This window comes from Lithobates pipiens, unplaced genomic scaffold (assembly GCF_037356315.1).
Source record: "Lithobates pipiens isolate NorthernLeopardFrog02 unplaced genomic scaffold, aLitPip1_a1.2 Scaffold_3, whole genome shotgun sequence".
In the NCBI taxonomy this organism is placed as follows: Eukaryota; Metazoa; Chordata; class Amphibia; order Anura; family Ranidae; genus Lithobates; species Lithobates pipiens.
Window position 1 is genome coordinate 46777945 of NW_027507790.1, and position 484685 is coordinate 47262629.

The following is a 484685-nucleotide window of genomic DNA, read 5'->3' on the forward strand; positions in this document are numbered from 1 at the left end:
ATGGTGATCGCCACATCCTCCTCCAATTCCGAGGCGGAAGATGCTTTCAGGAGGAGATCGTCTATGTAACCCACGATCGCGATCCCGCGTTGTCACAGCAACGCCAATACTGGAGCCAGTACTTTGGTAAAGACTCGAGGTGTTGATGCCAGACCAAAAGGGAAGAGCCACAAACTGGTATTGGGCTTCCCCGACTGCCAAACGCAGAAATTTTTGATGCCGAAGGCATATGGGTATGTGCAGATACGCATCCTGGATGTCCAAAGACACCAGGGAGTCCCCTTGATGGAGTGCAGCGACTACTGAGCGAACTGATTCCATTCTGAACCTCTGCACTTTTACAAAGTGATTGAGGGCTTTTAAGTCCAAGATTGGATGTACCCCTTTTCTTTCCTGGGAACCACAAACAGATTTGAGTAGAACCTAGCAGGGCCTCCCGGCGAACCGGGGACGTGGGTATGCTGGAAGGGAAGAATCTGTTTGGCGGCCAAGAGAGAAACTATCTTGTAGCCTGTGGAAATCAGGTCGCAAACCCATTGGTCGGATAACTGTGAGGCCCACCGGGCTACAAACTCCCTTCATGCAGTAGCACTTTTGTTCGCAGGCTTGTTAGGCTTGCGGTTCCAGGGATGCTTTTGACCATCCGTGGACATCCTGTCGGGCTGGGAACGTTTTGACGAAGCACCGGGCAGACGAAAAAGCCCCTTGTGAGCGGAAAAAGAGGATCCTTGCCTGCGGCGTGGCTCCTTAGCCTTCCTGGCCTGTGGGAGTAGTGTACTCTTACCACCCATGCCATTTTTAATAATGTCATCCAACAAAGCTCCAAAGAGCCGGTCGCCAAGGAAGGGAAGATCCGTCAGGGCTTTTTTGGATGCCTGGTCAGCAGACCAGCAATTAAGCCAAATCAGGTGCCTCAGCACCACAGCTGACACTGAAGCCCTGGATAACAGAGGGAGAGTATCCAGGGTCGTGTCACAAACGTACTTAAGGCCTTGCACTAGTTGGTCTGCTAGTTCCACGCAGACAGGGGAGGCGTTTTGCTCTTCCAATTCGCGGTGCAAAAGTTTTGCCCACTCAATCAGTGTCTGTGACACCAGTTCGGATGCCAGTACTGGTCGCACGGCTGACCCCACAACCGTAAACAAAGAACAAGCCACTGCCTCGGCCTTCCTGTCCGTGGGATCCTTGAATGCAGGAGTCCCCTCTACCGGGATCGTGGTTACTTTATTTAACCTAAATACTGGGGGGTCCACGACCGGAGGAGCTGACCATTTGTCGAGAAGGCTTTCCTCAAAGGGGTAACGCACCGCCATGTTTTTGGGGACCGAAAAGGTCCTTTGCGGCAACCCCATTCTCTGTAGATGAATTTGTCAAAATAAGCCAAATACAGGAACACCTTTGGCTTGCGGGACCCAAAAGGGGCCGATACATCAGCAGAGGGATACGCTGGCTCCTGTATCTTCAGGGTATCACGCACAGCTGTGATAAGTGCTCCAACAAGCGATTTGTCGCGCCCAGACCCGGACGGGGAATCATCCTCACTGTCCGAATGGTCCTGGTCAGCCTTGTCTGATAGGTCAGAGCAGGGGTCACCAGCCGCAGCAGGGCCCGAGTCTGCATCAGAGATCTCCTCAGAGGACAGGGGGGTAGGGGCCTTTTACGCTCACCTCCCCTTCCATGCACCACCTCTATTTTAGCAACAAAAGAGTTAAGGACCGCCGTCAGGGTGTCCATGGGCACAGCGTTATCAGCAGGTAACCCGGTTGCAATAGCCTGGATTTTGGGGGAAGAAACACCAGTTTCTGAAGCCATGCTGACCCTACCCTGTCTGCCACCTGCAAGGGGACTTAGGACAGTGAAGGTCCCACCCTCCTGCTGCCGCCACGTGGGGGGGGAGGGGTAACTATCGCCAGACTCGCCACCCTGGGGCATTCTGTGAATGTTACCAGCCATGCCTGTAGTTCCTAGGAGGTTACCCAGTTGCAGAATGAAGAAACTGTGTCGGCAGCAGCTGTATAGAATAGCTGTGAAATGATCTGCAGAGCTTGCACCAGCATTCAGGGTAGAGCCATCCAGCATCCTGTATACACAGTGGACACAGGAAACAGCATGTGAGAGGACATGTAAAGCTGTCACAAGAGAACTGTGGTGAAAAGAGCACTCGGGCTTCAAAAAAATGGCCACCAATGCAACTAATAAGAAAATTCTATAGAAAATGGCTGCTGAGGCTCACAAAGGGAACCTGCTTTGCCCACAGTCAAAATGGCCGCTGGACAGCGCCATGAGGTGACAGGAAAAATCACAGAACAGTGCTGCCTGCATTCAGCCAGAACACCTCCACAGACACCTTTTGGGACCCCCCAGACCTGGACCAGGACCAACGCTAGCCACACAGAGCCCCCTACAGGTGAGAGACCCAGTGAACCCCACACACACACCGCCCACAACACATGCAGCAACCCCCCCCCCCGGAGGGGGGAAGGAGAGGAGATAGGGACGTGGGAGAAAAGAGAAGGAGGTGAGGTGGCCCCTGAATCAACCTCCCGGGGAATGCCCAGCTGCTCACCCCACCGGGGAGAGCCGTACTTACCAGTCCCAAAGAGCTGGGAGACATTCCATCACAGACCTACTCCTGCGCAGTTACAGGGTAGCTGCTGGCCCGGTATACTGTGATCCAGACATCAGTAGCCCAGTCATATGTATACCCCGGAGCATTGAAGCTCACCGACCACCTCTGGAGCTGAGGTATGTCGTGGCCTGCCGAGCCTTAGCTGTGGCCTGCACACGCTCGATGGCCGGACTGGGGAGACTACAAGGATAACTTAACCAGCCTGTCACCTAGCCGGAAGTTGATAGAAGATCCCAGGATCTTTCATCTTGCGCAAAAAACATCAAACCTGCATCAAAAAAATGGACCAAAGGGCCCGCGGGGGGTTCCTAGGTCATTCTCCTTCACTAGGCAAAATAAAACAGAGTTCTGCCTGGGAGCAGGGAGGGTTGTTAGCACAGGGTCCGCCCCCCCCCCCCCCGGGCGGGACTAAAGTTCTGTGTATTGTGCTACAATTTTTGCCTAGTTCTCCTAATGGCAGGCTAACAAACCCATTTAGTTACAGAGAGGAGCTATGTCGGTCGGTGAATATAAGAGAAAGGCTGTTTGATCCTGTGTTCTCTAACCTCCCCTTCTTCCACAGTCCCCAAACCATCTCCTGATAGAACAGAACCTTGGAGGCAAGCTGCACATGCTTAGTTTGGTGTGCATTGCTAGAGAGTCTTTTTTTTCTTGAAAGAGTGCATGTGATCAGCACAGGGCCAATCAACACTGTCCAGACAGAGGGTCAGGGTTCTACTTGAAGTTGACCTCCACTGTACGAATAGCATAGCTTAAAACCCAATTGTAGTCTGCTTGAAACCAAAACAATTACATTTTATTTTATTGAATTGCGCTCCATTGCCATGCCAAGATCCTTAAAGGGGTTGTAAAGGTAAATGTTTTTTCACCTTAATGCATTCTATGCATTAAGGTGAAAAAACATCTCACACTGCCAGTGCCCCCAGTACCCCCGTTTTACTTACCTGACCCCTCAAAAGTCCCGCGCTCGCCCCGCCGTCTTCTTCGCTGCTCAGCCTGGCCGCTGATTGGCTGAAGTGGATGGATTGAAAGCAGCGCATCCATTGGCTCGCGCTGCTGTCAATCACATCCAATTACGCAGCGTGCCGGGGCCGTGTGATACAGCCGGCGGCTATCACACTGCCAGTACCCCCGTTTTACTTACCTGACCCCTCAAAAGTCCCGCGCTCGCCCCGCCGTCTTCTTCGCTGCTCAGCCTGGCCGCTGATTGGCTGAAGTGGATGGATTGAAAGCAGTGCATCCATTGGCTCGCGCTGCTGTCAATCACATCCCATGACGCAGCGTGCCGGGGCCGTGTGATACAGCGAGCGGCTATAGCCGCCGGCTGTATCATGGGAGCGCTCCCGCAGGTGCTTCTCACCATGCAAGGGTGCTCGCATGAACGCGAGAAGTACCTGCAGGAGGAAGCAGAGACAGCCGCCGAGGGACCCCAGAAGAGCAGGTTCGGGGCCACTCTGTGCAAAACGAGCTGCACAGTGGAGGTAAGTATTACATGTTTGTTATTTAAAAAAAAAAAAATAATAATAATTTACTTTACAATCCCTTTAATTCCACCTGCAGTTTGTACACTGCTGCTGCACTCTAGGTAACAGATGTCACTCCAGAGCAGTCCTAGATGCCCCTTGCAGACTCTCCGCTACACCCGTGCTCTCTGCTCATTGGTCTGTCTCAGCAGTCTGTTTAGTGGGCTGTGCATACAATTTCTCTTCATTTAAATAAGTAATACCCAAAATGCATATATATTCTGACCTAGGCATAAAACTAAAAATGCAGAGGATTAGTAAAGGCACATCACTCAGGAAGTTGTTTTCCAGTTATAAATCCAGTTTTTATTAGAACTCATTTTGGCGGATAACTATAACATAAAGGCCACCTCTCATTCAGACAAGGAGAGGTTTACAGGCACATAATATATAGACAAGCATCAGCTACAGTAGTTATAATGTAAACATAAAACATTTCAAGTATTGTCATTAACAGGTATACGTGGAATCCATGTTTATTAAGGTATTTTGGTTGCTGGAATCGATATCTTACACATGATAAATATAACTATACAACACATTTTTGTAGTGTTTGTAGAGATACAGTAAATCTTGTAGTAAGATACTAGTGTAGGTTTCTGAGCTGAGAATGATCAGAGCTACAATTCCTAATTAAAGGCGATCTTCACCCCTCTCACCTACTTTCCATCATTTTAAAGGTAAGAGCGTTTTTTGAAAAAAATATCGAAAGAGGTTAAGGTTACCTTTTAAATGTTATATCCTTTCTGGAAAAGAAAAAAAGTTATACCTAAAGTGAGAACTTTTGCCAGCTTGTTGGGACACTTTAGGTGGCCATAGAAATTCAGACAGTTCACCAGGGACTAGACGAATTTCGATCCATATGTGGCCTCTGCAGTTGATCTTTGATTGACTGCTGTTTAACCAACCTGTTGGATAATAGCTTCTCAAACAGCAGCCAATGGCTGTAGCGATCTGTGCATTCTGACCGTGGGGGAGTGTCCCTACTGTCAGAATACAATAGTGTAGCATTCTCACATCTACCTCAAATGTGTGGACAGGGCACTTGGATCAGTTTTTTTTCATTCAGTCCAATGCCTTAACGAAAAAAAAAAAATCAGAACCATGTATGGCCAACCTAAGGTTCAAGGGATCATATTTTTATAATGCAGGATCACAAGGATTTCTGTTGACTTTTTCACTGATTGGCAATTATTGGGCAGAAAAGTCACAGCCTGAATAATCTCATTCACTTTATGGACTTTTTCACTTATTAGAAGTGACGGCAGAAAAAAGACTGAGCAGTCTATCAAGTCTGCCCATATTTTCTAGTTGCTAGTTTTGTTATTAAAGACACAATGCTAAGTACCAGTATAATCCTTGAGGTCCAGGATCTTCACACCTAACAAACTCTCTTAGTAACCAACGAGAGCTCTGTACTTGTAGAGCCAGCTCTAGGGAACGCTTCTCAACCTCAGCAGAAGGAAGGAAAAATATTTTTGCTTAATAAAGAATAAAGTAATGCACAATACAAAAGGATCACAGAAGTCACAAATTCTGCACCTGACTTAAAGTGGAAGTCCAAGCTAAAACTAAAATACCTGCATCTATAGCCACCAACATTCTAACACTAACCTCTCTAGCCCTGTAAAAATGAGTATACATACCTTTTCTGCAGGCGATCTGACCCGATCTCCAGCAGCGGAAGCCCTGCTGAGTACACATCCAACAACAATTGTGAAATGAATGGGAAGTGATGTCACCCATAGAGCTACTATTGGGCTTCTGTTGACGGACATGTCCTCTGCACCCACCTCCACAGCAAAGCCGCGGCTGACAGCTCTGAGTGGGATCAGAGCTTCCGCCGCTGGAGATTGGTTTGGATCTCTTGCAGAAAAGGTATGTTTACAGATTTTTTTCTTTACAGGGCTAGGTAGCTTAGTGTTAGAATGTTGGTAGCTATAGATGCAGGGATTTTAGTTTAGCATGGACTTCCACTTTAAGTCATCTTCTAAACAGATCTTAAAGGAGTTTTCCAATTTGCTTCTGATAAAACCATGTATCTTCTGCATTCAAGATAATGTGCCTCTCATTCATTTGTACTCATACGTGATCAGATTTATGCAAGTGACACTTATATTTGTGGCATTGTACGGAGTACAGCCAATATTATACTGGTTATGAAAAAACAAAAACAACCAAAATGGTTTTAGGCACACTGGCCATTGTTTAATACATAAAACACATGAGAAGACTTGGTTGTGCAGCATGTTATCAGTCAGTGCACATCTTGCAGTGCAGTGATACAGAGCACACAGAGAAAACAGCCTCTATTATGGATAACAAAAAATGTACAAAACCGTATGGATTTACATAACATACAACAATCTTTATACAAATTGTACAAATAGACCACATAAATACATATTATAACTGAAATACAATACATATCAATGTACCATATATGCTTACTCTGCTGTACTCTGTTATGTACTCCATATACACTGTACATACACCTGAATTAGAAGTAGAAGTCAACGTGCACCATAAATTGTGAGACATCAAATGGCTAGGTTAGGAATGATCAAGAAAACTGTAGTAAAATGTTTTATTTTCGCTCTCATTTTTGGCAACTACAGTCCTGCACCAAACACAGTAAACTATTCTTCATTATATATATTCAAGAGTCAGACCCCATATAACAGGTAAAAAATAATCTTACATAGCACATGACTGGCCCTCATTAAAAATTAAGAAAAGTGAATGTGTTTTGCCCAAATTCTGCTCTATAATTATCACTGTCTAGAGCAGAATTGAAAATCAGACCCGGTTATTACCAGCAATAATGGGCAGAACACGTTTTTCTTTCCATCATCTATTTAAAAACTAAATTTTTATTTAAAACTTTTCTTTTTGCTGCACTTCAGCTACATATCATCTTTGAAGTGATACCTTTGGAATTTTCTTGTGAAGGGGTCTCCCACTAGTGGCTGGTCATCGTAATTCAGTTAAACAGATATTTTGGCTTTTAGACTTATATTTTGGCACAGAGGTAATATTCATGTTATAGAAAGCACACATAGCAGTTTGGCACAAAGTAAATAACACCAAACTATGCGACTATACATAATGAACACACACAAGATGTCTGAGAAACAGGCATTCACAATGAGAGGTCCCCAAATGCACTGCACACATGTATAATTGCATAGAAATAAAAGAGAGAGGTTGCCTCTAGCATATAAACACGTTAACCTCACCACTTTAGTGCACACACACTTTATTTTTTGCATAAAACATTCTAAAATAGTATTTTAAATTGAAAAATCTATTCTACCAACTACTAAGACAAGAGATTATTAGTTGGTCATAAACCCCACATAACCCTTTTTGCTCTATATTTCATTTTAAATCGACATTTTGCAGCAGGCATAAAGAAGCAACTGTAAAAGCCTGCAGATGCAACCAAATTGCCAGGTATAAGAGGCTAACATCCAGCCATTTCTCCCTGTACTAAAAGTTTGCTCACCCCTTCCTGCTCCCTGCACACTTCTATTGGTCAGTAAGGCAGCCCATGATGGTGATGGACCAGTAACAATGTGAAGGGGTGGGACTAACCACAAGAGTTTAAATATTACCTGTTCAGATAGTGCAACATTTAGCTTTATCTGAAGGATTTTGAAGCTGCTGCAAGTTTCAGCAGATACTTCTAGGTAACTCCACTTTACAGTTGCAGCAGTTTCCCCTGTCTTACAAAGTCTTCTTAAAAGAAACCCATCATGACAGAAACAAGGAGGCTGCTATTACTAAACACAGAAAATGCTAGTTGCCCAACTGTCATATTGAATTTCTTCCTTCCGTATTCTCATTTACTTCCCTTGGTACAAGCTAACAGCTAAAGACCCCTATCCGTTCTCTGAATTTCTTGATCCACATATTTGTTCTTGGTCAGTGACTAAAAATTAGCCCTGGTTCACATTGCAACATGTCAAACCGCATGCCAAATCGGCGGCTATTGCTGGCAATGGCACCGTCTGAATCGGTGAGACGCTGCACAGATTCCCAAAAGTAGTTTCTGTAGTACTTTGGGCGACTTCGGGGTGCAATTTCAATAGACATCTGTGCAGAAACCCATACTGAAATCGCACCCGAAATCGGGACTGAAATTGTGCAAGTTCAGGTGAACTCGCACAATTTCATTCCCGCTGTGAGTGTGAACCTAGGCTTAGGCTTCATGCATGTAGCTACAAGTGTGCATTCAGTCATAGGTGCACCATACATCCCACTGCCAGCAGCTTGTTAAAATCAATGAAAGGCTGAGATATGCACATTTACACACATCCGAGCAGTACTAGAGTAGAGAGATGTATGTGTTGTTCTAAATACTGACTGTCTGGGTTTGGGCAGCGCACACATTCCTGTGTACTCTTGGAATGTCTGTATATCTCCATACAGCTGCTGAGTGTTTCAGCCTGTCATTGATTTTGACAAGCTGCTGGCACCAGGCTGTATGCTGCATCTGGGCCACCGAGGCAGAGAAGTATACCCAAATGTATGCCGTATGGCCCTCTTGCATGAAGTTTTTGTACCTTAAAGTGATATTAAGGGTTATGTTTTTTTTTTTAAAAGACATTATAAATATATGTTGTTTGTACCCATAGTAGGGCCTAGAAACAATAATAAGCAAATTGACTTCGTATTTTTTGTTTTTTTACAGCTGTTCTGAATTCTGGCTGCTCCAGATTTGATAAATTCAGTACAGGATGGGTGGACAGTTACTAATCAGCATCATTGCCAAACACAGCAATCATGTGATCCAAAGTTGGTCCTCCTAGGAACAGATTGTTAGCACAGTTTGGTCTTAGTGCACTATGCAGCATGCTCCCAGCATAAACACAGGTATGCACATATTCACCCCCACCTGATTATACTGATTAGCAGGTTAGAGTATTAAAGCATCTCCATCCCAGTCAGTAAAAGGAGATGTATAGCCAAAGCTCGTTTGGCTGTACTTCTCCTATGGATTACAGGAGTGTAGTTTGTTCTCCACTCCTGTGGCATGTTTTCAGCCAACAGTGGGCTAAAGTACGCTGTCGGCTGATGTCATTGATCTGAAAAGATCTCAACCATATATGGTCGGGATCCACCCAGTAGACTGGTCCGGTACCTGGCTTAGTCTCTCAGTGATCCAAGAGACTGAGCCAGAACCTCCTGTCCCTGCCGCAGTCCAGCACTATGACTTTCTGCTCAGGGCGGAGGGGAGAACTGAGCGATCAAAGGTGTTTAATCACTCAGTTCTCAGTGCAGTGCTGGCAGCAGACAGATGCTGTATTCCACCTAGTGTTTTTGTTTTTTGTTTTTTGTTTTTTCTTATAAGAGTCCATACTTCTCTTTTAACTAACTTTTTCAGGTCAACAATGGCAGCCCCTTTTTTCTCTCACACTAGTTTTCCTTTAAAATCAATAGGATAAAATATATGATTCTTACTCTGCCATACAATATTAATAAATTGCACAAATATATATACTCTTCAGGGGAATCTTCTCATCACACTTTGATTTAAAAAAGAATAGCAACAATTCACAATTGTTATCTTATATGATAACATTTGCATAAAAATGTTCAATTCATAAAAATGAAAGTCACACATTGGAATGGAATCATTTTTCAATACAAAATGAGCCATTGCATTAGTATTTTCTATCCACCTTAAATTACCCCTTCTTTTTCTTTCTCCTTAATAGACATCTCATAGTAATTAATAACTATTGCTGACTTTTAGAAGCAATATCATGTGCAACTATCTTTATGAATAGGCTTTTACATGCAAAAGACAAAAGTAAAACCCATAATGTACACACTTTAGAAGATCAATGTGATGAAACCTTTCTGAAAAAAAAAAAAAAGAAGCAGAAAAATGTACTTTGCAAAAAAACATATAGTCATGAAAATAGTGCATATGTTATGCTTTTTAAAAACAATTAAAGTCAATATAGGTCACAAGTGTCACAGCTCTATATAAGTAAACTGTGCAACTAATTCACTATGACTGTGGCTTACTTAAAGAGCATCTTCCCACAGAAAGATTTCTCTCCGTTTCCGGCTACGTCTTTTTTTTTCAATCATGCTATTTGCAGAATTCCTCTATTTACATTCAGACTCATTTCCTCAATGGCTTTTGCTGCAGTGCAGACTCTTGAGAAAGTCCACAACAAAATGGCAAATAGCAGAGTTCTGACAAACACATCCTGGAAACATATATATGCCCAATGTTTGAAGTGTCACCAAACCTAAAAAGCAAGAAAAATCTGCAACTTCTGCAATTTATTCTAATGTTCGATGATACCCAGTACACAGGTGAGCAGTAGAATGTGAGGTGAAAGGATTGTGGAGGCACATTTTACAGGGATGATTTAAAATATTAAAACCACTATTAAACAATGATAAAAAGTAAAAAAATCCTAAGCAGCAATATAAAAGTTTGTTAACCCCTTCAACCTTGTTTCAGCATACAATCACGTATGAACTGTTTTTTTTTTTAAAGCTGTAAGTGAGATTTAAAGAAGAAGTTCACCTTTTGGAACATGTAACAATGTGGACTCTCCCCCCCCAGTGACAGAGAACGGCACCTTCTCCGGTGTCTGCTGTTTTTGTTTCATTCACGGAATTCTGTGAATGGGAAATTCCAAGTACCGACAGCTGCTTGTAGTTCTAAGTACCATGGTGCCGTATCCTGTCAGTGAGTATTTGCCTACCCATACAAAGAACGAGCATACAGATACACTGACAATTCTGCAGGAGTCCTGCATGGCACCTTGCAATGCTTTCCAGGCTCCAAGTAAAAAAAAATAATAAATGCATATTTATTTACCTGCAAAAAGATGTGCATGTATTATTTTTTTTTTTAAAAGGTGAACTTATCCTTTAACCAGAAAATAATGCTGTAGTTATGGAAATTGGATGAAGGATCTTTTTTTTTTTTTTTTAGGAATGGGAGGCACTATAGTATTTTAGTACTAGGGAATGGGGTAATTTTCAGGTTTTTGGCACCCATGGATTCTGTAATTGCGGGTCACTTGGTTCTTCCATCAAAACCTTAGATAACCCTCAGTCAGTCTTCCAAACCTTGTTCAGAACCTTCACCACTTCATCATAGATTATAAAGACAATAGCAACATCTAGACAGACACGTCCAAGACGAGGAACAGTCCCCTTGTAGAACCTAAAAGGAGGGGGAGATGACAACTTTAGATGCTGGCAGGACACTTTGGAAATATTGCAATGCTAAAATAAGTCTATGCCATATATATGTAAAGCTAGAAGAAGATTTAGAGAATGGGTATGAAAGGTTATGTCAACAGAATGCATTGAGAAAATTTTTAATGAAATTAGTAACTTACGCTTTGGGTCCCTCATACTTGAGTATCTGATAGGCACAGTTCAATGTACTTTTGTATCTATGAGCTTCCAGTCCCTGCAAAACAAAATAATTATGTATTATCTTCAAACAGTTCAGAGCAAGCAGATCAACCACATTTTTTTTTTTACAAACACCCAAAGACAGAATCCTCCTCCCCATATATGATGATCAGTATCTCACAAAGTTTTAAAGGTTGCTAATGCTAAAACAGATCTTCTGTCCAATCCTACACACAGAACTGAACAAAAATGCCTTGTTCAGCTCATTTGAATTTAACATACTAAAGAGGATCTATCGTGAAAATCAACATTCATAATTTAGAATAAAAATCGCCTCTTTACTCTTATTTATTACTATTTATATAGATTTTTCTTTTTTTTGTAAAAAAAAAAAAAAAAGCTTGATTTCATATTTAAATTTACGAATCCTTGCACCAGAAACTCAATTTTATTGCCATTATAAATGGGACACAAATATGCACTTTTATCTATATTAAAGTGGTTGTAAACCCTTACAAACCACTTTGACCTACAGGTAAGCCTAGATTAAGGCTTACCTGTAGGTCCAAGCAATATCTCCTAAACCTATATGGTTTAGGAGATATTTGCCCGAAAACGGGCACCGCTGTCTACGGCGCATGCGCCGTAGACAGCGGCGCGCAGGCGCACTGAGCGCGGCATTTCCAAGAATGGAGCTGCCGCGCGCGTTGACTCCCGTGCGCATGCGCGGGAGTGACGTCATCGCGGCTTCGCCGAATGACAGCGGCGGAGCTGCGAGACGCCACCAGCAAGATGGATGCGGCGGACTACAGGGGACAGCGGCGACTTCGCTGGCTCCTGTGTCAGGTAAGTGAAACATAATGGGCTACTATGCGATGCATAGTAGTCCATTATGCTTTGCCTTTGCAGGGAATGAAATTGCAGGGAATAAAACGCATTGTTTTAAAAAGTTCTCTGGTCAAACAAGAAAAATTAAGCTTTTTTTTCATTTTGTCAATAGATTGCATAGGAAATAAAATTATTTCAGAAAGACAATATTTAAAAAAAATACCTTGTTTGTCCTGCAAAAAAGAACGATTTAGATATTACTTTCTTATCCTAAAGCGGAACTAAAATCCATACTCAATGGTCATCTTCTTCTGAGTGCCAGTCTTTGGGCCTCTTTATTGGCCGGTGGGGGAGGATGTTACCGTCATCCCAGCACTCAGAGACATGCGCACCTCAGTTCACAGTGACAATTTGCAGGCAGGTAGGTGCATTTTATTGCAGAAGAGACAGTGCATGTCTCTTCTACAAAAAAAAAAAACCTGCCTGCTCACAGTTTTTTACAGTGGGACTTTAGTTCCACTTTAAAGTTGTTCTAAAGTCAAAAGGTTTTTTACCTTAAAACATTCCCCTTTTCTGTAAAAAAACACTGGACCACCTGTTCTTGTGTCACAATTGTATACGTTATATTAATTTATTTTTATTTGCTAATTTTTTCCCCCACAAAAGTGGAGTTACCCTTTAAACATTTATAACAACCAGGTGCTAATGATCAATGACAAAACCTGTAGATGCGTCAAACTGATTAACTGAAACAAGAAAAACCAATGACATAACGGGTTCTCCCTCTGACAGCAGCAGGGGCAGTTCTTACTGCTGCAGTGTACAGAGCTCAAATAATTACGTGTGATTGCTGTTCAATGCAGTAGTACTCTAAATTTGGGCTGTGCAATAGTACCATCCAATTGTGTGTGTCCATGACAGCACAAGGTAAGAGAAAGCTGGTTGGATGGTACTGGCCCTCATAAAGCACAAAAGACTGGTGATATCCAGTGGTGGGAAAAAAAATTAGTGTGATGAGCAGCTCTGGATTGAAGGACAGTATTGTAGCACAAGTTGCTTTCTTTTTCACTTAATGGGATTTTTTTTTTTTTTTTTTAGCTGGAGTTCTGTGTCTGCATCTCTGGATTTAAGTGTTCTTAACCACTTCAATACTGGGCACTTAAACACCTTCCTGCCCAGACCAATTTTGAGCTTTCAGCGCTGTCGCACTTTGAATGACAATTGCGCGGTCATGCAACACTGTACCCAAATGAAATTTTTATCATTTTTTTCCCACAAATAGAGCTTTCTTTTGGTGGTATTTGATCACCTCTACGGTTTTTATTTTTTGCGCTACAAATAAAAAAAATACCGAACATTTTGAAAAAAAAAATGTTTTTTTTTTGTTTCAGTTTCAAAACTTTGTAAATAAGTACGTTTTCTCCTTCACTGATGGGCACTGATGGGGCTACACTGATGGGCACTGATAAGGCGGCACTGATGGGCACCAATGTGGCACCAATGAAGTGGCACTGATAGGTGGCACTGATGGGCGACACGGACGGACACTGATAGGTGGCACAAATTGGCACTGATAGCTGGCACGGATGGGTGGCACGGATGGGCGGCACAGATGGGTGGCCCAGATGGGCATGGATAGGCGGCACAGATTGGCATGGATAGGCGGCACAGATGGGCATGGATGGGCACTGATAGGCGGCACAGGTGGGCACTCATAGGCGGCACAGGTGGGCACTGATAGGCGGCACAGGTGGGTACTGATAGGCGGCACAGGTGGGTACTGATAGGCAGCACAGGTGGGCACTGATAGGCGGCACAGGTGGGCACTGATAGGCGGCACAGGTGGGCACTGATAGGCGGCACAGGTGGGCACTCATAGGCGGCATTGGTGTTATACTATAGTAATGGATGCCAATCAGTGCCAAACAATAATGCATGCCAATCAGTGATGCCCATTGTGGGCACTGATTGGCATCCATTATGGGCACTGATTGGCACCCATTGTGCTGACTGGCATCCCTGGTGGTCTAGGGAGGATTACCTTTTCCCTGGTGGTCTGGTGGCATCCCTGGCGGTCCAGTGTGGGCATCCTCGGGGGGGCTGTACTGATAATCGATCAGCACAGACCCCCCCTGTCAGAGGAGCAGCCGATCGGCTCTCCTCTACTCGCGTCTGACAGACGCGAGTGAGGGAAAGCCGATCACCGGCTCTTCCCATTTACACTGTGATCAGCCGTGATTGGACACGGCTGATCACATGGTAAAGAGTCTCCGTCGGAGACTCTTTACCGAGATTGTAGTTGCCGGGTGTCAGACTGACACCCCGCAACAACGATCGCCGCGATGCACACCCCCGGGGGCGCGCAGCGGCTCATAATCCTGATCACGTCATATGACGTCCGGTCAGGATTATGAAACCACTTTGCGCCGTCAATTGTCTATAGGGCGGGCGGCAAGTGGTTAATTTTTGTTAAAATTAAAGAGTTTGGAGGATATATGGTAATAATATCTTATAGTTTTTGAAGAATAAAGCTAAAAACCCATTTGTGCCCACATATTTATGTGTATTCAGTTATTTTATTGCCTGATAGATTTCTTCTTCAAAAATATCTTCTTCTAAAGCATATTGACAGGTCTGGCAAATTCAATTTATAAATTCTTACAGACCCGAATCTCAAGTAGAGGGTGTAGAAGAGTCTAAAAACAGTTAAGCCAAGTTGAATTTAAACCCCAACAATTATCTCCTATTACTTGCTCACTTCTTGTCAATTAAATAAAGCACTACGAGCATTTTGTTATATTGGTTTCATAAATGCCTGTTGATCATGCCAAAATTATAACAAGCTCAAATTTTTCTGCATTTAGCTGGCAACACTGGAGGGTTGGGGTTTACTAAAGGCACATCCACTATGCACTACAAGTACACTTGGAAGTAAAGTCACTGTAGATCTAAGGGGGACATGCAAGGAAAATAAAAAACAGCATTTTTTTCTTGCGCCCCCCCCCCAACCCCCCATCTACAGCGACTGCACTTACAAGTGCACTTTCAAGTGCAAAGTGGATTTATTTGCCTTTAGTAAATCAACCCCCAGTGTCTCTGCTGGACTGTTATTAGCCCCATCTGAGTTCTCTCTGTGGACTACAGAAGTCTTAAACTTCCTGTCTTTGGGCGAAAACGCTGACCCTCATTGATACAGTGCAGTGAGTGAGCATTGTCATCCTATAACAGGAAGTTATTGGCAGGATCACTCAGTGAAAATAAGGAAGTAAAGAGTAAAAAGTCTGAAAAATATAAATAAGGCAGCCACCACATTTAAGGACTGGCATGCTGTAATCTATTACATTTTTGTTCTCGTGTTTAGAGTCAGCAAGTAAGTGTTTTAACTCCCTGTTGTGTCCTCTAACCCTTCTGCTGGCAAGTTCTCACAAATGTTACATTAGCCATACACTTTAACCACAAGGTTTACCCCTCTTCATGACCAGGCCATCTTTTGTGATATGGCACTGCCTTACTTTAACTGACAATTGCATGGGTGGGCAACACTGTACCTCTCTTTTCCCCACAAATAGAGCTTTACAATAAAACATTCCCAATAAAAAAATCCCAATTTTTTTTTAAATCAATTTAGGCCAATATGTATTCTGCTACCTATTTATGGTAAAAAAAAAAACAAAGAAAAAAAAAATATACATGTAATATTGATTGGTATATTTTTATTTTTTTTTTTTTTTTACAAGTAATGGTGGCGATCAGCGACTTATAGTGGGACTGCGATATTGTGGCAGACAAATCAGACACCTAACTGACTCTTGACACTTTTTGGAGACCAGTGCAAAAAAATATATACTCTTACTGTACTAATGTCACTGGCGGGGAAGGGGTTAACATCCGGGGCGATCAAAGGGTTAAATATGTTCCCTAAGAGTGCTTGCCAACTGTGGGGGGGGGGGGGGTACTTTGACCGTGGGAATTTAAAGATGAGCACATTCCCCTCTCACAGAATGGCGGTCTGGCTTGTTTACATGGGCAGACCACCGCTCTGCCTTTCCACAAACGATCGGCGTGTCCCAGTGTTCTGTCAAAAGAGCCAAATTGTCAAAATCTTCAACAAGTCCCTTCCGGTGACTGTCCAGCAGTTGCGATTGGAGATTAGGGTGACTTACCTGTTTTCACAGAACACTGTCAGAGCATACACTATGGTACACAACGAGTTGGCTGTTTTGACAGAACACTGAGTAAAGAGGAAAAAAGTTGTTGCCGCCTTGGAGGCAGCCATGTTGTTGGTTTTTAGCGGCTAGACTAACAATGTTTACTCATTACAGTGTGTACCGTAGTGTATACGCTGACAGTGTTTTGTGAAAACAGGGTTCTGTGCTGGGACCAATCCTATTCAATTTGTTCATAAATGACCTAATTAATGTAGAAAAATTTAAACTAATGCATTTGGGTGTCAAAAATATGAATGCAATCTACACACTGGGGGAGAACTTGTGGGGGGATCTAGGATGGAAAAGGACCCGGGGGTCCTAGTAGATGATAGGCTCAGTAATGGCATGTAATGCCAAGCTGCTGCTAACAAAGCAAACAGAATATTGGCATGCATTAAAAAGGGGATCAACTCCAGAGATAAAACAATAATTTTCCCACTCTACAAGACTCTGGTCCGGCCTCACCTGGAGTATGCTGTCCAGTTCTGGGCACCAGTCCTCAGGAAGGATGTACTGGAAAGGGAGTGAGTACAAAGAAGGGCAACTAAGCTAATTAAGGGTCTGGAGGATATTAGTTATGAGGAAAGGTTGCGAGCACTGAACTTATTCTCTCTGGAGAAGAGATGCTTGAGAGGAGATATGATTTCAATTTATAAATACCGTACTGGTGACCCCACAATAGGGATAAAACTTTTCACAGAAGGGAGTTTAACAAGACATGTGGCCACTCACTAAAATGGAGAAGAAAAGAGGTTTAACTACGTAGAGGGCACTTTTGTCTCTTTTCTCTCACTATTTGGTAAGCACCTGAATGATCACAACATACAGGGATATACAAATGTAATGCTGACATATAATCACACACATAGGTTGGACTTGATGGACTTGTGTTTTTTTTTCAACCTCATCTACTAAGTAACTATGCAACTTGTCCAAATCTTGAATTATTGCTGCTGGCGAGTCACCGGAAGTGACGTGGTTGGAGATTTTGACAGAACACCGGCAAACATCACGTCCGCAGTACCTGCTGATTGGCTCCTGCTGTGTCCAATCACAGCAAGAGTGGATTTGCGGTGGTGGCGCGCAACCCAGACCTGGAACTGTCAGATCATGTACCAGGTATCTGATCTGGCACAGAGCAGCCGCCCTGCCACAGTAAATCTATGATGGGTGGTCACTAAGAGGTTAAAGTAGCATTAAAGCTTCTTTTCTTTTCCTTTAAAATAACAAACATGTCATGTTTACCTGCTCTGTGCAATCATTTTTCAAAGAGCAGCCCCGATCCTCTTCTTCTGGGGTCCCCTGCCGACCCTCCTGCTTCCTACCCTTCGGTGAGTGCCTCCATAGGAAGCTGCTGTGTCCATTCACACAGACAGGGTGGCCCGGCCCACGCTCCCTCGTCACAGAGTTTGATTGACAGCAGCAGGAGCCAATGGCTCTCGCTGTTATCAATCTGTCCAGCAAGGAGGGACAGAGCCAGGGAAAGCCATAGCTCTCGTGCACATCGCTGGATTGAGATGAGGCTCAGGTAAGTATAAGGGGGGCTGGGGGATACATGCAGCAATAGAAGATTTTTTTTTTTACCTTAATGATTAAGGTAAAAAACCCTAATGCCGTGTACACACAGTCGGACTTTCCGGCAGAAAAAGTCAGACGGAATCTTTTCATCAGATATTCTGATCATGTGTATGCCTCATCTGATTTTGTTTTTCTAAAAATAGAAAGTTTTTAATCTTTCTGGTGTAATCCATTCCTATCAGGAAAATCGTTCATCTGTATGCTGTTCCGACGGACCAAAAACGACACATGGGCCGCATTTTAGACGATCGGACTTTGGTGTGATCCTGTGTAGGCAAGACCATTTCAGCAGAACTCCGTCGGAAAAACCGTCAGAGTTTATTCTGACGGAAAAACCGGTCGTGTGTACGTGGCATAAGGCTTTAGAACCACCTTAAATACTAACATTTAGAAGAACCATATGATTAGTCTAATTTAGCAGACACAAATAACTAAACCTTTACAAACAATTGGCATAATCTATAGAGACATCTGAAGTAGGAACTGCTTCATACAGTCTGTTTAGACCTCAGGCAACCAATAACCATCTTCTATTCATTCTTACACTGTAAAGGGAGAACCAGATGAATTACTGTGGGACAACACAAACTGCCTGAGACTATTTCTCCCACAGAATAAAATGAGGCTCAGTGTCTCCTGCAGTACCAATATGTATGTCAACATTGCAGTTCATATTACCTGCATCCTGGTTTTCACTACATCTAAGGGAGTGTTACCAAAGACACTGGCAGCTCCTGCAATGGCTCCAAATGCTCCTGTTATGAGTGGATTCATTGGTTTGTTAGGATTGTCACCTGAAATGTTAAAAAACAAATGTTACTGCAGGTCTATGCAACCTCACAAACATCCATAGTAAAGTCAATTCTTTTTCATGTGCAAAATGAATATGTCAAAGCCCGGTTTTCACGTGGCTCATTAAATAAAAGAAAGTGGTTGTTTTCAGAGATATTACTACTAATTTATTAAGCACAAGCTGATCTTGTGGCCATTATAAAATGAGCAAGCAGTTGTTCAAACTGATTTTATGCAACGCATAAAGCTTTAAGCATTTTTAGAATTTGCAAATAAGGGATGTTTTGGATAAAAAGAAAAAGTCAGCGTATAACCAAGTCACATGATTTTCAGTGATACCATACTAAGCAGATTCACTTTGCTGAATTCATTATTTTTATAAAGTTTTGACTGTGTGACTGGAAAGGTACATAATATACCTGTACTACAGATTATAAGATAAATTGATTGTGAAACACAAAGCTGTTTTGAAAGTAAGGAAAAATTGTAAATTAAACAGTCATCAAAAAAAGTTATGAAATAGGACATTATTAAGTAAACTCGGTCATTTCTTTAATAATAAAAAAACAATCAAACAAGCATAGCCAAATTATATACCTCTGTACCAGTTCCGTAGAGAGGTCATGACAAAGAAGCGAATGGCTTGGTTGGATCCCTGCTTAAGTACTGTAGCTGTGAGACCTTGATAAGTCCCTTTAATGCCTAAGGGAAAAAAACATGACAAGTGACAACACACAGACTATAATGATGAAAGATGTTAAGAAAGCACATTCATTTCAATATACAAAGTAAATCATTAGAACACCACAAAACAAGGTGCATGATTGTTGACAGAGAATATGAGATCGACTGATCATGGTTGCAATGCTTTCCAGGCTCTAATGCAAAAAAAAAAATGTATTTTAAATAAATGCTAAATAAAAAAATGAACGCACATTTTGCATTGTACAATATATAAGTGAATTTAATTTGGAATTTTCCTTTAACCATAATACCTTTCCTTCAGCTGATTACATATCGGGGGAAAAGGGCCAATCACAGCGTCCCTTTACCATGTGATCAGCTGTGTCCAATGACAGCTGATCACAGATGTAACCCCAAACTCGTTAACGGCTTTTCTTTCCAATCAGTAAATAATTGTAAATGTGCTCAGTAGGTTAAAGGCCATGCCAATAATTAAAAGAATAAAAATAAAAAATAAAAAAAACACTGCAAGTACAGAAAAAAAAAAAATTGCGTTGCACTCCCAGAAATGCACTCAGCTCTTATTTAGGATTACTTTATTAATCCCAAAGGGGAATTATTGAAACTATACTTAGTTTAAAGAAGAGGTCCACCCACTGCTCAAAAAATTTAAAACCAGCAGCTACACATACTGCAGCTGCTGGCTTTTAATAATAGGGCACTTACCTGTCTTGGAGTCCAGCGATGTCAGCTCCACACAGCTGATGTTTTCAACAGCTGTCGGGTGCTACTGGCGCCATTGTGGGTAAGGGCCCCCGGCAGTGTAGCCTTATGGCTTCACGCCAGAACCCCATTGCGCATGCGCTCCACTCCTCTCTCCTATTGGCCCGAGGACAGGGAGAAAAGGAGGAAGCCGAGCTGTGATGTCAATATCCACGGCTGTAGCTCCCGGAAGTCAAAGACAGGGATCCTCCCCCCCCTCCCCCCCTGAAAGTTCCACTTTTGGGTGGAACTCCGCTTTAAAGCCCAACTCTGGGAAATTGTAAAATCATCCCTTGCAGTAGGGCTGCACCCGACCCTCTACTCCTTCAGCGGATGGGGCTCCTGCACACTCAAGCATTGGTCTAGTCATCCCTCTGAGGCCTTACATCCAGTGCAGGGCTATGGAACTTGCACTGGTCTAGATGACATCAGGACATTAGACTGGTGGAACGTAGGGGAGAAGACACTGTGGATAGCGGTCTAGCAGCAGGGAGGTGCAGAAGACAGGGTAATTAAATCTGTTTTTCTGTGTCCCCTAGACTTAAATGAGCAAATGACCCTTTGAATGTGGGCACAGCCCCACTGTAAGGGATACGTTCGTAGTTTCCTGGAGTTGAGCTTTAAGCCCATGGCACACATCATTCTTGTGGACTCAGTGGTGTCAGCTCTCCCAGCTGTATTTTGATAAACTACTCAACCACTCCAACTCTCATATCTTTGCTACATAAAGGCTAATCACTCTGTAGTCCATGATAACTAGTAGGGCTTTTTGAGATAACATAGGAAGTATGGAGAAAACACAACTGTAAATTTCTTAAAAGATCAACATTTTTTGCACTTATCAAACTGATATTACAAAACGCCTCCAATGGCATATTAATAGACCAAAAGTGAGAAAACAGGAGAAGTTCATTGTTGGGGTTTACATAATTTAAATATAACACTGTTGGAAATACACAGAGGGAAATTTATACCTTGATCTCGAATAATTTCCCTGACTCCATGGAAAAACCCTTTGTACTTTGGATTTGGAGAGCACTGGTCATGAATAAACTTCACCTACAGGAAGAAAAAGTTTCATTTTTTTTAATGCTCTCATGCTTAGGTTAGTTAAACTGTTGCCCATCAAGTATTATTGTTGTGTTTTACTAAAGAGCTGGTGTTCTATCAACTAGTGCCTTCCATTGAAAAGTGCCCGCACATGCGCAGTATGGAAGGACACTCCAGCCGATTTACCGATCAGCTGGCGTGACATCGCCATAGCGCATTCGCACACCTTAAGAGCCATTTTTTTTTCAATGGGAGATACCATTGGATGGGCAGAATTAAAAGCTGCGGAGAGAGACCGTAGATGTCAGATTGTGCCTCGCTGTTGCAGGGCAGGTTTACAGTGTGCTCGAGGTTTGGGTTTTGTCAATGTTACAGGGTGAGTTTGCTGTGTTGAATGGCAGGCTGCAACACAGAAAAAACCCTGCCCTGAAACCCAGCCACAACCTACCCTGCAAACAGCAAGGCACAATCTGACATCTACAGTCTCCCTCCGCTGTTTGCATAGCTTTTAATTCTACCCGTCAAATGGTATCTCCTGTCAAAAAAAGCCTCCTACGATGTGCGTATGCGATATGGTGATGTCACGACAGCTGATCGGGAAATCAGCTGGCGTTGCCTTCTGTACTGCACATGCTCGGGCACTTTTCAACGGAGTGCACTAATTGATAGAACACTGGATAGCAGGGGATAGGAGTGAGGATTTTACCAGTGCCTTAATGGGGCAGGTAACAGGGAATAGTGATGGGCTAAAGGCATTGGTGTACGTCAAATCTAAAAAAAGATTTTCCATGTTTAACCTTATGTAAAAGATATGGAATACGACCAGACGATTGCAAAATGTCACTGGCTTCACTAATTATAGCCCTATGTGGGATAACAAATACTACCCCGAACTAATACTATTGGACAGCTGGCCTAGGTGGAAAAAGTATGGGATCGCTTGGCCGAAACATATTTTTTTTTGCAATGGCACATTATCCTCTTTTACAGATCTTCAACAAAAATGTAACATACTGCAATCTTTGCGATTCTATCACTTGCAATTGCAGCACGCTGTTAAGGCACAAACAAATGGTGAGCTGTGAATCTTTAATTATATGGCCGAGGTCTCTCCACTCAAAGGTTTTATTTCATATTGGTACTTGATGCTATCCTCAAAAATTCCTAATAGACTTCCCTATTGGGGTTATTAGCAAGTGGGAAAGGGATGTGGGTACATTCAAGGAAGAACAGTGGGAGGAGGTCCTGCAAGCTGTACAAACGTGCTCTCTCAATGTAACGCAGCGCCTATCCCAGCTCTATATAGTCCTTCGGGTGCATTTTACACCTTCTCGGCTGTCCAGGATGGGATTGAGGGATGATTCTACATGCACCAGATGTTCTAGAGATCATGGCGATTTAATCCAGCTACCATGGAGATGTCCAAAACTCCATCTCTGTACTGGTCCAGGGTACTGAAAACCATTAATGCGGTATTTCAGGTCACTGTTCCCACTGTCCTAAAGCCTTGTATATTATTAGGTATTCTGGATGAGCTCTCAATCGAGGAACAAGCTAAGCAGGCCATAAACAGGGCCCTTATTCAGGCCCGTAAACTCTTACTCAGCTACTAGAAAGCAGTTCCCACACTAAAAGAATGGATTTTACAGATGGGGGACACATTACAGTTGGAAAAGTACATCTACCAACATAGAGGGTGCAAGCTTAAATTTAATAAATTATAGGACCCATGGTTAAATGCTCCAGGACTCTGCCCAGTGGAATTGATTCTAGATAGATTGCTGTGCTAATAGCAACTGGGGTATGGTTTCTATAAGTCATGATTTATCTGCATACACGATAAATGCCCTAAATGTGTGCTGCACCGTCTATACAAGCCCTTATTTGGGGCAAGTGAATGTTTGTTAAAATAGGGGCTATTGGCAGATGCTGCAGACTGTCTGGAATTTTGTAATGCTGTTTATTGATATTTAACATTCAATAAAACTTATTTTTGAGTTTAAAAAAAAAAAGTATTATTATTGTTAATTATGCAGGATTTATATGGCGCCAACAGTTTGCAAAGCACTTTACAAAATGAAGGAAGACATTACAGTTACAATACAATTCAATACAAGAGGAATTAGAGGGCCCTGTTCGTTAGAGCTTACAATCTAAGAGATGTTGTTAAATGGGACTTTGAGGTGTCTGAAAATATCCTCATCCATAAAACCATAATCCATGGAATTCATAAAGTCTGGCGCAGACAGATTTTGCAAAAATGTCTCACTGTTTCATATACCTGTCTAAAACTAGTACTTTGGCACCTGCTGCGTCACTTTTAGAAAGCATGCGAGACACTTTCGCAAAATTTGTCTCTGTATGCCAAAAGAAAGTTTGCCTAATGAGCTCCACTTTCATAAGATATGAACTATCAGTATTTTAGTTCAATTTTTCTAGCAGGTGTTGAGCCACAAAATTTAAATTAGAATTAGAATTTCCTGAATTTGAGGCATCAGTCACTGTCAGAACCAAACTGTTACAGATGTTTTTTTGAACTTGGTGAAATAAATAACAAAAGAGTGGCACAACAGCTTTACTGAATTTCCCACAATATGTCTTGTATTTATATTAAACATTTCCAGAATCCCTTTTTTATGTATAAAACATTTTTAACAAACCAGATGATAACATTTCAAAAAGTTTAATTCTCAAAGCCTTCATATAAATAATATATTGAAATTATAGATACCTTGTTTGGCACAGACTGATCAATTATAACACGTTTTTCATAACAGGTAATAAAAGCACTAAAGCCAACTGAGAGCAATGTACTGCTTGTGTTTGTTTACACAACTTGCTTTTAGACCAAATTCCAAACAAAAGGTTCAGTTCTGCACAATGAACACTGGATGGCGCCAGAATACAACATGTGAGAAAGGTATACTCCAATCAAAATTAAAAAATGAAAGTAAATTTAAGGGTTCGTTTTTTTTGTTTTTTTTTTAAATAATAAACATATCATACTTACCTCCACTTACGCCCCGATCGTCCTCTTCTGGGGTCCCCCGGCGGCTCTCACGGCTTCTCCCCACATCAGATAACCCCTTAAGAGAAGTGCTCTCCCGAGGGGGTTACCTTACGGGCACGCTCCCGAGTCCAGCATTTGGCGTCCAAAGCCGCCGAATGCATGACTCGGCCCCACCCCCCGCATCATTGGATCTGATTGACAGCGGCGGGAGTCAATCGCTGTGCTGCTATCAATCTATCCAATCAAGAGCGGACAACCCAGGGCAGAGAGACAGCGCATCCCTGCCGAGTCAAGTTCCAGGGCATAGGATGCATTAAGGTGAAAAAACACAAAGCTTTACAACCCCTTTAAAGGATAAGTTCACTTTTTCAAAAATAAATAAATGCTAATTTTTTTTCGCTGGTAAAAAAAAAATGTATTATCTTATTTTTCTTATGAGCCTGCAGAGCATTGCAGATTGCGGGTGCAATGTCAGGCTCTTGCAGATTCTCAGTACATCTGCCTGTATCTTCAGTATGGGCAGTTACTGATCAACAGGAAGAATTAATTAACTATGAGAGTGTTCAACAACGCCCTTGTAGTTCATTGAGATGTCAGCTGCTCTCTGTGAATGAATGACGTGGCTGTGTGGGAGCGGAACGTTCTTTTCAAATTGTGATAGAGGGGGCATGAAGAGGATCCCCTCCCGCTGTCACAATGGGCAAGAAAGGTGGGCATAGTCAGGCACTCTTGATGAGTGCCTGTCACAAGCCCCATAATTCTATTAACCCCCCCCTACACTGAAAGATTGTGGCAGCAGCACAGAAATGTGTAAAATCAGACAAAGGGATCAGAGTTATCCCAAAAGCTTGCATCTTTAATAACTCAAGTTACTACTGCTAAAATTAGGCTTTGAAATGCATACATTTTATCCATCATGGCTAGTTTTGATAATTTGTTATAGTGAGAACATGTGTTGTTAACCTGTGTGAAAATGCAACCTATCTTCATATGTGTCTCTCAGAAAGTAAGTTGCACCAGGCAAAGTTATGCGACTAGAAGCCAAGTTCTGAATATGTGAACGGACCATCTAAAAGGTGGAATGGATTATACAGGGCAAGTCAAGGGTATGATGGAAGCAGTCTTTCCCATGTCTTCCTGTGCACATAGGGTGCCCCACTAGAGCGAACATAGCCAGGACTATGGGCTGTGACCAGGACCACTGAAAATGCAGTGCAGCCTGCCCCCTCCTGTACCAAGCCCAGGCCCCATTAGTTTAAAAGGGGGCACTGAGCACCTGCGGGGCAGGAGGGATGGCTGTACTGCCCATTGCTGACACAGACCCACTTGTGGCTCCCTTTGCAGGGCTTTCGGTTTCTCCTCCTCTCCCTCCAGCTGTGCTGCAGGGGGGGTCAGTTTAAATATCTGTACCGCCCACTGCTCTGAACACCTCCACCCTCTGCTGTCCTGGGCTCTACTGTGTGACCCCCTTTCATCTGTTGTCCAGGCTGACCTGTGTGTCCACTTCTGCCTTCTCCCCTCTCCCTCCTGCCGGCAGCTGCTGGGGGCACACAGGAAGGGGTGTAATTTTCGGATGGAGAGTGTAGGGGCCATTAAATATGTCATCTGCCCCTTGCTTTCCTGAATGAACACAAGCATAATAAACTATGTTCACTATGATTCAGTTTGTGAATGAATAGGAAACCTCTGTGCAGCTGAGGCTGCAGAGAAAGGTACTGAGGAATATATGTTCTCATTCCCTTTCTCTGTCTAAGTGAGACAACAGGGGGTCGGTTTTAAATCCTGTTATTTCACCAAAGCCCCCCAGCTGGCTCCTCTCCACCTGCTTCAACCCCCGGACTAGCGTGTTGCAACTACGTGTTTTGCATGCAGTTGCAGGGCGCTTTCAGAGAAGCACAATTCACTTAAATGGGTCTTGTTCAACGGTGGTATAATTTCTGCCATGACTGTGAAACACAACATCACGGTCGTGGCAAGTGTACACCCCTATCCACTGCCTCTGTTACTAAAGGGGGAAAGCAGTTGATAAGCAGTAAAATCACATCTCAACAGAGTTTTATTTATGAACTCAATACAGCTTTATCTTTTAGATATAGCAGGACTTTTGTTGTGTTTGTGTCCACTAATAATGATTTGATTTTTTTGAGGGGGGGGGGGCCTTTTCAGGTAGGCTATATGGGGCCCCATGATTTCTAACAGCAGCCCTGGCAGTGGCAAGGGAGCAGAGAATGGCCCTGCCAGAAATCTGACAATGTATAATTAGATTGTATTATGTGTAGCCTGCTAACAGCCATTTTGTTTAAACATTAGTTCCTGTAACTATAGGAATGGAATCTCACCTTGATGGTTTCCATGGGACAAACCACTGCAACAGCTTCAGCCACACCAGCACCTAGGCCACATATCAAGCTGCGCGTACTGTTCAATTTCCCATCAGCATCCCGCATCTGATTACTGAGGAACTCAAACATCCCAAATCTGTGCAAGAAAGCAAGGCTTTAAGTAACAGACTAATGAACACTACACTTAGAAAAGCTGATAAACATTGCTAGAGGAACAAAATAGGATTTTTGTACTTCCCCTAACAGCCATTTTTGTGGTTCATTGAGGGACAAAGGAATTGAGTGGCTATTGAGTTATGCTGGGGCCTACAGGAGGATTTGAATACTGGCAAACAAAAATAAGTGCAAACCGGGTATTGTGGCTGGGTCTAGAGTGGAACTGGGCGAATGGGACGGTTTTGAAAGAGACTACCATCAGGCCCAGCACTTATAACATGGGGCAACTGCTGAAGAGTCTGGGAGTGAAGAGTGTGATGTTTCTCCTGAGGAAGGAAAACTCTGGCTTGAGCTGTGTCTAGGATAAGACAGATATTCCAAGTCAGGAGTCAGTTCCAATGCTGACTCCTGAAGTTACAGGGCCCAGTCAAACCTCTGTAAGGACTGAACAGTCCAAGCTATATTGTGGGTCAGAACCCATTCCAACCGTTTCCTTCAACAGAAAATCTTTCAGATATCCCACAATGGGGATGCCCTGGGAGAGTAGCAAGGGGCCAGCACTTTGGTGAGTACTCGAGGTGCAGATGATAGGCCCAATGGCAGATACACAAACTGGAAGTACTGAGGAACCATAGCAAAGTGAGGTAATCACTGATAAGATGGAGAGATTGGGACATGCAAGTGCGCATTCTTGATGTTCAGAGGCCAGAAAGTCTGACTTGATGGATTTCATGAGGAGTTTCTGTGCCTAAATTAAGACATTTAGGGCTTTGCAAACCAAGATGGGACAAAATGTCCCTTTTTGGTTTGGGAACTGTGAACAGGTTGGGGTATAACCCCTAAAAAACGATCCTGCCACTGGCACTGGGACTATGACCTTCTGCTCCAGAATACTCGTGAGGTTTTTAATGGAGGTCTGCTAATCTGTGCGGTGACACAGGTAGGATGGCAAGTTTAAACTAGGGGAGGGGACCGACGATTAGAGAAAAATTCTAGCTTGTAGCCCCTGAAAGCCACCTCCCTCGCTGAGGCATCTGAGGTGATGGCTTTTCAAATATCTGTAAAAGACTATGCTGAACATTTGTCTGAGGATTTGGAAGTCCATGGCTTACTGGCAGAATGGGAGCCAGACTTGGTCTTGAAGCTAAATCTGGGGAGTAATGAAAGGGGGTCTTCTTGGCCTCAGTGGAGGGAGGAGCTTCCCCGGTTGAGCCATAGGAGTCTTCTGCTGAAGCAGATATAATGTATGTTTCTTGCCCTCAGGGATGTATTTAATAAGGGTGTCCAAGGGACACCCTGGACATATCTCAAGGCTGCAGGCATTAGCCCCAAACACTCTAGAAGTAAGGAATCAACTTTCTTAGTAACAGCAGTCCTTCTGAAGGCCTTAGCCTGTCTGTTAGACTATGAGCACAGCCAGGGCATGTTGTACAGCAGGGCTTGCAATGAAAACAGACTTTTAGAAAGGCGCTCCAAATGCTTATACAGTGCCTTGAAAGAGTATTCATACCCCTTGAAATTTTCCACATGTCATTTTACAACCAAAAGCATAAATGTTTTTTATTGGTATTTTATGTGATAGACCAACGCAAAGTGGCACATAATTGTGAAGTATAAGGAAAATGCTAAATGGTTTTAAATTTTTTTTTTTACTAATAAATATGTGAAAAGTGTGGCATGCATTTGTCTTTTTGGGGATGTCTCTACCAGCTTTGCACATCTATAGAGTGAAGTTTTTGCCTATTCTTCCTCACAAAACAGCTCAAGCTCTGTCAGATTGGATTGAGAGCATCTGTAAAAAGCAGTTTTCAAGTCTTGCCAGATTCTCAATTGAATTTAGGTCTGGACTTTGCCTGAACCATTCTAACATGACTATGCTTTGATCAAAACCATTCCATTGTAGCTCTGGCTGTATGTTTAGGGTCGTTGTCTTGCTGGAAGGTGAACCTCTGCTCCAGTCTCAAGTCTTTTGCAAACTCTAATGCCCTGTGCACACGGTCGGACATTCCGACGACAAAATTCGTTGGATTTTTTCTGACAGATTTTGACCCAAACTTGTCTTGCATACACACGGTCGCAAAAAGTTGCCGGAAAATCTGAACGTTCAGATGACGTAAAACACGTACAATGGAACTATAAATGGGCCAGCAGCCAATAGCTTTTGTCTCGTAATTTATTCTGAGCATGCGTGGCACTTTGTGCGTGGGATTTGTCTACACATGATCGGAATTTAAACAATCAGATTTTGTTGTCAGAAAATTTTAGATCCAGCTTTCAAAGTTTGTGTTGGAAATTCTGATGGAAAAAGTCAGACGGAGCCCACACACGAATTTCCAACACAATCCAATCGCACATTTTCCATCGGAAATTCCGACCGTGTGTACAGGGCATAACAGGTTATCTTCTAAGATTGCTCTGTATTTGGCTCCATACAAACTCCCGTCAACTCTGACCAGCTTCCCTGTTTCTGCTAAAGAAATGCACCCCTACAATATGATTCTGCCACCACCATATTTCACAGTGGGGACAGTGTGTTCAGGATGATGTGCAGTGTTAGTTTTCTGCCGCTTTTAGGCCAAAAAGTTCAATTTTAGTCTCATCTGACCAGTGCACCTTTTTCCATATGTTTGCTGTGTCCCCCACATGGCTTCTAGCAAACAGCAAATTGGACTTCTTATGGCTTTCTTTCAACAATGGCTTTCTTCTTGAAACTTATCTATCTTAAAGGCCAGATTTGTGGAATGCATGACTAATTGTGGATCTCTGCAGCTCCTGCAGAGTTACCATGGGCTTCTTGACTGCTTCTCCAATTAATGCTCTCATTGCTTGGCCTGTCAATTTAGGTGGTTGGCCACATTTTGGTAGGTTTGCAGTTGTGCCATACTCTTTCCATTTTCAGATGAGGGATTGAACAGTGCTCTGTGAGATGTTAAAAGCTTGGGATATTGTTTTATAACTTAACTCTGTTTTAAACTTCTCCACAACTTTATTCCTGACCTGTCTGGTGTGTTCCTTGGTCTTCATGATGCTGTTTGTTCACTAAGGTTCTCTAACAAACCTATGAGGGCTTCACAGAACAGCTGCATTTATACTGAGATTAAAATTACACACAGGGGAACTCTCTTTACTAGTTAGGTGACTTTTGAAGGCAATTGGTTCCACTAGATTTTAGTTAGGGGTATCAGAATAAAGGGGGCTGAATACAAATGCAGGCCATCCTTTTCAGATATTTATTTGTAAAGAAATTTGAAAACCTACATCTACCGGTTGGATAGGAGCATCCTGCTTTTGTTTCACCCTGATATTCCATGATGGCCCCCTCAGATGCTGAGTCGCTGACGATTCTGTCGTGGAACGTCAGGGGGCTTAACTCCAAATACAAATGCTCATTGTTGTTCCAATACTTAAAACTACATAACCCCCACATAGTGTTGTTACAGGAGACACACTTAACTGATAGTAAGGTTCTGGCTCTGAAAAACCCTGGGTGCAGCAGGCGCTTCATGCGACCTACTCCTCGTATTCTCGAGGGGTATCTATACTGATCAGTAAATGAGTTCCATGTGCAATTCACGGGGTTCATTTGGATCCCCAGGGGAAATTTGCTATGGTGGTAATGAGCATTTATAACCAAAAATATGTAATTGTGAACGTTTATTTGCCTCCTCTGATCCAAATACACATTCTGTACGCACTATATGAAAGGCTGGCTCCGCACTGCCCAGCGTGTGCCCTGTTCATGGGAGATTTTAATGTCACACTGTCCCGTGACCTAGATAGACCTTCCCCACAATCTACTTTCAATCCAGATCTTGGTACGTGGGCTCAGGCAACAGAGTTCCAAGAGGCATGGCGGTGGCTTCACCCCCAGGATAGAACGTATTCCTGCTTCTCCTCCACATTTAAAACATCCTCCCAAATTGATTTAGGCTTTGTCAATGCTGCCCTCCTGGCCAACATCCAGGAGGCCTGTTACCTTCCTTCTGGCCTCTCTGATCATCCTCTTAAACTCACCATTAGGACTACCAAGTCGAGGAGCAAAGCCCTCTGGAGGTTACAACCCCATTGGATCAACAATGAGACAGTTCATGACAGGGTCTCTCCCTCCCTGCAGGACTACTGGGTCCACAATGTGGGGTCAGCCTCCCTGGAGATGGCATGGGATGCTTCCAAAGCTCACAGCAGGGGTCAGTATATCTCGGCCGTGGCCGCGGTCAGAGCGGAAATTAGGGATAAGGTCTCTGACCTACAACACAAAGTTGAGGAGGCCTTAAATAAATATACCGCCTCTGCAACGGTCCCCAACTTCAAGCACCTTTGATCTCTTAGAAAAGAACTGCATCTCCATGTTTCAGACACCACCAGGCTTGGTATACAAAATAGCAGACAGAAATATTTTGAGCATGGAGACAAGAACAGCAAATTACTAGCAATGTTAGCACAGCAGGACAGGCCCTTAGCAGTTATATCAGAAATCCTTACGGCAGAGGGAGTATTGGTCACCTCTCAGGAGGATATTCTGTCTGCTTTCACTAAGTTTTATACCTCTCTGTATGTTTCCACACTCCATGATAGATTTGACCCTACACCTATGACCTCCATGTTGAATACGCTAGCACTGGGGTGGCTCTCTGATGCGGAGAGACAAATCTTTGTCTCAGAGATCACACCAGAAGAGATCATAATGGCCATCAGATCTTTCCCAGCAGGAAAGAATATTATGGGATAGAATATTATAGAGCCCACGCAGAACTACTTTCCCCCAGGTTAGCTCAGATGTTTCAAGCCTGTCTCAACTGGGGCTCCTTACTGTCCTCTATGATAGAGGCTCATATAATTCTCATTCCAAAGCCTAATAAGGATCCTAAGTTGTGCGCCTCCTACAGGCCGATAGCACTCCTAAATTGTGACCTAAAAATACTAACCATGTTACTGGCCACTAGACTCAATAAAGTAATAAAATCTCTGATTGACTCTGATCAAACAGGCTTTATGCCAGGTAGGTCCACAGACATCAACATACGTACACTGTTTTCTAATATTCATGCTCCCCACACTAATCAAAGCACTGGGCCCATTGCCACCCTTGATATGGAGAAGGCGTTTGATACAGTGGAATGGGTGTATCTGTGGGAGGTGCTTAGACGAATGGGTTTCCCACCGAAATTTGTTAACTGGATGCGCACACTGTACACCGGTCCACTGGCATGTATAAAACTGAATGGCTCCCTGTCATGACAAAATGTGGAAAATTTCAAGAGGTATGAATATTTTTTAAAGGCACTGTATGCTTGTTGATGGGGTTCTTAAATACAGGAGTATCCTGCACTGGGATGGTCAAGGCTTTGTTAAGTCAGGAAACTACTGGATCCATGGTGGGGGCAGCCCAATGTTTAACAAAGTCCTCCTCAAGCAGGTAAAGTGCAGTTACCTGTTTAAGGGGAGTGAACAAAGTGAACAGTGGATTAACTGGAAAGGTTTTAGTGGTCTTGGAGATCCTAAAGAAAATAAGACTAGGGACAGCACTAATAGAAGCTGCAGACTGGTCCTCAAGATTTAAAGTAGTGTAAACTGCATTAACAAGAGCTGTGATGATCTCTTTAATTCCAGGAGTAATGTCAGAGTCCTGCAGGTCCTCAGGTGTAGGGTTGTCAGTTATTGATCCAAGAGACTCAGCATCAGAGGTTGGTAGCTCAAAGAATGATAAGGCTGCAGGACGATAAAGATTATGCAGGGGAAGGCATTGAAGCCCATTTATGACTTCTGCGGTCTGATTTAGCAAATAAGGTTGTTATATAGTCAATGAATTCCTTCAAGATTTTGGTGAAATCGTCCTGGGACCTAGCCTGATGAAGCTCTGGAAGACTCAGAGGGTGGCACTTACTGAATACTCACTAATAAGCTGCTGGATGCAGGTGAAATTCAGACTGAGGTTTGGATTAAGCTGCAGTCAGGAGAAGCATCTACAATGCTGAATGGTGGGAGAGTGTGTGACACTTCACACTGCAGATGATACAAACACTCAGTCCCTTAGCATTAAACCACATTAAATGGGTATTTCAAATTGAGCCTATAGGTCCTAGTATTAAGGTAGCTCTCAGAGCTCACCACACACGATCTGCTCACAAATTGAGCCTTCAGAGACAGGGTGAAACCTGGGGCTGTTCCACAGTTCTACATGCATAACAAAGTATACCAAGGTCTGAAAAGTGCTACAATAAGCCCAATGCTTGGAGGTCACACTCCAAGCTAGTCCTGCAAGTGTCCAGTCCATCCAGGCACAGCACCTAAGGCTATTGCTGAGGAACATCCATTCTGACAGCTGTGTATAGAGACCAGTTCAGCAGCATGTCGTGGAGACTGGACTTAAAAAAAAATAATCTTGACATAAAATACTTAGCCAGCTAAAAGATCAGCCTTTTCTCAGCAGAGAGAAAAGAAGTCTATGCTCTTTGACCCTACTAAAAAACCGAGACATGCTTGGGAGTAGGGGGAGTTGTACTCGACATGTGTGTTTTTTTCTGAGTGTCCAAATCCTTCTGTAGGCACCAGCATAACCCAACAGTCACAAAGAAATTCAGCCTTTGTCCCAGAATGAATGCTAACAAAAATTATGAAGACAGGGAAACAGAAAAATATAGTACATTTAGGGCTGCCATATACAGCTTGAATTTTCAGCTCATGTATTATCTGAAATTCAACTGACTTTTGTCAAAGCACCCAGGTAGAAAATTTTCAGCAGAACAGCGCCTGCATAGCACTGTCCAGGTATTCAGACAGCCAGCACCCATGGCTGTCAGAATACTGGAACAGTTCCTGCATCTAACATCCGGCATGGAAGTTTCATCCATCTGCACTGTTTTGCATGGATGGAGGAATCAGTTCAATTTCTTTTGTTGAGCTCTCAAGCTGAAGAAAAGATTTGTGTGTATGGCAAGTTTTAGACAGGAAACCCAAAATTGTATTAGTTCTTTAAAATAATCTCTATGTAATTAGAAGACAGTAGAACAAATCCATTCTTTATTTTACCTGACTGCTGCCTTTGGAATGGAGCCATACAGCAGTGAGCTGAGCCCACGGTATAGCCCCTTTACACCATGACCCTGAACCGTCTGCCTCACACAATCCCCTGGAGAAGGAAAAAAAAAAAAAAAAAACACAAATGTGAAAATACAAAACCAAATCACTTTCTCAAATATCCCCAAATATTCAAACAATAGTGGCCTACTTAGGGGGTGCTGTCTGTGCTGGGTACTGGTCGTCCAGCTTTTTTTGTTACGTTTTGTTACAGCGCTGTCAAACGGGCAGAAGCAGCAGTTTAGTACTAGCATTATAAGCACTGCAGTGCCGTTTCTGCCTGTTTAACAGTGGCTGTTCAGAACCAAAACAAGCTCTGCCTTTGCTCTGGTCACCAAAAGTGGGTCTGTACTGAGGGGTAAGCCTGGGAAGGAGGTTTGTACTGACAGGTTTAGCTGGGATGGGTGTTAAGCTAGGTGGGAGGATTTAGGGTTGTGGGGGACAATCTGTACTATTATGAGATTGGAACTATTGCAACTATTGGTACACATTTTTACTGTAGGGGATATGGGCTTGGGGGAATTTGTACTGGGAGGAGGGAGTCATTTTGGTTGTGTGTATGGGGAAAGGGAGGGGGTTACAAAATGATAGGCCCTGAGTCCCAGATATACATGTATACGATTACGGCTCAGATGATACAATGTTTATACTGATATTGAAGTAAAGGGTGTATATTAACGGCCTATAATACACCACTCAGTGCCAAACTTGTCCCCCAGTTAATCAGCAGTATAACAAAATATCCCTTCTAATTTACTGTGAAGTAAAAGCAGAAAAGACGCCCTCTGTTGAAGTCAGAAATGACGAAACGTGTAAGAGCGTGACCCGCACGGCATCCCCGGAAGTGAAGCTTGCGCTCTACCGACGACCAGGTCCACATCAGGAAGTGTCTGCAGGGAGACACATGCAGATGCGCTGGACGGCAGAAACAGTGACAGAGCCATTCTTTAATACATTTATTGCTGGATTGATTGTATCTGTGTACGTAGATTATTTATTATAGGGGGGTCTTTTTGACATTTGTGCAAAACGTTTAATAAAATAGGATTATGCTATGTGCAATTCTCTCTGTGTTTTATGACGTTTTTGGAGCACTTATGTCATTTGGATCACTGTGTATGATGAGGATGCCTAAAGGCTTGTTCATTAGAATTGTCTGGTGAGTTTAAAACCCTGAGGTGAGTGTGCTTCAGGCAGTAAAATCTGAGGAATCCTGGTGGATGGTGCCATAACAACACTTTGAATAATCATCAATGATCACCTATACATTGTTTGAACTTCTACCTTTATCATCACTGCACAAAGGACTTTTATCTGTTATGGTTTTGGTCACAAGATCATCGTTTTAATTTAAAAACGCTGTTTTAGTATTGAAATTTAAAGGAATTGGATTGTTTTATTTTTATACTATTGCTTTTATATGTTTATACTGATATATTCATGATTTTTGTTTGGTTGATTCTGCAGATAGAGAACCTCTCCTGATATGGCTGTTACTCACCTATTCCTCTGTATCTTGGCGGGTTTGCCTTCTCATCTAGCTGTAGCTGGGTCTTTACATACTCTGTGGGAAACGTGATACAAATCTCTATACCACCCGCAATTCCTCCTGAAAAAAACATTAAAAAAAACAAGACGTTCAAGCTACAACATGGCACAGAGAGGGAACAAATACATTAAGTATTTAAACAGTAAATAAATTAACCCTGGATGTGCAATCATTGAGATGCAGATATTCACACAGCTGCAGGTACTGTCTATCGGAATACAATAGACATTAGGGAAGATTCTTTTTAACTTCTCTCGTTCATCCCCATATTGAACTAAGGAAATCTATGCCTGTATAGTTCGTCTTACTCACAATATCTTTAGTGATATACTAATAGAAGACCACAAAAACCACGTGAGATTTGAAATTGACGGTAGTGCATGTATTCCCTAAATTGAAGATAATGGCAGATTTAAAGACAGAAAAAGAAAGATATGGTGTTTTTATTTCATAGTAATGTTTACAGAAGGCCATTAATGTTTTCAAACTTTTATTCAATCTGAAAATATTTAAATCTCTTGAAAGCTTTGGACATGTCTAGTAATTAAAAACAAGTTTTTTCAGTTTTGTGCAGCAGGCTCAGTGTTTTACTGTAAAGTGGTAGCCACCTGATCACTTTTACGTGTCTTGCAAGTGCCCCACCCCCCACACCCATTGCTTAATGGGCCCTCTTGCTCCTTCAGGGAGTCCAAAGACCACAAAAACAAAGTCAGCTGGAGGAGATCTGCTCAGCTAAGTGAGCGCTTCTAAGTTCAGGGTTGTCAATATCCCGGGTAAACAGCTGATCAAGCACAGTTCTGTTATGTAGAGCGCTTGTAAAACAGGCCATAGACTGTTTGGATCTCAGCTGGTTCAGTAGGAACTGGCTGAGATCCGAACCATGTATGGGCAGGCTGAATATACCCCAAGTTGATTGATCAATTTAGGTACAAACAGCCTGTTGAATTTTGCATGCGATTATTGGTAGCGGCTGTTATAGCCACTAGCAGTAATCACTGTTTCTCCCTCTGGGAAAACACAATGGCTCCACGGAAGGGATTCGCCCATTAACACTGACTGTATGTATGGCCAGCTTTACTCTAGCGTCAGCCATCTGAAGAGCAGTCTGTGGTACATCACTCATCAGCATGTCATCACCTCCTCACCGTCTGTTTTAACCTCTAAAAACCTGCACTGCAATTGACAGAGCTGCATGAGGCTGCAGGGAAGCCCCATTCAAGTGAATGGGTTATGTTTAGAAGGAGTTACTGCTTGCCAAACGCGTCAAAGGGGATAGTTTTTGCCATGCCGCGATGCAAAGCATCATGACTACAGCATGTGTACTGCTCAGTCTTCTTCTCCTTTGCAGCTTAAAGGAGTTGTAAAGTCAGAAGGTTTTTTTAACTTAATGCATTAGGATAAAAAGCCTTCAGTGTGCAGCAGCCACCCCAGCACCCTATAATACTTACCTGAGCCCTATCTCTGTCCAGCGATCACCATGAGGGTTGCGGCCATCCAAGACTCTCCCTCCTGATTGGCTTAGACACAGCGGCGGCGCCATTGGCTCCTGCTACTGTCAATCAAAGTCAGTCAGCCAATCAGGAGAGAGAGGGGCGAGCCAGGCTGCAGCTCCATGTCTGAATGGACTCAGCTCGGAAGCCCCCATAGCAAGTAGCTTGGTGTGGGGGCACTCGACAGTCCAGGAGCACAGAATAGAAGGGTGTGGGCTGCTCTGTGCATAACCGCCATAACATGTTCGTTTTTTTTTATTGAAAAAAGAAAAACAACACTTTACAATCAATTTAGGAGGGAGCTGTTGGGGGGGGCAGTAAAAACAAGGCTCCACCCTTTTTTTCTTACCTCACCCCAACTGCAAGTGTAAATGAGGCCTAAGCATTGCAATCAAAATCATGAGCAACTTTAGTAAATTTCAACTGTTTGTCACTCAGCAATGATTTGCATTGTTTTCTGTATGCATTTGCAATTCTGCATAGCTAACTGCAATGTGTTTGTTCAGATGTGTGACAGATATCATATTTCCAGCAATTTTGCATTTCACACATGCACAAAAAAGAAGGGTGTGTGAGCATGTTTGGTACTGGCACAATGTTACCTTTAAAGCAGTGAAAGTGGGATTTATGAATAGATCTGCAAAGTTGTAGAAAATATGTTTAAAAAAAATGTATGGCTGTTGCTAGATAAATCATCTTATTTATATTATTAAAATAGTACAGTAAATAGACGGAGTTGGTACTGTGTTTAGACTGTTGGTATATAGTCTGTGTATAAGTCTATGGGGCTGGCCTCCTCCCAAAGAATAAGCATGACTCAGCACAGGCCACAATTCTGCTTTCTGATTGGTGAAAAATACACAACACCCCTCTTCTTGTTCAGTAATCAGACAGCAGGCATCCAGCACAATCATTTGGTCTGCAGCAACAAGAGTGCTTATCTGGACTCATAATACAAATTTACCCCAAAGCTGCTATCCGCCTATTCTGTCCTATTTACAAATACTAGAACACAAAGAATTTTTTTTTTTTTGTTTGTTTAGCTATAGCTATAAAAAAAAAAACAAAAAAACTCTCCTTTCAGTAAATGAGTAATTGTTTTAAACATTTTTTGTTTATTTAAAAAAAAAAAAAAGGTAACAAAATTGCACATGTACTGACCAGTCAAAAAGCTTGGTTAGCACAGAGAAGAGTGGTGGATATTTTCGAAGTCCGGCGTAAAGTCCACTCCATGACATATTCATAAAGATATACTATAGCAACTAGTGTAATGTGTTGCTTAATGGAGGTAGAGCGGTAATTTGCTTTGGTGCTGACACAACGATGTGATGTGATTGGTTTGTATGTTATCTTTGATAGATGCGTACAGTTTTACTTAGCAGGCAAAAATATCACCTTTTTTTCCCAAGCTAAAGCACAGAAAGAGGAGAAAATGGCTAAATGGAAAATGGAGACAAAACATTTTTGAAAGACAGGACGATAAGCACTGGAACCTTTCATATTACAGCAATTATGAAAAAGGTCCCTGCACCATTTCTGGCCATTTTATGTGCAACTTACATGGACATCTGTGCATGAAATCGCACTGACTTCAGCAAGCCGCACATCAAATCGCACTGACTTCAGCAAGCCGCACATCAAATCGCACTGACTTCAGCAAGCCGCACATGAAATCGCACTGATCCCAGCAAGCCGCACATGAAATCGCACTGATCCCAGCAAGCCGCACATGAAATCGCACTGATCCCAGCAAGCCGCACATGAAATCGCACTGATCTCAGCAAGCCGCCCATGCAATCGCACTGACTTCAGCAAGCCGCCCATGCAATCGCACTGACTTCAGCAAGCCGCCCATGCAATCGCACTGACTTCAGCAAGCCGCACATGAAATCGCACTGACTTCAGCAAGCCGCACATGAAATCGCACTGATCCCAGCAAGCCGCACATGAAATCGCACTGATCCCAGCAAGCCGCACATGAAATCGCACTGATCCCAGCAAGCCGCACATGAAATCGCACTGATCCCAGCAAGCCGCACATGAAATCGCACTGATCTCAGCAAGCCGCCCATGCAATCGCACTGACTTCAGCAAGCCGCCCATGCAATCGCACTGACTTCAGCAAGCCGCACATGAAATCGCACTGATTTCAGCAAGCCGCACATGAAATCGCACTGATTTCAGCAAGCCGCCCATGAAATCGCACTGATTTCAGCAAGCCGCCCATGAAATCGCACTGATTTCAGCAAGCCGCCCATGAAATCGCACTGACTTCAGCAAGCCGCTCATGAAATCGCACTGACTTCAGCAAGCTGCCCATGAAATCGCACTGACTTCAGCAAACCGCCTATGAAATCGCACTGACTTCAGCAAACCGCCTATGAAATCGCACTGACTTCAGCAAGCCGCCCATGAAATCGCACTGACTTCAGCAAGCCGCCCATGAAATCGCACTGACTTCAGCAAGCCGCCCATGAAATCGCACTGATTTCAGCAAGCCGCCCATGAAATCGCACTGACTTCAGCAAGCCACACATGAAATCGCACTGATCCCAGCAAGCCGCACATGAAATTGCATCGATCCCAGCAAGCCGCAACATGAAATCGCACTGATCCCAGCAAGCCACAACATGAAATCGCACTGATCCCAGCAAGCCGCAACATGAAATCGCACTGATCACAGCAAGCCGCACATGAAATCACACTGATCCCAGCAAGCCGCACATGAAATCGCACTGACTTCAGCAAGCCACAAGAAATCACACAAACGCTAGCAAGCCGCACATGAAATCGCACAAATGCCAGCAAGCCGCACATGAAATCGCACAGACTGTCAGCTTTGAAATCACACGCAATTTCAAAGCTGCATTCAGTGGGTGCTAAGATACTATAGGATTGGGTTACAATACATGTTGGGGGAGAATTGGTTGTACCACACCATATAAACTACTATTACTTCTGTTCGGTTTTCTCAGAAGTAAATAACAAACAAAAGCGAGTTGGGCATCATATTGTTTCCAGCAGTTTCTAGAGACAGAGGTAGCAGATGAACTGGCTCACTTAACCTCTTCCCCTCTGGAGCAATTTTTTCATTTCCACAGACTCTAAAATTTGTATTTGGCTTTTAAAGCAATAAACCCAAACATGTAATATATTGCAGATTACCAGTCATTACATGTGGTGGCTACATTCTGTGTTCCCCTGGTGACCTCCAGCTCACACTTTATAAGCAGCTAAAGCTTTGCTCTTTTTTTGGAACAAAGGGTTTACATAAACAAATAAAAGCTGACCATTGTAAGCACCCTGTCAGTGGTAAATGGTTTGTCTCATCCCTTGCTACATCTGCAAGAGAGTTTGTGATTGTTAAAAAACAAACTTACTGGCAGCATCACCAGCTGAAAATAAGGGAAATAAGCCTAAAAAAAATAAAACGAATGGAGTCACCACATCTAAGCTGAAATAAAACAAAATGTTTGATTTTGGGTTTAATATCATTTTAATCCCCATTTTTTCTGTATAAAACGAGTGCACCTGCGAAATGGTGAAAAAATACAGTACCAGAAAAGATTAACAGTTGATGTTTTACAACTTGTCAGTTTAGAGTTAAGTGCAGAGTGACCTTCAATTTTTTTTCAATGACTGTGCTGATGGGAGAATCAAGCGATTTTCTTTCCTTGCAACCGTGGTGGAGTGAAAAGAATAATCAGTCATTTATGGGCTGCTTTAGGCTCAATTCACACTACTGCAATGCAGTTTTGCCACCATTTTCGGTACATTTATGGAATGCGACTTTGATGTGACTTGGCTGCACTGTTGCATATTCTATAGGGCCAGGTTGTACTGTAAATCGTATCAAAATAGCTCAGGAGCTGAGCTGCACTGATGAGAACGGGCACCATTAAATATACTGTAATTTCACTTGCCATGTGATTCTGTGCGACCCAAGTCACACTAATGTAAGCCGGCATTAAAGCTATGCATACTCGGTTCAGTTTGGTATAATCTTATGGGGAGATTTTTGCTAAACCTAAAAGGTCCCTATAGTATAATATGGCTTTAAAGCAGTTGTAAGCGAAGAAGGTTTTTTTTTTACCTTTTTAAAAAAAAAAACTTTCTGTGTGCAGCCCCCCCCCCCCCCATACTTACCTAATCATCCCAAACCACTACTGTGCTCCAGAGCAGCCTCTCTCCTTTCTCTCTTCTCATTGGACATGGACACAATGACTCCTGCTGCTTTCAATCACAGCCAGAGAGCAGATAGCAGGGCTGAGCCATGTTGTGTGTGTAAATGGACACACAAAGCATGGCTCAGGATTAAGCCTTCGTGAGTGCCCCCATTTAGGGGCACTTGGCAAGGGGGGGGGGGCAGGAGTACCAGCATTGGACCCAAGAAGAGGAGGATTGGGTCTGCTCTATGCAAAAACCATTGCACAGAGCAGGTTAATCCGATCCCTCTATAAAGGATTGGATGAAAATGTACCGCTTGTCCGATAGACGGATGGAAAATAGGGTTTCCATTCGTCTGCATTTAGCGGATCTGAACATGTCACCGCTGACACTTGTCGCTCCATAGAGGTGAATGGAGCGTCCGTTCAGGTCTCCCTGAAAAACTGGCAGGCGGACCTGAACGGTCCTCGTATGTGTAAAAGGCACCTAAGACAAATCTGATCACATCTTTCTATCTGTAGTCATCTTTAGATGGTATTTTTCCAAAGATAGTCTTTTTGTAACTCAGCAGGAAAATAATTTAAAAAGCCAAATATCCCTGAGGATAAAATCAAGGCAGCAAAATATTTCGCCCAGGGCAAAATGATTGTTTGTGATGAATAGACCTCACGGTCCCTATTACTATAGTAAACCACTTTCACATATTAGAGAACATTTCTTCTTCTTAAGTGCTTTTAGTCCCTAGGAGCAGTTGTAGATTCCAAACATCTTATTTAATACAGACAATTTTTGGTAAATGCAAGAATGGAGATATAAAACAGGAAAGGACCTCAGGCTTCTTTTCAAGAAAGGCAAGATGATGGTGGGGGTAGAGAGGAAGTACAGAGATCATGCTGAAAACATGTGCAGACAAAGGTGCTGGTTATAGGCAGCAAATGCCTTGGAAGACTCCATAAAGTACATGTACTCAATTACAGACCAAGAATTTGTGCTCATTTGTCATTGGAGGAATTCTGCTAAACAAGATATGCAACCAAGCTTCAACTAAAAAACACATTCATTAAAGGTGAATGGCTGACAGGAGCCAGGATTCCAAAACGGACCAAACTAAGCAAATAGGATGATCCACAATCATGGTGGATACAAATCTGTGATTTTTGATTTTTATCAAATTTTATAAAAAAAAAGGCTTTTGGAGTAAAAATCTATCTGAAGATAGTTTTCTATTTAAAGCGGAGTTCCACCCAAAAATGGAACTTCCGCTTAAAAGTGTTGGTGACCCCCTGACAAGCCACATTTGGCATGTCATTTTTTTTTCGGGGGGGGGGGGGAGGGGAGAGCAGGCACCAGCTCCCACTTTCTCCCCTGGCTCCGTGGCACCGGAAGGAGAATCACCTCTCCCCCCTCCCTACAAAAAGTGTAGCTGCTGACTTTTAATAATCAGACACTCACAGTCCTACAGTCCAGCAATGCGGGTGCAGGAAGCCTCGCTCCTCTCCCCCTCCTCTCCACAGTGCCAGCATTGTAACTGTGGGTGCCTGGCTGTGGCTTCACAGCTGGGCACGAGGTGCGCTGTCAATGGCCGGGCAATGTTCTGGGACCTGTGACGTGTCCCAGAATGATTGTAGGGAGGGAGGGGGGGAGAGGTGATTCTCCTTCCGGTGCCACGTTTTAAATGGGTGGAACTCTGCTTTAAGATACATTAATAATTGAGTTTATTCAGCATGAAATGGAGCTTAGTTATGTAGCATGAGGCTGTATATTCTGCAACGTTTACATTTTTGGTAAACTGGTTCAATGAATCCAAGCTCTGCAAGCTGAGATAACATGCATTGCATTGATGCATTCACACAATTTCACAGTAACCATGAGATAAAACAGAGTTCAGGAATATTCTTTTATCCCATTGTTTTACAAATCTATGTACAACTACAAACTGCATGACTGTTTGAAGAAAAAAGCATCTGTACCAGGCTCTAAGTGTGAGGAGGAAGGGCAAGCAGTAAAAATGAATGTAAAACCTTCTAAGAAGCTTATAAACCTTGTGATCTTTCTGCACATAGTTTGAAGTACTTTACTCCTCCCTTGAGGAGCAAAACGGCAGCAGGCCACCAAATAGACAACGTTTGGAATACTTACTAACCTGGCAGCTTATTATTATAAATAAGAAACCATCATTTTGATTGCTGCCACGTCCCTCACCTTGTTGTGTTACTGCTGCATCACCACCTGTCCCACTAAAGTGAATAGGACTGTCGGGACAACAGCGGGTCAGAGGAGGCGCTGCTGCTGGACAGAGATGACAGTTGCTCTTTAAAAATTGTGATTTAAATCAAGTTGAATTAAATCAAGCCTTTTTGCTAGTGATTTTAATCATGATTAAAATAGACTTGATTTAAATCAAATCCACCCTCTCCACAATCAACCGCTGGGAGCCAAGGTGGAAGTATAACTGCGCCTAAACCCAATATCTCTATGGGATGGATGGATGGATGCCAAAAGCATGGGGTTCCAAGATGGATAGACCATGTAGTCAAAATGGTCCAGAAGTGCACTCAATAAGAGAAAACAGAGGTGGAACTCATAGGGGTTGATTTACTAAAGGCAAGTCCAATTTGCACTACAATGCAGTCACTGTAAATCTGAGGGGAAGATCTGAAATGAGGGGAAGCTCTGCTGATTTCTATCATCCACTCATGTACAAACAAAAGTGCTGTTTTTTTTATTTTCCTTGCATGTGCCCTAAGATCTACAGTGACTGCACTTCTAAGTGCACTTGTAGTGCAAAGTAGATTTGCCTTTAGTAAATAACCCCCATAGTGTAGTATTAAAAGTTCAAGTTTTTAATAAAAGGTTAAAACTACTTACAGCAAGCATGAGTAAACTTGCATAAAATAGAGTCAAACACATGCAGCACCCTGGCGTGATCACATCAAATTGACGTGTGAATAGCAGCATGCTGTGATGCCTTGGATTAGGTTGTGCTGCTTTAAATGCAGCACGTTTCATTTTTACCCAGTGACCACCAACAAAATGTGTTGGTGTGTACTGACCCTAATAAAAAAACAATGGATTTTGACTTTTTTTTAACTGGGCATTTGTAGAGCAATGCAGCCCAATGGATGTGGTGTGAATGGACCCTAATAAAGGATACTGATCAGGTAGACTGCTTCCTGGGCGCATCCTAAATTCTGAATTCCATACCATATATTTAAGAATCCCAATAAGTGGTAACATTTCTATGCTATGCTGCAAGAAATCTCCCTGTGCAGTTATGACAAAAATAGGTACCACAGAGAAGTCATTTGTTAGAGCACATGAACTGCAGAGCATGTAATTATGGGGGGAGGGCAGGCCTGTTTTCCTGGTTATGGTTTAACCCTTGGCAAGCTTAAAGTGATACTAAACACACATTGTTTCATTTACAGTGTACCTTCTATTTCTGTAGCGGATGATGGCACTGTAATTATTTTAATGCTTTTTTTTTTTTTTAAATCAAAGTATCTTTTTTCCTAATTGATATACAGCTGTCACATGACCCAGATCTTTCCCAGCCTGTCTGCAGGGAAACATAAGCAAGAGGAGCTTCTAGTCCTCTGCTACTGGTCACATGTTCAAAATTAAATTCCCTAACCCGCTTTAGCTGCTGAGGCAGCAGCCAAAGGTGTACACATGCCGCTGCAGGAATTAAAGAGGAAGTAAAGGCAAATTTATTTTATTTTTTAAAACACACCCTGTAAGGCAAATGCATAATGAGCTAGTATGCATAGCATACTAGCTCATTATGAATAACTTACCTGAGAACGAAGCCCCTGAAGCGGTCCTCCGTCTTTCTCTTCGGCGCTGCCATGTATGAATGAATGAATGAATGAAATACTTGTATAGCGCACAATGCGAACTGAATCGCCTCTAGGCGCTGTATCCCGGAGCGACTTCCGGGTCTCGCGGCTCCGGCGCTGTGATTCGCCAGAGCAGCGATGACGTCACTCCCGCGCATGCGCACGGGAGCCGACACTCGCGGCATATCGCCGCAATCTGTAGCCTGCCCAGTGTGCCTGCGCGCCACTGTCTATGGCGCATGTGCCGTAGACAGCGGTGGCTGTCTTCGGGTAAATATCTCCTAAACCTTATAGGTTTAGGAGATATTTCTTGGACCTACAGGTAAGCCTCAATCTAGGCTTACCTGTAGGTCAAAGTTGGTTGTAATGGTTTACAACCACTTTAAGCCCCCTGTTGTTTTTGGTGGTGCTACTGCCTGCCAATCATGACCTACCATTCAAGTAAATTGGGCCACTCTGCAAGTGCCCCACAACTGCATGCTTCTGCGGGTCCGAAGGGTTAAAGCAGGTGGAGAGAAAGCAACACAACGCTGCCTACTTTAACCCATTGTTTGCTGTACTGCACAAGGTTGCAGGGCACTTGCAGGGTGGCCTTATTCACTTGAATGGGCCATGCTTGGCAAGTGCTACACCCATCAACCATGACATGTGTACACCCCTGGCCACTGCAGCTAAAGGGGGTGTGGTTGGGGCGGTGGTGATAAAAACACATCTTATAGGGATTTTATTTTTATTTTTTAAATAACGAACATGTTATACTTACCTCCACTGTGCAGCTCATTTTGCACAGAGTGGCCCCGAACCTGGTCTTCTGGGGTCCCTCGGTGGCTGTCTCGGCTTCCCCCCGCAAGTACTTCTCACGTTCATGCGAGCTCCCTCGCATGGTGAGAAGTGCTTGCGGGCGCGCTCCCGTGATACAGTCGGCTGCTATAGCCGCTCGCTGTATCACTCGGCCCCGGCGTGCCGCGTCATTGGTTGTGATTGACAGCCACGCCAGCCAATCAACGGCCAGGCTGAGTGGCGAAGAGGATGTCAGAGGCGAGCGCAGGACTTTCAAGGGGTCAGATAAGTAAAACGAGGGGGTCGGCACTGTCAGGTGTTTTTTCACCTTAATGCATAGAATGCATTAAGGTGAAAAAATGTTTACCTTTACAACCCCTTTAACTATGGGGCTTTACCACCACCCAAACTGCAAATGTAAATGAACCCTTACTGTTCTGAGCCCAAATAAGGCTGATTTCACACTGATGTGCACCGTGGGTGCAGCGCAGTGCATCTACAACTTTTCTGGGTTACCTGCACTTTGCCATAGATGGCATATCCTGCAGGTGTGATGCACTTTCTGAAAGCGCACCAAACCCACAGAATATAATAGAAGTCTATGGCTAAGTGCAGCAAACCTGCAAAAAAACTGCAGGTATACTGCACTGCACTCACAGTGTGGGTCAACTACAGCGCATCAGTGTGGAAAGCAGCCTTATACTATTATGCCTAGAGTATTGCTTCACATTGACCTGAAGATCTCTTCTTTCCTGCTGTTGGCACCACTCTGGAGACCGACCCGCTAGCCTGGATAAGAGGTGGAGTGCAGTTGGTTTCACTCCGCATGGGACAGGAGCCTGCACTACAGAGGAGGCATCGGCTTATGTGGCTCCTGCTCCCTACTACAGCTCCAAATTTACAAGTAGACCCTCTGCATTGCACTCTGTTTGATGCTCTGGGATGGCCGGTCAGCAAGCCCAGACTGCGGTCTACAAGTCACCTGGTCACGATCTACTGGTTGCTGACCCACGTAACAGCATTTATTGATCGTTTTTTATGATGTAGGTTTAGTGACACTTCAAGGGCAAACAAAACAGTGTTTAGTAGGTGAGTGAATCACATAGTACTGAGAAGGCTGAAACCAAAGTCACAGGATGATGTTTTGGTCTCCAGGGATAAAACTGTCTGTATCCAGAATGTGTCTACACAGAATATGATAAACAGTCATGTGAATTAAAAGGCAACGTCCCCGTCACTGAATACCCCCAGAATGCAGAGGTGGGAACAAAACAGGAATTCCAGCACTGCATAAAGGCTGCAACACAGCTTTGGACAGGATTCTTTACAACAAATAAGCATTGTTTTATGCTAAAAGCAAAAAAAAAAAAGCACAAAGTATCAATTTTATTCCCATTCTCTGTATAACAGGGACCATATTACAGTCCACAGCATTAAACTATAATGCAAATTGCAAAACAGCAGGAATGTTCAAAAATTATTTGTAAATGGTTTTGGTTTTGTGTCTTGTTGCATTTTTAAAAAGAGTATGCAATTGGTATCTGCCCATAGTGCAGTGTTAATTATCAGCATCTTTATAAGAATCAAAGTTTGTATGGCAAACTATAATATTAGCGGTACTGCTAAAAGGCAAATTTATTGTGAAACTATAAGTGGCTATAAACACAAATATGACCATCTAGATCAGATACCACCATACTTCTATGGGTGGCTTCAGAAAGCTCTTGCTAACACACCTCTGGGAAGAAAGTGATTGGACAGGTTAGAAATCTAAAAAGACAGCAGATTGGTCTGTGATGGGAGAGTCACTCCTTCCTCCTGTATATACGGTATATTTAGTAATGCTTGTATGTCCAAAGTATGCTGCTTACACTGGTGAAAACACTATTGTTTTTATGGATTATCCTTACATCTCCCTGACCTCCTTACCATGATCACTAAAACTAACCCTACTGCCATTCCCTTCAATATTTATCGTTTTGTTATTTTGTCCATTCTGGGTTACTTTACACATCAGCAAACCTACCAAGGGAGGCTGCAGTCAGTAAAAAGTACATATAGACATAGTCTGTGCACAATTCGGGTGAAGTTGATGGGATTGGGAGACCCTCCCTTGCTTACTGGCACCAGGCAATCTTTGCGGACACAAACCAACCAACTCTAAGCCCCCTTTCACATCCACACGATTTTACAGGTCAAATCGGAGCCTATTGCTGGCAATAGGAGCGCCCCAATCAGTGTGACGCCTACTTTGCGGCGCCGCAACGATTTCCAAAAGTAGTTCCTGCACAACTTTTGGCGACTCCGGGGGCGATTTCAATAGACTGTGCATGAACCAGGACAGATGTCATTCCGCCATTTACAGGGCGGCACAGTGGTATAGTGGTTAGCACTTTCACCTAGCAGTAAGAAGGGTGGCTGGTTCAAATCCCAACCAGGACACTACCTGCCTGGAGTTTGCATGTTCTCCCTGTGCCTGCGTGGGTTTCCTCCGGGTACTCCGGTTTCCTCCCACAAACCAAAAGACATGTCGGTAGGTTAATTGGCCTCTGTCCAAAATTGGCCCTAGTATATGAATGGGGACCTTGGATTGTGGGCTCCTTGAGGGTAGGGACCAATGTGAGTGTGTAATGTACAGGGATGGGGACAATTGTAGACACTCAGGTTGAACTGGATGGATTGGTGTCTTTATTCAACCTTACTAACTATGAAACAACCAACTCTAAGCCCCCTTTCACATCCGCACGATTTTACAGGTCAAATCAGAGCCTATTGCTGGCAATAGGAGTGCCCCAATCGGTGTGACGACTACTTTGCGGCGCCGCAACGATTTCCAAAAGTAGTTCCTGCACAACTTTTGGCGACTTCGGGGGCGATTTCAATAGACTGTGCATGAACCAGAACAGATATCATTCCCCCGAACCCCCAACCCAACCCAACCCCCGAAGTCCAACCCCCAAAGTTGGACTGAAATGCGGCTTTGAAATCGTGCGAGTTCAGATGAACTTGCGTGATTTCAAAGCCGTGTTCAGTGTGAACGAGGGATTATAATCATTAAGGTAGTTCCTTCTGGGAGAGAACAGATACTTCTGTGCATCAAAAGAGTTGTTAACCTAGGGAGAAGGCTGGGAAGGTAGTCAAAGTGGAACTTCATTCAGTTTGTTAAAAATATAAAATCAGCGGTTACAAATGCTATAGTTGCTGACTTTAAAAAAAAAAAAAAAGAAGAAGAAGATACCTATCAGTCCATAAAGTCCAATGCGGTCTTCCTTGTAGCAGATTTTTCGCCAGGGTTTCGGCTCTCCAGCGCCGCCATCTTGGATTTGGAAGCTGGTTGAAACTTCCTGATGTCTCACAGCCTGCTCCCCACTGGGTGTGTGCAAGGTCACCAATAAGGCAGTACAACTGATCATCCTGTATGGGGCTCATGTTTGAACCAACAGGAGCACTGTACAGGAGAAACACTTGTACTACCTTATCGGAAGCCCTGGGTATATATCTGTACTGGGAACTTCCTGCCTGAAAATATTCAATTCCGGAAACCAAACCTCTTGTGGCTCCCCCTGCAGCGCAGCTGACTTCTCCTCCTCTACCTAACACCGACGTTCAATTGCTGCAGCAAGAGGGGGGTCTGTTTCAGTATTTGTGCTCCCCCACTAATCCTATCACCCTCCACTTTCTTTTAACCCTGTGTGAATCCCCCTTCCAAAAGAGGTCTGCTGGCTTCTCCTCCTCTCTCTTGCACTGGCTGCAGCTGCTTTGGGACACAGGAGGATCGCTGTCAGAATGGAAAGCAGCGAGGCTTTGTATCGAATTCTTACCGCCTGCTTTAACCCCTTCATCCGTACACTTGAAGTTATTTTTAACAGAGGATATTATTACTACCACAGCCACATAGAAAAGCAATGTGGCCACGGCATGTATTCACCCTCAGTCACTGCCCTTGCTGATAAAGTGGGTAGCGGTTTGGGGAGGTAAAAGCACAGTTCAACTGCAGGGTTTAACAGCCTTATGGGCTCGTTCACACAAGTACTCTGGCTGTGTGAGTGAGAGGTTTGTACATGCATTTGGAATCACCTGTTACTCAATGGGGACACAGCGACTGTACGGACACAGCTGCAGGTCCTAATGTAAAGCCCATACATTCATAATTTTTTTCATTCAGGCTGGGTTCACACCTCTGATGGATGCAGATCACAGCAGGGGTCCAGTGCGTCCCTGTTCTCCATTTCAGAGCCGAAGTTTTGCATGAATTTGGCCCTGAAACTGAGCAAAAGATGCACAGCGTTCCTGTGCAAGCCGTTCCCCAGCCGCAACAGAGATATGTGAGCCGGCTCCATGAAGAACTGGTCACAATCCCATCTTGCAAATTGGATGTGGGGAAATCCGTCTCTAATTTGCACAGGTGTGAACCCAGCCTCAACGAGCACTGTGCTATTGTGTTCTGATAGTGGGGAGCCTACCTGGCCTTTAGAAAACAATGATCAGTGCTGCCAGCTATAGTCAGTGGCACTGATTGATCAGGAAAAACCCAACAGGTTGGTTGGGTATCATATCCTATTCAAAGATAAAGAATGGGTAAGTCTGGTCTTCTGCTTGGTAACCACAGGTGAAAAAAAAAAAAAAAGCTGAAATAAATATGTGAAATTACCTCTGCCCTAAATTGCCATGTAGACTCACTTGTACTTGTTTTTCAACCTTCCCTAGCACAGGAACAAAGGTGAAAGTACAACTCTCATTCAAAGTGGACTGAGAGTGGCTGATCAGCATATCAGCAAAAGAATATTGTGAAATGTTCCATGTAAAGATTTAGGCCTTCGAAACACACATACACTCTTATTTCAAGGCATACAAATGTGTTATTTACACAGTGTAAATCAATCTTTAGAGCACAAGGGCTGCTTGCATATTTCAGGGTCAGGCAACACTACTCTACTATTTATTTATTTTTATTCAGCCAACTATGAATTAAAAAAACGTAAAGCCCTGCAATTGGTTTTACCCTGTTTATCTGCATGATACATGTTATTGTAGTAATTTCAAAATAAACATTATTTAAATTAGAAGTTGTACACACAGGCTGAATATCAGGCGGCATGGGCCGGATCAATAGAAACCGGCCGACATTCTGCCTGTGTGTACGGCTGCTGGCTTCTGTCGAAGGGACATGAATGAAAAAGGTCCCCCGATCGGCATCCGATCAGCGTCGCAGCACTAAGCCTGGACCGGTGTGTTCTGGGGGGGGGGGGGGGGTGAGAACACAAAAGCACAGCGGGGAGATCGCAGTACTAATATTGGATAGTTAATACAGCACAGCGGGGAGATCGCAGTACTAATATTGGATAGTTAATACAGCACAGCGGGGAGATCGCAGTACTAATATTGGATAGTTAATACAGCACGCTCCCCCCGAGCTCTAAAGTTTTTGTCATTCAGCCCGCTGGGTTGAACAAAAAAAAAAAAAAAACTAGACTCTGAGCCCGATTCACCCTAGTGCGATTTCACAGTTTTGCATGACAAGGGAAAATCACATTGTTTTCTGCTTATTATCGTTTAATGAAAATTGAAAACATTGTTGCCAAGTGCCAAAATACAAATAGGTTTCTACAACTCCTGTGTTATTTATGACACAAACATTTAAAAAAAAGTTGTTGTCTTTTTTTTTTTACTGCAAGCTGATTATAGGGCAAATACCCCTCAAAAGGAAGGGCCAGGGGCTCCTAACAGATTCCAACGTAGTTAAATGTAATAAGTGGCACACTACTGACTAAAAGCAGATGTGGACGAGGGTGCTTTCAGCAGCGGAATCGTTTTCCAATTCCATTTCTATAGGTAACATTCTTAGGGGCACATTCTCTGTGCTCACTTACATGTGCCTCAATAGCAGGAGGGAATGGCAGCTACCCATGCCTAATTGGTGTGTACAGTGAAGGAAGACACATATGCCCACGTCCTGTCTTCATCCTTTAGTCAACTGTCACATAGGTAGCAATCTTTACCTCCCTCTAAAAAGCAATCTGAGGTGGTTCACTTTTCAGCGGGTGGTAGAGCAGTGACTTTCAGCGGTTCAGGAGGATATGACACTTATGAGTGTTTTTTAGTGATTTACCGCACTATGAGTTTTTTTAGTGATAAATGCACTATGGGACCTATGGGACCCGTTCACATCTATTCTTTTTTTCAGTCCCTGCATTTTTGTAAAGGGTCAGGGACTTTTTTAAATGCAAAAACTGTACTTTTTGGTTCAATAGACTTTAATGGAGAAACTGCAGAAAAGCATGTAGTGTGTTCTTTCCACAATTTGCTTCTTTTTTTTTTTTTTATCTGCCCAACAACAATTTGGGCACAAAAAAAAAAACGAAGCATAGAGAATGCAAAATGCATCAAAATTCTTTGTGGAAAAACGTGTGCAAAAATGGATCAAAAGTAAACTGCATAGGTGTCAACCAGGCCTGAATGCATGTTTTAGCCTAATATATGTATGTTTTTTGTTATTGCTGTTTTTCATCCCTAGGGAAATTTTGTATTGAAATCAAGTGCCGCATCCATGAGTGAAGCATGTGGCTCATAGTTGTGGCAGGATCCAATTGTCCTTAATAGCCCAGTTAAATTTCTGTACCATTGTTGGCCCATGTGAAAGGGACCCAAGTGTCCACTGAAGCCACTATGGGTATAGGACAGTGATGGCGAACCTTGCCACCCCAGATGTTTTGGAACTACATTTCCCATGATGCTCCTGCACTCTGCAGTGGAGTTGAGCATCATGGGAAATGTTTGCCATCACTGGTATAGGAAGATGTACAATACATATGATATTATTATAGGTACTTATATAGCGCCATCCATTTACGCAGCGCTTTACATATACATTGTACATTCACATCTGTCCCTACCCTCAAGGAGCTTACAATCTAAGGTCCCTAACTCACATTCACATAAGCCAATTAACCTACCAGCATGTCTTTGGAGTGTGGGAGAAAACCGGACTACCCGGAGGAAACCGACGCAGGCTCAGGGAGAACATGCAAACCCAAGGCAGGTAGTGTCATGGATGGTATTCGAACCAGCGACCTTTTACTGCTAGACAGGAGTGCTACCCACTACACCACTGTGCCACCCTCATATATTTTCCTGTTGTACTTGTGTGCAGGACAAATATCTAAGTACACACAAAAAGCTTGTTTGCATGCGTTTCCTCAGGATACTCCAAAGACATGCTGGTATGTTAATTGGCTCCTGTCTAAACTGGCCCTAGTGTATGTATCAATGCAACATAGGGACCTTAGATTGTAAGCTCCTTGAGGGAAGGGACTGATATGAATGGGCAGTATGTAAAAGCAATGCAGATATTGTTGCTGCTATATAAATACCTGTAATAAATAAATACTTCCATACTACCCCCTCTCGCTGCCATGGTAGGCTTTGGGTTAGTGGTTGACCCATGTGAAAGGGTATCCACTGAAGCCTCTCTATGGGTATAGGGAAATGTATTTTCCTGTGGTGTTTGTTGAATGCAAGACACTCCATTCAGGGCAGGGACTGACATGAATGTACAGTATGTAAAGCACTGCGTAAACTGTTGGTGCTCTATAAATACCTGTAAGAAACAAATACTTGCATTAATTGTGTATATTTTTAATATGCTGATAATCATCTTAAACAGATGCAGTAATTAATTATATGGATCTTTTGCATTGCTTGGGATGTGCTGTTATCCATATTACACACTGAGAAATCAGATTTTGTTCAGAAAATACTGAAAGCCAAAATGTAAGCTGTACTGGTTGTTATCTCTGCATCAGAATTGTATATGCCCAATTTTAATATTTGTTATGGTGTGCTGATTTGGTCAGCAATGTGCAGCATTCATTCACCAAAATCCTCCATGTCCTTGACTGAGGAACACAGTTATTGTCATCTGGACAGCTAACACATGCCATGAGAATGGGCAGTTACTTGGTTTCTAATAAAAGGGACATGCCAACATAAACTGTTCTTGGTCTGGATGAAGGCTGGCCATTGAGGATTTCTTTTTTGGCTGATCGAAAAAAAAAAAAAAAATAAAATGAATGGATTCTCCTATCCACACAAACAAGGTGAATGTAGTAATCACTGTAACTGGTCACATGACTGCTGATCCTTCTGCCCTGCCCTGCCCCGCACGTTCAGGACTGTTTAAAGGGATGCCATGGATGACAGGATTGAGTTAAAACTGTAAATTATTCAAATTTTTTTTAAATTACTATTACATATGGATACGTATTTACATGAAGTTGGTGGATTGTACAAGCTTGCCTGAATCATTCTTTTAGACCCCACTCACACTTGTGCAACTTGTCACTTGATGTCCAAAGTTGCATGTCACCTCCCATGTTATCCAATGATGACCATTCATATACATGCAACTTAAAGTCATAGCGACTTCAAACTATGTTCATGCACTACTTTGGTCCGACTTTCATGCAACTTGGGGGACCACAGACTTCAAAGTTGCATGAAAGTTGTACCTGAATATTCTACATGCAACAGTGGGTCCGATTGTTGTCAATTGTTTGCAGATTGACAACAATTCACATCCAAGCTGCGCTCATCCAAAATTGGCTCAAAGCTGCATTTCAAAGTCATGCAAACTTTGGAGTCCTACAAGTGTGAATGGAGCCTAATGCCCTGTACATACGATGAGATTATCGGATGAATAATTGTCCATTTTCTTTTTACATGCTAATCTCATATCGAAAATGAAGAGTTTATTATAGTTATGAAAATTCTCGCACCACAGAATAAAACTGGAAGTGATGGATGTGTTGTAGTGTATTTGTATTGAATTTTCAAACGACAACTGTACTGATTAAATAAAAATCGTAAGATCTGGGATCATAGGAGGAAAATTTCCGTGCTGGTCTCATCGGATAATATTGGATGAATTGTTATGATCAGCTCTTGAAAGCCGTGTACGAACGGTCAGATTATTGTACAATCGATTCCAAGGGGGTATTTTTAAAGCGATTTCCTGATTGTGTGTATTAAAACATACAATGCAGGAAACGCAATTAAAACTGGCTGTTACAATGTAAAGTATTACTCTTTGACCAGGACAAACAATTCATTAGTACAATGGGTAAAGAAATCCATGTGTGCCCAGGACATACCCAAGTGTACACTGGAGAGCCCCAAGATGATCTGTGCCAGTGTCGTGTGTTAGATGACAGGCAGCACACACACGATCAGTGGGGTGAGAGGTGATGATGACAGCAGGCACTCCTCTCCTGGCTGGGGAGGACACATCTCATTCATTGCCTCCAATGACAGTCCGCACACATTCCTGTATGGAGCTCCAGGCAGGCACAGCCAATGACACCCCACACACGGTTATATGTCCCCTCCACTCATCACAAGTGTCCCTCCGCACTCCACTTGTCTGACACCAGCCAGGGACTGCAGTCACACACGGGGCGCCCGTCACCACACACTGCGCTTACCTGCTAGAATGGCTTTGCCCGGGTGGGTGAGCTTGGCACCTCCGGCGGGTGCAGCGGCTGCCAGACTGCGGTGTCCTGAGAGAACGGAGAAGGGGGCACCGGGAAGAGCGGAGAAGAGGGGGGACAGTGGGGTGCGGCCATTGGAGGACATGGCTGGGTGAGGAGAGTGTGGGCTCCGGGATGAAGGCTCAGGACGGGGCTCCTCTGGTTCCGGCAGCCACCGTGTCCGGGATCCGGGGAAGGGGTGGGGCTACAGAGGCTGCCTCCCGCCCTCTACCACGCCCAGTCCTGCGTAACCGGACTGACTGCACCGCCCTGAGGAGAGGATAGGCGATAATTACATCCCCTACCTACATTACAGAACAGAACACTACAGTGTACCAAGTGCAACCCTGAGGAGAACACAGGGGGTAACTACATCCCCACCTACTGTACAAAACACTACAGTGTACCAAGTGCCACCCTGAGGAGAGCACAGGGGACAACTACATCCCCACCTACTGTACAAAACACTACAGTGTACCAAGTGCCACCCTGAGGAGAGCACAGGGGACAACTACATCCCCACCTACTGTACAAAACACTACAGTGTACCAAGTGCCACCCTGAGGAGAGCACAGGGGACAACTACATCCCCACCTACTGTACAAAACACTACAGTGTACCAAGTGCCACCCTGAGGAGAGGACAACTACACCCCCGCCTACTGTACAAAACACTACAGTGTACCAAGTGCCACCCTGAGGAGAGGACAACTACACCCCCACCTACTGTACAAAACACTACAGTGTACTAAATGCCACCCTGAAGAAAGGACAGGGGACAACTACATCCCCACCTACTGTACAAAACACTACAGTGTACCAAGTGCCACCCTGAAGAAAGGACAGGGGACAACTACATCCCCACCTACTGTACAAAACACTACAGTGTACCAAGTGCCACCCTGAAGAAAGGACAGGGGACAACTACATCCCCACCTACTGTACAAAACACTACAGTGTACCAAGTGCCATGGGCGTCCGCAGAACTTTTTCCAAGCGGGGGCATAATTTTAAGGCCGCTCATGCTCCGCCACTTTTCGGCAATCTCATGAAAATCTTTCCACTGGTAATACATATGTGTTATATAACAGATAATTCATCTTCACTTTGTATTAGAAGTTACTCTGGTTGCTGCGTTCCATGCCCATATAGCCTAGAGCAGTGATGGCGAACCTTGGCACCCCAGATGTTTTGGAACTACATTTCCCATGATGCTCATGCACTCTGCAGTGTAGATGAGTATCCTGGGAATTGTAGTTCCAAAACATCTGGAGTGCCAAGGTTCGCCATCACTGGCCTAGAGAATGTACATCTTTTTACATTGCAATACATCTGTTGTGGCCATATTTTGATCTCATACTGTCACTGTATAGGCTGTTTTCATAAAGATAAAAATATGGCAACAACAGATGTATTGCAATGTAAAAAGATGTACATTCTCTAGGCTATATGGGCATGATACACAGCCACCTGAGTAACCTTGCGGACGCCCATGCTTTCAAAAACCAGCCCTGGAAAAAATTTCATACCAGCCCAACAGCATAACGTCATTATTTTCTTGTTCATGAAAGGGAAAACCATATATTTTACCAATTAATAGTGGTAAGTGACCAATCATCAAGGGGGACCCCAGGCACTCAGAACATGGGGGGGACCACCTTCTGCAGAAAGAATACTTGAAGGTAAGGGGGGTGGGTTACTAATATAAGGAGGAAACCCTTTATATCAGTGCCCCTTACATTATTGCATTCACCCCCCCCCCCCCCGACTGGCCTCCTCTCAGGTGCACTGTGCAGGGCTCAGTCAGTCGGCTTCAGCTTGGTGGCTCTGGTTTTATCCTATAGTCTCCTGTCCACAGTCCACACAAGTCTGACTTCTCCCATGACCCCCATCCTGGTGGTGCTCCCACTCTTGACTCCACTGCAGACTCTTTACAGGAGATGGTCAGAGACTGCAAACTTGATGCAAGAGCTCAATGCAGCCTCACCAGTGCCCATCAAATGCAGCCTCACTGTGCCCATCAAATGCAGCTTTACTGTGCCGTAAATGCAGCCTCACTGTGTCCATCATTGCAGCCCCTCCTGTGCCCCATGTCCCAGTCTGCAGTCCCTGTCTGTGGGAAGGTGTGTTGTTGATGCTTGGTACGGTACCTTGCATGCCAGCAGGATATCCATGATGGCCAGCAGCAGGCAGGGTCTGTTCTCGTTTTGGATGGGGATGGTGCTCCTTCCAGAAGATCTGTCTGCTGTGAGATGGAGTGGTCCCTGGCCACCTGGACCTTTAGCTGTCCTCATTTTCCAGCCCCAGTCAGCCTGTCCTCTGGTTCTGGGGAAGTGGAGAGCACTGGGTGGGAGTTGGAGAGAAGGGGGAGCCAAGAGTACTGGCGGGGTTGGAGAACACATGGGTGGGGGCAAAGAGCGAGGGGGAGTGGAGATCAGAGGGGTGGGGAGCGGAGAGCACTGGGCGGGAACTTAAGAGCACTGGGGGGGGGCAATAAGAACAGGGGTAGAGAGCACGGTAGGCTGAGAGCACTGGGGGGGCTAAGAGTGTGGGGTGGTGAAGAGCACTGGGGGGGGCAGAAAAACAGGGGTGGAGAGCACGGGGCTGGAAAGTACTGGGGGGTACAAAGAGCAGGGGGGAGTGGAGAACAATGGGGGGGGAGCTTGAGAGCACCAGTGGGGGCCAGAAAGAACAGGGGTGGAAAGCACGGGGGACTGGAGAGCACTATGGGGGGTGGAGAGCACTGGTAGGGTTGGAGAGCAAATGGGTGGGGGCAAAATGCAGGGGGAGTGGAGAGTACAGGGGTGGGGAGCACTGGGGGGGGCCTGGAGAACACCAGGGGGGCAGAAAGAACAGGGGTGGGGAGACTGGGGGGCTGGAGAGCACTGGGGTGGGGGCTGGAGAGTGATGGGGAGAGCTGAAGAACAGGGGGGAGAGCACTGGGGGGGAGTGGAGAGCACTGGGCGGAGAGCACTGGGGGGGGGGGGGGAGAACAGGGGAGAGCACTGGAGGGTAGAGGAGAGCACTGGGGGGGGAGAGCACTGGGGGGGGGGGCAGGAGAGTGTGGTGGTGGAGGAGAGCACTGGGGGGGGAGGCAGGAGAGTGTGGTGGAGGAGAGCACTGGGGGGGGGGGGGGGGGGCAGGGAGCACAAGGTGAACTGGGGACAGGAAAATAAGTTGGATAGGAGATTTGGCAGCCCCCCCGATCCTCCTATCCAGGCACTGTGGCACACAGGGCAGGCTGTACCTGCAGCATCTACTCCTATGGATAAAAGCGCTGGCTGGCTGTGTACGGCGGCTGTTCTGTAACATGGCCCCGCCCCCCCCCCGACCGACCGATGTGATAGGCGGAACGTTGATTCTCTCTACTATCACACAAGCAGGTCTGGGGGCGGGGCAGGGCCATGTTACAGAGCTGCCGCCGAACACAGTGGCAGCCCGCTCTGTGATCCAGAGGAGAGAGCAGAGGATGCAGCCGCCGGCGGACTCAGTAAAAAAAAATGCAGCCTGGCGGCGGCTGCAACACCTTGGGGCTTCCAGGGGGGGGGCACTTGACCCCTGCTGCGGACGCCCATGCTTGTGACCCAACTAAATGACATGTCTTGGTTACTTACATTGCACCACTTTAGTAACTTCAGACCAGGCAAAGTTTCAAAAGCTTTGGTGGAATAATGCGACACAATGAGAATCACAAGATAACAGTTCACACAGTTAAAGCACAGTCTTTTCCAAACATCCCTAATCTGTTACTACAGGCTTGTGGCTGCCCGAGCATACCTGCACAGGAAAGAGTGCATACTTGGCAGAGTCCGTGGTTGGCATCTTCAGGGACCACTGTAAGTCTCAACAATCCTCCCGCATGTGGAAGGCGCTAGGACACAAGTTTGTAGCAGCTTTGGTGGAATCAGGAGCAGAAGCTCTCTCCCACATCTTGCTGACTGGCTCTACCTTGCCTTCCTCTGAAGCAGGATGTGTGTTGTGGGTCTACAGGGCTCAGCAGGTCCCCATACAGGTTCCATACTGCAGGTAATCTTTAGTGGTGACAGCTGAACGAGAAGGTAGTTGGAAGAGAGCCGAGCAGGGCAGGTGATTGCAGGTAGGAACCAGTTACGTTTTCAGCTGTCAGCCTTTCTTCTTCCCATGTGGCTAGACTTTCTGAGCAGATCCTTGCTCCTGAATTTATATGCATAGGGAAGGGTGGCAGAGCCCAGTAGAAGAGCGCCAAAGCAGAGACCCAGGAAATAAGTTAAGTCTTTCCCTCCCAGCTTGGGCAGCATTAACCACTGCCTGTCTATACACCGATTACATCTCCAAACATTTTACAGTAATTTTCAAGCTTTCCAAGTGCATTTCTGAAGTTTTTCATAGGTTCATTGTGTATATGACCACAGCATCTCTCATATATATTCATTTATATTGTACAGAGTGAGATTCTCAATCAAAGAATTTAGGAACCAGATTCCACTTACAAAGAAAATTTTGAATAAATTGTAAAAATTGAATGCGCTATATGGAGCACATAGAACATGCACAGGTTCTCACCACTACCCCAGAGATCTCAGAAACAGCCTATCCAAAGTAATGTTTAATGGAGATCATCATCTGCTATTATTTGCCCACTAATAACCATTACTCTGCCAGGACATAGGCAAGTCATTATTTTTCTGGGTATCCAACAGTGATCTTGTTTATGTCAGATTGCTTATTTGTGAAAGATACCTGGTTTATGTTCTTCCCAAAAATGACTAAATGAATGGACAGTGAGTTAAAAAGCCAAAAGGATAAGTTTACCTTTTGTAACATTTTACACCCATATTCAGGATGTAACATGTTACATATCCTCTGGCCACTGCACCTCCCTGATGTCACAGGCGGAAGGGATCTTCTCCCCCCGACTCTCTGGCAGAATCTGCAGAGAACATGGCCAGGTGGACGGAGCCCTGCACAGCCACATCACTCATTCACAGAGTTCTGTGAATTGAAAACTAGAAGATCTAGCAGCCTTTGCAGCTGCCGGCTTGCAGTTCTCAACTACCACAGCACTGTTGAGTGCTATAGCAGTCCATTGATGCTTCCTGTTAATGTGTAACTGCTTGGCCATATGATGTACAAGCCAAACAGCTTCACACACAGAGCCTGCAAGAGCCCTGCATAGGAGATTGTGGGTGTAATGCTTTCCAGGCTCGCAATCAAAAAAATAATAAATGCACATTATTTTTACCTACAAAAATATGTGGATATGTATATTCTTTTTTTTACAAAGCGAATTTATAATTTAAAAAGAACCTTCCATCTCACCTCATCAAAAGCATAATAGGAAATGCAAAGAAGTAATTGGTTAATATTATAAATATATCACTCCTCAATGAAGAGACTAAAACAAGCCATGATTTGGTAGGCTAACAAGGTCTAGTTTGTGGTTATGGTTCAGGTTGTCACATAAGAGCTCACAAGCAATTTACTATAAAGTAGTATTCAACCCAAAAGTAAAACTATATTGCAGTGTACCAGTCTCATACAGTTTTTCAGCCAGTTCCCTGCATCTACTTATGCTGAGTACACACAATCGGAATTTTGGTCAGAAAAAGCTCTGATGGTTTTTCTGATGTGATTTTGTTCAAGCTGTCTTGCATACACACGGTCACATCAAATTCCCACCATCAAGAACACGGTGACGTACAACATGTACGACGGGACTAGAAGAAGGAAGTTCAATACCCAGTGTGCCACTCTTTGGACTCCTTCTGCTATTCTCGTGTTAGTAGAAGTTTGGTGACAGACGATTCACGCTTTTCAGACTAGTGCTTATTCCGATCGTTTTACTGCTGTTCAGATTGTGCTTGTGGGTTTGTATGTGGTTTTCCGTGCGTGTAGTCAGATTGTATCTGTTTTTTCAGTGCGTTCTTGTCCGCTCATTTGATTTTCAGCTCGCTCTTCACAGGCCTTGCTGTTCTTCAGTGTGTTCAGTTAGTTCGTTGTGACCAGCCGACCATTTTGAAGCCATGTTGCAGTTACATACATGTCACAGAGTTCATGCTGTGTGGGGGCTTGGTGTTGGGGTTCTTACTTTGACCCAAGCCCAGTCCATGAACAGGGTGGGGAGGAGTTTATGGACCAAGAATTGGTTACTCCAGTGTAACCAATTCTCTCATATACCTCTACTGCGTGAGATCCAGGAGAATAACCCTGATGATTTCAGGAATTTTCTCCGGATCACAGACCCCATTTTTCACCGTTTGTTGGCTTTGCTCACCCCTTATATTAGCAGGTAGGATACCTGCATATGGCAAGCCATCACTCCCGAGCAGAGGCTAATCACCACCTTGCAGTACTTGGCGACAGGGAGAAGTCTACACTGACACCGGTTTTGCCATTGTGCTGGGTGTTCAGTGTGCTCCTGTACCTTTAATAAGGGGTGGCTCCCCTTCAGTCCACCTGCTCTCACCTATCCATTAGAATGCATGTGCCTCCACTGTGGGGATACTTATAAGTTAGTGTTAGGTACCACAGATACCGGGGTGCCTTGGCAAGGCTCTTTGGCTTACACATGCATTTGCAAATGTGTGCAGACTAAACCCCTGCTTTTAACGCATACTGTTAGACAGGTTATTTACTTGTCTGTGGGCTGGTGGTAAGTAAAGCTTGGTTTTTTTCTTCGGTTTATCCTTGGGTTTGTTTGTATCAGAAGTCTGCAGGATCTCAAGTTCTCTACAGGCATCTTCCCCCCAGGCTATGGGGATCATTATTCCAGAGATCTGTTCTGCTTTTATTGAGGTCCTGCAGAAGGACTATATTAGGGTAAAGTTTGATCCTGTAACATCAAATTATATGTATTTAATGTATGCTAATGTTTTGTATTTCTTTCATCATGCCATAATTACCCTGATTGTAATATGCTGTGAATGTCCCCTTTGTCCTCATGCATGCTTGAATCTTTTAATGCTCCTTTTTTGGCCTACATGCATATTTGCCTTCACTAACCTGCCCAGCATGCTATCCTGGGCTCATACACAACTAGCTTAGTCACTTAAACAATGTAGTTTGTCAGCTCCATTGTACTGCTTTACCCTAAACACCCCCTATAATGTGTACAAATGTTATTGTCCGTCCTTAAATACATACAGAGTGTCAGAGGCTTTTTTTGGGCTCTAACACTCATTTAAAACCCTCACCCTCTAAAATTTGGACAATGGTCTATCGGGGGGGTGTGACGAATCTGATCAGTGGACCTCATTTTTTTGTCTTTAAATATGCATTAAAATCAATGTTATACTGATGTTGGCCAACAATGTCTAATCTGCTTGCAATGTTTATGTGCAAAATGACAATTTTTTTTCCTGTTTGGACTCCACAGTTTCCTTCAACGCCACAGGAATGGCAGACTGTGGCATCCCACTTTGCCCATCGTTGGGACTTTCCCAACTGTGGAGGGGCAATATATGGGATGCATGTCCACATCATCCCACCACCCCATTTGGGGTCATACTATTTAACTATAAGGGGTTTGATAGTATCATGTTAATGGCGGTGGTGTCAGCGACATACGAGTTTCTCTATGTGGACATGGGGAAGAATGGCCAGATGGTGGAGTCTTTGCCTAGACCGAGTTCTACAGACGTCTCCAGAGTGGTGGCTTGGGATTGCCACCTGCAGAAGAGAACGTTGAAAGGCCTTCCATTTGTTTTTATTGCTGATGAAGCATTTGGTCTGGCCAATCACGTGATGAGGCCATTCCCCCAGAGGACCCTCACCCTGGAGAAGAGGGTTTTTAATTACCAGCTGGCCAGAGCCCGAAGAGCCATAGAGAATACCTTTGGGATAATAGCCAGTTTCTAACGGCAATCAATCTGGCAGAGTACAAATTGAGCCACATTGTTTTATGCTGCTGCATCCTGCACAACTTTTTAAAAAGAAATGCTCCTAATTATGTAGCCTCAGTTGGGCCTGAGGCCGGACTTCATGAACCAACACGGAAGCTGTCTGTCCTGGCTTGCCCCCCCAAAGTGCCCGTGAAGTGCGTGAAAAATATGGGTAGGGAGGCCATTGCTATGCCAGCTAATTTGTAAATATTTTTTAAATAAAAAAAAAAAATTGATATGATAAAATCTTGATTTTGATTTACTGCTTGTGTTTCTTTTATCTGTCGCCTAGGTTCTCCTAGTGCACTTATTGTGTTATTGAGCATTGAAAGAAGAAGCCACACATTGTTGAGTAGAAAGCCTTTTACTCCACGCACATTCACATGTGCGTTTTCTAAAACATTTGGCGGTAAAAAAACACCTTTTTTTTTTCAAAGTTTTACCTTGAGATTTTTGAAAAAAATACAGAAACAGGCATGTTTCAAAACATAACATACACAACTCTGGAACTTACAAAGTTCAACATTGCAAAAAAATAAGGCAATATCAGACACATAGTGTGAAAAAAGTCTCGATCTTGCCTTCATCAGATGGAGTGAAGTCACCCCTGTAAAAGCCAAATTTAGAAGATGCACACAAATTCTGAGTGAAAATGGGGATTTCCTTTCTGATCCCATACCTAATTGTCAACATGTGCTATCTCCCATCATGGGGGATCAATGGACATGTTTTGGGGGTGCAACCACTTCCTCTCTCCTACTAGAGTTGGGAGGAAGGGGTTGCACCCACAAAATGCATACATTGAAATCCCCTGATGGCAGATAGCACATGTTGACACACTGTGTGCATCTTCCAAATTTGGCTTTTAAACTGTATTAAAACTTTAGATAAAATTTGTAGAAAAAAAAAATCCAGGAATCTTTTTAGGATTTAGATTCTCCCTACTACATCAATCATGTTCTTCGGTCTTTGTTCAATTTCCTTGTTTTTTTTCTTTGATAAGATCCAAATCACGACTACAAGACATGATTTCCTGGATAAGCTGTTGTGCACTGTCACTAGTGAAATGACTCGATTTTGGTACCACAACCTGAACATCACCTAAAATAAAAATGTATTAAAAACATGTAGGCATACATCTATTACCTGAATCTGTGGTGTCCGACACTGACCGGTTGTGGTGCCAAATTCGAGCACTTCTTCCACCTCTCCTCCTTCCACATCCTCAGAATGTGGTGTCCTCTGTTCGCCTTCTTGAGTAGGTGGGGAGTTCATGTTGTCCTCCTACGGATCAAGTCTTTTCTCCTTTAAGAGAATGAAACAAAAGGTATACTTAGCACACAGATATTTGTGGACAGAAATATTAAAGTGAAACATTACTTGGAAGTGGGGTATAATTGTCTGTTTGGGCAGAGTTCCAAGTTGAAGACATAATTAATTCCCTTAACCAAGCTGGAATACTTGCCTTATTTGGACAAGTTTCACACATGGAGACACCCCAAGTATCCACTGGAGCACCTGTGTGGGTCACCCTAAAAAATGTGCTCTGGTGTCCCAGACTAGTGCTCCTGAGTCCAGATGTGTAAACAGCTGCTGAGTGTCCTCTCCTTACATTACACGGAATCAAGTTTGCAATTCATTCTAGTTTCAAAGACTGATGTCTGAAATTTCGTTTAATACAAATTAGCATGACCAAATGTAGTTAACCCTGTATCAGCTAAAAATATTGTATTTAGTTGGCAAACAATGTTTCCTACGAACGATTACTGTGCCCACGAACATGAAAGTAGCCATTTTAAATAATGATAATAGGAACACATGACAAGTACTTACTTTTTTTGAAGCACTTTCTTTATCCTTCTGTACTGATCCTGCTCCCTTAACTTTAGGTCTGACCAGCATTTCCTTAATTGCTCCTTGGATCGTCGTATACCAAATTTCCGTCGCAGACTCTTCACCACTTTCATCATGATTTTGGCCTTTCGCAGGTTGGGGTTTGGGTACGGTCCATTCTTGCCATCATAGTCGGCCCTCTTCAATATGTGGACCATCTGCACCATCTCTTCAAAGGACATATTGGAGGCCTTAAACCTCCTCCTGGACCTGGACGTTTCAGCCTCCTGGCTTTTCTCCTCATTACTACTAGTAGTAGTGACCACCTGCTGTGTCTCTGCCATGTTCCTCTCCCACTGTGATGAAAGAGACAGGGCGGGTAATCTTCGAGAAGGGGTGGGTGACGTGGGTAGGGTTTCACGCATGTGCAGTGTATATAAAGTTAGTGTGTCATACGAACGTTCAGTGTGCTGAGGAAGGAGGACGAACGTTCTAATGAAGGTAACATCTTAACTTTGGTACATCAGTGGCCTATACGGATTCTAGATTGAGGCCTATATTGGGATAAGATTAGGAGAGTTTAACCTGATATTTAGTGTTTTTGTCTTGCAGCAAATATGAAACTATTCAAAGACCCTGAATTCATGGGCCATGTCATAGACAAATACAGGGATATGCAAAACTTGGAGGAGGTTAAAAACCCCTTATATCGAAATAAACCAGCTAGGAAGCCATCACTGGAGAAACTGCTGGAATATGTGAAGACACAGGTCCCCGACGCAGACATCGAGTTTGTGGATAGGAAAATTGGTAGCTTGAGAAACACATATAGGAAGGAGCTTAATAAGGTCCAGGCTGCCATGAGATCAGGAACTACAGCAGAGGATGTGTATGTACCCATTCTGTGGTACTACAGTAGGATGTGGTTTCTGGAAGACCAGATGGAAGCCAGGGAATAATTTTCTACACTTCCATCCACCCTTCCCTCAAACCCAGCTGAGGCTTCCAAAGACCAACCTGGGCCTTCCATCCTGGAAGAAGTTGAGGAGCCCAGCTGGAGCCAGATATAATATACTTAACAGAACAAAATTATTGTTGTTAACTAGATGTTATTCTTGCTAACAAAATGATTTAACAAAAAGTGTTTGACATATGAATTGACAGTAGGGGACAAAAATGAGTGCAACAAGAATGAAAAATGCTGGGGTCAGAATGATAATCTTTTCTATTTATTAACATTCAATTTCCAACAGTCATGAGCTGAAATTTGGGTGTGATCTATGAACCAAAAACTAAAAGTATGTCCCTTTTTCATACACAGGAAGATCTCAGCCAGGACGAGGCTCTGGAATGTGGCAGACTGGAGGAGGCGGGGGTGGGTGTCAGCCGGGAAGTGGGAGTAACGTGGAGGAGGCAGCATTGGGCTAATGCGGCCCTGAAAAGCCCCCCCGACGCTGAAGAGGCCTATGGCTGCTATGTAGCTGCTAAATTGCAGCAAATGGAGGAGAGCCAATGCCTCAGGTGTGAGAAATTTGCTTTTGAGGCCATTCAGAAGGGGTTGAGTGGCCAAATAAGTGATAACATGCACTTATATATGCTCACCCATCCTCCTCCTCCTGCCACAAGTCCACCTCCAGAGCCACAGCTTAAAAGGAAGGCTGAAAGGAAGACAAGAAAGTTATGGCCTGAGTTCAGTCTGGTCTGACAGAAGACGCAGGCTGTGGTAGTACCACAGCCTGGGGACATATATGCTGCTGTTCATGATCTCTGGGATTCCCAGACCAGATTGTGCTCCCCATTATATGGACTTCTCAAGCTACCAATTTTATTTTCCAAATAGTTGATGTGTGCCCTGGGGTAGAAAGGCTTCGCTAATATTTTTTTTTCTGAAAAAACTCACCTATATGTTTTTCTTCAAATAGGACAGTTTGTTAATAGACCAACAACCTCCTTGAGCTTTAAAAAGACAAGATAATAATGTTGTTGTATAAACTTAAAACACAAAAAAAAAAAAAAAATTATGGCGACAACTAGAAAATAATTTCAAAATATTCAAAAAAAAAAAACCAAAAAATAAATCCAAACATTATTATGGAGATCTGGCTTTAAAAACAAAAAAAAAGATTATTCATGAGGTCAGGAGAAATAATAAAGAAAGACGTGAGAACTGTGAATATGAGCAGCAAAACAACTTCATTCTTCTAGCATTGTAAAGAAGAAGAGAATGCGCTGCATTCAACTATTAAAACAAATTCAGCGTGATGAATGTGCTATGTCCATTACAAATGGTAGTTTTACCAGACTGCTTCCGTCTCCTACTTAAATCTAAGCATACGTGAGTTTTTGCATGTCGGAAATTGCATAAATGCGAACAGATTTTCGGATAGGAACTTTTTCAGATCGAAAATTTGAGAATGTGCTCGCAATCTTTTTCTGGCCGAAATTCCGCCAGCAAAAGTCCAATGGAGCATACACACGACCGCATTTTCCGACCAAAAGCTCTCAAAAAAGATCAAAGTGGTTGTTAAGCCACTTTGTAAACTACACACAATCCCCTCTGTTAGAAAGCGTCCTATGCTGCAGTGTATGTTTTGTAACAAAATATGTTAATTGTGACCTTATTTCACAGCGTCATGTGACTCTTCGCTGCTCCCTCATCCGATCTGACAGTTACAGCGAGAGGAGGGGAGGAAAGGAGGAGAGAGCCGAGACGTCAGCTGGAGAGGAGGGGAGCAGCGACTAGTCACGTGAGCACAGAGTGGTACTCTGAAATCAGGTAGTAATGGGCATATTTTTTACAAAGAACAGCATAGGATGCTTTTTAACAGAGGGGGTTGTATTTTCTACAGTCATTTCAGCAGCAGGAGGGGGGGGGGCACTGGTAAGAGCTGACAGGCAGGGAGGGGAAAGAAAGGACAGAGGAGAGCTGCATATGACAGAGGCACGTAAACTGACCACAGTGTTAGGGCTCAGCAGCCATGATAAAGCATGGTCCCGTTAAAGGGGGGGGGGCATAGCCAGGCAGGATCAGCCAGGTATTTCAGGTGATAGATAGAATGGGCCAAATTACACAGCACAAGCTCTGTGCTCTATAAACGTGCTTTAAAGCAACTGGATCCATTTATTTATTTTATTTTTTAGGGTTACAAACCCTCTAAGGAACCAAATAAAAAACATATATATAACAGCTTAGAGCACCTTGCAGCTGAAGCTTGCCTCATGCGATGCTTTAAGATCCACCAGGTAGAACTTCAAAAATGTGAGAACAGAGGACCAGGTAGCAGCCTTGTAAAGCAGATTCTTGATGCTGAAAAGCTCAAGAGTCAACAACAGCCCAGGGCTGATAGGAAAAGGAGGAACTCTGTCCCTAAGGGCGTATGCTCTAGAAATTAGTTGCTTGATAAACCTAGGAATCTTGGAATAAGGCAATGATGTACTCAGCCTTGTGAATAGAGGCCTTGGCTTTCTGGTCAACCCAAACAGCCTTGACTACATGAAAGTGCTACCAATTCAGGAGGACACCTTACAGATGTAATGGCTACCAGATAAGCAACTTTACAAGTCTACCAACAGAATACCTCTATTTGGTCTCTGGAGAGCATCAGGTTAAGATCCAAAGGGGACACCGGAAGTGCAATTGGAGGACTTACGTGAGCTACTCCCTGAAGGAATGTCTTGACGAGAGATTACAAGGCAGGAAATTTCTGCAATAAAATGGATAAAGCAGAAATCTGTCCATTGAGGGTATTCAGGGGCAGATGCTAATCAACACAGATCGAAGAAAGGCCAAAATATAAGTAATAGGAGTTTCCCTGGGATTCAACATCCTGCCTTCACTCCAGGCAAAAAAAGCCTTTCCTGTAAATCTTACCAGAGTTATATTTTCTTGGGGTTCAACAGCGAGAAGCAGGGTGAAATAAGGGGTGTTAGGCCAGTAGGACTGGTGTGTTTATAGGAGACTTGTCCACCAGAAGTCTGAGTATATCTATGAAAACTAGTATATAGTGCAGCTCAACTGGTGACAAATTAATAAATACTAAGAATGTGTGTAAATATAAAACAATATATAATTAAATCCTCAAAAGCAAAAACTAGCTACACACAGGATGAAAAAAACTGTGAAATACAGTCTAAACAAAACAAACAAGTAATATCTCAGCAATTTATGTGCTAATAAAGAAAAGAAACAAAAAAAGGAAAAGAAAAAATGCTGCGATTCTAAAACATGCTGTGATCCTCCACCTCCGTAAACAATAACATGCTTCAGCAGGGATAGCAATGCCCGTAGGATGGTAACTGAGGGTTTGGCTCCTATTCCCAGATGCGTGTCGTCCTGGGTGTGGCCTTCATCAGTGAAAGGAGGTGTAAGAGCAGAGCGAAAGCATTTACCAGTTACCATCCTGCGGTCATTGCTATCCCTGCTGAAGCATATTGGAAAATTTATATCTGTCTGACACGCCGGCAACGGTTCAGTGCCTTTTATGTGAGTGTGCTACCTTTTTTATTTGATATTAAAATGGTTACAGAGAGAACTAGATCTCCTTTGTTTATTTCCATATACTCCTAGATGAGACTATGCAACACCAAAAGGAGGTGTAGGAGCGGAGCAAAAGCATTTACCTGAATTCATCCCCACTTGGGAACTGCTTACTTGAACCCACTGGTAAAACAGGGGTCTAAGTATAAGATGAGCAGTCATTTATTGGTGGAGGATATTTATGAACACAGCTGTATTATTGATCACAGAGGTGGAGGACCACAGCATTCTTTGATTATTGACCCATTACCCACTGAACTATCACTTTTTTGAGGATTGCAGCATTTTTTCTTTTCTTTTTTCTAACAGAAGTCAACATATTCTGAAGATTTATTCAAAAAAATGTCATACGCACATAATGAAGCATAGATAGCTATCAAGCCAATAAAATGGGTTATATTAGATGCTTGTGGCATTGCATTTGTGCAAATTGTCTAGGTGGGCAGTCCAGAGGTTGGTAACTCTGTGACTCAACTGTCTGCTTTTACCACCCTATGACCCCATACATTTTGGTTTTCCATTGTGTAAGGTTTGTTACTAGTAGACTAAAAAAATATCTGCAATGCAGAAGCCATTAACAGTTATGCAGTGCCATGGAATAGGTAGTACTTATTTTGTCATTCAGTAGTACAATAAAAAAAAGTGTCTGTGAGACAGAGCTCCTATGCAGAAATAAGATAACATTTTTAAAAAGAGTCTGAACTACCTGTTGTAGTTAACATTTGCTGAAAGAGTAGTTCTGGAGGTTTTGTATGAAATGTTTCTATAAAAAAAGCTGATCATTGACCTAAACGGCACAAGAAGTCACAGATAGTAAAAGCCAGATAGTTATCAGCATTTTCTAAGTTCACCTTGGAGCGGAAAAAAGGACATTGAACCTTTTACTATGAGACCAGATCAGACTGTAGGTTAGACGTTATAATGACTGACATATATCCTATAGTAGTAGTGGCTTGTTGTGCACCGTTCTCATATAGTAATGGATCTTTTTTATTGTTACATCAACTCATAGGAACTGCATACAAATAAATAAGGAAATGCATTCAGCAGCAGCTTACTATAATTTTAGATTGTCGTCTATGAAACAGTTGTGTCAAAGGCATGTATTGTCCTATCATGTGCAAAAAAAAAGTCCAACTTTACTTATCTGGACATTACTAGTAAAACATATTTGCATCAGCCCCACAATAGATTGACAATACAGATCGAATGAGAGAGAAAAGTACAATCATCATATGTTGGAAGAGAGAAAATTTTTCTGAAAACCTACAGCGGGCAATTTGCTACTTCACGCCTCTAGCTTTCACTCCAAACTCCTGCTGGCCACCATTCCCTATAGCCAGTATGTGAGGGCTAGGCGGTAGGCCAGTTTTCAAAAAGAAGCCAACATTTTAAGGATAAGACTCCTTGTGCGAGGCTACCCCAAAGGCCCTCTCAAGAGAGCCAACAAATGAGCATTTAGTCAATCATGCCAGGACCTTGAAGAATGATGACACACTTAGGATTATCGCCACATACTCAACACACCGCAAACAGGTGAAGCAGCCTTGCCAAATATTGGCATTAACTTACCATGGACCAAAGCTTAGTCCCATTGTTTTTGAGACACCATCTGTCAGGTACAGGAGAGCTGCGTCTAGGGGTGACAGAGTGGTGTCTAGTGAGTTCAAAGATTTCTAAAGGAGATCCCTGTAAATCATTTGGGACCTTTCCATGTGGCTTGTGTACCTACTGTAGATATAAGGACAGACAAACACTTCTAAAACTCCCTAATGGACTTGCATTTCATCCAAGACATTACGTCAATTTCAAAACTCCCAACTTGGTATATCTACTCTCATGTGAGTGTGGATGCTACTACGTTGAGAAGACAAAATTAAAATTTTGGAAATGTGTTTATCGCCACCTCACCAGCATACTTAAATATGATCCTGACGTACCGGTGGGCTTGCATATGGCACTTGTTCATGGTGACCGCATCCCTAAGTTTCTAGCTCTGGACCGCATTTACTATAGCCCTAGGGGTGGTGATTTCAACAAAAGTTTACTTCGATGTGAGTTTTGGTGGATTTTTGATCTTAAGGCCATCTCACCACCAGGCCTCAATTAGGCATTCAACTTTAAGCCCTTCCTCCCATGATTTGTATCAGGAGGTTATGAATACAACCTATAATGTAAAGTGTTCCTAGTTGGACTCATCAATACATCTAGGTGATCCACATCCCTATCTGCGTTTTTATTTATCACTTTTTATGTGATCCAGGTTATTGCATTATATATTTTGCATACTTACCATCTTCCCACAGCCTCTCTTTTTCCTCACCTCACCTTTTTTCCCCCCCTCTTTCCTACATCCCCTTTAGGTTTTCCTTCACCCAATAGTTTTTTTTCCTTCCCCTTCTTTATTCAGATACTTTTATGCACATATCTTGCACGCGCTGTCCACAAACAGGTAGTCCTTGTGGTCTACCCTGTTGCCCGATTGCCTTTCCCTGGGAGTAGTGTACTTGTCAGCTCCATCTACTGTGGATCCTTCCACAAACCCATGTCGTATTGTGTTTGTTCATGTACTATTAACCAGCCTTGCATGCTGGTTAATACTCAACATACTGATGTACATTTGTGTAAAATGTGTCTTCATACATCTATTCATACTATACCAATTGATATAAACTATATTTGGATTCTAGAAAGGATCTAGTACTTAAATCTTTCCCAAAGAAGGAATATAATTCCAAAACATGTTGGAATACACCTTAGCATATCATGCAAACTGACCACATCTCCTCTCTGGCAGTCAGGGCAGGACTTAGGGTGGTGGGGGCCCTGGGATTGAGTCACTTTCAGGCCCTATCTTCTATACATTACTGTATTTATCGGCGTATAATACGCACCCCAAGCATCTCTGCGGGGCCCGCGGGGCCCCCTTTTGGGGGGGCCCATGGGCTTGAGCCCAAACAAGCCCAATGGTAAGTCTGCCCTGTTGGCAGTACCCAGGGTGCATTCTATTATTTTTGAGTGCTTGTTTTTTTATATGGACTAAGTTCTATGTATTTTTGTCCTGATTTATATGTACAGTAGCAATGTTTATTACTTTTCGCCCACATCTAGCCCTTGCTCTTATCTCATTTTAAACTTGTATTAATAAAAGTGGCGTTGTTGCCTTTTAACTTATCTACGTTTTCACTCAATTCCTGACTAAAAAGTCCAATGGGGTTATATGCTGTTGCACTTCTGTGGATCACACATATAGTATATTTTCCATAGGTAACACTTTAAAAGCCCCTACAGGTCATCAGTGACCAAGAATAACACGCCTAGCATTAATGCTATTAGACACGTGTGTCAATATGTACCATGTAATGCAATCAACATTTTCATGTAAATGCCCCCCAAAGTTTGGTGGGGGGGATTTTATGTGCAAAGTCCCATATGTAATGCATTTTTTTTGGTAACAAGAAAAGTGGGACCAGCACCCCAAACTAACAATTTACAAATCACTTCCAGGTCAGAAATGAGATCAGTGAACAAACGTACTCTTCCTTTACCTAGTGGCTCCCGCCATGCTGATCCAAGGTCTGTTGATGGGAAACACGACAGGGGTGTGCAGTGGTGGGGGGAACCCGCAGTTACTGGAGTATGTGAAAGCGATTCAGATTGCTTCCATCTGACAGCTGGCTTGTCAGATTTACACCCACTCCAGGCAATTGCACTCCGCCAGAGGTGTGTCTAAAACATCGGTGACAGTAAAATGGTTAAAGTATAGTTAAAGCTTTGGCCATAGTGGAGAGGAATTAGGACATCTGTCAAGTTTTTTTTTCTGTCTGTGCCCTTAGGTTCACCCTATTTGAACTGTTTACGGTTTTCAAAATTTGGGGTTAACCCCAGAACAGTAATAGAGGTGAAATCATCCACATTGGAGGGATTTCCACTTACTTCTTGTTTTGGCTTTGGGAAATTGAATGAGTTTGTAAACCCCCCAACAAAAAAAAACCTGCAAGACAAAGGCATAATGAGCTAGTTTGCATTGCATATTAGCTCATTATGAAATACTTAATACTTACTATAGAACGATGCCCTGAATCACACCACTGACAGGGCTGACATCTTTCCCGGAGTTACTTCTGGGTTTTCAGGCTTCGGCACTGTGGTTGGAACGATGAGGTCTCTTCCGCCGGTTACGGCACGGGCCCTGAAGAAACGGCATGAGCGGCCCGCTCCTTCAGTGCGCATGCCGATGAAGTCAGCGTATATAGTAAATATCTCCTATACTGTCCAAGTTTAGAAGATATTTACAGTACCTACAAGTAAGCCTTATAAGCTTACCTGTAGGTACAATTAAAGAGGAAGATTACGTCCAGAGAGAGGACATCCAAACGTGAGTTGCACCAACACTACGCTGACACAGTAGACATAGGCACACATTTCACCCCCCGATCGCCACCCCCCCCCCCCAAGTTAACCCCTTCACTCCCTGTCACTGTGTTACCCAGTGCAGTTTTTATATTTTTCTTTGATCACTGTACTGGTGTCATTTGTGACACTAATCAGCATTAGGGTACTTAGTAGTAGCCCCAAAAAGGTCTAGGTACCCCCTAATAAAGGATTAACCCCTTGATCACCTCCGTCACCAGTGATCATTGTATTAGTGTTACAGGTGACGCTGGTTAGCTAGTTTTTTTATAGTGTCAGAGCACCCGCCATATTACCCAATAAGGGTTTAACCCCTGATCATCCGGCGAGTGACATCAGTTTTTAGCATCAGTCAGGGTCTGCGTTGGCCCAGGTAGCGTTAGATTAGTGCCAGTAGCGCTAATACCCACGCACAATACACCTCCCTTAGTAGTATAGTGTCTGAATGGATCAATATCTTTGATCTGATCAGAACTATATTGGCGTCCAATAGTTTAGGGCTCCAAAAATGCAGCGTTAGTGGGATAAGCCCAGATACCTGCTAGCACCTGCTCTGCCCAGCCAAACCAAGCGCAGTATCAATCGATCACTGTCACTTACAAAACACATAACTGCAGCATTCGCAGAGTCAGGTCTGATTCCTGCGAACTCTAATGCACTAATACACACGATGGGAATTTCGGCCAGCAAAAGACTGATGAGAGCTTTTTATCGGAAATTGCAACCGTGTGTATGCTCCATCGGAATTTAGCTAGCCAATTTCTCGCCAGCAAAAATTTGAGAGTATGTTCTCAATTTTCCTGACTGAAAAACTTTCTATAGGAAATTCAGATCGTGTGTATGCAATTCTGACACGCAAAAAATCATGCATGCTCAGATTCAACTACGAGATGGAAGCTATTGGCTCCTTGAACTTTCTTTTTCTAGTCCCGTCGCACATGTTGTACGTCACCGCGTTCTTGGCGGTCGGAATTTGGTGTGACCTTATGTAGGCAAGACAGCTTGAGCGGAGTGCCGTCGGGGAAAACCATCAGACCCTTTTCCGACCATAATTTCGATCATGTTTACGCGGCATAACAGTTTTTTTGGTAGCGTTTGAAGCAGTCGCTCTCAGGTGCTCTTTTTTCCTTTGAGTCTCACTAGTGTACCAGTAAATTTAGAGGCCAAAATGTCCAATCGAAGGCACACTTGTGAAAAGGCTTAAACGTTTCTGAGCAAGACAGTGAGAGTGAAGAGGAACTCACCTATCTGTCAGATTCAGGCTCAGAATACAAACCTGTAGACAGCAGCGGCACACTGACAGCTCTGACAATGGAGTAGTGGTCCCTGCAAAGGTCAGGTGTACCCGACCCCGTTCTGCTGTTGAGGTGGAAGAACCGCAGGGGCTCTCATATGGAGCAGAAAGCCAATACTAGTGCCACTCATCCTTCTGGTGAACTGGCAAGCACCAACGGCCTAGTACATCCTGGTCATACATCTAGCACTGCAGTAACACGTGGTGACGTGGCGAGTCCCAGAAGTACAGTTAAAGCTGGTAAGGTGGCTAGCACAATTAGTTTCCCGCAGCCATCGACAAGATAAGGACAGGCCCGTCGAGCCCATAGTGCCCTTCCTGCTGCATTTGCCAATCCGAATTGGGAGCCCACCACTTCTGCAGTACCCGTACTTCCCCCATTCACTGTCCAATCCGGAATACAGGTGAAAACAGTTGACTTTACATCACTTGATTTTTATTTGTTGTTTTTCACGGAAGATCTCTATAGATCTATTGTGGACCAAAGCAATTTGTATGCTGGTCAATTCATCGCTGCTAATCCCCAGTTGATCCTTGCCAGAGATTGGAGACCTATTACGGTCTCCGATTTTAAAACCTTCCTGGGCCTATCCCTCCTCATGGGCATAACTAAAAAAAGTGAGTTGCGGACATATTGGTCCACTGACCCAATTCACCACATACCCGTGTTCTCTGCCTCCATGACCAGGACACAATACAAGTAGATCTTGCGGATCATGGATCTCAATGACAATGAACTCTGCCGTCCTCGGAGTGACCCTGAAAACGATCGGCTCTACAAAATTCGGCCCCTTGTAAACCACTTCAACCAGCAGTTTGCAGCCTTGTTTATTCCCAATCAAGTTATCTGCATTGATGAGTCCCTGATTAGGTTTTCTGGCCACTTGTCATTCAAGCAGTATCTTCCCAGTAAGTGTGCCAGATACGGGGTCAAGATGTATAAGCTCTGTGACAGGGCAAAAGGCTATACATATAGTTTTATGGTTTATGAGGGAAGAGATAGTTACATAGAGCTGAATAACTGTTCAGATTACATAGGGAGCGTTGGTAAGATTGTGTGGGACTTGGTGTCATGGTGTCACCCTTATTCGGATAGGGGTACCACTTGTATGCGGACAATTATTACACAAGCGTGCCACTTTTTAGTCACTTGTTTGATCGTGGTATTGGCACATGTGGGACCGTGTGATCTAATTGCCAAGGCTTACCCCAGCAGCTTGTAGATACCGGTCTTAGGCTGGGGGAGAGAGCCTGCTTGAAGTGTAATAATTTGCTCACTGTGAAGTGGAGGGATAATAAGAGTGTTTTCGTTCTGTCCTCCCTTCATGCAGACACGACAGTCCAAATTCAAACAGTTACTGGTGTTGTGGGAAAACCCCTCTGTGTCCACGAATACAACCTTAATATGGGGAGGGTGGACCTCAACGACCAGTACTGTCGCCGTACCTAATTGCCTGTAAGGCCAGACGCTGGTATAAAAAAAAGTGTATATTTATTCCAATTGGCTCTGCTGAATGCTTATATGCTATACAAAGCTTCAGGATGAACTGGATCCTTCCTTAAATTCCAGAAAGATCATCACAGCTCTTCTATTTCCAGACAGTACTGTGGCCCAATTTCCCAATCCAAATGCAGTGAGCCAGCCGCATGGGAGGCATTTTTCGTATGTCCTCCCTGGTACCCCTACCCAAAGAAATCCCCATAGATGTTGTGTCTGTAGAAGGCGTGGATTTAGGCGTGACACCCGCTTTTATTGTCCCTCATGTCCTCACCAACCTGGTCTTTGCATTGGTGAATGTTTTGAACGCTACCAAACACTAGTGGAGCATTAGTGTAGGGTACAGCAATGCACGGTTTTATTTATTCTGACAGCAACAGAGTTTGCTCCCACGATACGTAAAGCCCTGACTCCAGCACTATAGGAGGCGATTTCAACACCAGTTAAAAAAAAAAAGAGCATATATGCCGAAGCATGGGGGCAGGAGAGGAGGAGCAATTTGCTCCTAACATTGGGGGCAGATTGCCCCCATGCTTCGGCATATATTTTTTTAGGCACAGATTACGTTAAAAACAAAACATTACAATATATGCCCAACAAGGACCAGCAACGTACTGGTATGGTGCTAGAATTTGAGTGGTTGGCTTTCATGTAAAAGCAATCCTAGTGGCTAATTAGCCTCTAGACTGCTTTTACAAACAGTGGGAGAGAACGCCCCCCCTCCATGGTTTTCTCTGGCTCTCCTGTCCCACAATGCAGCCAGTGGTTCCGCCAGCTGACCATAAAGCTGATCGGAGACCAGAATGGCTCCAATCATCCAAAAATAATTTAATGACTTAGAATTCGCCGGATATAAACAGCGCCATTGTTTCCCAACTTTTTATCACACTGATCTTGGTGTGGTCAGATGCTTTGAGGGCAGAGGAGCGATCTAGGGTCTAATAGACACCAATTTTTTCAAAAGTTCACAAAAAGGGAACACCCTGGTGGACTTTTGAAACCAAATGGGTATAAACAATTTATTTATTGATTAGATAAACATAAAATCATATCATGGAAAAGTAATATACAAAACAGTGATCAACAGTACAAAGTGCAATTGGCTAGAGTTTGACACCCATCATTCTGTGCGTTTCAGAGCGCTGACAGTCTCCTTCACGGATAGAGGTGAAGCACAAAATATAGTTCTATTTGAAAGATACAGACAACCGAATATTAGAACACAGGAATACAAATGGGAGTACAGAGTTTATATCAGAGTAGCTAGACAGTATAGTTAAGAATCGAAAATAGACCGTTGCAAAAATATTCCATAATATATATTAAAAGCAAAACGGACGTTTTGAACAAAGTGGATGGTCTCCTAATCTCCAAGGCTCCCAAAGATGGAAATGATTAAAGTAGCTTTTCAATATATTTTTTGCTCTCAATAGACAGCGAAGCCCTTAATTTTCCCCAAAAAAGGGGGGGGGGGGGCAAGCGCTGGGTGAACTGGGAGAAACACTGGGAGAAACAGTGTTTCTCCCAGGTCACCCAGCGTTTGCACCCCCCCCCCCCTTTTGGGCAAAATTACGTTTTCTTGGAGTTGTTCATAAGGGACTGGGATGGGCAGTGTCTGGAACAAATACAGGAGTTTGGGAAGGATAGTCATCTTTATCGATGCCACTCTACCCAAGAGAGAGATGTGGTGGGGTTTCCATTTTCTGCAGGAGGTCTCGTATATGTCGGTGGGGGGGGGGGGGGGGGGGAGTTTGCTTGGTATAAGGATGGATAGGATGGTGTAAGTTGGACTCCTAAGTATTTCAGGGCTGTAGTTTTCCAATGATATGGGAAGCTTTGCTGTAGGTGTCGCGTTTCCGTGTTCGGTATGTTAATTGGTAGTGCCTCTGATTTGGTTGCATTAATTTTGTAGCCCGAGAAGGTCTTGTACATATCCAGCTTGGCATGCAGATTGGGCAAAGATATCCTAGGCTGGGTGAGAGTGAGTATAATGTTGTCCGCAATTCAGGCTTTCTAAAGGCGTAAAATTGTGACTTTACTTCCCTCTACCTATCACCGTTACAGAGGCCCTGAAATGTCCAGATAGCACAAATCCCCCTAAATTACCCCATTTTGGAAAGTACACACCACAAGGTTTTTGGCAAGAGGCACGGTGAGTATTTTTCAGCTATCATTTGTTTTTGAAAAAGAAAGAAAGAAAAGATAAATATTTTTTTTTTCAATTTTCTAAACTTTATGACAAAAAGCGAGACCTGCAAAATACTCAACATATAATAACAAATACCAAATAAAGTTTACCAGTACCTGGCATCAATTGTGCATCCAGTTTTTGGATCTTGAGATCTTTAAGATGGGTTCTGGTTTGGGGACCCGGACCCATTTTAAAGAAAAACGGATCGGAATGGTTATATTTCCACCCGTAGTTGCCATCATCCCAATTGGGTGAGAGCAATCTCAAAGGGCCAGTTCATGAGAATCAGAAGGAATTGTGTGTAGGCGAGGAATATTTTATGAAAAAATATAAAACTGAATTAAAGCGCAAAAGGATGACAGTAAATGAAAAAAACTTCATGTATGTGTTAATATGGCTAAAGAAAACAAATTGCTTTACATAATTAAAGCAGATGAAGTGTGAAATTGATGCAATTAATGAATGGTAAAAAGTAAAAAGTATACCACGCTAAAAGCTAAAAAAAACAACATACAGGTAATAAATGATACACTGGTAACAATAAAATTTATCAAACAGCCCCCAGTGGAAAAAAAAAAGGTGCTTGTGCAACAATATCCAGTGCTGTAACTTTAATAATAGAGGGATGATTCCTTACTTCTTAAGTGCTTTAAATAGGGTGCCCCCCTAATAGATGTGCATTCACCCCTGGGGGTGGACCAACTATCACTAGTTAGGTCAAATGCGCATGTAGGGCAACCCCTATGGATATCCTCTGGACCATTGATTGGCAGCGGTGAATGTTCCTCATATAAATAGTTATAATAGAAAAAGCCTCACTGCGCAATACCATTGATAAAGAGCTTTTTATTCCAAAAAATATAAAAGGTATTGAACTCACATGTAGGAGTGCCTAATGTCCTGGCACCAGGAGTGAACAGCAGGTATAAGTAAATCTGTGAAATCCGCCTGGTTGTTTGATGCAGCTACTGGCTCAATAAAGGCTTGATTTCTCGATTGAATCAATTGTGCATCCAGTTTTTGGATCTCGAGATCTTTAAGAGGGGTTTTGGTTTGGGGACCCGGACCCATTTTAAAGAAACAAATCGGAATGGTTATATTTCCACCTGTAGATGACATCATCCCAATTGGGTGAGAGCAATCCCAAAGGGCCAATTCCTGAGAATCAGAAGGAATTGTGTGGGCGAGGAAGATTTTATGGCCCAAAACAATATGCTCATTGATAGATTCATAGAAAAAGGGTACAATAAAAGTAAATTGGAGATTACGAGAGAGCAAGTTAAGCAAATCGATCGCCTTACCCTTTTGAGACCAAAGGCCAGAGACTCAGCAGGGGACCAATTCAACCTAGCTTTTGTTTCAGGATATAATCTCCAATATAAAAAGGTGGAAAGGATGATTAAAACCTACTGGCCAATATTACAAAAATACCAAACCCTTAGACAGATTCTTCCCAACAAACCTAGGTTTATTTATAGAAGAGCCCCAGGGTTGCTCAATATGTTGGCCAAAAATGTCATCCGGGCCCCCCCAAGAAACCCCCCCTTTTTTGGATCGCATTGGGTTCTATAAATGTAAGAGATGCAAAGCAGAATTACTAGGGACAAAACTAGTTAAGCCACTAACTTTCCATCTGTAGTCACAGGTGGGGAATATGACATTAGGCAGTTCATCACCTGCGACACTAGATATGTCACATACCTGCTCATGAGTCCATGCAATTTAAAATTTGTTGGCAGGACCATTAGAACTATGGCCAAAAGAGTGGGAGAACATATAGATAACATAAATGGGTTCAAACACCACAGTGCATTTAAACACTTCAGGTTGATGCACAATAAGGGCCCTTCCTTATTGATAGGGTTAGCCATTATTGGTGAGGAACTGTACTGACATGACCAAAAATGTGTTGCAGATGGAAACGCAGTGGATATATATAGACTTCAATCTCTCTGGCCTTTTGGATTAAATATTGATAGATTTAAAATTTTTAACCGATTATTGATTGCTATAATATACCAGTTTTTAGCAAGATTGGGTTTTTAGATTAGAGACTTGGTTCAACAGGGTTTTTATCTTAATACCTATTTTTTTTAAGATATAATGTACTTTCAGAAGTTCTTTATTATTACATACATTTTATTTGTATAATATATGAATTATTTAAAACAATTCTTTAGATCTTTTAGTACAGACATGGTTGTATTGGCAATTTCAGCCATATGGATGTTCACCACTAGATGTTACTGTCCTAATTCCTTCTAAACCACAATACACCCATCTGATCTTACTCCATTCTAAATTGCATCCCTGCATCAAAATAGTTCATTTAAATATTTTTATGCATTACTCTATTTATTGATACCTTTGTAAGGTTGGCTATTTAAGTGCAGTGTGGGCAGCATGTGCGCGTCAGCAGGGCCGCTGATAGGGCAGTACAACCAGCCCTGTTGTACGGACCCCAGCCAGCAGGGGGGGACCCAAGCAGATTTCTAGATAAAAAAGCAAATTAGCTAAATAACTTTATTAACCTGCACCTTATTGATTGGCAAGGTATATAGTACCTTCCTGGGCCCCACCAGGTTAATAGAGGGGCCCAGGAGGTGAGAGAAGAGGGACTTTTCTCTGTTTTCGGATGGAGGCATACAATCCCTGCTCTGCATCTGTGTACCTTGTGCTCACTGTATGCTTTCCTGGGGGGATGGATTCAATTGTAATGCGGCTCCCTTCCCTCAGTAAGTGCCGTGCTGCTGCAGCCTGATGAAGAGACTGAAAGAGTAATCCCGACGCTGGTTCCACAGGCAAGCAATTCCCCCACACACACGCACACAGACACATCACACAGGCTGAGGCTCAGTCCCCTGACTCCCCATTGTGTGCTCATGGTCATTATGATGATCAGAGCACAGCAGGTTCTCTATGGCTATGTCAGTGTAAGGCCTCTTTCACACTACTAGAGGTCTACGGAGCGTCCACTGACATCCGACCCTCTCCGATCTGAAAAAGTGTGATGGAGAAAAAAACCTACTTTTCCAGCCATCATCGGATGATGACGGACACTGCGGTCCGACGTCATCTGTTCTCCCATAGGGTAGAGTGGCACTCTGACAGGTCCGTCCCTGAGCAGTGTGCAGAGACAGACCTGTCTTCTTCCTGCTCAGCGGGGATCGACGGAGCGATTTCCGCTGAGCAAGCGGATATCTACGGGGCGGATCATCACTGATCCACCCCGTGTGAAAGGACCCTAATGCTCTTGGGTGCTGACTTTCTTAATATATGGCTGTACTGTGTGTTGCAGACTATAACACAGCACAGCCATAAGTCAGCACCACACAGTCATGTTACACTGACAGAGCCATAGAGAACCTGCTGTGCTCTGATCATAATGACAATGAGCACATAGTGAGATGCTACCTTACACGTGGGATGGGGGCAGTAAAAAAACACAACCAAGCTGCAGTGGCTGCGTTTGATGGCACAGTGGCTATGTTTGATGGCACAGTGGCGGCAATCGATGGGTACAGTAGCTGCATATGATGGCACAGTGGTGGCAATTGATGGGTACAGTAGCTGCATATGATGGCACAGTGGCAGCAATCGATGGGTACAGTGGCTGCATATGATGGCACACACTGGCGGCAATCGATGGGTACAGTAGCTGCATATGATAGCACAGTGGCGAAAATTGATGGGTACAGTAACTGCATATGATGGCACGGTAGCTGCGTTTGATGGGCACAGTGGCAGCAACTGATTTTTTTCCCCTGAATTTTTCAGTTTGCTTGCGCCACCCCCCCCCATAAATTTTGAGCACCAGCTGCCACTGACGTGGACCTGATTGAAAGCTCCATGTAGGTCTACAGGAGTCTAGATATGAATTGACTTGTGTCCATTCAGGTAAAAAAAAAAAAAAAAATAGAATAATGACGGTTATTAAAGTGAAGTTCCACCCAAAAGTGGAACTTCTACTCATCTTATTCTCCCTCACAATTGGCACCTTTTGGGGGCGGAAACAAGGTATCAGGTATCCTTTTCTTCCGAGAGTCACTGCCGTGGAGCTGTGACATCACTGCTGCAGGGGGAGAGGAGCAGGGCCTGGCGCATGCACAGTAGGGTTCCCGGCGTGAAGCGGAAAGGCTACCGTACCTGCAATGGTGGCGGAGCACCCAACAGCTGATGGAAACATCAGCTGCGGGTGCCGACATCGCTGGGCTCCAGGACAGGCAAGTGTCCATTTATTGTGTAGTATGTGTAGCTGCTGGCTTTTAATGTTTATTTTTTTTGGGGGGGGGGGTGAAACACCACTTTAAAGGTTCATCTTTTGGAACATCTTACATGTTTCAGCTCCTGCCACCATTCCCCCAGATTTCATGACAGCATGGGGTCAGGGGCGGATCCTGGGGTGGGGTTGTGGGCGGGGCCAAGGGTCCCTGTCAGGCACGCTGTATGGGGCCCCATGATTTCTAACAACGGCCCTGTACGTTGGCGTTCCCTGGAGGCAGATTTTTACGCTTTTGTCTGCTCCTCCATTTTGGAGGAGGCTCACAAATAGCAGCCTTTCTATTCACATAAAGGCAAGCAGGAAGTGGCATGACATCACTTCCTGAAGAGTCATTCACAGTGAAACATGTCAGTGTGGAGGAGCCATCATTTCTGGGTCCATATTTTATACCCCACATCAGGCTTTGTACCTTCGGAGCGAGACTTGGAAAGCACGTTACCCACAGAGATCAGCTGACTCACATGCTGTTTACACCTTGTGCCAGGCCTCATTACATTTGAGTGCAACTGCTATCATTGCTGCTGTTTGTACTATATTACAAATTAATACACTACAAGACTTTCATCCGTGTCTCCTGTGGAGTAATTTTTTTACATTCTAGCTCCTTCTTGAGTGGCCATTGGAGTGAAATTATGCCATTACTGGAACCAATCTGGTGTTCCCAAAGCGTTTTTTGACCGTCCTGTAAAAAAAGGGGTCAAACAGCTCTGGTGAGTGGCCATCATACTGAGCACTGATGGTGGAAGATCTAGAAGTTTTATCTCAGAGTATTCCGTTTTGGTGTTGGGATTTATTCACTTATGGACTTTATGTTTGCTTATTTTTTCATTAATGTGTACATTTAAGTTTGATGCAGTGTTTTCTTTGTGCCTTTTTTTTTTATTAACATGTATAGCACTTCATTCTTTATTTTACATTTTCACAAAATGTTTAGCGTTCTGTTCACTCTAAAGGGGAAGCTGTTTGTTTATATGTTCTCATCCCCATAAGAAGACATTTTTTGGTACGCATTTTTGCATAAAATACTCAACATGCCTCTCAGCAAATAGCTTGGGGTATCTACTTTCCAAAATTGGGTTTGTGCTATCTGGGCATTTCATTGGCCTCCGAAACTGATAGGCAGTGAGGAGTAAAATCAAAAATTTAGAAAGTCTGAAGGTGGTGGTTTTTGGGATCCTGTACATGGCTAGGCTCCTAAAAAGTCCCACACATGGTATCCCCGTACTCAGGAGAAGCAGCAGAATGTATTTGGGGTGAAATTTCACATATGCCCATGGCATGTTTGAGTAATATATCATTTAGTGACAACTTTGTGCAAAAAAAAAAAGTTATTTTCCCAAAACTTGTGGCAAAATATAAAATATCCCATGGACTCAACATGCCTCTCACCAAATAGCTTAGGGTGTCTACTTTCCAAATTGGGATCATTTGGGGGTTTGTGCTATCTTGGCATTTTATGGTCTTCGAAACTGTCATAGGTAGTGAGGAGTGAAATCAAAAATTTACGCCCTTAGAAATCATGAAGGCGGTGCTTGGTTTTCGGCGTCCTGTACACGGCTAGGCTCCCAAAAAGTCTGACACATGTGGTATCCCCATACTCAGAAACAGCAGAATGTATTTTGGGGTATAATTCCACATATAACCATGGGACATGTGGGCAATATATAATTTAGTGACAACTTGGTAATTTTTTTGGTCATTTTTCAATCACTTGTGACAAAAAAATGTAATATTCAATGGGCTCAACATGCCTCTCAGCAATTTTCTTGGGGTGTCTGCTGAAATCAGCAGCTCATTGCGAGAGGAATATCTCCTAAACCGTACAGGTTTAAGAGATATTCTTTTTACCTACAGGTAGGAAAAAGTTAAAAAATAGACTATACTATTGCTTTAAGCTATTTAACAAAAACATAAAAACACTGCTGCAAGAGAAGTGGTAGTCTACAGGAGTGAGTAGTAAAGCAAGCATTTCACTTTAACCCTCATCCCATAGACAATTACCCTTACAGAGTGTGTGTGTGTGTGTGTGTGTTTTAGGTAAAGCTGGAGTTCAGTTTTACATTTTAAAGTGTTGCTTACCGTTTCAAAAATGTTATCACTAGCATAGCAAGCTTCTTGTATGGCACCGCAGCTGTATAAATGCACCCCTAGTCAAGCAATTTATTTGGTTAAACGCAGACATCTATTACTGTTAATAAAATATATACTGTAGTGTTAATCACAGAAAACTGCCTACTAGGCACTTAGGGGGCAAGCAGCTTTCCAAACAGAAAAAGCCTGTGCACATTTCATTGCTTGGTGCCAACTGTCCCAGCTTCCATTTTTATTCCTGACTCCGATTGCAATTTGCAGCAATTAATAGCTTGTGTAAATACAATCAACGGCTTCCTCCGAGTCATTAATTGCAGACAATTAACGTAATTAATGCAAAAAGAAAATGATTTGTGAAAAACAGTGCACACACAGTTGACATTAAAGTCAAGTACTTCTCTCTCCTATTTTTGGGAGTATGATTGGACACAGAAGGGCGGAGAGAGCGCGTTTTTTTCTTTTTTTAGCCCTCTCGAGTAGATAGCCCCATGTTTGTTTTGTTATATTGATTATTTTTTTAATGTGTATGTATTCGTTTATGTTTTGTTATGTCATACACGTTTAGGGTTGTTTATGTACGTCTTTGTTGGTTTATGTGCACCCCTCAGAGTATACTACTGTCTCGCCTCTGCCTTCCCTGCTGTTCGCACCTATCCCTTTTCCTTCATGGGAGATATCCATGATGGGGATGGCGGAGTGGGGGGGGGGGTTCGGGGAGTAGGGTGACATGGGTTGGAACGAAAAACGTTGCATTTGTTATATTTAGCTTGTTTATTTCCGCTAGTTTGAGATTAACCTGATATGGCTCCTTTAAATAAAGTGTTAATTTCATGGGATGTAAAGGGGTCTAGGTAGCCCCTCTAAGCGGCAAGCAATGTTTACATCTACAGTAATATGTCTGCAGAAAACCTCTTTAAATCCTGAGACGTTACACTACTTAAAACAAAACCAGTTTAATACTCAGTATCATTCTACATATACCTCATATTCTAGAGGAGTGTCTATACTTATATCCAATGGAATGAATTTTATATGAAGACAAATTAAGAAGGATAGCAAAGGTTGATTTATATTTTTACATTATCTGGCCGTTCATATGTGATTGGAAATAGATATATCCCACCTCCATACTCCAAGGTACTTAAAGAATATATTCAGTTCATAGCTGATAAAATGGATAGTGCATGCCTATTGGTTGGTGATTTTAATTATATGTACTCCACATTAAATATAATACATTGGATATGCAAACGTCAATGGGGCCTACGGCCTTTGCGAGATATATAATGGAATTGGGATTGATAGATCTCTGGAGACAGCATAATCCAACAAATAGGCAATTTTCTTGCTTTTCAAGTAGCTATAAAACACTTTCTAGAATAGATTTAGCGATGCTACCATATCTTTGCGATATTAAATATGAGGCTAGGGGTATCTCAGATCATTCCCCATTAATATAAAATTTCTCTTTTAGGACTAATCTAGGATGTATTCTATGGAAGGTTAACACATATTGTCACTTTTTCCTTTGTCGGAAGCAATTATGACTGAATTACTTAGCAGGATATAAATAGAACTTGAGTTTCACTTTTAGTATATTGGGATGCAGTGAAAGTATCTTCGAGGTCTCCTTATTGTGCAGATTAAAAAAATTAAGGAACATTCTAGGCCAGTGATGGCAAACCTTGGCACCCCAGATGTTTTGGAACTATATTTCCCATGATGCTCATGCACTCTGCAGTGTAGTGGAGCATCATGGAAAATGTAGTTCTAAAACATCTGGGGTGCCAAGGCTCGCCATCACTGTTCTAGGCAATGGGAAAAAATTCTAGCTGATACTATGAAGGCCAAACTTCTATTTATAACTAATCCAAATGAAGACACAAAAAAAAGAATGTCTTCATAGCCAACTACATTATGCAGCAGTGACTAAGAAGATTTTTTTGTACACCAACCATATTTTGAGGAGGGAAAGGGGACAGGACATCTATTGGCAACTATTGTAAAAGCTCAGCTGCCGGCGTCATATATAACTGAAATACAATCCTCTTTAAAGAGGGTTGAAACTACCCCAGAGATATTGGGAATATTTACGGAATATTATCAGGCATTATATAATAGCAGCAGTTAATGTACCTAATAAAGCACCAGGACCGGATGGTCTTCTAGTGGAAATATTTAAAAAATACAGGATGTGTTATTACCTGAATTGCTTGATGTTTTTAATTAGGCCATGGAGGTGGGTATATTACCACCCTCTATGAATGAAGCAATAATCATTGTCTTATTGAAACCCGATAAGGATCCAAGTAACCCCGACTCATACCGCCCAATATCTGTACTAAATTCAGATATTAAGCTGCTGGAGAAGGTATTGGCGACTAGATTATCGAGATACATCTTCAAATTAATCCATTGAGATCAATCAGGCTTTATTCCTAATAGATCTACAGCAAATAATATCAGACGATTATGCTTAAATTTAAAAATCCGAACAGATAACATGGGAAATAGAGCTATAATGTCATTTGATGTGGCTAAAGCATTTGACAGTATAGAGCGGGTGAATTCTGGAATTGTTTAAAACCCGTATTGGGTTTGGTCCAAGATTTATTAGATGGATACAACTTTTATATGACTCCCCAAGTGTAAGGGTACAGGTGAATGGATGTGTATCGGCCCGTTTTTTTGAAGACCGGGGGAAGAGGCGGGGATGTCCTTTATCCCCGCTTCTTTTTGCTCTGACCATGGAACCATTAGCTGAAGCTATTTGCTCATCTACAAATATTGTGTGATTTCGAAGATCTACAAGTAAAGATAAGATAGCACTCCATTCCACCGGGAGCCCCGATCAACAAACCGCTGCTTCTGGTGGCTAGGGACAGACTGGAATGAAGCCGTAAATGGCTTCATTCCAGCCTCCTAATTGTAAACACGGAAGCGGCGTCATGACGTCACTTCCCGTTTACTCGGCTGCCAATGGCGCCGGTTTAAAAAAAAAAAAAAATACAGTATTCAGAATCGCTGAAAATGGCGATCTGAATACTTTGAAGTGCAAAGGAGGGATCGGGGGTCTTTTAGACCCCCGATCCCTCCATGAAGAGTACCTGTCACCACCTATTACTGTCACAAGGGATGTTTACATTCTGTGTGACAGCAATAAAAGTGATCAAAAATGTATTAATTTTAAAATAAATAAAATATATTTTTTTAAAGCGCCCCGTCGCCGCAGCAAAGAAAACTCATACGGAAGTCACGCCCGCATATGTAAACAGTGTTCAAATAACACGCGATCGTCAGAGAGCAATAATTTTAGCACTAGACCTTCTCTAACTCTAACCTGGTGACCGTAAATTTTTTTTAAAGCATCGCCTTTGGAGATTTTTAGGTACCGTAGTTTGTCATTCCACGAGTGCGTGCAATTATAAAGTGCGACATGTTTGGTATATATTTACTTGGTGTAACATCATCTTTCACATAAAAAAAAAAAAAAAATTGGGCTAACTTTACTGTTTCTTTTTTTTAAATTCATGAAAGTGTCCCTTTTCCCAAAAAGTTGCATTTAAAACACCTCTGCGCAAATACTGTGTGACATAAAATATTGCAACAATAGCCATTTTATTCTCTAGATTCTCTGCAAAAAAAATTATATATTATATATATATATATATATATATATATATATATATAATGATTGGGGGTTCTAAGTAATTTTCTAGCAAAAAATACGTATCTTAACTAACACCAAATGTAAAAAAAAAAAAAGGCTTAGCCATGAAAGGGTTAAAACAAACCCTCAATGATCTCTGATCTCTGTAGCTGTAGGGTTGGTGGAGCAATTGATACTTAACCTAGGTTCACACCTATGTGTTTTTTGTGTGCGTTTTGCAGTTTGCAGAAATGCACTGCAGTTCATTTAACGTGGTTTCCTATTGTACACGTTCACATACATGCGTTTTGCAGCTGGTGCATTTTTGAAAAGGGTCAAGGACTTTTTTCTGTGTTTTGCGTGTAAAAGACTTCAATGGAATTGCACCAGAAATGCAAGTGTTGTGTTTGTGATGTGATTTGATGGGTTTATTTTTCTGTTTAAAACCCAGTATATAGCTGGTTACTAAGGAGGGGGGCGGGTAGCCGGCTGCCGTGTCCTTAACCCGATGAGTCATCCGAAAAATAAAGAAAAACCCAGTGGTCATTAAATACCACCAAAATAAAGCTATATTCACCTAAAAAAATGATATAAAATGAATTTAGTTACACCACTGAATTACTAATTGTCCAACTATCACAGCACTGAAAGTTGGCCTGGAATGGAAGGGTTGGTAAAACGTGGCATTGAAGTGGTTACAGCATTGGTAGAGGCATGGCCAAATTTACCATTTACCTCCCTTTTTCCCTATTGAGCATACTCCAACATTTTATTTTTAAATTCTACCTTGTTCCTGTAGCGCAAAAAAAAGCTTTTAATTACCGTTTGACAGAATTAACAGGCTTGAAAACAATTATAGCATGGGGAGCTGCTGGAAGGTCATTATCTATGGAAGTAGGCACACCTCTCAGAACTAAATCCCTAAAGAGCCCAAAAAAAGTCTAGCATAGGCAGCTGCTGGAAGGTCATTATCTATGGATGTAGGCAGTCCTCCCAAAACTGCATCCCTAAGGAGCCCATTACCTGCACACAATTTGGACTCTTGAGAATAAAGGCAGAAGCATTGTTTTGTTGGAAAAGAAAATGTATGCACATGTAAAAGGACAGAGAGGTGTGGGGATAGGTGTTGTTCTGTAGTCCAGCAGAGGAGAACTCAGGATGGGCTGAGTCACCGCTTGGGATTTAAAGCATAACTCCTCTTTTGTTGAGGGGAGAAAAAAAAAAAAAAAAAAAAAAACCTCTCCTCTGGGTGATCTAGGTACATTGCAAGGATTATTAACAATCTTTGTTGCAGATTCCTACCTTTTGTTACTCTGAAGTAATCCATGTGCGCTTGTCTGTGCCTCTTTACTGAGTGGGTCTAATGGGAGTGGTTTCATAATTAACTGTCAGGAGTGCAGCTGCAGGGCACTAATGAGGAAATCTGCTGGGCCTGCATCCCTTTAGATGTGCTCTTTATTGAAATCATCTCTCCAAAAATGACATTTGTGTTGCAGGGGATGCCTGAAATGACTTGTATCTTAGGCAGACTTCTGGGAAAATTGGTGCGCCAATTAAACAAGCAGGAAATTAGGTTACTGGGGAGTGGTCAGTACACGCTCTGTAACCTAATATTACAATATGATTAGTGTTGTAATTATATGTGCTATTTTTTTTCTTTATTTCCTATAACGATTCTTACCTACTTAAGGACCACTGCCTGTATATATAGGTCGGTACATTGAAGCGGGATATCTCAGTAACGGCAGCAGCTGCTGCCACAACAGAGATATCCCTCTTTACAGGAGGCGGTCCTGTTCACGATAATGGAGTTCGCCGCAAGATCACCGTTATCGGCGGTGGAAGAGGTGTCACCCCCCTGCTGCTGCTCTCCCGCGCCCTCCGCCGCTTACCGGAGCAGTCGGTAGCGGCGGAGGCGATCGGGTCCTTCTTGTTGCTGGGTATGGAGACGAGTGAGGCTAAGATAGCCCCCACTCGTCTCTATACCATACTAGGACGGAAGTGACGTCAAAACGTCACTTCCGCCCATACCTCTTAAAGGAAAAAATTTTCAATGTAATTTTTTTTCAAATTACTTTTTTTTTTTTTATTGCATTTAAGTCCAAATATGAGATCTGAGGACATTTTGACTCCAGATCTCATACTTAAGAGGACCTGTCATGCTTTTTTATTACAAGGGATGTTTAAATTCCTTGTAATAGGAATAAAAGTGATCCATTTTTTTTTAAAACCGTGTAAAAATAAATAAAATCAAGTAAAATAAATAAGAAAAAAAAAGTTTTTTTAAAACACCCCGTCCCGACAAGCTCGTGCGCAGAAGCGAACGCATACATGAGTAGTGCCCGCATATGAAAATGGTAGTCAAACCACACAGGTTTTAGGTATCGCCGCGATCGGTAGAGCGAGAACAATAATTCTAGCCATAGACCTCATCTGTAATGCAAAACACGCAACCTGTAGAATTTTTTAAATGTCGCTTATGGAGATTTTTGAGGGTAAAAGTTTGACGCCATTCCACGAGTGGGCACAATTTTGAAGCGTGACATGTTGGTTATCAATTTACTCGCCGTAAAATGATTTTTCACAACATAAAAAAATTGGGCTAATTTTACCGTTGTCTTATTTTTTTTATTCAAAAAAAGTGTATTTTTTCCAAAAATGTGCGCACTTGTAAGATCGCTGCGCAAATATGGTGTGAAAAAAAGTATTGCAATGACCATTTTATTCTCTAGGGTGTTAGAAAAAACATTATATTCTAAGTAATTTTCTAGCAAAAAAAAACTGTTTTAAACATGTAAACACTGTCTGAAAAAGAGGTCTGTTCTTTAAGTGGTTAAAATAGAAATGTTGGCTTACTGAAAAGTATGTCCTTGTACAGTATAGTATGCACTCAATACTTGGTCGGGGCTCCTTTTGCATGAATTACTGCATCAATGCGGCATGGCATGGAGGAGACCAGCCTATGCCACTGCTGAGGTGTTATGGAAGCGCAGGTTGCTTTGATAGCAGCCTTCAGCTCGTCTGCATTGTTGGGTCTGGTGTCTCATCTTTCTCTTGACAATAACCCACAGATTCTCTATGGGGTTTAGATCAGGCGAGTTTGCTGGCCAATCACAGTGATACCATGATCATTAAACCAGGTATTGGTACTTCTGATAGTGTGGACAGGTGCCAAGTCCTGCTGGAAAAATAAATTTGCATCTCCATAAAGCTGGTCAGCAGAGGGAAGCATGAAGTGCTCTAGAATTTCGGTTTAGATTTACGGTTCTATGTACGAGACCATTATCTCATCTCTCATTGGATATTAAACTTTTCGCCTATTTGACGTGGTGGTGCAAGCTGAGTTTGTGGAGTATCTACACCTATTGGGTGAATTCCATATATAAGCCTACATGACTGGGGGGGGGGGGCATACGCCTGACTAAGTCCAAGTCTTCCGGTAAGCCTCCCCCAGTTTCACAGTGGTGGCGATGCATGTATGAAGAGTACACACTTCGTACATGGAGGAGGGGGTGGGCTTTCAATTACTACTGTGTATACACCCACATGTGTGACTATAGTCACATGGGTTACTCAAATGATATAGGTAGGAAATGCTCAGCAGAGAAACTCACTGAAAACTGAGCATGTGCAAAATTGCCACCAGAGCTGAAAAGTCCATAGCTGAATTGGGGACATGAACAGAAGGTTGGGATAGAAAGCAGCAGGATCAACCAGTTTTTTTGTAGAATACAGAAAACTAATCACATAGTGACTGGGTGAGTATGAACAGCATGTAATACACCATTTATTCATAGTTTATGATGTGGGTTTAGTGACACATTAATTATGGTGCTTGAACTCCGGAGAGCAGAACTAAAGAATATGCAAATACTTTCATGTCTACAGTCTGGGAATGGGAGGACTTTAACGATTAGAAAGTGGAAGAGAAGGCTGTTCAGAAAAGTTCAGAGTAGTTGATCGTATTGGGCCTTTTAACTTGAATACAGGTCTCTACTGCTCTTCGGTATTCAAATCACTGCAACAGTCACAGCAGGTATTGTGTAGGTATTCAACGATGAGTCTTTATGGGCATTTGGTTCTAGGAATGTGCCCTTAATGTTGACTATTTTAAGCCAGGTTTAAACTGCAAAAAATGTTTACTTACCACCAACAGATGTACTTGCTTCACATTCTTGGTTGGTTGCATTGCCCTGGTTATTTTTGCCATATAAAGTGTGCTGAAAGTTTTTGAAATTGTCCACATATTGCCTTGTGTATGAGCAGCATTACACTTCCCCTCTCAAAGACCTAGAATGCAGTTATTCTCACCTCCCTTTTTTCATTCTCCTTTCCTGGTCTCTTTTCAGCTTTTTTTCAAAGTCCTAAAGTATTCCCATCACTCTTAGGAATCTCTAAAACAGTGTTTCCAAAACCTATAAAGTCACAGGAACAATCCATGTTCTCGGGTAACATTACATATTCATGCAAATAAATGGTGTTTTAACAATGTAATATAGCCAACTTTGTGAATGCCTAAAAAACACAAAATGTAAGTGAGGACTGGTTTTGGAAAGTGTATGCTGCAAGATCGGCCTCTTACAATCATATTACTTTTTTCATTTAATTTTCTTTATAATTTGTCATGTCTGCTGTAACAAGTTATGTTTGAGTAGGTTTCTTCTTGCCTTACGTATTACCTGGTATTTAAATAAAACTCCACAGTTGTTTTGCAAACAAAAAACAAGTCAACCATTTGCTTTGCAGATGCTTACCTGATTGTTCTGTCGAAAATGATACAGATCTATCCAGTACTTATAAAAAAAAAAAAAAAAAAAAAAATGGAGCTAAGCAACTGCCTTTGCTGTTATTATAATCAGCCTCAGTGCTGTAGTAAAAAATGATTGAACCCTGGCATCACTTTACAAATGCAAAAGCTTTTAAATGCATCGAAATGGAATACTACTAAAATAGGATTTTTCCGTCATACTTACCTGTAAAATCCTTTTCTTTGAGGACATCATGTTTTTCGAGCATTCACTAGGGTAGACACCACAGGTCCCAAGATGCCACGGTCCTTCAACACCCTGACTTTAATAGCCATGCCGTCAATTTTAGACACTGTAAACTGGGGAGGAATATAGGACATAGAGACAGTAGATCGGGGCGACGTGGAAGCATCCATGGCCCGTCTATTGTCAGTCTCATAATCTCCGGGAACCAGGGCCTTCTGGGCCAGGCTGGTGCCACCAGAATGACTGGAACCCCCTCTCTCCGAATTCTGCACAACAAATGTGAAAGGAGAAGGATCGGGGGGAAAAGCATAAACCAGGGAGTACTGGCTCCTCAGAACTACCAGAGCATCTATTCCAATTGCCAGAGGATCCCTTGTTCGGGACACAAACTGCTGTAGCTTGTTGTTGAACCTGGATGCCAGGTCGACCTCTGGCCATCTCCAACACTGGCAAATTCCCTGGAACACTCCTGGGTGTAGGGTCCATTCCCCTGGGCAGATCTGCTGGCGGCTGAAATAATCTGCCTTCCAGTTTTCTACTACCGGGATATGGACTGCCAATAGAATCTGCAGATGTCCCTCTGCCCACGCTAGTATGTGGGTCACCTCCTTCAGAGCTGAACGACTCCTGGAACCACATTGGTTTATATAGGCCACTGCAGTGGCACTGTCGGACTGAACCCTAATGGCGCAGTCCAGAAGCTCCCCAGGACCGTAGGGCCAGACATACTGCCTGTAACTCCAGGATCTGTTCTGTCCTTGACCATTTCCCCTGAGCTGTGAGCCCCTCTAGGGTCGCTCCCCAGCCTGAGAGACTGGCATTTGTAGTCTGTAGTCTCCAAGTTACCGGGAGGAAGGATTTCACCTTTCGCAGGTTCTGATCCTGCAACCATCATTTTAGGCTTAGTGCCCAAGGAGATGAGAACATTGGATAATCCAGGGCTTGTCCTCAAGCCAAGGTCTTGTTGTATAGGCCTGGAATAGAACTGGGCATAGGGCACTGTGTCGAAGGAGGACACCATCCTTCCTAGAAGGCGTATACAGAGCCGAATGGAGGGTTGTCTGGTGCCCCTTATCTGACGCACTTGATTGTTCAGGGCACAGACCCCTACAGGTGGCAAAAATATCCTTGCTTGGACTGTATCTAGGATCAGACCTAAATACTTTAGACTTTAAGCTGGTCTCAAGGCTGACTTTTCGATATTTATGACCCAGCCTAAGCTTTCCAAATACCGCACTGTGCAGGTTATGCTCTATTCTAGAGCCTGTAATGAGTGATCTCTGAGCAGGAGGTAAGACTCCATCCGAAAGGACTGGATTAGTAGATACTGGTTCAGGGATCTTAGATCCAAAATGGGCCTCGAGTCCCTGTTTGGTTTTTGAACCATAAACAGGTTTGAATAAAATCGTGCGACCCCTTCAGATACAGGAACCACACTGGATCTTAGAACCTCTTAGGGGGAACCCCCCGTAACTCAAACTTGTAACCGCGGGATATAGTTGGTGACCCACTCGTCCTGAACCACTGTTCCCCCAAATGTCCACAAAGTGCAGCAGCCTTCCCCCTACCCGATAGAGTGAGGGCCTCTCCTCAAAATGAGGGCTTGGTATCAGGTTTAGAAGAGCTTTGGACCCGGGGCTTTTTCTAGCCCTTGACTTGCGGTTTGCCCCTGGCTCTAGTGCCCTGTTGGCAGCGGAACCACCTTGGCGCTGAGACACCTGAGGAAGCAGTCCCTGAGGTTTTAAGTGGGGGATGCCTGGTGCTTCTATTTACAGGAAGTAGAGAGCTCTTCCCTCTGGAAATCTTTTGGATATATTTGTCCAAATCAAACATTCCCCATGAAATGGGGAAACTTTCCAATCTTCTCACAAGGAAGCTCAGCTGACCAGTTCTCAAGCCACAAAAGCCTTCGCATATGTACAGACAAGAGAGCCAAACGAGAAACCTGCTGTATTGAATCCTTTAAAGGCATCAATAGCAAAACACAGCGCTCGAGGAATATCGGTGTTATTTTCAACAAGATCATCCTCCTCGTTAGGCCTGTCAGGCTGTCTGACATGATCCTTTACAGACTGGCAGATACCAATTGCTGCAACAGCTGGCTGAATAGCTGAACTGGCCAAAGAAAAGGAAGCCTTTAATAATGACTCCAGCTTCTTGTCAACATGGTCTTTCAAACCTTGTGCATTATCCAGACAAGTTAAGTTCTTGTTCAAGGAAGAGACTGCTGCATCTACAGCTGGCATGCTCCACTTCTTGCTGAACTTTTCATCCATGGGATATAAAAGGGAAAACCTCTTAGGAGGAACAAAAATCCTGTGAGGATGTTCCCAATCAAGATATACTGCCTGTTCCAACAGTGGGTATAAGGGAAAAGCCTGTGCGGCCTGAAAGGGCCTCAGGGACCCCAAAGAGGACCATGGAGGCTCAGTAACCTCTGCAGGATGCAGCTTAAACACAGAATGAACCATCTCGGTAAGAGTCTGTATCAAAAGCCTCTGCCAATGAGGCAGACACCAACTGGATATCTTCTTGTCCAGATTGTTCAGAAGCAGATTCATCCACTGGGCCCTCCACAGAATTCTGAGCTTTTAGCTCTTCCCCCATCCTCAACCCATTCCTGCTCCAAACTAGAAGGCTCAGGGGAGGGGTATCTGTCGCGCTTCTTGCCATCCTGTGGGATGAAGGCAATCATGCCAGCAATCCTGTGCTCTATCCCGGCTAGGGCCAAGGACAGTTCATCCTTGATGATAAAGGGATAAAGGGACCATACCAGATAGGCGCAGTGGCTCAGATTGCCCGGAAGCATCTGGTCTTTCAGGGGATACAACACTAGGGATACGACTAAGTTCATCAGGAGCTACTGATGACATAGGTGTGCTCTTCCCTGTAGCATTAGTCCTCTTTTTTGAATGCATTTACAAGACACAAAGAGTACCTGGGTGTAGTATTAACACACCTCAGAAGGGAGACCTTTTAATAGGCATCAACAAGCCCCTATGCAACAATCATGCTAAGCGCCTTAGCCTGCCAAGCAACAACTGGTGACTTACAAGACCCAGGTAAGGAGAAATGAACTGCTGCAAATACCTGCACGGTCCCGGCTGTATTCGCAAATCTTTGTGCGCCGGTGCATGCGCGGCTTTCAGTGTGGATAATGTCTATGGTGAAGCCGCGTGCACCATGGCCGCCAAACTGCTGAGCACAGCAGCACTCTTGCGAATGCACATGCACCATGGCGAACCAAGAGGCGAAATGACGCACCATCATGCACCATCATAAAGGTAAAAAACAGCTAGACAAGCAAAAAATAGGTACACTTTGCAAACACCCACAGTTAACCTAAAACTCCCCTGTATGGTCACCACACACAGGTGTCCAGCCTCTAGCTAGCTTGACTGATTGTTACAATCACTGGGACACCCCACAATAAGTATATAAAGGGGTTTAATTTATCCGTCCAGGCGCAGTGCAGCTTAGCAACTAAGAGCCCAATCGTCACACATCACAGCGGGTTCCTGTCACTTGAGGACCTTCAAGGACTGGGTACCCTTTTCATATTTAGGGTCTACTTCCTTAGACCTGTACAGCACTCTGCAGGAATGCCTTAGCGCTGTGGTGTCCAGGATTCCACTTCGCAGGGTCCAGCACCCAGAGGTCGCATTATAGGCTAAACCTTGATCTTGAGTCTTCTTTGCAAGGCTCAAGCACCATTTATCTAAGCATATTGAGCCTGTGTCAAATGGATCCGATCTGTAAATCCCTTGATTCATTTAAGAACAGTTTGTGGGACTAGAGACCAGAGAGCTCAAATAAACGTGCCCATCCACCTTGTAGACACTGGTAAAAAAAATGTACTTCCTGTATGGTAGGGGTTATATAGAGGATCACTTCCTAAGACTTTGTCTACCGGTGTCCATTCACCTAGAGATGACGTATAACCTAATATACTAGCCTAACTCTGTGTCCCATGATATACGAAAAAATGGAATTACGTACCGGTAATGTCCTTTTCCAGGAGTCTTTCAGGACAGCCACCTTAGAGAGACACCGGCTCCTCCCCTCTGAGGAAACACCGCCTTCAATTTCATAATTTAAGCCTCCTCCTCCCTTCGTTCCTCAGTTCTTCCAGAGTACCTCCGGCCAAACTGGGGAGACACAAGAACACGTCAAACAAATAAACTTTTTAAGTCTTACCTGACGATCTCATGTAATGAGTTCCCGATGATCTGCAACAATTTGGGTGGGAACCGGTGCTGTCCTGAAAGACTCCTGGAAAAGGACATTACCGGTACGTAATTCCATTTTTCCCCAATCGTCTTTCAGGACAGCCACCTTAGAGAGGATAAGCGAGTATATTACCTTAGGGTGGGACTACTGCCTGTAGCACCTTACGACCAAAGGCTTTGGCTGACAGAAGATCCAGTCTATAGTGTCTCACAAACGTAGAAAAACTGGACCACGTTGCAGCTCTACAGATCTGTTCCGGAGACGCACCAGCCCACTCTGCCTGAGAAGTTGCCACGGCCCTGGTTGAGTGTGCTCTAATGCCAGCTGGAGGATCTAATCCCCCTGCCACGTATGCCTGCCCAATGGCTAACCTTAACCATCTAGCTATGGTACGTCTAGAGGCTTTGGAACCCTTCCTGGCCCCTGAAAATAAAACAAAAAGTGAATCTGTCTTTCTGAACTGACTTGTGCAGTCTAAATAATAAAGAACACATCTTCTAACATCTAGTCTGTGAAACATGTGTTCCTGTTCTCTAACTGGATTTGAACAAAATGTAGGTAGCACAATCTCCTGCATCCTGTGGAAACTAGAGGCTACCTTAGGCAAAAAGGCCGGATCTAACTTCAAAACCAGACGATCCGGAAAAACCTGAAAAAAGGGAGCCCTGACAGAAAGGGCTTCGAGTTCACTTACTCTTCTTGCTGTAGTGATCGCCACCAAAAACACCGTTTTGAGAGTGATCAGCTTTAATGAGCAAGATTCTAACGGCTCAAAAGGTTCCCCTGTGAGAACCTGTAAAACTAAAGAAAGATCCCAAACCGGGAAGGGGGAGCTTGAAGCTGGTCTTTGCCTACCTAGGGCCCTGAAGAACCTTACGACCCAAGGATCTGACGCTAGATGTTTCTCTAAAAACACGCTCAAAGCGGAAACCTGAGCTTTTAGTGTTCCAAGCGCTAACCCCTTATCCGCCCCTGCCTGTAGGAACTCTAGAACGGCTACAGGGCTATGCACGTTGAAGGAACCCTCTGAACACCAGCTGTTAAACCGTTTCCATACCTTTAAGTAAATGGACTGGGTTTCCTTTTTCCTACAGTTTAGAAGAGTGGCTACCAACCGGTCTGAGAAGCCCTTGGCTTTTAGCAATTCTTCCTCAGAAGCCACGCTGCCAGGTTCCATCGTCCTACCTGAGGGCAGAACACCGGACCTTGAGACAGGAGATCCTCCTGCACTGGGAGAATCCAGGGGGGTTCTACAGACAGGCCCTTCAAGATCGAGAACCACGGCCTCCTGGGCCAGTGAGGTGCAATTAGAATGAGGGTAGTATTCTCCACTTGAAATTTCCTTAATACTGCTGGAATGAGCACTGGAGGGGGGAAAGCATAGCACCTGGAGAAACCCCAACTCTGTGCTAGTGCGTCCACCGCCAATGCCCCGTCCCCCCTGTTTATGGAGAAGAACGTTGCTACCTTCGCGTTTTCCCTTGCGGCAAAGAGATCTATTGCAGGAATCCCCCATCTCCGGGTGATCATTTCGAATATTTCCTGCTTGAGAACCCAATTGCCTTCTCTCAGAGTTCTCCTGCTGAGAAAATCTGCCACCTGATTTTGTTCTCCCTTCAAGTGGATTGCTGAAAGGGACAGGATATTTGCTTCGGCCCATCTGAGGATGGCTTCCGCTAGGGCCCATAAGGACTTGCTCCTGGTGCCCCCCTGTCTGTTGATGTAAGCTACCACCGAGGAGTTGTCCGACCTTACCCTTACGTGATTCCCCCGGAGCTCCTTCTGAAAGGTTCTGAGAGCTAGATCTACTGCCCTCAGCTCCCTCCAATTCGAGGATCTCCTCGAGTCCCTCCTTTCCCAAATACCCTGTATTAATTGGGAGTCTAGGTGTGCCCCCCAACCTGAGCTGCTTGCATCGGTCGTGACCACCCTGGAGGTTGGCATGACCCACTCTAGACCTTGGGACAAATTTGCTCCCTTCCTCCACCACCAGAGGGACCTCTTTACCTGATCTGGAATCGAAACCAGAGAATCCAAAGATTCCTGGCTGTGATCCCAAACCTTCAGCACAAATAATTGTAGAGGGCGGTAATGTAACCCTGCCCACTGAACCGCTGGAAGAGCGGATGTCAGCAACCCTAGCGCTGACATGATCTTCCTTATGGAGATCTGGTGGTTGCCCTGAAGAAACAACAGAGCCCTGTCTATCTTTTGAATTTTTTCCAAAGGAAGAAAGACCCTTTGAACTGTTGAGTCCAACTCGTACCCTAGGAAAGTGACCCTCTGGGAAGGGATTACGTTGGATTTCTCCAGGTTCAGGAGCCAACCCAGGCTTACTAACAGGTTTCTTGTGACCTGTAAATCCTGAATTAATTGTGCTGGGGAAGGGGCAAACAGAAGGAGATCGTCGAGATATGCGATCACCGAGATTCCCCTGAGACGCAGAAATGCCAGAACTTCTGCCATCACTTTGGTGAAGATTCGGGGGGAAGAGGATAGTCCGAAAGGAAGCGCTCTGAACTGAAGGTGTAGTACTTCCATTGGAGTTCTCACTGCCAGTCTGAGAAAACGCTGGTGGGACTCTGCGATTGGAATATGCAGGTATGCATCTTTCAGATCTATTGATGCCATGAAGCAGTTCGGAGTGCTTTTACTGAGTAAACCGAATCCATCCGAAACCTTCTGTAGGTAACTGAGACATTCAGGGGCTTCAGGTTCAGGATGAGCCTGAACTTTCCCGAAGGCTTGCGAATCACGAAGACGTGAGAGTAGAAGCCTCTGCTTGTCTCTCCTACTGGAACCCGTACTACCACCTCCTGTTCTTCCAACTCCTGAAGAGAGGAAAGAAGGGCAGATGATTTTTCTGCGCATTTTGGCAGCTCGGTGACAAGGAACCTCAGAGGAGGGAGTTCCGAAAACTCCAAATGGTAACCTCCTCTGACGATCCCCAAGACAAACTGATTGGAGGAAATCATTTCCCACTGTGGGAGGAAGGCCCCCAATCTTCCTCCCACCGTGACCCTGTCACTGAGATTTTTTGGGCTGTTCAGGAGGGCGAAAAATTGCTCCCCCGGGGCCCTTGCTTTTGAGTCCCCAACTTTTCTTCTGCTGAACCGTACGGGGTGGTACAACCCTTTTCTGGGGACGAGTCTTTCTTTTGGCTTGTTCCCCAAATTTCCTTTTAACAGGAAAGGCCTTTCTTTTGTCTGCTGTGCGATCTAGCACTGTTTCAAGACCTGGTCCAAACAGTAGATCTCCTGTAAAGGGGATTCCACAAAGTTTAAGTTTGGATGCATTGTCTCCAGGCCAGGTCTTCAACCATAAGGCTCTCCTGGCAGAGTTGGTCAGGGCCAAGGACCTTGCCGACATCCTCACGGATTCCGCCGAAGCGTCCGCTATGTAGGCTATCCCTTTAAGAAGCATGGGAAAGGAGGATAGAATAGTCTCCTTTGCTGTCCCTGCTTCAATGTATGCGCTAATCTGGGTGAGCCAATACTCCATGTTGCGGGCCACCACCGTGGTTGCCATGGCTGGCTTAAGATTTCCCTGTGACGAATCCCAGGCCTTCTTAAGAAGGTAATCCATCCTTCGATCCATAGGGTTAGACAGTACCCCCATATCCTCAAAGGATAGATCAGTGTGTCTGGACACCTGGGAAAAAGCAGCGTCTAGTCTGGGAGATTTATTCCAGACGAGAGTCTCTTCCTCCGAAAAAGGAAACCTACGTCTTAATGCCCCAGAAAAGAAAGGTTTCCTTTCGGGATCCCGCCATTCCTTCTTGATGGTATCGATCAAGACGTTATGCACTGGGAACACCCGCTTCTTTTGTTCCCCCATGCCCTTGTACATCCGATCATGGAGTGACAATGTCTTAGTTTCTTCTTGAATGCCTAAAGTGGTATGAATCGCTCCCAAGAGCTCATCCACATCCTCCAGGGAAAGCTTATACCGCGAGATTCTGCTGGATTCCCCATCCAACATCTCTGCGTCAGACTCCCCCTGGGAGTCTGAAACGACACTGTCAATTTCCTCCTCAGCTTCCTCCCTGGGACCCTCTGAATTCTCTCCCCTAGCAGGAGGAACATCCACAGGGCTGGATGGTACACTCTGCTGCGCTGGTGTAGGAGTGCTCGGAGGCTGGGGCCACTGAAAACTGGAAAAAAAGTTTTGGAAGGACTGAAAGGTACCAGAGAGTTCCTTCATAGAAGCTACCAGATCTGCACCCTGCTCTACTGCCTGTTCCTTAAGTAAATCCTCAATACATTGTTTGCAAATAGCTTTAGACCAAGAGTCTCCCATAGACGTTCTACATGAAGGGCACTTCTTCTTAGAACCATGGGGGGACTTGCTCGTGGCTTTCTGAAAGACACAAAACACAGGAAGGGGCAGCATGAGCCTAAAAAAACAGCAACACCAGCGCTACATAGAGGACCACCGGGAGTGCCCCCCCTAGGATCAACCATCACCAGGATCCCAGACACACTACCCTTCCCCCCGACCACCAAGGAGGAACACCAGTGGAGCTACTGGATACAAGTAAGGGAACACCTCCCCAGGTTTCCTCTTACCTTCGAGTGGCTGGTGCTATTATCTCCAGGAGTTTTTGAAGCCTCTGCCTCGGACATTCTCCCGTTGAGGAAGCGTGGTACGAACGCGCCTCTAACAGCTACCTGTGCAACTGTGAAAAGAGGCTGCACCAGCCGAACGCTAGGTTCCCTTTCACGTGCCGCGTCCGGAACTGGAAGACGCGGATCGAACGAAGGGGTCCGCCCCCACCGGAACTGACGTCGCCCGCCTACCGGTCCGGCTTCCAGCTCCCAGCCGGCTGCGTACACAGGGGGGCCCTGGACGCCTTCGTTCAGCACCCCACTGGGCGAAACGCAAGGATGAACCTCTCCAAAGACTTCCTGCTTTCCCCAAGCGAAGATTGGAGTGCGTGTAAAGGTCAGTCGAGTATTCAGCTTCCCCAGCCGACTGGACTGTTTGTTCCGTTGAAACCCCCGCGGGTGAACGAACGGACGACCCCATAAACTTCCCGCTTTCCCCAAGCGGAGTTTAGGGTATATGGACAGTACGAACACTTCAGCTGCCCGCTGATAGGACTGTCCAGGCCCGACCGATGAACGGTCGGATAGCCGAACGGGGCCAGGGCTCCGCTCGGATGGCTTCAGTTTCACCAACCGAATTTAGCCTTAAGGTTCCTTGGCGATGTCTCCCCGCCGGAGGAAACACCATAACTGAGGAACGAAGGGAGGAGGAGGCTTAAATTATGAAATTGAAGGCGGTGTTTCCTCAGAGGGGAGGAGCCAGTGTCTCTCTAAGGTGGCTGTCCTGAAAGACGATTGGGGAAAAGAAAGTTAGGTTGCTTGTAATTTAATTCAAGCTCCATGGAGACTTCTAGGAAAAACACTGTGCCAAACACACAAGCAATGGGTCTGAAAGCCCTTACATATACCCAGTGAAGAGACTATCCTCAGGTGATACAAAGGGATGAAACAAATCCTTCTACATAAGTTGTATCTGTCTATCTGCAGTCTACTCTACATCCGTTCAAACTGCTGAATTTATAAGTTTGTCAGAGAGATCTTGGGTGGAGAGCTAGAGTTACACTCTGCAGAGCTCAGTGATGATTGGAGTGAAGAGACACGCACACTCATAAACAAAGGAACAGAGCTTAGGCTGTCAATCAGCTGGAGCTCCCGCCCGTTACTATTTTTCTCTTGGCATCAGGAAAACTTGTCAGAAGTGATTCATGCGGATAGAGGAATGAAGCAACAGACAGAACCGACACTTATAGCTTTTGAGACAAGTACACACTATAGAGGTATATGCTTTGTTCATATTTCATGTCTGAGGTTAATAACCACTAAGTACAGTTGCAAGAGTTCAAGTTGCCTCTATACGGTAGCAATGATTTTAGGGTCACAAACAACGAATGAAGGCCTGGTCTGTGATGTGGATGAAAGAAAAGAAAATTAGACACCAAGACTAATTTATTATTTTCAAGTCCGGATAAATCATTACTATAGTACAGCTATGGAATAAGATCTGCAGTTTAGGACGAGTGAGCAGACAAACAGCACTCTATCAGCAGGCAACTAATCAGGCCTTCTTTACTTAACCAGTTGCCGACCGCCGCACGACGATGTACGTCGATAGCATGGCACGGGCAGGCATATTGGCGTACATGTACGTCCCTTGCCTCCCGCGGGTCGGGGGCCCGATCGGGCCCCCGCCCGGTGCCTGCGGCGGTCGGTATTCGTGCGGGAGCGATCCCGGACGAGGGGACGGCCATTCGTTCATGGCCACCCCCTCGCGATCGCTCCCGACGAATAGGAATCCCCCGTGACATCACTTCCTCTCCTGTAATGTAAACACAGGAGAGGAAGTGATGTATTCTCTCCTCCGTGTCGGTATTTTTCGTTCCGACACGGAGGAGAGCGGATCGGTGAGTTGCACCAACACCACCGATCACCCCCCCAATTACCCCTGCCCCCCAGTCACAGTGACACCAATGTCATTTTTTTTTTTTTTTTTTTTTTTTTGCATTGGTGTCATTTGTGACTGTAATAACTGTTAGGGCAGTTAGAGTTAGCCCCCTTTAGTTCTAATGTACCCCCCTAACCCCCCCAATAAAGGTTTAACCCCGTGATCACCCCCCGTCGCCAGTGTCACTAAGGCTGGGTTCACATTGCAGCGGTTTATGAGAACGGATGTGATTCGCACCGCACTGCAGTGCAAATCACATCCGATCTCTGTGCGATTCGAGTTCAGCCATTCGCCGCACCCGCCGCACCCGCCACACCCGCCGCACCCACCGCAAATTCGCACGGGACCCTTTTTTTGGCCCGCAGCAGAATCGGATCGCATGGGTGTTCACACCATGCGATCCGAGTTTGCAGATCGCACTGCGATATGCGAACTGATCTGGGGGTGTCAGTAACATTTCACTGACACTCCCAGCAGTTCGCATAGGGCAGTGTGAACTGCCGCCGGGAGGCATGCGATGCGGGAACCCGCCGCGGATTTGCGGCGTTTCCGCATCGCTCCAGTGTGAACCCAGCCTAATAAGCGATCATTTTTCTGATCGCCGTATTAGTGTCACAGGTGACGCTAGTTAGGCAGGTAGGTATTTAGGTTCGCCGCAGCTTTTTATAGCGCCAGGGACCCCCATATACTACCGCATAAAGCCCCCTGATTGCCCCCTAGTTAACCCTTTCACCAGTGATCACCATATAACTGTTACAGGTGACGCTGGTTGGTTAGTTATTTTTTATAGTTTCAGGGCACCCGCCATTTATTACCTAATAAAGGTTTAACCCCCTGATCACCCGGCGGGTGTCATTTGTGACTAATAACTGTTAGGGCAGTTAGGGTTAGCCCCCTTTAGTTCTAAGGTACCCCCCTAACCCCCCCAATAAAGGTTTAACCCCGTGATCACCCCCCGTCGCCAGTGTCACTAAGGCTGGGTTCACATTGCAGCGGTTTATGAGAACGGATGTGATTCGCACCGCACTGCAGTGCAAATCACATCCGATCTCTGTGCGATTCGAGTTCAGCCATTCGCCGCACCCGCCGCACCCGCCGCAAATTCGCACGGGACCCTTTTTTTGGCCCGCAGCAGAATCGGATCGCATGGGTGTTCACACCATGCGATCCGAGTTTGCAGATCGCACTGCGATATGCGAACTGATCTGGGGGTGTCAGTAACATTTCACTGACACTCCCAGCAGTTCGCATAGGGCAGTGTGAACTGCCGCCGGGAGGCATGCGATGCGGGAACCCGCCGCGCATTCGTGGCGTTCCCGCATCGCTCCAGTGTGAACCCAGCCTAATAAGCGATCGTTTTTCTGATCGCTGTATTAGTGTCACAGGTGACGCTAGTTAGGCAGGTAGGTATTTAGGTTCGCCGCAGCTTTTTATAGCGCCAGGGACCCCCATATACTACCGCATAAAGCCCCCTGATTGCCCCCTAGTTAACCCTTTCACCAGTGATCACCATATAACTGTTACAGGTGACGCTGGTTGGTTAGTTATTTTTTTATAGTTTCAGGGCACCCGCCATTTATTACCTAGTCTCACTAGTGTACCCCTAAATTTAGGGGTGTCTACTTTCCAAAATGGGGTCATTTGGGGGGGGTTTGTGCCATCTTGGCATTTTATGGCCTTCAAAACTGTAACGCCCTTAGAAAGCCTGAAGGCGGTGCTTGGTTTTCGCGGCTAGGCTCCCAAAAAGTCCCACATATGTGGTATCCCCGTACTCAGGAGAAGCAGCAGAATTTATTTTGGGGTGTCATTTCACATATGCCCATGGCATGCGTGAGCAATATATCATTTAGTGACAACTTTGTGAAAAAAAAAAAAAAAAAAAAAAAGTTTGTAATTTTCCCGCAACTTGTGGCAAAATATAAAATATTCCATGGACTCAACATGCCTCTCAGCAAATAGCTTGGGGTGTCTACTTTCTAAAATGGGGTCATTTGTGGGGGTTTTGTGCCATCTTGGCATTTTATGGCCTTCAAAACTGTAATAGGTAGTGAGAAGTGAACTCAAAAATTTACGCCCTTAGAAAGCCTGAAGGCGGTGCTTGGTTTTCGGGGCCCCGTACGCGGCTAGGCTCCCAAAAAGTCCCACATATGTGGTATCCCCGTACTCAGGAGAAGCAGCAGAATTTATTTTGGGGTGTCATTTCACATATGCCCATGGCATGTGTGAGCAATATATCATTTAGTGACAACTTTGTGAAAAAAAAAAAAAAAAAAAAAAGTTTGTAATTTTCCCGCAACTTGTGGCAAAATATAAAATATTCCATGAACTCAACATGCCTCTCAGCAAATAGCTTGGGGTGTCTACTTTCTAAAATGGGGTCATTTGTGGGGGTTTTGTGCCATCTTGGCATTTTATGGCCTTCAAAACTGTAATAGGTAGTGAGAAGTGAACTCAAAAATGTACGCCCTTAGAAAGCCTGAAGGCGGTGCTTGGTTTTCGGGGCCCCGTACGCGGCTAGGCTCCCAAAAAGTCCCACATATGTGGTATCCCCGTACTCAGGAGAAGCAGCAGAATTTATTTTGGGGTGTTATTTCACATACGCCCATAGCATGTGTGAGCAATATATCATTTAGTGACAACTTTGTGTAAAAAAAAAAAAAAATTTTTTTTTTTGTCATTATTCAATCGCTTGAGGCAAAAAAATAAAATATTCAATGGGCTCAACATGCCTCTTATCAATTTCCTTAGGGGGTCTACTTTCCAAAATGGGGTCATTTGGGGGGGTTTTGTACTGCCCTGCCATTTTAGCACCTCAAGAAATGAGATAGGCAGTCGTAAACTAAAAGCTGCGTAAATTGCAGAAAACGTACCTTAGTTTGTAGATGTGACAACTTTTGCGCAAACCAATAAATATACAATTATTGACTTTTTTTTTACCAAAGACATGTGGCTGAATACATTTTGGCCTAAATGTATGACTAAAATTGAGTTTATTGGATTTTTCTAATAACAAAAAGTAGAAAATATCATTTTTTTTCAAAATTTGCGGTCTTTTTACGTTTATATCGCAAAAAATAAAAATCGCAGAGGCAATCAAATACCATCAAAAGAAAGCTCTATTTGTGGGAAGAAAAGGACGCAAATTTTGTTTGGGTACAACATTGCATGACCGCGCAATTACCAGTTAAAGCAGCGCAGTGCCAAAGTGTAAAAAGACCTCTGGTCATTTACCAGCAAAATGGTCCGGTCTGAAAGTGGTTAAGCATTAATCATCAATCTTACGTTTCAAGGAAGCACATGAAGAGATAGTGATTACGATTTATTCATCAGGAAGTCAGAGAATACTAAACACTTGCCACTGTTATTTTAAATAACCTATTTGCCAGCAGTTTCTGTAGATGTTCCAGTTTTGTTTATTACATTGGCAGGCAAAGTACATAAATCTTCAGATATGGTATTTGGTTCAAAAAATACACAGGGGTGGGGCTTTTCAGACAACACACTTGGAAATGAATGTCAAGTTTAGTATATTCAGAATTTGTACAATATTTATAGCTATAAATTATACAGAGCAGTCCACTGTCATGGCATAGAAAGTTATTAGGGGTATGGTCTAATAAACATGGTGCGCACACACAAGAAAAGGAACAAAACACACGTGGAAACTGCAATATCAAAACATCGCAGAGACATGAACAATGCGTCACAGTGACTAAATGCCCCTCTATTAATACCTGGAAAAACACATGTGTCTCATCAAGCAGACTTAGGGATGTTCATATACTATAACCTGGACAGGACAAAACCTCCCGGGGGAAAGAGCTAGCCCACTCAAAACTGATATTTCACCTTTTAATAGATGCTGTAGAGTTTCACCATCTGACTGATCTCTCGGAACTGGAGTTCCCAGGTCAGCCGACCTGCTATGACCATCATCAGATGAGTCTACTATCCCTGTTGGATTTATTATTTTATATTTTGGAGAAAGATGTGCTGTAACATACAAAGACGGATGGGAACTTCGAAAACTCCTGGCTGCACATTTTGAAATATCCTAAACAAAGCTCACTTGATTGTACACATATTATATATATATATATATATATATATATATATATATATATATATATATATATATGTGTGTTTTTTTTTTTTTAAAAGCTCAAGTTCACTTTTAACAAAAATAAATGCCCATTTTTTTGCAGGTATAAAAATGTGCGTTTCCTATTTTTTTTTTGTAGGAGCCTGGAAAGCATAGCCCCAGCGATCAGCAGATTGCTGATGCCATGCAGGACTCCTGCAGACTGAGTGCGACTTGCCTGCCCCTAAATCGTATGGGCAGAAAGTTTCACAGTGACAAGAAGAATCAATGAACTACCAGAGCGCTCAATATCACCATGGTAGTTCAGTGACAACTACAAGCAGACATCCAGAAAGGGATGTTGGTACTGGTAGTTCATTCATTCACTGAACATGTAATGTTCCCAAAGGTGAACTTAACCTATAAACTGATTTTGGGTGGGCTGTCCCTTTACCACAGAAACATCAGCATAAAATTATTCTGGTCCAGCACACTGTATGAATATAACCAAGAGGATAAAACATTTTTCCTTTTGAAACATCACCTTAAAAAAAAAAAAAAAAAAAAAAAAAAAGAACATTACTTCAAAAACAGCTTCATGTTTATCTCAATGAGATCAATGATATTCAGGCAGAGAGTTTATCAAACTTTCAGCAAAACTGAGAACTAGCAAGGCCAATACCAAAGGATATTTGGACCTTGCCTAATTTCTCAATAGCACACAGAAAGAAGTACTTTCAAAACAGTCCAGTTGAGCTACTCATAAAGCCCAAAGAAATCATCGCACAGCAATGTCAGTCACACAGTTATCAGAGATACAGCTTAGCTCCTTGTGTCCAGCACTGCAGCACACATCAGTAGACATAAAAAGACTAGTTTGTCTGCTAAAGCTGGTTGAGTGTGCATGACAACTTCTGTTCAGCATTGTGACTGTTTAAGCCGTGTCTCCGAAATTATTTCCTCCCTGCAAGGGGCTCTTACAAGTAATGTTTTACATATTTCCAGTTAACAGTACATGTACATTAGCAGCACTTTAAAAGACTGACACAATTTCATCTGTGACTCTGAAGAAAGCTGGACGTCATTTTTTGCTCCAGCACCATCCAAAAAAAAAAAAAAAAAGCAGCATGCATACATACATAAGAAAATACTGCATAAAACATACATGCAGACTGTGCAATATTGCCAAGTGCAAGGTGGTTAATGTACGCAACCTGGCAAGTCTTGGAGGTACATTCAGTGGCAGTAGATAAAATAGATATATTAAAAAAACTGGAAGATATAACACAAAGATAAACATGCTGTATTTTCATGGCGATAATTTTTAGTTAAAAAAAAAAATTAAAATCAAATATCACACACATATATCTTGCACTGTTATTCAGGGGTTTATACCAGTCCAGCAGTAGAACAGAGCAGACAAAACACACACGCTATAGCTCAACCATCAAGTCAAAACAATCTGAAACTTGCAGTACATCTTGATGACTCCATCATCTGATCTGTGCTGACAGTATTTGTCAAATTTGTATTTTACAAGAAGTCAGCATTAAAAAAAAGAATTCCAGGAAATGTTCTTTCCCAATGCAGTGGAGCTGTTCCCGCACTGCATAGGTTAACTGCTCATTTCTGTCTAGGGGTAAGGAGAGCGGAGATATACTTACCTAATGCTATGATCCTCCAAGCGAAAGACCAGTCCCTGCTGCTCCCTGCTACCTGCGGTCTTGCTTGTGTGGTGGACTGTTCCTGACATCATCATGCCCATAGACCCGCCCCAGACAGCAGGAACAACCCACTGCTGGACGCGGGGGACTGCTCTTTTCTGGAGGATCGAAAGATCGGTTAAGTGTAGTCTTCCTGTGCGCCCCTGGACAAAATTAACACTTAACCCATGCAGTGCGGGCACAGCCCCACTGCACGGGAACCCCCCCAGAGTTCTGATTTACTTGGCTGGCGGAAGCAGATTGCTTATTTTCCATATGCCCTGCACATAAATTCTATAGCCACTATAGAGGACTTTAAATACACACTCGTTTGAAAGAATAAATGGAAGCTACATATTTTGCAAGAAATGTGGTGCAAAGCGTATACCGCTCTCCTGGTGCTTCAACATAAAAAATACTGAAAAAGCAAAAACATAAGATGATGAATCCACACACTTATAATATTGCTGCAGAGTAGGTAGTACAGAAAGAATGTTAATCACCTCTAAGAAAACAGTCTAGTCAAAGAAACACATGCTGGTTAAGACTTCAAGATGTTTGTATGTTTACTGTATTTAATATTACGAGTATTGTAACAGGCAACACAAGCAATGCCAGTCTAAGAAAATGGCTAACTGTACAAGCTTTAAACATATTGGAGTAAGTTCACTAAACAGTGTTTCATTCTATGTTAAAAACCAATCCGGCTGCGTACCAGTGCCGAGTTCAACCCCCAATAACATGGCACAGATGTGGCAAATAGGGTGCTGTATGCCATCTTGTGTGTTAGTGAAGAAAAGATATCTCAGATGTGACACCTACTGCTATTTCAGCAGACAGAAGAAAATATATGGCATGCCTGTCAATGGCAACCACTTAAGGTGGACTAATGAGGCAGGAAGTGTTTGCACATGGATATTCAGCTGCCATGTTTTGTGTACAGCAGTATACAGTACAGAATGTTTGCTTGGTTAGCATGTATAATAGTCATGAAAGGAATATGGATCTAGGCCATTCTCATCCAAAGAAAAAAACTTTTTTTCTTTTTAATAAATCGTGGTAGTGAATGGCTGAAAAGCTGTATTTCCAAGTCAGTAAGAGCAAATGTAATAAATAAAAGGTGTCCAAGATGAACTACAGTCAGCTCCTGGAAGAACAGGCTACAGCAGACCTCCAGGTGTATGGAGTGAAAGGGTCAGGAGACTGCAGAGGTTACATGTTGAAACCATAGCCAGGAGAGACCGAAGGGGGTGGCTGAGTGAACGTTGGTGGAGCTGTATATCCATAAGGGAAGGCTGGCTGAGGTGGCACTACACCAGCAGGACCTGCTGTGAGCATCAGTTGCTGGCCTAAAAAGAAAAGTAAGAGAAATGTTAGTATCATAACATGATAAGAGCACAAACAATTGATCTATTACCTGTATCAGGTATTGTACTTTATTTTTTTGTAGCACATTTGCTCTCTAAAAAACAATAGATAATACTGTGCATTTAAGAAGTGCTTAATTTAGCACACTTGACATGTGCCTTTAGAGATAGAGTACCATGTTTATTTATCCAGGGCAGTGATAGCGGACCTTGGCATCCCAGATGTTTTGGATCTACATTTCCAATGATGCGCAACTACACTGCAGAATGCATGAGCATCATAGGAAATGTAGTTCCAAAACATATGGGGTGCCAAGGTTCGCCATCACTGATCTAGAGTAATGATTGCCATTACCCTGAAGAGTCCAAATGCGCCTTCAGGGGACAGGTTACAGTTATAAAAATACTTGGCTGTATATACCATACTGATGAAATTTTTCTGATGAATGTCTACAATATGATTTTGGAGTTATACTTATTACTAGTCCTGATCTACTGCTTTGTATGTGGTTTCTGTGGTTACGGTTGTAACTGTTGGGTATACTATATATTTTCTTTAAAGCAAATAAAGAGAATAATAAAAAGAAGTACTAAAGACTGTATAAAAAGGTGTGTGCATCTTCCCCAGAACAATTCCAGATCACACCAAGGGCTACCACTTTGTGCTACAAAAGCTTATAATATGAGAAAAAAAAAAAAAAAAGTTAATTGTAAATTCCTCATCCTGTAGAACAGTAATGGGCTTGTATTCATAAGACTTTACGTACTTTGCAGCTACATTCAGGTGACTGGACACTTGTAAAGAAATTGCTAGGGCCATACCTAGTGCACACTCCTATCCCTATCCACTCCATGGGACTGTAGTTTTTTGTTTGTTTAATACACTGAGGGGAGGGGCCTGTGTCCTGTACTGCAGGGGTCATCAACCACCGGGCCGTGGCCTTTCTGCAGCCGGCATGAGACACACCACTGCACAGAGACCTGCCTCTGTGCTAAATGGACCAGTGCTGCCACCAATGCAGTGGTGGCAGACAATGTTCCAAATTACATTCTGCATCTGGCGTCAGGCAACGTGGCAAGTGACAATCCACATCTTGAGGCAGGCAGCGTGGCAGGTAACGTGGCAAGTGACATTCTGCATCTGGCGACAGGCAACATGGCAGGTGACATTCCACATTTGGCAGCAGGCAGCGTGGCAAGGGAAAATCCACATGGTGGCAGGCAGCATGGCAAGTGACATTCCGTATCTGGTGGCAAGCGACAGATGCAAGTGACACGCTCAGAGCTCCCACTGGTTCTGCATTCTGGCGAGTAGAATAGTAGTATAAAAATAATGCAGTTCAATCACCCAGACACCATATCAAGCAGGATGCCGCAATGAGTGAAGCGCCAACACCAGCCATTGCCCGCAAAAGTTTACCCCCCCACGTGACCCCCTGGTCCTTGGCACAATTTTTTTCCACGCAGCCTGTCCCTGGTGCCAAAAAGGGTTGAGACCGCTGCTGTAATGTACTTCAAGAATTTACAGCCAGGTCAAAATGTATATTATCGTAATTGTACAGTACTTTATAGGATTCAATGTCCCCAAACAAAACTGAGGGGTGGGCAAAAACATAGTAAACAGAACTACCAACAAGGCCAAAAAAAATCCCACAATGGTTAAGAACAAACAAACAAAAGGTTAAAGAACCCAAAAACACTCCGATAACAACTTGAAGCACTTTGCTGAAACTAGTTCCAGCCAAGGCCTAAAAATCCACCCAATTTGGATTTTGTAAATGTGAATACAGAGGACCAGGTGGTGGCCTTGCCTATCTGGGATACAGATGCTTGATGCTGAAAGTCTAAGGGCGCGTACACACGGGCGGATTGTCTGTCCAACTTAGTCCGCTGAACCGTGTTTCAGCGGACAATCCGCTCGTGTGTGGGCTTCAGCGGACTTTTTCAGCGGACTGTCTGACGAACAAAGTCTTACGGAATTTCCGTAATTTTGTCCGTTCAAACTTGGTTTTGTCCGTCCAAACTTGGTTTCAGCGGACAGTCCGCTCGTGTGTAGGCAAGTTGGACGGACTAAGTATGGCGCATGCTCAGAAAGGATTTACACGGCCGAAGGTTGCATTGCAGTGTATAGGACGTCGTTTTTCTAGTCCCGTCGTACGTGCTGTACACGTCATCACGCACGCTTTCAGCGGACTGTCTGCTCATCGTGTGTGGTCAAGTCCGTTCATTCAAATTTTGAACGGACTGTCTGACGAACTTAGTTGGGCAGACAATCCGCCCGTGTGTACGTGGCCTAAGACACCAACAACCCTGGTGGAAAGAAAGAACCCTTTCCTTAAGGGCAAAGGCCCTTGAAATACGTTGTCTGATCTATCTGGCAATGGTGGAGCAAAAAGATCTGTAAAAGTAGAGCAAAGTGGGACTGTTTTGTGAACAGAGGCTGTGGCTGCTAGGAAGATCATAACAGCCATGACCACATTCAGGCAGTGTACAGAAATTTCTTTGTCATGTTTTGGAGAAAGACAAAGGGAATGAGAGAATGTACTCACTGGAGGTGTAAGGAGGAGACCACCTTGAAAAAAAGAGGACTCACATCTTAAGACTACCTTGTGTATGTGCACAACAAGAAATGGCTCTTTGCAAGAAAGAGCTGTTAACTCAGCTGACATATAGTGCCTTGAAAAAGTATTTACCCTCCTTGGCTAATTTTGTTACATTAAAAAAAAAAATGAACCAAAGGCTGCAATCTGAATTATATGTGATGGATCAGAACACAATAGTCTAAGTTGGTGAAGTAAAAAATATATACATAAAACTATTTTTCAGAAATAAAAAAAAAATGATAATTGGCATGTGCGCATGTATTTCACCCCCTTTGTTATGAAGCCAATAAAAAGCTCTGGTGCAAACAATTACCTTCAGAAGTCACATAATTAGTGAAATGATGTCCTCCGGTGTGCAATTTAAGTGTCACATGATCTGTTATTACATATACACACCTTTTTGAAAGGCCCCAGAGGCTGCAACACTAAGCAAGAGGCACCACTATCCAAACACTGCCATGAAGACCAAGGAACTCTCCAAACAAGTAAGGGACAATTTTGTTGAGAAGTACAAGTCAGGGTTAAGTTATAAAAAAAATATCCAAATCTTTGACGATCCCTAGGAGCACCATCAAATCTATCATAACCAAAGGAAAAGAACATGGCACGACAGCAAACCTGCCAAGAGACGGCCGCATATCAAAACTCACGGACCAGGCAAGGAGGGCATAAGAGAGGCAGTACAAAGACCTAAGGTAACCCTGGAGGAGTTCCACAGCAGAGACTGGAGTATCTGTACATAGGACTACAATAAGCCATATGCTCAATAGAGTTGGGCTTTATGGCAGAGTGGCCAGAAGAAAGCCATTACTTTCAGTACAAAAACTAAATAGCATGTTTTGAGTTTGCGAAAAGGCATATGGGAGACTTTCAAAATGTATGGAGGAAGGTGCTCTGGTCTGATGAGACTAAAATTGAATGTTTTTCAGCAGTCAGGACTGGGAAACTGGTCAGAGTTGAGGGAAAGATGGATGGCGCTAAATACAGGGATATTCTTGAGCAAAACCTGTACCATTCTGTGTGCGATTTGAGGCTAGAACACCTTCCAGCAGGACAATGACCACAAATACACTGCTAAAGCAACACTTGAATGATTTAAGGGGAAACGTAAATGTGTTGGAATGGCTCAGTCAAAGCACAGACCTCAATCCAATAGAAAATCTGTGGTCAGACTTAAAGATTGCTGTTCACAAGTGCAAACCATCCAACTTGAAGGAGCTGGAGCAGTTTTGCAAGGAGGAATGGGCAAAATTACCAGTGGTAAGATGTGGCAAGCTCATAGAGACTTATCCAAAGCGACTTGGAGCTGTGATAGCCGCAAAAGGTGGCTCTACAAAGTATTGACTTTAGGGGGGGGGGGGGTGAATAATTATTCACATTGACTTTTTTGTTTTGTCCTATTTATTACTTGCGTCACAATAAAAAAAAAAAAAATCTTCAAAAGTTGTGGGCATGCAAGTTAAATAATGCCAATCCTCAAACAATCCATTGAGATGCAAAGATAACACAGGGTGTTGAAAATAGGGGATATACACTACTGTGCAAAAGTTTAAGGCAGATGTGAATAAAATGCTGTAAATCAAGATTGCTTTCAGAAATCAAAGTGTTAATATTTTTTTTTTTTTTTATCAATTAACAAAATGAAAATAAAATGGACAGAAGATAAATCAAAATGAAATACTTGGTGTGACCGCCCTTGTCTTGTGCCGCATTAATTCTTCTGGGTACACTTGCACACAGTTATTAAAGGGACTTACAGGCTGGTTGGTGAGTTGAGCTGGGAATTTTCTTTGGTTTTGTTTGACATGCGTCACCCTTCCATGTGCTCCTTGCTGCAAATGCCAGGTGGGGGCAGTGGCCATTTATTTGTACCCATGCACTGGACACCTTTGCTGCCATTGTGCTATATGCTGGGTGTCCAGTGTGCCCCTGTGCTTTTAAGGAGAGGTGGGCTCCCTCCAGGCTTAACTGTCCTCTATCCATTATTATGCATGTGCTTCCACTGTGGAGGCTCTCAAAAATGTACAGCTACGTTAAGACTGCAGATCATACTGAGGTGACATGAAGTGGCCCTGCAGATTACACATGTATTTGCAAATGTGTGCAAACTAAACCAATGTTTTTAACAAAAGCTGTTAGGATAATTTGGTTGTTTGTAGGCTGGTTGGCGAGTTGAGCTGGGAATTTTCTTTGGTTTTGATTGAAGGAACTTGGCAGGTAGGCTGTTCCAAACAACATGGAGAACTAACCATCTAACTGTGGATGTAGGCTTCCTCAAATTCTTCTGTCTCTTCATGTTATCCCATACAGACTCCATAATGTTGAGATCTGGGCTCTGTGGCAGCCACACCATCATTTCCAGGATTCCTTGTTCTTCTTTACGCTGAAGATAGTTCTTAATGACATTACCTGTATGGGGGCTTCGGGTCGTTCTGCTGTAGGATAGATTTGGGGCCAAGCACACACCTCCCTGATGGTATGGCACAATGGATAAGTATCTGTCTGTATTTCTCAACATTAAGGACACCATTGATCCTGACCAAATCTCCAACTTCATTTACAGAAACGCAGTCTCAAACTTGCAAGGAACCTCCACCATGCTTCATTGCTGCCCACGAACACCAATTATTGTACTGCTTTCCAGCCCTTTGGTGAACTGCCTTCTGCTACAGCTAAATATTTAAAATCCAGTGCACCTACTGTCACCTTTCTGCAACCCAGTTCCTATGCTTTCTTGCAGAGTCACATCGCCTTGTTTCCCCATCAGAGGTATGCTTTTTGGCCATAATACTTCCATGATGACTTCTCTGGACAGTAGAAGGGTGTACCAGGGTCCTACTGGTTTCTGACAGTTCTGTGCTGATGGCACTGCTTGGACCTCTATGTGTCTTTCATCTGCAGAATTAAGTTTCCTTGGCCGACCACTGTGTCTATGGTTCTCAACGTTGCCAGTTTCTTTGTGCTTTTTCAAAAGAGCTTGAACACCACTTCTTGAAACCCCAGTCTGCTTTGAAATCTTTGCCTGGGAGAAATGTTGCTGATGCAGTATAACTACATTGTGTCTTGTCTCTGGGCTCAGTCCTGCCATGGTGTATGACCTGTGACATGAAACTGACCTCACCTTAGTAGCAGAGTTTGGCTGTTCCTCACCTAGTTTTAAACCTCCCGCACAGCTGTTTGTTGCTGTTTCAGTTAATGACTGTTTCAGCCTAAATATGTAAATTGATTATTAATATACCTGCTTGGTATAATTGATCATATCCCTGGCTCTAATCCTACAAAATCCCTGATTTTGTGCAAGCGTACAAAGTGTGCAAGTGTAAGAATTGAAGCCAGAGGGTAGTCACGCCAAATATTGATTTGATTTACATTTTCCTTCTGTTCACTCACTTTGCATTTTGTAAACTCAGAAAAACAAAACAATTAAAAAATATATTTTTCCAAGGATTCTTACTGTACAGAATTTCTTCACACCTGCCTAAAATGTTTGCACAGTACTGTACATGAGTAATCTTGTTTATATATTTTCAGGCAAGAGGCTTCTAGAAGAGAAGAGATACACCAAAACATAAGGGTACTCTGTACCAGATTGAAGAAAGGCCAAAATACAAGTGTCAGAGTATTCCCTGGATTCAGCTTCCTCTCCCACACCAGGCAAAGCAAGCCTTCTATATGAGAAGGTAAATATTGTGGGAATTGGATTGTCTTGCTCTGAATAAGGTAGGAATAAGTGTCATATATACCCCCAATCTTTTAGGGCTCAGGTTTCAGCTTCCATTCTTTAAAGCCAGAGACAGAGAAGCAGGGTGGAAGAGAGGTCCTTGAGTGGTTTGCAAGAGACCAAGGCTCGTTCTTCAGAAGTCTAAATATGTGTATCACATCCTTCTGAGCCAATTTGGTACAATGAGACTCATGCACCAGTCAAGAAAGGATCTTCATCGGAGGGAAGCCATACATTAAAGAGCAGAACATGACTAGTCCATGAAAATCTGTTCAATTTATGGTTGAATCTGCAGGCCAGGATGTCCACATCTGGTATTACCCACCTTTGAGAAAGATTTTGGAAGATCTTCGAGTGCAGAAACCACTCCCCCAGGTCTATGTGTGGGCGGCTTAGAAATTGTTCTTGCCAGTTGTCCACTCTGGGTATGTGGATGTCCAATAAAGCTGAATGAATTTTTACCCTGTAGCGTACCCGACTTGTCACTCTTAAAGCAGCTCAACTTCTGCTGCCTCCCTGATAGTTTATAGGCCATTGCCTTGTCATTGTGCAACAGTACCCTGACTGGTTGACCTTGCAGAAGGGGGGAAGATCTAGTGTTGTAGAGACAATCTAATTGCTCCCAGATGCAGAATGTGAAAGAGGAGCCTTTATTCTGTTGGAGACCAACCTATCTGGATAGGTTTGAAGTTGAAAACTCCCCTCCCCCAGTCTGTAAAGCTAGCATCAATTTTCACCACCTTGCAGGGTTTGTGAATTCAATTTTCCAAATCCAGGGCAGAATTGGAGATCCACCATGCCTGGAGGAGCTTTGGCTCGATAGGCCCACTGGACGATTCAGGGATTGTATTTGCTTGCTCCACATTAGAGCTGCACGATTCTGGCCAAAATGAGAATCATGATTTTTTTGCTTAGAATAAAAAGATTAGGATTCTCTCACGATTTTCGCGGCATAAATGTTTTTTTTTTTAATTCATTAAAGTGTAATTTTGTTTACCAAAAAATTGCATTTGAACGACTGCTGTGCAAATACAGTGTGAGATAAAATATTGCAACCACCATTTTTGTCTCTATGGTCGCTACTAAAATAATATATATTGTTTGGGGGTTCTAAGTAATACTTCAGCAAAAAAATGATTTTAACTTGAAACCAACAAATGTCAGAAAAAGGTTTATTGTTTACAGTGGTTAAACTTCTCTCATTTATACACCAAAATGTATTCCTTTGATCTAAAGAACAAATTGTTACAATGCTTATACTTAAGTTGCACTGCTAAAGAAGGTTGTGATTCTTGGCAGGCTGCCCGATTTTTTTTCCCTTTCTTTTGGCGGCTGTTAGCTTGAGCAGAGAGAATTCTTTGCATAGAAAGAATCGGGAAATACTTTGTCATGATCAAAAAAAAAAAAAAGTTTGTTGTACAATTTTGCAAATAAGTATTTCACTGATGAGGCTGCACCGATGGGCATTGATAGGCGGCACTGGCAGGCAATACTGATGGGCGCTGATTGGCATTTCCTGGTGGTCATCCTCTGGGTCTGCACTGATAATCAGCACAGACCCCCCCCCCCCCCCCCCCGTCAGGAAAGCAGCCGATCTGTCAGTGTAAGTGGAGGATAAAGCCAATAAACAGCTCTTCCAGTTTACACTGTGATCAAATGTGATTGGACGCAGCTGATCACATGGTAAGGAGCCTACGTCCAAGGTTCTTTACCGAGATCGGTGATGCAGTGTGTCAGACAAAGATTGCGATCATGGCTTATCCTGCTGGTGTCATACGACGGCCAGTCAAGATAACTTAACCACTTTCCAGCAGTCATTCTGCTATATGGCGGGCGGAAGGAGGTTAAATGCAAAAAGGATATCCAACAACCAGTACTTGTAGTGCAAAGTCCATAAAGTACAGACGTCTTGAATTGAGATAATATACAGTCTCTACATAAAAGCCCAAAATACCGCTGTATATACCATGCCAAGCTTGAGTGCATCCCACAAACATTGGACAAAATAGAAAACTGTAGCTCACTTTATTGTCAAATGGAATTAAGATTGTCCACTCACATGTCCCTGCTGCTATGTGTGGAGAGGAAACAGGATGGATGGCTCAACAACAAGCTCCTGGCTCAGGGGACAAAGGCAGCAGATGTGACAGCCGGGGGGGGGGGGGGGGGGGGGCAGCTAAAGGAGTGCTGCCAAAGCCACTGTTGGCAAGCAGGAGGCCCCCGGGCCATGACAGACCCACTAGGAAAAACCTCTGCAGCTGGCGGGAGGGGAGGAGGTGCTGAAGGCCCCCAGCAGAGCTGGTGGGAGTGAAAGGAGGAGGCTGCGGGCAGAAGTGTCATCTGACGGAAAGAGAGAAGGAGGTGGGAAGGGGAATACCACTGATTGCTGAACTGTCATCGGTTTTTAAGGACACAGTTCCTTCTCAAACAATAATTGCTGGCATTCTATAGTTTAAATTTCAGCTGTCACCAGGGGAAATCCCGCTGACAGCTGAGAGAACCGAGCCTGAAGGTATCGGTTTCTAGTATCAGAGCATTTGCACAAATACTGATACTTATGCAAATGCTTAGTATCGCCAAAATACCGTAATGGAAACGTGAAATCTATCTTACAAAAGAAGTGGCAAAACCACCATTGCCTGAAGTTGGGTCAATAAATCATTTTGCTTGCAAGTTAGCAGATTGGAAGGCAAGAAGAGAACAGAGGGCAGAGAGGAAAAAAATAAATAAAAAGTATAATTTTTTTTATACCCCTTTTAAAATGACAGATTGGACATCTCAGATACAGACTCTCGCAAATGCTAACAGATGTCCCCACTTCCAAGGAGTGGGGGGCACCCCCTTCATTGGGAAGATAGTTTCTAGGCAGGCTTGGTGGATGTAGGAGTCTAATGCCTCGTATACACGACTGGACTTTGACAGCAAAGGTCCGACAGAGCGAATCTGTCTGACAATTCAATCGTGTGTGAGTTCCATCAGACCTATGCTGTCCAAAAATCTGACGGACTTTAGAAATAGAACATGTTTCAAATCTTTTGCCGGAACGCCGCCGGACCCAGTTCCTATCGAGAAATCCGCTCGTGTGTATGCTAGTCCGACGGATGAAAACCGATGCTAGGGCAGCTATTGGCTACTGGCTATGAACTTCCTTATTCTAGTCCGGTCGTACGCCATCACGTTCAAATCCGTCGGACTTTGGTGTGATTGTGTGTGGCCAAGTCCGTTCATTCGGAAAGTCAGTCGGAACTCCGTCGAAAAGTCTGCTCGTGTGTACGTGGCATAAGGCTTGCAACAGAAGGAAGTGTTAAACCTTGGTTTTGAGGCTGACGCATGTGGAAAGCGAAACAATCCCTTTCATTGATCAGTAAAAGTTGGAAACTTAGGCTTTTTTGTGGGGTAGTAGCATCTTTCCCCAGTGATTTTCTTGATGAATTTATTGAGGGATTCCCCAAATGGGCATTCAATGGCAAATGGCATGCATCAATATTTGTGTCTACAGTAGGGAGCATTTGACGCAAGGCTGTAGCTTGAGGGTGGTAAAATGCAGGGGTTTTGCGTGTCCAAGTATAGAAGACAATATAACCTGGGTGCTGACTGTGTTCCTGTGCGTCTCAGTAGTGGATGTTAGCAGAAGTGCAGCATTGTGTGGAGTGGATTTTCAGTGGTGCAACTACCTCATGCATCTGAGGCCAAGTCTAGATAGTAGGAGAAAAAAAAACAGCAATTTTAAAATTGACCGTTTACAGTGGACACCCCCCCCTGCAAAAGGGTCTTTGGGGTTTTCTGAACCAGAGATAGATCACGGCCCTGGCTGCTGTATAGCTCCCTGTGGCTAACTACACATGCCATGGTGAGCTTCAACACAGGATCCAGTGCCTGAAGCAAACATCACAGGACAGCCCCACACAGTAGGGTCTGGATATAGTCCCTGAGGTAATTCTGAATGGTACTGATCTAGAAACTGCTAAATAGCTCAGGGAAATAAGCAGTCAGATCCTGATAGACATGTCAAAAGAAAAAATAAATTGTTTCCTCTCCAGAGAACAGGTCCATCACCTAAGGACACTAGCAAAAAACTAGAGTTTCACTGAGTGGGCAGGGTTAATATGTGTGCACACTAAGGGTGGAAGTTTTTTTCAGCATCCATTCACCTAAGGATAGCCTGCATATAATCAATAAACTATGAATAAAACCCCGTGTCCTTTACTATATAAGCCAAGGTTCACATTGGAGCGATATGTCATGCAATTTGCGAGAGGCAATGATACTGTTCTAATGGGTGCGACACTGATTTTGTGTCGCTGCACCGATTTGCAAAAGTAGTTCCTGCACTACTTGTGTCTCTTCCAATGACACCCCAATTGCGGCCGATTTTGCTGCGATTTGTCGGGCGGCAATCACGGTAAAATAACGCAAACAGAATCACGGGGTGCTCGTGTGTTCACTGTCACTTGAAAAGAAGTACAGGAGCTTATTTTGGGGGTCATGTGTTTGCGATTGTGTGATTTTAGCACAATTGTCACTCGACAAATCATGGCAAAATCATGCCTCGATTGGGGTGCCATTGCAAATGACAGGGCACGCACGGGCATCCCACGATTTGCCAGTATTTTGTATCAAGGGCAGAATCGCCGCGATTCCGCCAGTGTTTCAAAATAGTGAAAAATCGCGATTCAGGACACCAAGATGTGGACAGAGCCATTTGCTGCTATTTCGAATCACAGCAAATCAGAATGCCAAGATGTGAACGGTGCATTAAAATTTTTGAGAATTTGAAACCTGGTGAAAACAAGGTACTCACCAAATACTATAGGGGTTGGTTCTGTCACCTGCTCCTCCTCCTTTCTTAAACTCTCTGCAGCATGCAACTTGTCAACCTGGGAGAGGACACATCAAATGTTTTACATATTTCAAAGCAATGAATTCTGGGAAGTATTTAAGTCTAAAAACATTTCTTTCTTGTTTATTGATGGATACAGGAAGTCTTTCACCTTACTCTTCATTTATTGCAACTGTCAGGCTCCATTACTATCCACCACTTTATTCCATTGGTTTCCACAGAAAGATAAATTGCTGTGGAATTAAGAGGGTGTGAATAAGTGGAGTGTCACATGTGCATACTCTACAATTTGCTCCCGTCTTTTCAGTTTGAGGTAGACTCTTCTCGAAAATGCGATTGGAAAGAAACATGGCTACCACTTCAGTTTTTCTTTGCTGCCTCCAACAGTGATCTGGTCACCACTGGATATTTGAACCTTTCCTGCTTTTGGCAGCCAGTTTGTGAGCATGCAACTTTTTTTTTTGGTACTCTAATCTTAAAGGTCGCTGTTAAAGCAGTGAAACATGTAATATTCTATTGGCAAAGAGAGATGTCCCACTGCATTGATTCTGTCCAGCTCAGGAACCACTAATAGTTCTAGAGCTGCCTGCAGTCTTCCTTTTCACAAAATTACCAGACACCCTGGACCACTGTCCCTTATTTGAGTTCCTACACTTCAGAGTCACTTGGCACTGTCAGCTGTGGCTCCTTCATCAGATTTATCCTGGGAGAAATTCCCTCAGTTATGCAAGAATTTATGAGCCAACTCGAAATGTTATTACAAACTCTGAACACAAAGAATGTAAGCATATGTCAATGCCCTCTGCTCCCAAATCACTTTCGGATATACCAAAAGCCATAGCAATCTATGACCCTTCTGCTGTGGATGTTCTCTGAAGCAGTTACACAAATCTGTGTTATAGGATTTTTGATCCTGAAAAGCTCCCAAGCTTAAAGAAACCATTTCAGTTATTAATAATGTTGTGTGCACTGCCTTAAAAAAGGAGAAGCAGCTTACAGCTTCCTCTAACATTGTTAATAGTCTGGGATCCCAAAGAGGCCCTAAAACAACCAAAACCTTTTGGGAAGATGCTCCAGGCCAAGGTGTTCTGTACGTTTCCAGAAAAAATCCAGAGAAATGTTCACACCTCCAAAACATTGAGCAATATTTGCTTGAGGAAGCCTTTAACCACTACAATACAGGGCACTTTCACCCCCTTCCTTCCCAGCCCAATTTTCAGCTTTCAGCGCTCTAGCGCTTTCAGTGACAATTGCGCGGTCATGCTACACTGTACCCAAATGAAATTGTTATCATTTTGTTCGCACAAATAGAGCTTTATTTTGGTGTTATTTATTCACGACTTCGTTTTTTTTTTTGCGATATAAGCGCAAAAATAGCGGAAATTTTCTATTTGAAAAGAAATCCAATAAAATCAAATTTTGTCATAAATTTAAGCCAAAATGTATTCTGCTACATGTTTTTGGTAAAAAAAATTCCGTTAAGTGTATAATAATTGGTTTGTGTGATCACGGACATATGTACGCAAATGATCATGTACATATGTGTGCAGGTGATCACGTACATATGTGTGCAGATAATCATTGGGACATGTGATTTTAGTGGGACATATGTGGGGGACATGTTTTTATTATTAGGGACATGTGTTTTTATTATTTGGGGACATGTATGTTTTGGGGACATGTGTGTTTTGGGGACATATGTGGGGACTGTGTTTGTACTGTGTGGTGTGTTGTGTGTTTACACTACACTGATGATCAGTGAGTAAAAAGCTGTAAAAAGCAGCCCATACTCACTGATCATCAGCCGGCTGCAGCGTTCTGCTCTCCTCTCCTCAGCGGTGACTTCCGTGTGAGGAGAGGAGAGCCGATTGCCTAGCAACCGGCTGTTTGTTTACATCACATGACGGCCGTGATTGGACACGGCCGTCATGTGATCAGGAGGGCCAATCACAGAGCCCTCCTGCCGAGTCCGGGTGACACGAGCACATCGGGATCGCGCCGCTGCGCGAGCGCGCGCGATCCCGCTACTCCTGAAGGACGTTCCTGAACGGCCTGTCAGGAGTAGACGGCTCCCACCCGGCCGTATATATGCATTGGCCGGGTGGGAAGTGGTTAATATAAAGGGCCATACTCACTGTAGATCCAGTGGTGTCCCGGCTTAACACAACGCTGATCATTCCTGTTGCGCATGCTCCGTGTGTTTAAGGATCCCATTAACAAATATTTGGAAGCACTCTCCTTGTTTTCACTAGCAGGCCCTGCACTGCAACCTACCGTAGCTGAGGTTAGTGTGTCAGTCTGTATTCTAAACTCTAGAATATAGCTTCTATTCACAATGATTCTCTATCTTTGGAGCGCTTAGGGCTTATGTGAACAGGCTTGTAAAGCCTAAAAAAAAAGATGCTACAGAAAGAGACCTCATTTACCTCAGTAAAAGTCTAGACCACCCCTCCATTGTCTGTTTGAAGACACCTGGCCAGAAAGAATCATAGATTCTTGCTTAAGAGGAGTGGTTCCATGAAGGCTACACAAGCTAGAATTCTTCTCTGTGCCCCGCTATGCTTTATGTAGTCCAACTTGCCTGTGTTGGAGCACAAACTAGCAGACCACCATGCAGCTCCGACAGATGGTTTGCAGCAAGGAGTTATTGCTCTTGTCCCTACAGAGAGGTTCTAGGAGTTTTACTCCAACATTTTCACAGTTCTTAAATAGGGGGCTACATCAGGAAGTATTTTGAGACCTGTGTCACAAGTGGGTGATTCTGGATGTGAACTGCTTATCCCCCAGGCTCAACAAACTGGACAGATTTGGTATTCCAGTCCCATAGCTCTGAACTGTACCAAGCAGCGGGACTCTTGCCAGACAGACACTGTGTGGGCTTTTCCTTCCAGATCAAAAAGATCTAACTCAAGGACCAGTGTAATGCCTTGCTTCAAGGTCCCTGGTTTTAGCAACATTCCAGGACCAGGTCTTTTATCGACAGGGGTCTATCTGAAGTAGTAATTCCCGGTATATTAAAAGCTCAGGAATCTACCTCCTACAATATCTTTCATCACTCATTGTTGGCATACTCCATTGGCCATGTTACAATCAAGCTTGGCTCAGAAATTGGCCTTGAGTACCATCAAGCAGGAGGAGGAACGTCTGGGTTTGGGCTCACGCTGGCGGTGTATCCTTGGTAGCATGCAGTTGCAAAGCATTCCTTCCATGGATTGTATACGATATGGTCTCAGTTCTATTACCTTGCTATACAGAAGGACACTTATTCAGGATAATCTTGTACCCCCTGAAGAAGAAATTAGCTTATGCTTGTTTCGAAACGCGTTCACCATTGAATGGAAGATAGAAATTTATGCTTGATTATCTGTTTCAATCAACTGTCCATACTGTTTGCGGCAACCGCATCCTTGGTGGTTTTAACTTTTGTATACCTATCTTTTATATGTACAAAATTGTATAATTAAGCTTTTTTATTTTTATACTTGGCTATGCCCTTTAAAGTCCCAATTAGAGGTTCTTTGTGGTCTGTGTCCTGTCATGAAACTTTTTTTTTTTTTTCCCCCAAAAAAATTGTGTTCGAAAAATTGCTGCGCGGGAGATAAAAAGTTGAAAAAATAAAAACGACTGCCACTGTATTCTCTAGGGTCTTTCCTAAAAAAACAAAACATACATAATGTTTGTGGGTTCTATGTAATTTTCTAGCAAAAAAATTATGAATTTTACATGTAGGAGAGAAATGTCAGAATTGGTTTGGATGGGAAGTAACCACTTAAGCCCCGGACGATTTGGCTGGCCAAAGACCAGAGTGTTTTTTGCAATTTGGCACGTCGTTTTAACTGACAATTGCATGGTCGTACGCCGTAGCTCCCAAACAAAATTTACATATTTTTTTCCCCATAAATAGAGCTTTCTTTTGGTGGTGTTTGATCACCTCTGCGGTTTTTATTTTTTGCACTATAAACAAAAAATAGCTCTAATTTTGAAAAAACTAATTTTTGACTTTTTTCTAGAATATAAATATCCCCCAAAAATATATAAAAAAAAACATTTTTTTCCTCAGTTTAGGCCGATACGTATTCTTCCTAGAGCCGGGGAAAAAAATCGATTTAAATCTTGAATCGAGTTAAGAGATCAAATCTATTCAAAATTGAATTTTTTTTTCACCACCACCACTCCCGGTCCTGAGGTGCTGCGGGCAGGAATTTTTAGGCGAGGCCATAGCTTCGGCCTAGTCCATGAGGCCGGACGCTGCGGACTAGGCAAACGCGTATACACGTGTATGCGACACGACACTGATCACCGCTCATGATCACAGGGAGCTGTGATCAGTGTCATTAGGCAGAACAGGGAAATGCTTGTTTACATTAGCATTTTCCCATTCTTCCTCCCTGTGAGAGGATCACGGGTATCCCCACTGACATCGAATCCATGTACAGGTACGTTAATCTGCCTGTACGTGCCTTTCTCCCATAGTATATTTGCGTGAGGCAGTCGGGAATCGGTTAAGGACATAGGCCCTCAAAATAAGTTGTCAGCTCTGCCTGGTAATGGTGGAGTGGAAGGCTGGATGTAATATACAAGGACCTGCAGGTGAGACAAAACGGTACTCAGTTTTGCAAACAGAAGCTGAGGCTGCCAGGTAGACCTTGACAACCCCGAAAACATCAAAACAACATGTTTGATCCATGAGGTGGGGCGGTAGGAGTTAGAGTGACCTGGAGTGCAACTGGGCAAAAGGAATTCCTCAAAAGGCTACCAATAGGTCCAGAGCCCTCATGCAAAATCAAAGGGATGCCTCTTGGATCTGTGTCTGCTAGTGGGACCTTTAGGAGGCTATTTTTTCTGGAGGAAGGAAATTTTATTGGCTTGGGGTGTGTCGAAGATCAGGCCCAGGTACTCCAGACTTTGTAAAGTTGATTAAATAGTCAAATGTTTGAAGGAACCGAGTCGTCCTTTGGATATTGGTTGACAAGGTTGTGGCTGAGGAGTCCTTTTCTAGAAGTTCGCCAGGTAGAAGGTAAAGAGTACCAAGAAGAGTAACAAGTGGGCAATCATATTTGTGAAAACTCAGGGTGCAAAGAAGAGCTGGAACAGTAGTGCTACAAATTGGAATTGTTGGTCTCCCACATCAAAATGCAGTTCTGATGTGAAGGGAAGAATGTAGATAGGCATCTTGCATGTCTACTGATGCACAACTTCACCTTGATTGAAAAAAGCAATGACAGACCTTGCAGCTTCCGAACGAGGACTGGGAACACCCCTCCATTGTGAGGAGGGCTTTTGGGAAAGCCTGTGGATTTGGTTCGTAGCTTGGAGGTTGAAATCTGTGCAGCGCAAAGAGATTTTGCTGAGTAGAGGTAGCAGCTGTAGCAGTAGGAGACTAAGGCAGGCCATACACGGTAATCTTGGCCGGTTCAACTGGCCGATTCGAGCAGTGTATGGGCAGGCTGAATGTACCAAGTTGATCAATTTGGTTACAATCGGCATGACGGGTTTTACAGATTAATCGCTAGCAGTTGCTATGGCCATTAGCAATAATCTTTGTCTTCCCCCACCGGGAGACGACAATGGCTTGGCAGAAGGGATTCCCGCATCAACACTGTCTCTGTTGATGGGGGAATCAAGTTTCTTTCCTGCAATCCGTGGTTGCCGGAAAGGAATTCGCTTTGTGTATGGCCAGCCTAAAGCAGCTCAGATTATACAATTTTCTTTCCTTACACAACAGGTGGGAGGGAAAAAATGGCTCGATTCCACCATCAACACATTCACTGTTGATGGGGGAATTCCTCCCACAGAGCTATTATGTTCTCCCAGCAGAGAGCCTTCCCTGCCGGAAGAATACAGTGATTAGGGTGACCAGCTTATAGCCTATGGCACTAATCATTCAGGCAATACCTGACAGGCTGGTTGTACACAAGTTAATCGATGGATTAACTTGTGTACATCCAGGGTGCCCATACATGGATCGAAATTCATCCAGTACCTGTTGAACTTCGATCCATGTATGGCTGACTTTAGTTTTTTTCTTGTGGGGTTAAAGCACCTTTCCAGCAGTGACTTAATTTCTGCATTTATCAAGGGATTCCCCGAACAGGTGTCTTTTATAAGCAGGTCCAGCAGATCAGGATTTTAACCACAAAACGAGATGAGAAACAATTTGGCATTTTCTAAAAAACATCAAAACAAAACCATAAGCCTTGGGGCATCAGATGCAAGTGTTCTAAAAGAACTTGGTCAAAGACAGGTTTGTGTTCTCTGTTCATATAGTGGCAAGAAAAATCATGTTAACCTCTTGGAATGGACTGTTTTTCTGTGATAATCTGCCATAAAATGTGATCTGATCCTCATCTAAATCACACAAACACCAGGTTGGAACTCAATCATTCTAAGGAGAGACTGGACTTGCAGGTCAGATGCACAGGGTGGTCCAATGGCAAAATCTGCTGTCAGACTGTTGCACTGCAACCGTCAGGCGTGAAAATGGGATAACAGGCAAACAATTCTAATTTATCATGTTTTTACTGAACATACCCATTAAAGCAGAACTTTACCTATAACAGTTTTAGAACAATTAATGTTCTTTAACAAAAGAACATACATTGCACATTAATAGTTATGCTACCAACATTATCGTGTGCTGTAAATTGCCTAAAGCATTGCTCCTGTTTCTTCTTTGTGGAGGCCACCATTTTGTTGAAGCCTAGAGCAGTCAGTTCTTTACTGGAATCTTTCCCTTTCTCCTTGGTACTTTTAAACCATTAAAAGATGTGCTTACCCTTACGTCATTCCTAACCTGTGTGACACCCTGACACAGAAACAGAAAGTGATGTAAAATCTTCCAAATGGCGACATACCAATAAGCTTGTAACTCTTTTCCACACACACAGGAAACTAGGCTTCAATATTTTCCCAAAATAGTTTTACTTTTGTTTAAAAACAAAAAAGTGTTGAGGATATATCTACAACCAAGCTCAAGGCAATCAGTGCACCATATCTCACTCTATAAATAAGATCAAAAGATGTCCCACTAAATTTCATGTTGTAGTTTCTAAAGCTATAATTTTATTGGTTAGACTGCTTATCATTGTATAGATTATACACACCTTGGACAAGTACTCTCGCATGACCTGAATAAAGTAAGGCATGGCAAAGTCCATAATGTTGTGCCTCCAGGCCAGCTCTAATACAATGTCTGGATGCAGAAGATCATAGCAAGTGAACAGAGTGGCTGCAAAGCATTCACATTTTCCCTCCTCCAGAAACCATTGTAACAGCTTCTCTGCTAGCTCAATGTCTTTTGACTCTGCAGCATACAACATGGCATCCTGTGAAGAGACGTACATATAGAAGTTGACAAGTGAAAACCCAGCTTAGGTAGGGCCCTTTTCTAGGCCCATAAAGTTGATACTCAGGCATACATGGTATGTGTGATTAAATGCAACATTATGTGGGCCCAATGGCTAGATACCCCGGGACTCTCTCCAATGGAATTGGCCCTGAACTGCCTACTGCTTAGTACTTAATGTTATTAACATTAGTGCTAGGCCCGACACTATATCTGAGATATTAGCCATTGCTGTAATGACCATGACCTGTTTAGATTGGGAGCTGTGGCGTGTTGGGGTCCATGGAACTTTTAGACTATTCCACTGTATTTGTGTTATACTTACTCTGGAACGTGTACTTTTTTTTGTTATGCTTTGTTTCAATAAAACTTAAATTAAAAAAATAAAGAAGACAAAGTTCAGGAAGTCAAAACCCTGAACCAATAAACAGCATACTCATTACTTTAAATCTAAGCGGGCTGTTGTATACCAAAGAAAACAGGGGGGGTGGGGGGATTTATATATTTTATCTAGAACTACAATATATACAGGAGTAACAATCTACATGTACTGTATAATAACGGCAAGCAACAAAGATAACACGTTATAGCTATGTTAAGGACTATGGCTAAAAATCTATTTCAGTACTTACATGGACAAGTGTTTTTAATCTGTTCAATATGATCTGAAATCCTTATCTTACCTTGTACAAGCGGTCCTTTTTGCATAGCTCCACACTCTGCTTCCAGCGGTTATTACCCTTGTATAGATAGGCTGCGATTCGACGAAACTCAATTAGCTCGTGTTTTTCCAGACGCTGTGCCAAGCTGATGTTATCAAAGTTATCATAAGCATCAATAGATGCTCTTAATCCCTATGGACAGACAAGTGTTTAGCTTTAGCGTTCAAAAGGAGCATATCTGCAGTCTTTAGTATTTAGTGCATTCTGATTTATTACACAACTGTTTTCTGAAACCAGAGAATGGCTCAAGGGTGGCATCAGAAAATATCCAATTCCAATGCAGAACGCTGTAACTTTGTATTAATGTACCAATGGGCTGACACAAATGTAAAACCCATAAAGAAAAGGATTATAATAATTAGGATGTTTTTCCAAGAGGATTATTTTTTGCTTTACAATTTGGCAGAGGAAATGTCCAGCATGATGTACAGATTGCATCCCTCACCAATATAATTATGATGACAGTGTGGCTGCACTTTTAGGCTGGGTTCACACCGGAGCGATGTGGGAACGCCGCGAATCCACGGCGTTTTCCCGCATCACATGCCTCCCGCTGGCAGTTCACACTGCCCTATGCGGACTGCTGGAAGTGTCAATGAAATCTTAATGACACCCCCAGATCAGTCCGTATATCGCAGTGTGATCTGCAAACTCGGACAGGAATCGGATCGCATGGTGTGAACACCCATGCGATCCGATTCTGCTGTGGACCAAAAAAAGGGTCCTGTGCGAGTTTGCGGCGGGTGCGATGCGAATTCAGCCATACTATCTGTATGGCTGAACTCGCATCGCTACAGAGATCGGATGTGATTTGCACTGCAGTGCGGTGCAAATCACATCCGGGTCTCCCACCCGCAGTGGTGTGAACCCAGCCTTAAGCACTTCAATAATTTTTTCACATGTTAACTCTTTAAAGCTGAACTCTAGTCAATCAGCTAAAATATATATGGGGAGATGTGGTTTACCTGACCAAGTATTTGCATTCCTTTTCATCTATTCCTGAGATTTACACAGCTCTGCCACACTGTACAGACAAGTGGATGAAACCACTTTCAATGTTAGCGTTATAAATTATTGAAAGAATACAGTGGTGTCCTCTCTGTACCCCTAGCTTGCTGACTGGATATTGAAGAAGCAGCAATACAATTATAAAGTCTTCAATCTGCTCACTTTGCTATCTACTACCATCAGCATGTTCCTTGTCAGCACATTTGTAACACACCTGACTGGCTCCCGGTGCTGCCCCTCTCTCCCCTATCTGAAAGCTGCTTTATAGGGGGCTGCAAGAGGTTGAAACCAAGAAAAAAAAATAGTGTTTATTGTTCACCTGGCTGCAATAAGCAACACTACAATTAATGATTTATTAATAAATCCCTTACTGCATTCATGTTTGTCATTCACATCTGCTTGGAGTTCTATTTAAACAATAGAATTTCACATGCACGAAGTCCTAAACTCCTTAAGGCATTTAAGATCTTCATCACAAGTAGTAATCAGACTTGGTCTACCAGCTTGTTTTACTGGGTACATTAACATGAAGATCTTGTTTTCCATAGTTATGATATGCGGATACAATGTCAAACTTAACTGTCGCCTTATATTAGTGTTCCTTGGCACACATATGTTAGTATACTTGCTCCCCTTTAAGGACAAGCAGCTGAAACTTTGCAGGTCTGCTTGTCCTCAATACTGGGTATCAATAAAACTGGGGGCCCTACCCACTGACTGGGGAACCAGAGTGAACCCAGATTGTGCAACTCTGACATAGCAACCATATGCAAGCTGAAGGCTCCATTGATCACCTGCAGAAGAATACTGTCAAATTTAGTCGAACAAAGTTGCACTATATAAAAAGAAAAAAAATTGAATTTGTATTTTTCCATTTTTGCCCATATGTCAGTCTATAATAAAAACAGAACACTGTTATTTTTATGTTACCCGCGCAATGTTTTTTTTTTTTTTACGTTTCCTGACACTTCTGATAAATTTGGTCTCGACATGTGGGCATCAATGACCATTGGTCACAAAATGGTTAAAGCAGAAATTGACCTTTAAAAAAATAAAAAGGAATAATGCCCATCTTTTTGCAGGTAAAAAAAAAAAAAAAAAGGAGCCTGTAAAGCATTGCATCCTTGATCAGCAGATGCAATGCAGAGCTTTAAAAAAACTGTATGTAAGCTGTCTCCTTGCACATCATACAAGTAGTACTTGTAGTTCTCCCATTTACAGAACTCTGAATGATGTGGATTGGGCAGGAGGAGCCCCACATGGCTGCAGTTATTTTTTTGTTTTATCAGCAAGATCGGGGGAAGATCCCTGGCTCGCTGTCACTACAGGCGGGGGATCGGGGAGATACTGCAGCAATGGTAACATGTTCCCAAAGGGGAACTTAACCTTTAATTTTTCAAATATGCCTTTGTAGAAAGTATGCCAAGAAAGCGATTTGTAATAATGGACAGATAACATGGTAAGATATAGTAGCATCAAGTTCTGTAATTATTTAATCACTCCGGTTTACTTTGTTACCTGATAATCCTCCTCCTCTGTCAGCAGGTTGTTGAGGGCTTCATTCACAGATTTATTGTTGTGATTTTGAACGGAGCGCAAATACGGCTTAACAAGAGGTAACTGGTTCATCTAAGGGTAAGGTCAGAAGTCAGTAAAACACTGCAATACTGAAACAAAAATTTACTCTGTGTCCTAAAAGGTTTATAAGAACAAAGGAAAGGAAAATGTTCAATGTTTGCTGTATGTGTATAGGCAGAACATTGGATAAAGCTCTACAGGGCTGCAAAGCTACAGTCCTAAAAATTCTCTTTGCCCTACAGATACCTTCAGGAAACAAGCATAAGATATGCAGAGTTGTACGTAATAAATGCAAGGTGTAAATTAAAAAATAAATAAATAAAAACACACCATATATTACCTTAGAAAAATAGTTGACTGTTCGTGTGTGGTCCAAACGTGGGGATAAGACCAACAGAAGGTCATTGATGAGCAAAGGCTTGTACTCCAGATAAAACTGCACGGCTTTGTAATACAGCTCTACATTGGCAACCTGTAACCATAAAGAACATCATTTATATATTGTTTTTTTTTCACTTATGCCCAAACTAGGAAAACATAAGATAAAAAAAATACCTTGGTTACAATATCCTTAAACTGTACTTCTTTCCAGGCAGTGGTGGGATGACTCATCATTGTGAGAATTGCATTATCATATTCTTCATATTTATCATACAGGAAAACTAGTTCGCCCCATAAGTGGGCCTGTTCTGCAGCACGCAAAACCTGAAAGAGTGCAAGTATAAAAAACACGTATAAGCAAATATAGCTGCCCAGAAAGGCTGCACATAAAAATATTTTTGTACATCAGATGACCATTATTTGTGGATCTTGATAAAGTTGGTTTATTAAGCAGTATAAAAACCAATGTGTCAATATACTTATTTTGACACATTGTTTTTTTATACTGCTTAATAAAACCAACTTTATCAAGATTCATAAATAATGGTCATGTGCTGGACAAATCTGATAAAGATATGTATCAATTTTCAAAAACTCATCTCTTACTTTGGGGATGTTGACTCGAGACCAGAACAACTCCAAATGCTCCCGCATTTTCTGAGGCTTGAACTTGGAGTACAGAATGGCCAGCTCTGTGAACATACCCATGTGTGCACGTTCCAAACCCAGGGCTGCCTCTAGAAGTGCAATTAGCTCCTCAAAATAGCCACGGTCCTTTAGAGACAACAGAAAAGCAATCACCAGAAAAAATAAAATAAAATTGGCAATAACTTATTACAGGGCTTTAAAGGGACTAGATTTATGTCATTACATAACCATCCATAATGAAAACAGGGCTTAGCAAAGCTGTTCTTGAACTAGGTGGGGAACCTCCTCGCATTATCAATAATAAACAAATTGCATCATAAAATGATGCTTCAAACAAGTAATGGTTCTGCACTCACTTGATAATAACTGATCAGCTCCTCTAGTTCATCAGCATGTATCACAATGTGCAGGCCACACATCTGTGCTAAACGGAATTCTGTACCATCCACACATGCAAAACAGACCTTAAAAAGAAGTAAAAAGAACAGTGATAATACAATTCATGAAAGCTTCCGCATTGTGCTCCTGACATTAAGATTCTCTTACCTCCTTCCAGGTGCGGGTACTGTTAGCCTTCCGTGCACTGTCCACAGCAGCCTGGTACTCACCAAGGTGTACCAGCGTGGATGCCAACCGGGCAAAATTTGACACATTGTTGTAAAGTAGTTTAGCAGCATCATACATGCCTTCTTCATAACAACGATCTCCCACCTAAAATTCATAAAAGGCAGGAAAGTAAAAACACAAAAAATCTTACAAAACAAAAATGCTGTATAGTAGAGCTGCACGATTAATCGTTAAAAAAAACCCACAATCTCGATTCACCCCCCCCCCCCCCCCCCCCCACATCTCTTCTGCTGAGAGTAGGCGATTCTTTCATATAAACAAGTGGAGAGATTATCTGCTCACCCAGCTGTCAAAAGAAAGCATCCTGGGCAATCTGCCAAGTGTAGAACTTGAAACATTTTAACAGCTTACTACTTAGATCAAAGGGGAAGAACTTCTTGTGTAAACAAATAATCTGGGCAGTCTGCCAAGCTTTCAACCATGTGTAAATGCAGGAAGTCTAAATATTTTTCTGACACTTCTTTCTTAAGTTTAAAATCAATATTTTTTGCTAGAAAATTACTTGGAACCCCCAAACATTATTATACATACACACACATTATATATATATATATATATATATATATATATATATATATATATATATATATATATATATAGCCTTAATACCTGAATTATACCTGATGTGATGTAAATTTTATCAATACATTTACTTTTGTTTGTGCAGCAATCCCACTTCTGCTTTTATAATAAATATATATATATATATCATTTTTTTTTTTATTTCAAAGATGATACACCGCGAGAATCGTGAGAGAATCATGATCTTTTCTTCTAAGCAAAAAAATTGTGATTCTCATTTTAGCCAGAATCGTGCAGCTCTACTGTATAGGTAAATATTGAGAACAGGACCTGTTGAATATGGGCGTTATTGGGACTGCTGACAAATTCCTCCAGCTCTGAGAGGCGATTTGTTTTTGCCAAAGCAAATATCAGCTCCGTCTCTACATACGATTCTCTGGCTTTCTTTCTTGCCATCTGTAAGAATTTTACCAAGTCCTCCCAGTTACCTGTGAAATGTACAAATTTAGATTCCTGCTTTCATAAATGTCACATGTTGCCACAACCCATTTTATTAAAGGAAGAGAAAACAAGAAAATCAATAAGAAAGACTGATCTTGCAGGTAACAAGCCACTGTATCACATTGGCACGCATAATGATCCGAATATTATCCTGTATGGAAAACAAAAACGTGAAAACGATAATGGTCATACTAGGTCTCAGAACAACCTGTAAGGAACACATTAACTGTTCAAAATTTGTTAAAAAATACTACATGTTTAAAAAAGTTTATACTCCACTATTCACCAATACATTTGCTATTTTATCAAATTATGGGTGTATCGTACCTATTCAGAGAGAATTTCCTGCAGTTTGTTCTCACTTTTCATTTGCTACTGCAATTACTTGGTTACTATTTGTAGCAAAATCAGATTTTTGTACTTACAAATTATTTTTTATGGAGTCCATTGAGGGACACAGCTTGAATAAAGATGAACTTCAGTCCCCCTCTAGCTTTGTGTAACCTCTCCACCCCCTCGGTATGCAGATGTGCTGAAGGTCTCTGGCCAGCCTTAGAGGTCCTGGTAGAGCCCTGTAGCACATGTACGTATGCACACAGTGTGATTCCGCACATGTACAGACATGGAAAGGCTTTGCTTTTCAATACTGCTTCAACTTCACAAATGTACTGGGCAACCTGCAACATGTACAGATGTGCTGCAGGGTCTCTGCGAGGATCCAAATCCCTAATTCTGGGAGTGGGTTTGTTGGTGAGAACATCAGGCACAAAAACCCCTATGGAACTTCAAGTAGAACTAAAAGGCAAAAGTTTTTATTTTTTACATTCTGGATAAAAGTAAGGGTTTAAAGGTTTTGTTTTGTCATCTTGGGGACAGTTCCATTCACCTATCCCATAGCCAAAACAGGAAGTGAGAGAAAATCCCTCTAAAGTAAGGCAGTCCCAAGTGTTGGGTCACCAGAACATTGGAAGATATCGCCACTATACCTGTTCTGGGGACAACCCAAATTTTATTTAATTTTTCCCACTTTCTGTGATACCGGTACACAGGACTAATAGGAAGAGCAATTCCAACTAATTGGGGGACAGACAGAAAAAAACAAAAACACAACAGGTGTTTTAATCCCTATCCACTATCCAAAGCTAAAACAAAAAAAAAAACGTTTTGCCTTTGGGGTACACTTTAAGAAAAAAAAAATATTATTGAAATGTGAGCTATTGGGGGAGGGGGAGCAAAATTTATATTTAAGGTGAAGGTCTGCTTTAAGCAACATAGCGTTATTATGCTACCTACAAAAAAAAAAATTTTACTTGAGGCACGTAAAACAACCGAAGGCCCGCCCCTTTAAGGGTATATCCTCTACGCGCCTCACACCTTCCCAGTTGTAGCAAGCAGTCTGGAGATGAAAAATAGAAAATGAACCTCGACAGATCCTAGGGATTGCCAATGACAGTGGATAACAACTTCTTGCCTACATTAACGTCACCCAACCCCTTCCCTTTTCTTCTCTTTGTTATGCTCTTTTTTGCAAACCCTATTCACACCTCACGCCTCTCCTTGCTTTTACCTCTTCCCTACTTTCCAATACATGAGTTCCCCTCTCAAACCCCCTCCAGATACACAGACAGGCTTACTGACGACCAAACCATAATATAGTGTTGCTTCCCCCCAATCCCCACTGTCCTACGACCCAAATATCTGAGAGTGCACTTAGGAGAAGCAGTAGAGCCAACATAAAACCTTTACTAGAGCATGTGAACCATCAGGTGAATGTTCACGACCAAAATTAATTTTCCCCTTCTTATGTGCCACTCCTGTACCTGTAATGGCATTACAAAATTTTAACTGTGTAACTGAAAATCTTCAAAATATATCCAGAGACTGTACAGTTTACACAGCACTTTCAGCTACTGCAACTGTTAGTGAAGAAAATAGTTATTTTGGACCAGCTTGGTTCAAACAAACTATTTAAAGTTAATTGAAACCTGGAGATCTGCTTTAAGATTAGGTTTAAAACTCACAATGGGAGCGAGGGGCAAACAGGAGTAACGTGTAACTTCCTAAAAGAAAGTATGAATAAATTAAACGGGACCCCTACGCGGACCTTCTTTAGAAGCTGATAGTTGGTCTGATCTGCTCTGCCCAGAGCACCAGTTGGCCTTGCATCTTTTTACTGGTCAATGAAAAGTTGACCACATTAGCCACGGATACACATGATATATTTCTCAAGGTTTGGCAACCCTGGATCGCATACACCCAACCTCTCAGATTCAATAATCGGCTACTCTCGCTTTGATGACCTCTTTTTGTAATTTTTATTTCTTCCTCTCCCCCCCGCCTTCCATTTTATCTATTAAATTTTTTTGGTTTTCGTTTCCCTTACTAGCTATTCACATCCTTAAAGCCCACCAGGCTGTAGGGCTGGGTTTTGGTGTGGATGGTTACAGCGATCATATTCCCTAAAAATGGAGGGGGCACTTCTCTATATGAATGTTCAACCTTAATTAAAATCCCAAAACCTAGAAAAACTATTGTGTCCCGAGTCGTTTTGATTTAATTCATTGTACAATACAACCAGGAAACTTGAGCGCTCTCAGAGACTTTTGGACATTCGTTATGATGCTAAATGGAGCTCAGACTCTCTGCAATTCTCTTCTTTTACCCCTTTGTTGAGATTTTTCTCAGTTCTTGTTATATATAATGTAACCGTCTCATTATTTTCCTAACTTACCTGTTCGAATTACTCTGCAAAGAAAATCTTTTGTAAAAGAAAGTATAAATGAGTTTTCAGCTAGAAGACACTGATAAAGAGCAGACAAGGTAAATGCCTGAGCCTTGATGATGCCAATGGCTAAACACTGTTCTACCCCCTCACTGATCAAAGGAAAAACAAAAACACAGTTCACAAAAGGGCACCTGGAGAATACCCCAAAGTCTCACACCATCAAAAATAGGGAAAAAATACATTCGTAAAATATGCATTCTTTATATCTATGAATGCAAAGTAGTCTCCATGATTAGGGTGTTGATTACACTTGTGCTGTTTTCTGAAGAGCAATCTGCATTCAAAAGAGCATTTAACAGGCGGCGAGGCGGCCATAAGGCCACCTGTTTAACCTCCCAAATGGCAGACTACTGCACTGCAGCCATGTGCATTGCACACAGTTGCAGGAGGGTTGCAACGTGGTCCCATTCACTTAAATGTGTTATGTTAAATGTGTTGTGTTTGATGAGCGGTAGTGCGGAAGTCTACAGGAGATACAACACAACAAATAGAATTCAGGTGTTGAGATACAGGATAGGAGGAAGGCCTCCTCTGAATTTTGGAACTGAAAGCAGGTTTACCCCTGAAACCTTTAGTGAAAGAAAGGAAAACAATAACTTGCTGGTCCAACAATCCTGGAACAGCTGAAAAAACATCAGCAAGACATTGTTGAAATATACGAAGAAGCAAAATAATCAATATAGTGCTTGAGGAGCAGGTTCCTCCCTGCAAATTTATCTGCAGCTTTTGAGTTCTAGGATTGCCATGGATATGTGGAAGCACCAGAAGCTGAGGAGAGAAAAAGACAGTCAGGGAACTGTAATCTGGCTTTTAATAGTGAAAGGATCATTTTGATATAGGACATGAAGGTCTATTCTCCTGGCTCTAAATTGTTAGTACAAGACCCAGAGATGTCAGTGAAAGCTCAGTCTCCATGACCACTTCCGTGAGGCCACTGTTAGCAGTGGGTTAACGTACAAGTACAAATTTATATTGCTTTGTGCTAGGTATTTTGTTTTATACAATACCTAATAGGATAGCAATGCTTATTTTATTGGCCTGTGAAAATCTTTTATGAATAATTATCCTCCAACTGCAAATTCTTCCTTGTGTGTATTAAAAATACTCACCATTCTTGCTTGCTGCCTGTACCACCTCCATATACGCAGAGGGGTCATCAGCTTTAATGTAGGAGTCAATAGCTTCCTTGACCAAGTCTTTCTGCAGCTGTGCTCTACCCAGCTGACTCCATACTGCTGGCTCATTGCATCTTTCTGCAAATTCATATGCACGGTCCAGATTTCCGATGTGCTCAATCAATACCTGCAAGATGTGTTGAAGGGGAGAAACAACCATTAAACAAAAGCATTTTGATGTCAAGGTATTGCTTTTACAATATTTATAAGACTTTTGATAAATGACCCATGAATTCCTTCACCTGTATGGCAGATGTGTTAACATCAAACTTCCTAAAGATAGCAAAGGCCTCCTCAAACAGCTGGTTGCTGATGGCAATGTTAGCAATGTCTGGTGCATCATAGTTATCTAAGCGGTTGATATACTCCATTACACGTGTTCGGTCAGCCTTGATGGCGGTTAGTATCAATAGATTCTGCAGGTTCCTGAAAGCAAACAGTCACTCAACAGACATGATTTATGCATGTTACATTATTACAAAATAGCCAAATTTTAGCCCTTCCATGCCACCCACCAATGTTTCTATCCTTTTCCTAGAATTCTATTACCTCCCCATCTGACCTGTGCTCACTGAACACGGAGTTGTCCAAAACTATCTTCTCAAGAAGCTCAATGAGTTCATTAGGGAGATCAGCAGTCATAAATGCTTTCACAGTCACTGACACTTCTTCAGGATCCTGCGTCTCTGACAGAGCAGTCTGCACCACCTTTGTGGGAAAAAAATACAGCCAAAGTACTGAAGATGTACAAAACAATATACCAAACACAGATACAGGTGCCATCATCTTAACGTAACCTGATTTGCAATGCATAGGACAAACTGTTCCCTTACTGTACACAAAAAATGTAAAAATGTGCTGTACAGAGCTGAATTGGCTATTCAAAATATAGGTAAATTACAATAGTAAGTCACAGAATTCCCACTTGAAAACACCAGGCAGAATGCTCCAAATAACTCACACCCAACACATTCTGAAAGTCGCCATCATAATCATCTTCAGGGGTGTATAGAATGTAGAATACAAGGAGCTATATTTTAAACATACATATGAGTGATTATAAAAACCACAGATAAGTTTTTATATTCAAACAGTGGTTTGTGATTACTCTTCCATGCTGGTTTCGACCAAACCCAGTGGATCACAGATTGGCTGCCCTGGTCTCACTAAAACCCTCCCCCCCCCCGCGAATGGAGGACACTACCCATATTTATTTATGTTTTTAACCTTGGCTTTTTCTCTCTACCATTAATCTCCTGTGAACAGGTATTGATGATATAACAAATATAAATAAAAAATGCTGTTAATTGATATGCAATATATTGTATTTTTGGCAATATACTTAATGTTATGTTTCCATTATAGAACATAGTTCCTTGTTTTCTACATTCTATACACCCCTGAAGAGGAATACGAAAGCATATTTTGAAATGCGCTGGGTGCGCGTTATTTGGAGCATCCTGCTTGGTGTTTTCAAGTGGGATTTCTAAGATTTACTATAGTTATTTAGCTATATTTTGAATAGCCAATTCAGCTCTGTACAGCATGTTTTTATATTTTTTGTGATACAACAAAAGGTTTTTTATTTTTATAAAAATAAAGCATTCTAGGCTACAACTTTAAAGTCCCACTTGTGAGGGTTTTTTCTATACACTAGCAATTTAGGGATGTAGCCAACTATCAGCTACATTCTACTTTAAATTCTTACTGTACACAAATCATTAAGACTGCTACATTCACAAACACGATTTGTTGTGAAGCACTACGTTTGTTTGAAAAAGTCAAAGGGTAATACTCTCCCTCTAAATGACAGCACTCATGTACATTCACCTACTTTCACATGGTATATATTTAAGAAAGATTCTGCAAAGAACATTTAGATACACTTGTTTTAAGGTTCTAGTAGATAAACAAACTGGTTAGGAAGGCACGAAATTTGGAGGTGTGTACTATCTTCTTCTGTGAGAAGTAGAAATGACTTAATTCTAGTATATTCTGCATATGTACACAACCTTAAACCACTAACCTAGACAAAATCCTCATTACAGCTACTATTTACATATAAATATGTTGTGAATTCATACACCATTCATACAGTTTTACGGCAGCAGAATGGCGCAGCTGGGCGAAGTGAAATTTGGCCTCTAGGGGCACGCTCGCCCACAGTGTGCGTCAGGAGCCGCTGCGAGTGGCTGGCGGGCGCTATGAGCCCCAGGCTCCCGTAATCGCTCGTGACAGAGAGAGAACCGGGATCGGTGTGTGTAGTAGAGACAGAGCGTGTGTTCATACTATGTATGAACACCGATCTCTCTCCCCTCCTAGAGAGTCCTATCCCCCTACAGTTAGAACACACCTAGTGTACACTTATCTAAAATGAGGAAAAAATTTGGATAAAAAATGTGGGATATTATAGCAAAAAGTAGATAATTGTGTTTTTTTTTTCCAAAATTGTAGGTCTTGTTTTGTTGATAATGAAAAAAACAAAAACCGCAGAGGCAATCAAATACCACCAAGAGAAAGCTCCATTTGTGTGGGGGGGGGATTTTGTTTGGGTACAGCATCGCACGACTGCGCATTTGTCAGTTAAAGCAACGCAGTGCCATATCGCAAAAAATGGCTGGGTTATTGAGCAGCCAAATCTTCTGGGGCTGAAGTGGTTAACAGTAAATTTGTTTTAAGGGATGTAAAAAAAAAAAAAAAAAAAGACAGTTAGCGTTAGTTAATATACCTGGTCAATCAGCTGTCGTCTGAATGGATTATTTTCTTCAAGAACACTGGCCCACAGGTCAGCATCTTTCCTTCGCACAAGGTAACGAGCTTCACTCTTAAACAAAGAGTTTTCATTGCACACCTAAAAATGAGAGAATCATTTACTTCTCAGTTCACAGGGGGAAAAAAAAAAGCAACTTTCCTAAAACTGATAAAATTCTGATAAAATTCTTTGAATTTACCATTAGGGTGGATACGTTTTTTCTCCCAGGGACTTGGGTTAAGAAACATTTGCTTCCTTTAAATATCTGTAGCACTCTCCATTGGTCTGATGTTACAGAGAATTTAGCAGACCTTTGCCTGGCTGTGGCACAGCCAGAAGGGTAAAAGATAAATATAACTGAATATTACAGATATGTTTGTCTCAAGCATGTTTCAATTCACTTACTCTTGACAAACACTCTACCTCTGCTGGAAATCTGTTCCAAGCATCCACTACTCTTTCTGAAAAATACAACTTTCCAAAAGTTGGTTTTGAGCTTTCTTCCTTCTGCTAGTTTGGGATTATTTCCCTGTGTTCTTGTTTTTCACTTTGTAGTGAAAATAATGTTTCTGTGAATCTTATTTACACCCTTAATGTTTTTAAAGGTTCCAATCAAATCCCTCCTTTCCTCAAGACTCTACTTATTAGGTTTCTAGAATCTCTCTTGATACGTTTTAAATCTAAGACCTTAAGTAAGGTCTCCAGAACTGGATACAGTATTCTGAAGTCTATCTTAATCTGGCCATACATTAGTACATTTGCAAACAAACATTCGTTTGAATATTCGTCACAAAAGTTCCCACTACATGCTATGACTTGACAAATGTCATTTGAAAGTACAAATAGAGTAAAATCTCAGCCACCGCACACCATACAAGCCCAGAGTGTACTAAAGGAACGCTAACCTCACCTCCATGAATAAGCCCTGTGAGTGGGGCCAAACATGTCGAGGGACATGGCCTGGATGCCATTAGGCTGAAGCTGCCATCACTTACCACACGCTTGGCATGTATGGTGTGCGGTGGCTGAGATTTTTCTCTTTGTTCTGTGGATTACATGGAGTCAGGGCGGACTTCTGCACCCTCAGTGGTACTGAATGAAGGACACAGATGCAGCGAAGACCCTAAAGTTGGTTTAGGTTGTTCAAAAGTACCATATTTATCGGTGTATATCACGCACTTTTTCCCCCTTAAAATCAAGGGGAAATCGTGGATGCGTGTTAGACACCAATCACCCACCGATTGTGAGCCTGTGGGTGGCTTTCGGCCGCCTTTGGCCACTTTCGGACATTCTCTGTGCCATTTTTAAATGGCAAAGCTGAAAAAGACACTGACAAGGCTGCACATGACCCCCGACAAGGCTGCACATGACAAGGCTGCACATGACAAGGCTGCACATGACAAGGCTGCACATGACAAGGCTGCACATGACAAGGCTGCACATGACAAGGCTGCACATGACAAGGCTGCACATGACAAGGCTGCACATGACAAGGCTGTAAATGACCCCCGACAAGGCTGTAAATGACCCCGACAAGGCTGTAAATGACCCCGACAAGGCTGTAAATGACCCCGACAAGGCTGCATGACAAGGCTGTAAATGACCCTGACAAGGCTGCAAATGACCCTGACAAGGCTGCAAATGACCCCGATAAGGCTGCATGACAAGGCTGCAAATGTCAATTTGAATCCACTAACAATTAGAAAATTGAACAAATGTTCTTCAAGTTTCTACTAGAGTATAGCCAGCTTAACTAAAGATCTACATATGGGAAATCAGGACCTCTTTCCTCCTTGCTCATGATTCGTCTAGTAGTCCACCTAAGAATTCTATTGAATTTAGCCACTGTTTGCTTATTTTGCAGGAACGCCTCTTCATGCAGCACTCCCCAAAACAAAAACAAAAAAACAGTTCCCATCAAACTTTTAGTGGAAGTAATGTCCCAACAAATGTGTCAAATGAATTTAAAAATCCTCCACTCCACTGTGCCTTGCTTGAGTGCCCCAAGTGAAACATTCTCAACCACCAAGATGACCAAAGACTCTTACCAAATTGCTGGACCTCAGAAGCAAAGTCATGCCACGCTTGTGTATGAAATTATCCTCATACAGAATTAGTAAAGCCACCAGCCACAATGCTGCTCATAATACAGTGCTGCAAGACACATCAGTGCTTTTTGCCATTTACTTTGTGTATTTTAATAAAATTCCTGGATTACCCTGAACCATTCGGAGTCTTCCTCTTTTTAACATGTACACTGTAGAGGAAGTTCACTAGCATATTGTAGGCAGCATTGTGGCTGATGGTGTCACTAGTCCAGTATGGATTTAATTTCATACACATGCGTGGCTTCACCTCCTAGATTCTGAGGTCCAGCTATATGGTAGGTGTCTTTGGTGTGCTTGGTGGTGGAGACTGTCACTAACAAGTCTCACTTCTGATGCTGAAACAAACCAAAACTGAGAAGAGCGTTTTGCAATTAATTTGTGATATATATTAAATTACTAGCAGAACTAACCTTTATAAGCTCCAAGTCACACTGACCCCTCTCATAAGCTACACAAGCCAGGTGTGGGTCCCTTTTTTCACAGTATTTGCCCACAACACAGCTGTCATAGAAAGGGTTCTCCCGCAGGAAGCGTTCAGGATTGTTGTTGCTGTCAATGTAGATTTTGGCCAGAGCATTGTGTGTCGCTGGCTCCTCACAGCCCTCATGGATTCTGGATTCCAGCCATGGTAAGAGTAGTTTTAGCCTGATTTGGAAAAGACAAGAGAGTTTAAAGAAAAGCATCCAATGTAGCAGGTAACAAATTTGAATGCCAAATACAAGAGTAGCAATTCTACACATGGCTAGCATCCCCCACAAATCTAAAGTTTGACGTATAATTTACATACAAAAAATAAGCACGTTAGATAGAATTGAAAATAAGATTTTGATCTACCAGTAATTAGGCCAATGTGACAAACGGAAAAACTTGTGGCCTGAACATTCACCTGGTAGCACTTAAAAAAAGATGAATGCCCAGATGGTAGCCTTGCATATCTGAGAAAGTGATGCTGAAAAGCCCATGCAATACTAACACATCTGGCAGAATACGCTTTAATAGGAAAGGGAGGAACCCTAACTCTCGGGTTGTAGGCTCCATTCATAACTTGTCTGAGCCACCTTGCATTGGTGGAAAAACAAACAGGCAGGCCCCAAGAAGGAATACCGTTGCCTAAACGAGACAATAGAGCTGCACGATTCTGGCTAAAACGAGAATCACAACTTTTTTGCTTAGAAGATAGATCATGATTCGTTCACGATTCTCGCAGCGCAAGATCATGTTTCACATTAAACAACAAAAAAATTTGGCTAACTTTACCGTTTCTTCTATTCATTGAAGTGTATTTTTTCCCAAAAAGTGCGCTTGAAAGACCGCTGGGCCAATACAGTGCGACATAAAATAGTGCAGCAATTGACATTTTATTCCCTTGGGTTACTGCTAAAATATACATAAATGTTTGGTGGTTACAAATAATTTTCTAGCAAAAAATATTGATTTTACCTTAAGAAACAAAATGTCAGAAAAAGGTTTAGACTAAGTGGTTAAACTTCCTGCATTTACACTTAGTTTAAAAACTTGGCAGACTGCCCCATTTTCTTCTTTACACACAGAAGTTTCCCTTTGATCTAAGAAGGAAGTTAGTTACGTTCAATTTTAAAAACGTGGCAGACTGCTGATGTTTTCTTTTGACAGCCAAGTCTCTCCAATTGTTATATGAAAGAATGGGCAAACTCTGCAAAAGAGATGTCAGAGAGGTTGAATCGAGATCACGATTTGTGCAGCTCTACGAGACAGTGGAGAGAAAGCGCATTGCGATGTTGAAGACAGAACAAAGAAAGAATAATGATGTCTTGGTTGAGTTGGAAGGAAGAGACCACTTTAGGGAGGAAGGATGAATTAGGGTTCAGGACAACTTCGTCCTTGTGCAACACTAGGAAGAGCTTCATACAAAATAAGAACACTAACTCAGAGACCCTCCACACTATGGTGATAGCAACGAGAAACTCTACCATGGGAGTGTGGTCAGACAATTGACTATCCCTAACAGGTTCAAAATAAGGTCCTGAAGGTTCGAGAAAATCAGATTAAGGTCCCATGGAGATGAAGGGGAACATACAGAGGGAGACATGTGTGCGACACCTTGTACAAAGGCCTCAAACGACAGAGTGAGAGACCAAGGGTCTCTGAAACAAAATGGCTGAGATCTTCCATTTTATGGTACTTAAGACAGATGTGGATCCAGACAGGACAAGAGGAAGGACAAAACACATGCCATGTCGTTTTTATTTTTCTCGACTCGCACAAAGCAATTTAGGTCTGTCAGGTGTAATGGTAGAGTTTCCGAGAAGTCAATATCCTAGCCTTCAGGAGGGAAGGGATGACAAAGTCCAGTAAGACCTCTGTCTCTTGGGACAATGTCTTCAACAAACAAGCAAGCAATTAGAACCAGCAGCCAACCCAAAATCACCAGAATGCCCTCCATGTCAATCCTGCAAAACAGAAGAGGGAGAATCTGTCTGGAGGGGTGGAAAGGCATCAGTTTGAACTGATCCCATGGCATCCCCAGAGCATACACTGCAAATGCCTGTGGGTCCCTGGCCCCGGCATGTGGACACAAACAGAATGCGCAGTTTTGCCAAAGAGAATTAAATCTGCTTCCCCTGGAATAGCACTACTAATGGTGCCTCCTTGAGGGGTTTAGGCCATGTTGTGTCATTCTTCAACTAGATTATCCTGGAGTGCCCTTACAATTGAGGGGACCAACCAAATTGCTCTAAACTTTAGAATGATGGGAAGGCTAACTTTCTGTGATCAAAAAGTTCCCTGCACCAAGAGGGCATCCTGTACTGTGCCCCTGCCCAACAGGCTGGCATCCGTTGTGAGAACTGACCACATCTTTGTAGGTAAGGACTTCTCTGACTTGCAAGTCAGACGCATGGGACAGTCCAAGCACCAAGTCGGTTGTCCTATTCTACCAGAATTTTGAGTTGCAACAGTATGGAATGAATATGGACATATGGCACAACCTTGAAGGAAGCAACCATTAGGTCCAAGACCCTCATGCAGGCACAAAGTGAGGATTTTCCATGGACCCTGAAGGCAAGGGCATGAGAGCAGAGGTACCAAGTCAAGGAAAACCTATACGGGGATGTGTCTAGTATCCGCCCCGAGTACTTCAATTGGTGGTCCAGTGACGATCCAATGAAAGCCCTGCAGAGTTTTCAGCAGTGGCGGCCCCTCTTCCGCTGATGGGGACACAGGTGTAAGGAGGGACGCCTGAGGTAAGGGCAGACTCCGCTGGGGACGCCTGAGGTAAGGGCGGACTCCGCTGGGGACGCCCGATGGCCTCTGGTGGCAGGCGGTGAGGCAGGTGACACACTCAGGGCTCCCACTGATTCTGCATTATGGCGAGTTGATTGATTTAATTTTATATTACAATGTAATAATAGAAATAATGCGCTTCAATCATCCCTGACACCATAACAACCATGGTGCTGGGATGATTTAAGTGCTATCACCAGGTGCTTGGAGAATCTTTATCTGCTGATTGTTAAACTTTCTAGAATACACATATTTCTATTGTTGTATAGGATCTGGGCCTGCTGTCCCTCCTTCTCCCTTCATCCCTCGGTCATCTCAGACGCTAACCACACCCCCTTAGAGCCACAGCATTTAAGCCAAGCCCACCATTTCACTGAAACTGTGCCCATTTTCACCAAGTGGGAGGGGTCACTTGACCCCCGGGGTCTTCAGTGTGTTGGCCATCGGCTGACAGAGATAGAACACTAATCCTGTATTAGAAGTTGGTCCAGTTATGATGTCCACAACATTCCCTGAACATTCATTCCCTGAGCATGAAGCAGAGATAAAATCAGGTCAAGTACCTTGTTGAAAACCTCAGGGACCGTGGAGAGGCCAAAGGACAAGGTGACAAATTGGTAATGCTGATCATCCACCTCTAGATGCAGACAGCATCGAAGAGGAAAGATGGGAAAGTGCAAGTAAGCACCTGTAATGTACATTGTAGCCAGGAAATCTCTTGGATAGAGGGAGGCAACGACTGACATGGCAGTTTCCATGTGAAATTACTGAACCTGCATGAACTTGGGAGTCTTTAAAGTCAATATGGGCTAAATTTTTCCATCTGGCTTGGAAACAATATAAAAATGTTAAAAGCCTTGAAAGCATTCTTCTGGAGATAAATACATCCCGAGACTAGAGCTCCGAAACAGCAGCAGGAGATAGATAAACCCATCATAATAGAGAAAAGAGCAAGTCTGAAAGGATGAGATGAGGAGGAGGGAAGAGTATGAAACTCCTGTTTTATCCCCTGGAAATGTCACTGTGGCATCCAGGCATCTAAAATTTTCTGAGACCAGAAGGTCAAGATGGCAGGCAGATAATCCTCCAGTGGGGCTGGCCCTATGTCTGAGAAGAATCAGTGAAACTAGCCTTGGCTTGTTTGGAGGGTCATGCCTTCTTAAGAAAGTATGTTCCTGCCTTAAGATTTGAAACTGAAGACTGATAGGAGCGAAAGGAACCTTTCTGAACTCATGAACAGAAATCCTACTGCTGGAGGCACAAGGTTAGAATGCTTACCCACTGTAATCCCCTTGATGTATCCAAGGAAGTACCAAACAGGCTTTTGCCTTCAAATGGTTACCACTCAACATGATTTTTGCATGGGAGCTCAGCTGACCAGAATTTAGGCCAAAAGGGTCTTGCATATATGGATGGAGAGAAGATGCTCCTAAATATCAAAAAGTATGTCCACCAAGCTGTAAGGCCATAGGCAAAAAGTCTAACCGACTGGACTGAGGCAGGTTAGGATTGAACGTTTGGGCCATGTGTTTAGTCCAGACAGCATTGATTTGGCAGACTCTCACAAAAGCAACTGCAGGTTGCATGAAGGAGCCCACAAAGTTAAAAAAAAAAAACAAAAAAAAAAAAAAAAAAACAGGATTTTTATAACAGCTTACCTGTAAAATCCTTTTCTTTGATGTACATCAGGGGACACAGAGCCATAGTAATTACTATGTGGGTTATAGGGCCACTGATCGGTGATTGACACTGGCACGCCCTAAGGCAAGAAGTGTACTCCCTATATAACCCCTCCCACTACTGGGAGTCCTCAGGTTTGTAGCTTTTATAAAAATCCTGTTTTCTTTTCTTACACAGGAGACACAGAGCCATAGTACTTACTATGTGGGATGTCCCATAGCAATGGCAACTGAAGGGAGGGAGACAAAGCAAAAAAGTAGGGCAAAAAGGAGTCCAGCAGACTCATACTGCAGCCTGCAATATACTGGGCCCAAAGGCAATATCCTCTTGACCTTTAATATCGATTTGATAAAATCCGATAAACGTATGAACCGAAGACCAAGTTGCGGCCTTACAGATCTGAGCCATAGAGGCCTGATAATGCACCACCCAAGAGACACTAATCGCCCTGGATGTGTGTGCTCTAACATGAGAAGGAATAATTTTCTTCTTTAAGCTAAAGCTTGAACAATCACTTGACAAATCCATTTGGAAAATAGTGGATTTTGACGCTGCCTGTCCACATTTTGGACCCACTGGCAGTACAAGCAAAACATGCGTTTTGTGAACCTGAGCGGTCGCCCTTAAATGGACTCTGATCGATCTTACTACATCAAGGGAATGTAGTGCCTTCTCTTCCGTATATTGAGGCTCTAGGGAGAAAGAAGGAAGAATAATATCTTGGTTTAAATGAAAACCTGTTACCACTTTTGGTAGTAATTTAGGATGAGGACATAAAACTACCTCATCCTTATGCATGATCAAACACGGCTCCTTACAAGACAGAGCTGCTAGTTCTGATACTCTTCTAGCAGAAGAAATGGCAACCAGAAAGATTATCTTTCTTGTCAAAAGAACCAAGGGAATTTCTCATAAAAGGCTCAAATGGCTGATTCAGCAAAGCTGATAAAACCAAATTTAAATCCCAAGGAATTAGAGGTGCCTTGATAGGGGGATTAATCCATGTTACCCCCTGAATAAGCTACGCACCAAAATTGGGAAGCAAGAGGCCATTGAAAAAACGCAGACAAGGCCGGGATCTGGCCCTTGATGGAAACCCTTCCTTGCTCAAGGATCCTGCCTCCATCGCCCTTGTAAGAACCGGAATCAAACAGTACGTCAATGAAAATTCCAGCCCGGAGATTTCCCAGATGTCCCTCTGGGAGGAGCATAAATGCGTAATTAGAAGCAAACTAAAGGCCCTGGCTGCGAAGTCCAAGAGAAAACACCAGCAGACCATTAACAAGCTCCTTAAAATGGTTAGGTTCCTGGAAATAACTCACAAACGGACACAAGCACAATCCACTTTCCAGGACCTAATACACACTCGCACTCTTCTTCTGATAGAGCTTGATAAAACGCACTAAAAGACGATACATCCTTGACTAGAGGATCTTCTATGAACATGGCAACAAGAGTGGCCGCCTGCTGTCGCGCTCGGTACAAGCGTCCAAATTGACCTCCACCATTCACACCATACGCAACCCTGGGGGGGAATCCTCTGGCCAAGAATGAGGAAATCGCCAAAGCATTTGCGCGTTTCTACTCAAACCTGTACAATCTGCAAACTAACCACACTACCCAGACCGCCCCCGAACCGTGCACTGAACTTATCAAAGACTTTCTTTCTAAATACAGCCCTAAACCCGTCTCCCAAACACTTACTAGACCTGGACAGCCAAATAGCCATAGAACCAGAGATGGCCCTCAAGCAAATGAAAGCAGGTAAAAGCCCGGGCCCAGACGGTTTTACTCTCCAGTACTATAAATATTTTTCTGACGTCCTTTCCCCTAAACTCTTAGCCACCCTAAATGCTCTAGCAGACCCCCAGATTAGGCCAGACAAAATGTTAGTTGCCCACATTGCTGTGGTTCCCAAAGAAGGCAAAGACCCTTCATTAGTTGCAAATTACAGACCGATCTCCATGTTAAATGTTGACATAATTTTTGCAAAGATTCTAGCCAACAGACTACTTCCCCTAGTGCCCGACCTAATCTCCCAGGATCAAGTGGGCTTTGTCCCTTGCAGGGAGGCCAGGGACAACACCATCCGCACACTGAACCTGCACCACTGGCTTACATCCTCTAGAAAACAAGGTTTCCTCCTTTCACTAGATGCTGAGAAGGCATTCGCGAGGGTGGCTTGGGACTACATGAGCAAATTTCTACGGCTATTGGCCTTGAAGGACGCATGCTATCATTCATAATGGCCTTATATACCAGCCCCCCTGCAGCAGTAAAAGTCAATGGTCTCCTGTCGGACGCCTTCCCTATCAGCAATGGCACGCGCCAGGGATGCCCGCTCTCACCCCTAATCTATGTACTATCCCTGGAACCCATCCTCAACATACTTGGGGCCAACCAAGACATCCAGGGGATAACCGTTAAAGGACAAGAGTATAAGGTTGCGGCATTTGCGGACGACATCCTGCTCTCTCTAAAATCACTGTGCACCTCCCTCCCAAACCTTCTCAAAGGCCTATCCCTCTTTGGTAAACGATCGAATCTCAAAATTAATAATACAAAATCCCAGGCCCTTAACATCACCCTCCCTCCCCAGAAAGTTGCTCATTGCCAAGAGGTTTTTCCATTTCGCTGGGAGAAAGATGCTATCACCTACCTCGGCATCAAAATCCCTACTAGCCTATCGGACCTCTTCCACATGAATCACCACATAGCCTTACTCAAGGCACAGAAACCTCTTAGAGTATGGAGGGGCCTGAACGTATCTTGGTTCGGGTGCTTAGCCTTGATTAAGATGATTATACTACCACGCTTATTATACCTGCTACAAGCAGTTCCGATACTCTTGCCGCCAAGCTTCTTTTCTTCTTATTGGAAGACGTGCTCCGATTTTCTTTGGAGAGACTCTCCTCCTCGCATTAAGTATTCGCTCCTCACGCTGCCCAAATCTAGGAGTGGTATTGGATTGCCGGACCTGCATTAATATTATACTGCCTGTCACCTCACGAGGATATAGCAGATTGGCATATCCATGCCTCGAAAAAGGCCTGGGTATCCCTTGAGAAAGCATTTTCGCAGCAACCCTTGCACCTTCTCCCCTGGTTGCCACCAAAAAACTGGCCGCAACCCCTGATGACCCACCCCCTCATTCACCCCTCTCTTAGCGTTTAATAAAGCCTCAAAGGGCGTGGCCCTTGCCCCTACCCCGGGCCCCCTAACTACATTTAGAGGGAACCCTGATTTCCCTCCAGGCTAATCTGAAAACTTCCTGCAAACCAAATGGCCCTTTGACGACATATTAGCCCTTCAGTTTTATTCCGATAAGAAGCCCCTCACCCTAGATAAGCTCAGATCGATCAATAAAACTGCCTCATTTTCCTTTTGGACCTACAGGCAAATCCGCCATTTTTTAGAAACCTCTACCCAGTTAGTGAACTGGACGAGACAACTTACCCCTTTGAATTGCTCTGTTATCTCAAAACCCCACAGAGACGCATCATTTCGCTGTTCTACACACTCCTCTCGGATAGTCCAGCCTCAAACCCAGTGCCCTCACAAGCGGCCTGGAACAGAGACCTACAGGTATCCTTCACAACAGAAGACTGGAACACAATACACGAGTACGCACATAAGGGCTCACTAAATGTTGCTATCCAAGAGAATGGATACAAAGTGATCACAAGATGGTATAGGACCCCGTCACGCCTCTATAAATTCTCGCCTGCCATCCCCAATATCGGCTGGCGATGCGGGTCGGGGGTGGGCACTATGCTTCATGTGTGGCGGGACTATGAGAACCTCCAACCTTTTTGGAGGGAAGTCCATGGTCTCATCACGCATATCACTATATTCACCTTGGATTTCTCCCCAGCCCAATTCCTTCTCCATCATACATTCTTATCTAAAGGAACTACTACAAATCTCTGGCCATGCACATGGTCAATGCAGCGAGGCTCTGTATCCCCAAGCGCTGGCAGTCCTAATGCGCTCCAACAATCAGGGAATGGTTTGCAAGAATCTCCAAGATTAGGGATATGGAGGAGTTAATCCATATCTCGCAAGATAGAATGCACAAATTCCCAACTACATGGGCTTGTTGGAATCATTTAATTACCACTGACAAATACCGTCACTATCTCCAACAAGGTCATTTTTCGTAGCCCGCGTCAGGCTACAGGCTACCCTGGGTGGTGGGGCGTAGGCACGGACCCCATGGCTCCCTTCCCTGAATGCTCTACCAGTGTACCCCCCACCCCCTCTGTCTCCCCTCCCTTCCTCCCCCCTCTGTACCAACACCTCTGCTTATTCCTCGTCTCTCCCTACTTTAGAGCCTAACTCCCCCTTCCCCCATTCCTATCTCTAATTTTGCTCTCTTACCCTCTTCTTTCTCCCCCCGCCCTCTTTTTCTCCTCTATCACACTTTCTTCTGGTACTGTACCTTCATCTCCCGATATTGACCAGTCGAGCCTGGACTTTTCAACTCAAGTTATGACACCTCATGCCTGGCACCAAATATGCCTTAGGGGGGATACAATGCACCCTGGTCTTTGTGCAGGAACGGCTCCATGTTCCCCCCTCTCCACCTGATTTGTCAGGGATGGACTTTGGGGGAAGGCGCAAAGTGAAAATATTGCCCTCTGCCCTCCGACGCCCTCTTTGAATGTCCTAGCTTGTTCCTGTACTTTGATTTACACCACCATGTTGTACCCTTTTAAATTATACCAGTATATTGTCGTCCTGAATGTTGGCTGGTTTGTGATTACTTTTCTTGTTCTGTATATTTACCTTGCTATTTTGAATAAAATATTTATGGAAAAAAAATAATAATCTGGAAGCTGCAGGAGTCACAGTGGCTTCTAGTGCACCCAGGGAACTTGACAAAGAAAACCTCCATAGGAAAAAGGTAAGTATGTCACAGTAGAGAGAAAAGAGGTCCATCAACCAAATACACTAGCAAAAATCTGAGGCTAGCTTGAAATGGGAGGGGTTATATAAGGGCTGTACTGTATGACTAAAAAAAAAAAAAAATGAATTTTCATCAAACTCAAACACTTTTTACCTACTGACCTATTTCTTTTTTCCACTTCTGCCACAAGCTCATCTGTTGAAAACTGGCCATGAACAACCATGATGAGGTTCTTAATGACATCTTCTGAACAGTCCACATCAAGCAATCCTCCCACTACTGCTGGAATACGGCTGGGGTTCACCTAGGTATGAAGACAATGCATCTAATGAGAAGGTATTCAAAGGGTGCTGCAGTCTAGCAGTAATACATTTATTTAGGATAAATAAGAACTCAAACATCAACAAGTACATTTCTTGTCACTTTTTTGTCAGGTTAATTTAACTTCTTTGCTAAAACAGAAGTAAACCCACTAATTTTAAGTTAGATTTAACTAAAAAGCTAAACTGCCAGGTAGAATTTTTATGACAGAAGGGACCCTTAATTCCTACTGGTCAGAGTTTGCAAACACTGAGTTGTGCATGCGCAGCTCAGCATACATTTACAGCATGACTGTTTGCTATGATGTGGTGATTCACGTATGCATGTGCAGGAGTAACGCCAATGCAGTCTGCTCAATTCAGCGGTCAAAAAGTAAGAACCCCAGAAGGAAGACTGGGAGAGGATAAAAAGTACCCATGACCTACAAGAGCGCTGGCTGCACAGAGTTGGAGGTATTCACTTGCCAGGTAAGTCTGCCATAATGTGTCAATATGCATTGTGTATTAGTACATTATGGAAAGCGCCTGGGGCACATTTTTCAAAATTTCCCAACATTCTTTTTTTGGGGGGGGGGGGTTATGGGGAGTTTAAAGCTTTACTAAAACAGTGAATACTTACCTGTCCAACGGTCCCTCGCAGGCATTTTCTTCTGAGTGACGATCTTTGGGGCCTCTTCATTGGCCAGCCGGGGATGTCACCATTCCTGCACGAGCAGGAGCTTGTCATGCCAGCACTCAGAGACCAATCTGGCACTGTAAGCTGAGCATGCACAGCTCAGATAACAGTGCTGGAGAAGACAATGAGGAGGAGGGTAAGGGCATTTTATTACAAGAGAGACCGTGCATGTGTTTTCTGCAATGAAAGTCTGTCTACTTACCATTTCTTACAGTGGAACGTTAGTTTTGTGTCAAGGAATGTGTGAATAAGTTATTAATGTGCTTATGTTAGCTCTCAAATAAAACTGTTAAGTCACATGTGCAGCACCATGGCAACTGCAGATTAAACAGAGGCTAATCTAGTTATGCTTTCAACTTAGCTTGCAGTAAAGCCTGCCAAAAAAGAAAAATCGGTTGACTCCTGTTGATGGGCTTTAGACTCCTTTCACACTGGGGCGTTTTTCAGGCGCTTTAGCGTTAAAAAAAGCGCCTGTAAAGCGCTTGAAAGAAGCCTCATCTGCAGTCCCAATGTGAAAGCCCAAGTGCTTTAAGAGCCCTTTCACAATGTCAGCGCCCGAAAAACGCTTGTAAAGCACCGCTTAAACTAGCAGAACTTTACCAGCATTTTTCGAGCATTATTGGGGAGCTTTTAACCCCTGCTAGTGGCCAAATAAAGGGTTAAAAGCGCCCACAAAACGCTGCTGCCAATAGCGTTTTTCAGGCGTTTTACAGGCGCTTCCCATTGATTTCAATGGGAAGGGGCGCTTTAGGAGTGTTGTATTCACCGCTCCAAAAGCGCTGCAAAGAAGCTGGTTGCAGGACTTTTTTTGACGCTCTGCCAGCGCAGCGCCTCAGTGTGAAAGCACTCGGGCTTTTACATTGGGATTGCAGTTGCAGCTTCTTTTAGGCGCTTTTTTTTTAATGCTAAAGCACCTGAAAAACGCCCCAGTGTGAAAGAAATCTCGGTGTGAAAGCGCTATGGCTTTTACATTGGGATTGCAGTTGCGGCTTCTTTCAGGCGCTTTTTTAACGCTAAAGCGCATGAAAAACGCCCCAGTGTGAAAGGGGTCGTAGGGTTTGTGTTGATCTTTATAGAAATTGGTTTCACATCAGTTTGAGGTGCCTTTAAGAATTTAGGATTCATTAATGTGCATAGGGCCTGGAGTTAACCTCCATTTCACCTTCATTTGATCGGTTTGAAGCAAGTTTTGTAGTCCCATAAATAGAGATGCAAAACCTGTGAAATACGAATGAAAATCTAGCAATAGAGGCACTTAGAGCTGAAAAAAAGTCACCTGCTTGTTGTACATAGCACTAAGACCTGTCACAACATCTCATGTGAATAGTCTATGAAGAGGGACGGATTGACCCAGTTGCTATCTGGTGAATTTAAAAGGCTCCACGTGCGACAAGGAATGCTGTTATTGTCATAAGCTGATCACTGGATATTGAGACCACAAATCATCATATCATGCATTAAAACTAGGCCATTTAGGACTATCATAAGTGGCTAATCCTTAAGTGATTTACCTTTTGCACATAGATTTCAATGTACTTCTGGAGGTTATTGCGATACAGGTACAACACTAAATCATGGACAAAGTCAAATCGGTCACAAACAATAATTAATGGAAGCTGGTCGGTAAGTTTGGCCTCCTAAAAACATAATGGGGAAAAAAAAACGCATTACCAAGACGTACTTAACACAGTAACAGTTACTTTTTACATAAAAAAAGAAAAAAAAAGTGCTTTATTGAAATAGAAGCATAACAAGATGTACATAATAATCTGACGTGTAGTTTAGAAAGACTCACCGGCATATACAGAGCTCCAAGCAGTAGTGATTATCACAATTAAGAGTTAGTGCACATAAAGTGTGGCTATAATATGACAGTATTACATCTCATGAGGCAAAAAAAAAACCCAGAAAAAACACAGTACTTGAATAACCAGGTAGCAATATAAAGAGAATCAGCCTTTGTTAAAAGTGTTGGTTAGGTAAGAGAGACTCCATGCTATGTCAAATGCCAGCTGCGTGAGGTTACTTTTCCTCACAAGGTGTGTGGGAGTGCCTCAAAGTACGACCTCTATGATCTCAGGTAATAATAAAAAAAAAAAAATTAATAATAATAATAATAATAATAATAATAATAATAGTGTTGGTTAGGGAGGTAGGTATGATAAAAAAGTCACCCACATGTAGCAACCAGAGATCCCAGTTTGTATTGTATTTAGATGGTCAACTCCTGTGGTTGTAAATAAGCTTTTCATAGAGAAGGGTAGAGCTTGCATGCATCCATCCTCGTACAACAAGAAATGCTTCGTTATATATTTTCTGCAATGGGGTTTGGATATAACCCAAACAGGCATTACTTAGGGTATAGAGTTAATGGGAAGCCCATTGTCTAATGAAGCAACTCCACAACTTCACAGAATCCTTGAATAATAGGGCAGGTCTACAGTAAATTAAAGAATGTGGCTGGAGCGAGTGAGCACATTGGGCATAACAGGTTGTGGTTGGGGGATAGGTGGGGACAAGCCAATAGGGGTCAGACAGGCCCTACGAAGCTGTCAATCACAGACTGTGTGCTGGAGGTTCCTCCATGTCCCCTTATTTTTCATGGTGTCAGGAAACATGTCAGAATTGATTCATGCTGATAGAAGAACAGGGCAGCAGAGAGAAATTACACTTCGTTCTCTGGATTGAGACAAGTACACATTATAGAAGTATATACTTTGCTCATATTTCATGTCTGAGCTTTACAACCACTGTAAGGTTTGGCAACGTTGTTTGTCAGATTTGCCTATGCGACAAAGGTCAGAAAGTTGAGCAGCAAGATATCACAAATTAAAGTCAGGTAGGGCCATGCCTCCCAGGCTGACTGGATTTTTTAAGGTGCACCAACAGACCCTGCGTCTACCATTTCCACAGACAAATTAATTAATGATCGAATCCATGAGTTTAAAGTATCGGAAGGTACTCAGAGGAATGCCACAGGAGATATGGGATGTTGGGCAAAAAAGCAATTTTTATTAGGTTAACTCTGCCCATGACAGACAGCGGAGGTTTGCCCAATACCTGGGTCTTAGCATTGACCCTGGTATATAGCGGTTCGATATTTAAGGAGATATGAGGGTAATCTGGTAATGCATATGCCCAAATGTGTTAACAAGCTTAAGTGTTTGTAAATCTAAAAAAAAAAAAACAAATGATTTTGTTACTTGCTCTTTAACCTAGTGAAAACATTTTTTACTTAGTTTCTGTCAGTAAATTTTGTAATGAATTTTTCTCCTGATGAGGCGGCATTGATAAAGTGGCACTTATAGGAACTGACGAGGCAGGGGCACAGATGAGGAGGCACCAATATGACGCACTTATGGGCACTGATGAGCACGGATAGGCGGCACTGATGGGCACAGATGGACAGCAGTGATGGGCAGCACCGATAGGCAGGATTCATCGCCTAATAGCCAGCATGGACTGTAATCACTAACTGGCACTGATTGCTGGCACTGGTGGGCACTGATGATCAGTGCCCCGATTACATGTGTAGATGTTTTCTATGACGCGGACGTGACTCCTTACAGAGATCAGGGTCATGCCGTGTCCTAGCAACACGGCACGGCTGTGATTGCCATGCTGCGGCATGTGAAAGCGTCTGTTCTGGGATACCATCATATGACGGCATCCCAGAACAAGAGCCGCACCGGTACAAAACTGAATTTTTTTTTAAATAAAGCACACACACTGGGGCACATAGCATTATCGAACATTGGGGTTTGCCTGAAAATTACAAAAGGTACTGGCACGAGCTGATGTCAGGGAGGAGGAGAGAGCCGACTGAGGAGACCCAGTGGATGACAGAGGCACGTAAACGGACCAAGGTGTAAGGGCTCAGCAGCCATGATAACCATGGTCAGTTTACAGAGGAGAGGGCAGCACCAGGCAGGATCAACCAGGTATTTTAGATGATACAAAGGGCCAAATTACACAGCACAAGCACTGTGCTGTTATTCATGCTTTAGAAACAGAATCATATTTTTTATTTTTTAAGGGTAACAAAGGCTTTAGGTTTAAAACTGCTTAATGGTGGCCAAGGGAAGATATACTTGTTCTACAGTGCCAATGGGAAGCACTTGGGACTTGTCCCAAACAATTTTTAGACTGGAGTATTCCCCAAATTGCTCAATAGTTTGCAAGGTGGTCTGTAGCGAGGGACCAGGATCCTTCAGATAAAAGGGGCATATCATCAGCATACATTCCATTAGTGAAAATCAGGCCCAATTGTAGAACCCAAATGGAGGAATTAGCCAGGATATCGCCATTGCTTCAGCAGTCAGAGCATATAGAAATTGGAATAATGGACATCCCTGGCCTATCCTTATGAAAAGGAGAAATGGTTCAGAGATCCAGCCATTTGCAGATACCCTGATTAGTAGGACCAGGTGACAGTTCCCATTTTATGCATCATCTGGCACATATGCAAGCACAGACTCTATAAAAGAATCCTGACAGGATCCTGTTGTAAAGCTGTTCCGAGACCAGTAATGGGGATGCTAGGTTATCAACCCACCTCTACACACTGCTGACAGTCACACACACTTATAGTTGTGTGTATCAGTTGGGGTTGGTAACTGCAGCAATACATTGTATGGTATTGTTTGGCAACATAAATATAGCTAACTGCAAAGCATCTCTACCCAACTCTTTACGGGCAACTAAAGGTTACAGTATGTTTACAGTATGCAAGAATGATAATACTTTATGCAGAAGGAACTGAACTCAGAGGAGTATGTACCTTCAAAAAGTTTTTGACACGTTCAGGGTTGTAACAATTGCTTTCTCTACATATCCGCTCAACCTCCTTGATTTGTCCAGTCTTACAGGCTGCCTGGATGTACTTGAAGTGCACATCAGGATCTTGGCTGAAATTGACAATAGATCCCAGAAAGTAGAAAAGCCCTAAAAGAAAAGGGACATTTGTAAGTATCTCCACAATCACCACTTATGGACAGTAAAATATGCACATATTCTTTGCACTATTCAAACTAATGTTGTCACTCAGGAATCAAACTGCATTTTATTCTATAAATTAACAATGTGTTTAAGGAGACCTTTTTAATATGAACTAAACTAAGTTTGCTCTAAAGCAAAAGGAGATGAACACACATCAATCGCCGGTTTAACCCCACAAGGAGGTAAACAAAATATGTCCTCAAATATAGAGCAACGCAAATTCAAAACAATAGTTTCACTTCCGATTTCCTAATGCTGTAGGAAAATTATGGTGAAACCCCCCCCCCCAAAACAATTACTTTTTCAGGCTTTCAGCTGAAGAATAATGTTTGATATAAGAAACCAAAGAGTCCTTAGACTTCTATTTTGCTCTGTTATTCTGAAAATAAGACACATCCTCTTTCTTCATATAGTTACATAGTTAGTCAGGTTAAAAAAAAAAAAAAAAAACACAAGTCCATCTAGTTCAACCAATAAAAAACAAATCAAAAACATACAATTCCATATACACAATCCTATACCCACAGTTGATCCAGGGGAAGGCCAAAAAACCCCAGCACAACATGATCCAATTTGCTCCAGCAGGGGAATAAATTCCTTCCTGATCCCCCCACCCCCCCAGAGGCAATCGGATATTCCCTGGATCAACTTTACCTATGAATCTTCATATCCAGTAATATTTTGTACATTTAGAAAAGAATCCAGGCCTTTTAAAAAGCAATCTACTGAGCTTGCCAGAACCACCGGTGTGTATAGACACACTGGCATGTGTCTGCAACCACATTTTAACAGTTCTTGAAGAAACCGTTCCGTATTTGGAGATGAAACCTTTTACTCTAGACATAAAGAGTGCCCCCTTGTCATCTGTGATAAAGTGAATAACTCAACACCAAGTAACTCAACACTACATGGACCACTTATGCATTTGGACATGTTGGTCATATCTCCCTTAATCGCCTCTACTCAAGAGAATAAAATTCATTTCCTCTAATCTTTCCTCAAAGCGGAGCACCTCCGTGCCTAATACCAGTTTGGCTGCCCTTCTCTGCACTTTCCCCCCCCGGTTCCATGATATCCTTTTTGAGAACTGGTGTCCAAAACTGAAATGCATATTCCAGATGAGGTCTTACTAATGATTTGTGCAGGGGCAAAATGATATCTCACTCTCTGGAGTCAATACCTCTCAACAGAAGAAAGGAATTTGCTTGCCCGCATATTCTTAGCCCCCCAAGTGCATAACTTCACATTTATCATCATTAAACCCCATTTGCCACACAGTTGCCCAATTAAACAGTGCATTAAGATCAGCTTGTAAATTGGAGACATCCTGTAAGGACGTTATTCCACTGCATAGCTTGGTGTCATCTGAAAAGACAGAAATGGTACTTTAAACCCAGACCCTATCTCATTTATAAAAGGTATTAAAAAGTAAGGGTCCCAACACTGAACCTTGGGGTATACCACTGATAACCTTAGACCATTCAGAGTAACAATCATTAACCACTTCTCTCTGAATTCAGTCAGTTTTCTATCCATTTATAAACTGTTCTTTCCAAGCCTGTAGACTTCATATTACACATTTGTTGAGTATGGGGAACTGTGTCAAATGCTTTTGCAAAGTCCAAGAATACCACGTCCACAGCCATCCCTCTCTGTCCTAGGTTTTACGTACCTCTTCAAAAGAAGAAATCCGGTTTGATAACATCTGTCTTTCATGAATCCATGCTGTCGGTTGCTTAAAATATTTTTTTCAAGCAAGAACTGATCGATATGGTATTTTATTAAATTCTCCAGTATCTTTCCAACTATAGACCTTAAACAAACAGGTCTATATAGTTACTTGGTAAAGACTTTGATCCCTTTTTAACCACTTAGCAACCGGCCCATAGCCGAATGACGGCTACAGGGCGGTTGCTTAACCCCGGGAGGACATACTATGACGTCCTCCCAGAATTCCACTCTGGCGCGCACCTGAGAACTTCCGTGACCGCTGGGTCCTCTGGACATCACAGATCACGGTGAACGGTGTGATTTCCGGTCCCTCCCTCCCCTCTCCGCCCAGTGTGAGCGGAGAGGGGAGAGATCGGTGGCAGCAGTGCTGTGGGCTGCATGTGTAGTGCCCACAGCGCTGCTTAGTGACAGATCCATCCAAACCCAGACATACTCTGCATACTCAGCCACACATGCTCACCCATCCATACTCTGCATACCCATCCATACTATCGACATGCCTCAGATTATACATTGAGTTGTTTTCTTTCCAAAATGGGGTCATATTTGGGGCGTTTCCATTGTCCTGGTTCTCCAGGGCCTTCAAAAATTTAAGAGGTAGTCAAGAAATGATATGTGTAATTTACGCTCCAAGAACGCCTGATGGCGCTCCCTGCATGTTGGGCCTCTGTATGTGGCCACGCCATGTAAAAGTCTGACACATGTGGTATCTCCATACTCAGGAGCAGTAGTAGAATGTGTTTTGGGGTGTAATTTGTGGTATGCATATGGTGTGTGAGAAATAACCTGCGAATATAACAATTTTTGAAAAAAATAAAAAAATCTTGATTTTGCAAAGAATTGTGGGAAAAAATTACAACTTCAAAAAACTCACCATGCCTCTTACTAAACACCTTGCAATGTCTACTTTCCAAAATGGGGTCATTTGGAGGGTATTTGTACTTTCCTGGCTTGTTAGGGTCTCAAAAAATTAGATAGGCCATCAGTATTTCAGGTGTGATCAATTTTCAGAGATTGGCACCACAGCTTGTGGACTCTATAACTTTCACAAAGATCAAATAATATACACCAATTTGGGTTATTTTTACCATAGTGGTATAAATTTGGCCAAAATATATGAAGAAAAATTACTAATTTGAAAACTTTGTGAGTGTACAGCTTGCATAACAGTGCAAATTTGCTGTCCCCTCAAAATAACCTAACACACAGCCGTTAATGTCTAAACCGCTGGGAACAAAAGTGAGTACAACCCTAAGTGAAAATGTCCAAATTGGGCCCAAAGTATCAATATTGTGTGTGACCACCATTATTTTTCGGCACTGCCTCTCCTGGGCATGGAGTTCACCCGAGCTTCACAGGTTACCACTGGAGTCCTCTTCTACGCCTCCATGACGACATCACTGAGCTGGTGGATGTTAGAGACCTTGCGCTCCTCCACCTTCCGTTTGAGGATGCCAGACAGATGCTCAAAAGGGTTTAGGTCTGGAGGCATGCTTGGCAAGTCCATCACCTTTACCCTCAGCTTCTTTAGCAAGGCAGTGGTTGTCTTGGAGGTGTGTTTGGGGTCACTATGTTGGTATACTGCCCTGCGGCCCAGTTTCTGAAGGGAGGGGATCATGCTCTGCTTCAGTATGTCACAGTACATGTTGGCATTCATGGTTCCCACAATGAACTGTAGCTCCTCAGTGCCAGCAGAATTCATGCAGCGTCAGACCGCGACACTCCCACCGCCATGTTTGACTGTATGCAAGACACATTTGTCTTTGTACTCCTCATCTTGTTGCCGCCACACACGCTTGATACCATCTGAACAAGATACGTTTATCTAGGTCTCATCAGACCACAGGACATGGGTCCAGTAATCCATCTCCTTAGTCTGCTTGTCTTCAGCAAACTGTTTGCAAGCTTTCTTGTACATCATCTTTAGAAGAGGCTTCCTTCTGGGATGACAGCCATGCCGACCAATTTGATGCAGTGTGCGGCATATGGTCTGAGCACTGACAGGCTGACCCCCCCAACCTCTGCAGCAATGCTGGCAGCACTCAAACGTCTATTTCCCAAAGAAAACCTCTGGACATGACGCGGAGCACGTGCACTCAACTTCTTTGGTCGACTATGGCGAGGCCTGTTTTGAGTAGAACCTGTCCTGTTATACCACTGTATGGTCTTGGACACCATGCTGCAGCTCAGTTTCAGGGTCTTGGCAAACATCTTATAGCCTAGGCCAGTGATGGCGAACCTTGGCACCCCAGATGTTTTGGAACTACATTTCCCATGATGCTCTAGCACTCTGCAGTGTAGTTGAGCATCATGGGAAATGTAGTTCCAAAACATCTGGGGTGCCGAGGTTCGCCATCACTGGCCTAGGCCATCTTTATGTAGAACAATAATTCTTTTTTTCAGATCCTCAGAGTTCCTTGCCATGAGGAAGAGTAAGAGAATGAGCAATAATACCAAAATTTAAACACACCTGCTCCCAAGTCACACCTGAGACCTTGTAACACCAACGAGTCACATGAAACCGGAAAGGGAAAATGGCTAATTGGGCCCAATTTCGACATTTTCACTTAGAGGTGTACTCACTTTTGTTGCCAGCGGTTTAGACATGACACTGTTATACAAGCCATTATTTCTTCAGTTTTCTCACATGAAAAGAAATAATATTTACAAAAACATGAGGGGTGTACTCACTTTTATGAGATACTGTATTATGCATTATAATCCTGAGGAATTGGGGTATCGTTAGGATCAGATATAACCATCTCTGTTTCAGCACCAAAAACTAGGATATTGTTTGCAGGCCAATCTGCACAGAGACAGAGTCCACAGATTCTGGTAAGAGTCCATCTAACTACTGGTGATGGTCCACGTGGTGAATATAGAAGCTGACACAACTCATTACACAGCGGTGGATGTCACTTTGATTGGAACTGTTTTCATCTATGCCTATTTTAAAATTGACTTCTAATTCATACTTTTCACACACGTTTTTCACTCTCTTAAAGCGGTTGTATACTCTTTTTTTTACTTTTACCTACAGGAAAGCCCATAAGAAGGCTTACCTGTAGGTAAAAAAATATCTCCTAAACCTGTACGGTTTAGGAGATATTCCCCTCGGTATGCGCCGCTGACTGCAGCAGCGCATGCGCACAAGGGGATTCTCGGCTGAAAGTCCGGCAGTGGCCGGACTCGGCCGGGATGTAATCTCCCGCGCGCATTTGCGGGAGCGACGATATCGCGGCTCTGGCCACTCACAGCGCCGGAGCCGCGATACCCGGAAGAAACGCAGAGGGAGCATGTCAGCTCCCTCGGCGTGGATCGGGCCAGATGTCGGGGCCTCGTTCTAAGGTATTTCATAATGAGCTAGTATGCGGTGCATACTAGCTCATTATGGCTTTTGCTTTGCAGGTGGTTAAAAAAAAAAACCAAAAAAAAAAAAAAAAACAGCGGGTTTACTACCGCTTTAATGTAGTTTGCATTATGTTTAGTACAGCAGAATTTTCTTCATTTTGTTGAGTGCACAGTGTTTCTGACTGTCTCTGTATATGCCAGCACATTTTCGATTTTTAATAACTAGCGTCTATAATATGGCTATTAAATAGTTTTACACAAGTTATGTCCTTAATAGCCTCTCAATCAGAAATTTTAAAAACATGCAAGCAATGCAAAGCAACAAGGGTAACTATAGTCAGAGTGAACATAATACCCCTGTGAGATTGAGGGTAAAAGCTAAAGTTAAGCAGTAGTCCACAGTAAGGGCAAAATAAAAAGAATGAAATTCGACACGAAAACCTGAATCAACCACAGTCTGAAGGGAAACATATGCTGAGAGAAATTACAAAGGCTACAATCGCTCACCTCTACTTCTAAAAATGTGGGTTGTGTTGTGGTGATGCCACTCTGTTGAAACAGACAGTGGAGAGCTGATGATGCTATCCATGCTTCATTAGAGTTTGCTAGGCTACTTACTACAGGCTTTACACCGTGGCACAAAATTGCCTGCAAAGTCCCTCCCAATCCCAAGTCTTATCATCTAGATTCCAGCAGAAGGGGTATAAAAAGGCTACTCTTGATATAGAGAGTGGGAAATGAAGACAGAAATACACTTGTTGCCAATGTTAATAAAGATAATCAAACGCCTAATAATTTTTTAAGTTGGTCCTGGACTATAACGTACAATATAGACTGTTGTAGAAAATGGTCCCAAAAAATTGGTCCATACTTAAAACAGGATTGGGTCTTGGGCCCAGTGTTACCACCACAACCTCAATTCATGTATAACAAAGCTCCCTCCCTGCAGGGCCATTTGGCCCCAGGGGTGGTTGATCCTCCCATGCATTCAGAAAACAGGTGGTCCCCTTTTTGAATGGCTCTTATGCCTGTGGGCGTAGCACGGCTTGCAGGCACTTGAAGGTCAACAACCAAAAAACGATACAAAATGTTATCACGTGTTTGACGCAAGGTGTTGTTTACATGTTAGAATGCGACTGCGGTCTACAATATATTGGGAGGACCTCCAGACCGTCTATGTAAGATTAGGGGAACATGCAAACATTAAAGGACTCAAAACCCACAATATTTTCAAGCACTTCAGGCTATTCCATAATCGTGACCCTAGAGCAGTGATGGCGAACCTTGGCACCCCAGATGTTTTGGAACTACATTTTTCATGATGCTCCTGCACTTTGCAGTGTAGTGGAGCATCATGGGAAATGTAATTCCAAAACATCTGGGGTGCCAAGATTCGCCATCACTGCCCTAGAGGCGTTGAAAGCGTTAAACATTAGAGGATGGGAACTTCATTAGACAGTTGAGCTGCAGGGAATCATTCTGGATTTATGAGACCAAGGTCTCAGTCCCTGCAGACTTAAATGTTGATTTAGATCTAAATTTTTTCCATTTATGATCGTTCATACATCATGTTGACTTTTTTATTATATATTTTATTGCTGTTAAGTATACGTTGTTGGATGGATTTTTTTAAAATATACATTTTTTTATATAGGTTTTGGCATATTTTTAAATTCTATATAGATTCATTCTTTTATATACGAGTCAAAATATAAATTTATGCAGTGTTCTAGACTTATATCTCTGAGATACAGGATACTGAGATCACCTTATTAATATCCTGAACCAATCCTTTGCCAGAGATGTTATCATATACAATCTTTGCATAAGTCATGTGATTGTGTGGCACTGAAAGCTGCAGATACTTCCTGGTTGTGCTGGGATTGTATATGGTTGCTATGGCGCTATATCACATAAGGAGGCTTTCTGCTCCCAAGGTGATTAAACATAGGCTTTAAGAGGCGGATGTTGAATGTGACTCCATACCAATTGACAAAGCCCCACCCCTGGGATGTAATGCGTATGGTAAGGAGTCATGTGAGGTCACCCATGGCCATCTTTGGTTTTATCTGTACAGAAAGCTTGTTTATCTGGAACTTTGTTTAAGTGGCGTGTCTAAGTGCTTTTCTTTTTATTCCAATAAAGTTAGCTATAGCCGACCGATATTGTAGTGCAGACAGCACTACATTCTCTATATTCATTTACATGTACAGGGTGGTTCAGAGATCTTTTTTCAGCGGAAAACATAGGAGGGTATGGGGTTATGTATGCATCCATCCCTGACTTATGACCGATTCCACCATATCGGACCTTTCACCAATAGAACACACCAGGTGATATTGTATTGATTACCCTGTATGGGACTGCACTACAGACCTACCTGTTAATTCAGGGGTCCACACGTTGAGGTGAGCTGCTAGCAATATCTGTGGCGGAGGTTTTGCACGGATTCACCCATGAGAGACTATCTAGGTGCACATCTTGACACCTTTTTGGGAGCATGTGTGTCCTGCTTTCCATGAATATGTGTATATATATATATATATATATATATATTTATTAGGTTTCCAGCACTGCACTATGGTATATTGAGAGAAAGTGCTATGACTGGAGGTGAGTTGGTCATGTGACTGGGCTCTCCTCCGTTTTTTTTTTACCCAACTCTACCATTTTTATAGCATTCTGCCTTCTTCAGTCTCCAGAAGCCAACAGTGTGTTATGTACGTTTATAAAGTACACTGTGCTTTATAAATGTGTTTTTTTTCTTTAACAACTTCAATACAGGGCACTTTCACCCCCCTCCTGCCCAGGGCACACTTTGAATGGACAATTGAATGGACAATTGCACGGTCACGCAAACCTGGACCCAATTGAAACTTTTAGAATTTTTTCCACAAATATAGCTTTCTTTTGGTGGTATTAAATCACTGCTGTTTTATTTTTGCTAAAAAAATAAATTAAAAAAAAGTCCCTTTTTTCCTTTCGGTTATAAAAGCTTGTAAAAAAAGTAATTTTTCTCCTTCACTTATGGGCACTGGCAAGGCTGCACTGGTGGGCACCGATATGCAGCACTGACAGGCATTACTGATAGCCACGGTTTGGAATCCTGGTGGGCACAGGTTGGCACTTTGGGTGGGCACCCTTGATGGGTCTGCACTGATAACCAATGCATTGATCATAAGCACAGACTGCGCACCCCCGTCAGGAGAGTTGCTCATCAAAACTTCTAGGTTACACGGTGATCAGCTGTGATTGGACACAATTGATCACGCCATAGGCTCTTTTCTGAGATCAGAGATGCGGTGTGTCAGAGCGACACACCGCACACTACTGCTTGCCATGCTGCGCGCCATTGGGGGTGTGCGGGAGCAGCTTATCCTGCTGGACGTCACATGATGTCCAGTCAGGATAATGAAACCATTGCCCGACCGTCATTTTGCTATAGGCCAGGTGGCATGTGATTAAAGACCCGTTTAATCCCTTCCTGACCAGCCACTGCAGTTATACGGTGACAGGATGGCTCCCCTGGGCAAGCTGTTGTAGCTGTATGTCTGCTCTTTAAGACCCCACCTCGTGACAGAGAGAACCGGGGTCTGTGTGTGTAAATACACAAATCCGGGTTCTCTCAGGGGAGAGCAGACAGATCGTGTGCTCCTATTAAGTAGGAATGATGATCTGTCTACTCCACAAGTAAGCAACATTCCCCTCACAGTTAGAACACATATAGGGAACAGTTAACCTCTTGATCGCCCCCTAGTGTTAGCCCCTTACCTGCCAGTGACATTTATACAGTAATGAGTGGCTATTTTAAGCTCGGATCGCTGTATAAATGTCAATGGTCCCAAAAAAGTGTCAAAAGTGTCTGATCTGTCCGCTGCAATGTCTCAGTCCCGAACAAAATCGCAAATCACCGCCATTACTAGTAAAATAGATAAATACAAATACCATTAATCTTTTCCCTATTTTGTAGGCGCTATAACTTTTGTGCAAATCAATATACACTTACTGCGATTTTTTGTTACCAAAAATATGTAGAATTGGCCTAAACTGAGGAAGAAATTTTTTTTCCCCCTTTTAAATTTGGGGGATATTTATTATAGCAAAAAGTAAAAAAGCGCAAAAAAAAAAAAAAAAAATCAGAGTTGATCAAATACCACCAAAAGAAAGCTTTATTTGTTGTACGTCACACAACCAAGCAATCGTCAGTTAAAAAGACGCAGTGCCGTATCGCAAAAAATGGCCTGGTCATTAAGGGGCCAAATTTTCCGGGGCTGAAGTGGTTGAATACTTACTGCTCAGGGCAATTTTTTATTTTTTTTCACACATGTTAAAATAAGCATTTTTTGCTAGAAAATTTACTTAAAACTCCAAAACATATTTTTTTCTGAAAGTGGAGGCCATGGAAAATCAAAAGGTGGCTGTTGCAATTTTTCATGCCACACTATCTACGAAGCCACTTATCAAACGCAAATTTGCAGGAAAAAATTAACCACAATAAATTTTAGTGCACACAAACACAATACACTATTTTTGGTAAAATATAAAAAAAGATGATGTGTAATTGAGTAAAATGCCAAATATGTCAAGACTGAAAATTGTTTTCCCCCCTGAAATGGCACCAAACTATGAAATATATATATATTAGCCTTCAATGGTTACCAGTGTAGATTTGATTGTGAATGATGGCCCTAGAACTATTGCTCTCACTCAAACATCTGCAATGACATCTCACATGTGCTGCAATTGCAGTTTACATGTGCGTGTGGTACCTATGTGTACGTTTGCATTTGCTTGTATTTTATCTATTTTTTATATTTTTTTATTAAAATGTATTTCTATTTTTTTTCTGTTAAGTTTATAGCTATCACAAGGGGGCTAACAAATCTATGTTATAGCTTAAGGTAGGTGACAGGTATTCTTTAAGGAGACATCAGGGGTCTATCAGCCCCCTCAAATGTAACCATTGACCTCCGAAGCAGCTACTGAAGCATAGATTGTGCTTGATTAGCTTCTTCGCTGGCTGAAGCAGCCAGGGAATGAGAGCTCTGAAACCGGAAGTGAGGTAACTTAATAAACTAGCATTATCAGAGGTATTATACCTTGACTGGTTTGGGTTTATCTATGTCTTTATTTTTAGTCAGTATAATCTTCTTTAGATCTACCAACTATATAGCGCAAGGGCCTGCCTGACTGGATACTGACTGGATAGTTTAGGTAGGTCCCCACAAAAAAAAAAGTTTATTGTACAGAGATTTTATGGTCAGATTGTAATGTGCATGGTGAGTTTTAGGTTTGTACGCTATTTTAGACATTGTACATAGTCATAACCTGGTGGGGCTTTAAGGTTCTAATATAACAATAACTGTAAAAGATCATATGCACATACCTTCATAACTCTTGAATGATTCAAAAAGTTCAACCAAAGTCTGGGTGCCCAGCTGTTCATGGTACTTTGATGCCACCTGGACACAAAGCTGAAGGTTCTGCCGGATGTTGGCTGACAGCATAGCCCGCAAACACTCTACGGAGTCCTCCACTGACAACGAGCCAAAGAAGTTCACTAACCACTAATTTTAAAAAAGGAAAAAAATTCCGGTAAAGACACAATATACTAACCTGAAATTACACTCTTATTGTCCTGCCTAGCATCCTTCTCAGGTGCAACACAAATCAGTTCCCTAAGCATCATTAGTTGAGCCATCTGCTACTTCTCAGAGACATAAAATTCTTCAGCAGGATTTCAAAACACTCCTCAGTTTAAACTATGTCAATACATCAGTACTCGAAGAAGCATTTCACAGTTTTATTTGTTTTCAATCTAATTGTATTAAAGTTTTTAAACAAGAGATATTATCCACACACCACAATCAATCAGTACAAGAATATTATAGGAAATGTACATAACAAAGACATGTTACACATAGACATATACAGACACCATATTAAAAAAAAAAACCTTACCCAATAAATGGCGCGAACTAATTAGAACACCATTGGGGAGCGTCTACCAACATATAAGCAAAAAATAAAATACACTGGTTCCCTATCTTCAACTCTCATAAGGGTGTAGGACACATCACACATACCAAGACCAAACAAAAACTGGGGAAAATAAAAAAGGGAACCTAATGCAGCCGGTATTAGGCTCATGAACAGACATTGCCTCGCTCATCCCACCACTAGACTGGGTTCAAGTCATATATATATATTTATTTTATTTTTTTTGCATTTCAGAGGATTCCCTGAGCAACTTCCCGGGGGCACCAGATCTGGTAACATTGCTCATATGTGTCCAAATCACATGAGAGGAGAGTATCCATCATCTCAATCTCTATAACCCACTCGATCAAAGGTGAAGCCTGCATTTCACAGTTTTAGTGAAAAACATGCTACCTCTCATGTTAATGTTATCTCAGGGAACAAGGATGATTAGCAAAACCCAATTCAGATGATCAACCCCCCTGCTCTCTTCACATCCATTCCAAGATCTGTTTGTCAGGGTGATTCTGCTATGACAACATGTCTTTAGACATAAGATCATATCCCTGTTGAATCATCATACCCATCTTAGAATAGCTCACCTCTGGGTTAAGAAGATGTGTGTGTACTACAGCACGCTTGACATCATATGGGTCAGTGTAATGCTCCAAAGCTCTCTGCAGCAAGCCAGCCTTCTCACACAGCTGGGCAATATGCGCCCTATCATAATGAGTAAACATTTGATTGCCAAGGATAGCATCTGCAACCTGAGAGTGATAAAGAGTCATAAATTTAAAAAAGTCAACCAGCATGGTCATTTATTATCTTACAGAATTACCCTGTAAAAAACTTTGCAAAGACATTTTAAATGAATGGAAAAATTAAACCATGAGTATTAGGCTTAAAGTAGAACTATAGGCAGAATATTTTTCTTCATTTTGGATAGAGTAAAGGAAGTGTTATAACCTGTTGATTTTTTTTTTTTTGTCATCTGTGCCCCATTAGGATGATTTCCCTTCACTTCTCGTCCCATAACCAAAACAGTAAATGAGAGTAAATTCCTGCAAATTAGGAGATTCCCTTGGGGACCCCCAGAACCATGCCCCCGTTGGAAGATTTCTCCTTTATTACTTTAAAGACATCCCAAAATGTGGGATTTTCTTTTACTTTCACTGCTAATGGTAAACAGAACAAAGAGCAGTTGAATTTACCGAATGGGGGAACAGATGATAATAAAAAAAACTGACAAGTGTTCTAATCCCTCTCCACTCTAGTTTTCTTTTAGTTAAACTTTAATGCATGACAAGCAAATAAAAACATAAGAACCTGTGGAGCATGGATCAAGTTCATCTCCAAAAGGCGAGTCTGTAGGTGACCTTCAGCTGGCCTATTGTTCTTCAGTGCATCTAGCAGAAATGAAGTACACTGCTGAATGAGACTGTTCTCCATAAACACATCAACGATCTGGGAACAAGAAAAAAAAACAAAATCATACATGAATCTGCCATTGGGTGCTTTTTGACAAAAGGCAACACACCAAGCCATATCTATGCAAAATATTTAGTACATGTAATAACTCCCAGATTTCACCTTTCATTTGCAAAATGAAAGATGGTGGTTGTTATGGGTTCCTGGATATCTCTGACCTGTTAACAACTTCGCCTCTCTAGACATCCTATGCACATCCAAAGTCAAGGGTTTAAAAAAAGCTTGTGGCTGAGACAACAACCATGAGATTGTATCTGCTCTCCTTAGCAAGACCCCAGCTGTAATGTTAAAGTGTGTCCTAGCACCCCACAGTCCCCGGGCTCTTCTGAGAAGGTCAATTCCTTTATTAATAACAGTATTTTCGGTTTTAGTATATATAAATAAATCATATGGATATGAATTCAAACTGTATATGTGTCAGTATGTGTTCAAATACAGTCAGTATATGGAGCCACTAGATGGCGATTTATGGTACACGCCCTCATATTAAGTTTGGTTGGCTGGATTATTTAATTTGTTTTTATTTTTTGGGTTTACTATTAATTTTTATTAGAGTGCCGTGGCTTTTTTGTAAGCGCTGTGTGGAGTTATACTCCTTTGTCTTATTGGCAGCCTCCCTTGGTTCACATGTTGGGACTGCATTTGTTTTCGTCGTCACTTCCGCTATAACTAAAGAGCCAGTAATACTGGATAAAAAAGAAAGGAGCTAGTGACAGCCAAGATCAGTCTCCTATCCTAGAGGATGCCTATTACAGGGAAACGCATCAGATGGAGCTTGATCTATAATGTCATCACGCACGGGCATGCCAATGAGACCTGCGGCCATGCAGACTGCACTGTTTTAACAGCCTTCTGAACCAGCACTTTGAACACTGGAGCACAAGTTTGTTTACATGTGAGCACTGAGCACTTTGAAGCACTGGATGATCATATGTGGATTTGGACTTTTTCACATGCTTATAAATATTAAATGATTTTTGATGATATCTTAGTCATTCATTGTTTGATAAAATGTATCGATTGTTCACTTTATCATAGGTTTTTCTGATAATTAAAATTTAAAGAGACTGCACACTTTTTTTGACATATAAAACTAAAGCAAATATCTTTTTATTCTACAAGGCAAGGCCTCTGCTTTCAGAAAATGCATAATGTTTTGGGGGTTTAAATAATTTTATAGCCAAAATTGCAGATATTAATAGGAGTGCAAAAAAAATAGGATTTGTGTACTCACTGTAAAATCCTTTTCTCTAAAGTTTATTGACGAACACAGCATCTCTTCTTGACCTTACGGTTATATCACCCCTTTAGGAGAGGGCTAGGCAGAAAGTGTTAAAAACAGTAACACTTGCACAGTACCGCTCAGGGAGCGGTCCTACTGGCTATAACCCCTCACACTGCATCCAGCAGCTCAGTTCGTGAAAAGCAGAACAAACAAATAGGAGGGGTGGGTTCTGTGTCCGTCAATGAACTTCAGAGATTTTACGGGGAGTACAAAAATCCTATTTTCTCTTTCTTTCATCTACAGGCACATCATCTCTTCTTGACCTTAGGGACGTCCCCAAGCAGTGTCAAAGAAACAAGGGGTGGGAACAGCGAATAACAGCCCATAACAAACAGAGCTCCACAAAGGTGGAGTTGCAACCTACACAGCCGCCTGCAAAACCTTGTACCCGAAGCAAGCATCCGAAGATGCGCTCACATCAACCTTGTAAAATGTAGTGAAAGTGTGAATGGACGACCAGGTCGCCGCCTTACACACCTGGGAAATGGATTCTTGATGTCGGAAAGCCCAAGAGGCACCAATTGCCCTGGCAGAATGTGTCATGACAGGAAAGGGGAGCGCACGTCCCCTTATGGCATAAGCCTGAACTACAATCTGTCTGATCCACCAAGAGATGGTGGCTGATGAGACCGCCAGTACCTTCTTCGGACCAGTGAGTCCGACCTCTGAAAAGGAGCCATAGCAGACAGATGCACCCGCAGAGCCCGGACCACATCAAAGAAATGCAAAGCCACCTCTTTGGGATGTGACGGCCGAGGACATAAGGATGGAAGCACAATGTCCTCATTTAGATGAAAGGCCGAAACCCCCTTTGGAAGAAACAAAGGCTGCGGACGCAGCACTGCCTTATCCTTGTGGAGGACCAAGTAGGGAGACTTGCAAGACAAGGTCGCCAACTCAGAAACCCTCCTGGCAGATGTAATGGCCACTAGAATATAGGGCTGGGGAAAAAAAATCGATTTTAATCTTGAATCGAGTTGCGAGTTCAAATCGATTTAGATTTGAAGAAAAACTATATAAATTTTTTTTCACTTCAGAGTTACCGTAGCAGGGGGCGCGTCTGCAGGCCCGTTGCGACAGTACAGGCAACACGATTTGCTTTGCAGAGGGCACAGAGGACACGGGAGGTTGCATTCCCGATCTAGCCAGCAGCGAGGGGGCGGGGCCGGGAGCTCCACTGATGTGCTGACTCCGCCCCATGTAACCTGTATGCCCTCAACATAGTGGATGTTACCGAATCCAACAGACCTTTGTCCCTTAGCACCTGGCTTTCAACAGCCATGCCGTTAAAGCCAGTGACGGTAAAGCAGGATGAAATATTGGACTGTGCGACAGAAGGTCCTCTCGCATCGGCAGTCACCAAAGAACATCCGCCACCATTCATACTATGTCGGCGTACCACGGACGCCAAGGCCAATCTGGTGTAACCAGAATTACTGGAATCCCCTCGGCCTCCACCTTGCGAAGCAGACGTGGGAGAAGTTTGAGTGGGGGAAAAGCATAAAATTAGCAGATAAGGCTCCCATGGAGCCACCAATGCGTCTGCCGCATCCACCCAGGGATCCTTTGACCTTGCCACAAACCTCTGTACCTTCCGATTGAGTTGAGAAGCCAGGAGATCCACATCTGGCGTGCCCCACCTTAGGCAAAGGAGCCGAAATACATCTGGATGTAAGGACCATTCCCCTTGGTCCAGCATCTGATGACTCAGGTGGTCATCCAGGTAACCCACGATTGCGATCCCTCGCTGCCTTAGCAAAGCCAAAATTAGGGCTAGCACCTTGGGTGAAGGCCCTTGGTGCCGACGCCAGGCCAAAAGGCAGAGCTCCAAATTGGCACTGCTCGTCCCCAACAGCAAATCGCAGAAACTTCTGATGCTTGATGCATATGGGGATATGCAGGTATGCGTCCTTGATGTCCAGGGATGCCATAAAATCCCTCTGAAGGAGTGCAGCGACCACTGAGCGAACTGATTCCATCCTGAACCTTTGTACCTTCATAAAGCTGTTGAGGGCCTTGAGCTCCAGGACCGGACGGACCCCTTCCTTCTTTGGAGGCAACAAGCAGATTGGAGTAGAATCCCTGAAACCTTTCCGGTGTCGGTAGAGGTACTATCACCACGTGCAGCAGCAGGTCCTGTACTGCCCCGAACGGGCTCCCGACGAGCCGGAACAAGAAGGCTGGAGGGAAAAAATCTGCTTGGTGGACAAGAAAGAAACTATCTTGTACCCTGAGGAAACCAGTTTGCAGACCCACTGGTCAGAAAGTAGGGAGGTCCATCAGGCTGCAAACTCCCAAAGATGACCCCTCCACCTGAGAGTCCGGCGGGGGCAAATCTTCATGCGGCAACAGATTTGCTTGCAGGCTTGTGAAACCAGGGGCGCTTTTGTCCCTCAGCAGGCGCCTTTTCTGGACTGTGGGAGCAACGTATTCTTACCCCCAGTAACATTCTTAATGTCATCCAGCGAGACTCCAAGTAGCCTCACTCCCTGGAAGGGCAAGTCCGCCAGTGCTTTCTTAGATGCCTGGTCCATAGACCAGCATTTCAGCCAAATCAGGCGATGTAGCATTACTGCCGATACTGAGGCTCTAGAGAGCAAGGGGGACGTATCCAAGGCCGCATCACAGACATACTTAAGGTCCTGCACCAACTAGTCTGCCAGCTCCACGCAGACCGGTGGAAGCATGTTGCTTCTCCAACTCACATTGCAACAATTTAGCCCATTCAGTAAGCGTCTGAGACATCAAGGCCGCGGCCAACACTGGCTGCAATGCTGACTCCACCACCGTAAACATGGACTGGGCAACCACCTCGGCCCTTTTTTCGGCAGGGTCCTTGAAAGCAGGAGTCCCTTCCACCGGAATCATGGTTACCTTAATTAACCTGGATACCGGGGGTCAACAATCGGAGGAGATGTCCATTTCTTCAGAAAGGCCTGCTGCAGTTTTCCCCACTCCTTGTAAATAAACCTATCAAAATAAGTTGGGTAAGGAAACACCTTAGCCGTGCGGGCTGGGATTTGTGGGACCCGAAAGGGACCAACACCTCTGTAGATGCCCCCGCCGTATCCTCCATTTTTAGCATATCCCACACCGCTGTAAAAAGTGCTCCTACAAGTGCCTTTTCCTGCACTGACCCGGACACGGAGTCATCTTCACTGTCCGAACGGTCCTGGTCCGCATCCTCTGAAACGTCAGAACAGGGGCCGTCTGAATCAGAGCTTTCCCCATAAGACGGTGGGGGCGTTTGTTACCCCCCCCTTGCGCCTGCACGCCGTTTCCACCCTGGCAACAAAGGCCTCCAGGACCGCCGACAGAGCGTCCATAGGCACGCAGGTGCAGGGAAACCAGTTGCAATAACAGGGATGTCTGGGGAAGAAGCGCCAGCTTCTGACGCCATGCTGACCCACACTCACCTGTCATCACTTAGGGACCTAAGGCAAGTCACACAAAAAGTCGACCCTCCTAGCTGCCACAAAACTGAGGGGCCTCCTGCAGGACTCACCACCCTGACCCAGGTACTGCGCTGTGCTGCTGCTGTCCGCTCTCCGGTGTGATCCACTAGGTGTCTGTGTGGATCTAGAAGGAAATAAACACCCAGCACTAGAGGCAAAACTAGCGGAGGTTGATAGAAAATCCCCATACCCCACATGTCCACACAGCACAAACACCCCACCGTGGGCCAAAAAACAGGGAAGAGGATGAGTGGACCCCCCCAAGACCCAGTGCAGCCTCCTGCCAGGACCCAGAGAGCTAATGTAAACAAGCATCTCTCCGTTCTGCCTAGTGACAGGGTCACTGATCTCTGCTCTCTGATCGGGAGTAGAGATCAGTGACGTGTCATACATAACCACGCCCCCCCCGCAGTTAGAAACACGCCCAAGGACACACTTAATCATTACCCTGCCCCCCAGTGGTTAACCCCTTCACTGCCAGAGTCATTTACACAGGAATCAGTGCATTTGTATAGCACTGATTGCTGTATAACTGACAATTATCAAATTCATGATTATTTTTTTTGGAGGTCAGACGGCAGCACCCCCCCCCCCACCTTTTTTGGAGGTTGGAAGGGAGCACAAAAGAGAGAGGACAGCATGGTATATGATGTGCAGAGCCCCTGTGTATGATGTGCAGAGCCCCTGTGTATGATGTGCAGAGCCCCTGTGTATGATGTGCAGAGCCCCTGTGTATGATGTGAAGCCTGGTATATCATATGGATTATATAAGGGGTGTGGCTTACAAGTGGGAGGGACCAAACAGGGAGGGGCAGGGTCTTTCCCCCCTCCCATCCTAAAACTTCACCAGCCGCCACTGGTGCAGGTTGTACCAAGATGGGCGTTGGGGTGTTCAATCTCTGACAGACACTTGAACCTTCACTTCCATTAACAAATGTGACGTCTCGGGTCACTGATTCTGATAGCACATGAGGCATGCGACCCACACCCCTGCCCCGGCTAGCTTACCCTCCACTGTTTTCAGGAATCGCTCTCCACTGCTGCCAGGACTCGCACTCAGCTCTCTGCCCACTGACTTCCAGGAGCGAGCACAGCCATCTCTTCAGGCAAACGTATCCGATTAGGCATCAGGAGCATTTGAGTACAAGTACTTGGGTAATTACTCAGTATCGGCACCAATACTAGTATCGGCGCAACCCTACTGGCAAAGCAATCAAGGCAGGAGAATTAGCAGGGGAACAGCTTAACTGATCCCACAGAGTCAACAGGGCACTGACTGCAAACGCCCATGGATCCCTGGTCCTGACAACAAATCTCTCCAGCTTGTGGTTGAACCTGGATGTCAGAAGATCCACGGCTGGTGTCCCTTACCTGTAACAAAGGTCTTGAAACACCTCTGTGTGAAAAGATCAATCCCCTTGAACCAGAAGCTGATGACTGGGAAAATCTGCCTGCCAATTTTCCACACCTGAAATATGCACTGCAGCCAAGGCCAGAAAGTAAATGTCCATCCAAGTTAAAATGAGAGATGTGACTTCCTGTGCCCTCTTTGGTAATTGATATAAGCCACAGCCATGGCATTTGTCAGACTAAACCCTGGTAGGGTGTCCTCATAGACAAGAGGTACAGCGCTGGAGGGACAACTGAATCACTCCGGGTTCCAGGATGTTGATTGTAAGTTGGGCTTCTGGCAACAACCAGGTCACATGTACCAAGATAGTTTCCAGGACGCCATCCCAGCCTGAAAAGCTGGTAATCTTATGAGGACCTTCCCCCCCACCCCACCCCATTCTAGAGATAGAGAAAGCCCGATTCTGGTTGTCAAGTTAATGGTTTGATACAGAGACTATTTTTGTTTGTCTCATGCAGCCAAAATTACTGTAGCAACAGTATGGAGTGAAAATGGGCTTATGGTACTCGAAGGAGGCTACCATCATGCCCAAGACCCTCATGTAAAAGCAAATGGTTGGGTGACCCCTAGACAAACAGAGCAGAGGGCCCTAATTTTGCTTGGAGGGAGGAAAACCTTGGACTGGATCAGGTTCAGAATCGGGCACAAGCAGTGGGTCAGTTCCAGCACTGACATCTGGAGATTTATTATTCATCCGCACCTCTGCAGAGTCTGTTTCATAGAAAAGGGCTGACAAGGCCTAGATCGACTGTTCCTTTAGGAGGGGAATATCCTGTGTGTAGCAGAGCTAAAATGGGAGGCAATACCCTGGCCAATACATCAATTGCTGTGGACAGGCCAAACGGAACTGAAACAAACTGGAAATGTTGTGTGCTCACAGCACAATCAAGTATTGCTGATGTGGAAGAAAAATAGTGACAAAGTAGGAATTCTTAATGTTGACAGAAAGGGCGCGCCCCCTATGGCCTCTAACAAAAAAGATAGCCTTTTCATAAAAGCACATAAAGAGGCTGAGAATAAATAATTCTCCTTCCGCTCCTCCCCCACCCCCCCCCCCCCCCCCCCCGCACCCACCTCTCCTGTCCGAGCTGTTAGTACTGTGTGAGCCCCTTCAAGGTCCATTGATACTCTCCCCCTGCACCTATGATCCACTGAAAGAAAGATCACCCCAAAGGGTTACTCACTACCTTTGCTGTGGAACAGAAAGAGGAAATGCCTTCTGTGATCATAATTGTAAGCATAGAGAGCTCAGAAACAATCAGGGGTTGCGATGCCCTGTAACCAGGATGGGACAGGGGAGTGTAGAACTTTTCTGTGCCAGGGCTGCGAGACAAGACACTAAAATAGTACAGCACAGCAAATTTCAATGCATTCAAGGCTGAGTGGGTGCAGAAAGTGATCTCAGACCCATGCAGGAGCGACCACGCAGAAGAAATGGCATCAATATTAAAAGGAAAGCGGCCAAATCTCACAAAAGGCTGCCCCAAATGGCCCAGCCTGGCTCTATATTGTTTAAATCAGGAGACAAAGCCATAACTTATCACAGTGTTTTGTGGTCCCTCTAGTTAGCAGAATATAGGGACAAGTTCCTTCTACCTCTTCACCCCCCCCTGTGGGCATAGCAGCAAGGTGGTCTTCAGGTACAGGGTCACGCCACGTGACAGTGTTATTGCTTGGACTTGTACAGCTCCCTGCAGCTTCTTCCTGGAGGAGTCTGGGTACGGTCCCCGAAGGTGCAGTTGAGAAGTCAACAGATCTGCAAAGCTGCTAGATGGAAGCCACATAAATAAAATAAAAAAAGTTTGCTTTTCTAAGAGCAGAGGGATAGGATGCCCGTACACCTAAAGAAAAGAAGGGTTGCTGAGAATGGGAGAAACTATGCTGGGGCTGTCCACACAGCTTTTGTTTCTCAGTATCCAATCATCTGCAGGTATCTGCATAACCCATCCAACACTAAGATTCTGTATCCTAGAATGCATGATTATGAAACAGATAAAGACAATGTGCTGCTTTTCTAGCTAGCAGATTTTGGATCAAATGACTGGTTTATCCTTCACAAAAGTTTTTTTTTTTATACTCTGATAAACTAATGATATCAAATACAGAATAGTAATCTCTGCAGTAAAAACCAGTTGCAAGTCCTTTACTGATGTGATTATACACAGAACACTGACTCATAATTACATTGTGTAGGCTCATGACCTGTAATTGGATTATACAAGACTCTACAGAAAAGACATAATTACAGTTTAATTATTGATAGGTGGGTGTATAATTGTACAATTAAATGTAAAAATAGGGAGAAAAAAAATTCACAAGAGCGACAGCTGCATATGATCATTCCAGGCTTTCTTCAAGATCCAAGCTATCGACAAAGTATGTCCTTCAAAGTAATGTTACATTGTTCTGGGTTCAAATCAAAGGATAAGTTCACCTTAAAAAAATAAATTAATAAAAAGGCACATTCTTTTGCAGGTAAGCCTGTAAAGCATTACACATGCAATCAGCAGATCAAGGGTGTAACGTCAGGCTCCTACAGACTGTCAGTGTAGTTGTCTAACTGTGCCTCTGATATGGGCAGGCAGTTACTTCAATCAACTACATGGATCACCAGTAGTCAACAGCAGCAAAGGCAGTCAGTACTTGTAGTGTAGTCATTCACAGAACTTTGTGAATAACTCAGTCGCGTGGGTGGAGCCCCACATGGTCACGCTCCTTTCAAATTGCGACAGCGGGTGTGGGGTGTAGATCCCAGGCCGCTGTCACAGGGAACAAGTTCCCGAAGGTAAACTTATCCTTTAAACGCTGCTATAGGTCTTGCTTTTTTCACAGAAGTCTCTGGACAACTTTTACCTGGTTAATGTTAGCAAGAGGTTCCTCATCTTGTACAAGCATCTGGGCAAATTGTAGTCCCTGATCAGGGCTGATCCTCATGACACTACGAAGCAAGAAGATCCAATCTGGAGTGTATCCCACCTAGGAGAAACAAAAATAGGTACAATGGTTTCAGCTGTGATGAAAAAAAAAATCCAGCTGTAATTTAAAAGCTATTGGGGAATACTTACTTTTTTGGCATAAAGAACTATTTTCTGGAATTGGCCAGTCTCTGCAAAGCATTGAATCACTTTGTTTGGCACACTAGCACGCAGGTAAACACTAAGTGCAAGAGTTGGGTCCACCGCTTTTACCAAGTCTCCAAGCTCCTCAGAACACTCAAGCTGAATAATATGGAAAGGGAATTGAGTTATACAAGTCAGTATGGTTCACAATATTATTGATTGAACTGCTGGTAGTTTTGGGTACGGCTCTTACCTTATCTTCTTTTAACCATTTCTCTAAAAGTTGCTTGCGTCCTTGTTGCAGTACCGGCCTGCAAAGCTCTAGTGATTCTAGCTTGTTTAACTGACCCTGATCTAGTAAAATCCCAAAGTACTGAAGCAGAGGTGATGCTTGTCCAGGCTGAGCTGGTACAGTCTGAAACTTCCTGATGGTGTCCGCTGTGCGAAGAATTCCCTGGAGAGACCGAAAAATTCCACATATTATGAAGGATACAGTTTATCACTATATAGTGTCTGGTGGTTAATCTTTAGCTGGGATACCTTTGGAGCAGATGCAGCTACTTTGGCAGCTTCAGAGTAATTCCCCTGAGCAAACAAGGTGTTAAACTTTCGAGCAAATAGCTCTTCAGCTCCAGTTAAGTTGCTTCGAATAGCCATTCGTAGCCCCAAATCGGCATTCTGCAACACGTTTGTAGCATAATTCACTATGTTGTCTTCTTCTACACAAACTGAAAGCACCTGCAAAAGAAAAAAAAAGTAATTATCAGACTGCGTAAAATGTCAATATTTAAGGCCTCATGTACACTGCTGCTGATAAACAGACATTTAGGAGCAGTTGGACTTTTTTTTTTCAGAAGCCCCGAACTCTACTCTGTATTCTCTTATCTGTTCATGTACACTAAGTATATGAAATATAAAAGTATGGCACTAATTCAATGTCTCATTAATAGCAAAAAAAGAAGAAAAGTCCACAAAATCTTGTAGAAAGTGATTAATATTGTGAAATAAGTGAAAATGAAAAGTCTGTGCTTCACCAACACTCGTGTGAGAGAGAAAACTCACCAAACGGCAATTTGCTAAATCAACAATTGCATAGATATATGTGGACAGGTAAACAACTTCAGAGAGGGATGGTCTGTGGCTTGTCTAATATCAGCTGCGAGATCATGCAATGCTTAAGCAGACACTCAAAAGGAAGCAGAGTAGAATGAAATGCCACAATATAGCCTGTACAAATATGCCAATAATTAGCCTGAAGTTTGCACTTACATTCATTGGTGCTATAGGCTAGCACTGGTATGTAGAGCTCACTAGTACAGCGTTTCCCCCCGACTCTCAGCATGCGTTCCACCACTCGAGAGATAGGAACCAGGTAAATCGGAAGTGACATTAGTGCCAAAGAGCACGCAGCCTCCACGCCTTTCGTGGTTTCACATCCTCAGGAAGCTCTCTCTCACACGCGAGTGTTGGTGAAGCACAGATTTTTCATTTTCACAATATTGAACACTTTCTAGAAGGTTTTGTGGACTTTACTTCTTTTTGGTCATTGATTTATGAGATGAATTAGCTCCATCCTTATATTTATTTTTCATATGCTAATGGGTGCCTTGTTCACTTGAAAAAGGGGCAGCTTTTCCATTATAGCACTAACTGATGTTGGCGCCATCATTTATTAACCACTTGCCGACCGCCACATGCCAATATACGTTGTCAGAATGGCATGGTCGCCCCCGCCCACCCCCCCAGCCATTGGATTTGTTACAGATCATAAAACATTGGCCTGGACCTGCTGATCGGTACTGGTGAATGAAAATTCTTCCCCTGCCTGTAAGTGTAAACACAGGAAGGGGAAGTGATGTCATCTCCCCTCATGGAATTCTTTTTGGTTCCGGAGACAGGACATCTTAACGTGAGTTGCACAACACTAATACTGGTACACTTGTCACCCCCCTGATTGCCCCCCCCCCCCCCCCAGTTAACCCCTTTACTCCCTGTCACTGTATCACCAATTGTAGTTGTCAATTTTTCACTGATCACTGCATTGTGTCATTTGTGACTGTAATAATTGTTAGGGAAGTTAGAAGTAGGCCCAGGTAGGTCTAGGCTACCCCCCTAAATTTAACCCCTTGATTGCCCCCAGTTAACCTTTCGGCCCGTCACCAGTGTCACTAATAGATCTTTTTTCTGATCACCGTATTAGTGTCACGGGATAGCCAGTTAGTTGATTAGATTCACTGTCAGGTTTTTATAGCTTCAGGTACCCCCATATATACTACCTAATAAAGGTTTTAACCCCGATTGCACCCTAGTTAACCCTTTCACTCTGTCACCAGTGATCACTGTATTAGTGTTACGGGTGATGCTGATTAGTCTTTCGTTTTTATAACGTCAGGTAGAGCTGCACGATTAATTATCACAATTTTTTTCCTCCTTGCGATCTTAAGTATTTTCCCAATTCTTTCTATGCAGAGAATTCTCTCTGCTCTGCTGAAGCCGTCAGCCTTCAAAGAAAAAACAAAGAACCAGGCAGTCTGGCAAGTACCACAACATTCTTTAGCAGTGGAACCAAGTATAAACATTGTAATGATTTGTTCCTTTAGATCAAAGGAATACACTTCGGTGTGTAAATGAGAACTGATCCCCTGGGAAGACTAATGCATCTGTTCCGCCTGCTAGCGGACCCTTTGTTTGACATAAAGTTGTCGACCTTATTAATGAATCTGGACACAAATAGGTCCATGTCCGGAGTACCCCATCTGACATATTGCTAGGAAGATGTCGGGGTGAAGAGATCATTCTCCCATAATTGTTGGCGTCTCAAGTAGTACGCCTGAAATATTAAAATTGCCGATAGGCAAGGAGTGTTATGTTCTGCCAAATCTAGAACATTATTCACCTCTTTTTGGGCTGCACGACTTCTCGTGCCTCCCCTGGTGATCGATGTAAGCCACCACCGTGGCTCTGTCAGACTGAATCCTGTCAGGACAGTCCCATAATCTGACTGCCAAGATTCTATGGCCAGATGTACTGCCTGAAACTTCCAACAAAGTTGATAGGCAAGGTCCACTAACCTGCACCATCTCCCCTGGACAGAATCTTCTTCCAGGGCTGCTCCCCAGCCTAGAAGGCTGGCATCTGTTAACACCTTGCAGGATAAAGATTCTCCCTCCTGCTGGATAACCACCAATTTAGGCTCTGATCTATGTTGGGAGCCAAGCGTGTTGGAAACAAAGGCCTGAATCCTCTTTATTCCAGACCGACAGGATGGTGTCTTAAAGCAGTCTTTGAATAAAACTGCATGTAAGGGACGGCCCTGAAGGAGGTCACCATTTCCCTTAAAAATCTCCTGCAGCCGAATGAAGAAATGTTCCTTTATCCTGATAAGTTGAATTAGTTCTACAATGGAACCGATTCACGTCTGGGGTAAGAATACCTTCTTCTGTATGGTGTCTATAATCAGCCCCCAAGTAACCTCCTTGATGGTTTTAAGGAGAATCTTCCTAGGTGGAGAATCCAACCTAGAAATTTCAGATATCAACAGCCGAGATCCGACTGTTTTTAGATCGGAGACTGAATGATCTATTAAAAGTAGATCCTTTTAATAGGCTAGGACAGTTATGCCTTGAGCCCTTAATCTGGCCAAAGGAGGTGCCAGAATCTTTCAGAATACTCGTAGTGCTGTGGCTAAGCCGGATGGCAGTGCCACGATTGAAAAAATTATTTTATGTTTCAAACCGCAGAAATTTCTGGTAAGCGGGAAACTTTGGCACATGGGATATGCAACTCCCCTCCTTGCAGGATGGACACAGCCGATCAAATTATGAAAGGATCGGATGTTCAAGAGCCGATTCAGATCTCCAAGATCTAGAATGGGTCTTACCTCGGTTTGGCTCCGAGACCTTAAAAGGTTTGCGCCAAAAAAAAAACCTGTTCCACTAAGGGAATCTCTGATATAACCAACTGGGATAACAGCTAATCCAGAGGCCAGAAAGAGACTTCTCTTCTTTCCTTTGCTTTTTTTTTTCTCTGGAACCTTAGGAGCATTCCTTGAGTAGGTGGACACTCTTGCATAAAGCCTGCCACATCAGCAGCCCCAAGGACCCCACAGGCAACACCCAAAAAGGACCCGAACCCCAGACCCTCAGATCGAAAGCCGACTGGGCCATCCGGGCTCTCGAAACTCTAGATGTAACCTAGAGAAGAAAATCGCAGAAATCCCTCTGCTCTTAACATTGTTCCTGCCAGACTTTGAGAATCGCAGGACCTTTCCCCTCACCCGAACGAGTGGGGGTGCTCCTTCATGAGAAGGCCTTAGCACTCTGCTTTATGGGCTTTCTGCCCCCAAGATCCTGGTGCTGCCCCTGGGAACTAAGGCATAAGAGAGGCTGCACGATTAAAGGAGAACTGTTTGAAAATCCTTTTACTGGTAAAGGGAGCTTTACCCCTTTTGGATGTACTTATCCATTCTAAATAGTCGTACTTCAGGAAGGGACACAAACTGGCTAAGGGTTTTCACCTGGTGCTTTGGGCGTTTAATATTTCAGCCAAAATGCACTAGTCCAAGTATAAGCCATAGGGCTTAAACGATCGAGTCCTTCATAGCATCTGTGAGATACACCAGCCCCTTGCCGGGCCTGCTGATCAGGAAGAACTTTCAGGTATCTCACGCCTGTTCCTTAACCCCTTGGAGTCCATATTCCAATGCATTGGCGCGACTCAAAATGTGCTCCACCAAAATAGTGGAGCAGATGTTAAAGGGTTAATGGACTGAGCTACTGCAAAAGACATCTGGTCTTTAAAAGGAAAATCCAACCTTAACTTGCTGGCTCCTTTAACATCAGTGCATTATCCACTGGACATGTGAGACTCTGCTCACTGAGGTGATTGCAGCATCAATAGCTGGAACCCCCCCCCCCCCCCCCCCCATTTCTTTCATAGAAATGTTCCCATTTAGAATACATAGCTATGCATGAATAGGAAAAACATCCCCAGGTGGTGGAGGTTCAAATGCACTCTATTAGAGGTAGATACCTCAAGAGCCTGTGCTGCAGGCAACAAAAGGGTTAAGCAAGGATTAAGTAAGGGAATAGACAAACACCTGACTTGTGTGGCTACTGCCTCCCGTTTAGGATCCTAAGAGGAAAAATAAGTATCTTCCAATATTTGGGAAGATCTACCTGATCTACAGCCTCCTGCACCTCAATAAAAGGACCAAGAGGACTAGATGGGAATCTGCTATGTTTAGTCCTACTATGGAGAGACATCATAGCAATAATCTTTTAAATGGTAGAAGAAAAAAAAAACAGTTTGTAAGAAATACACAGGGACAGAAGTGTTCTACCCTTGACGGCTAATCTGACTGGCCATCTTTTTTTTTTTTTTTTTTTTTTAACCTGTCAGGAGAGGAAGACATTCTTTTGGAAGGGTTTTTAGTTTGTTGTATACCATTAACCCCTTAGAACTCTTATAGGAGTTCCTGGTCCCTTTGTCACTCATAGCTTACAGTACAAAGCAGAGGCAGTACAAGCAAAAGAATGTTACACTTGCTAGGCTATAGTACAGTACAAAATCTGCTATTAGTCCTAGCTATACAGTACAATGTTGTCAACAAAAGGGGATCCCTGTGTCACCAAACCTGACCAGCAACCACTCTGCTCTGTCCCTCCACCGCCAGACTGCAGCTTTTCCTGTATAGCTTAAATTACTTCCTCCACATGTGGCCGACGTCTGACATCGTTTAGCCATGACCCCCGTGCTAAAACGCCCCCCCCCCCCCTCCTCTTTCAACAGGGAAGTGTATGAGCGCCGGCATCATGGCAGGCGGTGGTGGGTAAATCCTCCGCGTGACGAGCGGCCGCGATCTGGCAAAAAAAAATTATTTTTTTTTTAAAAGAAAAAGAGGCAGCTGGCTGGCATTAAAAGGATCAAAAACCGCCAATCTGGGGACCCAGGAAGTGATCAGAACCCCCCCCCCCCCTTTCATACCTGTGAGTCTGAGCTGGCTTTAATGGAGAGGAGAGTGGAGCTTCTGCTGTTTCCGGCATCAGAATGGTGAGTGCTCAATACAGCCTCTAGTGGGGACACAGACATGACATCATACTACATGGAAGGAGAGATTCCTAAGAAAATCTCCCCTACCTTATCCACGCAGCAGGGTTTATCAGAGATTAAAAAAAAACAATCTCTGCCCTTCACGGTAGGCTCCGAGACCTTGAAAGGAAACCTTCAGGAACAGGGGTACAATCAGGTAATCCCGCAATCCTGGACCTGCGAGAAGACCCTGCCAGTAAACTTTTATTGGCTTTACTACCAAAAAGTACTGGATACCAGGGCCCAGCTTTAAAAGCATTCGCAAGCAAAACCTTGTGTCTTCGGATGACGAGGCCCGGGTACCATTCATTTAGTCCATTATGGAGACATCAGAATGGATCCGGTCAGGATGGCTGGCTCTCATCAAAAGATAACTGCCCGTGGAGCTCAGTACAACACATCCTTACATGTGCCCAACACCTTAGACACTGGCGAAAAAACTGAGGACTCCCAGTAATGGGAGGGGTTATATAGGGGAAGTTCACATCTTAAGGGGCTTGCTAGTGTCAAGCACCTGACATACCAATATAACCCACATAGTTATTACTATGGCTCTGTGTCCTCTGATGTAAGAAAAGAAAAATATTTTTTCATGTAAACAAAAAATGCCAGAAAGGGCTTTGTCTTCAAGTGGTTAGAAGAGTGGGTGATTTGTGGCATAAGCTACTAATTTTGTGCATAAAATTACAGGACAGTTAACCCCCGCCTCCCCCCCCCCATGACCCATTTTTGGAAAGTAGACACCCAAAGCTACAATCCTCCCCCAAAGTTGTCCCCCATGGCATGTTTGATATATTGCTCAAACATGCCATGGGTTATAATAATATAATATGTAATAGCACGTGTGGGATTTTTTGGAAGTCTAGCTTCGTACAGGACTCCGAAACCAAGCACCGCCTTCAGGCTTTCCAAGGGTGTAAATTTCTGATTTCACACCTCACTACCTATCACAGTTTCGGGGACTATGAAATGCCCAGATAGCATAAACCCCCCCCCCCCCAAATTTCCCCATTTTGGAAAGTACACACCCCAAGCTATTTGCGGAAAGGCATGGTGAGTATTTTGCAGCTCTCACTTGTTTTGGAAAATGAAGAAAGAAAATTTTTTTCTTTTTTCAAAACTTTGTGACAAAAAGAGAGATCTGCAAAATACTCAACATGCCTCAAGTCTGTCTACTTTCCAAAATGGGGTCATATTGGGGGGGGGGGGGGGGGGATGGGGGGGTTGTGCTAACTGGGCATTTCATGGCCTCCGAAACTGATCGGTATTGAGGAGTAAACTATATAGCAAAAAGCAGAAATTTTTTTTCAAAATGTTTGGTCTTTTTCCATTTATAGTGCAAAAAATAAAAATCACAGAGGTGATCAAATACCACCGAAAGAAAGCTCTATTTGTGGGAATAAAAAGGCCGCATTTTTTTGGGTACAGCATTGCATGACCGCGCAATTACCAGTTAAAGCAGCGCAGTGCCAAATTGTAAAAAGTGCTCTGGGCAGTAAGGGGGTAAATCCATTCCGGGACTGAAGTGGTTAAACACACATTACATGTACACTGAGTTTATTTTCGTTTAGAGGCAGGTACATTTTGTGCCTTTTTTAAAGCAAAAATTGCATTAAGGACGGAAGTTTATTGCCATTTGAAATGCCAAATCCTTGTAACCGCTTGCAAACATGTCTAAACGCAGTAACTCTTGATTAGCCACATTTCGTTTATAGGTGTTTTCAATGAAGATACATTTTTACAATGTAAAAAATGCTTATAAATGCAAACACGGCTAAACACACATAAACGTGGCACAAGAGATGTTTTTAGCCGTCGGTTACTAGCTGTCAAATTCCAGCGTTCAGGAGAGGTTTTTTTTTTTTTAGACATCCCGTGTACATGAAGCCTAAAGGTTTTATTACCTAACACATTGTATCACCACAAACAGATCTGTTAAATTGCCATGGTTTTATTTATCCTTCAAGCTTCAGAAAATTAGAAATGAAAAAGTGTTCTTAAAAGTGGAATTCTTCCAGGCTATTGCCAACTAGGCAACTCGCCTTCTAAATCCTATTCTAACTACCCTATGAAAGGTAGATTCCTATACTTACCTATTCCGTAGGCGTTTCAGTCTGGTTACATGATCTCCCCGGCAGCCAGCTTCAGGGAAAAGGAGAGATCGCCAACAACGGCTGCAACGTCTGTGTAATGTTGTCACCAATAAGCTTACTAAAAAGCATCTATTGTTGGCTGTCCCTCCTCTCCCCCTGAAGCTGCCACTGGAACCGATCACATCACCAGACTTGAGTACCCCCGGAAAAAGTAAGCATCTTCCTTCAACATGATAGATTAGAAGTTTTAGTCAAATTCAATCTGCACCATGTGTTCTGCAGCATCTAAAACTGTTATTTAGGGACAGGATCACCCCATGTGATCACGGTGTCACAGCCCTGGACCTGTATAGCACGCTGCAGCTTCTTTCTGAAAGAGTCTGGATACAGTCCTCAAGGCACAGTTGAGAAATCAACAGATTCACAAAACTGCTAGATGGAAGCCGCAGTGGCTAGGAGCAGCTACAGGATTGATAGAAGGATCATCATGTTAAAGGTAGTTAAAAACAAAAAAAATAAAAAGTAGTGTGCTTCTTTCTGGTTGGCAACGTTAGTCCTCCATTGTATTTATGGAAGGAAGCATGGTTTTCACGTTAGGCTGCACAGTAGATAGAAGGGATACATTTTTCTGTGCAGTGCAGCTTACACGAAGTGACAAGGACACTGCATTTCTGGCAAGATCAAGGGTTATTTTCTGTGATAGCTGAAAAGGTTCTAGTGAACAACTTCTGTTCAACCACCCTGTTGGTATATATTTCACAGGATCAGCACCACCAGCAATAGGCTGCAGCGCCGATTTGTGTATAGAGGGTAATGAGCAGGAACTGGCAGACTTCAAAAAAAGAACTTGCTAATGCTTCACCAAGTCTGGAGAACTTTAAGCATCAATCCCAGAGGGGAGAATTGCACCTGAGCGGTCTCCCCCCGAATCGGTTGTAGATCTCACCGTTTACAGCTCTGTTGGAGGAGCTGGTCCCAGCCACCCCATTGAACAGTTGAAAGTTGACAGCATCCATCAGGCCCAGACAGGTCACCACCCGGCATCATTATTACGTTTACATTTTCTTGAACAAAGAGAGACCCTCCTGACTGCTGCAGAGAACATGCCCAAGATCAGTTTCCAAGGCCACCGGTACCAGCTCTTTGCTGACCTAGCCCCAATCACCATACAAAAATGCCGCCAAGGTGAATTATACCGTGGTCCTGCAATCTCACCAAATACAAGCGAGGATACCCATTTAAATTAATCTTAATCCAACAGGGTCGAAGCCAAAAAGCAATGACCCCGGAGTAAGCCAAAGCCAAGCTGGAAACGCTCCACCTTCTGCCTCTGGGTGGCAGCAGCTACAGCCCAGCAGGCTCACTCTCCTCTCAGTCACCTTCCCACCACCTGGAACGTCAGTGGGAGACAGTGCCATCCTGCAAATGTGCACTTCCTCATATCCCAGCCACCTCAGATTCCCCGCGCTTCGATGCAGGCTGAAGGCACAGAGTGGCAAGACTGTTGCCCTATTTTCAGATTACCCGGACTATGCCCAAGGCCTTTTCATTTTTTGACCAGACTGCCCAAGTCCCCTTTGGGCAACAGCAGTTTCTTTGTTTTCCTTTTTATGTCCTACGTTCAAAGCCACTGGGGGCCCCTATTCCACCCTTGGCATGGGCTCATGGCCTAGTAACCCTAGCCCTCTATGCCATCACCTGAGCCCAAGAGACTACACTTGCCCAGACTCATGACTCTCCCTGGGCTCAGCTACCAGCAGGACTGAGGCCTCTAGCAGAAATATCTAGATCCTATATTCACCCAAATGTATTTTAAATGTATATATGGTATATCTTGGTTTTCCTTAATAACATTTGCCTTCACCTGCTCATGACTGAACACCCCGTGCACTCTGCGGACCTTGTCCTGGCATTCTCATCTTCACACCCATCACAGCTCTACAGGCGATACTCGACAAATTAGAATATCGTGCAAAAGTTCATTTATTTCTCTAATGCAACTTAAAATCTGAAACTAATATATGAGATAGACTCATTACATGCAAAGAAAGATAGTGCAGGCCTTGATTTGTCATAATTGTGATGATTATGGCTTACAACTCATGAAAACCCCAAATCCACAATCTCAGAAAATTAGAATATTGTGAAAAGGTGCAATATGTTAGGCTCAAAGTTTCCCACTAATCAGCTAATTAAGCTATAAAACCTGCAAAGGGTCCCTGAGCCGTTAAATGGTCTCTTACTCTGGTTCAGTAGGAATCACAATCATGGGAAAGACTGCTGACCTGACAGTTGTGTAGAAAACCATCATTGACATAAGGAGGGAAAAACTCAAAAAGGTAATTGCAAAAGAAGTTGGATGTTCCTAAAGTGTTGTATCTAAGCAGAGTAATATAAAGTTATGTAGAAGGGAAAAGCGTGGAAGAAAAAAGATGCACAAGCAGCAGGGATGACCGCAGCCTGGAGAGGATTGTCAGGAAAAGGCCATTCAAAAGTGTTGGGGACTTTCACAAGGAGTGGACTGAGGCTGGAGTCAGTGCATCAAGAGCCACCACACACAGACTGATCCTGGACATTGGCTTCAAATGTCGTATTCCTCTTGTCAAGCCACTCATGAACACACAACGTCAGAAGCGTCTTAACTGGGCTAAAGAAAAAACAGACCTGGTCTGCTGCTCAGTGGTTGAAAGTCCTCTTTTCTGGTGAGAGAAAATTTTGCATCTCATTTGGAAAGGACTCAGAGAATGTAGGAAGAATGGAGAGGCACACACTGCAAGATGCTGGAAGTTAGTGTGAAGTTTCCACAGTCTCTGTTAATTTGGGGAGCCATGTCATCTGCTGGTGTTGGTCCACTGTGCTTCATTAAGTCCAGGGTCAACGCAGCCATCTACCAGGAAATTTTGGAGCGCCTTATGCTTCCTTCCGCAGACGAGCTCTATTGGGATGCTGACTTTATTTTCCAGCAAGACTTGGCACCTGCCCACACTGCCAAAAGCACCAAAACCTGGTTCAATGACTGTGGGATTACCGTGCTTGATTGGTCAGCAAACTCGCCTGACCTGAACCCCATAGAGAATCTATGGGGCATTGCCAAGAGAAAGATGAAAGACATGAAACCGAACAATGCAGAAGAGCTTAAGGCCGCTATTGAAGCATCCTGGTCTTCCATAACACCTCAGCCGTACCACAGGCTGATAGCTTCCGTGCCACACCACATCGAGGCAGTAATTGCTGCAAAAGGGGCCCAAACCAAGTAGAGTACATATGCATGCTTATACTTTTCAGAGGTCTGATATTGTTCTATGTACAATCTTTGTTTTATTGATTGCATGTAATATGCTAATTTACTGAGATTGTGGATTTGGAGTTTTCATGAGCTGTAAGCCATAATCATCACAATTAGGACAAATCATGGCTTAAACCATCTTGTTCTCATGAAATGAGTCTCATATATTAGTTTCACCTTTTAAGTTGCATTAGTGAAATAAATGAACTTTTGTACGAAATTAAAAATTTTCCGCGCATCACCTGTACTTCCCCCCCCCCCCCCGGGGTTTTACCTTTTACTAATCGCTATAAGAGCTACGCCCGTACTAATTAAGCACTAATGACACACCTAGTCCCTCCTTGGCTTACTAACTGCCCCCCCCATCCTCCTCTGTCCCCTGCTCCCGCCTCTATGACTTGACCTACCCCCGACACCCCCTTCTTTCCTGCACAACTCCAAAACCCCCCCCCCCCCCAACTCGCCTTTTGGTCATGCCACCTCCACCTTCCTCATCAGGAACCTTTCTCCACCCATAGCTTACCTTCTATAGCAGCCATATGCCCAAAGGGTAGAGCCCATGCCTCCAAAATGTCCTTAACATGTTGCACATTTACTACGCCTTGCATACTTCATTTACCAGTCCCTCAACCCCCTCCTTTTTCGTCCCCTTGGGCTTGGGTTCCTGTTCAGGCAAGTCTGGCTCCCCCGCTTATCCTTGCTATGCCACACACCTCAACCACCATGACCTCCACAATCCTAATTGGTGACTATCATAAACTTATCCTTAGACAGTATCAATTGAACATGACTCAGCCCAATAACAGTTTTAGCAAGGATTGATCACATTTTTATGCACATGTAACATCTACCACTAGTGCAGAATATTTCCATCCCTTCCACACCAGTCAGACCATGACCCTTGTAAACGTCATACACCCATCTTTCCAATGGCACCTGAACTAATTCCTATTAACCTCTCAGGAATCCTTTCTTCAAATTCTTTGTTATTCTTCTCTCAGAATGTAGGCTTCGTCTAGACTCCGGGAAGCCCACCATTAGAGGCCACCTTATCCAGAAGGTTTAGAGGAAACTTAGGATCCAGAAGCACTCTGCCCTCCTTGCTCCGGCAGAAGAGAAATGTACATCCCCTACCTTCCCTCAGGAATGAACATGATACTTTGGCCGCAAAGCTAAAATTTCCTCCTGATGGAGAGAGGTGAAAAGTCCTGTGCTGGTCAAAACACAAATTCTATATGTGTGCGAACAAACTGTAACTGGTCACAACTGATCCAACTGCGGACTAAGAATTGGGCCCCAACTAACTAAAATAATCTTGTTTTTTTGCCGATTTTCTAGAAGATCTTTACGACAACCTAGCTCCTCTCTCACCCATGGAAGCGGACCTCATCTCCCCCCCCCCCCCCGCCAACGTTTTCACCTCTCATCTCTTTCTGCGGGGGCACGTCGAACCCTCAATCCACACATTACAGAGACTGTGGTCACCCAGACAACCAAAGCTTTGAAACCCTCCCAATCTCCCAGCCCCTATTGGTTCTCAGGCTTTCACTATAAAAAAAATATACCCCTCTATCTGGGTACCCCACCTGACACAGGTGTTTAATGTTCTCAACAGGGCTCATGCGCTTCCCCATCATCATTAAGAGCCCACACTTCCATGATCCCCAAAGCCCTGAGACAACCATGGAGCCACAGCAATTTCACCCCATTTCACTCCTGAATGAGGACATGAAACTGCTGGGGAAAGTACTATCTGAATAAGTTCCTCTGTTCCCTCATCCACAGGAACCAGATGGGCTTCATCCCTAGATGCCAAAAAAGGACATAAAATGTGCGTAAACATTGACCATCTTATTAATTTCCTGCAATGCAGAACAATCCTGGGCTTTCTCCTCTCCCTCAACATATTTAAGGCATCCAATACCTTTTCTTGGGATTACATTAGAAATGCTTTGAGTAAATGGGTTTTTGGGGAATCAATCCTTGCCTGGATCTCAGCTCTCTATTCATGCCCCACTGCATCTGTTAAATACACCAGGTACCGCCCCTGAACTTATAGCCCATGGAACCGGGCATGGCTGTCCCCTATCGCCCATTATTTTTGTCTTAGCTATAGACCCCCTAGACAGCGCAACAGGATTAACTCAGATATCACAGGAATAGATTACAAGACCAACTTGTTCGCGGACGCCGCCGGTAGTGTTATGTCATCACACTACCAAACCTCCAAATTCTTACATAGTTTGCCACCCACTCCAGCCTCCAAATCCACCCAATGAAATCCACAGCACTGAACAAAATTTCCTTACCCCAAGCAAAGGGTTCTCAAATCCAAACCAACTTCCCCTTCTATTGGTCTTCCGGCACCTTAGAATACCTTGGCATGCACATCTACAATTTTTTTTCACAGCCAACAATTATGCCTTCCTGTGAACCCTTATCTCCTTAATGGAATCAAGTCACTATTTTCACACACTACTGGTGCAAGTTCTTTTTTATTATCTTCGACCTACTCCAAAACAGGATTCTCTCCTTCACTTGGGCCTACAAATGACCAAGGGATGCCCGCATAGGATGCAGGGAGGTCTAGGAGTCCCAAACAGCAACATTAGCCAAATCTCTGCGTTGCCGTGGTCACCCCAAAAGGCACGCCCACATTCTTTAAGCTCAAAATGTGGCACACAGCACATTATTCCAGCAAGTTAAAGTGGAAATTGAGAAATTTTAACTTTGGATAGTAAAACATGCTTTTCTGTCAGCAAATATCTTTTACAGTCCACTTCCTATTTGTCTGGAAAAAAGCCTAAACTTATGACATCATGCACAGCTCTCTAACTCTCCTCAGTTTGCCAGGAAGAGAGGGGGTGAGTCATAAGAGGGCCAACGAGAGCTTCAGAGCTGGAGGTGTGCCTCTGTGTGTCTATGTAAATCCAGGAAGTGAACAGGCAACAGCATCAGCTGCCCACACAGTTAAAATGACTGAAGCCAGACTAAGTGGAGGGAGATTTTGGCAGCATATTTGGCAAGTACAGAATCACAGTAGTCAGAAGATGAAGTGTCCTAAAAAATGATTTTAGGGACTTAAGAGCTAAATTGAGGAAAAGGACCTCCAAGGTAGTATTCTCAGAAATACTACCAGTACTTTGAGCCACACTAGAGAGGGAGAGGAAGATAAGGGAAGTAAACAAGTGGCTGAGGAGCTGGTGTAGAAAGAAGGGGTTTGGGTTCCTGGAGAACTGGTGAGGGATCATTATCAGCATTTTCAACTTAACAAAGAATGCAACAACAAATGTAAGGGTGCAATCAGGGCGGCTAAGACAGAACACGAAAGGCACATAGAAGAGAATAAAAAAAAAAATCCCAAGAAATTCTTTAAGTACATATATAGTAAGAAATGGAGGTCAGATCATATTGGTCCCATAAAGAATAGTGAATGGAATCTGGTTACTAAGGATGGAGAGATGGCGAAGGTATTGAATTTATTCTTCTCCTCGGACTTCACGAGGGAATCCGGGAGGAGGGCTTCAGTAACCAAAACGGCAATGTTTATCCTCATGACACGTCACAGGAAGCACCCTCATGGCTAAAAGAGAACATAATTAGAAATAGACTTGAAAAACGTAAAAATTAACCGCTTGCCGACCAGCCGTCATTATACTGCGGAAAACAGACAAAGCCTAGTGCTCATGGGCAGAGCGTACCCCTCCGTATTTTAGGACAGACCAGGAAAGGATTTAAAAATTATTGTTCATTATAGAAAAGCAGGAAATACGATTCTGGCAGCGTCCAGCTTTCATCCTGGCGTCCATCCCCTTTGGCCAATATATTAGGGCCAGACTAAATTGTTCCAGTGATGACCTCTTTGACAAAGAGGCTGCCATACTTTGACAAAGACTATGTGCCAGAGGATACTCTAAGGGCATCCTCAAAAAGGCATATAAGAGGGGCAGAAATAAATCTAGGAGGGATCTTCTCTTTTCTAAAAATAAAAATTGGTGAACCTTCTCCCACACGTGTCATTACTAGATATTGCCAACATCAACAAATCAGAGCTATATTACAAAAATACTGGCACCTATTAATTATGGACAGTATGTTAGCACCTTTTGTATCAACACAATCCCTCATTGCGTATCGAAGAGCCCCCTCTTTAGAAGACAAACTCGTTCACAGCGAATTCAAGGCCAATACACGCAATCGCATTAAACCAACAGGCACTTTCAGATGTGGCAACTGCAATTACTGCCAATAAATGGATACCAAAACGGTAGTGCTACCAAATGGAGAGCAATTCAGATCCAAAAACTTTGTGAAATCTCCCCATTGGTCAACACTGCTGCATTGTGCACATTGACAGCACTCTCAAAGTGCGTTTTTTGGTTTTGAATCACATTCCCACTAGTCCTAGAGGAGGTGATTAATAGAATAGGATTTTTTGTAATCACTGTAAAATCCTTTTCTCTGTAATTCACCGACTGACACAGCTTCTTCTCTTTAGACCATTGGGTTGTTATGCCACCTTCAGGAGAGGACTAGTCATTACATGTTAACATGTGATAATAAAACTAGAACTTCCGATTGTCCGTTGCGATCACCGTACATTTTAGAGGTAGGAACGACTTTTCCCGGACTGAAGCACCGGGGACCTCAGCCACCAGATCAGGGAACCCCTGACTAACAGGCTCACCTCGATCTGTTGATCCAGGGACAACGGAGATCTGTCCACTTTTCAAGATCTCCTTCTGCAGGACTCTGGTGTGGAACTGGGCATATGGTACTGCCTCGAAGGAGGCCACCATGAGTCCCAGGACTCGCATGCAGAAGCACAGAAACCACCACTTGCGGTTCATCAGCAGTTTTACCGTGGCTCAGAGTCTGCAGCGTGTCTGAAGGGAGAATCACTCTTGCTTCCCTGGAGTCCAGCAGCAAGCCTAGGTACTCCAAATGCTGAGTTGGTACTATCAACGACTTTTTTAGGTTCAACAGTCACCCAAATTCTTGCAGGGTCTGCATGGTGATCACCACATCCTCTAATTCTGAGGCAGAAGAAGCTCTCAGGAGGAGATCGTCTAGGTAACCCACGATCACGCGTTGCCATAGCAATGCCAACACAGGAGCCAATACCTTGGTAAAGACTCGGGGGGCCGATACCAAACCAAAAGGGAGAGCCACAAACTGGTAGTGGGCTTCCCCGACTGAATTGCAGAAACTTTAGATGCCAGAGGCATATGGGTATGTGCAGGTACGCATCCTGGATGTCTAAGGACGCCAGGGAGTCCCCTTGATGGAGTGCAGTGACTACTGAGCGAACTGATTCCATTCTGAACCTCTGCACTTTCACAAAGTGATTGCGGGCTTTTAGATCCAAGATTGGACGTACCCCTAACTTCTTGGGAACTACAAACAGGTTTGAGTAGAACCCCTGGAAACATTCCGATTCTGGAACACGTACAATCACGCTGCGATTCAGCAGGTCCCCTACTGCCCCAAAGAGGACTTCCCGGCGAGCCAGGAGAACGGGTATGCTGGAGTGGAATTATCAGCAGACCAGCATTTCAACCAAATCAGGCGCCTCAGCACCACTGCTGACACTGAAGCCCTGGATAACAGGGGGAGGGTATCCAGGGCTGCGTCACAACGTACTTAAGGCCATGCACTAGTTGCCTGCTAGTTCCACGCAGACAGGAGAAGCCTGCTGTTCTCCCAATTTGTGGTGCAACAGTTTTGCACACTCAGTGTCTGCGACACAAGTGCAGATGCCAGTACTTGTCACATGGTTGACCCCACAAGCGTAAACAATGAACGAGCCACTAATATAACACACACACACAGTGGTATAGTGGGTAGCACTCTCACCTAGCAGTAAAAAGGGTCACTGGTTCGAATCCCTACCACGACACTACCTGCCTGGAGTTTGCATGTTCTCCCTGTGCCTGCGTGGGTTTCCTCCGAGTACTCTGGTTTCCTCGCACACTCCAAAGACATGCTTGTAGGTTAATTGGCTTCTGTCCAAAATTGGTCCTAGTATATGAATGTGAGTTGGGGACCTTGGATTGTGGGCTCCTTGAGGATAGGAACCGGGTAGGAACCGATGTGAGTGTGCGATGTACGTGTGGAGTGCTGCGTAATTTGACAGTCACTATATGGGTACCTTAAATTAATGGGGATAATTGTAGACAGGCACCCACACTCACTCGGGTTGAACAGAATTCAACTTAACTATGTAACTACTTAGCATCAAAACAATCCCAATTGTTCCATATAAATAAGACGGACAGGAAGTGATTCACTTTACTTCTATGCCCTGCCTGGGCCCAAAATGACAACAGACCCCATTAACTCCCTCCTAACCCACTATAGAAGGATATGGACACTGGCCTCTACCAAACCAGACATACACATACATAACGACTACTCTCCCATGTGGCATACTAGAGTACTCCAAGAACTCTTGATTGTGACATTTTCGGAGACCTGGTGTAAAGGCGGAATTTTCTACCTCGCACACTTACTCACTTGCTGGCACATTCTCAAATCGTATGTTTTTACAATTTCTACAAGTCCAACATGCTATTCACTCCCAATTCCCAGAATGGATACCTGGTTCCGTCCATAATCTCACAATGGATGTAGTCAAAAGTGAAGACCCCCAGAAATTAATATCAATATTCTATAACATGCTACGTACTCCCTCAACAAAAACAGCCTATAATATAAAAATATGATGGGAAGGAGACCTAGGGAAACTAGAGGACGAAGACTGGAATGAGGCAGGCACTGGACACATGCAAAGCTGTCTAACCCAAACTATATGAGAGATTAACCCAAATATACATTTTACACCATACATACCTCACACCGGTAAGAATTGCTAAATTTAATCAGGGGCAACCTTCCATATGTCTATTATATAATTGAGAAACAGGCACACATTCTACCACCTCGTATGGTCCTGCCCATTCATGCAGGGATTCTGGAAACAGGTGGTAGATTTACTTCATGATAACATGGGGTCCCCGTTGACTGTAGACCCCAAACCGTGCCTACTGGTTATTTTTCCAGACTCCGACACGGACAACTATACAACGTTTTTATGCATGAGACACTATTTTCTGCCCGGAAAACAATCGCTAAACTTTGGATGATTGGAAGACTCGGTGTAAACATCACATTGCCCTATAAAAAATGTATCTACATTAGTACCCTGCAAAATATAACAAAGTTTGGAACTGCTGGCTTAATGTATCTGACACGTGTATAGCACTGCAGAACACGTCATGTACCACCCAGCTGGGCCTGAGTCATATATACCACTCTCCTCAAGCAAATATAAATCGAAAAAAGTATGCTGATGCTTAAAAAAACAAACAAATGCGCTACTACATGGCAACAGTCTCTGTAATCGTTCAGGAACTCTATGTGTCACCTATATATGTTATAGGTGGAATGATTGTACTGAAGAAAAATATTTATACATTGAAAAATTGAATACTTTTGTGGGAAATAAAAACATTTAATAATAAAAAAAAAATAATAATAATAGGTATTTGCACACATATTGCACGTAATTGCGTGCATGAGGCGTAAATTAAATTACTAACCAAAAATGCAGCTTTTTCTGAATTTTTTTTTACTGAAGAGTGCACAGCTCTTGTTTACGTGCCTGTGTGCATAGGAACATTACAATTAATGGGCTGTACATTACATTATACAAAAAAAAAAAAAAAAAAAAAAAAAAAAAAAAAAAAGCTGTACTGGGCTTTTTCAAGCCGCAGTGTGCAAGAGGCATTAACTGTAAAAATTATTATTCAAGAGACGCGAAGGCCTCTTGCACACTGCAGCTGGAAAAAGCTCAGTACGTTTTTTTTTTTTTTTTTTACTGAGCTAAAATACAGCCCATTAATTGTAATGTGCCTATGCACACAAGCGCATAAACAAGCACTGTGGATTCCACAGTAAAAATAAAAAAAATGAAAAATCTGCATTTTTAGTCAGTAATTTAGGCCTCATGCACGCACAGATGTGCACAAATGTCTATTTACATACTGCAGAACCAGAACGCAAGAAAACGTTTGCACGAAAATGTGCTTGAAATTGCGCAAATTTGTGCGAAAATGCAAAAAATAAAAAATAAATACGCGTATACACATACAGAAAACAAAGTCTGAAAAAGTAGATGCTCAAATAAGAATATCGTATGCAAGAGGCCTAATAAGTGTACAGTAAGTAGTGAACATCTTGGGTTTGATTCACTGAAGGCAATTAAGCTGCTCACAAGGGAGGTTGCACTTTGTAAGGAAATTAGCCCCAGAGATTAGTGAAAGTGAACTTTAACTCTGAAAGGGATATCTAATCATGTGCAAAGCTTCACCTCATTTGCTAAGCTCTGGGGCATATTCCCTTGCAAGGCGCAACTTCCCTTAGAAAGTGAGCAAACTTTTTGCCTTTACCAAATTGACCCCATTGTAGGAGTTGTAAAGGCAGAATCTTTTTATCTTAATACATTCTATGCATTAAGATAAAAAGCCTGTGTGCAGCAGTCTCCACAGCACCCCATAATACTTACCTGAGCCCCATCTCTCTCCAGCGATATCAAGTGTCTCGGTCGCCGAGACTCTCCCCGATTGGCTGAAACACAGCAGCATTGGCTCCCGCTGCTGTCAAAATCAATAAGCCAATCAGGAGAAAGAAGGGGTGGGGCCAGGCCGCAGCGCCGTGTCTGAATGGACACAGGGAGCTGCAACTCAACTCAGGTGCCCCCATAGCAAACTGCTTGCTGTGGGGGCACTCAACAGGAGGGAGGATCCAGAAGACTCGAAGAGAGACTGGAGAAGAGGAGGATCCAAGCTGTTCTGTGCAAATCCACTGCAACAGAGCAGGCAAGTAGAACTTTTTTTTTTTCAATAAAAATAATAAACAAGCCTTTACAATCTCTTTAATTCTCTCAAGTCTCTATCACTTGCTGTAATGCTACAGTATGAATCCGATCTGACAAAATCCATCTTACCATCTTAGCTTTTCACATTACTGGTCCCTGTATGGGTCCAGGCATTGCATGTCATGGTGGGTATACCCCCCCCCCCCCCCCCCCCCCCAAGAGGTGTCTTTAAGGTCTGAAAACTATAGACCAGGACCTGTATCACACACACACAGTGGCTAACTCAGCATGTTGCACTAAGTGCCGAAGGAAAATGTCCAGGTAGGATCCAGTGCCTGAAGCAACATTATAAGCCGTCCCTCCACAGTGTGGAGTCCAGGTATGATTCCCAAATTATTACAGAGGCTTCACTGATCCAGATGCACTGATTCTCTTGTAGTAGTAGAAGGCAGTGAAGAGTTAATTGAAGAATTTGAAGTAACTATTTAAGCACAGAATCTTATCCATAAGGGAGAAGAGGTTCATCCCCTATAGCACACTAGCAAAAAAACAAAGTGAGGTAGGGTTATAGGGGTACGCCTAAGGCGGGCATGTCTAAAAAGACAGAGGGGTTGCAACGCCGCTCCAGGTGATACAATATCTGTACTGAAGATCTGGTGCTGGTCCAGTCCGTGAACTGAAAGACTGTCAAAGTATGTGCAAAAGCTGTGACCGCACTCCAATCTTCAGACGTATGAATGCGTTAATCATATAAATCCACGCATTGCCTCGGAGGTTCTGATTAAGAGATTTGGTTTAAGGGACATGTTAACCTTGCTGTTATAGTCCTGTTGTATCGTGGTCTATTGATGTAATGCATGGATTTTTACGATTAAAATGATTGTAAAAGGATTGTGTTTTTTTAATTTTTATTTTTTATTTTTTTTAAATAACAAACATGTCATACTTACCTCCACTGTGCAGCTCGTTTTGCACAGAGTGGCCGTGAATATCCTCTTCTGGGGTGCCCTGGTGGCTCTCTCGGCTCCTCCCCGCATCAGATAACCCCCTAGGAGAAGCGATTCCCCGATGGGGTTACCTTGCGGGCGCGCTCCTGAGTCCAGCATTTGCATCCAGACACGAATGCGGGACTCGGCCCCGCATCATTGGATTTGATTGACAGCAGCTGGAGCGAATGGCTGCGCTACTATCAATCTAGCCAATCAGGACACAAGACACCGGCTAGAGCTGGTGTGCTCTTCCCGGCGCAAGAAAAAAATAAAAATAAAATAAAAAGGGTTCAGGTAAGTAAAACGGGGGCACTGCAGGGCTGCTGCACTGCAAGAGGTTTTTCACCTCAATGCATGGAATGCACTGAGGTGAAAAACCACAAAGGTTTACAACCCCTTTAAAGTATGCATACTTTTTTGGGCATGTCCAAATGCTTTGCTAAAATGTCAAATTACCTGAAGGTAGCAGCCTATAACCTAGGGTCCGAAATCACCTAGCCAGTGCCCTATACTGTACAATTAAGATAGCATAGTTCCCTCAGTGTTTAAAGAGTGTTTTGGCATCCCAAAAGGATTTCTGAAATGACTGCATATAGATTTTACTGAATATTGTATATGATGATAGATGTTGGAAGAAATTACAAGTGAAATTGCAACCATGTATAATATGTTAAGATTTTCTTACCTGCCCTTTTTTATTCACGCCAATAATTCCAGAGGTAGGTTCATGAGGCGCAGTCACAAAGATTGTATCCGCGCTGATTCTGTTCATATAAATGCAGGCCCCAGACTCCAGGTCATACATGTGGATATAGCCATATTTTGTAATTAAGTAGATCACTCCATGTTTGGTGCCAATCTGAGCATTAAAAATAAAAGCATTTTAAAATGTATCTTAAATATACATGTATTAATAATATGCCATATAAGTGATACCATAAAATAAAGAGTACCCTGCTCGATATGACTTGAGAACTGAGAACAATAGTAACATAATGGACTATTACAGGAGCCTATGGTGATAATCTCTCTATTAATAAATTATATACACACACACACACATACACACACACACACACTCTCACACACAAAAGTGACTAACCCCACACATTTTTGTAAATATTTTATTATACCTTTTCATGTGACAATACTGTGCTACAATGTAAAGTAGTGAGTGTACAGCCTGTATAACAGTGTAAATTTGCTGTCCCCTCAAAATAACACAACACACGGCCATTAATATCTAAACCGCTGGCAAAAAAGTGAGTACACTTCTAAGTGAAAATATGCAAATTGGGCCCAAAGTGTCAATATTTTGTGTGGCTACCATAATTTTCCAGCACCGCCTTAACCTTCTTGGGCATGGAGTCCACCATATCTTCACAGGTTGCCACAGGGGTCCTCTTCCACTCCTCCATGACATCACGGTGCTGGTGGATGTTGGAGACCTTGCGCGTTCCTCCACCTTCCATTTGAGGATGCCCCACAGATCCTCAATAGGGTTTAGGTCTGGATATATGCTTGGTCAGTTCAACAATTTTACCCTCAGCTTCTTTAGCAAGGCAGTGGTTCTCTTGGAGGTGTGTTTGGGGTCATTATGTTGGAATTCTGCCCCGCAGCCCAGTATCCGTAGGGAGGGGATCATGCTCTGCTTCAGTATGTCACAGTACATGATGGCATTCATAGTTCCCTCAATGAACTGTAGCTCCCCAGTGCCGGCAGCACTCATGCAGTCCCAGATCACGACATGCACTTGTCTTTGTACTACTCACCTAGTTGCTGCCACACACGGATAGGACGCTGAGCACGTGCACTTAAAGCGTAGTTCCGCCTAATTTAATTTATTTTTTTAAAGTCAGCAGCTACAAATACTGCAGCTGCTGACTTTTAAAATAAGGACACATACCTGTCCAGGGCACTGGCGATGTCGGCACCCGAAGCAGACCTGTCCCTCGGCTCTCGGGTGCAGGCGCGACCATCTTCAGTAAAGGAATCAGGAAGTGAAGCCTTGCGGCTTCACTTCCTGGTTTCCTACTTCGCATGCACGACTCGAGCTGCACGATGGGAAAAGGTGTCGGAAGTGGAGTAGATACAGATATATATATTAGTTAGCATGTCAAATTTTAGCATTTCCCCCCCCCCTTTTTGTTAAAATGGAAGCTTAAATCTACTCCCATCCCCAATCTAAGCCTACTCCATCTACCCTGTAAAAGAAACAATACTGATACTTACCTTTTCTAAAGCTAGCTCCTGTCCAGTCACATGATCGGGTCCCAACACTGGCTTCAGTGTAGAGGAGTAACAGCCAACAACGGATGCCCAATAGTAAGCCTATAGGTAACGTCATTGCACAGCCTCTGCAGCAGTTGTTGGCAATCTCTCCTCTACACTGAAGCTGGTGCTGGAGAAATTGTGTGAACGGAGAAAATTCAGAATAGGCAAGTAAACATCTTTTCTTTTACAGGGTAGATAGAATAGGCTTAGAATGGGGATGGGAGTACATTTAAGCTTAATGTATAATACTCATTTTATGTTTTTTTACCAGTGCATGAAGTGCAGGAAAATCGCAACTACTAGTAATCACTCTGCATGAAAGAGTGCTATGCACAGGCATCAATAATAAACCATTCCACAATGGATGCATCAAAAAAGCCAAATGCGAGCCTTGCGTCTATACCAAACCCTTTCCTCTGTGCCATCAGTCAGAAACTGATCTCATTAGTACCCCATTGTCGGATAGCAGTGGGAGGAGAGGGGCTAGCTATTTGACAATGACAATTAGGAGCCACAGCATGAATTTTAACAGGGTGCTATGTGAGCATTCATCCTTAAGGGTTTTAAAAAGAATGGGAAGGAGCACCTCTCTATATTGTTTATAGATTTTTATCAGTAGACTGGCTACTAGAGAAGTACCTGGCGCCTTCCTGCTGGGAAAACTAAAGACAGACCTATCTGGGGGCGTGTCCGGATGTAGCCGGCAGAAGACGTGTTTTGGAGGAGCTCCGCAAATCCTGTTTTCATCCGCATCCATCCTGCCTTCTCAGCACCTGGGGAGCCTCCAAACTCTCCCTATAGGGCCAAGCAAGTCTCCTGCACCAGCCCCGACAGAAATTGGGAAGTGCGGTGGGCCGGGTGAGGTTCTACAGGGCCGCAACCGGCTTCTCACTCCGGGGATCGCCGCCATCTTGCGGCCTACTCCACCTCCGGCATCCTCGGGCTCAGGTGCCCTGATCCGCGGAGCATCGAGGATCAGGGGTCGGCTGTCCCCCCGGGGGATACAGGTCGGTGAAGAAGCCTGAGGGATTTCCAGGGAGGAGCGGTGCCTGCTCCCGGGAGCTCGCAGCCTGCCATCTTGCGGCCTGACAATCCGGAGCCATCCTCCCTTCCCTTATGCCTGGGGGGACTCCGGGCTCGTCCTAGGGGCCGCTTGACATTAGCCACAGTCACCCCACCTAATATTGTGGAGCCCGGCGGACCGATTGCTCTTTGAGGGTCCACGGCTGGATCCACGCATCAGGGGCCTGCCACCATCTTGGGGCCCACTCTGCCTTCACCATCCTTGAGCTCCGGAGCTGCAATCTGCGGGCGGTGAAGCATCGGAGTCCTGCATTTTTGTTGGTGACCTCTGGGACGGGGTTGGTCTGGGACTAGGGGAGGTGGTGGGATCCATTGGGACTGCACACAGGCGCCAACTTGAGGCCTGCTCCCCGGGTTCATCCTCCACCCTCAGGCTCAATAGGGCAGTGATATTACCGTGTCCTCCTGAGCTTCACCCTGTGCCCTGAAACTACTCATTCCCCTCCCTGTGTCTCCCCCCCCCCCCCCCCATGAGGGCTGTGCTCTGGTGAAGGGCCTGTTCCTGTGCAAGCAGTGGAATACCCCTCTACAGTCTAACCTGTAACCGGCACCCGGGCACTGGACTGCTGCCCCTTGGTGAAGAGACTCTGCTCCTGTCCCGGCCCAATACCACCGATACAGCCCTCACTTTGTTGCTGGGACGCAGGTTCTCAGCCTGCAGACCCCCCCGGATCCTCTTATATATCGGGGTGCACCTTGGATGGGCCACCCTAAGACCCGCTGTTCCAAGTCTGGCTCCAGTTCCTCTCGTGCCCCCCCACCGGCTTCTGCCTCATCTACAAGGAGCTCCGCGGCTAGGATGGCGCCCGGCCTCAGGGGAGGTGGGGGCTCCCACAGGAGCGGAGATTCTGGCAGCCATAATGTCCTGTAAAGAAACCCTGACAGCTAAGATCGATTTTCTGACTGTAGATGTCGGCCTCATCCACCAGGATATGGACAAATTTCGCTCGCGTGTCACCGAGGTGGAGGACAGGGTCTCCGTGGTGGAAGACACGGTTCGCTCAGATTCCAGGGAAGTGAAGGCCTCACAGATCCAGGTGAAAGCACTCCAGGAGCGAGCAATAGATACCGAAAATCGCCTCAGACGAAACAATATCTGCATACTTGGACTCCCTGAGCGGGCGGAGGGCCCTAGACTCGCGGAGTTCACTGAGCGGCTCTTGTCCACCCTGTTCGACCTGGGGGAGATGCCGCCCACCTTTGTGGTGGAGAGAGCCCACAGGGTCCCACCGCTCCCTCCGAGGCCTGGGGCACCTCCACGCCCTTTCCTGCTATGGCTGCTAAACTACCGCGATCGGTACCGCATCTTGGCGGGGGCTCGTACCATGCCTGAAATCAAGTATGAAAATACCAGACTGCTCTTTTTCCCGGACTTCTCTCAGGAAGTACAGCAAAGACGCAAATCCTTTAACGATGTGAGACGCCGGCTCCGCGAGAGAGGAATTCGTTTCGGCCTTTTGTATCCCAGCAGGCTACGAATCACTGATGGTGACCACACTCGGTTTTTTGACACTCCGGAGGCTGCGGCGGCGTGGCTGGATGCCCGCTAACGTTGATCGGTCGGAAGGAAAGCGGCCGAGTGAAGCAAGCTGGAAGTTGCTAAATATTCCTCTTCTTCTGTACACGATTTGTCTCTAGCAGAATCCCAGCACTGACAGCTCTTTGTCCCCGGCCCTTCCCACCCTAATGCGCCACACTTTCTCCATGCTCCATGTGTTGTGCCTTACGCTGCGGGCTATACTGTTACTTACTCCTGCCTAAGGAGCTCCAAATTAATGCCACGGACTGAACCCACCTTTGTTCGGAAGCGCTCCCCGTTTACCCCTCCCTCCCTGTTTCCCCCCTACACATCTGGATTCTCCTCCCGAAAACCGTGACGGACTCTCTTAGGAAGGACTGTCCATCGCCGGCCCCACGGCCCAGATCCAAGGGTTCCAGGGACCTACTGATTGTATATTTTTGTTTTAGTTAAGGCCCTACATCGGTTGGTATGGCTCTCTGGCCTATTTTTCGGCCATTGAGCTTTGTTTTTATGATGTCTGGGTAGGGTGTTAGGGTGTTATGTGTTCTGGGGAGAGGGTTTTTTCTGCCTTAAAGTAATGCTTAAGTACTGTGCTGCTCAGATGTTGATGAATAGGTGTACCAAATATGGGTTTGTTCGCATATACTGGTTGATTAGGCTCATCCTGCGTGTTCCATGATGGCCCCCTCAGAGGCTGAGTCGCTGACTAAATCGTGGAACGTCAGGGGACTCAACTCCAAATTCAAGCGTTCGTTATTATTTCAATATTGAAAAAATGCATAGGCCCAATATAGTCCTGTTACAAGAGACACACTTAACTGGTAGTAAGGTTCTGGCTCTGAAAAAACCCTGAGTGCAAAGGGCGCTTCATGTGACCTACTCCTCATATTCTCGAGGGGTATCTATACCAATTAGCAAACGGGTGCCATGTGCAATTCATAAGGTTCATCTAGATCCCCAGGGGAAATTTGCTATGGTGGTGTTGAGTATATATAACAAGAAATATGTTATTGTGAATGTCTATCTGCCTCCTTCTGTACACAATATATGAGAAGCTGGCTTCGCATTGCCCGGCAGGTGTCCTGATCATGGGGGATTTTAATGCCACAATGTCCCGTGACCTCGATAGACCCTCTCCGCAGTCTACCTTCAATCCTGATCTTGGTGCGTGGGCCCAGGCAAGAGAATTCCAAGAGATATGGAGGTGGCTCCATCCCCAGGATAGAACGTATTCCTGCTTCTCATCCACATTTAAAACTTCCTCCCGAATCGACTTGGCCTTTGCTAACGATACTCTTCTGGATAATGTCCAGGACGCCAGTTACCTTCCTTCTGGCCTATCGGACCATCATCCCCTTAAACTTATTATTAGGACCAACAAGACAAGGAGTAAAGCCCTTTGGAGGCTACAGCTCCATTGGATCAACAATGTGCCAGTTCATGAATGAGCTTCTCCCTCCTTGCGGGACTACTGGGTGCACAATGCGGGGTCAGCCTCCCTGGGGACAACATGGGATGCTTCTAAGGCCCATTGCAGGGGGCAATATATCTCTGTGGTGGCGGCTGTTAGGGCAGAACTTGGGGACAAGGTCTCTGACCTGCAGTACAATGTTGAGGAGGCCTTGAATCAATACTCGGCCTTGGCAACGGTCCCCAACTTCGAGCACCTTTCCTCTTTTAGGCGAGAGCTGCATCTTCAAGTCTCAGACGCCGCCAGGCTTGGTATACAAGATAGACAGAGGTATTTTGAACATGAGGCAAGAACAGCAAATTACTAGCGATGCTGGCACAGCAGGACAGGCCCCTAGCGGTTATACCAGAAATACTCACGCCAGAGGGAACACTGGTTACCTCCCCGGAGGATATTCTATCTGCTTTTACCGGGTTTTATGCCTCTCTATATGTCTCCTCTCTCCCAGATGGGTTTGACCCCACACCCATGACATCTATGCTGGACACCCAGGCATTAGGGTGGCTCTCGGACTCAGAGCGACAGCTCCTTGTCTCGGAGACACCAGAGGAGGTCGCGATGGCCATTGGGGCCTGATGGCTTACCCATAGAATATTAGAGCCCACGTGGAGCTGCTTGCCCCCAGGTTGGCCCAGATGTATCGAGCCTGTCTCCAACAGGGCTCTATGCCGGCCTCTATGAGGGAGGCCCATATTGTTCTCATTCCCAAACCTAATAAGGACCCCAAGCAGTGCGTCTCCTACAGCCCAATAGCGCTCCTGAACTGTGACTTAAAAATACTAACCAAATTATTGGCCACCAGACTTAATAAAGTAATCAAATCTCTGATAGACTGATCAAACAGGCTTCATGCCAGGCAGGTCCACAGACATCAACATACAGACTGTTCAACATTCATGCCCCCCATGCTAATCAAGGCACTAGGACCATTGCCACTCTTGATATGGAAAAGGCATTTGATACAGTGGAATGGGTGTATCTGTGGGAGGTGCTTAGAAGAATGGATTTCGCACTGAGGTTTATTGCTTGGATACGTACGCTATACACTGGTCCCCTAGCATGCATTAAACTGAATGGCTCCCTGTATCCGTTGTTCCCCCTGCAGAGGGGCACCAGGCAGGGTTGCCCTCTCTCCCCAGCCATGGAACCTATTGCTGAGGTTCTTAGGAGCTCGGCCGAGGTCAGGGGTCTTTGGGTGGGATGGTTGGAGGAGAGAGTGGCTCTCTATGCAGATGATCTATTACTTTTTCTAAATGATCCTGGTGATTCTCTGTGGGGTGCGCTCGGGGTCATGGACTCCTTCTCCACCTTCACCGGGTTGAGGGTGAATTGGCATAAATCTCAGCTCTTCCCGGTGGATGAGGGGACCAGGACCTCACCCTCCTCTACCCCGCTTCAGTGGGTTGATGAATTTACCTATTTAGGTATTATTGTCTCAAGAGAAAGCCGGGACTTTGTCCGGCTCAATCTTGAACCTGTCCTGATAGGGATCAAATCCAAACTGCGGGCATGGGGTAATCTTCCCCTCTACCTCATTGGGCGCATTAACCTTCTAAAAATTAAGGTCCTCCCCAAGCTTACGTACATATTTAGGAACTCCCCTCAATGGCTTAATAAAACCTTTTTTGACTGCCTTCGGCAAATCTTCCTCTCCTTTATCTGGGGGTCAAGCACCCCTAGATTTAAATACACCACTCTCACCAGGCCTGTGGGCAGTGGGGGTTTGGCTCTCCCTGATTGTCACAAATATTTCTTGGCCACCCAACTTGTAACCGCTTATTGGTGGTTGCAGCCCGATCTGACCAACTCTGCAACGGTGCTGAAGGCAGCTATAGGGGGGTCTCTGGAGGCATTGAAGGGGTTGATATTCAGGGGGCCAAAAACACCTCACTGCCTCACCCCCTCTATGCGCACCACCATGAGGGCGTGGAGGGTGGGAGAGGCACTGAGGGCACCCCTACCATACTCCTGGTATCCTCACACCCTCCTGTGGCTGAACCCAAACCTTTCACAGTTCAGTACCATCCCGGATCCACAGGCCTGGGCTAAATACAAAGTACTGACTCTTGAGCATGTTGTCACCGACGGGGAACTCACTCCCTTTCCTGTGATGCGTACCAAATTTAATAAACCGGCACAGACCCATTTCAGATATCGCCAAATCGCGCATACTTATAGGTGTCAGTTTTTGGGTCAACCAGTTGTCCTGGAATATTCTGAGCTTGAATCCACCCTTAGGGTGAAAGGCTTGGAGAAACCCATGTCTCAGATATATGGGTCTCTGCTGGTTGCTGCTCTCCCCGAGCTGTCCTCCCTCCGCAGGAAATGGGTGGAGGACATACCGAGGCTGAATGAGGATGACTGGAGTAAGATTTGGGATTTTCCATTATCCCTTCTGATCTCAGCCAGAGAAACTGGTCCAATACAAAATTATACACAGAGCTCACTACACACCCCACAGACTGCACCAGATGTTGCCGGCGCATTCCCCGACGTGCTGGCGCTGCTCCTATCAGCCAGGAGACTTCTTTAACATTTTCTGTGCCTGCCCGGCGGTTGTACATTATTGGTGGGAGGTGTTCCGGGTGATAGTTCAAACTACTAAGACTAGTATCCCTTATGATCCTAAATATTGTCTGCTGGGGCTTGTGGAACAACTGCCGATACTTAGAGCTAGGAAGATACTCATGTCCCTGTTATTGTATTATGTGCACAAGGCCATCGCTATGCACTGGAAACAATCGACCCCCCCCCCCCCTCCCCAAGTTCTGGAAAAACCTGGTGAACACCAGTTTGCCCCTTTATAAAGCCACCTATTCAGGCACGGGTTTCCCGCAAAAATTTGAGAAGGTGTGGTCCTGCTGGTTAGACGATGACACTACGGCAACTGTTGCAGTAGACAATTCCTAGGTTAACAATGTGATGTTAGTATGCGGATAGACTGACCCAAATACTCTTATCTCATATTATGTAATTTTACCGTGCACAGAATCTCCTGAACTAAACTCTCCCCATATTGGGGTTTAGATAGGTATGATTAAGTTGTGTTGCTCTGATGTGTTGCGGCATGTTGCTGCCTCAGAGGTAGATTGTTGTTTGTTATAGGATGTGCCTTGCTGTGGCTGTTGCCGCAGCAGGAATGTGCCCCTGTGTGGGTAATGTTTGGCCCGCATGGGGCAGTCTGTATGCTTATGAAAAACTCAAAAAAGATCTTATAAAAAAAATAAAAAAAAAGAAGACAGACCTATCTAATTCGTCAGGGGAGAAGGGCCCCTGGCAATAATCACATCCTTAAAATCTGACATGCTAGTTGCACCCAAGTTGATTAATGGATTGACTTGGGTACAATTAGCATTCCCATACATGGTTTGAATCTCGACCGGTCCCTGCTGAACCGGCCGTGTCGAACCGTCTATAGCCAGCTTAGAAATACCCTATTTATATTGGTTATGGGAGTTAGGACTGTAATTCTAACAGGTTTTAAAACTTCTTACCTGCATAGCCACAGGAAAGTCTGTCTGAGCTTCTGGAGGAAAGAAGACATCTACAGCTTTTTTGGTGAATGGCTGATTTCCATTAGCGGGCTGTCCAACTTCTATGATGTGTAGCTGGAATTATATGAAACAGAAGCTTGGCTACAGGTAAAAAATTAAGTTAGTAAATATTACATTTTCTTTTTTGCTTGTTCTTGTTGTCTCCTGAGTAATTAGGTACTCTGAAAAGCCTGTCAGCTCAAATGTGCAGGGCGATAACGCTATTTGCGGACATATTTAAACACAAACAAATAAAAAAAAAAGCATACCCAACATGTGTCCACATGTTCACAGCTCCCCAAATGCCTACAAAGATAGGTAAGGGGCTTAAGAGATACGATGGAGATGACCTCTGCAAAGCAATGGAAATGCAGCCCGTTTCTACAATGTCACCTTTCAGGTTTTTCTTCACACACATTATCTATGACTTTGTCACAATTTTGGCCCATTTACACTAATGTGTTTTTTGCAAACATGCATTAAATAGCATGCATTGCTGTGCTGCCATGTATTTAGAATAGGCCTCACAAAGCAGGCTTAAAGCAAAAATTTGTAATTTTACAAGTAACATATAGAGATGTCAAAAGAATAAGTTCACTTCTGTAAAAAAAATAAAAAAAATAAAAATAAATATTAAATGCAAGCACATCTTTTTGCAGGTAAAAAAAAAAAAAAATGTGCCTTTAATATTTTTAGTTACGAGCCTCGAAAGCATTTCACACGTGATCGGTAGATCGCAGGGTTCTACCAGATGGCCTGTGTAAGCTGTCTGCTTGTACCTTGTACGAGCAGGAAGTTGAACACCAAAAGACTCAATGAACTACTGGCAAAGCTGTGTATGGTATATCTGTGCATCTTGAAGATATTACAGCACTGGACTGGAAAGGCCCAGATACCCTAAGGAGTGGGTCGATTCCAGCACTAACCAAACCTCTGCAGGATGCGCACTCTTCAACAGACATTGACTGACAAGGCCTGGACCGGCCTTACTTCCAGCGGTAGATCACCAAATATCCCACAATGGGGAAAGCCTAAGAGTGTAGCAGAGATAGGACAGGTGACCAACACCTTGATGAAGACCTGAGGTGCTGTGCACAGGAAAGGAAGAGCAACAATGGTAATGTGTGCCCACCACAAAACACAGGTAGTGTTAATGTGAGGTTAGTGATGTGCAAGTGTGCAACCTTGATTTTCATAGAGGCCAGAAGGCCCATGGGGGGGACAATAGATGGGAATTTTTGGATCTGAACATACACAGAATCATCCTAATCAAAAATGGGATGAAAGCTTCCTTTTTGCCTTGGGGACAGTGAACAGGTTGGGGCAGAATTCCTAAAACTTCTCCTTTTCTGGGATCAAAGCAAAGATCCTCGGTGGGAGGATGAAGCTGTGAGCGGGTAAAGCTTTGAGTTAGTTTACCCAAAACCCAGACATCTGAAATGTATTTTTCTCAGAAGGCTGCAATTTATCCCCCTACTCTGCAAAGTGACAGCTCTCTTCATTGGGAGAGGTGGGTGGAGGCCCAGATCTTACAACAAAATGTAGGCAAAGCTTGGATGTGGACCCAAAAACCTGAGATAAATTAAAGGAAGTCCTCTTTCCAAGAACCGAAGACTTGCCTTCAGAAGCTTTTGCCTTTTTCTGGAGCAAAAGGCTCTGCTTACCTACCATGATTTCACCAAATTAAGTGTCCAAGGAATCACCAAAAAGATATTCCAAAGACCAACACTTGAAAGGATCCTTCACATGTGCACTGCAACGAGGCTCATTCTGGTGTTGGATGTTAGGAACTGAGCTCCAACCAGGTTTTAATCCTCCTTGGGCATACCCTCTAAGGCAGTTCTTAACTCTTGTCCTCAGGACCCACTAAAAGGCCAGATTTTAGGCATTACCTTAGTAGGTCCTGAGGACAGGAGTTGAGAACCACTGCTCTAAGGAGATATCAAATATGCAAAATACAGAGCAGAAAACAAATAAATAGATCAGTGCTAATCTAATATACTCTTCAATGAACATTCATATCAAGATGACAAAAGAACCCACCGCAAGGAGGAGGGGAGTGGAGCCTGATATTGGGAAGAGCTTTGGAAGGGTTGTGAGCAGTTTTAGGATTTGAGCGGCTGGCGTGCCACAGAAAACTTTGTTTCAATGTGACTACTTGCAGTCTGAGTAACTTTTTATTATCTTTAATAAAATTACCCAGAAGTTATCACACCATTGGAGCGCTCCTGTGCCCTTTTCATGTATCAAGCCGACGGATTTGCGAAGGGATAGCAGAGGAAGTGGTGGATAACAGCCCAAGTACTTGACATGAGCCTGGTTTGCCCAATTAGTTCCTAGATAGGCATATGGGTCTGTTAAGTGGTTGTGGTGGAGGGAACATGTTTTGATGTAACTTATTCAAGTACCTGGCAAAAAATACCTGGCGGAGGAAAATTTTAGACAATACTCCACTGGACTTTGTATTGCTTTAGACATTTGTAGAATTTTTTTAATTCATTTTTCATGGTGGATATTTTTTTATCATTTTGATATGCACATTCATTTGAGAGTGGATGTTAGAAAGGATTTATGTATGAATTTGTTTTCAGTGCTGTATTCTGCATATTTGATATTTACTTTACATTCCGTTTATACACACCTGTGTCATATGTTTTTATTGTTTTGTTTATTTTTTGTTCATAGTGCAGAAGGGTACATTAAGTTTCTTTTTGATACCCCCAAGGGGTCTTTAGAGACACTACGTGCTTAGGAAAGCACAAAGTGCAAAATCCAGTTCCCAGAGCAACATTACAGGCCAGCCCAGCATCTTCTTCCTTGCATTGTCCAGGTATGAGCAAGAAAAAAATTAAATGGCAAAACAAAAAGATCCGATTCTCTCAAAGCAAAGAGAGAAATACCTAATACACCCAAGGACAATGGTAAAAATACTGAAGCTTGCTGGAGGTGGGAGGGGTTATGCTTGGGCTGTTCTTACAGCTTTGTTTGCCAGTGTTTAATCACCTTGAAGGTAGCTGCATACCTATGGTCCAATACTAAGAGCCACTATGTCCTGTAATTAGGTCCTGAAATAGCATGCTTTATCAACTTAAATATTTCTGAACTCTTACTTTGCCCCCTGCTTGTCCACGCACAGCAAAACAGAACAGAGTTGAAGGTTTTGAATTTCTTTCAATCTTGAATTCCGCAAAAGCTGCAGCATGACCCTCAATTGGCTGAGACACTTTCCTGTCCACAGAATACAGCTGCATGGCACCAACTACTCTGTTTTGCTAAAAAAAACAACAAAAAAAAAACAAATTACAAATCAAAATACAACATGCAATGTACAAACACATTCAATCATGATAATGCTTCACAATGAGTGCTCTTTGCTGTTCATCTCTCGAAGTTAAAGTCTAAGGCAGAAGTGACTCACAACAACAATCCACTCTATAGGACGGTAATCTCAACAGGTACTATTAACGGAGGCTGCACTGAAATACTGATCTAACGCTAGTGATAAGTCAACAGGTATATTTCTAATGGAGATAGGAAACCAAATAAAACAAAATGTAAATGTAACAGACTATATATGCTCTAAAATAGGATTTTTATAACAGCTTAGCCGTAAAATCCTTTTCTTGGAGTACATCATGGGACACAGGGCCTTAAGTAATTAATGGGTTATAGGCCACCTTCAGGTAATGGACACTGGTTATACCCAATCCAGGAAGTCCACCTTCTATAGAACACCTCCTCCTTCCAGGAGCACATCAGTTTTTGTAGCAAAGCAATATACTTAAATCCCCAAATAAAGGGGAGGGACATCTGTGTCCCATGATGTACTCCAAGAAAATGATTTTACATCATGCATCATGGGACACAGAGTCTTAATTACTTAATGGGACGTTCCATAGCAATGCTACTTGAGGGGAGGGAGACAACCCGGAGGGAACCCCCAGACTTGAGGACCTATACTGCAGCATGCAGCACACTGTGCCCGAAGGCGATATCCTCGTACCTCCTTACATCCGATGATAAAATTTTGTGAATGTATGCATTTTAGACCAAGTTGCGGCCTTACAGATCTGAGCTATGAAGGCCTGATGATGCACTGCCCAAGAAGCACTAATCACCCTGGTAGACTGCACCTTAACTTGAAAAGGGGGAATCTTAGGCCTTAAATCATAAGTTTGAATTATCACTTGCCGAATCCATTTAGCGACAGCGGATTTTGACCCTGCCTGTCATTTCTTAGGACCTTCTGGCAGAATAAACAAGACATCAGTCTTACAAATCTGAGCAGTTGCCTTTAAATCTATTTCACTACTCTCACCACATCAAGACAATGTAATGACTTTTCTTCCCTGGAAAATGTTTTTTGAAAAAAATGATGGCAGGACAAAATCTTGGTTCAGGTGAAAACCTGAAATCACTTTTGCCAAAGAGCCTGGACGAGGGTGTAACACCACTCTGTCCTCATGGAAAATCAAATAGGGCTCTTTACAAGAAAGGGCAGCCAATTCCGAAAACCTCCTTGCTGAGGATATAGCAACCAAAAATATCAACTTCCTTGTCAAAAGGACTATGTTGTATGGGTACAAATGGCTGTTTTTGTAACACAGACAAAACAAAAGTTCAAGTCCCAAGGGTTCAAGGGAGGTTTGATGGGCAGATTAAGCCACATTATCCCTTGTATAAAACCGCAGACTAAAGAATGTGTAGCAAGTGGTCTTTTTTAAATAAGACTGATAAAGCTGAGACTTGGCCTTTAATACTACTTAAGGCCAATTTCATTTCTACCCCTAATTGTAGAAAGGCAAGAATTCTGCCTATGATATATCTCCGAGGGTGCCAACCCTTGGATTCACACCAGGAAACATAAGCCCTCCAGACTCTAATATATAGTTCTGGAAGCTGGCTTCCTTGCATTAATCAGCACAGAGATAACTGACCGAAAAGCCCACATTTCTTCAGAATGTGGGTTTCAATAGCCAAGCCATTAAATTTAGAGACCGTAAGGAAGGATGGAATATCGGTCCTTGTGAGAGCAGATCTGGCTGTGGTGGAAGGGGCCATGGGTCCTCCACTGCCATCTTAACGATTTCTGCATACCATGACCTTCTGAGCTATGCGGATGCCACCAGAATTACTGGCTTTCTTTCCAGCGTGATCCTGCAAAAAAGTCGAGGCAGCAACTGAATAGGGGAATGCATAGATCAGTGAGAACTGATCCCATGGGGTCACCAATGCATCTATTCCCCTTGTGAATGGATCCCTTGTTCTGGCCACAAAGTTGATTTAACTTCATGTTGAACCTGGACGCTAGAAGATCCATGTACGGGGTCCCCCATCTTTGGCAAACAGCCCAAAATAAGTCAGGGTGAAGAGACCATTCCCCTGGGAATAACTGCTGGCGACTCAAGTAGTCCGCATACCAATTCTCTACTCCTGGAATGAAGACTGACGGAACAAGTCTTTCTGCCAAAGTTAGAATATGGTTCACCTCTCTCTGCGCTGAGAGGCTTTTGGTGCCCCCTTGGTGAGTGATATAGGCCACAGTTGTGGCATTGTCGAATTGAATCCTGACAGGACAATCCCGTAACCTGAAAGTCCAGGCCTTTAGAGCCAGATGTACTCCCCGAATCTCTAGGATATTGATGGGCAAGGTTCTTTCAGTTCTTGACCACTGTCCCTGGACAGTTGTCTTTTCTAGTACTGCTCCCCAGTCTGAAAGGCTGGCATCCGTCATTACTACTTTCCAGATTACTGGTCTGAAGGATTTTCCATTCAACAGATTCTGGGTTAGTAACCAAGAGAGGCTTCGGGACACTCTTGGGGACAGCCACATAGGCAAGTCTAAAGCTTGAATTGTTTTGTTCCAAGCAGACAGGATACTGTTTTGCAACAGTTTTGAATGAAACTGGGCATAGGGAATTGCAATGAATGAAGTCACCATGGTTCCTAGCAACCTCATACAAAGGCGAGTGGAGAAATCGCCTTTTCACCTGACCATACAAACCAGCTCTTATGGAGTTGATTTTTGCCTGAGGCAATTACACCTTTTCCTGGGCTGTGTCTATGATCAGACCAAGGTACTCCAGCCTATTTAGCGGTATCAAGAAAGATTTCTCTAGGTTGAGAGTCCAACCCAAAAACTTTCCAGATAATTGGTTCTAGCACGTACACTTTGCTCCAAACAAGCCACCGACTGATCTATTAGTAATAGATAGTCTAGGTACGCTACGACTTATGCCACAATTGTTATGCCCTGTGCCCTTAACCTGGCTAGAGGTGGGGCCAGCACTTTGGTGAACACCCGGGGTTCTGTGGCTAGCCTGAAGGACAGGGCTACAAACTGGAAAAGTTGCTGTTCTAACTCAAACCGCAGAAACTTTTGATGAGCGGGAAATATAGGGACATGCAGATATGCATCCCTGATGTCGATTGATGCCAGAAGTTCTCCTAGAAGGATAGAAACTACTGACCTGATCATCTCCATGTGAAAGGAACGGATTTTAAGGAACTGATTTAAATTTCTTAGATCTAGAATGGGTCTCATGTCTCGATTTGGTACCATGAAAAGATTTGAATAAAACCCCGGGAACCATGCTCTTTTGTGGGGATCTATATGATCACCCCTTGAGATATTAATTGGTTTAGTGACTGAAACTGATTCTTTTCTCTGGATCTTTGGCTTGACCTCAGGAAGCGAGACGGTGGAAAGTCCTGAAATTCCAGCTTGTACCCAGCGTTTCCCATGGAGATGACCCATCTGTCCTGACTTTCCTCTTTCCAGACTTCTGTAAACTGCAGACGTCTTCCCCCCCCACCTTGGTGAGGGTGGTTGCCTCTTCATGATGAGGCTTTAGGATTCTGCTTTGCAGATTTCCAACCCCAGGACTTCTTTTGAGCCTGGGTCTGGCCCTGAGATTTTCCTCTAGAGTCTGACGGCGGAGGCCGTCGCCACTACCTAGAGGCGGAAGCCCCTGGCGCAGGGGAAAGAGCCCATTTAAATTAAGGTTGTTTATACTTTCTTTTGACTGGCAAATGAGTACATTTCCCACTAGAAATTGGATATATTTGTCCAAGTCTTCTGCAAATAGTCGCTCCCCATTAAAAGAGAACCCAATTAGGAGGTGCTGACCAATTTTTTAACTATAGGATTCTACGCATATGCACAAGCCTAAGGCGAGACGCCTGGTGAATAGAATCTTTAATGGCATCTATGGCAAAGCATAATGCTTTTGGTAGTTCAGCCAAATCCCGAACTTGTTGTGCAGGAAACTCTCTAAAGGCCTTGTTTAACCACTTCTCACTGGGAGGACGTCCTGGGACGGCCTCGAATTCCCGGTTGCAGACATTCAGATATCGGCATTTTCAGCCGGCGATTCCCTGCACCATAATAATGATCATATCAGCTGTTCCACCGCTTGATCGTTCTCAAGGGCGGCGGGGAAGGGACGCCCCCCCCCCCTCCTGCCGGTGCTTCTACCAACTCACGGCTTCCATTGGTGAGTCAGACACAGGATCCGCCGGCCCCCGGATAATGATTATAGAGATTTCCGGCAGACCAGATGGTCGCCAGAGTATCTATGATCGTTCGGAGGCCTGGTGCGAAGTTATGACGTCACGCCCGGCCTCTGCATTTAAATAACGGCACCGCCTCTGTTGGGAAGCAGTGATCGTTTTTTTTTTTTTTTATATTAGGCTTCCCAGCCTAGGAGGTGAGATATAGGGTCTTATTGACCCCATATCTCACTGTAAATAGGTCCGATCATGCCATATTCCTATTACAAGGGATGTTTACATTCCTTGTAATAGGAATAAAAGTAATCAAATTTTTTTTTTTAAAGTGTGAAACTGAAAAAATAAAAGTAAAATAAATTTAAAGCGCCCCTGTCCCCGTGAGCTTCTACGCAGAAGCGAATGCATACGTAAGTCCCGCCCACATATGAAAACGGAGTGCAAACCACACGTGAGGTATCACTGCAAACGTTAGAGCGAGAGCAATAATTCTAGCCCTGGACCTCCTCTGTAACGCAAAACATGTAACCAGTTAAAAATTTTAAAGCGTCGCCTATGGGGATTTTTAAACACCAAAGTTTGGCACCATTCCACGAGTGCATGCAATTTTGAAGCGTGACATGTTGGGCATCTATTTACTCAGTGTATCTTCATCTTTCACATTATGCAAAAAAATTGGGCTAACTTTACTGTTTTTTTCTTTTTTTTAAAGCATGAAAGTTTTTTTTATGAAAAAAACCTGTTCGAAAAATTGCTGCGCAAATACCGTGCGAGATAAAAAGTTGCAACAACTGCCATTGTATTTTCTAGGGTCTTTGCTAAAAAAAACATATATAATGTTTGGGGGTTCTATGTAATTTTCTAGCAAAAAAAATATGAATTTTACATGTAGGAGAGAAATGTCAGAATTGGAAAGGGCGCAAGGTGGTTAAATTAGTCCTTTAGGGATTGACAGAGGCCTATTGCAGGGACTGCAGGCTGAGTAAAAGCACCTGCCATGGAAAAAGTAGATTTTAACTGGGTTTCCAACTTTTTATCTGTTGGATCCTTAACCACTTTCAGACCGGACCATTTTGCTGGTCAATGACCAGAGGTCTTTTTACAATTTGGCACTGCGCTGCTTTAACTGGTAATTGCGCGGTCATGCAATGTTGTACCCAAACAAAATTTGCGTCCTTTTTTTCCCCCACAAATAGAGCTTTCTTTTAACCACTACAATACAGGGCACTTTCGCCCCCTTCCTTCCCAGCCCAATTTTCAGCTTTCATCGCTCTAGCGCTTTCAGTGACAATTGCGCGGTCATGCTACACTGTACCCAAATGAAATTTTTATCATTTTGTTCGCACAAATAGAGCTTTATTTTGGTGGTATTTATTCACGACTCCGGTTTTTATTTTTTGCGATATAAGCGCAAAAAAGTGGAAATTTGGAAAAAAAACTATATTTTCTTTTTTCTATTTTAAAAGAAATCCAATAAAATCAAATTTTGTCATAAATTTAAGCCAAAATGTATTCTGCTACATGTTTTTGGTAAAAAAAATTCAGTTAAGTGTATAATAATTGGTTTGTGTGATCACGGACATATGTACGCAAATGATCATGTACATATGTGTGCACATAATCATTGGGAAAGGTGATTTTAGTGGGACATATGTGGGGGACATGTTTTTATTATTAGGGACATGTGTTTATTTTTTGGGGACATGTATGTTTTGGGGACATATGTGGGGACTGTGTTTACACTGTGTGGTGTGTTGTGTGTTTACACTAGACTGAAGATCAGTGAGTAAAAAGCTGTAAAAAACAGCTCATACTCACTGATCATCAGCCGGCTGCAGCAATCTGCTCTCCTCTCCTCAGCGATGACTTTGTGTGAGGAGAGGAGGAGCCGATTGCCTAGCAACCGGCTGTTTGTTTACATCACATGACGGCCGTGATTGGACACGGCCGTCATGTGATCAGGAGGGCCAATCACAGGGCCCTCCTGCCGATCTAAGATGCGCCGTGTCCCGGTGACACGGGCGCATCGGGATAGCGCCGCTGCGCGGGCGCACGCGCGCGATCCCGCTCCTCCTGATGGACGTTCCTGAACGTCCTATCAGGAGTAGACGGCTCCCACCCGGCCGTATATGTGCATTGGCCAGGTGGGAAGTGGTTAAAGGTATTTGACTGACTTTGCGATTTTTATTTTTTGCGATATAAACGTAAAAAGACCGCAAATTTTGAAAAAAAAATGATATTTTCTACTTTTTGTTATTAGAAAAATCCAATAAACTCAATTTTAGTCATACATTTAGGCCAAAATGTATTCAGCCACATGTCTTTGGTAAAAAAAAAAGTCAATAACTGTATATTTATTGGTTTGCGCAAAAGTTGTCACATCTACAAACTAAGGTACGTTTTCTGGAATTTACGCAGCTTTTAGTTTATGACTGCCTATCTCATTTCTTGAGGTGCTAATTGGCAGGGCAGTACAAACCCCCCCCCCAAATGACCCCATTTTGGAAAGTAGATACCCTAAGGAAATTGATAAGAGGCATGTTGAGCCCATTGAATATTTTATTTTTTTGCCTCAAGCAATTGAATAATGACAAAAAAAAATTTTTTTTTTTTTTTATACAAAGTTGTCACTAAATGATATATTGCTCACACATGCCATGGTTATATGTGGAATTGTACCCCAAAATACATTCTGCTGCTTCTCCTGAGTCCGGGGATACCACATGTGGTCGACTTTTTGGAAGCCTAGCCGCGTACGGGGCCTCGAAAGCCAAGCACCGCCTTCAGGATTTCTAAGGGCATACATTTGTAATTTCACTCCTCACTACCTATCACAGTTTTGAAGACCATAAAATGCCAAGATGGCACAAAACACCCACAAATGACCCCATTTTAGAAAGTAGACACCCCAAGCTATTTGCTGAGAGGCATGTTGAGTCCATGGAATATTTTATATTTGCCACAAGTTGCGGGAAAATTACAAACTTTTATTTATTTATTTTTTTCACAAAGTTGTCACTAAATGATATATTGCTCACACATGCTATGGGCATATGTGAAATGACACCCCAAAATAAATTCTGCTGCTTCTCCTGAGTACGGGGATACCACATATGTGGGACTTTTTGGGAGCCTAGCCGCGTACGGGGCCCCGAAAACCAAGCACCGCCTTCAGGCTTTCTAAGGGCGTAAATTTTTGACTTCACTCCTCACTACCTATTACAGTTTTGAAGGCCATAAAATGCCAAGATGGCACAAAACCCCCATAAATGACCCCATTTTAGAAAGTAAACACCACAAGCTATTTGCTGAGAGGCATGTTGAGTCCATGGAACATTTTATATTTTGCCACAAGTTGCGGGAAAATTACAAACTTTTTTTTTTTTTCACAAAGTTGTCACTAAATGATATATTGCTCACACATGCCATGGGCATATGTGAAATGACACCCCAAAATAAATTCTGCTGCTTCTCCTGAGTATGGGGATACCACATGTGTGGGATTTTTTGGGAGCCTAGCCATGTACGGGGCCCCGAAAACCAAGCACTGCCTTCAGGATTTCTAAGGGTGTAAATTTTTGATTTTACTCCTCACTACCTATCGCAGTTTTGAAGGCCATAAAATGCCAAGATGGCACAAACCCCCCCCCCCCCAAATGACCCCATTTTGGAAAGTAGACACCCCTAAATTTAGGGGTACACTAGTGAGACTCACAGGTAAAAAAGCACCTAGGCTGTCAGCGACTGTATCAAAGCGCTACAAAAAAAACTGTTAGCGATCGCAGGGATCAGGCCTGACTCTGCCAACGCTGCAGTTATGTGTGTTGTGTTTTGTAAGTGAGAGTGATCGATCGATACTGCACTTGGGTGGGCTGGTCTGGGCTTGGCGGAGGGGCTAAACGCAGGTGCTAGCAGGTATCTGGGCTGATCCCGCTAACAATGCGTTTTGGGAAACCTAAACTGCTGGCGACGCCAATATAGATCTGATCAGATACTATATTACTAAGGGAGGTGTATGCTTTGTGCGTGGGTGTTAGCGGTACTGGCACTAACCTGACGCTGCCTGGGGTGACGCAGACCTTATCTGACCCTCAAACTTATATCACCCGCCGGGTGATCAGGGGGTTAAACCTTTATTAGGTAATAAATGGCGGGTGCCCTGAAACTATAAAAAAAATAACTAACCAACCAGCGTTACCTGTAACCGTTATATGGTGATCACTGGTGAAAGGGTTAACTAGGGGGCAATCAGGGGGCTTTATGCGGTAGTATATGGGGGTCCCTGGCGCTATAAAAAGCTGCGGCGAACCTAAATACCTACCTGCCTAACTAGCGTCACCTGTGACACTAATACAGCGATCAGAAAAACGATCGCTTATTAGGCTGGGTTCACACTGGAGCGATGCGGGAACGCCACGAATCCGCGGCGGGTTCCCGCATCACACTGCCCTATGCGAACTGCTGGGAGTGTCAGTGAAATGTTAATGACACCCCCAGATCAGTTTGCATATCGCAGTGCGATCTGCAAACTCGGATCGCATGGTGTGAACACCCATGCGATCCGATTCTGCTGCGGACCAAAAAAAGGGTCCCGTGTGAGTTTGCGGCGGGTGCGGCGGGAATTCAGCCATACTATCTGTATGGCTGAACTCGAATCGCACAGAGATCGGATGTGATTGGCACTGCAGTGCGAATCACATCCGTTCTCATAAACCGCTGCAATGTGAACCCAGCCTTAATGACACTGGTGACGGGGGGTGATCACGGGGTTAAACCTTTATTGGGGGGGTTAGGGGGGTACCTTAGAACTAAAGGGGGCTAACCCTAACTGCCCTAACAGTTATTACAGTCACAAATGACACCAATGCAAAAAAAAAAAATGCAATTGGTGTCACTGTGACTGGGGGGGCAGGGGTGATTGGGGGGGTGAGAGTGTGCCTGGCATGTTCTACTGTGTAGTGTAGTGTTGGTGCAACTCCCCGATCCTCTCTCCTCGGTGCCGGAACGAAAAATACCGACACGGAGGAGAGATTACATCACTTCCTCTGCCTGTGTTTACATTACAGGAGGGGAAGTGATGTCATGCTTCACTTCCATTCGTCAGGAGCGATCGCGAGGGGGTGGCCATGAATGAATGGCCGCCCCCTCATCCCGGATCGCTCCTGAACGGATTCCAACTGCTGCTGGCACCGGGGGGGGGCCCGATCGGGCCCCCCACCCGCGGGAAGGCAGGGACGTAAATGTACGCCCATATGCCTGCCCGTGCCATTCTGTCGAAGTACATCGTCGTGCGGCGGTCGGCAACTGGTTAAGGACAAGTTAGGCCTTTATTCACATTGGAAATTGCAGCCTCAACTGCTGGTACTTTCCATTTTTTGGAGAATTTCTCCTCCAGGGGATAGAGAAAAGAAAATCTCTTAGGAGGGAGAAAATGCTTATCCGGGTGATCACATTCAGTAAAAATAAGCTGTTCTAATGCATGTGCAGGAAACGCATGCAAAGGTTTTAAGGAACCCAAGCTGTCAGGAGACTGCTTTATGGGCAGCATGAAAGTGGAACGAACCACCTCCGACTTTGTATCAGCAATTTCTAAGATTGTGAGGCTGAAAAAAAGGTTCATCTACCGTTGTTTCCTCCACAGAGCAATCATCGGTATGTTTTTTCTCCTGATCGACTGAAGGTAACACCTCGGGGTAATGTAAGGAGGTACAGCGCTGATGTCCCCCTGAACCTCAGTCCCTTCAGGGGGGGGGGAGATAGAAAGCATTTTGTCAGATTTTTTCTTACCTGAGAAAAAGTTTCACTCCACAGACTGCTGCAGCCACACAGATTAAGCTTTACAGTGAAGACATCAGAGTAAGGTATGTGCATATATACTGCCTCTAGTGGAGAATTAAGGAATAACAACAATTTTTCCCTAATAGAAGAATACATAGGTAAACCTTTCAGTTCCCAAGTTTCTTCCCTTACCTTATCCCCGCCACAGGATTTGCTGCATTAACAGACAATCTGACCTTCACCCATCACGGTGGGCTGCGTTTAGCAAACCTTCAAGGACCGGGTCCCTAATATCGGGGGTTCCAACTCCCTCGGACCTGTAAAGCACCCCACCAGGAAAGCTAGGTAATGTAGCAAGACCAAAGCCCTGCTGGGTTCCTGGGGTCCATCCCTAAAAAGAGAGGCGTTACAAGCAAAACCTTGTGCTTCTTATATGAGGCCCCAGGTACCATCCTTTTAGGCCTTAATGGCACTTTGGATGGATCTGGTCTTTATGGAGGTTATTTAAATCCAGCATGGATCCCTCCTGGAGCTCCTCAGAGCACATCTTCACTCGTGACCAACAGCTTAGAAACTGGCAAAAAAATAAATAAAAAGCTGCGTTCCTGGAAGGAGGAGGTGTTATATAGGGAGTGAACTTCCTGGATTGGGTATAACCAGTGTCCATCACCTGAAGGTGGCCTATAACCTATTAAAGTGGAGTTCCACCCCCCCCCCCCCCCCAAAAAAATTTATATATATTTTACTGTGCTTAAAAAAAAAAAAAAAAAAAAAAAAAAAAAAGATAAAAAAAAAAAAATATTTGGAGAAAACATCTTTTACTCACCTCTAAATGCCTGTTGCTAGGGGGTCCCTCGTAGTCTGCCTCCTTTCGGCACCTGGGCTCCTGACATCATTTCCCTCAGTGCAGGAAGGGAGATCGCCCCTTTCCCTTCCCTCTTGTCAATCATCTGGGTCCCAGATGATTGCGCGGCCAATCACAGTGTGGCTCGCGCATGCGCAGTGGGTGCCCAGCTGTGAAGGCACAGCCGGGTGACAACAGTTAAACTTCCGGCGCCGCTGAGCAGAGGGGGAGAGGAGCGGGGCTTTGATCCCCCACATCACTGGACCCTGGGACAGGTAAGTGTCCAATTATTAAAAGTCAGCAGCTGCTGTATTTGTAGCTGCTGACTTTTAATTTATTTATTTTTTCTAAAGGGTACATGGCTTTAAGTAATTACTTAAGGCTCTGTGTCTCATTATGTACGATAAAGAAAATACTTTTACTGTTCTTTATATATTTTAATCTTTTTAAGGTAGTTTTAAACAGTAATACAAACATATATGGTTCTATAAAAAAATACATTTATATCAAATCGTTAGTGGGTGAAATATATACCTGGGAAATCGGCCATCAAATACAAACATAATAACATACGCAACCAAGAGGAAAGTTATGACCAGCTCAGATAATATAAGCCAGGGCGCGACAAAACCCGGGGGCCAGGTCGCATTTGCGACTATAATTAGCGACCTGGCGCAGCACAGCTGGGGGTATCCTGTCTCCGTGGACCCGCCCCCCCCCCCCTACCGGCATGATCGCGTCAGGCCGTTCCGCCGGTGGCCGGTAATTGAGGCCGCGGCTTAGAGGCCATCTGCGGTCCTAGGATTCCTTCTGGAATCTGGTGCCCTCTTGTGGTGGCTGTTGGTATGACAATCAGCAATGCTAATGGAGCTTCCCTTGCCTGTTTTTTTTATTGCCTGCCTATCTCCTTCCATTTATTTAGAACCCCTAAACATTATATATATTTTTTTATTCTAACACCCTAGAGAATAAAATGGTGGTCGTTGCAATACTGTCTGTCACACCGTATTTGCGCAACGGACTTACAAGCGCACTTTTTTGGGGAAAAATAATTTATTTAATAAAATAAGACAACAGTAAAGTTAGCCTAATTTTTTTTTTATATTGTGAAAGATAATGTTGCGACGAGTAAATTGATACCAAACATGTCACACTTCAAAATTGCGCCCACTCATGGAATGGTGACAAACTTTTACCCTTTAAAATCTCCATAGGCGACATTTAAAAAATTCTACAGGTTTCATGTTTTGAGTTACAGAGAAGGTCTAGGGCAAGAATTATTGCTCTCACTCTACCGATCATGGCGATACCTCACATGTGTGGTTTGAACACCACTTTCATATGCGGGCGGGACAGGGCGCATTTAAAATTATTTTTATTTTCTTACTTTAACTTTTATTTTTTTCACTGTTCTTTTAAAAAAAAAAAAAAATGGTGTCACTTTTATTCCTATTACAAGGGATTTTTACATTCCTTGTAATAGGAATAAAAGTGACACAATTTTTTTTTTTTTTTTTTTAAAAGAACAGTGAAAAAAAAAAAGTTAAAGTAAGAAAATAAAAATAATTTTAAATGCGCCCTGTCCCGCCCGCATATGAAAGTGGTGTTCAAACCACACGTGAGGTATCGCCATGATCGGTAGAGCGAGAGCAATAATTCTAGCCCTAGACCTCCTCTGTAACTCAAAACATGCAAAAAAACATGAAAAAAGCATTACAGGTCCTCTTAAATATGAGATCGGGGGTCAGAGAGACCTCAGATCTCATATTTACACTAAAATGCAATTTTTAAAAAAAAATTGTCATTTGAAAAAATAAATAAAATGTCCCTCTAAGAGCTAAGGGCAATGACTTGGAGACAGGTTGGGGGGGGGGCTGCGCTATCTTCCCCTCACTCGTCTCCATGTCAGGCCAGGGACAGGTCCGGATCGCCGTTACCGACCTGGCTCCTAACTTTTTTAGCTGGCTCCTAGATTCCAAGCAAATTTGTCAAGCCCTGATATAAGTAATAGAGAGTGGGCATGGTAAAACCATGGTGAGCAACTGATAACAACCCCTGTCAACATATCCCTCTCCCTTGCTTAGACTGGGGAGAAGGAAGTCTCATAACAGGTTAAATGTAACATTCATGCAACCCATATTTAACCGCTTGCCGACCGCCTCACGACGATCTACGTCAGCAAAAGGGCTCGTACAGGCAGAATCACATACCTGTACGTTGTCCTTTAAGAGGCGGCAAGCGGGCGCACGCCCGCGGCAAACTCCCTGAGTCGGGTCGTGGATCCCGCGGACTCGATCGACCTCACAAGGATACCTGCGATCGCCTCATGGGGAGGAAAAACAGGGGAGATGCTAATGTAAACAAGCATATCCCTGCTCCCTGTGAGCAGAGCAGAGAACAGTGATGTGTCACACACAGCCATGCCCCCAGTTAGAAACACGCCCCAGGACACACTTAACCCCTACACTGCCGCCTAGTGGTTAACCCCTTCACTGCTAGTGTCAAACACAGGAATCGGGGCATTTGTATAGTACTGATTGCTGTATAAATGACAATGGTCGCAAAAATGTGTCAAAAATGTCCGATGTGTCCGCCATGTTGCAGTCACAATAATAAAAAAAAAAAAAAAAGATATTAATAAAAAGGCCATAAAACTATTTTGTAAACTCTATAGCTTTTGCGCAAACCAATTGCTTATTGCGATTTTTTTACCAAAAATATGTAGAATACGTATCAGCCTAAACTGAGGGGAAAAAAATTTAAATAAATATTATATATATATATATATATATATATATATATATATATATATATATATATATATATATATATATATATATATATATATATATATATATATATATACATATACACATATACACATACATATACACACGCACATACATATACACACACACAGGCGCCAAGCACCAAATGCCTTGCATTTTTCCAAAATGAATGCAAAACATTATTTGAGTAAATGAGGTGGCGAGTGTAACGTCTCTGCCTCATGCAAGGAGCTTGTGCCAGGCAGGACACCCAGAAGCAACTGGGGATAATAATAATAATCATGGAGTAGCTGTGTCTAATTTAGCAATTTATAGCTTTCAGGGGCATCGGCCAGGTATGGTATATGCATAGCTATGTTGATTTAAGCTGGACCAATGTATTATGCATGAAATATTAATACCTGGAATTCATTTTTAGGAATTCCATTTTATTGTACATACACAGATAAGTCAAGGGCACTTGCATTTATTCCAGATGCTCTCCAAAGTGTGTCGCAATCAAAATGTTTCAATACACATTAGAAATTACCAGTTATCTTTGCTGTGCACTTATTCCTTACCATAGGCTCCCTACAGCTCAGAGGAACCGCAGCACTTCTAAAGAAGCAGGAAATTTGACGCACTAACAAGATATGAACTCTTAAAATGTATATCCAGTAATAAAAGATGTCATTTATGTAAATACCTGAGCAGAGATACCAATAAGCAGGAGCCACTTCTGTTGGTCATCTGTTCTATAATTGATGATCTGGCAGCCAGCAAGGCTTGCATGGCGATCAAACATTTTCTGAGGCTGAGAATCTCCTTCCATGCTCCAGTGGTATACGGCCGTCTCAGTCACCAAAGCTACAGTATTGACAGATATCCATTTCCAAAAAATGACCTCCTCTGACATGGTATGAGCCTTCACCTTACTTTTCATCTCAATGTTAAAGATCTGAAGGGTTTTTCCAGCTGCAAAATGAGATAACACACTGCATCAAATAAAGACATAACGTAATTTTGCACGGTTTGGAAGCAGTCCCAGAAAACAAATACATTAAATAAGAATGATTAGCGTGGATAATATAAACAGTTTTCTTAAAGCGGAGTTCCAGACTTTTTTTTGTTCAATAAAAGTCAGCAGCTACAAAAAGTTTAGCCGCTGACTTTTAATAAACAAACCCTCACCTGTTCCACGGTCCGGTGATGCGGCGGCATGGAACCTCACTCCTCTCCCCCTCCTCTCCATGGCACCTCCATTGAAACTGTGGGCACCCGGCTGTGACAGCTCGTGGCTTCAGGGCTAGTCACAAGTTACACTGCGCTCTCCAAGTGGACAAGCAATCTTCTGGGACCTATGACGTGTCCCAGAAGATTGCCGAGAGGGAGGGCCCGCCTAGGCGGCCCATAGGCGGATGCAGGAAGTGGGACAGGAAGTCCCACTTAAAACTAAGTACCCACTCCCCCAAAGAAAAATGACAAGCCACATGTGGCATGTAAGGGGGCAAGAAGTGCTTAAAAATGGAAGTTCCACTTTTGGGTGTTACTCTGTTTTAACCTGGCTATAGACAGTAGCAGACACTGATATAGATACACACAGAATTTATCTGAACACAGATCAACCTGTGAGCGCGCACACACACGTAGTCACAAACATACAAATACGCAATACTCCAACCATGCATGCTCATACCTATGAAGACAAAACAAAAACATTGACTTCACTGTCAGTTTATCCAGGACCGTAGCGCCAGGCCCCTACCTTGAGATTTGCTTGGGCTAGAGAGTCATTAATGTTGTTTGCTGTGTTTGTACAGGATTAATATGTAAATTACGGGCTGTATTGCTATGTAAATTACGTGCGGTATTATGTAAATTGCATGCGGCAGGTAGTATTGTTATGTAAATCACGGACGGCAGGTGGTATTATGTAAATCGTGAGTCGCCAGCTGAGTTGCACACAGTGTAGTGTAGCACAACATAGAGGCTGACTCTTGCCCCTACCCTGCAGCTTTCACAAAACGCCCATTTTCTCCTAACTCCCACCCCTACAGTGAAAGTCTCACTTGCTGGACACCCACAGCTGTCTTTTGCTGGTGGGAGTTTGAGGAAGGATCCACAGACTCTGAATGGCCGAGTGTACCATCAGTGAATTACACTAGCAAAGCAGCGCCCCACGAGTGATGGGAGAGGGTTCGGTGCCCAGTCTACATCTCATGCAGTCAAACAGATCTATCTGTTCTACGAGCTAGAGCATTCTACAGTACATGATGGTGAGCCACAAATGCCGATAGTTGTTACTTCCCACACTGCAAAAGAAAAAATGTGTTTGTGCAAACATGTTCTAGCTGAAAAGGTAACAGCGGCTAAAAATGAATGATCATCATACTAAGCAAATTTTAAGTATATTAGCAAGTTTTTACATATTTTTTTTTTTTTTTTTTAACCTTTAGGAAGAAGGATGCAGACTCGTCATACCTACAGAGAGAAAACAATTACCGTATATACTCGAGTATAGGCCGACCCGAATATAAGCCGAGGCCCCCAATTTACCCCCAAAAAACTGGAAAAAATTATTGACTCGTGTATAAGCCGAGGGTGAGACATGCCTGTCCATCCCTGTGTGTGTGTCCATGCATCCGTGTGTGTGTGTGTGTGTGTGTGTGTGTGTCCATGCATCCGTGTGTGTGTGTGTGTGTCCATGCATCCGTGTGTGTGTGTGTGTGTGTGTGTGTGTGTCCATGCATCCGTGTGTGTGTGTGTGTGTGTGTGTCCATGCATCCGTGTGTGTGTGTGTGTGTGTGTGTCCATGCATCCGTGTGTGTGTGTGTGTGTGTGTGTGTGTGTGTGTGTGTGTGTGTGTGTGTGTGTGTGTGTGTGTGTGTGTGTGTGTGTGTGTGTGTGTCCGTCCAGCCTGCCTGTGTCCGTCCAGCCTGCGTCCCGTCCAGCCTGCGTCCCGTCCAGCCTGCGTCCCGTCCAGCCTGCGTCCCGTCCAGCCTGCGTCCCGTCCAGCCTGCGTCCCGTCCAGCCTGCGTCCCGTCCCGAGCCGAGCCTCCGTCCTTCAGCTCTTCGTCGGCGGCCATTCTAGGATTCAAAAGCCGCGCCTCCGTCGGTGATAGGCGGAACACTCAATTTCCCACTGACTGCTGTTCCGCCTATCGGATGTCCGTGATAGGCGGAACACTCAATTTCCCAGCAGCCTGTGTTCCGCCTATCACGGGCATCGTCTCATCCTCGTCCGTAGTACGAGGATGAGACGATGTCCGTGATAGGCGGAACACAGGCTGCTGGGAAATTCAGTGTTCCGCCTATCACAGGCGAAGGCGGAGGCGCGGCGTTTGAATGTTAGAATGGCCGCTGTCTGTCTGCTCGATACGCTGATCGAGCAGGCAGACAGCGATGACTCGAGTATAAGCCGAGGGGGGCACTTTCAGCCTCAAAAAAGAGGCTGAAAATCTCGGCTTATACTCGAGTATATACGGTACTCTGTATATGCCCTGTTCACACCATGCATGAGCTTTTTTTTTGTTCACAGAGAAAACAATTATGCATTTTTATTGAAGCACAACACACATCACAACAGCACATAAAGTGCAATGCACATAAAGTCTTTCATTACCTTGGAATGGATTTAAAAAAAAAAAAAAAGGAAAAAAAATGAACAATGCAAAGCATTTTACCAATTGCACACAACAGAGGGTACACATCAAATGGACCATAACACACGCACACTGGTGTGAAAGGACCCTGAGTGCAAGCAGCTGTATCAAAGACATTTCCTCCTCTCCAATGAATTGATATTTATAGCGTGTTTAAGGCAGGCCAGACACTACTCATTCAACCAATGAATGAAAAAAAGAGGCGATTCCCCCATCCACACAATCACTGTTGCTGAGCTTTTATTGAGCCTTCCCTGTCATCAGAATACAATGATCAGTGCTGCTGGCTATAGCTGGCAGCACTGGTCATTTGGGGAAAAAAACTGACAGGCTGGTTGCACACAAGACAATTGATAGATCAACTTGTGTACAACAAGCTAGTCCGCGCATTAATCAAAGTTCACCCAGTCCCTGCTGAATTGGCCAAATTCAATCCATGTGCGGCCGGCTTTAACCACTTCAACCCGACAAGATTTTACTCCCTTCCTCACCAGAACACTTTTTTTCGATTCGGCACTGCGTCGCTTTAACTGACAATTGTGTGGTCGTGCAAGGTTGCACCCAAACAAAATTGACGTCTTTTTCACACAAACCGAGCTTTCTTTTTTTTGGTGGTATTTGATCACCTCTGTGGTTTTTATTTTTTGAGCTATAAACCAGAAAAGAGCGACAATTTTGAAAAAAAAAAAAAAAAAAAGCAATATTTTTTTTACTTTTTGTTATAATAAACATCCCCAAAAATTATATATAAAAAAACTATACAGTAGTGACAAGATAAATTGGACTAGACAATGTAGTCTTTTCAGCAGAAAGTGGCACTAGAGATGGCAATAGATGCAATGGGAACATGGGTTGCTACAGACAGCAGTACCGGTAGGAAGCCAGTAGTTGCAGTGTGCAATGGATTTTTTTGTTTTATCTCCAAAAAAATTTAAATACATAGGAATAAGGGGAAATGTAAAAAATACATACAGTGCAAAAAATAGCTAATAACCCCTTTGCATTCCAAATACAATAAATATTGTGCAAAAATGCAAGGTTGCAATAGTGCCTTCACCTTCTATTAGCTATTTTTGCACAATATTTATTGTATTTGGAATGCAAAGGGGTTATTAGCCATTTTTTGCACCCTATGTATTATTGTTTTAATGTTCCCCTTATTCTTATGTATTTACATATTTTTTTTGTATTGAGAACAAAAAAAATCCGTGGCACTCTGCACCTACTGGCTTCCTACCGGTACTGCTGTCTGTAGCAACCCATGTTCCCTTTGCATTTATATTGCCATCTCTAGTGCCACTTTCTGCTGAAAAGACTACATTATCTTGTCACTACTGTATAATTTTTTGTTACCTTTTAGAACAGTGCTACACCATTTCTTTAATACATTACAATTCCAAGTGGGTACGGTTTGGCCCACATTATGTTTGCAGCAGTTCCCTCTTCCCCTTCTTTTTCCCTTTCTTTTGTGCCTTATACATGGTAGCGCAGGAATAATTATCCATTATATAGATAAAAAAAAAAATTCCTCAGTTTAGGCCGATACGTATTCTTCTACATAAAAAAAAAAAAAAAAAATCACAATATGCGTATATTGATTGGTTTGCGTAAAAAAAAAAAAAATAGCGTCTACAAAATAGGGGAAAGTTTTCTGGCTTTATTTTTTTACTAGTAATGGTGGCAATCTGCGATTTTTATCGGGACTGCGCCAATATGGTGGACACGTCAGACAATTTTGACACATTTTTGGGACCACTGACATTTTTACAGCAATCAATGCTATAAAAATGCATTGATTACTGTGAAAATGTGACTGGCAGTGAAGGGGTTCTAACTGAAGGGGGGAGAGGACTGTGCAGGGGAGATGACAGATTGTCTGTTCATACTCTGAACAGATGATCTGTCTGTTCTCCCCTCAGAGAACTGGAAACTGTTTACACACACAGATCCCGGTTGTGTGTGTGCCCCGAGTGATCGTGACCATCGGCTCCGTAGTGCCCGCCTACTGATGTACCATTACATCGATTCGCACAGCCAAGCCATGTTGCCGCAGTATAACTGTGGCAGCTGGTCGTCATGGAGTTAATAAAACAGCCCCCCAAACCATAGCTATATATACACACACTATAGCTAACCAAAACAGAGGGGAGCCACAGAGCAATGAGCTGAGGGGGCCCCTGTCATTTTGTATGGGGTCCCATGACTACTGCTGGCTGCCTGTGTTCCGACGGATTTGGTGACCTGTCAGAATCGGTAATGGAAGTGACATTCCGTCGCCGCCATCTTGCTACACCGCACACTCCTCCACAGTAACAATGCACTGAGAAGGGGGCAAGCGGACATCTTGTTGCACCCACAGGAGTTTTGCACTTCACAGTTATATTTAAAAGGAAATATAAGCATATAAGTTGAAATACAGTATTTGGAAATCCATCGACTGTTTACGTGTTGCATTATAAAAGCAGCGCTGTTCTGTCACATTAGCAAACCTGTGAGACCAGCAGGTTTGCCGCTGCTTTTAAAATTAAACAGTCCGTTGGTTTTCTAAATACTGTATTTCAGTATAAGCTCCATTTTCTGTTAAAAATAACTGAAATACAAAACTTCGGTGGGTGTAATAAGATGTCCGCTTGCCCCTCTCCCCATGTATCCCGACTGTGGAGAAGTGCGGGGTGCAACAAGATGGTGGATACGAAACGTCACTTTCATTACCAATTCCAACGGGTCTAATCTGATGGAACACCTGCTGCAATATCAGTTCTTGCACTGTGCTGCTAAATTGTAGAAGGAGAACTATGTGCCCAAAGACATTTTGGTGATGACGTCTACTGATCGCAAGCTCACTGACAAAGGTGTGCTGACAGCAGTTGTGACATCAGTTTAGACAGCAGTGTCACTGGCTCTCCAGAAATAAAACCACTACAAACACACAGAAACCTTTCACGCACATTAGCCACAGTGCAGGTAGTGATATTACAGCAGGTGGGACAACAGCAAGCTCTACCACTGATCCAGGCTGATCAGAAGCACTAATTACTGCAGGAGAGGGTAGTGGATTGTCTGGCATTCTCAGTTAAAAGCAGGATCAGCAGCCCTGGATCTGGAGGAGGAGATCCTTGAGTCATAGGTCTGCTGAGCAAAATATACCTCTGGAGGAAGCTAGAGGTAACACTGACAAGGTCCCATAATCACAACACCTCCCTCCAACCCCATTTTGATTACAGTCCACCCCCTCTCTTAGTCACAACTCCTCCCTGTAACCATACCCCCCCCCCCATATAAACTCACCTTCTCTACACAGTTACAGCGTCTGCCGCCCACCTCTCACTGATCACTGTGCCTCTTTACCAACTACTTTACAAATCACAGCACCTCTGAATGCAACCCTCTCCTCCTTATGCTACCTCCAGTCTACCAATCTTTCACCTCTTCCAGAACTTCCCTCCTATCCATCTCACCTCAACCCATTTCATTACACTGCCTTTGTGCCATACATCCCTCACCCTCCAGTTCACAGCACCTTCCTTCCATCTAATATACCCCACCCAAAGACACACTTGCCAACCCTTCCCCGTTTCCCTATGGTGTGTGTGTGTATGGGGGGGGGGGGGGGGGGTGGGGGTGCAGCTTGGTATCTTTGCCTTGGGCACTGGATGGCCTTGTCCCAGCAGTGGTGGCATCGATAGGTAAATCGCAGGGCACATTCATAGGTATATCACCACTGCTGAATGTTAGCTCTCTATTTTCATTGTACATATCATAAGTAATGGCAGTTTTTAATTTTTAAAACAATGATGTGCTAAAGGTTGTATGTGTCCCTGAGTACAAGGAGGCTTTTGTTTTGTTTAACTGTTAAATGTCTCTAAAGTCATTGCGGACCCACCCACAGTTTGCCATGGCACGCTGCAAGAGCCACATTACTACTCTACTTATAGGTTGTAAAACTCCCTTTACACTTTGTACCTATAATAAGGCTCACCTATAGGTACTGTAAATATCTTGTAAATGTGTGCTGTGTATACTGTGCCAATGATGTTATCGGTAAGTACCGTGACCGGTGGCTCCCGCCGGTCACGTGGCTCCAGCCAGTCCTCTCTCAGCCCCCCCCCCCCTTACAATTATTATTATTAATAATAAACAATTATCACATTTTAATTAAAAAAAAAAACTTTAAATTTTATTTATTCCTAAAAAAAGGCCCACCAAAATTCTCAACACCATGCCCATGATGCTCTTAATCTGGCCCTGAGTTTATCTCAGGGAAAGTAACAGCAATGTCAAATTATTCAGCATGATCAGTCCCTACTTTCATTCCTTCCCCAGACTGGGGAACTAGTGAAGAGATGTGTTCTGCTGGTGCCTATGGACAACAGATTAACAGGTTCCACCAAATGCAGCTTTAATACAGTCATTATATCACCAATGTAAATTTACTTAAACTGAGAAAAAAAGCATCCATAAAGGGTTGTTCAAACTGTCCCACCAGATATTATATCTCAAGCTTTTTGCCCTGTAAAAGCATATCCTTATTCACTGCCCATCCTCTGGTTTTAACCACTTAAGCCCCGGACCAATTTGCAGCCAAAGGACCAGGCCCATTTTTGCGATTCGGCACTGCGTCGCTTTAACTGACAATTGCGCGGTCGTGCGACGTGGCTCCCAAACAAAATTGGCGTCCTTTTTTTCCCCCACAAAGAGCTTTCTTTTGGGGGTATTTGATCACCTCTGTGGTTTTTATTTTTTGCGCTATAAACAAAAATAGAGCGTCAGATTTGAAAAAAAATGCAATATTTTTTACTTTTTGCTATAATAAATATCCCCAAAAAATATATATATATATATATATATATATATATAAAAGTTTTTCCCTCAGTTTAGGTTCGATATGTATTCTACATTTTTTTTTACCAAAAAAAAAAAAAATAAATAAAAAAAAAAAAATCGCAATTAGCGATTGATTGGTTTGCGCACAAGTTATAGCGGGACACCAGCGGTAATCCGGTCCGCTGGTCCCACGGCCACGGAGCACAGGACCGGGTCGGGACCGCCGACCCACGGCTGGGCACTTAATCACGTACTGGTACGTGATTGTGCCCAGCCGTGCCATTCTGCTGACATATCGGCAGAATGGCGGTCCTTAAGTGGTTAAAAGAGGATAGGTAAAAACAGCAATGCCTACAAACTCCTATATGATCTAACAAATGTATTTTAAAAAGCCATTTGGCAGCTATCATTGTAACTAGGGATGCACCGAATGGGTTTTTTGGTGCCGAAACCGATACCGAAAATGAAAAATACACTAGGCCGAAAACCGAAACCGATACCGAAACAGCACCGATACCGAAAATGACTGTTTTTAAAAAATATTTTTATACAGGAGGTGGTCAGAGGCTGGGGACATGGTACAGGAGGTGGTCAGAGGCTGGGGACATGGTACAGGAGGTGGTCAGAGGCTGGGGACATGGTACAGGAGGTGGTCAGAGGCTGGGGACATGGTACAGGAGGTGGTCAGAGGCTGGGGACATGGTACAGGAGGTGGTCAGAGGCTGGGGACATGGTACAGGAGGTGGTCAGAGGCTGGGGACATGGTACAGGAGGTGGTCAGAGGCTGGGGACATGGTACAGGAGGTGGTCAGAGGCTGGGGACATGGTACAGGAGGTGGTCAGAGGCTGGGGACATGGTACAGGAGGTGGTCAGAGGCTGGGGACATGGTACAGGAGGTGGTCAGAGGCTGGGGACATGGTACAGGAGGTGGTCAGAGGCTGGGGACATGGTACAGGAGGTGGTCAGAGGCTGGGGACATGGTACAGGAGGTGGTCAGAGGCTGAGGACATGGTACAGGAGGTGGTCAGAGGCTGGGGACATGGTACAGGAGGTGGTCAGAGGCTGGGGACATGGTACAGGAGGTGGTCAGAGGCTGGGGACATGGTACAGGAGGTGGTCAGAGACTGGGGACATGGTACAGGAGGTGGTCAGAGACTGGGGACATGGTACAGGAGGTGGTCAGAGACTGGGGACATGGTACAGGAGGTGGTCAGAGACTGGGGACATGGTACAGGAGGTGGTCAGAGACTGGGGACATGGTACAGGAGGTGGTCAGAGACTGGGGACATGGTACAGGAGGTGGTCAGAGACTGGGGACATGGTACAGGAGATGGTCAGAGACTGGGGACATGGTACAGGAGGTGGTCAGAGACTGGGGACATGGTACAGGAGGTGGTCAGAGACTGGGGACATGGTACAGGAGGTGGTCAGAGACTGGGGACATGGTACAGGAGGTGGTCAGAGACTGGGGACATGGTACAGGAGGTGGTCAGAGACTGGGGACATGGTACAGGAGGTGGTCAGAGACTGGGGACATGGTACAGGAGATGGTCAGAGACTGGGGACATGGTACAGGAGATGGTCAGAGACTGGGGACGTGGTACAGGAGGTCGTCAGAGACTGGGGACGTGGTACAGGAAATGGTCAGAGACTGAGGACGTGGTACAGGAGATGCTCAGAGACAGGGGACATGGTACAGGAGATGCTCAGAGACAGGGGACATGGTACAGGAGATGCTCAGAGACAGGGGACATGGTACAGGAGATGGTCAGAAATTGCACACATGATACAATTGATACAATGCAGCCAGCCAGTGTCCCCCGTTGCAGCCAGTGTGTCCCCTCATAGCAGCCAGTGTCTCCCCTCATAGCAGCCAGTGTCTCCCCTCATAGCAGCCAGTGTCTCCCCTCATAGCAGCCAGTGTCTCCCCTCATAGCAGCCAGTGTCTCCCCTCATAGCAGCTAACCTGTAAAGAGAAGAGAGAAGAGGAGAGTTGCCTTCGTCGCCTGTTTGATCACAGCAGGGGAACATCACAGCTTTCAGTTCAATAGCTGTGTGTTGTTCCCGGCCGCGCGCCGTCACTTACAGCCCCTCCCCCTTGTCAGGGCACTTTGATAGACAGATCATCCGTCCAATCCTACGGGTGATCTGTCTATCAAAGTGCCCGGACAAGGGGGAGGGGCTGTACGTGACGGCGCACGGCCGGGAACACACAGCTATTGAAATAAAAGCTGTGATGTTCCCACTCTGTGATCAAACAGGTGGTGGAGACGGCTCTCCTGCACTATTTGGAATGTTATAGCTTTTCATGATGGGCGCACCAGGGGTGGGGGGCGGAGCCCCGCCCCCTACCCTGGCCCCGCCCCATTTTCGGCTCCATTATCGGCCGTTTTTCTCTTTCGGCAAATTGCCGAAAAGGGCATTTTCGGCCGATATGTTTCGGCGGCCGAAATTTCGGTGCATCCCTAATTGTAACAATTTGTGGCACAGCCCCAAATTCCAAAATCTTTAGAAAAGTGGTTTAAAATCTACACAAAAACAGAATGCAATAATTTGCAAATCTAATATTTTGCTCATAAGAGAAAACATTAAAAAAATAAATAAGATAGTTGTAAAAATTTAACGGCAGCAAAAATGTTGGGACAGGGCCCTCCTCTTCAACACTCTGTAAATGTCTGGAAACCGAGGAGACCAGTTACTGGAGTTTTGCAAGAGGAATGTGGTCTCATTCCTGCACGATATAGGATTCTAACTGCTCAATAGTCCTGGGTCTGTGTCGTATTTTTCAGTTTCAAGATGCTCCAAATATTTGCAATTGGTGAAAGGTATGGATTGCAGGCAGGCCAGTTAAGCAGCCAGACTCTTCAACTACAAAGCTACTGTTGTCATTAGATCAAAAAATGTGGTTTAGCATTTTTCTGCAGAAATATTGAAGCTCTTCCCTGAAAAGGATGCTGTCTCTATGGGAGCAAATGCTGCTCTAAAACTTGGATGTATCTTTCAGCATTGATGGTGCCTTTCCAGATGTGCAAGGTGCCCATTGCATACGCACTAATGCGCCCGCATACCATCAGTGATGCAGGCTTTTGAACTGAGCCAGAAGGTGCTTCTCTTTTGTTCGGAGGTCGCAGCAGGCATGGTTGTCAAATTTTGATTCGTCTGACCACAGAATAGGTATCCACTTTGCAACAGAACAATTTTAAATGAGCTTTGGCCCAGAGAAGATGGCAGCGTTTCTGCATAATGTTCAGATAAGACTTCCTTGCATGATAGCGCTTTAATTTGCCTTTTGGATGGCTTGGTGAACTGGGTTCACAGAAAATGATTTTTGGAAGTATTTCTGAGCCCATACAGTGATGTCCAGAATCATGCCTATTTTTTTTTTTAATGCAGTGCCATCTAAGGGATCGAAGATCACAGGCATCAAATATTGCATTTCGACCTTATCCCCTCCTGCACACAGATTTCTCCAGATTCTCTTAATCTTTTGACATTATGTACTGTAGATGATGATCTTTATAAAAGTCTGCAATTTTATGTTGATGACTTATTTAACCACTTTCAGACCGGACCATTTTGCTGGTAAATGACCAGAGGTCTTTTTACAATTTGGCACTGCGCTGCTTTAACTGGTAATTGCGCGGTCATGCAATGTTGTACCCAAACAAATAGAGCTTTCTTTTGATGGTATTTGATTGCCTCTGCGATTTTTATTTTTTGCGATATAAACGTAAAAAGACCGCAAATTTTGAAAAAAAATGATATTTTCTACTTTTTGTTATTAGAAAAATCCAATAAACTCAATTTTAGTCATACATGTAGGCCAAAATGTATTCAGCCACATGTCTTTGGTAAAAAAAAAGTCAATAATTGTATATTTATTGGTTTGCGCAAAAGTTGTCACATCTACAAACTAAGGTACGTTTTCTGGAATTTACGCAGCTTTTAGTTTACGACTGCCTATCTAATTTCTTGAGGTGCTAAAATGGCAGGGCAGTACAAAACCCCCCCAAATGACCCCATTTTGGAAAGTAGACACCCTAAGGAAATTGATAAGTGGCATGTTGAGCCCATTGAATATTTTATTTTTTTGCCTCAAGCGATTGAATAATGACAAAAAATAATTTTTTTTTTTTTTTTTTTTTTACACAAAGTTGTCACTAAATGATATATTGCTCACACATGCTATGGGCATATGTGAAATGACACCCCAAAATAAATTCTGCTGCTTCTCCTGAGTACGGGGATACCACATATGTGGGACTTTTTGGGAGCCTAGCCGCGTACGGGGCCCCGAAAACCAAGCACTGCCTTCAGGATTTCTAAGGGCGTTACAGTTTTGAAAGCCATAAAATGCCAAGATGGCACAAACCTCCCCCCAAATGACCCCATTTTGGAAAGTAGACACCCCTAAATTTAGGGGTACACTAGTGAGACTAGGTAATAAATGGCGGGTGCCCTGAAACTATAAAAAAAATAACTAACCAACCAGCGTCACCTGTAACAGTTATATGGTGATCACTGGTGAAAGGGTTAACTAGGGGGCAATCAGGGGGCTTTATGCGGTAGTATATGGGGGTCCCTGGCGCTATAAAAAGCTGCGGCGAACCTAAATACCTACCTGCCTAACTAGCGTCACCTGTGACACTAATACAGCGATCAGAAAAATGATCGCTTATTAGGCTGGGTTCACACTGGAGCGATGTGGGAACGCCACGAATGCGCGGCGGGTTCCCGCATCACATGCCTCCCGGCGGCAGTTCACACTGCCCTATGCGAACTGCTGGGAGTGTCAGTGAAATGTTAATGACACCCCCAGATCAGTTCGCATATCGCAGTGCGATCTGCAAACTCGGATCGCATGGTGTGAACACCCATGCGATCCGATTCTGCTGCGGACCAAAAAAAGGGTCCCGTGCGAGTTTGCGGCGGGTGCGGCGGGTGCGACACGAATTCAGCCATACTATCTGTATGGCTGAACTCGAATCGCACAGAGATTGGATGTGATTTGCACTGCAGTGCGGTGCGAATCACGTCCGTTCTCATAAACCGCTGCAATGTGAACCCAGCCTTAGTGACACTGGCGACGGGGGGTGATCACGGGGTTAAACCTTTATTGGGGGGGTTAGGGGGGTTCCTTAGAACTAAAGGGGGCTAACCCTAACTGCCCTAACAGTTATTACAGTCACAAATGACACCCGCCGGGTGATCAGGGGGTTAAACCTTTATTAGGTAATAAATGGCGGGTGCCCTGAAACTATAAAAAAATAACTAACCAACCAGCGTCACCTGTAACAGTTATATGGTGATCACTGGTGAAAGGGTTAACTAGGGGGAAATCAGGGGGCTTTATGCGGTAGTATATGGGGGTCCCTGGCGCTATAAAAAGCTGCGGCGAACCTAAATACCTACCTGCCTAACTAGCGTCACCTGTGACACTAATACAGCGATCAGAAAAATGATCGCTTATTAGGCTGGGTTCACACTGGAGCGATGCGGGAACGCCACAAATCCGTGGCGTGTTCCCGCATCGCATGCCTCCCGGCGGCAGTTCACACTGCCCTATGCGAACTGCTGGGAGTGTCAGTGAAATGTTAATGACACCCCCAGATCAGTTCGCATATCGCAGTGCGATCTGCAAACTCGGATCGCATGGTGTGAACACCCATGCGATCCGATTCTGCTGCGGGCCAAAAAAAGGGTCCCGTGCGAATTTGCGGCGGGTGCGGCACGAATTCAGCCATACTATCTGTATGGCTGAACTCGAATCGCACAGAGATCGGATGTGATTTGCACTGCAGTGCGGTGCGAATCACATCCGGTCTCATAAACCGCTGCAATGTGAACCCAGCCTTAGTGACACTGGCGACGGGGGGTGATTACGGGGTTAAACCTTTATTGGGGGGGGTTAGGGGGGCACATTAGAACTAAAGGGGGCTAACCCTAACTGCCCTAACAGTTATTACAGTCACAAATGACACCAATGCAAAAAAAAAAGCAATTGGTGTCACTGTGACTGGGGGGGCAGGGGTAATTGGGGGGGTGATCGGGGGGTAAAGGGGGGGTGTGAGTGTGCCTGGCATGTTCTACTGTGTAGTGTAGTGCTTGTGCAACTCACCGATGCTCTCTCCTCGCTGCCGGAACGAAAAATACCGACACGGAGGAGAGAATACATCACTTCCTCTCCTGTGTTTACATTACAGGAGAGGAAGTGATGTCACCGGACATTTTCATTCGTCGGGAGCGATCGCGAGGGGGTGGCCATGAATGAATGGCCGTCCCCTCGTCCGGGATCGCTCCCGAACGAATACCGACCGCCGCAGGCACCGGGCGGGGGCCCGATCGGGCCCCCGACCCGCGGGCAGGCAAGGACGTACATGTAAGCCCTTATGCCTGCCCGTGCCATTCTGTCGACGTACATCGTCGTGCGGCGGTCGGCAAGTGGTTAAAAATTGGTGAACAATTTCTGGACACAGCTTTTCACAGATAGGATGCTCTTTTTACACCCAATCTAGTTATTGACCTGTTGACAATTACCATGATTGGTTGCAAAATTTTCTTCCAGCTCTTCCTGGTTAGAATCGCTTACTTTGCCAGATAAAGGGGTTGCTGCCATGAATTTCTGAGTTAACTTATTTTTTTCTTTAAATGGTACATTTTCTCAGTTTAAACATTTGATATATTTTCTGTTGTGAATAAAATATTGGTTCATGAGATTTGCAAATCATTGCTTTCTGTTTATGTAGATTTTACACAGCGTCCACATTTTTTAAAAATTGGGGTTGTAACTGTGCCATGAAGGTCCTTATCCAATGACTTCCTACAACACCCTGCAACATTGCTCTCCAGCACTGTCATCCTATCATATGTATTCCAGAAACACTGACAGGGGGACTTACAGTGTCAGATTGTATTTATTTATGTAAAACCTATATCACAAGGTGTTTGAGCGCCTTAATCCAGAGTGTAGGAACTCTAATACAGGTGGAGTGTTACTGTCCAGATCAACAGGTGAAAACAGTGGGGGGAGATAGTGTATTGCCAGCTTTAGAGTTTATATCAAATAAAGTTGGCCATTAACAGATCTCCTATTTTTTGATCAGCCGATAGGCTGATCAAAACACTGAACGCATTTCCCCATCCACACAACAGAGTTGCATGGTGGAATCCTCCCTGTTGTGTCATTGTATTTCGACAGTAGCAGTCCGACAGATGCACCAATTACTGCTACAGTCGCTGATTAAAGAAAAAGTTTCCCGCAAGCATGTTTGAGAGCAGCAGGTTTTCTTAGACTGATTGTTCTTAAACAGAAACAGCCATAAATGAATTTAAATTTAGCCAGTCCCTGCTGAACTAGCCAAATTTCGATCCCATTATCGTCAGCTTAAATTCTGAGTTAGCGCCAGTGCAAGAATCATGCAAAGCGTAGTTAAATTCTGGGAGCTGTGGCCCCAAAAAAAAAAAAAAGGAGGCAGAGAGCACAGAACTAGCATTGCCTGTGGTCTCTCACAGCTAATCTTTACCATTCAGTATCTTAGCAAGCATTGGTGTGTGGGAAGCCATATTGTTATATTGTCAGAAGCAGGGTTCTTCTCCATGCCAGAGGCTCCTGCAAGGAAAACAGTGAGCAGCAGTGGCGACTTCAGCTAATCTCACTTACAATCTCCTGAGACCAGTGGTCAATAGGTAGCAAAGCTGTATATTTGTACTGCAGGTATACAGCTATGAGGCTGTAGGTAAAAGAGTGACTAGGAACATCTACAGACAAGTGCACTGCTATTTTTAGGAGGAATTCCACTATGTGTAAAAAGGAAAACTTTTTTCCCCATTTTGGATAAAGGGAGGATATAACCACATTGGGGAGATTACCTTCTTGTCCCATAGACAAAACAGGAAATGAAGGAATAATCCCACGTGATCACCAGAACTAGTGTCCCCAACTGGAATATTTCCCCTCTATTACTGTTCTGGGGACAACCCAACATTTGGGATTTTCTGTGATAATAGTAAACAGGAAGGACAAATAAAGAGGGTGAATCTCCCCAACAGGGCCTAGGGAGCAATAAAAACCTGACTGATGTGCCAATGCCAATCCCTCTCAACTCTATCCAAAACTGAAAAAAAAAAAAAAAAGTTTTGCCTTTAGTTATACTTCATTAGTTCTAGATGGTGCCTATAAAACATTCCACATTTCCAATTTTTTAGCTCTGTTTCACTTTAACATTAGTAACATTTTACATCAACACTTAATGCTTGCTGCATAAGATCTCGATATAGTGTTTAATGCATTTTGGCACTAAGCTACATCACATGTAGGGTTTGAATGCTCAATATGCTAAACCCACCAGAACTTCTGTAGTTTAAGCAAACTTAAAAGGACTTTTTACTCAGAGCTTTCAATGGAATTTGGCTCAGCCCCAGTAAACAGCAAGCAAAGGAGAGATCTCTAGAAGTAGAATAGCAACAGCAACTTCACCAGCTGAATGACCCCATTCCATACATACAAGGAAATCTCCCAGCAAAAACTTATGGATAAATGATTATTACATAAAGCCAGATCTAAGCATATATTGGATTACACTAAGCATCCTGGAACTATCCACCCAAACCCAGAGGACTCATTTGCAAACATGCAGGCAGTGACCTCGCATGGAACATGTGAGGTCTAGTGGAAAGGATAAACTGTTTCCTTTTTAACACAAAACTATTTAACATATTAAAAGACCACTCTTATGATATAAGAGCACTGGAATCTTATAAAGTATATAAAAAATATTAATTTAAAACATTAAAATGAAAATTAAAGCACATTCTGTGTGTCCACAATATTACATTTATATACTATATACATTGACTTATTGAAAGATCTCATATCAGGAAATGCATTTATAGATGAAAACTGAACTCCAGGATAAGTAAATGGTGTCTAAAGTACAAGAGGAATGGGCATCCTTTATTGAATCCTGGTGTTTTGCATATTTTCTTCCAGGTATATGCAGTTATCCATTGTAAAACATGATATTTCTGTAAGACCATTCACTGCTGCATTTGCCTTGTAAAAGGTGGCTGGTCTTTTATACTCCCCCCCCCCTTTAGTTCTCTACAGGCAACCTATGTAGTGGGTGGGTCTGCTGGGACCCTTCCAAAATTCTGCTTCTGCACAAGTTATGGGTGGCCCAGTGATGACCCAATTACTACTTTTAATGCAGAGATGGCAGGTGACAGATGCAGCATCAGATAGATGCTGCATCCACCTTGGGGAATATAAATATATATTTTTTTTTCAATAGCCCATACTTCTCAGGAACACCTCACCTCAGAAAGACTTAGAAATACCTGAAAGAAAAAGAAAGGGGAGAACAAGAGAATAATGCAAATATTAACATACTAAAAAACTTGAGCCACTGCTGTTGTCTAGAAGACAGCACAGAAGACAGTTTATGAGTGCATCTTCACAATGGAAGTGGAAGACAGCAACAAACACCAGTCCTTCCTGCCTCCCCTTGAATCAATTCATTGGTATAAAAGACAAATCCTGTGCAATGATTTGCCCTCTATGACACTCTTTGTGGTTCTCAAGGTTGGTTGCACAAGGAACAACAACATGAATAAGTCATGAGCTAGCTTGCACAACTAAAGACCACTTTGAAAAGTGTTTGGAATAGTGAGAATTCAGCTTCGTCTGACTTCATAGTTTAGTGTCACAGTATTCACTCTGATGTCCTTATCAGACTTAGGATTAACCAGTTCAAATGTAAAATCAGTGAGAACTGTGATGGGGTCTTCAATCAAGAAGACAGGTAAGGACGCCCTCGAAAAGTTCAGAAAAGCAGTGGCTGGTACTGTACAAGTGCCACGATCAGCAGGGTTGAGATCCATAGGCACAGTATTAAATTAATAGCAATTGGAGAATCTTCCGATGCCTTCTACTCAGTTACTGACATACACATACTGTGAAGTTACTGATATACACATACTGTATAACATTTTTTTTTTATGTGTCTCACTACTATCTTGCTGCCTGTGTACAAGTGAAAAGAGTCAGTCTATTTTACATTTATAAGCTCAGCGATTTCAAAGACTAACAAGGCTGCACAGAGGTCAAGCCTTGGAATGGTATGTGCTGGTGGTCAGCTTGGTCTTAGAGGACAAAACCCACACATACTTTGTTTTTTGGATCTATAACTTTGAGTTAGGCTACTACAGCTATGGTTTCAATGGAAGTATCAGAGAAAACATGGGTCTATTCTGGTGACATTCGTTAAGAATACAGAAATATAAAAGTGCAGTATCTGAAGAAGATGTTTTAGTGCTTTTAAGGACTCTCTTCACTTTTTCCACTTTGTGTGTTTCTCTCTTGGTAATGGGGTATCCCAATCTGTGTTTTCAGACTTAAGTCATCTTAGAAATCTCTTAACCTGAATGATATAGGGTGCTATGAAACCCAGAGGACTGTAAATGCTGTTCACAGCAGACAAAACTCCTTTCATTTAGTGCTTGGGACAAGTTGATACTTTAGACATGAATGTTAATCACAAAGCAATCTTAGGCCTTGTGTAAAGTAAAGTTCTTTACACTAACAATATGGTCATCAGAAGGAAAGGTCATCATTACCTTGTCACTGTTAGAGACAATTTTGTGAAACCTGAGGTTGGCAATGGCAAGCATACCCAGAGTTTGAGAGAAGATCAATTGCTTCTTCTTCTGCTGTAGTCCGTTGTCTATGTAAAAATTCCTTTTCACAAATTCATCGGATCCAAAATTCTTTTTCACCTTCTTGAGCAGTTCTTCTCAGCTCATAAATTGATACAGCAGAAAAAGGGCTGGTATCAAAAATAAATGCTTTCATTTGGTAGACTATGACCGACGCTGAAATAGTTTTTGCGATAACATTGGAACCTGAGGGAGTATCTGTTGGCTTCTCCAACTGTGAAACCGTGGAAAATTTGTTGAATGTCAGCCATAACAGCAACTGGTTCTTGACGAAAGTGGTCATTGTTCTGATTAGGCCAGTTAAAAAGGAAATCGTGGAGGGTGAAGACCAACCTGATCCGATCTGGCATGGAAGGATGGTACACACCAAAGCATGGGAGGTACCAACATTCCTCTCCTTCTCCAAGAGGTGATACAGGCTCCACATGATTTCTCGCAAACACCTTCTGCGTAAAGTCAACAAAAATGGTGGCTGCCAGCTAATTGTCTTTAAATGTTATATCAAACACTGTGGTGCTGACATCATCCCAGAAATGAAGTGCCTTGTTATCCATTGCCTCTTGTCAAGAACTGTTGCATGCCTTTACTTTCCTTTATTGGACATGGTACCGATTTGGGTACTGTCCAAAACGGGTAATGCGTCTATTTGGAAGCACATGCGTCTTGAAAGAAGAAACTGTGGAAGACCACCTGACATAACCCAGACAGACATTGCCTAGTTCCAGGTGTAGGGCATATGTAGGTCACACCTCGCCCATTGATTTTTTTTTTTTTTTTTTGTGTGTGCCTTGTGTATCCTTGGAATGTCCCTGCCAAGGAGGAGTATCAGCATTTCTGTCAAGAGCTGGTATGTGATCAGCTATGTCTCTCCAGTGACCGTTATGAAAAGCAGGTGCAGGAGTAGGGATATCCCCACTGCTGTTGGAATCTGGCTGCACTCAATAAGAGTGGGCAATGGTATTTCTATACTAGCATTCAGGAGGTACTACTACAAGACGAATGGCTTTCCTGGCTAAAACTTCTGTAATGCCAGCACAGGTGCCCATTGTATATGGGGTAAGGCATCCCCCCATTACAACAGGTCAAAAAGCTTAGATCTAGCAAGAGATCTGTTACTATGAGCATTAAGAATACTATACAGTCTTACAGGTTTTTCAGGTCAACCCTTGGGGTATACACTAAGCAAATTTTGCAACAGGATTTGTGGAGTCCTTCTCCACAGACATCTGTACATGTAGACAAAACTGGAGTTTGAGGTGCTGTTTGGTCTGTGCTTTCCACGCCATGCTTTGCTTCAAGAGGATTACCTGTGAGCACAGTAGGACTGCCTTGAAATGTTTGAACACTTGCAAGTGATCATCATTATCTCAGTCTTTAGCATGGTGTTCTATGAGAGCACAGCATTTGAAGCAACCGCTAAATTTCTCTAAAAGATCTTTGCATTCTTGCAAGGGTTTCTTTCTGAAGCTAATACACTTCCTAAGCAGATGTGATTTGTTCAAGTAGGTGAGATTAGCAACTTGGCTTCTCAATTATATTGTTTTCTTCAGTCTTATCATGACCTGTATCAGGTGTAGGGAGAATATCAGTCCTTTTCAGAGACACTGGAGAAATGTGTAAGCTTGCAGGCCTTGGAGAACATTGGCCAAGAGATTTGCACTTTCCAAAAAACAACTTTCTGTGGCCTCTGCTTCTGCCTTCATCAGTGCTTTCTTGCATGCAGCTTCAGCTTCCATCTCTTTCTTTTGGGGAAAGGCTGCCTGAATTTTAGAACCTAAAGCGTTGGCATAGGCCTTAAAATTGTTCGCGGAGAATGTAAGATCTTGATTGTAGGAACTTGGCGGATCTTGAGTCTCATAGATGCAGAGCGATGAGATTTACATTCACAAAGTTGTTCCAGTGGTATAGAATTATTTTGACTGGAGCTATAAATCATTTTGTAGCTGGAGCTATAAATCCTTTGTGAGTGTTCCTGCCTACCCAATCTAAGCACTGAAAGTGTGATCTTTATAAATTATCTAGTTGTGGCAAGATAGTTGTAACTTACAGTCTTAATAGAATTAGCAGAGAGTGACTCAATCCATGACATCTTACAGATTGTAGAAAGCTTTAATTGAAAACTTGCGCATATTTTCACAGATGAACATCAGATAGGTCAAAAAGAACATAGTAGGTCTAGCTCCATAATTATATGTGCACAGAACAGAAACTAAAAGACACACTTAAAAGAATGTGGGACCAGCCATACAGAGGATCTCCCAGTTATGGGAGCGAGGAAGGGGCAAATAATTTAAAAGACAAACAAACAATGCATGTGCGACTGATAAAGATGCTTACCAAGGCCAAGCTAAACATTCAACAAATTACTGGATGGCAAGTTAGCTCTTAACAGGAAATACCTCCCCAAGATGTAAAGTGGCATTAAAATTCAAAACCAAAATAAATAAATAAATTGCAGCTTACCAATCCTTAGATGTGGTGGCTGCATAAGTCATCTTTTTTTTTAGGCTTTTTTTTAAACTTTATTTTCACCTGGTGACTTGGCCAGTAACACACTTCTTGTCTTAGTGCTGGTTTACACTGGTGTGACTCGAGTCACACAGAATTGCATGATAAGGGAAATCACAATTGGGAAAACGTTCCTGTGCTACTTTGGTGCAATTTGATTGTGATTTGGCACCAAAGAATATGCTAACTACAGCCAAAGTTGCATCAAAGTCACACCACATAAACCCACAGAAAATCACATCAAAAACGCAACACAGTAGTGTAAACCAAGCCGTAAGATGGCTCTTCTATGGAGGAGCAACAGAGGCATCCTCAGACAGCAGCAATGTCTGGAGAGGGTAATGCATCAAAATGGCTCAATGTGAAAAGGCCCTAAAGGAAGGAAAATAACAGGCTAAGCAGGTAAAATACTGACTAATGATTTTCGAAGGACCCAACTGATTTCAGCAGTATTTGGAAATTTTCATGACACGTGTAAAAACCCCAGTGGTCACCGAGATCATAATACGTCTACTGCCTTAGTTGGATAATTCCAGCAGATGGGCTTTGACCCCTGAGACAAGATTTATTAGGGAGTGTCTCTGCTAACAAAACAGGCATAAACATTTGACACAGGCAATCCAACCACGCAGACACATCCACATCACTTACTGTCTATGGCCAGCTTAAAATGATCTGCAGTTCTGATAAGCTTTAGGAACTTCATCATAAATTATCAAAAGTTTTTTTGACAAAGTGTCATTGTGCCAGGAAGGTAGATGAAATCTCCCCAAAACTAATCAGATTCTAAACCCTTCTGCACCATCAATACATATTAACTTGAGCTTTTGGATTTGCAAGCTTGCTAAATCTCGTTTAGGTGAAAAATGTATAACCCCAATTAAACGCAAAGAGGAAATGAGTCAAAGAAGAAAGATTTGCAATCATATACATGCACAGAAAGCTTAAATACAAAAGGATTAAAAACATGCCCTAAAAAAGGTAGGAATGTGTTTCAGGATTCATAAAATAATAATAAACAAAAACCATGGATGTTAAATATAAATGAAAACAAACAACATTTAAAAATGCTTTTCTTTTGGTATTTAGTAGACATGTAATTTCATTGCGAAGAACAAAAACCTGCTTACATTTATGACAAGACAACCTTGTTTACTGTTCTTGCCTTATTTTTCCAGTGTTTGCCTACATAATTTTATTAAAATAGTAATATATGTCAACGAACATGCATATTCTGGACATATACGAGGTAATAGCCTGGAATTTTGTATTCCCAATTAATGGGTAACTGGCACATTACCACTTATGCATGGCGTTAAAACAGCCTCCATGCTCAAAAAACAAGACTTTAAAAGCATTTCTCAATCAGAAATAATATACTCTGGGGTTTATTTACTAAAACTGAAGAGTGAAAAATCTGGTGCAGCTCTGGAAAGAAACACATCAGCTTCCAGGTTTTATGGTAAAATTCCCAAAAGTGGAACTTGTGCTTATTTGTTTCCTCCCCCCTCTGGTGCCACATTTGGCACCTTTCGGGGGGGGGGAGGGGGGGGGGAGGGGGGGGCTAATTGGTACCCGTTTTTGACAGGTCCTTGCTTCCGGGAGACAGTGGCGCAGAAGTTCGACCCCCTTTTCCTTTCTCCGCAGGGCCAATTAAAAAGCACAGTGCGATTCGTGAATGCGCAGCAGGGGACCGTCTGAAGCTGAAAGGCTTTACTGACGGTTTCTCTTAGTGAATATTGTGGCGGCAGCACCCGACAGCCAATCCGAAGATTGGCTGGTGTGCCCACATTGTGGGCTCCCTGAATAGGTAGGCGTCCATATATTAACCACTTCAATACCGGGCACTTAAACACTTTCCTGCCCAGACCAATTTTGAGCTTTCAGTGCTGTCGCATTTTAAATGACAATTGCGCAGTCATGCTACACTGTACCCAAATGAAATTTTTTATAATTTTTTCCCCACAAATAGAGCTTTCTTTTGGTGGTATTTGATCACCTCTACGGTTTTTATGTTTTGCTAAACAAATAAAGACCGAAAATTTAGGAAAAATAAAAAATAAATTAAAAAAAAGTTGATGCCCATTGTGGGCACTGATTGGCATTCCTGTTGGTCTAGGGTGGCATACCTGGTGGTAAAGAGTGGGCATCCTGGGGGGGGCTGCGCTGATAATCGATCAGCACAGACCCCCCCCCCCCCCCCGAGGAGCAGCCGATCGGCTCTCCTCTACTCACATCTGACAGACGTGAGTGTGGAAAAGCCGATCAACGGCTCTTCCTATTTACACTGTGATCAGCCGTGATTGGACACGGCTGATCACGTGGTAAAGAATCTCCATCGGAGACTTTACCGAGATCGTAGTTGCGGGGTGTCAGACTGACACACCGAAACAACGATCGTCGCGATGCGCGCCCCCATGGGCGTGCAGCAGCTCAAAATCCTGAGGATGTCATATGACGCCCAGTCAGGATTTTGAAACCACTTTGCAGCCGTCATTTGCCTATAGGGTGGGCGGCAAGTGGTTAAAAGTAATTTTTCTCCCCAGGCTGGAACACCTCTTTAATTACACAAGCCGACATTAGAAGCTGATTGGCCATCATGCAGAGCTGCACCAGTTTCAGTTTCAGTAAATCTCCCCCTGTGTGTCAATCCAACCAACAGGCTCAGGATAGCCTAAATATGAAATCTCCTTTCATTGAAACAAGTGTGCTCTTCTTAACATTCAGCCAATTGGAAGAGGCGAGAGCAGTCAGTAAGGCCCCTTTCACACTGAGGCGTTTTTCAGGCACTACAGCTCTAAAAATAGCACCTAAAAAAAAGCATCTCCTTTCACTCCAGAGCGCTATCAGGACAGTAAAAAAAAAAAAAAAAAAAAAAAAAAAAAAAAAGAATAAAGAAGTCCTGCTAGCAGCATCTTTGGAGCGGTTAAGAAGCAGTCTATTCACAGCTTCTACCCATTGAAATCAATGGGGCAGCGCGGCTGCAGCGGCGCTTTGTGGGCGGTTTTGACCCTTTTCCGGCCTCTAGCGGGGGTTAAAAATGCCCCTTGGGGCCCGAATACAGCCACTAAAATGACAGTAAAGCGGCGCTAAACACCCACACCACCCCAACGTGAAACGGGCCTAAACGCAGACCTGGTCCTGACAAGCAAACAATGTTTTGAACATAATGTTATGAACATAATGTTATGAACATAATGTTATGAACATAATGTTATGAACATAATGTTATGAACATAATGTTTAGGGGGCTAAGAACACTTACACGACTATCTTTTCAATCACCTTCTGCTGTATAGCCAAAGAGGTGTAATATTCCTGATCGGAATGACAACAAAAAGGCACAATTGTACAAGGATAAGAATGCATTGCAAATGCAGACCGTGTAGTTCTTATACTGATTCGCTAACAGTTGGGAACTTCCACTCCTTACAGAATGCTTATGTACACAGTCAGGTACAAGATGCCTTTGAAACACATCTTTAAAGCCCCACAGTTAATATCAATGGAAAATGATAGAGCAGAGTACACTAGTTTTGGATTTAAGGTGGCAGTAAATGCTTTTTTCTATTTTTACCTACAGGTAAGCTTATAATAAAGTTTACCTGTAAGAAAAAAATAAGATTTTTGTACTCACTGTAAAATCCTTTTCTCTTTTGTTCACTGACTGACACAGGTCCATTAATCTTGACCATAAGGTTATTACGCCACCTTCAGGAGAGGACTAGGCAGAACATGTTATACATGTGAAAAAAAAAAAAAAGGGGGGGGAGGTCCCTCCATTAATAACCCTTCAACCTGCTTCCTGCAGCTCAGTATGTCAACAAGCAGTATAACGTAAACCAATAGGAGGGGAGGGTGCTGTGTCAGTCAGTGAACTTCAGAGAAAAGGATTTTACTGCGAGTACAAAAATCCTATTTTCTTTCGTTCACTGACTGACACAGCTCCATTAATCTTGACCATAGGGACATCCCCAAGCAGTGCCATAACGAGGGGTGGGAACAGCATAAAAACTTCACCCACAAACAGAAGTGCTCCCTAACAGGGGAGTCACCACCTTATCTAGCCGCATCAAAAACTTGCGGTCAACAATGCAACAGTGCATTATACTCAAAAATAACTATTTTTAAAAAGTCAAGAGTAAAGAGTGCAGAATTGCAACATTACACGGCCGCCTGCAAAACTTTGCAGCCAAAGCAGGCATCAGACGATGCGCTTACATCCACTTGTAGAATTTGGTAAAAGTGTGAACGTACGACCAAGTTGCCGCCTTACACACTTGAGTGACTGACGCTCAATGTCAGAAAGCCAAAAAGTGGTTCCAATTGCCCTGGTGGAATGGGCCGTGACAGGAAAGGGGGGGGGACCTGCCCCTTCAAGGCGTAGGCCTGTACCACAATCTGTCTGCTCCACCTAGAAATGGTGGCCAACGAGACCGCCATACCTTTTTTCGGACCAGCTACCGAAACAGTCAGTCTGACTTTTGAAAGGGAGTCGTGGCAGACAAATATACCCTTAGAGCCCGGGCCACGTCCAGGGAATGAAAGGCCACCTCCTTAGGATATATCAGTTTAGGACAGAGAGATGGTAACACAAATGTCTTCACTGATGTGAAACACCAAAACCACCTTCGGCAAAAAAGGTGGTTGTGGACGCAACACCACCTTATCCTTGTGGATAACCAGATAGGGGGACTTGCAAGACAAGGCCGCCAGTTCCGAAACCCTCCTGGCCGACGTAATGGCCACTAGGAAGACCACTTTGAGAAAGAGTCAACAAGGGAATTTCCTCGATATTCTCAAACAGCTGTTTCTGAAGCGCCGATAGCACCAGGTTCAGATCCCACGGGGGTAAAGGTGAACGCATGGGAGGAACAACATGCCAGACCCCTTGAATAAAAGCGCTCACTAGAGAATGAGACGCCAGGGGTTGTTGGAAAAAAACAGCCAAGGCTGATATTTGTCCCTTAATGATGCTTAAAGCCAATTTCTGGTCTACTCCTCGCTGTAGAAACAGCAGGATTCTCCTCACACATGGAGATGTAGGCCTTCCAGGTACAACGGTATATCTTCCGAGAAGATTTTCATGCCTTCAACTTAGTTAAAATCACTGAGTCCGACAGGCGCCGGTTCCTTAGCACCTGGCTCTCAACAGCCATGGCGTTAAAACCAGTGATGGTAAAGCAGGGGAAAGTCCTCTTGTAACGGTAGTCGCCAGGGAAATTCCCACAGGCCAATCAGTATTACTGGGGTCCCCTGGGCCTCCACTCTGCGGAGCAGACGTGGTAGCGGTTTTAGCTGAGGAAAGGCGTAGATCAGTTGGTACTGACTCCACTGAGCCACCAGCGCGTCTGACGCGTCTGCCCAAGGATCTCTTGTCCTGGAAACGAACCTCGGCACCTTCCAATTGAGGTTGGGAGGCCAGGAGATCCACGACTGGTGTGCCCTACCGCAGGCACAGAAGCCTGAACACCTCTGGATGCAATGCCCATTCTCCTGGGTCCAGCATCTGGCGACTTAGGTAGCCCGCCTGACAGTTTTCTATTCCCAGGATGTAAATGGCCGACAAGGCCGATACATGTCACTCTGCCACTGAAGGAGGTGAGCGACTTCCCGTGCTGCAGCCGAGCTTCTTGTTCCTCCTAGATGGTCAACATATGCCACAGCAGTGGCGTTGTCTGACTAGATCCTGATCAGATGCCTTCGTAGTCTCATCGACCATAGCCTGATCGCTCGAAGCTCGAGCATATTGATCGGCAACTTGGATTCCTCCCCACGACCAGAGGCCCTGGGTCGACTACTCACAGTACTCCACTCCAGCCAGTCAGGCTGGCGTCCGTTGTGATCACTGTCCAATGTAGAGGTAGGAACGACTTCCCGGACCAAAGTGCCGGGGACCTCAGCCACCAGAGCAGTGAGTCCCTGACTGGCTCACCCGAATCTGCCAATCCAGGGATAACAGATTTGTCCCATTTTATCAATACCTCCTTCTGCAAGACTCTGGTGTGAAACTGTGCATACAGTACCGCCTTGAAGGAGGCCATCATGAGGACCAGGACTCACATGCAGAAGTGCAGCAACGACCACCTGAGGTTCATCAATAGTTTTTTAATGCGGCTCTGAGAGTCTGCAGTTTGTCTGAAGGGAGAAACTCTCGCTTCCATGGAGTCCAGCAATAAGCCTAGGTACTCCAAGCGCCGAGTCGGTATGAGCACCTAGGTACAACAGCCACCCAAATTACTGCAGGGTTTGCATGGTGATTGCCACAGCCTACTTTAATTCTGAGGTGGAAGCTGCTCTCAGGAGGAGATCTTCTAGAAAACCAATGATCGCAAAAGACTCTGGGTGCTGATGCCAAGCTAAAGGGGAGAGCCACAAACTGGTAGTGGGCTTCCCCAACTGCAAATCACAGAAACCTCTGATGCTTGAGGCATATGGGTATGTGCAGGTACGCATCCTGGATGTCCAAAGACGCCAGGGAGTCCCCTTGATGGAGTGCAGCGACCACTGAGCGAACTGATTCCATTCTGAACCTCTGTACTTTTACAAAGCAATTGAGGGCTTTCAGGTCCAAAATTTTAGTCCTCAAAAAGGAAGGGGTATGTCCAAACAGATTGGAGTAAAACCCCTGGAACCTTTCCGACCCTGGAACAGGCACCATCAACCCGCGGCATAGCAGGTCCCTTACCGCCCCCATTAGGGCCTTCCGGGAAACCTTCATGCTGTAGCACTTTTGCCCGAAGGCTAGTGAGGCTTGCAGTTCCAGGGACGCTTTTGTCCCCAAGAGGTTGTTCTGTTGGTCTGAGATCGCTTAGGCAAAGTCCCGGACGTATGAAAAAGCCTCTTGAGCGTAAAATTAGGGCCCTTGCCTGCGGCGTGGCTCCTTAGTCTTCCTGGCCTGTGGGAGTAAGGTACTCTTCCCACCTGTGACATTCTTAATAATATCATCCAACAAGGCTCCAAAGAGCCGCTCGCCAAGGAAGGGTAGATCCGTCAAGGCTTTTTTAGATGCCTTGTCCGCAATCAGGCGCCTCAGCACCACTGCTGACACTGAAGCCCTGGATAGCAGGGGAAGCGTATCCAGGACCACCTTACAAACGTACTTAAGGCCGTGCACTAACTGGTCTGCTAGTTCCATGCAGACGGGAGTAGCCTACTGCTTCTCCCATTTACAATGGAAAAGTTTTGCCCATTCAGTAAGTGTCTGCGACACAAGTGCTGTGGCCAGTACTGGTCGTATTGCTGACCCCACAACCATAAACAAGGAACGGGCCACTGCCTCTGCCTTAGTGTCAGTAGGGTCCTTAAATACAGGAGTCCCCTCTACCAGGATCGTGGTTACTTTATTTAACCTGGATACTGGGGGGGACCACGACCGGAGGAGCCGACCATTTTTTAAGAAGGCTCTCATCATAAGGGTAACGCACCGCCATTCTTTTTGGGACCGACAAGGTCCATTGCGGTCATCCCCATTCTTTGTAAATGAACTTATCTAAATAAGTCAGATACGGAAACACCTTAGGTGTACGGGCTAACGGGACCCAAAAGGGACCGCTACTTCAGCAGAGGAACCTGCTGTATCCTGAATTTTCAGGGTATCACGCACAGCTGTGATAAGTGCTCCAACTAGCACTTTGTCATGCGCGGACCTGGACCGTGACTCATCCTCACTGTCCGTTCGATCCTGGTCAGCGTCATCTGAAGCAACAGAGCAGTGGCCGCCAGTCTCAGAGGGGCCAGAGTCAGCGTCAGAGCTCTCCACGGAGGACAGGGGCCGTATTTTACTACCTCTGCGCCCACACACCGCCTCCACCCTGGAAACAAACATTTCAAGGACCGCCGACAAAGCGTCCAAAGGCACTGCACTGTTTGCAGACGAGCTGGTAGCAATTGCAGGGAGTTCTAGTGAAGAAACGCCAGTCTGCCACTCTTGGGGACTTAGGACAGGTGCATAATCCCATCCTCCAAACTGCTGCAGACTGAGGGCCCCCCACCGCAGGACTCACCACCCCAACCGAGTGCTGCACCGTTCAGTTACAAGTGCATGTTTCCAATATCAGCTCCCAGGTGTCCTGAGTGAAAAAACACGCTGTTCTGAGCAGCAGGGACCAGGTCTAAGCATAAAAAACGCGCTGGACTACAACAAAATGGCCGCCCTGTATAAAGGACATAATCACAGAGAAAATGACTGCCGAGCTACACCAAATATGGCCGACAAACAACTGTACACAGTGAAAGGACCGAGAAAACGCCGGCGGAACAGCGCTAAGGCGATCAGCACATGTAGACCTCCAGCGGGGAGACGACAGGCACCCAGCGCAGCACCCCATCTAAGGTGAGAGCCCCCCAGGGGACCCCTGGCTACAGGTACACACACTGCTCAGCAGCCCATCATGCAGCATCCCCCACGGGGGGGGGATAGGAACAGAGAGAAGAGAGGGAGGAGAGGGACCCCCCTAATCGACCTACCAGGCAATGCTCAGCTGCTCAATCACACCGAGGCAGGGAGAGCTGTACTTACCATCCGGGCAAGCTGGGGACATCCCATTCACAGACCCACTCTCCCAGCAGTATGGGGTGGCTGCTAGCCACGGCACACTGTGACAAGGACATCGGTAGTCCGGTCATATGTCTGCCCTGGAGCGTTGCGCTCACCAGCCGCTCGTGGAGCCTGAGGGGCAAAGCCCTTACCTTACAGGGAGAGATTTTCCCCCCCCCCCCCCCCCCCTTATAATTCACTACTAATTTACCTGCAGATTGTAAAGTACCTGCCACACAACATGCACAATTGGCCTAAAGACATTTCAGGCTTTGATTTAACAGACTCTGCACTTTTTAAGTGAAGTTACACTCATTTTCCCCAGAGCTTCAAAAAATGTAGTAAAGCTTTACTTTGTAAAAAATGGCCAATCAGGTGCAAGGAAAATTTAAAAAAAACAAAAAAAAAGACCATCATTTTGTTTGCACAGGACTGGATGATGGAAAACAACAGAGCTTTAGCTCATTTACTAAGCTTTGGGGAACATAAGAGCAACTGCACTTCCAAAGTGGTCAGTCTTTTTGCCTTCAGTTAATCCACTTCCTTAGGTACCTTGGGGTACCGTTAATAAACAAAAGTAAAAGTATGTATGTATGTATGTATGTATGTATGAGAAAGATAATTGGAACATCAGCTGTTTAAAGGGACATTTCTGGAAATTTTAAAGTTTCCCGTGTTTTCCGGAGAAAAATTGAGATTTTCAGAAAGATTGAAAAACAAATTCAGTGTGGAGTAGTTTCACAAATTGAAAGTCATTTTGTTACACTGGGAAGGTGAAATTCAGTGTATATAAAAGTATTATAAAAGTTCAGCTTATTCAGTAAATAAACTAAACTTGCTTACAGAGAGAACTCTGGAGGGACAAGCTAGTTGCATTTTCACTCATTTAAATCCATAAACTATTTTTAATGTCTTTAGGGCACCTCTGGCATGCCAGGATGGGTTTTGTCATCCTTGTAGCATTTGGTAAAGAATATTTCTTCCCACAATATTTGCACATTGCAGCTATGCTATGCACAGAAATTGCACTGGGGAAAGGTTTCCAAACTCTACACTAGATGTTGGTCTCACCATTTTACTGAGAGGAAAAGAAAAATGTTTTTTTTCTTTTCTATAGGGAAGAATTATGCTGTGATGGCTGAGAACAATAGGAATCATTTAAAAGGTCATAAAGATGAAACTAATTTGTCAGACAAACTTACCCTCTTACCTGTCAATTAAGGCTTGAGAGGACAGAAACCATCATCTACTGTAGGAGGTACAAGATGGAGCCCACAAGCAAACTAAACTGGAGCCTTCCCCCTGCAGTACCCCCTGGTGGAAGAGGTACATAATTCTCATTTGAGAGCTGCATTTAAAAAGTACAGCGCTACTTGAATCGTCTTCCAAGATTTACTTGTCTTCAGGTGAGAGAACTTGTACTAATGTAAGACTTTATAAAGTCTCAGAAATACTTAAATTAAGGTTGCCGTGTTGTACGTGTGAATACCGTGTCATAAATATCGTATTTATCATTGAAAAGAACATATTCCACTTTTTTTTTCTCTAGAAAAACAAAAACAAAAAATGGCTTTGGAAAAAAATAAAAAATAAATCTTGATTTTTCCCAATGTTGCTAGTTTTTTTCCTCCAGCCCTTCCCACCTCTAAGTTCACCTTTCAAAAATAAAACGCACGTACTGTGCTTATAAGACCCTGGCAGAATTTATGATTTCCTGGCAATTTTTCAGAGAATATGACTGATAAACACAAACATTTTTCACTCATGGTTACTTTGGCTGAAGCCACTTATTATCAATCAACTGTGTTTACGCTTTAAATCATAAACTACCCAAATTACCCCGATCAAAAGTTTATATACCCCGGTTCTTAATACCTTGTATTGCCCCCTTTAACATAAATGACATCTTGAAGTCTTTTGTGGTGTTTGTGGATGAGACTCTCTATCTTCTCAGATGGTAAAGCTGGCCATTCCTCTTGGCACAAAGCCTCCAGTTTTATGGCACATTTGAGATCTCCCCAGAGTGGCTCAATGATATTGAGGTCAGGAGACTGAGATGGCCACCCCAGAACCTTCACTTTATTCTGCTGTAGCCAATGACAGGTTGACTTGGCCTTGTGTTTTGGATCATTATCATGTTGGAATGTCCAAGTACGTCCCATGCACAGCTTCCTGGCTGATGAATGCAAACGTTCCTCCAGTATTTTTTGAGAAGATACTGCATTCATCTTGCCATGTATTTTGACCAAATTTCCTGTGCCTTTGTAGCTCACACATCAGAGATCCACCTCCGTATTTCACAGCAGGAATGGTGTACCTTTCATCATAGACCTTGCTGTCTCCTCTCCAAATGTAGCGTTTATGGTTGTGGCCAAAAAGCTAAATTTTGGTCTCCTCACTCCAAAATGACTGTTTGAGGCTTGTCTTTGTACTGTTTGGCATATTGTAAGTGGGATACTTTGTGGCATTTGCATAGTAATGTCTTTCTTCTGGTGACTTGACCATGCAGTCTATCTTTTTTTCCCCAAGTGCCTCCTTATTGTACATCTTGAAACAGCCACACCACATTTTCAGAGAGTCATTATTAAAATTAAGTTATTTGTGGGTTTTTCTTTGCATCCCAAACAATTTTCCTGGCAGTTGTGGCTGAAATTTTAGTTGGTCTACCTGACCGTGGTTAGGTTTCAACAGAACCCCTCATTTTCAACTTCTTGATTAGCGTTTGAACACTGCTGATTGACAGTCTCAATTCCTTGGATATCTTTTTATATCTCTTTCCTGATTTATACAGTTCAACTACCTTTTCCCGCAGGTCCTTTGACAATTCTTTTGCTTTCCCCATGACTCAGAATCGAGAAACGTCAGTGCAGCACTGGATGAAAGATGCAAGGGTCTGTCAGGAGTCCAGAAACTCATTAAGCTTTTATATACATACACACACACACACACACAACAAGCAAACAGATCACAGGTGAGGATGGTTAACTTTAATAGCCATTCAAACCCCTTTGTGTCAACTTGTGTGGATGTTATCAGGCCAAAATCACCAGGGTATGTAAACTTTTGATCAGGGTAATTTGGGTAGTTTCTGTTGCCATTATGATTTAAAAAGAGTAAACACAGTTGGTTGATAATAAATGGCTTCGGCCAAACACTAACCATGAGTGAAAAATGTTTGTATGTTGTTATTCATATTCTCTGAAAAATGGCCAAGAAATCATAAATTATGCTAGGGTATTTAAACTTATAAGCACAACTATATATTTGCAGGTAAAAATTTGTAATTGTTTTTCTTCTGAAGCCTACAGAGCACTGCACCCACGATCAGCAGATCATAGGTGCAATATTAGGCTCCTGCACAGTCTTCCTCTAGCTATGTGCCCCGATCCCCATCCTAGATTGAAATCTCTAACGAGCGGGGCCCTCTGATTCCTTCCGTATCGTATTGTAATTGTACTGTCTGCCCTACTGTTGTAAAGCGCTGCGCAAACTGCCGGCACTATATAAATCCTGTATAATAATAATATAATACAAGCTTTCAGTTTCAAAACTAGAGGAAGACTAAATGAACTACAAGTGTAATGAGCAGTACATTTTCAGCCTATTCCAACTACAAATACATCTGCTGCAGTGGCAGACAGTACTTGCCATTTGGTCATTTACAGGAACATGGTTAAAAAAAAAAAAAAAAAAGAAAAAGAAGAAAGAAAAGCGGGCAGGGGGATCCCCTGCCGCTATCACAGAGAGGGAAGCAGGTTACATTTAACATCCTAAATAACACGTAGTATGCTCTTAAAGGTAAACTTATCCATTAATAATTTGTCTAAGTGCCTAGCTCCATCTATTCTTGTGTGATATGGAAGGATTTCCCCAATATTGCAGATGGCTTGAATACTTAACTGCCTGGGTTCATCACTGTGAACAGACAAATCTGCTGCAAACAGGCCAACCTAACGTCAAGGAGATGATTTTCCAGACCGCCTGATCTTTAGATGTATGAGCAGCTTTTTTTTTTTTTTTTTATCTATCAAGACACACCACGGAGTTCCAAAATAAAGTTTTTCTAATTTCCAGCAACACCAAGCAAAATATGGTAAACATGCGAATGCAGATGGGTAAAATTATATTTTTTACAAGAAACTGAACAAAACATTTGGAACAGGCTTCACTGGGGGTTGGTGTATGAAACGGAAGTACAGAACAGAAGAGTGGAGTCGATATCCATGCAACCAATCAAAATTCATGCTTTGTTTTTCCCGGAGAGTTCAGAAAATGAAAACGTGTTCTTATAGCCAATGCCAATTCCTTCATATGATGCAGATATTCTAAATTAGACACAATATGTGAAAGAAGAATGCGATAAAATATGAATGGTAGATGCAAAACATGCTCAAACAGGAACAGGAATATATAAGCACAAATGAGCCTATTTACTAGGTTTGAACTTTACTCCCTTAAAGCCATAAATATGTGGGAAACATATTAATACAGCATTAGAAAAAAAAAATAAAAAAATCTAACTAAGCAAAATAAGAAAATTACTAGGACATAGTAGCCATACTAGGACATACAAGTAGGTGGTTGTAAATGTGATTTGGGAAGATTGGGTCGAGTCAGAAGAAATGTATTTAACACTTGGCTGTGTGTAGGAAGATTCCAGGAAATCTGTTGGCAGTCTGGAATAACTCAACAGAAAACATACATATTTTGTTATAGCTGAACTTGCAATATTTAAATTGGTTCTAAAGACTCCATTTTTTTATATATATATATCTTAATGTGTGCATTAAGGTAAAAAAAAAAAAAGCTTCCAGTATAAGCTCCATTCAGCTCAACTGCCCCTCAACCCCAAAAAACTTATCTGGCTCCTCTTTCGATCCAGTGCTGTGGCCAAGCGCAGCATCGCTGTTCTCTCTCCCTCCTTACAGTTACAGAGGCAGCAGCAGGCGTCGTTGGCTGCTGCTGTCAATCAAATCATGTGAGGGGGAGGGGCCAAGCAGTCCAGTATGTGTCTATGGACACAGAGCCAAGTTCAGGAGCGAACCCGCACATCTGCTCCCATAGCAAGTACTTTCTATGGGGAAGACACATAAGTGGAGCTGCCAAAATCCTCAGCGGGGCATCCCAGAATAGGTGGTTAGGGGCTGCTCTGTGCCACTGCACAGAGCAGGTGAGTACAACATGTTTGTTATTTTAAATAAAAAAATGTTGCCTTTAATAATGCTTTCCGTGTCACATGATTTGATTGACAGCAGTGGGAGCCAATGGCTCCTGCTGCTACCCATCTGTTCAATGAGGAGAGAGACAGTGGCTGGAGCCACTGTGCTCGTGCACATGGGCTGGATTGGATCAGGCTCAGGTAAGAAAAGGGGGGGCCAAGGCAACACAAGTTTTTCACCTTTAAGCCTAGAATGCATTAAAGTGAAAATCATTAAGGCTTTACAACCACTTTAAGTTGGCCCTAGAAAATTCTGCAGGGATCGGTTGAATTTTGATCAGTGTGTGGCCCTCCCTGCTTAACAGAAGTCAATCATTTGAATAACAATTGTTGATCAGAGGCTGCAGCTCCTGATCAGTGATTTCAGACAGCTCCAGGTCCCACTGTCAGAATACAATGTTACGGCTCAGTGGGTTAATTCCTCCATCCACCTCCCTTGTATAGATGGGGGAACCAGTTTTTTGTTCAGGCTGCTGTCTGAACAAAACAAGGGCAGCAATTCCTGCTAGCCAAAGAATAGTAATGGGCTATTGCTTTTCTTTTTTATTCATTTAAAGTAGGGATGCACCGAAATTTCGGCCGCCGAAACATATCGGCCGAAAATGGCCCTTTCGGCATTTTGCCGAAAGGAAAAAACGGCCGATAATTGAGCTGAAAATGGGGCGGGGCCTGGGCGGGGCGGAGCTCCGCCCCCGCCCCTGGTGCCGCCCATCACGGGAGGTGTATATCGCAGGAAAGCCGCCTCCGCCGTCTGGATCAATAGAGCGCCGGGAACATCACAGCTTTAATTTTAATAGCTGTGTGTTCCCCCGTTGTGCGCCGTCGCCTACAGCCCCTCCCCCTCGTTCGGGGAACTGATAGACAGATCACCCGTCCAGATTGGACGGGGGATCTGTCTATCACAGTTCCCCGGACAAGGGGGAGGGGCTATATGCGGCGGCGCGCGACGGGGGAACACACAGCTATTGAAATTAAAGCTGTGATGTTCCCGGCGCTCTATTGATCCAGACGGCAGAGGCGGCTCTCCTCTCTTTCTGCATCACTGACTACACAGGGGACACAAACACTGGCTGCACGAGGGGGACACAAACACTGGCTGCACGAGGGGGACACAAACACTACTGGCTGCACGAGGGGGACACAAACACTACTGGCTGCACGAGGGGGACACAAACACTACTGGCTGCACGAGGGGGACACAAACACTACTGGCTGCACGAGGGGGACACAAACACTATTGGCTGCACGAGGGGGACACAAACACTACTGGCTGCACCACACTTATCACTTTTATCATGTCGCCAGTCTCTGGCCACCTCCTGAACCATGTCGCCAGTCTCTGGCCACCTCCTGAACCATGTCGCCAGTCTCTGGCCACCTCCTGAACCATGTCGCCAGTCTCTGGCCACCTCCTGAACCATGTCGCCAGTCTCTGGCCACCTCCTGAACCATGTCGCCAGTCTCTGGCCACCTCCTGAACCATGTCGCCAGTCTCTGGCCACCTCCTGAACCATGTCGCCAGTCTCTGGCCACCTCCTGAACCATGTCGCCAGTCTCTGGCCACCTCCTGAACCATGTCGCCAGTCTCTGGCCACCTCCTGAACCATGTCGCCAGTCTCTGGCCACCTCCTGAACCATGTCGCCAGTCTCTGGCCACCTCCTGAACCATGTCGCCAGTCTCTGGCCACCTCCTGAACCATGTCGCCAGTCTCTGGCCACCTCCTGAACCATGTCGCCAGTCTCTGGCCACCTCCTGAACCATGTCGCCAGTCTCTGGCCACCTCCTGAACCATGTCGCCAGTCTCTGGCCACCTCCTGAACCATGTCGCCAGTCTCTGGCCACCTCCTGAACCATGTCGCCAGTCTCTGGCCACCTCCTGAACCATGTCGCCAGTCTCTGGCCACCTCCTGAACCATGTCGCCAGTCTCTGGCCACCTCCTGAACCATGTCGCCAGTCTCTGGCCACCTCCTGAACCATGTCGCCAGTCTCTGGCCACCTCCTGAACCATGTCGCCAGTCTCTGGCCACCTCCTGAACCATGTCGCCAGTCTCTGGCCACCTCCTGAACCATGTCGCCAGTCTCTGGCCACCTCCTGAACCATGTCGCCAGTCTCTGGCCACCTCCTGAACCATGTCGCCAGTCTCTGGCCACCTCCTGAACCATGTCGCCAGTCTCTGGCCACCTCCTGAACCATGTCGCCAGTCTCTGGCCACCTCCTGAACCATGTCGCCAGTCTCTGGCCACCTCCTGAACCATGTCGCCAGTCTCTGGCCACCTCCTGAACCATGTCGCCAGTCTCTGGCCACCTCCTGAACCATGTCGCCAGTCTCTGGCCACCTCCTGAACCATGTCGCCAGTCTCTGGCCACCTCCTGAACCATGTCGCCAGTCTCTGGCCACCTCCTGAACCATGTCGCCAGTCTCTGGCCACCTCCTGAACCATGTCGCCAGTCTCTGGCCACCTCCTGAACCATGTCGCCAGTCTCTGGCCACCTCCTGAACCATGTCCCCAGTCTCTGGCCACCTCCTGAACCATGTCCCCAGTCTCTGGCCACCTCCTGAACCATGTCTCCAGTCTCTGGCCACCTCCTGAACCATGTCCCCAGTCTCTGGCCACCTCCTGAACCATGTCCCCAGTCTCTGACCACCTCCTGAACCATGTCCCCAGTCTCTGACCACCTCCTGAACCATGTCTCCAGTCTCTGACCACCTCCTGAACCATGTCTCCAGTCTCTGGCCACCTCCTGAACCATGTCCCCAGTCTCTGACCACCTCCTGAACCATGTCTCCAGTCTCTGACCACCTCCTGAACCATGTCCCCAGTCTCTGACCACCTCCTGTATAAAAATATTTTTTTAAAACAGTCATTTTCGGTATCGGTGCCGTTTCGGTATCGGTTTCGGTTTTCGGCCTAGTGTATTTTTCATTTTCGGTATCGGTTTCGGCACCAAAAAACCCATTCGGTGCATCCCTAATTTAAAGTAGAACTAAAAGGCAAAAGGGAGAGTTAAAACACATGTGAATTATTTTTTGCCATATATTTCCAGGGTCACCTGAGCTATGGTTCCTATTGGAAGATTTCTTTCTATTCCTGGTGTCAACAAGATTTGGGATTTTCTTTTACTTTTGGTGATAAACAGGACAACTAGAGGGAGAAGCTCCCCAAAAGGAACACAAAACAGCAATCAAAACCTTACAGGTGTTCTAACTTCTCTCCACTCTATACAGTGCCTTGCGAAAGTATTCGGCCCCCTTGAACTTTTCAACCTTTTGCCACATTTCAGGCTTCAAACATAAAGATACAAAATTTGTATTTTTTGTGAAGAATCACCAACAAGTGGGACACAATTGTGAAGTGGAACGAAATCTATTGGATTTTTGAAACTTTTTTAACTATTAAAAAAATGAAAAGTGGGGCGTGCAAAATTATTCGGCCCCCTTGCGTTAATACTTTGTAGAGCCACCTTTTGCTGCGATTACAGCTGCAAGTCGTTTGGGGTATGTCTCTATCAGTTTTGCACATCGAGAGACTGAAATTCTTGCCCATTCTTCCTTGCAAAACAGCTCGAGCTCAGTGAGGTTGGATGGAGAGCGTTTGTGAACAGCAGTTTTCAGCTCTTTCCACAGATTCTCGATTGGATTCAGGTCTGGACTTTGACTTGGCCATTCTAACACCTGGATACGTTTATTTGTGAACCATTCCTTTGTAGATTTTGCTGTATGTTTGGGATCATTGTCTTGTTGGAAGATAAATCTCCGTCCCAGTTTCAGGTCTTTTGCAGACTCCAAAAGGTTTTCATCCAGAATGGTCCTGTATTTGGCTGCATCCATCTTCCCCTCAATTTTAACCATCTTCCCTGTCCCTGCTGAAGAAAAGCAGGCCCAAACCATGATGCTGCCACTACCATGTTTGACAGCGGTGTTGTGTGTTGAGGGTGATGAGCTGTGTTGCTTTTACGCCAAACATATCGTTTTGCATTGTGGGCAAAAAGTTTGATTTTGGTTTCATTTGACCAGAGCACCTTCTTCCACGTTTGGTGTGTCTCCCAGGTGGCTTGTGGCAAACTTTAGACGAGACTTTTTATGGATATCTTTGAGTAATGGCTTTCTTCTTGCCACTCTTCCATAAAGGCCAGAATTGTGCAGTGTACGACTGATTGTTGTCCTATGGACAGACTCTCCCACCTCAGCTGTAGTTCTCTGCAGTTCATCCAGAGTGATCATGGGCCTCTTGGCTGCATCTCTGATCAGTCTTCTCCTTGTCTGAGCTGAAAGTTTAGAGGGACGGCCAGGTCTTGGTAGATTTGCAGTGGTCTGATACTCCTTCCATTTCAAAATGATCGCTTGCATAGTGCTCCTTGGGATGTTTAAAGCTTGGGAAATCTTTTTGTATCCAAATCCGGCTTTAAACTTCTCCACAACAGTATTACGGACCTGCCTGGTGTGTTCCTTGGTCTTAATGACGCTCTCTGCGCTTTCAACAGAACCCTGAGACTATCACAGAACAGGTGCATTTATACAGAGACTTGATTACACACAGGTGGATTCTATTTATCACCATCAGTCATTTAGGACAACATTGGATCATTCAGAGATCCTTGCTGAACTTCTGGAGTGAGTTTGCTGCACTGAAATTAAAGGGGCCGAATAATTTTGCATGCACCACTTTTCAGTTTTTTATTTGCTAAAAAAGTTTAAAATCTCCAATAGATTTCGTTCCACTTCACAATTGTGTCCTACTTGTTGGTGATTCTGCACAAAAAATTAAAATTTTATATCTTTATGTTTGAAGCCTGAAATGTGGCAAAAGGTTGAAAAGTTCAAGGAGGCCGAATACTTTCGCAAGGCACTGTACAAAACCAAAAAAAAAAAGTTGTTGCCTTTAGCAATACTTTAAGAGGCCACAGTGTCATTGGTATTCTTGTTGCATATTGACAGCTTTTTTTTTTTTTAAAACATGTCCCCTCCCTACTTACTGTAGCCGCAGTTTCACCCACCATACACCATGTTCCTATGTGTTCCTGCAGCTCTGAAAAGACTCAATAACTGTGTGCTGTGATTTCACCTGAAAATCACTTAATAAAAGACACAGGCAGTTGACACACATGGCAGCGTCAGGTGCCGAATTTTGTATCACATCGTCTTTCTCTTGCAAGTGTGAAGGAACCATTGAATGCAGGCTGTACTGTAAAGCAAAGTACATGTATTTCTAGGTCAGGCATAGACAGAGCAATTTTCTTTCCTATGATGATGGGTTGCAGGAAAGAAAGCCGCTCGATTCAATCAACACAGTCAGCCATACTGAGGCGGAGGGGGGATGGCAGTTGGGAGGGGACCCCCGGAGGAAGCCATCTCATTCAAAGGAACACAGTGATTAATGCTAGCAGCTATAACAGGTCCTGCTGAACTGGCAAAGATTCAAATCATCTATGGCTGGCATAAAGAGACACTTGTGACTAGGCTGCTATTAAACATACTGTTACAGTGTTGGCCTATGCAAAACTCAATAGTTCCATTTTGTTGATATTGGTCAGCTAAGTCACCCAATGGCTTCTTTCATTTTGCAGACACTAGGGTGGTGAGTAAGCTAACATGTTAACAGAAGTATATCTGAAACTGTGCTGCTTTTATAATTCAATAAAAGTGAGGGAGAAAAGTAAAAAGTACAAGAAATAATATAGTCATTGACCAACTAAAAATTTAAGCCGACTGCTAACAATGCAAACCTCCAGTTTTACAGAATATCTTAACAAAATATTTTTAAACAGGGACAAATCAAGACAGGGCAATGTAAAAACTCACCGTCTGTTTTGTGTGGAGAAAGCAGGAAGAAAAAACAGAAAGCATATGTAAAAATAAAAAACAGAAAATACAGAAAAGAAGAGCACAAATGTATATTCTAAGAAACAAAGATACAAAGGAATAGATTAGAGCATAAATTAAGCAAAACGGATCAAGAGTTAAGGCTTTTAATATGTAGTAGAAAATAAAAATAAAATAAAATATGCACTAATCCAATATTCAAACTATTATTACAGAAGATACTAGCAGAAACCAATTTGATTTTCAAACATTTTTACAAAGGTCACCAAACTAAACAAACATCTTAAAGCGACATTAAACGTAAGAGTTAACGGTTTCCCAATATTTTTCACCCTCTTCCTGCCCAAACCAATTTTCAGTGCTGTAACATTTGAACGAAAATTGTACGGTCATGCAAAACTGTACCCATGTGAAATAGAGCTTTCTTTTGGTGGTATTTGATCACCTCTGCGGTCTTTATTTTATGCGCTACAAACAAAAAAAAGAGCTTCAATTTTGTAAAAAAAAAAAAAACACAATATTTCTTCCTCAGTTTACGCTGATATGTATTATTCGACGTATTTTTGGTAAAAAAAAAACATAACAAAAAAAAAAAAACATGCAATAAGCGTATATTGATTGGTTTGCGGAAAAGCTATAGTGCCTACAAAATAGGGGATTTTTTTTTTTTTAAAACTAGTAATGGCAACGATCCGCGATATTGCAGCGGACAAATTAGACACTTGACACGATTTTGGGACCATTGACAATTATACAGCGATCAGTGCTATACATATGCACTGATTACTGTATAAATGTCACTGGCAGGGAAGGGGTTAACACTAGAGGGCGATCAAGGGGTTAAATGTGTTACCTAGGGAGTAATTCTAGCTGTAGGGGGAGGAGACTGACTGGGGGAGGTGACCGATCTGTGTCCCTATATACAAGGACCACACAATCGGTCTCCTCTACCCTGACAAGACATAGAGCTGTGTGTTTAAACACACAGATCCACATCCCTGCTCTGTGACAAGCAATTGCGGGTGCCCAGCGGACATCGCGGGCGCCGTGCATGTGTATCAGCACCCAAGTGACGTGGCGGCACATGTACACGCGCCCCCTAGTTAGCCAGGAAGTCAAGACGGCCGCTCAGGATGAGAGAGCCACCTTGTGACCGTCATATTACTATACATGGGATGGGAAGTGGTTAAAGGATAAGAACACCTTTGAAAACATGTTCCTAATGCTGCAGCCGCTGCCTGAACCCCACACTCCCTGTGACAGAAGGAACTTCTCCCTGTAATAGCTGTCACATTTTGATATAATCTACTTTCCAGTTGTCCACCACTGGGATGTGGACCACAAAGATTGTTGGACCACAAGTTTCTGTACAAGATAATCTGGATTGCTTCCTTCCAGACCCTGACTGGGTGCTGCAGGTCCAACTTGACTGCTCTGTGCTGCAAGATGTTAATGTGAAGCCTGTCTTCTCTAAATGACTGTTTCTTGGACTATTAAGAGATTGAAATCTCCTCTCCAACCTGAGACTTAGCCCCCTTCCCCCCACCTATCCCATTAGGGTTGGGGTGGTGAGACGTCAAGATAGGCAATTCCTTAATTGGCTTCACAGGAGTATTGGACAAAGAGAGACAAGGAGCCTGCATTTTCCAGGTTTGTTGGAGAGTTCATGAATGGAATTGGGTGAATGGTACTGCTTCAAATGAGGCTACAATTTGGAGTGAAACTCTCAAGGATAATCTCAATGTGGGATGCCTCTTAGATCTTCTGGAGCATGTGTTCTTATAACCATCTTTTCTGGGAGAAAGACCTTTGCTTGGTATGTGTCCAGGACAGGTCAACATTTTCTGGTAGCTGGAAGGGAGAGTTCTTCAGAAGAAGTTTGTTTAGAGTACCTGCGACTAGGATTCCCTGAGTTCTGAGAACAGCAAGAAGAGCAGAGGATGGGCCAAAGGGCAACAAACTAGAAATGGTTGTCTGCCAATGTGAAGAGCAGAAAGCACTGAGGTGAGTAAATGAGAACATGGAGGTAGCCATCTTGGATGTTCACAGATGTCATGTATTCCACTTGTCTCAGAGAGGCAATTAGTGACCACACGGATTCCATGCAACATTTCTGAGTTAGAAGGAATTTGTTTAAGGATTTTAAATCCTGAATAGGATGAATAACCCATCTGGTTTTGCTACCACGAGAAGGTCTAATAAGAATCCATTGAACCCATCTTGCGGAGATACTGGCAAAATGGCTCCCTGGGACAATAAGTGGTTCTGGACATTTTGCAAATGGGAGGAAAGAAGAAAGGTGCTAGAGTTTTGACCTCTATGTTGTACCCCTTTGAAACCAGAGCTTAATCCCTTAGGTTTGGGAATCCTGTGACGCAGAGAGAGGCAAACTACAACAGACCCCCCACCTCACTGTTAGGATAAAGGGAGCCCCTTCATTGTGAAGACGTCTTTGGGCAAGGCTCGGTAGCCTTGCACCAAGGATGAACTTAGGTTTTGAAGTTGATGCCCGATTACAGTCAGGTGTGCTGCATTTAGAGGAGCTAGGAGCCCCTGAGGGTGGAGGTTTTGAGACCTGCTTCTGTGAAAGAAAAACCCTCCCACCTGTGACCCCTTTTCACCAGACATCTTCCTTGGAGAGGCATACGTGTGAGATGCCTTTTGTAGAGAGGTTCAGCTGTCCAAGGTTTTAGCCATAAGATTCTGTACATGTGAATGGAGATTAGAGCCATCACAGAAACTTGCCTTAATACATGTTCTAAGGCATCTACACAGAAAAACAAAGCAGGAGGCAACTGCTGTAATCGCTCTGTAACAGCACTATTCTGAGATACAGGTTCATGTTGGTTGTTCATTGCCCTAGTCCAGTTAGCTGCAGTCTGACAAACTGAAACCAGCAAGCGCTGGTTGCAGGGCTGGACTTGCAAAATTAAAGGGAGCATCTAAAATTTTCTATCTGCAGAATCTTTGAAAGAACAAACATCCTCAACAGGGATAAAGAGAGGTTCATTTAGGTCAGAGATGGCACGATCAACAGCAGGTGTCAGCAACCTGTAGATCGCGGACAGGTGACAGGTAGATCTTGGTCTGGGCTTGCTGACCCGCCATCCCAGAGCATCAGAGTGCAGTGCACAGGGACTACTTGTAAATTTGGAGCTGTAGTAGAGAGCAAAAGCCGCATAAGCTGATGCCTCCTCTGTAGTACTGGCTCCTGTCCTATGCGGGGTGATACCAAGTGTGCTTCACCTCTTATACTGGCTAGCGGTCTCCAGAGCGGTGCCAGCAGCATGAAAGAAGAGCACTTAAAGGTCAGTGTGAAACAATACACTGGACACAATATAAGACTGCTTTTACACTGATGCACTGTGGTTTAGCCACACCGTAGATGCAGTGTACCTGCAGCTTTCTCGCTCGTTTGCTGTGCTTAGCTATAGGCTATTATCTCATGCGCGATTGCGACACGGTAGTATGGCAATTAGAGTTTTGAATCAGGGGTGAGGAGGCGACGCTATGCTCAGTTATCTTGGACTTCTCCCATGTTGTTCAGGTAGATCTCAACCTGTTTAACCACTACAATACAGGGCACTTTCGCCCCCTTCCTTCCCAGCCCAATTTTCAGCTTTCAGCGCTCTAGCGCTTTCAGTGACAATTGCGCGGTCATGCTACACTGTACCCAAATGAAATTGTTATCATTTTGTTCGCACAAATAGAGCTTTATTTTGGTGTTATTTATTCACGACTCCGTTTTTTTTTTTTTTTTGCGATATAAGCGCAAAAATAGCGGAAATTTGGAAAAAAAAAACTATATTTTCTTTTTTCTATTTGAAAAGAAACCCAATAAAATCAAATTTTGTCATAAATTTAAGCCAAAATGTATTCTGCTACATGTTTTTGGTAAAAAAAATTCCGTTAAGTGTATAATAATTGGTTTGTGTGATCACGGACATATGTACGCAAATGATCATGTACATATGTGTGCAGGTGATCACGTACATATGTGTGCAGATAATCATTGGGACATGTGATTTTAGTGGGACATATGTGGGGGACATGTTTTTATTATTAGGGACATGTGTTTTTATTATTTGGGGACATGTATGTTTTGGGGACATGTGTGTTTTGGGGACGTATGTGGGGACTGTGCTTGTACTGTGTGGTGTGTTGTGTGTTTACACTACACTGATGATCAGTGAGTAAAAAGCTGTAAAAAGCAGCCCATACTCACTGATCATCAGCCGGCTGCAGCGTTCTGCTCTCCTCTCCTCAGCGGTGACTTCCGTGTGAGGAGAGGAGAGCCGATTGCCTAGCAACCGGCTGTTTGTTTACATCACATGACGGCCGTGATTGGACACGGCCGTCATGTGATCAGGAGGGCCAATCACAGAGCCCTCCTGCTGATCTGAGATGTGCCGTGTCCGGGTGACACGAGCACATCGGGATCGCGCTGCTGCGCGAGCGCGCGCGATCCCGCTACTCCTGAAGGACGTTCCTGAACGGCCTATCAGGAGTAGACGGCTCCCACCCGGCCGTATATATGCATTGGCCGGGTGGGAAGTGGTTAAGGATGCCTACGCTTGAACTACAGGAATATGCCTCTTCCTTAGGAACTCATTTTGCACTGGATATAGTTCAGTAAAGATTTTGGGGGGAGCCAAAATTCTTTAAGGAGTGAGCCAGTAGTCAGACTGCACAACTATCTGTTCATGAAGAGGGAACGTTTTGCAGGTCTCTTAGCACCCAAAGGGGCACGGCGATACATAGGAGAGTCAGGTTGCACAACAAGGCTTTTGTGAACAGAGGCAATGAGCTTTTCAATGCTAGCAAGCATGTTGCTTGACTGTGAGAAGCTCCTCCTTAAAATGGTTGTAAACACACAGAAAAAAGAAAAAAGAAAAAAAGAAAAAAAAAAAAGGCCTGCAAGACAAAAGGCATAATGAGCTAGTATGCATAGCATACTAACTCATTATGTAAAACTCACCTGAGATCAAAGCCCCTGCTGCAGTGCCCATATACAGCACCGGCCAGCAGCATCGCTCCTGGAATTACTTCCGGGTATCACAGGCTGATTAAGTGATGACGTGATTGGAGGGAGCCGCGAAGACGCCACTCCCGTGCATGCGTGTGGAAGCCACCAGTAACAGCACTCTCACTGAAGCAAACGGCGCGTAATGTGTTGATGGCATCTGCACAATAAAGATACGTGGATATCTCCTAAACTGTGCAGGTTTAGGAGATATCCAGGGTAGCTACAGCTACAGGTAAGCCTTATTACAGGCTTACCCGTAGCAAAAAGTGGATTGTAAGGGTTTACAACCACTTTAAATATAGTGACAATCCGCTTTCTCCAATGCTGCCTCAATATCCTTTTAATTTTCTTCTGTGTCATCTTCCTCTAGAACTGGCATAATGGGATCAGACTCTGGTTGAGAAACGAGAGTAGGTGAAGAGGCCTAGTGTTTTTGGGCCATGGATGAAGACTGGTATTAAGGGTGTAATCTGTCCGAGGAAATGTGAAGGATGCAGAGAATTCTGCTTTTGTCTATTGGCAGCTTGTTGCGTGCCTGAAATAATGCTAGAAATGGATACCGAGACCAGTGTTCGAGCCAGTACTCGCTCCGATGCAAAGGATGCATCTTCTGCATGTCAATGTTCACATGCAATTTTGTATCGACTCCCTTTCCCTAGTCTCCACCATAGCTACAAACGAGGCATTCCCCCGTGAGGTACTCACGGAATAGAGTGTGGAGTAAAGCATGTCTGTAAGGAGTGTGTGGTAACCCAGGTATAGTCTGTCCTGTAAAGAATCCTCATGGCAAAAGTGCGGGAGGATACCCCCTATAAAAGGCAATAGGCCCAAAGTAACATTAAAAAGTGTGCGGCCAGCGGTATGATGCAACACCTGGACATCAAAGTTTGAAAAGTTACACACCACCGTTTCTACAGTAATGGTCAGGGATACAGGATGACCCTGTCTTATCTGTCCATGACACTGGACTGAAAATAAATCCATGTTTCATCTGTCATGGTGGGCATACCTCAGGAACTGGGTTCTGTAGCAATGCAGAATGCAGACCGTGGACCTGTATATCACCCATGGGTAACTCAACACATTGCACCACAGGCCAAGGTGAGTGCCCATGCAGGATCCAGTGCCCAAAGCAACATTACAGGCCTCACCCAGTGTGTGGTTTGGGCACAGCTTTCAAGGTTTTACCAAGGTTGCGTTAAAATACATTTCTTCTATGCTGGCATTAGAAGACATTGAGGGCCTAACTGAAAAATCGGAAGATAAAACAAGAAAAAGAATGCAGCAGTTAAGCTAAGGGCAATTTTCACCATGAAAGATGATCCAACACTTTAAGACAGTAGCACAAAACTGAGGACTCAAAACTGGGTAGGGTTATATGAGAGGCATCCAGGGGGGCGTGTCCTCTGAAACGTTGCCAGTGTCCATTCTAGATGGAAGGTACATGTCTATAACCCATAGTATGAATACTCTGCCTGTCTTGTACTATACAATTACGATAACTAGTCAGCCTCTATTACTGTAGTCACGTCATCACTTACCTAATGTTCCATGTCTGTCAGGCAACTGGATCCTGTAAAAATCTTCTGTGCAGTGATGACAGGTCCTCCTGCTGCTGAACTTCAGGTTCTGGAGGGAATAACTCATCTTCTATGAGTTACAGCAAAATAAGCTCCCGGTTGTGGACCGTCCATTCTTCTCACCTTTCTCTATTGAGAAAAGCCTTGATTACGCTGCATGTAACACAATATGTGAATGGAGGTGATTGATTGACAGCATTCTCTCCCTCATTCACAGATTGTGTTTCATACATTGTAATCAACACACAGGTTTTTCTCAATTAAGAAAGAAGGGGGCTGCCTTTGGGAGCAATATCACTACAGCTCAAAGAAAACTGCACAGAAAATTCCTACAGAATCCAGCTACCTTACAGAGGTAAAACGTGCTTCATTATAGGCAAGTGATGTGACTGCAGCTATAGGAGCAAAATACATTTTTTTACCAAAGTTTTAGGACCATTTAGCACTAGTTTGGGAATGTTTAATGCACACCTTAATGAGTGTGCTGACTGTTGCTTTAAACAGGTTTGAGAGGATTTTCAGCAAGCTTCAAGTTGTTTAGAAGCCTAACAGTTTAAAGTGGAACTTCACTCAAAAGGGGAAGTTCTGCTCTTCCTCCTCCTCACCTCTTCTTTCAGATTTGGCACATCCTTTTTGCTTGGGGGAAGAGTACCTGGTTTTGGGAGGTACCTGCTCCCACTTCTGCTCGATGACCTAGGCAATCCACAGTGAGCAACCTGGTGTGAAGCCGCAAGCAGTCACCGAAGACCAGTTAAGAAACCCGCTGGGTGAAGAAAATGCTGGGTCCTGGGACAGGTATTAAAAGTCAACAGCTACAGTTTTTGTAGCAGTTGACATTTACTTTTTCCACAGGTGACTGACTGAAGAACCACTTTAAGTGACAGTCAGTGCTCCCATTAAGAGCTGTGTACCTTTCAAACAGGAGCAGAAGGCGCTTTTAAAGGTTTCAAGAAAGTTTTGGAAAGCTTGCTGAAAGCTTCGAAAGGATCGATAAAAGCTTCATAAAATCTTGCTGTTCACACCACTCTTTTACAAGCCTGTGTGAACCAGGCCCTAACAAGCACCTTTTTTCAGCCAGTCACTTTCACCGCTTTCTAAAATATATGACATTCCATGCTAGGACAGGTTTTAGTTTCCCAAGCAATTTCCCACTGGTGCCAACTGTGTGGTGGGTCAAAAGCGAAGGAGCTCCAGTTTTAGGATAAGACTGTTAAAAAAAAAAAAAAAAAACACAACAATAAAAATAACCATTTCTTGCAATAATTTTTTTAAATGTGGTAAAGTCCATAAAATGGCTCCCACGAAATCAATAAGGGATAAGTCCAGTTGATATTTTAACATGGAATAAAAAATAATTTTTACACAAAGCAATATTATGCATTGAAAACCATAGTGGGGACTAAACATTTTTTTTTACTATCCATCACAAATAATTTACACCAATAACATTCACCAAGCAACAAAATGCAAGTATATAAGCAGAGAAGACACACAGTACACTTGCAAATAGCTAGTGTTTCTTCTTCGAGAAATGCAGGAAAAAGCCTGGGACTCCAACATTCCACATGAATGGAACCGAGTAAAACATCTGACCTGGTGGCCCTGATGAAATAATGCTCTTTTCAGTTCATTGCAAAATCTCCACCACTACCCACCTCCGCCCCACAGGAGCATTAACCCTACCAGTAACAAGGAACTACTGCAAAAAAAAAAAAAAAAATCCTTTTCAGAAAGTCTAAGAAAACATCAACAGTTTAGCTTTCTATAAACTCCACTGAAAAGATACAAGACAGCCTCTTACTCAGCTTCATGAATAGAACATTTCAGGACTTCAGATTCCAATGATCCAGCTGTCTGAGAGTTGCCACTTTAATTCTGCATCATTTTGTTCAACCTTATTTATTAACACTGTATAATTATATGTATCCAGTAATATCAACCATATTTCCAGTCACTTTGATGATTTGGGTATTTTGCAGTAGAGTTAGAACATCTATCTGGCTTTTTTTGATACCTGTATACCCACTTGGTGAATAACTTACTTCCTGCCCCTATGACAAAACAGAAATATAGAGTTCTTACGAGCACAAACCAGGTAAGCAAGAAAAACTAAGGATCCAAACCTGTCCTACTTTACTAATAAAAGGCCATTTTGGTGTAGATTGTGTCCCCCATTGGACGAAGGGGTCCTGTGTGACTCTGAAACGTTACACCTTTCTTGTGTTGTGATCATGCAATAAACTACCCCTTTGGACACCACTTTGTGCTGATCCTTGGTGTGCTGGCAAATATCTACTTTGTGACTTGAGCCAGAATCCAAGCTGGTTGTTGTTGCAGCACCCAAATCTTGAGAGCTTATACCAGGAACGTGTGTGATGGGAAACGGAAGTATAACCCCATTGGATATAATCGCCTCACTTCCCGTCCCCAGGTGGTAAAACATGGGGTTGATCTAGTCCAACTCTATCCAAAAAGAAAAGTCAATATTTTGACCAGCAGTGTTAAGATTACTATTAGGGCTAATGCATATGGGCACAAAATGTTTTACTGCTAGGGGCTTCAGACTTTTTTTTTATGCTCATGAATGCAGCTGCCGGTTATTTAATGTGGCCATACACAGGCATTTATATGACTGCGCAGCATTCATGGGATTAAAAAAAAATAAACAAACAGTACCCCAAAGCTGCATTTGGAGAGAGGTGCCTATGAGCTATTTACATGCGCATGCAAATTTATTATAGTGGCTAGAATAAATTAATATTTTAGCCAATAGAACTCATATGCTTATAAACTCCATAAGTGCATAAATGGGCGCAAATACGCCAACACTAGGAGGTATTTTTTTCTGCCAAGTTCTGGCAGATAAGGTAGCATAAATGGACGGTTTAATATTTAGTTACGTTTTCTGCTCAAGGTAAAGTTAAATAAAACACAAAAGTAGAAGATTTTTAACAATCTTCTTCATTGACATGAAAAGGAAGAGGAAGAAGAAGAAGAAGAAGCAGAAGAAGCAGAAGAAGAAGAAGCAGAAGAAGAAGAGAAACATTTTCCAAAAAACAATTATTTTTTTTTTTTTAGGACTACACAGTGCTTTATTTACAGCAAAGATCACCATTTGTCACGCTGCGCTATCCAGGGCTTTTTTTTTCCCCCCTCAGAGAAAAGGTGCAGGAACTCCCCCTCCCCGGCCAACTTCTCGCCCCCCAACCATAGTGATAAGGAGAAATCCCCCTCTACCAGTTGTCCTCTGCACAAATCCACTCCTTTTCCAGCTCTCCTTCCTGCACAAATCTACCCCTTTGCCAGTTCTCCTCTCTGCACAAATCTCCCCCTTTCCTAGTTCTCCTCTCAGCACAAATCCCCTCTTTTTCCCAGCTCTAGTCTCTGCAAAAATCTCCCCCATCCTGCTCTCAACCCCCCCCCCCCCCCCATGCTTTTCTCTCTGCTAAGTTCTCTTCATTGCACAGATCCCCCTTTCCCAGTTCTCCTCTGTACAAATTCACCAAAACCTCACTTTCACTGTTCTCTGTCCATGTTCACTCTGCCAAAAGCTCTTCCCCTCCCCCCTTTTACAGCTCCATTACCTCTTCTGGATAGCAGCCACTGCTGTATGGTATGTGCGGGCTCTTTTCTTTCACACTCAAGGGACGCTCCGACAGTTCTGATGGGCAGAGCTCTCCAAGTAGGGCCGAGGGAAGGCGGGGATGTAAGCTGCCTCTTGGATGGCCACAAGCAGCTGCAGCGACCCGACCCGATTGAGGGCAGGACTCACATGTGCTAGCACAGAGAAGCCAGTAGAGGAAGTTTTGAATGCGTTTTAATATATAAGTTGTGCAGAAAACTTCCTCTACCAGCTATTGTGTTACATGACATATCGGAGTAGAGGGGACTGCCATATGTGTTGGAATGGCGTTCCGCCGCGTTCCAGCAGAAAAAAAGCACTGGCGCTAACTCACTTAAAATGGTCATTTAATCTGCTTATATTTTGCCTTTGCTGGTTTCTCCGCCCCTTAACACTATAATACATTAAAATAAATTTTTTTTTTTTTTTAGGCATTAACTTTTTATTTTCTCACATTTCACTTTTTTTAAAAGCAGTATGTCCAGAAATTCTGACACTGTTTTATACATGGGGACCTAAATACATTCACCTAGGGTTACTTTAAACCTCTACTTACACCGTTTAAAAACCATATTACCTAGCAAAGATTTGTAATAATGAACAAGCCTATAAGAAATGCATCTTTTCTATATTCTACAGTCAAGGCAGATGTCAAACTCGTGTCCTTGTTTTAAAGGAGAAATATGGTCAAACATATTTTGGCTGTTCTCCAATGGATCACAGGAGTGCAGTTTGCTCAGCACTCCTATGATCCACTTTCAGTCAACAGAAGAGTGAAGCCCGCTGTCAGCTAATGTCACAGAGCCCGTCCAGGCTTGGGAAAGAACGTGACCATATGGTCCGTTATCCACCCAGAAGCCTAGACTGGCACCTGCCTCAACCTTTCTGTGATCTACTGAGAACCTGAGCTAGTGCTGACTGACAGTCCTGGCTCTCTGCTCCAAATGGAAGGGAAAACTTACCAATCAGCTGTTTGATCGTTCAGTTCTCACTACAGAGCTGGCAGGGGACAGATGCAGCACCAGAGGGATGCTGCATCCAAGAGAGGAGTATAAATTTTAATTTGTTTCAAATACTGAACTTCAATTTTAGGCAATAAAGGTAATTTATATAGCTTTATTGTCCAATGAGTTAGAAAGTAGTAGAGCTGAACCAGCAAGTTGCAGAGTGATCTTTCACGCTTGTACAATGTGTCAGGTTTGTAAATCATAAGAAAAGTTGAAAAAAAAAAAAAAATAGAAAAAAGGACAATCTTTGGCAGGTTAAGGAATAAACAGCATTTCTAATTTATACTAAAGCTGGCCATACACTGTTGAGTTGACTGAAAAGAAAAAAAAAAAAAAAAAAAGCGCACACACACTTCAATGTCTCCAGCCATGCTACACAGCACGGCCGGATGAATCTTCCACTTCTGCTATTGTTATTTGACAGCCAGCCCCACCAACTGTCAAAACATCCAAACAGCAGCTCAATCTGATTGGAAGCCACAGCTTTACAGCGGACAATTTTCCACCCAGTTGCTTTTTTTTCCAAACCAGGAATGTCAGGTGGATGGCCCTTACACACGACCCGAAAACCTGACGAAAAAGAACGCTTTCGACGCAATCATACAGAGCTTTCGAGAGCCGTTTTGGACAAGCACAAAAATTTTCCTCGTACGATCTGGGATTTTCGTTTAATCTGTACTGTTTCCATCCGAAAATACAATACAAATACATTACAACACATGACATCACTCCCGATTTTTTTTTTCTGTCTTAGGAGAATTTTTGCAACATTAGTAACCTATTCAATTTCTACTTGTGACTATTAAGCAAAAGAAGTTGAACAATCTGTCCTCCAATTTTTGGATCGTGTGTACGGGCCATAAGGCTCACACATAAAACTTTCTTTCGTTCATCCCTGTGGGCTGTATGAGAGAAATCAATAGAGTCTCCCCTGACAGCTTACAGTGCCTTGCAAAAGTATTCACCGCCCTTGGCATTTCTCAGGTTTGGTTACCTCACAACCTGGAATTAACATGGATTGTTTGAGAATTTGCATCATTTAATTTACAGAACATGACCATAAATTTTAAGAGGTTGTTTTTTTGTTTATTTTTTATTGTGAAGCAAACAACAAAATCGGACAAAATAAGGGCCGGTTCACACAGCGAGGCGATGCGAGGCGACACGGCTCGCCTCGCCTCGCTCCCGCAAGTCGCCCCCGTTCTGTACAATGGAACCGTTCTGAGAGGAGCGACTCGAGTCGCTCCGACTCAGAAAAAAGGTTCCTGTACTACTTCGGGGGCGACTTGCATTGACTTCTATACAGAAGTCCTCTGCAAGTCGCCGCTGAGGTCCCCGCAGGTCGCGGCGAGGCAAGTCGGAGACGCCTCGCCGCGCTGTGTGAACCGGCCCTTACAGAAAAATAGGATATTTATAACAGATTAACTGTAAATAGTTTTCTTTTGAAGTACATCACGGGACACAGAACCATAGTAAATTACTAAGTGGGGTATAGTCCACCTTCAGGTGCTAGACACTGGCACACCCTAAACAGGAAGTTGCCTCCCTATATAACCCCTCCCATAACAGGAGTATCTCAGTTTTGTAGCAAAGCAATGCACGTTTATACTAGAAAGAGGCGGGACCTCTGTGGCTCGTGATGTACTTCAAAAGAAAAGGATTTTACAGGTAAGCTGTAATAAAAATCCTATTTTCTTTAATTGTGCATCATGGGACACAGAGCCATAGTAATTACTATGTGGGATGTTCCAGAGCAACACCATCTGAGGGGATAGAGACACAACCAAAGTAGGCCACCAGGAGAACAGAGGTTTATTACTGCTACCTGCACTACACTGTGCCCAAAGGCAACATCTTCATGTCCACCAGATAGAATCTAGTAAATGTATGGATTGAAGACCAAGTTGAGGCCTTGCAGAATTGAGCCCGGGAGGCTTGGTGATGCACTGCCAGCGAAGAACTAATAGTCCTAGAGAAGTGCATTTCGATTTGAGAGTGTGGAATCTACCTCTTTAAATCACAAGCTAGAACGATTACTTGTCAAATCTATTTAGAATAGTAGATTTCGATGCTGCCCTTCCTCTTTTAGGACCTTCAGGCAACACAAACAAAACATCCGTTTTCCAAATCTGAGCAAATCGCCTTTAAGTAGACTGCTCTTAGCACATCAAGAGAATGTAGTGATTTTTCTTCCATAGAACAGGGTTCTTGAAAAATGAAGGTAGGACAATATCCTGGTTTAGATAAAAACCTGATACTACCTTTGGTAAAAATTTATATATATATATATATATATATATATATATATATATATATATATATATATATATATATATATATATATAAACCTTATCCTTGTGAATAATAAAAATATGGCTCTTTACAAGAAGAAGCAGCCAATTCTGATACCCTTCTTGCAGCAGATACGGTTACCAGAAAAAATAGTTTCCTTGTCAAAAAAAGAACCAGGAGAATATGTCGTATTGGCCCAAAAAAAGGCTGTTTTGTAATGCCGACAAAACTCATTTCGAGTCCTAAAGGTTTCCTAAAACGGAGATTAAGCCGTGTTACCCCCTGAATAATTTATGAACCAAAGAATGCGAAGCAAGTGGTCATTGAAATAATATCGATAAGGCCGAGACCTGTCCTTAGAAAGCACTCAAGGCCAGCTTTATTTCTCATCCCATCTGCAGAAAGTAAATGACTCGACCTTTGACCTATTTCCTGGGGTGTAGCTCCTGGTTTCACACCAGGAGACATAGGTTTCCCATACCTCATAATATATAATTATGGAGGCCGGCTCCCTTGCATTAACCAATACGGAACCTGACAGCCCACGCTTCCGAGTGTGGGTCTCAATAGCCAAACCGTTAAATTTAGTGTTTGTAAAGTACGATAAAACTCTGGACTTTCCGAGAGGTCTGGCCGTGATGGTAGGGTCCATGGGTCCCCTACTGCCATCTTTACGATCTCTGCATACCAAGATTTTCTGGGCCCCGCTGTGGGTCACAAGAATCAACAACTTCCCTTTCTGCTTGATCCTGCGAAGAAGTCGTGGATGCAGGCAGAAAAGGAGGGAATGCATAAAATCAGTGAGAACTGATTCCACGGGAATAGCAAGGCATCTAGTCCGCATGCTAGCGGATCCTTTGTTCTTGACACAAAGTTGTCGATTTCTTTGTTGAATCCTGGACGCAAACAGATCTATGTCTGGGATCCCCCATCTTTGACATATTGACAGGAAGATTTCTGGGTGAAGGAACCATTCTACCAGAAACAAGTACTGGCACTCAAGTAGTCTGCCTGCCAATTTTCTATTCCTAGAATGAAGACTGCCGATAGGATACGATTCACCTTTCTCTGGGCCTCACAACTTCTTGTGCCCCCTTGGTGATTAATATTAGGCCATTGCTGTGGCACTGACGGATTGAATCCTAGCAGGACAATACCGTAAACTGAATGTTCAGGCCCACAGGACCAAGTGCTCTGCCTGAATTTCTAAAATGTTAATTGGCAAGGCCATTTCTGATCTGGACCACAAGGGGAGGATGCCATTTGTAGAGTAGGCTTTCCAGAGCTTGAGGGAGACCCTTTTAGTGCCTCTTTTTGAGGGTGTTTCAACCCCCCCCTCTTCTGATCATAGTCCAATACACAAAGCAGAGGTACTACCAGAAGAAATCACATCCGTTGCTTGAGCAACAGTCCAGCCCTGCCGCTGCTATTAATGCTCAGCCTGATGCAATAGTAAATGTGTCAAAAGGAATGTCACCAAACCTCCTTCATGCCCCTCTACGCTCTTGTGTCCCTCCGTCAGCAAGCAGCAGTAATAATGGTGCTTTAAAAAACACATTCCTGTGCTGGACGTTTGCGAACGCCAACTTTTTTTTTTTTTTTTTTTTAAAGAGAACTTTCCTGTGCGAACGCGGGCCTCTGATCCTACAGGATCATGTGAGGGGGACAAAATGGCGAGCAGAGAGCCTGGAAGCCTCTGAGCAGAGCGGCGTGTTGATAAGGTTTTTTTTTTTTCCTCCCCGTTTTTCTCCTGATGCTCTTCCTCGTGAAAAGGGGGATAATACAGCACAGGCGAGATGGTGTCTGGTGAAGAGAACCCCCCCCCCGGACTTACCGGACATCTGCTGCTGGCTGGAGAGAAAAAAGTAGCCTGCGGCTCCAGACACAGCGTGATCTCTTAAAGCACAAGAAGGTATATGCAGAAGAAGAAGGTCCATACAGCCCCCAGTGGTGGCACTTAGGCATGACAACTTTTACTAACTAAAGGAGACATTTCATAAGAAAATTCAAACATTTCTTAGAAAACTCCACTTACCTTTCCCACCGCAGAGTTTTCTGTGGTAAAAACCAACAGACCCAATCTTAACCCTTTAGGCTGGGTTCACACTGCTGCGGGGGGAGATCCGGATGTGATTCGCACAGCAAATCACATCCGATCTCCGTAGCACTGCGAGTTCAGCCATACAGATAGTATGGCTGAACTCGCAGCTGTCCCGCAGCAAACTCGCACAGGACCCTTTTTTGGGTCCGCAACGGAATCGGATCGCATGGGGGTTCACACCATGCGATCCGATTCCTGTGCGAGTCGGCAGATCGCACTGCGATATGCCGACGGATCTGGGGGTGTCATTAACATAACATTGACACCCCCAGCCGTCCGCATAGGGCAGTGTGAACTGCCGGCGGGAGGTATGCGATGCGGGAAAACGCCGCGGATTCGCGGCGTTCCCGCATCGCAATAGTGTGAACCTAGCCTTACGGTGGGTTCCGTTAAACCTTCAGGAGCCGGGGATCCTCGGGGAAACCCACAATACTGGACCTGTAATTTCACCACAGCCAGTAAAACTTTATGGCCTTAATATCAAAACTACTGGATCACAGGGTCCAGCTCTCTAAAAAGAGAAGCGTTTACAGGTAAAACCTTGGTGGCCCGGGTACCATTAAATTCGGCTTAAGAGACACTTTGAATGGATCTGGCTGCATAGCTAGCCCCAGCAAGGATTGCTCCAGTGGAGCTCAGCACAGCACATCTTAACTCGTGACCAACACCTAGATACTCCCAGTATGGGAGGGGTTATATAGGGAGGCAACTAACCGTTTAGGGTGTGCCAGTGTCCAGCACCTGAAGGTGGACTATAACCCACATAGTAATTACTATGGTTTTGTGTCCCATGATGTACAATTAAAGAAATGTCAATGTGCATAACTATTCACCCCCCTAAAGTCAATACTTTGTAGAGCCACCTTTTGTGGCTATCACCGCTCCAAGTTGCTTTGGATAAGCCTCTATGAGCTTGCCCCATTTTACCACTGGGATTTTTGCCCATTCCTCTTTGCAAAACTGCTCCAGCTCCTTCAGGTTGGATGGTTTGCGCTTGTGAACAGCAATCTAAGTCTGACCACAGATTTTCTATTGGATTGAGGTCTGGGCTTTGACTAGGCCATTCCAAAACATCTACAGGATTCCCCTTAAGACCACTCAAGCTTTAGCAGTGTGTTTGGGGGACATTGTCCTGCAGGAAGGTCAACCTCCGTCCTTGCCTCAAATCCCACACAGAGTGGTACAGGTTTTGCTCAACTACATCCCTGTATTTAGCAGGATCCAGCTTTCCCTCAACTCTGATCAGTTTCTCTGCAGCTCCTCCAGGGTTACCTTAGGTCTCTGTGCTGCCTCTTTGATTAATGCCTTCCTTGCCTGGCCCGTGAGTTTTGGTGTGCGGCCATCTCTTGGCAGGTCTGCTGTTGTGCCACGTTCTTTCCCTTTGGCTATAATCAATTTGATGGTGCTCCTAGGGATCAAAGACTTGGACTTTTTTTTTTTTTATAACCTAACCCTGACTTCAACAACATTGTCCCTTACTTGTTTGGAAAGTTCCTCAGCCTTCATGGCAGTGTTTGGCTAATGGTGCCTCTTGCTTAGGTGTTGTAGCCTCTGGGGCCTTTCAAAAAAAGGTGTGTATATGTAATAACAGATCATGTGACGCTTAGATTGCCCAAAGGTGTAGATCATTTCACTATTTGCCTTCTGAAGGTAATTGAACTAAAAGGCTGTAATGTAACAAAATAGGTAAAACGCCAGGGGGGGGGGGAATACTTTTGCAAGGCACTGTATGTATTCTGACAGCTGTTGATATGTGACTACATCCAATTGGCTGCAATTACTGTGTGTGTGTGTTAAGAAAAAGGTAGGGGTGGCGCTGTTCTAGAGTACAATAATTGCATGCCCGTGTGACACTGTATCCCTAGATTACACTCACACTAAAAATAATACAAATTAGAGTTTAAAGTGTCAAATGCTTATTGCAAATCTTAGTGTGTGCAAGTGCTAACAACGCACGTATGCAAAAGTAAATGAGTGTGTTGTAATCAAAAAAATGACTTAAGTCAGGGCTCGACAAAACCCGGTCGCCAGGTCGCATTGGCGACTAGAAATAGCGACCTCGCGCCTGGGGCAGCACAGCTGGGGGTATCCTGTGTCTGTGGACCCCCCCAGCGTGATCGCGTCGGGCCGTTCCGCCGGCGGCCGAAAATTTAGGCCGCGGCTTTGAGGCCTTCTGCGGTCCTATGATTCCTTATGGAATCTGGCGCCCTCTTGTGGTCACCGTTGGTATGACAAACCAGCAATGTTAATGAAGATTCCTCTGCCTGTATTATATTACCTGCCTCTTCTTCCCTTTATTTAGAACCCCCTAAACATTATATATATTTTTTATTCTAACACCCTAGAGAATAAAATGGTGGTTGTTGCAATACTGTCTGTCACACCATATTTGTGCAGCGGACTTACAAGCGCACTTTTGTTGGGAAAAATAATTTAGTTAATAAAAAAATAAGACAACAGTAAAGTTAGCCCAATTATTTTTTATATTGTGAAAGATAATGTTACGCCGAGTAAATTGATACCCAACATGTCACGCTTCAAAATTGCACCCGCTCATGGAATGGCGACAAACTTTTACCCTTTAAAATCTGCATAGGCGACGTTTAAAAAAATTCTACAGGTTGCACGTTTTGAGTTACAGAGGAGATCTGGGGTAGAATTATTGCTCTCGCTCTACTGATCACGGCGCTACCTCCTATGTGTGGTTCGAACACCGATTTTATATGCGGGCAGGACAGGGCGCGTTTAAAAATTATTATTTTTTTTGTTTATTTTAACTTTTTTTTTTTCGACTGTTCTTTTAAAAAAAATGTTGCGTCACTTTTATTCTTATTACAAGGAATGTAAAAATCCCTTGTAATAGAAAAAGCATGACAGGTCCTCTTAAATATCAGATCTGGGGTCAGAGAGACCTCGGATCTCATATTTACACTAAAATGCAATTGAAAAAAAAATTGTCATTTGAAAAAAATAAATAAAATGTCCCTCTAAGAGCTATGGGCAATGACTTGGAGACGGGGGGGGGGGGGGGGGGGGGGGGGCGGCGACGGCGCTGTTATCTTCCCCTCACTCGTCTCCATGTCAGGCCAGGGACAGGTCCGGATCGTCGTCACGGACCTGGCTCCTAACTTTTTAAGCTGGCTCCTAGATTCCAAGCAAATTTGTCAACCCCTGACTTAAGTGACAGGTGCTCTTCAAAACTGTGCCTTAGTGATACTCATATATATCAAAACATTTTCATGCAAAAAAAATAAAAATAAATAAATGTTGCAATATACACCCTTTTTAACTAATTTATATAACACTTCCCTCTGGGGGTCGCCTCAGGGATCTATATTGTGTCATCCTCCTGCACCTTGTTAGTTTTGTATAGGGAAAATCATTTTCTTGGTTATTTTTGACTAGAAAATTATTTTCCTCCAATAATGCATTGTTGCACTTAGGCCCCTTTCACACATGCGGATGATATGTCCGTATTTCATCCATCCGTTTGCGGATGAAATACGGGCATACATTCATCCCTATGGGATAGCGGGTGTCTGCGGATGTTCATCCGCAGACACCCGATTTCCTCTGCCTCCGCAACAGTCCGATTCTGCAGACGGAGGAAAATCCTATTTTTCTATCCGTCTGTAGAGCGGATCGGATGAACACGGACACACGGTCCGTGCTCATCCGATCCCCATAGAGGAGAGCGGAGAGCTGACAGGGCGATCCCCGCACAGTGTGCGGAGACCGCCCTGTCCGCAGCCGGCTCAGCGGGGACAACGGAGCGATCCCCGCTGAGCGAGCGGATCATCACGGGGCGGATCATTACTGATCCGCCCCGTATCAAAGAGGCCTAATGCGCTTTCAACAGTTTTTCTTTACACTGCACTTTTTTCATTGAGGGTTACCCGAGTGAATTCTTATATATTTTGCACATTTGTTTAGTTTTCGTTTAAAATTATCGTTTATTTTATTTTTTTTAAGCGCTGCATCTTCTCCGTTCTATTCTAGTATACAATTCACTAAATTGTTGATGCTAGCTGCTAATTTCACTTTATTTACTAGTAGCACAACTTTTTTATACATATTGATATATATATTTCTCTCTTTTATACACACATATATACATATACACACACACACACACACACACACACACAGTACAGACCAAAAGATTTTATATTCTAGGGTCTTCAAAGTAGCCACCTATTTCTTTGATCACTGCTTCACACATTCTTGGCATTCTGTTGATGAGCTTCAAGAGGTGGTCAACTGAAATGGTTTTCACTTTACAGGTGTGCCCTGTCAGGTTTAATAAGTGGGATTTCAAGCCTTATAAATGGGGTTGGGACCATCAGTTGTGTTGTGCTGAATAGACTGTTAGAATTTGTATTATGGCAAGAAAAAAGCAGCTAAGAAAAACGAGTGGCCATCATTACTTTAAGAAATGAAGGTCAGTCAGTCCGAACAATAGGGAAAAACTTTGAAAGTGTCCCCAAGTGCAGTGGCAAAAACCATCAAGCACTACAAAGAAACTGGCTCATATGAGGACCGCCCCAGGAAAGGAAGACCAAGAGTCATCTCTGCTACGGACGATAAGTTCATCCGAGTCACCAGGCTCAGAAATCGCAGGTTAACAGCAGCTCAGATTAGAGAACAGGTCAATGCCACACAGAGTTCTAGCAGCAGACACATCTCTAGAACAACTGTTAAGAGGAGACTGTGTGAATCAAGCCTTCATTGTAAAATAGCTGCTAGGAAACCACTGCTGAGGACAGGCAACAAGCAGAAGAGACTTGTTTGGGATAAAGAACACAAGGAATGGACATTAGACCAGTGGAAATCTGTGCTTTGGTCTGATGAGTACAAGTTTGAGATCTTTGGTTCCAACCACCGTGTCTTTGTACGACGCAGAAGAGGTGAACGGATGGACTCTACATGCCTGGTTTCCACTGTGAAGCATGGAGGAGGTGTGATGGTGTGGGGGTGCTTTGCTGGTGACACTGTTGGGGATTTATTCAAAATTTAAGGCATATTGAACCAGCATCGCTACCACAGCATCTTGCAGCGGCATGCTATTCCATCCAGTTTGCGTTTAGTTGGACCATCATTTATTTTTCAACAGGAGAATGACCCCAAACACACCTCCAGGCTGTGTAAGGGCTATTTGACCAAGAAGGAGAGTGATGGGGTGCTGCGCCAGATGACCTGGCCTCCACAGTCACCAGACCTGAACCCAATCGAGATGGTTTGGGGTGAGCTGGACCGCAGAGTGAAGGCAAAAGGGCCAAGTGCTAAGCATCTCTGGGAACTCCTTCAAGACGGTTGGAAAGCCATTTCAGGTGACTACCTCTTGAAGCTCATCAACAGAATGCCAAGAGTGTGTGGAGCAGTAATCAAAGCAAAAGGTGACTACTTTGAAGAACCTAGAATATAAGACATATTTTCAGTTGTTTCACACTTTTTTGTTCAGTATATAATTCCACATGTGTTAATTCATAGTTTTGATGCCTTCAGTGTGAATCTACAATTTTCATAGTCATGAAAATAAGAATAAAAGAAAAATGAGAAGATGGTCTGTACTGTATATACATACACACAAAAATGTATATTTATAAATATATATATATATATATATATATATATATATATATACACATATATACACACACACAAATATATATATACATACACACACATTATTTTTATATTTTTATATATATATATATATATATATATATATATATATATATATATATATATATATATATATATATATATATATATATATATATATATATATATATATATATATATGTATTATTTTTTGCATGAAAATGTCTTGATATATAGGAGTATCACTAAGGCATGGTTTTGAAGAGCACCTGTCACTTTAGAACAGTGATGGCGAACCTTGGCACTCCAGGTGTTTTGGAACTACATTTCCCATGATGCTCATGCACTCTGCAGTGTTGTGGAGCATCATGGGAAATGTAGTTCCAAAACATCTGGGGTGCCAAGGTTCGCCATCACTGCTTTAGAAGAACACTCATTTACTTTTGCATACGTGCATTGTTGGCACTTGCACACACTAGGATTTGCACTAAAGCATTGGACACGTTATAATTTGTATTATTTTTTAGTGGGAGTATAATATAATATAGGGATACACGGTGTCACACAGGTGTATGCAATTATTATACCCTAGAACAGCGCCACACCTACCTTTTCTTATTTAACCACTTCAATACTGGGCACTTTTACCCCCTTCCTTCCCAGACCAATTTTCAACTTTCAGCACTGTCACACTTTGAATGACAATTGCAAGGTCCATACAACACTGTACACAAATGAAAATTTATCAATTAGAGCTTTTGTTTGGTGGTATTTAATCACCGCTGGAGTGTTTTTTACCCCACAAATAAAAAAAGATGGAAAATTTTCCAAAAATCCTTTTCTCTGAAGTTCATTGATGGACACAGCTCCTTTAATTCTTGACCTTAGGGTTATCACGCCACCGTCAGGAGAGGACTAGGCAGAACATGTAAAAACAGCAAAACTGCACAGCAGCGCCCAGGGGCGGTCCCTCTAGCTATAAGCCCTCACCCTGCTTCCTGCAGCTCAGTTCATCAAAAAGCAGTACAAATATAAATAGGAGGAGTGGGTGCTGTGTCCGTCAATGAACTTCAGAGAAAAGGATTTTACAGCGAGTACAAAAATCCCATTTTCTCTTTTATTGACGGACACAGCCCCTTTAATTCTTGACCTTAGGGACGTCCCCAAGCAGTGTAAAAAAAACGAGGAGCGGAAAGAGCAAAACATAACTTCAACCACAATTGTAAACGGCCATCATCAAAACAAGCAGCCAACTTATGCAAAGATGCATTTACAACAAACTTGTAACTTAAAGAAAGTGTAAATTGCAACCTTACACAGCCACCTGCAAAACTGCAGCCAAAGCAAGCATCCGAGGATGCACTTATGTCAACTTTGTAGAATTTAGTGAAAGTGTGAATGGATGACCAAGTTGCCACCTTACACACTTGGGAGACAGACGCTTGAGGTCGGAAAGCCCAGGAGGTTCCAATTGCTCTGGTGGAATGAGCCATGACAGGGAAAGGGGGCACCTGCCCCTTTAAGGCATAGGCCTGAACCACGATCTGTCTGATCCACTGAGAAATGGTGGATGATGAGACCGCTAGACCTTTCTTCCGACCAGCCACCGAGACAGAGTCTGACTTCTGGAAGGGAGCTGGAGCTGACAGATACACCTGTAGAGCCTGGACCACGTCCAGGGAATGTAAGGCAACCTCTTTCGGGTGTGTCAACTTACAACATAGGGATGGTAACACAGATGTCCTCATTTAGATGGAATGCCAAAACCACCATTGGAAGGAAAGAGGGCTGCGGATATAGCACCGCCTTATCCTTGTGGGTGACCAGGTAGGGAGACTTGCATGACAAGGCCACCAACTCAGAAACCCTCTTGGCAGATGTAATAACCACTAGAAAGACTACTTTCTGAGAAAGAGTTGACAAGGGAATCTCCCTAATGTTCTCAAACAGCGGTATCTGAAGCGTCAATAGCACCAGATTCAGATCCCATGGAGGTAGCGGTGGGCGAACCGGAGGGACTTCGTGTCGAAACCCTTGCACAAAAGTACTCACCAATGAGTGAGTCGCCAAGGGACATTGTGAAAAGACAGCCAAGGCTGATATATGTCCCTTGATGATGCTTAAGGCAAGTTTCTGATCCACTGCTCGCTGCAAAAACAGCAGGATCTTGGAAACTGAGTATGTGCACGGGCGCCACCCCATCTCCTCACACATGGAGATGTAAGCCTTCCACGTACAATGGTAAATCTCAGCCATCAGAGAAGGGAATCTCTGACTAATTGGCTCACCGGAATCTGACAATCCAGGGATAATGGAGATTTGTTTCATTTTGAAAAAAATCTCCTTCTGCAAGACTCGAGTGTGAAATTGAGCGTACAGTACCGCCTCGAAAGTGGCTACCATGAGGCCCAGAACTCGCATGCAGAAGCACAGCGACCACCACCTGTGGCTCACCAACAACTTCACCGCAGCTTGAATAGTCTGCAGCTTGCCTGAATGGAGAAAAACTCTCGCTTCTGAGGAGTCCAAAAGTAAGCCCAGGTACTCCAGGTGTTGAGTCGGCACTACCACCGATTTCTTTAGGTTCAGCACCAAACCAAACTCCCAGAGAGTCTGCATGGTGATCGCAACATCCTTAATTCTGAGGTGGAAGCTGCTACCAGAAGGGGGTCGTCTAGGTAACCCATCCTAGATTGCCTCAACAGCGCCAGAATTAGAGCCAACACTTTGGTAAAGACTCAGGGTATTGACGCCAGGCCAAAAGGAAGAGCCACAAACTGGTAGTGCTCTTCCCCGACTGCAAATTGCAGAAACCTCTGATGCCTGAGGCATATGGGTACATGTGAGTACGCGTCCTGGATATCCAGGGATGCCAGGAAGTCCCCCTGATGGAGTGCAGCAACCACGGAGCGAACTAATTCCATCCTGAACCTTTACACTTTTACAAAGCTGTTGAGGGCCTTCAAGTGTAGGATTGGACATACCCCTTCCTTTTTGGGGACTACAAACAGACTGGAGTAGAATCTCTGAAACCTTTCCAGCGTCGGTACAGGTACTATCACCCCACGCAATAGCAGGTCCTGTACTGCCCCGAACAGGGCTTCCCGATGAGCCGAAAGTAGCGATAGTTTGGAGGGAAAAAAATAATAATCTGTTTGGTGGACAAGAAAGAAACTATCTTGTATCCCGATAAAACCAGTTCACAGACCCATTTGTCAGACAGTAGAGAGGTCCGAGCTACAAACTCCCAAAGACGAACCCCCCCACCCGTGAGTTGGGCGGGGGCAAACCTTCACGCAGTAACATTTTTGCTCGCCGACTTGTTTGACTTGCGAAACCAATGATGCTTTTGTCCTTCGTCAGGCACCTTGTCAGACTGGGAACGCTTACCTGCCGACCCAGGGAGACAGGCGTTTTTGAGTGTAAAAAGAGGGCCCTTGCTACAGCGTGGCTCCTTACCCTTCCTGGACTGTGGAAGCAGCGTGCTGTTCACCCAGGTAACATTTTTAATAATGTCATCCAACGAAGCTCCAAAAAGCCTCTCAACTTAGAAGGGCAAATCCGCCAGTGCTTTTTAGCATTTCAGCCAAATCAGGTGCTGTAGCACCACTGCTGATACTGATGCTCTAGAGCAGGGGGACCGTATCCAGGGGCGCATCACAGAGATACTTAAGGCCATGCATCAACTGGTCTGCCAGCTATACGCAGACCAGGGGAGACTTGCTTCTCCAATTCACGGTGCAACAACTTCCCAATCAGTAAGCATCTGCGACACCAAGGCCATGGCCGGCACAAGTCGTAACGCAGACCCCACTACCGTAAACATGGGTCGGGCCACTGCCTCTGCCCTCCTGTCAGCAGGGTCCTTGAAGGAAGGAGTCCCTTCTACCGGAATTGTGGTTACCTTATTTAACCTGGATACGGAGATGTCCATTTTTTCAGGAGGCTCTCCTCAAAGGAGTAACACACCACCACTCTTCTGAAAAAGCCAGCTGCGGACTTCCCCATTCCTTGTAGATGAGCTTATCAAAATAAGTCAAATACGGAAACCCCTTAGGTGTGCGGGCCGGTTTGTGGGACCCAAAAAGGGACTGCCACCTCAGCAGAGGTTCCTGCTGCATCCTGTATCTTCAGGGTATCCTGCTCCTTCTAGTCATTCTCATTGTCCGAACGGTCCTGGTCCGCATCCTCTGACACGTCAGAACACCGTGGGACCAGAGTCTGAATCAGCGCTCTCCCCAGAAGAGGGGTGGGGGCAGGGGGCGTTTTTTACCCTCCTTGCGCCCACACACCGCTTCCACCCTGGCAACAAAGGTCTCCAGGACTGCAGACAAAGTGTCCATAGGCACTGCATTTTTTGCAGGCAAGCCGGTTGCAATAGCAGGGATGTCAGGGGGAAAAGCGCCAGCTTCTGACGACATGCTGATCCTCACTCGCCTGCCACAACTTAGGGACTTAAGGCAAGGTACACAAATCCCACCCTCCTAGCTGCTCAGACTGAGGGGCCCCGCCGCAGGACTCACCACCCTAACTGAGTGCTGCGCTGTGCTGCCGCTGACCACTCTGTCCTGTTTCAGTTACAAAGTGCTCAGAGTGAAAACCACTCTGTTCTGAGGTACACAGACCCAGTACTAGAGGTAAAAACACGCTGAGGCTACAAGAAAATGGCCACCGGCCGTCCTTAGCACAAAAATCACCAAGAAAATGGCTGCTGAACCTTCTAGAAAATGTCTGACAGCCCATACACTGCATAGACTACAGGAAAATGGCTGTGGCCTCAGGAAAACAGTGGCGGCCTTTCCTGAGGTAAATTTTTACACAGGCACCTCACGGCGAAGAAAAAAAGGGGAGACTACAAGGATCTATATTATCCAGCCTGTCATCCAGCCAGCTGTTGATTGTTGATCACAGGATCAAAAATTGTACATGTTCTGCCTAGTCCTCTCCTGAAGGTGGCGTGATAACCCTAAGGTCAAGAATTAAAGGAGTTGTGTCCGCCAATGAACGAAAGAGAAAAATGCATTTTTCTTATTTTCCGTTATAAAATTTTGCAAGTAATTAATTTCTCTTGATAAATTTTGACCAAAAATGATGCTGCAACAACTGTCCTTTCCATTTACAAAAGACCGTAGGTGGCGCAAACTGATACATTTTCAGGATGCGGTCTGCTATAGTTAATAGCATACTTTGCAGATCACAAAGTTCCATGTAACCCTTTCAGGCCTATCCAACAAGGCACACAATATGCAAAATTCAATATGCCTATAGACAAATATTGTAATGAATATTTCACTCATCTGACTTCAGTTTACTGAAATGTAGCTGTAGAAGTCCTTTTTGGTTAGACCGCTGTCCATAACACCATTGCTCTTGCCTTATCTTTAAAGAACCTAACCCTTTTGAAATATTTTGCATCATAAATTAACAGATTTTCTGCCTTCCTTGCAGTAAATGGCAAATATTTTCAGGGCTTTCCACAGAACAGTTGGCGCAAGTCCTAGCGGAGCTAAGCTCCCACCTAAATAAATCTGTTCCACAGCAATTTTCTTTCTGACCTTCCTCATCTCCCCCAGAAGAGGCACCTCCCAGCTGCAAAATAAGCTACTGCTCAGCCTCAGATTCTACTACTCTGCTGACTGACACAACTTCATTTATTCACAACACGACCTGAAGAGAAGAAAATGTATGCGGGAAAGATTTCAAAAATGGATACCTCAGGTCAGATTTAAAGCCAGTGTCTAGCCAACTACTACTTTCATGTAAAGTTGCGCATAAATAGGCATTTTTGGCAAAGTGTTTTAGCTACATCAGGCCAATTGCTGAATATTTACTGTACAAGCAAAAAGGGTCTCATTTAATAAAGTGCTGATTGCTGTGATCTTAAGACCACAGGGAACACCAGCTACAATAACACCAATATTGTTTTTGTACTTCAGGCAAGGAATTTCTTTTGAAGCTTCCCCACCACTGACAAAGCCTGTTGCTAGCAGAATAGAATAATGGTGGATCTCAGCAACAGAGCAACAAATGTACTGTTTATCCTGTTACAAGACTTGACTTCAGAACACGTAAATTATTTGTATTTACATTCTAATCCGCATTATAAAACTAGAGAAAAGCGGCTCAGATATACTGAAGTTACCCTTAGGTCTGGTTCACACTGAGGTAGCACGATTTACAGCGCGACTGCCTCAGGCGACCTGGACACTACCACTGCGGCGTCGCCCCAAAAGTCATACAGGAACCTTTTTCTAAGTCGGAGCGACTTGAGTCGCTCCGATTAGAACGGTTCCATTGCACAGAGTGGGACGCGACTTGTCAGGCTGTTAAGTCATCTGACGAGTTTCCCCAGTTAAAGTGTTTGTAAACACTTCCATAAACCCAGTGAAGTGACTGGCTTGAGGTGATAGCCAGAGGTTAAACAAATGCTTCTACATAAGAGACAACAGGGTACAACTTCGCCACAAATCCACAATTTATAAAAGTTGCCAGAAAAAGGGGGCAGAGAGAGCTGAAGTTACACTCCGCAACACTTAGTGAGTAGAGCTCTGAGCGCTGATTGGAGAGAAGAGAGACACCCCCCTCCACACAGCACAAAAGCACAGAGCTGAGGCTGTCAATCAGCTGGAGGTCACCTTTTTTCTCTTGGTGTCAAGAAAAAGTGTCAGGAGAGGAACGCAGCAGCAGACAGAAGTGACACTTAGTGCTCCTGAGACAAGTACTCGCTATAGAGGGTTAATGCTTTGTTCATATATCACATCTGAAGGTTACAAACACTTTAACATCAAAATAACAACTGTTTCAGAAAACACTTTCCCTAGGCTCTTTTCACCATTATGTGTTTTCAGTGCATTAAAAATTCTGCTTGCTCCATCTTTGATGCATTGTCAACTAAATGCTAGCACACATGCTAAAATGCAAATTACTGATTTGAAAACTATATATTTCTAGAAAGCATAGGACCTAGAATGAAATGATTCTACTTTAAATCTTTTAATCTTGCACAACTTGATGAAATATTTATTTTTAAAATAAATAAAAAAAATAATACACAATGTTAATGCACACAAACCCAATATAATCTCTGCATTTTCCATTAAGAATAATATAGAAGACTGTGTCAAGTTAATAAATATCAATTATGTCAAGCCTTTTAAAACCTTTACAGCCCATCAATTTAGATTTAACTCTACTGTGGGGTGTTTGTTCTGTGTGGTTAGTTCACAATATTAAAGTGCATTGAACCTCACTAGTTTAAGACAGCCCATTTATTTTGAATGGACGCCACGATACCTAAAATTAACCACTTTCAGACCAGACCATTTTGCTGGCTTATGACCAGACCACTTTTTGCGATTCGGCACTGCGTCACTTTAACTGACAATTGCGCGGTCATGTGACGTGGCTCCCAAACAAAATTGATGTCCTTTCTTTCCCCACAAATAGAGCGTTCTTTTGGTGGCATTTGATCACCCCTGCGGTTTTTATATATTTTTTGCGCTATAAACAAAAAAAGCGTCAATTTTGAAAAAAAAAAAACGCATTATTTACTTTTTGCTATAATATCCCCCAAAAATATATTTAAAAAAAAACATTTTTTTCCTCAGTTCTGGCCGATATATTTTCTTTTACATATTTTTGGTAAAAAAAAAACGCAATAAGCGATTGATTGGTTTGCGCAAAATTTATAGCGTTTACAAAATGGGGGATAGTTTTATGGCATTTTTTAAAAAAAAAAATTTTTTTTTTTTTTTTTTATTAGTAATGGCGGCGATCAGCAAATTTTATTGTGACTGCGACATTATGGAGGACACATCGGACATTTTTGCCACATTTTTGGGACCATTGTCATTTATACAGCAATCAGTGCTATACAAATGCACCGATTCCTGTGTAAATGGCACTGGCAGTGAAGGGGTTAACCAGGGGGGGCAGTGTAGGGGTTAAGTGTGTCCTAGGGGCATTACCAACTGTGGGGAGCGTGGCTGTGTGTTAGTGAACACTGATCTCTGCTCCAATCACAGGGAGAAGAGATCAGTGTCACTTAGCAGAACAGGGAGATGCCGTTTACTTCCGCGTCTCCCCGTGAAACGATCGCGGGTATCCCTGCGGCGATCGAGTCCGTGGGACCCGCGACCGGACTCACGGGGGTCCCAACTGGCGCGCACACAATGGCATGGCGGCATTCTTAAAGGGACATACCTGTATGCCAATATGCCAGTCCGTGCCATTCTGCCAACGTACATTGTCGTGTGCCGGTCGGGAGGTGGTTAAAAAGAAGGTATGTTGTGGTGCACTGGCATGCCATCACTTTCTTCGACACTATTATAGCTCTAGAATGTATTCTGTTTATAATGCAAATACGTATGTTTGGGGCGTTAAAATGTGTTTCTTATTCAGTTTATTATATTGTATGTGGCAAAAACATTTAATTTCTATTTTTACTTCATGCCTCCACAGAACTGATTATGGCTTTTAGCAGAATATCAAGGCTGCGATTGCTGACCTTTTTCTGTGTAGAATTCTGTGACCAATCCAATTAATCTTAAAATTGCCCACCCCATCCTGAAACACTAACACCTATACGCAACTATCCTGTGAAAGAAAGAATTGTATAGCCATCTTCAGGCCGCTCCAGTCCAGACACATGATCGGCTCCCCTCTGTCAAATAGCAGCAACTTCAGGGAAGAGGGAGCACTGAAAAACAGATGGCCCATAGTGAGCCTATGGGTGACATCACCACTCATTTCAGTCATTGTGAGTGCTGACATGAGTTCATGTAAATGGACCACATTGAGCTGAGAATACTTAAGTACAGTGCCTTACAAAAGTATTCACCCCCCTTGGCTTTTTATCTATTTTGTTACCTTACAGCCTTTGGTTCAATGTTTTTTTAAATCTGAATTATGTGATGGATCAGAACACAATAGTCTAAGTTGGTGAAGTAAAATTAGAAAAATATATACATAAAACGATTTTTCAGAAATAACTGATAATTGGCATGTGCGTATGTATTCACCTAACTTTGTTATGAAGCCCATAAAAAGCTCTGGTGCAACCAATTACCTTCAGAAGTCACATAATTGGTGAAATGCTGTCCATCTGTGTTCAATCTAAGTGTCACATGATCTGTCATTACATATACACCTTTTTGAAAGGCCCCAGAGGCTGCAACACCTAAGCAAGAGGCACCACTAACCAAAGCACCATCAAATCTGTCATAACCAAATGGAAAGAACATGGCACAACAGCAAACCTGCCAAGAGACGGTCGCACATCAAAACTCACAGACGGGGCAAGGAGGGCATTAATCAGAGAGGCAGCACAGAGACCTAATGTAACCCTGGAGGAGCTGCAGAGTTCCATAGCAGAGACTGGAGTATCTGTACATAGGATGACAATAAGCTGTACGATACATAGAGTTGGGCTTTATGGCAGAGTGGCCAGAAGAAAGCCTTTACTTCCAGCAAAAAACAAAATGGCATGTTTTTAGTAGAGGTCAACCGATATATCTGCCGATATTTGGCGTTTTTTAATTAATCAGCATCGGCCGATTGTGCTGATAAAAAGGCAGATTATATGTTCAGCACGACTTACAAAAGAATTCTGTAATAGAAGTCAATGTAAGTTGCCTGAACTTAAAGCGGAGGTCCACCCTAAAGTGGACTTTCCGCTCATTGGAATCCTCCCCCCCTCCGGCGCCACAATTGCCACCTTTCAGGGGGGAGGGGGGTGCAGGTACCTGTACAGTACAGGTATCTGCACCCACTTCCGGCATAGCTATCTGCGGAAAGGGGCGTAGATTCTGCAGAATCTACACCCCTTTCCGAAAGTCCCCCGCTGCCTGCTGGGAAACACACGGATCCCAGAGGCAGCGGGACCATCCTTATTGCGTGGCGCGACTCGCGCATGCGCAGTAGGGAATCGGGAAATGAAGCCGAAAGGCTCCACTTCCTGATTCCCATACCCAAGATGGTGGCGGCAGCACCCGAGAGACGATCGAGAATGGGGAATGGGGAAATGCTTGTTTACATCAGCATTTCCCCGTTCTTGCTCCCTTGAAATGATCGCGTGTATCCCCGCAGACAACGAATCTACGGGACCCACGGTCGGACTCACGGAGCTCGCGCCTGCTATCCAAGCCTGGAGAGATCACGTACAATAACATGATTTTGCACAGCGAAGCTAACCTGCCACAGTAAAACTGCAGCGGCTGGTCCACAAGCGGTTAAAGATTGCTGATCACAAATGCAAACCATCCAACTTGAAGGAGCTGGAGCAGTTTTGCAAGGAGGAATGGGCAAAAATCCCAGTGGTAAGATGTGGCAAGCTCAGAGACTTCTCCAAAGCAACTTGGAGCTGTGATAGCTGCAAAAGGTGGCTCTACAATGTATTGACTTTAGGGGGGTTAATAGTTATGCACATTGACTTTTTCTGTTATTTTGTCCTATTTGTTGTTTGCTTCACAATGAAAAAACAAAACAAAATGAAACATCTTCAAAGTTGTGGGCATGTCCTGTCCTGTACAATTCAGAATTCAAATCCTCAAACAATCCATGTTTAGGGCCGGTTCACACTGCAGGCGAGGCGAGGCGACACCGACTTGCCTCGCCGCGACCTGCCGCGACCTCAGCGGCAACTTGCAGATGACTTCTGTATAGAAGTCAATGCAAGTCGCCCCGAGGTCGCCCAGAAGTAGTACAGGAACCTTTTTTCTGAGTCGGAGCGACTCGAGTCGCTCCTCTCAGAACGGTTCCATTTTACGGAACGGGGACGACTTGTCACACTGCGGCGAGGCGAGTCGTGTCGCCTCGCATCGCCCGCAGTGTGAACCGGCCCTAATTCCAGGTTGTGAGGCAACAAAACACGAAAAGTACCAATGGGGGTGACTACTTTTGCAAGGCACTGCATATACATATTTCTTCAACAAGATAGTTAATATAGGTGTTAGAAGGGGTTGGGAGCAATTTTAAGAGTAGTTAGCCAGGAATTTAAAGTAGAATTTTGGGATCAACCTATCTAAATTTGCATACTTTTTCTAGGTCTGTGGCTTAAAGTACAGAAGCTCTCAGTTAAAGGCAGACGCGAGCATACTCAATCACCTGGTTATCTCTAAACAAATTTAACAGAGATCTCTACACATTAGAATTCTGAACTCCGCTGCCCTTGTCACGATCAGGTTTAATTTTGATAACACACTACAAGAAATTCAGGAGAAAGCATGAGACCTCTTCCCTTGGCATCAGGACTGCAGCAAAGATAGCGGTCAACTCTCAGGGTCCGTTCGCACAGGGGCAACTCCGATCCGACTTCAGGTCGCCCCTAGTCGCCTCAGGTCGGACAACATTTAAAAAGCAATGTAAGTGAATGAGAGCAGTGTTAATGCACACTACTGAAGTCGCTCCGACTTCAGAAAAGGTTCCTGTACTACTTGAATCCGACTTGTAGGCGACCGGTACCCATTGATTTCAATGGAGGTCGCCTCCAAGTCGGATCTCCGTCTATACGGAGGCGACTAACAGAATTATCAGCTCTCAAGAAGGAACTCCACGCCAAATTTATTAAAAAAATTTGGCGTGGGTTCCCCCTCCGAGAGCATACCAGGCCCTTAGGTCTGATATGAATATTAAGGGGAACCCCCTACGCCGAAAGAACGGCGTGGGGGTCCCCCCCCAGATCCATACCAGACCCTTATCCGAGCACGCTACCCGGCCGGCCAGGAAAGCGGGTGGGGACAAGCGTGCGCCCCCCTCCTGAGCCGTACCAGGCCGCGTGCCCTCAACATGGGGGGTGCCTTGGGGCAGGGGGGGCGCACGGCCCCCCCCACTCCAAAGCACCTTGTCCCCATGTTGATGAGGACAAGGGCCTCTTCCCGACAACCCTGGCCGTTGGTTGTCTGGGTCTGCGGGCGGGGGGCTTATCGGAATTCGGGAGCCCCCTTTAAAGAGGAAGTAAACCCTGATGAGTTTTCTTCCTCTTTCATTCCCTGCAAAGGCAAAGCATAATGGACTACTATGCATCGCATAGTAGTCCATTATGTGTCACTTACCTGACACAGGAGCCAGCGAAGTCGCCGCTGTCCCCTGTAGTCCGCCGCATCCATCTTCTTGGTGGGTCTCGCAGCTCCGCCGCTGTCATTCGGCGAAGCCGCGATGACGTCACTCCCGCGCATGCGCACGGGAGCCGACACGTGCGGCAGCTCCGTCCTTCAGAATGCCGCGCTCAGTGCGCCTGCGCGTCGCTGTCTACGGCGCATGCGTCGTAGACAGCGGTGCCTGTTTTCGGGCAAATATCTCCTAAACCATATAGGTTTAGGAGATATTTCTTGGACCTACAGGTAAGCCTTAATCTAGGCTTACCTGTAGGTCAAAGTGGTTTGTAAGGGTTTACAACCACTTTAATAAGGGGGCCCCCGGATACCGGCCCCTCACCCTATGTGAATGAGTATGGGGTACAACGTACCCCTACCCATTCACCTGTAAAAAAAATGTAAAGGAAAAAAAAAAAAAAAAAACACAACACAGGGTTAAAATAGTTTATTGCACAGCTCCGGGGGTCTTCCGTCTTCGGGGGTCTTCTCGCCGGACTCCTTCCGCTATCTTCTGCTAGCTCTTTTGCTAGCGGAGGAGCCCGTCTTTCTTCTTCGTCGCCGCCCACTTCTTCCGACTTCGGGGGTCTTGTTCCCCTCTTCGGTTCTTCTTGCCTGGCCACCACTTCTTCCTTCAGCTCTTTTACTAGCGGTGGCCCGGTCTTCTGTCGCCGTCGCCGCCTTCCGTTCTTCTTCCTCTTCTTCTTCTCCTGGAGATGTTGACTCGACGCTCTCTCCGGCCGCAATGCCAGAGATGCGGTGCGTGGTGACTTATATTAGGGACAAGGGGCGGGGTCGCCGGTTGATGTCACATGGTGACCCCGCCCCCTTACGATGTCACAGTCCCAGCATCCTCCGGGATTGTGACATCGTGACACCATGTGACATCAACCGGCGATCCCACCCCTTGTCCCTATATAAGTCGCCGCGCACCGCGTCCCTAGCATTCCGGCCGGTGAGAGCTTCGAGTCAACATCTCCAGGAGAAGAATAACGGAAGGCAGCGGCGGCGGCGACAGAAGACCGGGCCACCGCTAGTATAAAAGCTGAAAGAAGAAGCGGTGGCCCGGCAAGAAGAACCGAAGAGGGGGACAAGACCCCCGAAGTCGGAAGAAGAGGGCGGCGATGAAGAAGAAAGCCGGGCTCCTCCGCTAGCAAAAGAGCTAGCAGAAGATAGCGGAGGAGTCTGGCGAGAAGACCCCGAAGACGGAAGACCCCCGGAGCTGTGCAATAAACTATTTTATCCCTGTGTTGTGTTTTTTTTTTTACATTTTTTTCACAGGTGAATGGGTAGGGGGTACGTTGTACCCCATACTCATTCACATAGGGTGGGGGGCTGGTATCCGGGGGCCCCCTTATTAAAGGGGGCTCCCGGATTCCGATAAGCCCCCCGCCCGCAGACCCCGACAACCAACGGCCAGGGTTGTCGGGAAGAGGCCCTTGTCCTCATCAACATGGGGACAAGGTGCTTTGGGGTGGGGGGGCCGCGTGGGGGTTCCCCTCAATATTCATACCAGACCTAAGGGCCTGGTATGCTCTCTGAGGGGGAACCCACGCCAATTTTTTTTCATAAATTTGGCGTGGAGTTCCCTCTTGAGAGCTCATTCTCTGATTGGCCGCGGCAAAAGTCGCCTGGCCTGGGCCGACTTAAAGTCGTGTTGCAAGTCGCCCCAAGTCGTGTTCAGGTCGTGTCCAAGTTGCCTCCAAAAGTCGTGTTGAAAGTCGTGTTGCCCCTGTGTGAACGGACCCTCAAGACCTAACAATCTGATTAACTGAAATATCAGTGTGCGCTGACCCCTTTAACAATATTCCACATCGAAGATGGTCATTACTCTCTATAGACAGTGGGTAAGGGCCATATTACAACCCAGCCACTGGACCCATTAAATGTTAACACTTTGGGACCAGGAGATCCACTGCGTCTAAAGTCTGTGTGTGTGTTTGTTTGCACACGTGAGATAGGGACCTTGTAAGCTCCTCAAGGACTGATGTGAATGTACAGTATGTAAAGTTATGCGTAAATGGTCAACCTGGTCTATCTCACTACTAGACCACTGCCATGAAGGACAGCCCCCCTTACCAATAAAAAAGCAAGTGACCCAGAAGGGGGCAGATGAGACTTTATCATTAACTTGTCAGATCACTTATTTTAGTGGTAGGTCCGATGTGTGGGCACCTCCAGGCACCAACATCTTAATAAAAACTCAAGATAATAAAAATGCTCAGAGTTAGCCATCACGAGACACTGGGTTTGATTTACTAAAACTGGAGAGCGATAAATCTAGTGCAGCCGTTCATGGTAGCCAATCAACTTCTAACTTCAGCTTGTTCAGTTCAGCTTTGACCAAAAAAAAATTGGAAGCAGTTTGGTTTTTATGCACAGCTGCATGAGATTTTTGCATTCATCAGTTTGAGTAAATCAACCCCCATGTCACTCTGCCCAAACAAACAGAGCAAAGTTAAGTGCCTGCAGGCAGCCTGCATAAAAGGGTTTTATAAGTACCAAGTGACACTTTCTCACTCAGACATGAGCACGGTCAAAGGCTTCCTCATGCCTAGAAGTCCTGCTCTGTTAGCAAGTAGGAATGGGCTCAGACATGTTTGGATCGAACCCGTCAGGAAGCCAGCACTGAAGAAAACAAAAAACACTGCGCTATCCAAACAAAAAATAATAAAAAAGCCAGCACTGCACACAGCAAATCATAGACAGCATGTGTATGTGCAGCTGGTGGTCGGGAAATGCCTCACTGCCTACGATTGGTGGTGTGCAGTGATTGCTTCCTGCCGCATTCATTCCAAACAGGCCCGAGCCCATCACTATTAGCAAGGGCTTAGACAGTGTGGTGGAAGAGAGGCTCAGTAGACCCATTTACAGATACTGGAAAAAGTGTCAATTCCTCCTAGTCACCAACATGCTTCCATCGTACAATGAAGTAGATATGTTTAAAGTATAACTTAAAGCGGGAGTCCACCGGGACTCCGCGTTTTTATTTTTTTTTTTTTAAAAGCCAGCAGCTACAAATACTGCAGCTGCGGCCTTTAAAATAGTGACACTTACCTGTCCAGCGCGCCCGTGATGTCGGCACCCGAAGCCGATCGCTAGGTCGTCTGTCGGGTCCTGCCACCGCCATCTTGGGTATGGGAATCAGGAAATGGAGCCTTTCGGCTTAATTTCCCGGTTCCCTACTGCGCATGCGCGAGCCACGCGGCGCAATCCGGACGGTCCCCGCTGCCTCTGGGAACTGTGTGTTTCCCAGCAGGCAGCGGGGCACTTGCGCAAAGGGGCGGGCAGTTGCGGAAAGGGGCGTAATCTACGCCCCTTTCCGCAGACAGCTACCCCGGAAGTGGGTGCAGTTACCTGGATTATCCAGGTAACTGCACCCCCCTCCCCCCTGAAAGGTGCCAATTGTGGCGCCGGAGGGGGGGGGGGATTCCGATGAGCGGAGGTCCATTTTAGGGTGGACCTCCGCTTTAAGAATAAATTATTTTTTTTAAGCTTCAGAGTGGAGGGGGATAAGAACATCTGCCAGGTTTTCACTGCTGTCCGTTCACTCATTAGGGAGATTCACCACACTTTTTATCCTGGGAAGGTGAGAAATCCCAAATATTTGGGCTGTTGCCAGAAAAAGAATGGAGGGGACATTTTCCAAATGGGGCCAAATAGTTCTGGGGACCCTTTGGAAGGATTTGCTCTCACTGCCCATTTTAGCTATGAGTAGGGATGAGCTTCGAATTCGAGTAGAACTCATGTTCGACTCGAACATTGCCTGTTCACCTGTTCAGCGAACAGTGAACAATGTAGGCTGTTCGTGGCAAATTCGAAAAGCCGGAACACTCTGTACAAGTCTATGGGAGAAATCTAAAGTGCTCATTTTAAAGGGTAATATGCAGGTTACTGTCCTAAAAAGTGTTTGGGGACCTGGGTCCTGCCCCAGGGGACATGGATCAATGCAAAAATGTTTTTTTAAAAACTGCAGTTTTTTCAGGAGCAGTGATTTTAATAATGATTAAAGTGAAACAATAAAAGTGTAATATTCCTTTAAATTTCGTAGCTGGGGGGTATCTATAGTATGCCTGTGAAGGGGCGCATGTTTCTGGTGCTTAGAACTGTCCCTGCACAAAGTGTCATTTGTGCAGGAAAAAAAGTCTTCTAAAATCACTTGCGGCTAAATTGTCAGCTCCCCGTAATACAGAGAACACTCAATGAGTGTTCTCTGTATTAGCCGACAATTCATTCATTCATTGATTTAAAAAAAAAAAAAAAAAGCGTGGGGGTTCCCTCAAATTCAATTACCAGGCCCTTGAGGTCTGACATGGATATTAAGGGGAACCCCGTGTCAAATTTAAAAAAATTTGATGTGGGGGTCCCCCTAAATATCCATACCAGACCCTTCAGGTCTGATATGGATATTAAGGGGAACCCCGCATCAAATAAAAAAAAAATCACGGCCGTCATGTGATCAGGAGGGCCAATCACAGAGCCCTCCTGCCGATCTGAGATGTGCCGTGTCCGGGTGATACGGGCGCATCGGGGCTGCGCGGGCGCACGCGCGATCCCGCTCCTTCTGATGGACGTTCCTGAACGTCCTATCAGAAGTAGACGGCTCCCAACCGGCCAATGCACATATACCTCAGATCTCATATTTACACAAAAATGCAATAAAAAAATAAAATTAATGGTATGGCGATGGGTGGGGGGCCATCTTCCCTTCACTCGTCTCCATGGCAAGTATGGAGCAACATCTGATCGCCTGCGCCGCTGCCGACGGCTCTGGTAAGCGGCGGAGGGCACTAGAGTGCAGCGGGCCATCTCTCACTTGCTAATAAAAGCGAATCTGCCGCAGAGACCACTTTTATCTGAAAGCGGACCGCCAGCCGAAAAAGAGTATACCAGGGTTATAGCAGCTAGCCATAATGATATTCCTCTTCAAAGTTAGGACATATATCGGCGTGTGGCGGTCCGTAAGTGGTTAAATAAATCAGTCGTCTACAAGATGTAAATGACCACTACATTTTCTACAAGATAATCAAAGAGGAATTGCAGTCTGCTCGCATTATTTGGAATAAAAACTCCTTTTCCATGTCGAAGCTTCCCTCCAAACACTTTGTATATTATTTTATATATAGGGCGAATCTGTACTTGCCAAATATGCTGCAGAAATCTGCCTTCACTAAGTCTTGCTGCAACCATTTTAACCGTGGGCAGCTGAAGCTGCTGCCTGTTCACTTCCTGGTTTTACACATAGGCACACCTCCAGCTCTGCAGCTCTCATCGGCCTTCTTAAGACCCTCCTCCCTAAATGGCAAACTCTCACCAGAGTGACAGCTGTGAATGATGTCATAAGCCTAGGCTTTTTACCAGACCAAAAAAAAAAAAAAAACAGAAGTGGGCTGTATAAGGTATTTACTGACAGAAATTTTTTTTATTTTTAAAAAAGCTTACCAGTTTTTTAATCCTTTCAGCTTAATCTTTTTTTAGAGTGCATCACAGTACACAGAGCAGCTATAGTAATTAGTATCTGGGATATACACCACCTATAGGTGAATGGACACTGGCACACCCTAAAGACAGGAAGTCCCCTTCTATATAACCCCACCCATACAGGAAGTACTTCAGTTTTGTAGAAAAGCAATGAATATCTCAATAAAGAAGGGGGGGGGGCCTCTGTGTCCCGTAATGTACTCCAAGAAAAGTATTTTACAGGCAAGCTGATGGAAAAATCCTATTTTCTTTATTGTACACCACAGGACACAGAGCAGCTATAGTAATTACTATCTGAGATGTCCAAAAGCAATGCCCCTGAGGGGAGGGAGACACACAATGCAGACCGCCATCAGACGTGAGGATCTATATTGCTGCCTGCAGCACACTGCACCCAAATGCAGCATCATGCTGCCGCCTTATATCCATTTGATAAAATTTTGTAACTGTATGCGCTGATGACTAAGTTGCGGCCTTGTAAATCTGAGCCATAGAGGCTTGATGATGCACTGCCCATGAGGCATTCTCTCCCCTGGTAGAGTGCGCTCTCACCCGAAAGGGTGGTACTCTTCTTTTTAACCCATAAGCCTGAATTATAACTTGGTCTTGGCCTTCTGGCAGCACAAAGTAGGTCTTCCGCATCTGAGCTGTCATTTTCACATAGAGTGACAGTTCTCACCACATCAAGAGAATTTAACAATCTCTCTTCCGCATAGCGAGGTTCTGGGAAAAGAAGGAAGGCAGAGTGACATCTTGGTTCAGGTGAAAACTGGACACCACCTTAAGCAGGAAAGCCGGAGGAGGACACACCACCTTGTCCTAATAATTATATATGGCTCTTCACAAGAAAAGGTTGTCAACTCTGGACACTCTCCTTGCCGAGGTCACTGCAACCAAAAAATAAAAAAAATTTCCTTATCAAAAGAATCAGAGGAATATGCTGAATTGGCTCAAAGGGCAGTCTCTGCAAAGTAGCAAAGACTAGCTTTAAATCCCAGGGACACAAGGGCGGCCTAACTGGTGGCGTTATACGAACTACCCCTTGCATAAAGGCCCGGGCCAAGGAATGCGAAGCAATTCATCATTGAAAAAATACAGATAAGGCTGAGATCTGACCCTTGATGAAACCAGCTTTGAGTACAATGTCCACCCCCAACTGCAGGAAAGCAAGGATTCTTCCTATGACATTGTTTCGGGGATGCCATTTTTTGGCCTCGCATCAGGAAATATAGGACTTCCAAATTGTATAATAAAATAGCCCTAGAAGCTGGTTTCCTCCCATTTCTCAGGGTAGTTATCACTGAGCCAGAAAGCGCTCAATCCTTTAAATTCTGGGCCTCAATAGCCAAACTGTAAGGCAGGATGGCATACTGGACCTTGCAGGAGCAAGTCTGGGCGGAGTGCAAGGGACCAGGATTTCCCCACTGCCAATCTTACAATTTCTGCGTACCAGGACCTTCTGGCCACGCTGGGGCTACCAATATTACTGGCTTCCCCTCCTCTCTAATCTTGTAAAAAAGTCGAGGTAGAAGCTGAACTGGAGGGAATGCACGAGTCAGTGAAAACTGTCCCCAAGGAATCACTAACACACAGCGCTCACCTGGTCTTTGACACAAATTTGTCCAGTTTTTTGTTGAGCCTGGATGCCAACAGATCTATGTCCGGTGTGCCCCACTTTTGGCAAATTGCTGAAAAAAAAAAATAATCTTGTGATGTAGGGACCAATCCACCCCGGGACTGCTGGTGGCTCAAGAAGTCCGCTTGCCAATTCTCCACTCCTGGAATGAAGACTGCCGTTAGAAAAGATGCCTGTTTCTCTGCCCATGTCAGGATATGGTCCACCTGACTCCTGGTACCTCATTGGCGGTTAATGTAAGCCACAGCTGTGGCATTGTCGGATTGGATCCTGACGGGACAACCCTGCAACCTTGCCATCCAAGACACTAGAGCCAGTCGAGCTGCTCGAATATCGATAGGCAAGGCTTTCTCCATTACTGACCACTTCCCTTGGGCCATGGATGTGTGTGAGTGCGAGTGCGAGAGATTAGTTGAAAAAGGCTTTATTGGGTTTAAAATTACATTACATTATAGTAGTTAAACAGGCATAGGGTATTTTTTTTTGCTGCCCTCTGTTGTCCTCCGGTTTCCAGCTGGGCTGCGGTGTAGGGTCAGTCCCCGGTCGCTCTGGTGGTGTCCGTAGCTCCGAGGTAGGAATATCCGTCGGCAGGGAACGTCAGATGCTCAAGAACGGGGGCGTGGCTTCATCGCTCGCATTCGGAGCGTGTGTACTACGTCAGGTGTGGATTTCTCCAGAACCGCTCCCCAGCCCAAGAGGCTGGCATTTGTTGTTACCACCTTTCAAGCCACTGGGAGGAAGGATTTGCCCTTCTGCAGATATCTGGCTGCCAACCACCTACTGAGACTCAGCCGCATCCTTGGGGACAGATACATCTGATAATCTAAAGCTTGGATCTTCTTGTTCCAAGCAGACAGAATACTGTTCTGCAATGATCTTGAGTGAAATTGTGCATAGGAAATTGCTTCAAATGAAGCCATCATCTTCCCTAACAACCTCATACAGAGGAGAATTGAAGGGCCCCTCTTTCCCTTCACAACCTGTACAAGATCCCTTATGGCACTGACTTTCGTCTGAGGCAAAAATACTCTTTCTTGGATTGTGTCTATAATCAGACCCAAGTATTCTAGCCTTTGCACCGGCCGTAAGGCTGACTTCTCTAGTTTGAGAACCCAACCCATGTGTTTCAAATACTGGACCGCGTTGGCCAGATTCTGGTCTAGGCCTGCAGCCGACTGATCCATAAATGCCATTATTTCTATACCCTGGACTCTTAGTCTTGCCAATAGCGGAACCAGAATTTTTGTGGGCTGTGTCTAACCCAAAGGGCAAGACCACAAACTGAAAAGGACGCCCCTCTCTACTTAGAACTGCATTAACTTCTGGTGAGAGAGGCAAATTGGCACATGCAGATAAGCATACTTGAGGTCTATCGATGCTAGAAATTCTCATCCCCCGAGAGCGGACACGGCTGACCGGATAGACTCCATATGAAAAAAAAGAGTGAATGTTTAGAAATTGATTCAGATTTTTGAGCTCCAGAATGGGCCTCACATCTCCATTCGGTTTAGGCACCGTGAAAAGATTTGAATAGAAACACATGAACCGCTCTTATGTCGGTACTGATACAATTACACCTTCCGATCTCAAACGGTCTAGTGCCTGGAATAAAGATTTTTCTCCAGGCTTCTGAAAACTGCAGAAGTCTTCCCCCCACCCTAATAAGTGGGGGCGCCTCTTCATGAGAAGGTCTTAGGACAGGCCTCTAAACCCAGCTTTTTCTGCCCATCCTTGCCCTTGAGGCTTACTTCTTGAAGCATGGTTGAGGTGCTGGGGAACTAGAAATTTTTTGGATATACTTTATCCAAATAGTCTCTGAACAAAGGTTCCCCATGAAAGGGAAAACCGGCCAACAGCTTTTTGCAAGTCAAATTCTACCGAAAGAATTCTGCGCATATGCACAGACAAGAGTGCAAAGAGTGACACTTGTTGAATAGAATCCTTAAGAGCATCCACTGCAAAGCATAAGGCCCTCAGCAGGTCTGCCAACTCGTGAGAAGATTCCCCTTGAGCAGGAACACTCAATGATTCATTTAAACTGGTCTTTCAAGGACTGACAAATTTCTATAGCTGTTAACCCAGGTTGTGCTGCTGAGCCAGCTATGGAAAAGGAAGCTCTAAGTAAAGATTCTCGATTTTTAAAAACCTGGATTTTTAAAAACCTGGACATTGTCTACCGGACAGGTTAAGCTTTTATTCACAGAGGAAATAGCAGCATCAACTGTTGGCATATTCCATCTTTTTGTGAATTTTTTCCTCCACTGGATACAAAAGTGAAACTCTTTTAGGAGGGATAAAAACTATCCAGATGATCCAAGTCTGCATATACTAACTGCTCCAGCAGCGGGTTCAAAGGTAAAGCATGAGAACTCTGCGGAGGCCGCAAAGAACCGAAAGAGGAAAAGGAGGCTTCAGAAACCTCTACTGGGGGCAATTTCAATTCAGAACAGACCAAATCCGTAAGAGGTTGAACAAACAATCTTTGGGATTGAGAAGCTGAAAAAGGATCCTCAGAGACTGATTCTTCAGATGGGGGAGTCATCTGCTTAACCTTCTTCCCAGTCATCCATAGGTACTTCTATATCCTCTGCCCATTCCTGTTCCAGTACTGGAAGATAAGGAGAGGGAGGAGGAGATCTTTCACTCTTTTTCCCAGTTTGGAAGACAGACGTGATCATGCCGGCTATTTTGCGTTCCAAATCAGCTAATCCTGATGCCAAATCGTCCTTGGTGACGTATGTTGAAGCTGAAGCATTGGAAGTAGCCACGTCTCAGATTGGCCAGTCACTTCTGGCCTCTCAGGGGACAGCACTGTGGAAGCATGACTAGGATCCTCAGAACCTAACAGCACCCTTGCGCCCCTTCCTGCTGTGTTCCCCCCACCCTTCTTTTGGGAAGACATTGCTTCAAGCAAAAAAATTTGCGGTACTCAGAATGTGTGTACCCAAACCCCTGCTGAGCTGTCCAGCTATATCGCTGTTATCACAGCTCAGCCCAATAACCAGTAGACGTGTCTTTAAATGCCTGTATGCATATAACCCCACAGTGCTTACGGGCCCTTAGCAGCAGCCTGCTCTGTGTCCAACCAGCAGCCACTGGACTTTCAGCCGAAAGAAAACTTTATAGCCACCGAGATGCATCTGTGCCACATGCACGCTCGATCTCCACGTTCACGCCAGCTACGTTCTAGGCCACGCGTCCTCTGCAACCCTCATTAGGGCTTGCTCCTTTGTGTCGGACAAACGGCTGCTTTAAACAGGAAGAAATGCTGGCGGTCTGGGGCGAGAGGGTGACATGGCAGTAGCAGTGTTAGCAGAGAACGACACCACAAAGCTGCCCGCCTCCCCAGACAAACAGGGAGCCACAGGGGAGCCTAAGAAAAAAAGCATTCCTTATTGCCAGTGAACACTCAGGTATCCCACTACCACCTAGTGGCGAAATATAAACAGACATGCAGCTACAAAAAAAAAACACACCTTTAAAGTGAACCCATGTGTTCCTTTTAGGTCTCTTTTTTTTTACTTATCAATTTCCCGCCGCAAAATACTGCTGGAATATCTAATCCAGATCCAATCTTCACCCATCACAGCGGGTCAGGTATCTTGTGGACCTTCAAGGACAGGGTACCCCTCGAATCTGGTGTTCACACCCTTGGACCTGTACAGCACCCTGCCAGGACAGCCTTTGGCTTTTTTTCTGTCTGTCCAAGGGTCCGGATCCCAGGGTCAAGCGCTCAAAGAGGCACATTACAGGCAAAAAACGTGCTTCTTCCTAGAGTCTCGGGTACCATTCATCTTGGCCTTTGCCACATTGAATGGATACGAATGAAAACCCCATTCAACCCGACAGGACCTTTCACTGGGACCAATAATAGCATAGAGCGCTAATCCACCGTGACCATCACCTTGAAGACACTGGCATAATGTGCTAGTATGCATCAAATTGCATTGAAATACTTACATTATAACGAAGCTCCTGCAACCCGACCCAGTCAGTGCCGACATGGTGCCTCACCGTTTCTTCTAGGGTTGCTGTGAGTAGCAAGAGCCACAATGACTTCACTCCCATTCATGAGCACGGGTGTCCTCCCTTCCGACATGGTCTGGCACTATACGCCGGACCTTCACTGCGCATGCAACGCTGCATGCAAGGTGAATATCTCCTAAACTGTGTAGGTTTAGGAAATATTAATTTAACCTACAGGTAAGCCTTATTATAGGCTTACCTGTAGGTAAAAATGTCCAAGCGGAGTATAAAACCACTTTAATAGATGGAAAGTTGGAAAAAAAAAAAAAAAAGTCAACTTTAACGATCCAAGCATGATACTTACGAGTAAATATTTTAAGAAGCAGGCTTTCAAGGTTTACACCTACTCCCTGCGTTTGTTATTAAATGTATCCTTCTGTTGAGCACGATTTGCAGATTTCTGCTGGCTGGCAATAACACTACCCTATTATGGGTCCTCTCAAAACACTGCAAAACCTTGAATGCTTAAGCAGGAAACCACACCAGTCAACAGCACTGTCATACAATATCATTAGAAAACACTACCTTCCGTCACAACCTTCTAGAACTATACATCACTTACTGTAACTCTTCTGCCACCCCACTTACCTACAGTAACGCTAAACACATTTTAACACATGCTCAGTTTGTCAACTTTTCATAGTGATCACCATACTGAAGGTTTTTCCTCATTCTATTATATCTATTAACTAAACACAGAACAGGATAAAACATCCCAGACCAATTTAATAAACGAACAAGGGAGGCATTTGCACTTTCTCAACCAGAATTTTGCGTGCCATGTTGGCAAGTAGCACCTGGTGGTAATTATTCATCAATAACTTCATTTTCACCCCAGCGATAACTTATGAAGACAAAGGCCTCAGTTTTATGACTTGTTCATGTGGGGCGTAAAAGCATATGCTCGTGGAAAGCCATAGTTAATTGCACAGGGATGAACAGGTTTTTCATGCACTGGGATGCAGGCGCTGCACAGACACAGATGCTGCTCCCAGTGCAACATCCGTGTGGTGCATGCCAAGGTGCGTTTGAGGATGCACACTCACATGAATGTCACACTGGAAGCAGCTTTTCTGTCCATACAGCTGCTGCATCCCAATGGACAATGGCACTACCTGTACAGGGTTGCATGAAAAACCTGTGCATCCCCATGCAAGTAAACATAGCCCTCCACAGACATACGCTTTAGCAGGTTCCATTGTGAATGGGGCATAACTGCTATCGTTCTCAGGTAGATTAATCTGTGCAAAGGGAATTTAAACTCAAGTTACCCATTTGAAAGCTGGCAGCACACACAGGTAAAGTGCAAAATGATTCAGTGGTTCTTCCCCTTTAAACATGTGGTTCCAGCATTAATCCCTGCAAGTACCTGCTTCTGCTATGGAGACAAGACCCTACTAGGAAACTGCACTGTGACAAAATTTTCAAGTAATTTACCTCCTTATCCATCTATTTTACACAACAGATCGGAATCTCACCTTTTAGAGCAATGACTTTAGAAGCAGGATTCATAATGGCACTTTCAGCAGAGATTGGACGTCTTAGGGGTGTGTTGGGGTCTGCCAGATCAATGATAACCACCTGGGCTTGCTCCCCGACCTTCTCACGGATACAGATAAACTTATCAGATTCCATCGTTAGAGTGCTAAAGCCAATGTTGGCAGGATTGATTCCCAGATTCTGAAGCTGTAATAAAAGCAAAAAACAATAATAAGCTTTGCACGTTGACATGAAAATGGCAGTACACTGAAGACAAACATAAAACATTAAATGATAGCCTGACACACAGGTATGACCAACCCAACAGCAAACTTTTTCTTCATTTTGTTTTAAACAAGCACTCAAATTTACATGCACCTTATAGCCAAACTTCAGCAAAAACTTTTTGTTTTAGATTACAGAAGGATTAGCATCTGTTGTGTCCTCTCTGGGAAAAATGTCCTCTCACGTCCTATCCTGATCATACACATAGGGGGTTATTTACAAAAGGAAAATTCACTTTGCATTGCAAGTGCACTTGGAAGTGCAGTCGCTCTAAATCTAAGGGGTAGATCTGAAATGAGGGGAAGCTCTGCTGATTTTATCATCCAATCATGTGGAAGCTAAAATGCTGTTTTTTTATTTTCCTTCCATGTCCCCCCTAAGATATACAGTGACTGCACTTGCAGTTCAAAGTGGATTTTCCTTTAGTAAATAACTCCCATAGTATCACTGGGACAGGATATAAAAATGCATCAACCAAACAGAGACAGAGCAATAAAAATATGGCAAGGTGGAGGCCCCTCTAGCCACCTTACAAGAAAAGGCCATTTTTGTTGGTGCTCATGTCCTGAGAGATTTCCTACTGTCCCAGTGACAGGGTGAAACCTCAAGACAAGGGACATATGCAGCAATAGAATCCTGAATGATGCTCCAAATTTTGCTTGTTCCAAAAGAAAATTAAAGCTTAGCTGAAGATGGATTTTTTTCAAAGCACAGTTTCCCAGCCTGTAAATGGATGGCTCTCTAAAACAAGATCACACAAGAATGCATACATTTGGTCTTAACCTGAAAGCGAACACGTATCTATGACTTGCTACCTCACCACAGACATCACAGAGGAGTATATTCAATTATGCAATGTTTTACCACAAAAGCATCTTAACATTTGGCCTAAATCTCCACACAAGACAGCTTTATATGCTCAGGGAATGCAGCGCACAAAGTGAGCACTGGGACAGTTTCCAACATGAATCATGCTATGCATAAACTACTAACCTGAGGCTACTTTTACCAGGATGAATAACTAGAAAAGGCAAGTGAAGCGAAAGAGAGGTTGTTTCGCTATGTCCCTAGACAGAATGCTGCAACTGAAACCCCAAGGGGTAGTCCTTTGTATTTGCCACATTCTGAGTCAGACATGGCGTTGTAGTGCATGCTAATTCAACAGTTCAAGAGACCTGCTTATGAATTTGGATCATATTATATCACATTCATCAGTGGTATAAAGAAACAGAAAAGGTGAACTCTTTCCACCTAAATCACTCCTATGCAGCAGCCTCGATTTCCAACCAATCTGGGGGTTTCCAGGATACTGGCACTGAAGTAAACCATTGCACAGTCCAAGAAAAAGCATGCTATATAGTAGAGCTGCACGATACTGGCTAAAATGAGAATCACAATTTTTTTGCTTAAAAGATAGATCACGATTCTCACGGCGTAACATCATCTTTCACACAAAAAAAAAAAAAAAAATTAGGCTAACTTTACGGTTTCGTTTTTTTTTTTTTATTAATTGAAGTGAATTTTTTTCCCAAAAAAATTGCATTTGAAAGACAGCTGGGCAAATACAGTGCGACATAAAAGCAACTGCCATTTTATTCCCTAGGGTCTCTGCTAAAAATATATATAATGTTTGGGGGTTCAATTAATTTTCTAGCAAAAAATATTGATTTTAACTTAAGTGTCAGAAAAAGATTTAGACTTTAACCACTTCCCGACCAGCGCACGACGATGTACGTCGACAGAATGGCACGGGCAGGCATATTGGCGTACAGGTACGTCCAATATTCGATGCCGCCCTGCCATCGGGAGCGCGCCGCCGGCGGTGCGCTCCCGCGCTGGTCGGGACCCCCGTGAGTCCGGTCGCGGGACCCGCGGACTCTATCGCCGCGGGCATCCCCGCGATCGTCTCACGGAGCGGCCGAATGGAGGAAATGCTGTGTAAACAACATTTTTCCATTCTGCCTAGCAACTAGTGACGCTGATCTCTGCTCCATGTGATTGGAGCAGAGATCAGTGTACACTAAATGAAAGCCCAACCCCCCCACAGTTAGTAACACACCCCTAGGAACACTTAACCCCCTACACTGCCACCCACTGGTTAACCCTTTCACTGCCAGTGTCATTTACACAGGAATCACTGCATTTATATAGCAGTGATTACTGTATAAATGACAATGGTCCCAAAAATGTGTCAAAAATGTCCGATGGGTCCCCCACAATGTCGCAGTCACAATAAAAATCGCAGATCGCCGTCATTACTAGTAAAAAAAAAATAATAATAAATTATTAATAAAAATGCTATAAAACTATCCCTATTTTGTAAACGCTATAACTTTTGCGCAAACCAATCAATAATCGCTTATTGCGATTTTTTTTACCAAAAATATGTAGAAGAATACGTATCGGCCTAAACTGAGGGAAAAAAATGTTTTTTATATATATTTTTGGGGGATATTTATTATAACAAAACGTAAAAAATAATGTGTTTTTTTCAAAATTGTCGCTCTATTTTTGTTTATAGCGCAAAAAATAAAAACCGCAGGGGTGATCAAATACCACCAAAAGAAAGCTCTATTTGTGGGAAAAAAAAGGACGTCAATTTTGTTTGGGAGCCACGTCGCACGACCGTGCAATTGTCAGTTAAAGCGACGCAGTGCCGAATCGCAAAAAGTGGTCTGGTCTTTGACCAGCAAATTGGTCCGGTCTGAAAGTGGTTAAAGAGGAAGTAAACCCTGATGAGTTTACTTCCTCTTTTTTTCCCTGCAAAGGTAAAGCATAATGGACTACTATGCATTGCATAGTAGCCCATTATGTGTCACTTACCTGACACAGGAGCCTGCGAAGTCGCGCTGTCCCCTGTAGTCCGCCGCATCCATCTTGCTGGTGGCGTCTCGCAGCTCCGCCGCTGTCATTCGGCGAAGCCGCGATGACGTCACTCCCGCGCATGCGCACGGGAGTCGACAAATGCGGCAGCTCCATTTTTGGTACTGCCGCGTTCAGTGCACCTGCGCGCCGCTGTCTACGGCGCATGCGCCGTAGACAGCGGTGCCCGTTTTCGGGCAAATATCTCCTAAACCATATAGGTTTAGGAGATATTGCTTGGACCTACAGGTAAGCCTTAATCTAGGCTTACCTGTAGGTCAAAGTGGTTTGTAAGGGTTTACAACCACTTTAAGTGGCTAAACTTCCTGCATTTTCACATTGTTGAAAACTTGGCAGTCTGCACAATTTACACAGAAGTTCTATCCCTTTGATCTAAGGAGGAAGCTTAGTTACAATGTTGCAAGTTAAAAAAAAAACTTGGCCAACTGCCCAGATGTTTTCTTTTGACAGCTGAGTGAGCAGATTTCTCCACTTGTTTATATGAAAGAATCGTCAGCCTCTATAGGAGAGATTGTCAGAGGGGGTGAATCGAGATCACGATTTTTTTTTAACTATTAATTGTGCAGCTCTAGTATATAGTTGGTTTAATCAGAAAACAGAATGACAATGTCATGCTAAGTAAACTAAACTAAAGATGAATCTTTATAGTGCAAGACAGAAAAATGTATAATCAATACAATTACATTTTAAAGTTACTTTTGCACAAAAAACAAACAATGGGCTTAAAGTGACACTCAACTAAGAGAGGGATCTGGGTGTTCTAGAAGAGCACAAACTTATGCAGGGTACACAAGAAGCTTTTTTTGTTGTTGAACCCAGCAGGTTTGATTGAATGCCGGTCTTGCAGCATGCCTGGGACTCTCGTGTGAGCTCAATCCCAAGCCACACCAGGTGTGTCTATTAACACACACACGGTGCAGCTTGGCCCTGTCCCCTGCTCTCAGAAAATGATTGAAAGCAGCAAGAGCCAATGGTTCCCGCTGCTGCCAAGCCTCCTGTCAGAGAGGGGAGAGAGGAGCAGTGCTGCACAGCACTGGATTTAGATCATTAGTGGTGCATCATAAGTGGTGCACCGAAAATTTCGGCCGCCGAAAACCATTTTCGCATCAGTAAAAATGTCTCACCTCCGCGGCCTCCTGCGATAGACAGCACACTGATCCAATGGGTGGACACTGAATCAGTGTGACGTGATTGTGATAAACCCAGCCAGGACAGAGGCTTTTGGAGGGGACTGAATGCTAGCCTCTTGCAAACCGACTATGGGCCCTGGCATCTGAGGGAGCCACAAGCATTTAGTAAGATATTCTGTTATGTAATGCAAAAGGAGATTATTAAGGAATGATAGCCTCTGCCAGTGTGGGACTCATAGCAGATGTATGTAAAAGGAATGCTGATTAATGAGATCTGGAGACCCTGGGTCTCCTGTCGTCTACTGGTCTGGAGGGTCTTTCACCCATTGTTGTTTGTGTTAATTAACTCTGCTATTGGGTGAAGGAGTTCTGTGTTGATACTTATGATAATGTGTATTGTAGTTAGGAAGCCAAGAGATAACAAGGCTAGGACCTGAAAGGTCATATCTCTGAGTCGCCTAGTCTGGAAATGATTAATTAGCTCACGTTAATTTATGTTTCTGGTTACAGGTGTGTTGCTAGAGTAGAGTTTTCATGTTCAGCAGCCAAAACGAGTACTGTCTAGTTATTGGTTGTCAACGATTTGGAATATCTGATATCTATATTAAGGCTGGAGGAAGCGGTATACAAAGAAAGCACTCAGAGTGTCGGACGTTTCGTTACAGTGATCACAGGAGGCGGGACATTGTTACTGCGGCTGGGAAATTCAAATCCAGCTCCGTGACACATGGAGAGATCGCCACTCTCATGCGGGCAAGGCTGCATCCGACAGGCACTGATGAGGCTGCATTGATCACTTGCATCATGTCTGCAGTCTCTGACCATCTCCTGTATCAGGTCTGCTAGAGGTGCACCAAATGGAAATTTTGTTACTACTATTAGTGTGTTTATGTTTAAGTAAGAGATTACAGACATGATACAAGAGATGGTTAGAGACTGAGGACTGCATTTTTCTTGACCTTTCCTGCACTAAAAGTGCCAATAATGGCCAACAATAAATTCATATCAACTTAAAATGATATCAATTAAAAAGTCGAATATAATAGAATTATATATAAAAATAATATTTTTTAAAAACCTGTCATTTTTGGTTTTTGGCAAAGTGCATCCTGCATTTTCCGTTGTGGCACCAAAATTTCCCATTCGGTGCACCCCTAGGCTCAGGAAGTATTTAGGGGGGCTGGGGGAGCCGACATGGAGGTTTCTTTTTACCACTTCCTGAGCAGCCATCGCAGTTATAATGCAGCAGACTAGCTCCCCTGGGCAAGCCGTTGTAGCTACACGTTGGTTTGCTTTCAGACCAGGGGGCGCACGCTGCCAGAGCCGATGCACGTGATCGCTCCACACAGAGACAGAACGGAGATCTGTCAATGTAAACAGACAGATCTCCACGCTGTCAAGGGAGAGGAGACTGATCTGTTGTTTATACTTTGCATGAACAACGATCGGTCTCCCCAAGACAGTCCTATCCCCCCCCAGTTATAATCACTCCCTAGGAGACAGTTAACCCCTTGATCGCCCCCCTGTTAAACCCTTCCCTGTCAGTGTAGTATACAGTACGATCCGACCCCCACAATGTCGCAGTCCTGAAAAAAGAAAAAAAAAAAAAAAATCACAGATCACTGCCATTACTAGTAAATAAATAAATAAAAAGACCATATATAGCTCCTATTTTGTAGACGCTATAACTTTTGTGAAACCAATCAATATACGCTTATTGCAATTCTTACCAAAAATTGGTAGAAGTATACATATTGGCCTAAACTGAGGAAGACATTTTTGGGGATATTTATTATAGCAAAAAGTAAAAAAAAAAAAAAAAAAAAATTCCCAAAATTGTCACTTTATTTATAGCGCAAAAAATAAATAAAAATGAAAAAAAAAAAAAAAAAAAAAAAAAAAAAAAATCACAGAGGTGATCAATTACCACCAAAAGACAGCTCTATATGGGGGAAACAAAAAGGACATCAATCTTGTTTTTGAACAAAGTTGCATACCCAAGCAATTGTCAGCTAAAACGACGCAGTGTCAAAAATGCAGAAATGTTTTGCCTTTCATTTTTTATATATAAAATACATTCCCTCTGTTTTCAGCTGCATAGGAGCTGGGGGGGGGGGGGGGGGGGGGAGCAGCAGCACACTGATTTTCCCAGTGAATGGCTGTGCAGCAGGGGAGTGTGGCATAACAAGTCTGATCATTGGAGGAGACCAGGCTGAGTTCGCAGCATAGCTAGAGAACTGACCACTGTGCGCTCTTCTGCCTAGTGTAGTCAGTTTTTACTAGGAAAGCAGAGGGACTGGCAGGATCACCAGGGATTTCACATAAAAGAAGCAATACAAAAAGAACAGGATATTTTCTAATACAAGTGCAATGTACTGCAGGTACATAGCAGGAATATGAAGTGTTGGGGTATCAAATGCTTTAATGCAGAGAAGGCATTAAAATGCTAGAAACTTTTTACCTTTACAATCACTTTAACCACTTCCCGCCCAAGGGCGTCATGAAATCCTGGACTTTCAGTGGGAATATCTGAATGATGCCAGCAGCTACAGGCATCAGATATCCTTGTCTTCAGTCAGGGATTTTGTGCAACATAAAAATTATCATAGCAGTAGTTTCACCGCTTGATCGTTCTTACAGCGAAGGCAGGGGACACCGTCCGGCACCAGATGACGACAATAGAGATTTCTGGTCATCTCATGATGTCACGCCCGGGTTCCCGGAAGAAGACAAAGCCACGATCGCAGCTGTCAGCACGAGGTCGGTGATTTTTTTCTCAATATCATGCTTTCCAGCCTGGAGGAGAGATGTGGGGTCTTACTGACCCCACATCTCTCCATAAAAGAGGACCTGTCACAAAAGGTTCCTATTACAATGTTTACATTCCTCCTTATAGGAATAAAAGTGATCAAAAAAAAAAAAAAAAAAAAAAAGGAAGAAGAAGAAGAAGAAGAAAAAGAAAAGAAATGTTGTAAAAGTAAAAAAAAAAAAAATATATATATATATATATATATATATATATATATATATATATATATATATATATATATATATATATATATATATATATATATATATATATTTTTTTTTTTTTTAACGCCCCTGTCGCTCACGGTCAGAAGCGCACGTTAGTCCCGCCCACATATGTAAACACTGTTCAAACTACACGTGAGGTATCGTCACGTGCCTTAGAGCGCAAGCAACAATTCTAGCTCCAGACCTCCTCTAACTCTAAACATGTAACCTGTAAAAAATTTGAAAGCATCACCTATGGAGATTTTTAAGTACTGAAGTTTGGAGTCATTCCACAAGTGTGTGCAATTGTAAACATGACATGTTAGGTATCTATTTACTCGGCATATCATCATACAAAAATAATGGGCTAACTTTACTATTCTGTCATTTTTTAAAAATCATGAAAACCGTTTTTCCCCCATAAAAAGTTGCAATGACCGCCATTATATTCTCTAGGGCGTCTGCTAAAAACTAATATTATATATATATATAAAAAAATGACAACATGTTTGGAAGTTCGAGTAATTTTCTAGCAAAAAAAAAAAAAATTATGATTTTTACATGTAGGAGAGGAGTGCCAGAATAGGCCTGGTTAATAGCATGCAATGCCAAGCTGCAGTTTGTAAAGCTAGCAACATAGTTCTTTGTATAGACTCCAGAGAGACATATTTCTGGCCCCATAAAAATCATTAGCAAGATCCCATCTAGAACATGCAGTTCAGTTTTGGGCACCAGTTCACAAAACTGAAACGAGAACTGGGGAAAGTGCAGAGAAAGGCAACCAAACTAATAAGAGGCATGGAGGAGCTCAGTTATAAAGTAAAGATTAGAGAAACAATTTACTCTCTCTTAAGAGGAGATTAAAGTAAAATGTGGGAAAAAAATGCACTGCATACTAGCACATTATGAAAAACTTACTTTAGAAACTTGCAGCTGCGGCTGGTCTTGCTTCTGGATTTGTGGGCTCTGGCTGTTTGACTGGCCAAGCTGCGATGACATCACCCATATGCACAGGTGACCTAATCGGGCATTGTGAATATCTGCTAAACTGTGCATGTTTAGGAAATATTCATTGTATCTATATTTAAAGTGGTTGTAAACCCTTACAGACCACTTTTACCTACAGGTAAGCCTAGATTAAGGCTTACCTGTAGGTGCAAGAAATATCTCCTAAATCTACACGGTTTAGGAGATATTAGCAAAAGACAGGCACCGATGTCTACGTGACGATACGCGTAGGATTGGACTAGGAGGATACCGGAAGTGACGGTCGTAGTACACACTACCGGCTCGTTCGTTTGATGCTGTCGCTTCGTGTAAAGTTTTTTTCTGCATTTATGTTTTATGCTAAAATGTGAGTACCCTGGACTATGTCCTTTTAAAATAAAGTTCGGATTACATTACATACTTCACTATTAGCGTTTTCTCTTCTCCTATGGATGTATATGCTGCCTGTGACTGAGGACCTAGAGAGGGGGGCACCCATTGCTGTTTACATCTACCACCTGCTTAAAAGGATATATGCTGTTACCTTACAGCAGTAAGGTAAGGTAGCCATTGCTACCAGTGTGTGGACACCTTGCACGTTATCACCTATGGAATAACGATTCACTCACGGGATTATCAGATATTTGCACACAGAGTGGACTTTTTTCAGTGCATGATTTAATACGGACTGTGGAATATACTTTATATAATTTTTTTTTAGATTTCTTATATATTTCTATCACTTTATTTGTTTCCCTGCTGCACCTTTGGACATTATATTATCAAGCGTTTAGTCACGCTGTGGATCCTGCTATCACTGCAATCTGTGTACTTTAGATTGAGATATATTATATACCTATACCTGCTGCACCTTTGGACATTATATTATCAAGCGTTCAGTTACGCTGTAGATCCTGCTATCACTGCAATCTGTGCACTTTAGATTGAGATATATTATATACCTATCCTTGCACCTAAATGCACTTTATTTAATGCACTTTTTGGATGTTAAATTATGTGTTTATAGTTAAACGTTTGTAGGATTACTCACTTTTTAATTTTTGTACACTGTGTACTTCACATATTTATTGACATAGTTAATTAAGGAGCGCAACACCACTGTATACATTTAGATTTCAATAATGAAATATAGAAGAAAAAAAAAAATTATTGAATTACATAACATGAATAGAGCATTCAAGAATAAAAATCATAAAATGATACAAAAAAATACTGTGAGTCCTTGTGCGTCAACGTGTTTCACCATTAGGCTTCCTCAGGACTCATTCAAGGTTTAAAAGATAACAAAGAGAGCAGGTCTCACTGTCTTGCAGGAGAATGGGCCTCGTGTATGGGTATCCAGATAGCAAGGATATCCACAGATATCATTCAGGAAGGCTTAATTCCAACAGTCTAAATGCTGTTAACTAGAAATTACCATATCTGCTAGCATAGATAGGTCAAGAATATACGCCAGATAGTTCTGAAGCAGGGGCAAGGTAGGAATAATAAGAATTAGACAAAACCGGTGACCAGCGGAAGGTTGTCTCCTAGGGGGCCATTTTATATTGGCCTATTCGTTCAGCTATAATACAGGGACCATATTATCGGTCCGGGCACAGGACTTCTTGCTCAGCAGCCATCAAGGCACTTTGGCTTTAAGGCCCTAATAACCCTTATTTTGGCTACCGGTTCTGTTTTATTTTTAGTGGTACAACCTTGCCCGTACTTTGGAACTACCTGGCATATATCCTTGACCCATTTATGCTACGGTAGTTACTACACAGGGACCATATTTCTGGTCCGGGCACAGGACAAGGCCCAAATATCCCCTTTTTTTTGGCTACCGATTTTGGATACCGATTTTGTCTAATTCTTATTGGTACTACCTTGCCCCTGCTTCGGAACTACCTGGTGTATATATTTGACCTATCTATGCTTGCAGATATGGTAATTTCTGGTTAATGGCATTTAGACAGTTGGAATTAAGCCTTCCTGGATGATATCTGTGGATATCCATGAGGCGCATTCTCCTGCAAAACAGCGAGTTCTGCTCTCTCTGTTATCTTTGAAACCTTGAATGTGTCCTGAGGAAGCCTACAGGTGAAACACGTTGACACCAAAGGACTCACTGTATTTTTTTTGTATAAATTTATAAGATTTTTAATCTTGAATGCTCTATTCACGTTGTAATTATTCAATAAATAGTTATTTTTCTATACCTCATTATAGTTTTGTATACCTTTAAAGTCTGACTTAGGGATACCTAGTATCCCTTTTTTTTTTTTCCTCTACCTTATAGATGTGGCTATGTGAGTGCTCTCTTTTTTCTCTATAGGTCTTCCACAACCTCACCTTAGTAGCAAAGTTGGGCTGCTCCTCATCCAGTTTTAAGCTCTCCTACACAACTGTTTTTGTTTCAGTTAATGACTGTTTCAACCTACATATGAAATTGATCATCAATAACACCTGCTTGGTATAACTGGTTAAAGTGGCTGTTGCCTTACAAAACGCTTTCACTGGCAGCCTCTCTCCTTTATCCAGCGATAACTCACAGTATAAGTGTTTGTTTAAATCTATGCCTCTAAATACCCTTTTTCAGGTATCTTTAGGCCAGTCACAGGACTCCCGGTCCCTCTTCTGCTACGATTCATGGCGACAGCGGGAAAGACTGAGATATTTTTCTGACACCCAGGTCACGTGATCACCATGCTTGCCGCTCGCACTGCCCACTGTAGCCATGGATCGTAGCAGGAGAGCGGCCGGGAGTCACATCATCGTCCTTGAAGATACCTGAAAAAACAGGTAGAGGCTAAAGGCTAACTATGCGCAAAAAAAAAAAACTGTATTCAATCCAAAACCAATAATGTATTATATTGCAGCTCACTAAACTTCAGTTAAGGTCAGTAGCAACATAACTTTTTTTCCCCCATTTCCCCGTTTTCCCCTGGTCACCTGGCCAGTAACACACCTTTGTATTAGAGTGCTCCCACTCGGGATAAATGAGGACAGGATTTGGAAAGCAGCATTGTTAGTCTAAGGGAGGGGGGTATTATATGTACTAGCAGATTTAAATACAAGAACAATTTCAAGCCAAACTCCAGCTAACACTTTAGAAGCAGTTACAGCAAAGTGTTTATCTTTTGGGATAAAGGTTCTACATTAATAAGTAAAAGCTGATCATTCTAAGCACCCCTGTCGGTGTTCAATCTTTTTTTCTCATCTCTGAAACCGTTACATTCTGCTCGAGAGCTGCTTCTTTTGAAAAACAGACTTACTGGCTGGATCACCTGGTGAAAATAGAAGAAAAAGCCTAAAAAGGAAAATGAATGTGATCACCACACCCAATATATGGTAAGCTGCAATACAAGAAATGCTTGCTTTTGGGTTTAAATACCACAGTAATGGATGTGCATGGATTATTTTTGATGACGAAGGTATATTGTTTAGCATTACTTTATGGGGTTCCTTTATGAAGAGGGCTTTTTATTCAGCCAGTATTCACACAAGTCATTCTTGTCTACTAAAACCCTTACAAACTGACTCACATCAATAGTTATTTCAAAGCTATGACAGATGACACAAATGAATAGGCCAAAAGTTTCCAACATTTAATACTTAGTTTAATTCCATGCCCAAACGTAGTGGGCGTTTTCTGCACATCGATGCTGAAATGTTGTGCGTAACATGTAATAAAACTGAGATGGAAAACTAAAACTCCTCTAAACATCACTTACACTCAAAAAATTCCCAACGGAATTATGGAGTAAAATCATGTTCCTACATGTAAGGCTTAATGTACACGGGACGTTTAACAACCTCCCCTATAGGATTTAACTTGACGTCCATTTTGCTGCATTTCCAAATGCGTTTTTTTGTTTTTTGCAAATAGTCAAAAATGAAAAACGCCTGTAAAGGAAACGTGGCTAAACGCAAATTACGGAGTTTACCATCTGTTACAGGCATTTGGCTTTTAAATGTCTCTGAGCATCCGTTCTGAACGCATTTTTTTGCTTTCCAAAAAAAGCTATTGAACTAAACTGCCTAGAATGGACTATAAACGACCCAGTGTATATGTACTGATAAAGATAACAGAGGAGAGTTCAGGGGCAGTGGAAAAAAAAAATGACCAACTGCTCCCAACCATCCGTTTACCAGCAGCAGTGTACATGAGGCCTTAAAATCTAGCTCATTGACAAGTATTGCAGAATACATTAGCATTTTCCGAAAGTTTCAATTCTGAATAACATTGCACAATACATGCAGAAAATGTAATCTAAATGTAATCTACAACACTGGTTTTCAACCTCAGTCCTCAAGTACCCCCAACAGGCCATGTTTTGGGAATTGCTCTTAGATAAAATAGCTGCCCAACATACCAAGCCATTGACTCGGATTTACAGTATCTGTGCAAAATAAAGGAAAACCTGCAAACATGGCCTGTTAAGGGTACTTGAGGACTGAGAGCGAGAACCACTGATCTACAACACCTAGCTTATTAGTTGGGATCTTGGGATTGATTTTTTTTCTTCTGAAGACCTGATCCAGCTCTGCAGCAACCACTTTTAGTAACATGAAAAGCAAGAGAAGAATCCCTGGAGTGAATCAAATCAGCTCCTGGGCTAAATGCGTGACCACAATTATCAGTGTGACAGGGATGAAAAAGGTCATCATCAGAAAATGTGTTACTGCCTGTATTACCGAGGGTAAAAATACAATAAAAAAAAAAAAAAAAAAAAATGAAAACAATGTATGCAGGCACCACATCTAAGGACCATCAACTTGTCAGTTCTTACCTGTGGTGTCTGTCGTTTGCATTGGTACACAAGGCCTTCTAAAAAGAGACAAAGTAGCCCCTTTATAAAGAGATGTGTAGACATACCAAGGCCATACCTTGGCTTTATATAAAAATAAAAAAAATAAAAAAATATACCAGCACATTTATAAAGCATATCAGTGTGCCCTGAAAATGTGCCCTCCACTTTGCTCCCTTCGCCACCCTAAAGCATGGAAGCCCACTCATTTGGTACACGAGACCTTTTAAAAAAAAAAAGAGACAGAGCGGCTCATTTATAAAAAGGGTAGCAATACCAAGGTCATACCCTTGTTTTAAAAAAAAAAAAAAATGGGGGGGTTACATCTCCTGCTGCATGTATAAGTAAACCAGAGGCCATTTAGCTGCTAGGATTGCTTTTACATTAACCACCTCAATACAGTGCACTTTCACCCCCTTCCTGTCCAGACCAATTTTCAGCTTTCAGCACTCTCACAGTTTGAATGACAATTACTCAGTCATGCAACACTGTACCCATATGACACTTGTGTCCTTTTTACCCACACAAATAGAGCTTTCTTTTAGTGGTATTTAATCACTAGTGTTTGTTTTTATTTTTTGTGCTATAAATAAAATAAAAAAACAACGTACATTTTGTGAAAAAATAGGATTTTTGTACTCACCGCAAAATCCTTTTCTCTGTAATTCACCGACCGACACAGCACCTCTCTGTAACAAAATGGGTTGTCAGCCAATTTTGTTACAGAGAGGAGCTGTGTCGGTCGGTGAATATAAGAGAAAGAATGACACCAATTCAGATCTACTGGTGACTAAACCAGAGCCACCTCCCATATGCCAGCCCATAATTTCATCAACGCCACATCTACACCAAGAATTCACCTCAAATCCAAAACAACCCCAAATCTCCCTAATACCACCATTCAATGCCTCACCATCACACCACTAGCCCAAAACCTCCAATGTGGCCCCATTCACCCCCACATATAATAACCTGCCTATTCCTACTTCTATCCAACCCATATGTACCCGCATCATCCATCCACTGTTAGGGGGTGGGGGAAAAAAAAGGTGGAAAGGGAAGGAAGGAGTAGTTCAACAAAATACTGACAAGGGGGTGATCCTTTTTCTCTTTTTGATTTTTTTCTGACATGTTGGTGTACTAGCTTTCACTTAGATGTTTTAAGATGCACTAGTAAAAATACAGCTGGACAAAAACAAAAACTGTGTCTGTCTTCATTTCAGGCTGCAAAGCAACGAAATGTGATTATTTTAAAAAGGGGGGATTGATTCTTTTCGATACCCACTGTAAACAGTGTAGGAGGTCACAGCTCTAGTCCTTGCATACAATGGTGGCTCCATAGGATGCTGAGAGAAAGGAGTCACCATGAAATAGGAAACCTGGGGCAGCAGTCATGGGTACAGCTTAAACTGGAACATAGGCAAGGATTAAGATATAAATAAACTGTATACTGAGAAAGTAATTCAATCAGCTGCTGAAAGTGCTTAAAAAACTGAGGGTTTACTATCGCTTTAAGCCTCTGGCACTGTAACCCCAATAAGAGGTTAAGCTTAGTCATTTGATAGTCACACTAGTCTATCACATGAGACCACAGACTCAGGTATGCAAATACATAACTATTATGTATTGCTGCCTGGTTATGCTGCAGATGCCTTGGCTTCACCAATCTCTGAATTACTAACATGCAACGAAATTCTGTCACCTTTCGGACACTCGTGTGGTGCACGTTTGTGCCTCAGAAATACTGAAGTCAGACACAGCTATGCAACCAGCAGTTTGGTAAGGGGGCCATAAATGGCCCCTCCAATATTTCTCTCAGGACAAGTGTAATTTAAGCAACATACCCAGTCTCATGCCTCAAACTGCATGCTGACCCAAGTGACTTAAAGTGGAACTAAAGTCAGAGATACTTACCTTAGCTCCAATGGCCTGACATCTGTGTCCCTTGCTTGCATCTTCTACTTGGCTCCAGTCTTTGACCATCTCGATTGGCTGATAGAGGATGATATACAGTAACAGCCATGCATGTGTAGGTGTTGAGTCATCCCGATACACAAGCTCAGTGCCAGTGTTCTGACACAAAGTGTCCGCCTATCGAATTGTGTCCGGGCCGTACTGCGCAGGCGCAGCGCTTGTGCAGTACGGAGGACAAGGAGACACCGAAAGTCTCCGAAGAAGACCGGTGCCTGCGCACTGAGTCCAGGTTGAAGCCCCACCATCCAAGTGGACATAGGGTTGCTCAGAGTAACAGGGCCCCTCGCGGGCTTGCTTCACTCGCCACGCTTCGGGCACGGCCTCACTTTGCTCGACTATTTTATATTCTAACTTTATGTCCACTTGGATGATGGGGCTTGAACCTGGACTCACTGCACAGGCGCTGTTTATCTTCGTAGTGATGGGGGACACTATCTGATCAGACACCGGAATGTATACAGAACTGTGCATGCAGATAGGTTTATTTTACTGCAGAACAGACTTTGCATCTCTTCTGCACCAAACTACCTGTTTGCCCTGAAATTAAAGGAAAAAAAAATAGCTTTAATATACAGTGCCTTGAAAAAGTATTGATACTTCTTAAAATTTTCCATATTTTGTCATATTACAAACAAAAACTTATGTGATAAACCAACACAAAGTGGCACATAATTGTGAAGTAGGAAGGAAAATGATAAATGGTTCTCAAAATTTATTTCCTAATAAATATCTAAAAAAAAGTGACGTGCATTTTTATTAAAGCCCCCTTTACTCCGATACCTCCAACTAAAATCTAGTGCAACAATTTGCCTTCAGAAGTCACTTAATTGGTATATTAAGTCCATCTGTGTGCAATTTAATCTCAGACTAAATATAGCTGTTCTGTGAAGTCCTTAGAGGTTTGTTAGAGAACCTTAGCGAACAGACAGCATAATTTAGACCAAGGGACACACCAGACAGGAAAGTTTAAAGCAGGGTTAGGTTATAACAAAATATCCCACACTTTGAACATTTCATGGCATACTGTTCAATCCATCATCTGAAAATGGAAAGTGTATGGTACAACTGAAAACCTACCAAGACATAGTCGTCCACCTAAACTGACAGGCGGGGCAAGGAGAGCATTAATCAGAGAAGCAGCCAAGAGGTCCATGCTAACTCTGGAGGAGCTGCAGAGATCCACAGCTCAGGTGGGAGAATCTGTCCACAGGACAACTATTAGTCGTGTACTCCACAAATATGGCCTTTATTGGAAGAATGGCAAGAAGAAAGCCATAAGAATTCCCGTTTGTGAGAAGCCATGTGGGGGACACAGCAAACATGCGGAAGAGTGTGCTCTGGTCAGGAGACCAAAATTTAACTTTATGGCCTAAAAGCAAAACACTATGTGTGGTGGAAAACTAAACACTGCACATCATCCTGAATACATCATCCCCACTGTGAAACATGGTGGTGGCATCATGTTGCGGGGATGCTTTTCTTCAGCAGGGACAGGGAAGCTGGTCAGAGTTGATGTGAAGATGGATGGAGCCAAAATACAGGGCAATCTTAGAAGAAAACCTGTTAGCATCTGCAAAATTCTTGAGACTGGGGGCGGAGTTTCACCTTCCAGCAGTACAACGACCCTAAACACAGTCAGCGCTACAATAAAATGGTTTCGATCAGGGGTGTCCAAGCTTTTTTGAAAGAGGGCTAGATTTGATTAAGTGAACATGCGTGAGGGCCCACCATTTTGCCTGACATTTGGCCTAAGTGTGTTCATCCTAGCACTAATACACTGCCCAACAATAATTCTCATACCTTTGTAGCTGCGTGTGGTGAAGAGAAAAGCTTGGGCGTGCTATTTGGATATACCGTATTTATGGGCGTATAAACACACACCTTCACTTTAAGAGGGAATTGTCAGGGAAAAATCTTACATTTTAAACAAAGAACTGTGAAGCAAAATAAGGGTTAGTGCCCATAAATGCAGCACCCCCTGTTGCCATGAATGCAGCACCCCCCCCCCCCCCTTGCTATGAATGCAAACTGCAGCCTTGGAAAAGACAGCGTGACAAAATTTTGAAAATCATTCATCATGTTCCTTCTACCTCACAATTATGTGCCACTTTGTGTTGGTATGAAAACTTTTTCAAGGCACTGTACACAAATATTTGAGTTTTGTAAAACCACTAACACCTTAAGCTGCAGCACATTCATTAACCACTTGCCTACTGGGCAAATTTAACCCCTTCCTGCCCAGGCCAATTTTCAGCTTTCAGTGCTGTCGCATTTTAGTAACCAAACAAAATTTTTATAATTTTTTTTGAGACAGAGCTTTCTTTTAGGCCGCGTACACACGCACGGACTGTTTGCCCAACCTTGTTCGTCAAACAGTTTCGGCAAACAGTCCGCTCAAAATTTGCATGAGCGGACTTGCCCACACACGAGCGGACTGTTTCAACGAACTGTTTGCCAAACAGTCCGCTCAACTTTTGAAATGAACGGACTCGCCCACGTAAGGCGGAGGCAAATCCGCCCATTTCGAGCGCGTGTACAGGTAGGCGGGGCCCGCGAAGGAGACGTCGCGGGCTCCGCCGACTGGAATGGGCTTAAAGGGGAACCCCAACGCCGAAAAAAATCGGCGTGGGGGTTCCCCCAAAGTCCACACCAGACCCTTGTCCGAGCACGCTACCCGGCCGGCCAGGAAAGGGGGGCGAGCGAGCGCGCCCCCCCTCCTGAGCCGTACCAGGCCGCGTGCCCTCAACATGGGGGGGTGCCTTGGGGAAGGGGGGGCCGCGCGGCCCCCCCACCCCAAAGCACCTTGTCCCCATGTTGATGACGACAAGGGCCTCTTCCCGACAACCCTGGCCGTTGGTTGTCGGGGTCTGCGGGCGGGGGGCTTATAGGAATCCGGGAGCCCCCTTTAATAAGGGGGCCCCCGGATACCGGCCCCCCACCCTATGTGAATGAGTATGGGGTACAATGTACCCCTACCCATTCACCTGTGAAATAAAGTACAAAAAAAAACACAACACAGGGGAAAAAATATTTTATTGCACAGCTCCGGGGGTCTTCCGTCTTCGGGGGTCTTCTCGCCGGACTCCTCCGCTATGTGTGTGTAGCTCTTTTACTAGCGGAGGAGTCCGGCTTTCTTCCTCCCCGCCGCCGGCCTCTTCTCCCGACTTCGGGGGTCTTGTCCCCCTCTTCGGTTCTTCTGCCGGGCCACCGCGCCTTCTTGTAGCTCTTTTACAGGCGGTGGCCCGGTCTTCTGTCGCCGCTGCCTTCCGTTCTTCTGTCGCCGCCTTCGGTTCTTCTGCCGGGCCACCGCGCCTTCTTGTAGCTCTTTTACAGGCGGTGGCCCGGTCTTCTGTCGCCGCCGCCGCCGCCGCCTTCCGTTCTTGTTCTTCTGCTTCTTCTCCTGGAGATGTTGACTCGACGAGCTCTCCGGCCGGAATGCCAGAGCCGCGCTGTGCGGTCACTTATATAGTGACAATGGGGCGGTGTCACATGGTATATGTCACATGGGTTGGTCACATGGGTTGATGTCACATGGGGACTATGACATCGTAAGGGGGCGGGGTCACCATGTGACCAACCCATGTGACATATACCATGTGACACCGCCCCATTGTCACTATATAAGTGACCGCACAGCGCGGCTCTGGCATTCCGGCCGGAGAGCTCGTCGAGTCAACATCTCCAGGAGAAGAAGCAGAAGAACAAGAAGAAGAACAAGAACGGAAGGCGGCGGCGGCGGCAGCGGCGACAGAAGACCGGGCCACCGCCTGTAAAAGAGCTACAAGAAGGCGCGGTGGCCCGGCAGAAGAACCGAAGGCGGCGACAGAAGAACGGAAGGCAGCGGCGACAGAAGACCGGGCCACCGCCTGTAAAAGAGCTACAAGAAGGCGCGGTGGCCCGGCAGAAGAACCGAAGGCGGCGACAGAAGAACGGAAGGCAGCGGCGACAGAAGACCGGGCCACCGCCTGTAAAAGAGCTACAAGAAGGCGCGGTGGCCCGGCAGAAGAACCGAAGAGGGGGACAAGACCCCCGAAGTCGGGAGAAGAGGCCGGCGGCGGGGAGGAAGAAAGCCGGACTCCTCCGCTAGTAAAAGAGCTACACACACATAGCGGAGGAGTCCGGCGAGAAGACCCCCGAAGACGGAAGACCCCCGGAGCTGTGCAATAAAATATTTTTTCCCCTGTGTTGTGTTTTTTTTTGTACTTTATTTCACAGGTGAATGGGTAGGGGTACATTGTACCCCATACTCATTCACATAGGGTGGGGGGCCGGTATCCGGGGGCCCCCTTATTAAAGGGGGCTCCCGGATTCCTATAAGCCCCCCGCCCGCAGACCCCGACAACCAACGGCCAGGGTTGTCGGGAAGAGGCCCTTGTCCTCATCAACATGGGGACAAGGTGCTTTGGGGTGGGGGGGCCGCGCGGCCCCCCCTTCCCCAAGGCACCCCCCCATGTTGAGGGCACGCGGCCTGGTACGTCTCAGGAGGGGGGGCGCGCTCGCTCGCCCCCCTTTCCTGGCCGGCCGGGTAGCGTGCTCGGACAAGGGTCTGGTGTGGACTTTGGGGGAACCCCCACGCCGATTTTTTTCGGCGTTGGGGTTCCCCTTTAAGCCCATTCCAGGCGGCGGAACCCGCGACGTCTCCTTCGCGGGCCCCGCCTACCTGTACACGCGCTCGAAATGGGCGGACTTTCCGAGCGGGAACAGTCCGCTCATTTCGAAAGTACAGCGGACAGGCCCACACACGGGCGGACTGTTCGCTCAAACACAGTTTCAGCGGACAGTTTTTCGGAATTTCCGAAAGACTTTGTCCGTCCAACTGTCCGCTGAAACTGTCCGCTGAAAGCCCACACACGAGCGGACTGTCCGCCCAAACACTGTTCAGCGGACAAGGTTGGGCGAACAGTCCGCCCGTGTGTACGCGGCCTTAGTGGTATTTAATTACCACTCGGTTTTTTATTGTTTGCTAAATATGACCAAAAATTTTGAAAAAAACCAAACCAGATGACAGATGCCTGCGGATGCACGTCCCAGGGGGTGCACGAGAAGTGCGATCACGATAGGTCAATTGATGCCCTCCCGTAAAGAAGTTAAGGGCCTGCTCAAATAATAGCATTTTGCGCCGAAATGTGTGTTTTGTGCAATAAAATGTAATGTAATCTTCAGCAGAAATAAGTGATGGCCTTGAAGTAGAAGTTCAATGTACACTGTGTGTAACATATGGACTACTGTTAATGAATTCTAAGCGCCTGCACTTTTTACCTGCAGCAGTTTTTTTCTGCTGATAGAGCCTCTAACCTAAAACTGTTTAACACGCACATTTGCTTGCTACACATCTCAAATGTTTTTTGCCAAAAACGCACATTACATCAAGTGCAATGGTAATGTGTCTAAAGCACATGTTAAATGTTAGACAGGGCCTTTATGTTTTGAGCGGTGTGCACAAAACATCCCTACTTCTTTGCTTGTTACATATGTAGTGCCGGCTCCTGACGAGCATGCGCTATATGTTTTTGAAAATTACTATACCTGAAACCACAGTTGGGTTTTAGGGCCAAGTTTGCTAAATTATGGTTTCAGTACCAGTCTGGCTGGATTGCACTGAGTTCTCCTTGGCCGTAGGTGTCGCTGCCACCGCCGGAAAGTATGAGAACGCAGTTTAGCTGGGTGTATTGAATGCCATTCTTTCTCTCGGAACCAGCCCAGTAGGAGTTTTCCTGCTGTGCATTCTGGAAGGTGGCATTTAAGGTACTGAGCTCACGTGGCCGGGAGGTTTCGGTCCAGGATATTTTATGTCCGTTTGGTCTTGGTCCTCCTGACCAGCCCCCATGGCCCTCCTGGCCTGGGGTGCGGATCCATGCAATTCCAGGTCTCGGGGCTGGATAGCCCAAGGCGAAGCAACTGCAGGGACAGACCTGAAAGGATGTCAAGGCCTGGTGATTCAAGGGTGGTCCGGTGCCATCTCGTCAAGGGAGAGGCCCAGCAACTGGAGAAGCATCCAGGGGAGGACTCTTCAGGAGAAGGCCATGCACAAGGCTGGCTTCTCTGAAGAAGCCTGGAGGCTCAGTTGAAGGACACTATATGGATCTACACTCATACGGTATCGCTGGACCGGCTGAGAGATACTGGTACCGTATGGGAGTTCTCTAAGTTTGTCTATTTCACTCAGTTACGTTCAAGTCCGTGGCAGAGACTTTACTTAACATCTTACCTGCTGCTAGGCCTAGTGAGAGGAGGTTTATCCGGAGGTTGTGAGGATCCAGCTGTGAAATGGTTATTCTATGGATTTCTTCTAGAAGAGACTTTATTTTTTGCAGTTCAAAAGTACCTGAACTTCCTCCTAACCCTCTACCTCCATTAAGAGACTGTTTTATCTTCTAAATAAATAACCCAAAAGAGGATTCAGTGTCAGTTTCTGCATTTGTTTGGGCCATCTACCACAGGAAACCCTAGAGACAGACGAGGTCAAGAAGGTAACGGTAAGCCCAATAAAACCAGCAGCTCTTTCGGGGGTCAGGGCTACACATACTTACAATGTTGAGGAGACCAACACACCTTTGACACTTGTACAACCTGAAAGTCATGCGACTTTGACGTGTGAAGTGTGAAAGGGTCCTTATGTGGATTACACACTGTGAGCTCAAGAGTAGCTTGCTGTACTATGTAATGTTAGTACAGTGATCTCCCCACTGAGTTCTAGTTTTCTGACAGTGGAAGTGCCCCCCTCCTGCCAGAGCACACCAGTCAGTACTCTACGGCAGCCATTTTTCCAGCATGCTCATGCAGTGGGGAGGGGTGATCTGAAGGAGACATAGGAAACTGCTTTGGTGGTGAGGGGGGGGGGGGGACACAGGACACTGCCATGGGGGGGGGGGGGGGGTGATGCAAAACTGCTTTGGGGGTGAGGGGGATCAGGACACACTGCTTTGGGGGGCAGACAACATGACAGAGAGGGTGATGTGGAGGAGGGATCCTTCACTGCCTTCAGAATACAATGATCAGTGATACCAGCGGCACTGATCATTCAGGAAAAATCTGACAAGCTGGTTGTATGCAAGCTCATCGATAGATCAACCAGCCTGCCCATACCTTTATCAAATTTGATTTGAATTTTGATCCATGTATGGTTGGCTTTAGGGGGTCTTTAAGTACTGCAGCACAATTGATGCACCCTTGTGTTTTTCCCTCTCAAAGTTAAACTCTACTTTGCATGGATTGTAGCAACAGGTGGAGATCAACTCCAAGACAGAGACACTGCTTGAAATTAATAAAATACATTTAGCCATCTATAGGTTATCGCCCAAGATTTACACATTTTTCTAAATTTAACCTCTTCCCGCCCACCCTATAGCCGAATGACGGCTATAGAGCAGGCGCTTTAGTCCAGGAGGCCGTCCCTGGACGTCCTGGTGTTTACTTCCGCAATGCGTGCCGCCGCGGGCGCTCATCGGGGAAGTTCTTTGTTTGCCGTGTCCCCCGGAGACAGGCAAACACAGATCGCTGTAAACGGCCAATCACAGCGGCCGTTTACAGCGCGATCGGCGTGTCCAATGTGAGATGATCTCATATGTAAATATATGAGATCTTCTCTCAGTGCCGCTCTCCCTCCTCACACAGACAGCGTGCGAGAGGGGAGAGATGAACGGCTGCAGCGGCCGTAAGTGTAAAAAAAAAAATTTAAAATAAATAAAAAAAGTTTTAAAAAGTGCCATCCGGCCCCCAGTGCCACATAGTGCCATCTGTCATCAGTGCCACCTGTCATCGGTGGCACGTATTAGTGCCACCTGTCATCAGTGGCACGTATTAGTGCCACCTGTCATCAGTGGCACGTATTAGTGCCACCTGTCATCAGTGGCACGTATTAGTGCCACCTGTCATCAGTGGCACGTATTAGTGCCACCTGTCATCAGTGGCACGTATTAGTGCCACCTGTCATCAGTGCCACATATTAGTGCCATCTGTCATCAGTGCCACGTGTCATTGTCCTGGTGCTCCAGGGCCTTCAAAAGTGTAATAAGTAGTCAACAAGTTAGATGTGTAATTTATGCTCCTAGAACACCTGATGGCGCTCCCTGCATGTTGGGCCTCTCTATGTGGCCAGGCTGCGAAAAAGTCCCACACATGTGGTATTGTAATACTCAGGAGTAGCAGAATTTTTTTTGGGGGTGTCATTTCTGGTATACACATGCCATGTGAGAGAAATAACCTATTTCAACGACAATTTTGTGGAAAAAAATAAAAAAAAAATCTTAATTTTGCAAAGAATTGTGGGGGGAAAAAAAATTACAACATCAAAAAGCTCACCATGCCTCTTACTAAATACCTTGAATTGCCTACTTTCCAAAAAGGGGTCATTTGGGGGGTATTTGTACTTTCCTGGCTTGTTCGGGTCACAAGAAGCGAGATAGGCCACCAGTACATCAGATGTGATCAATTTTGTGCGATTCGCACCACAGCTTGTAGACTCTCTAACTTTCACAAAGACCAAATAATATCCACTAATTTGGGTTATTTTTACCAAAGATATGTAGCAGTATAAATTGTGGACAAAATTTATGAAGAAAAGTTAATAATTTGCATAATTTTGTCACAGAAACAAAAAAAAAAAAAAGCGTTTTTTTTTTCAAAATTTTAGGTCTTTTTTCATTTATAGCGCAAAAAATAAAAACCCCAGGAGGTGATCAAATACCACTAAAAGAAAGCTCTATTTGTGGGGGGGGGGGGGGGAAAGGACAAAAAAATTCATATGGGTACAGTGTTGCATGACTGAGTAATTGTCATTCAAAGTGTGAGAGCACTGAAAGCTGAAAATTGGTCTGGGCAAGAAGGGTGTTTAAGTGCCCAGTAAGCAAGTGGTTAATCTCATGTGAAAACATTGATAACGTTGTGTTATAAATGACGCATTAAAATAGTTGTAAAGTCAAATTGCTGCTGTCAATCAAATCCTGTGAGGCGGGAGCAGGGGGCGGGGCTGAGCGAGGCTGTGTGTGTCTAAGGGCGCACACAGCACAGCCTGGGAGCGAGCATGCAGGGATGCCCCAACCCCCCCCCCCCCCCAAGGGTTGCTTGCTGTGTGGCACACAAAAGAAGAGGAGCCAAGTGTGCCGGCGGTGAACACTAGAAGGGATTGTTCGAGGCTGCTTTGTGCAATACCACTGCAAAGCACAAGTATAACAACGTGTTTATTATTTTCTAAAAATACATTTTTAGCCTTTAGAACCACGTTCATGGATACTGGACTGCATTCTTCTTACTTCAATACAAGCCAATTTCACCCCCTTCCTGCCCATAATTTTCAGCGCTGCCCTACTTTGAATGACAATTGTGCGGTCATGGAACACTGTACCCAAACAAAATTTTTTACTTTTTGTTTTTGTTTAACCATTTAAGCCCCGGTCCAATTGCCTAAGAACCAGATGTCTTTTTACAATTTCGCGGTCATGGAATGTTGTACCCAAACGAAATTTGTGTCCTTTTCTTCCCACAAATAGAGCTTTCTTTTGATGGTATTTTATTGCCTCTGCGATTTTTATTTTTTACGATATAAATGGAAAAAGACTGAAATTTTTTTTTTTTTTTTTTTTTTTTTCAAAAAATATATTTTCTACTTTTTGTTATAAGAAAAATCTAATAAACTCAATTTTAGTCATACATTTAGGGCAAAATTTATTCAATAAGCGTATATTTATTGGTTTGCGCAAAAGTTATAGCGTCTACAAACTAGAGTACATTTTCTGGAATTTACACAGCTTTTAATTAAGGACTGCCTATCTCATTTCTTGAAGTGCTAAAATAGCAGGACAGTACAAACCCCCCCCTCCCCCCCAAATGACCCCATTTTGGAAAGTAGACACCCCAAGGAAATTGCTGAGGGGCATGTTGAGCCCATTGAATATTTTTTTGTCCCAAGTGATTGAATAATGATACAAAAAAAAAAAAAAAAAGTTTACAAAAAGTTGTCACTAAATGATATATTGCTCACACATGCCATGGTTATATGTGGAATTGCACCCCAAAATAAATTCTGGTGCTTCTCCTGAGTACGGGGATACCACGTGTGGGACCAACCACTGCCTTCAGGATTTCTAAGGGTGCAAATTTTTGATTTCACTCCTCACTACCCATCACAGTTTTGAAGGCCATAAAATGCCAAAATAACACAACCCCCCATGACCCCATTTTGGAAAGTAGACACTCTAAGCTATTTACTGAGAGGCATGTTGAGTCCATGGAATATTTTATATTTTGTCACAAGTTGCGGGAATATTACAAACTTTTTTTTTTTGTTTGCACAAAGTTGTCACTAAATGATATATTGCTCACACATGCTATGGGCATATGTGAAATTATACCCCAAAATACATTCTGCTGCTTCTCTTGAGTACGGGGATACCACATGTGGGGGACTTTTTGGGAGCCTAGCTGCGTACGGGACCCCGAAAACCAAGCACTGCCTTCAGGATTTAAATATAAAACGCTACCAAAAAATAAAATAAAAATAAAAACGTTAGCGATCGCAGGGATCAGGCCTGACTCTGCGAACGCTGCAGTTATGCGTTTAGTGTTTTGTAAGTGACATTGATCAATATTGCACTTGGGTGGGCTGGGCGGAGGGGCAAAACGCAGGTGCTAGCAGGTTTCTGGGCTGATCCCGCTAAAAAAACGTTTTTTTTTTTGGAACCCTAAACTGCTGGGAATGCTAGTATAGATCTGATCAGATATTGATCTGTTCAGATACTATACCACTAAGGGAGATGTATGCTTTGCACGTGGGTGTTAGCAGTACTGGCACTAACCTAGCACTGCCTGGGGCGACGCAGACCCTATTTGACCCTAAAACCTAATTGATATCACCCGCCGGGTGATCAGGGGGTTAAACCTTTATTGGGTAATAAATGGTGGGTGCCCTGATGCTATAAAAAGCAAACTAACCAGAGTCACCCGTAACTTATATGGTGATCACTGGTGAAAGGGTTAACTAGGGGCAATCAGGGGGTTAAAACCTTTATTAGGTAGTATATGGGGGTCCCTGACGCTATATAAAAACCTGACGGGGAACCTAAATAACGAAATAACTGGCTAACCAGTGTCACCAGTGACACTTATATGGTGATCACTGGTGAAAGGGTTAACTCTAGGGCCAATCAGGGGGTTAAAACTTTTATTAGGTTGTATATGGAGGTCCCTGACACTATAAAAACCTGGCGGTGAACCTAAAAAATAACTAGCTACCTAGCGGCACCAGTGACACTAATGCAGCGATCAGAAAAACGATCGCTTATTGACACTGGCAAAAGGGGGTCAAAGGGTTACCTGGGGGGGCAATAAGGGGGGGTTAAACCTTTATGGGGGGGTAGGGGGCTACCCTGGACCTAACACTAGCTGCCCTGACAGTTTTTACAGTTACAACTGACACTAAATGCAGTGATCAGTAAATAAATGCTCACTGCAATCAGTGTCACTGTGACTGGGAGGGGGGGGGGGCGATCAGGGGGTGACTATGTGTACCTACATGTCAGTGTAGTGTTGGTGCACTTACTAGGATGTCTTCTCTCCTCGCCGTCCGGTCAAAAAGACCGCCCCGAGGAGAGTGACATCACTTCCTCCTGCCTGTGTTTACAATGCACAGGCAGGGGAAGCTTCTCATTTACCAGGAGCGATCGAGAGAGGATGGCCAGAAACCAACGGCCATCCCCTCATCCCGGATCGATCCTAAAGCGAAACGGACCGCCACAGCCAGCGGGAGGGGGTCCGATCGGACCCCCCACCCGCTGGAAGGCAGGCACATACGGGTACGTGCTTGTGCCAACGTATAATTACATGCGGCGGTTCTAAAGTGGTTAAAAGACAGAGCTTTGGTGGTATTTAATCACTGCTGGGTTTATTACATTTTTTAAAAAAGACTGAAAAATGTTGAAAATAAATAAATAAAAAGTTCTTCTTAAAAAGGAGCTCGTAAGGCTGTACTTCTATGGATCACAGGAGTGCAATTCGTTTTGTACTCCTGTGACCCATTTTCAGCAGAGAGCGGGCTGGATCCACCAGGTGCCTGGACTGACACCAGTCTCAGCCTCTCAGCGAGCCACTGAAAGCCCGATGCGGCCACGCTGTCCCCTCCACAGCTCTGTGCTGCAGTGAGCGAGGAGGGGGTAGAGCAGAGAACTGCGACTGTAAAAAATCCAGTTGGGAAACCTGGAATAAGGAGAAGGGTGACACAGAGTGATCTGTCTTTATACATAACTTTTCTTATAGGACGCTACAATCTTTTTGGAATAGCTATTGTGCAAAGATATTGTACATTAGTTACAGTGCTGTTTAGAGCTGACATCACACAAATAATCCTACTGCTGCTGACAATTAACTAGTTTCAGGATCGCTTACTTACCACTTTCTGGCTTCTACGTAGCCGCTCGCTCGCTATCCAGGAGATCAGTTTTGCGCCCTCCCAGGCTAGCAAGGGAGATTCAGCAGCGTTTCAGACCAGCAATCTACCCATTCCAAAGAAGTAAATGGAAACCTCACTCAGGCGAGTCTGCGGCTTGTGATATGTTGTATTTTCTTGACGTTCACACGTTTCGCAGTAATGCTGGAGACTTTTAACCCCTTCCCACATTAACTTTACGGCTAGGCTAGCAGTACTGTTTTATGAACTACCAAAAGCATTAGGCTTCAGGTCCATGGAAGTGCTCTCCCTTCCTGAAACACACATTAGAATCCACCATTCGATGGAACGCTGAATGTGAACTTTTTCTACGAAAGCCACTTTCCTTCAACATATCGGTTATGCTCAGTCCTGGTGTATTTGTGTCTTTCCAATACATTCCACAAAACATGTACTGTAAAAACCTGCCTGAACACTTTCTCCCTTCATTTATGTTCGGGATTAAAAAAATATATAGATTTGAAAAAAAAGTTAAATACACACATTAGTCAGTGCGGTGTCACAAATTTTCACTGTCACACCAAACCACTAATGCAATGCACCTGCATTGCACCACAAGGACAGGTATTCTGTCTCGGAAAAAAATATTGGACAGCCTTAACACACCGCAAACATCTGAATGAATCCCAAGCACTGTATACCAACAACCTGCACTACTTGCTACCGGTAGATGCAGTTCACACTTCATATGCCCAATACACATGGTCGGACATACCAACGACAAAATCCATCCGATTTTTTTTTTTTTGGCCCAAACTTGTCTTGCATACACGCAGTCGCATAAAGTTGTCGGAAAATTCGATCGTTCAGAACGAGGTGACATAAATCACGTAAGATGGGACTATAAAGAGGGCAGTAGCCAATAGCTTTCGTCTTGTAATTTATTCTGAGCATGCGTGGCACTTTGTCTGTCGGAATTGTCTACACACGATCGCAATTTAAACAATCGGATTTTGTCGTCGGAAAATTTTAGATCCAGCTCTCAAAATTTGTGTGTCTGAATTTCGGACGGAAAAAGTCCAATGGAGCACACAAACACAATCTGATTCTCTGACAACACGATCCGATCACACATTTTCCATCGGAAACTCCGACCGTGTGTACAGGGCATTACACTTATTCGCATATCTTAATGGTCTGCACAACAGGGGGCACGCATTGTTCCAGATAAGGCAATTTGTCATACTGGTTAAGACTAAGTTTCCAATTTTACCTCTATGCTTTATTCTACCTGGACAGCAAGTCTGCATTATGATTAGAGCTGCAACTAACGATTATAATTATAAAATTGATTATCCGATTATGGCTTTGATTAAGGAGATAAAAACCTAAAAAAAAGGTTGGTGTAAAATGTAGTTAAAAAAAAAAAAAAAAAAAAAAAACGTATTATATATATTAAAAACACACACAATTTATTCTTGAATATTTCTATGCAGTGGTAAACAAAGATCCAGCCATATGGTTAGGGAACAAAATATATAATCCACTCTGAGAACAGAAGAGATGTACAGTATGTACTATTAAAGGTTGAATCTGGTACGCATCAGACTGAGATCAAAATTTTTTATAAAAAGAAGATTTTTTTTTTTTAACCACTTCCTTCCCGGCATATTGTCAAATGCGTCCGCAGATGGGATCTCCCAATCTGGGCGGGCGTCATTTCACATTCTCTGCTTCCCGGCTGCATAGGGGGGGTCACTGAGGAGCCACCAGGTGCCCACGATTGCTCCTAGTATATAGGCACAACGAGTGGTCTCCTCCCCCAGTCAGTCCCAGCACCATCGTCATTGTCAGTCCGCTTGCCAGTTCACGCCCAGAATGTACACGGCCGACAGAGCAGGCATGCGCTGCTCTGCCCACCACAGGATATGAGCGACCTCCAGTGATGCAGCCAAGCTCCTTGTTCCTTCTTGATGGTTGACATTTGCCACCGTCGTGACGTTGTCCGACTGGATCCTGACCGGTCGCCCGGGAAGCCTCTGCGACCATGTGGAGAGGCACCGCCTGATTGCCCGAAGTTGCAGCACGTTGATCGACAGGCGGGATTCTTCTTGGGTCCACCAACCCTGGGCTGACTGTACTCCCCAGACCCCCCCCCCCCCCCGATCAGACTGACATCCGTCGTGATAACCGTCCAATGAAGAGGAAGGAATGACTTCCCAGACCAAAGAGCCGGCGACCTCGACCACCAGAGCAGGGAGTCCCCGACTAGCTGGCTCACTCAAATTTGACAATCCAGGGACAACGGAGATTTGTCCCATCTTGACAGGATCTCCTTTTGCAACTGGAGTGTGGAATTGAGTATACGGTACTGCCTCGAAAGTGGCTACCATGAGACCCAGGACTCGCATGCAAAAAAACACAGCGACGACCACCTGCGGGGCACCAACAACTTCAACGCAGCTTGAAGAGTATGCAGCTTGTCCAAAGGAAGAAAGACTCTTGCCTTTGAGAAGTCCAGAAGCAGGCCCAGGTACTCCAGGCGGTCGGCACCAACACTGACTTCTGTAGGTTCAATACCCAGACTCCCAAAGAGCTTGCATGGCAATTGCCACATCCTCCCTTAATTCTGAGGCGGATGCTTGCCCTCAGAAGGAGGTCGTCCAGGAACTCACGATTGCGAACCCTCGCTGCCTTAGCAAAGCTAAAATTGGGGCTAGGACTTTGGTGAAGACCTTTGGTGCAGACGCCAGGCCAAAAGGGAGATCTACAAATTGGTAGTGCTGGTCCCCAACCGCAAATCGCAGAAACGTCTGATGCGTGATGCATATGGGGACATGCAAGTATGCGTCCTTGATGTCCAGGGATGCCAGAAAAAAACCCTGAACGAACCAATTCCATGCTGAACCTTTGTACTTTCACAAAGCTGTTGAGGGCCTTGAGGTCCAGGATCGGATGGACCCCTTCCTTCTTTGGGACTACAAACAGATTGGAGTAGCATCCCTGAAATTTTTCCGGCGTCAGTACAGGTACTATCACCCCGCGCAGCAGCAGGTCCTGTACTGCCCCAAACAGGGCCTCCCAACGAGCCGGAAGAAGATGAAGGTTGGAGGGGGAAAAAAATCTGTTTGGCGGACAAGAAAGAAACTCTCTCTTATACCCTAAGGAAACCAGTTCACAGACCCACTGGTGGGAAAGTAGGGAGAGCAACCGGGCAGCAAACTCCCGAAGATGACCCCCCCCCCCACCCGAGAGTCGGCGGGGGCAAACCTTCATGCGGTAACAGATTTGCTCGCAGGCTTGTGAAACCAGGGACTCTTTTGTCCCTTAGCAGGCACCTTGCCGAACTGGGAACATTTAACTGCTGACCCAGGCTGACGAAAAATCCGCTTCTGAGCGGATAAGGAGGGCCTTTGCCTACCGCGTGGTTCCTTCCCTTTCTGGAACGTGAGAGTAATGTACTCTTACCCCCAGTAACATTCTTAATAATGTCATCCAGCGAGGCCCCAAATAGCCTCTCTCCCTGGAAGGACAAGTACACCAGTGCTTTCTTAGATGGCTGGTTCGCAGACCAGCATTTCAGCCAAATCAGGCGACGTAGCACTACTGCAGATACTGAGGCTCTAGAGAGCAAGGGGGCCGTATCTAGGGCCACATCACAGACATACTTAAAGCCCTGCACCAACTGATCCGCCAGCTCCATGCAGACCAGGGAAGCCTGTTGCGTCTCCAATTCATGGTGCAACAATTTAGCCCATTCAGTAAGCGCCTGTGACAAACACTGGCCGCAATGCTGACCCCACAGCGGTAAACATGGACCGGGCAACCGCCTCGGCCCTTCTGTCGGCAGGGTCCTTGAAAGCAGGAATCCATTCCACCGGAATCGTGGTTACCTTATTTAACCTGGATACCGAGGGATCAACAATCGGAGGAGATGTCCTTTTTTTTTTTTTCAGGAGACTAAGGGGTAAAGCACCGCCATGTGTTTCGGGACTGAAAAAGCCCACTGTGGTTTTCCCCACTCCCTATAAATAAACTTATCAAAATAAGTTGGGTAAGCTCTTCCACCTTACGATCCGAAGGGACGCTAAGCTAGCTCTTCTACATTGCCCGGTACCTGGTTTCCGAGGCCCTCAACAGAAGCTGGCTACTTATTTATAGCGGCCAAGCGGACCATTGCCCAACCCTGGAAGTCCCAACGGGTAGATTTTCAAGGGGTTAAAACCCACTTGACTGCTATGTTACTTCAGGAATGTATGTCCAGTATTGTACATAATTCTCATGCTAAATTTCTAAAAATCTGGGAGCCGTGGATCTACGAGTTCCCCGGGCTCCAAGCTGCATGCCTGGGCTTGGTCTAACTCCTCTTGGCGAGGCGTCCACACCCGAACTTTCCCCCTCCTTTCTCCCTACCTTTCCTTCTGTTCCCTATCTCTTTTCACTCTTCTTTGTAATCTCTCTCATTGCTAACAAATACTGCTGCCCCCCATAGAAGGGGGTAGTGGGAGAAGGGCGTGCCCTCCGGAAACGATAAAGGAACGAGTTGCTTGGTACTAAGCCAGTCTCGATACCATCCCCTACTCTTTTTCCTTCCTTTTCTTGTGTTTTTATAAGTATAATGTGATGGTTTGCCCTTCGGTTTCATATTTATGCTTTTTAGCCCCTGCGAGAGCGCACAAGGAGCAGATTGTAGTCTCTTGTTTTATTCCGGTTTATTTAAAATTTTCAACAAACATATTGAAACAGAAAATAAGTTGGGTAAAGATTAACACCTTAGCTGTGTGGGCCGGCTTGTGGGACCCGAAATGGACCGACACCTCTGTAGATGCCCCGGCTGTAGCCTCCATTTTTAGGTTTCCCGCACCGCTGTAATAAGTACTCCTACAAGCGCCTTTTCCTGCGCTGACATGGAATCATCCTCACTGTCCGAACAGTCTTGGGCCGCATCCTCCGATACATCAGAAGAGGGGCCGCCTGTCACAGCGGGGCCCCGAGTCTGAATCAACTTTCCTCAGAAGACGGTGGGATGAGGGGGGCGTTTCTAACCCCCCTTGCAACAACGGCCTCCAGGACCGCCGACAAAGCGCCCATAGGCACCGCAGGTGCATGGGAACCAGTTGCAATAACAGGGATATCTGGGAAAGAAGCGCCAGCTTCTGACATCATGATGACCCACACTCACCTGTCACCATTTAGGGACCTAAGGCAAGTCACACAAAAAGTCCACCCTCCTAGCTGCCACGGATTGAGGTGCCCCCCCACAGGACTCACCACCCTGACCTAGGTACTAGAGCTGCAACTAACGATTAGTTTGTCGACTAATCGATTATTTTTTCGATTAGTCGACTATACGATTTTTATTTTTATTTTTTAAATCTAGAGTTTGTTTTTTTTGATTAGCTAATTAATCCTTTGGATAACTTTACAAAAAAAAAAAAAAGGGAAGATAAAAGAAAAATAACTAGTACATACACATATATATCTATATCTAGTAAGTATGTAGTTATATTCTTTTATATCTTACTTTTTTTATGTACTTATTTTTGTAAAGGAGAGAGAGAGAGAGAGAGAGAGAGAGAGAGAGAGAGAGAGAGAGAGAGAGAGAGAGAGAGAGAGAGAGAGAGAGAGAGAGAGAGAGAGAGAGAGAGAGAGAGAGAGAGAGAGAGAGAGAGAGAGAGAGAGAGAGAGAGAGAGAGAGAGAGAGAGAGGACACTTTTATCTTCTGTTCAGAAGTTCACAAATGTTTATAATTTATTTTTTACAATGCTTTTTTTTTTTTCTTTAAGGGGGAGGGTATGTGGGGACAGTGTCAGTGTGTTTTTTTTTTTTTTATTATTATTTTTTTTTTTACATTTTTTTTTTTTTTTTTTTTATTAACAGCCCTTTTGCGGGGGGGGGGGGGGGGGCTATGGGAGATATCAGGGGTCTTAACAGACCTCTGACATCTCCCAATTGAGACAGGGAAAGGGACTGGGGACAGAGATTCTCCAGTCCCTTTCTCTGCAGCCTCTGCTGCACTGATAATGAATGGAGAGAAGACAGCGGCTTCTCTCCATTCATTAACTGAGACATCGTAATCACATGAGGTTACAATGTTTCAGTTATGTGAATGGACAGAGTCAGTAGTCACTGACTCTGTCCATTCTGAAAACGAAGGAGCCGGGTTTACCGGCTTCTACCTCCACTATCCCTCCTGAGATACTGAGGGGGACGGCAGCACGGAGGAGAACGGGAGACACGGAGCAGTGTGACGCATCGATGTCCTGCATGCACGTCAACGTATTTTTGTAGTCAATGTAATAGATTACGTTGACTCGTTGTGGCAGCTCTACTAGGTACTACGCTGTGCTGCTGCTGTCCGCTCTCCCGTGTCATCCACGAGGTGTCCGTGTGGAAAGCACACTGTTCTTGAAGAAAACAAGCACCCAGCGCTAGAGGCAAAACTACCTGAGGCCTCAGAAAAAATGTCTAAGGGCACCAAGAAAAAAGGCAGAACTATTAGAAAAATGGCTGAAAGGCAAAAAACGGTCTGTGGCTACAAAAAAAAATGGCCGCGGCCCCAGGAAAATGGGCATGGAGTGCGCAGAGGCCTCCTCACATGTCTGACACAGCACAAACACCCCACCACAGCCCAGAAACAGGGAAGAGAACAAGCTGACCCCTAACACCCAGCACAGTCTCCTGCCAGGACCGGGAGCCCTCCCAGAGGACCCTAGGCCAGGTACGTGCACCACACCCCAATGTGCCCATTCAAACAGTGGCCCATAGCATGGGGAGGAGGGAAGGGACAGGGAGAGAAGAAAGGGAGAGTGAGAGACCCCTAGTCGACCTCTCAGGGAATGCCCAACTGCTCCATCCTGCCGAGACAGGTGGAACCATACTTATCCCTCCTGCAGGGACTGCTGGACGCATTCCACAGACAGACCCATCATTCGAGCAGTACGAGGTGGCTGCCGGCATACTGTGACGCAGACAGCAGTAGCCCAGTCATATATGTATGGCCCGGAGCATGTAGCTCACTGCCCGTCCCTGGATTGGACTGGGCATGTCGTGGCCAACCCAGCGGTTAGCTAGGGCCTGCTCACACTCGATGGCCAGGGCTAGGGAGACTACAAGGATCTATATAATCCAGCCTGTCACCCAGCCCGGCTGTTGATTGTAGATCACAGGAATCAAACATCCAGAAAAAATAAATAAAAAAAATTCTCAGGACTAATGGTCCCACCGGGAGCCAGGTCCTTCTACACTAGGCAGAAAAAAAAAAAAAAAAAAAGACTGAGCTGCTGGATACAGTGTGAGGGGTTATAGCCAGTAGGACCGCCCCCTGGGCAGTACTGTGCAAGTGTTGCTGTTTTTAACACTTTCTGCCTAGTCCTCTCCTAAAGGGGTGATATAACCCTAAGGTCAAGAAGAGCTGCTGTGTCCATCAATGAACGATAGAGAAAAAAAAAACTTTTTAGGTTTAGTAACATTTTAATGCATTCTATGCCAAAAGATCAAACAGGAAGACGATGCACCGAACATGTCCACAGGATCCAGCTACCTGCGCAATGTGAAACATACTTCAATAATGGTAAACCAGTTCACTAAAGCAACAGAGATTTTTTTTCTTTTATGACTAAACTTCAACTTTTTTTTTTTTTATTAAAGATATTTTACTTATAACTTTAAATTCCATAAACAATGGTAATAAATCTGTTATGACTTTACAAGCTTCTGGGTTGGTCCAACCAAATGGATGTTACACATTGTTCTATAAAAAAAATAAAAATAAAAAATAAAAAATCTTGTACATGTAAAGAATGCCAAAACATTAGGGAGATTCATATGACCTTAGCATGTCACACATGGGACTGGTGGAGCCTGATTCTTACTTATGATCTTAATCAAAGCTGTGCATGCAGTTACAAGCTCATTCTGGTATTTTGGATTAAAGCAAGAGATAGCATATCATCAACGCTACTACTTAAGAAATTGGAAACCCGTATAGAATGTGTGATCTGGAAGGTGCAATCCAACCACTAGCAAACTTTCTTAAAAAAAAAAAAAAAAAAAAAAAGGAGGTGTAAAAAGGCAGAAGGTTGTTTTTTTTAATCATTTTAATACATTCTATGCAATAAGATAGAAAACCTTTGTGTAGCAGCCACCCCAGCAACCCCCTAATTACTTGCCTGAGCCCCTTCTCTCTCCAGTGAAGTCCACAAATATCTAAACTGTCCGGGACACTCCTCCTGATTGGCCGAGACACAGCAGCGGTGCCATTGGCTCCCACGGCTGTCAAATTCAGTCAGCCAATCGGGGGGGGGGGCAGGGCCAGGTCAGGGCTCCGTGTCTGAATGATACACGGAGCTTTAACTCAGCTCCAGTGGTCCCATAGGAAACTGCTGACCATGGAGTCACTCAATAGGAGGGAGAGGCCAGAAATAGCAAAGAGGGACCCCGAAAAGGAGGATCCAGGCTGCTCTGTGCAAAACAAACTGCACAGAGGTGGTATGTATAACATGTTTGTTTGTTTTTCAGTTTTTTCTTTTCATTTTTTACTTTTTTTAAACAAGACGTTACAATCACTTTAAAATGTCAAGGTCAACTCTGTCATTCTTACAAATTAATGTCAGCATAAGGGGAGGAGGTTGTGGTGTAAACGCTTAATTCGAATGGTCTCTCCCTGTGTAGTGTAACAGCATTTGGTAAAAGGATTTGTTTGCCCAACCAATGGTCTGCGCAGGAGAGGACAACTGTCTGAAATCTGTCTCTTCCCCCCTGATCTGAGAATGCCACCTGACCTGGCCCATGACTGTCCAGGGTAACATCACGCAAAAAAATTAAAAACAAGTACACCAGGCATTTCTTGCCTTTCATCTACTGTTTTTCCTCTTTACTGCAGAATAAGAGTAGCAATCCTGTTTACGTCTGTACTTATGTAAAATATGTAGGTTTATGGGAGAGAAGAATGTGGGGAACTCCAAGCACGTAGGAAGAACATACGTTAAAAACATATAGGGTCTCATAAATTATCAGTGGTGCAGAGTGAGAAATTCTGACAGTAAAATTGGATTTTTGTAGGGGGGGGGGGGGGGGGGGTAAATCAGGCAGTGGCTGTAGCATTGGGAGCATGTTACATGTTCCACCCTAAAAACTGATACGACCAATCTGCCAACCAAATCCTGAGCAGCCAAACGGCAGTTACAAGAATAAACAGAATGCCCGCTCATTGGATTCTTGGCAGCAACTAGGGGAGGAGCCATATATCATGAAAGATGAAGTATGAACTTGTTAAAAAAAAAAAACAAAAAAAAAAAAAAAACACAACCAACCATACATTCTTAGCTGCAGCAGTGATGTGGCAGTTGTCCCTTGTCAGCTCTAAGACTGACAACTGAGCGATCACATCACTGCTGATCTCTGAGTTCTTGGTCTTCTTGGGTGACTAATCAGTTGCCGCTCTCTGCTCTGCCCCTTCAGCGCTCACTTGAGAGCAAGGCAGGAAAGGGGTGGGCGCTGCTGCCTTCGGCCATTAGAGCTCATGCACAATGCATTTCAAAGGAGCTGCTTGGAAACTCCCCTCCACGTTAGCGAAGGTGTCCATGCAAACTATGGCATTTTTTTTTAGGCATATGCTCTAAAATGGCAGAAGAAACCCCCATCTAACTCAAGCTCAAACGCCTGTAAAAGCCGATTTATTTTTTATTTTTTGAGCTGCAGTGTGCATGAGCCTTTAGCCGCGCAGAGAGCTGGAGTCAACTCTCAATCAGGCAGCTGGGTGGACCCATACAATATGGCCAGGGTCCTTTCAGGAGCTTTGGCCATACTTCTCTTTGCAGCTCTGCTTCAGGCAAGGTTCACACTTTTGTGAATTGGATGCGAAATATACACATCCAATTCGCATGACAGGAGTCTGACAGGAGACTGTGACCGGCTCTCAATGGAGCCAAGCTCACACACCTACGGGGTGGCCACACAGCAGAAAGGTCCCATGCATCTTTGGCGCAGTTCCAGTTCCAAATCCAGGCAAAAATATAGACCTGAAACGATGAACAGGGATGCGCCAGCCCCCCCGCCGTGCCCCATGGCTGAACATAGTGTGAACTCGGCCTCAATGATCAAAAGAAAAAATGATATTTTAAACTGTTGTAAAAAAAATTTAAAAAAATAAATGTAAATTACCTATTGGGGTCGATTTACTAAAACTGGAGTGTGCAAAATCTGCATACAAACCAGTTTTAAGATTATTTTTGTAAAAGAAATAAAAAAAGCTGCGCTACACCAATGACACACCAATGTCACAAATGTGTCTGTGATATTATCATTAGTCAGAAACACGCTGCCTGACTCAAAAGGAGCAGTGCGCTTCTGATGTATAAAACCCAATGTGCTAATAATAAACAAATATACCAATGATAGTATTGTCATTAGATAATAATTAAGAGTCCCCACAAAATTAATAAATAGCAAAATACCTAAAAATTGAAACCTAAAAATAAATACAAATACGTGAATAAAAACGTAATGCCTACACCCAATAAATTATATATCAAAGTCCACCAGTGAAAAACAAATCCAATCTTTCAACTGTGAAACGTGTTCAATTCACGACCTATGTGTGAAGATTACATACACACACGCTATTACTGATGAAAATTTTCGTGTTTGATTAATCGACTAATTTCAATTATAATGCACATACAGATCCAACTACTTTTAGCTGATTTCCTTGCATTGCAACTCTGCATTAGTCAGTGGTAAATGTAGTATACACTATATACAATCACCCGACACTAGTTAGTTTCCACAATCCATGACTTAACTTCACACAAATACGTTTTAAATTCCAACTGTAGCACTGATGCAAGTCTTTTTTTTTTTTTTTTTTTTTATTAACCACTGGCTTACTGGGCACTTAACCCCCCCCCCCCCCCCCCCTCCTGTCCAGACCAATTTTTAGCTTTCAGCGCTGATGCACTTTGAATGACAATTGCGCGGCCATACAACACCGTACCCAAATGAAATTTTGGCGGTACTGATAGGCACAGATAAGGCAGCACTGATGGGCAAAGATGGGCACAGATGGGCACTGGTAGATGACACTGATGGGCACGGATATGTGGCATATGAGGTGCAGCACTGTTGTTGAGGCAGATTGTGGGCACTGATGGGTGGCACATTTACTATAATATATATATATATATATATATTGCACTGGCAGGGGGCCGGTGGGCACTGATGGCTTGCCCGTGATCGGGACTCAAGTCCCTCTCACGCCCGCCGGCAATCGGGACTGAAGTCCCTCTCACGCCTGCCGGCGATCGGCTTTTTTTTTCTCCTCGCGCTGAGGAAAATAGACGATTACCAGCTCTGTTGTGATCACATGATCAGCTGTCATTGGCTGACAGTTGATCACCTGGTAAGGGGTCGGGATCGCGCAGGCCGCTCGTGCACTGGACGACGTCAATAGACGTCGTCCCGGCAAAGGAGGTCCGCGCTGTAGCCGTCATTCGGCTATAACGCGGATCCCTAGTGGTTAAACTTTATGAAAAACGTAGAAAGTTAGTTTAAAATTTAATTATAAAACTTATCTAGTATATTGATTGTCAGTCACTTTATCGTAGGCATCACTTTAGCGAGTCACGTACAGTTTTTTTTTATTTTGTTTTTTTTGTTTTTTTACAACAATGTTAAAAACAGAGGTTATCAAATTTGCCTACACTTAGCTTACTGAATCATCCAATCGTCCAGGCTGGCCGGTGACGTCACGGACATCAACATCACTGGACTCTCTCTCCCCCCCCCTCCTTTCGTTAGCAGACGGAGGCACTTGGGGAAGGGCGAAGTCTGGTGACGTCACCGGATCTCTGACGGAACTCCCTAAAGACGGAGGAGAGGTGAGTACCGATCAAAAAAAATTAACAATTAATCGAGGAATTAATCTTTAATTTTCCCAGCCATAATATCTATATCTATCTATCTATACACATACATATATACATACACACACACACACATATACATACATACACATTTATCCGAGCATGCAGTCTGGAGGGTCAGGAAAAGATGGGCCGTTGGGACACAAGCAAGCTCCTCCTAAACCCTACCAGGCCACTTGCCTTCAACATTGGGGGGTGGGACAAGGGCCTGTTCCTAACAACCCTGGGCGGTGGTTGTGGGATTCATTTTGAGCCATGTTGAGGACATGTGGCCTGGTATGGTCCAGGGGAGGAGGGGTGCTTGCATGCACACCCCCCCCTTTCCTGACCTGCATGCTTGGACAAGGGTCTGGTATGGTCTTGGGAGGGGGGGGCCTCATGATTCATACCAGGTAGGAACAAAGTGGAATCCAGTCTATTGAAGTTGTAGGGCAAAGTCGGATCTGAAGTTGGTGCAGTGTGAACCGAGCCTTAAAAGAACACGTTGAAGTTAGAAACTGATTGGCTACCATACACAGCTGCACCATATTTTGCACTCTCCAGTTTTAGTAAATAACCCCCATTATGTCACAGTGCCTACAGTTCATAAAAAGTTCTATCATCTACTGCTTGGCACACCAATATGCTTATTATCCCTAAATATACACAATCTTTTCAGTTATATGGTGCACAAATTGGAAATCTTGAGACATGTTGCAAATTGGGATTTTCCCCATTTCTGATACATATGTTGCAATCCTCCGGAAGATGCGTTGCAAATTATTCTTTATTTGGCATACTAGTATGAATCACAACCTGCACTATATTAATACTGCACAGTCAATAGTTTATCAAGACCAGAATTGTTTTTCCAGGTCTTAAATGTAAGCATTTCTGCAATTACATTGACCAACATGCCTAAATTAGTCTGTGGAAATGTAGCTGCTTAGGGCCCATTCACACTAAGGATTTTTTCAAAGAACTTTTTTTTTTTTTTTTTTTTTTTTTTTTTTAAACACAAAAGTGACCGAACAGATCAATGAATGGTTTCACACTGGGGCTCTGCGCTTTTGTTGCGGCGAAAAAAAAATCCTGCTTGCAGCATCTTTAGAGCATGTTTGGGGAGCTAACAAGTATGTATAGGTGGGCAAGTCTGTCGGACAGTTTAGGGGAAACTGCCTTGGAAGTAGCCAGTGCATCCTCCCAGTCCCCGTCCTCCACAGGTCTGCCTCCCATTTGGGCTGGAGTCGGTATGCCTGAGAGGTGGCCGCCGGCATTATTAGCTGGTTGTAAAAGAAAATAATCAGCCCTTTGGGATCCTGGCCACGTAGCACACACACAAAAAGGTAACAGCTCAACTCTGGGGATGGATTGTCAGAATTGGGAGCTGAGGGCATCCCGGAGCTGAAGGTATCCAAAGAGCATGCAGTTGGGGAGGCTGAACTCATCCTTAAGAGCTTGGAACAATCTAATTGCTCCGTCCTCAAGTACATGTGAGAGGAAGAGGATCCCTTTGGCGATCCACTGGCTTTGGTCTGGAATTGTGCAAATTCAGGGAGTTGTCCCACAGGGGTGTGCCATTGTGCAGTGCGGTGGCCTTAGTTGCGATCATGGCTTGTTGACAGATTTTGCAGTGGTGGGTGAGCATGCTGTCCCTGGGAGTCAAGGGTCCGTTAGTGTCTCACAAAAGAATCTGGAATGGATGGGAGGCCCGATCAGTATGGGGGGGGAACATATAAGGATTATATAGCGGTCCCTGTCTAACACAATGCCGCTTTTCGTAAAGGGAAACATACAGGTATGTTAACATGCCTGTATGTGCCCTCCTGCCGACATATCGTCGTGAGTCAGTCAGCAAAGGGTTAATAATTGCACCAAAAGCACTCCATTAATGCATAGGAAGTTTTGAAGTGAACCAGTGTGAAAGTACCCATAGGAAGTGGAGATCAGACTACCTTTTGCAGGTTCACCTGATCAGCTGTCCTTTACACGTTTCCATCATTTTCAATGGGGAGCAGAATATGCACATTATATGACTGGCTAATAATATTTGTAAGTAACAACACTAGACTACTGATCCTAGCATACTAGCTCAGTATGCCTTTGCCATGCAGGTTTTTTTTTGTAAATATATGGGTTTACAACCACTTTAAGCTCAGCATTTAGAGACAGAAACAAATAAAACGGTTTATGAGAGCATGTTTCTTGCAGAAAAAAAAAAACATTAAAAACGTTAGTCCAAAAAAATAAAAACGCTCAAAACGTGTTTGCTTCTACCAAGAGCATTAGCGTTTTTTAAGCTAGTGTGCATGGAGGTCTAAATGTGAAGGCAAAAATATAAAAAAAAAAAGAAGACATTTTTATTCCATTTAGCAATAAAAGCAACAGAGGATGTGGTGCTGCTATCAGACATCCCAACTGTCACTGCAGGTGTAATTGCTCTGAAATCCATCACTCCTCCATTAACACAGTAGATGTCCAATACAAAACTCTGCCATGAACTGCTGTTGTATCTTCATGACCTTGGCTAGATAAGAAGCAAACACCTAAACACTTGTGCAGCACTGAGCCTGGCTCAAAATGACTACCAAACGTACCTACACTGTCAGAGCATCAAGTCTTGAAAAACTGGATAAATAAGAGTAAAACATAACTCTATGTACAACAGTGTTAGAAATCTACATGCACCCACCAGCTACAAAAGAGGAGGATGGAAGATCTACCATCCTGACACTCCCAGACCCTCAATTATATGGAAGGTCAGGGAGAGAGCTCAGTCGACATTTCCTGATCTATTCATTTTAACACATTCTATAAATTTTTGGTTTAACGTCTACATTGCTGAATGACCAGGAATAATGAAACGGGGAAGGCTGAACCTTCTTGTCTTGAATTCAATTGTTCTGTCTCTTTATATTGTAACGCACTACACAAGCTGCTGGCACTGTATGAACCAGGAATAAAAGTAATAATGTATGGCTCCCTGAGAAAACAGAATATACATGGCTATGGAAATTGTAAGAGTACAAATCACACACATAGGTTGGACTGGATGGACCTGTGTCTTTATTCAACCTTAAGAACTATGCAAGGATATGAGGTTAATTGGCTTCTGTCTAAACTGGTCCTAGTATGCATGTTGTATGGATGTAGGAAAATTTGATTGTAAGCTCCTTGAGGGCAGAGACTGATGTGAATTTGCAAAACATAAATGTGTGAATTGGCAGCACTATGTAAAACACGTGAAATAAATAATGGTAAAGGGTCCTGCCAAATCAATAAGCTAACCATTAACCCAAATGCAAACATATTGCAGCTTACCAATTCTTATATGTGGTGACTGTATAAAGTTTTTTTTTTTTTTTTTTTTTTTATTTCACTTGGTGATCCAGCCAGTATGTCTGTTGATTTTCAAGAGAACATGCAGATGTAGCAGTTAATGGGTGGAGACAAACCATTTAGTACTGAAGAGGGGTGATTACAATGATCAGCTTTTATTTATTTATGTACAACCTTTATCCCAAAAGAAAAAAAAATGGTTTGCTGTAAGTATTTATAAAGTGTTAGCTAGAGTTTGGCATCAATCTGCTAGTACAGTGCCTCCCACTAATACCAAAGATGGGACACTATTCCTCCCATCGACACCAATGATAGGGTACTGATGCCAGGGAACTTTTTTTTACTCCCAATGGCCACAGTCCAGCCTTTGCTAAGAAAGCTTGGAGACCCCTGAGCCAGCACATCTAACACCCTCCTGCCCTAGATTGGCAATGCTGCTGTCCAAAGGTGCCCCCTGTGCTCCTCCAACCAGAGTGGAGTCATTCTAATACAGGTGTGTAACTAACCAGATCATGCTACATTGGCAAGACAGCACATTCTTTCGGAAATTAACAGACTTACTGGCTCGATCACCAGGTGAATATAAAAAGAAAGCACACCTAAAAAAAGAAAACAAATGCAGCCACCACATCTAATGACTGATAAGCGGCAATATATTGCATTTAAGGTTTTTAGGTTAATACCGCTTTAAAGCTCAACTCCAGAATAAGCAAATGTATAAATACAAGAGCTATAGGTTGCAAGACACTGCATAGGAAACTGTAGGCACTAAATCAGGGCTCAACACACCCAAGGCACTTCATTTGATGCGCAGCAGAACGGAAGGGCGCTCCAGCTGATTTGCCAAGCAGTTATAGTGACGTCACAATAACGCATGCGCACATCGTAGGAGGGTTTTTTCGACAGGAGATGACATTTCACAGGCACAATTGAAAGCTATGCAAACAGCATAGACACACAGTATTTGTCATGTTGTGCTTAGCTGTTGCGCCGCAGGTTTACAGCAAGGCGCAATCTTACGTCTACAGTGTCCCTCCGTTCTTTGCATAGCTTTCAATTGTTCCCATGAAATGGTATCTCCCATCAAAAAAAAACTCCTACGATGTGCAATGCGCTATGGTGATGTCACTCCAGCTGATCGGAAAATCAGCTGGAGTGCCCTTCCATTCTGCTGCGCATCAAAGGAGGGTACAAATCGACAGAACACTGGCATAGAAGGTGCCACTGGGTAGGTTGGATGTTGACCCAGAAACGTGACGTCATTTCCAGGTCCCCAGTGAAAGTCTCCCCGGCCATCAAGGTCAGAAAAGAATTTGAATGCAATGCACATCGCACTGCATTACATTACATTCAATGGAGCACAGGGAAGACATGCAGCGTCTTTTAGTTTATGTCAGTGGTTCTCAACCCTGTCCTCAAATACCCCCAACAGGCCATGTTTTGGGAATTTCTCCTAGATAAAATAGCTGTCCAACATACCAAGCCATTGACTGATTTAAATCACCTGTGCAAGATAAAGAAAAAAAATACAAACGTGGCCTGTTGGGTGTACTTGAGGACAGGGTTGAGAACCACTGCCCTATGTGATGAGAAAAAAAATTTAAATTTTAATTGTAAAAAAAATAAAGATACACCCAAGCACATAAAAATCCCACCCCCCCAAAACAAAATTGAGGCCCCTCCCACCCCTAAATATATGTACGTATGTACAGGGGTCCTATGTCTGAAAGCGTTTGCAATACACGTTACATATCAGCGCGCATGTCGGAATAAGAGCAATAATCCTAGCACCAGACCATCTACATAATGCTAAAATTATGACTTATAGGGGTCTTTTAAAGCATTTCCAATGAAAAATATCGAATGCTGACAAGATTAAGGTTTGACATGTCAGGTGTCTATTTCTTCAGTGCACCTATGCGGTAATTTCGTGTGACATAAAGAAAAACGACCGCTTTTTTTCTCGAGTGTCGCCTTTCAGAAAATGTGTAATATTTGGGGGTTTTAGGTCATCTACAGGCCTAAATAAAAAAAAAAAAAAAAAATGTAAAATAAAAATATTTTTTTTAAATGTCTGCAAAAAAAAAGAAAAAAAATGCTCCTGCTGAGAAAGGGTTAAACCTTCGGGGACATGTTAATTCCGTAAGATTTGTTAATTAAAAAATAAAATAAAAAGCAGGCTCCTAGATTCAAAGAAAATTTGTCAAGCCCTGCGCTAAATGCTAATAACAATAATGATAATAATAAACAGTCGCCAACTTATCTCACTAACCATCATGTTGTTGTAAAGAGCTGCACAAACTGTTGGCGCTATATAAATCCTGAATATTATTATCATTATTATTATTAACAGTCGCCAACTTGACTCACTAACAATCACGTTGTAAAGCGCTGCACAAACTGTTGGCGCTATATAAATCCTGAATAATAATAATAATAATAAACAGTCACCAACTTATGTCACTGACCACCACGTTGTTGTAAAGCGCTGAGCAAACTGTTGGCGCTATATAAAAATCTTAAATAATAACCATCACAGCTGCAAATAGTTTCTACCAATGTGTACATATAATCACATAAAAGGATGCACCAGCTTCCTGCACTGATGAGTAGCACTGAAGGCGGGGAGGTCACTCCATAGCAGGAGGCATTTTATGTCATCTCTAATGGTGATGACACATCCCAAATGTGAGTGTGCCCGCTGGTCTGGTACCCAGGCATGGCAGGAAGGGCCACCCCCTCCTCCTTTCTTCTCACTGCTGGAAATCAATAACTCAGAGGAAAAGAGGGAGGAGGGGTGGGGAGTAAAGCTGCACATCTGCATTACCCGCATTTCCCACACATCCCATCCAGGCCCAGCAGATGGAAGTACAGAGGAGAAGCCTGGGACTTATCTCCTCGTATTGTACAGCAGGCACAATGTAGGGATCATGGAGCAGTGACTTGGGAGAATGGTGGGAGCAGTCAGGATGGGCCTCCCTCTGTGACATGCCAGGTCTGACAGGCATACTTCCCAGCTAGTTGGAGATGTCACAGGATTTTGGGGGGGGGGGGGAGCACTGAAGCCTCCTATTACCACCCCTAAAATAATACACCTTTAACCCTTCATTCCCCACACCCCTCCTCCCTTCCCAAGGACAATTGCTGAATCACTTCTCATTGCAGACAATGGTGGCCCCCCCACACAGTGCAGGCCTCCCCGCAGGGAACATCACCCTCCCCCCAATGAAAATCCGTTATTCCTCCTCAACGTAGCCCTGTCCTCCTCAACATCACGAACCTTTCCCTATGCAGCTCCCATACAAAGCAGGCCGGCTTACCTGGAAATGCTCCTGGAAACGAATAGGCAGGATCTGTGCCATGGTTGCCGCTCCTGCCTCAGGCGCCAAGCACAAGCTCGTAAACCGTGTCCTATGGAGACTCCGCCGGCGGTGCCCGGGACACACGGTGTGACTGAGCTACAACCCGCGCAAGCGCACTGACAAGCCGGCTGCGCAGGCTCAAAAGATGGGCGCACATTCAGGGGTGTGGATGTTGCTATGGGAACCGTGATTGAATGCTCAGGGGGAGTCTCGGTGTGCTCCAGGGTGATGTCTCCCCCTGGCGGGAAGATGGGGTAGCTTACAACAAACGGCGACCATGTCATGTGACTGTGAGGGGTGAGGGGTCACTGATGTCCACCAACATTATGACCCACTCCATGAGGCACCAAAGTCACTGCTTCACTAGAACAATGCAAGGTTGCTTGTCATTTCTGTTATGAAATGCCTGCAGCAGTGTTGTCAACCTCCCCTAGCATTCATTTTTTACTGACAAAACATGGAACATTTACTGACAGCCAGTGATGTAAGTAACTCAGTTAAAATAAACAGAGTTACTTAAAGTGGAGGGCCGGTTATAAAAAAAAAAAAAAAGTCAGCAGCTGCAAACACTGCAGCTGCTGACTTAATAAACACACTCACCTGTCCAGGGCGCCCGCGATGTCGGCCGCCCGAGGCCGACCCGTCCCTCGGCTCTCGGGTCCCGGCGCCGCCATCCCTTGTAAGGGAGGAAGATTAGGAGAAAGTGCCTAGCAACAGGCATTTCTGGTAAGTAAAAAAAAAAAAATTTTTTCATTTTTTTATTTTTAGATTTTTTGTAATTTTTAACATTTTTTTGTTTTTCAGGGTGGCCCTCCCCTTTAACACAGTTACTTTAGAGGGTGAGTAATCTAACTGATTACTTTTCCCCTCATGGTAATGCTGTTCCCATTACTTGGACAACTTTACCGCAATTACATCTACCACCCGGGACCAGGTAGATGGGACTAGCGAAGGAAGTGAATGCCGCCGCCCCCACCGAGATTGACACCTCAAGAACCCTGTCGCCTGGTATGGATTTAAAGGGGAACCCCTACATCGAAAAAACAAGTCCATATCAGACCCTTTTCCGAGCACGTAGCCCGGCCAGTCAGGAAAGTGGTTGGGGGCGAGCAAGTGCCCACCCCTCCTGAACCATACCAGGCCGTGTGCCCTCAACATGGGGGGGTGCTTTTGGGAAGGGGGGCCTGCGGCCCCCCTTCCCCAAAGCACCTTGTTCCCATGTTGATGAGGACAAGGGCATCTTCCCGACAACCCTGGCCGTTGGTTGTCGGGGTCCGTGGGTGGGGGGGCTTATCAGAATCCAGGATCCCCCTTTAATAATAACCAACTTGTGTTAAAGCAGAGTTCCACCCAAAAGTGGAACTTCCGCTTTAAGCACTCCTCCCCCCTTCCATGCCACATTTGGCATGTTATTCTTTTGTATTTTTTTGGGGGAAGTGGGTGACTACTTCAAGGAGGGACTTCCTGTCCCACTTCCTCCTTCTGCCTACGGGCCGCATAGGCGACTCCTCCTCTCCCCTAGGCGGTCACTCCCTCTCTGCAGTCTTCTGGGGCATGTGACAGGTCCCAGAAGATTGCCTGTCCACTGGGAGAGTGCAGCGTGACTCATGCATGCGCAGTGCATGCCCAGCCATGAAGGCACAAGCTTACCCACAGTTCCAATGGATGTGATGAGGAGAGGAGAGGGAGAGGAGCAGGGCTCCATGCAGCTGCATCTCTGGACCATGGAACAGGTAAGTGTCTGGTTATTAAAAGTCAGCAGCTAAACTTTTTGTAGCTCCTGACTTTTAATAAAAAAAAAAAAGCCTGGAACTCCGCTTTAAGGCTCATGCACACTGCATCTCAAAGAAGCAGCTTCTACAGGCTTTAGAGCTAGTTTACACTTGCTTCAAAACATGGCTTCAGACACGCTTTGTTAGGGCTCATTTACACTTGTTTTCAGCTTCAACAAGGCTTCGGAGAGGCTTTGTTAAAGCTCCTGTCACTAAATAAAATGATTAGCTTACAGTCCTGTTTACACCTTGCTTTTGCTTTTCTTTGCTTCGGCTTTGCTTCAAAAATTATACACCATGTAGCTTCAGTGGTGCTTCAAAGCATCTTCAACACCTCCGTAGAAGTCTTTGTCAAAGCTTGCTTGAACCCCTACCGAAGCCCCACGAAGCCTCACCAAAGCCCCACTGAAGCATCATCAAAGCAAAAGCAAGTGTAAATAGGACTGTAAGCTAACTATTTTATTTAATGACAGGAGCTTTGACTGGCATTTGGAGAGCTTTAACGAAGCGTGTCCAAAGCCCTGTTTTGAAGCAAGTGTAAACTAGCTCTCTGAATCCAGTCAAAGCTCCAAAGCTCACTAAATAAAAAGGTTAGCTTACAGTCCTGTTTAGATCTTGCTTTTGCTTGGTACTTTGCTAAGGCTTTGGTGGGGTTTCGATGAGCCTTTGGTGAGGCTTTGTTGGGCTTCGATGAGGCTTTGGTGGGGCTTTAGTGGGGATTCAAGCGAGCTTTGCCATAGACTTATATGGAGGCTTTAAAGCACCACTAAAGCTACATGGGGTATCATTTTTGAAGCGAACCCGAAGCAAAGCAAAAGCAAGGTGAACACAGAACTGTAAATGAATCATTTTATTTAGTGACAGGAGCTTTGACTGGTGTTCAGAGAGTTTTAACAAAGCCTGTCTGAAGCCTTGTTTGAAGCAAGTGTAAACTAGCCGTTAATGTGTGTTAAAGCCAAAGCAAGTGTAAATGAGCCCTTACAGGCTCAAGTAAGCTTGATAAAAAAAACGTGCAAAAGCGCACAAAAAACACAAGCTTCTTCAAGCTTTTAGAAATAAAATCTCAAATACCTGTAAAATAATCTTTTTTTGAGTTGCAGTGTGCATGAGCTCTTAAAGGGACATCTGATGCCCTGATTATCAGTGTCTTGATTATCAGTGCAGTCCACACAGTGCCCACCAGTGCTGCCAATCAGTACCATTTTTTTAACACCGAGTACGAGTACAGATACCTTTTTTTTAAAGTACTCACCGATACCTATTGCCTAGGAAGACTGGGTAGAGGGGTGTAATAAAAGTATAAATAAATGTATTGTTATTTATCGAATTAATAAATGCAAAAATCCTACCTAACAACCAGTCCTTGAAGTGCAAAGTCCTTAAAGTGAAACTGCCAGTAAATACCTTGTACAGCCCACTTCCTGTTTCTTGTCTGTTAAAAAGCCTAGGCTTATGACATCATCCACAGCTCTCTCTCTCACTCTCGTGAGAGTTTGCCATTGCCGGGGGGGGGGGGGGAGTCATAAGAGGGCCAATGAGAGCTGCAGAGCTGGAGGTGTGCCTCTATGTGTCTTTGTAAATCCAGGAAGTGAACAGGCAACAGCTTCAGCTGCCAACAGTTAAAATGGTTGCAGCAAGACTCAGTGGAGGGAGATTTCTGAAGCATATTTGGCAAGTACAGAATCACAGTATATATAAAATAATATGTAAAGTGGTTGGAGGCAAGCTTCAGAATGGCAAATATGTTTTTATCACAAATTATGTGAGCAGACTGCAGTTCCTCTTGAAAGTACAGACATCTTGAATTGAGATAATATACAGTCTTTGCATAAAATCTCCAAATACTGCTGTATATACCATGCCAAGCTTGTGTGTGTCATACAAAAATTGGAAACACTGGGAAAAGGAGAAAACTAAACAAAGTTCCAGCTGATAAAAGTAGTTCACCTTATTGTCAAATGGAATTAAGATTGTCCACTGACATGCTGCTATGTGTGGAAAGGATCCCGAATGCATGACTCAATAACAAACTTCTGGTCAGGAAGCAGCTCCCATGTGCACGGGAGCCGCCACTAACGGCATATCGCCGTTAGCAGCGGCATGCTGCTAACGCATATAGAGCGCCTGCACGCTGCTGTCTACGACACATGCTCTGTAGACAGCAGTGACTGTCTTTTAGTAAATATCTCCTAAACCTACACGGTTTAGGAGATACAGTATTTCTTGAACCTACAGGTAAGCCTTAATCTAGGCTTACCTGTAGGTCAAAGTGGTTTGGAAGGGTTTATAACCACTTTAAAGCCGTAAATTGGCCTGGGCAGGAAGGGGGTGAAAGTGCCCAGTAGGCAAGTGGTTAAACAGTATAAATACAATATGGAAACACCCATAACAAGTAATTTGCCTGGTTTACATTTAAGTAAACACAGCATTACAAATTATCAGTCCCTGATATTTACAGACTATTGTAAAAATCACTGATTTTTCAAACTGTCTATAACCATACTGACAGTTGGCAACTCTAGCCTGCAGATGTAACAATAGGAAAAGAAGGGTAGTTGCAGGACATAAATATAACATCATCTCACATACCATTTCCAAGGAACATAGAGAAAATAAAAAGCTAATTTTGAGTGTGAGGCAGTGTTAATTTTAGCAGAAAATTTAGATTTAGATTTAGTCTTATGCCGCGTACACACGACAGGAGTTCTGACGGAGTTCTGACAGAGTTCTGACGGACTTTCCGAATGAACACACACAATCACACCAAAGTCCGACGGATTTGAACGTGATGACGTATGACTGGACTAGAATAAGGAAGTTCATAGCCAGTAGCCAATAGCTGCCCTAGCGTCGGTTTTAGTCCGTCAGACTAGCACACACACGAGCGGATTTCTGGGTCCGGCGGAAAAATTTGAAGCATGTTCCATTTCTAAAGTCTGTCAGACTTTTGTGAATCAAAAGTCCGTTGCAGCCCACACACGATCGAATAGTCTGCCGGAATCATTCCGTCAGACTTTGGATGTTGAAAAGTCCGGTCGTGTGTACGGGGCTTTAGGAGTAAAATGGCATGTTAGGTTTAGTCCCATTTTAGTCTTCTGCTATTGTTTTAGTTTTAGTTGTATTTAGTTGGCTAAATCTCCAGTACATTTTATTCGACTAAAATGTCCTACATTTTTATATTGAATGGGAGTAAGGCCGCGTACACACGGGCGGATTGTCTGGCCAACTAAGTTCGTCAGACAATCCGACAGACAGTCCGTTCAAAATTTGCATGAACGGACTTGACCACACACGATGAGCAGACAGTCCGCTGAAAGCTTGCGCGATGACGTGTACGGCACGTACGACGGGACGAAAAATTCGACGTCCAATACACTGCAATGCAACCTTCGCCGTGTAAATCCTTTCTGAGCATGCGCCAAACTTAGTCTGTCGAACTAGCCTACTCACGAGCGGACTGTCCGCTGAAACCAAGTTTGGACGGACTGTCTTACGGAAATTCCGTAAGACTTTGTAAGACTTTGTTCGTCAGACAATCCGCTGAAAAAGTCAGCTGAAGCCCACACACGAGCGGATTGTCCACTGAAACACTGTTCAGCGGACTAAGTTGGGCAGACAATCCGCCCGTGTGTACGCGGCCTAAGAGAGGACTCCGAGTGTACTCTGTGCTCCAGGGACCATGGTGATCTCATCCATCTTTTGCGGCGTTGCCCTAAGCTATACCTATACTGGATGGGAGTTGTCAGTACCATTAATAGGGTATTTCAGGTCAATATTCAGTTGGATCCCAAGCCCTGCATGTTGAGAATCCTGGATGATTTTCCCATAGAAGGCAATCCTAAAGAAGCTATAGCCAGAGCTCTCTTCCAAGCACATAAGCTTATTCTCAGACATTGGAAGGCGATACACCCTCCTACCCTATGAGAATGGATTAACCAAATGGGGGATACCCTTAGGTTGGAAAAGTACATCTTTTAACATCGGGGGGCATTCTGCCAAGTTCAATGCCATATGGTCTCCGTGGTTAGACACTCCAGGCCTTTCCCCTGTCAATTTGCTCTTGAATAGACTACTACTTTAATTTGGACGTGGATTGTACCCACGATGTATACTAATGGGCAGTGGGTGAACATACTGCTTCTTGTTGAAAGGTACATTGAGTGGGTTAGGGGGGAAGAGGTGGGAGGAAAAACAGAGTCACAATGTAATTGTTGTTTAACCACTACAATACAGGGCACTTTCACCCCCTTCCTTCCCAGCCCAATTTTCAGCTTTCAGCGCTCTAGCGCTTCAGTGACAATTGCGCGGTCATGCTACACTGTACCCAAATGAAATTGTTATCATTTTGTTCGCACAAATAGAGCTTTATTTTGGTGTTATTTATTCACGACTCCGTTTTTTTTTTTTTGCGATATAAGCGCAAAAATAGCGGAAATTTGGAAAAAAAACAATATTTTATTTTTTCTATTTGAAAAGAAATCCAATAAAATCAAATTTTGTCATAAATTTAAGCCAAATTGTATTCTGCTACATGTTTTTGGTAAAAAAAATTCCGTTAAGTGTATAATAATTGGTTTGTGTGATCACGGACATATGTACGCAAATGATCATGTACATATGTGTGCAGGTGATCACGTACATATGTGTGCAGATAATCATTGGGACATGTGATTTTAGTGGGACATATGTGGGGGACATGTTTTTATTATTAGGGACATGTGTTTTTATTATTTGGGGACATGTATGTTTTGGGGACATGTGTGTTTTGGGGACATATGTGGGGACTGTGTTTGTACTGTGTGGTGTGTTGTGTGTTTACACTACACTGATGATCAGTTAGTAAAAAGCTGTAAAAAGCAGCCCATACTCACTGATCATCAGCCGGCTGCAGCGTTCTGCTCTCCTCTCCTCAGCGGTGACTTCCGTGTGAGGAGAGGAGAGCCGATTGCCTAGCAACCGGCTGTTTGTTTACATCACATGACGGCCGTGATTGGACACGGCCGTCATGTGATCAGGAGGGCCAATCACAGAGCCCTCCTGCCGATCTGAGATGTGCCGTGTCCGGGTGACACGAGCACATCGGGATCGCGCCGCTGCGCGAGCGCGCGCGCGATCCCGCTACTCCTGAAGGACGTTCCTGAACGGCCTGTCAGGAGTAGACGGCTCCCACCCGGCCGTATATATGCATTGGCCGGGTGGGAAGTGGTTAAAGAGATAGTTCACTTTTACCACAAAACTGCCTATGCAGATAAGGGGTGTCTTTAGATAAAAACAAACTGTGCAGCTCTGACTAAAGATGAATAGTGCCCTTGCTATAGGTGTAGGCCATTTACATATCTCATGAAGCCTGACTGGAATACTCCTAGGACATTGCTAAGTACTCCCAGGACATTGCTAAGTGAGGCCTAGTCATCACTGCTCTCCTCCACCATCACTGGAGCGAGCTCCCAAATGCTGAGCTCAGAGCTACTGCATCAGAGGAGAGGAAGAGTATGTGAGGGGGTTTGAATCAGAGGAATAGCTGACTCCTGTGATGGTGGAGGTAAGCAGTGAAGACTAGGCCTCACTTATCAATGTCCTGGGAGTACTTAACAATGTACTAGGAGTATTCCAGTCAGGCTTTATACGGTATGTAAATGGCCTACACATATAGCAAAGGTATTATTCATCTTTAGTCAGAGCTGCACAGTTTGTTTTAATCTTCATACATTCCTTACCTGCATAGGCAGGTTTTTTGTAAGGGTGAACTATCCTTTTAAATGGTGGACTGTAATTGCATAACTCATTATTATACAATAAATTTATTACAATACTTACTTATTATTACAATAAAAACCTTTTTGAGAAAAAAAAAGGTGTTACATTTTAGTCGACCAAAATCTCCAGTACATTTTAATCGACTAAAATGATTTTAGTTGACTAAAATAGAATGTGTTTAGTTAAATAATGCATTATTTACCGTATATACTCGAGTATAAGCCGAGATTTTCAGCCCCTTTTTTTAGGCTGAAAGTGCCCCCCTCGGCTTATACTCGAGTCACGCAGATCGGCGACCATTCCACTATTCAAAAGCCGCGCCTCCCTGTCTGTGATAGGCGGAACACTCAATTTCCCAGCAGTCAGTGTTCCGCCTATCACGGACATCCGCTCATTCTCATACTACGGACGAGGATGCGGCGCGGCATGGCACACAGAGGCTGCAGAAGGCAAAGAGACAGGTAGGCTGCGATGGACACAGGGAGGGACGGGACACAGGCATGGACGGGACACAGGCATGGACGGGACACAGGCATGGACGCATGGACGGGACACAGGCATGGACGGGACACAGGCATGGACGGGACACAGGCATGGACGGGACACAGGCATGGACGCATGGACGGGACACAGGCATGGACGCATGGACGGGACACAGGCATGGACGCATGGACGGGACACAGGCATGGACGGGACACAGGCATGGACACAGGGATGGACGGGACACAGGGATGTAACAGTAGCTGCTGCATGTCTCACCCTCGGCTTATACACGAGTCAATACGTTTTCCCAGTTTTTTGTGGTAAATTAGGGGCCTCGGCTTATATTCGGATCGACCTATACTCGAGTATATACGGTAAGCATTTCTCTAGAATTTCAAAACTCATTATACACTCCTGGAGTTAAAAAAAAACACCTAATATCTAGTGACAGCTGGTGCTTAAAATTTTTTGGGGGGGCCCAAACAAACTGAAAAGTTCTGGAAAAAACATCAATTGTAGACTCACTGTGCCCATTAAAAGAAGCTACTTTGCCCATCAAACGCAGCTACTGTGTCCATCAAATGCAGCCACTGTGCCCATCAATTGCAGCCACTTTACCATCAAACGCAGCCACTGTTCCCATCAAACGCAGCCACTGTGCCCATCAAACGCATACCACATGCCACTGTGCCATCAAACGCAGCCACTGTGCCATCAAATGCAACCACTGTGCACATCAAACGCAGCCACTGTGCCCATCAATGGCAGCCACTGTGCCATCAAACGCAACCACTGTGCCCATCAAACTCAGCCACTGTGCCCATGAAATGCAGCCACTGTGCCCATGAAATGCAGCCACTGTGCCCATGAAATGCAGCCACTATGCCATCAAATGCAGCAACTGACCCCATCAAATGCAGCCACCGTGCCATCAAACGCAGCCACTGTGCCCATCAAACGCAGCCACTGTGCCCATCAAACGCAGCCACTGTGCCCATCAAACGCAGCCACTGTGCCCATCAAACGCAGCCACTGTGCTCATTAAATGAGGCCACTGTGCCAAACACTACCACTGTGCCCATCAAATGCAACCACAGTGTCCAATCAAATGCCGCCACTGTGCCCATCAAAAGTTTCCAAAGTGACCCCCGCGCCTGCTTGCTGTCTGCCCAGCGCTTACTGTATCTTGGTGGCAGGTCAGGCAGAGGGGGGCCACAAGCTGTGGGACCTTGCAGCAGCTCAGACAACAGCTCCTGTGTCCACTATGTGTTTACTCCCCTCCTCCTTATAGGCATCCAATCACAGTGCCTGTCCTTTCAGCCAGTATCAGACCCGCGCTACCTGATTGATGGAGAGACGGTTCAGTGTTTGAAAAGTGAATATTCATTTGCTTTTCTAACACACCTGGATGGACTGCGAGTGCAATGCTTTGTGCTCCGAGTTCACCTTTTTTAAAGCCTATTAGAGCCTATGGCTCTAATCATATGCATCAAAAATACACTGGTGGCGGCCATGGATAGATTCATGCTATGCATGAATCTATCCATCAGTTGTAGAGGGGGGTGGCTGGAGAGAATGCTACTTTTCTGTTGTTTAGAACAAGTAGTCCAAAGCCCACCCACACACTGCACAGTCAATTAAATCATGCTTGCACGATTGTGACATATCAAAGAGGAAGATCCAAAGCTTTATAACAAAAAATAAGAGTAATATGGTGGCAGCATTTAAACAAACCACAGCAGCAGCAGCAGCAGAAGAACCACCCAGCTCTAGGAAGGAAGACTCCCCCATGACAGAAAGTGACTGTGAGTCCAAAATTAATGATCTGTGGTGAGCCATTTTTATTATTCTTTTGCATGATGATACTACAGTCAATTATGAAATGGTTGTGAAATGAATGATCTTGCGGCTGTCTGCTCTGCTGGTGTATCTTTGTTATTTTTCCACTTTATTTGTATCTCGTGTAAAACTATTCCCATAAGCTGTTGGACCGGGCACCGTGTGTGGTCTCGTCTGGTGCATGGAGGCAAGTGTTAAAAGAATCTTTGATAAAGCAAGATCAATAGTGAACATCTTCAAGTCTTCCATTCCATTGCAACACTGAAGATATTGGAGCATTGTCGCCTTACTCTTTTAAATGACTGCCCCACACACTGGTCAAGTAGTACTACTAGTACATTCAATATGATCGAAAGACTCTTCAAACTGAAAAAGTCGGTCTGCCAAATCGCACAGCTTGCTCCCTAGTTAAATGGAAAAAACTCACATCATTGCATGACCTACTGCTGTCTTTTGCGGAGCGTAACATACTAAAACCCTCCAGAGTGACACCATGTCCCTACTCTCTTTGATCTACTCTCTACACAGCCACCTTGAGGACTTTAAACAGAACATTAGCTACCAAGACCTTTCCACAATTGCACTGAAAATGAAAGAGAATGTGAACCAACGTTTTGCTTCATGCATTCTTATGCCCTGTACACACATCGAACATTCCAACAACAAAATCCATGGATTTTTTTCCAGCTCAAACTTGTCTTGCATACACACGGTCACACAAATCTTGTCAGAAATTCCGATCGGCAAGAACATGGTGACGTACAACATGTACGACAAGGCAAGAAAAATTAAGTTCAATAGCCAGTGCGGCTCCTCTGCTCGATTCCGAGCATACGTGGAACTTTGTGCGTCGGAATTGTGTACACATGATTGGAATTTCCAACAACAGATTTTGTTGTCGGAAAAATTTGAGAGCCAGATCTCAAATTTTGTGTGTCAGAAATTACAATGGAAAATGTCTTATGGAGCCTACACACGGTCGGAATTTCCGACAAAAAGCTCCCATTGAACATTTTCTGTCAGAAAATCCAACCGTGTATATGGGGCATTAGATCCAAGTAACTGATGAAATGTTGTCACCAGTGCTTGCAGCAGCTGTTTGTTTTTTTGTCAATTCTGCAGTCTGTGAAAACCTTTGTTGATGTGGCAAATGAGAACATTCAGGAACTGCTTAAGAAGGCAGAGGAGTATGCTCATGCTGTAAAAAAAATCCACAATGCCCCACTTACAAGATGAGGATCTGCCTGACTCTGAAGATGATGTGTAAGAAGAGGAGAATATTGAAAAATCACAGAAAGTGGAAAAAGCACCATCCACATCAAAGCAGCCAGTCTTTCGGTTTCTTTCAAAATGCCGCAGAAGACCCAGGCAGAGCATCTCCCCAAACAGGCAGCATAGAGTAGCAGATCAGTCTGACTGGTAATCCAGTGCACACAATCCATTTTCCTGTCGCATCATGGCAGCACAAACTGGGTTGTGACTCCGCCCCACAACCTGATAGGACTGGTTAACTATAAAAATTAAAGAGAGGCCTGCCACAGCATTCTCCTATTTTTCCTTACCCATTCAGGAATAGATTCATATGACGGCCTCCCATTTAAACAGGGAATACGCACGATTGTAGTACCTGTCAAAGTCCATATGAGTACCTGAATACCTGGTGCTCCAGGACCTTCAAAAGTGTGATGGGTAGGAATAAAATGAGATGCGTCATTTATGCTCCTAGAACGCCTGAAGGTACTACTTCAGTGTTCGGCCTCTCTATGTGACCAGGCTGTGTAAAAGTCCTACACATGTGGTATCGCCATACTCGGGAGGAGTAGCAGAATGTGTTTTGGGGTGTAATTTTTGCTATATACATGCTATGTGTTAGAAATATCTTCTAAATTGACAACTTTGTGTAAAAAAAAAATGCGTTTTCATTTTTTTCCACATTTTCCAAAAACTTCTGGAGAAAAATGAACCGTTTGAAAGACTCATTATGCCTCATAGATTATAGTTTGGAGTGTTTGCTTTCCATAATGGGGTCATTTTGTGGGCAATTCCATTGTCCTGGTACTCCAGGGCATTCAAAAGTGTAATAGGTGGTTGTGAAATGAGATGTGTCATTTTTGCTTGTAGAACGTCTGAAGGTGCCACTTCAATGTTGGTGCTCTGTATGTGGCCAGGCTGTGTAAAAGTCTCACACATGTTGTATCGCCATACTCGGGAAGAGTAGCAGAATGTATTTTGGGGTGTAATTTGTTGTATGCATATGCTGTGTGTGAGAAATAACCTGATAATATGACAATTTTGTACAAAAAAATCGTCATTTTGCAAAGAATTGTGGGAAAAAATTACAACTTAAAAAAACTCACCATGCTACCTACTTAATACCTTGGAATGTCTACTTTCTAAAAAGGGGTAATTTGGGGGGTATTTGTATTTTCCTGACTTATTAGGCTCCTTTCACACTGGGCGGGCGTCGGCGGTAAAGCGCCGCTATTTTTCTGTCGTTTTAGCGGCGGTCTGCAGCCGCTATCGGGGCGGTTTTAACCCCCACTAGCGCCCGAAAAAGGGTTAAAACCGCCCGCAAACCGGCGGTATAGCCGCGCGGCCCCATTAATTTCAATGGGTAGGAGCGGTTTAGGAGCAGTGAATACACCGCTCCTTTCACTGCTCCAAAGATGTGGCTAGCAGGACTTTTTTCAACGTCCTGCTAGTGCACCGGAGGGCTTTCACACTGGAGTGAAAGGGGCCGTATTTTTTCAGGTGCTACACAGGCGCTATTTTTAGCGCTGTATCGCCTGAAACCTGCCCCAGTGTGAAAGGGGCCTTAGTGTCTCAAGAAATGAGATGCACCTGATGTACTGAAGGCCTGATCAGATGTGATAAATTTTCAGTGATTGGCACCATAGTTTGTAGACTCTATAACTTTCACAAAGACCAAATAATATACACTAATTTGGGTTATTTTTACCAAAGATATGTAGCAGTATAAATTTATGAAGAAAAATGACTAATTAGCAAAATTTTATGACAGAAACAAAGAAAAAGAATTTTCCTGACGCATCATGGCAGCACACACACTGGGTTGTGACTCCGCCTCCACAACCTGATAGGACTGGTTAGCTATAAGATTTGAAGAGGAGTCCACCGTTGCATTCTCCTTTTTTTCCTCACCTGAATGGGACATCACGTTTTGCGATCGGTTAGCAGATGGAAACCCCTTACCGCACTACCCCAGCCTCTCCTACCTGGAAGTCCCTGTCCGTACGGTCTCTAAATGAGCCATAACGCAGGGGGCCCCACTCTGGTGGTCTCAGGGGCAAAACAACAAATCAACAGACTTTTAAGAAACAAAACCTTAAAAAGGTTTTAATAATTTGCAGCGGTCTCCCCCCCTATCTGTTGTGGTTCCACTTACCTCCCAGGCATGCCTCCCTTTCTGCCTGCTTTCAGTTTTCAGTTTTTTTCTCTTTTCCTCCTTTTTTTTCCCCCTCTGGGCACGCTGAGCCCTGTAGTTCTACAGCGCTGTGACCTCTCCATCATGGCGGTTCCGTTTGGACGCTCGGCGCTCAGGAAGTGATGTTTTCCCCTCGCCCTCTGCATTTGCCAGCATCCAAGATGGCGCAGGACGGCGCGGCCGGCCACTGCGCATGCGCGGCGGTGACGTCACTCCTCCGGCGACGGCGGGCTATTTAAAAACTGTCATTTTCGTTTTGAAATGCTGCTTGTGCTTTCTACATCATCTACCATCCTGATCTCTGCACACAGCCTGCTGCCTTGCAAGACAAGTCCTCCTGATCTCTGGTAAGCCCTTTCTCTATCATCTTTATGTGCTTTACCATTCATTTCTGTGTCAGCACCTTCTGCCCATACTCTGCATTGGCTCTTACACTGAAAACCTCTGGTCACAGGTGTACTCTATTCTTCCCTATGGAGACCGCCGCCTTAGTAGACCATCCTAGAACTACAAGGTAAGGGGACGTATGGATTGGTAAGTAGTGAAGAGGAGAAAAAGAGAGCACTGCCACTAATACCTTTCATTTTGGTAGCTCTGGCAGGTCATCGGGGTCATCCCATTCTAAAAGAAAGGAACGTTCCCCCTCAAGACACTCTCACTCTCGGCGTAGTCGGTCAAGGTCTTCCCGTCATCGCAGAGAAGCGTCATCCTCACACCGAGAGGAGCACCATACCCGTCCTGTGGTTAATACCTGCTGGGTCTGTGGAGCGCAAGCATTACCTAGTAAGCTTGTTTGCCAAATCCGTCTGGAGGAAGCAACTCGGGACAAGGAAGCTGACGCTAGAGAAGCTTCCAATATTATAAGAGACTCGGTTAAAGAAACAATCTTACAGGTGACAGCTTATGATCCAATCAGGTCATCTAACTCAGCCTCAACTTCTCACACCCCTCAGGATCCAGATGACTCCCCAGAGGATGAGGAACCCCTAGCCCCTACAGTTTTTGACTTCGCATTAATAAACCCATTTGCGAAATCGGTTAAGGAGGCGATCGGTTGGGAAGAAGAAAGAGACGTCCCGCCTAAGTTACGGAAATATTTCCCTAACCTAAAAAGAGACCCTGAGGTCTTCCCCTTTATTGAAGAGCTAGAGGAGCTCATAAAAGATGAATGGCAAAAACCAGAAAAGAAGTCCGGCTTGAACAACAGATTAGCAAAGCTCTATCCCCTAAAAGAGCCAGCAGTGAACCCTCTTATCTCCGCTCCCGTGGTAGACTCCTCACTGATGCGTTTAGCGCGCAATGTAACCCTACCAATAGAAGACGCCGTAACCTTTAAGGATGTGATGGATCGCAAAATCGATCTCGACCTTAAGAAAGCCTATTCAGCAGCGGGGGGGGGGGGGAGGGGGGCCTGTAGGCCAGCAATTGCTCTAGCAGCGGTCGGTAGAGCCATCACCTCCTGGACGTCTGGCGTTGAAAGATTAATTGTAGAAGCAGCAGACCAAGACAAGATTATTTCAGCACTGCAGGAACTCAGCCTTGCGGGTGATTTCGTAGCGGAGGCGGTGGTGGACATTATACGGTCCTCAGCAAGAGCGATGCTAGCCTCAGTAACTTCCAGAAGAGCTCTCTGGCTAAAACCTTGGGTTGCTGACGCAACTTCCAAATCCAGCTGGTGTAAGATCCCTTATGACGGCACTAACCTTTTTGGTTCAAAATTAGATTCCGCAATATCAAAGGTCACGGGGGGAAAATCGGGTCTAATACCGTCGCACAGAAGATCCAAACAACAGAAAAATCCGCCCTTCAGACGTCACCTGCCAGAAAGGTACCGGGACCTAAGATCTTATAGACCCGGGAAAGAATTCAAACGGAATTGGCGAAGCACACAACCCTCTTTTGTGAGAGTCCAAAAATCAAAGACAACCATTCCGGGAGACCAACAAAAATCTTTTTGATGCCACGCATGCCCAGCCCGCAATAGTAGGTGCGAGGCTGAGGCTATTTGCCCAAGTATGGATAGACAAAATAAAGGAACCCTGGACGATATCCACCGTTCAGCAAGGTCACAGGTGGAGGTTCAAGCGAAAACCGCCAAAAAACCACTACAGACCTACCAAACTACCCTTTTCGCGCCTAAAACGAAAGCTTTTGGTCAGATATATTATGGAGTTGCTCCAGAAGCAAGCAATCATAGAAGTTCCACAGGAGCAGAGAGGAGAGGGGTTTTATTCTCCCCTTTTCTTGGTGTCAAACAAAACAGGGGACCTGAGGCCCGTGTTGGACTTAAAAAAGTTAAACCAAATGATTCTAGTCGAATCGTTCAGGATGGAGAGTCTCCAATCAATATTACTAACAATAGGGGAGAAAGATTGGATGCTCTCGGTCGATTTGTCCGACGCTTATCTACACATTCCAGTGCATCAAACCTTTCAAAAGTACCTACGCTTTGCGATAGGCAGGCAACACTTTTAATTCAAAAGCCTTCCATTTGGGATATCGACGGCACCCAGGACCTTCACAAAGGTGTTACTTCCGGTTATAGCACTATTGAGAGAGAGGGGTCTAAGAGTCCTACACTATCTCGACGATATTCTTCTTCTAGCAGACAATCGAGAAACACTTCTACGACATCGTTCAATTCTGATTTCCACACTCCAGCAGTTCGGGTGGATAGTGAATTGGAGGAAGAGCAGCCTGGTCCCAGTACAGAAAATGGTCTTCCTAGGAGCCGAATTGGACACCAGATCCAACACAGTAGGGCTTCCCCAGGAGAAACTCTATCCTCTTATCCGCAAAGTAAGAAAGCTACTGTCAGTAGACCACCTGTCTGCAAGAAAATGCTTAAGCGTTCTGGGCTCAATGTCATCAACCTTTCTAATGGTTCAGTGGTCCCAATGGAATTCGAGGGTATTCCAGAATTCGTTCCTAAAACAATGAAACGGGGTGTCAATGTCACAACAAATAACAATCACCAGGACAGTCAAGGAGTCAGTACGATGGTGGACTCAAACCAGCAATTTAGCACGCCGTCGTCCCATCGTTCATCCACTCCCAGAAATAGTAACGTCGGATGCCAGTTATCTTGGCTGGGGAGCGTATCATCTAGATCGGGGAGCACAGGGCCGCTGGCCCTTCTGTCCACAAGGGATAGTCTCAAACGTTCTGGAACTCAGGGCTGCATGGCAAGCACTTCTAACTTTCAGTCCCCTCCTTTCAGGGAAGAGTGTCCTCCTGCGCATGGACAACACAGTGGCTGTGAATTATGTCCACAGGCAAGGGGGCACCAGAAGCAAGGTCCTAATGCAGGAGGTTCGACCTATAATCGAGTGGGCTCAAGTGTATCTGACGGATCTGAAGGCAGTATACGTACCCGCGATTCACAACCAACTCGCGGACGACCTAAGTCGAATATTCATTTCAAACAACGAGTGGTCTCTCAGTCACAAGGCCTTTACTCTTCTGACACGCAAATGGGGCGTTCCCGATATGGATCTAGCAGCAACTCCAGCGAACCGCAAATGCACTCGCTTCTTAGCAAGGACCGCCTACCCAGCAGCAACAGGGATCGACTGTCTCCACCATCCTTGGGAATTTCACCTAGGTTACATATTCCCTCCGGTGCCCCTGATAGCCAGGTTTCTGGCCAGACTGAGGACTTTGTCTTCCACAGTAATAGCAGTGTTGCCCTTCTGGCCCAGAAGACCATGGTTTCCGACCATCCTGCAATTGAACACAGAAGAGCCTCTCCCACTTCCGCTGTTCCCAGACTTGCTCTCACAAGGGAAATTCCTACTCCCGTCACCAGAGCGATTACACCTGACGGCTTGGAAACTGAAAGGGAAAGGTGGCTAGATCAGGGTTCTTCATTAAGAGTAATATCCACCTTACAACAAGCAAGGAAGAAATCGACAAACAACATATATAATAAGATTTGGAAAAAAAAATCCGCAGTAGTCCAACTACAGTCCTGGAACCCCTCCATCAGTCTCTCAGGTGTTAGAATTTCTACAACTAGGTCTAGAGAAAGGTTTAAGGTCAAGCACCTTAAAAGTTCACGTCTCTGCCATATCCGCAATGACAGGAGTCAAGTGGGCTTTAAACCCCCTCATCATTCAGTTTCAGAAGGCATGCCTAAAAATTAGGCCTCCCAGAAAACCAACTTTTCCGACCTGGGACCTGTCGATCGTCCTGGAAGCTTTAACAAAAGAACCTTTCTCGCCGGGGGGATCAATATCCCTATGGGACTTGACATTAAAACTATCGTTTCTAGTTGCAATCACATCGGCCAAAAGGGTCTCCGAGCTGCAAGCTCTATTAATCAAAGAACCACACCTAGTTCTTTTCCCAGACAGGGTCGTACTCAGACCTTCGGAACAGTTTGTGCCAAAGGTAGCATCTAGCTTCCACTTTAATCCAGAGATCCAGAGATCAATCTTCCTGTTTTTCTCAACACAGATGGAAATCCGCACCCTCTGGACGTGAAGTCTGCAATATCTGCCTACCTGGAGGCTACCGCTCCATTCAGGAAGTCAGAAAACCTCCTGGTTATTCCGCATGGCGCCAAAAAAGGTCAAGCGGCTTCTTCAAGGACAATATCTTCATGGCTGATTAAAGTCATCAAGAAAGCATACCTAGTTCAACACCTTCCAATACCGGAAAACCTGAAAGCGCATTCAACGAGGGCAATGGCGACCTCATGGGCAGCGTTCAGCAGAGTATCACCAGAGACTATTTGCAAGGCAGCAACTTGGTCATCAAAAACCACATTCATGTCACACTATAGAATAGACCTGGCTCAATTAACTACGGTTGAGTTCGGGAGATCAATTATTCAATCAAATTCATCCATATCTTGTGCTTGAGTAAATAAAAAACTTCTGAAAGGCACCCTCCCATGTAGCGAGTTATTTCCCAGTGTGTGTGCTGCCATGATGCGTCAGGAAAACGGAAAATTGTATACTCACCTTTCCGTAACTTTCCTTTCCTGACGCATCCCATGGCAGCACACAGATCCCACCCCTCTAAGGTGATAGTTACTGAGAATGCAACGGTGGACTCCTCTTCAAATCTTATAGCTAACCAGTCCTATCAGGTTGTGGAGGCGGAGTCACAACCCAGTGTGTGTGCTGCCATGGGATGTGTCAGGAAAGGAAAATTACGGAAAGGTGAGTATACAATTTTCCGTTTTTTTTAACAAAATGTACGTGTTTTTTTATTTATAGCACAACAAATAAAAAACCCACTAGTGATTAAATACCACTAAAAGAAAGCTCTATTTATGTGGAAAAAAGGACGCCAGTTTCATATGGGTACAGTGTTGTCATTCAAACTGTGAGAGGGCTGAAAGATGAAAATTGGTCTGGTCAGGAAGGGGGTGTAAGTGCACTGTATTGAGGTGGTTAAGCTGAAGCTTGAACAATCACTTGACAAATCCATTTGGAAAATAGTGGATCTTGATGCTGCCTGTCCACATCTTGGACCCCCTGGCAGTACAAACAAAACCTGTGTTTTGCGAGCCTGAGCGGTCGCCTTTAAGTAGACTCTGATCGCTCTTACTACATCAAGAGAATGTAGTGCCTTCTCTTCCCTAGATGAAGGCTCTGGGGAGAAAGAAGGAAGAATAATATCTTGGTTTAAATGAATGAGCCGCTAGTTCCGATACTCTTCTAGGAGAAGAAATGGCAACCAGAAAGATTATCTTTCTTCTCAAAAAGAACCAAGGGAATTTCTCGTAAAGGCTCAAACGGCTGATTCAGCAAAGCCGATAAGACTAAGTTTAAATCCCAAGGATTTAGAGGTGCCTTGATAGGGGGAATAAACCGAGTTACCCCCTGAATAAGCTACGCAGAGTGGGAAGCAAGAGGCCATAGGAAAAACACTGACAAGGCCGGGATCTGGCTCTTGATAGAAGTTAAGGCCAGCTTCATTTCAGATCCCATATGCAGGAAATCAGGAATCCTGCCTATGACATACTTCCTTGGGTGCCAACCCCTGGATCCACACCAAGAAACATATGCCTTCCAGACTCTATAGTAAGTGATTCTGGAAGCCGGATTCCTGGCATTAATCAAAGTAGACACTTTGAGACACCCACAATCTTTTATAGAGTGGGATTCAACAGTCAAACCTGTTAAATTTTTCATCCGTAAGTTAGGATGAAATACCGGACCTTGTGCAAGAAGGTGTGTCTATAATGTCTGAAGGACTCCTACTGTCATCTTTATGATCTCGGTAAATCAAGATTTTTATGGGACCCACTGGGGCCGCCAGAATCACCTCCTTTTGTTCCTGCTTAATCCTGCAGAGAAGGCGCGGAAGTAGCAGAACTGGAGGAAATGCATAGATCAGTGAAAACTGATCCCATGGGAAGACTAATGTGTCTGTTCCACCTGTTAGCGGACCCCTTGTTCTCGACATAAAGTTGTCGACTTTGTTGATGAATCTGGACATGAATAGGTCCATGTCTGGAATACCCCATCTCTGACATATTGCTAGGAAGATGTCGGGGTGAAGAGATCATTCTCCCGGAAATAATTGTTGCCGACACAAGTAGCATGCCTGAAAAATGAAAATTGCCAATAGGCAAGGAATGTTGTGTCCTGCCCAAGCTAGAATATTATTCACCTCTTTTTGGGCTGCACGACCTCTCGTGCCCCCCTGGTGATTGATGTAAGCCACCGCAGTGGCCTTGTCAGACTGAATCCTGACAGGACAGTCCCATAGCCTGACTGTCCAAGATTCTAGGGCCAGACGTACTGCCCGAAACTTCCAAAAAAAGTTGATAGGCAAGGTCCTCTAACCTAGACCATCCCCCCCTGGACAGAATCTTCTTCCAGGGCTGCTCTCCAGCCTAGAAGGCTGGCATCTGTTAACACCTTCCAAGATAAAGATTTTCCCTTTTGCTGGATAACAACCACCAATTTAGGCTCTGACTTATGTCAGGAGCCAAGCGTATTGGAAACAAAACAAGGCCTGAATCTTTCTTATTCCAGACCGACGGGATGGTGTATTGAAGCAGTCTTTGAGTAAAACTGCACGTAAGGGACGGCCACGAAGGAGGCCACCATTTCCCCTAAAAATCTCCTGCACAGCCGAATGAAGGAATTTTCCTTTGTTGAATTAGTCCTACAATGGAACTGATTCTTGTCTGGGGTAAGAATACCTTCTTCTGTATGGTATCTATAGCCAGCCCACAAGTACTGCAATCTCCTTGATGGTTTTAAGGAGAATCTTCCTAGGTTGAGTATCCAACCTAGAGATTTCAGATAGTTATGGCTGAGATTAGACTCTGGTTTTAGACCTGAGACTGAATGATCTATTAAAAGTAGATCTTCTAATAGGCTAGGACCACTATGCCTTGAGCTCTTAATCTGGCTAAAGGAGGTGCCAGAATCTTTCAGAACACTTGTGGTGCTGTGGCTAAGCCGAACAGCAGGGCCACAACTGAAAATATAATTTTATATTTCAAAACGCAGAAATTTCTGGTGAGTGGGAACATTTGGCACACGGAGATATGCAATTCCCCTCCTCGCAGGATGGACACAGCCGATCGAATTATGAAAGGATTGGATGTTTAAGTGCCAATTCAGATCTTCAAGATCTAGAATGGGTCTTACCTCTCTGTTCGGTTCTGGAACCTTAAAAGGTTTCAAACAAAACCCCCTGTTCCACTAAGGGAACCTCTGATATCACCAACTGGGGTAACAGCTGATCGAGAGGCCAGAAAGAGAGACTTCTCCTTTCTCTGGATCCTTAGGGACATTCTCTGAGGAGACGGAAACTCTCTAGTTGTAACCTAGAGAAAAAAATTGCAGAAATCCATCTGTCTTGACATTGTTCCTGCCAGATCTTGAGAATCGCAGGACCTTTCCCCTCAACCAAACGAGTGGGAGTGCCCCTTCATGAGAAGGCTTTAGCATTCTGCTTTGTGGGTTTTCTGCCCCAAGCTCCTGGTGCTGCCCTTGGGGACTTTCCCTTGAACCTGATGGTCGAGGCCGGCGAGAATGCCTAGAGGCAGATGCCACTGGCATAGAAGAAGCAGCACAATAAAAGAAGAAATGTTTGAACCTCTTTTTTACAGGTAAAAAGAGCTTTACCCTATTAGAGGTCTTTTGGATGTACTTATCCAGATCGTAATAACCGTACCCTATGGAGGGAAACAAACTGGCTAAGAGCTTTCACATGGTGCTTTGGCTGATCAATATTTCAGCCACAGAACTGCGAGAAGACACTAGTCCAAGCATAAGCCCTAAGGCTTAAACTATAGAGTCAGATACACCAGCCCATTGCTGGGCCTGCTGATCAGGCAGAATTTCAGGTATCTCCACAAACTGTTCCTTAACCCTTTGCGACTCAAAATGCGCTCCACCAAAATGGTGGAGCAGAACGTTAAAGGGTTAATGGACTGAGGTACACCAGTTGCAGCAAGAACTGGCTGCGCTACTGAACTGCAAAAGACATCTTGTTTTTAAAAGGAAGTTCCAACTTTAATTTGCTGGATCCTTTAACATCAGTGCATTATCCACCAGACATGTGAGACTCTGCTCACTGAGGTGATTGCAGCATCAATTGCTGGAACCCCCCATTTTCTTCATAGAAATCCTCCTTCATAGATAAAGTGTGGAGAATTTCTTGGGAGGATAGTATTGTTTATCCGGATGTTCCCATTCAGAAGACATAAGCTTTTTTTTTTTATGCTACGCATGAATAGGAAAAAACATCCCCAGGTGAGGGAGGTTCTAATGAACCCAATTAGAGGTAGATACCTCAAGAGCCTGTGCAGCAGGCAACAAAAGGGTTGAGTAAGGGAGTACACAAGCAACCTGACTCCTGATGCTACTCCTTCCATATTACGATCCTCCAAAGAGGATAAATAAGTATCTTTCAAAGTATCTACCATATCTACCATAAAGCAGAGGCACTATGCAAAAGAATGTACATTGCTAGGCTATAGTTCAGCGCCATTAGCTGCTATTAACCCTAGCTTCAGTAAAGCATAATGTGCCAAAGGAATAAGCCTGTGTTCACTAACCTGACCAAGCCATCCACCTGCTCTGTCCCTCCACAGCCAGCAGCAGTTTTCACATACACAATGCTGAGACCAGCTTCCTCCATGTGTGACCAATGTCTGACGCCGTCAGCCACGCCCCCCGCAAATTACGCCCCCCCCCCCCTTCCTTTCAAAGGAAAGTGCTTTCCCACGCAAGCAGCATCCTGTGGACCTGTAGGCATGGTGGGGGGTAAATCCTCCGCTGATGCGGCCGCAGTCTGTACCTTTTTTTTTTTCTTTAAAAAAAGGAAATTGCTTTGCATCCTGTCCCCTGAAGGGGAAAAAACAAATATTTGGGGGCACAGGAGGAGACCAGACCCCCCCCCCCTTCTTACCGGAGAATCTGTTGTGGCTGGAGAAGAGAGTGAAGGCTTCCTTGCTGTTTCTGGCGAAAAAACTGAGGGCTCCCAGTAATGGGAGGGGTTATATAGGGGAGTACACGATTAGGGGCGTGCCAGTATCCAGCACCTGTCGGTCTGCTATAACCCACATAGTAATTACTATGGCTCTGTGTCCCCTGATGTAAGAAAAGAAAATGGCATCTTGGTTTTCACCTCTCATCAGACGCACATCCTGGCTGCTGCCTCTGTCAGTCTTTGCTCCGCCTCTCCTGCTACCACCTCTGATAAGAGCTGTGTATGTTAAAGCGGAGTTCCACCCAAAAATGGAACTTCTGCTTTAAGTGAAGGTGACCCCCTGACATGCCACATTTGGCATTTCCTTTTTTGGGGAGGGAGCAGATACCTCTTTTTAGAGGGATCCAGCTCCTACTTTCTCCCAGGGCACCGTGGCACCGGAAGCAAGTTCCCCTCTCCCCCCTCCCTCTTGGCAATCATCTGGGACACATCACAGGTCCCAGATGATAGCCCAGCCAGTCATCCACAGCGACAATGCTGGCGCCACAGAGAGGAGGGGGAGAGGAGTGAGGCTTCATTCGCCAACATTGCTGGACCGTGGGACAGGTGAGTGTCTGATTAATGGAAGCAACAAGAGAAAAAGATACGGATGCAAGGGAGGTAACCGATATTATCCGAGAGTCAGTAAGAGAATCGATTCTGCAGGTGACAGCTACAGAATCGGATAGACCAGTTCCGAGCACATCAGCAGCCACGTCACATTTGACTCAAAAATCAGAAGATTTGTCTTACAATGAAGTATTAGAAATATCCACAGGCTTTGATTTTGCTCTAATAGACCCATTCACAAAATCAGTGAAAGAAGTGATCATTTGGGAGGAATCAAGGGAAGTACCATGCAAGGTCCGAAAGTATTTTCCAAATTTGAAAAAAGAGCCAGAGACCTTTCCATTTATAGATGAGTAGACCTGATAAAAGATGAGTGGCAAAAGCCAGATAAGAAAACTAGCCTTAATAACAGACTAACAAAGCTTTATCCATTAAAAAAAACAATTGTTAACCCACTCTCGGCACCGGTGGTTGACGCATCCCTAATGCGCCTGGCCAGGCATGTTGACCTTGCCCATTGAAGATGCAGTAACTTTCAGAGACGTACTTGATCGCAAAATCTACCTTGACTATAACCACTTCAGCCCCAGACCATTTTGCTGGTCAAAGATCAGACCACTTTTTGCGATTCGGCACTGAGTCGCTTTAACTGACAATTGCGCGGTCATGCGACGTGGCTCCCAAACAAAATTGACGTCCTTTTTTTCCCACAAATAGAGATTTCTTTTGGTGGTATTTGATCACCGCTGTGGTTTTTATTTTTTGCGCTATAAGCAAAAATAGAGCGACAAATTTAAAAAAATTTTTTTCACTTTTTGTTATAATAAATATTCCCCAAAAATATATATAAAAAAAAATTTTTCCTCAGTTTAGGCCGATACGTATTCTTCTACATATTTTTGGTAAAAAAAATCACAATAAGCGATTATTGATTGGTTTGTGAAAAAGTTATAGCGTTTACAAAATAGGGGATGGTTTTATGGCATTTTATTAATAATTTTTTTTTTACTAGTAATGGCGGCGATCAGCGATTTTTATTGTGACTGCGACATTATGGCGGACACATCGGACATTTTTGACACATTTTTGGGACCATTGTCATTCATACAGCAATCACTGCTATATAAATGCAGTGATTCCTGTGTAAATGACACTGGCAGTGAAGGGGTTAACCAGTGGGTGGCAGTGTAGGGGTTAAGTGTTCCTAGGGGTGTGTTACTAACTGTGGGGGGCTGGGCTTTCATTTAGTGAACACTGATCTCTGCTCCAATCACATGGAGCAGAGATCAGCGTCACTAGTTGCCAGGCAGAACGGGGAAATACTGTTTACAACGGCATTTCTCCGTTCAGCCGCCCTGTGAGATGATCGCGGGTATGCACACGGCGATCGAGTCTGCGGGACCCACGACCAGACTCGCGGGGGTCCTGACTGGCATGCGAGCGCGCCCCTGGCGGCGCGCTCGCGATGGCAGGGCGGCATTAAAGATTGGATGTACCTGTACACCAATATGCCTGCCCGTGCCATTCTGCCGACGTACATCGGCATGCGCCGGTCGGGAACCGGTTAAAAGATCTTACTCAGCACCAGGGGGTGCCTGTAGACCAGCGATCTCACTGGCGGCAATAGGAAGAGCAGCCCCCGAAATACGAAAATACAGTGCCTTGAGAAAATATTCATACCCCTTGAATTTTTCCACATTTTGTCAAGTAACAACCAAAAACGTAAATGTATTTTATTGGGATTTTATGTGATAAACTAACACAAAATGGCACATGGCACATAATTGTGATGTGGAAGGAAAATGATAAATGATTTTAATTTTTTTTAACAAATACATATATGAAAAGTGTGGCATGCATTTGTATTCAGTCCCCCCTGAGTCAATACTTTTTAGAACCACCTTTTGCTGTAATTACAGCTGCAAGTCTTTTTTAGGGATATCTCTACCAGCTTTGCACATCTAGAGAGTGATTTTTTCAGATTGGTGGAGAGCATCTGTGAACAGCATTTTCAAGTCTTGCTACAGATTCTCAATTGGATTTAGGTCTGGACTTTAACTGGGCCATTCTGACACATGAATATGCTTTGATCTAAACCATTCAATGGTCTGGCTGTATGTTTAGGGCCATTGTCCTACTGGAAGGTGAACTGTCAACCCAGTCTCAAGTCTTTTGCAGACTCTAACAGGTTTTCTTCTAAGATTGTATTTGGCTCCATCCATCTTCCCATCAACTCTGGCCAGTTTCTCTGTCCCTGCTGAAGAAAAACATCCTCACAACACGATGCTGACACCACCATGTTTCACAGTGGGGATGGTGTGTTTAGGGTGATGTGCAGTGTTAGTTTTCCACCACACGTAGGTTTGTTCAAATTTGGTCTCATCTGACCAGAGCACCTTCTTCTGCATGTTTGCTGTGTCCCCTACATGGTTTCTCGCAAACTACAAATGAGACTTCTGGCTTTCTTTCAACAATGGCTTCCATAAAGGCCTGATTTGTGGCATGCATGACTAATAGTTGTCTAGTGGACAGATTCTCTCACCTAAGCTGTGGACCTCTGCAGCTCCTTCAGAGTTTCAATGGGCCTCTTGGCTGCTTCTCTGATTAATGATCTCCTTGCCTGGCCTGTCAGTTTAAGTGGACGCCCATGTCTTAGTAGGATGCAGTTGCCATATTCTTTCCATTTTCAGATGATGGATTGAACAGTGCTCCGTGAGATGTTGAAAGCTTGGGATAGTTTTGTATAACCTTGGCCTTTATGATGTGGTTTGTTCATTAAGGTTCCCTAACAAACCTTGGAGGGCTTCACAGAACAGCTGTATTTATACCGAGATTAAGCTACAAACAGGTGGACTCTATTTACCAATTAGGTGACTTAAGCAAATTGGTTCCACTACATTTTAGTTAGAAGTATCAGATTAAAGTGGGCTGAATACAAATGCACACCACATTTTTCACATATTTATTTGTAAAAACTTTTGAAAACCATTTATCATTTTCCTTCCACTTCACAATTATGTGCTACTTTGTGTTGTTACATCACATAAAATCCCAATAAAATACATTTATGTTTTTCATTGTAACATGAAAAAAATGTGGAAAATTTTAAGGGGTATGAATACTTTTTTAAGGCACGGTAATCTTGCTGGTGTGAAGTGTACCCTTAAAAGTAGATATAGCTGCACAAGTCTTTGTGTTACATTTAGGGAGCATTGGGGCACAGCCTGTAGGTAGGGTACAGGCCTCCTCCCATTGATCTTCTATAAAAGGACCAAGATCTCTTTCCAATTTCTCGCCCACCCTCAGGGTAAGGGAAGTCAAAAACTCTGCCAATAACATTGCATAGCTTCTGGATATAAAACCTTTTGTAGACACCATTTCAGCCATCGTGTTAAATAGTGGTGTAGGGGATTGACGCCACTCCATCTCAGAGCCTTGTGCCAGCACCGCATGTTTAAGTTGAATGTAATAGTAATCAGGGGTGGCCCATCCATTAAGGGAGCGCACGGGCGTCACCCCCTCCATCACGTCAACCTCCTATATGACTAATGGATAGATTCATGCAATGCATTGCATGAATCTATCCATGGCCGTCGCTGCCACCCCCTATTCAGGCGTCAGGACCCTTTTCGTACGCCAAGTGCCTGAATTACAGCAGTGTTTTTTTTTCTTTGAAGCATAGGCTCTAATAGGCTTCAAAAAAGGTGAACTCCGAATGCAGAGCATTGCGTTTGGAGTCAACCCAGATGTGTTGGAAAAACAAATGAATATTTGCTTTTCTAACACTGAAGTGCCCCTCTGCCAATCAGGAAGGGCGGGTCTAATAGCCAAAGGCACAGGCTCCCCTATTGGACGTGTAGCAGAACAGAAGAAGAAAGAAGGGGGAAGCATGGAGGACACAGGAGCCGTCCCACAACTTGCCGCCATCACTCGCTGCCTGAACCGCCATCAAGATGGGGTTAGTGCCAGTCAGACAGCGGGCGGGCGGGCAGGGGTCACAGTGGCTGCATTTGATTGGCACTAGTGGCTGCATTTGATGGGCACACGTGGCTGCATTTGATGGGACACAGTGGCTGCATTTGATGGGCACAGTGGCTAGCAGCCTAGTTTAGCTAGCTCCGGATAATGGTTATTATGCCATATGGGGCTAAAACGAGTGAAACCATTAACTTGATGGAGCTGTTTAGCCTTATTCCAAATCTCTTGGATAAGGGTGTACGTAGGCGACAGACGATTCGATTTGGCAAAAGTCTCTGCTTCTAGGCCAGTAGGCAAGTCATGCACCTTTGATGTGTACAGCAGAATGCCTAAAGAGGAATCTAGGCCAGATTGATTTAGTTCCCTATTAGTGTGAACCAGGCCCCTACAGAGGTGTGCCAATTGTGCCACTATATAGTACAGTCAGGGGTTTGGTATAGCCAACCCTCCAGCTGCCTTAGGTCTTTGAAGGTGTTCCAGTCTAGGTGTTAAGAAAAACATATAATAATTGGGACATAAAGATCATTTTTACTAAATTTACTTTCCCCGCCAAGGATAGCCAAAGTTTGCTCCATACTTTAATTTTGTCCTTGAAGTTTGTCCTAGCAGTGGCACAATGTTTAGTCAACAAAAGTCCCCCAGTTGCGGGTTGATCTGGATGGCTAAGTATTTAAACTTAGATGTGACAGGCACTAGGCAGGCAGATGTAATGACTCCCAGGGGGATATTGTGTAAGGGCATCAATTCAGATTTGTCCCAATTTATGAGCAGACCTGAAAAGTCCCCAGATTTAGTGATGGTACTCATTACCACCTTTAGTGAGCACCGATATCTCCCAATAGCAACATAGTATCATCTGCATAAAGCACAACTTTCTCCTGCAGTTCACCAAATTGGAAGCCTAAAAACCACCATTATTAATACAGGTTAGGCATGTCACACAAGAAATGCAACATTCTGGTACCTGGAAAAGATCTTCTCATTAGATAAGTGACATTTCACTTGGTCTGATGAAGGGGCCCTTGGCAGGATCGAAAGCATTGCCTTCCTTATTATGTAACATGCCTAACTTACACTAATAAAGGAGGATGTGGACCGAAAGTGTTGCAGTCATTGAACTGAAGTGCCATGACACACTTCTGGGTACACTTCACAGTGGAGAGCATGATAAATCTAGAATGCTGCCATCTTCTTTCCCATCTGTGTGGTTTCAGAAGCCAGTTTTTTTGGGGGGGCAGGCTGCTGTCATAAAAGACCAGTGGATATACTTGATATCTTCTGGCTGTGTCCCAAACTCTCAGAATATGGGTGTTAGAAAATTTTGATTCTTATTTTATAATCATTTAATGAATGCATGCAGGAGATTAGAAGTAGTAGAATTACCTATTAACCAATATATATTTTTATGTTATTTTGTAGATATAGAAAGTCTTGAAATTAAGATGACCTCTCTGCTTCATGCTGATATTTTTACTGGGTGAAAGTTCATTAGAATAGATTCAAGTTATACAGAATTGTCTTGAGTCCTTTAAATGCATATAAATCACAGAGATAAGATAAGTTCATCTTACACAGGTGGTTTAGAAATAATTATGTGGAATATGGGAAATATGGGAGGGTCAAACAAAGGTCTGCTTGAGCCCTCACTAAAACTGTTAAAATACATTGAATGGGATAACACTGATATATGTGTATGTATATGTATTTGTATATATATATATATATATATATATATATATATATATATATATATATATATATATATATATATATATATATATATATATATATATATATATATATATATATATATATATATATATTATGTAGAGAATACAGTACTTTTTTTGTGAAACCCATATATGTATACATGCACATAGAATTGTATAGTGAGAAACATATCGTGTGAAACATTAAGACATAACACATTTGGTGGGGTTATTGAAAGTTCAATCGCCCAAAGTCATAAATCTGTTATCCTTGAAGTCTTATCAGGACAAGGAGGGTTTGATCTAACACAGCTAGGTGCCATACTGTCTCTACACAGGTGTTTTTAATTGGACAAAACTAGTTACAAATCACTTTAATGAACATATAACAATTCTGGGAATGAATAAGTTTGTCTGGTTGTAGAACAGGTGTCAGATTTATGGATAGTTACATTGACATAGATTTTAGCAACCAATCATATCTAGGGTAGATGGCTAAGATAAGGCTTGTAAAAGGGTATATAAATGCAAGTTTTACAATTGTTAGACAGACAAGTCAGATAGGAGCTCATAAGGCTGAACTCAATGTATGCTGCCCTATTGCATGGGTCATAGAGGTCAGAACCAGTGGGCAATTATCTGTTCAGATAGGCGTCTATCAGGCTGACTGTATATCTGTCCTTTTGTTGTAACTTGTCTCCTCATACGAGTCAAATAAAGAAAACTTCTTAACTTGATCCAGAGTGTGGTCTCAAGTGAATTTTGCTCACAATGGGTGACTCAGATATGACTGTGTATACATGTAGTGCTGGGCTACCTTTAAGCTGGACTGCAGGTAAACGGCTAAATACATATTTGAAATGCAAATACTACGGCGCTGTATTTCCGATGCATTTACATTTCTGTTTGTTCAGTTCTGAAATGTATTTCTGGAATCTCTATCTTACTCTCTGTATCCTTCTAAAGAAGTTTATTGCAAAATGCATAGAGGAAAAAAACAGTTTCTCTCTTTCATCATATTATTAGGTAAATGGTACATTGGAAAGGTGGATGACATGCCTAATACTGGGTTATAATAGGAATTTTATAACAGCTTACCTTTAAAATCCTTTTCTTTTGAAGTACATCACGGGACACAGAGCCATAGTAATTACTATGTGTGTTATAGTCCACCTTCAGGTGCTGGACACTGGCACACCCTAAACAGAAAGTTGCCTCCCTATATAACCCCTCCCATACTGGGAGTATCTCAGTTTTGTAGCAAAGCCATATACATGCATACTAGAAAGAGGGGCGGGACCGCTGTGTCCCTTGATGTACTTCAAAAGAAAAGGATTTTCCAGGTAAGCTGTTATAAAAATCCTATTTCCTTTAATCATACATCACAGGACACAGAGCCATAGTAATTACTATGTGGGATGTCCCAGAGCAATGCCAACTAAGGGGAGGGAGACACAACAAAAGTAGGGCACCATGAGATCAAAGGACTTATACTGCTGCCTGCGCCCAGAGGCAACATCCTTATGTCTTTTTACATCCACCTGACAGAATCTGGTAAATGTCTGGATTGAAGACCAAGTTGCTGCCTTGCACATTTGAGCCATGGAGGCTTGGTGATGCATTGCCCACGAAGCAGCTAACAGCCCTAGAGGAGCACACTTTGATTTGAGAGGGTAGAAACTACTTCTTTAAACCATAAGCTTGAACGATTACTTGTCGAATGCATTTAGAAATAGTAGATTTCGATGCTGTCTGTCCTCTTTTAGGACCTTCAGGCAACATGAACAAAACATATGTTTTTGAATCTGAGCAGTCGCCTTTAAGTAGACTTTGACTGCTCTCACCACATCAAGAGAATGTAGTGATTTTTTTTTTCATAGAACAGGGTTCTGGAAATAAAAAAAGAAGGTAGATCAATATCCTGGTTTAGATAAAAACCTGATACTACCTTTGGTAAAAATTTAGGATGAGGATGCAATACTACCTTATCCTTAAAAACAATAATAATATGGCTCTTTACAAGAAAGAGCAGTCAATTCTGATACCCTTTTTGCAGCAGATATGGTTACCAGAAAAAATAGTTTCCTTGTCAAAAAGGACCAAGGGAATATGTTGTATCGGCCCAAAAAAAGGTCTGTTTCCCAAGGGTTCAGGGGTGATCTAACCGGAGACTAAGCCGTGTTACCCCCTGAATACATTAACCAAAGAATGCAAAGCAAGTGGTCATTGAAATAATACCGATAAGGCCGAGACCTTTCCTTAGAAAGCACTCAAGGCCAGCTTTATTTCTCACCCCATCTGCAGAAAGTAAAGGATTCTACTTTTGACCTATTTCTTGGAGTGCCACCTCTGGTTTCACACCAGGAGACATATGCTTCCCAGACTCCATAATATATAATTATGGAGGCCGGCTCCCTTGCATTAACCAAGGTAGAAACCACTGAATTTGACAGCCCACGCTTATTCAGAGTGTGGGTCTCCATAGCCAAACCATTAAATTTTACGTTTGTAAAAATAGGATGGAATACCGGACCTTGTAAGAGAAGGTCTGGCCATGGCGGTAGGGTCCATGGGTCCCCTACTGCCATCTTTACGATCTCTGCATACCAAGATTTCCTGGGCCCCGCCAGGGGGCCACAAGAATCACCGACTTCCCTTCCTGCTTGATCCTGCGAAGAAGTCGTGGACGTAGGCAGAATAGGAGGGAATGCATAAATCAGTGAGAACCAATTCCACGGGAATAGCAAGGCATCTGTTCCGCATGCTAGCTTATCCTTTGTTCTTGACACAAAGTTGTCAAATTCTTTGTTGAACCTGCACACAAACAGATCTATCTCTGGGATTGCCATCTTTTTTTCTTTTTCAACAATACATTTTTATTGAGGTTTTTCAATTAGGAGGACAAACAAAAGAGCAATAACAACATAAACAAACATACATAATAGAATGTGACATAGTTCTTGGGTGTGACATTCGATATTATTTGATCCATTTGTGTAACCTCCTAGGTCTAAGAGCAGAGAGAGAGTCCACTTTGTGTATCTCAGGAGTTCTAGGCACAAACAATAAGTACATAGAGTTCAAGAGAAAATCGACTCAGCCACTGGGCATCAGTATTCTTCGTATCAGGGGCCCAGAGATCCCCACCTAGACACCCCTTAGGGGAACACACTGTGTCTTCAAGTGGAGGTGACTAGGCCCCACCCCAGAGAAAAATTGGCAATATCTTACCCAATGGCATTATTTATATAACATATCAACTTATCATTTCTTGGATTTAAACCGACCTGTTGGCGGAGGATCAGATCGCCTTGTCTCTATAACTATGTTGTAAACCTTGTTAGTATGTAGAAGATTTTGATGAGATTTACTACAAGAGAATTTGTTATTAGGTGTATATAACATATGATAATCAAACTTTGTTTTTAGCATACCAGTCAAACCAGGGTTTCCAGTCTTGGTGTTGTGCTTGATGCTTACCCTGAGACGAAGCAAACATTAATTCATAGGTGATGTGTAAGTGAGAGGTCCTTAATACTTCTGTAATGGTTGGGGCTTCCTTTTTTTTCCATCATTTAGCTATTTCTAGTCTAGCACTTAATATAATGTAGGAAACGATTTTCATTAATCAGGGTGGAAATTCTTCTATTCCTAAAGACAAAATAAATAATCCTGGGTTTTGAGGTATGTTGGTGTTTGTGATGTTGGCTATTGTGTTATATATAAAAATAAAGACCGATTTTAGAAAAGAGGAGTCAAAACAAGACACCACAGCCCTGATTATGTTGAAAAGAAAGAAAGGGACTGTAGGTTAAATGCCTTGGGACTTTAAAGGTGTCTGTGTTGAAAAATAGTAGTACCACAATGGTATAATAAAAAAGTACAAATATGAATTTTATTTTTACAAAATGTTATATCAATAAATGAATTAAAGTATACATAAAAACAGAAACTGTAGAAACAGTCAATGATTCACTGCCAATTATATTTATACATAATTGCTACCACTTTCTCAACATGTTTCACTCAGCTGAGCTTCTTCAGGAGATAATGTCTGTGGAGACTGTTTAGACAATGAAAAAATATATAAATATATAACATAAAATAATCTAAATGACTGTACATGCATAAGTACATAAAGATCCTAATGATGAAATATAATACAAAATCAAAAAATAGAAACAATCAAAACAGAATGATCAAATATTATGAATCTAAATAAATCAAAACGGACATAAATCATGTAATCAAGAAGAGAAAAAAAAACGCTTACCACAACGTACAACTGCGTGGATTATAGATCAAGAAGTAAACCTATATGGTAATGCGTGCCCAGATGACCATCCGTATGTTGATGCCCAAAAGATCTGAATGCAGAGTAGATAAATATATATCCTCTTATATCTTTAATTCTATAGAGAGAAAGATATATATTTGAAGAAAAAGAAAAAAATTATCTAAAAAATATACTGGATAAGTAGCCAAAGACGGTCAGTAAAATCCAAATAGTTTACGTTGCAAGGTTACATTTTTAATGGAATCAATGAAAAAATGATGTGCGCCCCTTTCATATATAGATCATCTCACCCCAAATAGATATGACTGAAGGCAAACCCTAATGGCAGAAAAACCAAGGAGTGTCCTAGGTAGTTGGATTATAAAGGCCGGGTAGAGGGAATCCTGCATTGACCCTAAACCAAGCTTGAAAATATAGTCTGTAGAGAAAAATATCGCACAAATTATTTAGGGAGAATGCGCCTCCATTTAAAGTCCATCAAATCGCTGAAACAGCTAAGTTATTGTAACAAAGAGAAGGGTCTTACCAGAGTAATCAAATCAGGCATCAAGCATAGGAAGCTGTCGGGAAGATATGGTACTCTCCCTTACTTACAGGCATTTCTGACAGAGCTAGAGGGGACATGAATCCTCCTATTTATACTGATCCATGCACAGCGGCATCTGACATCACTGCTGCGCCGCGGACATTAAGAGAAAGTCCTGCGCATGCACACTATCAGCCGACAATGGAGCATGGACAGACACCTATGGCGCACATCTGGCGCGCCCTTTCACATGCATCAAATGGGACCACGATGGCGCATACAATAACGCCAGAACAGTGCCTTTTCAATTCCTAAGTGCCTACAAGGGTGAAATAAAGAGGCAATCAAAATCAGGAGAGAGACCCAACAGGCATCTAACCGGTGCCATTGGGTGTCAGTCCTGATATATAAAAAAGAGGGGCTGACAAAATAAAAAATGGTAATCTGACAGGGAGCACGACAGGACAAACTACTAATAAGGCAAAAAGGAAAGGAACCATTGATTAAGTTACTAATCACTGTTTGCCCTGGGTCTCCATACATTCATATGCATGAAGGTAAGTCCAAATGGAGTCTCTTAAATGGCACGCATAGCATATAGCAAACAATTGAATAAATAAAGAACCAAAGGAAACTTATTTTCATTTTGTACTATATCTAATCTATAGATATTATAACAAATAACATTATTCAACAAATCAAATAGTAACTATGATCCAATATAGTATAAATGCGAATTGAAAGCTGAAAAAAAATTATAAGAATGGCTTAAAACTTTAAGAGGAAGTAAACCCAGAAGAAACATTCCCAGTAATCATATGGCCACTAAGTATAGCATTTATAAACTCAGCAGGATAAGAATTAGTGTTCTAGGATCTTCCTTATGCCGCGTACACACGATCCAACAATCCAGTGGAAAAGTCTCCCGTGTGTGGGCTCCGGCGGACTAAGAAAGTAGTTTTGCACCAAAATATGTCTGCCGGACTGGGAGTCCGGCGGACATACGTGCCGTGTGTGTGCTAGTCTGCCGTACTTTTGAAATGAACAGACTTTTCCCGCACGGAGAAAAGTCCGTTAATTTTGAGCACGGCTCCAGGTAGCTGGGACCAGCGAAGGAAGCGTCGCTTGCCCCGTCACCTGGTATGGACTTAAAGGGGAAGCCCTACGCTAAGAAAACGGCGAGGGGGTCCCTCCCAGGTCCATATCAGAGCACGCAACCCGGCCGGTCAGGAAAGCGCGGCCCCCCCACCCCAAAGCACCTTGTCCCCATATTGATGAGGACAAGGGCCTCTTCCCGACAACCCTGGCCGTTGGTTGTCGGGGTCTGCGGGCGGGGGGCTTATCGGAATCCATGAGCCCCCTTTAATAAGGGGGCCCCCGGATCCCGGCCCCCCACCCTATGTGAATGTGTATGGGGTACAATGTACCCCATACGGATGGTCCTCTGGGCACGCATTACCACATAGGTTAACTTTTTGATCTATACTACATATCCATACAGTTGTGCATTGTGGTAAGCCGTTTTTTTTTTCTCTTCTTGATTACTTGATTTATGTCCGTTTTGATTTATTTAGATTCATAATATTTGATCATTCTGTTTTGATTGTTTCTATTTTTTTATTTTGTATTATATTTCATCATTAGGATCTTTATGCACTTATGTATGTTCAGTCATTTAGATTATTTTATGTTTTATATATATATATATATATATATATATATATATATATATATATTTTCATTGTCTAAACAGTCTCCACAGACATTTCTCCTGAAGAAGCTCAGCTGAGCGAAACATGTTGAGAAAGTGGTAGCAATTATGTATGAATATAATTGGCAGTGAATCATTGACTGTTTCTACAGTTTCGTTTTTTATGTATTATGTGATTTCTTTAATTCATTTATTGATATAACATTTTGTAAAAATAAAATTCATATTTGTACTTTTTTATTATACCATTATGGTACTACTTTTTTTCAACACAGACACCTTTAAAGTCCCGAGGCATGTGACCTCCAGTCCCTTTCTTTCTTTTTATTGTGTTATATATGTTGGACCATAGAGTTCGCAGTGCGGGACACTTCCAGAAAATATGGTTTAGTGAGCCCCTATCGCCACATTTCCTCCAGCAAAATGGGGAGGCATGTGGAGTGAATTCTGGTATAGTTCCCAGAAATTTGTGCTTTTGGTGGTTTTATAGGTAGATGTTATTGCTTTTATGCATTGTTCATTGGGGTATGAGGTCGAAAAGTCTAATTCCCACAATCTCATAGAGGGGATTTTAATGGAGATTGATTTTTGGTTAGAATTTTATATAGTAAAGAAATTCCTTTGATTGAGGAAGTGGGATTTGTGAAATAGAAAAAGACTCTCCATGGCAGTGTAGTGGATGTGTCAGGGATGGATGATAGTAGATGTGAAATTTGTCCAAATTCCAATTGGGATGCTCTGAAAGTTTTAGTTGCTGGGCCTACTTTTTCATATCTGTAACATTTGTGATACCTTTGGATAATCAATGTTTAATTCTTAGGTTAGGGATCAGAAGTTGTAAACTGGATATGGATAAGGGGATGGATTTAGAAGGTGCATCACTTATTGGGGTATTTAAGAGAATTTTCCAGGCTTGTATAGTTGCAAACATAGGTGGAGAAATATTTTTGGGGGTTTTGGCCAAAAATCTACTAGCAAATAATAAATCGGGTAGATTTATTATGAGAACCATTGTTTGGCCTGGGCTAGGGTGGCTGCTTTATAATAGTCTTTTAAGAGAACATGCCCTATTCCTCCAACAGTTCTTGATTTGATACATTTTTTGGAAAGCGCATCTAGCTTTTTCTTTGCCATAGAAAGTTGTTTACCATGGATTGGGCTTTGGTGAAAAATGAGTCAGGGACAGGGATGAGAAGTGTTCGAAATAGGTAAATAAATTAAAGGAGAATGGTCATTTTGAAGGCGGCCAATCTACCAGACCATGTTAACTCTATCTTTGATAAGGACTGTAATTTGGAGTTGAGTTTATTGAGAAATGCAGTGTAGTTCACATCAATCAATTGATTAGTGGTTGCTGTCAAGATTATACCTAGATACAGGCCCGGACTGGGACAAAAAATAGGCCTGGGCATTTTAGACTGAGCAGCCAACCTTTCCAGGGACCAGGGGGGGGTTCAGTAGACATTAGCGGGGGTGGCTGGTGTCGGTCCTCCACACTGTAATGTGCAGGGACACTGTGATATAAAGGGAACTGCACTAAAAAGGGGCACTGCAATGATTACAGTGCCCTTTTACAGAGCAGTCCCCTTTATATTACAGTATCCCAGTCCTATTGTGGCCATACAATACCAGTACTGTCTGTCTCCTATTGTGTCCACGGCCCAGTGACACTGACCTGCTCTCTGGCAGTGCGGTAGAGCATGGCTCTCTCTCTGGTTGTGCATGTACAGAGTGGCTCTCTCTCTGGGGGTGAAGTACAGCGTGGCTCCCTCTGGTGGCGTGGGTACAGGGTGGCTCCCTCTCGTGGTGTGGGTGCAGCGTGGCTCTTTCTGGTGGTGCTGGTGCAGCGTGGCTCTCTCTGGTGGTGCGGGTGCAGCATGGCTCTCTCTGGTGGTGCGGTGCAGCGTGGCTCTTTCTGGTGGTGCTGGTGCAGCGTGGCTCTCTCTGGTGGTGCGGGTACAGCGTGGCTCTCTCTGGTGGTTCGGTGCAGCATGGCTCTCTCTGGTGGTGCGGTGCAGCGTGGCTCTCTCTGGTGGTGTGGTGCAGCGTGGCTCTCTCTGGTGGTGCGGGTGCAGCTTGGCTCTCTCTGGTGCTGTGGGTGCAGCATGGCTCTCTCTAGTGGTGCGGGTGCAGCGTGGCTCTCTCTGGTGGTGCGGGTACAGCGTGGCTCTCTCTGGTGGTGTGGGTACAGCGTGGCTCTCTATGGTGGTGCGGTGCAGCGTGACTCTCTCTGGTGGTGCGGGTACAGCGTAGCTCTCTCTTTGGTGATGCTGGGACTATTAGTTCCCCCAGCGCAGTCCTCTCTTTCGTTTTCCATGTCTCCTGTAGTAGCTGTTACAAGCACTCCTCAGCTTGTTTCTAGATTTTCTCTTTTACCCCAGCAGAGTGCATGCTGGGGACTGTAGTCTGCTCCCTTCTGAGACCAATAGTGACACCTATCTCTGAGACTACATTTCCCATGATGCCCCTCTAGTTGCTTCTGATTGGCCCTCTGTTTTGGCCAATGGGGAGGGAAAATGAACACACAGGAAAGCCTTCTCTTCCCCTGCTGCCGACGTGAGAAGGGGAGGGGGAGCGAGGGGGGAATAGTGACAGCAGCCTGCAGCTATCCCCACTGTGCAGACGCCCACGGCTGAAGGAAGAGAGAGGAACTGTCAGCGCGGCTCTGAGGCTGAGCTGTGTGTGAGAGAGACACACAGCTCAGCCCATGCAGCCGCCAGTTCCGCATGACACAGGCACGGCCACATGGTGGTAGGCGAACGGCGGCCGTGGCCTGTGTTACCCATGATCAGGCTGCGGTCGCCACTTACCTCCCGCTGTGCGGCCTGATCATCAACAGGCCACAGGCGGCCCCGGCCCACCGAGCAAATGCCCGGTCTGCCCTATGGCCAGTTCGGGCCTGCCTAGATATTGTATTCCTTTAGTATTCCAGGAATAAGGGTATCGTGTTTCTAGCTTAGTTTGTAGTGTTAGGTTAATACCTAGATCCAATATGTGAGATTTACTATCATTGACTTTATAGTAAAAGATATGGTTAAACATAGCTAGAGTGTCATGTGCTGCAGCCAGGGAAGATTCCCCGTCTGTCATGATCAAGATTATATCATCTGCAAATAAGCTGATAGTATGGCTCCTTTCACCAGCAGGAAAGCCTTTAATATGTGGATGGTTTCTGATATAAATGGCTAGGGGTTCCATTAAAAGGTTAAATATTAATGGGGACAACAGGCACCCCTGCTTAGTACCATTAGATATTTAAAAGGGCATAGACAATACCCCGGACACATACACCCTGGCGGATAGTTTAGTATATAACGCCATAATAGCTGTGAGAATCCTTCCAACAAAGCTGAATGATTCTAGTACCTTGGTTAGATACTGCCAGTGTATACGGTCAAAGGCCTTCTCTGCGTCCAATGTCAAAAACAGAGAAGGCTTCCTTTGCACCTTAGCCATGTGGATGATATTTACCAACCTTCGAGTAGTGTCTGATGTTTGTCTATTTTAGGTAAACCCTGTTTGGTCAGGATGTATAAGTGTAGGGAGGATTGTGACCATCCGTAAAGGCTATCAGTTTTGCGTATAATTTTAAATCAATGTTGAGAAGCGAAATTGGTCTGAAATTCGATGGCGAGTTTGGCTCCTTCCCTTGCTTTGGCAGAGTGACAATTAATGCTTCCAACATTTCAGGAGGGAAAGAAGCAGAGGCAGCGGCAGTATTAAAGATTTGAACTAATTGTGGGGATAGAAGATTCACAAATTCTTTATAATACTCTCCACTAAAGTCATCTGGGCCAGGCAATTTGTTTGAGGGAAGTGCTGCGATAGCTTTGTGAATGTCTGGTTCTGTGAATGGTAAATTTAAAGAGTGAAGTTGCTCAGGTGTTAGTTTAGGTATAGATATAGAATCTAAAAAACTATTGATTGCTCCTAGATTTGGTTGATGTGTATGAGGGTCATCCTTTAAGTTATATAATGACCCATAGTAGAAGCTAAAGGCATCTGCTATCTTTTGTGGATGATGTTCTTTTTGCTTAGTTCCTGGGTGGATTATGTATGGGATTCTTGTTTTGTGTCTATGTCCCTTAATATTTTGTGCTAGGAGCTTGCCAGCTCAAAATTGTAATCTAGTAATAAGAGTCTAAGGTCATTTCAAGTTGTGATAATTTTTGTGACAGGGCTTGCGTGGTATTAGTTTTGTTTTGAGTGCCTAAATTTGAGATTTCTTTTGTTAGTTCAGTTAACCATTTTTGCCTCTGCTTCTTTGCCCTCGCCCCCAAGTTGTACCTAAATACCCTTCATATATGCCTTATGGGCGTTCCACCGAATAAAGGAGTCTTGTACTGAGCCCACATTGTTAGTTAGAAATTCTTGTAAATGAGTTTGTAGAACTTCTTTGGTCTCTGTTTATTGTACCAAATATGGATTCATTCTCCATAATGAACTTTGTTTGGCTGAAGATGCATCTGTTATGGATAGAACCACTGGAGCATGATCAGCCCACGTTATTGTGTTTATGGTAAAATTTTTGGTCAATAGTAAGACTCGTTGGTCAACTAGAAAAAGGTCTATTCTTGTATAAACTTGATGCGGAGAGGAAAAAAAGGAAAATCTTTTTCATCTGTGTGGAGACAGCTCCATGCATCGTATAAATTGTTATTGTGTATAGAGGAGAGTAGTGTAGCATTAGTGCATTTATAAAGAGATGTGGAATCATATGTTGGATCTGGAGGGGGGCATTATTAATAGTCCTTTTTGGAGCATTTGGATCTTTTTCATTAATTTATTGAAAAAGTGGACTTGATGTTTATTAGGAGAGTATACAGTAGCAATCATGTATGTAGAAGAGTTCAGGTCACATATAAGAATCAAAAATCAGCCTTGTGGTTCTGTTATTTCCTCATATAGTGTGAACGCTACTGTGTCTCTGATGGCGATGAGTACTCCTTTGGTTTTTGATTCTGCGTTAGCAGTGAAAACAAAAGACTAGTTCCTGTGTAAGCATTTAGGAGGAGCAAGACAGCTGAAGTGAGTCTCTTGTGCACAAAGAATGTCGCTATTATGTAGTAGGGCCTCCTTCCATAGAGATTTACATTTCATAGGGTGATTAAGCCCTTTGACATTTATGGATAGAGCGTTAAGTGTCATAGTCTTTTACATCCACAGGTGTTAGCAATCTCTAAGGATACATCTTTATACAGTGTGGCTGCCCTCTTCAGGTGGGAGTTGGGAGCTGGGAGAGAGAGAGCGATCCATAGTTGAAATTGTGCTTTGTACCTACATTGCAGAATATGTTGGTTGGCCCCTCCTCTGTGTGGTTGGTTCGAGAAAGGATAATGTAAGAATGGATATGGTATCTTCTGGCAGTTGTTGTAGTAAGCTTTATATTCTCTTGTATTAATCATCATCCAAAATCGTGTAGAAAAAAGGTAAAAAAAAGGATGAGAATGAAAAAAAACATTGAAACTTGAATAACAGTGCAAAACACTTAACGTGGTGTATTAAGAAAGAAATGTGCAGGGAATCTAATTGCTGCAGCGGGTTGCTGGCATATATTGGGGGATTAGTCCAACCGTACAGTCCTTGGCACTATTCGCCCAGGTATTAAGAAGTTGAGTGTTGACAATCCTGCCCCTTTCACAAATGCGACTTTGCATTTTTAGCTGTAACTTCCTTCCACGTTTGATCAACCTGCCGTGGTGTACTGGTAGTGGGGCTTACTATGTCTGTCTCAGAGAGAATGTCCCATTCTTTTAAGAGAGCAACCCCCTTATCTAGCGAGGTGATCAGCTTTTGTAGGATAACCCCATCAATATGTGATTTTATGATTTCGCAGCACTTTAGTCCCTGTGTTCCGATTCCTTCGTTTCTGAAGCATGTATTGCGACAGGTCAGCGAAAAATTGTTTTGGTACTGTGGAAGGATTTGATCTTGCTTCCCCATATACGACATGAGATTTTTTTTTACATGAAAGAAGTATAAGTGGAGAAGTAACTCTCTAGGAATATGGTGAGATAGATGTGATGGTTTATGTAGGAGATGAATCCTATCAATAGTGACATCCAAGTCAGTGAGATCTGGAATGAGATTTTTGAAAAGTGTCGCTACATAGGGGCCAAGATTGGATTGTTGCACCGACTTGGGGATCCCCCTTATTTTCAGGTTGTTTCTTCTCGACCTGTCCTCCAAGTCAGCTAATTTTGCTTTTATACACTCGTTATCACTTTCTTTCTCATCATATGGATCAACCAGATCATTGATAGTATCTGCATATTCTTCCATCTTAACTTCAATGTGATCCACCCTGTCCCCCATTACTTGTATGTCTCTGTTGAATTTATGCATGCAGGAGGCCATATCAGGCTGGATTGTGCTCCTCAGGGACAAGAGCATGTCCTTTAACACAGTATCTAGTACAGGTTGATTCTGTGTGGGGAAGGATTCTATTGATTCAGGCATGTCTCTTGTGTCCTCCCCTGAATCTAGTGCTGGGCTAGCTGCCGGGCTCAATCCATTACCATCCAGCCTTGGCCTGGACTTGGCAGGGCCATTGTATGATGGAGAGGGTAGATAGGAGTGTAGGGAATCAAGTAAGTTGATTATTGGGGATGATTACTCTTTTTAGATGACTTTTTGTGTGATGAGGTTGCCGGAGGAGTGTGGGCCTCTGCGCCATCTTGCCTATCTCCATTAGCCTTCATGTTGTAAAAGTCTGTCAAGCACTGCATGCGTCTTTCATTGCGCCACTTATTAGGCATGATGTCAGAGGTTGCCCGGTCCAATCCGCCATTAAATGGTGTGGAAAAGGGTGTCTGGATGGTCTGCTATAAGAGCTATATGAGTCCCTGTGTTGGCGGAGCTCCGGTTCTATGTGACCATCCAACTCTGCTGCAGGCCACGCCCCTGGGATCCCCCATCTTTCACACATTCTCCCGGGAAAAACTGCTGGCGACTCAAGTAGTCCGCCTGCCAATTTTTTATTCCTAGAATGAAGACTGCCCATAGGCAAAGTACATTATTTTCTGCCCAAGATAGGATATGATTCACCATTCTCTGGGCCACACAACTTCTTGTGCCCCCTTGGTGATTAATATAGGCCCTTGCTGTGGCATTGTTGGATTGAATCCTGGCAAGAAAATTCAATAAACTGAACGTTCAGGCCCTCAGGACCAAGTGCTCTGCCTGAATTTCTAGAATGTTAATGGGCAAGGTCCTTTCTGATCTGGGCCACTTCTCTTGGCCAGTTGCCTCTTCCAGGACTGCTCCCAAACCCAAAAAACGGTTGGGATATATTGTTACCATTTCCTAAGTAACTGAAGAAAATTTTCCCCTTTACAAATTTTTGGTTATCAACCATAAACTGAGGCTCCGTCGCCACCAGCCTACAGTACCTGGTATTTCCAGGCGGTCTCCCATCCAGGCACTAACCAGGTCTGACCCTGCTTAACCTCCAAGACGAGATTGGGCGATTTCAGGGTGATGTGGATGTAGGCTTTGGAGTCAGACATATTGGGAATCTAGAGCTTGAACCCTTTGTTCCAAGGTGATAGGATACTGTTTTACAGCAGTCTCGAATGAAACTGAACATAAGGGATGGCCCCAAATGAAGCCACCATTTTTCCCAACAACCTCATGCAAAGCTGAATAGAATAATTTATCTTACTTCGACCACCTGAATCAGTTCCTTTATGGCAGTGATCTTTGCCTTGGGCAAGAATACCCTTTTCTGGCTAAATCTATGATCAGACCCAAATATTTTAGCCTTCTTCATGGATTTAAAGAATATTTCTTCTAGGTTGAGAATCCAACCTAGATATTCCAGGTAGTTGAATGTGGTGACCATGCTTTGGTCTAAGCGGGCTACCGACTGGTCTATGAAGAACAGATCATCTAGGTAAACCATAATCATTATACCTTGGGCCCTTAATCTGGCTAGAAGAGGGACCAGAACCTTTGTAAACAATCAAGGTGCAGTAGCTAGACTGAAAAGCAGAGCTACACACTGAAAATGAAGATTTTCCACCTTGAAAAGTAGATATTACTAGTGAACGAGGAAATAGGCATATGGAGGTACGCACCTTTGATGTCGATTGACGCCAGAAGTTCTCCTCCTGCAGATAACTGATTGGATTGACTTCATGCCAAAAAATAGTGGTTATATTCAGTAACTGAATTTAGATTTTTGAGATCCAGAATGTCCATTCGGATTTGGCACAGTGAAAAAAGAGGTTTGAACCAAACCCGAACCTCTGCTTTTACATGGGGTCCACCATGATCACTTTTTGCCAAAAAGATGGTCCAATGCTTGAGAGAAAGACTTATTTTTCCCTGGATCCTTAGGAACGTTTGATCTGAGAAAACGAGTATATGGGAAATCTTAGAACTCCAGTTTGTACCTTGGAGCTATTGAGGAAGTCCCCCATTCATCTCGACACTCTTCCTGCCAGATCCTTGAGAACTGCAAAAGAATTCCCCCTATTTGAGCGAGTGGGGCCGCCTCCTCATAAGGAGTCTTTAGTATCTTGTAGGTTTCCTCCCCCAAGACCTCTTTTGTCCCTGGGGTTAACTCTGAGGATTACCTTTTGAACCTGACGGCGGAAGCCGTCGTGACTGCCTGGAGGCTGATGCCCCAGGCACAGCAGAAGGAGCTTTAAAACAAAAATACATTTACTCCTTTTCTTAAATAGCAAAAGGGGTACTTTTTCCACTAGAATTTCTTTGGATGTTTTATCCAAAACATCCCCAATAGCTGTTTCACTGCAAAAAGGAAGACTATCCAGGAGCTTCTTGCATGGCACTTAGCAAAAGGCGCAAGGCCTGAAGGATAGAATCTCTCATAGCAACTATTGCAAACATAAAGCTGCCAGATCATGGGCCCGCTGAGCAGGATAACCTTGAACACCTGTTTAAACTGATCTCTCAACGATTAACCAATTAATGTCAGCGCAGGCTGAGACACTCAATCTGCCAGAGAAAAAAGTGATTTTTTTTTAATAGGAATTCCAACTTTTTAATCCGTTGGATCCCTAAGCATTTAAGCATTGTCTGCTGTACAAGTCAAACTATTATTCACAGAGGATATAGCAGCATTATTTGCTGGTATACCCTACTTAGTGAATTTTCTCCACCATAGGAAAAAGTGTGAAAACTTTTTAGAAGGGAATAAAATGCTTATCTGGGTGATCCACTCAGATACAAAAAAACGTTTCCAGCAATGAATGGACAGGAAAAGGCATGTACAGCTTGAGGAGGCTTTAGCGAACCCAAACACTCAGTTAAGTGTACATAAATGTGGAGCGGACTATTCAGCAAGAAATTTCACCATCAATCTTACAGATTGTGAAAGCTGATCCTGCCGCATTTGACACCTCAGAAGAGGAGTCATCAGCCTCACCAGGGTCCCCTGAGGGAATTCATCTTCTCCTACCCCTAGTTCCTCATTTTGAGGGTCCTGGGTAATGGAAGAGAACCTGTCGCATTTAGTCCCAAACTGGGATGCAATTAAAGCTGCTAACCTTTTTTTTTTTTCAATCCTATTCTGGCTGAGGAAAAAATATCTTTTTAATAACATGAACATGGGCTGCAGTGTTGAAAACAAATGCAAACATTTCATGGCCCTGAAGCTCACTCTGACCAGTCACCCCCTCTCAGGGGAGGATGCCATTTGTAGAGATGAGTAGGCTTTCCAGAGCTTGAGGGAGACCCTTTTAACTCTTTTTGGGGGGTGTTTCAACCCCCCCTCTAACCTTAGCCCGATGCACAAAGCAGAGGTACTACCAGAAGAAATCGCATCCACTACTTGAGCAATAGTCAGCCACTGCCGCTGCTATTGATGTTCAGCCTGATGCAAATAGTAAATGTGTCAAATAGGAAATGCCTGTGTCACCAACCTCTTTCATGCCCCCCTTTGCTCTTGTGTCCCTTCCGACAATTTTTGCAGCTAGAAACTCCACAAATGGAGTTTTTTTTTTAAAAACACACTCCCACATTGGAGGATGGCAACGCCACATTTAGCCCCATCCCCTCCATGACACTGTGCCCCCACTCCTTTCTCTTTCAAAAAAGAGTTTTCCCACATGAGCACGGGCCTCCGATCTGACAGAATCGGCTTGTGTGTGAGGGAGGGATGGTGTGGAGGAGACCTGAAAGCCGCCGCTGTGCAGGGGCGGTGAAAGAAAATTGCATCGTTGATCATTTTTTTTATCTCTCCCTTAATGCTCAGCCTCGTGAAGAGGGGGAGAGTTCAGCCCAGATGGGGGGTGTCTGGTGGAAGCAAAAGCCCCTCAAACTTACAGGAGGTCTGCTTGCTAGCCGAAGGAAAAAAGCCTGCTGCTTCTGTGACACAGCGTGATCTCTGAGGAAAGCATTGTACGTGCTCCATACAGCCCCCAGTGGTGACACTTAGGCATGACAACATTTACTTTTTTAAAGGAGACATTTCATAAGAAAATTAAAAAATTCCTTACAAAAACTCCACTTACCTTTCACGCCGCAGGGTTTTCTGTGGTAAAACCAACAGACCCAAACTTTACCCTTCATGGTGGGTTCCATTAACAAACCTTCAGGAATCTGGGACCCTCAAGCAACCCATAATCCTGGACCAGTAATAGCACCCGCCAGTAAAACGTCATGGCTTAAAATACTGGATCCCAAGGTCCATCTCTGTAAAAAGAGAAGTGTTTACATGTAAAGACCTTGTTTCTTCGTGCACTAGGCCTGGGTACCATTCAATTTTGCTCAAAAAAGACACTTTGAATGGATCCGGCTGCATAGCTAGCCCCAGCAAGGATTGCTCCAGTGGAGCTCAGCACAGCACATCTTCACTTGTGACCAACACCTTAGACAGAGATACTCCCGGTATGGGAGGGGTTATATAGGGAGGCAACTTCCTGTTTATCTTGTGTCAGTGTCCAGCACCTGAAGGTGGACTATAACCCACATAGTAATTAGTATGACCCTGTGTCCCGTAATGTAGGATTAAAGAAAATAGAGATTTAGCGGTTTAGTAGTATAGAAAGGATTGTCACGTTATATTCTAGAAATGATATGTATACTGTAATAAGCGCATCCTTCTATATGTAATAAAGATTTTTATGTAAGTTTGTGCATTATCTTGAAGTAGTAACAAATTAGTATTATTATTATAATACAGGATTTATATAGCGCCAACAGTTCGTGCAGTGCTTTACAACATGAGGGCAGACAAATTAAAAAAATGTAATATGGTGTTAAGCATATTGTTTGGCACCTAAGTCTCTATATTTATTTCCATCACCATTTGATGAGTTTGTTTGTCTGCTATTATACCTCTTGTACATTTTTTTTAATGTTTCACAGTTGTTTGCTCAGAGGCACATTACTTTGTTCCTTTGGGCAGATTACGCATAGAAAATGCAGAAAGTTGGAAAGTCTCAGTGAATGAGCATTTCATTTTTAACATTTGGATTCAGCCAGGGTTACTTACTGGATACTTCTTACTGCACAACTGTTTAATGTTTTCAGTATGTTTTTGACTTGTGGGGTAAAAAATTATAATCTGTATAATAAATATACTTATCTGCATGTTTAGTCTCCAGCGCAAGTGAGGCTTCACAAGTTAATTTTGGCAGTAGGTACAGGTTTGCATGTTAGTCTTGGTCCCTGATTTCATCACTAGTGTTGGTCTTGGAACCAGGTCATGGGCTTAAGGGTTTATCTTAAAAGTAGGAAGGGTCTGGATTCAATATTAGTCTTGGAAATTATTATAAATCTGAATGCTTGTTTAATTTACCTGCCAGATTTCAGTACTGGTGTACAATAGTTCCCAGACGTATTTGCAGTGTAGGGACATCTACTCTCCAAGTTTGTAAATATCATTCTTACCTGTCAGTTCAGCATGCAAAGGTGGATGAATTGTTAATTGGATCCAAAAAAAAAAAGAAGAAGTGCCGGCTGTTCTCTTTTCTTTTCCTTCTTTTTTTGTACACATCTAGAACATACATTTGCAGATGCTTAAAGTGATACTAAACATACACTGTTTAATTTACATTGTCCCTTCTATTTCTGTATATGGATGATGGCACCATATTTTTTGCTCCATAAGACGCACCTGACCATAAGACACACCTAGGTTTTAGAGGTTGAAAACAAGAAAAAAATATATTCTGAACCAAATGGTGTGACCATGCCATAAAAAATGCAGAGTGATTACCATAGAAATGCAGAGTGACCATGCTATAGAAATGCAGAGTAACCATGCCATAGAAAATGCAATGTGATTACCATAGAAATGCAGAGTGACCATGCTATAGAAATGCAGAGTAACCATTGCCTTACCTGATGTTATCCCAGTGGCCTGCCTTTTCCTCCTGTCCTCAGTCCGCCCTCCTCCTCCCAGGCCATTGTTCCTGGGAGCCGACTCCTGCCTTCGCTCCTTCCTCCGGCCGCTCCTGTTAGACTCCCCAGCTCTGCATTCTCTCTGCTTCTATGGACAGTTGGCACTTCTCCTTCCTCCATCAGGCCCATAGTGGCCTGTTTTCTGTCTTGCCAGGCACCCACGGGGGGTTCGGTAGTCTATCCTCCCTCTCTTCCGGTGGTGACAGCGGGAGGCGAGTGGTGGCAGGGGGCGGTGCCAGCGGAAGTGGGAGGCGGTGCCAGCGGCGGCAGGGGAGGGGGGGTGGTGCCTGACGTATATTCGCACCATAAGACGCAAGGACATTTTCCCCCATATTTCTGGGGGGAAAATGTGCGTCTTATGGTCCGAAAAATACGGTAAAAAAAAAACTGAAGTACTGTACCTTTTTTCTAATCGATAAACAATTGTCACATGACCTAACTCTCTCCCAGCCTGTCTGGTGGGAAACATAAGCAGAAGGAGCTTCTACGGTAGTCCTCTGTTGCTAGTCACATGTTAAAAAAAATGCCTTTGGAATACAGAGTAAAAATAAATAATTAATATCAATACACTCTTTCAAATTGTTATGTTTCACACCCCTACTGCGTGTGTCTTAAGCCTAGTAAACAGTACTAGTTTTTCTTTCATTCAAAATTTGGCTAACTTTACTGTTTCATTTTTTCTAATTCATTGAAGTATATTTTTTCCCAAAAAATTGCGTTTGAAAGACGGCTGCACAAATACAGTGTGACATAAAATATTGCACCAATCTTCATTTTATTCCCTAGGGTCTCTGCTAAAAAATATATATTTAATGTTTTGGGGTTCCAACTAATTTTATAGCAAAAAATACTGATAATAACTTTGTAAGAAACAAGTCTCAGAAAAAGTTTTAGTCTTTAACTGGTTAAACTTCCCTCATTTACAGACCAAAGTTCATCTCTTTGATCTAAGAACGAAAAGTTACAATGTTTATAGTTATGTACCAGCACAATGTTGTGAAAAACTTGTCAGGCTGCACTTTTTTTTCTTTTGATAGCTGAGTGAGCAGAGAACTCTCTACACTTGTTACATGAATGGATCGGGAAATTCTGCATAGAGATTGAGAGGGGGGTTGAATCTAAATCACAATTTCTTAACGAATAATCGTGCAGCTCTATTAAACCGGGCGATGCTGCCAGATACATACTAGGCTAGGCTTTAAAATAAGAGGGATGAGAAGCTTCTATCAATTTACATATAATCTCTCGCCACCATTGTGTTTAGCTGGTTATTGGGCGTGAAGGAGGAGGGAGGGAGTGGGCTGTCATTTACCACTGTGTATACACCCACATGCGTGACTCTATAGTCACATAGGCTGCTCAGATGTCATAGGGAGGAAATGCTCAGCATAGAAACTCGCTGAAAACTGAGCATGTGCAGAGTTGCCACCATAGCTGAATTGGGGACATGGACAGAAGTTGGAGATAGAAAGCGCCAGGTTCAACCAATACAAAAAAAACAAAAACTCATAGTGACTGAGTGAATATGAGCAGCATGTAATAAAGAATTTATTTATCGATTTGTATGATGTGGGTTTAGTAAAATTTTAATAAGTTATGTGTAATAGAATACAGCATATTGGGGACAGAGAGAATTAAAATTAGAAATATGTGGCATAGCTGCTAATGACTTCTGTTGTGGTGTAAAAAATACAAAATATATCAGATTTAAATGTTATAGTAGAACAGGGGTCTTCAAACTTTCTAAAGATAGGACCAAATTATGTTTCTCATAACCTTGTCTGTAAGAGTCCCTTAAAGCGGGAGTAAACCCGCTGAAGTTAATTATTTTTTTTGTCCTGCAAAGGAAAAGGCATAATGAGCTAATATGCACCGCATACTAGCTCATTATGAAATACTTACCTTAGAACGAGGCCCCGACATCTGGCCCGATCCACGCTGTTCCCTCGGCGTGTCTTCCGGGTATCTCCTAAACCGTAAAGGTTTAGGAGATATTTTTTTTTACCTACAGGTAAGCCTTATTATAGGATTACCTGTAGGTTAAACTTATAAAAATTACTATACAACTACTTTAAGGGGAATATTTTTATTTATGCAGGTGTCTTTTTTGTACAGGTTGTTTGCATTTTCTTTTCTGGAAAATTTAGAGGTATAATTCAGCATAGGCATAGAAGAAGAAACTGTTTAACATTTTCAGTATGTAGCGCCTACCTCTGCAGGAGCCACTTTATATGATGGGTTCTCTGTTGTAGTAGAATTTCATACTAACCAATATATATTTTATGTTATTCATATTAATTTGCATATTTTTTATTGATAATATTATTATTATTCATATTATTATTATATAGTAGTGGTTTTATCAATATTATTATTCAGTAAGTAAAGGAGTAGTTATTAATCTTTATTAATGTATACTACGTTTTCCATAGATATAGAAAATCTTAATTTTTAAATGTTGAACTTTAGATGACCTCTCTGCTTCTTTCTGATATTTTTCTAAGATAGTTTACTGGGTGAAAGTTCATTAGAATAGTTCATTTTTAGTTTTTAAGTAAGCGCTAATTAGAAAAGAAAACACTTGACAGCAGATAACTCACAGAGATAAGATAAGAACATCTTATACAGGTGGTTTAGAAATAATTATGTGGAATATGGGAAAGTTATGTACAGTACATTAATTAAGTATGACAGGGTCAAACAAAGGTCTGCTTGTGCCCTCATTAAAACTGTTAAAATACTTTGAATAAGGAAATACTAATATGTATATTTATATATTTATTAATAACTAGACAATATTGAATAAGGTAATTGACTTTGTAGAATATATATATATATATATATATATATATATATATATATATATATATATATATATATTTTTTTTTGTGTGTGTGTAGATGATACAGTACTTTTTTGTGAAACCCATATGTGTATACATGCACATAGGATTGTATAGTGAGAAACAATAAGACATAACACATAAAGGTGGGGTTTTTGAACGTTCATTCTCCCAAAGTCGTAAATCTGTTATCCTTGAAGTCTTATCAGGACAAGGAGTGTTGATTTAACACAGCTGGGTGCCACACTGTCTCTACACAGGTGTTTTAAATTGGACAAAACCAGTTATGAATCACTTTAATGAACATATAGGAATTCTGGGAATGAATACATTTGTCTAGTTGTAGAACAGGTGTCAGATTTATGGATAGTTACATTGACGTAGATCTTAGAGACCAATCATATCTAGGAGAGATGGCTAAGATAAGACTTGTAAAAGGGTATGTAAATGCAAGTTCTACAATTGTTAGACAAGTCAGATAGGAGCTCATAAGGCTGAACTCTATGTATGCTGCCCTATTGTACGGTTCATAGAGGTCAGAACCAATGGGCTAATATCTGTTCCTTTTGTTGTAACATGTCTCCTCGTACGAGTCAAATAAAGAAAACCTGCTTCACTGAAATCCTGCCTGGTTCGATACGTTATTATTCTACTTCACTGTTCTGCCACGATTCTTTAAGTGGTTCTAAAGGCTCAATTTTTTTTACCTTCATGCATTCTATACAGGTAAAAAACCTTCTCTGTGCAGCAGCCCCCCCAGCCCTACCTAATAATTTACTGAGCCCCATCTCGATCCAGTGATGTGCACAAATGCTACGGCCCTCCGGGGACTCTGTCTCCTTATTGGCTGAGACAGCAAAGCAAGTTAGACAAAGCATAAATCAATAGACAGGCAACTAAACACATTTGAACAAGCCAGGCCAAATAGAATGTACACCAACCTATAATATGGCAATTAACTAACTACAACAAAGTTAAACCAAATTTCAACTGGTATAAATAGCGGAAAATATAACAATATTAACTAACCCAAAGGAATGTCATTGAGTGCACTCTACACATACAGCCCTATTATTGGATGGGTGTACCTGGAGCCTTATTGGCAATATAAGCCAGCTATCACTGCGGCCTGTCTGTAAGGTTTTGCATGTGAAGCTGTCCCTATAAGACTGTACACAAAGGATGGCTGGTGGGCTGCTTTAGTAAGAGCCGGTTCACACAGGGGCGACACGACTTTCAACATGACTTTTGGAGACAACTTGGATATGACTTGAACACGACTTAGGCAGGGCTTGGAGCGACTTACAACACGACTTTAAGTCGCCCCAGGCCAGGCGACCTTTGCCGTGGCCAGAGAATGAGCTCGGAAGGGGGAACTTTTTTTATTAAATTTGGCGTGGGTTCCCCCTCCTAGAGCATACCAGGCCCTTAGGTCTGGTATGGATTCTAAGGGGAACCCCCTACGCCGAAAAATACGGCGCGGGGTCCCCCACAGATCCATACCAGACCCTTATCCGAGCACGCTACCTGGTCGGCCAGGAAAGGGGGTGGGGACAAGCGAGCACCCCCCCTCCTGAGTCGTACCAGGCCGCGTGCCCTTTAATAAGGGGGCCCCCGGATACCGGCCCCCCACCCTATGTGAATGAGTATGGGGTACAATGTACCCCTACCCATTCATCTGTGAAAAAAAGTTAAAATAAATCACAACACACAAGGGTTAAAATAGTTTATTGCACAGCTCCGGGGGTCTTCTGTCCGTCTTCGGGGTCGACCCCCGAAGATGGACAGAAGACCCCCGGAGCTGTGCAATAAACTATTTTAACCCTTGTGTGTTGTGTTTTTTTTTTTACTTTTTTTTTACAGGTGAATGGGTAGGGATACATTGTACCCCATACTCATTCACATAGGGTGGGGGGCCGGTATCCAGGGGCCCCCTTATTACAGGGGGCTCCCGGATTCCGATAAGCCCCCCACCCGCAGACCCCGACAACCAACGGGCAGGGTTGTCGGGAAGAGGCCCTTGTCCTCATCAACATGGGGACAAGGTGCTTTGGGGTGGGGGGGCCACGCGGCCCCCCTTTCCACAAGGCACCCCCCCATGTTAAGGGCACGCGGCCTGGTACGGCTCAGGAGGGGGGGCGCTCGCTCATCCCCACCCCCTTTCCTGGCCCGCCAGGTAGCGTGCTCGGATAAGGGTCTGGTATGGAACTGGGGGGGACCCCCACGCCGTTTTTTCGGCATAGGGGGTTCCCCTTAAAATCCATACCAGACCTAAGGGCCTGGTATGCTCTCGGAGGGGGAACCCACGCCAAATTTTTTGAATAAATTTGGCGTGGAGTTCCCTCTTGAGAGCTGATAATTCAGAGTCGCCTCCATATAGACGGAGATCCGACTTGGAGGCGACCTCCATTGAAATCAATGGGTACCAGTCGCCTACAAGTCGGATTGAAGTAGTACAGGAACCTTTTCTGAAGTCGGAGCAACTTTAGTAGCGTACATTAAGATGACTCTCATTCACTAACATTGATTTTTACATGTCCGACCTGAGGCGACTAGGGGCGACCTGAAGTCGGATCTGAGTCACCCCTGTGTGAACCGGCTCTCAGGAGCAGTTTATCCACTTGCTTACTGGGCACTTAAACCCCCCTCAGTCCCAGACCAATTTTCAGCTTTCAGTGCTCTCACATTTTGAATGACAATTACTCAGTCATGCAACACTGTAACCAAATGATTTTTTTGTCATTTTCTTCATACCAATAGAGCTTTCTTTTGGTGGTATTTGATCACCTCTCGGTTTTTTATTTTCTGCGCTATAAATGAAAAAAGACCGAAAATGTTGAAAAAAAATGAATTTTTCTTCGTTTCTGTGACAAAATTTAGCAAATTAGCAATTTTTCTTCATAAATTTTGGCCACAATTTATACTACTACACATCTTTGGTAAAAATAACCCAAATTTTTGCATATTATATGATCTGTGTGAAATTTATAGAGTCTACAAGCTATGGTGCAAATCATAAAGATTTGCAAAAAAAGATCACATCTGATGTACTAAGGCCTATCTCCATTCTTGAGACCCTAACAAGCCAGGAAAGTACAAATGCCCCCCAAATGACCCCTTTTTGGAAAGTAGACATTCCAATGTATTTAGTAAGAGGCATGGTTAGTTATTTTAAGTTGTCATTTTTTCCCATAATTCTTTGCAAAATTACGATTTTTTTTTTTTTTCACAAAATTTTCATTGTAATAGCTTATTTCTCCCACACGGAATGTGCATACCACAAATAACACCCCAAAATACATTCTCCTGACGTATATTCGCACCATAAGACACAAGGACATTTTCCCCCATATTTCTGGGGGGAAAATGTGCGTCTTATGGTCCGAAAAATACGGTAAAAAAAAAACTGAAGTACTGTACCTTTTTTCTAATCGATAAACAATTGTCACATGACCTAACTCTCTCCCAGCCTGTCTGGTGGGAAACATAAGCAGAAGGAGCTTCTACGGTAGTCCTCTGTTGCTAGTCACATGTTAAAAAAAATGCCTTTGGAATACAGAGTAAAAATAAATAATTAATATCAATACACTCTTTCAAATTGTTATGTGTCACACCCCTACTGCGTGTGTCTTAAGCCTAGTAAACAGTACTAGTTTTTCTTTCATTCAAAATTTGGCTAACTTTACTGTTTCATTTTTTCTAATTCATTGAAGTATATTTTTTCCCAAAAAATTGCGTTTGAAAGACGGCTGCACAAATACAGTGTGACATAAAATATTGCACCAATCTTCATTTTATTCCCTAGGGTCTCTGCTAAAAAATATATATTTAATGTTTTGGGGTTCCAACTAATTTTATAGCAAAAAATACTGATAATAACTTTGTAAGAAACAAGTCTCAGAAAAAGTTTTAGTCTTTAACTGGTTAAACTTCCCTCATTTACAGACCAAAGTTCATCTCTTTGATCTAAGAACGAAAAGTTACAATGTTTATAGTTATGTACCAGCACAATGTTGTGAAAAACTTGTCAGGCTGCACTTTTTTTTCTTTTGATAGCTGAGTGAGCAGAGAACTCTCTACACTTGTTACATGAATGGATCGGGAAATTCTGCATAGAGATTGAGAGGGGGGTTGAATCTAAATCACAATTTCTTAACGAATAATCGTGCAGCTCTATTAAACCGGGCGATGCTGCCAGATACATACTAGGCTAGGCTTTAAAATAAGAGGGATGAGAAGCTTCTATCAATTTACATATAATCTCTCGCCACCATTGTGTTTAGCTGGTTATTGGGCGTGAAGGAGGAGGGAGGGAGTGGGCTGTCATTTACCACTGTGTATACACCCACATGCGTGACTCTATAGTCACATAGGCTGCTCAGATGTCATAGGGAGGAAATGCTCAGCATAGAAACTCGCTGAAAACTGAGCATGTGCAGAGTTGCCACCATAGCTGAATTGGGGACATGGACAGAAGTTGGAGATAGAAAGCGCCAGGTTCAACCAATACAAAAAAAAAAAAAACTCATAGTGACTGAGTGAATATGAGCAGCATGTAATACAGAATTTATTTATCGATTTGTATGATGTGGGTTTAGTAAAATTTTAATAAGTTATGTGTAATAGAATACAGCATATTGGGGACAGAGAGAATTAAAATTAGAAATATGTGGCATAGCTGCTAATGACTTCTGTTGTGGTGTAAAAAATACAAAATATATCAGATTTAAATGTTATAGTAGAACAGGGGTCTTCAAACTTTCTAAAGATAGGACCAAATTATGTTTCTCATAACCTTGTCTGTAAGAGTCCCTTAAAGCGGGAGTAAACCCGCTGAAGTTAATAATTTTTTTTGTCCTGCAAAGGAAAAGGCATAATGAGCTAATATGCACCGCATACTAGCTCATTATGAAATACTTACCTTAGAACGAGGCCCCGACATCTGGCCCGATCCACGCTGTTCCCTCGGCGTGTCTTCCGGGTATCTCCTAAACCGTAAAGGTTTAGGAGATATTTTTTTTACCTACAGGTAAGCCTTATTATAGGATTACCTGTAGGTTAAACTTATAAAAATTACTATACAACTACTTTAAGGGGAATATTTTTATTTATGCAGGTGTCTTTTTTGTACAGGTTGTTTGCATTTTCTTTTCTGGAAAATTTAGAGGTATAATTCAGCATAGGCATAGAAGAAGAAACTGTTTAACATTTTCAGTATGTAGCGCCTACCTCTGCAGGAGCCACTTTATATGATGGGTTCTCTGTTGTAGTAGAATTTCATACTAACCAATATATATTTTATGTTATTCATATTAATTTGCATATTTTTTATTGATAATATTATTATTATTCATATTATTATTATATAGTAGTGGTTTTATCAATATTATTATTCAGTAAGTAAAGGAGTAGTTATTAATCTTTATTAATGTATACTACGTTTTCCATAGATATAGAAAATCTTAATTTTTAAATGTTGAACTTTAGATGACCTCTCTGCTTCTTTCTGATATTTTTCTAAGATAGTTTACTGGGTGAAAGTTCATTAGAATAGTTCATTTTTAGTTTTTAAGTAAGCGCTAATTAGAAAAGAAAACACTTGACAGCAGATAACTCACAGAGATAAGATAAGAACATCTTATACAGGTGGTTTAGAAATAATTATGTGGAATATGGGAAAGTTATGTACAGTACATTAATTAAGTATGACAGGGTCAAACAAAGGTCTGCTTGTGCCCTCATTAAAACTGTTAAAATACTTTGAATAAGGAAATACTAATATGTATATTTATATATTTATTAATAACTAGACAATATTGAATAAGGTAATTGACTTTGTAGAATATATATATATATATATATATATATATATATATATATATTTTTTTTTTTTTGTGTGTGTGTAGATGATACAGTACTTTTTTGTGAAACCCATATGTGTATACATGCACATAGGATTGTATAGTGAGAAACAATAAGACATAACACATAAAGGTGGGGTTTTTGAACGTTCATTCTCCCAAAGTCGTAAATCTGTTATCCTTGAAGTCTTATCAGGACAAGGAGTGTTGATTTAACACAGCTGGGTGCCACACTGTCTCTACACAGGTGTTTTAAATTGGACAAAACCAGTTATGAATCACTTTAATGAACATATAGGAATTCTGGGAATGAATACATTTGTCTAGTTGTAGAACAGGTGTCAGATTTATGGATAGTTACATTGACGTAGATCTTAGAGACCAATCATATCTAGGAGAGATGGCTAAGATAAGACTTGTAAAAGGGTATGTAAATGCAAGTTCTACAATTGTTAGACAAGTCAGATAGGAGCTCATAAGGCTGAACTCTATGTATGCTGCCCTATTGTACGGTTCATAGAGGTCAGAACCAATGGGCTAATATCTGTTCCTTTTGTTGTAACATGTCTCCTCGTACGAGTCAAATAAAGAAAACCTGCTTCACTGAAATCCTGCCTGGTTCGATACGTTATTATTCTACTTCACTGTTCTGCCACGATTCTTTAAGTGGTTCTAAAGGCTCAATTTTTTTTACCTTCATGCATTCTATACAGGTAAAAAACCTTCTCTGTGCAGCAGCCCCCCCAGCCCCACCTAATAATTTACTGAGCCCCATCTCGATCCAGTGATGTGCACAAATGCTACGGCCCTCCGGGGACTCTGTCTCCTTATTGGCTGAGACAGCAAAGCAAGTTAGACAAAGCATAAATCAATAGACAGGCAACTAAACACATTTGAACAAGCCAGGCCAAATAGAATGTACACCAACCTATAATATGGCAATTAACTAACTACAACAAAGTTAAACCAAATTTCAACTGGTATAAATAGCGGAAAATATAACAATATTAACTAACCCAAAGGAATGTCATTGAGTGCACTCTACACATACAGCCCTATTATTGGATGGGTGTACCTGGAGCCTTATTGGCAATATAAGCCAGCTATCACTGCGGCCTGTCTGTAAGGTTTTGCATGTGAAGCTGTCCCTATAAGACTGTACACAAAGGATGGCTGGTGGGCTGCTTTAGTAAGAGCCGGTTCACACAGGGGCGACACGACTTTCAACACGACTTTTGGAGACAACTTGGATATGACTTGAACACGACTTAGGCAGGGCTTGGAGCGACTTACAACACGACTTTAAGTCGCCCCAGGCCAGGCGACCTTTGCCGTGGCCAGAGAATGAGCTCGGAAGGGGGAACTTTTTTTATTAAATTTGGCGTGGGTTCCCCCTCCTAGAGCATACCAGGCCCTTAGGTCTGGTATGGATTCTAAGGGGAACCCCCTACGCCGAAAAATACGGCGCGGGGTCCCCCACAGATCCATACCAGACCCTTATCCGAGCACGCTACCTGGTCGGCCAGGAAAGGGGGTGGGGACAAGCGAGCACCCCCCCTCCTGAGTCGTACCAGGCCGCGTGCCCTTTAATAAGGGGGCCCCCGGATACCGGCCCCCCACCCTATGTGAATGAGTATGGGGTACAATGTACCCCTACCCATTCATCTGTGAAAAAAAGTTAAAATAAATCACAACACACAAGGGTTAAAATAGTTTATTGCACAGCTCCGGGGGTCTTCTGTCCGTCTTCGGGGTCGACCCCCGAAGATGGACAGAAGACCCCCGGAGCTGTGCAATAAACTATTTTAACCCTTGTGTGTTGTGTTTTTTTTTTTACTTTTTTTTTACAGGTGAATGGGTAGGGATACATTGTACCCCATACTCATTCACATAGGGTGGGGGGCCGGTATCCAGGGGCCCCCTTATTAAAGGGGGCTCCCGGATTCCGATAAGCCCCCCACCCGCAGACCCCGACAACCAACGGGCAGGGTTGTCGGGAAGAGGCCCTTGTCCTCATCAACATGGGGACAAGGTGCTTTGGGGTGGGGGGGCCACGCGGCCCCCCTTTCCACAAGGCACCCCCCCATGTTAAGGGCACGCGGCCTGGTACGGCTCAGGAGGGGGGGCGCTCGCTCATCCCCACCCCCTTTCCTGGCCCGCCAGGTAGCGTGCTCGGATAAGGGTCTGGTATGGAACTGGGGGGGACCCCCACGCCGTTTTTTCGGCATAGGGGGTTCCCCTTAAAATCCATACCAGACCTAAGGGCCTGGTATGCTCTCGGAGGGGGAACCCACGCCAAATTTTTTGAATAAATTTGGCGTGGAGTTCCCTCTTGAGAGCTGATAATTCTGTCAGAGTCGCCTCCATATAGACGGAGATCCGACTTGGAGGCGACCTCCATTGAAATCAATGGGTACCAGTCGCCTACAAGTCGGATTGAAGTAGTACAGGAACCTTTTCTGAAGTCGGAGCAACTTTAGTAGCGTACATTAAGATGACTCTCATTCACTAACATTGATTTTTACATGTCCGACCTGAGGCGACTAGGGGCGACCTGAAGTCGGATCTGAGTCACCCCTGTGTGAACCGGCTCTCAGGAGCAGTTTATCCACTTGCTTACTGGGCACTTAAACCCCCCTCAGTCCCAGACCAATTTTCAGCTTTCAGTGCTCTCACATTTTGAATGACAATTACTCAGTCATGCAACACTGTAACCAAATGATTTTTTTGTCATTTTCTTCATACCAATAGAGCTTTCTTTTGGTGGTATTTGATCACCTCTCGGTTTTTTATTTTCTGCGCTATAAATGAAAAAAGACCGAAAATTTTGAAAAAAAATGAATTTTTCTTCGTTTCTGTGACAAAATTTAGCAAATTAGCAATTTTTCTTCATAAATTTTGGCCACAATTTATACTACTACACATCTTTGGTAAAAATAACCCAAATTTTTGCATATTATATGATCTGTGTGAAATTTATAGAGTCTACAAGCTATGGTGCAAATCATAAAGATTTGCAAAAAAAGATCACATCTGATGTACTAAGGCCTATCTCCATTCTTGAGACCCTAACAAGCCAGGAAAGTACAAATGACCCCCAAATGACCCCTTTTTGGAAAGTAGACATTCCAATGTATTTAGTAAGAGGCATGGTTAGTTATTTTAAGTTGTCATTTTTTCCCATAATTCTTTGCAAAATTACGATTTTTTTTTTTTTTTTCACAAAATTTTCATTGTAATAGCTTATTTCTCCCACACGGAATGTGCATACCACAAATAACACCCCAAAATACATTCTCCTACTCCTCCTGAGTATAACGATACCACATGTGTGAGACTTTTACACAGCCTGACCACATACAGAGGCCTAATTTTGAAGTAGCACCTTCAGGCATTCTAGGAGCATAAATTACACATTTCATTTCTCAACCACCTATTACAGTTTTGAAGGCCCTGGAACACCAGGGCAATGGAAAAGTCCAGAAAATGACCCCATTTTGGAAAGCTAACACCCCAACGTATAATCTATGAGGCATAATGAGTCTTTTCAATGGTTCATTTTTTTCCAGAAGTTTTCGGAAAATGTGGAAAAAAATGAAAACGCATTTTTTCTTACACAAAGTTGTCCGTTTATAAGATATTTCCAATGCATAGCATTTACATAGCAAAAATAACACCCCAAAATATGTTCTACTACTCCTCCTGAGTATAACGATACCAAATGTGTGAGACTTTTACACAGCCTGACCACATACAGAGGCCTAATTTTGAAGTAGCACCTTCAGGCATTCTAAGAGCATAAATTACACATTTCATTTCTCAACCACCTATTACAGTTTTGAAGGCCCTGGAACACCAGGGCAATGGAAACGTCCAGAAAATGACCCCATTTTGGAAAGCTAACACCCCAACGTATAATCTATGAGGCATAATGAGTCTTTTCAATGGTTCATTTTTTTACAGAAGTTTTCGGAAAATGTGGAAAAAAATGAAAACGCATTTTTTTTTACACAAAGTTGTCCGTTTATAAGATATTTCCAATGCATAGCATTTACATAGCAAAAATAACACCCCAAAATACGTTCTACTACTCCTCCTGAGTATAACGATACCAAATGTGTGAGACTTTTACACAGCCTGACCACATACAGAGGCCTAATTTTGAAGTAGCACCTTCAGGCATTCTAAGAGCATCAATTACACATTTCATTTCTCAACCACCTATTACAGTTTTGAAGGCCCTGGAACACCAGGGCAATGGAAACGTCCAGAAAATGACCCCATTTTGGAAAGCTAACACCCCAACGTATAATCTATGAGGCATAATGAGTCTTTTCAATGGTTCATTTTTTTCCAGAAGTTTTCGGAAAATGTGGAAAAAAATGAAAACGCATTTTTTTTTACACAAAGTTGTCCGTTTATAAGATATTTCCAACGCATAGCATTTACATAGCAAAAATAACACCCCAAAATACGTTCTACTACTCCTCCTGAGTATAACGATACCACATGTGTGAGACTTTTACACAGCCTGACCACATACAGAGGCCTAATTTTGAAGTAGCACCTTCAGGCATTCTAGGAGCATAAATTACACATTTAATTTCTCAACCACCTATTACAGTTTTGAAGGCCCTGGAACACCAAGGCAATGGAAACGTCCAGAAAATTACCCCATTTTGGAAAGCTAACACCCCAACGTATAATCTATGAGGCATAATGAGTCTTTTCAATGGTTCATTTTTTTCCAGAAGTTTTCGGAAAATGTGGAAAAAAATGAAAACGCATTTTTTTTTACACAAAGTTGTCCGTTTATAAGATATTTCCAACGCATAGCATTTACATAGCAAAAATAACACCCCAAAATACGTTCTACTACTCCTCCTGAGTATAACGATACCACATGTGTGAGACTTTTACACAGCCTGACCAAATACAGAGGCGCAACATGCAAGAAACACCGTCGGCGTTCCAGGGACACATAGCCTGCACATACCAAGAATTACACCCCCAAATACATTATGCTGAGCAAAGGGTAAAGAAAAGATTACCTGTGGTTTTAGAAGCGCAGTTGTCCACAGGAGGATATCACTGGTCCAGGCAGCAGGCAGGGACTTGGTCAGCAACAGCGAACACAGTTTTTCAGGCAGCAGGCAGGGATACTGTCCATATTACAGTCCAGGGTTAGTGCAGAGATGTCAGCAGTGCCAAAAATATTGGTCCTGGTAGTAGGCAGGTCCTTGTGGTGTGGTCAGTGCGGCATGATGGCAGTAAGTCCTACAGGCAGCAGACAGAAGTAGAGCCTCGTTCAGGACAGAATGGGGATAGGGGTAGTGGCTTCTCCCTCCCAAATCTCTTTGAAGCCTCCGAGTCTCCAGACCCTAATCTAGGAATAAGAAAACAAAGAAAATTGTTTTCTTCTTCCAGAAAAACTATACTGGAGCCCCTCACATATGTGAGACCCCGTGTTGAATCCCACTAGTCCAGTTGCAGAATACAAGATCAGTCCAAGAGGCAGGCAAATATCGTGGTCAAACAGTCCAAGGTCAGTTCCAGATCAGGCAGAGATATATACAGAATCGTTAGACAGAAGCATGGTCGAATAACAGTCCAGGGTCAGTTCCAGATCAGGCAGAGGTATGTACAGAATCGTTAGGCAGAAGCGTGGTCGAATAACAGTCCAGGGTCAGTTCCAGATCAGGCAGCGGTATGTACAGAATTGGCAGGCATAAGAGTGGTCAAATAACAAGCCAGGGTCAGTTACAAAGCAGGCAGTGGCATAAGGGGTGTGAAGGTGTATGAAGGCAGGAACTGAGGATTATGTTTACCATACTTCACTAAAAATTTATTGAAGTATGGTAACGCCGAAAACAGTCGCCTATGCAGAGGCCTGGTTGGGAAGGACATTGTGCACAATAATAAGATGTGTCTCTTCTGACTCCTGCTTTGGTACACACCTTACATCTTTTTTGGCGTCTTTTGCCTGTTGGTGTGGGGGGAATTTTATCCGGAAAGTGGCGCTCGGAGAGTCGACTAACAACGTCTGATCTGATATTTTCTGGTGGGCCGTTTGGGAAAATAAGGGCTGTGAAAACTTCCTCCTGGTAGCCAAAGAAACGTTTGGGGTTTTGGGTGGCGTTGCTGTAAATTACATATGAATTGTAAATGGCCAATTGAAAAAAATAAATTACTACTTTTTTGTACCAATGATATGTCCGTCTTGAGACCAGATATGGTTCCATCATTTGGTCGTTGAAGTTGACTCCTCCCATGAACAATTTATACTCGGAAATACATTTGGGTTTCTTTACGGGGCCATTCCTTCTGGGGATTTCCACGAAGGTATCGTTGTGGATAGAAGACAACATATACACATCCCTTCTGTCCCTCCACTTCACTGCCAGAACCTCCTTGTTTCTTAGACTTGCGGTTTCTCCTTTCCGCAGCTTCTTGTTCACCAGACTTTGAGGAAAGCCCTTCCGATTCTTTTTTACAGTGCCACATGCTGGCGTCTTCTTCCAGTGAAGGTTGTGGAACAGGGGCAGAGATGTGTAGAAGTTATCTACATAGAGGTGGTAGCCTTTATCCAGTAGGGGGTATATGAGGTCCCAAACAATTTTTCTGCTGGATCCCAAGTAGTCCGGACAATTAGGGGGCTGCAGCTGGGTGTCCTTCCCTTCGTACACCTTGAAGGAATATGTGTACCCTGTGGCTCGGTCACATAATTTGTAGACCTTCACCCCATAGCGGGCCCTTTTGCTGGGCATAAACTGCTTCATCCTAAGCCTGCCACTAAATTTAATAAGGGACTCATCCACACATATGTGTTGGTCCGGGGTAAACAATTTGGGGAATATTTCAGAAAAATAATTTAGTATTGGTCGAATTTTGTAAAGGCGGTCATAATTTGGATCATTTCGTGGAAGGCATTGGGAATTGTCACTGAAATGTAAGAACCTCAGGATCATCTGATATCTGGTTCTGGGCATTACCGCGGAGAAGAGCGGTGAGTGGTGGAGGGGGTGGGTTGACCAGTAGGTACGTAATTGTTTTTTTTTTGTTGAGTCCCATATTAAATGTGAGGCCTAAAAAAAGCTTGAACTCCTCCACCGTTAGGTCTCTCCATTCGTAGGGACGGGCATAATAGGAGGTCGGATTTTGAAAAATAAATTGTTGTGCATACAGGTTGCACTGGGCCACAATTGACGCCAACATGTCCTCCGTAAAAATTAAATTAAAAAAATCGATGGGGATAAAATTCTCCGTGTCCACCTGGACTCCTGGCTGGGCGGTGAAAGGGGGAACATTGGCCTCTCCTGAATTAGGAGGAAGCCACAAGGGGTTCTGAAGGGCATAGGGAAGGCCAGCATGGCTCCTAACCCTTTGGGGCTGAGATGACACCCCACTGGTACTTGGCCTTTCTTGCTGGGGCACTGCGGTGCTGGTGGACAGCATTGTGGTGCTGGTGGACGGCACTGCGGTGCTGGTGGACGGCACTGCCTCACTAGAACGCCTTCGCTTGATGGGCCGGATATCTTCCTCCTCGGATTCATCAGTCAGTGTTTCACTGCTGAGGACTGGCTCATAAGTTACGTCGCCTTCAGAATCCGAATCCGAAAAGGAATCGGAAGAGGAGAGCTCCCCATTGCTCTCGTCGGCCGCGGAAATAATTTGGTACGCCTCCTCAGTGGAAAAGACGCGTTTAGCCATTGTAGCACTGATGGGCACTGATGAGGTGGCACAGATGGGCGCTTTTGAGGTGGCACAGATGGGCGCTTTTGAGGTGGCACAAATGGACACTGATGGGTCGGCACAGATGTGCACTGATTTATTGCACAGATGTGCAGATTTATTGCACGGATGTGCACTGATGAGGCGGCAGATGGGCACTGCTGAGGCGGCAGATGGGCACTGCTGAGGCGGCACAGATGGGCACTGCTGAGGCGGCACAGATGGGCACTGCTGAGGTGGCAGATGGGCACTGATGGGTCGGCACAGATGTGCACTGATTTATTGCACGGATGTGCACTGATTTATTGCACGGATGTGCACTGATGAGGCGGCAGATGGGCACTGCTGAGGCGGCAGATGGGCACTGCTGAGGCGGCAGAGATGGGCACTGCTGAGGCGGCACAGATGGGCACTGATAGGTCGGCAGATGGGCACTGATAGGTCGGCACAGATGTGCACTGATTTATTGCACGGATGTGCACTGATAAGGCAGCAGATGGGCACAGATGGGCACTGCTGAGGCGGCACAGATGGGCACTGCTGAGGCGGCACAGATGGGCACTGCTGAGGCGGCACAGATGGGCACTGCTTAGGCGGCACAGATGGGCACTGCTGAGGCACAGATGGGCACCGATTGGTACAGATGGGCACCGATTGGCACTGGCGGGCACTGGCGGGCACTGGCGGATACTGGCGGTGCACAGATGGGCACTGGCGGGCACTGGCGGGCACTGGTGGTGCACAGATGGAGCACTGGCGGTGCACAGGTGGGCACTGGCGGTGCACAGGTGGGCACAGGTGGGCACAGGTGGCCACAGGTGGGCACAGGTGGACACAGGTGGGCACAGGTGGGCACAGGTGGGGTAGATCTGGGCACTGACAGGGTAGATCTGGGCACTGGCAGGGTAGATCTGGGCACTGGCAGGGTAGATCTGGGCACTGGCAGGGTTTTTGAGTTTTACTGGCACTTTTTATTTGTAACTGACTGGCAGAGAAGCTGACTCACGGTTCGCTGTCTCCTCACACGCTATCGCTGTGTGAGGAGACACATTCGGCAATGGGTGATGATCTCATTTGTTTACATTTGAGATCATCACCCATTGGAGGAGGCGATCGCGCTGTAAACGGCCGCTGTGATTGGCCGTTTACAGCGATCTGTGATTGGCTGTGTCCAGCGGACACGGCCAACACAGATTTTCCCCGATGCGCGCTCCCGGGAGCGCGCGGGGAACTCTTAAAGGGGACGACGTCAATAGACGTAGTCCCGGAAATTGAGATCCGCGCTGTAGCCGTCATTTTACTATAGCGCGGATCTCAAGTGGTTATAAAGATATTAAAGGGATTGTAAAGGTATTTTTTTTTTCTTAAAATAACAAACATGTTATACTTACCTCCACTGTGCAGCTCGTTTTGCACAGAGTGGCCCCGAACCTGCTCTTCTGGGGTCCCTCGGCGGCTGTCTCTGCTTCTTCCCGCAGGTACTTCTCACGTTCCTGCGAGTTCCCTCGCATGGTGAGAAGCACCTGCGGGTGCGCTCCCGTGATACAGCCGGCGGCTATAGCCGCTCGCTGTATCACACGGCCCCACCCCCCCCCCCCCCGGTGCTCCACGTCATTGGATGTGATTGACAGCAGCGCGAGCCAATGGCTGCGCTGCCTTCAATCCATCCACTCCAGCCAATCAGCGGCCAGAGGAAGTCAGGGGCGAGCGCGGGACTTTCGAGGGGTGAGGTAAGTAAAACGGGGGGGCTGGGGGGGCAGCATTGTCAAATGTTTTTTCACCTTAATGCATAGAATGCATTAAGGTGAAAAAACATTTACCTTTACAGCCCCTTTAACTGTGGGCAGTAAGGGATTAAGCTCAGTTGTTTTGCTCGCCTCTTCTGATATGCAATGGATCTAGTCCAATACACTTGGTGGTTAGTTGCCCCAGAAGGCTCAGTCTTCACTATCAGGTCCTCCCGATCAGACTCTCAGTGGCTCTCTCTGACTGTAGGCACATATGGCAATGGATCCCTACAGCTTTTGGTCCCAGCAAGGCAGGAGAGCGGTCAGTGTTTCAGTCCTCAGCTGCGATCCACACACTCTCTGGTATGTGGGCACAGATACCACAGGCAGCTGGTCCACACTCACTGGCTCCTTGTACTAGACTGCCCAAACCCCTGGTAAATTGCCCGGGAAGGGAAAACTCTGTGTTTTTCCTCTGTGTGCAGGAATTTGTGTCCTTTGTAGTCCAACCTCCCATCCACTGTACTGTGCCACGCTGCTTCAGGACTACAGGTCCCAGAGTCCTTGGTGGCTGCATCCTTGTCTGCCCTGCTGCTGGTTCACTGCCGCTGTTAGGAGGTAGAGCAGGCACACAGAACCCGCAGCTGCACTGCTCTGCCAATGCTTACAGTGGAGGGGAAGGCAAGCAGCGGATTTGCACAGCCGGTGGGCTACAAGTATGTGACACTTTCTGTCAGGCTGTCAGCATAGAACACTCAGATTTATTTTTATATTTTGGGAAAAAACATTGAAAAGCTTGTATAGTCACCCTAGCTTAAAGAGGTTGTAAACCTTGGGGACAAAAAACAAAGAAACCCTGCAAGAGAAAGGCATAATGAGCTAGTATGCATCGAAATACTTACCTCAGAATGATGCCCTGAATCGGCGTCAGCACTCCGAGTACACTGCCGACATCTTACACCGGAGTTAGTTCCGGGTTCGCGACTCCGGCGCACTGATTGGCCGGAGCTGCGATGACATCACTCCCACGCATGCGTGCGGGAGCTGCCAGTCACGGCATGGCTACTGAAAAAATGGCACCAGCAGCCCGTTTCTTCAGTGCGCATGCACCGCTGACTTCGGCAGCAGCGCATATACTAAATATCTCCTAAACTGTGCAAGTTTAGGACATATTCACAGTACCTACAAGTAAGCCTTGTTATAGGCTTACCTTTAGGTAAAAGTGCTGTACCAGGGGTGACAACCACTTTAAGCAGGGGTGACTATTTAATTTTTTGTTCTATCTGGATGGTAGTCAGCTCAAGTTGATTTATAGTTTGTACATTTGGTTTTCCTCAAAGCTTACTGTTGCTGTTGTTTCTCTTTGCTGCCAGTAGGTGCCAATGGTACCTCTCACAATAAACTGAGATGTTTATGTTCCCTCTGACCAACCAGGAGGAGGGTTATTGCCACTGATGCATACTGTGGGAAGGCATACATATTTTAGGTGGACCATGTGAGTGCTCTCTTCCTCTGAGCTTGAGGAGGTGCCAATTAATTGTCTGACCTGTTAGCCCCATAGTCTGTGTGAGGCCTAGCAGATGCTCTGTGCTGAGAGCTAGAGTTAGTCCAAAAGTGGTCTGCTTGGTCAAGAAGGAAGCTGAATCAGGAATGAGAACCAGGATAAACACCTTGCTGGAGGAAGGATGCTGGAAAAGGCTTGTTTTCTGTCAAGGGCCTGGTGACTCTTTTGGAAGGATGTACAGAGGTCTAAGAGAATGCACAGAGGCATGGAAACAAGAACAGAGACATCTTCTAGCCAGCTGGAGATGCAGTGTTGCTGGTGATTTCTTAAAGGTCCAGAACAAGCTGGGTTTAGATCTGGAGTCTGTAAGTGTTGCTTGAGTATTTGTAGCACTTATCCCTCTCTTGAGTCACTTTGTGTGTTCAATAATAAAATATCTTAACATTTAAAGTCACTGGTGTCCAATTTTTCTCAAGCCCTCAATTTAACCATGGATTCAGCCCTGCAGTAATCAATGGCCCATACTGCAACTGGGGGTCCCTCACACACCCCCGGGCATCGGGGGTGCTACACTTGGTATCCCTATAAGGTTTTTATTGTTGTCTGCATTTCTCTTTGTGGAGATTTACCCTATATATGACATAATTAATCATTTTAGTCAAGTGTGTATCCTTGGGAAACAATAGTGGTTGTCCAGGGAAATCTTTTTTGGACAGCTTTTTACTCAAGGTTGGGCTAATTATATGATTATATTATCTGCAAAGTGCTCATAGATAAACAGTGTTTTCAGATCATTCTATAATTTGGGCCAGTGAGGCCACAGTATGCTATCAGGATGAAGAGGACATGATGCTACCTGGGCAGGACCACACACACACACACACATATATATATATATAGACACACTATATATTTTATATATATATATATATATTAAAAATGTGCCAGTCTAAATAACTACGTAACATACAAACAGGGAGCCCAGTTTCTTCCATTCTGGCATCCTCTCCCGGGGCAGCTACTCTATTGGTGCAGGGGTTCTATCAGTGCAGTGGACTCCCTGTGACATCACTACTTGGGTATAACACCTATGGTGAATAATATAAGCATTGGATCAGAGGTTTAGATTTCAGGTTGTGGATTTCAGGTTGTCAGTGCAGTGGACTCACTGTGACATCACTACTTGGGTATAACACCTATGGTGAATAATATAAGCATTGGATCAGAGGTTTAGATTTTAGGTTGTTTCCCTGAGGATACTACATTCAATATAAATTCACTGGCCACTTGATTTGGTACACCTATTTAATTGCTTTGTAACACAAATTGTGCACCAACAACCATGTGACATGGTTGTTGGTGCCAGATGGGCTGGTCCGAGTATTAAAAAAACTGATGATCCACTGGGATTTTCACACACAACCATCTCTAGGGTTTACAGAGAATGGTCAGAAAGAGAGTAAAAAAAGAGTAAAAAATATTCAGTGAGCGGCAGTTGTGTGGACAAAAATTCCTTGTTGATGTAAGAGAACAATGGGCACACTGGTTTGAGATGCAAGAAAGGCAGCAGTAACTCAAATAACCAGTCGTTACCTCCAAGGTATGCAGAATACAATCTCTGAATGCACAACACATCAAACCTTGAAGCAGACGGGCTACAGCAGCAGAAGACCATGCTGGATGCCACTCCTGTCAGCTAACCACAGGAAACTGAGGCTACAATTCGCATAGGCTCATCAAAATTGAACGATAGAAGATTGGAAAAACGTTGCCTGGTCTGATGAGCCTCGATTTCAGCTGCGACATTCAGATGGTAGGGTCAGAATTTGGCGTAAACAACATGAAAGCATGGATCCATCCTGCCTTGAATCCCCGGGTTAAGGCTGATGGTGTAATGGTGTGGGGGATGTTTTCTTGGGACACTTTGGGACCATTAGTACCAACTAAGCATCGTTTCAATGCCACGGAATACCTAAGTATTGTTGCTGACCACGTCCATCCCTTTGACTACATTGTACCCATCTTGTGTCGGCTCCTTCCAGCAGGATAATGCACCATGTCACAAAGCTCAAATCACCTCAAACTGGTTTCTTGAACATAACAATGAGGTCATTGTACTCCAATGGACTTCACAGTCACCAGATCTCAATCCAATAGAGCAGTAGTTCTGTGCAGGTTGAGAACCACTGCAATAGAGCACCTTTGGAATGTGATGGAATGGGAGATTTGCATCATGGATGTGCAGCTGACAAATCAGCAGCAACTGTGTCATGCTATCATATCTATATGGACCAATATCTCTGAGGAATGTTTCCAACACCTTGTTCAATCTATGCCATTAAGAATTAAGACAGTTCTGAAGGCAAAAGGGGGTCCGACCCAGAATTAGCAAGGTGTACCTAATAAAGTGACTGGTGAGTGTATGTCTAGGTCTTTAACCACATGACCAGCTGCCAAAGATTTGGGAGCAGCAGTTTCTAGAGCCACAGGAAAATGTTTCCTGCCTTTTGGTACCTTTTATGACTACAAAGGAGTGACAAGGGAGTCTCATCTGAGTAGCTCTGTTTCAACAGTGTACATTTCCACATACATTTTTGGGCAAAAGTTATATAGAATTTTCTGTTTAGAAAAGAAACAAATGTTGCTTTCAAATCAGCCTGTGAAACTGTTTATTTGACTTTGCCGGCAGGAGCATCCAACATTATATTTGTATAAGTGAATGGGTTAACCGCTTATCTGGCCCGAGTATCTGCAGCTGTAACTTCAATGAAGGCCCAGGAAGGAAATACATGGAATGGATGAATGCTTTCAGGGTCTGCAACTGTTTCCTTTACTACAGTGCTTTCTGTCTGTGGAGGTTTGTGTCTGATTCCAGGGATTCCCCAGAGTATTTCATGGAATGTTTTCAATTTCCTTCTTATACTAGAAGCCTCAAGAGAGGCAGCAGTTCAAGTGTTTGAAATTCAGCGGGACAAAAGGCCACCGCCAAAATGGTCATTATCAGTAGCTTTATTTTGATTTTTGGAAAGACAGCTGTTATTTCATGAGCATCAAGTTATAAAAGTAACATTATACATTCCATCATGTTGGAGGAACACTTTCAGTTGCAGATATTATAGGACACAGTAGGTAGATATACTTGAATTCTGTAAACCGTTAAGCAGTATACTCAAAACCAAAAACGTAATATATTGCAGCTTTATCAATCAGTAGATGTGATGGCTGCATTCGTTTTCCATTTTAGGCTTTTTCCCCTGGTGGTCTGGCAAGTAACACACCTCCTGTATTACAGTGCCTCCACTCTAGATTAAGGCTCATAGGGGCACCTTTTGTAAAGCAGCATTGCTAATCTAGGGGGAGGGGAGGGTTATATGTACTGCGGCCCTTAGTCAAACTTAATTTCATCAAGGGCCGCATCCGCATTATGGTTGCCCTCAAAGTAGGGTTGCCACTTCATCCCTTTAAACCCAAACACATATTAATTACACAGGTTCTGTGGCTGATTAAGGTGGTAATTAAACTCACTTGGTGCCTTATCTACATTAAATTAGCCCCAGAACCTGTGTGATTCATATGTGTTCGGGTTTAAAGGCATGAGGTGGCAACCCTACCTCAAAGGACAGGTTTATCTGTAAAGCCTCGTACACATGATCGGATTGTTGGTCAACAGAACGTCAGACTTTTGTCCGAACGGCGGGTGCCTGGATCTTGTCTTGCATACTAACAGCACACAATTGTCGGCCAACAAACACGAACATAGTGACGTACTACGTGGAATTTCATCTCTTGAGTGCCACCCTTTAGGTACCTTCTGCTAATGATTTCGTATAGTGTGTACACAACTTTCGACAGCTGATTCCGAACTTTTGTATGAAAATTCCCGAAGGGAAAAACTCCAAAAATTTTCTGGAGAAAAACAGAACGAACTATTTTTGCTTAATGTGTACCATTTTCGTATGATTTTTGTACAAGAAAAATCTGAAAAAAAAAAGACTGACAATGATTAGAAATAATAAATAACAAAAAAAGCCTTTGTCGTACGAGAATATTCGTAAGAATTTTCATACAAATTTTCTTTTATCGGTTCCGATTTGCTGTGAAACATCAAGAAAAAGTGGATGAATGTTCGCCTGATTTTCTTATAGTGTGTACCCCACAATTACTTCACAGTGCACCCTCCTGATCTTGTGCTGCTGTCTGAAAGAAGGGGTGGAACTAACAAGCGGAAATGGCAGGGTCTGGAGGAGGACCAGAAGAGAACTGAATGCTGAATGGTGAGACCAAGGAAGATGGAGACGAGGGGTTGCTGCGGCTGCAGAGAGAGAGGTGAAGGATCTGTAGAAGGAGTTCTGTCCTCCTCTCTGCTGCCAACTGCTGAGATGGGGGGGTCAAAGATAAGCATCTGCACAGAGAAACACAGGACCTGGAGGAGGAGCTCTGTCCTTCTTTCTGCTGCTGACTCCTGAGACAAGGTAGGGGCAGAAACAGGAGGATTGCCACAGCTACAAAAGAGGTGTGAGGGCCACATGAAATGGCCTGGAGTGCCGGATTCGGCCCGCGGGCCTTGGGTGACAGATGTAAACTTAACACAAACAAACTGAAGCTGAACTTCAGCTAACCCCTATGAAAGCAGTTACAGTAACTGTTTTTGTCCTTTTGGGATAAAGGTTTCACATAAATAAAAGCTGATCATTGTAAGTACCCCTGTCAATAGTAAACTGTTTATCTCAACCCTCTAACTCACATGTGTCAAACACGAGGCCATTTCATGTGGCCCTCACATCTCTCCTGCAACTGTGGCACCCCCCTTGTCTCCGGCCCCACCTTGTCTCAGCAGTGAGAAGCAGAGAGGAGGACGAACTCCTCTGCCAGATCCTGCACTTCTCCATGAAGCCGCGATGAGGCTGATCTCTGCCTCCCAATCTCAGCTACTGGCAGCAGGTAGGAGGACATAACTCCTTGTACAGATTCTGTGCAGCTAGAACACCCCCTTGTCTCCCCCTCCCTTGGTCTCAGCATTTAGCACACTCCAGCAGCTGACTCTAGCTCTACTTTGGTCCTCCTCCAGACTCTGCACTTTTTGCTTCCCAGCTCCACTCACAGCTTCCCCCCGGCAGCAGTTTAAGGTGGGGGGGGGGGACTCTTGACATCCGATATAAGGGGTGTTTCTCTGGCCATCTGTTTAGAATTATTATGAGAATAATACAATTATATGGCAGTTAAAAGGGAGGGTCATGCAGCACGGCTATCATCCACACGAATAGAAAGCACAATAGAAAAAATAAAATCAAAGTGCGGTTTGGTACTTCTTTTATATCCTCCTGCATTTGTTGTTGTCTATGAATGGCTTACTATAAGTATTGTAGTAAGAGCAATGTCAATTTCCTGTATAAAATGTATATGGATCTTAGCAGTTCATTTCCTCAATTACCATAGTACAAACCTCAATGGAACTTGAAAACTGTTCTGCACTTACTATAGCTATGCCTAGAGCAGACCTTGGCTAATTTCCTGCGACTGTTACTTGCCTAAGTCAATGTACATGGAAACTATTACAAGCATATAATGATAAAACAAATTAGGTTTACAATATCTGCATTAATTATTCCAATTGTTTATGATGAGTGAATGTCAACAGGCAAATCAGTAAATGTATTATTCATGTATTTTTGATAGTTTCAGTTAAGCAGTATGGTAGTGGTTCTTTTACCAGATGTAGTTGCATTAATGAAATAATTAAATGTCTCCTTCTTAATTAATTAGCCAGACCTTCCGTCTTCGCGATGCGTCATTTTGCTGTAATATATTGATTAGCTATGGCTATTTTTGTGTATTTGAAGCATCATTCTGGCAATGGAGTCTAGGTAATCATTACAACCAGCATATTGCACAAATGCCAGAACATCAACAGATTGGATGTTAAGACAGATAGCTGCCAAGCCAACTAGATCAAAGTGAATTTTTTTTTTTTGCAAATAACTTTTTTTATTTGTTTAATACAAGGCAATACACGTCATACGGTTCACTGCAGCATTAGAGTAACACAAAAAGGAAAAGTAGCAAGTAGTCCATGCATATCGACCTACTGAGTATAACCCCCTGGAGTAGGTACGGACCAGTCCGAGGGGGCTCCACCGCAGTCGTTAGGGCCCTCACTGATATCCAGCATATAAATCCTCAAATCTCTACTACCATTGTAAGAGCCCATGCGGAGGTGGGAGGTATCATCTTATGGTACTATATGCACGTGTGAACCTTTATCAAGTTACTCTCAGGAGAGAGAATAAAAAAAGAAGAGAAAAGAAAAAATGGAAAAAGGAAACTAGAGAAAAGAGAAAGAGGGAGAAACCAGGAGAGAGAAAAGAGGGAATAGAGGGGGGTAGGGGGAAAAGGTAGGGATTGATAGTTACCATAAGTGTTCCATGCGCCCGATCATGTGCGACTTTCCCAGAGATTCCAGGGACCCCACACCACATCATGCGCTTCTAACCGGTCCTGTATCCTGGCGGTCATCTTTTCCATCAGCTCCACGTCCCTGATCCTAGCGTGGAGAGCACCAGGGGTAGGGGGCTGTGTCTGCTTCCAATGGAGGGCAACAAGACATCGCGTGGCCGTCAGGATGTGTCGAGATAATTTATTTTGGGATTTCGTCAATTTAGAAAAAGGAATGCCCAGCAAAAAGGTTTTGGGGGTCAGGGCCATCTGTTGGTCTAGTATGCCGGTCAAGAGTCGCTGAACCTCTGTCCAAAAAGGGACTATACGGGGGCATTGACAAAAAATGTGGAAGAGGGTGCCCTTGTGCTCTAGGCACCGCCAACATCTGTCAGGTGTAGAGGGGTAGATGGCGTGGAGAACGTCTGGGGTCATGTGCCAAAAAAATTAAATTTTATACGCATTTTCTTTGTAAAGTGTGCATGCAGAACTTTTGGAGACCTGCGACCATATCACCCGCCACTGTTCCTCCGTAATTTCTTCACCCAGCGCTTCTTCCCATTTGAGCATATAGGCATGTTTGCCTTGAGAGGCCTCAGGGAATGCGTTAATTATTTTATAGATATCCGAGATCATCCCTCTTTGGGCCGTACCTGCTAAAATTACGTTTTCAAATGAGGATGACGGAGAGAAGTGTAGGTCGGAGGATATGGTCTGGGCAAAGTGTCGTATTTGCAAGTAACTGTAAAATCCCTGACGAGGGAGGTCGAATTTGGATTGGAGGTCGGCGTAGGACAGCAGTCTCCGCGATCTGGGGTCCACCAGGGTCCCCAGATGGAAGAGGTTCCGAGAGGACCAGGGGTGTGAAATCGGGTAGGTTAAGCTATCTGGCACCTTGGCAAAGTGAATATTTTAAAGATATTGTACTAAATCTATTTATGATGTCATCACATAGCATTTATAAATAAGAAAATGTTTCCGTACAAGCACTTTTTATTTTAGCATTGCAATTGTAATTTCTGTCTGATATTGTGCTCATACTTTCAGCCTGACAATAATACATTGGCTATTTGGCAGAATGAGCAGTATAACTCTCTTCATGACCCGAAGTAATATTGCACATTACTGCAGTTCACACCAACACACTGTTGTACATTTATGTGCATTGCATTAAGAGTTAAGCCGGCCATACATGAATCTAAATTCAGCCAGTTCAGAAGGGACCCACCAAATTTCAATCCTTGTATGGGCACTGTGGTTGTATAGAATTTGATCTGCCGATCGACTTCTGTACAACCATACCGCCGGGTTTTCTCCCCACTCAATTCGCGATGCAGGATATAGCTTGCAGTGTTACTTCAATCTTAATTTTATTCAGGAGAAAGGTAGAGAAAGAAGTTAAACATTACAAACAATAACAAGATATACCAACAATATGCATCGTATGTGTCTTAACAAAAACATGTCCATGGTACAAACAAAAGGACTGAGAGCATGCATAGAAAGCCTATCAAGAAACCTTTAATGATAACAATCCTTGTTTGGGGGAAAAGGGGGCAAAGAAAAGGAAAAAACATGCATGCACACATATATATATACACACACACATACATATATATATATATATATATATACACATACATATATACACACATACACACATACATACATACACACATACATCCATACATCCATATAGACTGAAATGGATAAAGCATATAAGCTAAAGAACCCTTCGTCACCCGCTCCGCCAGGGGGAGCAAGGCTGACCCCCGTGCAGAGCAACAGACGAAATTATATAGAAAAATATTACGTGGGGTTCTTACAGCTTGCAGTGTTAATCAGCATGTTCTGATGGCAAAGAAGCTTCCCCACTGTCAGAATTGGACCTGTGCAGAACCAAAACATTTGTTTAGTTTTGTTTCAGTTTTTTATTTACACAATTTTTTTTTTTTGGAATTTATGTCATTTATTTGAATTCTAATCGATTTAAATTTTTTGAATTCCATTTGAATCGCATTCAAATTTGAATTGAATTCCATTCGAATCGCATTCCATTTGAAAACGAATTTATCCTATTTTAATATTAAAATTTTTGAAGATTATTACATTCTTTTCTATTGTTTTCTTTTTTTATTTAATTCTATTCTATTAAAATGTAACTGTTATAACTGTTAAAAATGGTATATTGTTATATTCTTTCTAGTCTGTAGTCTTTTCTACTGTTTATTCTATTATATTAATTCTATTATTTTATTTAATTCAAATTTATTCTATTCGTAGTTTGGGAGATGGTTATATTCTTTCTATTTTATAGTTTTTTTTATTCTATTGTAATCTATTCTTTTCTATTCTATTCAAATTTATTATATTAGAATTTTGGGAAATGGTTATTTTTTTTTTCTATTTTTTTCTACGGTATTCAAATTGAATCTATTTGAAATTAGAATTTCAGAAGATGGTTATATTCTATTTTATTCTATTATTTATTCTATTCCTTTATTTTCTATTCTATCTTATTCTGTTCTTTTATTCTCCCGCAAAAAAAGTTATGCCGCGTACACACGGTTGGACTTTTCCACGGGCAAGCCTCCGTCGGAATTTCGACCGCATGTACGCAGCATTAGGAGCAAAATCTCTCCTCCACCCCTGCTGCCCCCATGCTTTGGCATATATGCTCTTTTTTAACCTGTGGTGGTGAAATCACCTCCTGCAGCACTGGAGTCACGGCTTTATGTATCAGGGGAGCAAAAGCTGTTGCTGTCAAGATAAATAAATCCGCGCTGCAGCTGAATGGCGCACCTGAAAACAAAAAAATGGTTAACAATAAAACACAGTAAAAAGTATAAAAAAATGACATACCTGAAAAGCAAGCATGATAAAACATAATAAAACATTTAAGAATAGAATACAGTAAAAAAGAGCAACAATAGAGAGAGAATAGAGTGAGATAACAATAAAACGACAACTATTTAACTATTTTAGATTTTTTTTTGTATTTTTTTTTGTGTTTTTTTTTTTTACACTTTTTTTATAAATGTAATTGTAACAACTGTAACGGTTCGGGTCTCTCAAAATGCGATGGCATCTTGGGAGACCCTGTGTAAGTGTGTCCTAGTCTGTGAAATGCTGTACCCTACGCTAAAACTTCACTGGTGTGTGGTAGCATTCAAAACATTCACCAATGCAAAGACCAGGATTGTCAGGACAGCGTGGACAATAATAACGGGTCTCACGCCTATATCCTCGCTTGGTACAGACATGACATCTTCTTTGGGGAGCTCGTTGGGTAGGGGTACTCTCGAGGACATAGGGAAAATGCCTCTCATGCAGCCGGCTTACTGCATTAGTTGGGAATGGTGAGGTGCAGAACCGTCTGGATACAGGAGGTCTGTGACAATCTCTTCCTGGAATGTAAGGAAGGATAAAGTCCTGCCTGAAGCTCTGTATAGCACATGAGCGTTCAGCAAAGCCAATTGAAATAAGTAAACAGACACTTTTTTTGTACCAGCGTCTGACCTTACGGGCAACTGGATATGGCGCCAACAACTGGTCGTTGAGGTCCACCCCTCCCATATTTTGGTTATATTCGTGGACACAGAGGGGTTTCTCCACAACACCAGTCGCAGTAGTAATTTGGACTGTCGTGTCTGCATGAAGGAAGGTAAGAACAAAAACATTCTTATTATCCCTCTACTTCAAAGCGAGCAAGTTATTACACTGCAAGCAGGCTCTCTCCCCCAGCCTAAGACGGGAATCTACAAGCGGCTGGGGAAAGCCCCGGGCGATTAGGTCGTACGGTGCCACATGCGCCAATCTGCTGATCAAACAAACGACTAAACAGTGGCACGCTCGTGTAATAATTGTCCACGTACAAGTGGTACCCTTTTCCAAACAAGGGTGGCACCAAGTTCCACACTATCTTGCCAGCGCTCCCTATGTAATCTGGGCAGTTCTCTGGCTCTACGCAACTATCTTTTCCCTCATGAACCGTAAAGCTCCATACATAGCCTGCTGTCTTGTCACAGAACTTAAAGCTTGACCCCGTATCTGGCACCCTTGCTGGGAAGGTACTGTTTGAAAGACAAGCAGACAGAAATTTTAATCAGGGACTCATCAATGCAGACAACTTGATCGGGAGGAAACAAGGCTGAAAAACGCAGGTTGAAGTGGTTTACGAGGGGCCGAATTTTGTAGAGCCGATCGTATTCAGGGTCTCCACGAGGACAACAAAGTTCATTGTCGTTGAAGTGCATGAACCACAAGATCTGCTTGTATCGTTTCCTGGACATGGAGGCGGAGAACACAGGCATATGGTCAATTGGGCGTGTGGACCAATACGTCGGCAACATCGTGAATTTATGTATGCCCATGTTGAGGGAAAGGCCCAGAAAGGTCTTAAATTCGGAAACCGTAATTGGTTTCCAATCTCTGGCAAGGGAAGGCAACTGGGGATTAGCGGCGATGTGTTGATCAGCATATAAATTAGTTTGGTGCACAATAGATCTATAGAGATCTTCAGTGAAAAACAGTGAATAAAAATCAAGTGGCGTGACAAGTTCAGCTTCGACCAACCTCTTCCATTGCCTTTTGGATACATAGCACTATGACTACAAACGACATGTCTACTGTTACTGGACGGTTACGTTATTTGAATGTATGTTATCTGAAATGGCTCTTCCTTTTGCCACAGTTCACCTGTGTATAGAAGCTTCTGTTGTAGTTTTATGTTATATGATAGACCATGCTTGTTCCACTACACTGCATGCTCTGTACTGTTCAGTAATGTTTGCTTTTTCTCGAAGAGCCTTGTACTTTTCATTGACTTATTGTACGTACACCTTTTATTATTCAATAAAATGTCTTTAACAAAAATCAAGTGGCGTAAAATCAGTTGTTTTCACCTGAATACTGGGTTGGCCAGTGAATGGGGGAAGTACGGGTTCTGCAGAAGTGGTGGGCACCCAATCAGGATTGGTGAATTCTGCAGGAAGGACACTATGGGCACGACGGGCCTGCGTTTGTCTTCTTCTTGGTGGCAGCGGGACACTACTTGTGCTTGCCACCTCACCAGCTTGAACTGCATTTACGGGACTCGCCACGTCACCAAGTGTTACTGCAGTGCTGGATGTACGTCCAGGGTGTACTAGGCCGCTGGTGCTTGCCAGTTCACTGGAAGGAATAGCGGCACTAGTACTGGCTCTCTGCTCCATACGAGGGACCTGCGGTTCTTGCACCTCAATAACCTCAGAAGATCAGAATCGGGTACCCCTGACCTTAGCAGGGATCTCACCTTCGTCGCCAGAGCTATCTGTCATGGAGCCGCTGTCGTCTACAGGACCGTTTTCTGAGCCTGAATCTGACAGATGAGTAACCTCCTCTTCATTAACTGTCATGCTCAGAAAAGTGTAGGCCTCTTCACTAGTGTACCTTCGATTTGCCATTTTGGGCTCTAAATTTACTGGTACAACTAGTGAGATTCACAGGTAAAAAAGCACCTAGGCTGTCAGCAACTGTATAAAACGCTACCAAAAAAACCTATTAGCGATCGCAGGGATCAGGCCTGACTCTGCGAATGCTTCAGTTATGTGTGTTGTGTTTTGCGACAGTGATCGATCGATACTGCAGTTGGGTGGGCTGGGCTGGGCGGAGGGGCAAAATGCAGGTGCTAGCAGGTATCTGGGCTGACCCGGCTAACAATGCATTTTTTGGAACCCTAAACTGCTGGGGATGCTAGTATAGATCTGATAGATTAGATATTGATCTGTTCAGATACTATACCACTAAGGGAGATGTATGCTTTGCACGTGGGTGTTAGCGGTACTGGCACTAACCTGACGCTACCTGGGGTGACGCAGATCCTATCTGACCCTAAAACCTAATTGATATCATGCGCCGGGCGATCGGGGGGTTAAACCTTTATTGGGTAATAAATGGCGGGTGCCCTGACACTATAAAAAGAAAACTAACTAACCAGCGTCACCCGTAACACTAATACGGTGATCACTGGTGAAAGGGTTGACTAGGGGGCAATCAGGGGGTTAAAACCTTTATTAGGTAATATATGGGGGTACCTGATGCTATATAAAAACCTGACGGGGAACGTAAATAACTAACTGGCTAACCAGCGTCACCAGTGACACTTATACAGTGATTGCTGGTGAAAGCGTTAACTATAAGGGCAATAAGGGGGTTAAAATCTTTATTAGGTTGTATATGGGGGTACCTGACGCTATAAAAACATGGCGGTGAGCCTAACAAAATAACCGGCTACCTAGCGGCACCAGCTACACTAATGCAGCGATCAGAAAAACGATCGCTTAGTGACACTGGCAAAAGGTGAAAGGGTTTCCTGGGGGGCAATCAAGGGGTTAAACCTTTATTAAGGGGGGGTAGGGAGCTACCCTGGACCTAAAGGGGCCTAAAGCTAACTGCCATTACACTTTTTACAGTCACAAATGACACTAAATGCAGTGATCAGTAAATAAATGACCACTGCAATCAGTGACACTTGGACTGGGGGGGGGGGGGGAGGGGGTGATTGGGGGGGTGACTGGGGGGTGGAAAGTGTGCCTATGTGTACCTGGTGTCAGTGTAGTGTTTGTGCACTTACTTGGATGTCTTCTCTCCTCTGTGTTCTGGTCAAAAAGACCGCCACGAGGAGAGTGACATAACTTCCTTCTGCCTGTGTTTACAGTTCACAGGCAGCGGAAGCTTCTCATTCGCCAGGAGTGATCGCCAGTGGGTGGCCAGAAATCAATGGCCACCCCCTCATCAGGGATCACTCCTGAAGCGAAACGGACCACTGCCTCCACCGGGGTCGGACCCTCCACCCGCTGAAAGGCAGGCACGTACAGGTACATTGATGTGCCTGTCCGTGCCATTGTGCCGACGAATATGTACAGGCGGTGGTCCATAATTTGTTAAGCGGTGCTTGTTGCGTTTTTGGAGATGCGATTTTACTGCGATTTGCTTTAATAATGGCGTGGGGTCCCCTCCCAAGTCCATACCAGGCACTTGGGTCTAGTATGGATTCGGCGGGGACCCCCACTCCAAAAAAAAAATATGGCGTGGGGTCCCCCCCAAAATCCATACCAGACCCTTATCTGAGCATGCAGCCCAGGAAAGGGAGGGGACGAGCGTGCACCCTCCCTTCTCCTGAACCATACCAGGCCGCATGCCCTCAACATGGGGGGATGGGTGCTTTGGGGCAGAAGTGGGTTCTGCGCCCCCTACACCAAAGCACCTTGTCCCCATGTTGATGGGGACAAGGGCCTCTTCCCGACAACCCTTGCCCAGTGGTTGTCGGGGTCTGCAGGCAGGGGGGCTTATCGGAATCTGGAAGCCCCCTTTAACAAGGGGTGCCTCCAGTTTCCGGCCTCCCCCCCTGTGTGAATGAGTATGGGGTATTGGGGCATTGTACCCCTACCCATTCACCTGGAAAAAAAAAATAGTGTAGTGTAGTGTTAAAAAATACAGTAGACCGTTTTTGACAAGTCTTTTATTAAAAATCTTCTTTGTCGCTTCTTCCTCCATCTTCTCCTGCATCTTCATCCTCCGGTCTTCGCCTTCTTCCACTCTTCTTTGTCCGGTGTTCTTCTTCCTCTGCCAAACTTCCCTGTTCTGAGAGGAGTGACAGATCATCTGTTCCTATTAGCTAGGAACCACGATCTGTCACTTCCTCTAGTCAGTCCCCCCCCCCCTTCAGTTAGAAACACAAACCAAGGAACACAGATAACCCCTTTCCTGCCAGTGACATTTATACAGTAATATCAGCATTTTTATAGCACTGATCGCTGTATAAATGCCAATGGTCCCAAAAGTGTCTGATGTGTACGCCATAATGTCGCAGTCCCGATAAAAATCACAAATCGCCGCACAAAAGCAAAAAAAATGATATAAATCTATCCCCTATTTTGTAGACGCTTTAACTTTTGCGCAAACCAATCAATATACGCTTATTGCGCTTATTTTTTTTTTTTTTACCAAAAATATGTAGAAGAATATATGGGCCTAAACTGAAAAAAAATGTGGGGATATTTATTATAGCAAAAAGTACAAAATATCGTTTTTTTTTTCAAAATTGCTGCTTTTTTCTTGTTTATAGTGCAAAAAAATAAAAACCGCAGAGGCGATCAAATACCAGTAAAAGAAAGCTCTATTTATGGCAAAAAAAAGGACGTAAATTTTGTTTGGGTGCAGCGTTGCACGTCTGCGATATTATCAGTTAAAGCGACGCAGTGCCGAATCGCAAAAAAAGGCCCGGTCATTCAGCAGCCAAATCTTCCGGGGCTGACGTGGTTAAAGAGTTTTTTTGTTTTTTTTTAATGACATTGAATTGTATTTGTTTTTTATTGCATTTTAGTGTAAATATGAGATCTGTGGTCTTCTTGACCCCAGATCTCATATTTAACCACTTAGACACCTTCCCTTAGACACCTTCCTGCTCAAGCCAGTTTTCAGCTTTCATCGCTGTCGCAATTTGAATGACAATTGCGTGGTCATACAACACTGTACCCAAATAAATGTTTTATCATTTTGTTCCCACAAATAGAGCTTTCTTTTGGTGGTATTTGATCACCTCTGTGGGTTGTATTTTTTGTGCAACAAATAAAGACCAAAAATTTTCTTTGTTTCTGTTAAAAACTTTTTGTAAATCAGTACGTTTTTTTCTTCTTCAATGACGGGCACGGATAAGGTGGCACCAATGAGGTGGCACCAATGAGATGGCCCTGACAGGCACTGATAAGGGCGGCACTGATGGGCACTCATAGGTGGCACTTATGGGTACTTATGGGTGGCACTGATAGGTGGGCACTGATGGACACTGATGGGTGGCACTGATGATACTGATGGGTAGCATTGCTGGGCATATGTTATATAATGGTGCCAGTCAGTGCCCATTTGTGGGCACTGATTGGCACAGATTGAGCATAATTTTCAACATGTGGATGGCCATGGGGTACATACCTGGGATTCCACATGTTGCCCCCTTCCCTGGTGGTCCAGTGTGCGCATCCGAGGGGGGGGGGGGGCTGCGCTGAGACCCCCCCTGTCAGGAGAGCCGCCGATCTGACAGACACGAGTGTGGAAAAGCCGATCAACGGCTTTTCTTGTTGACATCATGATCATCTGTGATTGGACACTGCTGATCACGTGGTAAATACTCACACATGGCACCAGCGATCGCCGCTATACGTGCCTCCACGGGCGCACGACGGCTGTTATCCTGAAGGACGTCATAGGACGCCCAGGCAGAATAACTGCACCACCGCTCAGGCGTCATTTTGCTATAGGCCGGACGGGAAGTGGTTAACAGGTCCTGTCATGCTTTCCTATTAACGAGGGATGTTTACATTCCTTGTAATAGGAATAAAAGTGACACAATTTTAAAATATAAAGGTAAAATAAATCGCCCCATCCCGTTGATCTTGCGTGCAGAAGCGAACGCATATGAAAACTGTGTTCGAACCACACGTGAGGCATAGCCGCGATCAGTAGAGTGAGAGCAATAATTCTAGCCCTAGACCTCCTCTCTAACTTGAAACATGCAACCTGTAGAAAATTTGTCCCCGAAGGAGATTTTTAAGGGTAAAAGCTTGTCGCCATTCCATAAGCGGGTGCAATTTTGAAGCGTGATATGTTGGGTATCATTTTACACGGCATAACGTCATCTTTCACAAAATAAAAAAAAAATGGGCTAACTTTACTGTTGTCTTATTTTTTAATTCATAAAAGTGTATTTTTTTTTCCAAAAAAGTGCACTTGTAAGACCGCTGTGCAAATACGGTGCGTCATTGGGTGTTAGAAAAAAATATATAATGTTTGGGGGCTCTAAGTAATTTTATAACAAAATAAAACACTGTTTTTATCTTGTAAACACCAAATCTCAGAAGGAGGCTCGGTCCTTAAGTGGTTAATATATTTTAAAAATTCTTTGGAATTTTGTTTTTTTACTTTCCTCTCTCATGGTTTATTTTAGCTGCCCTGACCGCACTTACACTTCTTATTCCCTTTAGTGTTGGAATTCAGATAGTGATCCAATTGTTATTTCCCTTTGAAGCTCCAGTCACAAGGATTTCAACTACTCATTTGCCCCATTTTCAATGCCATTCCTCATATTCAATATTAAATCACTCTTAACATACATGCACAACCCGCCTTTTACCTACCCTGTCCCTCCAATATAGGAGGTACCCCTGGACAGTTACAAGCCAATCATATGAGCTGTTAAATCAGGTTTCTAACATTCCCACAAAGCTGAAAACCTCCTCATATATTAGTAGTTCCAGTTTTGTTATTTTATTCACCCAACACCTAGCATTTGAAATTGTGAACATGTCTGTTAATTTTGAACCAGCGCATATTTTCTCCTTGTGTGTTTTAGGACTGCAATAGGATTCTGTTAGCCTATGTGCACTGGTCCTAGGCACTCTAGCTACACTACCAACATTGACCACAGTAGTGCCCTCTCATCCTCGCTCACTGCATGGATGTCAGAAACCATGAAATCAGACCGAGACAGAAGTACAGTTAAATCACACGTTTCTAATAATAAAAGTAAATAATACAAACATAGTCAAAACATAGCCAGAGTTCAGGAACCGGAACGGATAGTCAGACAAGCCAAATATCAGGGAGCCAGAGATGAACGTAGTAAAACAGCAAGAAGTGTCTCTGTGATGTTGACTAAAGGCAAAGGCAGAGATCCTCAGGGCTATGTGGCTTAAGTAGGCAGGACTGACCAGCAGGATATCATCAACAGCTGAGTAACTGTGGAGAGATAGGAGCTGGCAATTGGCCAACAGCTGAACGGCCAGCTCAGAGAAGGAACGGCTGAGCCCAGCCCTGACAATGGAATAGTTTACTCCGATCTCTTCCTCACCACTACCTAGTTTAAAAGGTCATATTTTTGGCCATCTTCTCCCTTCACAGATCTGCATCCTCCTCATTTAGGCTGCATTAGAAAACTGACCGTTTCAAAGTCGTGCATTTTTATCGCAATTTTGTTCAGGTCACTAATGTAAAAGACAGAAAACCGCCTGTAATCCGCCCCAAAGACGCTCATGTATTTTTTTTTAACTTAGGGCGTTTTGCTTCAGATGACAATAACAGTCAAATGTGAACAGGTGCCATTGAAATTAATGGGATTTTGCTTGTTGGGCATTTTTTTCTGGCATTTTATAAGCTTTTTTTGAGCTGAAAACGCTCAGGTGTGAATGCAGCCTTAGGGGATTTATAATACTTGAATCATTAATTCACTACTTAATTAGACTGTCTAGTCTGTGGCTATCATGTCCCTGACATACTTTTGGGCTTAAGCTAAAAGGTCTCTGTTTCACTGTTGCGGCCCTTATGCTCTTTCAGCCAAATAACTCTTATATTAGATATTCCTATCCTTGAACCTAGGGTCTGTGTGTCTTTGGCTGTTTACTTGTTTGTTTATGTAAATATACTGTCCGTCGATCGGTGAAGGATTATTGTTGGTCCACTAAGCTCTCAGCTGTTTGCGGTTTGATTTCTTTGAAAATTGTTTATCCAACTTGATTTACCAAAACTGGAGAGTGCAAAATTTGGTGCAGTTGTGCAGGGTAGCCAATCAGCTTCTAACTTCAGCTTTTTCAATTGAGCTTTGACAAAACAAACTGGAAGCTGATTGGTTTCTATGCAGAGTGGCATATTTTGCATTCTCCAGTTTTTGTAAACCTCACCCTGTGTTTCACAGTAGTCACATGATGGCAAGCCAGTCCTGATCATTAGTAGAGGTTGGGAACGGTCACTGTGATGGGAGCAAGCGCTCAGCACAAAAACCTCAGCTGCCCATAGATGCTTATGTGCCATTTATGGGCATTATTATAGCCCACCTGCTTTGCCACAGCACATATGCGTTACACGAGTGGTCAGTGGTTAAGCATCTGTTTCCCAATTTCCACCCAAGACTGCTTTTGAATGTCTCAGATGTCTGAAAAATATTATTCTCCTCTGTCCTCAATGGTGGAGAAAACACTTTTTTTTTTTTATTCACTATAAAATCTTCAAAGCCATTGAGGGACACAGGTCCCACTCCTCTGTATTTATAGCCTTATGTACAGTACTAATTGCTCACAGGGTTATACGGGAAGAGGATTACCTTTTTTGGTGGCCAAAACCCCTGTAGGCAATCCCATCCCATTCACCTCAATCCCTATTTCCCTCAACGGACTGCAAGAAAAAGATTTTATCTTATCTTTAATAGCAAAGCCTTGACAATAAACCACTTGAGCCAATATTTAAGTTCTTGTACATTTGCAAATCTAAAATGTCCCTGTCTAACTTTGCAAAAGATGTGTCACCCTAGAACTGATATTTCAGGCTTCAATAAATTGCTAATAGCAGCTTCTTATGTCAATCATGGACCATGGTGCAAACTCTGCTCTTGAGATTATAGGTCTCATACTGTAGGTAGCAAATATGAGTGCATGTAAGTTATTAGACAGTGGGTTCCTGCTTTTATAATTTTTATCTATAGAATAGAGAATGCAGCTAGAGAAGTGAGAACACCTAGAAACACATATTACTTTTGGGTAGATTGTAAGATCTAAAATTTCCAGTGTGGATATATATACACACACTTCTAGCCCAGAGTTTGTTTTAGTCCTTCCGGTGCCATGACAGGCAGGATAGGTATTTAACAGCAAAAGGGTTACCGGTACAGCATCCTCTGCTGAGATACAGCACTATAAACAATTTTGTGAGAATATGTGCACAGCTCATATATCACATCATACGTTGCAGTAAACCACCTTTAAAATATATATTTTTTTATTATTGGAGTTTAGTGGCATTTTAACCACTACAATACAGGGTATTTTCGCCGCCTTCCTTCCCAGCCCAATTTTCAGCTTTCATCACTCTCGCATTTTCAATGACAATTGCGCGGTCATGTTACACTGTACCCAAATGAAATTTTTATCATTTTGTTCGCACAAATAGAGCTTTATTTTGGTGGTATTTATTCACGACTTTGTTTTTTATTTTTTGCGATATAAGCGCAAAAAAAGTGGAAATTTGGAAAAAAAACAATATTTTCTTTTTTCTATTTTAAAAGAAATCCAATAAAATCAAATTTTGTCATAAATTTAAGCCAAAATGTATTCTGCTACATGTTTTTGGTAAAAAAAATTCCGTTAAGTGTATAATAAATTGGTTTGTGTGATCACGGACATATGTACGCAAATGATCATGTACAGATGTGTGCAGGTGATCACGTACATATGTGTGCAGATAATCATTGGAACATGTGATTTTAGTGGGACATATGTGGGGGACATGTCTTTTTATTATTTGGGGACATGTGTGTTTTGGGGACATGTGTGGTGAAATGTGTATTGTGGTGACATGTGTGTTTACACTGTGTGGTGATGTGTGTATTACACTAGGCTGGTGATCAGTTAGTAAAAAGCTGTAAAAACAGCTCATACTCACTGATCACCAGCCGGCTGCAGCGATCTGCTCTCCTCTCCTCAGCAATGACTTCTGTGTGAGGAGAGGAGGAGCCGATTGCCTAGCAACCGGCTGTTTGTTTACATCACATGACGGCTGTGATTGGACACGGCCGTCATGTGATCAGGAGGGCCAATCACAGAGCCCTCCTGCCGATCCGAGATGCGCCGTGTCCGGGTGACATGAGCACATCGGGATCGCACCGCTGAGCGGGCACGCGCAAACGTGATCCCCCTCCTTCTGAAGGACGTTCCTGAACGTCCTATCAGAAGTAGAGAGCTCCCACCCAGCCGTATATGTACATTGGCCGGGTGGGAAGTGGTTAACCAATCATCGATGCTTCCACACTCAAGCAAATTCATACATATTTTTTATTTGCTATGGGATATATGGTTAACAGGCATTAAACACTATGGGGCGAATTCAGTAAAAGATGCTGGGCCTCTATTCTGGTATTAATCCCTCATCAATGTATTGTGCCAAATTCATGAAGCATTTGTGACACTTTGGTTTTGATAGCGACTCATGCACGAAATTTAGGTAGCTCTAAAACTTAGCACTTTTACATTGGTGTAGACTTGGGAAAACTGTAGCACACAGAATCTGGTGCAGCTGAATATAGTAAGAAATCAACTTTGAATGTCCGCTTGTTCAATTAAGCTTTGACAATATGCCAAAGTTCACATCAGGCTGTTTTGACATGCAATTTGCTCGTCAAATCGCCACCTATTGCCGTTTACTGCACTGTTGGAATCAATGCAACGCCAACTTTTGTGGCGCTGCACTGATTCCTAAAAGTCGTTTCTGCACTACTTTTGGTGACTTCAAAAGACATCTGTGCAGGGACCCACACAGATGTCTCTCCTAATCACTCCCAAAGTTGGACTGACATGCGGGTTTGAAATTGTGCAAGTTCAGCTGGACTTGCACAATTTCAAACCTGCATCAGTGTGAACCTTGGCTAAAACCTAAAAGCTGAATGGTTGCTATGCACAGCTGTATCAGATTCTGTGTGCACCAGATTTAGTAAACCTCCCCCACTGTGTTTCATTGAATGCGCCAAATGCAAAAGTAGAGCTAAATAAGACCAACCCTCTTTTGGCATACAGAGAGAAAAACTGGCTAAGGCCCCTTTATTTTTCATACATCATGGGACACAGAGTCAGGTTAATATTCATTACCTGCTGGGTTATAGTTCATCTCCAGGCGAATGGACACTGGTAGACCAAAGGTCTTTAGACAGGAAGTGATCCCCTATATAACCCCTCCCATACAGGAAGCACTTCAGTTTTTTTTTACCAGTGTCTGCAAGGTGGATGGCATGGTTTGTTTGAGCTCTCTGAGCTCCAAGTCTCTAGTCCCACAAACGATTCTTAAATGAATGAAGGGATTGACCGATCAGATCCATTTGACACACAGGCTTTATATGCTTAGATAAATGATACCTGAGCCTCACAAAGAAGACTGAAGATCCTGCGAGGTTTTGCCTGTAATGCGGCCCCTGGGAGCTGGACCCTATGGAGTGGAATCCTGGACACTACAGGGTGCTGTACAAGTCCAAGGGAATGGTCCCTAAACATGAAAAGGGTACCCAGTCCTTGAAGGTCCTCAAGTGACAGGAAACCGCTGTGAAAAGTGAAGATTGGGCTCTTAGTGTCCGAGCTGCCCTGCGCCCGGACAGGCAAGTTAAACCCGGTTATTTTAATATTGTGAGGTGTCTCAGTGATTGTTACAATCAGTCAAGCTAGCCAGAGGCTGGACACCTGTGTGAGGTGACCATACGGAGGAGTTTTGGGCTAGCTGTGAGTGTTTGCAAAGTGTAACTTTTTTGCTTGTGTCTGGCTGTTTACCTGTATGATGGCACACGTGCATTTGCAAAAGAGCCGATGGACTTAGCAGTTTATTTGGTGGCCCTGGCCACACATGTGCAGTAGCCTTAATCTGAACGCACAAAGATTTGCATCACACGCGACTACAGCCACACCCGTTTGCTGGGCCTACGCACGTACATGCGCATGCATGCATAGAACGTTCCGGTGCACAGTCAGCTTATTTAAGCTGTACATGCCAAGCACGGGGTGCTTTCAGAAGGCAGCTGTGGGACACAGAACAGACTCTGAACAGGCACTTGCGGCGGTTCATTTCTCCTTACCCGGGTCACAAGAGTCAAAAAGTGTTGCTTGGCAGGCTAAGTTACTTAGCAGGAATGGTGTATAGCGGCTTGGTGAGCCCTATTAAAGGGTCTCCCTTCTGAGGTGTTTTAATACTTTTTAAGTCTTTTTGTGGCTAGCATATGTCTTAAAAAAAAGGAGGGGGACTAACACTACAGGGAAGGGCACACCTACGTCATCAGTAGTTTCTGATGAACCTAGTTGTATCCCCTGAAGGACCAGAGGCTTCTGGGCACTCTGAGCCATTGCGCCTATCTGGGATTGTGCTTACAGTCAATGCTGCTGCTTCACCCTTTATCAGTGAGGATGAACTGTCCTCAGCCCTAGCCGGGTTAGAGTACAGGATTGCTGGCATGATTGCCTCCATCCCGCAGGGTGGCAAGAAGCGTGACAGATCCCCCTCCCTGGAACCTCCTAGTTTGGAGGAGGAATGGCTTAAGAATGGGGAAGAGCTAAAAGCTCAGGATTCTGTGGGGGGCCTGGTGGAGGAATCTGCTTCCGAGCAATCTGGACAAAAAGACATTCCAGTTAATGTTTGCCTCTCAATCGCAGAGGCTTTCATCCTGACTTTGACCGAAATGGTTCGTTCTGCCTTTAAGTTGCCTCTTAACCACTTAAGGACTGAGCCTCTGAGATTTGTTGTTTACAAGGTTAAAAACAGTGTTTTTTTTGCTAGAAAATTACTTAGAACCCCCAAACATTAAACCTTTTTTTTTTTTTTTAACATCCTAGAATAAAATGGCGGCCGTTGCAATACTTTGTCACACCGTATTTGCGCAGCGGTCTTACAAGAGCACTTTTTTTGGAAATACACTTTTTTGCATTAAAAAATAAGACAACAGTTAAGTTAGCCCAAATTTTTTTATATTGTGAAAGATAATGTTACGCCGAGCAAATTGATACCCAACTTGTCACACTTCAAAATTATGCCACTCTTCGAATGGCAGCAAACTTTTACCCTTAGGCGACGTTAACAGGTTGTATGTTTTAAGTTACAGAGGAGGTCTAGGGCTAGAATTATTGCTCTTGATCTACCGAACCTGGCAATACCTCACGTGTGGTTGGAACACTGGCTTGATATGCGGGCGCTACTCACGTATGCATTCGCTTCTGCACGCAAGCTTGTGGGGACGGGGCCATTTAAAAATAATGTTTTTTTTTATTCTTATTTATTTTACATTTTTATTTTTACACTGTTTAAAAGAAAAAAAAAAGAAAAATTGTGTCACTTTTATGCCTATTACATGGAATGTAAACATCCCTTGTCATAGGAAAAGAAGCATGACAGGACCTCTTAAATATGAGATCTGCGGTCAAAAAGATCTCAGATTTCATATTTACACTAAAATACAATAATAAAAAATAAAAAAATGTCCTTTTAAGAGCTATGGACAGAAGTGTCGTTTTGGCGTTGCTTCTGCCCTGCAATAGTATGGAGACGGGTGGGGGCCATCTTTTCCTAACTCATCCATGTCAGGCCACAGGAAGGATCCGATTGCCTTCACTGCTGCCGATGGCTCCAGAGGGCACTGGATCGTGGTGGGAGGGGGCCCCCCTCTCCTGCCGCCGATAAAAGTGATCTCGCAGGGAATCTGCTGCAGAGACCACTTTTATCTTAACCACTTGCCGACCGCCGCACGACGATATACGTCGACAGAATGGCACGGGCAGGCATATGGGCGTAGTTGATATATTCCAAGCTTCTAAATAAAAAATAAAAAATAACAATTAATAGGAATTCATCCTCAAAAAGTTCATAAAAGAGTCCATAAATGATCAACAGTTGCAGTCCTAAATAGAAAGGGCTTTTGTTTTGCTCTGTACACTGTACCCAGGATTTTTCACCTTGCTGGCTGTTGTCACAGGCGGAGCTGGTGAGAGACAAATACCTGCTTTCACCATTTTGCACCCTGATTTTTCTTTCCCATGCAGACGAATGAGGGAGAAACACTTGAAGAAAGCTGCCCCAAGTGAGCTGATCTACTTAAAAGAGGAATATTCTGACGAGATTGAGGATATAGTTATAACGCTCTAACCAAAGTTCCATCTGGTAAGCGCACCCACTATATGGTGACGGGCACTTGTGCGCATCTGAGTGTATTCAACCACCGTGGTGTTTCTATTTAGGACTGCAACTGTTGATCATTTATGGACTCTTTTATGAACTTTTTGAGGATGAATTCCTATTAATTGTTATTTTTTATTTAGAAGCTTGGAATATATCAACTATTCACATTTCACATATATAAAAAAAATATTTCTTTTTTAGGGGTTTTTATTTACAGGTTAATTTTATGTTGGCGCAGCTTTTTGTATTTTCTTATTGCTGTTAGGTGTTTGTATCACATTTATTGCTGCCGCCTTCCTTATAGATTGTTAGTAGTTTTTGTTTGTTTTTTGCTTCACCTAAGCGCAGTTTATTTTTTCCTTTTAGGCATATGGGCGTACCTGTACGTCCCTGCCTTCCCGCGGTTGGGGGGCCCGATTGGGCCCCCCCGGTGCCTGCGGCGGTCGGTATTCGTTCGGGAGCGATCCGGGATGAGGGGGCGGCCATTCATTCATGGCCACCCCCTCGCGATCGCTCCCGACGAATGGAAATGCTCCGTGACATCACTTCCTCTCCTGTAATGTAAACACAGGCAGAGGAAGTGATGTAATCTCTCCTCCGTGTCGGTATTTTTCGTTCCGGCACCGAGGAGAGAGGATCGGTGAGTTGCACCAACACGACACTACACAGTAGAACAGCCAGGCACACTCACACCCCCCCTTCACCTTCACTTTTTTTTTTTTTGCATTGGTGTCATTTGTGACTGTAATAACTGTTAGGGCAGTTAGGGTTAGCCCCCTTTAGTTCTAATGTACCCCCCTAACCCCCCCGATAAAGGTTTAACCCCGTGATCACCCCCCGTCGCCAGTGTCACTAAGGCTGGGTTCACATTGCAGCGGTTTATGAGAACGGATGTGATTCGCACCGCACTGCAGTGCAAATCACATCCGATCTCTGTGTGATTCGAGTTCAGCCATACAGATAGTATGGCTGAATTCGCGCCGCACCCGCCGCACCCGCCGCACCCGCCGCAAATTCGCACGGGACCCTTTTTTTGGTCCGCAGCAGAATCGGATCGCATGGGTGTTCACACCATGCGATCCGAGTTTGCAGATCGCACTGCGATATGCGAACTGATCTGGGGGTGTCATTAACATTTCACTGACACTCCCAGCAGTTCGCATAGGGCAGTGTGAACTGCCGCCGGGAGGCATGTGATGCGGGAACCCGCCGCGGATTCGTGGCGTTCCTGCAACGCTCCAGTGTGAACCCAGCCTAATAAGCGATCATTTTTCTGATCGCTGTATTAGTGTCACAGGTGACGCTAGTTAGGCAGGTAGGTATTTAGGTTCGCCGCAGCTTTTTATAGCGCCAGGGACCCCCATATACTACCGCATAAAGCCCCCTGATTGCCCCCTAGTTAACCCTTTCACCAGTGATCACCATATAACTGTTACAGGTGACGCTGGTTGGTTAGTTATTTTTTTATAGTTTCAGGGCACCCGCCATTTATTACCTAATAAAGGTTTAACCCCCTGATCACCCGGCGGGTGTCATTTGTGACTGTAATAACTGTTAGGGCAGTTAGGGTTAGCCCCCTTTAGTTCTAAGGTACCCCCCTAACCCCCCCAATAAAGGTTTAACCCCGTGATCACCCCCCGTCGCCAGTGTCACTAAGGCTGGGTTCACATTGCAGCGGTTTATGAGAATGGATGTGATTCGCACCGCACTGCAGTGCAAATCACATCCGATCTCTGTGCGATTTGAGTTCAGCCATACAGATAGTATGGCTGAATTCGCGTCGCACCCGCCGCACTCGCCGCAAACTCGCACGGGACCCTTTTTTTGGTCCGCAGCAGAATCGGATCGCATGGGTGTTCACACCATGCGATCCGAGTTTGCAGATCGCACTGCGATATGTGAACTGATCTGGGGGTGTCATTAACATTTCACTGACACTCCCAGCAGTTCGCATAGGGCAGTGTGAACTGCCGCCGGGAGGCATGCGATGCGGGAACCCGCCGCGGATTCGTGGCGTTCCTGCATCGCTCCAGTGTGAACCCAGCCTAATAAGCGATCGTTTTTCTGATCGCTGTATTAGTGTCACAGGTGACGCTAGTTAGGCAGGTAGGTATTTAGGTTCGCCGCAGCTTTTTATAGCGCCAGGGACCCCCATATACTACCGCATAAAGCCCCCTGATTGCCCCCTAGTTAACCCTTTCACCAGTGATCACCATATAACTGTTACAGGTGACGCTGGTTTGTTAGTTATTTTTTTATAGTTTCAGAGCACCCGCCATTTATTACCTAGTCTCACTAGTGTACCCCTAAATTTAGGGGTGTCTACTTTCCAAAATGGGGTAATTTGGGGGGGGGTTTGTGCCATCTTGCCATTTTATGGCCTTCAAAACTGTAACGCCCTTAGAAAGCCTGAAGGCGGTGCTTGGTTTTCGGGGCCCCGTACGCGGCTAGGCTCCAAAAAAGTCCCACATATGTGGTATCCCCGTACTCAGGAGAAGCAGCAGAATTTATTTTGGGGTGTCATTTCACATATGCCCATGGCATGCGTGAGCAATATATCATTTAGTGACAACTTTGTGAAAAAAATAAATAAAATAAAAAAGTTTGTAATTTTCCCGCAACTTGTGGCAAAATATAAAATATTCCATGGACTCAACATGCCTCTCAGCAAATAGCTTGGGGTGTCTACTTTCTAAAATGGGGTCATTTGTGGGGGTTTTGTGCCATATTGGCATTTTATGGCCTTCAAAACTGTGATAGGTAGTGAGGAATGAAATTACAAATGTATGCCCTTAGAAATCCTGAAGGCGGTGCTTGGCTTTCGGGGCCCCGTACGCGGCTAGGCTTCCAAAAAGTCGACCACATGTGGTATCCCCGTACTCAGGAGAAGCAGCAGAATGTATTTTGGGGTACAATTCCACATATAACCATGGCATGTGTGAGCAATATATCATTTAGTGACAACTTTGTGTAAAAAAAAAAAAATTATTTTTTTTTTGTCATTATTCAATCGCTTGAGGCAAAAAAATAAAATATTCAATGGGCTCAACATGCCTCTTATCAATTTCCTTAGGGTATCTACTTTCCAAAATGGGGTCATTTGGGGGGGGTTTGTACTGCCCTGCCATTTTAGCACCTCAAGAAATGAGATAGGCAGTCATAAACTAAAAGCTGCGTAAATTCCAGAAAACGTACCTTAGTTTGTAGATGTGACAACTTTTGCGCAAACCAATAAATATACAGTTATTGACTTTTTTTTTACCAAAGACATGTGGCTGAATACATTTTGGCCTAAATGTATGACTAAAATTGAGTTTATTGGATTTTTCTAATAACAAAAAGTAGAAAATATCATTTTTTTTTCAAAATTTGCGGTCTTTTTACGTTTATATCGCAAAAAATAAAAATTGCAGAGTCAGTCAAATACCTTTAAAAGAAAGCTCTATTTGTGGGAAAAAAAGGACGCAAATTTTGTTTGGGTACAACATTGCATGACCGCGCAATTACCAGTTAAAGCAGCGCAGTGCCAAATTGTAAAAAGACCTCTGGTCATTGACCAGCAAAATGGTCCGGTCTGAAAGTGGTTAAACTGGACCGCTCACTGAAGAAGAGGATACTGGGGTTATGGCAGCTAGCTGCTGCCATAACAACAACAATGTCCACCTTCAAACAGCTGACGTATAACAACGGTGGGCTGTCCGGAAGTGGTTAAGAAAACAGAGGTGACTGAGCCCCCCTGGTCCTCTTGGGATCCCTGAGGCCTCTTCAGGCCGCACAGGCTTTCCCCCTACATCCCCTGCTGGAACAGGCAGTGTATACTGATTGGGAACATCCTGACAGGATTTTATTCCTCTTAAGAGGTTTTCTCTTTTTATATCCCATGGATGAAAAGTTTGTTAAAAATGGGAGCATGCCAACCGTAGATGCAGCAGTCTCTCCTTTAAAAAAGAACTTATCCAGGTAGATAACCCACAGGGCTGGAAAGACCCTGTTAACAAGAGGAGTCATTATTAACCACTTGACCACTGGGCACTTAAACCTCCTCAATAACCAGACCAATTTTCAGCTTTCGGTGCTCTCACATTTTGAATGACAATTACTCAGTCATGCAACACTGGACCTATATGAAATTTTTGTCCTTTTTTTCACACAAATAGAGCTTTCTTTTGGTAGTATTTAATCACCGCTTTTTTAAAAAAAATTTGTGCTATAAAAGAAAAAAGACTGAAAATTCTGTAAAAAAATTAATTTTTCTTCGTTTCTGTTATAAAGTTTTGCAGATTAGTAATTTTTCTTCATAAATTTTGGCCAAAATTTATACTACTACATATCTTTGGTAAAAATAAGTACAAATTGGTGGATATTATTTGGTCTTTGTGAAAGTTATAGAGTCCACAAGCTATGGTGCCAATATCTGAAAATTGATCACACCTGAAGTACCGACGGCCTATTTCAATTCTTGAGACCCTAACATGCCAGAAAAGTACAAATACCCCCCAAATGACCCCTTTTTGGAAAGAAGACATTCCAAGGTATTTAGTAAGAGGTATGATGAGTTTTTTGAAGTTGTCATTTTTTCCCATCAAGATTTTCTTTACTTTTTTTTTTTTTCACAAAATTGGCATATTATCAGTTTATTTCTCACACACTGCATATGCATACCACAAATTACACCCCAAAACACATTCTGCTATTACTCCCGAGTACGGCAATACCACATGTGTGAGACTTTTACACAGTGTGGCCACATACAGAGGCCCAACATGCAGGGAGCACCATCAGGCGTTCTGGAGCACCCAGGACAATTCTGACATTTCTCTCCTACATGTAAAAATCATCATTTATTTGCTAGAAAATTACATAGAATCCCAAAACATTATATATGTTTTTTTAGCAAACACCCTGGACAATACACTGGTGGTCGTTGCAACTTTTTATCTCGCATGGTATTTGCGCAGCAATTTTTCGAAAAAAAAAACAATTTTGTGCTAAAAAAAAACCATAGTAAAGTTAGCCCAATTTTTGCACAATGTGAAAGATGAAGTTACGCTGAGTAAATAGATACCTAACATGTCACTCTTCAAAATTGCACATGCTCGTGGAATGGCGCCAAACGTCGCTACTTAAAATTCTCCATAGGCGACGCTTTAAATTTTTTTTACTGGTTACATGTTTTGAGTTACAGAGGAGTTCTAGAGCTAGAATTATTGCTCTCGCTCTAACGTTCGCAGTAGTGATGGACGAACTTCCGACGGGACGTTTCGCGAACGCGAAATGCGAACGGACCCAAACGTTCGCGAAACCGACCGTTCGCCGCGGGCCCCATTGACTTCAATGGGAGGCGAACTTTGCAAACCTTCATGTCGAATTTGCGGCCACGTGGTAATTATTAGGGGGTAAAACGTAGTCCCACCATCTGGACAATGACATAATACATGTATGAGGTGAATTTGGGATCGATAACTACAAGCATTTTTATTTTATTTGGGAAATTGTTCTAACAATTCAGGACTATGGAGCTAATGAAGGCAATGGAGGAGAGGGAAGGTCAGGGACCAGGGTAGGCAAAGAAGAGGGTGCAGGAGATGATCACCAGCAGCGTGACATACCGGAATGACACATGCACCGTGATAGAGGCATCTGACAGCAGCACCGTAATACAGAGCACTGACAGCAGCACCGTGACATACAGCGCTGACAGCAGCACCGTGACATACAGCGCTGACAGCAGCACCGTGACATACAGCGCTGACAGCAGCACCGTGACATACAGCGCTGACAGCAGCACCGTGACATACAGCGCTGACAGCAGCACCGTGACATACAGCGCTGACAGCAGCACCGTGACATACAGCGCTGACAGCAGCACCGTGACATACAGCGCTGACAGCAGCACCGTGACATACAGCGCTGACAGCAGCACCGTGACATACAGCGCTGACAGCAGCACCGTGACATACAGCGCTGACAGCAGCACCGTGACATACAGCGCTGACAGCAGCACCGTGACATACAGCGCTGACAGCAGCACCGTGACATACAGCGCTGACAGCAGCACCGTGACATACAGCACTGACAGCAGCACCGTAAGCAGCCCCAGGAGGAAGTCAGCACAGCACAGGGATGGTGTGATCCCCTCATAATAAGAACCCCCAGGAGGAAGTCAGCACAGCACAGGGATAGTGTGATCCCTTCATAATAAGAACCCCCAGGAGGAAGTCAGCACAGCACAGGGATATCATAAGCAGCCCCAGTAGAAATATGACACCGCTCAACCTCTTCAAAGAGGAGGGTAGGGGCATATAGTACGGTGTGCTTTTTTGGGTCAAGGAAGTGAGCCAAATGAATTAAGAAGGTCTGTGTGCTTGATTAAAAAAATAGTTTATAGACATATACATGGTCTACTGGTCACATGTGTTGAATTCCTCCGAGATCCATGCCTCATTCATTTTTAGAAATGTGAGGTAGTTAACACTGTGGTGAGCTAGGCGAGTACGCTTATCGGTCACAATCCCCCCTGCTGCGCTGAACGTCCTTTCGGACAGGACACTGGATGAGGGGCAAGCCAACAGTTCGATTGCAAATTGGGCAAGCTCTGGCCAGAGGTCAAGCCTGCCCACCCAGTAGTCTAGGGGTTCATCACTCCTCAGAGCGTCCACATCGGCCGTTAACCCAATGTAGTCGGACACCTGACGGTCTAGGCGTTCCCTGATGCTGGATCCGGATGACACCTGTCGATGGGTCGGCTGAAAGAATGACCTCATATCCGAAGTCACCAACACATCTTCAAACCGGCCTCTTCTTGCAGGCGCTGTTGGATTGGTACCCGCAAATCCTTCTCTGGGAGTGGGAATTGCTCCTCTGCCAGCGCACGCAAAAGCAGAATGCAGCATTTCTCGAAGCAAGGCCTGGAAGTGCTGCATTCTGACAGCCCTCTGCGACGGCGGTAACATTTCCGCCATTTTGTGTTTGTACCGGGGGTCTAAGTACGTTGCCACCCAGTACTGGTCCTTGACCCTCATGCTTTTTATACGGGGGTCCCTATTAAAACACTGGAGCATGAAGGCCCCCATTTGCACTAAAGTGGAAGCGGTGTGGTGGCCTGGCTCCTGCTCATCATCCAGGATAATGTCGTCCTCTTCATTCTCCTCTCCCCATCCTCGCACAACAGGGATCCCAGAAAGGTTTAAAGCATGCTCTTCTTGCTCCTGCTCATCCGCCCCGGCACCATCCTCCTCTGACTCCTCATCAGACTCCTGTTGTTGACTTGTCTCAGATAGAGTAGCCCCCCCTGGGAATTCATCCAGCATTGCGACTTCCTCATCTTCCCGCTCCTGCTCCTCCACAGCCTGATCAATGACACGACGCAATGCACGCTCCAGAAAGAAGGCATAAGGTACCATGTCACTGATGGCGCCATGGCTGCGACTGACCAGTTTGGTGATCTCCTCAAATGGCCGCAGAAGTCTGCATGTGTCGCGCATGAGCAGCCACTGGCGCGGTGAAAAAAAACCCAGCTCCCCAGAACCGTTTCTTTCGCAGAGTTCATACAGGTAGACGTTAACTGCACGTTTCTGCTGGAGCAGCCTATCAAGCATATAGAAGGTTGAGTTCCATCGCGTCGGGCAATCGCAAATAAGACGTCTGACCGGCAGATGGTGTCGCCGCTGAATGTCAGCAAGGCGAGCCATGGCCGTGTAAGATCTTCTGAAATGGGCCGAGATTTTCCTTGCCTGCCGCAAGATGTCCTGGACCCCAGGGTATTTGACAAGGAATCGCTGCACGACCAAGTTTAAGACGTGTGCCATGCACGGCACGTGCGTGATTTTGCCCTGTTTCAATGCGCTAAGCAGATTGGCACCGTTGTCACACACCACTTTACCAACTGTCAAATTGAGCGGTGTTAGCCACTCATCTGCCTGTGAACGCAAAGCTGAAAGGAGTGCCGGGCCAGTGTGGCTCTTTGCTTCCAGGCACAACAGACGCAGCACGGCATGGCAACGTCTCACCTGGCATGTGGAATAGGTTCTGGGGAGCTTGGGCGGTGCAGTGGAAGAGACGCTAGCAGCGGAAAAGGAGGAGGCAGCTGAGGAGGAGAGGGAGGAGGATGGAGTAGGAGGAGGAGAAGAAGAGTCAGGCCTGCATGCAATCCGTGGCGGTAAAACCAAATCTACACGGGTGCCACGGGTTACATGCTTGACGGCCGTCAGAAGGTTCACCCAGTGGGCAGTAAAACTGATATACCTTCCCTGCCCGTGTTTGCTAGACCACGTGTCTGTGGTCAGATGTATCTTGGCACCGACACTGTGTGCCAGAGATACATTCACTTGCCGCTGAACATGGCCATATAGCTCTGGGATGCCCTTCTCTGAGAAATACTTCCTTCCTGGGACCTTCCATTGTGGTGTTCCAATGGCCACAAATTTGCGAAAGGCCTCCGAGTCCACCAGTTTATATGGCAGTAGTTGGCGGGCTATGAGTTCTGACAAGCCAGCCGCCAACCGTTGGGCAAGAGGGTTATCCGGCATCATCATTTTTTTACGCTCAAACATTAGGCCCACGGAAGCCTGCCTTTTTGCAGAAAAATGTGAGCTTGGCGTGATGGAAGGTGGAGTGGAGGACAATTGTGAGGAGAGAGGAGAAGGAGAAGTAGAAGACGAGGCTGGACGGTGAGAGCCTGCAGTGTGGCTTTGTGTGTTCCGTTGCTCCCACTGGGCTCGGTGATGGCTGCTCATGTGCCTTCTTAAGGCGGTCGTCCCTAGGTGAGTATTGGGCTTACCGCGACTAACGCGTTGACTGCAAAGATTGCAGATGGCAACGCTATTGTCAGCAGCGGACACGTTAAAAAAAGCCCACACTGCGGAGCCATGTGCCGGTGTCCTGGGAGCGCCAGATGTGACCGTACATGGTCGATGACTCGCTCCTGATACATTTGCAGTCTGCTTTGTCCCTGCTGTGCAATGTAAGTCATTGCTGCTTCTCCTCCCTATCTGCTGGTCCATATCTCCCTCTGAACTCCCCTCCTCTTCCTCTCTTGTGGGCACCCACGTGACATCACTAGACACGTCATCATCAACGTCACCTTCCCCACCGCTATAAGTAGAGATCTCGGAGTAGGCAGCAACACCGGGGACCAACCTCCTCCTTGGGCTGATCTGGGTACTGGCGTCAGACTGCTGAGTAGCGCTTGTTGCTACCTCCTCTTCCTGATCCAATACCAAGAGTGGCTGCGCATCAGAAATGTCCTCTTGATATGGATCGGAAAATAATTCCAGTGACTCAAGCGGAAGGTATGTGGTGGTGGTGGTGGTGGTCGTGTTGTTGGTGGTAGTGTCTTTGGGGGTGCACATAGCAGAGAGTGAAGAAGAGGGTGCAGATCGAGAGGATGAGGAGGGTGCAGAAGAGTAAGGCTGAGCGAGCCACTCAACCAAGTCTGGTGCATCCTTTAAAGTAATTGAACGCACCTTCTGCAACTTCCCACTTTGGCTCAAGCCTGTTGCTCCTGCCCTACCCCTACCACCCCTGCGGAAGGGCCTGCCTCTTCCTCTGCATGTCATTTTTTAAATGACCCTGTGACAAAACTCTTAGTCCCTATACCGCTGAAGGACTGCTGCAGTATAGGTGAGCGGTCAGCAGTGGTGCACGTCAACCCTATCTATTGTGGACCTATAGCGGTCCTTACAGAACAGCAGACTGTACCGCACTCAAGCCTATGTACCGTAGCACCCTATACCAAGTTACCAGTCCTTATAAGAACTTTTGTGGACCAAGCAGGTTGTGTATTAGTGTTTAGCAGACTGTACGTCAGTCCCTATACCGCTGAAGGACTGCTGCAGTATAGGTGAGCGGTCAGCAGTGGTGCACGTCAACCCTATCTATTGTGGACCGATAGCGGTCCTTACAGAACAGCAGACTGTACCGCACTCAAGCCTATGTACCGTAGCACCCTATACCAAGTTACCAGTCCTTATAAGAACTTTTGTGGACCAAGCAGGTTGTGTATTAGTGTTTAGCAGACTGTACGTCAGTCCCTATACCGCTGAAGGACTGCTGCAGTATAGGGCAGCGGTCAGCAGTGGTGCACGTCAACCCTATCTATTGTGGACCGATAGCGGTCCTTACAGAACAGCAGACTGTACCGCACTCAAGCCTATGTACCGTAGCACCCTATACCAAGTTACCAGTCCTTATAAGAACTTTTGTGGAACAAGCAGGTTGTGTATTAGTGTTTAGCAGACTGTACGTCAGTCCCTATACCGCTGAAGGACTGCTGCAGTATAGGTGAGCGGTCAGCAGTGGTGCACGTCAACCCTATCTATTGTGGACCGATAGCGGTCCTTACAGAACAGCAGACTGTACCGCACTCAAGCCTATGTACCGTAGCACCCTATACCAAGTTACCAGTCCTTATAAGAACTTTTGTGGACCAAGCAGGTTGTGTATTAGTGTTTAGCAGACTGTACGTCAGTCCCTATACCGCTGAAGGACTGCTGCAGTATAGGGCAGCGGTCAGCAGTGGTGCACGTCAACCCTATCTATTGTGGACCGATAGCGGTCCTTACAGAACAGCAGACTGTACCGCACTCAAGCCTATGTACCGTAGCACCCTATACCAAGTTACCAGTCCTTATAAGAACTTTTGTGGAACAAGCAGGTTGTGTGTTAGTGATTAGCAGACTGTACGTCAGTCCCTATACCGCTGAAGGACTGCTGCAGTATAGGGCAGCGGTCAGCAGTGGTGCACGTCAACCCTATCTATTGTGGACCGATAGCGGTCCTTACAGAACAGCAGACTGTACCGCACTCAAGCCTATGTACCGTAGCACCCTATACCAAGTTACCAGTCCTTATAAGAACTTTTGTGGAACAAGCAGGTTGTGTGTTAGTGATTAGCAGACTGTACGTCAGTCCCTATACCGCTGAAGGACTGCTGCAGTATAGGTGAGCGGTCAGCAGTGGTGCACGTCAACCCTATCTATTGTGGACCGATAGCGGTCCTTACAGAACAGCAGACTGTACCGCACTCAAGCCTATGTACCGTAGCACCCTATACCAAGTTACCAGTCCTTATAAGAACTTTTGTGGACCAAGCAGGTTGTGTATTAGTGTTTAGCAGACTGTACGTCAGTCCCTATACCGCTGAAGGACTGCTGCAGTATAGGGCAGCGGTCAGCAGTGGTGCACGTCAACCCTATCTATTGTGGACCGATAGCGGTCCTTACAGAACAGCAGACTGTACCGCACTCAAGCCTATGTACCGTAGCACCCTATACCAAGTTACCAGTCCTTATAAGAACTTTTGTGGACCAAGCAGGTTGTGTATTAGTGTTTAGCAGACTGTACGTCAGTCCCTATACCGCTGAAGGACTGCTGCAGTATAGGGCAGCGGTCAGCAGTGGTGCACGTCAACCCTATCTATTGTGGACCGATAGCGGTCCTTACAGAACAGCAGACTGTACCGCACTCAAGCCTATGTACCGTAGCACCCTATACCAAGTTACCAGTCCTTATAAGAACTTTTGTGGAACAAGCAGGTTGTGTGTTAGTGATTAGCAGACTGTACGTCAGTCCCTATACCGCTGAAGGACTGCTGCAGTATAGGTGAGCGGTCAGCAGTGGTGCACGTCAACCCTATCTATTGTGGACCGATAGCGGTCCTTACAGAACAGCAGACTGTACCGCACTCAAGCCTATGTACCGTAGCACCCTATACCAAGTTACCAGTCCTTATAAGAACTTTTGTGGACCAAGCAGGTTGTGTATTAGTGTTTAGCAGACTGTACGTCAGTCCCTATACCGCTGAAGGACTGCTGCAGTATAGGGCAGCGGTCAGCAGTGGTGCACGTCAACCCTATCTATTGTGGACCGATAGCGGTCCTTACAGAACAGCAGACTGTACCGCACTCAAGCCTATGTACCGTAGCACCCTATACCAAGTTACCAGTCCTTATAAGAACTTTTGTGGAACAAGCAGGTTGTGTGTTAGTGATTAGCAGACTGTACGTCAGTCCCTATACCGCTGAAGGACTGCTGCAGTATAGGGCAGCGGTCAGCAGTGGTGCACGTCAACCCTATCTATTGTGGACCGATAGCGGTCCTTACAGAACAGCAGACTGTACCGCACTCAAGCCTATGTACCGTAGCACCCTATACCAAGTTACCAGTCCTTATAAGAACTTTTGTGGAACAAGCAGGTTGTGTGTTAGTGATTAGCAGACTGTACGTCAGTCCCTATACCGCTGAAGGACTGCTGCAGTATAGGTGAGCGGTCAGCAGTGGTGCACGTCAACCCTATCTATTGTGGACCGATAGCGGTCCTTACAGAACAGCAGACTGTACCGCACTCAAGCCTATGTACCGTAGCACCCTATACCAAGTTACCAGTCCTTATAAGAACTTTTGTGGACCAAGCAGGTTGTGTATTAGTGTTTAGCAGACTGTACGTCAGTCCCTATACCGCTGAAGGACTGCTGCAGTATAGGGCAGCGGTCAGCAGTGGTGCACGTCAACCCTATCTATTGTGGACCGATAGCGGTCCTTACAGAACAGCAGACTGTACCGCACTCAAGCCTATGTACCGTAGCACCCTATACCAAGTTACCAGTCCTTATAAGAACTTTTGTGGAACAAGCAGGTTGTGTGTTAGTGATTAGCAGACTGTACGTCAGTCCCTATACCGCTGAAGGACTGCTGCAGTATAGGGCAGCGGTCAGCAGTGGTGCACGTCAACCCTATCTATTGTGGACCGATAGCGGTCCTTACAGAACAGCAGACTGTACCGCACTCAAGCCTATGTACCGTAGCACCCTATACCAAGTTACCAGTCCTTATAAGAACTTTTGTGGAACAAGTGAGTTGTGAATGTTTAGCAGACTGCAGCAGAAGGGCAGCAGTCAAGTATAATATCCTTTCTATATTTGGAAGAAAGAATATTATACATGTACAAGCCTATTACTGTACCACTGATACCAGTCCTGAAAAGAACCTTTGTGGAACTAATAATAACAGCAAGTCTTTAAAATTACCCTCACTGCCTGACAACACTGCTTCCTTCCTGTCCCTATACAAATTGGCAAAAAAAGAGAACGATTAGTGGTTACTGGAACAGCTCTTTTGTGGACCTTGATAGTAACAGCTAATGATGATGATGATGATGATGATGATGAAAGACTAATCTGGCTGTCCCTGTAGCATACACCGTCCTTTCCCTTTCTCTAAACTAACAAAAGACACTCAGGCTGCTGCAAGAATCAGCAGCACAGCAAACCTATCAACACCTAACACCTATACCAGTCCTGAAAAGAACTTTTGTGTACCAAATAGCTAGTGGTTTATCTCTCCCTACTCCACACAGGAACCTGTCCCTATCTTAACAGAAGAAAGAATGTAAAATGGCCACCGGATCGGGTGTATTTATAGGTTAGGGGGAATGTACAAGTGTCCATGTGCTGTCATGTCTCAATTGGCTGTCCTGTATCACATGATAAACGTGTCACCAAAGGTTAAAGTTCTTGTATACATTAAACACGTAAGTCCGCCGCGGCGAACGACGGAAAAAGGCGTTCGAACGTGCGGACCGCGAATGTCGGAAATTCGCCGCGAAACGACCGCCGGGCGAACCGTTCGGCCATCACTAGTTCGCAGCGATACCTCACATGTGTGGTTTGAACACCGTTTTCATATGTGGGCGGGACTTACGTATGCGTTCACTTCTGCATGCGAGCACATGGGGACAGGGGCGCTTTAAAAAAAAAAAATTCTTATCGTTCATTTTACTTTATTTATTTTAGTTTGACATTTCCCCCCCCCCCAAAAAATTTTTTGATCACTTTTATTCCTATTACAAGGAATGTAAACATCCCTTGTAATAGGAATATGGCATGACAGGCCCTCTTTACAGTGAGATATGGGGTCAATAAGATCCCGCATGTCACCTCTAAGCTGGGAAGCCTGAAATATAAAAAAAAAATAAAAAAAAGATTCTGGCTTTTCTCGTATTGGCGAGTCGGTAGAAGCACCGGAGGGCGGCGGGAGGGGGGGGGGATGTCTATGGCTGGGTATTGCAGGGTATCTCCGAGTATGGCTGGGTATCTCTGTGTATGGCAATTTATGGCAGAGTATTGGCTGGAATTGTACTGCAGAGTATTGACGGGTACTGCAGAGTATTGGCGGGTATTGCATAGTATTGGCGGGTATTGCATAGTATTGGCGGGTATTGCAGAGTATTGGCTGGCATTGCAGAGTATTGGCTGGCATTGCAGAGTATTGGCTGGTATTGCAGAGTATTAGCTGGCATTGCAGAGTATGGGGGGTATTGTAGAGTATTGGCAGGGAATTGAGGGATTAAATTTCAGTGAGCAGCGATGTGGGCACTGCAGATGCAGCCCACAGCGCTGCTGACACCGATCTCTTCCCCCTCCGTTGTACCGATCGGTACAGAGAGGGGGAGGGAGGAACCTGTTATGACGCCAGTTTGTTTACAAGTGATCACTCCGTCATTTGACGGAGCGATCACGTGGTAAATGGGCGCGATGACCCGGCGGTCACAGGCGCGCGAGAGCGGAATTCTGGGAGGACGTCATATGATGGCCTCCCAGAGTTAAACAACCGCCCTGTAGCCGTCATTCGGCTATGGGCCGGTTGTTAAGTGGCCTGATAGGCCTAACGAGGAGGATGATCTGCCTGAAAATAAGACAGATGTTTCTCGAGCGCTGTGTTTTTCTGTTGACGTCTTTAAAAGGATTCAAATACAGCAGGTTTCTCGACTGGCTCTCTGTACGTATGCACAGTCTTTTGTGGTTTAAGAACTGGTCAGCCGAGCTTCCTTGTGAAAAGTTATTGTCAGGTTTCCCTTTTTCATGGGGAACGTTTATTGGTGATCATTTGGACAATAATATCCAAAAGATTTCCTTGAGTAAAGGGTTCTCTACTTCCTGTGAAGGAAAGCACCAGGCGTCCCTCATTTGTGGCTTATTTGTGAGTGTATCTACTACTTTTTATATTATTTGAAATGGAGAGTATTAAATGTTGCTTTTTGTTCTTGCATATAAAATCTAACAGGCAAGATGATCGGGTTCTTGGAACCCAATTAACCGCTTGAGCCCTGGAAGATTTTACCCCTTTCCTGACCAGAGCACTTTTTGCGTTTCAGCACTGCGTTGCTTTAACTGACAATTGTGCGGTCCTTCAACATTGCACCCAAACAAAATTGACTTCCTTTTTTTCCCACAAATAGAGCTTTATTTTTGTAGTATTTAATCACCTCTGTGGTTTTTATATTTTGCGCTATAAACAAAAAAGAGCGACAATTTTGGAAAAAAAAGAGCAATATTTTTAACTTTTTGCTATAATAAATATCTTCCAAAAATATGTATAATAAAAAATGTTTTACCAAAATCACAATAAGCGTATATTGATTGGTTTGTGCAAAAGTTATAGCGTCTACAAAATAGGGGATAGCTTTATGGCATTTTTATTATTATTTTTTTTACTAGCAATGGTGGTGAGCTGCGATTTTTATAGTGATTGCGACATTATGGCGGACACATTGGACATGTTTTACACTATTTTGGGACCATTGTCATTTATGCAGCGATCAGTGCTATAAAATGCAGATTACTGTGTAAATGACACTGGCAGTGAAGGGGTTAAGAGAAAAGGGGGAAAACATTGCGCTACCTAACAAACTTACAATATATCAAGTGAATGACACAAACCAGCAGCTGACATACAAACAAACCAAGTCAAATAACTATGTGTACTCAAAAATACAGCGCTAGAAAAACATATAAATGTGAAGTGACTAATTTGAGTGATTCATTAGCCCAATAGGTTAATAGTGAAAAGAACTACTCGATGACAGCATGCGCAATATATGTCATGCTGCTCGATATCAAAAATAAGTGAAAAAAAAATAATTTTATATAATAAATAACAAAAAAATAGTCAGTCTTTGAACCAATGATTCTAGAGTGTCCAACAATGAAAATAGTAGACAAGGGGGCGTGGCCGGACAGAGACAAGGAAGGACGCACTGTGGCTGTGCTCCGCCGGCCGGATTGCAATCCACAGCCATCCTCCGCTGTGGAGCGCTGGCACTGCTCTTCCACTCACCCATCCTCTCTGCTGGGCTCTCCCCTACAGCCCGGGACACCTTTGGCCGCTCGCCATAGCCCGCAGACAGGGCGATCCGGGCCGCTGCGGATCCCAGCGGCAGGCCGCAGGCCGCCATCTTGCGGCCTACTCGGCCTCCAGAATCACCGCGTTTGCCTGCCGGGACGGCCGGGAACCACCGCATCGGCGGCGGACGACCATCAGGAGAGGTCCCTCTACTCACTGAGCCTTCCAGACCGGAGCCGCCTCTCGGCCACCTAAATCGGACATCCCTCGGCCTGGTGAGTCCCCTGAGGGGTTACTCTTAGACTCCCCTGCTATTCTCTCCCCATCGGGCGGGTGCTATCTCCCTGGGCAGTGTGGAGGCTGAAGATAGAGGTAGCCCTGATAACTGCCCCTGACTTTAAACCGACTGCTAGCCTGCTGCAGCCCTTTTTCCCAGGAAAGGCCCTGGCTCCGGCCTACCCTGGATGACGGTGGCCATCTTGCTACACCCAGCTCCCAAAAAGCTCTTCTTACTACAGCCTGCTGGTGTCAGGGGAGAATGTAATTAACTGGCATTATTGGAAATCACTACATACCAGGGGTGCTCGTGAGCTAAGAACCAGGATGACCACAAGTTAGAGGCGCTTCTCCACCACCGACCACTCCGGCTGTGATATGACCGCTCCTGCACATTTCTCTTGACTGACTATATCCCGGCATCAAGACTGACAATATGGGGCGCAAATCAGGCACAGCGCGGAGCACTACGAAGAGACAGGCTGTGCGTTCGAGCCTTGAGGCCTTTCCGCCGGACGGCCTGCTGGAGTCGCAGGCCTCAGACATGGACTTCACCCCTCCGTTGCTCACTGGTGAGCCCGAAGCCTGTTCAGATGCAGAAAGCATACCAGGAGTCCAGCAACCCTATGTAGCGCCTTCACTGCGGGATGCAGACCTGCTGTCTCACTTTAAAACCATGCTGCAGGGGGAACTGTCAGCGGCCACCTCCAAACTGGCCACGCATCTCGCGAAAGAAAATCCGTGAGTTGGGTAACCGTACGAATGCGCTGGAAGATAGAATGGAGGCTGCAACAACAGTCATTGATCACCATGAGCAGGACTTGCAGGACATCCGCAGGGAGCTGGATGCAGCCCTCCTAAAATTAGAGGACTATGAGAACAGGTCGAGGCGAGGGAACCTCCGGCTTAGGGGACTCCCTGAAACTATTGAGGACTTAACCTCCACTGCCACGGCTCTATTCCAGGAATTGGTCCCAGGCATTCCAATTGATCGCATGGAATTTGAACGGATCCACCGGGCCCTGGGGCCGAGGAAGGAAGGGGCGCCTCCTCGGGACATTATCATCAAGTTCACGTACTACCGCACCAAGGAAACGCTCCTTAGGGCAGCACGGGACAAGCCTGATCTCCGTTTCCAAGGCCATAAGTACCAGCTCTTTACTGATTTGGCCCCCTCCACAGTGCAAAAGAGGCGACAACTGAAACCATATACTTCAGCTCTGGTGGAACGCCACATCAAATACACATGGGGCTTTCCTTTTTGCCTCGCTTTCACCTACCAAGGCCGGGGCTACACAGTGCGCACCGCGGAGGAAGCCCAGGCGACTTTTGAAGCACTACATTTGCTCCCCTCTTCGGATGACCCCAACCTCCGTGAGAAGGCTTCAGATCCTGGGCCCTCTTCTAGGCGCTTGGGCCGTGTGTGGGAACCAGTCGGCAACCGGAAACGCACCCCTTCCTGCTACCCAATCACATGCTCGGTCCCCCTATTCAGATCCGGGATGACGACCGCACGGGTGAGCCCGTCCATGATTCCTTGCTTTTGGTTCGGTTGCCCTCCCCGGACCTTTGAAGCCAAGTTTGTTTCTGCCTGGTGCTGGATTTTGTCTCATACCAGATGATGGGACCATGCTCTCCTGGCCCATACTTCCCCCTCCCTTCCTTGTTTTTATTTTATAAACTTGCAGTTACTTGTAGTTTTTACTTAATCTACAGGCCCTATGCGCCTTCACCTTTGACTTTAGGCTTTTGTCAGTGCTCCAGCCCTACTATTACTGCCTAGTTTTGCCCAATTGTTTCTTTAAAAATAAAGTAAGTGGGACTGTAACCCTGGTGGGATAGGGGTAGTCTGGGGGGCCGGTTCCAGGGCTTACTGTATATAAAGTCTAATTTCCTATGTATATTGGTTGGTTTTTGGACCCTAAGAACTGTAAAGGGCTCTAATATTTTCATCTTTTACCCTGCCTTCCCTCCTCTCCTCATCCATGCCCCCTCCCCGTTTCCCTTGCATTCCCCCGCTCCCCATACCCTGCGCCTCTCTTCCCCCCTTACTGCACTTTCCTTCTTCCCCCTGCTCCCCCTCTTACTTCCCCCTCCCCATCCCCCTCCTCTTACTTCCCTTCCCTTACCTCTCCCTCCCTCTTAAATTAGTACTTTTTTTTTTCTTTTTCCTTTTCTCTCTTCCCTGTTCCCCCCACTTCCTTCCTACCCTCCCTTCCTTGCTCGGGTCAAGCCATGGTTTATTTCAGGTCCACCCCCCTTAAGGGTGCGGGCCATGATCAGCACTGGTGGCCCCCCGCTGGACCGTGGCCCTAGGCCATACGGGGTCCCCTCTTTTATTGGTGGACCCCTGGGGGCCTGGCAGCGCTCCGGCGCGGGGGTCACGTTCGGGGACCGAGGTTGTGTTCTCTCCTTGGGTGCTCCCGGCGGGGCGGCGCCGGCTGGGGAGGACCTTTAATCCCATTGTTCGTTTTATTCACTGCTACCCAGTAGCAGTACTACGGGATGGGCTTAGTCCGTCTCACCTGTTTTTGTTCTAGTTTTAATTGCCCTGTGCAGGGGCGGTAATAAGTTAATAATGTAGTAATATTCTAGTACTATTGTAGTTTTACTGTTGTCAATGCTGTTATGTTTTACTATTTGTTAGCCTTGTGGTTGGTGGTAGAGCCACCTTCTTTAGTGTCCTGCTGCAGGATGCAATGCCCACCAATTGTGGTGTTTATGTGTTTCACTTGTCTATTCTGTGTTTCTTTTTCTCTCTCTTTCTCTTCTTCCTTGTGTTTCCCTCCCTCCCACTCCCCTATTCGGGCTCGGATAGCCTCGCCATGGGATCAGGGTAAGTACGTACCTTGTTGGTCGCTCTATAATTATATGAACCTTCCTTTATCCCCCAGATGGCTCAGAATGTGCTGAAAATATTCTCGCAGAACATCCATGGGTTCAATTCCCCCATTAAGAGGTCGAAGGTCTTCCGTCATTTAAAATCTCAATCCATTGATGTGGTGTGTCTGCAGGAAACCAGGTTCTCCCTATCCTCTTCCCCCAAATATTTGTCCTCCCATTATCCAATGTTTTTTACGGCTTCCGCTTCCGCTTCCGAGAAGCAAAGAGGGGTGCTGATGGCCTTTAGGCGTAACCTCCAATTTACCTGTTCTAAGGAAATAGCGGACCCTACGGGTAGATATTTGATCTTGCAGAGCACCCTCTGGGACCAGGAGGTCACTTTGGTTGGGTATTATGCTCCTAACTCATTTCAACAGAGGTTTTTCTCCCATTTGTTTCAGGTGATCACTAAGCACCAGAAAGGCCTTCTGATTATGATGGGAGACTCTAACTCTGTTTTTAACTCCTCTTTGGACAGGCGTAGTCTCAGGGAAGTGCCTCCGTCCCGTGATGCCTCCCAGGAACAAATATTACATGATCTCTTCCAGTCATATGGCATGGTGGACGTGTGGCGCGAGCAACATCCGTTGTCACAGGAATTTACTTTTTTTTCTAACCCCCACTAGAGTTTTTGTAGAATAGATCACGTGTTTCTGCAACTTAGCTCCCTGCCGTTAGTACATAAGATCATTATTGCTACCTCTCCCTGGTCTGATCATGAACCCCTGATCCTTGGAATATCCTTGGCAGGATTCTCCCGCCCGGCCTATCTCTGGCGGCTTAATGAATCCCTCCTGAGTACGCAAGCTACGTCTTCTCAGATAGAAACATATATCCAAACCTATTTCACAGAAAATCCAGCTCGCTTCCCGTACAAAGCGGGCCAGGGAGCAGCGGATACGGGAGTTGACCTCCTTGTTAGAAGCGGCAGATGCGACATGGAAGGCGCGTCCTACGGTAGCCCATAGGCGGACACGTGACAACTTGGCCACTGAGTTGGACCTGCTTGCCTCCGCTCTGCGCTGGTCCAAATATAAATTTTACAGTTGCTCGAACAAACCTGGTCCCATGTTGGCTAGGAAACTTAATTCAGTGGGGTGTCCGGGCAGGCCGGTTTGATTACAGGTGACAGGTGGGGGATTCACGTCCAATCCATCCAAAGTAGCTGCTGGCTTTGCCTCCTTCCTCTCCTCCCTCTATAGTGGACCAGCTGCCTTCGACCAAGACAGGGCCGAGAGTTTCTTCCAATCAATTAGTCTTCCTTTATTGTCCTCAGAGGCACAGGCTAATTTGAATGCTCCCATAACTGAACTGGAGGTCGCCCAAGCCCTAAAGTCCCTTAAGCCGTCCAAGGCCCTGGGTCCGGACGGCTTTACCGGTCTATACTATAGGACATTTGCATCCCTGCTCACGCCCCATTTAACGTCTTACTTCAACGCCTGGCGGGAAGGTGCGAGACCCTCGCCGGACTCGCTGAAAGCCCATATCTCTATGATCCCTAAGTCATCCGAGGAGGCCACAGACCCACAGTCCTTTCGTCCCATCTCCCTGTTGAATGTTGACCTGAAGGTTCTGGGAAAGGTTCTGAGCACGCGAGTCAACAGATATCTTCAGGCCCTCATTCACAGGGATCAGATGGGCTTTGTGCCCAGTCGCCAGGCGGGGGACAATGTCCGCAAGGTGGTCCATCTCCTTCATATACTTCGTCAGCGTAAAATACCAGGACTTTTGCTATCCCTAGATATTTATAAAGCGTTTGATTCGCTCTCCTGGGATTACCTTTACTTTGTTCTAACCAAATGGGGATTTGGACCACATTTTCTACAATGGATTCAGGCCCTCTATTCTGCGCCGTCGGTGAAATGCGGGCTTCCTTTCTGAACCTTTCCTGATACTCCGGGGGACTAGACAGGGATGCCCCCTGTCCCCGGCACTATTTATCCCTGCATTGGAGCCGCTGGCGGCGGCGATCAGGGCCTGTGGTGATATCTCGGGAATCCCTTACGCGGGCACTCAATACAAAGTGAACCTCTTTGCGGACGACGCCCTATTGACCCTGTCCAACCCGCTTATCTCCCTACCCAACTTGCAACTAGTATTAGACCGATTCTCGGCCTTCTCAGGTCTTCAAATTAACCTCTCCAAGACCACAGCGATGAATGTTAACCTCCCTCTGGAACTGGTGCAGCGCCTTCAGGACCATTTTCCATACCGTTGGGCTTCCCACTCGATTGATTATTTAGGTGTCAAATTGACACCATCTTATTCTTCCCTTTTCTCGGCCAATTATTATCCCCTGTTGTGAGCGGTTTCCACCCTTATGCAAGCCTGGCAATTCCCCACACTCTCATGGGTAGGCAGGATCTCGGCGGCGAAGATGACCATCCTCCCTAAAGTCCTTTATTATTTTCGTACTTTGCCTGTCCGGGTACCCCCTTTTTTTCTTCGACTCCTGCAGAATAGGATCCTCCAATTTATATGGGCGCGCCCCAGGGTACCTAGAGCGACCCTTTACACCCATAGGCTCCGGGGAGGCTTGGGGGTCCCCAATATCTCTAAATACTACACAGCGGCCCAGATCACTCCGTTGACTATGCTCCATGCAACCACGGATGTTCCTCTGTGGGTGCTCCTGGAGGTGCCTAGCTGTGACCCTTGTGCACTTCAGGCACTCCTCTGGCTCCCCAGAAATCTACGCCCTCCCTCCCTCAGCCCCATGCTCCTACATAGTCTGCAGGTGTGGGACTCAGTTCGCTTTTCCAACAATCTGATGTCCCCCTTTCTACCCCTACTTCCCATCACCCATAACCCTCTTTTCCCCCCGGGTCTGGAGGAGCCCCAGGCATTTTCCTGGTGGTCCTCACATGGCTACCCACGAATCCAAAATTTTCTTTCCTCACGCTTATTCCCCTCCTGGGAGAGTATCCGGGAAACAAAAGGGGCGCCAGGTAACGAGCATTATCACTTTATCCAATTAAAGCACTGGATTGCAGCGTTGCGCCGCAGGTCCACCTACCCCTTCCAAAAAACTTTTTTTGAACATTCATGCCAACACGCCCCAGGGTCCCCAGGTCTTATTTCGCCCATTTATGCCTCCCTGAATAGCCGTTCGCCATCAGCACCCCTCTCTTATATGACTCAATGGGAAAAGGACCTTCAGACCCCAGTAGACCCAGAGGACTGGAGCAGGGCCTGGAAAACAATCACCAAATGCTCGTTCAACACAAATACCCTGGAGGCTGCATATAAAGTAATGCTCCGATGGTATTGGGTACCTGCCCGCACAGCTCGGGCTTTCCCTGGGAGTACGGACAGATGCTTCTGCAACTGTGGACAGCGAGGTGATGTTATGCATACAAGGCTGGTGGGGTTCTGGTCTAGGATTTTTGGTTTGCTGCAGACACTTTTCCACCTAACCATCCGAAGGGACGCTAAGCTAGCTCTCCTACATTGCCCGGTACCTGGTTTGCGGGGCCCTCAACAGAAGTTGGCTACTTATCTATTTATAGCGGCCAAGTGGACCATTGCCCAAGCCTGGAAGTCCCAACGGGTAGATTTTCAAGGTGTTAAAACCCGCATGACTGCAATGTTACTTCAGGAACGTATGTCCAGTATTGTTCATGATTCTCATGCTAAATTTCTAAAAATCTGGGAGCCGTGGATCTCCTATGAGTTCCCCGCGCTCCAAGCTGCATGCCTGGGCTTGGTCTAACTCCTCTTGGCGAGGCACCCACACCCGAACGTTCCCCCTCCTTCCTTCCCCCTCTTTTCTCTCTATCTTTTCTTCTTTTGTTCCCTATCTTTCTTCACTCTTCTTTGTAATCTCTCTCATTGCTAACGAATTCTGCTGCCCCCCGTAGGAGGGGGTGGTGGAAGAAGGGCCTGGTCTGGAACCAGTCTCGATACCATCCCCTACTCATATTCCCTCCTTTTCTTCTGTTTATTATAAGTATAATGTGATGGCTGGCCCTTTGGTTTCATATTCATGCTTTGTAGCCCCTGCGAGGGCGCACAAGGAGCAGATTGTAGTCTCTTGTTTATTCCTGTTTATTCAACTTTTCAATAAAAAATATTGAAACAGAAAATAGTAGACAAAATAGATTCAGATGTTCCGTTGACCCGAACGGTAGAAAGCCTTCAACCATCAACCAGGATTTATCACAGGAAAATGTAGGTACTCTTACCAGAAATGGTGGACACAAAATACCATACAGCAAATGTGTCATACAAGCTTATAAAGGCTCCACATGTCTCAAGGGATTCGTATGCGCTGAATCGTGGATCACACCCAGAGCGGCCGATATCCTCTCTGCTGTCCAACTTCCAGGTCAGTTCATCAGGATATATAACTCCACGGGCTTCAACGGACCTCCAGCTGTCTCTTAATGGTTTTAATCCAAAATGAGTCCAGAGGGACTCACCATGTAAAGGAAAGCATGAACACAATGCCTTGCATAGTGAAGATCCACCATTGAAGGTTTATTTACAGTGCCTTGCGAAAGTATTCGGCCCCCTTGAACTTTTCAACCTTTTGCCACATTTCAGGCTTCAAACATAAAGATATAAAATTTTAATTTTTTGTGCAGAATCACCAACAAGTGGGACACAATTGTGAAGTGGAACGAAATCTATTGGATATTTTAAACTTTTTTAGCAAATAAAAAACTGAAAAGTGGTGCGTGCAAAATTATTCGGCGCAAACTCACTCCAGAAGTTCTCTGAATGATCCAATGTTGTCCTAAATGACTGATGGTGATAAATAGAATCCACCTGTGTGTAATCAAGTCTCTGTATAAATGCACCTGCTCTGTGATAGTCTCAGTGTTCTGTTGAAAGCATCATGAAGACCAAGGAACACACCAGGCAGGACCGTAATACTGCTGTGGAAAAGTTTAAAGCTGGATTTGGATACAAAAAGATTTCCCAAGCTTTAAACATCCCAAGGAGCACTGTGCAAGCGATCATTTTGAAATGGAAGGAGTATCAGACCACTGCAAATCTACCAAGACCTGGCCGTCCCTCTAAACTTTCAGCTCAGACAAGGAGAAGACTGATCAGAGATGCAGCCAAGAGGCCCATGATCACTCTGGATGAACTGCAGAGAACTACAGTTGAGGTGGGAGAGTCTGTCCATAGGACAACAATCAGTCGTACACTGCACAAATCTGGCCTTTATGGAAGAGTGGCAAGAAGAAAGCCATTTCTCAAAGATATCCATAAAAAGTCTTGTCTAAAGTTTGCCACAAGCCACCTGGGAGACACACCAAACATGTGGAAGAAGGTGCTCTGGTCAGATGTAACCAAAATCGAACTTTTTGCCCACAATGCAAAACAATATGTTTGGCGTAAAAGCATCACAGCTCATCACCCTCAACACACCACCCCCACTGTCAAACATGGTGGTGGCAGCATCATGGTTTGGGCCTGCTTTTCTTTAGCAGGGACAGGGAAGATGGTTAAAATTGAGGGGAAGATGGATGCAGCCAAATACAGGACCATTCTGGATGAAAACCTGTTGGAGTCTGCAAAAGACCTGAAACTGGGACGGAGATTTATCTTCCAACAAGACAATGATCCCAAACATACAGCAAAATCTACAAAGGAATGGTTCACAAATAAACATATCCAGGTGTTAGAATGGCCAAGTCAAAGTCCAGACCTGAATCCAATCGAGAATCTGTGGAAAGAGCTGAAAACTGCTGTTCACAAACGCTCTCCATCCAACCTCACTGAGCTCGAGCTGTTTTGCAAGGAAGAATGGGCAAGAATTTCAGTCTCTCGAAGTGCAAAACTGATAGAGACATACCCCAAGCAACTTGCAGCTGTAATCGCAGCAAAAGGTGGCTCTACAAAGTATTAACGCAAGGGGGCCGAATAATTTTGCACGCCCCACTTTTCATTTTTTTATTAGTTAAAAAAGTTTCAAAAATCCAATAGATTTCGTTCCACTTCACAATTGTGTCCCACTTGTTGGTGATTCTTCACAAAAAATAAAAATTTTATATATTTATGTTTGAAGCCTGAAATGTGGCAAAAGGTTGAAAAGTTCAAGGGGGCCGAATACTTTCGCAAGGCACTGTATACGGAATTATATATTACATAAAAATACGTGAACTGGAGAATAATCACAAAGTGTGTTAGACCTTCTGAATTCTTTAGTGACTGTTAAAAAGTAACAAACATCTCCTCACATCCGGTGTGTGAAAAGCTTCTCCTGGATTGGCAGGAGCTGAAGAGAAAGTGGGCAGGACTATTTCCTGTGCGCGGTGAAAGGTCGAAGAAACCTTGGGTAGGAACGCTGAGTAAGACCTTCAGAAAAGGTTCTGCGACTGCCAGGGTCTGAAGCTCGCTGACCCTTCTTGCCGATGTGATTGCTACCAGAAAAATTGCTTCAAGAACTAAGTTCTGTAAGGATGCTTCCTGTAAGGGTTCAAACTGAGCTCCAGTGAGACCATGTACAATGACAGACAAATCACAACTGGGAAAAACTTTGAGGGCTACTGGCCTATTCCATGAAAGTTCCCTAAAAAAAAATCTTGAAATTAAGACTTCTCTGGATAGAGTCTAAATGATAGAGTCGCCACCTTTTTCAGGCTTCCGGGTGCCAACCCCTTCTCAATTCCATCATTCTGAGACTGACACTAAACTTTTGACCTGGAGGCCCTTAGAAGTGCACCAGGAATTACATTTTACCCTTTTCTACTGGAAAGTAGGGTCTTCACTAATTTAGCGCATAGTCCCTTGGCTTTCAGGTGGTCTTCCTCAGAAACCAAGCGGTTAGATGTAGTCGGTCTGCTTCCGCATAGTTCACTGACCCCTGCGTTAGCACGTATTTTCTGGGCACTAAAAACAAAAATCCAGGTGGACAGATCAGAGACCAAGTGAAAAGTCAAAAAGAAAAATTAAATGTAGCTGTGTGAAAACCTGAAGAAGGGCCGTGTCCCTAAAACATGTAGTATCTCCAGTCGGCGATGTGTGACTCTTTGCTTCCCTGGCTTCGGCAGTTCATAATTGGCTCCAGCAGCAGGGTTTGCCCATACTCTTCAGATTCCTTTGGCTGACTTCCACCAGGCTGTGACATCACTTCCGGGCTTTGTTACACATTGTGAGCAGACGCTGTGTACTGGCCCCAACAGTTCCTGTGCCTGCAGTTTGGTTCCCCCTTCATCTGACCCCTGGCCTTTACGGTCCTGGATGGGCCCACCATCAGCGGTGCTCCTGTGTTCTTTGTGCAATGGTTTTGTGCTGGGTTTCATCCATGCTACTCCAGCCTCCATGTACTGTCAGTCTTTTAATCCAAGTCTCTGCATGACCATCAATTGACTGCTGTATGTATGCCTTGGTGAACATTTTTTTTTTTAAATAATAAAAAGTTTTTATTTTTCCTCTGAGGGTCCCATTTATGTCTGCTGATCAGCGCTGTTCTCCCCTTTGATTATATCTTTTCTGGGCGGCAGCTTCCATGGAGGTTCTGTGGCCAGGTTTAGTAGTGTCGCGAACCAGGGCCTTTTTGGCCAGATGATAGTGACCAGGATCAGATTGGTATTTTCCTCCCTGAATTTCCTTAGAGGTATCAGGATAAAGGCGTAGCACAGCTGGTAATACCACGGATGGGCAAGAACATCTATGCCTACTGCCTGGTCTTCTCAGTGGAGAGAGAAGAACTTATGTACTTTCGAGTTCTGTTGGCTGGTGAACAGATCTATTTGAGGTTGCCCCCAAGCATCGTAGATCAAGAAAACTTCTTGGTTCAGACTTTACTATGCTTCCATCGGCCTCTTTCTGCTGCGTAGGTCTGCTAGCAGACTGGTGAGCTCTAGGAGCCCTCTGCTTCTGGTCTCTCCTTGTTTCAACACATAAGCCACTGCAGTTGTATTGTCTGAGAGACCCTGGACATGTTGTCCCCTTACCACTCTAGGAGACAGAGAAAAATCGCCTTCAGTTACCACCAATTTGAGGACTTTTGGGCTTCCGGTTTGGACCAGGCCCCCTGAGAGGTTTGACCATTCAGATGGGCTCCCCAGCCTCAAGATCTTGCATCTGTTGTTGTTTTTCTAGGGGAAAGATCTTTTGCCAAGTTGGTTGAATTCCTCCACCACCAGAGTGCCCGCTTTATGTTTGAGGCAAGTTAGATCTGCTTTTCTAGCGGCTCCTGGTGTGAACATCTTTGTAAGATATTCATCTGGGGGGTCTGGAATGTAATCTGGCCCACTGAATAACTGGAATCGATGCCGTGAGAAGGCCTAAGACTGCCATGGCTGATCTTAACCTGTCGCACCACGGAATGGATCTTCTCCTGTGGCAGAAAAACTTTTTGAAGCACCGAGTTTATGGTATAGCCCAAGAACTTAATCTCCTGCATGGGCTCTAGATTTAATTTTTCTCAATTCAAGAGTCACCCTAAGTGCTTGAGGTGAGCCTGAGACACCTGGAGATTTGTCAAGACTTGTTCTTTGACATCTACTAAAAACAACCGGTCGTCCAGATATGGGATGTCTGAAATCTCTCTCAGCTTCAGAGGTTCCAGAGCTTCCGCCATTAGCTTTCTAAGGTTTCTGGGGGAGGACGAAAGGCTGAACGGCAGAGCTTTGAATTGGAGATGTCAAACTGAGGTCCCCAAGTTGAGGGCCAGACGTAGAAAGCATTGGGAACCCTGAGTTATCGGGACATCTAAATAGGCGTCCCTTAGATCTAGGGATGCCATGAAACAGTCTGGAGCCAGTAATTTTGTGATTGAATGTATCGTGTCCATCCTGAAATGTTTGTAGGGGATTGATCTGTTCAGAATCTTTAAGTTCAGAATCAACAGATAATTCCCCAAAGGCTTCTTCACCAGGAAGATATGGGAATAGAAGCCTCGGCTTTCCTGACTTTTTGGGACCTGGATAATCCCTTCTTGTTGAATCAGATCCTGTGGCAGGCTCATCATTGCAGAAGATTTTTCCTGATACCTTGTCAGGGCCATAACAGACTCTGCTCGGGGGTGGCTCTGAAAACTCCAGACTGTATCCCTGGGAGAGGACGTTTTTCACAACATGCTTGTAGTTATTTTTTTCCATTGTAGGTGAAAGGCAGACAATCTTCCCCCTATTGGGGTAAGACTGTCATTTGTTTTTAGGGGGCTGGTCTGGGGGAGATCTGAAGAGAACACCTATTCTTCTCTTACCCCTTTGGGAGACCCAGCGTCTCTTGTGGTCCTGATCCGTATTTTTGTGGGGTTGTTGAACAGCACGTAAATTCTTTTCTTGATCAGTTGTTTCTTCTTGGAAGGGAAAGCCTTTTTGTTGTCGGCTGTCCTGTCCAAGACTGTTTCAAGGTCCAGACCAAAAAGGTCACCACTGGAGAAAAGTTAAGCCACACAGTTTAATCTTGGAAGCTGTGTCACCAGACATGTCTGGCTGAATTCACCAGTGCTGACGACCTTGCTAACATCTTAATTCAGCA

At 44.0% G+C, this 484685-nt stretch overlaps 2 protein-coding genes across 3 annotated transcripts; both read right to left on the reverse strand.

Moving 5' to 3' along the window:
• Window positions 1-6335: 6335 nt before the first annotated feature.
• SLC25A1 (solute carrier family 25 member 1) lies at window positions 6336-55597 on the reverse strand. The gene is made up of 9 exons (XM_077461617.1): window positions 55342-55597; window positions 35539-35646; window positions 33990-34089; window positions 26802-26940; window positions 21377-21461; window positions 19554-19658; window positions 18843-18958; window positions 11532-11605; window positions 6336-11353 (listed from the first exon to the last, which is right to left on the reverse strand). The coding sequence occupies exons 1-9, from the start codon at window positions 55490-55492 to the stop codon at window positions 11239-11241; spliced, it is 993 nt and encodes a 330-aa protein (XP_077317743.1). The 5' UTR covers window positions 55493-55597; the 3' UTR covers window positions 6336-11238.
• Window positions 55598-111084: 55487 nt separating this feature from the next.
• Window positions 111085-364364, reverse strand: LOC143940359 (clathrin heavy chain 1-like). Of its 2 annotated transcripts, XM_077461619.1 has the most exons (32): window positions 364195-364363; window positions 318165-318372; window positions 231640-231908; window positions 217145-217306; window positions 213996-214109; window positions 204837-205010; window positions 183356-183553; window positions 183069-183269; window positions 182822-182974; window positions 182610-182732; window positions 173444-173581; window positions 172720-172884; window positions 171525-171705; window positions 160839-161002; window positions 157570-157695; window positions 155224-155366; window positions 145623-145857; window positions 143081-143203; window positions 140915-141060; window positions 140595-140778; window positions 140287-140479; window positions 136222-136379; window positions 135289-135453; window positions 135099-135206; window positions 134701-134868; window positions 134269-134418; window positions 134054-134185; window positions 133654-133764; window positions 131089-131259; window positions 130164-130385; window positions 123022-123097; window positions 111085-111878 (listed from the first exon to the last, which is right to left on the reverse strand). In XM_077461619.1, the coding sequence occupies exons 1-32, from the start codon at window positions 364234-364236 to the stop codon at window positions 111742-111744; spliced, it is 5040 nt and encodes a 1679-aa protein (XP_077317745.1). In that variant the 5' UTR covers window positions 364237-364363; the 3' UTR covers window positions 111085-111741. The 2 variants fall into 2 exon arrangements, with proteins under 2 accessions (XP_077317745.1, XP_077317746.1); XM_077461620.1 differs by lacking the exon at window positions 123022-123097 and having other exon boundaries at window positions 364195-364364.
• Window positions 364365-484685: the final 120321 nt, after the last annotated feature.

Excerpts from the sequence above, each read along its gene's own strand:
- LOC143940359 (XM_077461619.1), bottom strand. The coding sequence starts at position 364,236 with ATGGCACAGATCCTGCCTATTCGTTTCCAGGAGCATTTCCAG. Across the intron at positions 205,011-213,995 it reads ACTTTCCTGTGGCTATGCAG|ATTGGCACCAAACATGGAGT; the intron begins GTAAGAAGTTTT and ends TTTAATGCTCAG. Across the intron at positions 140,480-140,594 it reads TTAACACATCTGCCATACAG|GTATTGATTGAGCACATCGG; the intron begins GTGAAGGAATTC and ends CACATCTTGCAG.
- SLC25A1 (XM_077461617.1), bottom strand. The coding sequence starts at position 55,492 with ATGTCCTCCAATGGCCGCACCCCACTGTCCCCCCTCTTCTCCGCTCTT. Across the intron at positions 35,647-55,341 it reads GGGCAAAGCCATTCTAGCAG|GAGGAATTGCGGGTGGTATA; the intron begins GTAAGCGCAGTG and ends TGTTTTTTTCAG. Across the intron at positions 26,941-33,989 it reads ATTCCAAAGGCAGCAGTCAG|ATTTGGGATGTTTGAGTTCC; the intron begins GTAAAATAAAGA and ends TTTCTTGCACAG.